The sequence below is a fragment of the Stigmatopora argus genome, chromosome 13 (assembly GCF_051989625.1).
Source record: "Stigmatopora argus isolate UIUO_Sarg chromosome 13, RoL_Sarg_1.0, whole genome shotgun sequence".
NCBI lineage: Eukaryota > Metazoa > Chordata > Actinopteri > Syngnathiformes > Syngnathidae > Stigmatopora > Stigmatopora argus.
The window spans coordinates 10,672,950-11,211,677 of record NC_135399.1 but is presented as its reverse complement, the minus strand read 5'-3'; the positions used below and the strand labels follow the sequence as shown (position 1 = coordinate 11,211,677).

Sequence of the window (538,728 nt, the reverse complement as noted above, 5' to 3'; positions counted from 1 at the left end):
TAAATGGTATATAAATGGTAAATGAAGACTGTTTTAGGTGTGGCGAGATATGTTAGTTTTATCACTCCATAAAACTTTAATACTTTTACATGTCCTTTTTTAAACACCAAACAACGACATGACAATGCCTATCAAGTTTGCAACGAGTTTTTCATGATATCAAGTGGCAAAAAGTCGAGTTAGTCATTTGTTTGTTTTTGACGTCCAACGCATAACAGTGACGACAAAAAAACTCACACGCATTTAAACTAACTTTTAAGTAATGGCTGTCTCAAAAATAAGATATTAATGCTAAGCAGTTGGAACTATTTTATGCAGGTCACTACGAGCTATTTTTTAGCCTACTTGTAACAAAACCAACATTTTTTGTTGAAACTAGGATCTTATTTTAATTTTTGATTTTGGATTCTTTATTCAACCATCGTTATTTCAATTTGAATTCCAGCAATAAACGGGCATCAGAATTCCTGTACTAACCAAAACAAGTGTTTTTTTCTATTTAAATGTCAAAACACAAAAAAAGGTCACATAACGTTTCATATACAGTCCATGCCACAAAACCACGTGATTTCTCCTAGCCAATCAATAGTTTTTTAATAGTACTTAAGACATTGTACCTACATATATGTACACTGTCTCAAGTATTATACATCTTTCCCTTTCTCTTAATTAATAGGTAAAATAGACGATAACCGTTATGAATATCAGGAGGACAACTAACAATAATGAGATGATTAAAATACATAAATCTTGCAATCTACTTGACCATGTGACATCCACGATTATTGTCAAAATACATTTATGATGGTCCGAGCAAATCGAGGGGGATGATTGAAAACCACGTGTTTTTCTATTTAGCAAGTAGGCTACACACACATTATTTTTTTTAAACAAATACCCCCATAAGTATTATTATGTAAACAGATTATAAACAAAATTAATACCACGCCCTTCTTTTACTCTAATCCTTGATTAATGTCTGTTCATACTGTTCATTTCGTTATTTGCCAATTTTAGAGCACAAAAAAACAAAAACACACACACACACACACACACCTAAACGTGCCCGCACATACACACACAAACACACACCCACACAGAACAGGCCCGCAGTGCGAATAAAAAAAGGAGGCAGCTGCAGATAACCTATAAATCCAGTAGAATAACCCATTAAAGTCCCTCGAATTCTAAAATGAAAATAGGTTCAACTAATAGGATTAAATTTGATTAAGTGATTTTGGAAAAAGATGGGAAACGACAGCAACCAAATATAATGCACATTTTCACATGGCATAAAATGTTGAAAGCAATATTTTATTTTTTAATGTTTTTGTCGTTCAATATACAAAAGGGAAAATAAAATAATCATGTATTATATTATATATGGTTTGGATACTAAATCTCTCTCTACATTCATTTAATACATTTTATGATAGGGATATGGGAGCAAAAGTACAGCTAATCCGTTTCCAAAAGAGACTCACATTAAGAATAAGAAACAATGATAGTGATTTTCTTTGTGTCTGGAAAAATTGTCAGTTTTCAGATTATGGTTGAATCGAAGCAGAAGGGCGTTTCATATTTGCAAAAAAATAAAATAAAATAAATTTAATCCCCCAAAACGTTGACAAATGTACATATTGTATAGAAACCCCAACCGTTGTTGAATAAACGTGTCAGATTCCTTGATTTCTTTTGCAAAGTACTAACATTTTGCTGATATGCAGCAAATGGAGAAAAGGGAGGTTTCAGCTCGGGGCCCCCCTCGCCTTTATGCGCCAAAAAAGAGAGAAAAAAAGGAAGAGTTACTGCAGTGGAAATTCCTTTTTTTGTGAGGGGACAATTTACAACTTGGCACTCGACGCTTTTATGCGTTTCCACGGCCTGTCATTGGACGCCGGCGGTCATGTGCGCGAGGCTGCAAACGTCTTCATGGCTCTTTTGCTCATTTCCCATGCAGGCGGGCGGACAAGCCCCCCCAAGACCCCCCTCCTCTCGCCATCACCTCATTCTGCGTCGACGTGCTCGCCAAAGCAATACGCCACGATGAAGCTTTCTGTCAAAATTGCCGGTGCTTCGCTCACTTGGTCTCGTCGCCATCGCAAGTTGATCTCGACGGAGACTCCACTGCAACACCGGCGATTAAACATGGATTATCGGACGTCGATTCGTAAGTTTTTGGGCTTCCTGACGCGAGTGTGTGGGTCAGATTCCTGTTGCATGATAACGTGCGATTTGTTTGGACGCAGTGCTGAAATATGAACATCATATGAATGAATGTTAGACGTTTTTTGATGACATTGTTTGTAGAGTTTATAAGTGGGGCGATCGATTGCTTCTGTCTGTGTGCCTTTTTTTGAATGCAAATGTCATGTCATTGCATGGATTATTCTTTTCTGTTCGTGCAAGTTATTTCCATTTTTGTCATTAAAAGTTGGGGCATTTTTGCATTGTGATGTGCAGGCCTTTTCTTTCGGGGGAGGAAATAGACGTTTTGGGGGGGTGGGGGCGAGTGGACAAAGACAGTATTTCAGTGTGGCCTGACAGGCAGCTGCGAAAGTATTTACAGCTTTACTGCAATGCGGCAAAATGGAGGCTGCACAGAAGATAGCAGGCCTGCATTGAAACACATTGACTTGATAGCACTTGCATTTAAGCTGTTTTATTTTACTTATCTTCTCTCTCTTTTTGAATCCTTCATTTAATTCACATTTTATACAAGAGAATTTAGCCTCCACGTTGCACATTAAATGCAATAATTTGGAGTCAAAGCCTCAAAAATAATATTCACATGGCCATCTACCATTCAAATAAATGTTTTGTCAATAACATTGATCATATGTCTAGTTATCCTCCAATTTGATGTTTGGGCCATAAAGGCCTGGCTAAAATAGCTTAAAATGTCTTATTTTAGGACGTAAGAGAGTCACTGCTAATAACACAGTCTAGACAATGTTAACGAAATGAAGTATAGATTCATGTAAAACTCGAACAGGTACATGTTTTGACGTGTTTTCACGTCATCTTTCGTTTCTCTGAAATTGATCTGGTTGTGAGGGGGAGAGACTGGGGAGAAAAGGGAAGTGCAATCCACCAGGATCCAGCAGGAGACGCTGTTGCCCAACACTCAGCCAATGCGTGCCAATAGCGTGGCGCTCTGATTGGCTGAGAAGTGTTGCACGTGATTGTTCCGACTCTTCTTCCGCATAGGATGTTAGAGTTGACATTTTGTTGGGGTTCTTTTGGTTCATGAACGCAGATTCAAAAGTGGGACAAGAAGAAAAATGTTTATAGTGATTGTCAGAGAGTGAATAGTTGTGGTTAGAATTAAATGGGGCGTGTCGGCATTGTGTATTATAGAGGAACTGACGTCATCATTATGCTCGTAGACAGGAAGAGAAATGACGGCGAACATGACGTCAGTTTGGGGGAGGTGAGAGCTTTTGAAATAGGGTTTACCAATTGTCACTTTTGGATTCACATTTTTGGATTGCAAATCTTTGATCATTAATCTATGCCGTCAGGCATTCAGGACAATCAAATGGATTTCCACTAGATGGCACAAGTGGCTTCAATCTGTGCCACCTGTTGCTATTCATAAAACAGGATATCCATCTGTGTAGAATTATGCAGGTACCGATTTCATAGGACATTTTGTAAAACAAAACAAAACAATGAGACAAAAATATTACTTGTTGAGATATTTTTGTTGGGTGTAACCTGCTATGAGTTTTCCAATAAAAAAACTTTGGAAATGATTGGGAAACACGAGTTAGGCAATTTCTAGTAAAACCAATACAGTTGATGACAGCCTTTCTATTTTTCTTTGGATTCTATTACAAGTAGAACTATTGTAGACCCTACGACAACAATTACTACATAATATAGTAGCATCCTCTTTAATATAATTACAACTCCTACTAATAATAATTGAATTCTGCTACGACTAGTGGTAGCTGTAACATTAGTGCTAACACTGCTTCTGCTACTACTATTAAGATATACATTCTGAAAAAAAAAACAAGTGGGTACAAAACGTGGCCAACTACAACGTGTGCTATTTTGACCAAAGTACTGTATTAGATTAACCCAATTTTTGCGATCAAATTAATCCAAGTGGAATTTGGGTTAACCCAATATTTAACAAAACAAACCCAACGTTTTATACTGCTTTGTTACTGTTGTTACATTTAAATGCACCCACATTTTGAAATCGGTTACTTTCAGTTTAAAATGACACAATAAACCCCATTCAAATAGGTAATGATAAAATTAACCCAAGTGTTGGTCTCGTTTTTTTTCAAGCCAATTTGGTCATTTGTTATTTTTTATTTATTGTAATCCATCTTGTTTTTTACTGCTACAATAGTAATCATAATAAAATTAGCAGTACGTAGTAGTACGAATGAATATAGAACATTTGATAATAATAATCTAATATTTTTTTACATGTTTAAAAGAAACATTTCCATTTCATGATTTATATTTGGAGCACTATCACTGACTGCAATTATTACTACTGCTACTAACAATAATAATAATAATCACCATTATACTGATCATCATTATGATGCTTATTATGAAGTGATGAGGATAGACATATAATGACACTGAGGTTAAATGCAGATGATGGATGAAGAAATTAGGAACAGATGAAGATTACATTATTGTAGGCCAAGTTATTTTGTGTGTGCTATATATATGAAAGGTGTCGGGGTGTGTTCCTAGAGGTGTCTGAGCAATTGTGACCTCCTTCCCTCCCTCTCTCACTCCTTTCCATTCCATTCCATTCTGGTTCTCCTTCGTTGCTCTGCAGCCAGCCACCCAGCCTCAATTGAGGAAGTGCAACTTTTGCCTAGGTTATTTATGGGCCCTTGTGAGTGGCTGCGAGGAAACACGTGATGCCATTCAACTTTGCTTTATGGCCCGCGGCTTGACGAGACAAAATATAATTCTCATTGTGGATCGCTGAGCGGCTCCAGATGGGCCGAAGAGGAGCCCGCTCGGTTGCGCAAGTCGAGGAAATGTCGCCCTGTCTGACGCTGCTTGTTCGACTTCTGGAACGCCACACGCGCGGTAAGACGGCTTTTTATCATTTGCTGTACGGGGTATGATGTCACACCGAACGCTGTTTCCTGCGTAGAAAATGGGGCGTCTGCAGGGGGGGCTGGGATAGGGGGATGAGAGGGGGGGTGGTCGATGAAGCTCTGTATGAATGCTGCTCTTTTAAATTTGAAGTCGATTTAACGTGTGACGTGTTCATACTTTTCAATGTATTGTCACGTGGTCTCCGGCTACATAGGCCTGATTGTAACACAAGCCCAATACATAATATTCTGTAGTGACTAATTATGGAGCATATTATTGAAATGGAGGATTTAAAGTGTTTTTTTCTAAGTGTGTAACCGTGGCCTGAAGTCATCGTGTCATTTCCATAGTATATTTTATTTTTATAAGAGAAAATCCCTGCGTGAAAAGAGGCCCAAACACTCGGGGTTGATTCTTTTTTTCTTTTTTTGGTTGGAAAAACGCTGACGGTGTGGTTCTTTTGTGCTACATTTAGGCTTTGAGCCGTCTCAAGTGCTGGTCTGCAGGCTAAGGTGAAAGACAGGTCAGGGTGTCTCGTGTGTTGAGTTAATATAGCCATTTTTTGCCTCTGTTTGAAAGACAAAATAAGAGTTTAGAACGAATTTCACTCAGATAAAATCATCCTCGTTTTTTTTATTTGGCCCATCAGGATCGATTGCTTAACGAATTTTAAAGAATCATTCATCATCATCATTGTGCAATAAAAGTCCATTTTTGTGGTGCTTTTTCCCTGAAAAAAAAACCCACATAATTATAATTTAATAGTTTTACATGCTTTTTCCTCCAGAATTTTGGATTTAGGTCTCAATCTGTTGAAACGAGCCCCCTCCCCACGAGAAAAAAAAAATGAAAAATGTTAATATGCTCTATAATTAATCAGTCAGCCTGAAAGCTTCGACGCCGAGCTCTAAGTATAGCTGCCAATGAGCTTTTACTTAATGGTTAAAAAAAGGAATTGGTCCACTTGTGCTCCTTTTGAGCTGTCAGGGGGCTGAAAAATATTTGGGGGGCCGAGATAACTTTGTCAAATGATTTTGTGTGACCTCAGTGGCCTGGGTGGAGGTAAGCAGGAGTTTGGTTGAATGGGATTACATTGAGATTTCATTTAATTGCTGAGGAAAAATGATATCGAAAGAGGTTCTGTTGTTCCTGAGATGATTAGTTGAAGATTTGTTAGTGGTAGCATTTAATTCCAAAACTGGTTGCCTACATAAGAGACCAAAAATGGGTTGTAGAACTTTTTATGGAAGTATAATGGGCACCATTTTGAAAACTTTTGTGTTTGGAAAAAATTTAACGAAATTGACTGGAATGTAATGAGTTGAACATAGTTTTATTAGTAGGGTTGGTTACTGATAGGAATTCCAAATCATTTTGGGGGGCTTTTGATTTAATTTCACAGTTTTTGTGTTCAGAGAGATGAATAAATTGTTGAATTTTATGCATTTGATCATGAACTGAATCCAACTCAAATGAGCCTGAATGTTCCTTTTAAAGTGAAGAATTGTGTGAAGAATTGTGTTTTTAAACTTTACGACACATTACATTTAAAACACGTTTTACATGGCTTTAAAATTTATTTATCCTTGACACAAATGTGACTCCACTGTTTCCATATGATAAAACATTTTTTTAACTGCACTAAAGTTGATCAATTTAAATTCATTCATCCTAAAGGTAATTTGTCACTGACTGAAAGGGTTTCAAAATGAATTAAAATCCAATAAAATTAAACTTGGAACAATAGACCTGCACTAACTAATGGTACTCAACTTGACTGCTAACTTTGAAGTAAAGTCAACCATTTTGGAGGTAGGAGGATTTCAATAAATAATTACATTAAACTGGAAATGACATTACACCTAAAACCTAAATGAACACAATCAACTGGACTCAAATGTTGACTCAAAAACGTCCATAAATGAATGCAGTGTCACTTCAAAACGAATATAGTCAAACATCTTTACAAGTGAAGGGCGATTATATAAGCCCATTTTATCCCTTGACGCCTCTAATTGAGAGGAATGCCAAGAAGAGAAGAACTGGGTTGTTTTGGCAGAAATTGCAGGAAAACACACTTTGCACGCAGGAAGGAAGTCTTGGGTTGAACAAAAAGAAAAGTTTCCAAAATGAAGAGCTCTACATGACTCGTCTCTTGCCTCCCGTCGTCTATATATACCCTGTAGAACCGAATTTGTGTGATGAAAAGCCAGTCACAGATTCGATTCTAGGGGAGTATATGGTCGATGAAAAGACTTCGATGTTGGCATGACATCGCACACTTTGCGTGCCCCTCTCGTTAATGAATGATTCCCAGAGGCGACCAATTGTTTGCGAGGCACGGCAGCAGATGAAGGGATGAGATTGGTGTAACTTTTGGATGACCCCCCCACACGCCCTCCTCGACAAAGACGATCGCCATCAATTGTCCTCGCTCCGCTTTTATAGCAGGGGGCTTCTTCTTTGTGGCTTTTCATCCGCGGGCCAGCTCGGTGGAGGCTTCATCTTCTTTCTATTCGTCTTCTTCTTCTTCTTTTTCTTTTTTCCTCTCTCTTTTTTTGGCCTGAAACTCCAGCTATAAAGTGGTTTTGTTCTCTCCCGGGCGGACCCCTTTGCTTTCCAGATGGTTGCAGGTTTATTTTTCCTGCAGGAGTCTAATTAGCAGCGGCATATTTGGAGAGGATGAAATTGCTCTTTACGCGTATGTTTACCCGTGCGAGGAGCAGCGTCACCTCCATTGGCCCGCACGGTCACATGGTCCGCTAACTTTATTCAGTTGACACCGAAGTAGGAGGGCTTTATGGAGGGAGGAAAAAAGACAACTGGAGAAAAATTAGTATTTTCTACCTTCCCAAATTAATGGCCATGAGTTCCTATATGGTCAACTCCAAGTATGTGGAGCCCAAATTTCCTCCCTGCGAGGAATATTCGCAGAATAACTACATCCCCGAGCAGCCCTCGGAGTACTTCAACTCGTCGCAGGACAGCGACTTTCAGCACCCGGTCATCTACCCACGCGCCGAATACGCGGAGCAGTCGTTCGGTTGCGACCCGCTGCAGCAAGAGGGGCACGTCCGAGCCCGTGCCGGTCAGCCGAGCCCCCCGGAAGAGTCGCTTCGCGTGGCCGAAGCCAGGACCACGTGCGGCGGGGGCGGCGGCGGTGGTGTACCGGCCGAAGCCAAAAGCCCGAACGGCAAGCAACCGGCGGTGGTTTATCCCTGGATGAAGAAAGTGCACGTCACCACGGGTAAGGACGCCCGTGATCGCGTCCTATGTATGCATGTGTGTGTGTGTGTGTGTTTTTTACGGCACCCTTTCAAAGGCCTCGTCAATTACACGAGTCGTAAATTTCATAGCCGGGGAAAAAAACAGGCCGCTGTACAGAACAGGAGGGGGTTGGCGGTGGTGGTGGTGGTGGGGGGTCCAAGTCCAAAATTCTAGCGCTCGTCCCCGTCCCCGTTCCCGTTCCCACAGCCCCGTAATAACCCCGCTTTTCTCCGTTCTTGCAGTGAATCCAGATTACACGGGTTCTGAACCCAAACGCTCGCGAACGGCTTACACACGGCAGCAAGTTCTGGAGCTGGAGAAGGAATTCCACTTTAATCGCTACCTGACCCGAAGGCGTCGCATCGAGATCGCGCACACGCTTTGTCTATCCGAGAGGCAGATAAAAATTTGGTTCCAAAACAGAAGGATGAAGTGGAAGAAGGATCATAAACTGCCCAACACCAAGGGCAGGTCGGTGCCGAACCCCGGACACCTGCACAAGGACAACCACACCGACATCACGTCTTTATAAACAACAAAAAAGCATCTCATTTCTTCCTTTTTTTTGCATGGACTGACCTCATTTTTTAAAAACATTTTTATAATTTAAAATTAAAAGGAAAAAAAATATCAGTATTGACTGAGCCTTTGCTATTAAAAAATACAGTTCAATCAGTATTCTAATGGAGAGGTTTGACGTCCAAACAGGATAAAAAAACACTTTTCGTGGATTTAAGTGTCCCCTCGCGTGGATTCACGGTGGCTTAAAGTCTGAAGGAGCTTTATTGAGCACAGAGAGGCCATTCGTCCAAATTCGACTCGCTTCTCTCTCAATAGACCGTTTACTTGAAGAAAAAAAATGCAAGCAAAAAAACGACAAAGCAATTCTTAAATATTTCGCTCTTCTTCGTCCCTTGTTTGTTTTAACTTATTTTGTACTATAAAAGCATATTTCTTCTCCTACATTCCTTATACGAGCAGCTATTCTTTCTTGCTATTTGCCTTCTTTGTCATGCCAATTCCTTAGGAAAAAAAATCCTCCTGCATGGCTACGAATTTCTTTAAAAATGCGATTATTTAGATGAATCATATTATTTATTACTTTAAACAAAGTGTACATTATTTTTTTTGTAGCGTGCGTGCACACGCACACGATGAAATGAGTGCTATTTCCTTTGTGCATGGCTTTAAGTTCACGTGAGAATGTATTTCAGTTACACAAAGCTCCAGGGCTTGAAAAGGGGTTACAAAAAAACTAAACAAAAAACACCAAACAAAACAAGCATTCTTTTATTTTTTAGGGGGGTTAGAGCATGTGGGTTTTGTTTTAAATACCTCATTGTGGAAAAAGACAAGAGAAGGCCCAGAAACGTGGAGCTCTTCTTGTTCAGGAGGTTTTTTGAGGCGAAGGTCGGTGGAAGGTTCATCCAGGGGACACGCCGGAGCTGCGAGGGATGACCCCGACACCCCTGACCCGGTCGGACAAGCTGCATTTTTCTCCCTTTTCGCCCTGACCAATGACTCTGGGAAACATTCATAGCAAGTCGGTGCGTGACTTCTACAACCGACTTCTTTCTATTCCCTATTCCCTAAAAAAAGGCTCAGTATCTGATGCGATCCAATATTGGCGTCGATGTCGTTTACTGGTCTTATTTTTGTACATGCTTTCTACCTTGTATTTGTGCATTGGGATGTGAGAAGTATATTGGAAACAAATAAAGATTTCTACTGATTATACATTTAAACAATGGCAGCAGTGTCAGATTTTTTTTAAAATTTTCATTCTCAAATATGGATGTTAGTGAAATAATACATGATTTTAAATAATGTTTTCATTTGAGTTCTCTCTCTTTAAAACAAAAAAGAATATTATTGTTTTTTGTTGGCGTTTGAGGTGACACATGCACACAGGCTGGCGTTTTCAAAAACATCCCCCAAATGTCCGCCTTTTGGTTGCTCTTTCAAGCATTCAATCCAAACAAAAACGTAGCCACTCGGATTCAAAAGAATGAATGGTAATGTATCTTTTTAGTACATTCAAGTGAAGTGGTGTAAGATACTTTTTTTTTTAAGACAATATGAGTTTTTTTCTCTCTAACATTGAGCTTAATTTCCCTCGTTTTATTCATTACTCGCATTCTAGCTCATTCTTTTGTCCTTTTTAAAATGTCAAAATACACACGCAGTTTGAGCAACAACAAAAAAAGCGAATAAATCAACCTTTAAAAAACGATTTATTTTTCTTACCGGGGATGGTAAAATCCCTTGAAGTGAATGCTTTATTCCGATTGAGGGCTTGAATTTTGATTTGAGTCAAAATGACTTACTAAAAACAATCTTTTTCAATTTAATTCTTGTTCTAAAATACACTCTTTAGATAAATTACGTTGCGATTTTTTTATGTGGTGCACACATTGAATCTGCAGGCTCGCTGCTCCCGAACAATAAATGAAAATATCAGACCACCTTTGTTAGTTTTTCAATGCATTTATTTATTTTCAATGCATGCTGCACAACTATGAGCACATTTTTTTCGCCAATAAAATCGCTCACAATCGCTTTATTTAAGAGATTAAACACATTTTCTTTATACATATTCTAATAACCAAAACAATGATGATCATTACGTATATTCATTCCATGGTACTCCTCAGCCACATACACTTTTATTATCACCAAAATAATGAATGAAACAAAGGTTATTTTTCAGGACTTTGTAAATGCCTTTTTAAAATTGTGCGCATAGACTATCTAATCCATTCCCCCCAAAAAAATCTGACTGCATGAAATACATTTTACTTCACCCTGGGCGTGATTATTTGCTAGAAGCGTTCTATTACTTGTAATACTGTTCAAAGTGAAGTGAAAAATCCTTGAACATAACATTTATAATATGCCGTATTCAATTGGATTTGACACTGGCCCTTTATTATTTATAGGGGAAGACCTCACACTTTGCAACTCGTATCAGTTTCACACAAAAGGCCTCCAACAAGACATGTGGAATACCCCCCCCCCCTCTCCACACACACACACAATCACACACACACACTCATACACTCACACACTCTCACACACACTCACACACACACTCACACACACACACGTACACACACTATGCAATCCACGCTCGCGTGCCTCCAAATCAAATCTGAGCAATGCCCTTGAACGCCTCACGTCATCCACGAATGCTACCATGGACGGACGGATGGACGCGAGGTGATGCCCATTAATATTCGCATATGATTTTATAAGAACGGCTTGTGATTGGACTGCACGTGTTGGACGAGCGGCCACGCTGACCTACATGTGCGAGCACCAATAAATGGCAGCCATAGGCGCCGTGCCACTTCCACTGACAGCCCCGGGAGAAAGAAAGCATGCGCCCAGCCCGCTCACCGACCGGCCATATTTGACTCCCCCATCAACTCCCCCTCCTCCTCCCTTCCGTAACAATACTGCGAGTCGTCGTTTTTTGGGGCGACATTCGTCGAAAAATCCACACCGGCATCATTTCGCTGGCTGCCCCCCCTCCTCTACCCCCACCGCAGATCACGTGACCAAGCCCATAATTAATGCAGCTCCCCAGCACCCCCCTCGAAGCTCGGCGTCGTCATTAATCGCGAGGACTCTATCTAGACTTGAAAAACTGAAAAGAGGAGAGGGGGGGAAAACAATAATAGCTTCTAAGCAGCGCGGCAGCATCCGGAGCGACACATCCGAATCTACGGATGCTCGGGTAGGTCTCATGATTCACTGCATCTTCCTATTTTTTTATTTTTTTTATACATAAAACATTCTGCATGCTCACCGTGGACGTGTTTCCTTCCCCCCAAAAAACGTGCCAAAATCATCTCGATTTCAACCTCCGAGCCATTGGTGATTCATCTACAATATAGATTTGATTTGAGATGGAAGTTTGACACTTGTGCATCCTTGTAAATCATTGCCAGTAATTCCTGAAAGGCTGCGAGGGAGGGCGAAAGAGGGGAGGAGGGGGCGCGAAAACTGTAAATCTTTCACTTTTATTACCCTGCGAACATATGCTGCAGCGACAGTAGTAGTAGTCGACCTGAATCTGTTTCTTCCCAAGCCCGATGCTCAAATGCTCTCCTAAGGATGTGAAAATGTGCTTATTTGACTGGAAACTAGTGTAACATGTCATGCTTTTGAATTGATGGAAAAGGTAGCTTCCGTGTATGAATGCAATGCAGTGAAAAGGGTAGCCTTGTTTTTTTTTGGTCCAAAATGCATCGCTGAGATGGACGAAGAACAATCACGTGAACAAAATATGCTCGCATCTCGCAGGACAGTGCCTTTATTTGTCATCATAAAGCTCCCCCCTCCTCCCCGAACCAAATATTCCACTGTTTAGCTCCCAAATCTACACGGGGGCCTTACACTTGAATTCCTGCTATTTCATTTGCTGATTGATTGCCAGCCAGTTTTTTTTCCTCCTTCTTCTTCTCTCTCCTCTCCTCGCTGTGCAGAAATAAGGATACCCGATGTTGGCTTTTTATTGGTAGCTGAGTCCTTGCACTCTTTCGGGAATACCGTCTCCGCCGGTGTGTGGAAATGTCTGCAAAAGAGCAAGATAAGGTTTAGGACAACATTGTCTGCAACACAAAAGGAGGGTTGAAGGATTTATTCGAGAAGGAGTCGAAGAGAGAGCGAGAGAGCAAGCGAGAGAGTTCTTTTTTTTTTGGAATGATGAATTGACACCAAGCAGGTAAGCAGCAAAGCAACCTTTAAGCAGGTTGATTTCATGCGAGCAAATATATGATTTATTCCACTCGGGGGCTGCTTAATTGGTGGTCGTGCGAGGAAGCTGCAGACCCCCGAAAAGGCAGCTCGGAAGGGAAAAGCCAAACATGATGGAGACGGAACTCGATGCACTTTTTAGCTCATTTCCACTACAGCCAGGGCGAAAGGAAAAGTAGAAGGCACTTTTCTTCTTTTTGACTCCCGGATCGTAAATCACATTAATTTGTTGTCTTATCGTCACAATGGCGTTTGCTGTGATTTATGTGGTTGGAGCTCCGTGGCTTTGTTAAAAAAAAGTGGTGTGTTCCGCGGACAAAGAGAAAGGATTGGATTTGGATTTTTGCCCATTTTACCCCAATTTTCAGGGATTAGAAAAAAATAAAGAATATTATTGCAATTCCATGCATCCCATTTATGCATGCATTTATTTGATTTGATCATTTTGACGACAATTTACAGCCAAATATCACATTAGTCCTAATTTTGACCTTTTTTTTACTCGTGTTTTTTTACGCCTACGTCGTCTAATGATGGACTTAATAAGTGTCTACATGGACTCGAGCCTATTGTGTGGAGGAAACTTACCGTAGCAGCGCGTAGGCGAGGAACACTGCGCCATGAATAGACGGCCATGTCTGCGACTAGTCGCCCAGTGGGCCCGAGCACTTGATCATCGACCGCTTTTTGACAAATAAATCCCAATCCGAGGCGTCTATATACCGAAAAATCTCATTTCACGGGGCTGATGTGCAACCGAGAAGCCGCATTCGCGTTTAATGTTCACTTTGCCGTCCTCTTCGGGCTTTTAAAAGCGCCGCTCGTTGTTCATTAAACGTCGAGTAAAAAGCTTCGTGACCCAGAAGGTCAGGAAAAAACAGCTTATGGTTGCTAAATATCTTCTTTGTATTAAAAGTGCGAGCGTGAGCTTTTTTTTCTCCCGAAACATTGAAGGCATCACGTGACACGTTTCACCTTAAAACGGCGACAAGATTCGATTTGGTTCGATTTCTTTGCATTAGAAGCTTCGAAAATATTTATTTTAAATTATGCATCAAGCGTTTTATCTGGGTAAAAATAATATTCCTGCACAAAAAAAATGAATTATGTTTTCTATTTTTCAGGTCGAGTTTGGACCGGGGATGAAGGCTTAAAGAACATCACACACACTCGCACAAATTTCGGTGAGTAACACACACGCACGCACACAGTAAACAAGGCCTTATGTTGTTGTTTTTCCTCGTATAAAGTGAACCTTCAATGACCTAAACAGACGCTAGGCATGGAAATGTCATTAATCGCCTACATTTAAAGACATGTAACCTAAAAAATAATTCTTTTCATGTGATGCGTGCCTCGAACAGAGAGGAAAAAATTAAAATGGAGCGTCACATTTCCCGATAAAATCCGAATTTGTCTGCAATTCTTCTCTCGTTGGTGCGCAAGACGTTTATGTTTCACTATCCTCATCAAGCTCGCTTTATAAAAGCGGCTCGACTGCATTGGGAAATTCTTTCCCTTGCCTTCCACCTACGCGTCGTTGTTTTCCTCTGGTGTGTGTGTGTGTGTGAGTGTGTATGGGTGTGTGCGTGTGTGTGTGCTTTCTTTTGCGTCTAACACGCGCACATTTGCGCTCATAAATTTTGCTGCGGCGGTCCACAGTGACAGGTGCAATTGTTATGCAGCACGACGAGGACTACCACCAACGTACACTACAGGCAAGCTTGGGATATTTACGAGGCAACTTTAGTGCAGTGATTACGGCCCCTTTGGATGTGTAAAATGCACCTTGATTCAACATCATATTTGGGTATTAATGGCGTAGTTAAATTTAATATTTGCGTTTATGCCAGTAAAATATTAAAGGCTGCGAATCTAATTGTAACGTTTGGTGACACGGGTTGGCATATTTTATAGAGGGTAAATTATTGTATTTAAATGTTGTAAATTGCAATGATACGAAAGCACGTTGACAGTAATACTTGAGCTGTTCTCGTATTGAAATGTAAGGTGATAAATGAGCATTAGATGGTGCCAGCCACGCCCACAGCCACGACACACAACTATACGCCTACGCACATATAAACATGACATTTCTGGATATTAACAGATATTAACATTGGGTTGAACGTGCGAGCCGAACGAGGCTGTAAATGTGTGGACGGCTCTATCCTGAACAATGCATGACGCACTTTGTCAGACCTTGTGATTAGTGAAAAGGCCATTGTGTCAAATGCCGATTCAGCTTCTTTCTCAAACCCCACAGAGAGCCTTTTGGGGCCAAGTTAAACTTTAACTTTTTTTGTGCGGGGAAAAAGGGGGCCCAACTGGCGCTGCAATTCAACATTGTGCATGAAGGCCGATAGCGAGCTCAAATTTTACCTGATACTAAATTTGTTCATTCTTATTTTGGGGTGTCTAGGTGACAGACTGAAGTCAAAGTGGGGGAGGCCTATAACGTGAAAAAACAAATATAAAAAAAACGCAGAAGCCAGCCAGCCCATGCTACTGGAAACACGTCCTCTGGTTGATTGTCTTTGAGGGAGCAAAAGAAAATGCAGAAAGCAACATACTACGACAACTCCGGACTCTTTGGAGGCTACGGCTACCCCAAGGCTGACTCGTACAACTACCCGCACCAGTCGTACCCCGCGGCCAATATCGATGCAGACTACCAGGGCTCCGTTTGCCCCATCCAGAGCCCCGCCGTCCGGCCTCTGACCCTCAAAGAGGGGGATCTAAACGGGGACTGCATGCAGCGGCAAAGTAGCAGCGGTCAAAGTAACAACAACACAAACAGCAACAGCAGCAGCAGCAGTAGCCAAGCATCGACCGTGGGGGAGCAGCAGCAGCAGGCCGGAGCCCCCCTTCCACCCTCGCCCAGCCCCAACGGCTCCGCGGCCCAGAAGAAGAAGCCACCGACGGGGAGCAGCGGCGCGTCGCCGGCCCTGACCAAGCAGATCTTCCCGTGGATGAAGGAGAGCCGACAGAACGCCAAACAGAAGCAGAATAACAACTGCCCCGCTACAGGTATACGCTCCAGGGTGAACGCGAACTGACACGACTGATTGAAGAGAAACAGTTCATGTGTTAAATCCATGGCCCGAGGGCCAAATAAGGCCTCGCTGCGTTGTTTAAGGAGGGCCTGCATAGCAAATGTATGTTCCAAACTGGAGAATTTTCTCAACACCAGTTCTATATGTAGAACCAAATCCACCATATAAAACAGTCAAACTAATGGATATTCACAGAGTATATTTATTTAATCCGTAAAATCCAAAGCATTAGAAGGGTCCAACTGGATCATTCTACACAAATATGATTATTACAAAAATCATAACAAACACTCAAGCAAACCCACACACACACACACAAACGGAGTTTGTTGTCATTTGCAGGTGAGGTGAGCGACGAAAAGAGCCCCACCGGGCCGGCATCGAAGCGGGTCCGAACCGCATACACCAGCGCACAGCTGGTGGAGCTGGAGAAAGAGTTCCACTTCAACCGCTACCTGTGCCGCCCACGGCGAGTGGAGATGGCCAACTTGCTCAACCTGACCGAGCGCCAGATCAAGATCTGGTTCCAGAACAGGAGGATGAAGTACAAAAAGGACCAAAAGTCCAAAGGGATCGCGCACTCCCCCCTGGGTCACTCCCCGGACCGAAGCCCCCCGCTGTCGGCCGCCGGTCACATGGGCTACTCGGTCCAGCTGGGGAACTCGTTGGCCTACGACGCACCGTCGCCTCCGCCTCCGCTGCCGCCTCCTCCGCCGCCGTCCTTCGCCAAGGCCCAGCAGAACATGTACGGCCTGGCCGCCTACACGGCCCCGTTGGGCGGCTGCATGCCCCAGCAGAAGCGCTACCAGAGCGCCGAGTACGAGCACCACGCCATTCAGAGCGGCGGCTCCACTTTCGCCGGGGCCAACTTGCAGGGCAGCCCCGTGTACGTGGGGGGGAACTTTGTGGATTCCATGCCGGCGTCGGGGCCTGTCTTCAACCTGGGCCACCTTCCCCACCCCTCGTCCACCAGCGTGGACTACAGCTGCGCCGCCCAGATCCCTGGCAACCACCACCACGGACCCTGTGACCCCCACCCCACCTACACGGACCTCACCTCGCACCAAGCCACTCAGGGAAGGATTCAGGAAGCGCCTAAACTCACGCACTTGTAATGCCACTTTGCGCGTGCGTGAGTGCGTGTGGGTGGGTGGGTTTTGGGTGGGTGCGCCATTGCAGTATTACGTCGCACTCCTTTTTTATTACCTCACTCTCTTTTCTTCTAATAACTCCCGAGCGAGTCATGTGCATTATTATCATCACAGTATTATGACTATTCTTATTATTATTGTGTGTGCGTGTGTGTGTGTGTCAACAAAATGTACTCCCCCGGTTATTTAACTTGGGGGTGACTGAGAGCTTTTTTTGTTCCTTAATATATCGACATATAAAGTGCAATGCGCATTTTTGACTGAATATTTGACTTGAAGTAAGGCTCGTAGATGATGAACGTAGAAATTCATCAGTAGTGAGTGGGACCTTTAGTCCCTTTTTGTCTTTTTTGTCAGCCTATCATCCTCTTCATCTTATTTATTTATTCTCATGATTCTTAAATAATCGTTTTTGGACTCGTGACTATTTATTATTTACCGATTGCACATTATTTATCGTTTATACGCGAGTATTTATACGTGTATTTGTTTGGTCTTTTTTGTTTTGTTTCGTAAAATCGAACAGATCAGTGCACTTGATGGCAAAACAGGGTTGTTGACAAAAAATGGAATTGTATATCGGTGACAAATGGGGCATTTTATAGTGTATAAGCACCACTATGTGTCCATGGTTAATATTGTGTGGAACCTTAAGCAAATCGTAGACTATCGAAGTATCAAATATTGTACACACCAGCATGTCATTTTGTTTTTTTTTCTATTCAGTTGTCTCCCGTCGTTAACCATCCAATGACCAGACCCCACTTATATTGAAATGTTATATTTTATTGTGTTGGACATTTTGTAAATAAAGTGCTCAAACTTGACTGTTTTATGTACACCACGCAGTGTCCATCTTTATTGTGCATATAAATACATTTAATAGGCATGCTTTGTTAACTTTGCTGACTACCAGGAGGCCCATTGAGAGCCACTGGACTCGGCAAACAAGGGGGAAAAAAGCCGATCAATAAATTAGACACCACTGTATCCAACGTAAAGTGCGTTTCAGCCAAATATAAAAGGCCCCGGAGATTATTGACGTTTTATAGGTATGAGGACTTACTGCACCATCTTCATTTGCCTACTTTTTTTTACGACAGCTACCAGAAGAGAATGAGCTCCGTCCTTCTATTGATCGGCGCCCTGCAAAGGCTGAATTTTAAAACATATCTCCAATGTATCGACGGACAAGAGAGAAAGGGAACATACGTGCGTGCGTGTGGTATATAATGCGTAAATCCGCGTGCACGAGGAGAGAGAGAGAGAGAGAGAGAGAGAGAGAGAGAGAGAGAGAGAGCAGTTCATCCTTTATTGCTCCTGGAGAGCCATTTCAAAGCTCATTAATCAAAAACTCGTCGCTTTCAGACTCCTCGCTGATTCCTCCTCCTCGCCAACAAAGCATCTGCATTCCAAATCCAAGGAACACACTTCAAACCGAGCTGGCTAATCTTTAATGGGGGGAGGCCATAAGCACGCTGTGTGCACATTGTGCCTCAAAATGGGAAGATAAATTCATCTCGTAATGTTGCTTTATAATTACACACTTGCATTAAAGCCCTAATATATATATATATATATATATATATATATATATATATATATATATATATATATATATATATATGAGTATGTATATATATATATATATACATACTCATATATACATATATATGTGTGTATATGAGCATTAAATTGTCAAAATCTTCGTTAAAAACAAACGATTTAAAATAGCATCCAAAAATAAGGAACATGCATATATAAACTTTACATGCCATAAAATACACCAGTGATCTATGATGATATAAAATTAGAAATGTATGTATACATCTTTGGGATGAGCATCCCTTGTTTTCTCGCTGTGACCCTGATTGGAGCTGAAATGGCGCATGCGCAATGGCTGGACGATCACGCGAGGTCTTCCTTGCTGTTCCGTCGCTTAGTGCAGGACTATCGACGTGTAACGTTTGCCTTGCTCTTCTGCGGACTCCAATTGTGGAATAAACTCAAGGAGAATAAAAAGGGAAAAGAAATACACATTGAATGCTGAAAACAGAGTGGCGTCTGCATGAAGATCTCGCGATACTTGGAGCTGCATCCATCTCCATCTGTTTTTTTTTTGTCACCCGCACTCTGAGTGGACGTGGACACGCCGTGGGACGCTCGGCATTAAAACCAATATTTTGTCCATTTTATTTTTTGCTTTGACTTTTCCTGCTTCACTAACTACGAGTGAAGTGGATCAAGAAACAATTTTTGACGGAAATTGGACTCGTGAAGGATGGTTTCCCAGTGCAGCCCAATGAACAAAAACCTCGATTCTAACCTGCTTTGTGGACGGGTGTAAAACCAACAATGCTCTTCTGAATGATTTACTATACGATTCATTTTTAATGTTAAGGTGATTTTAAAAATTAATTTGGGTTGAGCCCTGACCTCACATTTAAAGGAAAGACACTAATTATTTGATTCATGCTGATTTAAATGGATTGTATGCATAGTACCTAATAGAGTGCAATGAATATTTATTGTCATACTAAAGATAAAGGCTTGTACTATTATATATTTGTTTTCAATAAAGGATTTCAATACTTGTGCTTTTGTTATTAGAATTTGACGGTGTAAGTTTTATTGTCAAAATCCATAATGTGTAATATTTTGAAAAATTCAGTCTATAAAAGGAAAGTTTTGAGATTGTTGATTGTCACTTCAATATTCTGTACATTGACATTAAAATAATCAATATCCTCAAATACTACTAGTTTCACAAATCCCATAAAAAGTGTATGTATCTACTACAAAAAGCAGAATAATATTCTAAAATTGTATAAATTGTTATTGCAATTTACACAAAGCAAAAAATATTTTTTATGCCTAAAGTGTGTGTTATTGTCATTCACTACTTTCAAATGGATAATACATGGACATTTTTTTCAGCGATGCCACAATGACAGTTAAATATTTTTTAAATAATTGCTTTTGAAAGCACTATATTAAAGCTAAACTGACCTGTGTTAAAATAGAAAAGTACTAATTCATATTTTCTATATTCACGTGAGCTATAGATATTCAATCCATTTTGCAGTAAAAGATCAGTTCTAGCCTTTTCACTTAAAATGATTTGGACATCTATCACCATCAATAAATATGAACTTTCCATAAGGAATATTCTATTCTATTCAAGGGTGACGTTCTGAATACACCTCACAATAGCTTGGGGTTTAATTCATAATCATTCAAAATGCAAACAAAAGAGAAAACATGCTCGGAAGTATCTGATTTTTATTTTATTTTTAATAACTCATCATTTATTGGTATTCAATCTACTTTCAGATCCTGAAAAGGTAACAAGCCAGTGCACTGATTCATGAGACACTTAAACGGTGAGGAGCTAAAGAGTAACTAGCTTCAAGACGCGAAATGATGTCCGCGAACTTGATGTGTGAGGATTTACGGCAGCTCTTACGTGTGGCTGATAGATATAATTGTAAGTGAAATAAATGACTCGCTCCTGCGGGTATGATTTAGGAGGGCCCGAACAGGACGTTCCTCTCCTCCTCCCTGGTGGAAGATAACTCAGCGATGGGAGGAAACCTGAAGTAAGTCATACATTAGGGACGCCTGCCCTACAAAAGTCCCGTCTTGACGCCATTGGCAAGGAGTGGCGCCTCCACCCTTATTCTGATGTTCATGCAGATTTCCTTCATAGCATCTTGCGCATGAAATTATGAGTGAATAAATTGCATCTTCATTTATCTTTGGGAAACCCTTCCTGTGCTCAACGCGATACTCGGCTCTCAGCGCTTTCCATAATGACATTAGTCTTCTGCTACGCCGCAAAATTGATTGCCCAGGAAAATGAACCTGGCTTTGCTATAAATTACACCTATGGATCATAAGAAAGGTGTTATTTTGTTTAAAATAGTACCTAATATAATTAGAGTTCTAATTCATGGTGAGCTACAAGTGGGCCTATTACAGTAACAGCCTTTGGAATTTAATCTGTCTTCCGGATAAAGAATGATCCCGGCCCGTTTTCATTTGTAATCCCAGACACATTATTTCAATAAAGTGGCCTGCAACTTCACGATACGAGGATGATTGCTGAATGAATAACAATATTCCTACGTTTCAATTGAAAAGTTAACAATTCACCCAAGGCTGGAAGCTTGGGGAACTTTTAGGTGAATATCAACACTGGATAGGACTTTTTGGGGTAGAATATATTTTCCTCCAAATTGTGTAATGTTACATCTGCATATGTTCTTCATCTTCTACAAAAAATGTGTAATGATACAGAATCCTACTGAGCTAAAGTTAAAGTGGACTATTTCTCGAATGTTGTGGGTGCCTGTGTGCATAATACTGCCTCCTGGTGGTCAAGGCAGACAAGCGATAAGGACCAGCACACTGACTAGAATTGCAGCATTAATTCAAGAGAAAAAACAGTTGAATGCTTTGCATTTCATTCAATTGTGTTATACACACCATATCACATAGAGAACCCTTAACAACACGCTCAGGGATGGTATTAATTCATATTTAAGGTATGTACATGGTCCGGTAGAGGAGTGGTTAGTGTATCGGCCTTACAGTTCAGATATCGAGGGTTCAATACCAGGTTCGGACATGCGTGACAGGCTTGTTTTCCGTCTCTTTGTGCCCAGTAATTGGTTGGCCACCAATTCAGGGTGACCCTGCCCATTGTTGGCTGGGATTTGCTCCAACAACCCCCGCGACTCTTGTGAGGATAAGCAGTACGTAAAATGAATGAATCAAAAGTATTTACGTAACAGAGACATTTAATTGACATAGTAATGGGTCCATTTTGTTTTCACTTGAGATAATATCAAAAAGGGACATGCCCACTCTTTAAATCCTCACTATTTACCCTTTATGGTCATCATCACTTCTACCATAGAATAAAAACACTCATTTTCTCTCTTTATTTTTCCTCCGCTAAATCTTTACCGCGTGTAAGCGGTAACACGGCAGCAGCTTGCAGGGTTAAGTAATTTTACACCACTGAAGAAGACATTTGATTTCATTTGTCGAGTGTCTTGCGGCGGGCGGAGGTGAGTCCACCTTTGGCTGCGGGAGGAGTGAAGCGGTGCGCATATCTTGTGTTTGGAGACACAAAATTGACAATGCATTCATCTTTGAATAATGTAAATGCCCCGAGAATACGGCGGCAGCGGTCCGAGAGCGTCCGCCGAGGGCGCGGGGCTGTCAGCTGCCACGGCGGCAGCCCACGGCGCGGTATAATGTGGACTCCGGTTCCCTTGGAGCATCGCGGGCCGCCTCGGGCCCTGCATTCCCGCCGCGGCACGCTGCACTCGCTCCCTACTTAATTGACTTTCTGCTAGGAGAGGGTGTCATTGCAGAAAAGGCTGCCAAGTGGGATCTTATCGACGGAGTCGCTTTCAAAATGGGGCCTGTTAAAGAACACACTTTCGATATACAGAGGGGCCTCATGCTTGTATCTTGGCTATGCTGTTATCGAAATACATTAACAATGCTTACTCAAGTCCTAGCTCATTATTTGACAAGTCGCCCCGAATGACTCTTATTAGAATTGCTCGCCGTGTCAGAACTGAGAATGTTGTATCATTGACAAATTTTCCAGGGCAGGGTCAAAAGGTCACTCACTTTAAACTTGTCGCTGTTGAGGACACAAACTGAAATGGCTAGTAGAAATTTGTAGGTATATTTTCGTGTTGTTTACGCATTAATCATGTCAGTTCCATTTCTGATCTTGGTTGGATTCATTAATCAATCATGGAACATTTGCCCAAATACGATCTGATCGGTGGTCGTAGTTCATTTGAAGCTTTTCTTATTTTTCCTTCAGATGCACGTTTTCCCTTTTTGGAGGTGTTTTGTAGAACAAAATAACTTACAAGTATGGTGTCAACACTGCTTTTGATGATCATACCAGATCATAAAGGATATGTAGGAGGTTATGAATGTACGATTTCTAACCTGTGGATTGTCATTCGGTAGTAAAAAAAAAAGAAAATACATTATACCCGCCAAATGACATCATTACCTGGACCTGCGCAACATTTGAATGGAGAAGGTTAAGCAAAATTGTGCTTTGCTTACAAGCTTATTCGCTATAATCAGTACAGCAGCTGACATAACTAATGGCAATTCACTGAATATACATTTCAGTGTGTGAAAAGTAATAATATTAACAATAAGTACATCATTTCCGTGCACTTATTGAATGAGGTGAGTTATTGCGGCGCCCACAGACGCAAACATGCATGGTTTTTAAAATGGATGCTCCCTGGCAGGCTGACAGTGCTGCTCAGTGAGGCAAAGTGCTAGTAAATTATTTGTCTTCTGCAGTTCTGCTCTAATTCCTCTGGGAAGCCCTGCCATTGTGTTTGCCAAAGACAATATTGATAAATGTGCTAACAATACCGCTTGGATATTTTGGGGATGCACTCAAGCCACGAGGCGCAATTGGAAATTCATTTTTGGGCAATTGGAAAAAGGGTACCAATTGTTAGCCTTGTAATCCTCAGGTATCATTTACACACAACAGTTTGGAAATTAGCAGGACTAAAGCTGCTAAAGTTGCAATTGTCCCGTAATGTAGAATTCTGGTCGCTTGTGATATGCAAATTCACAACCTGCCCGTTCTCGACCGCTATTTGCTCGTCAAATCGGCAAACGTCCCCATCTGTTCTCTCTACGGAGCGTGACACGAATTCTTTTTTTCCGGCCAAAAGCGCCTCTTTTACTAGGACGGAGATTTTCCTCGGTGCTATTTAAAGGTTACGGACGGAGTAAATGCTGCCGTGATTTGCTCATAGTTAATCGGAGATGGCTTTGCAGATAAAGCGGAGAAAAAAAATGGCGAAAATGCTCCATACATGCAGCCCATAGCTGGCGGGCCTTATGTTGCGGCGGCTGCATTTCCGCGCGAGGCGAGGTAAAGAGCGCGCCTGTCGGCGAGGTGTGATTTGTGGCACGGCCACGCTCGCCAACTGTGAGGCACCGAGGTGTGACCGCAGAGATGGCGAACACCTCCAGCTGCCTCGGGGCCAGCCAGTCAATTATACAATAGCGTGCATGGCGAGCGATGACGTGTGCTCACTAGAGCAAGGGCAAAGAGGAAATGCATTTCTGCGTGCTTTACAGCCACTAGGAGACGTTCAGTACAATCATTTGGTTCCAACAGTGACGGCCAAACTCGGTCACTATGTTAGCATCAGTACAAGTACCCACGCTGCCAGATTTTCTGAACAAAGGCCAACATAATATCAGTTAATGGAAGAATGTAGAAGAGAATGTAGTTGTTGTCAATATCTATTTTTTGTTTAGGCAGTGGGTTAGAAGTTTCCAAAGCAAGTCTTTTTTTGGATGACAACATAATTTATCGAGTGTCCAGGTGCCCAACCCATGCCTAAAATCATCTGTTGAAAGTTCCTCACCTAATGACATCCCATCATCTTGCCATGTCATTTGTGTTTACCGTATTTTCACGACTATAAGGCGCACCCTCAATGAATGACACATTTTATTTTTTTTCCATATATAAAGCACACTGGATTATAAGGCGCCCTGTCTATTTTGGAGAAAATTTAAGACTTTTAAGTGCGCCTTATAGTCGTGAAAATACGGTATTTAAAAAGCATCATTTTCCAACTCCAAACTTTACATGTCATTTATGATATCACAATTATTCTCCCATTCTACTGCATTCAAAGTGTCTTGCTGGCACCATGAAAATTTCCGCCACTTGAGGATCTCGGGTGTTTATGAGGACCACGTGTGAAAATCTTCAAGAGGGTCTTCCTCAAAGCGAGCCGCCACTCCTTGGTGCAACACGTTATCATACGCATGCAGATGTGCTTTTTGTTAGAGTCTTGCACCTCATCCATTACCCCGGGCCTGCCAGGGAGATAGCGTAGAATGAATCTATTCAAAAAAGGACCATGACAGAGCAGGCTGCTGGGCTGAACTTTGCGTGAACTAGGCTCAACAGCGGGATTCATGCATCACACCCAGAAAAAAATAATAATTTCTCGTGGCTGCTCCAGCTCGCCTTCCCTACAGATTGCCACTATCAACAAGCTCTGGCGTCTCCATGTATCAATCTGTCATTGTGATATTTGTTTTGAGCACTGAACATCCTTCCTGTGAGAAGCACGAGCTGGCAACTTTGTGATGGTCTTATCTTGCTGAATCAATGTGTCACTGTGTGGCCTGCTCAGATATAAGTTATATATACAGACTGGTGCGGGGAAAAAAAAGAATACCTCAGTATGATGCACACTTTTACACCACTACAGTTTAACTACCCTACTTGTCATAGTTATGTGAATCATAACATTGCGCTGTCAGTTTTGTGAGGCAGATAGATAGATAGAGATATAGCTAGCTAAATATTTTCTATAATTTCTCTTCAATATCAGATCAATCAACTGAGAAAACAAGAAGAGGATTCTCTTGTTGATAATGAGAAGTTGACTATCACAAAGACAATAAAACCAGCTTGTTAAAAAAATGAATGCAGCAAAGTTAATGATATTGGGACACGTTATGAGCCTTTTGAGTTGCTATTTTTATGTTGAGTCAGATTTCATGGACCCTCATTGAAAGCCGAGTGGTCTCATTAAAAAATGTGGAAAATTGCCAATTGAAGCATTTATTTACCATTGTTAGATTTTTTTCTTACAGCACTACATAAGAAAATTGTGCGGCTCTCTGTTGAGTTGGATTTCATTGATTTCCATTCAGAGTGAAGTTTTTTTTGTTATTAGAAGAGAAAGCTTATTGACGCTTTGTGCATAATGGCAATCCAAACTGGATGTGCAGAGAAATTGAACCTTTCAACAAACCAACATGCTGACCCAGCAAAATGTGCACTTTGTTTTTCCTGCAAATGTCACCTTTCCACTTTCCTATTTTTTCTCCCTAAATGTAACCATGCAAAAAACGATTATAATTTCATTAGTAAAATGTGACATTTAATTTTTATTGACAAGGGCTTGCCAGGTTCACTTTTTACTTGCACCAGCTGTTTGTCATTAGTGAAACAAACATTTTCTCAAATAACATGTTCTAAAAATATTAAAAGTAGTAAAGCCAATCTTATATGGCTGCTGTGGGTCCAGGTTTTTGTTCCAACCAATCCAGCACAGAAAGTTTAACCAATGGGGTTTCTGCTGAGACAAGAAGCACCTGACTGCAATACACTGCTGATTGCATTTCTAACATAGCAGATTTGTGCAAATGTTTGTACTTTACAGTTTGGAATGAAATCTTGCACCCACTGCAGCCTTTTTGTGGAATATTTTGCCCACCCCTGGCCTAGTACTTTGGAGAAATTTGTGCATGCAACAATTTGGGATTTTCTCTCAACTCTGGACGTCATAAATGCATCTTCATCGGTGAGTTTGCTGTTTACTGTTTGTTACATGGCTGGTTGACATGATGTTTTGATTATCTAAAGAGATATATTTGCTGTAGATTGCCTTTGGTTGTCAATAAGTGGAGTTTGGATGGAAGTTGTGTCCAGTGATTGAGTTAGTAGTACTTTTTTTACAAGCGGTGGTGTCATTTTTAAATGGCTGCTGTATTCTTAGCCTTTTTTACACTGCTGGTGGGAGGTCTTTAACTTGCTTGCAATGTTTTGTTGTAGTTGTAGTTCTTATGAATATCATGATCAAGTTATCAATTGGATTACAATGACCTTTGCTATGCATACTTTAGGGGTGCCTAATATGCATCCATCTTTAGCACTCTTTTTGTTGTTGTTTTGTTTGTTTTTGTTTTATTCCCTCGCCATCATGACTGATTATATACATCTGTTGTGTAATGAAAATTGCCACATCTCGGTTATGTGGCAAGATTACAATGAAATTTGGTGGGTATATTATATGAGTATATGCATTAAAGTAATTCAATGTGGAACTACAATTATTAACACTCAGTTAAATGTGGATGGATTTGATTTAAATTTCGTCAGTATATTCTATAGCTGTATAGACATTAATTTCTCTTAAGTTTTTGTCTCAGAGCTGACTAATTACATTAAAATGCACTTATTGTTGGCTGCAGCTTCCGAGTTACTCAATAGTCGAGGGCTTGAACACTCTTTAGTCTTTTAATGTCTATGCGTTGATGAGGTCTTTTAGGGAGTGGGCTGGCTGGTTTTAGTTCATTTTTAACCTTATAATGTGGGTGAGCACAGGTGGTTCCTAAATCATATTGTTGTTAAATTAAATCAGATATCTTGAATCGAAGCTATGGGATGTTTGTTGAACAATATGTAATAATAGAGAAAGAATAACAATACAGCTGGACAAGAAAAATAATCTTTTTTTTCTTGTGGATTTACTTCTCTGGTAAAGTCTCTTTTTGGTGTAAATGTAATTTTGGTTCTATTACAGTTAAGTTACTCCCTTACCTCTTTGTAGAAGACATTTAGGAGAATGGTATTGGCCAGAGATGACAAAGAAATATGATCGTGTTGAAGTTACTTTTTCTTACTAGTTTTAAGACATAGGGGTCAACATATGTGTGCAATTGAAGGGCAAAGGTTTGCTGCAAGTGGTTGAAGTAAAGATTGAGATGACATGATAAATTAGAAGGTGCTGGTGTCCTTTTGAAGTGCATCACTTGTGTGTGAGTCTTCTGTTATTCTGCAGTAGCTGCAGGCACAACACTTGTTCCTTCATTTGATTTAGACCTGGGAAGAGGGATAAAGTAGTGGAATTTTTTAAAACACATGTCCAGCTCTCACTGTTTTGAAGGGACGCTCGCTTGTGTTCCCTTTTCTCTTTAACTCAAAGCACAGGGGGGAAATTATAATTAATCTGTTAATGACAGTCAGAGCTGTCAAAAGCTAGGGGAGTGAATAATAAATTGCCGTCATAAAAATTAAGATTGCATGCATCATTGAGGCCTTTGGAGGCTTTGTTTAATGTAGTTAGAAAAAAATGGCAGCAGCCAATGTGACGTCCAGTGGTTCAGCAGGGAATGCTAATTTCTGAATGACACTTAACCTGCTGCAGCTCAACCACAGCTGAGGGAGGTGTAGGGGGACCCTAATGAGTTTTTTGCGCATCCCATTTCAAAACTCACTCAAATGGAAGGCCTGTTTTATATCCACAGGGCTAAAATGATAAGATCTTTGTTTGCGGGAGATCAATTGGCCCTTAAAATTGCTTTCTGAAAACTAAAACTTTTTCTTTGGAAAGGCAGAATATTTATGTTGCGTTCACTTGGGCAGAGCTTGTGTCTGTGTCTGTGTGTGTGTGTGTGTGTGTGTGTGTGTGTACTGATGTTTCTATTTTGCGGATGTGAAGACCTTAACTGTCCAATGTGAGAAATAATCAAAGGGTCAGAGGCTGCACTCTTCGATTGGTCTCCTTCTTCCTGACTGAAAGATGAAAGCCGCTGTGTCATTGGGTCTGAAGAGGGCATGACATTGTGTCAAAAAATGGGCACTTCCTCTTCTTTGATGAGAAATAAAGCTTCCACTGTATTGAGTGCTGCAAGTCTAATGGAACAAAAACGCATAGTCTTCTGTGCTTGATATTCACTTTTTACAGGTACTTCTAATATGCTCTTAAGACAATATAACACAGTAGATGTGTGACTTTCTTACTAGCAATGTCTTTTTTTGTGTGTGGAAAAGTGACCTCACCATGGTTCTAACCACTATATACTCATATAAAAAGGGCAATATATTTAATATGTTTAGCTGCTGGAGCTCCTTGTTTTTTTACTTTTGCATTTTACCGTGATACCCCACAAGAACGATTTGTCCAATGACTGGTCGATTTTTGCACATGTGGCAATTTGTTGTCAAATCCTGGGACTCTTGTGAACTGTATCAAACCAAAAAAGGATGCATTGTATTTTGCTCCAGACCAAACACCAATAGCGAACTATGACTTTTCTGGTGGGTGGGGTCTCTGACATTCAACTACTGACAGACCCTCACATTCTTTTTGTCCAATGACTGATCTCAGCTTCCCCGGTAAGGTGAGGGGAGTAATATGGCTGTGGAACATTGGACCAGGTTACCTAAGAGTTGGTGTAGTAGAGTGGTTTGGGAGACTCTTATTGTATATCTGCTTTTTGCTGTTTATGATTCCGTTGACTTTTTCGGCAAGCTGTTATCTTCAACTCTGTGTGGCGCTTTGCAGTCAAATTAGAAGTGGTTTGAATGAAAATCAGCACCTTCAAATCTAAGACCATGGGTCAAGGATGAGCTCCTTCCTCCCAAGAGTTGAAGTATATTGGCGCCCCCGTGACCCGACCTTGCATTAAGCAGAAGATGGATGGAGTTTGTAGTGCAGGTCTAAGTAACAAAATGCATGGGAATGTTAGAATGTATTGCTTGTTACTACAGTACTGTGTGACTTCACAATAAGAGTGTATGAAAGTTCAACAATCATGACCGCAGATTGAAATAAAATTCCCTAAATGTAGGCTATCAATACCCTTCTATTATATTAAAAATGGAGCTACTGTTTAATGTGTAGGACTTTGTATTGCAATTTCGGTTTTGTTTTTCCATTAGGGATACATAATACGACAAATTGATGGAGGCAACCTGGCTCACAACAGGGATTGGCTGAGTGGTTTCCTGTCTGTTCTGAACAGTTGTCGCCTCTGCTGGCCCTCTCAGGAAACTAATCTTTGTTCATGTAGAGTTGGCAACACAAGGAGCTCTGCTTTGGGCTTGAGCCTGGAGGCACGCTGTTATATTGCACTTGTAGCCTGACACCAGTTGACACAGAATAGTTGGCCAGGTCACTCTAGAAAAACATCTCTCTCACTCTGGGTGAACAATGACAGATAGACAGACGGATATTTTGTTGACAGACAGCCCACAGAGCTGTAAATGAGTTTGAGCTCAGCGAGGAAGATTTAGTCGTGAACTTTTAAAGTGACAACATCCTTCCTGTTCTGCTGTTCAACTTGGCAGGAGTGACAAGACCACGAATCGGATTGCAGTTTTGAAATAAACCAAGAACCATATCTGAAGAAGCTTTTTAACAGGCTAAAGGCCTGTCAAGGTGCCAATCATGTAATAGTTGTAGGTCTTGTGTAACTTTGAAGTGCTGCTCCTCCCTCACTTGAGAACCGGTCTTCTTGAAACTTTGTGGCTGTGTAGCATTGGCTAGTATCGATTGATCCTTCAAGCCAGATTCTTGTTTTTTTCCCCGTTTCTATCAAGGCTGCCTAATTAATGGAGGACTCCTTGTTATTCTAGCGTTTCAGTTAGGACAGTCTTTAGCCTGTAGTAGCACATTTGTGCTTTTTACTTTGTAAACTGGGATTTTTTTTTGCAGTACACTTGAAGTTTCTTAAGAATAGGAGGAAAAACCATGCAATTGAAATGCTTCTTATGCCTATCAAAAACTATTGTTGTGCCATGCTTTGTGTTGTGCCTCCATCGATCGGCCATCAAGACAGCAAAGGGCCTCTGATATTTCAAATGAAGTGAAACGTAATATGAATGTTTAACAACTTATTGGCAGTGATTAATGGGTAGTGGAAAGAGAAGGTGCCAAGTGTTGCTTACAGGTCAACTGATTTGTTTGAATGCTTGAGACTTGTTCGCAGTAACACGTTTAAACCACAATCTTGGAACGATACATTTGATGAGAAAAATGTGCTGTTGTAATGTAGGACTTTTTCTTTTTGGGGCAAATCACAATGCAGCAATTCCTCCATCTAAAGTATTTTGGTTTTTTCATTGGGGATAAAAAAAGTCATCTACGTAACTTAGTGATAAGTTTATTTTGTTTTCAATGCTCTTAACTCTTAATCAGCGTTCCTTACGCAAAATAAATGGCCATTTATTTCATTTTTGTCAGCATACCATAAAAACAACTCAGATTTTTATTGTGATGTTTTTGTGCATAATAAAAAAGCCCCGTAATTTATGTCACTGACACGTTGCACACATTCCATTGCCTTGTCATTCAACACTACTGTATATTTAGTACATCTTTTAATCAACAATGCTAACTGGTCTAGAAAGAGAGCCATAATAATTATGAAAACAATTCTGAAACATTTGAGGTAACTGTAAAAAGTTTCCACAAAGGACACATGAGGCAAGTAGGTAATGTAGTAAATGAAACCAAAGCAGCTTTACACCGCCTCAGTGGACCGTTCACTTTTTCCTACATTTGGGCAAAATATAATCATTCTTTTTAATTACTGCTCCTAGGCACTCTATTAAAATTCTAATTCAGCTCATCCACCTCGATTGATCTGTTCACAGTGGGTGGCTGTGGTGAAATGCACTGTATAATATTCATGCCGCTCCGCCTTGGTTGTGCTGCGTGTCAGAAGGCATCTCGCGGCGAATCCCTCAGCCACCTCGGAGCGCAGCCTGTGGAACTGATGAGGTGAAGAGCATTGCTCTGCAGCTCCATGCTAGTAATCACGGGACTGAAGAAACACATACATCATCTGCCACGCAGGTTGGCATGGCGAGAGAAAAGCCTTCGCATCACGTGAGATGCTGGACAAATGACGGCCATTCGCGTGTTTGTCTGTTCGTAGATGTCCAAGCATCTTCAGTTGAGGGGAGGGAAAAAAATATACAGCTTAGGCTGGCACTTCTTCCCCTCCCCCAGTCAGCTCCATCCGCCATCCGTCTTATTGTTGCACATCCCTGGCTCTGCCGTCTCCCCTGCAGGAGCTTCGATATTGGCAACACAGTTAGTGCCCCTCCACGGAAATAACAGTGGAAAAGATGACATAAATTATTTGCCAATTGTTTGACACATGCAGGCCATTGTCCTTGCTACAATCGTCAACACTTTGTCACCTGAAGCTACAAGCACTGCCACAGTAGCTTTGCGTCTGACTATTTAGCTCAGGGGTGCCGCAGGCTACTGCTTATCACGAGCCGAAGCTTATGTGCCACCTCGCCTGGAACGTATCGTGGGCGTGTCTGATCATCGGCAAATATTTTTTTTGCATAACGTCGATCCCACCTGTGATTTTATTTGGGCTAAATTTAAACCAAGGAGGCAAATACTTAAGATTTACAAATTATATAATGGTGCATATTTCATGGCTGATTTAAAAATAGAAAACTCAGATTTTAAAAAAATCCATTGTTTTATTAGGCAACATAAAATTATGTGGTAGGCTGGCCTTAGACTCTGAACTTTGACACCTGTGAGGAAAAAAAACACTGCAGTATTATATAGAGGAAAAAAAGGAAATTTGATTGACCTTAGAAAAAGGAGTTGGTTTCATCCCGGTAATAAAAAATCCTTATTTGCTCATGATTTGTTGGCGCAAATGTTTTAATACTCAGTTTTATGTAATAATATGAAATCAAATTCTAGTTCAACTAGAGAGCTGTTTTGAGTCACGCGAATGGCCATAAAATAAAAAAATACTCCTTGACCAAAGCACCACTTGATTAATATCGTCTTTTATTTTTAGATACCGTCCAACCAAAGCTGTCACGCTGTGTATATCTTTTCCCCAAACAGAGCACAGCGCAAGCTGAAAACATATGAAAGTCTTGTGTTTTATTTCCCCAGGTGACTAAATTATAGCCCCCACTCCATGCCTCGCTGCTAAGAGGGTCTGACTCCATCTTACAGAGCGAGAGAGACAGAAAAACAATGTTAGCTTATGACTATTTGCCTTATTTCTTCAAGCGCTTCAAACTAATTTTAGTCCTCTAATTTGTTGCCTGTTATTAAATTGCGACTGGTGATGCATTGCCGAGCATATGTTGCATCTTCGGGAAACAAAATGATCTGACACATTGTATGCCTATGCACAATTACGCAGCATAGATATAAAACGTGGTGTTGGATCAATACTTGATTTGGCTGGATTAAGAATGATGTGCTGCACGGGAGGGAACAAAATACAGCGAGGAGCAAAAAAAGAAAAAAAAAGACACTTGTGAAAGCTGTTCATTATCAGTGGGGGAGGTGTTTTGTCTCCGTGTAATGAGCTGTTGTCGTGCTGGGGTACAGTGTAGAGCAAGCAGAGCCACCCCTATGCAGCCTGTACCATTCCATAATGTCCTTGCCCTTGATCACTTCCCGCTGCCTTCAATTGCACTCAAACACATTATGAATTAATCACCTCCCTCAGCAATTTGCATAAGGCATACACTCGCCATTCAATTCTGCTTCGGAATGCACCAGGGAAAGCTGCATCAAATGGTGCAGGAAGAATCGGTAAATGTAGGATATTTGGAATATTGTGGTAATCAGTGAAGTACTGTGTTTTCAGAACACGTTTCTACAATTCAGATATTAGGCGTGTAGCTTATTTTTTGACCCCAGGACAGATTGACCCTGCAGTGTTTTGGGTTGTTTCGCAGGTAAGGCTGTGGGTGTAAAACGCGTGGCACGTGGGCCAGAAGTGGCCGGCTAGAGGCTTCGATCCGGCCCGCGGGTTTTTCTGCCTGACGGGCACTTTGTAGCTCGTTCATACTGTACGTACAGAATTAAAGGCTTTCATTTTTGTCGACAAGTGCGTCGCAAAGACAGATGTTTGTGAGTTGGTTGATCAGGTGTGTGCATTGCACTCACTTTCGTTTATTCGAAGCATTATGAACATTTCACATTTTCCCACGTTGGTAAATTGAATGTGATGTTGAAATTCTGGGCCAAAATTCCAACAGGAATGTTGCGAGCAAACAATACTGCTCATCATTAAAAGATGGCTTCCAGCTGGATGAGAAAGTGTGTGAACACTTGTGCTATTTGTTCTATTTCTCTACCATGAAAGCCTGTAAAATTCAATTCAAAATTATAGGTTCTGGATCACATTAGCGTAAAATGGTCTCTTTTTTTCACCCAAAAAGAGACATGGTACTTTTTATATCTACTCCATGCCCACAAATACTGCGTGTAAAGATGTTCACATTAGATGCACATTTTATAAGCAAACAGATAGATGACATAGATTGCTTGATGTCTGAAATGTTACACTTTAGCTTCTATATTATTCTGTTATCAGTATAATACAGAGTGGTACAATAATCAAAGTTGGGGAAAAATAATGGCACATGGAGTAAAAAGACGACACTGATCCAATGCTCGGTAGTTAATAATACCCAATTTCAGCAAATGATATGGTTATTTGTGTGAAAAATGTCCCAATTTGATTTAGCTGGAGGAAAAAGTGATGTAGATGAGATGCACACTGATGTAGCAATCTGACTGGCATTCGGCTCGCGTAGCACTCAATTTATTTTGGCACTGGGCAGCCGCATTAACAAAACAACTGCAGTTTTTCTCCCACTGCTTTCCTAAATGGCCCCGTTTGCATTTGTCACATTGCAATGCATCACTTGGAGGGCTGTGATGGGAAACCCTCCAAGAGTTGAACGGCAGCCAGACTGGTCCGTTGCGTGCTTGCTCTACAGTATATTTAAACACATTCCGATACCCGAGAGGCGGACAGGTAGCACCTGACCCCTGGAAAAAGATACCCCCCAAGCAAGGGAGAGGGGAAATTGTTTAATGAAGATGGATCACAGTGATGGCTTTACATTTCATTTCTTAACAGCGGGCATACGACTTTATTACAGCCATTCTCACCTTTGTCCTCCCAGACGAGCCACTCAGGAGGCTCCAGTGCACTCACTTGATACAGTTTTTGTGGCTTTCCATAAGCCTGCACATGTTTGGGATGTTTAAAAAAAAAAATCTGCCCGCATTGCCTCTGCTGGCTGTTCTATAGGGAAATGTCGACAATTTAGCTGAGTTCCATCTGGCCACATTCTGCTCGCCGTGTATGGCTTGTGCGAGGTCTCCAGTGAAGCCATGTCCTCTATCATAACTGAATGTCACCAGCCACTCACCATTAGAGCGCATTGCTTTTCCTGCAGGCTGCACATGGAAGGAAGGAAGGAAAGGGACTTGAGGCTTTGTAGGACACATGCGTACCTCTCCAATGTGCTGAAAAGAAAATAAGATGTGAAATATGGAACAATTAGCGACCTGTCTTTTTGTCCAATGACCGATCTCTGCTTCCGTAGCATTTCAATGAATAGCAATAAAACGCAATACTGTTCCTCTTATCTTTCCTTTGCTAAATTGCAGATTTTGATTACAGCGTGGTGGCAACATGGCACGTTTCAATTCATAGTTGGACGTATTTCGTGCAGTACCAAGTTGTCCCTCTAAATGCAGGGCAGCACTGAGGTCTACTTGATCGTGTGATTAAGAGCAAGAATGGGCAAAGCATATCCCTGTTTTTTTATTTATTTATTTTTGTTGAAATGGATGTGGTGATGAAAGACATGATGGCAGTTGGTGATAGCGAGGAAGACAATAGCCTGGCATGGAAAGCATATGTAGTGTGTTGACAAGCCGAAAGTATTCTTATACAAGTATGGATGTCTGCCATTGGTAAATGCATTTTTATTGTATTTGGTGTGTTTATTGTGACATTTGTATGCTTGTAATTTTTGGTCTGCTGTTGCAAATATTGAACCCGAGAAGTGTTGTATGTGAGATGCTGGTTCATTTTATGGTTATTCAGATTTGAACAAAACTGAACATGGAAAAAAATGAATATTAGAGTTAATTTTCGAAGCCGTCCTGGCTGACACTATGGCTGGCGTAGTTCTCTTAATGAGGCTGTTGTGGAATATTGTTCGCACCTCTGAACTTTAGACCATAGGTGAATAGTTCAGAAGGACAATGACAAGCCCTCTGGCGGCAAATCTGAACCCTCTTCACCTCAGCCAAGGACACGAAAGAGCAGGAGCGGGTCACTAAAATTAGGTTCCCTTAATGTATTTTTACACCGCTGTCCACGTTTGAATCATTTATGCAACATTAAGCATTCTGCAAGAATCATGCCTCGGAATAGATTAATTTATTGTCATTGTATAAATGTACAGTTCAATTAAAAGCTCAAGGTGAAGCCGGTGCAAAACACGATTACCGATTCAATTTATAAAGGCTGACGGATTCATTTTGATTTCAGCATGCATGTTGATGAGCATGTGCAAACTGTGTTAGTTCTGCAGAGCCAAAATAAAAAATATAATGAAAGTTGGATTCATCTTATAGCACCAAACTTGGTCTGGGCATGAACCGAGGGGAGTCGAGGGGCATTTGTCTGATATAACGCAGATTTATGAGTCTTACAGTGCACAGCTCGCTAGTCCTAATTAGGTAGTTACCATAAAATGGGATTTGTATCATCACATGGGTGAGTGTAGCAAGAAAGGCTCGCCTCCCTAAACCTCATACATTTATGAATTTCGATATCAACTGGGGCATAGAATACTTAGAGGAATAATTAATGCTGGTCTAAATAGAGTTTGAGAAGCCCGTGGTTTACCCTGTCGTTGGGCCGTTGTCAGCCATTTGCAGTGACTGAGGGATGGGGAGGGTCAGCATGTAATATCTGTTGCACGAGCAGCTCTTCTTTACGACTTCCATTTGCCCGAGTGCACGCCGCCTCGCCACTTGGTCCTCCCTAATGACGCCTCCCTAATGCTTCATGGACCAGCAGAGGAGTGCAATATAAGTGGAGATGGGGGAGGCAATTGGGTCAAAATTAAAACGCCATAATTGGTCATATTTCAGTGTGACTTCAGTTGCTCCATATGATGTTGGAGCGCTTTATTCCTGAATAATTAATGCATTGGACATGTATTTCAGAAGTGAAAGATTGCCAAAGATTGAGGAAGTCAATGGTGAACGTTTTAAAGCTTTCATAACCAATATCTAGTCCGCCATCTTCAAACCGGTTTAGGCTTGTTAGGTTCACGGAGGTGGTGTAGTCATTCGCAGCTGAACTGTTTTAAGCAGTGTTGACATGTGTTGGCTATGTCCACAAAATGAAAACGGGAGTAATATTTTATTTGTTGTATGTTTTTTTTGTATTTATTATTGCATTTGTATTTATTGTGTTATTCAGAACACGTTTCCACAATTCAGATATTAGGTTTGTATCTTATTTTTGACCCCAGAACAGATTGACCCTGCAGCATTTTGGGTTGTTTCGTAGTTGAGGCTGTGGTGTCCAACGCGTGGCACGTGGGCTAGAAGTGGCCAGCTAGATGCTTCAATCCGGCCCGCGGGTTTTTCTGCCTGACGGGCACTTTGTAGCTCATTCATACTGTACGTACAGAATTGTATTTATTATTTTTTTGTATTTCTATTAACTATTGAAGAAGAGGAAATTATTTGAAAAGAATTGGAAAATGACATAATGATATAATATTTTTGTACGCATCACTGGTAAAATGCCACTAGGAAAAAAGCTCACAAAGTCTGAAACGTACTTCTCTTTACCCACTAAGAAATATGATTTTTGACGTTTGGCAGCTCAGTGATTTCTTTTTTTCCATGTTATTAAAACATGAAGTCAGTTTCTTGCTAGGGCAGGACACTGAATATCTGGTACTCTTTTCCCCCCCCTACCTGTCGTTATTTACGTCCCTCAATATATTTTTCATGCAGTCTGACCTTCTTTCACACCCTCATTAAATATCGGCCTGCACGTTTCTGCTCTGGTATGCATTTTTTGTGGGAGTAGATGCACTACAGGGAGAAGAAGGGGTTAATGGATGTCCACGCATGGGCGAACTGAAGGAGTCATTAGAGGCGAGCCCGCAGTGTGGCGTCGCTATAGGCTCTGGCCGTGTTGTGCTTCGGAAGTGAAATAATTGCAGGAAGCGAGGCACGCTGCTAAATCATGCCAGTCTGGGAAGAGAGGGCAGCAGACAGACGCTGGAATATTCAGGCGGGATGCCTCAAAGTGGACTTCCCGTGCTGCGCCCCCGTCAGTCCAGCTGGCCCTTATATCAAAGATGCTCTGTTTATGTTTTGCAATCAATTGATATTGCGCATGATGGATGAGCTGCTGCGAGAGCTGCCCTCTCTCTTGGAGCCCAGTCAGAGGTGGCCCAATGTAATGGATAGCTCGCCCGCGCCAAAACTAAATGTGAAACAATCCCGCAACATGAAATATAAAGCCGACGGAAGGTATCGTTAGTCGACTATGTCACGACGATGAACAAGAATATGATGAGTGGTGCGATGCGGTCTCCTCTTCAATTCAGCCGAGTCTCGCAGGGGATATATTTCATTTCACATCTTGGCAAGTGTCTCTCGCCGCCAAGCTACAGATGTTAGATCTATAGATGTAAAGGCAGGCGTAAATCTAGCTGAAAATACACAATGCCACTCCAGTTATTCTCCCATGTTATAAATGCAGAAGCTATTGAGTGGCATGCTACTGAAATCTTGTATTCACTTCATTATGACTAGCTTTTTTTGTTATTGAACTCCTGCAGTCAGATAGTGTGGGAAATAGAAGATGGATAGGGTGCCTAGATTAGATAAAGATGTGTGTGTGCATGTGTGTGTATGTGCATCGTCCCAAACCTAGGATGGCCGTCGTCTGAACGTGCACTTTCATCCTGGTGCTTTTTCTTGCCTCCAGCGATGGGAGTGGATGACCTTTTACTGTCAGCTCCTAACATGACAAATTACAGAGGCTGGATGACCGTGTTTTTTAGGAATGCAAGAGTTCACTGCCTGGTCAGGCCACTGGCAGGGCACAGGACCCCTACACTGGAGGCGAATCTATTCATTTATCAAAAAGAAGCAAATTGTGAATAGAAAAAAGTCTGCACACCAATGCCCAAATGGCAGGTGTTCGTGAGTGAGGATATTAAGAAATAAGGCCAAGTTGAGTCATTTTCAGAACTGTTTTCACTATTAAAAATTCTCAAGAGAGCCTATATACTTTTCTTGATGATGGCCAGAATTTCAACTGTGGTAACATTTATTTTTTCAGAGAAGTGGTATATAATATGGAATTAAGTAGTGATTTTTGCAGGGTTTTTGTTGTTGTTGCAAAAACAGGATTTGATGTAAAAATGTGTATGTCATCACCAATTGATTCATATATTGTGAGGTGGTTGAATACAATGGGATTCTCAAGCTATTCTAGCCATTTTCCAACTTTGTGGGAACACCAAATACAGCCACAGCAATGCTTTTTGACCTCGTGGGCGTAATGTGTGTCATCTACTCGGCCCTCTCGCGTCCACATCAGTCAGGCCTGTCAGTTTGCAAGAGTAGCCACTGAGCAATCATAGTGCTGATTATATGCCTTCAAGAGGCCTTCTTGCATAAATGGCACTCTTGAGAACCTTGTTACCTCGTTTCTGCCTTGAGATGAGTGCGTTTAGGGCAGCCGCCATGACAACTGATGGATCAGAGTCATCTCATTTGTTTCAGTAAGGACTTGCTTGCTCCTCATGACACAAGTGCAGCCATGTGCGAATCATTACATATTTACTTGCAGGGCTCATTCTTGCAGATTGCTTCGTTTCATATTCCTAATTTGCTCAATGACAGAATTATATTATGCAAATGCTTATTCTAATGGATTTAGTCCCACACAGCAAATATCACTAGTGTAGTTATCCCATACAGCTGCCTAGCCAACAGTTAGTGAGGTGGGAAAATTAAATGGCGAATGGCCCATCACCCTCTCCACTTTTGTACAGGGGAGCATTCGGCATTGTGAGAAAAATGACTACTTGGCCCCCTGGGGGGGTTGCAACAGTCGTAAACAGCTGTCCGTGGACGCAGAAAGTCATGTAGCTGACAGGATTGGTTGGAATTCAGAACACTAATTCCATAACAATCAATTATATTCAGAGGAATAAGTGTACTCTGTGCCAGAGCAAATATTTTAATTGGCCATATCCTTCATCATAAGCTGCTTTGGACGAAAAATAAAGCCAATGGTAGCGCATGGGTTGCGTTTATGTACCATAAAAGTGCAGTAACGCTGATGCGCAGAGGATCTTTGAAAACACAAACACTCATCTACTTTCCTGTGTTTTGAGCGAGGAGAAACAAATGCTTTTAGTGGGGGAAAGCTTTCTAGTTGACTGGAGTTACAACATTGTGGGCTCCACGCACTGATGGCCACTCCTCTGTAAAAATAAACAACCAGTAAAATATCAGGCTCCGGTTCCCTTGGCGGCACTTTAACATCGTTACGCTTTCGACGGAATTTCAATTAAAATAAAAAACAACAAAAAATAAGCAAATATGAATATAGTATACAGTAGTTCCCTAACTCACACTACATGTGAATGTGAATCATTTTTGCCATAGGCATTTCATATTGTTATGAAAGTGAAAACGTAATCATAAAGTGCTATGATTTTCCGATTAGAGGTCAAGTGGCTAAAATCACAAAAATAAAACATTTACTTCACTTTGCCGTTGAGTCAGTTCAGAAGCCAACACCAGTAATTCTCTTTTGTGTTTATTCTATACAAGAAAAAAATAGCGTTTCGGTTCATTTCATTGCCTATAATTCTATTATAATTAAATTGTGTTGCTGGTTTGTTCACGAAACAAACATAAACTTGTCAGTGAACGTAGCACTGTATTTTGTCACAACATTTAGTTATTACTTCTTCTTATAACCTTTTTGATGTTTGGATTTTTTTCTTGCCCTTTTGTGGGTTCGAATCCGTGAATATCAGAATTGTCTTTCAATTGTGGCCTATATAAATACAGTGAATTTGACTTGATTTATTCGACTAATCAGTAATTATTCCTATTTTGGTTTGTATCAAAGTCCCAAACATACTGTTGCAAGTCTACTTTGCAGAGCATCCTATTACTTTTGCTGAGGTTAATCCCTTTGACCTTTGTGTGACTACAGTATTTAACCTGGTGTGTATACAAGGGCTTTCAATAGGATTACAGAGGTTTTTACTAGGGGATTAGCTAAATCTTTTGTGTTGTTGATTCAAAATTATATGACACTCAGGGATTAGACGACCCTCTGTGGCTGTGGTTAAAATCCATTAGGTGTTTGCTTCCTTTTCTTGACTGACATGGTAGCTTCACAACCTAGTGTAAAACCAAGTGTGTGAATGTGTGTTTGCATGTCCTGTGAATGATGTCACATACGTAAAACCTGAAAACACCCCCCTCTCTTTTTTCCTCTCGGTTGAAACTGGCTGTTTTACATCAGGAATTGCAAGATGCAAGCAGCAAGGTTACATGAGTGTGTGTTCATGTGTCCTGAAGGGAGTAGTAGTGACCTCTGTAGGGTTTTATTGGTATGTCTTTTCGGTGAGCAAAATGCAGTATAATTATATGACAGAAAAAAATAACTCTGTTTTATATATATATATATATATATATGTGTGTGTTATATGGAATAGTATATAGGTAGGATGCAACATAGTGCTTGAATATAGCAATATTTAATTAAAATGTTGAGTGAACATGCTACCCAAATAAGCATTTATTTTTTTTACTCACTAAGTAGTTATGTATTACCTGAAGTTAAGTTCAACTGAATTTATTTTTCAAATTAAATTGAATGGCATTGTAAGATTATGCATTTCAAACACTTATTTTAATGAAACCCATATTAATCTGCCATGTAGTATTTTAGAATAAAGGGGTGATGAGTTGATTAAATGGTGCACAATTTGTTTGCAAGTTACCATGGTGGGTTTGTCAAGTGATACTTATGAAATTTGGTGAGTGACTGTGAGGAGAGGTCTGAAAGTGCTAAAGGCTATAAAGATAAGTGGAAGAATGTGACGAAAAAGCCCCAGGCAGGTGATGAAAGAGGGCTGGTGCGCTTAAGCTCCTCCTCCACTATAGATACTATTCATATTCATCATTGCCTTTACTTGCAACAATACATAAACAAAGTTGACCTATAATTCCACAGCTGTTAGGACTATTTCATCACGCTTTGGCACTTATGCCTGCAGTATGCTAAATTTGCATTTTCAGCAAGGTCAAAGTGATGGTTGGCTTTTTCGTTTCCCTCACTAAAGCGGACCGCATCCCTCAATCGACAGGATCTCTCAAAGGAAGTTGGGGAAGGGCCCAAACTGTGTTTGTGGTCAGAGGAAATAGGACTCAGAAATGATTTCAGCGTTATCTCAGAGTAGGTGTTCCCACAGTCCTGAATGACGTTAATATTTGCATGACGAGCCTATCAAGTGGAACGTCCTCATAGCCCATTATTGGAACGTTTTAGCCCATCATAAGTAAAGTGAGACATGCTAAGACTAAGACGAGAATAATGGACCACTCCTGGCCTCGGTGCAGTTACACTTTCACAGACGTGAGATTGTTCTATCATCGCGCCGTTAAGCAAAATGTCATCTGGGCTCTTGGATTGTCATTTTTAGCTGCTCTGTCATGACCCCGGAGGGGGAAGAAAAATCCAAAGACTGATCGTTCTGGTCGTCTGCCGGCGGCTGCGTGCATGCCTTTGTCGTTTCCCACGAATGTCAGCCTTCGTAAGAATTGTGCTTTGTATGCCCGCGTGAGGAAGAGCTTCTCTGTTATTTTGGTTGTGTGGATGTGTCTGCGAGCTGCAGCCTGCGACTTGGGTCCACTCATTCAAATGTTGTCCATCATCACCCACTGAAGGAAGAGGAAACCCTTCTTTTGGGCCGTTTGGCATGCACGCATGCATTTCCTACGTTCCAAAAAATAGCATGACTCGGGACCGTATCACGTGTGACTTTTTCCTTTTGGTTTTACTTGGAGGCAATTTTATGTAAGCAAACTGCTGCCATACCAGAAAAAAAAAAAGGATTAAAGTAATTGATTTGTTTTGTTGTGCGAAATACAGAAGTCAAAGTCGCCTGTATTAATGTGATAACTTGTTCCATTATTGGTGCAGGAAAAAAAAAGATTAGGAATACAAATTAAGCTTTGTTTAGTAGTTGTTATAATTTATAGGAGCCAGGCACATGTTTCTCTTGGACAAACAAATTATTCTTATCTTGTGTTCCAAAATAAGACCGCAATGTGAGAAGGGTTTTCCAAAATATTAAACATTTCCACATTTTGGTGTTTCTGATTCACTTGTTGACGAGTGACTGCTTTATTCTTGAACGCATTCTGATTTGGAACATTCTCACACACATTGTAATGATACTCCAAATCTTCCATCCCGCCGACCACTTCTTACTTGGCTTTGTAGGCTTGAAGATCAAGATGGAGATTATTTGCATGCATTCACGCTGCGAGTCAGTAGAGAATGATCACTGTCATCCCGAAACAATAGTGATGATTTATGAAATGTGACGAGGCCGAGACGTTCACCATTATTGATTGGTATTGTTAGCAGCCTTAAAAGAGCCATATGTCTTCATCTACTGTAATGACATACACGCTCCAAATAAGTTGAGCACCCTGTGCGAGCTCAAGACCCAAAGCGAACATTTTAGCGTTCTGAAACACAACACATGGTTGCTTTATTACATCTTTTGCCTTTTTAGAGGGAGATTCTTGCATCAATTAGCAAAATAAATGAATATAAAGCTCAGACTTGACAAGCACATCAATAAAAAAACCTCGTGGACAGGTGTGCACTTGTTCTACTGTATATAATATCATAACACACATTCACAGCGTCGCTCAGTGAAAGAAACAAAGTGTGTGGTTTTGAGCCACATGCATCTTAGTCAAGCATCATTCCTCTTGGAGATGTGTTTATGAAAATGATCTAGTCTCTATTTGTTTTGGGCTGTCACCGACAGGAGGCTGTTGCATCAACATCCTCTCAAGGTTAGCGCCGTGTCTCAGATGAATGGCTGCTTGGGAACGCGCTCGTATGTCAGTGTTTCGCTCGTTTGTGACAGCTCTGAAACATTCGGCCACTTAATACCGAGTGTGCCGGCCCCAAAAGCGCTGGTCAAAAGTTCAGCCACATCCTTGAGGGTCGCATCACATTTTCACCCCTGCGTTTTCCCCCCCATTCTAAATTCAAAGCATCGCAGAAAAGGCTGCTACCTGTCAGGAGAGACACTGCAGTGAAAAGGCATATGATGGAACGCGGGTTGAGAGCTTGGAGCAAGGGTGTCAAACTCAGTTTGGTTCGTGGGCCAGGTTCATGCCAACTAGATCTCATCTGGGCCGGATTAGTTTATTTTTGACTACGTTGACTAACTGGCCGACACTAGCCCTCCAATGCATTTTTCCTTGGTAGGGGGCGCGAATGAACGTCTAGCGCAAGGGTGTCAGACTCGGGTTGGTTCGCGGGCCGCGTTAACGTCATCTCGATTTAATGTGGGCCGGACCATTTTAGATATAATATTTCGATTTTTTAAAATAAATGGATTAAAAGAACTGGATAAAAATCCCTGAATATTCCGTTTTTAATAGATCTAAAACAATGTTTATTTATTTTGGCTTTTTTTCTATATTTTTAGATTTTACAAAATGATTTTTGAACTAAAAACACAGAAAAAATTGATTAAAAAATTACAATTATTGATTTAATAGGGGGAAAATCAGGAAATGTAATATACATCTATACTCTTCATTTTAATTTTATCCTAAAACAGAAAGTCGGCACTCATTATTTACTTTCCCGGGCCACACAAAATGATGCGGCGGGCCAGATTTGGCCCCCGGCCCGCCACTTTGACACATGTGGTCTAGCGCCATCCATGGCACGGAAAGAGGAGCATCCACAGCTATTTCAAGTGAATTGGTCCTCTATCGTTGTCAATTAAATAGTTTTGTGTTATTTTAGGTCACTTAAAGCCCACTTCTTGTAAATTTTGGATCATTTTGTATTGGTTTTGGGGTAATTTCTAGGCTGCCTCCTGTTCAATGGTCGCTAACTGCTGATTTTGGGGCAATTCCAGGTTACCTCCTGTTGGATTTGGGGCATTTTAAGGTTCCTTGTTAACTCATTTGCTGCCATTGATGGCATTGTTTTGACTGCAGGAGGCAAAAGAACGAATATGACTGTGAATCAGAAATTGAGTAAAGTGCAGTAGTGCAAGTGCTCACTCACACAACTCACAAAATTCTTTTTTTTACAGCACCAGTGTCAGGGAGAAAAAAAAATCTGTATTTATAGACTGCATAAGATAAAAAGTGGCTGTCAGGCAGAATATAACCCCGTGGGCCGGAATGGTACCATTGACACCCCTGGCCGAGAGGTCTGCCGCTGACTTCGCCTCCTGACTCCCCACACAATGAATTTCATATTAAAAAGAGAGTGTTGTGGTCCACCTCCCGCCGGCTCGCGTCCAGCTGGAAGAAGGAACAGATCGTTGTGGATGCTAATGAGAGCCAAGCACTATTACAGTGTGAGAGAAGCTGACTGATGGTAAAATAATAGACGCTGCGTATTAACCACAGAGTTAACCAAACATTTAAAGGTGACCCAAGAAGTGTTGCTGGTTATTTGATTCTCATATGACTTGTCAAGTGGAAAGATTGCTTTTCGTTGGCGTGAACTGTGTGGTTAAGCACTTCTCTTATAGTACAGTATATCCATCCTATAAGAAAGGAAGACATTTAGAATGTGCAGGTCACGCTGGAGCCCTTGCCTGTTTCCTCATTGCTCCTGTATAGCATCAATACTCATGGCGTCCAATAACCTGGGAGGGTTAATCATATTAGTAGACTTCAAGATGAATATCCACTTTCATTCATCTGTCAGGGAGCCAAACAAGCTGAATAGACTGCACTTTAATTATAGGCCTTCCTAAGGAGGTACTGTAAGTTTCCATAGGCATGTAAAAATGATCGTATATTTCGGACTATAGGTCGCACCAGGCAAAGAATACACAATAAAGGGAGAAAAAAAACTATAGCAATTTTGGGAGGATTTTTTTTAAATTGAATCATGAAACAAGAAAAAATATATTTTAAATTAACAATAGTAAAATGGGGAACAACAGGCTGAATAGGCATCTGTTAATATAACAGTTTTTCATATTACTATAGCCTAAAAAAGTCCAAATAAGAGGCCGGTGGTGGTCAGAAAGAAAAAAAAAACAATGCACTTGAGTATCAGTTTTATGCCCAGCCAAACTATGAAAAAAAAGCGACTTATAGTCCAAAAAAATATGGTTCTATAGACTATATTGAAATTTTGGAATCACTAGCTGCACTCCATCGTCAGTGACTGACATCAACAAGTAACTGATTAAAAATGTCTGTGCTGCTTTATGACACATTTTTCAACATTTACACATGCAACTCACTGGGCACAGTTTTGCCACGCGTCTTATTATTGCCCTTCTACGTGTGCGCGTAACTTTTCGGACTCTTATAGAAACACTAGCCCGAATGCTCCTGCAAAAAGATCAGATATGACGAAATATTCGGATTTTTCCATTAAGAGGGGTTTTAATCTAGTTTTAGATTAGACGAGTCAAGGGGTCATAAGAGCTCAACAGTCATTAGTTTTCCCCCTTGCACTGGCGCGTGGTGAAAATGTGCTTCCAAAACAATTCACTATCTTACTCAAAGTGTATAATCCGGCTGGTCATTTGTTAGCCGCTGCATCCCCCACGTGGAGGCGAGGCCGCTGCTGGAGCATCGGGGAGCACGGGAGGTGAAAGCTTATAGTGGCGTATCAGAGCCCGGGGATTTGCGCTCATTTATCTCCATTTCACCGCACGCGGTGTCTCGTAATAAATGCTCAAGTAAAAATGGTGTTTATCATTGGAATGACAACATCTCCCTGATGCTGCAGAAGAAATCTGGAAAATAGATAAGGCATTACTCTGCGAAGAATCCAATTAGGGGAGCCTTACATCATGATAATCAAGCAGAGGTGGACTGGTTCATTTAGCCTACTGGATAACGGCGCAGAGGGAGGTCCGGTCGGGGGGTATCAGGGTTACTTGCAGTTGGACATGCTGCATACATCAGCAGCTTTCTACAGTAGCGCCGGATCTTTACCCCCTAGCGCAGGGGTGTCAAACTCTATTTGGTTCGCGGGCCACATTTAATCCCAACTACATCTATTTATTTTTGGCCCAAAAAGTTTACTTATACTTGCCGACATTGACAACGCTAGACGTTTATTTGCCCCTCCAACAGTTTAAATGAATGTGCCCCAACCACCAGTGGAGATGGGTTCTCGTGTCCTCGCGTGTACAGACGTACGTGGGAGAAGAGCAGCTGTTCCAGTTGCTTGTGTTGTTGCATTGCAGTGGGGTGGGAGCACCCTAGGGCTTTTCTGTTCTGCCGTGCTGCTTTCCTGCTGTTCAGCATTTCTCGGGCACTCTGGAGGGCAGGACACAGAAGGAAAACTGCCTTTAGTCTGACATCGTATGCATAAAGAATATTATCTGCAACAGATAATCGCCCCATCTGAATTTGCCCGGGTCGTCTTGATGTTTTTTTTCCTCATCTTGATTCAGTCAGATTTGTCCGTCACCTTCAAAGCTGGTGACCGTAGAGCAGGTGCACATGTGGCCACAAGGGCAAAATGGAGATTTCTGCACTCAGCAAAGCACTTTGCTGACATTCCAACTGCACAATATGCTCTATAGGACAAGCTAAGTTTAGATCACTTTTTAACTGCTTGACTGCCATTGAGAGCGATTTGAGGTCCAATTTGTTTAAACTAAGAGGACTGGCTGGACATAATTCAGTGGGATGCATGGCGCTAGACGACCAATGCATTGGGAGCACAAAGGGCTGGCAGCAATCGAGGGAAGAGGCGTACAATATTTCTCATTTGAGTTTCTGTAGCCACCTGATAGTGCAGTTGTTCAATGGTTTTATCTCTTAGATGACATTATGGACTTTACACAGTAATTTGGAGGAGTTACTCACATTAAATATGCCAAACTAGTATTCAATGATGTCAATAACCAAAAAAGAGTTAAAATGATAGGTTAACGGGGACACCTTCAGTTGCCAAATTTTTGTTATTCATTACTAGTTTTGGCTTCGAACAACTGAAAATAGTGGAGTTAAGTGTATAGTACAAAATTTAGGCATGGCAGGCTTATCATGAGAGGTTTGTGGCAAGCATGGTTTCTGACCTTCCACCTCTCAAGTACCCTTTTAACCCCACAGAAAGTTCACTGGCGGGTCAGAGAGTCCCAGGGCCTGCGCAGACACTGTGTTGATGGAAGACCCCCCCACACACACATACACTTATGGGGGAAAAAAGCACATGACGAGAAAAACATGTCATGTCAGCATATTGTACATGTTAAGGAAATGACAGCATTCTTCAGGTATTTACATCGCAATGGTTGTCAGCCACAAAGGTTTCAGTACATGACAAATTGATGCAAAAATGACCTGCTTTGTTTTTTTTTGGGTAACAGCATCAGTAGTGTAATATAAGAATGTAAAAATTAAACAGATTTTATACATGCATTATGCATTTGTTGACTGTTGGGTGTCTTGTTTATACCATTGTTAGCGAGTAAAATTCGTATTGACAAACTACACATATATTATATAATGTGGTGTTCAAGCAGCATTAATAAGTATATATGATTTTGCAGTAAGGATAAAAGTATTTGTCATGGGTATTGTTTGCCGCTATGTTTTCTCAGCCAGTGTTGAAAAACCAGTTGCTTAAATGATTTTAACTATCGCGCTATTGATACCACTTTTATTAGATTATCCGTGATGTTTATATTCTGTGTTTGCTGTTAGCCAGGCTTTTGAAATGCACAATAGAGGGTTTGCGGTAATTTGACAAGGTGCAATTATCTTAGTTTTATGTGTAGTTTAATAGTAAACTTTAACTGGTTCTGGGAGGGGAAAAACTGCCTCCTTTTTGAAGACTTTTCCTTCTGTCAATTTAAAGTACGCAGCCACTTCACTATTTGGATCGTCAATTATTCCTCACAGGTCAAAGCCAAAACAATAAAATCAAATAGGCCACTATATATCAGAAAACACAAAACAAAGGTGACTTGTAAATCAGTAATATATTCATGGAACCAAGTAGTTATATATACGTACCAAGTAGTTATATATACGTACTAGCTAAATTAGGAGAAAAGGACATGGAAAAACTCACATTTGATGTCAAAATACATTTCTGGATGCTTTATTTCAAGACTAGCTGAACATTCATTAGTAGTTTCAAGCAGTTTACGCAACTCTGCAGCTTCAGGCACCACTGCTGGCACTGTGGTTTACATGCTTCGCATGAGGGCTCACATGCTCTTACAAGACAGAACTCGTTGCATTCAAATCTGGAACGCGGTCATCGTTTTGTAAGACATTCATAATGGCCATCTTCGCATCGGAACAGTTATGTACGCAAAGCTTTTTCCCCACCGTGATCGTCTGCGTGGAAATCAGATTAGTCTCCGTGTCATTGTACGGCGGCGATGATAATAATGGCCGCCAGTGCAAAGATGTGTGTTGACACCATTAGTCATGTGTTCTGCCACGCGCATCAATCTTTGCATGCTGTAAAGGTGCTTCTGAGGTGAATGAATTTTTCACTTTGGAGTTCAGAGCGAGGTCAGCCAGACACGCGTGTTAGGGGGAGCGCAGCAGGAAAAACGCAGGACGTGCGCCACTCATTTTTCTTTCTATTCAATCGTTCCTTGTTTCTCTCCACACTTCTTGCTCTGCTTAATCTCCTCACTCAGCAGACTGATAGTCAATACAGATGTATGACGCTGGCAGATTGCAGATGTTTGATCAGTGATGTGATGAGCATTTGCGCAAAATAATGGTGGGTATCTTTCATAGTACAATATTTTCAAGCACGGATGAGAGAGTGGTTATATCTGACACGCTGTAACCCTGGGGCATTAATACCATTTGTTATCCTACCAGTGTCACATGATAAGCCTATCAGGACTCTTTAGAGCACATGTGTCAAAGTGGCGGCCCGGGGGCCAAATCTGGCCTGCCGCATCATTTTGTGTGGCCTGGGAAAGTAAATCATGAGTGTCGACTTTATGTTTTAGGATCAAATTAAAATGAAGAGTGATGTATATTAAATTTCCTGATTTTCCCCCTTTTAAATCAATAATTGTAATTTTTTAATCCATTTTTTTGCGTTTTTAGTTCAAAAATCATTTTGTAAAATCTAAAAATATATAAAAAAAGCTAAAATAAACATTGTTTTAGATCTATATAAACGGAATATTCAGGGCTTTTAATCCAGTTCTTTTAATCCATTTACAAAAAAAAAAATCAAAATATTATATCTAAAATGGTCCGGCCCACATGAAATCGAGTTGACGTTAACGCGGCCCGCGAACCAACCCGAGTCTGACACCCCTGCTTTAGAGCATAGTGCTTTGGTGTCAAACTTATCGTTATAAATGAAGAGATGGAAGATGTATCAATTTTAAAATGACACTGCTTATTTGGTTTAGAATGTCATCAAAACAAGTCACTTAAAATGGTATCAACATACATACAGTAATGGCACTGTGTCCACCTGACAATTAGGTGAAGGTGTTGAAAAGGCAGGGTTTACCCTTTCAAAGATTGCTGCCGTTGTTGCAAAGTACGTGCGGTGGGTGTGAAGGGAATCATTAGTTGTGTAGCAGCAGAAACAGCCGCGTTGTCAGCTACCTGCTATTTACTTCCCCTCATTACTGTACCATGGCTGTTGCTGGTGGGAGTGTCAACATCATTAACACCACTGTCATTAGTACAAGTTGATCCTGGGGAGAAAAATGAAGAGTTATTTAGCATCACCCTCTCGACTGTAGAAACCGTTGCCCCGTAAACATCTTTGTTTGGCTTGATTGACAATTTGTTGACTGAGACTACACATGCTGAGACCTATTTAGTATTTTTTTTCTCTTTTTGCTTCAGAGAGACAATTACAGGAGAAACTTTTTTTGACATTTTGAATGCATGCATGGTTGGTTGTGTGGCTAGAAGTCACAAACATGTTGGCAGGCAACTAGGAAATGAAACTTTGAGAAAAACAGTTATTCTTTCCGCATGCTACTATGATGCAAAGTGAGAAATGTGAAATGGCATCAAAAAATATCCCCCTATAGTTTGACCTGTTCATATATGGTATGTCGTGATTTTCTAATCAACAATACAGTACTATGTGGACTTAGTGATATCATTTTTTTTAAGCCTTTTTTTTTCTTTGTTACCGAGTTGTCACCTAAAGCGAGGTTTAAACAAATAAGCCTCCTCACACCTTGTCATCTATCTGACTTGGCTGGATGTTATTGAAGCCAACTTCAAGGCCTTTGCAGCAGCTGCAATCACTTATGTCAGTCTACTTCAGTTATCGAACCCTCAGTGCCCTCAGCCGGCATCCCATCAGCCTCAGGGGGTCACAGCTTCTCACACTCTGGTTCAACACCTCCTCGCCGTGGCTCATTCTCTCTCGCTGAATCCCGCTCGAACTCTGCGGAAACGGCCGGCCAACGGCGCAGGAGCATCGCGAGAACGTGCGGTCCCTCTTTTTTTGCCAAGCGATTGGTGTGGATCAGCTTTCTTTGTTTCCAGAGACAGAGCGAGCTCAAGTTCAGAGCGGGCTGGGCTTTAGGAAACACTACACTGCCCAATGGCAGGCCTGGGATCCTTGTGTGGCTCCTCTGATTTACGGCGCATCATTAAGTGTGTGCATTCCTTCTCCCAGTTGGCCCAGGTGGTGGTGGGACCCACAGGAGCACAGCAGAGGCAAGAGCAGCAGCTGTAAAACCAGCAACTGGCAACTCTGTGATATTTCATTTGCAAGCTGAACTGTGTAGTTGCCAGTCAATTCTTAATTATGACAGCATACAGATTTGGTGCGACCGCACGTAAAAGTAGAAACCAAATCACTTAAAACGTGTATTTAAGGTGCGTTCTCGATTCGCATTAGCAACGGTTTATTACAAAGTCAAAATACTGTGCTCAAGTAGATCATGTTTTTGAATGACTTTTACAAAATTCAAAACTGATTAGTATTTTCTATTCCCTGCTTTCTCTTGTAATAGGCTTGAAATTTTGACTGATTGAGATTTTTAGACTTTTATGGTAGAATAAATGGGGTGGAAGCGAATACATTGTGAAATGTTAACGTAGCTGACCTTACATTTGCTATCTTTTTGATTTTCTTTTTTCTTTATTTAATAAAATAAGCACTTGTTTTTTTTCAAAGTTGGAAAAAGTGTTACACAACTGAAAGTGAAACTACATTGTATAATTTTAGGGTGCAAATTTATTAAGAGTTTTGCACAGGTGAAAGTAAAACTACCCGTTGTATTTTCTTTTTTAAGATGGGGTGCTGAAGGATTCTATTCTTTACATTTTAACTAAGTCAGTTCCACTTCAGTCTGCCTTTTTTTTTACTCCTGTAGTATGTGTGTTTCTATATTTAGTTTTTCCCACCTGTCCTTATTAATGTGTTGTGACACAGCTCTGTGACTGAGGTCATCTGCCACACCAAAGGCAAGATTTTTGGAGCTGCTTTGCCCTCTAGTGGAAAGGCAACACACTGGAGTGCACCACACCAACATTAAACTCCCCTCATCCCACACCACCACAAGAAAACACATTAGCCCATCAGACATCAAGTGCAGAGGCAACATGGCTACACTTTGAACATGTCATAAAAAAACCACACAGTGTGACTAAAAAAAGAGGACTTTATGAGGACTTCATTTAAAAAAAACATTGATTTAAAAAAAAAAAATACTGGCACATTTATCTTCCGTCATGTTTACTCTAACATGAACATGCACACATACATAAAGAAATGAAGACTGCAGGAAACCTCAACATCCCAATTTTAGCTGTTAAATAGCTTGTTTTAGATGTGTATGACATTTATAATACACATTTTGCTTCTGCTCTTTCTATTAGAAGCCTATTCAGGAGAAGAGAAGCTTGAGGTTGCTACAGTGTTGTGATGAGGTGCTTCCTGTGTGTGTGTGTGTGTGTGTGTGTGTGTTTGAGTCAAATTGCAATGTTGTTGGTGTTGACGAGAAGCTCCTCTGACAGTGCTAACGTGAGACCTGAGTAGGAGAGCAATTTGCTTGTATCTGATTCTCAAAAGTGCTGACCCGGTCAACTGGACAGGTCCAACTTGGAGCTCTGGCTTATCTCGCTCGCACAGCATTGGTCAGTTCACACCCAGTCGCCTGACCGGCACCCTCATTTGCAGACTCACCCAGATAGAATACTCCATTTGCAGTATATGGCCAAATAAAAATGCAGCTCACCTTTTGACTTGAGAAACCGACACATTTCCTTTTGAATAATTCATCATGCTGCAATATTGAACACTTTAACTTGAAGTCCCAGTTTTCATCTATTTTAACTATGATTAAGAGCCAGACCCTATTTTTAATATTTCATTTTCTTTGGAAAAAGGAACCAAATCATTTTTATGCCCATGCTTTATTTTGCAAGCACGAGTAAAGCCTGAAACAATGATTTACTTTACGCCATAATGGCCCCCTTATAATGATGAAGGCAGACCACCAGAAAGCGTGAGAATACAATATCATGCCCCCCCCAAAAACCCCGCAAAACAGTCGCGTACACACAACCACGAGCACAAACCCCAGATGATTCCTGCTTGCTGACACAGTAAACCAACAGCCGTCATCCAAAATAAATGTTCCGGCCAATAGGAAAGCAATATTGCAATGCATCATTTTAAGTGAGTGGACCTCTGTGCCACAACCCATGTCTCTTAACCTTTCCTTTATTTGTCTTGCTGTATGAGCTCTGGGCAACAGCACTATTTAAAGTTCAGCTTCCCCTTATGCTAGTGGAAAGCTGTGAATTTGCTGCATGGATTGACTGTATACGATTCAATCCAGCATTACTAATTAAAAATACGTCAAAACCAAAGCTGGGATACGCTACATTTGACAAAATTGGTTGAAGATAATTGCTCAAAACAAGCAAAACGACGCAAAAAGACACTATAGCATTAAATAGTCTTTTACCAATTTGTTTTTTTCGGATTTTTGTTGGACTATGTGCTAAAATAGTAGCCAATGACACACATCCAAGGATTTCCCCGGACATAGTCAGTCCATAAAGGCATTTTAGAAAAAGTTTGGTGGACAAGAAGTTTGGTCTGGGTAGAATTAAGCTGTTTTCCCTCCGATATGGTCTTTGATCATTGATAGAAACATCCTGTTGTCAGAGGGCAACTCTGTTCCAGCAAAAATGGAAAAAAGAATGAATGATAGGAACTTTCACTGCATGCTTCCAGGACACTAACATCAAATGGTTCATGTCAGCATAGAGCTGATAAGACAGGTTCATCGCAGGGTGACGGAGCTGCTAAAGCCCCTCTAAATACCTGCATCTAAGGTTGGTATTAAGGTCTTCTAGATGTCGAACGTTCATCATGAACATTCCCAGAAAACAGCATGCATTTACCATATGGTTTGTCAGTGGGGCAGTAGCCTAAAAAAAGCTACGCTTGTACTTTTGACCTGTATGTAGCCTAATGCGTAATGATTGTACCTCGAAATATGAGTCCCTTACTCAAGTTTTTGGGCTGGAAGTTGTTACTTGGGGAATTTTGATAGTTTGGAGATTTAATTTAGCCTACACAGGTTCAAGACAATCTTTGACAGGTGCAGAAAAGCAGTGGCAAATCATAAGAAAGTCCAAGTCCACGTTTAGTAGGGACTGTATTCTTCTCTTCACCCCATAATTATTTGAGCCCATATCGCCCAGCCCAAGTCATGAGCTTGCACTCTGCAATTTTACTTTTAATATCACGTCTATGTATCACTAAGACAAATGTTTTATGCCTTAGCCGACCTCCATTTGTGGTCAACACCCGGACACTTGTTATTTTGATAGGAATTGTGCCACAAGAAGGAAGTTGTAAACTAGAAAGACTCACTGTGCAGGAAGTTTGCCATCATTGTCACCTTGAGGTTCTCAATGTAGCTTTTTACAACCTTGATACTTGTTTTATACTCACTGACCATTAAACAACGCGATCGTTTACGATTCGACAAACGGATCGCAGTGCCGAAAACAGTCCAATTGTTTCGGATTGGCATGTTTAATTTTTAGGACTCGTTTATGTTGTGTTTATTCCTCTCTCGTGCCCCGAACACTTTGCTAAGTCCAACCCTTCATTAAGCCTTATTACACCCACCACTCACTCAACATCTGGCTTGGGGGCTCACAGAATGCCTCATTTGCCCTGTTTTTTATTGCCGCCATATAGCTGGAGCTGTAAATGCCTATGCGGGTCTATTGTTGTCTGGTGTGGAAAAAAAACAGTGTCTTCAAGGCTTTAGCAACTTGTTGTGTTGTACATCTTGTTACTTCTGGGGTGACGTAGCTGAGTGGCAAAGTAGTTAACCCAGGAGTTGTAGGTATGATTCCCCACACTGGTGACCTGATCCAGTGGTTTCCAACCTGTGGTATACTTTTTGTATTGGAAAAATCTCAAGGCAAACCATCAGATGAAAATCTTCTAATTTAAATTGTCACCTATATTAACAATATACTGTCGTTCATTTAAATTCATTTGTATTTTTTCCACTTGTCATTTCAGTCATGTTTTTGTCTTTTGCATTTGTGAGAGGAGTTGCATTTTTAGTACATGGTAACACTTTTTTATTTATTTATTTTTAAAATATTTATACAACCTTGATAGATGTCTGCCTTCATTTGATTGCATACTTGTTGAAGTAGAATGACGGTCTTGAATGACTGGATTGGGTGTGATGTGCAAGCGGGCTCCTCACTTCAGTCCCTGACCCGTGATTGGGTGAAGGTCAGCTGACAAGGTAGCATGCGAATGGGGAAACTGGCAACCCTATAACTCCTTCAGACAGCTTTGTCATCTGTGCCAATGACCCACCGGGGAGCCGGCCCTAATATCAAGCCCAATGCTGACGAATGACCTCGGCTCCAGCTGTTAAGACGTTGTCACGGACACATGCGCCACCCTGGCCTGTCTGCCAAGTGTGTGTGATTGGGAGTGTGTACTGTTGCATAATGGGATGTTGATTGACCTTGACGGTAATCAGTCTGCAAGAACGGGTGAAGGAGGCTGCATTTCTTATAGTAAATGTTTTTTTTTCCAAAGCAAAGCTTCTATTTTAAAGATTCTCTATCTGTCAAACACCTTTTGCCATCAAAATTGATTTGAATTAGTACACTGTCGCCTCAGGAATCGCATGCTCAAAATGTATCATACATAGGGAAAAGTAAAATTAAAATTCATTCAAAAACAATGTGCTGATGCTTTAGTGCCGAAACCAAGTATTAGTTCGTCATACTTCCCATCACTAGAAAAAAAAAAGCATTCATTTTTGTTTAGGCGAAGCACAATGAACTCCTAAAGGAGAAAAGTAGGAATTCAATCTTATGCCAGTGCGTGCGTTTAATTGTACAATTGCCCCACGCACACCTCGTAGCCAAGGACGTGAGGTGTGAATCAGCACTGAAGGGTACTTGAGATGAATTCCAATTTCACGTGTTCTACTCAGCCCTTCCACCGCCCATATTGTTTCATTGTTCTGCCTCGCTTCTCTCAACACGCACGCTTCGTGGCGGCCCAAGTGTACACTAGCCTACAGTACACGGCAGGAAGGAAGAGGGACTCCACGGTGGGGAGGGTTGGAGGCCGGATCCCGAACCATAAAACCTGGCAAGCGCTCCGCTGTATTGTTCACGCGAGTGTTCCCTCCCAGGTCTCAGTGTTCTGCATCCCCATGCTGGCTCGGTGTATCCTGTCCTTTCAAGAGGTGTAAATGTTGTTGTTGTTGTTTGTCAGACACGTGATGGTAGTTCAGGCTTTGTTCTGTCCAATGCTGGCAATAAGGAGGCTGAGCCAAAAGGACAAATAAATAAATGATCAGGTGGTAGAGTTGCATGTAGCATAGCTTTATTTGAATGGTGCAATCAAAGAAATGCATATGAAGCCCCCTTTTTTTTACTTTAAACACATTCATAGGGGTCTCTACAGCACCATCATGTGGCTCAACGTTTAGAATCATGAAATGCTGCACTGGCTTTCCATGTTTAAAACAATTCCTTATCAGGTTAAAAATGACCATATATTTTGAAATTTCAACATATGTTTTATTTGCATTCGATCAGACTTGCCTTTTGTTTAATAGTCAACATTAGCGTTTGGCATCATTTTGGAATAGCTTGCATGCAGAAGCATGCCAGTAATGTTGTATCAGTGTCCCCTGCTGGCTGGGGACAGACAAGGTGGGTTGAATTTATGATGCATTCAAATATGCTTACTGAATTGCTAAAAAATGATAAAAGTACTTGAAGGTTCAGACAGTTTATGACTTAAATGAGCAATATTTCTAATGCATACTTTCACAATTGTACATTTACCATTTTTTCCTATGATAACTAAGCCTATTATGAATTATTTTTTTTAGTAGGCAAGAGAGAATTTGTGAACATTTTTTATTTATTTAAAAAAATCATAATAATTAAACAACTTTAACATGGTGTACACATTTGTGAAGATCACATTTTGGGATATGTAGGACACAGTATTAACATTTTGTTTTAAAAGTGTGACCTACATATTTTGTATTATTATTGCTCTATTTTCAATATTATTTTTTTAAATAATGTTTAGAAAACTAAATATATGTCAATTTGGATATGGTCGCCTCCCTGAAGTCATATTTATTTATTTATTGTATTATTATTTTTTAATTTCACAGCATTTAACTAATTGCATGCCTTTTGACAATGACACCTGTCTCCCACTCAATTATAACTTCATAACCAGCCCAGTGGGTATTCAAATACAAGGCCCACCTGTCAATGTTGACCCCCCCAAAATGTTTCATTCCCTTTCTGGCTATCTCAAAGTTGGCTGCGATGCCACTTGGAAGTCATGTGGGTCACACGCTTCCCTCCGCACTCGCTTGCCGGCAAGCCTCCCAGCTGAAAAATGGACCGCGGGGCTACATGAGGCAAGATAGTCTGACACCGCCATTTGTTCGACTCAACTGAACTGAGGTAGACAGCAACAGGGCCAGAAGCTACACTAGACAGTCATTCTTCAAAGCACGCTCAGTACAGATATGCTCAACTATTTGTACTGTACTGTGGACATTGATGCACTTACTCCTACCTGAGATGCAGGTTGTAGTAGTAAGTAGTGTATACACACAGAGTTGACATCTTAATACAGGTGGTCGATTGCTTGATGCTTTTATTGAGCGAGTCATACACACATTGTCCACTTTATAATTATTACTCCTGGAAAAGATGATGAGTTTCAAGATTCTCGGTTGTATATGACACTGTCAGAAAGCAATTCATTTTACAGTTTAGTTCCGATACAAGTAGCATCTAATTATACGGCAAAATGTATTCTAAGCCTAGATTTTCCAACCCATTCACATTTTTTTTACCTGTTCTCTGTTCTTTACTGCTAAACTTTCCTCCGATGCCACATGGTGGTACCAAAGCCCATTCTTACAGAAAAGTAGTGCTTGGTCCCATCTTGTGCTAATTTAGGTAGAAAAATGGTATTTTGGATTAAAAGAGCAACTTTATGAAATAGAAAAGTAGTGCTTTGGTGCTATATTGTAGCATCCCATGGCCCCGTCAACGATTGAGGTCCTTTTTAAGTTTTGGCAATTAAGGCTTGGTCCTTATTCCCCAGGATTAATTCAATTTATTTTTATTTTTATGATCCCCTAAACTCTGTGCTATTAGAAAAGGAGCGCTCAACACTGGATTAAGAAATTTATCATATGTCTGCCACCGTAAAATGGAGGATTTTTAAGGATTTTTAATTTTACTCTATCAAATAAAAAGTCTAGTTTGTGCAGGTGTCCACAGAAGCGCAAATTGCAAGATGCAAATGAAGGGGCCATGAAACTTTAAAAAAGGATTTGAATAGCAGTCCACTCTAACAGAGTGACATAGTTTTAATATTCATCATCAGTACATGTAAAAACACACTGATCTGCGTCGTGTGCGGTGAATTTGAATGTGGTCCACAGGAAATGAAACGTCCTCTAGTTAACGGCACCAATTACAGGTGACCCATGGTGAGAAGCCCTTTGGGACAAATAGATATAAAGCGTCATTATTTCTACTTGAATTGCTGCTGTTGAAATGTGCAGAGATAAAACAGTGTTGGATATTCGTAAATTGTGTCTGGAGCCAGGCGTCTTGAAATAAATGGCAAGTTGGCAGAAGTTACTGCGATTCAGTTGAATTAAACTACATTCATGTCATTTTTTTGAGTTCACTGGTTTAAAAGCCATGCCCGTTATATACACATAAATCAGAACTTTGTTTTACTTTGGGGTTTGGCTTTGTGCATCATACATTCACATACTTAGCTGCCCCTGCCAAAGTGCATACCTTGCAGTGGTGTGACATTGGTAGAATTGATAGATGATGACAAGATGAAGTAGACGGTATGTTCGATGCAGAAATTTTAGATTCATCAATTCCTTCCTACTTTCAAACATCTGCAAACTTGGCAAAGAAATTGGAAACTCCTCACAACGATGTGCCATTGATTGCATGAGGGATTTTTAAACCTGCTTTGCCTATAGTCATCCGCATTTTGCAATCGTCTGTGTTATCAGACATACTCATTCTGAAGTGCTCCTAATGTTGTATATTTTGTTATAATGTTATATTTAGAAGATTATTATATACTTGTGCTATGTTAGAGGAGGCATTTGGTTGGGAAGTAAATCACTGTATGCCAAAATAACGTCCAAACCTAATTGTACTTTAATTTCTTGGATGTCAAACTGTATTTATGGAGTTGATTAGTATTTTTGTTTCTACCGGCTTTCAACCAGTGGTGAAGATTCCGTTCCAATTTTCCGCACTTTTTGAGATGTCAACATCATTCACAATTGTATCATTGTGGTCATACATAGTAGGAGCACTCGTAGTCTGAATGGCATAGACATTTGTAGTCAGTCAGAAATATGATCCGTAGGATCCAAGTAGGCAAATGTGAGCAAACTGGGCTTTCACACCAATTTAGGCTGCCTCTTGCGCCCGGTGAGTGATGAAGTGTTGGACATCAGTAATGAGACTGTTTACAGGGCGTGTTTGTTTCACATGAATCAAGCCCAGTGTGTGGTTAGATAAATAGTACCTGCTCAGCCCAACTCGCACCCGAGCCAGTCCAGTCGGTCCCCTCCGTGCAGGAAATGGCGGCCAAATTCCTTTACAATGAATGAAGAGGAAACCCGCTAGCGGCGACCCAGCCACAAGCGACCTCTCTGGAAGTCAAGCCCTTCCCCTGACGGGGAACCCGGGCCAGGGCTCGCTAGGTGAGACTGATGGAATAATAATACACATCCTGAGTGTTCTTTTCATTAGCAGCATGGCTTCGTGTTTTTCATCATTCTGCTGAGAGAAATGGAGAGACCCTTATTTCTGAGCTGGACAAATTACCCTTTCCCCTGTGGGAGATGCAGCTGCATCCAATATTGGTGTGTGTGTGCACGTGTGTGTCAGTGGGATGTAGCTGGAGGTGATGTGTCTGGATACAGGGATTTCCTGTGGAAACCATAATTATCTACACTACCCCACACACCTCCACTGATAAACTCCTCGAAATATCATGCTAAATGAGCAGATATATTCCTACATATGTAAGATTAATGCACGTAGTGTGAGGTAGAAAGCGTGCTTGCGTAAATCAGATAGGAATACAGACACTCAACGTTTCAGGGTGAGTTGAAAGGAATGGAGAGCAATCTGCTCGGTTGTAAACAAAGCAATTGACATGCAGTTTAAGATTCTTGGGTTGCAGCTTGACTTATAATTTTTTTCTTCCGTATATATAAATACAAACAGGCTACTTTAGCCAAGCGTGAAACATTCCAGCTCGTTTTGTGATTCATGCAATGTTATGATAATGCACACAATTAATTAATCAGCCCTAATGAGTAAAAAAAAGCAAAATTAGCATTAGAGAATCAATGGATATGCATGCCTACAATGTACATGAAATTACAATCTGATCGGTTAAGAAATAATGATAGCGAAACAATTTTAGTTTGTATCATCAACAACAAAGTGACCTCAAGTGGTTTAAGGGGGGAAAAAGAATTTAAAATGAAATATTTTTTGCCCATTTCCATTTCCTTACAATGGGAACATTTGTTTCAATATATTTGGATAACAGATTGTGTTTAAGCTATTCACCTCATAATTTGACCACTTAGACTACATTTTCTCATTCTCTTTCACTTTGAATTCTTTTCCACAGCGTTTTTATTGTAGTACATAGTTGTAGTAGTAGTCGTAGTAGTGGTAGTAGTGGTAGTACTCCTCACACAACACTTTGGTGTGTCAGCCTAAATTTAAGTTAACAAAAGTTTGTGTTAGGAAATTGGAAACAACAACCTCCTTTGATCACAAGATTAAAAAAAACAACAACAACAAAAAGAAAGCCTGACTGCTTGACCCGAAGTTAAGGACGCATTATCGGTGATTCACACCCAGCAAAGTGTTCCTTCCATTAACTCCAGAACGCAGCTCATATTCTAGCTGAGCCATTTTCCCAATTACCCCCGCCATTACTCAGGACTTCCCGTTTACGCCGTCGGTCCAGATCGGATCTCAAAGGAAGTTCTCCGAAGGCCGCGTTGTCGCACATCTTTCTGCACCCTTATTACACGGCCCCCGCAGTCAAAGAGTTACGGCGCCTCTCAAAGGTAAGCACTGAGAGCGATAAATCTCTCGTGCTAATGCAGACGCTTCGGACTTTCTGACTGTAAATAAAGTCACGGGAGACGTGGGGTATTTACTGCGCAGGGAGAGCCTTGAGCAAAAAGCGGCCTCTCTACTAAAACATATGGGTGTACGTATATGTTTGCAGCCAATCAGGAATCACTTTGAAAATATCTTTTAACCTGGGATTTTTAGGATGAATACATCAATGGGGTCTGAGGTGAACCTATGTTGGATCAAAGAAATGCAAAAAGTGGCAATTGACCCTGCCAAATTCCACCACAAGTGTAGACAAGTCCTCCCAAAACAATTGGAAATTATCCAAAATTTACTGCAAGTGTCCTGTAAGTATCCGAAAATTGAAGTTTAACAAAGAGTGAGACTTAATGAACTCATTGCCTGTTATTGACAATGATATGAATGTTCAATTCATTGAAACGGACTGTGGATGCTCATCTTTAAGTGCCATTGACTGCACGAGACAATCCATTTTGAATGGAAAGGTGGGAATGAACATTTGTTCAAGCATGTCAGTTCACTTTTTAGGCCAAAAATAAACTGGTGCGGCCCACTTGAGATTTGGTTGGCATGAATGTAGCCCAGGAACCTAAGACCCCTGATTTAAAAGGATGCTTTATTCTGGGTCACTATAGCTTTTCTTCCCCATCATCATCATCATCATCATCATCATCATCACATGAGTGCCATTTGTCTCCGAGCTGAAATACCGCTGACACATTAATAGCCTTTGATCATGCATCCACCCCATCACAAGCAGCTGATAATCAAGTTGTTTCCACGGCGGCCATCGACATTTGAGCTTAATCAATGTTCATCTGCTGCCACCGGAGACGTTGCTACGCTCTTGTTTGGCTGGTTCTTATGCAACATGCTTCTTACATACCTTGCATCACATCTTCTGAATCCCACTCACGCCACCTGATTGCCTCACGAAATTCTCATAATGACACACGATGAACCCAGAGTAGCAGTTTAACATATTTACACAATTGTGCTCCAAATCCAAAAATTAAATACTGCCATTTTTCATTCAAGTCAGAGTATCTGGTGCTCAATGGTGTTTAGATTAGTGGAAATCACCTTCACACAGACCATCAAGCGCTTGGATGGGAATGGACCACACACAGGTATCGAGCAACAGACTCCAGATGGCTCGCCAACGACGCAAACTTGTTTCCTGTTCGGTGAACATGGCAGAAGGGCTTAGCCTACGGCGTCATCTGCTGAGGACGTTTCATCTCCCAAAAAACGCTTTTCTTCTCGCGTCGATCTGCATGGTCTGCATGGAGGGAGATATCCCGATGGGGATAGTACAGATGGAGCAATTAAACATTTTTGAGCCAAATATGGTTGAAAAGAGGAATAGAACCCATTCAGAAAATACAGTATATGTAGATAAAGGATTGTTATCAGGAAACACGTTTATTTTCAACATGTTCCGCACTTGTAGTAAAACTTGCAATCTGGATTATTTTCCGTTCAACACCATTTGTTTTTTTTAATAGACTGCTCCACTGGCAGAAGGGGTTTGTTTTTCTTTCCTGACGTTTTATCACACTCTTTCCTTCCTTTCAGTGCAGATGGTGTCACGAGACAAAACAAGTTTGATATTTGGTACTTAAAAGTTATACATGGATCTCATCGGGGATGAATTTGAACATATTTGTGCAGGTTACGTCACGATTTTCTTAAAATTGCATGATCCCAATCTTTGAGACCCGATGCCTAAGTAAAGACTGGTCACATTGTTCCATTAAACCAATTAAAAGTCATTTTGACTGATAAAATTTGACAATTTTAGTGCACATTTTAACTAAAGAAATGCAGATTTTTGTTTCTTTTTTTTGCTGTGTACCAGTAATAATAGTTCTTCATCTTTCAACATTTGATGTCTTTTTTTTAGTTATGCCCTCAGCATCCTCGTTTTCTTCACTTATGCTGAGCTTAGGTCTTTTTTTTTTTTTTTTTAAGAAGAAGAAGAAACTGCTAAACCAGTGCTAACGATCCCAAAGTTTGAAAACAATGAATGCTACCCCGAGCGGATATACAATGGGAGCTGGAGGAAAGATATGGATCATGGTTTGACAAATGATTATGATGATTCTGATGTTTCCCGTAGACAATTCCACGTTTTCATTTCCTGGTAAATTGTCTGCGCTTACTCCCTCCCCGACTCCCGTCTTCGCTTTGTGGTTTTTATTAAAGCTAACATTTGTCAGCTGAGAGATTGTTGATATGCAAAATGCGGGTAGGCGTGCTCCTCACGTGCTTTGCTCGAGCTGGCTGTTTGAGAAATGACATAGGAGGAATGCCCTGCTATGACAAGACAGATAAGACACATGAGTAATGGGTAGAAGATTTTAGGGGTATTACTCTTTATTGCATTTATGTATCTATTATTTTTACCGAGTATTTTAGGACTTATGTCACCAAAGAGAAAGTGGACTTCTTTTGGGACGACTTCAAGATGGATTGGAGCAATTCCAGTTTTGCGGATGGGAGAATAAAATATATCGTTAGTACAATTGAAGGAAGAGATTTTTAGGGGGTCTTTGGCCTAGTGGTTAGGGCGTCTGCTGCGTAGTTCTTAATGGTTGTTTGGTTCTCTGTAATTGAATGATGATAAGCTCAGGGCGATATTGCATTTCTGCTGGGAAACTTTTTGTTTGTCGTGTGCTGACATTTCTATTGACAGCTAGGCTTTTAAACTTCATTTAGTCCAGTACAGAACGTCCTTTTTGGATTCCTCACTACATTTGTTGTACAGTATTACTGTACTGTGGTATTGGAAGTCAGCTTGCATAGTTTAAGGAGCAGAATTTTGAATTGAGAAGAAAGTGAAGTTCAGTGATCAACCATATCATATAAAATTGATTATATATGGTGGAAATGGAGTAATAGAGTTCAATGTTGATGGTTTGGAGCGTGTTCATTATGGGCTAAACATGCAAAAAAAAACTTACTGTAACCTTACATCATACTAAAAATGACATTTTCCCTTCCTTTGTTTCCAAAAAAATAGATTAATTGCTAATATGGAACAGAAGACATTAGTCAGTGCTACTCATTATCGCATCAAGGCCTTTTACATGTAAAGCAATACATTTTAAAACTTAAAAATACTACGTAACATTCAGTGTTATGTTAATATGTAATTCATATTTGGATTGTGGGTACGCTCGTTTCTTCTGTTTTTATTCCACATTCTTTAAACCTTCGGATCTAAATTTAAAATCTTTGACTATTTAAATGAATAAAATCAAGAAGAAAATCCAAGTTCAAAAAATATTGTGAAAACAATTGATTGGAAGATAAATTGAAATTAATGAAATTTTAAAAAAGAGCCAAATAAATCGTCTGAGTCTACAGTAAAGGTATTAAGTCTCCAACTTGGATTAAACTTGTCAGAAAAGCCCTGCATTACGCTCTCACTGACTAATTTAGCTTTAGCAGGTCTCGTGTGTGGCCACAATAACAAATGCAACTTGTTTCTGAAAGCAACACTGCATTGCACTATTTCTATTCTTGAAATGATATCAGTTAAATTACCGGGTCTAAAAAGGTGCAGTGAAAAGGCAAATTCACTCGGCTGAATGTAATTTCTGGTCTCGAGATGTAGCGAGAGGATCACGCTGTGTGAGAAAATTGTCCCGCTAAGTGACTCTGCCCCTCACATTGCGAGGCCGCGTCTCTCCACGCGAACGCCAGCGCAGCCTATTTGTCAGGAGGTACACAACGGAGCCAGGAGGCACGTCAGCAAAGGCTGCTGTTACCACTCTGAGTGGTGTCGAGCTCGTCTCCTCAGGCTCCGCTTGCTCTCCACTGCGGAACGTAGACTGCCTACTTTCATTACAGAAATCGTTAGAGGAATTACAGGAGCTCGTGTTATAGATTTCTACACGATGATTGCCCTTGGATTTACTTGAGTTCATCGGGCAACTCATGAAATGCTCCATCGGTTAGACCTCACCATGGCATTTGATACACAGGCATCATATACAGTGAAACTGTCAAATCGAACGCAGGTCGGACAATTCCGACGAGCGCCAAGTCAAACAAAACGTTAGAGTTCAACCCACCGACTGTAGCGAACCGCTTGCGAAGCATCTCGGGAAATTTAATAAGCAATCAATGAAACAATGTAAAAGTTTGTTAGGGATGAGTCTTCGGAATCAGTTCAATGGAGGTTTCACATTTTTAATTAAAACTACTATTTAAATAACAATATTGTAAAGGCCATCTGATAGTGTAGTGGTTCACTCGCCTAATTCGGTGTGGGCAAGCGCGGGGTTGATTCCTGCTCGAGGATCTGCCGTACAGATGAATGAATGAACAATATTCTATTTTTTTTTGTGAAATAGGCAGAATCGTCAAATCAATTTGACCCCGACTACGTCTGCCATTGTGGCCATTTTCCCCACAACAACTTCTTTTGTTCAGCTTTTACTAACCTTACCGGATTACCCAATGCAACCTTTGCAGCTGCCTCTGCGAATATTTTTATACAATTTGCTTCTGTTCACTGAACTGAATGATCGACCAAAATAGCTTTATTTTCATGGGTGTCCTCAGCTATTTTATGGCAGTCTACCTTTTTCCTGAAGTCAGCAGGGATAGGCTCCAGCACCCTGCAACCCCGACAAAGAGTATAAACGCTGTGGAAAATGAATGCAATGGATAAATAGTTGAATATGTTAAAAAAAGGACCGGCTGGACTGCATCGCTTTTGATGGAAACACTGTTGATGTCAAGAAACACAAACATCTCTTGTTTCTTTGCTTCTGTTATCTAGTGATAATCCTACAATCATATGTACCTGTATTCTGTGAGCTCCCTTCCCCCACTCGCCCCTGCGCCATCATTTTTCATGCTTACATTGTCATGACCTGCCGGAGCGCGGATTCACGGGATGTTTCTGATGCGCCGTCCCAGAATAATGTAAGAGCACTGGTGTGTTGCCTGCGCGGCCGGGGGAGCAGATTGCCGTAAAATATTAATGACTCGGAAGCCCGGCCACATGACAAGATGAATGTAATTGGCCCTCCCGGCTCTATCTGTGCATGTTAATGAGATGGGATGGTATTTAAATCAGCGGCGCCGTGGACGCTAAAGCCACAAACAAAAACGTGGGTAGAGAGGCGCGAGGCAGGCAGTCCATGTATGAAAATAGGAGGAGGGCCATATTTTTGCTCTTTGATTCAATTTATGTATTTGGAGATTACGGTGAACTACTGTATGGCTAGAACTATGGATGCAATTAAATAGGGTGCATTGGGAAATGGGTAGCCTACCAGAACGTGTGTGCAGATAATTGAGGAAAAATGGTAAGACCGACCAAATAAGGACCTGTCAAACAAAACCTGAAGGAGGCTATTGGCACTAAATGGCTCTCTTCTAGACTTACTGGGTAGAAAAGTGATTTACAAAAGAGACCAGTTGAGTTGTTAGTTTTAAACAACCCAGCCACTTGGCTGCCTTCTGGGAATTTGAACCTGGGCGTTCTGATGTTTAAAGAGGAGCAAAGAACATTGCTGAAAGCTTTTTGGATGGAAAAGTATGGTTTCCTTCACGCTTCCCCCTTGACTAATACGTCATTATGTGCCTTAATGTGGATTGGCCGGTGGGGAGTGTGACAAGAGGAGCCATCGTCCAATCAGTAGATGTATTTTTTTTTAAGGTTCATCCCATGAAGAAGGTCTTATTTGGATTGTTCCTAGGTTGATTCTAAAATTGACTTGGAAATTGAAGTGGTCATTGAAGGAATGGATATTTACTTCATTCCTGATGAAAGCTAGTGTGCCTTTAGCAGAAACTTATGTGATTGGGTGCGAGGAAAGCCTCTTGGATTTTGTGAGTGAATAGAAAAGAGAAAAAAGCAGATGGAAAGGAGTGTCATTTTACATTTATTATTTGGACATCTTTCATCTTTCATGCAAAAGCACTGTGGTCATCCTCACTAGCACCTCGTAAAAGCCTGAAGTGGTCTTGTGTCTTTGGCGGGACTGAAGGTGTGACGCATTCAAGCGCTGGTGTCTGGGATGAAAATGCTGGCATGTGCTGGTCTTTTTTTTCCATCTGTGTGTGGGTGTGTGTGTTTTCTTGCACAACCTGGCGTCCTAGAATGGGGGAATGCAGCGGCAGGAGGACAGATGGTCTCCCTCATCGTGACTGAAATAAAAGAGGGAATTAGACGACTCTAAGGTGTACACTGTGACGGCAATTACGGCAAATAGATTGGAAGTGGACCTCCAGGCACCTGGGGAGGCGGCTCCGGTGGGAAGAGCTCCACCTCACTACATCTGGATTGTGCACCACTGCAATAAAAGCACACGGCTCACCACACCACTTGAGCTCAGGCCAACGTTACTTGACCGGGACCATCTTATCACACTTTGGACCTTGCTGTTTTTTGCTTGCCCTGATCTTTCATGGTTAGAATAGAAAATAGATTATATTTTAAAAATCTACACCCCCAATTGCCAGATTTTTGTATCATTGCAAATGATACTGAGATGAATCATTTCAAAATTGACATATGGTCTTTCCAACAATAGGTAATTGAAAAACCTACGTAGTTCTGAAAAGGGAAGTAAAAGTGTGCACATGTTACCTGTCATGCGGCATTGTTCAGAATGAACCAATCACATTCACTCTCATGGTAAATGGGATTCAGCACTTAAGTGCATCCAGTTTAACTTCGATAAAGTTCAATTATTTATGTAGGATTTTCCTGGAAATTGCTTTTTTGGGGGGGCAGAAGCTTGAAGAAACATTTCTCTCTTTTTGGAGGGTATTTGATAGACAGATTTGCAAAGAAACAATTTTCATCATCCCTGCAAGCTGTTTTGCTTGATTATTCAAGCTGCCTGCAGGAGTTTGAAAGCAGTCAATTCTTTTGTCTCCCTCGCTTCCGCTTATGGATTTTCTAACGATTTCCCTTGCCGGCCCAAGTTAGGATACGCTGAAATTGAATTAAATAAAGCAACCTGATCAATACAAAATATGAAACACATCCGCAGTTTGCTTTAATTGCCTGCGGAATTCTGTGGAGTGGCAAACTCCTTGCATATGCAAATGCAAAAAAAGTTGAAAGACACGTGTTCAGAATGTAAAATACAATTGAGTGTTATTTTCCCAATGCCACACAGAACAGTAGGGAACAGGAGAACCCATTAAGCCGAGCCCCGTGGCTGAATGAAGGGAAACGCATTAGGGAATGAGTGTCTCTCACCCCAAAAACCTTGTGTTCCCATCAATGCATAAATGATAAAGATATGGCCTGATGAAACAAAAGGCTCCTTGCCAAAGGCTGTAAAAATAACATTTGGGTTGGAAAAACCTTACGTGATCTGTTAGCCCCGCCCCCAAAACACTTGCATTTTTAATTCCCATCTTGCCATCTTCCTCTAAAACATACACAACACAAAACCTTAGTGACTTTGCCCCATACTTTATACTTTCAGATGTGCAAAATCTTTATGACAATTGATCTTCACCATAACAAAGTTCATTCTTTTGTCGCTCCCATGTTACGCTCAATGTTTTCCGCCCGTGATACAAGCTTAAACTGTATAGTATTATGTCTTGTAGTCTCACGAGGATTTACACCGTATGTTTCTCGCCACAAAATGAAGAATACAGCTGTAGTTTGTACAATGTAAATAAGGCCAACTTTTGGCTGGTGAGTTATGGCCTGCAGAACCTGCTCCACACTCTTGTTGCATAAATTCATGAACACTAAATCATAGGTTTCTGTAAAACTCAAACAAACACGCAAAACAATTCACAAAGACTAATTAGGCGCTGTGTTTATTGTACAGGTGTTAACTAATTTATGTTACAGATGTAAAACAATGACTGCTCCTTTTGTGTGTGTTATAATAAAGACAAAAACACAAAAGTAAAGGATGATTGGACCGTAATTTTGGAGAGCAAATACTTTATATTCATCGATAGCACAGACAACAATACGACGGAAGGTTATGCTGGAATCATTTGCAATAACAAATTGAATGTAGTGCTTCTTCAAGCAGAGCATACAAATAATAATAAGAATAAAGAATTTGCTGCAATGTTGAACTGCCCTGTTTTCATCTTCAATTTTGTACATGATATGAATGACCTGACTTGCCTGTTTTTGCAATATATGTCCACATTTTGCTTTGATTTGTGTTGACTTGGAAATTGTTAAAGCTTGGAGAAAAATCTTGGCTCGCAAGTCATAAATCACATGCACATCACGTTTCTCCGCATAATTGTTCAACCTGACCTGTGGGTGAAAGATTTTATGCAGTTTTGAAATTGTACATCAGATGTTTTGGGGGGTTTGCGAAGATGGTGGAGCTTCTATTTGTCTTTTGCGTAAAAATTACCTTTAAAAATAATCTAAATTAAAGAGCAAAGATAAGGTTGCGAAAATCAACATTGTTATGCTCCATTTAGATGTGATGTTTTATGTTTTTTATAATGAAAACTGATAATTCCAGGGTGATATGTGTTTATTCACATTTTTCTCTTGAACTGTTTTTGACTATAAACAGAAAAATAGTACCAAGAATCACTATTTACCGTATGGTGATCTTAGGGAAGTCCAGTCGCAATGATCCTCCATTGATTTCATGCAAACTGTAATCTCAAAACATTTAGCCAAACACAAAAAGCACCTTATCGGGTGTTTGAAGTCTTTAAAGAACTATTTAATATCCTCCATGAATGATTTTAATAGAGCGAGCCATATTTCAGGTGGCCTGCATTTCAGATTGTATCGCTGCTCAACATTTGTCACCTGTCAAATTATTTTCCCCCTCGCCTGTCGTGTTCATTTGTCAAAAGAACCTCGCTCAAACTCGCCTGCTGCTTCACGTTCGAGTAAATCAGATTTTGGGAGAGGGGGGGGATTCTTTTTTTTGTTTCATTAATGATGATGCTATTATAATAAAACTACAGAGCTCTAAAAATGCCATTTATCTGAATCATAACACATAATGAATGACTGAACTGTCAAGTGTAGATGAGTCAACGCTTTCCAAAAGTACTATTAATATAGTCAACTGCACAGGAATGATAATTGTTGGAGAAAATAACATAGTTTTTTTCTAGAATTTGAACGGGAAATAAGCATAAAGGCTTCACAATTAACTGAACTCTCGGGCTCTTCAATGTGAGACTAAAACGGTATGGTGAAAGTGAGTAATTAAATAAAAAAGCTTTTAATTGATTGTGTTAGTTGATATGAGGTCAACATTTTTAAGTTGAAATACTTTAATCAGTAAAGGAATGGAGAATGAGAAGAAAACTATATAGAATAAGTCTTAATTCGAATTTTGGTGAAAATAAATATCTGTGGCTGATGGAATGGTTTGAATCTGTCAAGAAGTATAAGGGGAGTAAAAGTGAAATCACAGAATAATATTCATTTTGGTCCATTGCAACCCATGTTTTCAGTACTTACACAATGAGATCGTTAGTTAAAGTCCAGCAAACAAAAACCTGCATTATTGTTTTAGGAAACGCACCACGTGGGAAGTGAGCGCAGTGGACGCAGAAACTGCAAAAATGCATCCCAACACAAAGAGATGGTGCATTCCTGGAAGTGAAACTTTCTGAGGTAAAAGTTGATTTGTTTTTTTTATTCAACGTCAAAATATTTCCACAGTGCCTGCTCAACTATTTAATCTTTTTCATCCGGCTACTTGAAGGCGCATGTGAATTATTGCCGTGTATGCTATACACATTTATTCTTCCCTCCCGACAGTTTTATGGAAGTCATTATCCGCTTTGTGGCCGAGGCTGTGAATGGAGAACCTGTAGGGGGTTTTATGTGTAGCCAGTAGCGCCTCCATTCACCACATTTAATATCCCCACACACTTATGCACAAAAAAGACAGGTTGGCATTAGAGGAGGTGGTGGTGCTCGTGTACGGGGCAACCAAGCACGGGGCTTTGCTGACACCCACAGTGCTGGTTTTCGGCCGTGTGAGGGACTTTTATTTAGCTCAGGTGCAAAGGCTCATTATGGCGGCGGTAATTAGCGGCAGATGTAGCTGAGTGAGGCGACGGGGGGGAGGGCCGGAGGAATGAGGTTTGAGCCTTTGCACCGTGGCGAGCCTACACGGGGGTCCTGTCCAGGGATTCCCAAATCCCCCTCCTAAGCGCAACCATCGCACCCGCGCTTCATTTGTTAGTATCGACTCAGCAACGGCTATTAGGCAGCCCCGAAATCTGCCTACTGCTGTGATTTACTGGGCATCTCCCAACCTCAGCTATGTGCACAACATCTACTGGGACATTAGTGTGCTATGGAAGGACTCTGAGCCGCTTAAAGCCCTTTTGAATAGGACGCTTTAATTGGACTATAAGATGGCAATCTGCATTTTTATGACTGGCCACAAATGCCATCAAAAAGCCTCAGAATCAACCATAAATTTTCTTTAAAATGTAATTAGGAGCCCCTTTTTTTGAATCAAAAAACCATCAAGATGCGCATTAAGGAAATAAAATATTGACTTATCAGATATATTATGGCCTGATTGGACAAGGTTCGTTGCAGTTGGCTGCCTCTAGATCCATTAAGAGCATCCAATTATTAAATGTTTTTAAAAATATGTTTAAAAAAAAATATATATATATATATATATATATATATATATATATATATATATATATACAAACACATACATACACATACATGCACATACATGCACATAAATACACATACATACACATACATACACATATACAAACATATACACATCTACACATATATACACATACACATGCATACACACACACATACATACACATACATACACATACATACACATACATACACACACATACACATACATATACATACATACACATACATACACATATATACACATATATACACATACATATACATACATACATACATACACATACATACATTAGCTTTAGCCTCATCTAAATCTCCAGTACAAAACTAATGAGAACACAAGACTGACAAGATGTAAACTTATATCAAAGACAATTCATCAAATAAATTGTCATAAAATAGTAAATATGGACCACACTGACCTGAATTAAACATAAAAAAATTTAACTGACACGAGCTCGTCAACAATATCCTTCAGGTTGTTTTCTACCTTAAAGTTTAAAGCTTCCCAGCATGAATGAGAGATCAATGTGTCTTGAGTAATAGCTCTCCATGTTGACCAGAATCATCTTTGGAGCCAGTCATACGTCCACTGGGAGAGTCCCGTCCTCCACGGGACAACAATACTGGCAGCCAAGTCTACAGCTGGGCGGCCCTTTTTTTATGTTTTTATGGTCTTGGCCTTCCCCTTGCTAGTGAGGCAAATGTTGGCCATCAAACAAAACAATTTATGAGCCAGTCTAAATTTGACCTTGGGCCTCCTTAACTGCCATTGTCCCCTCCCCAAGAAAATGCAGAAAAACGTACACACACACACACACACACACACACACACACACACACGAAGAAGTTGCAAGTTGTTGCATGTGATGAATGTGCCTCAAGAGAAGTGAAGTCTGCTCTAGTCGTTGACTTGCTGATGCAACGAGGCGGTGACCCGTTGGGGCAGAGCATGTTATTTACTGCCACGCATTCTCCTCCTTGACCATCCCATTTGGATGTCCTTCTCTTGCCACACTCACTTGTTTATTGCAGCACAAAATCACAGGGTGCATACCACATTTGCGATTTGCTTCACCACAGGTTTGGTTGTAACCGCTATCACAACATTTGTGGGAATACTCACTTGGAGATTGATAAACAGAGTAGTTTGATGAAACCTGACATTGAAAAAGAAATAGGAATTTAGTGATTTTTTTTTTTCAAATAAGTAGAGCAATCTCACTAAGAACTTTAAAAAAACTTTTAAAAGTAGTAACCATGGACTCGGACTGACTCTCAATAAGTTGTTTTGTTTTACTAATACCGACCACTTAATATCATAACATACATCTGTATGATCCATGCAACTTTTAGTGCAGTTTTCAGAGGCAACCGTCCACATCTTTTTCTTTGCCCCTCAGAATGCTTCAATATAAAATAATTAAAATAAACAGTATTTTGGCGGATCTTTTATCGAACCAGCGTATAGTTGTATACATTACATTATGGCATCTAGCCAAGTCAACCTGTTCAATGTGGGAAACATGAAATATTCATGCTAGCAGGGCGCATTGTGTCATGCCTAACATCAACTTAGTTCAGTTTTTATTTTAAAGTTTCACCTTGTAATCAAATGTTTTGACAATGCTTTAGATAGCCATGTTCCTATTTGAGTGAGGACTCTGTATTGAAAAATGGGAAAAAACATAAATTCTCGGTAAGCGAACTCTAGCTTTGCGGTAGTTGGCCATCGAGCTCTGTCTGGCAAATGACAGAACCGATTGGGAATACTGCTATTAATAAGGTACATTTTAGGTTTATCCTATGGATCCTAAAGTCTAACATAGTCGTAGTAATCTCGATAGTCAAGTGAATGAACGAGTAGTGCGGCCGATCCACAAGTCTCGGCGCCGTTCGCATTCTTCTCACGCGTTTCCCATTGAAATGAAGGCTTTACTAATGTGTATCCTTTAGTGAGAGAACCCCATGGAGATGCATTAAAGAGATAAATTGGTATCATCCCCAGCGTGACAGACTCCTCATCTGTCCTGGTTCTCCTCCATTGATCACCATTTATTTTATTTGTGTTGTTTCATTATTAGAGGGAAGACAAGCATTGCATTAATAAAGCCCTGATGAGGAAGTTAAACAGATATGGTTATGCAGGAAGCATGTGAGGCTCCAGCAGCGTGTCTGCTCTTGTATCTTCTTACACGCTGGATATCGCCGGCGGGTGCTACTCATCGTTCAATGTCCTTCTAATTCAGTTGGTAACAATGAACAGTACCTCTTGAACTGCTCCTTCTTCTTTAAATAAACTTCTCAAACACTTTCTCAGAATGTGTTTGGCAAAGCACGGGGATGAACTCGGTATTGTTGTATAACATCAAAGTTTCCAATATTGTCAATACTTGGATAGAAATAATTCTAGGCACACGTTTTTAGGCTTACTTTTGAAAAAGTCCTGAGGAGAGATAAGAGTTTCTTGCTGTGACTCACAAATTCATCACTCAATTGTTCTCATCTTACGTACATTTGCATCCCTTGCCAATGTAGTTCATATTCTTAGGAATACATCATCAAAATAATGTGGGTGTCCCCTTTTAATAGTCCAGTGGACTTTTCTTTGTGGACGTACCGATTTCTTACTTGGGCTCTGGTGACGATTAATGAGACCAACATTTCAGTCCTAATTACCACTAAGATCGTTGTGCTGTAAAAATGTAGCGTTCAGACAGGAAGCAGCACATTTGGGATTTATTTAAACTAATAGTAGATGACAAGTTTGGAAACAGTTAAATAAAAATGTGACCAAATAGATTGAATTGATCTATTTTTTAAGTGATCATTTTAAGGTGTTAAATGACCTCTTCTCCACCTCTTAATTAATATTTTTATTATAGTCTTTGTTCTAGTTTTATGATTTTCCAATTTTTTTTTACTCCAATTTAGGCGTGATCTTAAAGCATTACTTCATCATAACAGACAATTTATTTCAGGTTGAAAGAATACTGCTACACTAGCAAATTATTAACTTGGCAGGTAATCATTTGAATTGAACTGAAGTACATCGTGTTTATTTATTGTCCCCATCTTGAGTGGCTCAAAAGTCAATCGAAGTCATCTATGGCAAATAGCTCAGTTTCTTTTGTTAGAAAAATGGCAACATGACGCGCGTTGGGGGGCATAGCTGTGCGCGTGGTCAACGACAGGATGCGGTTGTCGACGCGTCAAGGGTGGTCAGACTCCTATTAAGCTCATTTTTACTGCGGCACCTGGAGCTAGTGATCCTCAGTTGTTCTTTTCCTCAAGCACGGGTGTGCATGCATGCATGTGGGTTGACTGCAATTAAGATTGCGCCTTCATCTTCTCCCGGTGTGCAATTAGTGCTCTGCCGCTGTTTGCTCTAATTGCTCTTTTTGCTAAGATTGGTGTGAAGCCAATGATTGGGATGGCAAGAGGTTTATCTCCTTTCCTTTACTCTGCCCCCTTAAAAAAATCATTTGTAAACTCCCCGGTGTAATTACAGATACCCATGATTAATTGTCTATTGAAATTAGCAAGGATCTGGGTTTCATTTTCACTGCAACAAATATTAATTAATGTTAACGCTCCCCTTGCCTGAACCCCCACATTCCACTTATGAAATGTGGGCTTCAAGTCAATAAAATGGATGAGATTGACACCGTCTTTCATAAAATATATTAATTCAAATTGGGTTTCACGGCCATACATAATATTTTCAACAGAATGATGGAGAAGGAAAACCAAGCGTAGGATGTCAATGATGCCTCATCTGTTCGCTTCGAGGTGTCGGGAATGTGCAGTACAAAGCAGAAGCTCACCTTTTGTTGACTTTAGAGAGGCAAGAATAGGCAAGATTAATTCACTTATATTTATTTAATCTGTTTCATGCAAAAAATGACACGTTGAAGCAGTACCATATAATCATATTCAGGATATTGTCACGCTCTAATGCAAAGAACGCAATGTCACCTTGAATAAAGCAATGCGGCCCAGGAATACATTTGGGTAATAATATGGAAATGTACACTTGGCGCTCTGAATTAGAATATCTCCATACTCTATCAAGTAGAAAACATTGACTTGAACTTCAACCTCTGAATGTACAACTGTAAAATACATGAATCCAGTATTATGTTGAATAGAAATATTCATATCTTTCTTAAGGAAGAATTGGAGCAATATCTAAATATCGTGCTATTTAAAGTTGTCATGCACCCATAATCCAATTTGAATTGTCTTTTATTATTACAGTGATGCCTTGCATATTTGGGCTGTCCCAAAAGTCTGGATGCCATATTTAAACATTTCCCAGCCTTCCTTGGCCCAAAAATCTTTTGGTTGCCATTTGACCTTCATCCCGCCTTCCTCAAAGCACGTTCAGATAAAGGGATCACACCTGGTAGATCAAACAAATCTCAAGATCTGCGGACAGACATGGAATGAAAAAGCCGTAAAATAAGTGTGGCATAACTTGATCCGCGCAGTGATGGCGCACACCATCGCTTGCAACCGGCAATACATCAGTGCCAGAAAATGCCGGACGTGGAGACGCTCTGATTGAATCAGGGGCCGTGGCGGCTCATGGGAGAGTTCATCTAGAGCCAAGTGGTGGCCTCCCTCGCTCTCTCTGAATCTTTCTTAACAATGTTTAAGGACTTTCAGGTCATTCACTCAACGTCTGCCTGACTGGGAAAAAATGTCTTTGGAAAAAGCACTACAACTAAAACACTAAAGAAAAAGAATACAAGTTGTGACTCTAAAGTCCAATATATCAACTTCAGTTTCTACAATATGATAATAACAAAGGCATATTTCATTGTTTGTGAAATCTCTGCGAAATTTTAACTCGACAAGAGCCTCAATTAACGTAGTTTACAATCATACTCCTAGAAATCAAACCCTTTTCCCCCCCTCGGAACCACAATCATTATCCGCCTTCCACTGCTCCAAGGTAAACTGTGTTGCTATGGTTACTTCCTCCTGCCTCCCTCGTAAGGTCAGCAGCCGAGGCGAACTCGGAGCGTTCCTTCAGATTGGAGCGCTGTGTGTAAATCGTCTCCTCCTACTGTGAAAATACTCAATTAGGTTTGCTTAGAGAAAATGATTTGTTGCAACAGCCCGTGCCCAACTTGTGTGACATCAGCGTTGCCGGGGCAACATTGGCTGATTGCGGGGCCTGGAATTAGGTATTGATCACAGGAGGGGCCCCGGTACCGGTGAAGGGACTGGGAAGTGGTCGGCCGCTAGGATTTACACAGCAGAGGGGTGGGGGTGAACAACCTGCACACTTTGCCCCTGCTCAGAGAGCTGAAAGGCCCTCAGGAACCAATTTACACAGCGCTACAGTGCAATATCTGCTGCAGTCAATAATGGAAATCTGATGGCCCCTGTGCCATCAATGTGACCGCTCCTCTACCTCTCGTTAGAGCACCTTGAAAGTTCTAGGGCAATCCTTACACACAATGGATTTCCAATGCAGTAGGCATATTTTGACTTTGCTATTCTCTGTGTGCGTAATTACAGCTCTAAATAAGATGGCTACCTCCATTCCGACGCTCCTTGACTGTTTGTTTCCTTGCCTCAGATGATCTCGAATCGCCTTTTGGAAGCAAAATTATGCAGCGGTGTGGATAAAAATATAAAATTTGTCATGTACTACAACCGCTTTGAATCATTGAAGTTTTTTTTTCATGCCATGGTCGGCCTGTAAATCATGTCGTGCCAAATTAATTATTTTTGGGGGTGTATTTTGTGCCTTTAAGAAGGTGTGGCCTTGTGAGTTACATCAGGATATCGTCACAATATATAAATATCATATTCTAAATCTCATTGCCAAGTTAAATTGATGCAATTCAGTTAGGTATTAGTCTCCAATTGAAGGCAAAAGATATGTTCATCCAAAGACATTCGTTAATCAATCTCTACTTGTTTTGTACATTGGAACTCTAGGATTAGTTCAGAACTGGTCCCACTGTTGGAGTTGTCATCAAAATCTTGGGGAGATGAATAATTACAACTCATGGGAACCAAAGACTCTTGCCCAATTTGAGACAGATTTATTTCTTGCTCAAGTGGTGTGTCTCAAAACGTTTTCCTTACACAGACAAATCATCTAGTAGACGCCCATTGAAGCACTCCCTATCTTGGCATTGCTTTGCAGTGCAATCCCCAATGAGACGTAAACACATCTTGACATCTGAGGACATTTAACCCCACAGCCTCATTGTAGCCAAATTTCCATTTTTACATGGGGGATGGAGGTGTCTCTTTTCTATTAAAACCGAGGCGGATACGCATCGATTCTGTAATAGAATCCAGCTACCGCCACGTGTAAAATTCCAGGACTTTAATGTCATGGAAAATCTCCTGGGGTTTCCCCAATTCTCTTTTGTTGAGTATCAAAAGAGTTGAAGTTGTACTAATGTCAAGATGATGTCGTGATGCCTGCTTAGTCATTGCTGTCAGCTACAGAGTTATGAATCATCATCTGCATCATCATTGAGCTTCAAGCATTTGATTTGATGATTTAGGCTGATGTAATCAACCAGCAGTTGGTGGGGATGGGCGGTGCGGCAGTGGGAACAAAAATATGTCACATTCTCATTGGTTGAGGTTGGGTGCTAATGTTAATAGTGCCTAACATACCATATTCATAGAAAGTTATCAAGTTTATGTTGCTGCTCCCAAAGAGCCCCAAAAATGGATGTACAGATGAATATAGACATTATTCTAGGATCCTTCCAAAATTAGAGATTTTTCTAAAATAAGCCTTTGTTTTTCAGATTTTCTGCTTTAATCGCAGACTAACAAATGCTTGATGAGCTCAGTTTACTGATGTAAATAGTTAAAGGGATAAGGTGGGCTACATATTTGTATCATTTGCATGACAGGGTCATATAAAATAGGGTAAGACTGTCTATTTTAGAAAATAATCAACATTCTTTTGGAAAACTGATAGTTTCAAGCCCAGCCTATCACATGAATTGTGTGTTAGATTTCAGATTGAATTTATTAAGGTGAAGTGGAAGAAGGTTAAAGCCATTTTAGATGATATTCCAAACATAATTGCAATTTTGTCGTCTTAGATTCGGTCCCAGTACAAGTCAAGATGCCGAGAAACTGAATATTTTAGTATTTTGTGTAGATGGGAAGATTGGGCGGGACATAAAATGGCCCCCAATACTGGAATGACCCACAAATCAGGTGGATTAGTTCCACCTCTAATCGAGAGCCAATGGAAGACCAAATATTGTTCCTTTCAGAGCTGCACCACAACGTTGTATGTCTCCCAGGCTGCTCATCAATTTCCCTTAACATTTTTATAGTATGAAGAGCAATCAGGTTGTCAAACAGTGCAGCAGAAATTTACACTCTCATCAACAAATGTGAAAACAAGGTGCTGTCGGTCTATGCATACATCATTCGCCTAACACATTGATGTTCTACTACATGGCTATTAAAATGCTAACTATAAATATAAATACTTGCAATAAATACCAATCAAGCTTATTTATATAATCCAAAGCAATACATTTAGTGCTGTAAAACTGACGGTATGCGTCGAAAATGACACGCAGTGATTTGGGCATGCCCCTTTGTGTCCAATTCAGTATCTAATCATAGCTTTGAAGAATCTTGATCAAATGAAAACCTTCCCGTGTCTGCGTGAAAACGATTGCGTACGTTCGCATCCCGCCTGTGAGCGCATCCATTAATTTTCTTCACTTTTTCGCCCCCTTTCCAGTGTTATTACGTGGCGGCTGGCCCTGCAAGTTTAATGTGTTGTACATCTTTTTGCTCTCATTCCTGCAGTGAGCTCAATGTCATCTCTTTGTTGTCTCCAAATGCAATCAATGAAGGTCCTGCTGGCCCATCCACTCAAAGTCAGAGGCAACCTATCGAGGGCCGCGCAGAGCTCTTCTGTCAAATCTCACAATCAAGCTCATATTTCTTCGGAGTCGTGTTGTGCTCGTCTTCACTCCGCTTTGTGGCTGCCCGTGCACCTAATATACAAAAGATCTATTGAAATATGCATGAGGCTTGGTGATGGCGGCCACTAAAAATACACTCAAATAGGGAATACATTGACAGCTCTGTTATTGAGCTCTCCTTGAGCTCGCTCCGTCACAGCAGCCATCGCTCTAGAGACTCATGCATTATCAAAAGCATGCGACACCTAGCTGTGTCTTACACACTCGGCCCTTGCTCGCCATTTCTCCCCGTTTGCCTCGCGGCGCATGGAAATAAGCAAAAGTATGTTTAGTCACTAGCGTATGTGGAAGAAAAAAAAGGAAATTAAGAATTCATTTAACTTTCAGAACAGTTTTCCTTACTCAAGTCAGTAAATGGGTGATTTTTTGTTTTGTTTTGTTTAATGAAATAATAAATTGTACCTAAACTTATTGCACAATGTACAATTAATATGGGATGAGAGGTGCTAAATTTGATGGTTCGGATGTGGGTGGGAGGCTAAGTGAATCTAAATGGTGTTCATCTGTGTTTGTGTAGTATTGTTTGTTTGAGAAGCACTTTATAAATTAATGTTAGGATATTTGATTGGGGGGGGCAAATTCATTATCACCAATTAACATACATTTTTACACAGGCGTTTTTTTTAACTAACTGTTATTGTATCCCTTCCATTATTAAATTTTGGTCACTTTTAAGCCTTATGCACCTGAACCTTTAAATGTTTATGGTAATCGCTTTATCTTCCTCTAGGTGAGTCAACCAATTTATTCCCATTTGCAAACAATTTTCTCCTCAGAAATAATAGAAAGAGAATATACTGACCAGAGAAGTGCATTCGTCTTTTAATTTGAAGTAACTGGTGCAATATATTCTACCTCCGACTTTGGTACCGGCAACAAAAGTGTGTACGCGGTAAGATTCAAAACCGCAGGGAGACATTTGTAGCCGTCAGTCGCCTCACCTCTGTAATTGGGCAGATTTTGGAAAGGTGCTACGGAATACACCCCAACAACTTTAATAAGTTGCACAGTCCGGGGTTCCAGGTTTTTGTTCCCAAGGTGCTGGTTGGAGTTTGCCAAGATTTATCGCTTAAACATTGTGGAGCACTCGTGCTAAAGCAGACAAATGTCTTCCTGCTCCGCGATGCCTTCCACAAGCATCAGAATCAGGGCAACAACTCCACCTTTAATAGTTATCTATGGAGTCGCTCGCATGCAATGAACACCCACATTTATTTCTCAGCTTTCTCCCAATAAGGCAAAGTGGATCAATTAGTGCAGACTACAAGTTCAGCATCTTTACACATAGTATCAATTGTTAAGTTAAGAAACAGCAGGTCCCCAGATTATCTCACTTGTGAACCTCTTTTCCACAGCCAGCCACATTTACAAACGATCCTCTGATACACACAACCTTGGCGCACACCTTCTCGCTAATGGCCCACAGATTGATTTTTAATTAGCAGCGCTTCTGGATTACTGCCAATTTAAATGGAATTTTATAAATAACGGAACGCTTTTTGGTTTTTACCTATTGAAATCCGTCAAGAGAGTGAACAGCACAGAACGTAACAAGCATGTGAGTTTATCGCAGCAATATATCGGGATTTCTCTTGAAAGTTTTCTGAAAGAAAGAGAGGGGGCTTCACTGTGGACAAGGAAAGTGGGTCGGGTCAGATCTTCTGAAAATTCGAGGGCAATGAAACGTCAGCTTGCATTAAACAAAGCGCTTTGCAAAGAGCGACTCTCACCCGTACTCGGAGTCCACTGGACCCTAAAGTACACCTAACTTTGTTGAACTAGGTCACGACTGACACGGAATGGTGGAGACAGAAGCAACTTTTTCGAAAGCAGAGCTATTCCCTCAACAAAACACTTAATTAGGTATGCCCATATCATCTCGTATCAAACTCCTTGCGGAATAGACGTGCCAACATTAAAATTTTAGGAAAAGACCCACATAAACCACACCCATCTGTATAACTTGCCATTTAGTGTTAGCAACTAAACAGTATGACAAGCGCCACCACAACTCTCGCACTTGATATTATATTCCACTTATTCATTTCTTCTTTTCCCAAAAGCTGTTCAGCTCTCACACAAACAAAAACATGTGACCTACCAATCCACTCAACAGTAATTTATATGTGTGATCCATCATTATCATCTTTTATTATGGCCAATGCTGGAGATATGTATAATTCACAAATAGGCTAGCAGTGTAGAGATGACAGTGAGGGAGAGGGATGTCCTTTAGCTGCGTCCTCTGCCTTCACCACAGTCTCTGTACGGGAAGAATTTAAGAGGGACAAGCCTTGGAATGGGCAGGGATCTGGGGACCGAGGGGCCTGCCCCGTCAGCCCCGCTGCATTGTGGGCCGGCAGTATTCCCATTACTAGAGCTGAGAGGAGGAGAGAGCGCCAGTCCAGTCATGTGACCCCCTTTGTATTCAGCGCCTATAAGTCACCGTCTGCGTGCTCGGATTAATCGGGCGCCGGACACTCCCCGGGGTTTGATCCCCCAGATTAATGCAACAGGGATTACCGGCGTGGGCCTTTTGTCTCTTCACGCCCCCCAAATTTGTATCCTAGCAAAGGTTGAGTCCTGCGTTTATTTGGGTAATGAATTGCTGTAATTAATGCACCTATTGATTTCCCCTCAAAGGCCAGGCCGATTTTCTAATTTAAAGGGAGTGGGAGTGTTAGCAAGAAGATGAGGAGAGGGGATGGAGAACCCGGTATAGGCAAAACAATTGCACTAGCAGAATGAGAGTGTAATTGTTCAATGAATCACATTTGAATACATTCAATTAAATCTTTCAGGTTGAGAGTGCACGCGTGTGTGTTTGTGTGTGTGAGGTGGGAAGGGGGGGATTGCTGTGGCGTTATATCACCATGCTTCATGTTGTAATAAAAATGTAAATCCTTGGAGGACATCTGAGAGCCAATGGGGGCGTCACATCACAGAACTCCGGTGTCACGCTAATAACCACAATGCAATTTCCTCCCACAAACAGCGAAAGTGCATTAGCATATAATCTGCCGGAATTATGACCATACTAATCTCCATCAAGGCGTCCTCTCGAAGGAATTCCGTATCCTTGCCGTCCTGTAGCGAGATTTTACAGTTTCCCAATGCCTAGCCGTAATTGTTGTATAATACACACACACAGAAAAAAACAAAACAATTTGTAAGTCTCAGTCAGGATTGTGTGTATGTTTGATAAATGTGCGCCGTGCAACTCTAGCAGGGCATTTTGAAATGCTTCGTACGTCCTTCGCTCTGCAAGTGTGTGTGGCCTGTGTAAACACCTGCTCGCACCTGACCAAAGAACAATGAACAAAACAAGCATGCCATCTATTATTCCTCGTTGGCTTTCACCTCAGGAATGCCCCCTTGTGAGTAATTACTACAAAACGAGCCTTTGACCTTTGCTGTATATTGAGGTTGGGGAAAAACATAGAAGTTAACTGAAATATCGTCAATATTTTTTAGATGGCCGAATGCCTAACGACAGCTAAATGTTTTATTTTTGAAGGGTGTGTGGCATCTGACCGGCTTTTTAAATTTGTATTACCATGAGATATTTACAGGGCCTTCTTTTACTAACTTGGCACAGTCATGTATTCTTTATCCTCTGTAAAGATGACTAATTTTAGCGACACAATGGCCATTTAATTGATGTATTATGACCAAAATACCATACCTTTAGCAAAAATTTGGTTAAACTCATTGTCTGCCACTATGGTGATAAATGTCAAATCCCTTTTAACTGAGAGATATGGCAGTGAATGATCATGTTTCAATGCCATAAACGCTGACATCAGACAAGGAGTCAATTGTGTTCATTCATTTTCAACATTGCTTGTCCTCATCAGGGTCGGGGGTGCTGGAGCTTATTGCAGCTGACTTTGGGGGAAAGACGGACGACATCCTAGACTGGTCGCCAGTCAGTCATTGGGCGCAGATAGAGACGAAAACACAATCGCACCAAAGTCAAGCAATCGAACCACTACAACATCGGGTGAGTCAATTTATTTATAAAGTACAGTTATATTGAGTGTCATTTTACATGATTTGAGATATAGAACATGGTCATGGAACAAATTTAAAATCATTGTGTTGACATTTTGCTTTGTGTACTGCGGCTCTTTTCGTCAAGACCTCGCAAGCTTTAGTTTCTCTGGGTGATCTTTCATTCCACTGTTATGTGACATTTTCTCAAAAGAGTTTGACTCCATGACATGGAATTAATTTCCACAACATTTAACTTTGTGTAGTCATGCACTGCCTAAAGTTTTTTTTTATTGCTTTCACGAAATGTGTGCATTTGAGCTTACCTCTATTTGAAATGCTCTTAAAAGAAATTGGCTCATTCATGATGATGATTACCTGAGACTCACATTATCTGTCAAAAGCAGAATTCAGATTGAAACATTCATGGTTTGCTATCAGTTGCAATTATTAAAATACGCTGCAGTAGCAATTTTTTCAGAGCAGCTTACATGTCTCATCAATAAAAGAGCAGCATCCGAGTCTATTGCTACTGACTTTTTTTTTTACCTTTCCAAGAACAATTATGATGCCTAAAGATTTATTATTATTACCATGGCCCAGACTTTGTAAGAATGTGCAAACTAGGTGCAAGACTAATTAAGCAGACCAAATAGCAATGACGGCATGCCCCCACTGCCATAGCCAAGTAAGGGCTTGAAAAATGGCTCTGCTACAATTCAATTAATCAGTTGTATTTTGCTTAATTTTGTTTGACGTTGGCAGAGGGAAATGTCCTCTGGGATTGTGTGTCCTTTGACCGGTAATGCTTTAGTAATTCTTTCCTCGGTAAGGCCTGTGATTGAAACAATCAGTGTGCGTGTGCGCTCATTGATTGCAGTTTTCCTCCTTTTTGCTTAACCTCAGTTGACATATATCATGAATTGGCCTATCATTTTTCTGTGTATGGCAAAGTGTTTTTGTGTGTGTGTGTGTGTGTTTTTTTTAATCCATCCAGTGAGTAAACGTGGTGATTGCAAAGCCCACACAGCCACGAGTGGAAGCTGATTAACCTTTCCGTCCCCACAAACGTGACCACCGTGGCTCCCCTCCACACCAAAGAATTGTTCAAGACCGAGATGTTGATCTCTCAGTGATGAATTAAGAAAAGCGTAGTAATTACTAAATGCTTTGGACATTCCGGCGAGATTTTTCAGCTCTGCCACACAGGTTTTTGTTTTGGCTTTCACCTGGAATCCTGAGGCTCTTTGCTCTTCCTTAACTTTGTTTTCTCTGACACAGATTAGATCTGCCACCCCATTACAGATTCATTTTCCTAATTTTTCATGTCTGCGCCGTGCCCCATCTGCACAGGGCTGATAATTGTGGGGACCAGCCCTGGTGATTAACATCAGCAGAATTAATTACGCCTGCCATTAAGGCTCCAGGTTGCACACAATGATCAAGAGAAATTAACTTTCTCCCAGCCTCCTAAATCATCTCACCTTCAAGTGGAGTGATGGCAAAGAGACAGGACGGGAGTTGCGGACCTCCGCTTCTTTAACCGAAACATGAAGTGACCATCCCGGACCCCGAGTGCGTTATTCGTGGGCTGGTGACTATCAATCACATCGCCTTATGTGGTGGGATGACTGAAAGGTGTCCTGGGCCTGCTGACTAATGACGCTGGTCCGAAGCCACCCTGCAGCACAGAGAAGACTGTTTTTTCTAGCCAGGGAGGACCAGCCAGATGCTGAGGGTCTTGCTTCACCTGACTGAAACACACTCACACCTGTGGTTAGATTCTGACATACCACATTCGAATGAGATAACTGTTGTGAATAAGTCATATCTTCAGGTAAATTATATCTTAGAAAAATATAGAAGCACAAAAATTGAATCACAATCAATGTTCCCTCTAATTTTTTGTTTGTCTGGGCAGAAAGACAACCTCCCTGAGCACACTGAGTACCGGTGTGAGCAACATCATCATTGCTCGCTATGGGCACACACCAGTATCACACCTGCCATAAGCTGGTGCAAGTCTACTACACATAAATGATTTAGTAATAATAAAATGTAATGATTAATAGTATCTATGAATGGGCGGCCCAGCGGATGAGTGGTTCGCACGTCGGCCTCACAGCTAAAGAAAAAAAATAAAAAATTGGGATTTTATTTTGTACGCTCCATATGATTTGCTGTGTGCAGAGAAGACGATAAGTAGTGCGCAATTGCGCATGCGTGCAGCTTAGAGGGAACATTGATCACAATATAGTAGGAAAGCATACAGTATCATGTCATCCAAAGAATTTTTTGCGCATTAAAAAAATTTATTAGACTTGTGTCTTTGCTAACAGCAGAGAGTAAGTTAAGAATGTCGCACTTTAGTTGTTCAAAAGGTGACTATGGCCAACGCTAATGTAGCAACATGCTCTTGTGGCAGCAAGACCCGTCTTCATGTCTGGAGGAGATAAGCAAATTGCATTTGCATCATATTGACTTGTCAAGGTTAAGTGGCGTGTACAGGAGGGCAGAGCTCCCCATTTTTCTCAATGACTTTTTTCGCGACGATACAGAAACAAAAGGAAGGAGAAGAGAGATGTCTTGACTTTGGAACTCGGGGCCACATCCAGACAAAAGGAGAGTTGGCAGGGTGGCAAGCATGCGACGCGGGCAGACAGGAGACGCCTGTTTGCGTGGGGAGGTTTTGGTTCTCTGCTCTCGTTTAGACTGATTTGATTTAACTCTGCAGGATCTAATTAAGCTGAGACCTAAAACCTCTTTGGAGTTTCACCAGCCATATTATGGATGTCAGCCTTTGAAAAATGGCCCTCACCCATCGGATCTGAATGAGTATTTTTATTTACTCTACATGTGTGGTTTAGGTGACAGCATGATGACTGGATTTTAAGGATGTCGTTTTGATTGAGGGACACTGTTTTAGAAAAATGAAGTGGGGGGGTGGTAGGGGGGGCGGTTCTGTGATAGACCGCATGATTATTCCTTCATTAAGATGTTAAATATAATCTTCATTACTTTGCATTGGCAAACACCAACAATAACATGCTGTGAGGGGTTTTATTCTATTCATCATTCATTTGTGACTCTTCAGAGAAATTCAACAGGCTAAAATCTGGCTAATATAAATTGAAATTAATCATTTCTGTTTAAAATGATAAAACATTTATCAAAATGTTCAATTCTCATTTTTGTTATTTATGTAGTCAAATCTTATGAACAAGTGTTTATCAATAAAATTATCCAAATTCTGTGGTTAGGTATAGATGAGATAGCATTGATTAAAGTAGGCGTCTAAATCCATTTGAACTGGATTGGACGCCAATAATCAGTGAACGGGCAGAATGGGACCATATTTTTCCATCTTAAATTTGCAAACTAGCTTTCATCCCGTGGTTATCGTCACATGGCTTCGCCTACCTCTAATGGTCCTGTGCTTGAATGCTTTGGAAAATCCCCTGGACAAAGTGTAGTCAGCATGTTTTCCTAAAAAGCACAGGAGCAGCAGTATCATCAACCCTTTTCATCCAACATTGATGATATCACAAGATTAGAAGACTAGTCAGCAATTATTGAAAGAAAAACAGCATTATCACAAAGTATTCACAAAGACATTTAAATATGCTTACAACCTTTTTTACACCACATCTTTCATGTATAACAATTTTACATCCCCGTACAGGCCACCGAACACATGCATTAATATATAATAGAGGACATAATGAATGCAATGCATTATAATGCGGGATGAGTGGGAGAGTTGGGCTTTGTTTCCATGTGCAAAAAAGTTTGGAAGGCATCAAGCCTCGTTGGTTAGTGAGTCTATATCTAGGTATACGTACAAATATTTTTGGAACATTTTTGAAACAAAGTGTCAAAGTGGCTCATAATGGAGTAAAGTGGAAATTGCAAAATCAAACAAACTGAAGGAGTAGAAATGTATTTTTCCCCCATTGGTTCATATGGGAATCAATGAAACGCGAACAAATCTTAGGTTGATGATAATTTAATAACTCATTCAAGTATCATATCTTGGACACTAAAAAAAGAAAATTGCATCACGATCCCTTTTATACAAGCACGTAAAAGAACTCTATACACTAAACGACGATCAATATAATGTATAATAAATGCCATTTTACAAATGTTTTATGTGTCTATTTAGACTGTTGTAAAATCACTGCATTTCTTCCAGTTAATTTAGCCATATGTTTCTGCATCCACCCCAGGAACCTCATAATGGTCGGAGTGAGACACTCCAGAAAGGGTCACGGCGTGACATTTACTGCCCTTTCGGTGGAGAAACAGGTAAGCAGTACACAGCATCTACAAAGTAGTCCCCTTTGACACCAGCACTCTACAAATCAAGGCTGAGAGGACAAGCCAGAGAGAAAGAGAGAGCCCAGTACACACTCTACCTAGCTTTAGACATCTGGGATATATCTACTTGTGTTTTGTCTCCATCACCCAATGGCGGCGTCTGATCAGCTGCTTTTTAGTCAACACGTTGGCACTCCGTTTTCTTCTCCTACAGCGCAGTGGGAGGTATAAGCCCCTATTGAAATTAGTCACTCTAGTTTCACTTATTAGATAATGCTTCCTGTATTGGAGTGATAGCAGGCAGATTTACAGCTGGGTGGAACTATAGGCATGTGCTCATTAAATAGAGGATGCCATCACTCCACGCCACTGCCGCACGCTACATGTCACGCGTATCCTTTACCACCCACACGCTGAAATCCACAACATCCTTTAAATCTGTCAGTGCCGCCCTAAACTGGGGCTTCCACGTTCTGCATCCCCCCCCGACTTTAGGCAGTTTTCGCACTTGGATGCGTGCATGTGGTGGGCACATATGGAGGATGACGCTCAGGTGTGGGAGTGGAACATTACACATGTAAGCATCACCCACTGCTCATTGTGTGTGGACGGATGTGGAGGCCCATCCACATGTGGAGAGGTGCAGGCGTGACGCTCATTATAGAACCGCAGTGTACAACGGGCCAGATAAGCATGAGGGGACAAGATAAGGAAGGCATGCTGCATGGATGCAACAAAGTTCACTCAGATATTGAGATTCTTTCTGCAGATGAAAGTGCGCGCAGCTACAAGTCAAAATGTGGGCAGGACACATTTGTTAGATCATCACCTCCACCTGTTTGTCTCAAAGAGCATTACAGTTTCCGCTTCCTTTATTTATGTTATGGAAAGGGGAATTCGGAATGAATTTCCTTGATACTGTCAGAAATGGTAACATAGTGAGCATTCACGGATACGGTCTGAATTAAAGCGCCCTGTGATTTTAGTAAAAGAAAAAATATTTTGCAAACGAATAATGCATGTTACGTTTAAAAAAATGAAAGCTACTTAAATTATTCGTGCTGTTCATGAAGTCAGTTATTGCAGCTCTTACATATTTTTAACAATGCGATATTATGATGATTGCTCCATTGATTATTCAAGTAATCAGAACTAGTTTTTTTCTCGTTGTTTTAATTATAATTAGGATTCAGCGAGATGCATATTTTGGGGGTGAACCATTCCATCAAAAGTAGACTTTAGGGTCAAACATTGAAAAAATAGTTTGGGTTTTTGAAATTATCCTCCCAATTTGAGGAATATTATTATCATAAGGTATTGTTCTTTGCGATTGACTGGCAACCAATTCAAGGTGTCCCCTGCCTACTGCCCATGGTTGGCTGGGATAGGCTCCAGCACCCCCATGACCCTAGTGAGGACAAGCAGTTCAAAAAAATGAATAAATGAAGTCTTTTAGACATCGTTTTAAAAATCATGCATATTCTGTATGTGTGGCTATAAATGGTCCATGAAGATTCTGTGACATTTTCCAAATGGTAATTTGTTAATTGTACTATATTTCACCCCCAAAATAAAATTCCTCTAATATTTTCCAAATATGCATCTGTGGCATGTTATATGCACAGATTGCAAATATAATGATCCTCCATGTTTACTTATCTGAAAGTAAAGGAAAATGAACTGATGGTGATAATATTTCTCCAATAGTAGTGTGTGAAAACCCCACTGAGGTTTTCCACTTGTAAAATGACCCCTGCCGGTACCCGCTATTATACAACATTAGTCACTGACTCATGGGACCATGCAAGCGCTACGATTTTTATTATTTCATTGGGGTGTATATATTTGCAGTGTATATATTAAATAGAAATAATGCTGGGTTCGAGACTTGTGGCCACCGACTTGCAATTAATAGTGTATTCTTAGCCGAACTGTCTCCGAGCACCATCAAGCATCATTGCAGCTTCACCTGTTTGGTTCTTGTATCCTCTTCTGCACATTAGCGATGTGATCATTGCACTTGATAGGAAAGATAAATGTGTGTTATTGTTTGCGGAATGACAGCACGCCTCAATCAGGCCCTCTCTGCTGTAATCCCAGGTAGAGCTCTTTAGGTGCTGAGTCAGATAGCGCCTCTTCAATCCATCACGCTAGCTTTGTAGCGGGCAGGTGTACTCCCCGACCCCCCGAGAGACGAATGAAACACCTGCCCAGCGCAGCTCGGGACTTCATCATCCCGGCATCCCTTTGTCTCATTCGACCAGGGATCTCAACGTCGGGGCGGCGGAAAACTGTGAAAGCAGCACTTTTGGGCTCATTTGTTGTCTGTACACAGAAATTAGTGGCAGGAAGAGATCTCACATCTGTCCCCTTCCTCCTTTCCCCCCCCGTACACCCTGGAGGGAGGGCCATGACGCCTGGAACAGCCTTGGAGTTGCCCACATCTCTATAAACGCTTGTCACGGTGAAAGAGATGTGACGCTGGGTAGGACAGGAAATCCTTCCTCCCCATTCTTCCTTTTTATTTTCAAGAACATTGAGGTAATGCTGTCTTGGGCACGGTTGGTTTGTTTGTTTCTCCTTGGGTGAGGTCATATATACAGTACACATTTGGACATCCAGTTATCCTCTATTGGTGGTTCTCAATTTGTTTTATGAGTAGGCTGGGCTCTCTCTAGTGGTACACTAAAGATTGACTGAATCACATATCCAAGCAACGTTTTAAAGACCACAACAGTTTATTCATTAAGTAAAGTCCTGTTATATTTTCTATACATCCGTATTCTGTTAGGTCTGGTTTTCACAATCTTACAGATCATTGCACCCGTGACTGACTGGCAACCAGGCCAAAATGTAGCCCATTTCTCATTCAAAAGCAGGTAGAATAGCTTTAACTCACTCATGAGGAAAGATTAGATCCCCACACTACTTTTTGTGTTTGAACTCCAAATTGTGTTCAAAAGAGAGGCTGTGCTTGTGATGGTCACATGACTCGGGTGATACACAGACAACAACAAACTGCTTATTATTACTGAACGTGTGAGAGCGGTGAGTCTGAACATTTGTTTTCCTCCAGGCAGTCAATTAGTGGCCCTGTGTCAGAGCTGTAAATAAAGGTTTTTATTACAGCACCCTATCTGCGCCTCATCAATAGTCTGATGCATTGGACTGTTTCCGTGCACCGCTGCCTTCCCTTGCCATTTCGCACTAAAACAAAGCAAGACACGCAAGGTCATTGTGCCGGTTTAATCACATTGCAGGATTATGCTTCTTATTGGCAGTGACTTTAGCAAAAGTGCACACTACATAGTCACCAAATTCCTCCACTGGATTGTCCATTTGGAGATAACAATGTCTGGAATTTTCTGTCTACGTACATCGAGAGACATCAAATCATTCCTGACCTGAGGCACATTCAAAAGAGATTTGTCCAGGCTTACCTGACAGTGTCAAACACTCCGTCATGTACCTATCAGTATTAAGAGAATCGGTGAATATTATCACGCTGACAACATGTGTCAATGTCTGTAGCTTTGAGTTAAAATACGAGGTATTTGAGTCTTTAACTGTTATTGCAAAACAAACAAGTCGGAGTGAAGATTTAATGATCATTGTCCAAAAGGAAGCTATGGAATTAAAAGGGAAAGGTGTTCTTCCATATTATCCTAGTTTCATACTAAAAACAGAATGACTTGCTTTAGTAGAATTATTCCAAATTTCAAGCTAAATTGTTAACTTTCAAGTGCAACGTTAGGTTTGACTTTTTTCACGGTGTACGTCAATATCATTACAATGTAGATAGCCTGAACGCTTCCAATTTGAATGACATATTTAGCTGTCTGTGCTATGTTTGTGTACACAGAACATTACTTTTATTCCCCCAACAGAAAACAATGTTAAGATTTTGTTGCTGATGCTGTAGGTCTAAAGTGCCATCAACACCTGAGGCATCTCATTTATTTTATGTGTCCTCTGTTGAATGCAAATATGCACATATCAGTTGCACAGAAGCAAAAATGCACGGCTCCGCCAATCTTGTGTAAATTGAATGCTGATACTATTTATATTTGCGCTGATTTATACCCAGTTTCCTCTATGCGAGTGAGCAGGAAACAGATGCAAGGAATTGTTCTTTCCCTCAATTCCCAGAGGAGCGATTGCAGTCAACACCAATGTGTGAGAGCGGCTTTGTACTCGCATGTGAAAAGGTGTAGACACCATCTAAATGTACTGCTTGGTTTTCCTCTTCTGGATGTCCATTTCCTCCCTGTTTCCGTGTGCGTATGTCCGTCTGCCCAAAACATGGGTTATCTACTGTACGGTTAGTGCACGTGGGGCCAAGTCTATGCCATATCAGGGCAATCCGGGCAATGTAGACTACAATAACAAAATTTAAATAAATAAAATAAACAGTATAATGTTTAAAAATTGAGCTTTAATGAGAATTCCCATTGACCAAATGTTTTACACATAAAAATAATGTTTTATAGAAGTGTTCCCTAGATGGGAACAAAGAAATATATTTAAAATTTTAAGGTAACAGACAGCCATGTCATCACAGGGGGGAAATAACCGTTACTTGTCTGGAAGCCCTGTTGAGCTTGAAGTGTGCTGTGATAAGAGAAGGAAACCTTTGCTTTTTCGTGGACCATGCTGCCATCTAGTGAAACCTAACTTAAAAGAATACAATTCATGCATATATTTGGTAGTTTAGTGTATTTCAGAAGTGTGAGCTCTTTGTTGGACATGTTTAAATTGTAATGGATGTTTTGGGGCATTGTACTTTACTTTAGGTAGAGGTAAACCTTTTGGAAGGTGTGTGTGTGTGTCTCATTCTGTTTTCTGTAATTTTCACATAGCATCATAAGAAGAACCAGCAGTAAAAAAAATATGATAGTCTGGAGCTGGTTCAATCGACACAACCCTTTGTGACTATTGGAACCATTAATTTTGCTATCCTGATTAAAAAATGTTGGGATTTAGTTTTGACCGCTTGCCAAGGTGTACTTGGGTTTTGCAGTAGAACAACAACCAAAAATATACCGACCAATTCACTTCCGAATGGTTATAATTAAAAAAAATAAGTGAACCGGAATGGCGCAGTTGTAGTTCAAACTTGAATCTCTACAGTTTTTCATGTTTACCTGGCTTATACTAGTCTGATATACTATTACAAAATACATGTGTAGTTTTTGATGTGTTTATTTGGTCTTATAAGCATCTAATATAGTTTCCATCTAATTGTGTGTGACCCAGTTAGTATTTACTTGAATCATATCATCAATAGCACACACACACTGAAGCTATACTGTAAATGTTTTTGCTTCAGTGTCGATACTTACCAAATATACAACTGGCCACATTTTGCAGGTGTAGGATACCGATGAACCAATATTCATTATTTAAAATGGCCTTAAGTGCCGCCTTTTAGTCTACGCGAGCCGTTACCTGATTCAATGGATTGCTTTACAACACAAAGCATCATAAGCAAGGCCAGCTTGTTAAAGCCTTTTAATGACAGTCATTAAACATTCATTCTTATTCTTTCTTTTTTCTCAAGCAAATTAATTGTTCCTTGCTATTAGATCTTGGACCAATCTTGCTGTGATGAATAGTTCTAAAATAACACACAACACGGCAAGTCCCTGATTTATATCTATTCTTAAAAAGCCCACATTCTTCAAAAATGTACCTCCCAAAATTACAAATAGGTTCTTTTCATTCAGATGTTATTTATCAGGCTCACTGAGATCCGCGGTAATGATCGTAACTTTATAAGTTCTATTGTCAATATGAAAAACTAACACTCCCCCTGTTAGTTTATGATGGCTATGGACCGGTGCTAATACATCAGGTTTATTTATCTACTATGACACAAGCACTAAAGCAAGTTCATCCATCAAAGGCGCAGGTTTAGTTCTACTGTACTGAAATACTTGGCAAGAAATCAAAATCCAGCATTTAGTTGCCGTATCACTACAATGCATTTATATTGAACTTTTTCACACGCAAAGGTGGAAAAGTAGCAAAGCCAATTGAATCACAATAGAGTTATAGTTTGATTTAGAGGCTGTGATGGTAAAACACCAAGTCCTTATTTGGATCAAATTTATGTACAGTCAAAAAATCATTTAATCATTGCATTGGATGACAAATAATTGAATCGAAAATTGGTGCCTTCCAGTTAAAACTTGCAAGCTGGCGTTATGAGGCACTTTCTCTCCAATCTCTCATCCCTCCAACCACCAACTAGTCCAACATGATCACAAGGCATGTCTGCATGTGGACCCATTACAAATACTGAACGTTAACAGTCTCAGAACAGCATTAGCCTTTTTTATTGGGGTTGTATTTTCCTTATAGAGAACAATAAAGTTAATGACAAGTATTGTCTGTACCATAAAGCAGCCATATATTTGGACTTGCTGGTTAGGCTTCAAGTAGGCTTTGTGGCATCTGCCTATTAACATCCAAACGTTCTCATCTGAATATCTAAGTAAGGAAGAGCTGACCACTCTGTCATGTTTACTCCATTAGAAGTAGCAGATTTAAACCTTTCTCGGGGACAGTGGTCACTACAGTGGACAAGTTTAACTCATTTACTGTCGCTGATTATGAATTGTGGTAGTTAGTAAAATAATTGGTGGGAGTTCACGTCCAATTAGTTTTATTATAATAAATTCAAATGTATGGTATAGTCTATTGCAGTCTATGGCAGCTAGAGAGTTAAGCAATGTGAGGTCACAAGTGATTTTTATAAATAATGATGAATTTCCTAGTGTAAAATGCACTGATTATTTAGTCATGGCCTTTTAAATTTGCGTTCTATATATTTTTTTTAATTTAATTCATTTTTTATTTATTTTTTTCATAATGGCTCATTCAATTCTTTAATTTCACTTAAAATTTGTTTCATTTTCTTTATTATTTATTGTGAAATCCTTCCGGACAATACTAAGACAACAATTGAATATTATATGGGCTCGCAAAATATAAATATACTATAACGCAATTGGCAGGGGGTAATTATGCTCACACGAATGTGACAACAATATTTAGTGGAGAAATATGCATGAAAGGTTAAACAATAATCTTTATTACAACTAACCATAAAATATTTGCTTTGTGTACTTTAAATAAGCAAAATTTTCTCTGCAGCATTAAATATGTTTTTTAATTTGTCATTTTTTTACTTGGTAATGCAGAACACAAGGTATTTTTAATGTTTGAATCATGTGTCGATTTGTTGAAACTTATAATTCTGATTGAAAGCTTACTCTTAAATGTAAATGTATGATTCGTAAAGATATTTTGCCCCTTACATGAGAACCATTCTACCGCTAGGTAGCGCAATTTGGTTGTTATTGCCTGCGCATTCCCCTGACCTATAAACACAAAAGATGTCATCATAAAAACAAATGCTACAATCCAAAATTATTATTCAAATTACCGCTACTATTAAATCAGTCTGGTGCTGTTTTTTTATTTTATTTCACAGAACAATCTCGAATGTGCTGATGACGTCGCGGGTGGACCGGGTCACGTGATCAGCTCCGTCTCCGAACTGAAATCAACTGCAAAATGGAGGTCGGGAATCTTTCCATCTTTTCTTTTCCATAATCAAACGATGCAAACCATGTATGGCGGTTCCGTTGGCGTCATCAGAGCGCTTTGATATCAGCAATAAGTTGACGTTTTGCCTTTGATCTTTGTGCCTCGCTTTCTAAAAGCTCGCGCATGTGTGCCTCGAATTGCCACTTGAGCTAGCGGAAGCGCTACAAGGACTTAGCTTCCCATGCAGCTGGGGGCCGAAATTACTGAAATTGACATCTTAAACTACAGACGATCGATGTGTTTTCGCGAAATTACATTCGTTAAATTATTATATTCATTGTTCGATTTAACGATGTAGTGTACTGCGTGTTTTAAACCCACCAACCTCGTTACGGCACACGCGCCGTAATATCATCGCATGGTAGTACACGGCTTGGGGAAATTAGGTATCGTGTATTTTTCAAATAATTCTTTTATTTGTGCACATACCGTGAATAATGCCAGATGATTTGAGTCAATTCTTGATTCTATGGCAACATTTGACAGGTTCCCAAGAAGGAAGGCAGAAAGTACTTTTAAAGAAAGTCAGGAAAGGTGCAAATTAAAAAGGGGGAATGAAGGAAGGAAGGCAAGAAGATAAAAGCAGGTCTGAGATGGAAGGAAGGGAGGTAAGAAAGGCAGAAAAGCAGGTTTAAGTGCAGGAAGAAGGTATGTGGGAATGTTTCAATGAAAAACGTGCATGAAGAAAGGAAAAGATGGCAGGACAAAAGCAGGTTTGAGGGAAGGAAGGCAGTGTTCAGCATAGTAACTACATATAGAGTCTTAAAATGAGGTAATACTTTGAGAGGAGGAAGTCAGAAAGGTGCCCCCAAAATAATTTTAAATTGATTTCATAATATCCATATATACCTATTTTTCTCTACACTAACTCATGCCTTACTATCAGGTGTAGAAATGATCAAAAATGGACCTAGACCACAAACAAAAGTATTTAACTCCATCATATTGTCGAAAGATCATATGCAATTGTCATAAATTTAGTATCATGTTTAATAGGGTTGCACGAAAAAGAAACATTTACTTAACGTTGCATCAGTACCTCAATCATATTAAAACTAACCTTTTGTTAGGCACGCATTTAATGGATCTCATGTTGTGAAATGTCAATGTTTTTCTGTTGTAAGTGTTTTACATAGTTGTGTTAAATGTGCAGGACCGTGACTGTAAAGAACCAGAGCAGCTCAGGAAGCTCTTTATTGGTGGCCTGAGCTTTGAAACCACAGAGGAGAGTTTACGGGCCCATTTCGAGCAATGGGGATCACTGACAGACTGTGTGGTATGTGTTTTAGTGTTGCCATGTGAAACTAATTCAATTACCTTTATCAGGGCAAATACAGTTGTTGTTGTTTTTTGTGTGTAATATTTTTTCCCCACTTCAGATGGAAGTTAGTTTGTTGTGTTTTATGACATTAGGGTGTTGTTTCTTAGGTGATGAGAGATCCCAGTACCAAGCGGTCAAGGGGCTTTGGCTTTGTGACTTATTCCTCCACGCTGGAGGTGGACGACGCCATGAAAGAAAGGCCTCATAAAGTTGACGGCCGAGTCGTTGAACCCAAGAGGGCCGTGTCCAGAGAGGTACCAAAACTGCTCAGCGGGAAAATGCGTGACACATGCGGTAGTGACTCACCGTGATTGTGGTCATCACTTTTGCTACAGGATTCCAATAAACCGGGCGCTCACCTGACGGTTAAGAAGATTTTCGTGGGCGGTATCAAAGAGGACACGGAAGAGTACCACATCCGAGACTATTTCAAAAAATACGGCAAGATTGAAACCATCGAAATCATGGAGGAACGACAAACTGGCAAGAAAAGAGGCTTCTGCTTCGTCACCTTTGATGACCATGACACCGTTGATAAAATTGTTGGTATGTGAATATCGTTATATTTTTGGTGATGTTGTTTACGGGCCGAGTATTTAAAATCTCCAATTTGCCCTGAAGCTCAGAAGTACCATACCATCAATGCGCACAATTGTGAAGTCAGGAAAGCACTTTCCAAGCAAGAAATGAACGTGATGTCTAATTCCAGGGGTAAGCACCCATTCCTTAAGTTAATGCATTTCTTTCTACACACTCATTTGCATATATTTTAATCTGTCCGTTTTAGGGAGAAGTGGAGGATCCAGTAACTACATGAGCCGAAATAGTAATTATGGAGGCGGTGGTGGTGGCGGCGGCGGAGGCGGCGGCGGTGGTGGTGGTAGCTATGGTCGAGGTGCGTCGTCTTGTTTTTGGATTTTTAGACACTAATGATTTTTTTTGTGTGTTGCCTAAACAGAAGACTGAAAATATGCAAATTTATTACTTTACAACAAGCAAACTGAATATGCCGGGGTGCCCTGTAATGAAAAAAATAAACGATCATTATTCATTAACTACACAGAGAGCACTTCAAGTGCCATTGTAATATTCTAAATTCCCACAGAGATGTGGAAACTAGTTATCCACAGTCTTTCTTTAATAATAAATCATATTTACTTTCCTTTCAGATAGCTACGGTGGAGGACGAGGTGGATATGATGACTATGATGGTGAGTACCTGTGTTAAAGTTTGCTTGAGGGCTGAATAAGTATTAAGTATTTTTTTGTTTTCCTGATTTTAGGTCCTGGTGGAAATTATGGTGGTGGAGGAGGAGGAGGTTACGGGGGACGAGGAAACTATGGAGGGGGAGGATATGATAATCAGGGTGGTGGATATGGTGGCGGCTGCGATGGAGGTTACCGGGGTAATGGTGGAGGTAAAGCCTTTGCTTACACATGGAAGCCTCTCTGCATTCGCTGATTGCATTCACGTTTCGTTTTTAACGCCGTTTGTTTTGTCAGGTTACGGCGGAGGCGGAAGTTACAATAATTGTGACAGCTATGGTAGCCATCAGTCCAACTATGGGCCCATGAAGGGAAACAGTTTTGGTGGTAGGAACTCAGGTGGTCCATATGGAGGTCAGTTGTCTTTTCTGTTGTCAAACAATGGCAATTAAGCAGAACTTAGTCTAGCATTGCATTCTTAGGTGGCTACGGGTCCGGCTCCGGCGGAGGTGGCAGCGGTGGCGGCGGCTATGGCTCAAGGCGCTATTAAATCGTATTTTGGTAAGTTTGCAATCGGCGCTCGCGGCAACCCTCGTAGCAGAGTACAGAGTGAGCCCGTGCAAGTGTAGAATAACTGTTTGTTCTATCCTGTATCCATTCAACAGGCTTCAGTTCTTAGCAGGGGAGGCAAGGCGGTGAGCAAAGGAATTGTCAGGAAAGCTGCAGGTTACTTTGAGGCATTAGAGGAGCACATGAGTCAGACTTGTTATGAAAGAAGGACTTTACATTCAATCGCATTGATACCTTATTTTGATAGATGTTTGCCTGCAAAGTCACTGTCCCCCTGTGCGTTTCAAGTGTGGGTATTGTGCCTGTGGTTTCAGGGGTCGAGAGTTTTCGATTATTTTTTCCAACCAACCTTAAGCGCGTTGTTTATATCTTTTCTTTTTTTCTTTTTTTTTTTCTATATGGCTTAGTTTACCCTGGATTTTGTCCTTCAGAATAGCTGTAACAGTTCCTCTGTTGAGTCAAGTGTGTTTTGATTATTGTATGTGAACACAGTAAATCCCTTCCAAGTTTGTCCATTAGATTTTAGGGAATTCTAGTTTGTGCAAAGCCTGAATAAAACTGGTGCAGTCAAGCCACGTGAGGTTGTCTTGCCTTATGTATGCAATTATGGACAAGGCGATGATGGAGTAGCCCTAGGCCATTATAGGAGCCACGAGTGCCTGCAGCGTCGCTAGTGTGGAGGATTGCAGATGGCGGTCAGACAGCAAGCAAAATCTTCAGCCAGCGCCAGCACAGTGAGAGAGGGGAGGAGAAGGAGAAGGCGGCAGTGAGCGCAACGCCAACTTCCTGAAGCCAGCTAGCGAATGGACATGTTGGGGGGCTTCCTCTTGAGTCAGTTTATCCACTAAATACTGTAGGTGTCAGACTTGAGAAAGGAGTATTTCACAAGAGCTCATTTGATCAAGAGCGAGCAGGTAAGAGTAACCATTTTGCTTGATTTGCAGATGTGGAAAGAGGACGGAAATGGCAATAACACGGAAGGGTCTGGATGGGTAAGCCTTTTTACAAATATTATCTAAGGTTGTTTAAAAAAAATGACAAACGGGCATAACCGGTGACATCCCCTGACTAAACCCTGCGTTTAAATACGAGGTCCACTCCACCCACATTCACAAAATAAGTTGATGCTACTTAAACAAAAATGAGGCTTTAACAATGGAAATTCTAATAAATTAGTATTTCATAAGTCCTTGTTCAAAGTCACCCCAGAAAATTAAATTTAGCGATACATTAAGTTGCTATGCAACCGGTGTATTTTCTACTTGAACAGCCATTATTTGGGCTTAAGTGAGAGTCCTACAAAATATGAATTAAAATGTTAATGTTTGGTTCACGATCTTTAAACTCCAATAGCTATAATAATAGCCAAAAAAATATGCATGATCCATTTATCAGGCTCACAGGGTGTTAATGTAAATTTCCTCTGTGCTTCTTCAATGATGTATACACATAGTCAACAAAAAATAGACCTGCAATTGTGAATTGCAATGGGATTCCTTGCGGTTTATCACCATTGTTTCCATTTTATCTTCGATGCCAAAGCCCTAGCCAAGGTCATTAACAGTCCTTAATATGACAAATTGAAACTTCATTTCCCCTATCATGCCTGTTGTATACACTGCATGTTTTTGTTTTGTTAATCTAATTATGATTGGGTCTTTAACATAAATGAATGCTGTATAAAATGTATTTTTAGCAATTAAGAAGGGGTGTCCCGAACTGCTATTAAAATTAAATAGGGAGTATGCATGACTTGCTAAGTTTAAATAAAGGGATTTTTCTTTGATCTGTTTTGTTTTTTATATATATATTTTAAGTTCTTGCTGAGCTCGTTTGAACATTTTTGTAACAAGTAATTCCAGGATGGATTTTTACCTATTTAGATGTGTAACTTTTTTTTAATTTTTTTTAATTCTTCTTACACATGGGCTTGGTCGGTCAAAGGTGTTGTTTGTGTGTGAAAGTGCATGGAAGGCAAACAGTGATTGCGTGTTGATTGTAGGCCTGGTCGGATCATGGTAAAAGTGTCATGCATCAACAATTGTGGCCTTTGTTGTGCAACAATAATAAGGCGGGTGTGACTTAACCGGCTTCGTATTAAAAGATTTAGGTTACCGGTACTGCCCAAATAACTGCAGCAAATATAGAGGAAGTGATTGGAACTTGGACTAAATGCCCCTAGCTATTTCAATTTTGTAGCTGTATGAGTTTTCCATGTCCAGAAGTAACTTGAACGTGGTGAGTTACGTAACAAAGCCCCAGACTTTATATCCAATTGGTATCCAGTCAGGCCATAGTTCAACTTTACAATGCTAAGCTTTTATAGAAAAATGAAGCCATATAGCTTTGGGATGGTTTATTGAAAAGCTTAAGAACCTGTGCAGCAAATCATAGGGGGTGTCGTTAAAAATCTTTAAGTTAGCAAACATATACAATATACAGTATGAATATTTACAGGTACATTAAGTTTTATTCATCTCAGATGTCTATTTACAAATAATCACGTCAACTATGAAGGTAGAGTACAAAAGAGATAAAATATCAAAAATATAACAAAAACCAAAAGCTATCCATCCGACTTCGACAGAGCATAAAGCTGAGAAATTCATTGCATAGTGCGACTACATGACTGCAGTATATTGGTAAAAAGAAGGGTTGGTCTTAGCTCTTGAGAAAGGTCTTTTTAGTGCGGGGAACCAGGAAGACACTGCCTTCGGTTGACTGCTGCAGCGAAAAGTCTGAGGGGGAAATAGAGTTGCCATCCTCGTCCTTCAACATATTGAACACCTCCAGGTAGAGAGTGTTCAGCTTTCTCTTCATCTCTCTCAGTCTGCTCGCACTGCGGGACTTCTCGCCGAGGAGGCGCACTTTCTCCTCCTTGAGCGAGTCCAAGTCGCTCTCCAGCCCCACGATGTTCTCCATCTTGCGCTTGCGGCAGTTCTGGGCCGCCACCTTGTTCTTGCCACGGCGGCGGATGTCTCGAACCAGAGCCAGCTGGGTCTCATTTAGCTCATTCTTTGAGATCAGCTCGTTGTAATCGTCGACGGGCAGGTTTATGATCATGTCGATGCTGAAGGGAATCTTGAGGGCCTTGGCCCTCTGTTGGTCTCTAGAGAGACGCAAATCTGACCCTCTCTTGCGTTTGTCTTTAGTGAAAGGGGAAGAACGATGGCCGTTGTCTTCGTCCAGATCCGTCATTTGTCCGTTGGGCTCATCCTGCTGGTTTTGCATGTGCCCCGTTAACGTGGACAAGGGAAAGGCCGGCTGATCGTCATCAGGTTGGAAGTTCAATGTGAACATCTCAGAGTAGTCAGAATTTGCACTTCCAGGGTTCTGGTCCATCTCTTCTAAGTCAGAATCGCCCCCGTCCAGACCCTCGTCTCCATACAGAGATTTCCCAGGCGAGCAAGAATGGGGACTTGATGAAAGTCCAGAGTCTAAGTCAGGCACTTCTGCAGGCAGATTGGATTTTCCCCGCTCAAATGTGTCATCAGGCGAGAGGCTGTACAAGTCGTGAACATGGGGCTCGATGTTGCATTTTTTCTCGTCAAGGTCCTGTTGACTGCTGCTCCCCTCCATCATGGGGTCAGGGTAAAATGTGTTGCAAAAGCTATTAATGTTAAAATGAGTGTTTAACTGGGGAACTTCCGATTTAATTTGGTTTGCATTGTCTGCTGGGGTCATGCTGGGAACTGAGCTATCAAACGTATTCAGAAAAACTGGAGGACCCATGTTTAAATTGATCTTCTTTTCGACCGGACTTGACATGGGATAAAAGGAGTAGTTTGGTTCCTGTGCTTCAGTGTTGTTGGGGGGGACAGGGTAGGCCGTCGGCTCGAATGCCTCTTCGATTTGGAGGTTCAGACATTGCTGAAAACAAAAACAAATTAGAAAACTAAACCAACTTTTCGGCACACCCGTCAACTGCATTTAAATAAAAACAACTCTATTTTTATAAGACAACAGTTTCTAAAACCACTTACTCGATACAGTACATGTGTATACATAGATTTCTTCTGCCACACCTGTTAAACCTTATTGTAGGCTGTCCCCAGTGCGTTGCCCAATTCTGAATTGCATAATGGCTATTATAATGTGGAAAGCAAAGTGGATCCAGTGTTATCTGCCAAATGCAGCTAGGAAAATTGAGCCTCACCCATGACCACAAGCTGTTAACTAGAACGGGTTAGTGCCACATTGCTACTTTTGTACTGGCCAAGGCAAAGCTTTCCAAAATTGAATCATTCTCAAAGTGGAGCTATGTGTTTGTTTGGATACTTTAATTAGCTAATTGCTCAGCTCGTACCTGCAGCTCGGGAAGTGACAGCAGCTCCATCCAGGCCTGCTCAATATCCAGAGACTCCTTCTGTGACTGGGGTGCTGTCAAAGGATCAGGTGAAAGCATGATTGGCGCCAACGTTGGCTGCTCGGGGGGTGTCAGAACGCTGCAGCTGCCGGAACTCGTGTCCAGGCCAATGGACGCGACCTAGGAAGCAAAGCATGACGTTTTTAGCATTTTACAAACATTGCGTTGAAGGACCCCTTTGTAAGCATTGGAGTGGCTCCTTACCCCATTTTCTTCGGCGGGAAACGTCTCCGCAAGAAGCTGTAAGCATTCGTCTAATGACAACGACTCGCCACTATGCTGTGTGAAGCTGACATCCTATAATAGAGATTGATTGACCTGCTATTATGATCAAGTTGAAAGAACAAAACTTTAATACTTCGACAAGTGCAGCTCCTACGCAAAGTTACAAAACGAGACTCAAACTTTGAAGGAATGTTTGAAGCAGACATGACTTAGTGGGATTTTAGCTCAGCGGTTGGCTTGCTTGACTACCAGCCGGTGACATAGTTGGGAACTATCACCATTGTACCAAAAGTTTTTGAGTCTCAACCTTGGTTCCTCAAAGTACTAGCAGTAACAATCTCATGAAAAGGTGCCACATTTGTGTTTTTTTTTTTTAATTCATAGAATGAGAACTTTCTGCATAATCCTTTATAGGAAACAAAAGGGACGGTCTGATGGAATAAGTAAATAAATTATTTTACGCTCTAAAAAATTTGACCCATTTGTGTTGTTTAACCAGAATTCTCACCCTATTAGACGTTGACTTTGGGAAGCCATCTAAATTTAACAACATGCAACGTGACTGCTGGATAATTTTAATTAAATTAGTGAAAGTATTAAACATTGAATGATGTGCTTTAGTCACAGAAGAATTTAAACTTGTTTGTCAAGGTACATTGTATATTACATAAGTCTCTAGAATCAAAGACAACTAAACTACAGAACCACCTTTCCCTCACTAATGACACAGAGGTAACTTAGCAACCGTAAAAAAAGGAGTGGCTTGGGCCTTTCATGCATAATAGAGTTAAGGTGCAAGTACCTGTGCAGCCTCCAAGGGAACGGTAGCCGACTGCGGCGGTGCGCCGGGCAGGGGCCGCGGCACATATTCCCCCGTCTCCTCGTCAAGTAGCAGCTGTGCCAGGAGAGCCTTTTCCTGCTCACGGATGAGGTGCAGCCTCTTCTCCTCCGCCAGCTCCTGCTGCCTCTGCAGCTCGTGCTCCTTCTGACGGTGGCTATAATCAAACACTTCACGGCGTGCCCCCAAATCGATGTCCTGTCTCCACAGAATGTCGATCAGGTCCATGTCCTGCAAAAAAAGCAGCGATGCCGTTAGGATTGGTTGTGCAGTGGGACGTTGGGCGGAGCGAGGAGAAATGAAGCCAGGCAGTGGTAAGCGTTTTTGCATCCGCCACACCCTGTTCCCCGCTGAACCTTGTTGACAAAATCACCATTAATGACCACAATGGATGTTACTGCTCTATTTAGCCAGTTGAAACCACGTACAAAAAGTCCTCCCATTGTGTAAAAGGTGGAAATAAATGCCCCAGGCAAGTTAACTTTCACAGTAAAGACCTCATTCAACCACACAATGTGAAACAATATACACCTGAGGCCATTTTCTAGCCCACTTGTCGTCATTAACAAGCTGGTATTCCATCTGATATTTTGCTAGTCTCGGGATCCATCGTGGATGTCACAATATAATCACAGGAAATGTGTATAAACTAACAGGCATTTACACTCAATGTGTGATGTAAAATCTTGTTTACACTCCTGGGGGATTTGGAATGTCGGCTTTTTTCCTTTTATAAGAGGAAGAGGATGCTGTAGAGGACGTGATACCACTTTTTTTAGAGTCCTATCATTCATTACTTGTACAACGTAAAGTCTCATTGTGTGTGAGAACACCAAACAAACTTTGAGCACAAGCTCTGAATTGAGTCAACGGGACCTAACGTCATAAATGCTGGACTTTTAGCATTTTTATTTAATCCCCACAGATTTTTCCCCACATCAGTTATTGTTCACTGGTACAGGCAATTCATTGCATGCCATGATTGTTTGTGAAATACAAATTGACTAAAACTTTTGTGATTGGTTCTTTCAGATCCTGTTTGTGTCTTGCAGTCCAAACCACAAAAGACCCGACTGGCTTGTCCATGTATCTTGGACATGGCAAAAGTCAGACTGGGCTTCCGGGCTAATTTTGGGGTGTAAGAGGAAGCTGCAGCGACATAATTCCCAGGTGAACATTAAAAAAATATATACGCAAAGATTAAAACTAAAATTTGACTCTGGACCTTATAGCACTAAGATTAACTAGGCCTGTCATAACAACATTTTTTAGGACAATATATTTTCCCGAATCTGTCGATAACCAATAGATCCTTTAGATAGTATTTAATGAGTGATCATTATGTATCATCAAATCTATAATCACTTTTAATGCTTCTATGATGGTTCCAACCTTTTTATAACTGTTATGCCCTAATTTGACTTGCTATGCACAGTCGCCACTTAATCTTTGAAAAAAATGCAGGTTCATACTTTAACATTTCTGACTTTCGAAAAAAAAAATCTGTCTTGAAACCAATTATTTGACTTGGAAAGTTCGTTACTCGTTGATGTGTCTTCAGTTTAGTAGTGTAATATTTGGCGTCATTTGTGCTATGATTTAATGAGTGCAAATATTTTTTTTATTTTAAGTCAAGTGCAACTTATATGAGCTGCTCGTTTATTTTCACATGTTTAATGTTTAAGCTCTGCTGGATAGCGCTAAAAGCCAGAAAGATTCTACTTTATAAACAAAGTCATTCTAAAATAAACTTCTACTGCTGCATTCTTTGAGTTAATAACCACAGCTTATTTACAGAAGGAAACGATTTCACAAGCACCCAGAGTGTTTCGTCAACCCAACATGCGTGGAAGTCTTTGAAGCATGTGACTTGTATATTGCTCAGAAGTAGGGATAATTCATATGGCTTTCAAGGAAGGGAAAGCTGGCTAGGAACCAAAGCTAGAAAGTTCTGATTCATTCCAGTGACCCACTCCTTACCCCCGTGTTGCATCATGTTAAAAGATAACTCTAGACTGACCATTTGGCATTTACACGGGCTCCCAACGGTCGAGGCAGACAGGCATCGCACTTCCCCGTTTTGAAGATACGACACAAAATGTCGGTGTGTTGTCTCGACACAATTGCTGTTCCTTGCACGCAGCCTGTTGGCCATTATGTCTCACTCATGATAGGCTCAATTTTAGACAGTTTATCGTCACCGGGCCTACGTTGCCAACAGAACAAGGAAACTAAGACCATTAAAATAAGGACTCATTTCCCTGTTCTCACTCTCAAACAATGCACATTTGTATTCAGCATCATGCAAAACTAGCCTTCCATTTAGACAACTATTATCCTGTTGCCAACATTTTAAACCATTACAGACATACCATCAGATCAAGTCACACATGCAGTCAAAATGGGTGAGAGTTGAGGAACCTGTGTGTGTTGGGAGGTTTTTGTTTGGGGGGAAAAAGGTACACAAGGGGGGGACACTCCTTTCATCATAGACCAGACAACATGAACTCTTGACCCCTAATGATAGCACACACCCCAAAACAGCAGTGGCTTCAGTATTCTCATGTATAATGACCTTAAACCACCATAATTTAAAAACAATAATGATAGGTCTCTCTTGCCCACATCAGAGTATATGTTGTATCTATACTTTAGTTAGTGTATAGTATACACTACAAAAGGTAAAGATTGATGTACATTCAGATAAGTGTAATAGTGTATGTATAACACATGTGTAAGATGTATGACGAATTCTGACGCGTTAGTAGTTCAATGAGTGCAGTTCGTAAAGCAGAAATGTCATTTCCAAAATCGTGTTTATTAGGACACAGCTCTAGGTCATTTATTTAATGTCATAGCCGGATAAAGTCAAGTGCCATTGGGCATGTTTGAACATGTTCTGCTCGAGCAAAACCCACCATCGCGTCACAGAGCAAGGTAGAGAATGATCCAGAATATAGGGGATTTCTGTTAGAGACTTGTATGACACGATTTTCAACACTTGTCAAAGTCATAAAATGTGTTTGGGCTGGTTGTAACTGGTTCCGCCTCCACCGTATCAGATCGGAGGTGATCACATGCTCTGAAGGGGATCTCACGATACTGAGAACGAGAAAATAAACCCTGCTTTTCTTTCTCGATCTTTTTTTTTAAAATAAAATACAACTGCTGGAGATCGAGGCCATATGTTGATTAAGGAAGAAAATAAAACAAGGCTAATTGTTACTGAGTTTTAGAAACGTCATCTCTAGATGAGATACAGAATAGAAAAGGAAAAGCCAATGTATCCTAAATTAGAACATAATGACACATGTCAGATATTTCTTAAGGCAGAATTATATTTTAACATTATTTCAGCAAACTTGTCAATACTTGTCGTCCTATTTACCTGTTGTCCGGAATGCATCACCTCTATTTCTGTCATCATTAAATGAACAGGCGTTCCTCGGGCAACCTCGCGAGACGCGATCGAAACGTCTTTTTATTTCCTCCTCGGTGGTCCGGTTGGAACAAAAACGGTCAGCAGATAGTCCGTCTCGGTGTCTGAATAGTAGAGAAAATAATGCTTCCTTTTACCCAACCAACATCATGGGAAAGTCTGGTCCCGCCCACCAAGCTGCTGCTTCCCGGTTGTCACTCGGCCGGCCTCGCCCCATCCTCGCCGGTCCACGTCCGCGAGGCGTGCGCGACGACCACCATTGGCCTTTTTAACTCTCTCTATACCGAATCATACTCGTTCCCAAGCGCGTGTGACTTTTGAAAGCTTTAACGTTCCGTTTAAATGTTAATTGTACATGTTATAAAACATTTGGAGATGTTGAAGGGGGAAAAAGTATAGTGGTGCGTACATACGTCACAAGCTGTGAGGGCTTGGTTGTTTCGCAGCGCCCTCTTCTGGTTGTGGATGTTTCTGTTTCTCTCCAACCAAAATAGCTTTTTGAATTTCAACTTAGATTAATTTACCTGTAGTTTGGAAGTGAATCTATTATTCCCTCTATACTCCTGCTTGACAAACAAGTTTAGGACCATACTATACTATATACATTCAGTTAATGATTAAAAATCCTGGAAATGTAGAATTGCTGATGATTATGGCATATAAACAGTGTACACACCAGTTCAAATGCCATATTTTTGAAATTTGAAGAAAAAAAGGGGACAAGATAAATGATCAAAGCTTTTTCCACCAGTGTGAACTATAGCCCATGACTCAATTGGGCGAAAGAATGAAAGCAAAGAAAAGTACACATAGCCAATGGAGATAGTGGGGTTAAAGGGAAAGGCAACATCTTTATCATGTCCATCCTGGCAGAAAGAATCTGGTTTCATAATTTAAATGAATAATTGGTTTAAAACCCTGAAGAAAAGCCAGTGTTTCCAGGAAGTGGCCCACCAAGGTAGGCAATCAAACGTGAGTATCCCAAATTTTCCACCCTGTCATTAAGACCCATTGTCTAATGTGCATGTGCTATTAGTATGTATGTACCTGGGTATAAATGTCATAACACTATAAATTTTCCCGTTTATTTTCTCCATTATTAGAGATCTGCTAAAATTAGCTGTTTTCCCTACTTATACGCTTTGACCAACTGTCTTTTTTATAATGTTTTTGTATTGTACTTAACGATTTTGAAGTGAACTTGCTCTTTTTCCTCTCACTAAAACCTGGGGTGTGTAGACTTTTGTAATTCACTGAAGCTTTATTGTTTTATTTTTTTAATCTTGCTCTTGTATTAACAAAGTGTCACTCAAAATGACTTATAGATAACATCCACGTCGGACTGTTGTTGAAACATTGCATAGTTTTGGTGTCGTAAAAATAGTTGTCCATATAATAGGACAGTCTTCAAAAAGTACTACCGTTGTGTAAAGGCACCCACAGTAAAGTGCAGTCCTCTAGCGTGCAATGACACACATGCAAAAAAAAAAGGTTTTTTTTTTTCACCCCCCCAGCCCTCCATGCTCTCCCGTGAAGCGCGCTCATGTGCACGCGTTCACGTTTGGCAGCTCCACGTCGACATTCTTCCAGCTGCACAGAGTCAACTGCACGCAGCGCTCATTCGCGACGAGGTAGCAGGCAGAAGAAAAAGGGAAAACGACGGCGATCGAACCCAACGACCACCTCCACTTCAATCCCCTTTGCACGTCAGCACATGAAGCGGCGCAAAGAAAGAGTGGCATCGGTGATCTCTCAATCTGTCTCTCTCTCCCTTCCTCGCTGGGTGGCTCTGCAACGTCCTCACTTCACTCCTTTTCCTTGCATTTTTACCAGCAGACTGTTTGGCTCCTGCATCTGACCGCTTATGTCTACCTCTCAGGTACCGTATGGCTACCCAATATGGCTCTTGAAGTATCCACCTTACCTCTATTCGGCCCCGTGATCTTCATGTTATGATTTAAAGGTGACGTTTTGCCAAAAGTTGCTGTCAAGTGAATACTGTCGAAGTAGCAAGTGTATCTTAATGGCTGTTAGATAATGGTCAACCGCTGACCTTGTGCACATTTTTTTCCCTTTTTTTCTTCCTTTTTTTTCTACACTGTCAACAATTTGACTTGGTGGTATCAGCTTTGCCAAGGCCTGTTGAATCCTCAAGGCTCAACAGGTAGAAACTACAAGTGGAACCAACTCCGTTAAAGAGATGTTTTTTTGACAGTATATATACATAACAATTGCTTCTTTAATAGTTGTGAGTCTGCAAAACCTGTTAAAACTACTGCAAATCTGTATAAGACTCCCATCTGGCATGCAGTACCTGACTGATAGTATACTACTTTGCCACCCAGAAGGCCTGTTCCATATGGAGCGTTCACACCAAAGGCACACATTGGTCCCAAAAAAAGACATTTTATGCATGAACGTTGGAAGTGTTTTAAACTACAACAGATGTATGGTGGTTTTTGTGTTTTTTTTTTGCAGGTCAAGGGAACTCCATGTCACTCTAGTGGATGAAGATAAACCTATGAGGTGGCACTGTGGCTTTCCAAATAAAGTTCTGTGATACACTCAGACTCTCACTTCTCGTAGTCAGTGCATTACAGAACTTTGTTTTGGAAGTTAAATCTAACAAGGCCATAAAGGGAAAGGAGTTCGTAAAGATCTGGATATTTGATACATTTTTCCTGTTTTTTTTCCCCCCCTGCTCAAAATAAAGTTTTCCTATATGTTCAAGTTTTCTCTGATTGGTTTACAGCTTGATCAGGATTGAATTAAACTATCAATTTCAGTATGGTTTATAGTCATCTGTAGGTTTTAAATCATTTTTTAAGTGTTCAGTGGTGACATATGGAAACAGTAGCCATGCTGGTCTAATGACTCAGTGGAGGTGAGGTAGAAAAGTCAACAGTGAATCCATGTTGGTTCAGGGTAATTTCTAGTTTACTAAACATACCTCCAACATATCCAGTTAATAAAAACAGTTCACAAGTTACAGCTACCATTTTTATACTTAGTAGTTAACATAATTGTATGAATTATGTCAAGGTTCAAAAATTGCGCATTGCATGTTTATTTATTTTTATATAAAATGTAATCAAAATATGCAAACAGACTCATTTATACACCCTTTTCTTACCAAAGTAAAATGTTTTAAATTCAATTGTCAACATTTGTGTATAAAGGTTAGACATGTATTGAAATTGTGCTTTTTCCGTGAAAAAGAAGAACCATTTGTCGTTGCTCAATTGTAGTTCATGGAAAAATGAGTGCACTGTAATTGCAGTCTTTGCATAAATGTGAGCAGCAAGGCATGCTGGGAAAATCGTGGTGACTTCAAGTCCTCCTTCTCTGTGTGGTAAATGTTGCAACTGTGTGTGAAATCGCCGGTTTAAAGTGTAGCAGCAATAGATGATTGACATTACAACTTGAAGCAGGCTATCGCGATTTTGGGGTCAAATTGCCGTTTAATTGATTGTTAACCATGCATGCTGAACAATGTGTACTTTTTGAAGGAAAAAAGGAAGATACTTCTTTAATCAGTAAAGTGGCCTTTGTTCGTAGACATTATTAACCAGGAAACAGTTAATGGGGAAAAAAAGAGAACAACGTCGTGCAAAAGGGCGTTTTTAGGAAGTCAGAGAGCCACAAAATTCTTTTTTTCCGGATTTGCATGAACGCCACACACTTTCCTCCTAAAGCCTGTGACAGTTCCTCTCCCTCCCGTCACAAACACGGAAGCAGCATGGCGTCCGACAGCGGCTCCGTCTCCGACAGCCAGCGAGTCTCCCAGCAGAGTTTGAGGATAATTGCAGGGCATTTGCGAACATCGGCGGCTAGCGGTTCCGCTATAGTAGCCGCGGAGTGTAAAGCCCAGGGGATCGAGGCGGATGTCCCACGGCAGGAGAAGACGACCATGCCGAGGAGGAGGTACAAGGCTGTGATGGAGCGGGGGTTGAGGAGGGTCCACACATCCCCCTCATAAGCTTAAGCTATGTAACTCACGCCATAAAAACTCAAAGCGATTGCGGCGATGACCTTATACGTGATCTATTTACCTTTCAGACGAGTCTAAATTCCATAGTAAGACGCAGAAAACGGTTTTGGTCAGAATGCTTTCTGCCTAGCACTAGTTTTATTCTGTGTGGGTGCGGTTTTGTGTAACATCCATTGTCTTAATTAATTCACATTACATGATATTGTTAGTTTATTGTACTTTCTGTTGTTCACTTAAGTTACGAGGATGAGTGATCGACAAGGAAAAATGGACCAAGTATGTAGTGGATCTTCAATATAACTTGTCGAAAGGTCACTCAAGATGTGTACTCGGTATTTCACGTATATTTTATTATTATTTACAGGGACAAACTTTTCCAGCGTTTCTGCGACATTTGGTTTCACGTGCTTACGGCGTTAATTCGTTTTTGCAACAGAGAGATGAGACTGTGAATCCAACTTGGGCTTCTTTGCTTGATTTGATTGGTTAAGAGTTATGGTGGTCTGACTTTCAACCTATTGACAGCCGAGATGCATTCAAAGAACCTCTGGAAGGCACAGCTGTCTTTTGGCGTCAAATCGGTTTCAACAGCTGCAGTAACGTGTAGAAAAGAATCTGGCCCCGTTTCCCTTAACAAAGTTCTGACCTGTGTAACCTGACAAGTTTCAAATACTGCAAAAGTAATATAATCACCGAACATAGAGTATGGTTTTTTATTGCAATATGTTTCCGGATGATCTATATAATGTAAAGAATTTATAGAGGTTACTACATTTTACATTTTCCCAATGACATATTCATGATGGAATTCTCGTGTGACCAGTTGATAAGTATAATGTGACATCATCCCCAATTAATTGAATGCTTTCGTTTTCTCCTTTTTTTGGCAGAGAGCACACATGCAGAAAAGTAGCTTATACATTTTTACATATCATCACTTGCTTAATTGGTGGTCATGAGGTCAGTGAACACAGGTAGTATTTGTTTGAGAAATTCCACTTAGCACAGTCATTTTGCGGTAAATAACCCCCTCAGTCTGGATGAAGGGTTTCTTCCAAAACGTTTTAGTTAGGTTTTTACATCTGGGGATTGGGATTTTTACAAAATAGTATTTGTCATTTACACATTATATTATTTTATTATTATTTTCTCGTATCAGAGGGATTGTTTTAGTCAAGTCTGTTCTGTTGGATTTACGTTACATTTGATCCACTGGAGGAAGTTGTGGCCTGTTGAAAGATTGTTTTTATGGCTAACAGGAAATGTTAATGTTCAGTTAATGTAATATGACGACTTTGCTAGTTGCCTGGGCAACACTGTATGAATGTGTCACTTTTGCCAAGTAATGCCAATGCCATGGATTATATTTCCAATCGTACAATGGTACCTGTTAAATTTAGTACAATGCTAAAACTCCTTTAGTGTTGTCTTCATAGGAAATGCATACTGGCGAGAGTATATAGTAGAAGGGAAAGAAGTCTTAAAATCTAAAGTAAAAGCAAAACATACAGTCAACTCAATTATATTTATGGCGTCAACATCCGATTGAAGTAAAAGAGTGTCAGCGCCATAGTGACGCTCCTGTTGGCGCATTCGGGACTCGGCTCTGTCACCAGTGGTTTAAATACATATTTTACCTCACAGGTTAGTGAAGAGCCACATATGGCTCCCGAGCCATAGGTTCCCTACCCCTGATTTAGGGGCTTAATTTTCCCTCAAACAAAATATTTTCAAATTGTACTTTAAGACTTGAAGGTTGTAGTAAATATTTGGAGTATGTCCATTAATGTCTCCTAAAGACAGTTTGGCTTTTGTGAGAGCGGGTATCGGATCATTTGGCGGTCCTTTTTGCTTTAACTTAAGAAAGTTGTAACATCTGATGAACCCCATACCTTCACTATTGTCATTGTATTCTTCTATGTTCTTCCAGGCAGGAGATCATGAAATGGAATGGTTGGGGCTACAACGATTCCAGGTTCTTCTTTAATAAGAAAGGCCAAGCAGAGTTCACTGGAAAAAAGTAAGAGAAGTTGAACAAAACTCTTTTCAACTTGTTAAACTATTTCTCCCGAGGCCAAATGACAGACCTAATCACTCACGTGACCATCTTGTGTAAGGATTCTATCCTGTAACTGTAATCTTGGGGGGGTGTTGCATCAATCATTTCACCAGCAATCCACCGCCCAACTCCGTGATACCACACGGGTGCCACCTAGTGGCTCTTATATAATACAGATTGGATTGCTATTATGTCTATTTTGATTTAATTCATTATGCTTGTACTAAAAAAAGTGTTTTATGAGGTTTGAGAACAACAGTAAAACAGAAGGAAAGCTCTATATTTTAGGCAAAGATCTGCAAAACCTCCTGCACACAAATGGGAACATAAAAGAGAATTAATAATATGTATGATAACACTTCATTGATGGTGTCCTATAAATGGAACCAAGTGTTTTATTTATTGCAGTATTTTCGAACAATCTGTATAATATCATAAATGACTCATGGAGTTGAAGTTGAAGTTACCATTGAGTGCAGGAAGGATGTGAGTGACATGTATCTGAGATATGTAAATGCTATTTAAGTAATGACTTGGAAAAAAAGAATGTTTCTCAACTGCTCTTGTGTAAATGTGCAAGCTAAAGATGAAGGAAAAAATGCTATGTATCCTCCTGTTCTCTTTTCAGATATAGATTAAGTGGTTTGATCATGCCAGCGCTCAAAGACTGGTTTGAAAGCACTTTTGGAGCCAGTGTGCAGCACAAAACTCCGGCAACCGTAAAAGAGCTTTTTCACCATTGTTCTGTCCGCAGTAAGCGCAAGCAAGTAAATAACAATGTTTTGTTTTGTCTTGTCTCAGCCCCTCCTGAACAGCAGCGCCATACCACTTCCCACTCTTAATCAGCCATTTGTGGAGGATTTGAAATCCTCTGGTATTTCTTTTTCACACGATGCCGAGGACCGCGTTTTCCGCAGCCACGGTAACACTCACTGGGATAAACTTTAGTCTCACCTGTGAGAATGTTTAATTGTTTTTCCCTTGTGCACTTTGCTTTTGACAGGGCATTGCTTACATGAAATCTTTGCCATTCGAGAAGGGAGAGTCGGTCGCATTCCCGATGTGGTGGTGTGGCCCGGTGAGTTTCTTCTTTTATGTCTTTGCCATATGTTTTATTTCAGCCATATCATTAATTTTTTTAGATAAGTGTGATAGTAGACTTCATAAAAGGTGTCCGATGGAGGATGGTTCCTATCCAATTTTGGCCTGCATTGATGATTCTAACTTACAATGTGTGCTGTTTCCAAGTTAGACGCTGTGCAAAACCAGTTTGGATTTGTTGTATTTTTTTTTCCTTTACAGTCCGAACACTTATTTAATTGTTCAGTCAGTTCCATTCCTGACTACAATGTATAGTCTGTCTTATAGTTCAGCCAACCTGTTTATTTTTTGTGTCTTAAACTTAGTTCGGATGTTCATTTTAACGGACGCGCATGTCTCTTGTCTGTCAGTCAGTAGACTTTAACAGGATGCAGGCATTTCACTCTGCTGCTAAAAACACTTAAGCACGCTTACGTGCACCCACTAACTGTGACCTTACGTCAGGTCTGTTATTGGCTGCAACACATTTGTATTGATTCGGATCATCTCACCACAAAGAGCACCACTTTATCCAGTTTTACTTCACTTAGGAATAGCCTCTGGAAAATGAATACACACCCTGTTTTCCTTCTCTAATGGCTGTGCCAATATAAACACACAATTTATCACCTATGTCAGTTTTTATTTATTTTACCAGGTGCTACGAGACTTAATTTATGTTTGCCCTCGACGAGCTTGAATGCTAGTATATTTATATCTATTATGATATCCTCATATCTGAAGATGATGTCTTGTCTCTTTGCAGATTGCCACACTGATGTTGTCAAACTTGTCGAACTGGCATGCAAACATGACGTTTGTTTAATACCATACGGAGGTAAGTTGTCAAAGTTTACTTTTTTAAAAGATCAACAAAGACATTTTTACAGTGTTCTAAACAGTTTCAACTATAATATGGGAGTGTGTTCAGGTTGAGGTGTTATTTTGTTTTCTATCTGAATGCAATCGTGTTTACGATTCAAATCGATATCATTTGAAATAGATAACTGTTATGACACCGTACCTTATTATGCAAATACATCCGGTCTTTGTTCTTTTGCCTCGCCCACTAGTATCTGGAGCGCTGAATTCTGATAAAAGTTCCCTGGGGGTTTCCACTTCATAGTTCTAAAAGGTTCTGTATTAAGCAGAAAGTATATAAATAAAGCGTTATTTAAAATTAAACATGCGGTCTTGCTGTGGACTAGTACAACTTCTCTGTCGGGAATTTGTTACTCATTTATTTAATCGACTAAATTTCGCTTGAAGAATGACATTCTGGACACTTTAAATGCAATTTGGCACCCAAAGTCAGAAAAAAAATCATGTAAGAATGAAATAAAAGGTCAATGCCAATTTAAAATGTGGGTTTTTCAGTCAATGTCCATGCTTTTTAACTCATTGACTGCCATTAATAGCGATAGAGATCTGATCTATTTTAGCTGGGAAGATGGCAGTGAATTAATTAGTTAATGAACTAAACCCCATTAATGAGCAAATGACCCCATTACAGGCGGCACAAGTGTTTCTAGTGCCCTCGAGTGTCCCGCAGATGAAGCTCGCTGTATCGTGTCCCTGGATACCTCTCAAATGGTATGTACTGTAAATGGCTAAGTATCTTTCTCACAGTACTACTAAATTCCTTGTAAACCTACACATATTTTGTTAATGTAACACCCACTCACTGCACATTTGTGTTTTCCTTTTTCCTCTTTTTGTGTTGTCAAACTTGTCGAACTGGCGTGCAAATGTAATATTTGTTTAATACCATATGTGAGATGTTGCATTAAATACATGTGCAATTTAGTTCGTTTTATTTGAACACAATGGGGCCATAAAGATTGATTTTACATCCATTATTACAGTATTTACAAATAGTTTTAATTCTAAAACAATGCCAGTTGTTGATGTTGGAATTAGATTTACACAACATTCTATTATCCCCACACACACAAAAAAAAATCATTTAATAATTGCTACTTACAACAAAGCCATCACTGTAACAATAGTAGTAAAACATCTCCACTGCATGAATGTGAAAACATACTACTTGCATAACACAAATGTAAGGGTTTGGCAGCAGCCATTAATCATAATGTAAATCCAGCTCTTTCTCCGGCACACGATAATGTAAAATTTTTACAACATAATATAAAGCAGCAAATATCCAGTACAGTTTTGTCCTTTGAACCGTGTGAAAATAAAAATACGCTGCTGTTCAACTGATACTTTGTTGCTGAGGTCAGAGGTTGAAGGTGACGTGACTCGGGTGAGTGAAAGAAGCAGCAAAGCAGGAACGTAAACTTTATTACCTCTGCAATGTAATTGATGGGAGAGCGGGGCACGATGACCCCATGCAGGTAACCCTAAGCCCGATGCTTGGCGGCCCAAATAAGAGTCATATATTTGAAATTAGATATTAAATTGAGTTTAACCTTGGGCACATGAAAATGGTGGCCCCACTGCACACAATGTAATGGCAGCACCAAGTTCACACTACTAACAACTTCACACAGTAAAACGACTCACAAATGCCTTTTTTTTCCACCTACACTTAGAATCGCATTCTGTGGATTGATGAACAAAATCTAACAGCTCATTTGGAAGCCGGCATCATTGGTCAGGACTTGGAGCGACAGGTGAGTCTCCACAACTCGTAAAGAGTCGGTAGTTGATACTTATCATAGCTTGAGTTGGTGCTAACTTGTCATTATCCATGTCATAGAAATTACAGTAAAAGGTCACTGCTTGAATCATTTCTTATTTTAATGCCCTCTTGTGGAGATTTTTGGAAATTTACCAAAGACTCCTAGCCCTCATAGCAGTGACAAATTATATATTGACACTGAAAGGAATCACATTTGATTACTTAAACCTCAATAAAAATGGATGCCACAAGCCTCAGTCTAGTGCTGCAATATAATTTGGCTTGTAAAATTAATGGTTGAAGATATTGAAAGTGAATCCTGTGATTATATAAATGTATTTCTGTGATTGATTGTTTTTGTATCTTTCATGATTGAAAGGATGAATACATAATAGCTGTTAAATAGTTTTTTTTAAATACCCTTTGAAAGGTTTTCTTTAATATAACCAAACTACAAAATTCATTCTTAATTTATGAATGTGTTTATCTTTAAAGATACACTCTTAAAAAGATTACTTTCCATTTTTAATAATGCTTCCTCTTGTGTTGTCAGCTTAACGAGATGGGCTACTGCACAGGCCATGAGCCGGACTCCATGGAGTTCAGTTCTGTGGGCGGTTGGGTGGCAACCAGAGCATCCGGCATGAAGAAAAACATCTATGGCAACATTGAGGATCTGGTGCGTGCCTGTCTGTTCATAAGATGGAAATATTTTCACTTACACCCTCTGAATTACAGACCATAGCAAAAGTGGTCCCACATGATGTGGAGCGACGGTTCTAATTTGGAAACCAAAAAAAATGGAAAACATTTCTGACTGAGAACTGTATGTCACCTTTTTCTGCTCTCTATGGGAATAGGTTATACATGTTAAGATGGTGACGCCACGTGGGGTGATTGAGAAGAGCTGTCAGGGCCCTCGCATGTCTACAGGGCCGGATGTTCACCACTTCATCATGGGATCTGAAGGTCTGCTCACTTTTTTTTTTTTTTACTTCATCTTTATGCCTAGCGTTTGAGTACATTTGCAGCTGTGTCCACTCTTGTCTGTCTGATAACGTGGCAACATGAGGATTATTCTCATGCTTACCCACGTGTCTGCAGGGCCTTGTCCTTGGTCTGACTGGCCTGGACTCAGCTTGTACATTCCAACACAACTGTTTAACCTTAAACTCTGCTTTGCTAGTTAAGTGAAGTAAAAAAGCATTTTATTAGCTGTGCTGCAATTCCATTAATATGTAGTATTCTGCTGCTGCTTAGTCATGAGCCAACGGTGCTAGACGTCCAATCCCTAAGTCAAAATGGGTTGGGTGTCAAGCAGCATGAATAGCAGCCAATGACTGCACACGAGTACCTCCTATCTTGCCCCCTCCCTATCGGAAGCATGGGGGTCCTGAGTGGAGTAAATTGGCTGCAAGCTTGCCACTGGGCCACTGGGGAGCAGCCTGTGTCTTGTATTGTCACATTTGAGACTTCATTAAAAGCCATATCAGGCTGATGGAGATCATCTAATAAGAGACAAGACACTGTCTATATTAAGGAAAGGCATGTTATAAACTGCTGCATGTGATTAGGTAGTTAACTTGACTTTTATACAGATCCATTGTTAAAAATTTGCCATTAAAATACAGTACAAGTGAGCTTACAATTATAAAGATTTACAAGTAAAATGAGCAGAAATGGCAAAGAAACTCTTCTTTTACGGTCAAGACTGCTGTGATCTTTTTGTGTGTTTGACAAACCATAATTACTGTTGCTGGTAACGCTCATTCATAAAAGCAATGGCATTCACAAATATACATAAAACTCAAGCAAAATTCTTTGTGTATTTGGGGACAATCTTGGCTAAGGAGATGAGGGGTTGGACACTAAATCTTTTTCATAGGCAAGTTATCTCTTAGTACCCCTCAAAACCGATTGTCATTTTAGCGCAGTGATCATTAGAGTATATAGGCATCAGTGCAACACTAATAAATACCTTTAAAAAACATTTCTGACTCCCAATATACATTTTTAGTGCTTCACCTCCTTTTCTTTCTACTGTTATTTCTGCAATCACGTATTCCAGCACTGTGGCTTCTTCTCTCATGCAGCAACTAATGAACAGTTTTTCTGGGGTGAAAGGGTGGGTCAGAGGTTTAGTTCTGTATATGTGTTGTGGCTCTGGGCCTGCCTATCTTTGAGAGAGTCTTGCTTTATTTCCTCATTCTCCTAGCTGATAAATCTTTCTTGCTCCCTCCCACACCCTGGGAGAAAACCAGACCCCTTTGGTGAAATGTGAGACAAAGGTCACCAACAGGACCCTCAAGACACTTACCAGACCCCTGTAAAAAAATAAAATAAAAGCTCCAATGAGTGCTGAGTTCATATAAATGACTGACCTTAACATGTTCCCATTTTGTCCTTTTCATAATCTCTGATTTTTCTACAGGAACTCTGGGTGTGGTCACTGAAGTGACAATGAAGATTCGCCCAATGCCCGAATATCAGAAATACGGCTCGGTGGTGTTCCCCAACTTTGAGAAGGGGGTTACGTGTCTTCGAGAAGTTGCCAGACAGGTAATATTGCACTATTTTATTACATACATATCTAAGATTTAAAAATGTTTATGCACCCAATTACTTTTATGAGTGACATTTACAGCTTTAGTATTCATTTAAAATCTACAGTGCAAAAAGGTACAATAAAGGGGAAAAATCACTAAAATTGTATACTGAGATAAGATTGGAATTTTTATAGGTTATTATGAAGTTTACACTTTGGTCACATAATTGAAATTCATTTTTTAAAACTTATTTTCCATCAGTATGAATCAGTTTCTAAGAACTATATATAATTAAAAGGCCCATTTTGTTTTGTTTTAGTGTTACCAAATATTTTATCTTAACTAGCCAAAAATACAAGAATCCAGAAAATATATCAAAAATAATTTCCACAGTTTTGAAATAGATGTAAATTTGACAGGCAACATTTCTTGGCTGAAACTAAAAAAAAATTGGATGAACGATTGTCTTTAAAAAAAAAAAATGCACAATTGATTTATCCAGTCTAGCAAACAAGAATCCTAATCTTCTAGTTGTTTCTGGTTGATTTTTGATGTTTGACCTTTTTTTCTTTCTTTCTTATTAATAAAGTTAAATTGATTTTCATTTATTTTGTCATTACTTTTGTCTCTTGTTCTTTTAGAGGTGTGCTCCTGCATCTATCAGACTTATGGATAATGAACAATTTAGATTTGGTAAGTACTGTAAGATTTGTGCAAATCACTTCAACAGATTTTTTTTAACGTCTTTTTTTTTCTTTCCATCTGTCCTTTTTTATACTTGAACCTACTACCTATTCTTCTTTCTTCTTATTCCTTGAATGGAGGGAACTGGTTGTATTTTTTTTCTCTCCACATAAAGATAAGGTGCAACATAATGAAAAATGGCTCTTGGCCCAAGTGAAGTAGTCATTCCATTGAAGTTTTATGATGCTGTTCCTTAAGGTCTAGCCAATGCATCTGGCATCACCAGAGATCTGAGTAAAACTCCCCTAGCCTCTAGGGATCTCATTATCTCGCCTAGATTTCCGCTTTTCACCAAGTAGGCACTTCTGAGCATTAAGCACGCAAGAGGAAGCAACCAGGTTTCCCCCCTAATAACTAAAACTCACGGCTTCACAATACGTTCCTTGGGCTCATTAGTGGCTTGTTTCACACTTTTAATCATGTTGAGTACGATCAATTGTTGCCTTCGCAAGTCCTTCTCAGATTGGTACTACACGTGCGATTTAGTCGTGCCTGTCTACTCATTCAAGATGAAAAATGAAACCGTTGACATGATCACTAAGCTTTTCTACACTATGTGAAAGGGAGGCGCGCTGTATAAAGGTTGGGGCAATTTGAGATGTTTCTTCTTGGATGTTGAGTTATTAATTAAACTGTGTGAGGGTGTTGACATAGGTGAAGACATGGAGGCAGAAAAAAATCAGGCCAGCAGTGATGAAGAGATTGAAGCATGGGCAATGAGGAATAAATTAACTGTTAAATCTGGGCAACATCATGCGTGACTTGATTGATAACGGTCCTGTTGGCCTTGGGCCCCCATTTTTCTTGTCTGCAGGCCCTTTTCGTATGTCTGATCAGGAATAAATCAAAAAAAGTGTGTATGAGGAAGACTGATATCACAGAGTCAAGTCTGGTTCCCTTCAGAAAGCTGTGATTTATAGTTGCTGTCAGCAGCAGCAGCAGCCACGGGCCCGTCGTAAAGTTATTGAAATGTTGCTGAAATTTTCTCCTCCTTTTTTGTTTGAGAGCCCAAATAGCTCTTGAGCGGTCTGATCTGTCATTCTTGGACGATGCTAGCTGGAGACTATGACGAATGTTTGAAAGTAAATCCTTCTTGGCGTCCACGTCTTTATGGCTAACCCTTAACTGGTGTGTCCACAGGTCACGCCCTCAAGCCTCAAGTGTCGTCACTTTTCACCTCATTTCTGGAAGGCCTAAAGAAATTGTACATCACCAAGGTACAACACCAGCACGCACGTTCAGTGTCGTAGGCAATCTACAAGTGTTTCTCATGAAAAATGTACCTCGGTCTCTTAAATCCTCAGTTCAAAGGCTTTGACCAGAACCGCTTGTGTGTGGCCACCCTGCTGTTCGAGGGGGACCGAGAGAAGGTCTTGCAGCACGAGAAACAAGTTTATGACATTGCTGCAAAATTCGGGTCAGTACTTCCTTCCCTTTTAGCTCACTGTAAATAATATTACTATAGGGCTATAATTAACAGCTGTTTGCAATACTTAAAAATCTGAGTTATATATAAATAAATCAAAATCTTTTAGTTTGACACTTCCCACTCCCTTGAAATTCATTAAGTGTCTTAATCAATCCACTCCTTAAAAAATGCTTTGAACGTTTTAATTGATATTGTCATTGAAATTTAGGAAATCAGACCCATTATACAATTTCTACTTTTAACACCCCTGCAATACTTATAATGTTGAGTAAAAAACAGATACATTTTTGACACTAAACAGTTAAACAAGCGGTTCATTTTTTTCTGACTGAAATTGACCGTGGCAATTAATTAAATGTGTCGATATTGTCTCTGCACGAGAACTACTGTATTAATGAAGTTTAGTAACAGCACAGCTTAGTACTACACTGAAAGATGTGTGCTACACTAAATTTAGAATAGCCTGTGTCCTATAAATAAAATCCTTCTAAAATAATGAAAATATAAGCTAACATAAGATTTACCCCAATACTTTTTATGAAGGGGAATTATTCCAGGAATATATAATTGTCCATGAAAAAAAATAACACTATCAAATGATAATATTGTGAGGAAATAAAATCAGTGGATTACAAGGCATGAAACTGAGATGATGTTTGCCATAAGGACAAATTATTTTATGTTATGTCTGGCTTTAAGAAAAAAAATGCTAGTTATCTGGAATTGACTTTAATTTAAAAAAAATGCAACTCACAATTCAGACGTCATCCATTTTAAACTTTAGAACTGTTTCTTGCAACTTTGTGAAAATGTAATGTTTCCTTTCGAGTTGAATCCAATCATATGTCCCAACAACAATTGCACACAGACATCTGTGGCTGTGCAACGCTCTCAAAGATATCAGTCACCCCACTTAACTTCGGCAGCCATAAGTAGAAGTAACTGAAAAGGACTCTTTGAGCTTGGTGTGGCACTCAGTTGTTTGTCTTAGTTTGCAGTGATGGATCACCTGTGGATGTCCTCCTGCCTGGCTTGCCTTTGCTGGTGCTGATCAATGAGGTCTGGGGGGTGGGGGGCTTTCAGTTCTACATCACGCTCACTGGGTTGCCCCATTGATGATTTAGGCCAATTTGAAGCATTTCCTTATAATTATGTCACACCACAGCCTGGAACTACTTCAGCTTTTTACTCATTCTTGACCTTTGACAGCTATAGGACACAAAGGGAGAAAATACGTACTCACTTTATATGTACAATGTAGGTAAACTTACACTATTAATTTAGTATCCATCTGGCTGTCTTTAATAGTTCAGTCATTCAAGCGTCGTTTTTTGGTGTTATTGGAGAAGGATCTTTTTGTCCAAAAACCCATACAAAATAAACACCCCATTCAAAATGAGGTCCCATTGTTATGTGTTAAGTTGTCAATAAAACAACTATAGTCTTGGCAATTATTATTTTTTACTTAACACATGACTCTAATACAGAGTGGGCTTATGTAGAGACCTCTTATTTGGAGCAAATAGCCAAAATATTAGGAATATATGACACTTGTACTAAGGACTGTAACGTCTGATTTTGCACGTTGGTTCAAAACTATATACATTTCGGTTTAATGGTGTTACCTCTTCATCATCTGAAATACTTAAATAAGTTCAATTTGGCCAAAAAGCAGTGGGTGTAGGCGTTCTTGTAGGGATGGCTTACTACAATACTGTGTAGTATTGATTGTTCACGACTATTAGATTGTTATTGGCTGAGCTGGAGGACTGACCTTTTGATAAGCAGCAATTGCATCATAAGAAATTTGGCAGGTGCACAGCACATCCCCGGCTTCATTGCATTATTTCCAGTAAAAGACGATCAAGCGCCAGTGATGGATAAGAGCGACTCCGCAAGGGGTATTTTCCTCTGCTGTTGGGAAACGGCATGAATCGATATAGTGATTTTCTAATGAGCTTGGCCTGATTAGTTTGGGTGCTAGATGAAAATTTGATTACACTCCGCAGGTGATGGATGTGCGGCTGACCTGCGGCGACGCAGCCAGCACAGCCCCATTGATCGGCACATTGTTGGATTGACAGGCTCGCACACAGCTGCCGTGAGAGCGTCTCACAAAGAAGCCACTGTTGAATATTAACCCTGTTATCTTTTTTCCAGTGGCCTGGCAGCCGGAGAGGACAATGGGCAGAGGGGCTACATGTTGACCTTTGTCATCGCATACCTCCGGGTGGGTGACCGCTCTTGTTGTTTTTTTAGCTTTTTTTAGCTGATGGGCAGCTGGGCAGGGCCTGTGACAGACTCCAGTGTAGTGAGCAGCACAAGAAGCCTCTGCACGGTGACCTCCAGGCCCTTAGTAATCTGATGCGGTCATAGTTCTTGTCATGCCTTCTCCCACCCTAGAGTGTGTTGGTTTTTATTGGTACAATTACTTGTCTTTTGATTCCATTCCACTTGTAGCAGTTAAAGGCTAACTCATAACTCAAATCCATCCAGTCAGACTTTCAAAGGAAGTGGAAAAAGTGGAGGAATGACGCACGCATACATGGAAGCGGTACAGACTGGATGCACTGTACAAAATACAACCTCTATTAGTCATGCGAATTTAAAAGGCCGTAACTCAAATGTTTTCCTTTTCTTAAGTAACTTGTTATTTAGATTATTCTTAACTCATTTTACCAAGTGAATACGGGTAATTTGGTACACAGAGTTAAATAATCGCATGGGAAAGTATGCGGGACATACTTCTATCTCTGAGTAGAACTCGAAATGATAAGTTGTGTGAAATGGTCGCTTATGCTTTTTAAAAGAGCAAGTTGACCACTGAGCTGTCAGCCCAAGTGTTTAGCTCAGTTGTTTGTGTGCTTTGTGGTCACAGTGGCTGTGTGGTTTTGATCCCGAGTTGGAGCAAATAATTACATATTCACTTCAACTGAAGTCTGGCTTTCTGTATTTAGAACTTGAGTGTGTTATTGAATATTCCATCAAAAGATGAAAAGCCGGTGAAATTGGTTGGGTTAAAATTTTGAATTTGACTTTTTCTAAGTGTGGAATTGTAGGACGGCTAGAAAGATGGATGTATGGTTCTGATGGAAACCGAGATGAGCCATAGATACTCATTATGTACCTCTATATGTTAATATTCCTCTCTGAACAGGACTTGGGCATGGACTACTATGTGATTGGGGAGTCTTTTGAGACCTCTGTACCATGGGACAGGTAACTACACTATTTTGGTGATTTATTTTTTCTGCATACTACACTATAGTTGTCAAAAATATATAAAATTATACAAAAACAAAATCCAAATGTGGTATCCGAATACAATATTTGATTCCAAAAGTATAAGTACCCTTCACAACAGACTGGTAGCCCCCATCAACCACGCGCATAGTATTACCTTTCAATATTGTTCTAAATGATTACAATTGTTTGTCTATATATAAATATATATATATTTTTAGTGTCAAATGAAAAATGTTCTTGAGTATTTTTTGGTGTATTGATATCGAGTAGAATTTTTTTGCCGGCACAACACTACCAAACATTCAATAATCGTGGGTTCTTTGTGTAATTCCCTTTATCAGTCAGTGATGAAAAAAAATCACTTCCACTGATTAATATCAGTTGCTTTACACTGAACGAATTGGCACAGATTCTTTGTTCGTGTTTCTCGTTGAGACTCCTCCGTTTTGACCAAGTGTTACGAAACAAGGCTTTGTAATAGACAAATTGTACACATAATTAATTCCTTATTGGTTGTTAAACTGACATCTGAGACATCATGCTGAGCTCTTCGATGACATCATAGGATCGCACATAGACTGTTCTGTTGTACTACAACTCACTTGCTCAATCCAAAAAAGAGTTACAAAGTAGTGGGATCGAGTTTCAGTAAGCGCCATGTTTTGTGCTTTTCGTCTTTGACCCCCACACGTATACACGCATGACGAAAAAGCGAGCGGTCGAAGTGAGCGCGGGAGCTCGGCTCATTATACATCCCCCTCGTCGCCTTCTGCAAGGCTGCACATGCTGGCGGCCATTTCCGCACCAATGGAAACCTCTTTTGTGCTGGTCTCTGTTTTCACGTCCACTTCTTTAGTCCCCTTTTTATTATCGTCGATATTCCTACCACAAAATAAAAATATTTAACCCATATTCTTGAATTGCAGGGTTCTGGACATCTGCCGGAATGTTAAAGCTCGCATTGTAGGAGAGTGTAAAGACAGAGGAGTTCAGTTTCCTCCATTATCAACGTGCAGGTAACATTTGCCATTCAACTGTGTGGAATTGTCTCTTCTGAAAAGTGATAGCTTTTTTAGGGCGATGTGCTGATGAGGTGGACGTGATAACAACTCGTACACCGTGCCATAGTTGAAAATGAATACAATATTCTAAATTCTAGCTTCCTCATTTGATGTACAGCTGCTGTACAAAGTCACCTGGGGTAGTAGTGAGGCAGTGTTTTTGTAAATGGGCATAGAAAGGCTCTCTAATGGACCAACTAGAAGAAAACAAAAGATTTACTTGCGTGTTTCTTTTGAGATGTTTCCAGACGGCAAGCCAGGCAGCCTCTCTATGCTGGTGGACAGATTAGGCCTCCGCCTGATTATGCCACAGCTATTCATTTCCCGGCCGCGGTCTGTCACATGATTGATTTGTCTATTTAACCTCTGGGGTAGCCAGCGTGCCAGGCGATGGGCCATGTCAAATGAACAAGGGCTCTGCCCTCGGCCGCTTGGCGGGGAGCGAGGCCGCCCGAGAGGCTCCGAGTTGGGGGGCTCGTCTTTACTCTCAACTTAAGAGGCTTTTGATTTGGAAGGACAGACATTCACAGGAAGTTTGTGTTTGGCTTTCTTTTTGAGACCATATTGATTTTTTTAGGTTCTTCAAATTATAAAATTATCTTCTAGGAAATGAAAAATAAAAATATACAAATCTGTGAAGATTTTAGTGGAAAATATCTGCAATAGCGTGGGAGGGGGTTGTGCCAATTTGAGTTTTTGATGATAATAGCCAAGGTGATCAATCTTATTTATTCATTCATCCATTCTTTAAAGGATGTTCTCAGCGTCGTGGATTAGCTGAAGACTATCACAGTTGACATTTTGACTGAGAGGCAAAGTACACCCTTCACTGGTCACTCACTAACCAAATGCAGGGGAAATCAAGGCAAACAATGCTTGATACTAAAGATAGCTGTGGGAAGATTAAACCAAAGTTGCTTCCCATGAGGCAGCCTTTTCAAAATATAAAATCCCACCAGTCAATTTCTGATGCATACATCTGAGCTGTACCCTTCATAGGACCAAATATAAAATTAGACTTCATTGGCAGTACCACAATCCAAACCATTCACAGGCAAGTATTTAAATACCTCTCTCTTGATTTTCAGGGTGACGCAAACCTACGATGCCGGTGCCTGCGTCTACTTTTACTTCGCCTTCAACTACAGGGGTCTCGCAGAGCCAGTGCATGTCTATGAACAAGTGGAGGTACCTCAGTCCATTGGCCCATGCAAGAATATGCTCACACAATGAGAATGGATGACTCAAGTCTGATGTTTTCTTTCTTTCTCTTCAGCATGCTGCTCGAGAAGAGATCCTTGCTAATGGAGGCAGTTTATCACATCACCATGGAGGTAGGAAAAGACCCTTTTTTAGATTGTGATAATATTTTCTGTCTATTTGATTCGTATTTGGCACCATACTACACTTCGTATAGGCCACTTTTGATACTAGGAGCAGTGAGCGCACATGTAAATGTTTTCCATGTCATGTTTGGGGTCCTACATGAGTCAAATTGTTACAAATCGATATGCGTGTTTCCCACCTCAGTGAGAGTTGAGAGCATTGACAGGCGAGCGCCAAACGGAGGTTTTGGCCTCTTTTGCGGGTCTGCGACAAAGCCATTTGTTCGTCTCGGCGGCAGGAAAATGAAACGTGAGCAGGGAAGGGCAGCCGAGCGACTCCGCCGGCCCCATCAGGGCTCGGCGAAATGCCCGCCTTATCTATATTGCCATCCGCCTGGCTGTTTTCATACATCACTTCAGGCTATTCATCACACCTGTCAAAAACAGTATGCAGTGAATCAGCCGCGATATTAAATTGCAATATTTCCCCAAAGGCGGGGGACGGGTTCAAAATTAAAAGATGGCTAATAAAAAGGAGGTGGCGTGGGCCGACCTAAATGATGCCGCCAGTCTTCCCGCTTGAATGCTGACCTCCAAACGGTGGCCCGGGCCACCCCGAGCCTCCTGCGTGAGGGAGGGGGAGAGGAGATGGGGAACGTATTGATGTGACTTCGCTGTGCGAGACCCACTCTGTAATTGTGATTAATAACGGTGGGGCTCGCTATCTGGCCGGGGACAGACCAGTTTGTCTGGGTACAATCAGCCGCTGACAAATGGCGCCGCTTCCAATGGCTTTTGTGTATCAAAGCAAACAGATGTACTCAAGGATGGCCAGGTTGGAGGGCACAGCAACAAATACACTTTTTTTTATGTCCAGCGATTCACCACTGTCTCCGTTGCACGCGACACGATCCTAACGTGTGCTCGCGAGTGGCTTAACCCACAGGAGTCACATTGTCCCCTTTCTTACCTGTAAAATTTCAGGATCAAGGCTGAAACATTTTAGTGTCTGCTTTTATGTGGGATCGAGCAGTAACTGGATAGCACACATCCAATTATCAGATAACCAGTACGAGATGAGGTAGTATTTTAAATCTATGGAGGGGTCGTCACTCATGAGTGCCCCCGACATGTTGGTTTTCCCAGTAAGAGTTGATCTTTTGTGGTGCTTGAACCAGGTGAAAAATAGGGATTGGCATTGGCGTTTTAGCTCCTCGGCCATCGTTTCGGTCGCTGTGATGTGGATTTGGTAAATGCTAGCTTCGATGGACTCCAATGGCTTTGCGTTGGGTAGACAACTACTTTACCACTGTGCCATATCGCCGCAGTTTGTGTCATCCATTTGATTGACAGGCGATCCATCCAGGGTGTACCCCGCCGCTTGCTGTAAACTCGTGCGGGTTGCTCTCCAGACACCCGTGACCCCAAACAGGATAAGCCTGATAGAAAATGGATGAGTGCTTGTTAAAGCAGTGTTTCAAGTGGGTCACTGGCGCGGCAGCAGCGAGGAGCCTCTGAGCATCCATCACCTGCACGCTGCTCCATCTATCAATACTGAGGGGGCGGGGCCCGACGTGCTCTACCTCGACCGGGAGCCCTCCGTCCTCACCTTGGCCGGCGAGCAGCGCTGGCGCAAGATAGACGCGATTGGGTTGAGCTCCGCTTCTCGGTGGCTGGACGAGGCCTTCGTCCGCGTCGCTCTTTCCGGCTCGCCACAGCTGCGAAATCGCCCGCCGGAGATTGATGGTGACGGCCGACGAGAGAGAGAGCGCGAGGGCGACAAGATAGATGTGTAAATTATCACGCTGATGGAGGCAATGATGCAGTCCTGCCACCTTCTGTTTTCTCTCCTCCCCAGGAGGAGGTGTGGAGGTAGTGGAACCAAAGGGGGAGGGTGCTCCTGGAGAGCACCGTTTTTTCTTCTTTTTTTGGTAGTTATGAGGCAGCAGCTGATTGGTTCCTCTGTCACCATCTGGAGGTGCGTGTGCTATCACAGCCCCCCCGGTGACCCCCTTGTCTGCCCTCTTGTGTCAGGAGCCCCTCACAGCCTGATCCCCATCTGGCTCTCCTTGGCTGGACTCTAATAACAAATATGTCAGGACTCGTCCTGTCTCCGTGGGGGCGGGAGCTCCCCCCGTCCAATCTCCTGTCATTACGTTGGCCACTTTTTAGTGTTTACACAGTAAGGAGCACCTGTTCTCAGGCTCAGTCTTTCCCAAACGCTAGCATTATGCTGCTTTTAATCGATCAAGCGACCCCCAAATGTGCGTGCAACTTTTGCCTCCACTCTTAGAACATTCATATCTTTTGCAATGTGACAAAGAATGAAGCTGGATTCACGCTAACGCACTGAATTGCATTTCTTTCAAATGGCACAGTCGCAAGATTAGAACAAAAAGAGGACACAAGATCGCTTCCGTTTCATATTGTAATACGCCAGTTGGTGACGTTCATATGCTCTTTTATTTACATGGCTTGCAATTCAACACAAAAACAATATTTTCATTTCAATTGATCATGCGATACATCTTGACATTGAAACTTCTGAAAAACATCCATACAGAAGTATAAAAACATTTTTGGCAGTTATTAGTCTATTTAAAGGAATTCAGGCAATTTTATTCGCAATTTTCCATAGCAAAATTTCAGTTTTGCGTCTTAGTATAGAAACAACGGAAGCCATTGAGTTAACTTTGCCCTCGCTGGAGGGGAAGTAAGTAAGTAAGTGAGCGAGGGTGGTTGGGTGGGCTGCTTTGTAGGACCGCCTCCTTATCCCCCTATGGGAGCCCGCTTACACACACACACACACACACACACACAAGCGCGCCCATGAGGCCTAATGAGTTTGATAGTCTGCTGAGCTCTATAAATCATGCCATGCAAAACATTTCTCCTGGCTGAATAAAAGCATTTATCACTCTCTGTTTATTCACTCACTCTCATAAGATTGATTGGCTCACAGCAGCCTGCCGAGCAATCAGCCGTGCCCACGTCCCCCACCCGAAACATCCCCCTTTTCATTCCCCATCCCCGACCCCCTCCATCCTCATTCGTTTCTATTGTACCTTGGCAGTGGGGAAGCTTCGCAAGGAGTGGATGAGGCAGACCATCTCCAACGTGGGGTTGGGCATGCTGCAGTCCGTCAAGGACTACGTGGACCCCGGGAACATATTCGGGAACCGGAACCTCCTCTAACCCCGCCCACCCCGACCTCCCTCACACACACTTCCGTAACCGTGGAAGGAGATTCCCGAGGTTGGTGCCATATGTGGTATTCCGCTCTTTAACTGAGCGATAACGTTCGGCTCACTTCTACGAAAAAGAACATTTACTTTCATGTCTTTGATATCCAGTTTAAAGTCCTAAGCGCAGGCCGAATCTGGCATTATTAAAGGCTGGTTATCAAAGATTTGGGCTAAATGTTTTTGGTAGAGTTTTTTTTGTTCCACCGTGTTAATAGTACGTTACTGATGCTCTGTGCCTTCTCCAAAGCTTTTGTCTGCCTCCCACTCCTAATAGTGTATATTTGTACTTCGTAACAGAATCAACTTGCGTTGAGTACGTGCGGCGTACGATACGATGAATGTGTGTCACGCTGTTGACGTAATGCCATTTTGCGTGTGTATCCTTGCTTGGACCTCGACTTGACTTTAGACGATTGTCTCTCTTTGTTTATGTACCCTAAGCTCCCCCGTGGTGTTACTGACAAAACAAAACTATTTTTTAATGTAACTCACTAGCTGCAAAGGATAGAAATAGGCATTTAAGCCATTTGAACCTTAAGGTTTGGCAGTGAACCAGTGAGCCAGTGAGCCAACCCTTCCTTTTCAAATGGATCTGACACCCGTCGGCGTCAATGGCACTGAAACATGGCACTGAGATGTCTATGGTCAACAATGGAAGCGAATGAGTTAATAACCGCAGCACCGTTTTTTTTCCGCTACCAAAGACTACTAGAAACTATTTTGGAATCCGCTTTTGGAAACAAACATTTTTTTAGTAGTTTAAGTTTCCAGTCAATTGCTTTGTTCATTTACTATAAGTTGACTTTTTTGCAGCTTTGTGAAATAAACCTGTTTAAGCAGCTTAAATGTTTTCTAATCAAAATGTTTGCCAAATCTTTAGAAACACAGCCAACCCAGTGAGTGGATTGCACTTGATGCTTTTGCAAAGATCGTAATGCTCACTTGTTGTCGGTCCTACTGTTTGAAACCTACATCATGTGACATATTTTACATTTAAAGTTGTACTAATACAAATACAGGATGTTCCAAAATGTTTGAGCCCATTTCGTAGGCCAATTATTTTTGATAATTTTCGTTGAAATTAACTCAAGTTTTTGTGTGTAACATTGGGCATTTCTATCTTTTCAGGTTTCAGAAATGCCATGTTTGAGTGTTAGAGTATGCCGAAGACAGTGCAGCGTGCCTTCTTCACAAATTTTGCAAAGGCACCAACTACAAAACAAATTAGGACCTGGCACCAAAAAATTCAAGAAAAGGGCTGGAATGTGGTTTTCCACACTTTCTTTTCTAGCACTCTTCCGAGGACTATCCAGGAAGGCTTCACGAACCTGCTCCACTGTCTCCTACCTCAAAATTATTGGTCTATGAAATGGGGTCAAACATTTAAGAACACCCTGTCTTAGCGGCCCAAACTCAATGAAAAATGTGCACTAGACAGGCAAATGTTTGGTTTTGCTAACATTAGAGGTGCTACCCAAAATATCGGATGGTAATGCCAGGCGCTGTTATGTTAGAGCTCGGGTCTCAAACACTAAAGTGAGATTGAGACCCCTGGTGGAGAGTATTTGTAGGCTTTATTTAATATTGTATTAGCATTTCCTTGTTCTTAACTTGGCACATTTTCCATGAGGTTACACAGAGAGCAAGATAAACTGATGGAAAGTTGAATATCTAAACAGATGTTATGGAGTTGTGCTTTAGATGCTATAGTTTGTCTATATCCTATATATTTGCGGGCCTTCATTGAAAAATGTTCACTTAACAGGTAAAAGTTTGGTTTTGCTAACATGATCAAAATATCAGATCTTGTCCTAGTGGGCTTATGGCATACTACCCACAAATCATGTCTGATCTTGGAAGCTAAGTGGGTTTGGCCCTGGTTTGTATTAGGATGGGAGACTGCCTGGGAATACCAGGTGCTGTAAGCTCTTATGTTACCAAGGAGAATTGGCTCAAGTGCTCATTTAACCTGTGAGAAACAGTGGGATCTCTAATTTACATTCATTCTTATGGGGGCCCATGGAGGTAAAGCAAGGTTGTGCATGGTTACTACTTGGATGGGAGAGACTGCCTTGGAATACTGGGTGCTGGAAGCTCTTATATTTGCTCACTTAACCTTGGGAGAAGCAGTTTGATCCACAATATACACAAAGCCCTCACTCACACTTAGATTGGCTTATGTAGATTCGTCGGCCAAACTCAATGTCAAATGTGCAATACACTGGTCAATGCTTGCTTTTGCTCAAATTATAGGTGCTATGCAAAAGATCCAATATCATGTCCTGGTTGGCCTTCTGGCATTACCAGCCTGAAAAAACGCTGGAGGTTAAGCAAGGTTGTGCATGGTTACTACTTGGATGGGGGACTGCCTTGGAATCCCAGGTGCTGGAAGCTCTTGTGTTTGCTCACTTAACCTCGTGAGAAGCAGTTTAATCCACAATATACACAAAGCCCTCACTCACACTTACTTATAAGTATTTGTGTGGCAAACTTCATGTAAAATGCCAAAGTTTCCTCTTGCTAAAACTATAGATGCTACTCAAAACATCTAATATCATGTCCTGGTTGGTGAAGTCATGTCAAGTCTTTTTTTTTTGTAAGGAAAACTTTAGCGGATCTGGCGGCTGAGTGGTTAGAGCGTCGGCTTCTAAGATCTAAAGTCCCGTGTTCAAATCCCCGCTCGGTATACCTTTTGTTTATTTTTTTCATGCCCAAAACCCATGTCATTTTTTTTTTTTTAACTAAAACTATTGGGGGCTCCGCCAGCAGAGTGGTTAGAGCATCAGCCTCTGACATCCAGGGTCCTGGGTTCGCATCCCGGGCACTGCCTGGAAACAAAAGTCTTGGTTCCCTCCCGCCGAAGGCGGGAGGGGACCAAGTGTGTTGGTCCCCTCCCGCCGAAGGCGGGAGGGGACCAAGTGTGTTGGTGTCCACCCCCGCCGAAGGCGGGGGTGGACACCAAGTGTGTTGGTCCAAGAGTCCTGGTCCCCTCCCGCCGAAGGCGGGAGGGGACCAACTGTCTTAATGTCCCCTCCCGCCGAAGGCGGGAGGGGACCAATATGTTTTGCTGCCCCCTCCCACCAAAGGCGGGAGGGGGACCAATATTTTTGTTTCCAGGTAGTGACCGGGATGCGAACCCAGGACCCTGGATGTCAGAGGCTAATGCTCTAACTGCTCAGCCAGCAGAGCACACAATAATTTTAGTAAAAAAAAAAAATTTGACATGTGTTTTGAGCTCAAAACACAAGTCAAATTTTTTTTTTTTACTAAAATTATTGTGTGCTCTGCTGGCTGAGCAGTTAGAGCATTAGCCTCTGACATCCAGGGTCCTGGGTTCGCATCCCGGTCACTACCTGGAAACAAAAATATTGGTCCCCCTCCCGCCTTTGGTGGGAGGGGGCAGCAAAACATATTGGTCCCCTCCCGCCTTCGGCGGGAGGGGACATTAAGACAGTTGGTCCCCTCCCGCCTTCGGCGGGAGGGGACCAGGACTCTTGGTGTCCCCTCCCGCCTTCGGCGGGAGGGGACCAACACACTTGGTGTCCACCCCCGCCTTTGGCGGGGGTGGACACCAACACACTTGGAACCAAGATTTTTGTTTCCAGGCAGTGACCGGGATGCGAACCCAGGACCCTGGATGTCAGAGGCTGATGCTCTAACCACTCTGCTGGCGGAGCCCCCAATAGTTTTAGTTAAAAAAAAAAAATTGACATGGGTTTTGGGCATGAAAAAAATAAACAGCTAAAGTTTTACTTACAAAAAAAAAGACTTGACATAACTTCACCAACCAGGACATGATATTAGATGTTTTGAGTAGCATCTATAGTTTTAGCAAGAGGAAACTTTGGCATTTTTCATGAAGTTTGCCGCACAAATACGTACACGCCTGTCTGTATGTATGAATAGGTGTGTGCAAACGAATGTATACATAACATTATTTACGTAATGTTATGTATGTATATTAATTGGATCGATTTGCAGGTTTTTCAAGTTGTTACTGTTCAGGTAAAACAGATAAATAGTAAGCCAGTTCCATGCAAAAGGTAGCCGGATTGATTCCCAAGTCCTCCAACTTGTGACTGTTAAGGTAAAAAAGAAAATTTGTTAGTCAGTCCAGAGCACAGTAGGGTGCTGGGTTGGGCACTTAGCTCAACAAGTAGAGTGTCAGCTTACCATATGGAAGGTAGTAAGATCAGATCTGATGTCCTTCCTTTAGGGTGAAAAAGAGAAAAATAGTTAACCAGTCGAGAGCAGAGTAGAGATGCGTTGGGCACTTAGCTCAGTTTTAGTTAAAAAAAAAAAAAAATTGACATGCGTTTTGGCCACGAAAAAAAATAAACAAAACGTACACCGGGCCAGGATTTGAACACAGGACCTGATATCTCAGAAGCCAACGCTCTAACCACCCGGCCGCCGGAGCCGCTATAGTTTTACCTACAAAAAGAAAATACTTGACATGACTTTACCAACCAGGACATATTAGATGTTTTGAATAGCAGTTTTACCAAAAGCATACTTTGACATTTTTCATGAAGTTTGCCGCACAAATACTTATAAGTAAAGGTGAGTGAGGGCCTTGTGTATATTGTGGATTAAACTGCTTCTCACAAGGTTAAGTGAGCAAACATAAGAGCTTCCAGCAACCAGTATTCCAAGGCAGTCTCCCATCCAAGTAGTAACCATGCACAACCCTGCCTCAACTCCAGAGTTTTTTCAGGGTCGTATGCCAGAAGGCCAACTAGAATATGATATTGGATGTTTTGCGTAGCACCTATAAATTGAGCATAACCGAGCATTGACCTGTGCAGTGCACATTTGACATTGAGTTTGGCCAACCAATTTACATAAGCCAATCTATGTAAGTGGGAGTGAGGGCTTTGTGTATATTGTGGATCAATCTGCTTCTCAAAGTGAGCAAACATAAGAGCTTCCAGCACCCAGTATTCCAAGGCAGTCTCTCCCATCCAAGTAGTAACCATGCACAACCCAGCTTATCCTCCAGTTTTTTCAGGGTAGTATGCCAGAAGGCCAACCAGGACATGATATTGGATGTTTTGCGTAGCACCCATAATTTGAGCAAAACCAAGCATTGACCAGTGTAGTGCACATTTGACATTGAGTTTGGCCAACCAATTTACATAAGCCAATCTAAGTAAGTGGGAGTGAGGACTTTGTGTATATTGTGGATCAATCTGCTTCTCAAAGTGAGCAAACATAAGAGCTTCCAGCACCCAGTATTCCAAGGCAGTCTCTCCCATCCAAGTAGTAACCATGCACAACCCTGCTTAACCTCCAGTTTTTTCAGGGTAGTATGCCAGAAGGCCAACCAGGACATGATATTGGATCTTTTGCATAGCACCTATAAGTTGAGCAAAACCAAGCATTGACCTGTGTAGTGCACATTTGACATTGAGTTTGGCTGACCAATCTACATAAGCCAATCTAAGTAAGGGTGAGTGAGGGTTTTGTGGCTGCATCTATAGGCAAAGATTTGGGCTGTCACCCACCCAAGTGGCATGGACACATCACCCCAAAAAAGCAGCTGTAGGGTCAGAGGGCATTTTTGTGGGGAAGCAGTCTCCCGGTCCCTATGCGGCCAGAGGTGTGAGGTTTCGAGGGTTATGACTTACCAGTTAGGCCATGGGCCCCCACAAGAATGAATGTAAATTAGAGATCCCACTGCTTCTAACAGGTTAAATGAGCACTTGAGCCAATTCTCCTTGGTAACATAAGAGCTTACAGCACCTGGTATTCCCAGGCAGTGTCCTATCCAAGTACTAACCAGGTTTAATCTTGCTTAACTTAAGGCATTTTCAGGGTAGTATGCCATTACCCCAACTAGGACATGAGATCTGATATTTAAGTAGGACTTATAATTTCAGCAAAAGCAAACTTTTACCTGTTTAGTGTACCTTTTTCATTGAATGTCCCACAAATATATGTGTATATATAGGATATTTTAAGAAACTATAGCATTTAAAGCTCAACAGCATAACATCTGTTTAGATATTCAACTTTCCATCAGTTTATCTTGTTCTCTGTGTAACCTCATGGCAAATGTGCCAAGTTAAGAACAAAGAAATAGCACAATATTAAATAAAGCCTAAAAATGCTCTACACCAGGGGTCTCAGTATCGCTTTAGTGTTTGAGAGCCCTGCCAGGCTCAACCTTGCTTAACTTCAGGCATTTCCAGGGTAATATGCCATAATCCCAACTAGGATATGAGCTGATATTTTGAGTAGCACCTATAATTTTAGCAAAAGCAAACTTTTACCTGTTTAGTGCACATTTTTCCATTGAGTTTGGCTCACAAATACGGGGTGTTCCAAAATGTTTGACCCCATTTCATAGACCAATCATTTTGGAGACAGCAGAGACTGGAGCAGGTTTGTGAAGCCTTCCTGCGTAGTCCTGGGAAGAGTGTTAGAAGAGCAAATATGGAAAGCCCAATTCCAGCCTTTTTCTTGACATTTTTGGTCCTAATTTGTTTTGTAGTTGGTGCCTTCATTGCAAAATATGTGCAGAGGCACGTTGCAAATGCATTCAGTGTCTAGGTCCGGGCATAATTTAACACGCAAAATGCCTTTTCTTTTGAAGTGAATGGCATTTCTCAACCTGAAAAGATAGAAATGCCAAAGGTTACACACAAATAATTGAAACGTTTTTACACATGCTAAAATTTGAGCTCATTCCAACGAAAATAGTCAAAATTATTGGCCTACAAAATGGGGTCAGACTTTTTGGAATCATCATTTAATCACAATTCCAGGGAGGGAGAATAAGTACTACATTTTATAAGTATACTGCAAACCGTTTCTTGATCATTGTTAAGATGCCATTAACCCAGTTTACTACCCTAATGAATTGAATAATGGAAAAAAAAAGCTACTGTCTGACATCAACATTTTTTGATACGTGTCAACAAATGTGTTTTGGATTATTACAATTAAAACAGGATTCCTTTTCCTAGTCTCTTCAGATATTACAATAATAACATCCAGTGTGTTTTTGTCACCACCCTTTGTGCAATAAAGCTAACTAAAAGAGCCCCTTTGAAATATTTGCATCTATTTTTTTCTACCATTTTTTTGTTGAATGGATGGGTTCACAGTGGGGTCTGACAGCAGGCTAAGCTGAGGGTGATCTAGCCTCTTCCTGACAGCTTTTCTTCCCCTGGCCGCACATCCTCATTTGGGAATCATTTTCCACCCACGCCACCGCCTACACGTTGCCTTGCTGACGTCAGCCGCCGTCAAGAGCGGCGCTGGCGCAGCCTTGGCTTTGTCACGTGCTACGCTTGCTTATTCATTCATTTGGATGAATGTGAACACGGCAGAATAGCATTCATTAATCGCAGACAGAAAATACAAAATGCTCCTCACCCGTTCCCAACCGCTGACAGCGTTCGACGTCCAATTCCAATTTCACTGCTGCCGACCCTCCCAGTCAATATGGATTGGACACCTATTCAGCCAATGAATTGACATGACTTTTATCTAACAAATGCATATACTTAGATTGGTGGGGAAAAGTCTATGACATGATGCTACCCGTTTTTTTAGTTTTTTTTTTTTTTTGCATAATTTTTTGGGCGTTCACGTTTTAAGGTGCGTGTAAAATTCTGTCCACACGAGGGCAGCGCGTGACTGCAAAAATCAAGTCAGCAAAGGCCAATCTACGTAGCAGCATCATGTTTATTCAAAGTGGCGCACAGAAAGTCAGAAACATTGCAATTTTTCATCATGCCAGGGCTTTTTCTCTCATCCCATAAGTCAGAAAACCCCCAAAGAAAAGAAACACCTCACTTCATGTGACTTACATCTCAAAAGAAAAAAAAAGAGAGACAGGAATAGTGGTGGGGATAAGATAGAAAAATAGAACAATGATATTCATAGTTACCACAATCTCATGCAGTACAATTGACGACATGCATCTGTGTGGAAATCCGAGGTATTTGTTACGGTCCCGTGGTCGCTACATCATCTGTAAATGCAACACAGAAGTCTTTAAAAACATGCCACTTAAAAGTTGTCCCATGAAAAGATATTAAAAACCATGCCTGGCACAAGGTCACATATTTCAAAAAGGAATGCCGCGAAAATACAACACACGTCAAAGGCAAAATTAGTGGCTCGTGACCCAATGAGGACTTGAGTACCACTAAAGTGGGAGTCAGTCAGTCAGTCATCCGTGGACTTGAAACTCTGTCAAAAGAGTTAACGAGAAGGGCTGTAACTGTTTTCCGAGATATAACACCGTTTCCAAGAATTATTCCGTAAGATTAAATGGCTTACTTGAGCAGAAATACACAGCAACGTCATCAAGGCACATTGTGTTCGTGTGTGTGCGTGTGAATATTTCCTCAGTTTGCGAGATAAGGTCGGGTCCTGTATTAAACAGTTTGACTTTTATATACCATCATGATTGCAAATTCAACCATTTCACTGGTAGCATTTGGAAAATGATGTTTTAAAAAGAAATAACTTGGTTTAAAAGATTCCAATGTTCACGCGGTAAAACATGAAAACTAAAATTGGGGGATACAAGTGTTTTTTTTAACAAGCTAAAAACACATTTTACAACTTATTTTGGCACATTTTGATTTCAATACTTGGCTATTAAAGAGGCACCGTTTAAGTGACTGGCTCCATCTCGTGTTAAAACTGAGAAGTGCAACAGAATATAGGATGAATTTCAGATACTTGTGTAGGGCATTTCATTTAATGATCTTTTCCTCATTTGCTGCCAGCCCATCAAAGAGGGAGTAGTTTGGACACGCCTGATTGAGACCAAAGTAGTGCTTTGCCACCACCATGAGGCTGGCATATTTATAGGCAATTATACTTGATGTTAGGGAGTATTAGGAATATAACGGCCAACAAAACAACAATAACAACAACAACTCCATCACAGGTGCCATTTTCCACAGTGTTCATGTAAAAGGAGCCCATGCAATCTTTAAAACAAGGCACAGGAGGGGAAGAGGCGGAGCAAGCGCGCCCACTCCGACAAACTTCGGCTTGGTCACATCACTTGAACGCAACACGGTCCCCAGCAGCTTACAGTATGTACACATTTACAGACATCATCCTTGACATTCTCCATTTTGGCATCCCGCGCCTCCACGTGCGAAAGGGCGTACTCGGCTCGGCCGCCGACGTACTAGCGTAGCTCGCGGAGCATTTCTAGCTCGCTCGTCGGAGCAAAAAAGGGCCGAGGACCCCAAAAGAGGAGCAGAGATCTTAAGGTAAGAGTCACTAACCAACCGGTTCAGAGGCCGAGCGGTCTGTGCGCTTGCTCCGGCAGGGGGAGTTGGCGGGCTGCACCGGGTCAGGACCGCCGTGTTCGTGTTGCCGCTTTTCGTTGAGCTCCTCCCATTTGGACCGGTTTACTTGGATCATCTCCAGCATGGGCTTGAGTTTAGGATTAACCTTGACCAGAGTCTGGACACAAAGGAAAATAAGATTTTTTTTATTGCAACAGCAGTTATTATTGTTAAAGAAAACATGAAATCATGAGAACTACAATCAGTAAAAAAAAAGAAAGATTAACTGCAATAAATAAAAACTACCATTAAAAGGAATAACAAATAATTCACTGCAGCCATATGGATGACTAAAATCAATAGAAATGAAAAATATATACATATTACTAAATGTATTATTCAAAATGCATGTTTATATAGTATATGGTGTATAAATATAGTTTTGTGGGGCTTTCTTAATTCTGCATTCATTTTTTAAAAATAATAATAATAAAACAAGTGTAGTTCACACGTGTGTGTATGTTTATTATGAGACGGTTCTTGCAGCATAAGATCAAGAAAGAAATGTTCCAGCGCCTCACATCTCCCTCCCCAATTTAATTGGCGGGCGGTGCGCATCAGCATCTGCGACCCAACGTCAGCCACCAAACACCCCCGCGCAGGTAACGCGTCCGCTTTGATGCTTCTGAACACAAAAATCCCAATGTGTTCTTAGCGCCTAATTGAATAAACGCGACAGGGGGTGGGATTGGCGTTGGGCGCTTGTGACGGCCGCGCGTGCTCCGCATCCCGTCTCGCCTGCTTCGCCTCCACACGCCTTCGGTTGCCCACACAACGGGGGGCGAGGCCGCCTGGTTCATTGACGTCATTGGCAAACGCGCATTCTCTCACATTCTGCCTCGCAGAGATGGACTGTAGCAGTACTTGCAGTACTTGCGAGCAATACCGCAGTGCGGTCATGAAAAGAAAATCTACAGTCCGTCCGTCCTAACAGGCTTCTTTGATATCCAGCCCAAGGCGATTTTAAACCAGGCCCGTCCAGACTAATTCCTCTGAGGGCCGTTTTCAGAAATAAAATCCGTCTATACTCATCTGCGAATCGGAATCAGATTGGGCTAGATATTTTTGTCGGGTGTCCCCGTTTCCTCCCACATTTCAAAAACATGCATGGTAGGCTAGTTGAACACTCTAAATTGCCCCTAGGCATGAGTGTGAGCGTGAATGGCGTGTGCGGTCGTTTGGTCGCCCGTCTTTTGGTCGCCGGTCTTTTGGTCGCCCGGACCCAAACAACGGGCGACCAAAAGACCGACGACCAAAAGACCGACGACCAAAAAAGGGTAAAACAACACAGTCTACGCATCAATAAAAGCCAACAATGGCCCGGAGCAGTTTCACTGAGCGGACGTGTGAGTGTATAAGAGTATAATTCGCAGTTTGTATTTAGGGAATTTGAGCAACGGTTTAAATGGTAATTATCAATAACCTTCTAGGCGACCAAAAGACCAGCGACCAAACGACCGAGTACCCGTGAATGGTTGTTTGTCTCCTTGTGCCCTGCGATCGGCCCCCGCTTACGGCAACCCCGCGGCCCCGGATGAGTATGAGCGCTACGGAAACAGCTCCATTTTTACATGGATTGATTGATTACATGATTTGCGATTTTGACCCCTGAGCTACAAGCTCCCTCTAGTGCTGCTAACTGAGTAGTGCAACATAATGTAGGCTGAACTCAAGCTTCTTGGGCAGCCCAGATATTTTTACGGGGCCAGCGGATGAAGAACGATGGGAAGGATTTACACTCTTTGGACATAGGTATAAGAAGTCCCGTTTTTGTATTTTTTTTCCCCCCAGTTTGACAAACTTACCTCATAAAGTGGGGCGCAAATTCCGTCAATCCACTCCAATTGAAGACCAGGCAGTTCGTCTTTTCTATTCCGGTCAAAAATTGCCTAAAAGACAAACACGAGACTAAGCAGGCTTTTTTCCAATTTTGTCTCATAGGGATGCAAACGTCCAAGCGGCATTACTGCAACAAAAATAATTATTCTCTTTTTTTCTTTCTCTGCCACCTTTTCTTTCTTCTGCTGCATTTACCAAGAGGCTGCACTTCAGAGATAGCGACTACAACTCACTGCAGAAGTTAATATTTCATTTCTGACTCCCACGCCTTAAACAGTACAAGGTTGACATGGGGGTTGGGTTGAGGGGGGCTGCACACTGGGGCAATATGGCCTGGCTTGATTAGTCATTGTACTTAATTGCACATTTAAAAAAGAAAAAGGTTGCCATTGGCCTAGAGAAATGTCTATGTAGATTTGCACTCCTAGAAAATGGTTTAGAAAAAAAAAAAGAGCTGGCCTTCAAAGCCTCATAATCAAACAGTCAGATGTATTCATAAAACATCAGCAGCTCAGAGTGAAGCAAATACAAAAAAATGACGCATTAGATGAGTCCGCAAGAAACTAGAGTAGAATGCTAATGGGGGTTTGGAAGGAATAAGCAATTTTTGGTCTCTTTGTGGTGTGCCAAGAGTTCAGAATGTACATTTCCTCACTTTGACATTTATAGAATTTGAATCAGAACTTAGAATTAAATAGTTTAATTACAGTGTTGGTAATTTGGAATTTTGGAAGCTATGATCCAATATACATGTACATAATATAAGCGAAGGAAATGACTTACCGAAGGTGTGAGCTTGAGCTCCGATCGCTCCCTGTCACCTTGCTCAAAAAACTCGCTGGTCACCAATTCGGCCACCTGCAACAAAAAGTGGGATGAAAACACTATGGGGTCTCTGGCGACCCCAAAACGGCTCACCTTGCGGGATATCTCCCAGGGCTTGGTGACAGCTCCAAGATCGCATGCTGTCATCATCATCGACCTATCATGGACGAGGACAGCCTGTGTTTATCTGTTCCATATTTCAATTTTTGGCACATTTTTTTTCACGCAGAAGTCACCTGCACATGTCTCTGTGGGCCTTCACATTCCAGTTGTACTCCCCTTTGTTGACCAGCTCAAAAAACGTGCTTCTGTTTCTGAAGGCGAGTGTAAGACAAGTAATATCCGTTAGGGGGCAATGTGAACCAAAATAAGAACAAGTGCAAAACTCGGTCAATGTGAAATAAATAGCCTTTTCATTTGAAATAAGATGGAAAACTTACTCAAAGTAAAGAGTGAGGTCTGTGGCCAGAATAGACTGTTTGAGTAGTTGCATGAGGTTGCTGTACTCGGTGGATGAGAGGTTGGAGAAAATGTTGTGACCCTGGGAAGTCAAGTCACACAATATATTTAGATTCAATCAAAACTCACAAAGACAGGCACAGCAGATTGTATCTAAATTTGCCAACTTAGAGTTCAAACACAAAAGCATTGAACTTAGTAAAATATGACTTTCCCCGCTTGGTTTTAAATTTAAAGGTACTGTATTGTACGGACTATAAGATGCATTAAAATAGTTTGGCTAGGAATAGGATTTATGGACTACAAATTATGAACACATGTTTGAAGAGATGAAGAGTATGTAAAGTCTAAATATGCACGGGCTTGTAATTGGCGTCAATAGAGATGACACTACTTTGGATTTGTCGGTTTCATTTTGACTGTCTTTTTCATTTTGGATGAAATGGGCTTGTCTGCTTTTGGTATACATATTTTTTTTAATGAAGTCCAACTTTTTGATTTGATTTACCATTGACAGGAGCAAATTGCTGCCACAAGAGTGAATTGTCATCAGTACAACAGCATCATTAAATAATCATCAAGTATTCCAATTGTATGTTTTAATGTGATCAATTTCAAAGTTTTGCCACAATAGGTTTACTCCCACCTTCATTCAAAACGCAGTTGTATATTTTTATAGTGTTATAGAAAAACAGAGGAGCCGCAGAGTTAGTTACGCATTGGGAGGGACTCATATGCAAAAATGTATATTATAATAAATAGTTCATGCAAGCTAGCCGTTTCTAAACTTGAGCCTTTTCTTTGAATTAGCTACCCTATTAATTTATATGCTAATAGGATAGAGCTAGTTCAAAAGTAGTACCAGGAGAAAACATTTGTCAGCGTAGTGTATTGTCAGCATAATGAAAGCAGCAACTAAGCCTCTGCTTCTGTCTTTAATTAGAACAACAACAAAAAAACTACTCACCTGATAAAATGTCTTTCTATTGCCCAACCAATTACCACTAAATCTATCACCCCAGTAATTGCATTGATTTGAAGGCAACATAAGCTATTTGTTTACTGGCGTCACATATTATTACAGTGGCCACATGTTTGCCTTCAGGCGCATCAACTATATTTGTTAATGAAAATAGACTGGAAAAAGAAATAAATGACGGCTGCAGTTATGAACTATTACTAAACTAGAATGCTGCACATTATGCTGCTTTCTATTTGCTCCAGCTGCCAACGTGATGATGAGAAGTCATTTTCTCCTTTCAACCATTATCATCATTATTATTGTTTGTTGGGAAACATCATGTCAAAGATGAGTTTCTTCCTGTGGGAACCGCAAATGTCAAGGCTACGCCACACTAAGTGTAAATGGAAGCAAATGTGGAGTTGCTTGTGAAGCCACTGGCTCGAGAGGAACATCTGGGGCACTGCATAACAGCAGAGGAAAAACAACAAGAACAAAGTAAGCCAAAAGCAAGCTTACCTCGCTTTGCAGGATCATGACAGCGTGGTTGAAGTGGTGATGCTCAAGCGTAGCTGAGGTTCCGTAAAGCAGAGACAGAGCCGAGCCGGTCCTGGAAACAACATTTACTTTCACCATTTCATCTTTAACATTTATTTTTGTCCGTTTGTTTAAATGTTTTGCTTTCAAAAGGAATCGTCACTCGTTGGAGTAAACAAATGCAAAAAAAAAGTAAAATGAACTCCACTGCATTATAATGAGCCCATTCTAATTTTGCAGCTTGTGTATTGAATTACAGTCAAGGGAATTATATAATGTCTAACACAATAACAAACAATAATGTAAATGAATACTCTAACTCGCCGACAATGAGTATTATTAGTATGATTGTAGAGGCTGAATTTATGATATAGATGTTGCATTGGCTGTCATTAGATTACGCAAGCTTATGAAATATGAGCGTGTGCGTATATCATTTACATAACACATCCTCAGCAACACTTAGTACAATGAACACCCATTCATCATAAGATTTATGGTCCAGGCTCACCTACAACAGGTGAAAATACAAATACTAGAGAAAGAATATTTTTGAATAAAAAGCAAATAAACAGTTTTACCGCTCTGTTTGCCACAGATGGCAATACGACACCCAACACAGCAGAGATGAGACACTTACTTGGCCTGGAAGGCATTGTTGGTACCCCGGTGGTCCAAATCGTGACACACGCAACCCACGATAAGCGCTAAGATCTCCACTTCAGTCAGCGTCTCCTGGAAGCCAGCCGTCTGGTTGGAAGATTATAAAATCACATCCAAAAATGTTTGCTGAGCAATTAATAGTAATGTGACATGAGCGTGTTAGAAATACAAAGCAAATAAATAACTGGTCATATAAAAAGAAAAAAAACCTCGGCGTCAAATAAAATATTCTATGACATGAACCAAAGCTTTCCGCTCATTGCACACGTTTTATATTGGCTAGATTTAATTAGCATGGTTAATTACCGACTAAAAGGGCAAGGTCCTGCTAATTAGTTTTGACTAAGAAAAATAATTAAAAACATAACAAAATTGTCAAAAAGGTGAAAATGTTGGTGGGGGGCACAAAGCTGCTTTCAGTGACATCCATTAAGCTGTAGAATTTGTAATTTAAAAAAAATGGCATTTTAGCTATCGATGCATGTTAAATAAACACATTTTACTCTGCCATGTTATGAAATCCTGTCATAGATTTTCTCAGTGCGTGCATGAATTCCCAAGCATCCCTTCACTGTTGATCAATGATAAAGTGATTGCATTTCCCCCATTAACATTTGCACACCAAAAAGTTTCTATATGCAGTCCTCACGAGAATTGAATAATTGTTTGTAGAAAATTCACAAGACAATATACTTACTATACCTTCCACTTTAATGCATGTCAATAATATTCTATCCCCTTACTTGATTTGCTTGAAAATGGATAAACCTATAATTAAAATTTCGACTAAACTAAACAGTGTCATCATCAACATTGTCTGTTGGTTCCTTTGACAAAAAAAATGTGTGTCAAACATAGGGCCCCCGGGCCAGAACTGGCCAATGGGGTTGTTCTGCCTGACTTTGTAGCTCATTCATATTGTACATATGGAATTAAACTAGAATCTGATTAGGAAAAGGAACCTTAAAGCAACAGCATTTACCGTCAGCATTGCGAACATGCATTGGCACACGTTGAAGGCATGTCTCCAATTGTGGTACAGAACCATGCGGTAGTTTTTCCTGACAGTCAGCAGCCATCTGCACAGAGTCTGGAAAGTAAACAAAGGCCATTGCAGGAGAAGATAAGTGAGAGTTTTAGCATTTGTCGACCTCGCGTTTATTATTCAAGCCTTCAGCGAGGACTCCATGCCCCTCGTATTACCACTGGTGTCAGGCTATGGTGGCAGAAACCATGAAAAACCATGTAAAATGCAATACAAGAACAGGAAACTGAGCCTCCTAAAAATCCATATTACCTATGATAATACTTAACTCGACCCACTGAGTAAAACACATGTTCAAAATATTAATAATTAGTGGTTCTCTGACACCTCCTTTGTACTATTCGTATTATATTTTGGTGGTCTGTTGCTTTCATTTTTGCTTCCGGCGGTTAATCGAAGTAATCATTTTGGAACGGTTTTGTTGGAGGAGCTTTTAAATGCACCTTGTGGTGCAGTTGACTCAACATGAGAAAAGACATGTTTGCTCACACGGGACGGAGCGTAAAAGAAAAGTTGCCAAAGCAGGATAGACACCCTGGTAGTGCCATTTTTAGTTGCTCAAAGGGGGCAAGAAGATAAAAAAGATTTAAAAGAGGGAAGCGAATGTCATGGGTGCTGTTCCACAGTAAGTGCTAATAGCGGCGCCGAGTCAATACGCCCTCATTCGCGGGCTGCCTTTTGCAGCAAGAGAAGTACACCCTACCGAGCTATTTGCTGGCGGCAAGGCAACTTCCAGTGGCGGTAATTTTGTTATTTCAGTAAAATAATTGGATTCGGGATGAAATCAAAACGATATTTTTCATTTTGGACATCATTTTTCAGCCGCCGATATGAGCATATGCCAATATTGTACCAATACCCGTGGTGTAAAAAATAAAAAGTGTTTTGTCTGCGTATTCGCAGACACCAGTATTTTAGTGCCGTATTGATAAAACCTTAAGTAAAATTGTGGTTAAAACTATAAGTCAGTTTTTGTAGATAATATTTACGCCAGCACAGAAGCTTTAGTTTGTTCTAGCCCTGGATTTTAGGGAACATGACAACAGTCTGTCACGTGCAAGAAAAGAGGCAATAGGTGACATTTTGTATGGTTTTTTTTTTCAAAATAATGAAGTTTTACAAGGCTGCAATGATACTGCTAGGGTCTGTCTGTGCATATACATAAGTGCAAATTTCGTTTGTTTATATTTTTTCCCCAAATCCTCACCTCATAGTCGATCTTAAATTTAGGAACCATTCCCAGCTCCATGAACATCCTCAGCGCAGCTGTTATCATGGCGTCAACGTCCAGGGAAAAATCGTCAAAGGAGAGCTTGTCAATTCCCAGTTCGCACACCAGGGGAATGTTGACGGCCTGGAACAGAAGTGCAGAACACCCAGAGGGAAAGAGGAAATGAGTTCAGAGGCTGCGGAGGTCAAAGGATGCGTTGAGGGCTCACAATAATGAGGGGGCCTTAAAACCATATTACACTGTGTGCTTTTGCGGATGATTAGAAACAAAATGCGACATTGTTAGTCAAGCATTTTACATAAATGATCCCAATTAATCCTATTCATAGTGAAGTGTGGTCTAACAAATGTTTCTTTCGCTCTCTTCACAATTTAGATGATCATGTAATGCATCTATACCATTTTAGTAAATCAAAGTGGTCCTGCAAATGTTTGGAGTACCACTTACGAACGTTTCTACATACAAAATATGCAGGTATTTATTTACAAAAACTAAAATCAAGGCACAAAACCACTTCAGGAATCAATTAATTTTGTAAGCAGAGGTAGCACTGTATATGTATTTGAGTTTTTTTCCTCAACCACCAATTCCTGCACTACTGTTAATGTATTTTGATCTCTCTTACTCTCTACGGTTCTTCAGAAAAGTCAATCTTTTTTTTTTTACTGACACCAGCGGCTCTTGCAGATAAGCGCACTCAGTAAGAATCCATATGTAGAGCAGTTATGAAAGAAGGGGGTTGTGGTGGCGGCGGCTCGGGGTGGTGTGACGATGGAGAGCACATTGCTGAAGAGATCACACAGGCAGGCAGTGAGGGGTGGGGGTGGGGGTGGGGGTGGGGGTGACGGGTGAGGTGGGCGCCTATTTTGCTGTAATGGTCACACGGGAACATGCTTCACTTGGAACTGCGGGGAAAATAGGTCATATCTATATTTCACAAATGTCAGGCCAATTAAAAATGTAAAATATTTTTTCCATTTTATAATGAATGAATATAGCAAATGTATATTAATTGGTGTTTACGTTACATATTCTGTGACTGCTTTATTTTTTAATTCGGAAATCTCTATACTCATGTAGTCAATGGGCTAAAAATTGTAAAGGTAAAGTGCGCATCTATTTATAATCCTTTGTCTGGTTCCATGAAAGTAATTAATGTGAGATTATCATCTCGTGAAAAATAACTTATTAAAAAAGTTAATTGCATGCCATATAAACAATTGTACATTCTCATACATAATAGAGGCATAAGAAAATTGGCTATAGATGCATTTGGATTTTCCATTCAATTAAAATGTAATATTGCTATGCTTAGCCTTCATATCTATTGCAATGCTAAAATATATGAAATAACAGACTGGCTAAGGAATAGCATCTATGGGGTGATGGTATAATGCTTTAAGGACAGCAATATTCTTTATCTTTTGTGGGAAAAGATCTAATATCACTGCATATTCTCAAGTCACAGTAGTTAAATTCAAGTTTTTTTTACTGCATGACTGTTTTAAACTACCACCCTATGGTCAAGACAAGCTTTTAGAATCAAACTTACACTTTTTCCATGTTTCTAGGCTAATAAATGTAACTAACTGCCTGTGTCTGTTGGCAGTCTAGTGCAAAAAATATTTTGATATTTGAATTCATAGCAGTAAGATGTGGGGGTGTCGTCGGGTGGGCATCGACCGGCACATTTTCAACCAGAAAACTGATCAAATGAACTTCAATGAAAAATAGGCTATGAAAAAATAGGCTATGACGATATACCTGCAAAGTCTGCACCAACGAAATAAAGCATAGTACCTGTTTTAAAGATACATGTAAAATTTAATGAGGGGGGGTTAAAATATCCAACAATGCGCAGGAAAGTCTAACGAGTTCCCGTATGTACCTTCCTGAAAAAATAATGGGTTTTTCCCTTGGCCTACTCTCAATGCCACTACCAAGGTTCATGGTTCTGGTACCTTTTTCATCATCTGACTGAGCAGCAGAAAAACAAACCAAGGCACGTAGCTGTATAATGTTTTTTTGTGTGTCTTTTTTTAAACCAAACAGTTGTAGTACAAGGTTCATTACTGCTATACTACTGTAGTAAATGACATTTACCTTGAATTTGTCGACTTCAGTCTTGGAGCAAGTGGCGTGGTAGGAAAGCACCTGAAAAATAATGACACCAGAGACACACATTCAATTTTTCAATTCATTAAAGTTGGCAGTGAGTCGCTGAGTGGGGGGATGGCTGCACATTAGCATGACACTGCTTTGGTTGAGAGAGTCTCGCCTCCAAGTGAGCGCCTATGTCAACCTTGATTTCATTTGTCATGTTTCCTTTATTAGCAGAGATAAATATCTTCCGCAGACCTGCAGTGGCTCACGTGTGATCATTATTTGGCAATGCTACACATTAATTCATTGTGGTATCACCATTCCTCTACAAAAATAAAATGTAGATATCTTTACAGTGTGATACCAATGATTAATCTATTTCGACCCAACTTTCATCACGTTACAGTCGACTACAAAAAAATACTTTGTTGTTCAACCCCTAATGGTTACGAAAAAAGGGGAGATGAGGGATTTCTTTGCTCAACCTCTCATTAACGTTCCCCTAAAAGATCCACACCGAGATTAGCACATTTTGTCAGGAAAAATATCTGACTAAACAATAATTCTGAGTAGAAAAAAACACCCAGAATTAGTTTAGTGTTAGGTGTGCGTCAGAGTATGTTTCATCTTTTTGTTTTTGGTTTCCCGGCTGTTGTTTGCACTTCGTTTTCAGTCTCTTTGACTAAAACCTTTTGAGTACCCCTGCCGTTCCTGTTTTTTCTGTTTCCCTGGGATTGAGTTCATTCCACTTTACACCCACAGACACCCACACTACGGCACAGGAAAATCTACGATTGACTGGCATTCTTACATCTAGAGCCACGGATTGCTTGGCCCAGGACTTCTTCACCTGGTCATACATGATAGTGTTGTTGATTCCCAGGCCACAAAAGATGACAAACGCCTGAAAAAATAAAAATAATGACATATCAAAACAAGTCCGACCACTGATGAAATGAAATATTAATGAGGCAGAGAGCCATACCTCAAAAAGACGCTGGTCCTCGTCATCAAACGGTTTCCCATCAAGGCGATTCAACACTTGAGCCACACCTGTTCGAAAAAAATCCAAGGAGAAATAAGATAAAATGGCCTCTTTGATCAAACCTGGATTATGCCACAAATGATGTTCCCAAGAATAATTAAGATAGATTTTTGCATAAATTCAGGTTGTGAATTTGTACGCGCTAGTGCAAAGGACAAGTGCAAAATGAATATTCCATTAATAATGTCAACAATAACACAGAGGGAGCGATGCCTTTGGTGTATTTAACTGGCTTCTCTCGTAGCCTAATTAAAGTAGAAAACACACTAAAAGGAATATTCCATTGATGGATATTGTTGTGGTGTTTCACGGGTCATAATAAACAGTAAATAGTATACGCTTTAAAGTGTGTCAGTCAAATGTGCTAAAGCTGTGATGTCATTTCAAGTGCAAAACAAGACCTTGGCCAAGTGACTCCAAGCGGAAAGACTCTTGTTTGATAAAATATAAATACACAGAATTTAATTTTACATGGTGTGAGATAGTTGAGAAAAATGTAAATAATGATAAATGTAAATAATGGGAAGGGCAATATAGCCATTAGTACACATTTTTAAATGCCAGTACTGCTTTATATTTTAGCCAATCAAATGGAAGTATCTAAAATGGTCCAGCCAAATACGTTATTTGCATATATAGATTATTTTTTCTTTCTTCCTTCAAGGTAAGGGTAGATGATTTAAAAAAAAAAACATCTCAAACTTCATTCAGTTGTAATGGTAATAATATTTTAAACATGATTTTCACCAAGTTCAATGCATCATTTAATGTGCTTTAAAAATTCAGGTGAACTCCATGGAATGTGATAAATAAAACAGTGAAATCTCCTATGTACCCAGACTTTGTGGAAACCTGTAAAATCTTTGCATAGTTACGTAGTTGGCCAAAAGCTCAAGTTCACAAATAACTTGAGCACCCTCTACTGGCTAACTCGTTGCGTACAGGCAACAAGAAGTTCGAAATCAATTACTTTGATGACCATGTCACCAAAAAAGATCTGCAAAGGGCCCTGGAGATGGCATGCATAAAATAATATTGAATTAATTTCATTCTCATCTGTCCACTTTAAGTCTCCAATCAATCGGGACCACAAAAACAACTCAACAAACAGCACAACGCACAGTTTAATGTTAAAAAGCAAGCGTTATGCTAATGATAAGTGGATATACCGTAGAGGGCACGTTCTTGTTCAATGAGGTGAGAAGTTTATCAGCCTCTGTACAATTTGATAAATGGGCCAAGCAATTTGTAACTGGCAGTGTAAGCAGTTACTGGTGATTTATTGATTAAATTCAAGGGGACTGTTGGAGCTTGGCTTTGGTCTAAAGGGAAGCGCCTATGCACTCCCTGAAGTGCCATTTGATTGGTCCGGGAGAGAGCCCCAAGTATCAAAAATGTTATGCACTTTGCACATTATGACAGTGGACTGCAGTTGGATTTTTGCCATGTTCCCACTAACTAAAACGGAAGGGTAATTTGCACAGTGACCTGGGAAAACTTTAGCAAAGCTTCAAACAACAACAACAAAAAATGTCTCAACATTTTATCTGAAAATAAGAGCTTGCAATTCATGGCATGTTGGATTAAAATAGGAAATCTTCTTCAGTAAACTCTGGATTGCCTTGTTTAGGTCATGTTTTGTTAACATTAGTACATGTTTAACAGTATTGCTCATTGATGTGTAATATTTGTACATTCTAATGAGCAGGAAATGTTTGTTGCGATATGATATTAAAATTTGTAGTAATTTACCCATCCAATACATTATCTTCTTAATTTTATGATCAGTGCCCACTGTGACTAGCAAACTAAATGGCTGCTTGGGGCCCCTTGTAAAATGTATTGTAGTGATTTCATTATGTTTAATCATGGCACGTCCTACTGTGTGACAGTTTACGGGCTCGGCGTGTTTAACAAAACGGAAGGCACAATCGGTGAGGAGCTAAAAAGGCCAGATTGAAGTTTGTTGTGGCTACAGAACTGCCTGGAAAATGTTGCAGAAATCGATGAAAAAACAAGAAATGTGAAGGATGATGTGAGGAGCAAGGACTACTGGGAACCTCACAGAGTAAAAATGTCAACAATTTTATAAATAAAACAAAATCCACTCATTTGAAAAGAATATTAAATATATTCACATGCTTATACATTCAACATTTGTTCGAAAATACTCATTAGAACTGAAGTTATTCAATTAAAAAGCTTTATTTCCAGATATATTCATATTGAAAGCTAATGGCCGATAATGAACACTTTGTTTTTCCCACAGTTAGTGCTTTTAACGAACGGCCCAAATTTGGTCTATAGGGAACCTCACTATTTCTGCTGTAATCACAGAAGAATTTAGTTGGACTTCAATTTGAATGAGCGCTCAGTTACCTTGGGAGACAACACCAGCACCCTCCTTTTGTCAAAGTATCCTTGAATTGAATTGAGAACATCATCTTTGGCTGATTTGTTTGTGTCATTTTTTTTCACTTCAGATCCTCTGGTACCACCCACACACTGCACTTCGTTTCATTTGTTTATCATGTCCTATTTTTTTTTACTCTGCTTCCCGTCCTTGACAAATACGTGAACACCTACACAAAAGAAATGTTGTGCATACAATGACACACACACATTCTACAAATACGACGGTCCCTTTTCACTCAATGAAAACAATCCTTTCCTAAGTGAAATGTTGGAAATGTTGAAGCCCGCTATTATCGCTGCTCACAGAAGTATTTAGCACCACCAACGGGTCGGGAAAGGATCGATGATTTATCGCAGTGTCAGTGTGCTGTCGGCCGCGGGGCTAATTCACAAATACAAAGCGGACAATGAGGCAACCCAAGCCGAGTTTAGACTGGATCTAATCGCAAACATTCAGCCTCCGATATAAACCCCGTCACTGAAATTTGTCTTGAAGCAATATAAATAGAGCACAGGGCCAATTATAATTCAATGTAATCATGTGTGTCCAATTATGCCCACATTGTGAGGATAAAGCGGGTCAGAAAATGAATGCATATCACAACAAAAAGATGGACATAAGAACTCATATGGAGGCATCTTGTATCTTATACAAGATTCCATTGACACAAAATGCACTTAGAGTAAATGCTACATTAGTTGGAAATGAACTTTCATTGTTGACTTACCAATAATTTGGTGATCGCTGTTCCATATAGGAACACAAAGCACAGAGCGAATGTGGAAGTCCGAAAACTGATCCGCCTAGAAAAATAATGGCAAATACATTAATAACAATGACAGTCCTCCATCTGCATCAGGAACATTCAGTATTTACATATAATTTACTCAGAATTCTATTTAAGACTGTAGCTGCAGAAAGAAAAAAAAACACTATTGACACTCAAAAACAGTAACCATTGTCTATTGTTATCGTAATGTGTTTAAATGTAAATCATAAAAAATAGCTAAGTGAACCTTGTATTTCAATTACACAAATGGGATTTATATTAAATGTGAAGTCAAAAACAATGAATGTCAATGGAGAGTTTTTGGGGCGACAGTCAATGGGAGCCAAATATTACTTTTGTGGGTTCGGTCAATAAGACCCAATACAGATTTGTTCATAGTTGAGTTTATTATAAATGTGAGTAATAATGAGTTGTATTTTTTTGCAGGTCCAATAATGTTGACAATGGACTCTAATTACTCTTGTTACATATCAGTGGGCTTTAATCAGGAGTTTTCCGTAAAAAATAATGACCATGTTTACGGGTCCGCCAATGGAAATCATCTTTTGCAGAATGGAGGTGGAAATGAACAGGAATGAATGGAAAGGTTTTTGTGAAACTTGAATGCGACATTTGGAAAATTAATGTGGATCTTACTGTCAAATTTTGGAAAAACTGTGCTGTAAAATTGTATTTTTGCCCTCAAGCGAGTGGATCAACTTGTCTGACAAAGCACAACCACGGCATTTCTCTTTTGAAAAATGCAAACAAATGTAACGATTACCTCAGCATCAAAGCGAGGATCCTGGTAAGCGTCGCTGATGTTCACAGGAAGTCCCGTGGATGCGACCAGCTCTGCAATGCTGTTGTTAATGAGCCAATCAGAGTAAGAAGACTTTTCCATGCTGTCCTTGAAACTAGGAAATAAACAAGAATAATACCAGTTGAAGTCCTGTCTGACGCTACTTTATCAAAGTAGGAATGATTAATGTTACGTGACAATGTATTGCTCAGTGTGTTTTATCAACTGATAGTGGAGCAGTAAATGTAGTGTTCAGAGAATACTTGATCCACAGTGTTTTATCAAAAAAAAAGAGAATCTTATTGGATCTTAGTGTTCCTAATGCTGTGGGCAGTTTACAAGGTGTTCATCAAAACATTCTAAACAATAATTCAATCATTCCACACCCAGCTATGCCCAGCGGTGGCGAGAACTCTCAAAATTAAATTAAAGACAGCTCCCACACTCGGCCTGTTATTCTTCACTCCTGGAGTAGAAGATGTTTTTTTTTTCCCTTTCTTTTTATTCAGTCATTGATGAAAGCTTTACAGATTCGAGATGCAAAATGTAGAAAAATATGACACGCAGAGAAAAGGTTAGCCAGATGAAAAGAGAAGTAATGAAAAGCAAAAGTAGATTTTTTCCCATTTGGCCACATCTAATGAAGGTCTTTCTGGAGAGTCAAACCTCAAACGTACCTTGTTTCAACATCAGCGCTGCACTTTGGTGACAATAATTCAAAAGACTTGGTGAACTTCACCACCTGTAACATTCAAAAAGGACAAATCACTACATTTACTTTCCACATTTCTTTCCTAATTTGGAGCAAACACGTGCCAGGCGCACAAAATGTGACGTTCCGAAGGCACAATACCGGTGACTCGATGTCCTCCAACAATTGAACGGAACAGCGCTCGCACTTTAACAACGTCTGAGCCCGATGCATGATCTTCCTGACAATTTTCTCCAGGTCGGTCTGTTCTTCAAACAGGTCGTTGACGACCTCGAGGAGAGCCTGAATATCGGAAGCCAACAAAGAAAGCGCTGCAACAACTGTCGGAGAGTTTGTCTTCTAAAGCATAATAACTATTCAGTGAGCTCCACTTCTTCGACTATAGAAACATTGTGTTTCAAAACATAGGAACAATGCGACATGATTAGCTTCCCCAGTCAAAGCGAATTAAGTCCTTGATGTATGGCAGTGTACAGAGAATCTAATACAAAGCACATGAAAAAAATAAAACAAATAAAAAATCATTCCCCTCCCACAGAACTGCGTTCTCATAATGTTCTCTCATAGCAGATGAACGAGTTGCATGAACAAGTACATCTCATAATGTTCCCTCAAAGATATGTGGTGTATTGTGTGCATTTCCAAGCACTATTTGGAAATGGGCCCATCTGATCGGCCGTGACCGGACGTTTGGTCGCCGGACGTTTGGTCCGGCGACCAAAAGTCCGGCGACCAAACAAGGTAAAACAACACGGTCTACGCATCAATCAAAGCCAACAATGGCCCTAAGCAGTTTCAATGAGCGGACGTGTGAGTGTATAAGAGTTTGTATGTATATGCGTTGTCCCTTTAAGAAGCTACGTCAGTCAGGGTCTTAACAAGTTCTCCAACAAAACACAATAAAAGTACAGGAAATTTGGAGCTTTTCTTTAGCCTAATAATTTATAGGGCATTAAGTATGACAAAATAATAATTCGCAGTTTGTATTTAGGGAATTTGAGCAACAATTTTAAATGGTAATTATCAATAACCTTCCGAGCGACCAAACGTCCGAATACCCTGATCGGCAAGCATCGGCGGCGCTTTTGCCGATTCCAAAGAAGGGAAGAGCGGCGGGGTCACTTACCCGACTCCTGTCGTATTCTTTCCTGGAGGCGGCGAAGAGTTGAGCGTTGGAGATGGCAATGCCACAGAAGGGCAGGTACATCTGCAGTACCTGCACACACCAAAATAAAATTGCTTTATCGTCCATTATTATCACCAGCGGTCGCAGTGAAGCTCATGTCCAGTGGCTAATGGCACCAAATTACTGACATCTGTTTTTTCAGCAAAATTCTGCAACAGGCCAGAATATAAGAGCTGCTTTGTGCCCGTGGAGCACTTTCCTTATTGAACGTGACGTATCACCTGAAACTTCTGACACCCTTATATTTTGCGTTTAACTGACTATTCCTCAACAATCACGTTGTGTAATTATTGTAAAATCAATATCATGTTCGTGTGCTGCAAACCAAAAGTCCAGAAACCTGAGTGTCTTTGTCATCCTTTCAACACCAAACTAAAGTCTACGTTACTGTATCGCACCAGGAAAGATTACCGTATTTTCACGACTATGAGGCGCACAAAATAGACAGGGCGCCTTATAATCCAGTGTGCTTTATATAAAAAATTAAAATGTGTTGTTCATTGCGTGCACCTTATAATGTGGTGCGCCTTATAGTCGTAAAAATACGATACATTATTTTTCTTCAACAATATAACATTTAGTCTTGTTTTTTTTTTTTTATTAATGTTTTTGAGAACTTCTTAATAGGAACTTAGGGTCAACGTATGCTTGTTTTATAGCAGATTGAAAATACATTGCTCACTTTTTATTTGAGTAGAAAAAAGAAAAAGCCCTTTGAATCAGTGCCAAAAAAAGGCTTTGGACGACGTCATAAAATAGTGGATTCATCAATCGACAATGACATTTTAGCATTTGACTGATCTGTCTGACTAACTGTGCCTTGGGCTTATACAATAGTAAATGTGTGTTCGTATATTCTATACATAAATAATGGAATCAAACAGCATTTCTTGCTCCCCGTAGTGCCTGACTTATAATGCACATTCATTTGATTTGGCACAAAGGGGCTTAATAACACATGTTGAAGTCTACATATGGTACTGTAGTAATTAAAATGTGTCCCTCTTTGTAATATAAAAATAAAAACAGACTTTGCGTGTTTAGCAGCGCTTTGGGTATGACCAAAAAAAATCAGTTCACGAGCATTATTATCAAAGGGTAAAATATTAAATATTTTTGACCAGTTTAATGCTTTTTTTCTGTCTTTCATCCACGATGACCCTTTTCGCCGACCGTATGATCGTTGCCAATTATATTGCCGCTAGCAATTTAACTTGACGCAATGATTAGAAATCATTAGATCATTTACACTGCTTGGTTTGTTGGTATTTTTGGACAAAGGGAATGATACTTACTGGGCAATAAACAGATGCATTACACTTTTTCAGCAGTCTCCTGGAATTTTCTAATAATGATCTTTGGAACGGAAGCAGTCATCAATAGGCAAAGCGGAGGAAGATTCATTAGCAAAGGGGGGGCTTTGGGAATCTGGATATGGATTGGTCTGTGCTACTAACAGGCAAACGCAAGAAGAGCAGTGTTCGTGCTAATTATGTTTTGTCAGACAGGCCACATTACAAGATTGCATTACAAACGCAGGTTTTTGCCTGGAGACTTGTGAACTAACCAGCAGTAAGAGTGGATTAAAAAAATAATAATCTAAGTTCAGGGACGAGATTCTGCCTTACTAACCTACAATGACTCGGTGCTCTGAAACGGCTCTTTTATATAACGCATGCTGTGAGAAATGATAAGGTCGTCATTTCTCCGAACAATCTCCATAAATGCAAACTAGCAAATAATTCACCAGGAACCGAGCTTTGAGAATTGTTGGAAGGTGAATGCTGTTAACCAAAGAATCACTTTTATGGTTGTTTTGCCAACATGATTTCAATCAACAAACCTGTCTTTTCAAGGCTTGATGTTGAGACAAAATCGTGACCTTTCATTCAAAAGCACTGGCGGTTGACGTGTGTGGATAATTAGCAACATTTGAGAAGCTCAGTACAGCCGGTACAGATATTGACTTTGCGATATTGCTACATTATGAAAAGGCGGCACAGTCCAAAAGAGGCATAGTGATCCTTCTGTTCTTTTTTACAAAACATCGAGTGCCGTTTTCACTTAATTGAGCCCAAGTCTGTCTTAAAATAAGGTACTTGATCCCAACAGATGTGGTTTCAAGAGCAGCCACTCCACCCGATCTAAACTGCTGTTAGTGACAGAAACCCTTTAGGCGCACTTACTAACTGGTTCTTGTCTGCTTGGCCATCTCTGCCATGGTGCACTACTAATTTTCTAGAGACAATTTAGCATTTTCAGGTAGCCTCAAAACCATTTAACAAAGGGATAATATCATTGTTTCACTAAGAGGTTTTAGATTGTTGGTCAAGGAAATTCAACTTTGCAAATGAAGATGACCTATGCATAAAATGGGGATATTTTTCTTAGATATTTGAGTGTTGAACTGAAAGTTTTCCCTCCAATGAGCAGCGTCTTATCAAGACACTTGAAGTTGACTTCTTTTGTTGGAAAAGTTTATAAGCGAGAACTTAGTGAGAAAAAATAACCTCTCAAAATGAACATGCGTTATATGTAGTTGCATAATGAGGTTTATGCACACAAGACCACCGCTATAATGGTTTATAAAGACAATGCAATTATACATAGACTGAGTCATTATACTAAAGCCCCCCCAAAGGCCTTCCATCCTGCAGAGGATCATCACAGCAAAATTAAAGCAGCATGGGATTAAACCCAACCAGCATGTGTTTAGATAGCGTATACAGTTTCAGGATGCAAATAAATGTTCATTGCAGACAATCTAAAATGTTTGTAATGACATTTCATATTGCTCTATTGCCTAACCTAGTTAAGAGTAAGACAATTTCTCTTATTACTGAGACCTGAATCACTGCAGTTTATGGTGTTGTGTATTAATACCACCATTAGTTTTCATTACTAATTCATCCATAGAGGGCTTTAGTGCATTATTACTGCAACGCTAAAGCCACTTAAAGCATAGCACGGAGAGGAAAACAACAATTCAGGTATGCCACTGATGTCGCTAAGAAAAAAATGACAAATTGTTCCATTAAATGATGATGAATAAAGTGAAAGTAAAGTGTGAATAATTATGCCAAGGCTAATATTCCTATGCTGATTTATTAGTGGTAAACTGACAACATATTCTATTTGGCAAAGACTTACCAAATAAAATCTATGAAACTGCCAAGAAAATACATTCAAATTATCTTTTTTTTTGGTATCTGTTAGTGTTCATTGATTCTGCTGTTCAGAAAGAAAAACCATGCAGCGCACATATGGTACTAAAACAATAAAAAAAAAAATCCACTCAACATTGTAATTCATCTCAACCAGCAATAAAGCAACACTGTTCCATTTACACCCTCTTTTCTTCCCAATTGTGCAGTTTTCACCTCCAAAGTGCCCCAGAGCCAGTCTAACTGGCAACCATTAAGCTTTGTGGTTGATACCTCCAAACAAAAGTAGAACACTGCGCACACAAGAAGTGAAAAATAAATCCATAAAGCTAGCAACTGAGGGAATATACTAGCTCTAACTTTTGGCAAGAACCTTTGAGTACACTGAAATAGGCAACCAGGCAAATATTGTCTGACGACTAACCGCATGTGAATTAGTACTTAAATATTATACCGCAGGTTATAAAGTGACTGAATCTTCAAAGCTGTGTGCGGTCGATTGGTCGCCGGTCTTTTGGTCGCCCGGAACGTGACAACGGGCGACCAAAAGACCGACGATCAAACGACCGGCGACAAAACAAGGTAAAACAACACGGTCTACGCATCAATAAAAGCCAACAATGGCCATGAGCAGTTTCACTGAGCCGACGTGTGAGTGTAGAAGAGTTTGTATGTACATGAGTTGTCCCCTTAGGAAGGTACGTCAGTCAGGGTCTTAACAAGTTCTCCAACAAAAAACAATAAAGGTCCGGGAAATTTGGAGCTTTTCTTTAGCCTAATAATTAATAGGGCATTAAGTATGACTAAATAGTAATTCACAGTTTGTATTTAGGGAATTTGAGCAACGATTTAAATGGTAATTATCAATAACCTCCCGGGCGACCAAAAGACTGGCGACCAATCGACCGGGTACCCATCAAAGCGAAACGGTCGATCCGTGATATATTTGGCACACGTTTTACGCCCTGACACAACCAACACGAGCACGAATCAAACCAGAGAAACCACAACGACGCTCATACCACTAAGCATTTTATAAAGCACGGCATCCAAACAAGGTAGAGAAAATACTGCCTGCAGTCTATCAGATGTACGTCATAATTGCGAAAAAATAGACATATGATGGAAAGTATCCCAGTTAACAGAATTGATCTAGCACTAAACAGCATTTTGGAAGTTTGAGCCCCCTTGGAAATGTAGATTGATTCCATTGAAATAAGTCCTGAAAACAATGACAGTCAAATTAACTTGTCCTTTTTGAGTGACTCACAATTACAAACTAGAAGTTAAAATAGCAACACCCTCGTGATTGAAACGCAAACACCTTTCAACCCAATTACCTATTAAAAGACTCAAAGACTGTCATTCTAGAACACTTCAAACTGGGACCAAACGGAAAACCAGACGACTTGGTGTTACTCAACAGAACCACAGATACTTTATACATATCCGCACTGCATCGCAAATGAGAAATTCCGAGTAAAGATTACAGGCAGTCTTTCAGGGGAAGAACTAATTAGTGTTTCATTGCCTTGAAAGCAAAAAAAAAGAGGGAGATTGCTTTTACTTTTACTACACCTACCATATCAACATACATGGCATGAAAATATAATGCCGCAGAAGCATTGTTCCGCTCATGTACCACTAACACCCGAATCCAGCAGAGACTAATGAATGTTTGAAATGCCACACATGATTTGTGAGGCTTGTGAACCTTCCATCTGGCTCCCGCACTCGCTTTTCTCTCAAACTGTTGTGCAATCATAAAATGAAAAGAAAAAAATGTCTGAAGCTGTATACAAGAAGCTCAGATACAAAGCGCCTAGAACATTCTGAACGATACCACTGGAAAACGGTTGGACAACAAACACACTGTTAAGCACTATAAGGTGCAACTTCAATAGCATTTTTTTTGGTAAAAGGCGTACCAGATTATAAAACGCAGTAGTAGTAGTAGGGGATGGTGTTATACATCAACTAGATGGAGCTGTGCTAAAGGGAATTTCATACAATGATTAACCCATATTCATCATAGATAAGGCGAATGGGATTCTTTTAGATGCGCATTATAGTGCAGAAAATACGACACCATTAAAATCAGATCTTGACGTCAAATTCAGCTATTTTCAGGAATTTCATATTATTGATTTTACACTTTATTCAAAGCTCTGCTGAAAAAATGTCTTGGTGTAATGATACTGGGCTCATGGAACCAGTTAACTTTTATCTCAGGTGCAACGGCACTTGTACACATTGCAAACTAATTTGCTATATTAATGTGTTGACTGATGGAATTCTTTTCAAGTTAAGAGGGTTCACTTGGACAATATTTTTCTCAAGATATATTCAAAACTTGAGATGGGGCGAGTTTCTGATCCTGGTATCTAATTGGGGGTAGCACACATCCGAGCACCATCAATACAGATTGGTTCCCTTGCAATTAAAAAAGGACAATATCAGTGGGTAGCAGTAAGGCACTAATAAGCTTCTTGGCCAAAAACCAACCAATCCTGCCGAAAAACAAAATGTATTTATCCCTTTACTGAATTGCTTATCCTCACTAGGATGTTCAAACTGAAACTGCACTAACAATTTCCAGTAAATTGTTCATATAAACTATTATAAAAATCAGTGTTCAGTATTCTAATTTAGTCAAATGAATGTAAACCTTTCAAAAATGAATTGCCTGTGTGCTTAGCCTAATTGTTTTAGACGAAATAGCCCCCCGACAGGCAAGATGATTAGCTGCGAGGAAAGCGCATATGAAAATCAAACAAAGTATAATAAACGAGTTAATAATGGTATGGTCTGCAAATGTTAAATTGACAAGAGCGGTCGCCCCGACATAATAGAAAGCTCACCTTTTCATCATCTTCAGTGAAGAGTTCCAAACTTGAGGTCTTGTTGATGGCTTGAGCCACACCGATAATCTCGCCATCGCTGTTGCGAATGGGCATGCACAAGAGCGACTTGGTCTTGTAGCCCGTCAGCTTGTCAACTTCATCACTGAAACGACGATCCTGCGAGCACCAAAGACAAGGACAGAATGTGATCAACTCCTAAAGATGACAAAAATGTCTCATTTGTCTACAAAATGACTGACTATGCCTACTGTCACATTCTAGGCAATATTTTTGCACATTTTTGACCAATAGAAACAAAGAAACTCAAGCGGGTCATAAGCGTTATTGGGCTGTAATGTTTGCCTGCCTTCATGTACCAGGTTTTTGTGGTCTAAAAAGTCATTTGGCAATGTTTACATGGACTAAATTAAAGATTTTACAGATTAATGTATTATTGTTCATCTATCCATGGTGATGTATAGGCTGGAAAAAAGCCAAGAAAACCAGTGCTACACCAGAAAGGTTTTTTGTCTATTGAATTTTAAGGAGTTGAAATTTTTAAAACACAATTTGTCAAATTCCTGCGACCCATGTGAGGATGAGCGATTTGGAAAATGAATGAATTTGTTTTCTGTGGACCACATTACAGAAGCACTGAGTTAATTTCTTGCCATACATACATTTTAGTCAACTTGCTGTATAGAAATTGGAAAAGTTTATGAAAAATGTGGCACTTAGGCATTAGCTTCTACAAATTTAAAGGGTTTTGGGTGAAATTTAAGAAGTTTGGAAAGGCATAGCACACAACCAAAGAATATATTTCAATAATGCATTAAGCTTGCAAATAGGTTCACACCTTTCCGATGAACCTTTTAAGTAGAGCCCATCACCAACTTACATCGCGTGAGTCTGGATGATTTGCCAGGAACATTTTAGGCACAGTTAGTTATGTACAGATTGTTCAAAAACAGGCTGAAATTATTTCATAGTCTTCCATAGATGACAGAGGATGATATTGAGAACGAGTTAATGCGAATGCATGCCAAATTAATATCCTTGAGTGTCATTGGTATGGAAAAAGTTTGAGAAGCCTAATCAATTCCAGATTGTCCTTTATGAATCATTGGCAATTTTGGGTAAATATAGAGCAAAAAAGGCTGTAATAAATATATGAGAAGCAGTTGGGAAAAATTTTCTAGGTGTTGCATGTTTTTTGTTGTTGCTATTCCACATATAGATCATATCTAACCTGCACAACTATGCATTATATTATTATGATATATTAAATGGGAAGGCAATGAATGGTTATTTGGAGGCCAGACCTGGTAAGCATCCGGAATATTGACCGTCTCCCCATGCTCAGACACGTATCCGATGATACCCTTGCCCCAGGGCACCTGCACTTCGCCCGAGTTCATGGAGGGCAACACGGCGGTGCCCGCGTGCACGTCGAAGAACTTGGACACCAGCGTCTTCTTGTTCCCGGTGCCCTCCACCAGGAAGAGGGAGCAGCGGTCTGCATCCACCATGATGCACACGAACACCAGGATTTTGTAGCTGAGGCTGGTCAGGTCCAAGTCGTTGGAGATGTCTTTGACCAGCTCCAGGAAGAACTCCCTCTCATTGTTCTCCTTCAGGTAGTATTTAAAATCCACGGCCGTGGACGGGTACTGCGGGATGTTGACTCTGGACTCCAGCAAGGCGCTCAGAATGTGCGCCGTGGTCGGGGGCAGCGAGCTGGCCTTCCTCAGGAGGGCTCTCCGCCGCATGCTGCTCAGCGGCTCCGCGGTCCTGGAGGTCACTTGCTCGTCGTACGTTCGGTTGACGTTGACGGCTTTGGAGCGAGCAAAAGTTTTGCGCAGCTCCTTCTGCGAGGCTCTCCGCTGGAGACCGTCGCATTTGCTGGCCCAGCTGGCCCTCAGCGCGGCGCCCCGGTCCCGCTCACGCTCGCGCTCCCGGTCCTCCCTCGACGCAGCCGGGATCGCGGCCACCTTGTGCCCCTTCTCCTCCTTCTTCGCCTGGTGCTTCTTCAGCCACTTCTCCACCATGCCATAAGTGCCCTTTCGGTTCAGGTAGTCCTCGAATAACTCGGGGTGCGAGTCCAGGAAAGTTTCCACGTCAGAGAAACACACCATATTGGCCACTGCCATACCTGCTGCTTTCCGCCTGGCTCCAGACGCTCCTCGGCGAAGCAAAGCCACCAAGTCGCACGGGTGAAGATCATCTATGAGCTCGTGCTGGAGGTCCACCAGGTTAGAGAATCACTGGCCATCCATCCGTTCCAGGTGGCGCTCCGAGGGGAGTCCTTCTTTGAAAATCATCTCGGTTCCTCCAAGTTGGTCGCTAGCTACTATTGGGGACGAAGGGGGTGGCCCACGGGAAAAGGATCCGTGGAAATAAAAAAAAACATCAGAAGAGGGAGATCCACGAGCGAGCATCAGCGCGGCGCGTGTGCGTCTTGTTGTGTGCAAACGACTGCGATTGCCTGTGCTTGGTTCGGCCCAGCTGACGTGACGTGGGCTTCGTCATGCAGCTCAGCTTGAAAGCTCCTCGGGCTCGGTTCGACACCCAAAGCCCGTCGAAAGGCATCGACGGCTCGCCCTCGTTCCAAAATCGCTCCAAAATGCATATTTCGGCAACGCAACACACATCTACGCGACGGATTCTTATTTAGCAGACTATAAAACACGCGATCGTCCCTTTACAGACTCCAACGACGCTTGATGCAACTCCAGCCCACGCCGTAAAACAGGAAGTGTGTATCTTCACACACCTGTTGAGACTTAATCATCAAGTGCTGGCATTTAAGTGGAAGAATGCTGGGTCCTTTGGCTTTGTGCAACTGCCTTTGTGAACACTAGAGGGAGCTATTTGACAAACTGTGGTCAACTACAAGAGCATGTACACAGTATTCATAAATTTCAAATTAACATCTATGATAAACATATATGATACATTTTCTGTGTGGAATCCACTGCATGGACAAGTTTTACTTATTAAAATTATTTTATGCTATCAGAAATAGACTCGACAAAGTAGAATATGAAAAATGTATACTTCACCTGCAAAGCTGAGTTTGTTTGGAATCAAAATCTGAAGGAAAAAAACATTCAAGTGTTAGTATGGTCATAACAAAACATACTTTGAAACTACTTTAAGAAAAAAAAAGAAGAATCGGACATGACACTTGGACAATGTATTTTGTGAAGTGTTTTATTCAATGTAAAAAAAAAAAACAGTCTGTTACAAACAAAACAATACAATACAGCATTTGAATTAATAAGTTATATGCGTATATATAAAAAGGAACCGGTCATAACCTATTCTACCTTTTACAAGAAAGACATCATGCAAAAAACAACTACCTATTGCATTTGCTTGTTTTTTTTATGAAGTTGCAGATTTAAGATATTCTATAAGGTCAGCACGCTCATTCTTCTTTTTAATGCCAGCAAAGATCATCTTTGTTCCGGGAATGTACTTTTTGGGATTCTCCAAGTAGACATTAAGTGTGTTCTCATCCCAGACAATGCCTGAAATCCAAGAGAAGGGTTCTCTCTACCAAAGAACTATCTAGAATTTGCCATCATCATCATTAGACACATTAACAGTTTCCTACCTTTACTTTTGTTTGCATCCGTATAACTGTAGCCTTCTGCCTGGCCTGTTTTGCGACCAAATAAACCCCAAAGGTTCGGGCCGACCTTGTGCTTCCCTCCATTGTCCACAGTGTGACACTGCGCACACTTTTGTACAAAGGCCTTCTTCCCTTTATTCACATCTCCAGGCATTCTGTCTATGTAAATGAAAGGCAGACAAGCACACATATTATTTAAAAAATCTAAATTATGAGTGCCTGTGGGGCATAACAGTACTACATATTCCACCGGCAGGGGGAGCTCGGTTACTAGTTATGCAATTAAGCGGTGCTTACAAAATCTCTTCCCGTCCACAACTATTATAATTTGAAAACTGGTCAATTTCCAGCAAGAGAAGCAGACATGAAAACGTAGCTGAGAAAATCAGTTGACGATAAATGCGATTTATCTTCATTGAGAGGTTATATTTTTGTGAACAGTAAAAATATAAAGAAAATTTGAATTACTTTTATTCGACCCTAATAATAAAGTACGATCAACCGGGAAGACAACATTGTCGCTATAAAGCAGAACTCGGTTGACTTAAAACAAAGTTTACTAAGGAGAAGCAATATAAAAAAAGAACATCAATAACTTTACTTACCTCTAAAAGATCTCAAGCCAGTCAACTGTTAAATGTTTTAGGCGTTACGTTTGCGGTCCTCCAATGTTCGCCGGTGACTAACTTACATGTGCGTTTTAGCAGATGAATTTACGTCATTGGTCACGTGGACACGTCATCGGTCAGGTGACTACCTACGTCATATCATTTTACTTCGGACGTTGCCAAAAAAGAATTCTTTACCCTTTTAGATTAAAAAATAAAGAACACACAAACCAAGGAATATGTTCAATTTTCAAATAATTATAATAATTGTCTATCTACCGCTCATCAGTCAGATGACCAATACGTCATTCCATTTTACGTCAGCCGCTATCAAACGTAGAGGTCAGTCTATCTAGTGAGGTAATTGGTTTGTGTTTTTTTTTTAAACGGCAAGGCTATTTTGAGCACCTTGGTTGAAATTAAAATATTCTAGCTGGCAGTCTTTTTTTAAACTCATCTGAAGAAACCATATTCAGTTCATGGCAAACCAATAAGGTTCAATCATGCCAAGTGCCGGAAGTCACCTATACTCCCGCGATCCTTGTGAGGATGAACGGTTCAGAAAAATGAATAAAATGTTTTTTCCCCCAGACGTTTCCCTACTCCATATCCGTGTTTTGGTGTCCGTCCGCCACGATCCATTCCGTTGCTTTCTTGCCACTCAAAGTGAATCCTGCTGCAGGGCGGAGCTTAGCCGAGTGCGGCCGAGTCGAGCCGAGCCGAGCCGAGCATCGCAACTCCCACACAAGGAAAGAGGCAACCACAGCACTTTTTTTTCTGACTTCCCACTGTGTCGTGGCCTACGCGCAAAACATGTCCGCTGCGATCTATTGACGTTTTGGAAGTAGACTTGGGCTACAACGGCTTCCGTTTGATAAGTCGTCCATCGCTCCCAGGCAGGGGAGAGAGAGAGAGAAAGAGAGAGCAGCTCAATTGTTCCCTGCGCCAAGAACTGTCAAGACATGGTCGTTACACCACCGTTTCTGTGGTAAGGCAATAAGCTTTTTTTGACTGGCTGACTGCGCGATCACTTGAGAAATGGCAGATTGCAACAGAAGGCAGTTTTTTATTTGAGGCATACTGCTGTGTTGTGTCCATCCTCCCAGCCGGAGAGAGCCGAGCATCCTATTCATGCATTTGCATCCGGAGTGGACCACTGAGGACCGAGCAGATATGAACACCACATAACTAGCATCTGGAAACTGTGTCGTCAGTTTATTAGCTTTGCCTTTTCTATTCGCTGACTTGCTCGGAACCGCATTTGCTTATTTTTGGAAGCCCACAAATTAGGGATGCCAGGGGAAGGAGCAGTAAAGCATCCAGGCATGGCATCAGTTGATGTAAACTATTCATGTCAGTTAAACAGCAAGTTTTAACCATTTTCTTCAACTTCGATTTATTTCCCCTCCAAAGTGTTATCGATTTTAAATGTTTTATCTATTCTTAATACTCCATCCATATTGGGAAGGTTGGCAGTTCGCCCAAAGAGAAAGTTGTCCAAGTTGATGAGATTGCTCCACAATACCTGCCAGGTTTAATGGGCAAGGTCAGCCAGTGACCTTGCAGGTGTTTAAAATGGCATCGAATCACGTGAATTAATTCATTGCAAGCAGAAGTAAGTGGAGAGTATTTGGCAGTTTATTGCAGTTGCAACACTGGCTTCCTTTGGCCTTGCTGAAAACCCCTAAAGTTGAAGACGTCCTCATCGCTTCTCATGCGTATTGACCCTGGTTCTATCAAAATTGTATTGTGACGAATATCCCTGCAATTTGCATATCAATAACTAAACCACAGTTTTGCGTTCTCGAAAAGTGCCCTGTATGAATCCCATTTGAATAATCTTTTTGCACATGCTCTTTTATCCATCTCTCTAAAATGAAAACAATAACCCGTCTGTTTTTGAACAGCACTATGACTCATCTTTAACGATCTCTCTTTTGCCTCAGTTTGTCATATTCACTGCCTAAGAGACTCGATGCTGTTTCCCGACTCTAATTTTCCCCCGCAAAGATTAAGTTTCTTATTCAGTCGTTTTTTTCCCAAGTGCCCCAAAATCATTTCAGAGTTAAACAGCTCTACCCAGATGATGTAATAAATGCAGCCCAGGATCAGCTGGCTCTGTCCAGTCACTGTTGTTAGGAAAAAGATGAGCGTCACTTGAATGAGACGTAACACCTCATCGCTGCCCTCCCTGTCTGTCTACTCTTTTGATCCGTGTGCATTATTAGCCAGTTAAGTTGAAAATTCATTCGTCATCACAGATCAAGACCATGATGGTCCAACAGGGAAGGAGATGGGCTCAGATACTTTTTTTTGCCCTTCCAGTTGTCATGGATATAATGGAATATGATGGCAACAGAGGCGGGTCTAGAAAAGTATTTATGGGTGGGGGATAGGGATTTTTTGAGGGATGGCAAAGATTTCATGATGTATACTACATTATGGATTCTTTGGAAAAGGATACAATATTCTGCAATGATTCCATTCAAGGGCCTTTAATTGATTTACTACATAATTACATTAAGTAATTTAAATTCAATTGCTCATTCCATGCTTTAATAAAGGACAGTATTGGCAACCATTATGTTGCGAGATTGTAGTTCAATTGATGTTGTCAGCATTATGCTTATACTTGAAAGTTTATGTTCAGCTTCTATGACTGTTCTGACAGAAATAACATTTCCATGCACAACGGAAGGTGCAACACTCACAATGTTGAATGTTTTTTTTTGTTTTTTTCAAGAATATGGCCACGGAGAAAACTAAAAAAGAGGAAACAAGGCAGAGGGGGTCGGCTCCCTTCCAACTCACATGACCCATTTCCGCTCTGTATTATCACTAGCTCCAAATGTTAATATTAAATGTATTGTAGTTCCATTCCTTACAGTGACAGTTAATATTATCCGTATGTCACACAAATGTGGCTAATTTTATAGGAAATGAACACTAAAATAATGATGCAGTTGCATTATGAGTTTTGTAAATTTGCTAGTTAACCCTTCGTAGTTGTGAGTGTGTATTAGTGGCTGAAGATTATGTCCTTGCTATAGTGTTATTTTTTGGCTTAAATGTAAAATTTTATATCCGGTCCAGAGTCTATTTTTGGCATTAATTTAAAGGATATGTTGAAAATTAAATGAAAATTGACCCCTGCACTATATGACGGAATGTAGGTACATTAGTATAAGTTCCTGGTCACCCGTGTTTAGTTACTGTAGTGCAACTACTCTATTTGGTGACGCTAGCTTTGTCCCTGTGCTCACAGAGCGCCATAATCACGGAGACTGGATTTAGAAGATTAACCTCATGACTAATCAAGTCTTGAGCCGAGTCCCTCACATGGCACCTATCTTCATACGGGAAAGCCATCTCGCCTAGTTAAAGCTAACAATATGAAAATGTGTCCACTTTCTGCTTTATATTTTACACCTCATAAATTGAGATTACCAGAGGTTTTCTGCACCTGCTTGCCTTAAAACCACAAAGCTTTACATTAGTGGCATCCTAACCTTTTTCCTCACAGATTATTGATTATTCTCTGCCAACACTCCCAGTTAAAATAGATTGGACATGTATGACCACCTTGGGCAGTCAATAACTATAATGGAAGTAATCTTGCCTGTAAAAAGAGCTTTCTGGCATCTAACCTAGGAACATGTGCATGTTTTAATTAACTATTAAGTCATGTTTTGTCCTCCATTTAATCTAAAATTGAGCAGTTGATTCTCATGTTAAAGCACTCAATTCCACTTCCTTGTGTGGTTCTTTTAAATAGGCTTAGCAGTGCACTATACAACACAATGTGACAATACTTGGAATCTTGTCGTGCCCTAGCTGAGATCTTAGTTGGCTTTAGACAGTTAAGGGGATGGGGACATTGTTAAAGGACTTGAATAATACATTATTGTGTGTAAGTGTAGTGCATAGTTGAGTGCGTAATGCTGAGGTGTACAGAGCTGTTTAGTGGACTGAAGTTTCCCCATAGTGTTAAAACCACTGGGTCTTTCTATACAGTACTAGTGTGATAACTTACTGTCAGCAAATGAAGGATGTGCCATTTTAATTTCATAAAGCTCGATGTGATTAGAGTTTATTATGCTGATGTTATCCAACCATACAGCCCAAAGCCTTAATCGAAGTCATTAATTTTACTCTCACAAAAGGGAAAATCCAATTGAAGTATGTATATTCAGGCGGACAAATTAAGATCATCCGAAAGTGCATGCTTTACCGTCTTAAAACAGATTAGTAGCAACTGGGGACTATTGAAACATCTTGATTCATTTTGATTCAAAGGTTTATGATTAAATTTGCTTTATGATCGTGTATTGTGTGTCCATGCATCTTGAATAAGTATATTTGTAAAATGATTTTCCTTTTGATAACTTGCAACTATAATATAACTATTATAGAATTTGGCATCAAATCGTAATATACTAGTGACAGTACTGATCCATCCTTTTTTGTATCCGCCTTAAAACAAATACAGATTTAGAATAGTTTTATCTGATCTGATTAACCACGAGAGTGACATGAATTGATCATGTGATTGCATATTTGCTGGTCATACTGATCTCTGATACTGTCTCACAATAATCCTAGATTTATTGCCAAGCGCATTCGCCAAAAACATCCATCCAATCGGTTTGTTCGCAACAGTGTTGAGGAGGTTCAGCATAAATTGTGTTGGCAGGATTTTTAATGTGTTTACTTGGTTTGAGCCATTTTTCTTTTTATACCTCTAAGCAGTAAAGAACAACATAAAGCTCGCAGGAAAAATACAAAACTAGACTAGAACTGGGCAATCTGGCAGGGATAATCTAATTTCTTAAAATGTGCATCATTTTCAATAACTATATGAATACACAAACATATGAAACAAGTTTGGTATTCTTTTGTCCTTGAGTTATCTTGAAAACAAACACAAAAAAGCAGACAAGCGAGCTAACAAATGGACCACAGAAATGTGTGAATTTTCAATAACACCTGTATCTTGGGGCCAAAACAAGAAGTGACCAGGACAGAATACCAACGTGGTACCAATAGCCAAAAAGTACAAGCGCTGCATATTTTTTAATGCTATAAATTGTCTCCCTCTTATGTTTCAGATGACGATCAATCATCAGGTAACCAGCTAATCTGCAAAGCCAACAGCCTTTTACCATGTCTCACTCCCAGCACTCACAGCGAGGCGCCCATGGCCGGGCCATGAGTTCAGAAGATAGGAGCTCTGTGATGCTCAACAAGACCTCCACACCAGTGCACAAGAGTGCTTCATCTTCATCCTCGTCGCAGCGCGACAGCCGGCAGGTACAAAACTATCCAGGCTCAAAAAGTACTGAAACGGTTACAAATGACCCCAAAAATACCAAGTTCCAATTCAATGGGTAATACAAACAATTACAATGGCCACTATAGAGTTTCTTTTTTCTTTTAAGCTTCTGGGATCATTCGGACAGACATAAGGTCATCATCATTTGAAAGCTTAAGCTTTGCGATTTCTTTAAGCCTATCATTCCCTTGCCCAAAACTTGGCAATTGACATGGGATCAGTGGTAAAAAAAATGCTAAGGAACAAAAGCTCAACGGCCGTCACACTGCGAGGATGCACGATATAATTTTCACTCTCCATTTCAGGTTTCTTGAAAATGAATCTGTTCTTAGAGGAAGCCTTGCTTTGACTATACACCAATGAAAAATCAAACTTCCGTAGCAGGCATTTATGCAAAGCCAATTTGGCGTTAATGACAATGGGAATCAATACCATACAAAATTGCCCAAAAAATTAAATAAATTCATATCTATCCAAATAGCTCATTAAATTAAAAAAGGGAGTGTATTATGGCTTTCAGACACCAACACATAATGAAGTCATTTAGTTGTAAAATTGTAAGCACCTCTATAGCCTTCAACCAACCTTCAGACTTTCAGGACTGTCCTAGATAGAACCACATTATTCTTTTGAGATAAAAATCAAAGGTCAAATCTGATCAAATTTTGGAAGCCCCACGACGAAAACCATTTTGACTCTCCCGACTGCCCCTAATGTATTTTACCACTGCCTAAAGATGAAAGTGGAAGCCATGACTCTACCCCTTTCCCATTGCTGAATGTTTTATGAGGGAACTGGTGGAGGTTGGTACTCTTGTGGCACACTGTGGTATGCTGTCAGGAAGCTTTTGTTCTTGTTGGAGTGCTCTAATGGGAAAAGGAGTTGGTTTCATAAGAGTTAGTGCCTGTTCACGAACATGTACGTGCTACAAGCCTTAATGCCGAATGGTGCAGAGAGTTAAACATCCTCCTCTCCTCTTCAGTGTTTCTTAATGGCTCTTGATAACAATATATTCCAGGTTAAAATGGTGAAGTAGTCCCTTAAGCAACACCCACCTTTCCTATTTATCGCTTAAAATATCATTAAAAAGCAGCAGAAATCGTCAACCTTTACAAAATAGTGTAGAAGAGTTCCTGCAGTCGATCCATGTACAATAATGAAGTTCATGTACATTTCCTCCACATATTTGTCACTAAATCAATCGAAATGTTAAATTAAAAAAATACATTAAATTCCCAATGCTAAGGATATCATGGCTCTTGAACATAACCATTCTGAACGCTGCTAGGACGACTTTTAAAGTTTTAGTATTTTCTTGGAAGGGGTTATGCTAGTTTGGCTCTGAAAATTGATAGCTTAACATTTTCTTGATAGCTTCCATTTTCAAATCAATACTTGACACGGTCCTTGTTTGCTGACAGCTACTGTTCACTTTGCAGGCACTGCAAAGAGCAATCAAGTATTACCCAAGTGAGCACTAGCTGGCTCATATGTTAACACTTTTTGGGGGTGTTGCATGTTATCTTCTCAACTATTCAAAAGACATGTCATGCATGATACAGACAGAAATGTCAGCATATCTTTACCAGAAACTTTGTGTTTCTACTGTATTGTGTGCCTCTTTGACATGCATAAAGGATGCATTGTTCGCTGAAAAGGAGAGGATTGGGGGGGGGGGGGGGGGGGGGGGGGGGGGCTCTGTAACGCTTATGTGTGTTGAATAGTTTGGAACGATTGAAATGTCTTTAGCAAGTCTCATTGGCATGTCCTCAGACTCAGGGACGTGTACTCCTCAGCTGGCATTGTAGAAGCAGATGTGCGCAAGTAAAAGCCATCAGAAGTGGGGCGCTGCACTGATATTTATAGTGCTGATTTAGCTTAACATGTCCAGAAGGAGTGCTTGTCCTTGCGCAGTGAAAGTCTTTTTGTAATAGGTTGATTCATTGCAGGGATGAACACGTTTACGATATCTCTGAAGGGTTGTGAATGAAAAGAATGGATTAGACCATTCTGTTTCCACAACACCAACCAAATAATGTTTCTCACATAGATATCATATCGTCAAGCGGAATAAAAACAAGGGACCAAGCTATTTAGGTGTAAGAAATCCAAACTTGTTCACTGATTCGGGTTTAAATTATTCTGCAGTGAGATCAATAAAAGTGAACAGAGTGCAGGAAATCAAAGTGGCTTTGTTCATTTATGCTTTCAGGGTCAAAGAATAGGAGGAAAGAACAGAAAAGCTCAGTAAATAAGCTACTTCACTAGCCCAAAATCTGTAATGTGACCGCAAAGCCATCGAGCCAAGCTCTTTAGTATGCCCACTCATGCTTCCTATGAATGACCTTTTATCGCCAACCCCCATCGCTGGGCTTTCCCTAAAGGGCTCACCTTTGCACAACAGCATCCAACCAATCATCAGACTTTAGGAATGATGTGACACAAAATGTAAACAAAGAAACAAAAAAAACTACCAAGTAGCATTTTCCATTTCATCCTTGCCCAGACAAAAAACAAGCCAATTGCTTTGTTCAGAGCATAAGCGGCTAGGTTTCAATTTGGAATTTTCTATCTTTTGTGACCCCAATAATCTGGTCAGTGACTGTAATTCACAAGGGTCATCCTCAGAGTCCCAAATTGGGACTCCCTACTTGTGGTAAATTCTTAAAGGCTCTCCCAGCTGGGCAGTGGGGTTATACCCTTCCTTGCCTGACCTTGCCTTATCTTTGCCCTAGAGATGTCACTTTGATTTATAGACCCACTAAAGGCAAGAAGAGCATAGTCGGGAGGAAGATAATGGAGGGGAAATACTCGGAGCACATGAGGGATGAGATAAAAGGCAGTACAAACATTATGTAAGAGAGACGACTGAAGGGTTTCCTCCATTTCACGTTGCGCAGGACACGCACCTCCCCCCAATTTGTTCATGTGGTCTGTCTCTTTTCCGTCTGGAGGAACAAGCAGATGATTTCTGACATTACATTGTTTTGTTCCACTTCAGGAGGCAGACAGCTGGGAAATCATCGAGGGGCTGAGAATTGGTCAAAGCAACGTCCAGAGGCCAGATAAGCATGAAGGGTTTATGCTGAAGAAGCGAAAATGGCCACTGAAAGGCTGGCACAAGGTAGGCCCAATTGGCAGTTTTTGTCCCAACAACAAAAGCAAAAACACTTCCAAGCAACAATTTATCGAGGACTCAAATTGGAATCATTGCTGCTCCAGAAAAGAGAGATTTTCAGTCCACATTTAGCTGTTACATTTTGTTTCAAATGAGTCCAAATAAGTCCCTAGCCATCCCAAAATCCACCACAACAACACATTTGGATTCAAGTTATTGCAGGTACAAACACAATTCCTCATTTGGGATTAACAGTCAGATTTTTCCCTATTGTTTTTATCAACTAACAGTTATTTCCTTTGCAGCGATTTTTCGTTTTGGACAATGGCATCCTGAAATATTCCAAGTCCCCCATTGATGTAAGTAACCCTGACTCAAACCCCCAGGCACAAGCAGGCCAGCGTGGCAACAATGATTCGGTTGTAATGTTTTCAAGACTCTGTATGTTATGCCAAAATGGAAGCGTCTTGATAAACTATAGTGCTAAATCATTAATGAAGAGTATGAATCTCAACTTGAATCAACGTGTCCCAGATCCAGAAAGGCAAACTGCATGGCAGCATTGACGTGGGCCTCTCTGTCATGTCCATCAAAAAGAAAGCTCGTCGTATTGACCTGGACACCGAGGAGCATATCTATCACCTCAAGGTAGCGCAATGTCAATATTGTCATTTCAGTATCGACTTAGAAGATAACCAAGGTCAAATAAACAATAATTGTTCATGTTACTTGGTAGGTCAAACCACAGGAAATCTTTGACCTATGGGTGTCCAGGTTGCGATATCACCGTCTTTACCGACAGAACGAGATCGTACGATCTCCTCGGGACCCCTCCATGCGGACATTCCCTCCATCAGTGGTTGCAGAGTCGCCACAAGCCTCTTCAAATATTGGACATGACGCCAAGGTATGTCTCTTGAGACAGAAACCGAAGCAAATTGTTCACAGTGAGTCTTAATCGTGGCGTGAATAGTAACCGTCTTTGTTGGAAGGTCATTCTCGTCTTTGGACTGTAATTAAATCAATGTCAAATGGCTGTGAATATGTGGTCAATTAGTGGACTATTATTGTAATGGTAACTTGACAAGTAAAAATGAATCTGAGCATTCAGATAAAGGCGTCATTTTCCTGTCCGGCGTCAGAATACTTTGTGTTCTGCCTCCTTTATCATAAACGGTGTGGACTATTTCCATTGAAAGTGCCAGTATGTTAGACAGTGTGTTGAAAATAGACCACTACATCCCATACCCAGAATCAAAGAGATGCCTGAAGTGGTTGGAAAACACCCCATTACCTCCTACCATCTTCTATAATCCCATCTTTCTTATCCCTTAAGCCACAATTTCAGATAATGAACATTCGTGCATCTGCTCAGTTAGTTTGTCAAAAGAAAACCTGTCAGCAGAATTAACTTCATTATAAAAAAAAGGTCTAATGCTAGTGGATATGCGACTGAATATTTTGAATTCTGGAGTGTTGCTTTTCTCAAAACTGTCCCCTGTATCCTTTTAAAGCAAGCTAAACCGTGTGGGTTGCCATGGCAAACGCCAGTCCCTACCAGCAGCAGCCTGCCTGTCTCCTACAGCAACGGTCAAAGCAAGGTGGCTGCCTGGCTGCAGGAATCCGAAGAGATGGACAAATGTGCAGAAGGTGCGTTCTGTTCTGTTGACTCCATTCATGCAGCGAGTTTCCAAATTTCTTATAACTATCCTCAATAGTGCGTCAAAAATGATCCCCGATGATACAATTTCAAAGTAATCAGAATCTTAACACGAATAATTTCAGATCTTGCCAGATGCCAGTCCAACCTGACCGAGTTGAGTGGTCTATTGCAAAGCTTGGAGATTCTACAAAGGACTCAGTCGGCACCCAACTTTGCAGATATACAGGTGGAAAGCATAAACGTGTGGATAGAATACCTGCATGCACTGGATAATGGCGCTCAGACTTAATTGCTAGATCAGAAAATGACGGTGTGACAGTTTTAGAAAGTGCAAGTAGTGCTTTGTATTCTCAGTCGGACAGGAGTGTGCTTATGCTTCACCTGCCACCCATCGCATTTTCCATAGTATTTCATTTGCTTCTCATTTGTTGGAATGTTGTCTGATTTTTAACTTCACAACAGTCAATTTATACACCCACTTTTGCTTTGGTGTGACCGTGCTGTCTTATTAACCCCTCTATTGCATACTGTGATTCACATTTGCCACATAGACTGCTTGCGTAGAATTGTCAAAGAAAGAAAAACGCTTGAACAGAAGATGGAGGACAAAAAGTGTCGGCAAAGATGCCAAATTCCAGCTTCAGGTACCACTTTGGTTTATTTGCTCTACGTCACATACACAAAGAGGTCAATAGTATCGACCATATGCAATGATTATACTGTATTTTGCCTTCCTTGCATTATTGGTCGTCTCTGCTTGTTTTTCATTTGTGTATTTTTTTGGCCCATATTTTATCTCATTTGTTTCATTCATTGTGTGCTTCATAAAAAAAAAAACATTCTTTTCATACACATGGGTTTCAAGGGTCTCAAGGATGAATGACTTCCATAGAATGACTACGTACGCTAGCTCTCGACATGATTACACTTCTCGGTTGATTAACACGCATCATCTCTCTTTAGGTCCCGCTGTCATCCAGCATGTCGCCTATTCGCCTCCACTCATCCAACCCTAACCTCTGTGCCGAGATGGGGGACTTTCAAGCTCCCGTCTCTCGGCTGGTGGACAGCATAGAGTGTACCAGTGACTACATTAAACTGCAAGAGGAATTCTGCACCATTGCCCAAAAAGGTCAGCATCCAAACATGCTGCAATTATTTTGCTACAACTTTGATTGAGCCATTGAAGTCAGTCACGGGGCTTATCTAAATAACAAAATAGCATGGTTGAAATCAATGGAACGTAAGGTGATGAGTGCATGGGTCAAATGTTTATCATCTAATTGGGTGAGGAAAGATCAATTTGCCAATACATTATTTTTATAAGCCAATAGATATATTGGTAACATCTGTGCTAAAAAGACAAAAATGTGTGTATTTAATCAATGCAACGCACTAATGCATTTTACTATATTTATGAGTATTTTGTGCATACAATGCACGATGCTAGATTTCAACATAGAATGTGCTAAGAATAGCTTGAAATGTCTGCCCTGTTATTGTCTACTATGTCAGGAAGGTCACATATCAGCCAACAGTTGATTTTTTAGACACTGATCTTGACCAATATACATTTTAATCTCTACTTAATACCATAAAAAGTTGAATGAAACAAATTGAAAGCTTAACAATGACAATATTGACTACTGTGGATTTGTGAAAAATTTATGAGTTCCATTACTCTGGTGGAGTGGATCAATTGTGACTCAAACAATGAAAAGCCCCTGCCCTCTCATCAAAATATAAACGTTCTTTTCACAATTTGCCGTTTCATTCAGTCAAAATGGTACTCCGCCTCGTTTACTGCGGGAAAATCTGGAAAGTATCTTTACCATGTTCAAGAACGTATGCAGGTACTTATATGAAGAGGCGCAGTGAACAGTCAGGCGTTTCACATGTGTGATGCCGTACAGCTGCAGTGGACCGCAAGCAATAGCTCGGAGGCATTGCTCCATTATATAATGGTACAGCCATCAACGGCGTCCCTCTGTTATCCCTCCGCACCCTCGTAAAGTTATTTTACATCCTGACACATCAACGCCTACGAGACTTGCATTTTGTAGAACTCCAAACAACAGTGTTGGCTAACATTATACTACCCCTCACGCTTACACTTATGTAATCTGTTTTAAGAACGGTACACTAGATTCAAAGCAGCTGACGTCAAGGAATTGTGCCGCGTGAACGATCACCATTTTTTGTGTCCTTCTGTTTATGCGCAGTACACACTCTGCTCAAGTCGGCTTTCAACACAGTAGCCATAGAGAAGGAAAAGATCAAGCAGATCCTGTCTGACCAGGATCAGACCCACCAATCATCCCAGATCAATTCCCTCAGGAAGTCTCTGTCACAGGTAATAAGCTTGACCTCATCTCTATGCGCAAAGAAGGTGTCTGCTTAATATGATACTGATTAGCCAAGAAAGTGCTGACGAAATAACTCCAATTTAAACACGTCTACTATCACTAGTTTTAACCACTATACATTGTTTATTCACAAAGTGATGTGTGAGAAGGTTGACGTTCAATCATCTTTTCTCACAATAATTGGTAACGAAAAGACTTCATTAAAATGCTGCTCCTTAGACCTGCCTTCTCTGCCCCAGTGACTTACTGTAATTGGACTATTCCTCACTCGTTTCATCACAATGGCAAAATTGGGTTTTGCATTCTTCCTAGTTAAAAGCTTAGCTTATATGACCACACTGTTCAAAAGCTGGAGGTCACATTTCTTGGCAAACAGCCCTGCGGGAAAATGATAGACAACCGTCACTATACAGTTACATTTTAACACTTCAGTGGACCCGAATCAATATCGCTTTAGCTTTCATTGTGTTTTCATGTTGGCCGTTTCACTCTGGCAGCTTGGAAATTGGCAGACTAAAGCCGCTTTTTGACATAATACACGACATTACCGGATGATGTGACCTGCAGTATACCCTGGTCGTGGCTCTCAGACAGAAGGAAACGCACTGGTACTTTACTGGGTTGGCCGCCTACAGACAAGAGGGAAATGTCGCAGTACCCAGGAACCTTCACATGCAGCATATTATGATTCAGTACTGAATAAAATAAAGTATGTAATAAAGTTAAGTTACTTGCACCGATCTAACTTATTTGCTGACATCGACAGAAGTTCTACTTCAATGGCACTAAAACAATGTGATACTGACTTTATTACCCTGGGTAAATTGCAAACCTGAAATTTTGCTATGAAGAACTAGTGTTGGAAATGACTGCATTTAAAGAAAAAATCAGATATCGTTTTTACGCGTTCATGATGATTTTCAGATCAAAATCTATTACGGAAGGTTAAGAGGCTTTATCAAAAACTGACTTCTAGGGAACTATGCTTTGGTCGCCATTATACTTTGCCAAAACCTTCAGAAACATTGCTTTTAGTTTGCGAAAAACTGCAGTAGAAACGCAGCTATTGGCTGGCAGCCTTTCCAGTTAAAATGGATTAGAAACCAATTGCCTAGCAATGGACCATGATCCAATGAAATATGAACACCACAACCACCTAATTCATTTTTCCCCTCAAGGCTGTGTCCCAAAACGCAGAACTTCGGACCCGACTGAACCGCATCCACTCGGAGTCTGTCCTGTCAGAACAGGTCGTGAGTGTGAATATCATCTCCACTCCTGACGAGGTAGGCAACTGTTTTCATTATGGCAACGCTAATTTAGAGCTCCTCTATTGATGGAACAACAGGGTGACCAGGTAGTAGTTGCATTATTGCTTTTCTGCCTTATTGATCAACGGCCATACTGACAGATGTATTTTTCATCAGTCTCCATTCTGTTTTAAGTGTTCATTATTCAGTGCGGACGCTGACATAAATATTACAGGAAAATTAGTCATTAGAAAGGGATGGAATCTTGCCATCAAATTAACTCACGTTTGCATGTGTTTTCTGGCAGGTTGCTGAGCAGATGGGGATCCCGCTGACTCAGCAAGCGTCTAATGAGAGCCGACTCTCCATGTCGGAGTCCGTCTCGGAGTTCTTTGATGCCCAGGAAGTGCTCCTGTCAGCCAGCTCGTCAGAGAATGAGGTATTTTGAGACTCAAAGGCGAATAAAATAGTAGTAATAGGTAAAATAGTGGATTTAACACACACTCCATCGTAGAGGAGTTGCTTGCTAATTGGAGGGGAGACCTCATAACCCCTTGGCTGAAATTTGGTGTTTTAGTTCTATTACATTTTAGTAGAATTAAGCTTTTAGCTGTTTAAAAAAATATTTGAAAATAGGGCCGCCAATTAATCCATTAGTCTACAACTATGTTGATAATGGTTTAGTGATACTGTGATCCTCAGAATCGTCAACTCATAGCAGACTCTCAAGTCAATGGCTACAGACATTATAATTAATCAGTCAACTAATCCTAAAAAAGAAAACCATGTCGGCCAAGCCCAGAGCACTGCAACATGAGTTTATACAGATAGGGTTGCATGAAAAATAAGCTGAAACGTCTCTCTATGGGATGCACAGTTTCTTCCACTCATAGCCAAACCTGCCTGCATTTTGCATCGGACTCTATACTGAGTCTTTGCTAAAAAACGTTTCCTTTCAGGGTTCAGATGATGAGTCATACGTCAGTGACGTGAGCGATAACATCTCGGAGGACAACGCCAGCGTGACCGATAACGTCTCCAGACAAAGTAGGTCTACCTCGCTGGGCGCCGTCGCCAACTTGGATTCCAGTTTTGAGTCAGAAATTGAGCGAAATAGCGTGACAGAGGACTCTGAGAAAGCGAAACACTGACTCACGCTAGGAGATCTCATTTATCGTTGTGGCGGGACTTTGCTCGGCTGCTCTGTGCCAAGATCTTTTCTTGGGCTTAATGTGTGGGAGTTGTGGGATCTCCCTCTTTCATCTCTGTCAAATCCCACACTTCCTTAGACGCAGCATCAGAGGTAGCTCCTTAGTAGTCATGTCTCGGAAACAACTATATCTGACTGGTACAATAATTATATTATTTACTACACTTCACTTACAGTTTAGTCAGTGAAATGAAAAAAACACTGCTTAGGTACAAGTCAGCTTGGTATGGTGAGATGTGGTATTTTACATGCGGGGGAATTTTAATATGTATAAATGTTGTTGAAATGTCCAATTGTTAACATTAGTTTGGTGACAGAAATGTTGCCATTGACATTCTTGAGAATTTAAAATTAATGACTAGAATCAAAATAACAATACTAAGATGAAACAGCATCACAAAGGCATCCCTAAAGCAAATAAGCGACATGAGATGTTTTCACTTCTCAGTGGCCAACGGAGACTTTGCCGGGTGCGCCTTCCGCAACGGGCGGCGCAACTGCCTGCCGGCACCGTGTCCCGACACGGGCAACATCAACCTGTGGAACATCTTGCGCAACAACATCGGCAAGGATCTGTCCAAAGTCTCCATGCCCGTGGAGCTCAATGAGCCTCTCAACACGCTGCAGCGCATGTGCGAAGAGCTGGAGTACAGCGAGCTGCTGGACAAGGCTTCCGAAACAGAGGACCCATTTGAACGCATGGTAAAGCTCTTTTGCCTGCCGGTGACGACGAGAGACCGCTGTCTCACCATGTCTATGAAACCCACCCGCTGGTTGGTGCCTTCTGCTTGCTGTCAGTATTGGCATTGTTTTGCTTCTACCAGGTTCTAGTGGCTGCCTTTGCTGTCTCAGGATACTCGTCCACCTACTACAGAGCCGGAAGTAAGCCATTCAACCCGCTCCTTGGAGAGACATACGAATGTATACGAGAAGACAAGGGTTTCTGTTTTTTCTCTGAACAGGTACAGTCACTCGCAAAGCTTAACATTCACAAATGGACATTTCCCATTTTGTATAGTTGAGGATGACAATGTCAACTTTGATTTCTTCTCTCAAGGTCAGCCACCACCCTCCCATCTCCGCCTGCCACTGTGAATCCAAGAACTTCACCTTCTGGCAAGGTAGTTCTGCACTACAGTAAATGGGACAATGTATATGGAGTCTTCCGTCGAATTTCGCTGATAATATAGACTAGCCCTGGCTAGTCTCAGGACATCACTAGTCGTAGATCCAACATTAGTACGATGCATTTGGATTTCCATACACTAATACTTTAATATTTCTGTTTTTCATCCCACAGATGTCAGATGGAAAAACAAATTCTGGGGAAAATCAATGGAGATATTGCCAGTGGGGACAGTGAGCCTTGTGCTTCCAAGGTAACACTCATACTGGGTCAAAGAAAACCATAACAGCAGTTCGACATGGTGTGTTTTTCTATGCGGTTTGGATTTAAGTCTTCACAGCTCCATAGACTGCACTGCAAATATCCGATATGCACGGTTGTGGGAGTAATAAGCCCCTAGTGGTGCAACTATTTTTACCTCTGAGTATAATTAATGCATGAATTCTAAAATGTAGAGCTATTGAATTGAATACACAACTTGATCTGAGACATCTTTCTACAGATTCATTAAACACTTCTATATTATATTATACTATTTAGAATATATTTAAATGACTTTAAAAACTCACTTAGGTGTTTTGCAGTATATATGCAATTGTGAGCCTTGATTAGGTTGTAGTGTGTACATACACACATTGTTTTTTGTGTTTTGTAAACAAGGTGTCATTGAAAACAAAAGAGCTCAATTGACCTAACTAAAGGCTGAATGGATGACAATATCCATTGATCATTGTTTTTAATGAACATTCATTGCCTTTTCAGGTTTGCAGATCACTACGAATGGAACAAAGTCACCACGTGCGTGCACAACATCCTCAGCGGCCGGCGTTGGATCGAACACTATGGCGAGATCACCATCAGAAACACGAAAAGCAGCGCTTGTCTCTGCAAACTCACTTTTGTCAAGGTAATTACAGGTTTCAATCCAGCTCACCTGGACTACATACACTAATAGTGATTCTACTTCCTTTAGGGCAACTACTGGAGTTCGAATGTGAACGAGATTCAAGGATTTGTAATGGACCAAGAAGGGAAAGTTATCCACAGGCTTTTCGGAAAATGGCACGAGGGACTGTACTGCGGCGTCCCACCTTCTGCCAAATGTATCTGGAGGCCGGGTAAGCATCGTAAAACTTTTAGGACAGGCTGTCAATTTCTCATCGATTTTGCAGCAGGGCTCCTTTCCAACTCCAACTGAACATTTGACGGTGTTGCATTTCCGCCAGGCTCCATGCCGACGAACTACGAGCTATACTACGGCTTCACTAGGTTTGCCACCGAACTCAACGAGCTCTGTCCCGAGTTGAAGGACGTCCTGCCGCGAACGGACGCACGCTTCAGACCCGATCAAAGGTCACGGGCGCACCGACAAGCAAACTCTGCAAAGCGGTCGGAAATGTTAGTCAATAAATGTGTCCTCTGTCACACAATAGACACCTCGAAGAGGGAAACGTGGAGCTGGCTGCCTCCGAGAAGCAGCGAATCGAAGACCTGCAGAGGTCCAGGAGGAAGTGGAACGAAGAGAATAATGTCAAACAGGAGCCATTTTTCTTCAAGTAAGACATGAACTACTGCATGTTCATTTCCATTTTTTATGTTAATTTGCGAATGGCAACTTAGCCCTTTTAAGACTAGTTTTATTAGGGCTCTAACAACCGCGTCACCAGGACACAAAAGTTGATGGCAAAGTAGAATTGGCTTTCCTTAGCAACCTACACAAAACGTCCAACAAAGTTGAGACTAAACGACAACAATAACTGAGCTTTTTGGTGTTTGCAAAATGGGAGGGTCACAAGGAACGTCTATTTCCTTAAATGGCCGCCAATGCAAGTTCCATAATTTTTGACACTCCACTTGACATTTCTTGTTGCAGGAAGGTGGTTGACGCTAATCACAGGGAACGATGGGTCTCTAACAACACGTACTGGGAGCTGCGGAAAACCCCCGGATTTATCAACATGGAACCGACAGTGAACCTGTGGCACATCGGTGAAAAGAAACACTAAAATACGCATTTGGACGTGAGCGAGCCCCGCCGGGGTCCTGCGATGCTCTGCGCCGCGATTGGAGGGAGCACCTCACTCCGTCGTGCTTACGAGTCCCACCTAGACCTTTCTTCAGCTATTTAAACGACTCCCCAGTCGGCCTTAAACACGGACGCCCATACATAGCTACGACCACGTGCATGCTTAGAGAGCTTTCAATGGCACCCGGCCATATTTAATACATCGTTAAGGTTGTAGACAAATAGGTATTTTTATAAAATATCTCATCAGATTTTATTTATTTTTTGCCTTTTAATACAGTTTGTGACGGGTAATAACTCGTGAAACTGCATGGCTCTTTGTCACAGAGCACACACACATTTGACAACATGTTAGTTACAACAATGTTTCTTCACTCTCAGCTTGTAACTTCCAACCACTGCTCCAATCGGATTTTAACTACATCTGTGTAAAAAAACACTGGGTTTTCAGTTAGTCACTCGATCAGGGCCATATCAGCGACATCTTTCAACATCTGCTTGAACTCGAGGCCCTTTGACCGATTTCAATATGATTTTCTGTGGACATTTAACCCTGTCACTAAAGTTCAATTCAAGCCATAAAAAGTCATTTTAACAATTGTTGGTGGTTAAACATTGGATCTATGATTGATCAACGTTTTCCATTGCAATCAAGTGAGTTGATTTGTTCGATTCGATTGTGCTGAACCTATCACGATATCGATTCGTATTGAACAAATAGCTCCATTTCCTATGCCTAAAACCATTCATTGGATTTTTGTCTTTAGAAAAGTTTATCAACATGCTTCAAGGACCCTTGGCAATGGTTTAGGCACCTACAGAAAGTAAAAACGTGGATACATCTGGACCACTCCAAACCAAAAGCTTTGGTGTGAGACTCCAACTCCCCAATAATTACAAAAGACCTTCCGTCCATTTAGTGTACAGTCAGTCAGTCATGTCCAGGCAGCTACTTAGTCTACCATAAGAAGGCAGAGACCCCTGCTGCTCATTCAAGGAAAATACAACAACCTGATATGAGAGCAGATGTTATCATTTTAAAGCTGAATCCATAACTAGCAACTTAAAGATTTACACATACAACTGCTCTTTTAACGCCGATGCTAGTAGAGAAAACAGTCCGTTATTCTGTCTCTATTTCCCCCAACTATTCCAGTATAGTTTCACTTGCTGTGCCTTAATACATTCAAGAATGACACACACACACACTCGCTGGTAATAGGAAGTTCTGCCATTCGCAACTGTTTAATGATATTGAAGCTAAAGGACAAGCTGAGTTCTTGCCAAACATGTCTGACAGTAGATTGACATCCACACACGGTAAATGTAACTCTTTGCTCATCTGCCATACAACTCTAGAGGAAGTGTAAATACTACAGTGCATCTAGAAAATGAGCCCCATCTTTCCATTTTCTGTAGCGACATGACGCTCTTTAGGGGGAAAAAAAATGGAAAGGAAAGGAAAACCAGCCCTCCGTCTATAGTTCCGCCTGCATGTGTCGCCTGCCAATGATTGTTGCAGAAGCCTTATCAAAAGGTTCTGTTCGTGTCATGGGCCGGACCGCGTCTGCTCGGTTTCCTGATGGTACCGTCTATAAAAAGTGCAATTGAAACAAAGTACATATCTTTCCATCGACACTGTACACTGCTGCTACCTAGTGCTTGTACGAATAAAACCGGACCTTTGGCGTGTGGTTCATTTCACCCAACTTTTTCCACTATCTTTTGGCATGTAACACCCTTTCGTTACTTGCTACCTGGCCAAGTATATGCTGAAAAAAGCGCTTATTTTTTTCCAATGAGTTTTATTTTCCGACGTGGTATACAGATGCGTAGAATACACACGAGCACTTCAGCCAGAAATAAATGGATGAAAGAATTCCTTGACACACGAATGTCCTAGCATCCTAGGGGGTTCCGGTTTATTTGTGTTAAAATGTACCTTCTGGTCCAGTTGGTGGGTTTTACTTGGAGGCCACGATTTTGACGTACTGGAGGGCGCTGTGTGCAGCAGCGTGGTGTGCGTTAGTGGGGGAGATGCCCGTGCCGTGGCACACGGTGACGGGGTAGGTGGACAGCTCCACAAGACACTGGTATTGCCCGTTAGCGGTCAACTCATCTGTGGAACACAGTCATTGTTCCTCAGAGATCCTTTCGCTCATCGGTGGGGTTTGCTCAGTTGCCATGGAAACAAACGGCTTTCTACATTTCTACATGAATGACTTGCCAAGACAACAGACAGTATTGTTTTGCCAGCCATTTTCATTTTTGCCTTAATCTCAGTCTTTTGGACAGAAACAGGCGTTAGTCTTGGTCATTTCAAAATATGTTAGTCTTCGTCTAGTTTTAGTTGATGAATGAATACACAATAAGGTTTCGTCTAATTTTAGTTGTCTGATACTCAAAATGTTATTGCTTGTGGAAATTCAAAGATTTATATATTTCCAAATATATTGACAGGCGAATAAGACACGTCCCACGTGAGCAAAATATGCCCAAATGTTCTTCCCATACAATGCTTGCTCTATTTACACCCAAAATGTGGAAAATACACAATAAAATTAGAACTTGTTACAACTTACCTTTAAATCTAAATCAGCATGGCGAACTGAAGTTAGCAGCGCTATAAGGCTAAAATATTAGCCTGAACCCTGTGCTTCATTAAAAGCAAAAATGAGGACAATACATTATAAAAATAAAATGGCAATTTTTCTGAAAGTAATGCTATGTCAATGACATCTTAGTGATTAGCTATTTAGCTTGCGGCGGCCCTCGTGCAGTTGAACGCATTGAATGAAAAACCATATCTCAAATAAATATGACGAACCCATCATGAAAAGTGAGATCATACCGATATCCGAGTAAGCGATGTCAAATTTTTGCTCCGCCGACAGCTCGGCCAGCATCTGAATGTAATCCATGTTGGGAATGCTGAGGGGGTTCCTCCTCAGGAGAGAGATCTTCTCGGCCGACGAGTTCTTGAGGTTTTCAAATCGGACCCACGGTTTCGGCGTCTGTCAAGACAAAACCGAGTCAAGATAGCTCATTTACGCCTCAAGTCGGACGAGTACCAATTGACCCACCCATGTGATTTCAGTGGAGCCTGACAGACTTTGAAGTTTTGCCACCATCTTGTCGGCGGCTGCTTTCTTCGCAGATTTTTTGGAAATTCCCGAGGCTGTTGATAAGAAAAAAGGGCTGATAAAGACGGGCGGTCCCCTGACATGTTGACGCGCGTCTTACCTGTCTCTGACAGGGATTCCACTGTGCAGGTGACGGTAAATTCTCGCCTGTGTGGTGGACCAGTCTCCGTCAGAACCGTGTAGTCAGGGAGACGCCAGCCTCTCTGCAAGGACAACTCCTAGAAGAGGCGAAGACACATCGTCCCGTGACGAAAACATGAGTGTCTTCCTTCAGGATGTGCTCTTTTATCAAAAACCTTTCTGAAAGCCCCAAAACAGAATATAAGACGCATCTATTTGGTCGAAAACATGAACTGGGTAAATGTTTTTAGGTTTCTGCCAGTCACATATTTACAGGCAGTCTTCCCAGTTGAAATAAATTCAACATCGATCATTGTCAATGGCAGGCTATGACAGTATGAAACTTATTATTATTATTATTATTTTAATGAAGCAGTGTGTGTGTGTTACGGGAGGCCATGACCATGGTATATTTCTTTTTTTATTTCTTTTAATTGCATCCATGTTGTTTTAATTGACATTTGATCAATTTATATGATGTATTCTTTTAAAAATAAAGATATTTTTTCAAATACAACCATGATGATCATAATAAAAAATATATAGATACACCATTAATTATAAATGAGATATTGCGTCTAAATATGTGCAAGGTCTTTTTTTGTTTTTTTGTTTCTTTTTTATTACCAAAAAGTCACAGTCACACACTATAAAGGGTTCATTAAGATTGTCCACACTCCAATAACCTTACCTGCAGCGTACCCACAGAGTTTGAGGCGCCATTTGATTCTGGTACAACACCGTTGCTCTCAGACTTGATGGGAGAGCTCCTGTAGGGAACAACACCGATAGTTAACCAACTGCGAACAAATTTTCACCATAAGGGCAAGGGGCAAAATCTACAAAAGTGTCTCTCTCTGCAAAAAGTCATTGAATGACTAACAAATGTGCTTACATGGTGGTGATGTCCACCTGAAGAATGCGCAGGGCAACTTCAGCGGCTAAGTGTTTGGCTGCCTTTTTACTGGAACCTTCACCTGGTACGTGGCAACGGAGGATGTGTCATCATATAGAACAGTATGTGTTTTACATAAGCAGCGCACACAAGGTTTACCTTTGCCGCAGACTTCTCCGACGGTCACGCTGAACACAAAGCTGGGCTGGTGAACCTCCCCTTCGGATTTCACTAGCACGTAGGTGGGGATTTTGCCATGTTTCACGCCATACTCGTGCAGAATCTGGATTGGGGTTTTAGGGGCGGCGTTGCCGCTGGGGACTAAGTCTTTATTCTGGCTGTGTGGAATCACAAGACTTGAAATGTCAATGCAAAAGTCAATTTCGTAAATTGAAAAAAAAATGCAGTTAGGACTGGGCGATCAATCGATTAGATGTGTTGGAAATACAGTCCGTATATAGTTCGGGTGATGGCTGTTTATCACATGGTTAAGAAATCTACAAGACTAAACAAACATAACATAACAAAACTACAAGTCTACGAATCGATATATCGTTACACCCCTACTTTATACGTGAATAAAAAAAAATACTCACTAGTTTCTGACTAAAGTGAAGTATCTTATTTTTGGGGGGGATAATTATGACACTTTACCATTTTACAGAAACAACAACCTTTCAAAGTTGAAAGATACCCAGAACAAAAATAGCATGGCGTAGCAACATTTTGCAAGTGCAATTGTAAATTTGAACGATCTCTTTCATCGTCATTCTGATGTCAAGCGTTTGTCTAACACATGGACGTCGTATACTTTGTTATACCAAAATTATAAAGTTAGTAGTATATATTAAAAGGGGCTAACCTGGAGTCGGAGGATGTGATCACATTCTGGTACATTTCCTGAGACATTTTGTGTGCTTTTGTTACTCTCTACGATCGTGGATTTGTTGTTTCTTCAATAACTATTAATAAAAACAGTCTTTATGATGACACGTTCATCTCGCCATTTCAGGAGAAATACAGCTAGAAAGAAACCCGGCGTGATTTGCTAAAAAGAATTCATAATGGTTAACGCCATAAATGTCACATGTATATAGAACTAGATGGGAAAAGTACGCTGAGCCTACCGGGGCAGCTGTTATCGCTTGTCGGCCATTTTGTGTCAGTGCGATAGTCGCTAAACATGTCAATTGAGCGTTTACTTAGAAGTAGCTGTGAGTGGCTCGATTTTCAAACGGTTTTCTTCATAAATACAATAGGCTAACTGCATACAAGTATTCAAATCTAGCTGGAATCGTAGCCACGTTCATTCAGAACGCGCCTGTAATTACTGCTTTAAGATGACCGCCGGTTACTAACCCTCCTGAGTCTGACATTTCACATCTCGAACTTACATACGCTTGGCGATGTGTATTTACTTTCTGATAGTTGATTAGCGCCCTCTGGTGTCAGGTGTCTGTATGTACTTCTTAAAAAGAGCGACAAATAGCAGGGGTATAGTGTATAGTCAACAGAAGTGCTTATTTTATATATTTATTTTCTTAAAAGTTCATACCTTGACATATGATGAAGTATGAAAAAAAACAGGCTGTGGCCACCAAAATAATAATTGTGGCACGCACTTGGGCGTCTGTTTTATATATTTGCTTTTACATAAATGTTTTAGCAATACATTGCAGATTTCAGACTAAAGGTTAATTAGTGAGCAGGGACTTTACCTAAGTTATCATTCAAAACAGACAAATAAATGGCTGTATTTACAAAAGAGAAAATACAAAGATGGTGGATAAATTACAAGCGTCCAGGTAGCAAGCGGTGTCATGGAGTTTTATCAGTACGTACCAACTTTGCTCTTCGTGGTTTTAATCAGAATTGAACAAGTCCAGGCAAACATTAAGAGTGAAGTTTGTGATTGAATATTACAAATGTATAAATGATACGTATTGCCTCTCTGTAAATATGAGGTGACTCCTGACAAAAAAATGAGTTTGACACCCCTTGTCCAAGTCTACATCTAAATAATAAATAATAAAGCTTAAAAATATATACAGATTTATTTGATATCTAAATCTTTGATCTAACTCAAAATCTCAAATTGGGTGACCGCAAGTCACAAAATAAAAGCTCGGAGAGCTCAACGGTGGCAATTTACGAAAAAGTATTAGAGCAAAATGAGGAAAACTTATTAATAGGAACACAACTAAAACTGTACTAGAGAATAAAGTATTATTATTAAGTTTGACTAATGCAGTTTACTGCAGCCTACTGTATGCATATTTAAAGGACATTAACTCCAAATGTGAATCAAAAATGGACCTCGTTACCTTTGAGGAGGGGAAAAAAAAGTAAGAATACAAAAAAGACCTTACCATTGTGGAGCAACACATGGCTGAGTTATTATAATTATTTTTTTCTCCCTCTTGATGAGATATGGGTGACAATTTTGAAGAGATATCTAAAAAAAAAAACTTCTGTGTAACCTGAGGAAAATAAAAAGATGGTGAATACATTACAAGCATCCAGTTAGCAAGTGGTGTCATGGAGTTTTATCAGTACGCATTAATTTTCCTCTTCGTGCTTTTGATGTGATCATTGTGTCTCACTTGAAAGCTCAGCCTTAATCTCCAGTTTTCTCCTGAGCTGTTGAATTTGAACGATTCTAGATAAATAAACACACAAAAGCATACATCAAGCTATTGTACTACATTTTAGCTGATTGTAAAAATGTATGCACAGTTGTATAAGGTAATTCTAAAGTACATCTATTGCTAAATAAATAAATCCACTATGATCATAACCAATTTTAGCCCCAAATGAAACACGAAACTATCCCAACAATGACGATATCTCAATTAAATATGTGAATATTTCCCTATAATTTGTACTTTCATTTAACTATTTTACATAATTCCATCTTTTAAGGTTGTGCACATGCATACATTGGAGTAGATATTTATAATTATAATAATTTGTAATAATTTATAATATAATATTTATAATTTGAGCAGATATTTCTGAGATACAGAAGAATTTGCTCAAAAACATCCTTGCCAAATTTAAAGTACATTTCAATCTTTTAACAACTAAAAGGCTAATGAAAACTAATTAGATGATGATACTTTCAAAGAAGCAACTGTTTCACAACAAGTATTGTGGTTGCATGCTATTTTTATATACTATTCACATGAAATATCAAAAAAGGATCAAATAATAAATATACTTAATGGGCTATACTCACTGTCCGTTGCGAGGGGGTGCTCGCCGGTGATGTACCGGCGGCGTCCCAGGCCGTGGCTCCTCGACATGACGCAGTCCAAATAGATTTCCCAGAAGACTCGCGCCAAGTCCCAGAAGAGGGCGGCGTGCTTGTCCTCGTCCGACGCCCGGAGGACCACCATCAGGTCCCAGAAAGCGGGCACCGTGTCGGCCAGCCTGGGCGAGCGCATCTCCAGGAGCACAGCAGACGCCGAGTCCCAGCACTGCGGGTTGGTGCGGGGCACGGTCAGGGGGTCCACCTGGAGGTGCAGGGGCATCGCGCACACGCAGCTCAGCGCCAAGACCGTGGCGGCCAGGGGGGACATCTGCGGGGCCCGTTGAGCAACGGGAGCAACAGTTTGGCCTTAAAAGACATCTTTGGGCAAGATATCTATCCACTGGGATTCCATTGAAATTCACTTACCATTTCAAGTGTGATGATCGATGACAAGTGTTGAATGACAGTCGCTTTGGTCTTCGGTGAGGCGTCTGCCTTTTGTCAGCACTTATCACACAACTTGACTGTCACAAATGCATGGGGCTCCGTCTCCGTAAATTAAAGTGAGCGACTGTGTTGAATAGTCACAAATGTGCAGAGGAAAAGGTTTACCTATGGAGAAAAGGACTGATGAAAATATTTCTTCAACCACTAAGAAGAATGGGAGGAGGGGGGAATACAGTAAACCCAGTTATGTCTCATGTTTTTTTTTTTTGGTCAGCCTCCTGTTTTTTTTTTAACTCAATTGCAAGCTCAAAATTAAGTCTAAGTAGAGTTTTTAAAAACATTAAAAAGTGGAATTACTATAATTAAATACATATTCATACACAATCTGAAATATGTCTGAATAAATGACCAAGTCATGGACATTTATTTTAATATTTTTTCATGAAATGCACTTACTATTATTTTTCATCATGACAAAAAATATGTCAAAAATGACTCCTCGCCTTTTTTATATTTATTTTTTAATATTCTTTATGTCTCGATATTAATATTATAATAATTATAATTATAATATAATATAATTATAACATGTAAGGGTGAAAAAATGTTAAGTCGTACAACCAACACTGTTTTGACAACTTTTTGAGTTCTTCTAAATTCCAAAATACTGATTTTAAATAAACAAAACCACTAGTAATATGTCATACAGGTGTAGGTGTGAATTTACCTTATTGTAGTGGAGGGTGGGGGGGTCTTTGGGGGGGTGTAATATGTCCCAAAAATCCTTGGAGCTGCAGCTTTTGTCCCCTTGGCCTAAATCCACTGCCCCCATGACCCCAACCTCAGCTAAAGCGGAATAAATATATTAAAAAGCATTTCGGCAGGTACAGAAATAACTTTTTAGTACTCTTTAGCCATTTGACATACTCATGGATAAATTAACTAACTAGGCAATCCTGTAATCATGTTTAAAAAACTTTCTGGGTGCTAAACGTTTTCCAAATTAAATGAGTAAATGAGACATTTTAATGCATTTTTTAAAATAACAACCACTGACGTATAAATTTACTGAATGGAAAAATTGAGTCAAGATTTATAAAAAAAAAAAAAAAAAAATAACACGTGAGCGCAGTTCCATTTCCATGCTTTTACTGAAATGTCAGGTGCATGTGTGACGTCAGGTGTTATTATCTTCACAGTGAGTGGCCGACTTGAAATGTTGCTTTAGGGAATTGTCATTGTAATCATCGGAAGAAGAGGATAAGAAAAAAAAACAATAATACTATAATAATACTATGGAGAAACATAATGTACCTTTAAAACTGACAAAAAAAATAAGACTTTAACAAATGGATTAGGGGGAGAGCGAGGCCGAAGTGAACGAACAACGAGACTAAAACCTAATCCTGTTAAACTTGGTTATGGTTTTGAGGGTGTTGCGAAATGTTATTCAGCGGAGAAATGGTTCTCCAAAGCCATATTTTCTCAGTATTTGAAGAGAAAGATCCAATTAACTTGATTGAATGCTTTTATTCTTTCTAACGATGGAACAATTGCTTTGTCTATTTCGTTAGCAAACTGATGAGGTTTAGCAATTGGTGGATATTGTTGAAGCTTCTTCCTTTAATAAAACCGGTTTGGTCGTGATGAATTATAGTAGGAATAATTTGTTTTAGTCTTGCAGCTAAAGCCTTTGTCCATATTCATTAATGGTAACAATTTATTGGTTGAGTTGTGTCTTTCCATGATTACAGCAGTTTTATTTCTAACTCTATTCTATAGAATAATGGTGCCAATATATTCCAGATGTATTAAAGATACTTGCCGGAAAATCAGTCTGTCCCCGGCAAATTTTTTTCAAGCGTTGCATAGTTTGGCAAAGGTTATTTTCTAATTTGTTGGACAAGCAATCTGGATCTGAGTGTCGTGTAAAAGTCATACCTGTCAACCTCTCCGATAACTGCCCTTATAAATGATTATGATTCCTCTTACAAACCCCCCAAAAACCTTACAAACACCGTACGACTCGTACGGTGTTTGTAAGGTTTTTGGGGGGTTTGTAAGGGGAATCATAATCATTTATAAGGGCAGTTATCGGCAGAGGTTGACAGGTATGAAAAGTCCAAAAGCCAAGTAACATCTATAGTGTTTGCTAAAATGTCAATACAAACTGGGCCAGTTTTTAAGCCGCTACAATTCCACAGTATAAATGTTTATCAGCCTTCACGGATGTTTTGAGCAATAGTTTCCAAACAGCGGACAAATTAACAGTGTGATTTGAGTTTCTCGTTTGCTGCCGATAGCTGATCGGCGTCAGAGGAAAAAAATCAAGTGAAAAAGAAAGAAAGAAGAAGAAGAAACGTTAAAAGGAGTCAGTAGTTTATTGACTAGTTCAAGTGTACATGATGCAGTGAGAGAGGAGTGTGGACAAGCAGATGTAGGACATGGAGGAAAACACACCCGCCACCACCTGGAGAGGACAACGAGAAGAACCCTGCACGAGACCCCGGTATGTACAGGCACCATTTAGTGTGAACATGATTTAAAAACATCAGATGGGACACACGCACACATAAAGAATTGCTCTACCTCATTTGCTTTCTCCCCATTGAAAATACACAAATAAGCTCTTTTAGTGGTTTGTCTTTGAAGCAAAATGGAACAAGATGAAGGAGAGGCCAAATATAGAATTTGACGATTAGCGTCGAAAAAAACAACATTTTTTCCCCTCCAAATTCCACGACTCGTCCCTTTTGTGCAATATCTCTCTGTTGCATAGTAAATAAAAGTTAAATGTTTCATTGTTGACATGCACCTTATCTTTTTTTTCAGCGTATTTTCTTACAGATCCTGGGGAATTCCCATATAGAATTATTATAAGCCCACTATACAGTAGTGATTGCATGCAGCGATTCCTGTCGACTCGAATCCTACCAAGAGAGTAAAAGGCTAAGCCGGATGTGGTGGCGCGTCGACGGGTGAGCCCCGGCCGGAGGGCAAAGTGCTCCGTGTGCAACATCCATATGTTCATGGTGATTGCTTCTTTGGCTTTTTCTTCAACTTCAATACTGCGACTGGACCACGTGTCACGCTTGAGCTGGCCAGAGCTGACATGCTTCTCTTTGACGAGGTGCCCGTTTTTTGGCCCCGGCGTCTGGATTATTAATGTTTTAATAGCCTGCTATAAAACATGCTAATGTAAATGGCAAAAAAAAAGTCATTGTAAAATCATTTCAAAGATGGAATGCTGGAATTATGTACAGTTCTGGACAGCATTTGCTCTATGGCCTGCTTCTCGCATGCAGTCCGTACGGTGGTTTTGAATGAGGCTATTTCCTCCCGCATTGATTTCCTCTCCCTTTGGAAGGACGTGTTTTTGCGGACTATTCACAGCTTACGCGGCCATGCGGAGCCGACGGAGGGCCAGCGATAGCGACGGAGCGGGTGTCGGGTCCGAGAGCTTGCGCGGAACCCAACCCGGCACTTGTGCGCTGGCTGGCACTGAAAGAGGAGGCGGTAGAGGAGCTCCGTCATTCTACAAATCAGGCGTGCGCGTGATGGGTGATGTGAAAAGGCTAAAAGGTTGCGCGCGTCTAATGTCACTACACAGGAATTTGTTCAAATGTCCACTATATTTTTTCCGTTTTTTTTAAATACATAGTCTTATTATTCAAGTAAATCTAATGCCAACGGTCAGCAGCAATAAGTGCAATCCAGCTGTCGGGTAGCAAACTAAAGACGCCTTAGAGGAGTCCGTCTGTGATCGGCGTCTGCCCCTTCGGGGTTAAATGGCTGAGGCGTTGGGGTCGTAGCGCCGCTTCTTCACATTTCTTAGCAGGAGACAAGAAACACGCATTAGTCTCGTGTTAGCAATGTCAACATGAGGTGCAACATGAGTGTGCAGGCTCACTCGTTCCATGATAGCGTTGGTGAATAACTTTGAAATAGAGCGTCACCTGGCAGAGTGGCGATTCGCTATGGAACATTTTTAGGGGTAAAGTATTGCTTTGTTGCCATTTTGGTGCCAAGGACGCAAGCCAAAGTGAGAGAAGGAACTTCTGCACGATCTCGTGGCTCACTTACGAATAATTTGACGATTCAATTTTGGCCTGTCAAATAAGCCCCACCACCCCCGAAAAAAATGATGAAATCGGCGATCGGAAATTGCGTAGAATTGGTGAAAAAAATTGTGTAATTTTGGCCAACATCCCTACTGTGAATTTGTGAGTCATTGGATGATGACAGCCAAATAATACGCCATTAAGAGGGGAAATAAAAAAATATGTATAAGTCACACTGGAGTGAGTCGCATTTTTGAGACGGTAATTTTAACATACGTTAAAGTAGCAATATTAAAATGGAGAGCAACAGAAAAATACCAAAAAAAACAAAAACATCGGTGGTCAGGGAGTAAAACAAAAAACATAGTAACCACAGGCCCAATGAAACTATGAAATAAATGTGACTTATCGTCCGGAAAATATGGCACTTTTTTTCCCTAGTAGACTAGACAAAATAGTTGCTTGGCACCTAGCAACACTATGTGATGTCAAATTGTGACCTAGGTTTTCCATTTTGGAATAAAAGCTTTGTTCCCTCACCTAAAAATCTCAGAATATGTAAATTTGTTTTGGCCAAATGGTGTGGGTTCACCGTACAGAAGTGAAATAAGGTCAAATCTGAAATGGACGCTAAAGTGAGAGCAGGTCTGCTCCATGTTGCACAACTACAAAAAGTTTTTGAGAGGTGCTGACATTCACAGACAATTTTACATCCATTACTTTGTTCTTTTTAACATTGAAGGTTCAAATCTTACATTTCCTTTTAATGAATCCAACTCCAGAAAACAGTCTGTGAATGCAGAAAACCTCACCTACTCCTTGCAGACAAACTGTGCATGCATGCCGACGGTAGCTGACAATGTCTTTTTACCAGTAGGAAAAGGGAAGCGGATATACTATACATTCCAAATACAGTGGTACCTTTGCTTACGAATTCTTCTATATACGGAATTTTCTGGTTACGAAGGCCTTTGATATAAAAATTGCTCATCCAATATATGAAAAGAAGATCCAACTAACAAAATCAATCAAAAGTCAATACATTTCCTGTGTCCGTTATTTTATTTTGGAATTGTCACGGAGACGTTGTGTCCTGCTTGACGATTCCCGTACAATTTAAATTATATTTTTTAAAGTTTTTTGAGGATGGTTAAAGCTTTATTTAAAATTGTTGGTGCGAATAACATGAAGCGGGCCCTGTTATCCACCCATGACTAATATTCTATAGCAATATCCTTACACTTATGCACCTACACGAAAAGAAAATGTTTTTGAATATGATATTTATTTAAATACATTAATAAACAATGTTCTTATCATTTCTCTCATTTTTGTGTTTCAAAATTTGAACACTGATAATTTTTAAAGGGTTTATTTGGTAGTTTTTGTGTGGACCGTCGAACAAATTAGAGAATTTACATATACGATACTCCTCTATTTACAAAAAAATGCAAGTTACTAAACAAGTTCTGGAACGAATTAAATTCGTAAGTTGAGGTACCACTGTAGTCTACAGTGGAAGGAAAGACATCATCAACAACAACAACAGCGGCGGGAACAACCCCAAAAATGGCACAACAACAAATAGGACAACAGGGGTAATGCACAACCTCCCCGTACTGTGGCTTGTTGTGGGGCTCCTAGCACTCATCGTGTCATGCACCTGATCCAATAGCAGGCTCGTTAAGGCACAACTACCATTGTGTGTTGTGTCATGCAGTGCAATGTGCCTCGTCTGTAAACCAAGTGTGTGAAGCAGGCAGCCAAAGAACGGGGGAACGAATGATGGGCAAGTGGATCATATAGTATAATATAGATTATATAATAAAGATCAATACAACACTTACAATTGAAAAATTAACCTTAGAAACCATATCTTTTTCTTGGCTTTCAATATCGCGAGAATATTTTACAGATAAAATGTCTTATTAAGTTTCTAAATTACAGTAAATTCCGTTGTCCTTCCGTCCAAGTTGTATTTATGTTCAGCACTTTGTTTCTATTGCAGCTGATCTTAAAGTGCTCTCTAACCAACTTGAATAAATAACAACAACTTCTGACTCTTGGATTTTATATACTGCACTTTTTTTTTTTACTCCATTTACGAGCATCTATTCTAAAAATCCAAAACACACGGCCTAAAACGGCTGGCTGACTCCTCCCCATTTAGCTGAAAATAGCAACAATACACATCTGAAGCTTTTTGAACTCTCGTCCGAGCATGCATATCAAGCACCGATCTCGGCCCGTTCCGCCCGATCGGTTTGAGGTTCTGCTACAGACGTCGCCCCTCCCTCACACACAACGCGTGAACGCATCACGTGTGGTCGGCGTGCAGATTCTGCAGCAGGAGCTCAAACCCTGGCGTCTAAAAGCAGCGTGGATGCTGGAGGTCGAGCAGGAGAGGCATGCGGCGTGTTTGCTTACTTAAAACCCCATCCAGTCCCCCCCAGCACTATGGCAGCCACAAGGATGGCTCCGGCGATGGAGCCTATTATTAGATTGGTGGCACTAGGACCTGCAAAGGGTGATGGGGGGAAAGACACATGAGCTTCTACGCTGGCTGGCCGGAGCGATAACATGGAACTACACACGATTACAGACTCCGACAATGTCCCGCATGCTCTCCAGTCCCCGTTCTAGAGTTTTCGTGGTGTGATCGTCAGCGGGCTGCCCGCCCAAGGTTGAGCACCCATCAAATGTTTGAGGAAACAGATTGATGGGTGCCGTCTCTTTGTGTGCCCCGCACGACGCAGAGAATGCTTTTTCGGGGTGAGCACACAGAAAGGCCGGGTCGCTAAGTGGACACCTCTTCGGCTTGTGGCCAGTTTTCCTTCTAAATACCCCACATGCCCCAGAAAGGAGAGGATCACAGGAGCAACCACATGACGACTAAGAAGGAGAGAAGAAAGAAGGAAGGCAGATGAGGAAGATGGGGGAACACCGGGAAGCGGGAGGAGAGGGAGGGTGAGCAGAAGGAAGAGGGGAGGGTCCATCAATCAATCACACGACACTGAAAACAACCAATCAGAAGACACAATTGTACATATGGTCATCACCAACACAAGAAGACACAAAGCCACCGGGACGCACACACGGGCTCAGGCCGGCTCACGAAACCGCCCGCACACTGAGGCACCACTATGAGAGGAAGAGCTGTGAAAGGGTTAAAAATGCTTACTCTATTCCCCACCCTGTGCCTCCAAAAATCACCCCCAGGGCCAGAATGGTCCCTGCTACTGCCCCTATCAGCCTGTTAGTGGCCACGCTCACTGTGTGGAGGGAAAAGGTGCATGGTTACCACCCAGGCAGAAGACAAACAACAGGCCTCCGATGCCCACCAGTCCCCACCTAAACTGCCACGTCCAACTTCCCCCTCTGCATCTACATACAATCAAATCCCGTGTCTAAAATCACTTGCTGTTTTACATCAAACATCAACATGGTTCTTTCAAGATATAATTAGTCTTAATATTCATTCATCCCCATAGTGAACAATAGTAAAACACGGCACCGTATTATTAACGGAGGGTAAATTAATTATTTAAAAAATGTTTGTCACTCATTTTGAACATTTGTATTATACGATGGTGAAAAGAAAAGGCTTTGCATGTAGAGGTCAAGAGAAAAAAAATGTACTCTCATTTTAAAGGTTTAAATGCAAACGTGTTGAAATTACCTTTTACAAGAGAGAAAAAAAGGTGACAACTTTTAAAACTAACCTTTGGGCCCTGGAGTTGGAGTCGTCTCAACGATTTTAGGAGGGTCAGGCATACTACAGTCCGTCCCCGCCCACGTGGAGTCACACGTGCAAGTGGCTTCATTGTTGCACACCTGGACACAGCACATGAATGCATCGCAATACGTGGACATCGAATACACTCTACAGCAGTGGTTCCCAAACTATCTTACCTGACGCCCCCCTTCTTGCTTCCAGTAGACCCGCACGCCCCCCCCTCCCACTTCCTCTTTTGCTCATGTGAACTTATTTTATTTTATTGCATCTATTTCTTAGCATTGTTCAGGAAAATAGATCTCTGTTAATAGAAAACGGGTTGGACCGTTGGAGTGACTGCTATAATCATATTTTGCATGTATTTAATGGCAGATATTTGTTCTTTGATTTTATTATTCTTATAATCTATTTAAACATTTTTTTAGCAGATGACTTCACGCCCCCCTTGAATTCTCTCTTTACGCCTCCCTAGGGGGGCACGCCCCCCAGTTTGGGAACCACTGCTCTACGGTCATACAAATTCCACATTTAGAATGCTTTCCCTTATTTTGTCATCCAACAGAGAAAGTGTCTCAACTGCTGAATCCAAACTAAATGATGAATTTGAAGTTGTATTGCATCATAATGTTAATAAGCAGCAATGCTTTCAGGGAATGGATTTCTAGGCAATTATGGTGCTGAAAAACGCCAGCGGATGGCAGGCATGTACCGTTTTAGAAGCAAGAAAAGAACAGTTTGTGAAGGGGTGGCAAACTATAGCTATACAATTATATAATAAATAGACTGCCCTCAGTAAACTGTACAAATATGTAGTTATTTTGGTGAGAAAAGCTAAATCTATGCCTTTGAGGATGGTGATACAATATTTGTTCCTTAAACAATTATGACAATGGAACACTGGCGCAGCATGTTAGCCCTTCCTTATCTTAATTTCTCATTTTTGGAAGATTTTATGATTATTCTTTTTAAAAAAGTGTGGCTACTCCTCGAGTTGCCTCACAGTGGGACTCACCCCGTGGGCGGAGCACACTTGTCCATTAGGTCCAATGGGGCAGGTGCTAATGTTGAGTGACTGGATGGACAGACACTTGTGGTCAAGGCACATCATGGACGGCCCACAAGGACTCCCGTCATCCACGTAGCCTAAATCGGTCTCATCGTCCAAAAGAACGTGTCCGCCACTGCCAGGGAAGGAATGCGGCAAACGTGCTCGTACCGTACGCTCGTAGACTCTGACGACACAGCCATCTTTACCTGCAGTCAATCAGCCTGCCTTGATGGTTAAACGACGTGGGGGTGATATCTCCTTTCATTATTCCAATGCGGGGGTTGCGCCCGATGTTAGAACACAAGAGGTAACCACAGAAGACATCGCTGTGAAAAGAACGCACAGAACAACATGCTCATTAATCTTCCTAAACAATTGCATTTCACATCAAGACCTGTGTTTGGGCTGCTTTCATTGTTGTCCATCACTGGTAAAATACTATTATGCACCTGACATTTTTTTGGTTGCAAGAGTTGAATCAGAAATACTGCATCAACAAAATTGCTTGAGGTTTTTTTTTTTTTTCAAACTGGACTAGGTCTCTCTCTCTCTCTTTCTCTCCCTCTCCCTCCAGGGTGGGGGGAATATAACACAAACCCTTCGAACAGATCAGCAGGAAAAACTGTCACAGAATCTGCGACCATTCCAAAATTGCAAGCCCGATGCTGTAACCGGGGGCAACTGTCAAATAAACCCCAGTTGAATAGAAGTCCAATACATGTTGACAAGACGTAGCCCCCACAAAAGAGCTAACAATTTACACCATCTCTGTCAATTTGGACAGTCTTTACTTGCAGGAAGTTTCTCTCGTGACTCACTGTTTGCTGCACTGAATCCATTTTTCGCCATCCCTTCCACAGTTGCCCTTTTCGGTGCCTTCTGTGTTTAACTTCTCGTAGCAGAACTTCTCGGAGCCTCCAGCCTCTGACGAGATTAAAAAAAACAGAGAAGGGTGAACTGTAGTGCAGCTGAACTTTGTTTAGAGCAGTCTATTCATCTTACTTGGCCCCCAGTTGTATCTGCACTGGTTCTCTCTGGTCTTACACTCTCCACTGTAACAGCGCCCCTTTAGATGGGAGATTGAATTAAAGACGTCTGTATGTACTTTTGGCATTGTCTTTACTTGCTATTAAAACTTTATGATAATGCGTACCTGGTCCACCTGGCAATGGTATCCATCTTGTTTATGAAGGTTAGGAGGACACTGTCAAGAGGTAAAACAAATGTGTCATTAAAACAATGGAGCATAATTGATTAGTTAATAAAATAAAACAAATTAAAAAGCAACTTAAAAATCAGACGAAACCAAGGAGGAACTTAGGATAACAACAACAATACTCAAATCAACAATAATAATAACACAACTAATATGCCCTCCCCCCAAAAATATGATAAAGCATAATCTCTACACAGCCCCAGAGTGCCCCCCCCGTATCCCCTCCCCTTCCACATCTCTTCCTAACCTCGCACCACGATGATTGCATTTCATCACACATAAAATGTCAGCGTATGCAGCGGCTCTTAACTTCCCCTCCATTACAACACAGTCCATTAATCAATGGGTCAATGAGGTGACTTTGCTAGATCCGTTTAGTGGTGAAGATAGTAAAGTGTTAAAAAAATGCAAAACCCATTTATCAAAGGAATGGATACTAACATGCTACCACCGTGACATAATGACTACATCACTGCTTTCCACCTTTCCTAAAGCTGCAGGCAACAAGCCACTGGGATGTTTCGGTACCACGCTACCCTGACCAACTGAACAAAATTTATTTCACCAATCATCTAGGTAACATAATAAAGTAGTAACAAGTACAACCAAGAAAAAAAAAACAAGTTTTTGGAAAAGGAAAATGCCAAATAAGGAGGCAGAAGAAGCTCCTTTTAACAGACAATATCATCAGCAATATCTACCGTACTTAAAATGTTTGTCAAACGAGACAATGAAACTATTCAAAACTGCTTGGCCAAAAGAGACAAAGCTCCTGACAAAATTGGAATAAAATAAATAAATAACTGAGTCTCGATGTCTTTGTCTTATATTAGCCAAAATGTGTTTAAAAAGCTAATTCTGAGATAACACACCAATATTTTAACATAGTTAATCACTGAAATTTTTGGACTATGAAACCTGTCCAGAGTCTCCGGTGCACGTCTCTGATATATCGCAGTCATTCACGGCGTAGCGGCAACTGTAACCTCTTTGGAAGAACTGCAGAAAAATTAAAAAAACAGATATGTATGAAAATACATTTTTCAAGTCTGACTAAATATGTTTTTTAAAAAGACTGCGCATCCAGTCAAACTGTTACCAGGCACGTGGTATTGCAGCAGGGGCCGTCGCTGCAGTGCGCCCCGTTAGCCAGTGAGCACTTTTTGCAGCATCCCTTGTAGCACTCCTGAAAATAGAAACAGAGCTGTAGCAATTGGAAGGCAGGCGCGTGGCATCTCCAACCAAGAAAACTCACAGCTCTCGCGCCGCAGTCGCACTCCTCCCCCACTTCCACGAATCCATTCCCGCACTCGGTGGGCTCGTACAGCTGCCAAAATAAGTGGAAATGTTGACTTGGCAAAAGTGGAGTGATTCTGACCCTTTCTCATCTGTCCGTGCGGAGTCGTGAGTAGCGAACCTTGGTTGGCCTGTTAAAAAGACACGAGCCTCCACCTTTCAAGAGGAAGTCCTTGTAGTCCGAGATGCTGCATTTGGAGAATTTCCGTGGGTGTTGGATTCTGAGGATGGAGGGATGAAACATCTGTCAGATGAAATTTAAATCTCATGCATTAACTTCAAATTTGTTCCAACTATACATTTAGAAATAAAACTAATTTTCGGAGAATATAGTTTTTTTCCTTCATTTTTCAAATTAAATAACTGTTATATAACATTTAAAAATAACACAAAGATGACTTCAACATCCCAGATTTTGTGTACTAATTCACTCACTTGCATCGGCAGGCGTCCAATCCATTTGAATGAAGGACTGGCAGCAAACATTCCCAGTTCAAATAAATTGGACGTCATCTCCATAAATGGTAAACACTGAGTTAATTATGCTAATCCATGCAAATGATCATAGATTCTCAGTCCCAAAAACATTTCCAACTTTACAACTCTATAGATGGGACACAGCCAATAAAGTAATCCTTCTGGTCATTACCCAGTGTCCTCCATTATGCAGCCAGTCCACGACTCAGTGCAACCGCATTCCTCTGTAAATCACAGGGACAAGAAAGGGCAGAGAGTAGAGAAATATTTTAAGACTTACTATTTTCACTTAATACTTGAAGTAAAAGTGTGAATATTTACATTAAGATACATTGTACACTTCATTAGGACAGCAACATTAAACATTATATTTAGAAATCAAGTTATCACATTATTACCTGCACAATTCAAAGAGCCGCAATGAAAATACTGCGTTAATATAAGCAAAAATTTCCCCATTAAAAGAAGCCAGCATGTTATTGAATGGCTAGCATTAAACGTAATCCATTTCCTTTCCCACTATGGCAGTGACTTTTACATTAGGGAAGAGTACACGCCTACTGAAAATGGGCAGGTCGCACGCATAAACAAACAAAAACGTGCCAGGCAAGTGGATTGGGTTTATTTACAGAGCTTTGAAAACATCTGCTGAATAACCACAAGCGGTTAAATCGCTAAAGATGGCTTTTCAATGATGATATCCCCAGATTACTCTAGTTTTGCCACAAATCCCTCTACTGGAAACAGCAGCACAAGACGTGCAGTTTCAGAGGTCATCTTCAAAACCTCAAACCTCCTTTTACCACTCAGACCAAGCCAACCACCGGCTTCCTAATCTTGTTTTCAACAATCTGGGTAATCGTTCCAGCCACCCGCCCTGGCTCATATACAGTAAGAAACGCCAAATCAAATGCATACTTCTCTTCAATGCGGGGTCCCACTGGATGGCCAGATTCTGAGCCAGGCTCTGGGATAACGAGCTCGCCATTGACCAGGTGCTGCCATACTGTGACGGCAACGGAGGGTCAATCACCCCTACTGACGGCGTGTTATAAAGGCCACGCGTGCGGACTGAATCTGACCTCATTGACGCCGACCCCCCGGGTCACAGTACACATGCCCCCAAAGTAGGCTGCGCTGCTTCTGCCGTAGTGAAAGGTCACATTTCTAGAAAATAAACAAACAAACCAAAAAAAAAAGAAAAAGACATCAAGGGCAGCCATCACGCAGCGTCAAAAGGTGATTTCCGGAGCTTACGAGAAGAGGTGCACGGCGTCCGCGTGGTGCTTGATGCTCTGCAGGCGGTACTTGGAAAAGTCCCGCAGCATTTCCAAAGGTCTCACGCTGACCGGAATACGATCTTTGTCTGTCCAGATCTCCGAAGCAACCAGCACCACGCGAGTCCGCAGCTGCTCTTTGAAGACCTGCCATTGATGTGTGCAGGGGAATGGAGGGCAAACAGAAGCGAGAGCACAGATTCAGATCAATAATGCACATTGCCGTCTGGACTACTGAGAGAAGATCAAATAACACTGCACAAAAAAGGCCCGCCATTTGCAAACACCGCAAATACTGAAGAATTGAAGAAAAATGATAAGGTCGGCAAGAGCATAGTGTCTCTTTACATGTACACGAGAAAATAAAACCTTTAAATTCAAAGAAAGTGGCTCAGATTTAACACCGAGCAAGAAAAAATGAAGACAAGATCATCATTGTTCCTGTTTATATGTATTTTTGTAGCCTTTGTGTTGGTTGGTGTGCCGTGAGAGTTTCTCAATCGTGAAATATGTGCATTTCAGGTTGAGGAAACCCTGACTCAGACCGCCACGTTGCAGTAAAAACAAAAACAGAGCTGCTGCGGTTTGTTTACGACGTTACCTTGCTTTGACGCTTCATGTGGCCTTCAAAAGACATGGCGAAAACAAACAAGATCAATATGCCAACACGAGGGGAAAAAAACAGCTTACGTGTTAAGGTACTTTCTGAAAAGTCCCTTTGTGGGATTATCCTATCCTAAATAGCGGAATTTTATGCAAGAATCGTGGCAGGGAACGCCAGGGAGAAAATCTCACCAAAGCCAATAGTGCCGCCTTAGTGTTACCGAGTGACTCAGTTTGTACCGAAAGTGTTCGGCCAACTGAGGGGGGAAGGGGGGAAAAAAAAGGAAGACCTTACTCACAGCATCCACAAGATTCACCACCGACTTGGCAATATTGCCTGTGTGCTGCTTGTTTTTTTGGCGTTTGTACTGCAAGGAAATAGAAAGAGTTATTTGTGTATTGGTTTTGCAAGTAGCTAAAACTTTTAAAGAACTCTATCTAAAAAAAACATGGTAGAGAACACTTACCATACTGTGGTCAGAGACAATCATGATCTCCAAATATTTCATCTCTTCAAATACAGATACCTGGAAAATAAGAGCATCAGATATTCTGCAGTGGCGAAATCGATTTAAAATGTGTACTATATTCTTCTTCCAAAAGCAGAGCCCTGGTGTGATATGCTTTGGAGTCCAGGTAAAACTATGCAAACACTTGACATCATTGCATAACAATTCACAGGCGGGTGAGGGGAAGTTTTTGTTGTCTCTCTAGAGATGAGTTCAGACACTCACAGCTCGCTTTTTCCGGCGCTTCAGCCAGGACAAGTCATCCAGCTCCGAGAAGAGTCTCTCTTCCTCCGCTGTCAGTGTAAACAACACACAGAAGCCCCCATTAAAATACGCAGGGAGCATTTATAGCCAAAACGTTATATACATCTGCACAAGTGATAATCCAAAAGATTCTACTGTCAAACTCGCAGTCTGGGGGCCAGAACCGGGCCGCCACATCGTTTTGCGTGGCCCTCAAATTGAGGTTCAATTCCAAAAATGGCTGTATTCATCATTCCCACACACGGAAATATCAGTCAATTCCAATGGCAATTGGGAAAAGTTACTGCCTGGCAGAGCAACACGTTCGAAAGCAATTTCTAGAGAAATATTTGTTGTAATTTCCTGTTTGGATACTGGAATTTCCTTGTAGCCCGCAAGTGGCTGTATATGTGTGTATGGCATAATGTATTATCCAAATGAGGTGGTTAATAAGAAATATGTGACAAGCTGGGGTGGAGGCCCTGAAAGCAAGGATGTTTTCAAAGATGATGTTTGACAGTGTTGTAAATCCTTGCCCAGTTGCTGTGACTCATTCTTCCAATGGAGCGAGGCACCTCTTCTGAGCTGATGAGGCCTTGCTTCTGTAGCCTAAAGGGTGAAAGCACAATAAGCTACAAGGTCCAAGGAATGTGTTGAGAACTAAAAACCTACATGTTTTCACATTGAATCTTGAATATAAGAAAAAGGGAATCCACACAGTCCAAGACTCATGATGTACCAGTCGCACAATATGGAAATCTACCTAACCCTTAACTTCTTATAAGGCCTTTTTTGTTGAATTCATAACCGACAGCTGACAAAAAATACACTATTGAGATTCTATGGGGCAAAATCAATGTCTGACACTATGGATTCCAACTTCCAAGGCTTATCTACTCTGTCACCTTGACTCCCTGCGGATCTCCCAGATCTTCGTCTCTTTCCCTTTCTGCTTCCTCTTTTTTATGAGAGGAAACCGGGGTTCGGGGAAAAGGCCTCACAATCCTTGCCTTCTGTTCCTACAATTCAAGGTTCCAACATTTCTCCTGTCCACCCTTTCCTACCGCCAAATTCTAATCTATAAGCATCCCAAATATGTTTGTTAGTCATTTGACGTCAAAGAGGGCGTAGGCCACTGACCTGGGACAGGAAACTGTCAAAAGTGTTCGTTATTGCCACTCACATTAATTTTTCAATCCTCGGATAAATATAGGGTTTTCGTTTTCCCCCCCCACGTACTACTATAGTTTAAGTTAAAACAATAGACAACTTTGAGGATAAATGACCTTCAAAGACTTAATTAATGATTAATATACTACACAGTATACCTGCAATTACTCGCATTTGAGTGCCTAAAATAGCATTGGCATTTAAAAATGTCTGACAACGGCTTCTTTCTGGAAATATCGGCTTTTAACTACTATGATGCAGACACAATAGTGCTCCTTACTTCTAATGAGCACTATTGTCCCCTTTTCCATTCACTTTTGTGTCCCATTAAGACCAAAGGTGTCTGAACTGGTTTTCAATGAGGGCCATTAAAAAAATAAAAAATAAATACAAGGACGCAAGGACCAACTTAAAGTCCTTCCACATTGATACGTTAAATAGATCATCGCAATCAGGTTGAAAATAAATAAATACATAAATAAAAACATCCACATTTGAGAGTTTAGGCTTTGCAGACTTTTTAAGGATTAACTTCCTTTGCCAAAGAAATGCCACTTAACTTTAGAGGGTTGTTGTAGAATTGCTGCCCAACTAGCGATTACTTTTGGAGGTATTTGCTGTGGATAGTGTAAATTATACTAGCGTTAAAGATACGTGACAAAGGTAATGTTTCTCTAACTAATTCCAAACTGCAGTTGGTTGCAGAAAAATGTCATGGCACGCAGCAATTTTGCAACGCTGTTCCAAAGTCAAATGCCGATGGACGGTCAAGGGAAAGATACGATGACAAAAATTGCAAAGCCGTCAAATAATAATGGCGTCTAGGTCTAACACGATGCCAAAATCGAAAAAAGCGATGAGTGGCTACCTTGTGGCTTGACCTTGAGTAGGATTTCTACTCTACTTTGAGTAGCATAGCATTGCTTATACAACAAATCAAATAGTCAACATTTGCACAATTTCTTAAGTTAATGCTGCAGCAGCAATATTCCCAAAAATAACTTATATTATCAGATCAAGGCTAAGCCAATAACTTACAATCAAATGAGTCGGTTGCAGTGGCTCAATCAGGTATACATGGGCTCCATCGTCAAACATTCCACTGAAAAGACAAAAGAGCGTTCAATATTGGGTCAATATTAGTGTGCATGAGACCGAAATGTTAGTGCACAATTCAGTTCACTTACTGCAGCCCATTGCAGGTAGATAAGGCCACACGGGAGTCACTCTTGCCTCTCACCTGCCCGTGGTAGTAACAGTGCTCACCGCCCTGAGGGAAAAAGACATGCTACTAAAAACAGGTCAAATTATACGCATTCATTCTGAGAAGCCGCAATTGCTGACATCATTGAGGGCCAACATTATGACCCTAAGTGGAAATACCAGTAATATAATTGCTTAAAGAAACATTGCGAATATAGTAGTGTATAACATATCGGCTAGTAGTACTGAGACAAAAATCAACTTCCTTGTACACGGTGAATAACTGCTAGTAATGAATAAGGACAGTTTTATGGAACAATTATGTTAGGGTCTGACCACCCACCACTGATGTCATACTACACACATCCTTGTACACCTGGGTATTTTTCCCATTTATCTTGTTCTCCTTTGGCTGGAATATTTCAAATAAGAAACCCCAGAAGAGGTGCCATTTCATCTTGCAGAAAACGATGCTCTCCTGTTAATGGGGATCGTGAAGACATTACAAAGTAGGTCTCGGTGCTATCCGTGACTCAGATGTCAAGACGCCGGGTGAGTGAAGGACTCTGGCTCACTTTCCCACCCGCTTTCTTTTTCTCGCATTTCACCCATCTAACACTGCACTGACACTGCAGAGTGCTTTCCCTCCCTCGTCACGTGAGCAGAACTCCAGCAGGAGGCTGCGGGGCGAGCGGAAGCCTGCTGATTCAGCTACAGTACACCCAACCCATTCAGCCTGATTCAGCAGCCGCAAAAAGAATCTTATTCTATAACCTGCTTACTACCTCACTTGCCTAATGTGTACCAGGCCTTAACATTTGGACAATCTAATTGTATTGAGTGCTTTACTCTTACAGAGGCTATTATAATAAGCTTTGATGGATAAAGCAAAAATAATATTACAAGTAATGGGAGTTTATTTTATATATATATATATATATATATATATATATATATATATATATATATATATATATATATATATAAATATATATACACACACACATATACACATACATATATATACATACACATATACATACACAACATACACATCAATTTCTTTATTTTTACAGAAAACTCCAAGTGCAAACTGGCACCATGATAACACAAAACATGCTGTTAAAGTAATACCCCTCACGGGTCAGTTCAAACGGAGTATGATTATCCTCGTTAGGGCGGAATATTATAATGGATCTCATTAGTTACTCTGCCCTGCTCCAATCATTTCTTAAAACTCACTTCCTCCCCCACCATGTAAAAAGAGCTGGTACTGTTATGTTTTTTCCTGAGCTGTTCTGTATTTCATTGGTTTCATACTCATTTTTGTTTTGAAGTATTTTCTTTTACATGCTGCCTGATAGTTCCAAATGAATTGTAAAACACTGATCAAAACTCTTGTTCCTAAATTTGCCATTTACACAAATACAGCTTGGATCAAAATTGGTCATAACATACACTTGAGCACTCATCCATATCAACATTTATTTATCCACAAATCCATCTCTTCAACTTTCTAGCACAACACATGCAGTCCACTACATTTCTGTTACCTTCGATAGGACAGGTTTATCGCCTTCGTAGTGGATCTCAACATAATTTGAAGACAGCAGATCGCTGAAAAGACAAAAAAAATGCCTTCTGTGAAAGGAGGATGTCACAATACAGCCATTTTTGTATATATGTGGCTAACCTCAAGCCCACTGTTTAACATTAACAGCATTTTTAATATTTTGATTACCATAACAAGCCACATGGGAGACTCAAGTGCAATAAAAAATGTATGGTTAGCTTATTAATTTAATCAGCTGCAAAACAAATTTGTCACTGAACTTCCTTTCATATTAAATCATTTTTTAAATTCAAATCAAACACCATGTTTTTTTGCCGTTGGTTTTAATAAAGAAAAATAGCCTTGTTCTGCTAAATATAAAACTATGGTTAAAAAATGTTGAAAAGGACCTAAACTAGTTCTATAAAATGCACTTAAACTGAAGGTACACACACAAAAATGTTGTACAGACTACATTGTATTTTAGGGATCATGACCTCAGGAGTTCCGGTCACACAGTTTATTTTGAACATTTGATCCTTGAGAGTGGTTTCACTTCTTGTGTAGGAATAAAAATCTGGAAGTGTTTCACCAACCAACACATGTAGACACACTACATTCAATTGAGTGGCTCTTGTTTTTATGTGCATCTACTATGTGCACAAAGTAAAACTATCAACTTTTATACATCGAAAAGGAAGCGAGTGCTCTCTTGAGTTCAGGTACCACTTCAAATTTCTCTGATGATAAAATTACAAAGCTCAGCCTGACCATAAGCTCAAAATTGAATGCAGCAAAGGCAAATGGTGGATATCACCTTCAACCCTGAACAAAAACGTCCTGTAGAGAGCCCACTGTCAGTGTCCATTACCATCACATACTGTACATTCAATCTGTGTGCTGACTTCCGAGAGTTCAATTTTTGCAACAAAGGTGTTTTTTCCCCTTGAGTCGCCCCACTGATGGAAAAAAAACATCCTTTTTTCAGAGAAGAGCTTCCAATCACGATTGCGAAAACGGGGGAGAGAAAAAAACGATTACTTGGCAAATTGTGTCCGGTGACACACACCCCGGCGGCGTGACATTTGTGAGTGATGCTCAGAAGCGTGCTAGCGAGAAGTGCATTATTACGAAAGGATGCTCAAGGCGTGAGAGTGACTCCTAAGTGAGGTGCTATTTTTAGCGTGACACACAAGGCGTGGAGCGGAGAGTAGGCCAAGCCATCAAGTAATAATTGTGTGCGTGCGCATGGGTCGGAAGGACCAGCCACGGAATGTGAGCTTCTTTAATTGAGCCTTTGCTGAACTGGGGAGTGTGTGTAGACGTCTTGAGGCTTGCACACAAGTGCCACAATGCAGCAGCCACAGCGCAAAGGCAGCAAAGCGAGGCAACCGAAACGCTGCAGGAGGTTCTGATGTCTGACACCGCATTAAAAGAAGCTTGAACTCCTGCAGTGACGCCCAGCACTGTCACGCCCAATTATCGTAGCCCCAACGCATGGATAAAAATCTGCTTTGAAAGCGGATGAAAAGAGATGCTTCATATTCAGAACATCGCGTTCCCTTCTTCTGCAGCTCACCAGCCAAAGCATTAGCATGTACCTTTATCAATATTCTTTTCATTGCAATTAGCTGAATAGAGAGCAATGCTCCAAATATGGTACTATGTTTATTCATTCATTTTCTGTCCTGCCTAGTCTCACAAGGGGGGGTGCTGGAGCCTGTCCCAGCCAGCTATGGGAAATAATTGACAGCCAATCGTAGAGCACGAGGAGACGGACAACCATTCACACTCCCACTCATACCGAGGGGCAATTTAGAGTGTTCAACCAGCCATGCATGTTTTGGGAATGTGGAAGGAAACAAGAGGACCCGGAGAAAACCCACGTAGGCCAAATGAGAACATGCAAAGTCCATGGATTGAACCTTCAATCTCAGAACTGTGAGGCCGATGCGCTAACCACTAAACCACAGGGCAGCAAATATGGTGTTTTACTAAAATTAACATTCTTTCTTGAAAGACAGGGATTTAATGTGACAAACATCCCCAAAAATATGAAGTACTTTCATCATACGATACATTTCTATAGTCTTGTCCTGGTAATTGCAGTAAGAATAAGAATGTGCAATTCCCATACCAAGCCAGAGCTTTCATATCCTCAAAATTGTGAGGAAGGCGTGGCTTACAACAAAAACACCCTTATAGGAGCTGCCAAATCTGATCCATCAACACAGGCGGGGCGTAGGTGGCCGTGCATTCTCCTCCACTCAAAGTACAGAGCTGTAAAACCACCTTGTTTTTTTTTTAAAGGGCGGGTCTATTAAGTCCCAGCAGCAGCCACGCAAGTCAATACACATTTCAATCAGACATTTTAAATTATTTAACATCTAATACACTTTGTAGATGCCTCAGCATGTGGCACTTGTTATCATGTTAAGCGCTTGCCACACGGCAAAAATACATTATTTTTTGGTCTTGTGTTTGAAGACCACTGTTGATGGTTTACTATCATATTTTTAAAAGTGTTCACAATATTTGGCAGATGATTGGGAATAGCAAACCTACTTTGGACATGCTAATTATGTGCTGCATGAATGGAGTATAAAGTACTCTTATTCAAAATACAGAAATGGAGTAATACTTATTACTCCATTATATGTATTTATTTTTATCAAATCAGAATGTTCCACCAGACAAAAGAACTGTGATAAGCGAAATTATGACCAAACCGTCAATTTATAAAGTACACCACAGCAGTCACCAACTTTTGGGGTGTTACATAAGTACAAGTTTCTTGTAGAAAAGCATCCTCCCCGAACCAGGAAGTGAACTGCAATGGGGGCCGCATAATGTATTTATCATGCTGCAGTTTGCTGTCTTGCATCTTAATACTGCACTGCATCCTACTGAGATGTGTTCATAATATTTTGCTCCTCTTGTCCTCTAAAAAAAGAGGCTAAAATGCGATAATTACATGATCATCGGAAAACCTTTTGACAAGTTTTGTGTAGACACTGTCAGATGAATTAAGAAGTACCTGTCCTGTAAGCAGGATTGTCAAATTAACAGCAAATGCAATTCCAACTGAGCACAAGAGCTGAATATAGCATCGCAAAGATGACCTAAACGTAGCGAGGTCACCCAGTTATTTGACTAATCGAAGAAATTGAATGTTGTGGACATTCTTGAAAATGATTCCTCTGTGAACTACAATGTCAGACCCGGTCTATATCTGTGAATTCCCCCATCAGAAAAGAGGGAATTCAGATACTGCATTGAAAATGAACCTTCCCGTCGAAGAAAAACCCGATAATCCTGCGTAGTGGTCTCCCCGTGATCAACAACAATGCAACGATTCTGCAATCTCTTCCGCTATTGGCGCAGCTGCGGGAAAGCACACGTCGGCTGCCTCGTGGGATGACAATTATTTTCTGGTGTTAAAATAAACCGCCACTTCCTCCGTGATTGGGAAGGGGTTACAAATCACGCCCGTGCAGTAGCCTTGATATCTGACTCCACTCAGCCATGAAGTCTGTATGAAATTACCATACTTTATGACAGAACCCAGCTTTAAATCGCATTAAGAGCCCAGGGATTCAATTAGTATTTCAAAATCCTTTGTACACATACACATTAAGCTCTCACATATGTAGACCGGCTACCGAGCGGAGGAACTAAATCAATATCATTGAGTGTCCGGAGCCTCATGTCTCCAAGCGGGATCTGCAGAGCGTCTGTCTCTAAGCTCGTTTCGAATCAAGCCAATTAAAACCTCATTAAAAAGCTGATCTTTCCGAAATAACATTAAATGACACGCGTCTTTGTCTGAAGTCTGGAAGCTTTAGAAATAAAAAAAGAAGAAGAAGAAAGCGAGAGAATAGTCCACATTTGGCAGCTTCCTCTGAGAATATCTTTCAATTCTTTTAACAAATGTTCCACTCATCAAAAAAAAAAAATTCACACAGACGTCATTCATAGTTTAGCTTTTTACATTTGTGCTACTGCTAAGGATTAGTTCCTTTCTATGTAAGATTATGCAACAAAAAAATGACTAAACCAATTTTAACAAGGCACTGTTTACATTAATTTCTCAATGGCAAAGACGACTCTTCAATTATACAAAGAGTTTATAATTTGATCCCTATCCCGATCTTGTCTTTGTTACATTTTTTAGACTTACTATAATAAGGAGTGTAGCTATTTCACCACAGTGTGGGCAGAAATGCAGTGGTGGGGCAGCTACTGCCCATCCAACCTCAGCAGCCGATGCTACTTCGGGAGACGAGCTCATACACCAAAGGATAAACCACAGTCTGAACATTTTTCATGAATCACAACCACACCGGCTCGGATCAAAGCGTGCTCGGGATATTTGTTTGTCTATATGTCGGCAGGGATGTGAACGCGCAGCTTGGATTGATTCATATTGTTGTCGTAGGTGCAACCAATGGCACAGGGGTAAACTCAAATGTAATTATAGAGGCGAACTTACTTGTTCAGGGTTAGATCGAGAACAAATCGGGTGCCGAACGCTTCTATCTGGAAGCTGACCTGAGCGAGGTGGATTGCCTGTAGGGTGGAGAAAGAAAATATTAATTTGCAAGTACATTTGCACTTTTCAAAAAGTTCAGAGACACCTCGAAATTCATATACTGCTGTGCTCCGTAACTTGGGAATTCAACTAACATCTTTGGGGAAGAGATGTGCCCCAAAGTCTGCACACGATATCACAAGAACTCAGTTCCATCAGCGATAAATTATTCACTCGAGTCAGAAGAAGACTCCAAAATACCCAATAGCTCAAAATAAAAACTTGAAGAAAAAGGCTCCAGCATGCCTAAATGAAATCTGGAAGAAGTCCTATTTCAGAGGGTTAGGCGATTGAAATTATTTAGTTTTAAACTAAGACTTTAGCACCCCGGTTCAGTAACAAGGAGAAATTTGCAGTGTCGAGCCAGAATTCACGAAAGGTGACATCTATGCAGTCTTGTAAAATACCAAAGGTAGCCGCAAACTGATATGCTTATATTTGATTGTAATGTTATGCGTTAGTGGTTAACAAAACATGGGTGGAAGGAATCAATATATGATTTACCTATTTACACACTTTAACGTCTAAGACTGTCAAAATATTTCTTAAAATACTGCCTGCATCATGAATAAATGTTTTATTCTTGACCGGCAGTTTTACTGTACTTTGGTTGAGGCTCAATTACGGTAAAATGAATGTCTTCTAAATTTTACTCACTGTAGAGAACAGCAACATTAACAACACTACTAAATTTGAAGAGTAAAAAAATAAATCTTTACACATTAACACTTTGAACAAATAGGCTTCCATTTACCCGCTCAGCTTGCTCGTATGTAGCATCACCTTTTTATGAATTAAAAAAAAGTCACACTGTATCTGTAGAAAGGGGCTTTGTTATGATATTTGAGTAATATACCACGTAATTAATTAATAGCGAGGGAGGTGTGACTCATCACAGAAGTGTATCACTTGGCGCCGTTTTATCTAAACACAAAGAATTGGGAAAACTGATGGAAAAACAGTTTAGTCTTTGCACATTACCCCAATTAATTAAAACATAGTGGTATTATAAAATAGTCGTCATTACAAACTATCTTGTTCAAAACAGTTTTGCCATTTTCAAAACCAGTCCAAGAATTACTGCAGTCAGATGGTATTGATACAAATCCCAATTTCAGAGTTGCGCAGTATTATACCGCAAAAGCAGCAAAAAAAGGGGTTTTACTGTGAAAAATATTTCTGCAGTATTCCCCCGTTTTTCGCTGTGTTCCATTAAAGATGGCAAAAAAATGAAAAACAGCGGGAAAAAAACGGTTGTGGAAACTATACAGGCTGGCATGCGGTAAGTATAGTTGATAGTAGGACAGAGAAAATTGGACTGCAGTTATTTCCTGACCAGGTAAAAATGAGCTATCGCATCCCCAGTGGACAACCTAAACAGATGTGGTGAACGAATGGCAGATGGCGGTTTGGCTTGGGTGCAGCTTTCTTCGCACAGCATGATTTTAGGCAGAAATTTATGTGCTCGGAAAAGAGGATGGGTGCTGAGTCTCTCTGCTGATGAGAACAAAATCCAATCTGACTCAGCTTGAAATTTGCCTACCTGACCCTGTGCGGCTTGGCTTTTGGCCCGCGTGTCCAGGTCATGGGCGGCACTCTCCGAGTCCTCGTTCAGGTAGTAAACGAGGCGGGATGGGTAGGCGATCACCTTCTCCGCCAGACGTCGGGTGGGCTTTTCTGAAACGAGTGCTGCAGTCGCCTGTTGCTTCACCGGCACTGCGTCCCTCTCAACCTTGTCCTCTGCACTGTGAGAAGCTGCAAGAGAGTTTCACACACGCGCACCTGAGCCGGCCGGCCGTCATCCTCGGGTCCTCGACACACGTTGCCAAAGAGTTCGGGATGTCACTGCCACATTTTTTTTAGTACCGAGCTGTAGTAGTAATACGCGGGGGGAATCCAGGGTGTGATGACTTTTGCAGCAATTATTCTAATTCATCTGACTTGGATTGTGTATTTCCAAAAGTGCTTTATCATGATCAGCCCACTTCCATAAGACAGTCAGTATAGTGCGGTTAGGATAAGATCCCTCTTCATTTCGAGTGCATATATAAGTATGTATGTATGTTTTTTTTTAATTCGAATACAGTAGCGTTTTTAGCACAGTGAATAAAGCTGGCATGTTTAAGGACTGTCCTACACCGGCACGTTTAAGTCGTAGCACATACAAACATCTCTCCTTCTTATCTAACCAAGAGACGCCAAAATACGCAAAAATTGCCCAGGATGCAACTGATAGCACGGAAGGTAAAATACCAAGAAAAAAATGTAATAATCATGCAGCGCTACTTACCGGATGACGCTGGTGATACGTGAAGCCAAAGCGTGAGAATGCTGACGAGCAAAGTGTCCAGAAATATCAAACGCATGATTCATATTTGATGACTGAAATATCTCGGTATTAACACAACAAGGTAGTGTGGAGCTTGCAGCCCATCGTGGCAGGCGGGGAGGTGCCGAAGAAGAGACTGACGGGGAAGGATGAGATGGAAGCTGGTGGAGGGGTGGGGGTGCTGCTTTCTTCTTTAAAGGTCCGGGAGGCACTGGACTGCTGCTGCAGATGATGATGATGATGATGATGGTGGTGGTGGTGGTCGGGGGGGAAGGAGGGGAGCGTGGAGAAGGCGGCGGCCGTGCAGCTACTGGAAGTTCATCGGCAAACTCCTCCTCGTGCAAGGGCACGCATGAAGACAACCCGGAGACAGGAAGTGGTTGCACAGGATGATTCAATGAAGGACGAGTAGGTGATGCGAGGGGGGGAAAAATAATAAAAGAGAGCGAGAGATGCTCAGTCTCCCCCTTGATGTAAAAAGATGCAAGATATACAGCCTATTTTTAATGATATGTGTCATTTTAAGTTTACTTTGTGCAGTCAGTTTACTAGGATAACAAGTCAGTTTCCGCCTTGGATACCCACGCATATAAATAGAGATTTGAACACAGGTGCATTGGAAAATGGGTATTAGAGATGTCATGAGGAAGGGCGGGCTATAGGGTGTACTCACATTGGATTGGCTAAGAAGGTAGCCACTTCCTGGTAGTAGTGGTTTTGTTGATGTTTTTTCTCTACAATGACACATGAAAAAATGAGTTAATCCTTTAAAAAAAGAATGGATTTAAAAATAAATACGGGGTGGCCCGGACGACGAGTGTTAGCGCGTCGGCCTCACAGTTCTGGGGTAGTGAGTTCAATCCCACTGTGTGGAGTTTGCATGTTCTCCCAGGGCTTGCGTGTCTTTTACCCGGGTACTCCAGTTCCATCCTACATCACCAAAAAACATGTATGATAAGCTAAATGATCACTCTCTAAATAGACCCAAGGTATGAGTGTGGTTGTCCCTCGATTGGTTGGCTACCCATTGAGGGTGCCCCCACCTGGTGCCTGAAGTTAACTGGGATAGACTCCAGCACCCCCTGCAACCCCAATACGCTGTTCAGAAAATGAATGAATAAATAAACTGACTTTTTTTTTTACCCAAATCCCAATCTCACATTTAACCAATTAAATTCGAATGATTTATAAGTTTATTTCTGAAAGCAGCCAGTTTGAACACCCCTGGTTTAGGGAGTATGCAGGCAAACGTGTCATTTTATTGAAAATGCTGCCAAAAAACGCAACGCTCTAAATCAGTGAAGGACTGTGCACGCTTGGCACACGCCTGACATTTTGGCATGTCGTTAAAAAAATCTGCAAGATTCAATTCCTCTGTGTTTATTGAGCGGCTGTGAGGAGAAGCCAAAGCGCCAATGAATGAACGCATTCTTGTCCGCGCGGGCGACCAATAACAACTTTGCTCCCCTCCGTGGTGCGTGCGTACGTGCGTGCGTGCGTGCGTGCGTACGTGCGTGCGCTCGAAGGCTAGGCGCGCCCACTCCACACATCTCCGCGCAAAAAGGAACCCACCATCCAACAAAGTTTAGTTTGGATGGCTTCGCGGAAAGAGAACACACGGTCGTCTGGACGGAGACGTTTAGCGGCGGGATCCGGAAAAGAGCAAGTCCAGGGCGGCCAGCGATTTTTCATCGGCGACTCCAGCTCGTTGGATGGGGATTTAAATTCCTCCACTTGCATCTACTGAGCTCGGTATGATAGCCTTGTAATCTATTTAATAGTGTGGAAAAGGCATGCAGATGAGGAATCTGGGCAGTTATGTAAAGGAGAAAATGATGCTGAGTGGAACTGATGTATGCGCACTGTATTAAGATGTTGTCATTCTTCACTTTACAGTGGTTTTAGTGATAGTTTCCCCCTCAATATTAAAATGTTCCGTTTTTTTTTAAGTAATCCCAAAAATGACTAATTGCTCAGAGTGAATTGTTTTGAAGGCCATAAAAGCTGTATTATCCATAAAATGGAACTATAGTGCATTTTTCCGGTCCTCCGTCAAGCTTGTGTATTTTTCCCCACTCACATTTGTATTACTGTAATTCATAAAATTGCACGACAGCGAAGGTTGACAATATTTTACACTAAAACAATTCATAATAACAATTCCTTGCCTAATTGTCAATAATATGCGACTGAAAATAGTAGTTGAGGGACAAGTAAATATTATTTTTTTATCTTTTCAAGGTCTACAAAACTAAGTTTTTATCAGTGTGCCGTAAAATGATTACAAAGCAGTAGCGTTACGTCATCGCGCTGTTGATAAACCATTGCACTTTTAACCTTGGTGGATTTAATCATAATTTTAGCTTCTATCTCGAATCTCGAATTGAATGTACTAACTAAAGTACAGTGTATCGCTCTTCCACTTTTGAAAAGTTACAAAATGTCATATGAAGAAGACTTCGACTTTTCACTCGAATAGCTGACTGCAGTGGAAAGTAACTTACACAACTATTATGTCTATCCTTTCAACAACAACAAAAAAAGTTCCTTAACCGTGCAAGCAGAGAATGATTCATGCACTTGTGGTTCCTCCTGCCTTTTCTGTCAACCATGTCACTTGCTGCAATATTGAGCCAAGGGGATGTTCACAATATGTTCCAGGCTTATCCAGGGCACACCCAGCACTACTTCAACACAGAAAGCGAATGACATTTTGGAAACCTTCCAGGTGTGAGGCTCAAACTCCGCAGTTACTTTCATCCCAATTTCTTGATTGCCATCATCTTCCTCAATTTGACCATCAGATTTCCCCTCGCAGGCAATCTCCAAACAGCAATGGACGACTCCGGCGAGGATTACGGAAACTACAGCTACGACTACTACCTGGAGTACGGCGACGCCGATGAACTCAAAGTCGACCACAGGCAGAAAGAAGCCATGCACATCATCTCGGTGGTCATTTACATCATTTCCTTCATCCTGGGTCTGATCGGAAACGGAACTGTCATCTGGGTGACGGGATGCAAGAGCAAAAGGACCGTCAACAACATCTGGTTGCTCAACCTGGCTTTGGCCGACTTTGTCTTCGTCCTCTTCCTCCCCTTCTACATCGACTACATCCTACGCGACTTTCACTGGGATTTCGGCGTGGCCATATGCAAGATTAACTCCTTCGTGTTGGTCATGAACATGTACGCCAGCGTTCTGTTCCTCACCGTGCTCAGCGTGGACAGATACGTCTCACTGGTATATCACAACTGGTCCCAGAGGTACCGAACGGTGGGCCGAGCCTGGTTCACCAGCGCTTGCATATGGGTCGCGTCCGCCACCATGAGCTGCCCTGCGCTCATCTTCCGGGACACGGTGCGCTTACACGACAAAGTAGTGTGTTTCAATAACTTCCACGCGCAGGATGGACACTCAGCGGCCACCACACACATTCTAATAGTCTCCATCCGTACCACGGTGGGCTTCCTCCTGCCTTTCTCCGCTATCTGTGTGACTGGCATCCTTCTGACAGTGAGGGTGAACCAATCCCACGGCTCCGTCCGCCTGTCCAGCTTCACCAAAACAGTCTCAGCCATGATCCTGGCCTTCTTTTTATGCTGGGCCCCTTTCCACATTTTTAGCCTAATGGAGCTATCCATACATTCCTCACTCTATCTACATAATGTACTCAAGAAGGGATTTCCTCTGGCCAACAGCTTAGGATTTTTCCATAGCTGCGTTAACCCAGTGCTCTATGTGCTTCTGGGTAAAAAAGTGCGTCACATCCTGAAACGCGCATGCCTGGACATAACCAAAAGCTCCCTGAGAGAACTCAGCCAGTCTGTGTCAGCTACTGACATGGAATCTCTCCCAGGAGCCCCTCTTGACGGCATACCAGAAGAGCCCGTGGCCTCATCAACTCTGTGATTGTAGCTGTTGGGGGAAGAAAAAAAAACAACAGTGAGTTTGGCTTTTATCAACTTGTAATGATTTTTAAAAATCCAAACTTTTTTCTTATTTCCTGAGATGTATAAATGAATCACCTCCATAGAATGTTGAAGTAACTTTTCACAAGGGGACTGTGTGTTGTTGCCTTTTTTTACATCTTCAACAATTATAATGAATGGAAAAATGACATAAAGTCCACTACAAAGTGTCATTCTGTTTTCTTTTCAATTGGGGATTAGTCATGAAAAGTTGGCATACTAGAGCAAGGCTGAGGAAGAATAACACCACAAACAAATGGTGACATTGGAATAAAGTCTCTATTTAAATGGGCTATTTTAAAGGTGATAGTATTGTCAAAATTCACAAGAACACCAAATATACACACTGTATTTTTGTAATATTACAACTTTTTTCCATACAAATACTGCCTTTCTATCCATAATACATATTATATTTAAGTTTCTCTTTTGACTCTAAGCATTGTTATCTTGTTTTTTTGTATCAATGTGGCACAAGTAACACTATGTTACAATCATAATACTACATTATTTAATTAAACAGTCAGTTTGCTAACATAATAAACATGTTTCAAATACTATATTCTCTAAACTGTGAAAATATTAATATCCATGAAGTCTGGGGTGACAAAAATAGAGAGCAATCTGAACACAACTTTAATGAATAGAAGGCTTGAATGTTTTCTATAAAATTAATTTTACAGGAGATGGGAAATGATGTTGATGGTGATATTTTAATGATGTTACTTGGCAAATGGATGTGAAATGAACGTGTCTAAAGTAGTTAGTGAAACAAACTGCTTTTGTATGAATGTATTTTCTTCTATAGAGCAGATTTATTTGTAGAAATTTCAAATGTAAACAGTATTTCCATCTTAATATATCTCCACTAAATGGCACCAAATAAACTTGCTCTACTGTATTTTGTTTGGACTGTTTCCGTTGTTTTTCTTAGCAGAGTGTCTGAGTTATGCCATTTAAGCTTTGAACCTTTGTTTACAAAATGACATAAACTTCTCCAGGCCTGCTATTTAGAAATGAGTCCAGATGTGCCTCGTATTTTGTTTTTTTTCTTTCCCCAATGACTCTGGTGCTTACAAATTCAATTATTTCCTGTTTATTCCACCCTGTAAAACTTTGACATGACAAATGTCTAGACAATATCTTCTTACTAAAATAATTGCTAAATGTCATATTTTGATGATTAATCTGTTGACCTTTTTCATTCCCAAAGGCTAATATTTTCAAACTGGATTCCAAAATGTTACAAATAAACCTCAAATTTACATTATCGACACCATTTCAGACTACTATATCTTCAAAACTGCTGTGGTACAGTAGTAGAACAACAATAAATTCAGATGTAAAATGATACATGTTTATGGGGAACTATATTATATATATATTGATTGTGGCTATCGCTCACATAACAGTCGTCGACTGTCTTTTCCAGCAAAGCTGACTGTATTTTTTTATTCAAAGGAGGCTTAACTGCAGCAAACAATGATAACAGTATGTCACGTCATAAACTCACTAATTGAGTTTGTTTGTGACAGTGCACATCTTTGTTTCTGCTGAGTGACCCGTTTTCAATGGGATATGCAAAGTAGAGAAAATTATGAAGACTTTTTCACTAATGTATAGCAAATTTGTCAGCCACCTCATTTGATTTAATGTAACTCGGAATGAATACCTTTGCATTATAATACAAGCATACTGTGAGGCTTGTGACATATCAATAGCAATATGCAAGATTTTCATCAAATGGTCCTAATGTTTGGAAAGACATTAAGGAAACACATTTTGTGGAAATACTTTGAACACGATTGTCAACAGTTAAGGCAAGACCTTTGAACTGAGTTGGTCGCATTGATGCGTCACTGCCTTGGTTTTAACACTAGCAGTGAGATTACAGGACCTGATGGATGATGTTCATGTCGGAATGGTCTGGGAATGTTAATGATATGCCTAATACAAGCCTTGTAAGTTGTAATTGTATTCCATACTCTATTTGATGTACCTGTCTTGGTCAATGTCAACGTTTTTTTCTCCAGGAAGGGTGACTCTTTTGTTAATTCGGTTGCTTTTGGTAGGATAACATGCACACACCAGGTCCTAAAATGCGATAATGATGAATAACGGATCCCATACAAACCCAGCTACGGTTTTGGATACATGGATGAGAAAATGGGCAAATGCAATGCATATTGTAGAACGCTGCTGAAAAATTTAGGGCATGTAAACATGGGAAATGTTCAAAACAGACATCATGAATCTTAGTGAGTCAGCGGAGAAAGATTGCATTAGGAAGTCCCATTTAACATTTTTGACAAGCTTCAGTGAATGTTATCACCCAAGTACGGGCCTGCTCTTAGAATGTTATCTTCCTGTGCCGAGGATAGACTAGGCCTAGGCATCTTATTGTGTTTGGTAGCAGTGTGATCTGGAAAATATGTAATGCTGGTGTTAATAGCAGCTCCACTATTAACCATTGCTCAAGTGCACACATCAGCATTGTATGGGGGGTGGGGGGTGTATGGATGACTCAAGGTGTTTGACATGGGATAGTACTGGAAGGAAAAGCATTAAGTTGACGTGTGAATATATATAAGTGGTACTTTATCTTCAATTAATCTATCTCTGCAAGGCTGCCCTTCAAGAAGTCGCACGTAATTGTGGGTTTACGCCAGAATTTGACGATATCAGAAAGAATTCACCAATGGTGATGTCTGTTATAGGAGCTGACACTGGCTACTTTACTGGCAATGACCTCCAAAAGGACAGCTTTATAATTCATCAAGGTCAGCTTCACCGTTCCCAAGCAAAAGTGCTCTCTTTATATCCCATCTATCCTGGAATAACTGAGTTCACAACGAGATTGCTAAATCCAAACGGCACCATAGCAAAGTCAGGTGCACTGCTTGTTGGAATGGTTTGTGTTTTCATTACAAGGCCACTTTCCTGCTTATTAAGAATAATGTTCATTAATTCATTGGTGATTTTTGATACTTCATACAGTTCTGGCAAATAAAAAAATAATTTATAATAAAGAATTATCTAAATTTAGCAGATATCAGATCATGCAGAGAACAGAAAATTAAATGAAAGTGAGACAAACTGTTAGTTTTTGGCAATTGCATATTGATTGCAAATTATTTTTTTCTTGTGCCTTCTAAATGCTCCTCTATTTGTAAATTGATGAAATTCAGCCTAATTACTGGAATGTGTGTAGCCCCTTTTAGCTCACAAGTGATAAAAGAGTGGCATAGGTGTGCTCATTGCATGATATCACACGTTTCTGTGCGACACATGCTCATACAAAATGTAGCACCCACGTGAACTCGCAGGATTGCGTACAAAAGACCATGGGGGCTTTGGCTGTGAAGGATTACGGGAGTCATATCTGAGGTGAATTACCGCTCCAGCTGACCTCATTTCATTAAAGGTATAATAGAAAAGTGAACATTTTATGTCATTTTAGATCACCGTCCCTGGAAAAAGACACCCTTGATGGAATGTGAAAAAGACAAGCAGTCTTTTCATTCGATATGTTGACTTTGGAGAACAGGGGGGCAAGTAGTAAGATAGGTAATAAGATGTCCAAGGTCAACTGTTCTCAACCTTCAAGTGTTTATAGTGAAGGAAGCACTATCAAAGGTATATGTATTATTATATCATCAAGGTTGCCAAGTCAGGTTGGGAACAAAGCATTTGTGATGCAGCTCTCACATTGTTTGTTTTCATTGTTGCTAGAGTACATTTTAATGCGTGGAAATAATATCATTTAATGGCAGACCATTAAGTTGTCATGCATAAGGCATATTTGTGCATCATTGTACTGCATTTTACATTTATTCTTTATGTTTCAACATTATGATAATTATTTTATTTATTAATTGGTTTATCATGTTTTATCATTTTATTAGAGGGTTTGATGAACGTGCATCTTGCGTATTTTACCGGAGAAGTATACAGTTATGCTCCCTAAAAATTGTTTCAAATAATTTATTAATTGCATTCACTGATTGGCACAATGTGAATTTTTTTTTGGGGGGGGGGGATCATTTTTAGGCCTCAGTCATTATTTTCATGATGCTGAGCATTAAACTCACATGCCTTTTTTCAGCCCTGCAGATGCACTGCATATGGACATATAATCGGCTTTTTAGCAGTTTTAATAAACTCCTAACAGTGTTTACACTATATTATTATTACCTATAAGTTTAATATTACATTTTCCTTCATAATGCAACATTACCAGTGTATGTGTTAATTTACTTTTCGGGCGTGATTCCTGTGAATGTTTGCAGACGTTATTGTTATTTTATTTTTTAAATGGAAAATTGGAAAATGTCTAGTTTGATGCTGACATGCACTGATGGAGCTGGAGTTTGTGTTTTGGTACATGACACGTGGTCCATCATCAGTGAACAGCGGGTGAGAGTGTGGCTGGCAGGCTGCAGCAGGGCACGTTATACGCAGACACTTCCACCGAGATGAAGTGGACGCTTCTATGTGGATTTGTCACTCAAACAGCCCCGCTCGGACCTAGCGCCATTAAAGTGCACTAAATGCAAAACCCGGCAAAGACACTGTCACACTTTTTGTTGCACTTCGACACTGTGGGCGCTTTTAACAAAGTTGAATTTCCAATATGGTTGGAGAGGTTGTTGTTGTCGAGCGGGTTGTTGTCATGTCCCCGCAGTGCCTGTAGTGGTGCTGTGAGGGAGTCTGCCGTGGAACTGACAAAATCCTTAGCACCCTACCTACTGCTTAAAATTTGATCGCTCGCATATTTTACATGGATTCGTAAATCAAGGCGCGCCTGGCTCGATGAAGATCACTAATGGAAATCTATCTCGGGACATCGATGCACGGATAGCCTAGCGGATCGTATTAGACATTTCAGCCGTCTATCTGGGGGCGAATACCGTACAGCGGCCCGTACCAATTCAAGGTAAGCGAGACCTCGACATCGAGTTGGAGCTAATTCGTTGCGCGCAGCTTTTCGCCCGGGAGGTGTCGACCACTCGATGCCGATGCTGCCAAAGCTAACAGGCCTCTAACGTTCGAATTTTTCTCAAAATATTTGAACATCATTATTTGTCTGTGAAAACACAACCTGAAGATTAAGTTTAATTTTTGGGGGGTAAAGTTGTCATAAGCCTCATTACCTAACGTTATCAACCTCTATAAATATATTTTACTGGAGCACCCCCCACCGGCCTAAACTTTGTGTGAAGCCCTTTTGTTTCTGACTGTTTATCGGGAATGTTTATATAAAATGGAATAAATAGTATAGTTCCAATGATTGCATCTGTGTATGCTCATTTCAGGATTTAAATGACAAATGATCAATATACACATAGAACCCCGTGGTGTTTCGCCATTTGTTGAGGTTTCCGTTTCCTGGTTGGCTACCGCCTACTAATTCGTGTTTTTAGCTTCCTTAGCTAGCTAGCTAAGCCAGCAAAATAGGGTGCTTCAAAGCAGCCGAGAGGTAAATAAAACATCCATCGATCAAATTACTACAATATGTTTGTGATAAAAGCCTTACGCAACCGCGATCTCCAGTTAACTTTATTTTTTTAGGAAAATACTATTTAGAAACTGCTCTTCGGACTATGTGCTAACATTTACAAGCTAGCTCAGTACGTCAGGCATTGATTGGCTAAAATCGTTTGTAAACAACCCTTAGTGACTATTTTGGCAATTGATATGTAATAGATTTAACAATAACACGATTGCTGCTATTTTTATTTAAATCCTAAAGTTGTGTTCTATACGGACGCTTCGGCAAGACTTGCGCGCGCGATATCAAATCGAACCCTTTTAAGTCAACGATAGCGACTGCTTAGGTAGATGGGTTGTGCTTAATAGTGACCTGTAGCTTAGTGTTTTCATTACATGAACCCTAGTGTACCATTTCTTTCAACTACAACACATACGCCTACTGATCTATTTATGTGTGTTTCTAATCGGACGACCTGAGTTCACGTGACACTTGGACTACAATATTTTGTGTAAAACAATCATTTCAATTATGCGCTTGGAAACAGGAGACTTATTAATAGATTATTACTTTTGTAGGATTGTCACTTACGAAGTTGTAACATATTGATCACACAATCGGGCGGTATAAACATTAATTTTGTCATCATAACAAAAAACCTTGTGTATTAGTGTATCTTAGTCTTCACGAGTAAAAAAATTTAGGGGCCAATACAATATATAGTAGATCGAACACTGGTAGAACTGGTCTTTGTAGTATCACTGATTAAATTGTCTAACTGGTGAGGATAAAAAGCATATTTTCAGTGTACAACGGAAATCTGTGCTGAAGAAATGACGTCCATGGAAGTATATTTCCAGTATTAATCATGTATTTCTTGCTTCCATCAGCTGATGTTGTCAAGGACAAGAGTCACGTGATGTATGAAGGCAAACACATACATTTCTCAGAGGTGGACAATAAGCCATTGTGCTCGTACAGCCCGAAGCTCTGCAAGCAACGCAGACTCAATGGCTACGCTTTCTGCATCCGGCACGTTTTGGAAGACAAGACAGCGCCCTTCAAGCAGTGCGAATATGTGGCCAAATATAACAGCCAGCGGTGTACCAACCCCATCCCCAAGTCAGAGGATCGCAGGTGCGTAATAACAGTGCTCTGAAGCCATCAGTGGCTGGTTGTGACTTCTGGCATCTGTTAGACAGGTACGCACATAAGACGCATGTACAGCTGATTAACTACAGGAATTGACCTTGTTGTTTCAGGTACTGCAACAGTCACCTACAGGTCCTCGGCTTCATCCCAAAGAAGGAACGGAAGAAGAAACATGACGCTCTGGAGGAAATGCGTTCGCGGGCCCACCTCGAGTCGGTGGCCCTGAACATAACATTGCCCTCATTACCGTTACCATTAGCTTCCAACGGTCTGAACGAACTTCCGCCATCGCCACCCTGTACGCGTCTGCTAGCCCTTCCCGATGGGGAACTCCTGGACCCGTTTACCTTTTACGAGGATGACGTGGACGGGGAGGAGATTGGTCTTCTTCGTAAGAGCAACGCTATCAAGAAGAAGTTGCAGAGCCGGCTGGTGCTGAACCAGAAAATCTGCCAGAATGCAGACCCTTTCCAGAGCCCTTCTGAGCACTTTAGTCCCACGCCCGGCCCCCGTGTCCACAACTCCTCTCCGCTCAACACGCACGCCCCACGGCAGCAGTCAGGTCTTCTCCAGCCGCCCCCTCAGCAGGGTCTTTTATGCAATCCAGCACCACCTCAGACAGTCAAGTACTTGCCTCCCGGGGTACCCGTTAATGCAACACCCAGTCCCGTGCAGCCATCGGGGCCGGGGCCATCGCTCAGCAGGAAAACACCCCTTTCTTCCAATCACGTGGTCATCATGCGGCCCACCTCTTACTCACCGTCAGCCCGCTGCCTCTCCAGACTACAACATTTGGTACGCCTCTGTGCCAAGAGACACCAGGAATACGGAGACCTCTTTTCTCATTTAGGTGCTCAACTGGACACAACACTCGGCAATTGGGCTAACGGGTTCGTCCAAGAAATTTTTCCTAACGGGTTCTCTTACAGGACTGGACTGGTCGGAGGACAGTGCTGACAACGACGACGATGACGAAGAAGACGAAGCGGAAAGATTTGTTCCGGGCCTGAATAGTTGGAGGCCGCACAACGGGTCAGTAATCAAACGTTAACAGGCAAATCAGCCCAACTTTCCAGATGACAACGACAAATAAATGTCTGTTCCCAAAATAGGTCGGAGGACGACGCCGGCTCCTCGCGGAGAACGCGATTGCTGAGACTTTGCTCATATCTGCAGCAAAAGTACAAGCACATGTGCAGGCAGGAGCGGGCGAGTATCCGTCAGAAGAGGTACCGCTATGCATACCGCAAAGCTTTGGTGCATGCTGCCAGCAAAAACCCGGACTGCGCCGGTCAGCTCATCCAGGAGATGCATGGTTCCTCTCAAAGCCCCTCAAGGTAGTGTCAAAAATGACAAAAACTACAAAATATTTGATGAGAAATTTTGGCTTAATGGGCTATTAAACCAAAATGTCTCTTGTTTAGTGCTGTTTCAGGGCATCGCCACGGCGAGGCAACTGCGAGACTCCAGAGCACGGATGCAGGCAGGTGTACGGGCAGCACAAAAGGCCAGGCCTGCGGCAACCGAGCGCTGCCCTTCACCAAACATTGTTTTCAGCGTATCCTTCCTAGTTTACGTCCTCCGCAGTTTAATCCCGTTCATTTGCGGTCTTTTTTGTCTTCCTCCTTCCTTAACATTTGGCTGTAGACATTCTGTTGAATCGCTCACAGCAGCTGTTTGCAAGCTGCACCGCCAAGTTCGCAGACGGTCAGCAGTGCTCCATTCCCGTGTTTGATATCACGCATCAGACGCCACTCTGCGAAGAGCATGCCAAAAAAATGGTACGTCTTGCGTCGAACGTCGCCGCAGTTGGGGACGCGCTGGAAAGTCAATTGTCTACGTTGCACACAGGATAACTTCCTACGTGGGGACGGCAATCGGCGAGTGCAACAACACCATCACCAACACCACCACAACCATCACCACCACCAGCAGCAACAACAACAGCAGCTCCAACGCAAGCCACGCAAAAAGACCAAACCACCGGCACTCACCAAAAAACACAAGAAGAAGAGGAAATTGCCACGGCGGCCTCAGAAACCCATTCCTCCAGCGCTGCCTCAGGGCTACCTGGGGCTGCCGTCGATGAGCCTCGCACTGTCTACGCAGGCCAGCATCAGGTCTGGACCAACCGATAACATTTCCCCGTACATTCAAAACGGGTTCCTAACGTTTCCCCGTTCGTTGGCAGGAGCCCATCGACACCAGAATTGAGTACAGACGAACTACCCGACGACATCACGAATGAAATGGAAGACATTCCGAACGACCTCGAGCTAAACCAGGAGGATTTTTCTGACGTTCTACCCAGACTACCTGATGATCTTCAGGATTTCGACTTGTTTGAAGGTGCCCTTACAAGCATACACTTCCATGTAAAGTTAGACATTGTATACAGTTCTCAGTGTTTTAACTCTTCACTGCTCTCTAGTATATGGCCCACTTGAGATGAGCAAAGTGTCGTAGTACCAAACCTGACCAGTTAGTGGCAGATTAATGCCACTGCACACTCAAAATTGTTTTTTTGTATATCAGCCAGCTCTCTTTTCTGGTGACAAGCAAGTCTATATCTAAAAGTTAATGTGTGTGTGTTTAGGCAAAAACGGGGAGTTGCTACCTACCACAGAAGAAGCCGAGGAGCTGGTCCGTGCCCTGCAAGCCATGGGGTCGTACCCAGATTCCTTGGTGTGTCTGACATCCATAGGAGACCTCACGACCTCAGAAGGAGTGGACCACCGAGCCATGACCGTCTTTTCGGGCGCGGGCCAACCGGGAGGCATGGCCGACATCCTTCACAGTCGCCTCCCGACGGAGAACTTCCCCAGCCTGGAACTGGAAGACAACATTCTACAGTCCACGGCGGGCCACTTCCCCTCGTCGCCGCCCACCCAACCCGCGGACCTTGCCCAGACGTCACCTGCCGCCTCCGTGGCGCCCCTCGCTCAGGCCCCCGAGCGGACGTTCGCCTGCGCGCGCCCCCCTCACATCTTGGCTAAGTCGGACGCGGCCTCGTCGTCCCCGTATGGCGACCAAATCCCCTCCTCGCCCCACGCCGGCCCCTTCCAGTCAGATGCCCCCATGCTACTGGAACCACCACGCTCATCGTGGAACAACCTCCCCCTGCCCCTCGCCGACCCAGCCCAGTTCGGTAATCTCATGACGGCGGAGAATCATCTCATATCCACGTCGCTGTCCACCCCTCCGGCCGGCGCCCACGCCGTCAACTCGGTGACGCTGCAGCCTCTGGCCGCGCCGCCGGGCCCCCTTTCCTCGTCCCCGCACGACCCCATGACCTCCCACCAGCCCAAGCAGCAGCTCCCGCAGTTCAGCGCTGCCTTTGGCCACCAGCTGGCGTCGCACAGCGGCATTCCCAACGACCTGCAGCCCAGCCACAGCTCCACGGCGCCGCCCGCCGGCTTCTCCATTGTTAGTGCCACCACTGCAAGTGCCAATAGCGCCTCCACCCCTTTCACGCAGAGTAACTAAGCGCGTGTATGGAGTCTTTTTTCCCCCTCCATGTCCTTGAAAATTGTCGGCTACCATCGCTAGCAATTGAAGCGGAATTTGAACCGGATGGCCTGGGAGCGAATGATCGAAGGATTTGTCGCTGACAACACTCCCAGTCCAAATCAATTGACGTATGTAGCCGTCAGAAGCAGCCAATGAGTTAAACGCTTGATATGGAAAAAGAAAAATGTTCAAACTGCGTTTGTTAGGCGACGGCATATTGCAAACATTTAAACACAAATGTTTGCACAACGCAATGGGATCTCTTCAAATGGTTTGCGAAATTAACTCTTGACTTATGAGCACCATAGTTTATAACTGTGTTACAACTTGTACTATTTGTCCTTACTAGTAGGGCTGGATAATTTGAAGAACAAGATGAAATTTTTAATCAACTTTGGTTATTAGCACGTCATATTTAAGCGATCATATCATCACCCTAAAATGAGTAATTTTTCTAATAAAATACTTTTTTTTTTTTTAATTCAGTCTTTTGCATTCTGAAAAAAACCCATGATTTTTTACAAGGCTTCAATATACAGACCAAAAGGACTAGTATGGCAGATTTGGAAAAATACGTCAGATAGTTTTAATTGGATTTTTTAACTTCAGACACGATCAACTGTAAAGGTATACAAAAATATTAAAAATGACATTCTGCTTTAAAATGCATTTCCTTATTTGAGCACCTGGCTATCTTAATCCTATTTTACAATGAAATTAACTCATAAATCAAGGTTGCTGTATCTGGGATTTAATCTGCATATTTGTTGCCTTGCCATTCTGTCAATCGCACATCCGTAGTAAACGTGGCTAACGGACCGATGACGTTGCCGTCGCCGAATCCCGGAAAAAAAGTTTGCTCGTTAAGCCTTCGAACGACTCTCTCCCAACTTTTGCTTCGATTTCACCTGTTTCATAATACATTGCTCGTTTAAAAAAAAGGAAAAAAAAACTCAGAAAAATCATACCCTCCTGAAATATGTAGACTCATTTATCAATTCACCTAAATACTTTAAAAACTTTTTATACGGTGTGTATGCTGTACATGTGCTCATATATCCGTTTGATTCCTCGTCTAAATCTAACCTCACTATCGGTCACGCGACCCAGTACACAAAAGGTTACTAAAAGCAATAAACACACAGACGTTCTCATGTACGGCGCCACCTGCCAGTCGGCGTGCGATAGTTAGATAGTTATGCAGGGATTTCGGTGTCTAATTTCCAAGGTGCTCTCTGTTAACTTTTAGTCCTCATTTAACTTTTAAAGGGGTGTCCATAGTGGGGCTGTCATGCAGTCAAAAAGAATAGGCCTATCAGTCCGAAAATGCAGCGCCTCCTTAAAATGTGATGAATTTCTGTTCAAAATCATTTCCCGGCAACATGACATTTAAGAACGCACATTTGTATTGTAATTTCCCATGTGTCTTTCACCAGGCAGGTGTATGGTGATGCTACTGGTGCGTGAACGCTTATCTTTGATATTGTCGGCGCCAAACGTCCAATATTGCTATGATATACCTATTTTTGACCTATTCCCTTGATTTGGTGATCAATGGCAGCCTGCATGTGAAAACGGCTCAGTCAAGTTTTGTAGCAGGATTTCTTGAACATGAATGATCTGGATTTTTACATTTTACAAGGCATTGAGTGTACAGCATAACGGTCTCTCTACCCTGGGGGTTGTCGGTGAATTATTGAGTAGCAAACAGGCAGAAATAGTATCGCGATGTGTCGAGTGAAAACGTGTAGCGTGTAGAACAAGTCTCATGGTTTTTAAAATGGTGATCAAAACGGGTTGTAAAGCTCTGTGGGCCGTCAGATGGAACTTGTCTGTTTGCCTTGTGCGTTGTTATGTCAGTTAGAACTGTTCTAGCGGAAGGATTTAAAATTTAAAACAAAATAGTTATTAAAACCCCCAGGAGAGATTGCATAGGTTCAAAAAGGTATCAAAACATAGGTATATATGCGTCTACCATGTATTTAGCGGACAGACTCGTTCAAGTTGGATTTGCACAAAAGTAAAAGGATTTAAGCCTGCCGTTTGTCACTGCATGTGTTCTGACACCCCTAATATTAATCCCCCCCAATATTGGCTTGCTTGTTACCAACTCTAGTCCCCATCTTCCATTTCCAGCTATGAGAAGGCCCAGTTCCTCCTTTCCAAAGAGAACGCTCATCTTTGTAGCTCAACCACCGACACCTGCAGTGTTCTTACATTAAGTGGAAAAAAACTATTATATTTGGGTTGTTTCTTTGCGAGCAAAACAAGGTAATACTGCTGTATCCCTATTTAGCATGAGTAGTTGCCACGCCCCACTCTCTGGTTTTAGAAGGAAATGAACAGGGCTCGCAGCCACATGTAACTAACTTGCTTGTATTGAGAGATGGCTGAAAAATTCCGTATTCATTGAATGTACTGTTGTATGGTTTGGAATGCTAGGATGAGCTCTAATCTAGTCACATTTTGGTATGGGTCCTTGTTTATTTGTCTAAGGTATTTTTTTGTATACAAAAGGTTTACATTTTTATGTCTATTTTTCTTGTGTACAAGTTAATGTAATATGTGTACAAACACTGTATGTAATATCTGTATATAGTGTGACAAATTTGATCTTTTGTTTTTGGATGTATAAATAAACTTGCTGTGAGGTATTTGCTGACACAAATAAGACGTGTTTTTTTGAGGGGGTCGGGTACTCACCATTTGTAAGCTTTTTTAAGAACATTTGTTCTAGGTGTTGTCTGTCCCTTTAACATATTTGCTAGTTTTGTAAAAAAAAAAATCTAATGTTTACATACTGAACAATGAAATATGAAATGGGCATACTTTTTTTTGGTCTCAGAGCTGATAAATTTGCTGACTTATTGTTGGCACATGGTTTGGAGTTAGCCAGTAGAGGCCGCGCTCGCTCTTTGAGTGTGCTTAACATAGAAGTCGACTGTTGTAGCTCAATTTGAACTTATTTTTACACATTATTGCCCAGTGTTATTCACTGACATTCAAAATGGATTAAATATCGGATAACGTCAACTGCGGCCAATGAATTTACCTTGTCTACAAACTTTGAATTCACAGTGACGAGCAGCCTGAGACATTCCTATAGCACGTTCCTACAAAAAACAAAAAGCATAACATCAATACACATCTTTAGCACCGTTTCAAGGAATGACAGGAAAAACGTGTCGATCGGTGCCATTTTTGTTTTTTTATTTCTGTCATAATCATCTGACAACGTCCAATAAACCAAACAGCACTGTCTCAATTGAACAAACACGTCTATTGGAGTCGTCATATAAAATGTACATCTGCTTTCCAGTGTTCACCTAATCTTTAGGGCACATCACCAAACTTTACTAGCACTATTAAATAATACTGTTCCTCTGGGTTATAAAAATAGTTTGAGAGAAGAATATAGTTGTGCTAACACATTCTTAATCCTGGCCGTCACACCGTGCTTTATTGCCATAACACATGAAATAAGAAAAGTGGGATGACAATAAAAGCGCGTCAGAATACAGCGTCCTTTTTAAGTACCGCATTTTAGCCACAAAATACAAATCAGACAAAGTGCGACACACACAAAAAATACAATTGAAAAATGAGTCTGTCTATATTGAGCATGTAAAGGGTGCAAATCATAAATGGATTTGTTGAAATAAGTTCTCACATGGCACATTCCACTGTGGAGCAGGAACAGAAATGTCAACGGCGGTGTGTTACGACAACAAAACAAAACCACTCCCAGTCAGTCGACTGTAGTATTTGATTTTCAGGACTTCAGTTTGCTCATTTACACTCTGGCAACGTAAAACTTCCTATTTCAGTCAGAGCATTCACAGATTTCAGCATTTTCACTCATTCGCGGCCATTGACGGCAATAGACATCGCCGTAGGTGGCACCAGAACATGATCATCGACTGCCGGACCTCCCGGTTCGTCACGTCAGCAATCAGCAGGGACGACGTCCCGCTCGACGTGTGCTACAATGCACGCCTCGAGAGGGATGACCGCCAGGCTTCATACCGCTGTACCGTCGCTCGCACCCACGCGACCGAAGATCGCACATGACTCCAAAAAGAATCCACGTGGGGTCCAAATGATGGCCCACTTTGAAACGCTTTATTCAACATGCTAAATTTAATTCATCAAGCAATTACACTGGGGAACAATTTAAAAATTATCAGATTTTTATGTTCAGAACTACATGTTTAGGATGGTGATACATACCAAAATTGCAGCACGGCAATTTTTCTTTTCTCCACTGAGGTTAGTTTTAGATTGCACACCCAAAGATGGGTTAAAAAAAACAGCTGTCGGACTAAGTCAAATGAAAATTGTTCACCAGTGTTATGGCATGACTATTAAAACTAATAAAACACTACCACGCTGCTCAAGCTTTAAAGTCAAAAAGTTCCAATCGTGATTCAGAACAATTCATTTTGAAATGTAGCTTGGACACGTGGCAGAAAGTATTGAATCAAAGAGAAATGTTATTTTTGTGTTTTTAATAAAGCTCCCTGCATAAAAAGGCTAGTGATTGGAGGAGGGGGGAATTGGCCCCTAAGCCATTGTTTGGACCACCGTAGTGCTACACTCTGATTTACTCTTCATGCTTTTTCTTTATGGCTAGAAAAAAGTTAAAAGGCATTTGTTGAAAGTCCAAGTGCAATCAGAGGAAGACGGTGTGACAATTTGCAAAGTAGATGAGCACGCTGTGGCCAATCGACGGAAGAAAACAAAGTTTCCCGTGGCAAAGGCAGGTTAGCTTAAAGAGACTCCAGTGTGCCAAAGACGTGAAAACGTCACCTCTTTGATACAGCAAGGTGAGAACTGCCACTCTTTAGAAGCTCAGCACCGAGGAGAAATTTGCTCCCATCTTTATTTTATTCTAACTTGGTGCATCTCAACGGGTTTGAACGTCATAGAAAACGGAACAGTTCAATGCCCAAAAAAGTGGAGATCGTATGGACTCATACTCTTATCTTTTCAGCCCTTTGCTACCATGACAGATACCTTACAGCATTATATTTTATAAAGAAAGAAAGAAAATAAAACAGAGCTCGACCCATTTTTGGGAAAGCTTGCCGTGTGTGAATGATCCATTTGATATTAGCATAATGTGAAATGTTAGGGCATCGAACAAACAAAGACGTGGCTTTGTTGACAAATCAAAGAGAAGGCAATCTCATGTATGGTCCTTCTACTCTTAAAATATTTCCTCCACAATCAATATTATCTACACTCTGTGTTTGGCCATTTGTACAACCACATTATTATTATCATTATTATTACCAATATTATTTTTGTTCTGGTATCTGTAGAAATGTGCTTAATTATTTACACGTTTGTACAACCATCCCGTCAAGCTCGTTTGACCTCCCGGAGGACCTTAAAAGCAGGATACCTGAGTTTTCAAAAGAACGCTTCATGCGCGCACCCCTCTGGAGAGTTGGATGGCTTCAGTCCGCTCTCGCAGAATGGCAAACGCGCCCCCGGCCGACGACGGGCCGTCTAGTGGTGCGCGTGTGCACTGGGAGGCGAAAGAGATGCCGAGCCGCTCGATTGTACTTCTTCTCATTGAGTGCTGGCGGTCTGAAGCACGGAAAACCTGACAATGACAAAAAAATTCTGCCCTGAAACTCACTGGGGATGAAAAAGAACATTTAAATTCTTTCAGGTGGCACACTTCTGTTACCTCTGAAGTCTTTGCAGCAGTTCAGCCACTAGTGAGTCACAAACGCCCGGGTGAATGTCTTCAGCAATCAAAATGGCCTCTTGCAGTGCCTCGGCTGCCTCCGGTTTGCCATTGCTGGTCTCTCCCTTGGCTTTCAACTGGAAGAAAGGCGGATAAGAGATCAGAGGCGAGGCCTGGACTTTGCTTTTTTGTTCAGAATTGCTCCGGTGTCCGTTACCTCCGAGAAAAGCGGAGAGAAGATGGACGATAAACTCTGCGACAAAGGCCTCTTTGGGCTCTCCTGCTCCTGTAGAGTTGGAAAATGTACCCTCTCAAAAGTCTCCATCTTTTAATGTACGTGTAAGTATGAAAGACGTTTTAAATCCCGATTTTATATGTCATCCACATACTACATACGAACACATCCAGTTTCTGAGTCGTTATATATAAACAGAAAAAGAACTCTTGAAAATATTTTTTAAACCCACAACACAAAGCCTCCCGTGCAGGCAGCAAAATGACAGGCTAGTTTCATATAAAATAATCATTCTTACCGGTTTGACCTCCAAATCGGCATGTTGCACAGTTCCGTTCTGGACCTTTTTGTCCTTGTCGGGGAAGTTCCAGGAGTCTTTGGCGGTGGCTTTGCCTCCTGACGCTTGTCCTTGTGTCTCCCTGCGACGACAAGGCCGGCCAGTCAGTTTAGTTGGTCACTCTGACGTCAGGGCACCGTTTTACGTACTCGTCCGAATCTTCTGAGCTGGACTCGTCTCTGGACTGCTCCGCTTTCCATCTCTTGTACCTGTCGATCAACTCGGCCAGATAAGATGTCTTTTTGGCATGCCGGACGATCAGCTTGTGCTTGAGCAGCTCTTTGGCAGTCGGTCTCTGCGAAAATATTTAACAAAATGAGGGGAGGATACCTCCAAACTAATTTGAGGTAGGAAAACTGTCAACTCACAAAACTGGGCTCCTTATTCAAACAAGCTTCCACAAATTCTTTCAGAGGTTTACTGTAATTGCCCTCAAGCGTGGGTGGATTGTTCTTCGGGATGAGGAACAATACTTTCATGGGATGGAGCTCGGAGTGGGGGGGCTCGCCTTTAGCCAGCTCGATCGCCGTAATTCCCAGCGACCAGATGTCCGCCTGCGCAGCCAATCGGTGAGCAGAAAAGGAGGCACATTAAGTGATGAAGTATTGACATGAAATGAAACAGGCAGGCTGGGGTTTATTTGAAGCGCGTGACGCACTGTCTGTGATGTCAAAGAGTGCTGACTCATCGGCAGTTGTTATTCAGAGGCTGGTAAAAGATTTTTTTAAGCACGATTATGATTTTGTTCTCTTTTCCCCTAATGGTCAAATTGTTTTCTTTTTTTGTAAATAGGAAAAAAAAAATACATTGAGTCATCACATTCATCATGAACTGTGTATGATGCAACAATTAGATAAAAAGCCATTTTTATTTTTAATATAGGAGTTACTATGATCAATGAGATTTTGGATGATTCACATTTAGCCCTTGAACATTTTTACCTTTGCTGCATTAATATGTAATAATTCTGACCTTGGAATCATACGCTGATTGTTTTATGACTTCGGGCGCCATCCAGAAAGGAGTCCCAACAAAGGTGTTCCTTTTTATCTGCGTGTCAGTCAGCTGACCTGCCACACCAAAGTCTGCCAGCTTGACGTCACCTTGTTCCGACAGCAACACGTTGGCAGCTAAAAAGTGCAGGCAATTAAACAAGATGTTGAACTGCTTTTTTTAATACATTACAAAGTGTGTTTTATCAAAAACGTTAAGGCTAACAAATAATTGCTTAAATATCCCCCCCCAGATTTTTCCCAAACCACATTAAAAACCATCTGATGAATTTAGACATTTACGGACAATTTTTGAAAGGGGTGACAACATTTCCTGCTGCTGTACTAAAACAGTATTTTTCAATAGATTAACCAAAAGTGTGAGTGTTTATTTCTGTTACCTTTGATATCTCTGTGAATTTTCTTTTCAGAATGTAGATATTCAAGCCCCTTGAGAATTTCTCTCAAAATGGTGGCAATCTGCGTCTCATCGAGGGCGCCTGGCTCCAACTAGAAAAAAAAAATTCGTTTAGTAACAGTCAATCACATTAATTTGTCCGAATCGTCCTCAGAACTTCATATTTGCGAGGAAAAAAAAGACCATGAAGGACTCTATTGGTGATTTTGTTAACTTACCAAATCGAGAGCAGAGCCTCCACCAAGATATTCCATAATAATCCATAGTTTTGTTCCCTGAAAAATTAAAGGAATTTTGAGGATTCAACCAAAAAATTAAAAAAAAATGCAATACAATGAGTCAATATCTAAATTGGTTTTCCAGAAAACCGTATCGTTGTCAACTTTTCATTTGTATTTGTATTTATGTTCCAATCTTTTTTTACTGCGCTTTGTATATTAACTATCATCATGCTTCTGTATCTATTGCAATGACTGCGATGGACGTCCAACCCATTTGTACCAAGAGAGGCTGGCAGTGTTCTCAGCTCAAATAGAGTGGACACCCGTCCGTCTCTGTCAAAGACAAGAGTATCTGTTCCTGTCCGAAAATATCTCTCCATTTCCTGTGTTTTGCGCTAGTTGTATAAGACATCTCTAACCACACACACAAAAATATCCTCCTGACACTACGTGCGTTCCAAAAGCCGCAAGTCTCTCCTTTAGCCAGAGGCATAATTCACCTAATGGACTACCGTTACTCTCTTTGCTGCCCTTAAGTACCACACTAAGCGCCATTAGAGTCACTGTAAGCAAAATCGCACAATGTGAGAATGTATTGTAACAAATAGTATCTACAACTCACCGCAGACCTGTTGTGGTCACCGACTCAATTAGAGACGGCTAAAACATTATTTGGTTCCCCCTTATATCTTACTCTAAGACCAATCGTTACCTTTAACTAATTCCCCGCCATTGACCGTGATAGACATTTGATCAGGAGGGTCGGTAGTGATTATCCACTGCCGATGGCTACCAGACAAAATGGATTGGACGCTTGCCATCAATAGTAAGTGAAACCTGATCATTCACCTGCAGCCCTCTTTGACAAAGTCATTTATTTTACCAACAAGGGGGCGTACGTGGCGATTTCTTGAAATACTGAAGGGTGTGCCTAAGAAACCACGGGGACTGCATTATTTATGTGGCATTACAATGGGGCACGGCGTGCTACACGTTTGAAACAGTATGTTCCTTCTTGAGCTCACCTTGAGATAGGATCCAAAGTACTTGGTGATAAAAGGACTGTCACACTGGCTGAGAACTGTGATTTCCTGTTGGACGTCCTCAATTTCGTCCTCCGCTTCTTCCAGGTCAATTATTTTAATGGCCACCACCTTTTGACTGCGATTGTCAATGCCTTTAAACACTTCGCCGAAGGAACCTTTGCCTATCCTCTCCAGCTTGGTGAAAAGCTCCTCCGGATTGGCTTTGAGGTTCTGCGAGAGACCAGAGCAGGGTTCAATTAACTCATTGATTTGAATTTGGCAGTATGGATGGCGGTTATAGTTTTTTTTGTTTAGTATTTCTCAATAAAAAATATTAAATCTGTTATGGAAAGTGACATTTTTGGTAATTTTTGCATTTTATTCTAAAATTAATATTTTTTTTACTAAATTATTGTTTTTTTATGTGGATAAATGCATGTAGAAATGTATAAAATCTTTCATAAAGACAGTGGCACTTTTCAAAAATGTTGAAAACAAAAATACACACTCTAAAGTATTTTTTCCCTCCAATTTAATAGTATTTCAATGAGTGCCCTGTCAACAGCTAACCGTCCATGTTAGTTTAATTCATTTAAAAATCACAAACAAAATTTAGGAGATTGGTGTGTAAGGTACCTATTGACTCAACTAAATGTCTGATTTCCCTGTAGAGTGCTAAAGTGGAATAAAGGGCCTGAAGTGGGGCGCTCCCATTTCCTTTTGAACTACTCAATTGTTAGACCAAACGCTTCAGGTAACATAGGCGAACATTTTAGTAGAGCGACACAAATTCACTTTGTGTTTTGGTTTCAACACAGGATTTGAAAAACAAAAAACAAAAAAACCCACCAACATATATTGTTGATTGCAAGTCAACGCTTAATCTAGCAAGTAAACCGGCCCTATGATGGTAATGTGTTTGCTAATTCCTCATGAGTGTCCATCCCAGGAGAAGCATTTCCTGTAAAAGTGCTAATGCATGTTAGGGAATGATGTATGCCCAGTTGTTGCTCTCTCATAAAAAGTGTATTGTTGGGATGGAGGTGGGCGGCGGCTACTCAATTTGGTAGCAATGGAACTTTATAAAAAGCCATTGGTCGGCACACAGTAATGCAGTGCAGAAAGAACACAAGCAAAAAACTATCCAAACATTAGTGTGCTCGCTCATCCAGGTGAAAACGATGATGGCTTTTCCTCCACAAAAACAACAAGCACCACGTTAAAGTACTCACCATCGCCACCGTCAGCACGTTTAATGCCACTGGCCAAAGCCCACCTCCCACTTGGTTTTGTGTTCCTCTGTTGTCGACAACATAATTATGCAGGTGTGCACAACGTTATATTTGATAATTAAAAAAAAAAAAGAGAAACAATGAAATATTTCATGTAGGATAGTAAAACACTTTAAAGTCAAGATGGCAAAAATGTAGTGACACTTCTCAAAAATATGCATTTATCATTTCATGTTGATACTGGCTTTCTCCTGGTACTCCGGTTTCCTCCCACATTCCAAAAACATGACGATCCTAACATGTCCATCATTGCGAATGTGAATTGCGATACGCCTACATGCTTTACGATTGACTAGCGACCAGTGCAAGGTGTAGACCAGCCTTCGACCAAAGGTATGGATAAGCCCCAGTTTATCTATGAACCTCACGTGGACAAGCACAAAAGAAAATGGATGTTGACGTCTAACTAAACACAATATTATTAGTTGAATAATATCACCACTTTTTTTGCCAAACCAATGGCAGACATTGACGGTGCAAGATGTCCAATCCATTTTGACTGGCAGCCTGTCCCTGTCAAAATGGATTGGACACCCTGTCCTGCCAAAACCACTGAAACATAAGCATGAACATAGATAGTACTCCCTCTTTCAATTAAGTGGACATCTAATGATGTCAATGACAGGCAATAATAAACCCAATTTCCAACTTATAAACATGAGTAGATTTTGCCATAATTGTCAACCCACATTTCTGCTATTATTATTAGAATAAACACTTCTTAATCTGGCCATTTACCTATAAAATAATGCTGTTGCAATGTTTAAGAATGAGAAGTGAACGGAGTAAATCATATGACACTCATTTTAAAACCAATATGATCTTATTACACACAGCTGTAAGTTTAAGTCTTGCTGTAGTTTGAGGCAAGTGGTCACATTTAATACACAAGAAACACACAGACAGCAGAAATACGATCAAAATAAGCCACTCGTCGCTCGATGTGGTGAATGTACCTGAATCCCCGGAAGCCCACTTTGTATCGGGGAGTGAGCCATGGCGTCAGGGTCAGCTAAGAAGACGCCTTTCGGCACCTCGTTTTACAGCTTTCCTCTTCCGCGATGTGTTTAGAGGACACGGTGGTCCACGCTGCAGTCTCGGCCGGCGAGGCTGATCACGCTGTCGGGAGCCAAAGTTGTTGCGTTGACAAGATAAAGATCAACTGGAGTGCCCGTGTACTTCGAACCACGTCCCCTTGCCTTCCGCAGTTAGCTAACGCTCGCAACGCTAAAGCTACAACAACCGCTAGTTGGCAAACACTTCCACTTCGCTATTTGTTTTATCTCGGATGCCTTAAGCGAGGCCTCGAAATATCATCGAAATCCTCTGTCTGTCGAATCGGAGGTCCGGCCGCGATGTATTCCCCAAATAGTTACCAAGCATACACTGTTGTATAGTTGTATCGTTTGTTGCTCTTAACACTTTTCTATCCCACTCAGCGCCATCTTTGTTAATGTCATTTTCATTTTGTGGCCACAGCCAATCAGAGGGAAGAACCTTGCGGTGTTAGGTTGACGTCACTGTAGGTCATACGCGTCACAGACGAACACAAGTCGTGACACAAGTCTGTTTTAGTATATATTTATGCCACAACTAAATAAATACCCAGGAAAATTGAACTCACATTTCACAACGGAAGTGAAATTTGCAATTGACAACACAATTTCTTTCAAATTATTCACTATAAATTTGTTTTGCTTCCAAATGTCCTATTTATTTATGTCTAAAATGTATTTTCCTGTGTATTCTCACCCTCTTGCTACTGTGACAATGACATTTTCCAAATATGGGATGAATAAACTTATCTAATCTAATCTCATCTAAATAAGCATGAACTGTTACGTAATCAATCCCTTTGCCCATCACACAATAGTCATCAAAATGATTTATTATGTTACAAAATCAAGGTGGACTATAAAAGTTCAGCAAGTATCTTCAAAGGAAAACAAGTGCATTTGTTGTTTCTATCCTAAAGTTTTTAATTCCCCTGATATAGTCAAGAAATGATACCTGCCTGAAAAACTTTTTACACACACATTCACTTATAAATGCCATACTGTGTTTTTCACATTTCAGTTTGTTTGTTTTCATCTTTCCCATCATCACTCTCAAAAGAGTCTTTCTTAATAGCCATTTCCCGTTTTAAGCTTCCATCATCCTTGTCATCATCATCATCTGCATTCTTTTTGAATTGGGCCTCAATTTCTGTAGGGTCCATGTAAGTGTAGAAGTATGCCATGATGGAGAAGATGAAACACACGGCAATCAGGAGCGAAGCGAAGAGGACGTACTCAGCCCACTTGAAACAAAAAAAAAAAAACAATCCTTAACGGCGCAGGAACAGAACTTTGTTATTTATGTTATTTGTTTTATTTTTTCTTACCCGTTCGGGAATCTTGGCAAGTTCGGCCACGATCAAAACAATGAAGTTGCCTATAGCGACAGTAAGCAACCACCCTGCTTGCAACACTGCCTTCATGTTACTTGGCGCCTTAGAAATAAAAACAAAACAGGGTCAACTGTACTCTGTTCTTTCAGTTACTGTACAAAAGTGTGGGGACATGAACACACTGTACCATACAGTATGTGTTTACCTGAGAGTAAGAGAACTCTAGACCTGTAACGGAAAACATGACTTCGCCTGCCGTGATGAAGAAGTACTGTGGGATCTGAAGGGCCATGTGAACAGAGTTGGGCTGGATGTCTTCTACAGCAGTAATAGACTCGTGGCACTAAAAGAAAAAAAGCCATCAAGATGTGAAACGGTGAAAAAAGTAGAGAATATATCACAAAAATGTGTGTAACTCACAGAAGGTCCAAACTTGAACGTGCTGTGGATGAAGAAGGTATATGAACTTCCAAATCCAAACTCCCTACTGTATTCGCATGACCCTGATTCACTCCTCAAGGTGAACGTGGTACTGGAGAATGGAAAATCATGTTACTATTTTAGCAGCGTAACTATTCTTCTTGTTTTGATAACAATAGTGTATTGTTTTTAAACACTTACATTCCATTTTTGATTCGGGAATAGTTGGAATAGAATAATGGCTCAAGTAAAGTTGGGTCTGCTCCAGCAATGGACACGTTCACTGGTGTTGACATTCCGTTTATGAACCTGAAAAAGAACAAATCTGTCTATTAAAAATAAAATACCCAAATGCTACAGTTTCTATAGTATTGATTTCAACATGTTTTGACCCCTAAACTAATGGAGAGGTACTATTTATGTTAATGCAGAGAAGTGCTAAAGAGCTGCATTTAAGCTTCTTGTGCGGACCATATTCAAATATATATTTTCATCTTCTACTGCAGGCCAATAAAAACTTTTTTTACCACCCTATTGCAGATAGACATCATAAAAATGTAATCTACCTGATTTCGTTATTTCCTTGCTGCGGTTTGGTTTTGAGATCCCGAGTCTGAGGGGAAAGTAAACATTAAATACTAACTTGCTTCACCGAAGCTTTTTTATTTATTTAAATTTTATTGAGCTCACCAGCTGCCACTCTTGGGAGATGTTTGAGGGAAGTAGAAGTGTCTGTCGTTCATTGTTCATTAATAAAATCGTTCTTGTTACTCCAACGGGGCTTTCCACGGTCACATTGATTTCTTCCTTTCCAAATGTCAAGTACTCGTCACTGGCCTGGCATCACAGGCACACACAAATACAATGTTAGGTTACATTTAAGACCCGGGAAGTAATTAGTATAACTTATTTCATGAAATACACTTGAAATGATCATCAATTGTCCCTATTGAGCTGATTGACAAACATAATGTCTGGCTGATTATTATTATTTCATTTTCAATGATGCACTAATGACTGGATTATAGGAATCCTATAAAAGTGTACATTATTACCAGGATACAAATATTTAAAAGCAGGGTAATAAATAATCAGATTAAGAAATACCTGATTAGAAAGGATATCCATCTGAACATGATCGGGTAATTGGACTTTGAGTGGCTGAGCACCCATGTTTAATAATTTTAACTGGCTCTGAGAGTCTGTTGGGAAGGTGGGTAGTGTTTTCTAAAAATACAAAGAAAGAGAAAAGAGACAGGAGCAAAGTTAAGTCATTTTTTTCCTTGTAGTGCTGTTTTTGTCCCCAATTATTAGGAGGAACAAAATATGAGCAAAGACCCACCGGAATGTAAAACGACATCCACATGCAATATTTCATCATCCACTTACATCGATTTCAACCTGAACCAGAGCAGCGCAGATGAAGGCCAATGCTGCGAGAAACATCCCCACAGTCATTCTTTTCAGTGGCCTATTAAAACAAACATGTGATGTTATTTTCTTATGTAATATATTACCCACAATATATCACTTCATTTATCTACATAAATCCCATTTCATTATAAAGCACATTATTGTTTTGATCATTGAAATTACAGTTTTATTAGTTTAATATACAGGACATTTCATACCCAAGGTGCTTTACCTGAATAAAATTTAAAAGCATTTTTTTTAAACATTTGCAGACAGACTGCAGCTATAAAAGCAAGTTTACTAATATGAGTAATGAATAATGACTTTGGCAAAGACTTAGTCACCCTCTAGTGTTACTTACGTGAAGTTCAGGCCACATTTTTTGATGAGAGGGTAGATGGCACTGTCCATGATGGGCACCAGGGTCAAGATCAGGACGGGATTGACAGTCTGATAAAATCAGACACTGCGAGTGAGGCCAGTGATATACACACACAAGACTTGACTTAAGCCTACCTGCATCTGATCAGGCTGGATGACCAGAGAGCCCTGCAAAAATATTGATGTTAGTCGTGCATCCGTTTAATGAATCCCTCTCCATTTCAAGTTGTTTTTATGTAGGCAACTTACAAAGTGTCCATCCATAGTGGTGGCCTGCAAAGTCCACCTGGAACCCTGGATGAAAATGTTTGGCAGGCAATCATTGCAGATGAAGCAGAAATTGGCATTTTGAACAGAGGCTACACTTTAATAACTGTTCCCCTTCATATTTTAGTGTTGTATTGAGTTTTGTTCCATGAAGAAACGGTTACAGTGAAATAAATACCTTCTGGTCAAAGAGAGTCCAGAACATTGGAAGTGGAATGTACAGGAAGAGAACCTTCAGCACCATTTTAATTTGCGCAATTAGTAGTTTCTAAAGAGCAAGAGCCAAAAATTACAGAATAATATTAGGCACTCCTGTTAAAAATAAATAAAACTGCTGATAGGAAGAAAAAAAATGCAGTCAGTGTCACAGCAAACTTACATCATATTTTTCCTCTGCCCAGTCCATCCAGTGCTGCCTTTTGGGGTACTTGCTGCTTCTGTGCCTGTAGCGGTTTTTAACAGCAAACTGACAGCAAATAAAACAAAAGGTAATGACGTGACAGAGACCTGAAGAAGAAAAAGGAAGAAAATAGTGGAGAAACAAAAAAACAGACTTACGCCGATGCATTTTGAAACGTCCATCATGATGTTTCCTTGTGGTTCTGCTTTGTAGTACATCCCGCTGCCGACGATGAAAACCACTGGTCAACGAAACATTACGTTATTGTTCAAAGTTGTTGTTTTTCAAGTAGGGAGCAATACAACTTTACCAGTGATGAAAGACATTGTTGCTGTCATTATTAAGTAAGATTCCGATTTTAAAAGAAAATAAAAAGACAAAAAAATATTAACAGCAAAAGTGTCAAACTCACTACAATTATATTTCTAAATATATACTGCATTATTTCATTTTCATTTAAAATGAAGAGACTTGAATATGTTACTACAGAATTTTTATTTCACAAAAAAACTAAAAAGATGATGCACATGATTTACTTTCACAAGCCCGAGAAAATGATGTCAGTTTGACACCTGTATATTTACTCTATAATACATACCCAGCGCTATCACCATCAAAGCGGCAGGGACTCCAAATGCGAGAGGATAGCAGCTCTGCTTGCTGTGGATGCCACATTCTTGAGCTGCAGCATGCAAACAAATACATAGCAACACAATTAAACAACTCTTTTACCTTTAATTATTTTGTATTCACAGTTTCAAGTGTTTTTAAATGCAACTATTGACAGCACTAATTGTGTTTGTAAAATTACAACCGACTGTATTGTCTAATGTAACATTGCAATGACATTTGCCGTAAGAGAGCTACTTTGCATGTGGTCAACTTTCCCTTACCTCTCAGAATGGGAGTGATTATGGTGGACAGGAGGCTGCCTCCATTGATGCACAGGTAAAACACCGAGAAAAATGTTCGCCTCTGATTCTCCTGTACAAAAGTATAGGATCACATTTGACAAATATTCACCTTTTAAAGCAGACTTGTTGAAATTTGCGTGATGCTTTTCTGCTATTATGAGCCTCTTATCTTTTAATTCTTTAATGCTGCATGCACGGCAGTGTGGCCTGCTACATTAATGGTCTGTGAATGATGGCGGACCAGCTAGGATATGTTTTTATGTTGTTTACGCTAGGGTCAGCACGGTCTCAGTCTACAGTACTCTTATCAACTATGACATACTTAATACAAGATTTGATGCCAATACTCAAACAGGTTTTGGACACAAATTAGTTCTAGAAGACTTCAAAACTGCCGGAAAAAAATGTGCCGAAGCTTGACATCCTGTCCCACGAGTTGTAACGAGCTAAATTTTGATGAATCTTAGTTACAACTCACTTGGTGGTCGTTGAACTGGTCCCCACCAAAGGCGGCTACGCATGGTTTGATGCCACCAGTGCCCAGGGCAATGAGGAAGAGACCCACCATTGACATTACGCTGGATATGGACAAATGCATGAGTTACTGTAAAAAACAGGCTGTCAATATATACATTTCGGGCGTATTATATCCATTCGCAAAAAAACCCACATGTGGAAGGTAAGGTTGTCAGGCGTCCCATCTTTGTTTGTGTCCGTGATGTCGTGGATGGCACCGACAGCCATGGTCACCTGACCCAATGCGTACACAATGGACAGGTAGATGATAGTCCTGAGAGGAGTAAATACATGAAAATGTCAGGATTGAATGTATCAGTACAAATTATGAAACGGAAGAAATGGCTAATCAGATTGACTCACTTGAATTTTCCCAGCCAGGAGTCGGCCACAATGGCCCCCAGAATTGGGGTGAGGTAGCACAGGGCGACAAAAGTGTGGTAGATGGAGGTGGCCGTGTCATCGTCCCACAGCAGAAAGTACTTAAAGTACAGCACCAGGACAGCTGAGGAGAATGCATGAACAATTTCATAAATCAAATGCGGCTTATATGCCAAATCGATCTGCTCACCTCGCATGCCATAGTAGGAGAATCTTTCGCAGAACTCATTGACCACAATGAAAAATATGCTGAGCGGGTAGCTACAGACTGTGATATCCTGAAAAAAAGAAGGAAACATCACAGGGATCTAAACACTCAGATTGAAAATGTTTAAAAATTACACAATATGTAGCTAATTTAAAATACATGCTTCTTTGACTACAATTTTATGTTTAGCTTTGGCCCAAAAAGTTAAATCACAGGGCATATGAGAAAATACAGTCACAGATAACTTTGTTTAACATTTGACGAATACATTTTTAACAGTGTAATTGAATAAAATACTCACCAGCCCAAAACTCAACTGTTTCCGATGACTATTCACCGATTCAAGTGCAACTTTCTGATTTCAGTTTGTTTTTGTGCTTTACAGGACACTGTAGTATCGCATAAGGTATCGCGAGATTTGATTATTGACTCTGAGAAGCAGCAATGTCAGGATCTCGATAAAGGACGTGTTAGGTAAATATGAAAATATTTTCATTTTCTGCATTGACGGCGATAGACGATCCAACCACTGTATGGTTGAAAATGAGTCTTTTTAATTTTTTTTACATTGACCAACATTGACTTTGGAATATCACTTAAATAAGGACACGAATCGAAAACCGTACTACTCTTCGAACGAGTTCTATCTGATTTCATCAATTAATCGGCTGCCATTGACGATCATAGACGTCCAATTCAATTTCCAATGTCAAGATCCTCCAATCGCGGTCAAAATGTATTGTGTGTCTTTGGCAGTCAACAGTACTGGAACATAGTAGTCATTTTATGTAACTGTCACTCATTCCAGGTCTAATTTGATATTTCTTTCCCTCAGTGCCATTAAATAAGTAAATACGCTTTTTGAACCATATACTGATCACATCTCTGTTTCCCAGGCCTACCAGCCATGTCTACTACCCACGTCTCCAAGGTTTGTTCGTTGTACAAGAGGATTCTGGTGCTCCACCGGTTCATGCCGATACATTTGAGAGCCCTTGGCGACAACTACGTGAAAGATGAGTTTAGAAGACACAAGACCGCTTCGCCCGAAGAAGCCAAGAGCTTCATGGTGGAATGGGAGGACTACAAAGACACTCTTCAGTCGCAGGTTCTGGAATCCGTGAGGGAAAAAAACGGCTCCGTGAAATTCGGGATCAACATGATGGAAGACAAACTGAAGGACTTCCAAGATGAACAGATTGGTCAACTGTACGAGCTCCTGCTTGAATCCACCAAGCCCAATAGGCAGTTTAATATTCAGGAGGACACCAAATGAATGGAGGAATCAAACCAATGTGCAGAAGAACGTTAAGCCCTACCTCATCGGTTTTAAATTGTCCCATGAAAGTGTATGGTTCACTTTGTTCTTTCCTAATAAAATTAAACCTCTCAAGAAAAAGATACAACCACTCGTCTACAATTTTATCACACCAGCAAATCATGGAAACATTTTTTGATTGCCTACATTGTTGTGAAGAGTAGCCAAAAAAATCATTACCGTCCCTCGGGTCTTCTCTTTCCTTAGCTCCTTCACATCTGTGGCTAAAAACATGCAAGAATACTCAGTTATCCTTAATAAAATAAGCGAATGAAACAAAATTTACCTGCCATAATGCAAACCAGCTGCTTTCAAATGGAAGACCATTCAATGTTTCCTCCTTGATAATGCTTACTAGACATTCAGACATCCTCCTATCTTGCTGACTCTGGCTTTTATGGTGGGCGGTTGAGCGATATAATATGACTGATACGGAGTCCCTGTTAACTCTATAAAAACATTCAGAACACAAAAGAAGTTGCAGAGGAATTAGTGTATTTTATTCAAAGAAATGCGTCAGGGAAACATCAGCTTACAGCAGAACTTATGTTGGGGACAAACAACAAAACACTCCTTCCCAAATATATTTATATATATAAAAAAAATTCAATCGAATGATCGCAAATCTGATAAAAGCTTCAATCGATCCCCCGCAGTGTCAGGTTCCACCTCCTCGCTTTGGCATGAAGGTGAAGAAAATCTGTACAGTGTATGAGTTCCACGCAGCAAAATCCTTTGCAAATATTGCACACGCTCCTTTTTCTTTTAATATATACACAAATACACAACTCCGTTTACACTTCCTTTTTTTGATACAATGGCTTTAAATAGTAAAACCTTCCTAGGAGTTCAGCATATTGGCTAAAATACAGGAGGCTAAAATTGTAGAAATAAAAATGTAAAAGGGTGATGTGTACTGCGTCTAGTGATTTATAAAAGTTTACTGTACATAAAAACGCAACAACTATGAGAAAAAACAATGTCACGTGAGGGCATAAAAAAAGAAGTAATGAGGAACAGGAACATGTCCAGTTTCTTTTGGGATAAATGACACCACATAATGATGCGGAACCCCCCTTTAACCACGTAACAAATGTGTGCACAATACAAATGGTTTTAGTCTTTAGTTGAGGACAACAAAAATTGTTCAGTCTGCGACTGGAGGAGCTCCTCGGTGCCTTGACTGAGCGCTTTCGGCTCTTCATACCACAGAAGAAGAGCTGGGGATGCCCTGAATGGTGGCCCCCGTTGGCGTGCCACTGATGGCGTTGAAGATGTGAAGCGAGTCGGGAAGAGCGCTTTTGATGCCGTCTTCCACAGTGCTTATCTGCAAGGCAATGTCAAAATCAATAGAGTTAAAATTGAAATAATTACTGGTAGATGCTATACTAGGACGGACCACTACATATTGTAGAAGGGAAAAAAGGGAAAGATTGTAAAGACCCATCATCCACAAGGGCACAGAAAGGTCTCTGGATTGGATTGGATGACAGTAACAAAGCCCGGTAAGGCAAACTCTTTTTGAGTGTCGTAACCTATCCAAATGAATGTAAAAACGCGCATGCATAAATCTGTCCAAATCGATCAACAACAACACTGAAGATCATTATCATTACCATCCAATCTGCTCATGTCAGCGCCAGGAGAAAACAGAAAATGGCGTTATCAACATGCATGTCAAGGATGACACCTTGTACTTTGAACGCACTGTACTGACTTGCTCGTGCATGATGATTGACAGCTCTCTGGCCAGGTCTCTGTAGTTGGCCTTCATCTCGTCGTGATATTCCTGCTGGTCCTCTTTGATGAGCCTCTCATTGATGCCCAAGCCGTGGCCGCACGCCTCCACGAAATGCCTGCGTGCAAAGGCGACGGCGTCGGGATCAATTCAAAGGCCGTAAAGACAAACAGAGGTAACATCTGTCAGGAGCAGTCTCACCTAAAGACCTCTTTCAGTAGTTTGACCTTGTTATCGGGATACTTCTTGGCACTGGCATCATCCAGAAAAGCACGAGCGTACGCCAGTGGCCCGGCGTTCACCTGAGCATGGATGTGTTTTTTTTTACTCAAAGTTAGAAGTCACAGTAGTCAGTTTTAGCACTTCAGCTCTTGTCAAAATGAAGGTCCGCGGGCCAGATCTGGTTCACTAACATCATTTTGTGTGGCATGTGATACTAAATCATGAACATCGACTTCTTGTTTTTGGGGATTTTTTTTTGTAAAAACATTCATTCATTCCTTTTCTGAACCGCTTATTCTCCCAAGAGTCGCGGGGGGTGCTGGAGCCTATCCCAGCTAACTACAGGGACTCCCTGAATGGGGGGCAGCCAATCACAGGGCACAAAAGGACAATCATTCACCCTCACACTCATACCTAGTGGCAATTTAGAATGTTCACCCACCCGGAGTGTCCTACAATTTGAGGCTGTCAATTTGAGTTAAATGTTTTGAACACTTTTTGAACTGCTTGATGTCCTGACCTGGACGCTGATGCTTCCCTGCAGTTTGAGCTGCAGCCGAATCATGTCCACCTCGCTGGAGGAGCACAGCTGATTAATCTCAGCCACCTTCTTGCTCATCTCGTCGATGGCCACCTCGATGGGGCTGAGGTCGTTGTGCTGCTGGTACATGACGGCGATGCGCTTCTTCACGTAAGGGAAACGATGCGTGGCTAGAGGGGACAGAACGCAAGGCGGGTGAACCGCTGTCTCTCCGGAGGACACAAAGTAACACTGACTGAAGATAAGGATCTGTGCTTGAACTTTTGGATTTGTTACATCGTAAAGCAATAAACACGCATAATTGCAGCCTGGGGAAAGTCCTTGAGGAAACAAGCTCACGTGTTCAGGATCTAATCTAGATCTTTGTAAGAAAAACGTGACAACTGCTTATTGTCTCAAAAGGAGGTGAGCAACACCAATAATGACTGGAAGATATTAAAAAAATGATTGGAACACGCCTCTGAATAATAAATGGAGGCGTGAGAGTTGGCACCTACTGGTAAGAATGGTCCTGCGTTTGCACTGCTCCTCCACCCCGCCTTGTTTTTTCCCCGACACGGTGAAAGGCATCTCGAAAACAAAGCGGCGAATGTTGTGGCTTTTTTCAAAATCAGTCTTCCTGTCCGCCAGTTCCTTGTCCTCCAAGTAAGGCGTCACATGCGTCACTTGGATGTACGCAAACTTAGAGTCCAAGTCCTTAGGGTTGATCTGTAGATGAAACAAGGCCAGAAGATCCATTGTAACCATTTGAACAAAACGTTGAATTTCACAAAACATTAAAGGCTATTAAAATGCTAAAAAAATGGATGGATGTCAGGTTGCAGGGTTTTAGTGTTTGCATTTGAGCAGATATCCCAAACAAACCAAAACAACTATACTTTTAAATAGAAGGAAATACCTTTCCAGAGTCTTGAATCATTTTTACGTTCTCCTGGCCAAACTTGTCTGAGTACAACTTCAGGAGCCTTTGCGATATCTCGGACAGCGGTGTGAATTTGGGTTCTTTGTAGATATATTCCTTTCCATCTTCATCCTCAAAGAAACCCTAGGATAACAAAATGAAGAGGAAAAAAAGTATAAATATATACATACCCAATTCATTTAAAATCACAGTAGGCCACCAATTGGAACTCAATCAACCCACAAGCTAAGGTCCAAAAGCACACCAAAGCAACAGGAACAATCAATGGTCACAACATTAGGTACAGCTGCACAATTCAATGAGACCCCGATGAGCTGATACTAATGTAGTGGCCTGTGAGTGTTACTCTACTGACGACTAAAACCATTTTAAAGAGAAGACCCAGGAAACAAAGACGGAAGACAGCATGATTCCATTGGCACGGTCATATTTACCATAAACCACAAAGCTAAATCTTAGGCGATGCACGTGGAAATGTGTATAAAATATACATGTAATGGGTTGACAGACAAATCCTGCTAATTTATTTGGCCCAGTCTCTTAAAACGCCTTTCCCACAGCTGTCATTGTGTAACAGGTATAAAAATAAAATAAAACAACAACATAAATAGCATCTGATTATTAAAAAAGGCACAGGAACTTAGACTCGTGGTCCAGAAGCTGCATTATTTCATTTATGTAGTAATCAAAACAGCACGATGTCGGCACTGCATTGACGGTTTAATAAGACAAGGACAAGAATACACCCTCTAATCACAATTTAGTCCTACAATGCCAACTACGACACTCATTTACCTCAGCCTCAGAATCAGTAAACTGGTAATGCTTGCAGTATAGAGAGGAGTAAAAATATTATTACAATGTGTGTGTGTGTGTGTGTGTGTCAGGCTAAACAACCCCCCCCAGAAACTATGGATTGCTATTACAAATGGCATGAGATGAAACATTGAAGTCGCCATGCAACAAAAGCAGAAGCTGTCATGATTTTTCAACAGCTGACTGAAGTTGGAAATGGTTCGATACAAGTGCAATGGAGAATAGGACCCGCAGCACCGCGAAAATGCACCTTGGAGACACTTGCAAAGTGCAACTGCACAACTTACCGCTGCCTTGAAAGAGGGCAAAAAATAAGAAATCTTTGTTAGAACGGATTCCATAAGATCAACAACCCTGATTAAACACGAGGGCTAAACAATTTCACGAATGTAAACCTGAGATTTTGACTCACCTGGCCAAAGAAAGCTACTCTGAAGTAGGTCCCCAATAGCCGCTTTCCTGTGTGCATCACCTCCGACACTTTACTGTACGCCCGATGCAGCGTGTCGTACAAATGGGCGAGTTTCTGCGCAGAGAATCAACAGCATGATGAAAAAAGCTTCACTCAATTGAATTGTCTTGTGATTAGAACGGGTACCTCGAAATCTCGACGCTTCTCGTAAATGGGGATGATTAACTTGTAGATGTCCGAGATGAGCTCGTAGCGTTCGGCTTTCCAAAGGCCATCGGCGCACTCCTCTAAAAGCTCCATGAGGACGTCCTGTTAGAAACGTTGATATTATACACATGACACCCCCTTACACTCATTAACCGCCATCAACGACAAATCGCTACTGGGCTTCACGTTTCCTAATTACAAGATTAGTAAAAAAGTTACTTCATTGAAGTGGACATCCTGCATGCCAACATCCTCCATCATGGCAGCCTCTTCGTCAATGTTTGGCGTCACGACTTGAAACGCTGAACATCCTTGTTTGAACATGCCTGCAGGAACGAAGATGTTAATATCCAGGAAAGTAGAAAATATTTAAATGGAGATTACCTTTTCTCCGCAGGTATTCTGCCACCAGTGCTGCTACGTGAACATAGCACATGGCCGCCTAAAACAAATAACAGTAAAAACACAGACTTAACTTTAACACTTTAAGCCAGTGTCTGTGTGCACTGCTGCACTTTGCTCAATTTCTTCTTTCATTTGCCCCATGCCGTGAAATCAACGCCTTCCATGACAGTCAATTTGTTTTGACATTCTGTCAAAAATTAGAGCTCTAACTGTTGTATAGTGGCAATTCCTCTCATCTCACTTTGACAAAACAGAAATATGTCTGTTAGAGTCTCTTTTTTTTGGTAACAGACCTCTGACAAATCTCCATTCTTCACATGGATTCGAGCCATGCTGTCCAGCCAGGTTTTGCGGAGCTCAGGTGTGCTGGTGTAAGACTTGGCCAGGCTGTACTGAAGGTCCACCAGCATTTCGGGGTCACGTTCGTGCTCCTTCATCTGCGCGGTCGCCATCAACACCGTTCGGATACGTTTGGTCAGGTCCTTAACGTCGGACGGGAAAGCTGTGTTCTGTTGAGGGATATTTTTTTATTTTAATCGCAAAATGATTACACAATGACTCAGTTTAACCAAATGAATTCTGACCTTGATTGTTTTATCACTGTTGGCACAGTTGTTAATTATGGACAAGGAATGTTGGAAACGTGTACTTCCAATACCAATGACATCCGCTATCAACTGACTGACAGCAATTACCACCTAAAAGCATAAAGAACACTTGAAGTCAAGTCGATAAAGTAAAGCAATCTAAATCCTATTCTTAAAAGGATGCTCACTCCACCTGCAAGTGGGTCCTGACAAAAGACTTGCGTCCTGTGTAGTCAAAATTGCTTTTCATGAGAAAATACAGCAGATGAGCGGCATCGCTGCGAATGGAGCTCAGTTTGGAGTTACAACACTTCAGGATCTCGTAGCAGAACGCGGCGCACATGTCAGCCCGGCCTTCAAAAAACGTGCTGGGAAACTGCCAAGACAAAAACACCATGACCTCGATTGACAGTCTAAGGAAATGACGACAATGAAAGGGGCGTCTTCTCTACCTTGTAGATGAACGTGCGTAATGAAGTGAAGACCTGCTTGAGGGCAGTTTCCGACTGATTGATCCTCAGAAAACAGAGGTGAACATCGAAAACTTTCTTCATTAGCGGACTGTGACCGTGGTCTGAGCAGAGTTGGGTCTAGAATTACAAGACAAAAGCAAAGTTTTTGGACTAATAATTGGAAAAAAAACAACAACACAGTATTAGGTTAATGGTGATTTCTACCTTGAAACCCATGATAAAGATGCTGAGAGTGTCCAGGACGGTGAGGCAGACCTCGGTGGCGATGTTGGCCTCCAGCAGAGAGTGATTTAAAACATCTGCATCAGTCTGGCTGTAAGCTAAAAGGGAGCAGATAGCTGTAATTTGTTCACATTTAATACAATTTTCAGTGTACCACGACTTACAAAAGGCTAAAAGTGAGATTATTAAAAATGAATTAAAGATGTGCTTACCCGCATAAATGTATTTTCATATTTTTGCAATGATAAACAAGCTGATTTATGGATTTTTACAGATTAATGAACTGTAGGTCTTTCAATGTAAACATCTGATTATACAATGTGGACAGCTCCTTTTATTGTTATTCCAGTGTGGCTTATATGCGAATAAAACAGTTTTATTGTGTGTTTGATGGTTGCGGTTTAAGTAAAACATAGTCTAAGTAAAACAATTGAAAAAAATCTACGAATAAATGAAAAAATATTAACTATTTTAAAACGTGAGGAACAGATTTTACTTGTATCATGAGGTTTCTCTGTATTAAAACGCTGTAAAATATCAGTTACATGATGATCCCGTAATTAGTGGACAAAAAAATCTGAAAAAAACCCATAATTGAACCAATTAATTTCTAGTGCAAACGGGGTGAATCTCAGGGAACTGCCTGTCATCCTGATACATTCTTACCATGTTCTACAGATATTCCAAGAATACTTGAAATCTTTTTTACACTGAAAGCACAAAGAAATTCAGTAAGAGACTTGTCAAAAAGGGCAGAATAAGCTAACTGGGCCCCTAGAGTGGTTATTTTCATTTTGATGGCAGATTGGGTTTTGAAGCAGATGACTTTGTCAGTCGGTGATGACGGTATAGAAATCATGAAAATGTCAGCTTTTTCGTGATTTCTGGTTTTAATATGCATGTTGATAGTCCAGTATGGAGCACTTACTGTGGTTAAATGTGTATGCGTTATCCAGGCTGCTGAGTTGCTGTAAGCGGGCATGCATCATTCCCGCCCTGTTACGGGACACAGGCAGAGTCTGAGATTTCCGCTCATGCGCTACGTGTCCTGCCCCGTCCTGGTTCCTGATGAGGAAACAGGACAGAGATTGTTGATGAGTCTACCAGACTCTACAGCGGAGCAGGGTTAAAACAGCATGTTAGGTGGACTTATGAATAGCGCGCGGAAGCCAGTGGAGGATATGGAATTTTTTTAAACATTATTTCAAACAAAACCCTCAGACCTGTGAGGTGCCGGGACTTTGAATAGATCGTTGCGGTCAGAAATTAATGCAAATGAACGTGATGGCAAGGCTGGCTTTTACGGTTGCAGATGTAAGCATACACATGTCCAATAACTTCTGATCATGACTTTTGATTCATATTTTGTTTGTTTTATATTCTGCACCACCAACGTATTGCCATGACATTCATATTCATTGTGATTAAAAGTTTTGAATACAACAAGTGTAAAGCCGCCCCGTTATAAAGATGTTACATTGTGACATAGTTGTCAAGCAATCGCTAATACGTTCAATGAATTGGTAGTGTTGAGGTAAACTGTATAAGGCAGCCATGCACGTTGTCATGAGAGTAATCACAGCACTAAAATCTCACAGAAAAAAAATAAGAATCATGCATTTGTAGTCTATTCCACACAGACGGCTTACCAAGCAGGAGAGGGCAGGAGCCATCTTTTAATTCAGTGTTAAACTTGCCAGCATTAATGTGAGTGGAGAAACAGCAATGGGGAGTTAGAAAGAAAGAAGTAGAGCAAACAACTAAAGACCCCTGGAAGTTGAAATCTGGGCCCTCATAGCCATTGTTAAAAAAAAAAGTTTAAAATGTGTAAATCTTTTCTCATGACCGAAACAACATTACCTTGCGATGTATCGCTTTCCCATATATCTGAATTGATGCAGACAAACTCTAAGAAAGGGAAAGAGGAAGAGAAAATGACTGCATAAAATTGAAGGGAACAATTATGCCCATCTAAAAACAAGGATGTTGAGGCTTCTTACTCGACAAGCGTAAAGAAGTCCATCAGCTCAGCGGAGGTAGCTTTATTCCAGTAGGTGAACAAAGCATCTGCATAGTGGCAACATCAAATTCAATTGGCTGTATTTAGTCTACCTTCTGAAATAATGACATCTTACCCTCAGACATGCTTTTAAGAACATGTAGAAAACACATGAGGAAGCTCTTGATCTCCGCCTGCTCCAGTTTATCGCATCGGAGCAGGGAACTGCTCAGTGACGAGGCAGGCTGACTCTGTAACACACACAAACATCGCAAGCGCTTATTATAGACATTTCAGGTTTTGAACCATAGTCAAAATGAACTTTGGAGGAAAAAAAAGTTTGCGGTCGTCTCGTAAAATGCACCTTGTCTAAAGAGTTGCCCTTTTCCACGTTGTTCCTCTCTGACAGACTGTTGCCGGAATCTGTGCTGATGAGGGACCCTCGCGAATCTGCGTGGCGCACAGAGTTAATGTTGGGTGTTGAGGATGTGTGAGGAGACGCTGTATGAAAGAGGACCGTTTTTTTTGTTATTCTGTCGTTTCTATCATGAAGATAATGTATTTTTCTCGCCCATGTTTCTTCAACAGCACTTTTTTTTTAACTCACCAGTGCCAGAGATGACTCCAAACACATCTTTGTGCAAGCTTGTGTCCAAAAAAGTGCTGGATCTAGGAGGTGTCATCAGAACATTGCTGAGGAGGGAATCATCTCGTCCGTTCTGATAGAAACAAGATGATTTTAATGTCCACAAAATGATACATTTTCTCATTTTCAACTTTAAATATACATATTAAAACAGTCGTCAACATAAAATGCCATCAAAATAGATTGGTAAATTGCTGTCAATGGCAATCAGAGAGTAAAAGTCGCATGAACAAGCAAGCACCAGAAACATAATGTAGATTTGCGTAATGATTTTAGTGATAAAGTTGCATGTAGGTTCAAGATATGCCATAGGATGTCGCCCTTACATTGTTATAGTGGTTTATGGTAAAGGGGGTCACTTCCTTCACATTCAGCCTGTTGACATTTTCTTGCAGCAAACCAAACAAAGGCAAGTAGAGGGTCGCCAGCCTGGCCTGCTGACTCTGGCAAATACATGAATCACTCAGCAGCAAGTCTCCACCAAAAATCCCAAACTGAGGTGAATGAGAGAAAGAGCAAAAGCCCCCCTCAGTAAAGACTGAGACGCTTACTTTTGAGGTGTAGCGGTCGTCGAAGGTGTGCTTTATCATCAGGTTCTTCAGCACTTGGATGGCTATTTGTCGAATTTCCCTGAACTCCTGCAAGGCTGCGTTGACCTCACGGAGAAGCAGCCCAACCAGGAAATGGTTCTTACAAAAGTCGTCAGTCAGCGAGTAATCGAGTTGGAGGTCTGAGGGTAGGAAGTGCAGGCACAAGAGCTTAATTGGTGCACAGGAAACTACACAAACTCATCAATGTTAATTGAAAGTCACAAATCTCATTTCAATCAGACACAATTAAATCAGAATACATATTTTCGGAAGGAATGGAGACTGCAACCAGGAAATGAACCGGTTCAAGGTCCACGTACTGGTGCATTAGACAATTTAGCGCTTAGCAGAACTACTTCTATGAGTGAATAGAATAGAATTTCTTCAATAGAATATTTGTCCTTTCAATATGCAATAAACCTTACAAATATACTGCTCTGATTCGCTAGTAGCCAAGCAAAACAAAGCATAACTTTTAATACGTTTTGGAGACTATTTGCAAGAGAATTTAATGTCAATTCAGAGGTCAAATTCATTGCGGCACCTTCATGAGCAAACGATGAAATCGAGCCTTTTAATTTCCTCCTGACTAGAGTAAATGGTTTCCAAAATGAAATAGCTGGGTTAGGTTGGAAAGAACTTTTATTTGCAGCTTGGGTATTTCTCAGAGACAATTTCACATAAGGTGGCATTGAAAATGAAAAGGATTTTAAGTGGATTCACAAAGGAAATTCATAAAGTCCCATTTATGACTCACTGACCTTGAAATCGAAGTATCCTCCCTTTTCCAAAAGGCATAGGCAGGTTTAAAGGAACATAATGCTCGTGGTTGCACACAACACGCAGGAATTCGAACTTGAACTCAAATAACGTCTGTATTAGAAATAACATAAAACATAAAATACAAACCCTTAAATGAGAAATATTCACATCAATGAACTCTTTCAGTTCCATCAATGGCAGCCAATATGTGAATAAGAACACAGCATACCTTTGGATCTCCAGGCATAAAGCAGTTCATGTAGTTATTGATTTGTTTGAACATAAAACCTCGGTCCATGAGGTTGAAACAGCGCTGCGGAAAGAGTTTTTGTCAGCGACATCTACACATTCTGAATTAAAGAGACTGGAACTCAAAAGAAGGACACCTTAATGAAGACAGCCAGGCTGTGGTTGGCGTTTCTGGCTGCATCGAGATTGTCTTTGTACTTCTGCGTGATGTGAGGCATCATCATGTTGACCACAGTTTCCACAGTGTGATGGAATGAAGCGGAGAATCTCTGATTCCGGGATAGCTGACATGAAAAAAAAAATCTACTAATCTCGAAAAATGATATTGTAGAGCCTTTCATCTTATATCAATGATATCGCTTTTCTGATTTTGAGAAACTTTGTGCTCTATACAATAAGCATGCTGTTTACAAACATACAATATTCTGATGTAAATACCTCACTTGGGGTATGAACAAATGCAAAAAATTAAGCTGCGCCCTGAGCAACATTTTGAATAGACTTAATACTATTTGGACTGCACCACTCTGGCTTTTCACAAGCCTGGACATGTTGCCAAGGAGATGAGCTGTCTTACAACAATCACAAACACCCCTGAGTCAACTAAGAGTAAACCTACCTTCACTTTACAACTCTCAATCAAATACTGAGCCATGGACTTGACTAAAGCTTCAAAGAAATACCAGGAGTACTGCAAAAAAAGACAATAAAAAACGAATGTATATACACAACTGAGTCACACTAAAAAAAATCACCACTGTATTACCTTGAGCAGCTTGTTACATGTGAGGAAGTCAGTGGAAGGTTTCAATATGGCAGTCATGGCTTTAGCCAACTCTTCGTGCACGGTTCGTGCGGACGAAGTAGTGTGGGGCTCAGTTTTGAAAACAAACTGCAAAAACACCAAAATAACAATAAAGAGACAGAATCCAGAGGAATGCAAAGTAGGTGGAGCAACGTTGTTTTATTCTAACCTTCACATATGATCTCAGGTAGTGTTCCAATCCCTCTTCATGACACTGGGCTACTATGTGGATCATGACTCTACAAGACCAACAAGTAAAATGTGTCACAATTTGACCAAGAATGCCTTCTGTCGTATGGAGATCTTGTCGAAGACACTTGCCTGGTTACGTTGACCGCCACGTCTTCCTGGCTAGCACTGGTCAGCACCCTGAACAGCTGATTGAGTACGGTGGGCAAGAATTTGATCATCACGTGACTCTCCATGGCGTGCAGGCTCTGAGGGAGGAGGAGACAAAAAAGGTGTCATTGAGAAGGTTAATTACAGCAAGCAGCGGTCTATTATCTATACTGTTAGGCATTTAAAGTTTACTGCTCAGTTAAATAATGTTTTTTTTAGTATTCATGTGCACTGTAAGCAAAAAAAAGGGGTGTTACTAAAAGGCTGGTAATTATGGGAAGAGGTCATAATACTTGGTAAACCTGCTCATTGCAATACAAACCACAAAATTTTGCACTTGTTAAAATTATCTACACCTGGCGAACCATATCTTTTAGTTGGGGTAAAAATATAATAGTTTTAGGATTATTTATCAATCAATCTCTATTCATTTGAACAGTTTGAAAAAAACTACAGAAACAATATAAGATGATAAATCTCTATTTATTTGAACCCTTATTTTTTTAATTAAAAAAAAACAACCGAGAATGTTTGTATGATTGCACGGTGATACAAGGAGGAAAATATGCCATGAAAAATTCAGGGCGTTGGACTTCATCAAGTTCAGACAACTCTAAACCTGCATACATGTAACGCAATAGCAACATGCTGTAGTTCTAATGTTGACATCATAATTAACATTCAAATGGAGACTTTATCAATGCATTGTGAAATCTTCATTTTAACTATTTATTTATACATGTACTGTATACCCACCTTCAGGTATTTGACCAGCTCGCCTCCTGATGATGTTGTGCTCTGATAGTGATGAAAGAAATTGTGCAAATGTTGATCCTGAAAAAACAAAAATGGTCACGGTGAGCTACAGAAGTACAAGTAGTGGAATTGTGACGTAATTCAGTACTTAGGGCAGTCTAAACAAACCTGAGTGTAAATGGTGGACACCAAATGAGTAGACACTTTAAACAAAGGCTTGCCTCCATCCACCCATTTGACTTCTGGACCTGAATGCTGTGAATAAATATATAGATGTTTTATTTTTTATTTTTTTTAAAGCAACCCACCAAAAAACCCAACTCGTGTATTTTATACACGCAAATAGGATTATATAAAGTAGCTGATCTAATAGCCAATCAAAAATACTTTGTAGAAATACAAAAAAAAAATCTGTGAATTAAGTGAATTTCATCACTGCTACTAAAATTGTAAAATGGAAAATTGTAAATCTGATACAACAAGAACAAGAATAACAACAACAATAATACAATGCTATTTCCCTATAGAACACCAGGAGTCACTGTCTTTCTGGTATACAGCATTTTCATGTGCATGTGAACATGCAAGGGTCAATTTTTGGGCGTGAACAGCCCAGGTTTGTACAAAGTGACCATTTTAGCTGAGGTGCAGTGGGCCTAGGTACTTAGGATCACTCCAATCATACATTTATGCCTAACGGCAAAATACTTGACCAATTATCTCTTACCTTGCTGGCACCTTCCTGGGAGCTGAGATACCCAGCAGGCAGGTTGGCCGCCACAGGGATGTTACACTCATTCATGACCACCCGGCCGTCTTTTAGGAGGGGAAGCCACGCGTAACCAACTGAGAATGGGGGATGAATGTAAATACATTTGTAAAAAAGCAGCAACTTAAGTGAGAACTTTGAACAGGCAAGGATAATAAGGTACTTGGCTACCTTGCGTCTCAACCTGCTCTCTCTTTTTTGTGCTGGCCTTGCTGTTGCTCTCACAACTGACGTGGTAGAGAGTGAATAGAAGATGATGTTTCTCATGGAGCTGGGTTGGAAGCTCAATCTTAAACTGCAATAGAGAAATCATGATACACATTCTGGCACTGATTGGAATTACACACTGTAGTCAGTCATTACCTCATCATAAAACTCAGGGTTCTGCTGGTGATGCAATACCGCAGCAAAGGCATTTTTACTAAACAAAGGCCCACCAGGTCGCCCATAGATGCACTGTGGAATGACAGCAATGTTAGGTAAAAGTTTGCCAGGTATGGGGTTGTAGTGCGCATTTTCCGGACTATAAATCGCATTTATAGCCAACAGCCAACATAATAATAATATAACGAAAATCAAACATAAGTAACAATGATAAAATGGAGAACAACAAGCTAGGGAGACAACTGTTAACATAAAACATTGACATATTTCAGATAACTTTAGCCTGGAAAAAAAATCATAACAGGCTGTCAGTGGTCAGAGAGAAAAAAAAACACAAGTTGAACTTAAATCCAGCCAAACTATTAAAAAAAAAGTATGAATTCTAGTAAAAAAATACAGTAATTCTTAAATACATGATACATTTTACCTTAAGCGGTAAAGCATCTTCATCATCCGAGTCCATGAACTCGATGCAGACCGCCAAGTTCCTTGCCTTTGGTCAGAAACAAGAAGTTAACAAGTATTTCGCTAGTAATTCAATTTGGTAATAGCCCTAGGGTCATACCTTTGCAAAAGACTTTTGTCCGTCGTACTTCAAGAATTTGGGGTAGACGTAGAGGTGATTGTTGTAGATCGTGAATGGTTGGGAACATTTGGCTATATATGGCACAAACTCCTCCACTTCAAAGAAAACGGGGCACTTCTCGCTCACGTCGAACTGCTTCACAGGAATGTAGGATGAGGAAACACAATCTGCAGAAGCAGCATGAAGGCAAAGTACATAAACAGTCGGACGGTAACTCGAGCCGTGGTTGATTTGACCGAGAAGTTACTTTGAAGCTCTTACTGGTCAAGTCAGGGGCAACATTGTCAACGGTAACGTCAAGATTTCCGAGGATCACGGGCAGCTTGGCCATCTTCTCTGGCCTGGAACACAACATTGTTATATACATCTGCTAATGATGAATTTAAGGATGTGAAAATCAAGATTATTTTTGATAGGATTTGACAGCATTTCGACACATGTTGAAAACTACAAATGTTATAGTGGATAAATACAAACTTTCTGAAGTCGGCCAGCAGTTTAAGCATGTCGTCATTGGACAACTTGTTGTTATCCTGCCTGTACAAAGGTGAAAAGCGAGCACTTTTGTCCAGTGTCCCTGAAGCGTCTTTGAACAATGGCCTGCAACAGAGACAATTTAAAGTTCAGATATGATAATTAAGCAATGTGTATTTTCCTGTGGACAACAAAATAGAAATTCTATTTTGGGGGTTATCCAATACCATTTTTTTTACATTATTTTCACATGTGCCAATATAAAGTACCTTGCTGACCAGCCAAAAGGCATCCTATACTGGCCCAAGCGATTGCAAGCCAGCTTGGCATTTTTTAATACTTTCTGAGCCACCTAAAAAGGAACACATTGTTAAACATATGAAATTATGCATATAAAAATGTCAACATCTTATATAAAGAATACAAATAATATAATATAATATCTCATTGAATACGATATTAAATTTACATTACTAAGATAACCTTTTAAAACCAGTCAATATTTGTCATTATAATTATTTAAATGACTAGATTTAGCCGTATTAGAGTGATTGTGTTAACTTTTATGCTTTCGTATATAAAGAGGAATTCAGTTTATTCTTCTTTCTACTTAAAAATCGTCATGTGCGGGAAGCTCCATGCAATCCAAAACATCTGCGCTCAAGACTTCATTACGTTGGATTGTTGCCCAATGACAAGTGCTGATATGATTTTGTGAAATACTGCCAAGTTACGTCTCATGTAAACACAAGTAGAAGATATACAGCCAAGGTCAAGGCTATCCAACCCAAATGTAAGTGTAACAGGACTTTTTTTTCTTAACAAGTGTACCACCCGTACCTTAGTGGAGTCAGAACTCTTCATGTAAGGCTCAGCACAGTGATTGATTCCTCCCTGCAGCACTTTCTCAATGCGAGCCACCAGGAAGATATCAGGGTGGGGGCATGTTACAGAGAACACTCCCTACAAGTGAATTAAAAGTGGGTAAGAGTGTGTGACATTTGGAAAGTTAACTTGAGTAGCAATAAAGGGAGTTATATGATTTCATTTTTTTTACCTGACGTGGAAAGCGCATGACAGCTTCAGGCACTCCATGAACCAATCGCGGGCCTTCAGGGATGACATCGCCTCCCCCATTTAAATACTGACTCTCATAATTGGGCATCATGCCTCTGACAGAAGGATGGTTGAGATCCACATGGAAGTCGGACGAGATCTTGCGTCCATTTTGGATGTCGAAGAGTGACAAAGTCACATAAAATGGCTCCACCTAAAGAAAAAGTACAAATATAGCCGCATTTTGTGAACATGTGTTGTTTTTTTAAATCCCTAAAAAAACACAAGTTGAGCTCTTAAAAGGGAGTTTCTGATGAAGGAGACAGTCAAAATTGCTAGCGCAAAGCCCACGGTCTGGTTGCTATGTCAATAGTCTCTGAGCAGCAAAACAGTCCGCAATGACCATCCATGCGCTTTATGTATTTAGTCAAACAGATAATTACATTTGCCTGCTGCGAACGGAAACTCACATTTGTTGTTGGTCCCTCCTCATTCTCAGCCACACAGCTTTGCAGATTAAAGGAGAGGTCATTGCAGTTAATGAGCACACGTTTGCCAAATTTCTCTTCAAACTGCTTCACATCTGGTTCTATTCCGGAGAAATCCAGTTTCTAAAAGAGTGTAGAACAGAAGGATCCCCATGTGCATCGGTTGCATTTTGGATCGAATGTGTCAGAGTTCTTGTGCTTACTGACCTGTGTGTCCGGGTCAAGTGTGAACAGCTTCAATCTCGTCTCATTTCTCATTCTTAACTCTATATCTTTTGCACTCTTGAGTTGGGGGGGAAAAAGAGACTTATTTAAAAAGACAAAGGGTCTGCATTTCTAGACAAACAGGCACACCCTGACTGTAGAGATTTTTAGTCAGGTGGTTTAATCATTAGCAGATTTTTGGTCACATCTGGAAATTGCATATTTACGTTTTACAGTTTCAGGTGGTGCAGATAATTAAAGTGTGCCATAACCTTTAACTGTAAATCTGTTTTCCAGCTGAGTGACTATTATAATTGTTTTTTTTTACAATACTTTGGCATCATACCAGCATGCAAACTGGAAACTACTGGAATACAGAAATCAATTTAATTAGGAATGCAGATAAAGTTGTGTATTTAAAGAAAGGATCTGACCAAGTAACACCTGAAACCAAGATAAAGAAGGTAGGTATTGTGTATTTTTATTCGTTTTCTTACAGAATTCAGGTGATGTGCCTGAGAAAAGCGGCTCCAGTACCTGAAAACTGTCCATACTCCCAGAAGAACTGTCTGATTTCCCAAGATCATCATCTGGAGAATAAACAAAATAAGAAATCAGTGAGAGACTGGTACTTTTTAGAAACAAAACCAGAATGGGACCAAAGAAAGGATAAATATAAATGACAGAAAAGCAAACGGACCATCATGGCTGTCTCCGTTCCTTTTGTCCTGCATGGCAATCTCGAAGCTGCTGTGCAAGATCTTGTTAAGCGAGTTGATCCAATCCTCCATCTCTCCTTCACTGTCGGCAGCCAACAGGTAGGTGCTCTTGTCTTGCATCTTCAGCTCGAAAGCAAACCTACGAACCTTATAATTCTGCAGCATGGTGGAAGATAAAAATCACAAATTTATGTCTGAAGAGCAAACGATAAGATCTTTGCAGTGCAAAAAATATCAGGGGGGAGGTGGAAAAATACGATCATCTTTGGCCCCTTTTCTAAAGAACACATTTAGCTAATAGTATAATTCAATATTAGACATCCATATGTGACTTTTGTCTTTCTACTCCACAATTTGTTATTGCCAAATCACTAGAAACATGTTATTTTAATAGATCGTGGCTTTATCAAACAGCATCTTGCTTCACTTTAATGCTGACGTCATCATCACTGCCGAGCAACAAAAATCAATAGAAACACCAAGCATTTTCAAATCCAATGGATTCTGGATTAAACTAGTCGGCCCGGTTTGCGTGAAGCAGCTATATAGCATGAGTCACTTTTTGGAAAGAGGGGCCACCCAGATGTAAGCTGTCTCTGAAATTATACGGGTTGGGCCATTTAAGAATAGAAGAGTTTTTCCATCCATGCATTGCAATGAAAAACTGGAGTAGTGACGTAACCGGGGATTCAGAATCAATTAAAACGGTTGAGCGGGCTGCAATTTGTCAACCGCAAAGAGTAAAATAGTTATCAAGCTTTAGTGAATTGCCGTGATTTGGACTGTAATGCAGTGTTATGATAATATTGGGGCAGTCACAGCAGAGGGAAAGGTGATTGGATATTATTAGGCTGGCTGAATAAACACAGGGAGGAGTGTTGAGTGGAAAAATAAAAGTAGCCATGTATGAATAAAAATATATGTCTATATGTGGCATGTTATTTTAATGGTCGAGATATGGGTTGGTGTATTATAGAATTAAGATTCAAGAAGAACTAAAGGGCCCAGCACACATGATTAAGTATGGGAAATGATTAAAGCCTCTCCCACTTGTTCCCAGGGCCAACACCTGACCTTCCACCATCTTGTATTCCCCAGTAGACATCCAATTACAGCAAAACTGGGTCAGAGTGGGCCCCGTCTATCCACTGAGATGACAAACCATAATACACGCAGTGCTTCTCGGCCTTCATTCAAATGGGAGCATGTGGCACTGATTGTAAGGCCATGAGACTTTTGTATTCACTTGTTTCAACAGCTGAAAGTCAGCGCTAAAATGGAGTAAACAGTTGTCTTGATTCTACTCAGGTTTCCACATACAAATTAACAGCAAAGAGACTTGGAATGAGACCCCATTAAACATTGGCAAAATTAGGTTTAAACTTTGGTCTACCATATTGAGGAGGATAGAGCCATAGTGACAATCATTTACTTTTGGTAAACTATGGTTGAATATTTACATCCTGCCCAAGTAGTATGTAAGTACTGCATACCTGAACAACACCCATACAGGAATCCAAGAAAATAGTTCCTTTAGGCTCTTTGGAGATCTTCTCATCCTTGTAAAAGTTTAAATTGTAAGAACCGTCTCCCAACTGCGTCAGATGGAAGTATCTCCTCTTGAACGACTGATGTTGTAAAACAAAACAAACCAAAAAAACTCATGTTTAGCTTGGAGACGGCAACTGTGTTCACTGTTAATAAAACAGTCTGCATTTAAGCTATAATATGAAGATTACAGTCATAAAAAAGATAGCTGCATCTGGTCAGTCAGTATGTGACTATATTGTGTGGTACTTTCTAGAATCACTTTACACACTCCTTTTATTGGCTCATTGCAATTCAGCACTGATCCATTCAACACAGAGACTTAGAAAATCATCATAATTTTATGTCCTTCTTACCCTCATCGTAACACTGATGGCGCTGTTCATGTTGCCTTTATAGAGCCAACCATGTTTGGTGATCCCATCTTTTTGAGATCCAAGCGACGCCGTATCCTGTAGGGTACAAACATCTATAATGACTATTCAACCCTTCTGTATAAGATAAAGTTAATGAAAAGTGGAGACAGGATCCGCCAATAAGAATTTCAGGCAAAAAAGCCAAATAAGGAAGGCTAAACAATAGTATAGTTCGAGAACATTAAATACTGTATCACGGATGCTTAGAAGCCAGCATGCCAAGGAACAACCTCACTGTGCAAAAACCCTGTGATCTCTTGGCTTTGAGACGGCCCAGAGTCCAATGTGGTGTAGGTCTGACTCAGTCTAAATAAGCAGGCAGGAGAACATTAAACAAGCGCTGCGTGTTAGCCCAAATAAATAGGAAGATCTTGCCTGTGGCCTAGCTCATCTCAGGTTATTTGCACATTCAGAGGTGGGGCATTAAGAAACAATGACCTTTGCCAGAAAGCATTCCAAACATTACATCAGATTTTAAGAGCTTTAAGAATACAGTTGACCAATAGAGGAAGGAATGGTGTGGGGAAAGGAGGAAAATCTCAAAAGCTTGTCCTGGTTTAGATCAACTTTGCATGCATTTTATACTTGAGGATCAAAAGTGAAAACCTTTTTTCCTGACACTGGTACTTGAAAAGGTCAAATGGCATTTCAAGATGTTGCTGTAGTGATCCAACACAACTCACTCCTCCCTTTTTTCCTTTAGATTATTCTCACAACAAATTTTCTAATGGTCCGAATGGAGAAATCACCAAACCATCTGGAAGACTTCACGGCCTGATTGTCCTCGTCAGTGTCTCGACAACACTCCAGAGGGAAACAAATCAGTACTTTTGAATTTTTGCGAAAAGATCTTGTTTGGCGGAAAATTACAGATTTTTTCATGCCAAAAACGACCTAATGTACGTGCATCAAATTTTGAATTTGTTTTGCAGTACGTTACTTGAACTGTTATTGACTTTAATTCAGGTACGGTTATGGCGGATTCAGTTTTAATGACTATTTGAATATTATGACCAAAATGGTGGTCATATTAAACGACGCCTATTGTCATTAATAATTTAATTAAAACACAAAATGTCAAGACTAGTAAAGTATTTTAAAAAATCTTAGCGGCATTTGTTCATAACTAGCATATGGACACATTTCTGAGGCTCAAGGTCAGCTATTATTTGGTCTATTTTTCTACTCCCAGCAAAGCTCAGTCTACAAAAGAGGCTTGATCACCAGCCAGCATCAGTATGACCAATTCATTAAACATTGCACGTTTAGGATCAACCACAATGTTGAGGAAAAATTGGTGGAGTACTGTATGCGGTCATCTTAATAGCCCCATGCAACAATGCATTACAAAGTCCAAAGTCATGCTGCAACACTCCACCACAAACATACCAGACTATATTTTGCAACAAAACACTATGTTTTGCTATAATTACAAAGCAGTTAGTGTTGGGGAGATGGCACATATAATCATCACAAAATTCCTTCATGGAAAAAAAACAGTAATACATTATGTCTATTTTCATTAATTATTATGGAAAAATATTGGGGAGTCAATTGGGGATTCTAGAATTTTAAGAATTGTCAACACCCCTGACAATTTACATAAACATTGTGATGCTTTTCAAACACACTTCAAAAGGTTCTACTGAGTTAAAAAAAAAAATCACCTGACAGCAACTCACCTCATCTTTGTCAACGTCCTCGTCCACTTCAAAGACGTGGACTGCTAGTTTTTCCGGCCTTGAAACTTTGCTGTAAATTGTGATAATAAATGTTATAAAACCCACTCACTAACATCTAGGTGAAATGCTGACCAATGGAACTAAAATAAAATTTAAATTGATATTAAATACGTAGTAGTGGCCATTTGTTGTTTTACTGGGTGAGCTAATAACGCCATAAAGAATTTGAATACTCTGCAGCTGCCTAAAAGCAGACGTAAGTAAGCAGGCCACTCTGGAAAATGTATTTTCCAGCTAAGACTATTCATGGAAACATGCCCACTAGAGTGAAAAAAAGAGAAAGCTATCATCGAGAATCACTTGAGGATTTAATATGAAGTTTTTAACAGGCGACCCACGTCACGATGCATTGTTTTAACTTCCCGACTGTCTGCGCAGCGTCAAAGTGTCTGACAACAGCGGACGCGAGAACGTCGTCAACACTGCATCCAAACAAAATGAATGTAAAAGTGGTATTCTTTAGGGAAGAGGAAGAGGCAGGGCAAGGCGATCTAGTGACACACTATCCCGAAAATTAGGGTGGTTTCCACTCAGTCGAAAGGAACTTTAGGACCATAAAAATAAGAATTGCATTTTCGCTTGAGGGAAATGGGAACTCGTGTTGCCTTGTAACTATGATTATGTAACTACAATGCTGTAAAAAAAGCAGTTAAACAATTGAACCCTTGAAAATGCTACTTTTTTGCACTAAATGAAGCATCTGTTCTTGGATATTCATCTTACAAATGCGATTCCTTCCACTTTGCTGCCATCAATAAAAGATGCTGAGGTTTGTAAAAGGGCTTACTTGGGAAGCTGGCGGAAGTCTCCAGAATAAGCTTCATACTTGTAGTTGACAACATGCCAGTCAGTCTTGTAGGTCTTAATACACTGAGGGGACATAGCAAAAGCTGATTACAAACCACTAATTATACGTGTAACGTGTTTAAACCACACCGCGTACATATTGTAATTATAGGTTTGAAATAGAAATGTGGCCAGCTGCAAGCTAAAGTTGGACTCACCGTAATGAATAAGTTGCTGATATCATATTCAAATATTGCTTATATTTATAATTACCTACACATATGTAGGAATTTGACATTTTTACACCCCCCAAAAAACAACAAAAAAGGAATTTCAAGAGCATGAGTAATATTCTTTTTGAGAAAACAATGACAAATGTTGTGATAACAAAACTTCAGTAATTATATTATCAATAAAAATTACTGTCAATTGTGCCATAGTAAACTTTGAGAACTTCATAGAGAAAGTAAAAATTTATAATTTTTCAGTACAGTCAACTTATTCATTTTCCGTACCCCTTATCACTTATTTTATAAAAAATCAGACTGACTCCTACTAAATCTACTAACTGTTTAATTGGTTATCAGTATAATAAATACATTACCGACAAGGAAAAAAGAAAACAGTTTCGAATGATTATTGTACATGCAAATCTTCCCACTGGAATTTATTCTTGGTCATGATTAGGGCTAAAATGATGGAGGTAAAACCATATAATGGGGTATTTGACATTGCCGGTAATTGAGAATACATTATGGATAAAAATATGACTACTAAACAAAAGACTTCGGAAGCTAAAAGGAAACAATTCATCAATATCAATCAGGAAAAAAAGGAACAACAATGAGCATTCTTTGTTCTCTCCACCTTTGTTTGACATCTCCGAGCACAAGCCAAGTGGGAGTGCTTTCGTTTCACTTTCTTGGAAAAAGGCATCCGTTCACGGACAAAAGTCAAAGATAGGAGCGGCTCACTGATGTTTGTTTAACAGATATTTTACAATATCAGATGAAGTGCAATCTAATCCAGGGAGCAGTTGAGAAACCAAATGGGGTTGCACTGATCTGATCTTTTTAAGTGTCTTGACTGTATCAAGCAACACCTGAGTGGAATCATTTGTGTCTTTGAGGCATTACACAGAACTTTTCCAAAAGTGACCATTGACCTAAATGGCAAATTGACCAAAGTATTTATTTTTTCCGATGATGCCGAAGAACGATTTCATGCTATTTTAAAATTGCAACATAAGTCTTAGATAAGTGGGGAACACTGTCCAACCTCTATTGCAAAAGTCTACCATTTAATGAAACTAACCCATTAAACTGACACGTTCAAGACTAGCTGGCAGAACTATAAACAGCAAAAATAAGAGATGTACCAGACATTTGATAAACGTCCGAGTATTCATTTCCCGTTATCATCCCTAGGCCTGCACACAGAATAACTACAAAGAGCCAACATAAATAGTTTGATTAACAGCGTAATGATCAGTAATGAGCGCAGTTCTTCATGCAACAGGCGACAGTCAGACACAGGCTATATTTCATGTGAAATAAACAGTCTGCCTGATATCCTACATGCATTACTGCAAATTCAAGCAACAAATTCTGTAATGACTCACATTACTGTCACTCTTTAACAAGTGATTACATTCCAGCTTTGGGGAACAGCTTTTCCATGTATATATCAATTCTGTTTCATTGCCTAGTTCAACACTTGGTTAGGCTTTGTTATTTTTTACTAGCCATACAGTACTGTAGTGTGATATTTTACTGTACTGTACACACCTTGGTGGGTTCAAAGTGGGGAGGTATTGTATTTTACACAGCACAAGGCTAACGGTGATTCATGAATGAGGTAAAAGAGTGAATAGAAACACATGTGCACCTCTTGGACAAACAGGCTCTGAGCTTCCCTCTCGGCATTGTCAGGCAGCGTTTGGTAGGGACTTCTGCCTTGCCGTCGCAAAGTCGAAATCTGCAACACAGAGGTTGAGAATGAATGAATTTGATACACAAAGATAAAACATAACGATTAAAGACAAATGAAATGAAGAGGGCAGTTGCACTGAATCTAAAATCCCTTAATGTGCTATTGCAAGGCAATGCTGTGATAACATATGACGTTCTTTGGGTAGGTCCACAGACTAGCAATGATTATTTTTCTTGGGTCTTTGCAGGAGAATTAATTCTGTACACAATCTTTACATCACTGTCAAACTAAGTGATTCAATCCTGCTAAATCCCTGCGATGGTCGGCGGAAATATACTAAATACAAGATTTAAGTGAGAAACATTAATCTGGGAGCGAGCAAATGTTCTGCTTTATCCAAGTGGACTGAAGAGTGTTGTGCTTTCTGTGTCGGTAGGGGATTCAGACGAGCTTGTGCTCTGATCTTTTCCTCTCAGAAAGTAATACCCCGCGTGGCTATCTAGTTTACAGTCTATGAGAGCAACAGTAAAATCTGATTAAATTTTTTCATAACAAATGACCATATTATTAAGGCATATATATGCAAGTCCCGATGCCGAGTTTTCAACTTAAATCCGATTTAACTCCAGACATGTTTTGCCGACACCGACCCGATACTTATATTTTTAGAAGAGTGAAAATAAGGCTCAAAGTAAGGTAACCAGCAAATGACAAATCATATTTTTGGGATTGCTAGTACGTCTTCAAGAAATGCTGGGTTCACAATTATGACACAATAACCTGTTAATATCATTAGATTTTAAAGAGAACTAGTCTATCGGTTTGATTTTGCACTTTGCTCAAGCTGTTTTTAAGGGGTCCAGCCTCAAAAGTCTTTGGATTAGGAGAAAACATAGTGAAAATCTCTTGAGTTCAGGACAAAAGGTAGTAACGCCCAAATGACGCTTTGTTTTGGAAAGCATAAAACCCAATACTGCTGGATTCTGACGGCTGGACTTGGAACACACTTCAAACTGAATAAGGCAAAAAGGTGGATAATCTTGGACAAACACTTTCAGATTCATCGAGAGAGTGTGGAGAAACCAGCACAAAAGAGCACTATGCCAACATCTTCTAAATACAAACCAGATGGAGCGAGTATAAACATTGTCTCAGAGAAGGCCAGCGCCAACATTTGACTTTTGATGCGGCAGCGGGGATGATATAAAAGAGATATCTGATAGAAATTCAGTTAAGGAAGAATAGACAAATACTGGAATTTTGACAATAACAACTCACTGACACAGGAGCTCATTCTGCTTGTTTTGGCTTTCACTTTACCCCCAACCATAACCTTTTCCTTCCAACCAACCCCTGTTGAGATATGAATACAAAAAAGGCTTTTTAAACCTGACTTTCGCAGCATCTGAAGGGGCAGGAGCAGATGCCATTTTCTATCATTGGGCTGTCAGGCAGACGATCTAACACTTGTATACAGCAATACTATGATCTTTTTGCAACAAGCGAGAACACGATGCAGAATACTGTGCTGATTTTTAAATCTTTAAAGCTTCCCAAAAGAACTATTTGTGATTAAACTGAAAAAACTGGGTTTGCACACACATTAAGTCCAAATGTCAAGGTCAGTGATTAAAGATGTCCTATTCAGCTGTGAAAACAAAATTCAAACTCTAACATTTGTCCTTTTGATAACACGGCAAGGTCCAATTTCCGAAGGTAAAAGCACAGAACTAGGTTTCCATTAAATATTCCTGCCTTGATGTGGAACCCGGGAGGAAACGAATGTCCCGCACAATGTGGCTGCAGATAACGCTCGCTCTGTCACAACATTAAGGACGGAATGAGCCAATTAAACTGATGACCCATGACCTTCCTTTTTTCTACAGCGTGGAAGGATGTAAACAAAGGAAAAGCCGGTCCGGGCGACCCCACCCAGTGCTTACAACATAAGCCCAAAGGAAAGGCCTTGCAAAAGCCAAACAAACAAAGAAAACATGCTAGTATTATGGAAATAACAGTGAAAACTTGGGCACATTTCAATGATATAAATTTAAATAGGGCTTTGCGTGATGACAGCAACATAAAAATTAAGCATTGGAGTTATTCATCTAAAGCCTGAGTAAGATGATTATTTAGTAACATGTGGAAATAGTAAATCAAAGTGCAAGTAAGACTCCCATAGTCATAACTTCAAATGAACCCTACTAAAGCCAATCCATCTGCCTTGGCTGGAACTTTTGTTGTTGTTGTTGTTGTTGCAAATTTGAGTATAAATGCATAATGTCTGCCCATTAGGAACTCACCTCAAAGTCCTCAAAGGGGAACTGCAGCATATCCCTGAGGACATCGCTAAGAATCTGAGTCTTCCTCTGCACCAGAACATTTTCATAGTCCAGCGGTTCGATCACCTTAGGTTTTACCTGTAAAAACAAAAGGCAAATCGCAATTAATTAAACAAACACAACACGAAAAAAGGAGGCACGTAGGAAGAGAAAGGATGATTCATCAATAAAGGAAAGCCATTTTTATGGATTCTGGTATTTTCTTGGAAAGACACACCCTGAGTGCTAAGAAGGGTCAGAATTTGTTTCAGGAGATGAGAGATGTGAGAACAAGATGTGAATAATAAGCATTATTTGCCTTTGCGGTCACCACATCCCAAGTCTCCTGAAATGAAACCCTGATGTTTCCTCACCCTCATCACAAAACAATGAATAAAAAAAAGGGATTTTGCAAAATCTACATCAGTTTGCAACATCTCACTTGACAATTAAAACAGAGAATAAAACGGCACATTTTTTAGGTAGAATAAACGAAGCGTCGAGCATTGAACTTGATCACAAAATCAGTTAAGTGAAATACTCCACTACCAAATACAAAGCTTTACAGATGTATCTATGACCAAAAGACATGGTGTGCATGGTGTTACACTGACCAATTTAAGAAAGTTGAATAAATACAGTACAAAGGAAAATGAAAACCTTTATATTGTGCAGTAAAATAATGTTTTCCATGAATTCCATTGAAGCAAAAGTAGAATCGCATTCAAAACAATACGCTATTGTCAGAAATAGTGCGCCTTTCAATTAAAGGACAATAAAGTTTGAACTGTTGCCTCCGGATAGATTCAGAAAAGTTTCTTTATATCAATTCCCTTCATGGATTTAACTGTGATGAGGTCCTACCCTAAACTGTGTTGACGTTGGCTATTGTCTCTATTAATTCCCCTCTGGGCTTTTCCACATGCTTCATCAATAGCCCAAAGAGGTCAGTCACACAGAACTATGTTATTAAAAAAAATTGCTAGCCACCAAGTATGATCTCACTTCCTCAGCTCACTTGAAATGCATCCAGTAGAGCTTTGAAAACCATGATGCTTTTAGCTTTAAAACAATATACAAATGTCTATCATGCGCAATGACATAAAGAAATACCCCATACTGTATACAAAACAGCAATGACATCACAAAACCCTTTGAATCTTTGTAGGCCAGCCGCGTTACGCTGGAGTGACCAATGAAGTCTGACTTTTGAGCCAAATAAAAATGTTTTACGAGCCACAGTAATAAAGTGAACTGGAATCCGGCATCCCTTTTCTCATGGTTCTAAAGCAGCATAGTAAGCATGTAGATGTCACGCATATAATGACCGTGATGACTAGTAAGGCCGCCCACATGACACCTGCTTTTCGACTTACATCCCCGTGTTTACCCTCTGTAAGACATCATGGTGCACATCATTTTAAAGCTTTTCATTTGCAATGCCTTACCACCACCTGTGGCACCGAGTCCACCTCAGCCTCCGCTACAGTCGAGCTCTTATACTGTTGTGGACTTTCAATCACGAGCTCCTTCTTTGGAGCTTTACTTGCCCTTCCTTGCATTGTCAACAGCTGTGCTAAGAAAATTCCAAAAGAGATCTCCAAAAGAAGTAGTTAGCCAGCATATCCAACAGAGGAGAATCCTAACTTTGGAATAAACTTCTGGAGGCTTCACTCCCTCTCACAGTCTTGAGCTCACACCCTCCTTTTTAACTGACTGATCTGTCTGAGCGTGCTGGGCTCACGCCCAACTTGAGGAGAAGGCCCCTCCTACACTCGGCTGTGCTGCCTATGGGAGTTAAACACCCCCAACACATGGACACACTCATACACAGTTGCTATCTGACCCTGTACGATCCACCTGCAGAGCAACACGGGGGCTGACGAAGACAAAGCAAAAGAAATGTGTTCATAATTCAAAACATAGTCGTGGGGCTTGACTAAAGGCATCTGAAGGGACAGCTGAAGTAAGAGCCGCAAGAGACCGAGATGACGTCACATAATGTTTGTCTAGCATGAGTTTACCCCATGAGAGAACCTATAAGTGAGTCAGAATCCGTAATTTAGCAATGACGAAGCACAAGGACGAAAAGATAAAATGCCAGACTCCTGGTCGTCAGATTTCAGTGGCCCAAGCAAAATGTGCTTTCCTGAAGGGCAGAAGGAAGTCAAGTGGACCAATGCCAAGTCAAACAAAGCGACCCTATGTAAATTTTCGTTGCATACTAGATACAATACTGTCACATTTTTAATTGAATCGCAAAAACCATGGCACAATCGTCAATAATCAGTTAAGGCCTTTCTCTTAGTGTTGCAATGACATTTTTTTAATTTCAACTTATTCTTTACACTTGTATGACTATTAAAAAACAAAACTTAAACCGTTATAAAGAGGCATAGTTTGATCCTGGAATCAACTCTACTTTCCTTTGGGAATGGATTGCGTTCAAACTTAGAGCGAAGGTAAAAAAGTTTTCAGACGTGAATTAAATACATGCCAGAATCCATAGCGTGACTGTGGATTGGATGGTGATGGCACAGAAGTCCAGAGGTGAGATTAGACCCAGCTTCTGTCTCGCTACTTGTTGATACAACTGCTCCAGGGGCATTCCACTATGATGCAATCCTAGTCAACCCACCTTGGAATGGGACCGGCCATTACAGAGGATGTTATCTTTTCAAGATGGTGTCAGTTTAAGACGAGGCGTGAGACCAGGTCAGATCTCAAACAGCTGCTCCCTTTCCACTGTCACATATGCTCTGCAACCCACCCTCAAAGAGGCAATAGGATCTGCAGGAACAATGATTTTAAATCCAAATATATAGCAACGGTGGCTACTGAAAATGTATTTGATGATGTCAACTGTAAAGGCAATTTCTGTAGAGAATTTGAAGAAAAAAGGAATGGGATAAAGAAGGTTTTTATAGCTCTGAAAGACTAGAGTGACCCAAGCATGTCAGGCTAAACTTGAAAAAAACAAACACCTTTATGGTTAGCAGACCAGAAACTATGTTTGGAATGGCCAATGGTCCTGATTGGGATCAGCATTTTTTGCTTTATGCGGGAAATAACAGTGACGAATGAGAAGTAGTTAATGATCTACATCATATTGTCTGGAGGAGCCGGAAACTGATTTGTGACCAAAATTAAAGAATATCTACATGTCTGAAAAATGAAAGAGGCAATTTTATTTTATGCGTATTTTTCAGATTACAAATTGGGACTCAATTATCTTTGTTCCAGTGGTTCTTAGCTATTAAAATCCACCCCACCCACATCTTTTTAAGATTACACAATCTAATGAGTTTGATTAAAATCTTATAAAGATAAAATTACACTTGGTAAATAATGCCATTTGCAAGGAATGACAACATTCGTAAGATTTGTAAGCAGCTGAGGACTCATACTCTCACTAGATTTAAAGGTTTACAAGAACACTCACTTGAAAGCAGCAGCAACGTGGTTAAACACTGTTTTATGTCCACTTCTGGCGGCACTTCACAAATGTACCACATAGTGTTTTTTTTGGGATCTGGGCTGCAACAGATGTTTATATTATGTGATAAAAAAAACATCATCTCGGGCTCTCCCCACACGCGTGTAAGCAAAACAGAATTGAATCAGCTGCCTGGAAACACAACTTTAAGAGGCTAATTTTAGCCTCAACAAGATAATGCCTCCATGTGTCATATACTGTAGTCGGTTCATGGAGCATCCCCGGGCCATGAGGGAGTCACGGATGAACCAGAAGGCAGTGTCTGCCCTCATTTTTACTTTCTGTCTGGTGAACACCTCAACAGATAGCAGTTGTGAAAATAGGATGGCACACAGGGTTGCTTCAAATCTTTAGATGCAGCTTTCTGATTCCCAAAAATCAAATATTTTGAGACACTTCTCCTTTACTAGATGAGAAAGTGTCTCAAAACTTTTGGCCATCGGTGTAAATGATAAAATGAGACCGTTTTTTAACTTCTTCTGTATTGATTCACTTTCTGATCATCTCAGAAAATAAGTCAAGACAATAGATATAGTCCAAAGTCAGCCTTGACAGGACCATATTTGCATTTCTTGCGTAACAAATGCGTGATAGGATCTCAGTGTGAGCCAAAGTAAAACAGGGTGTAACCTGGAACAATACAAAAAAAAACACAACCCACCTCTTCCCGCCGCTTTGCAACTGGAGACCACCAGCTGTGAGCCCCTGGCTAGATCTGACCCCAAAGTTAATCAAAACAGCTCTTAAGTGGCCGGATGTAAAAGATACAACTTTGATTAGCACAAGGTACCGGCTTGATTTACAAATACATGTGTGGTCTTAGGTTTTGAGACACTTTCACATCCTACTGAAAGGTGAAATATCTCAAAAGCCAAGACCATGGGTGTGTATGCACTTACAATCAACTTTCCAAGAGTCTGTATAAGAAGCATAAGACAGTGAAATTGATATACAGCAAATCCTCAATAAAAGTTCTTATTGATTACTGCAAAGCCACATTTAAATGATTCGCCAATGCCATCGGGGAGCCATTCAAATTTCTAGGATGGATTTCAAGTGAATGCTGGAGATAAACGCTATGGTTTCAGCAATTAGGCTTAAATGACTCAAAATTTGAAGGCAATCACTAGGGAAAAAAACAGGCCTGCTACTGTTGGTGTACATCTACAAGCCACATTACAGCATCATAAACGCTCATATCCATTACTATAAAAATGGATACAATTTTGTTGATTATAATTTAAAAAGAGCCTCATTTAAAGTTGATGACATGCAGACATGCTTTGGTATTTCTTCAACTCCCCCACAAAAGGGAACATCTCATTAGATGTGGTTCATTGCGAGCAAAAGTTTCATGTGGTATGTGGGAATCACTACTCCCAAGACATGGGATGAAAGACACCTTTATCTTAAAGCAAGCTGGCGTCAACACAACTTTTCTTTTGCAACAACATTCCGCCGACAAAAAAAATAATCAGATACGTCAGCACTGTTTTGGCCCATTGAAATTCAGGATGGAAGCAATGAATGGAAATACATAAGAGCAGTAAAGGTTAAACAGGAGGAATAATGTATTTTATACTAGCCAATAGCAATTGACTTGAAAAATGAAAGTCTGTGTGCATGTGATCTATTTTTAATTCAATTATTCGAATAACACAGATTCGCTTCTAAATGCATCTGATTACAGAAAAAATATATATTTGATCATTTTATGCAATACTGACATAAACATGAATGAACATGAAATCACAAATTTACCTTGATGCTTTATTGAGTAAGAAGCATGTTCAAAATGCTAATAATTATTATTCAGAGACCCTCTTTGTAGGTTTTTTTTATTACTCTTTTCATTTTATTTTGGTGTTCTGTCACTTTTATTTGGGTATGGTAATTGAAAGGAACATATTAAACCTCATTTCTCATGTTGGAATACACTCTTTAATTTTGCTTTAAGTTGAGTCACTGTGAGGAAATAGAGCTTGCCAACATGTGAAAATAAAGCAAAATAAATGTTTACAAATCTGGAAAGACAACCTGGCCACCCCGTTATTATCTACGTAACGGAAACATGAAGAGAGAAGATCTATAGGTGCAGGTGCTTTTTCACTGCAAGTGTGAATGGCTGCACTGAGCCAACACATCCTGATTCCCTATCCAAGTGCACTCTAAGTAAAGTGCACGCTACCGCAATTTTTGCTTGAGCCAGGGAAACATTTAGTCCGGTGAAAAAAAGTGTTTGTGAGCGAATCCAAAAACACATTTGAAGTTAAAATTAGAACAATATGGGTTCCTTCCTTCTCTCACCTACTATTATAAAAACCCCTTTGCCCAGTAATGACTTATAGCAATCAGAAGGAATTAAAAAGGGGACAATTAATATCATCTCATCGTCTGGCTTAATGGATTGCAGCGGTGGGAAAGGTGTTGCGGGTACTGGAGAATGTGATGAGGACTGCACATTAGTGCGTCCCCGCATTAAACTATCGATTGAAAAGAGTGACGCCTGCTGATGGGGCATTAATTGAACTCCATCTACGTGATAAGACCTTCCCGAGCCAAGGGAGAAAACACTGCCCTTGACCTAATTCCCTGCTTCCAGATAAGGCCACTGTCGCTGGGATTTCTGCTGATGAGCCATCACGGGAAAGGAGACACACACCGTCGAGCACACGACAACAAGCGGAAGTCCAAGACAAGCTGGTACGGAGTAGCGGCAGTCCAGGCGAGCCTGTCGCCTGTCAGATAAAGAATGGTGATTGATTTCCGGCAGACAGAGAGACCTCTGTGCCCCGACGCCTGCCGGCCCCTCCTCATCCTCATGCCAGCCTGCAGAGGCTTTAACCCGTGTAGCGCTTAGCAGAAGGCAAGATCTAGCACTCCGACTGCCCTACATTTCCAACGCTCCTATTAACACAGTCTTGTTGCTGAATCGGCTATATCTTAGCTACAAATGAAATGAATAACAAATGATCCTTAGCAAGGAATTCCTAGTGTACTGCCCTATTTTTAGGTTTGTCTGAAAGGAAGTGAAGGGAAAGGACTGCATTCACCTTTGTCTTAATGTCATCCTTGCACTTACGAGATCCGTTTTGCAAGGACTTTGTATACATGGAAGGGCTCCAATATTGAGAACTTGCATTGCATATAAAACAATGTAATCACCATAAGCAGTCCTAGTTAACACATATATTTGACTTCCCAAGCAACCCAATGGCTGTGAATGAGTCCCTATATTGTAAAGTGTATATGTATTTTAAATATGACACAAAATCGAAAAGAACGTTAAGCAAAATATCTCCTCAGTGTCTTGGTTGGCTGCAATATATTACTTCAAGTCAGCGTTGGGCTTTTGCAGGCTGCCAACATCGATTTGTGCCATTTAGATTTCTCTTCATGCACACACTCACGGCTCATAATGAGGTTCAGGATTTCTAAAGTAGCTGCATCATTCCTGTTTGTCAAAATGGACTTAAACAAATGACTATGGCCACTTAAACAAACATCTAAAATATAGTTTTGTTTTTTTTATAAATGTGCAATTGTTGTGCTTGTAGTTGGCGGTGTGGCATAATTGCATCACATCGTACAGAGACGTTTTTGGTTAACTCAATTAGCTAAGAAAGTGATAATATTACATAGTACGATGCAATGCAACTCTACACCGTGCACTGCAAACTACTATGAATAAAATAAGACATTAAAAATGCATTAATAGCCCTTTTCACTGTGTCAATGACAACATACTGTACCGTGATGCTATCATTTTAAAAACACCAAAAAATAAGCCTAAATTCAGTATTAAAATATTCAAAAAAATGGATATGCACTGAAAGAAAAAGAAAAAACACATACATTAATATTTGTCTTCAGTTTAACTACAGTTACAAACATCCAAAATGGGAAAACATTTCAACTCAACCTGTGCCTTGGGTTCTCCAAACAAATAATACATTGAAAATACTCAACCAACCAGTTTCCAATTAGAATCCCTCCCACAGAGACGCACACACGCTCACCTTAAACACTCTTGGCGTCGGAAAGATACGAGACTCCCTCCTACTCAGCGCTCGCTCAACCTCAGATGGCCCGATGGGCTCAGCGGCTCCTTTACAGATGTAGCCGCTACAGTTTCTCTCCAACACAGTTCGCAGCCCGTCAAAGACGACGGTGCTGGTGGTGCACCCCATCCCTCCAGGTCCAAAGGAGCATCACTTACAAGAGCCCGTGGCTGATCCACCTTCCTCCCCTCTGCCCCGTCCCTCCCCGATCCATGATGTGACCCTGCGAGCCGACGGTTCTGACCCAGGGAGTCACAAAGAGCCAGAATGGTGACCCCAAAGAGCGGGATGGAAAGGGAAGTAGAAATACATGCGCAAGCAGAGGAGAGCCCTGGTGTATTTGTTAGCCACTCCACTCTGTCCGTGCAGGCTGGAATAAGCCAGTCGGCAGGCGAGATGCATCGAGCAAGTGAGTGAGGGAGGAAGAGCGCAGGACAAGGGATGGGAGGGATGAAGGATACTTAGCGAGCTCTGCAGCAGCCTCACTGATGACCTTACAGTAAACAGGCATAATTGTTTCATTGCGTTACCCATTTTTCGTTCTACTTCCCTGTGCAATTCCCTACTTATTCATGTTGACTACTTATTACTTATTTAATTATTTGACTGTTTGTTGTTGTTGTTTGTGCACTTTATGGTGAAGCTTTAAATCGCATTATACTCGTATAGTGACAATAAAAGCATTCAATTCAATTCATTTTATTTAGTAAATAGTGCATTGCATTTGCTCCATAGATTTTTAATAAAGTGGTTGAATATTCATTCTTGAAGCCACGACTCCTTTTCAAAAACACATGAGCGAGTATGAAATAAATGGGTTACAGTAAATGCGAGGTTATATCCAGAGGGAGTTTGCTCTTGCAAACAGGCAAACGCCAATATGGCTGAATGCTTTTCTAGTTCAGATGCGATGCCGAGGCCAAAGGGGTGATTCTCATCGAAGTGATACTAAACACATCAGTCAGCTGCTTTAAGAAGAACAGGCCCATCAAGCAACAAATAGGATTAGATATAAATACAAAATAAAGCTAGCATCAGTCTGTTACCAAACAGTGAAATGAGAGGATTTGACGACATCATGCTGATATTGGCAGCTTTTTTTTTATCTCAAACCGTAGAGTCTGCCAAGAGTGCAGATATAACATAAGCAGAATAACTAAAATTTGATCATTTGGAATGATGGATAAATCATGCAAGTCTTATGAAGAAAAGCAAAGAGATGGAAGATCAGACCACAATATTTGCTTTTGTTTAAACTACTTTGCATATTTATTGTAAATAACCCTCTTGCAAAATTAAGAATTCAGGTATCAGTTTTTTTTTATTGACAAACTTCCACCTCACTTTTCACAGAAAAATTCAACCATATCCCTACCATTGCTGATAAACCAATACGCAGAAGAGAAAAGGGATTCTCCGTTAATAAAACAAAACAGAGCAGTGCGCTGCATACGCACCAATGAACTCCCGAGTCAAGCAGTTTTAACTGCTTTTATTCAAGTCCCAAATTGCGGTACAGCAAACAGACCCAATTACTTCTGTGTGTATTTCACAATTCACCTTCGGAGGAAACGAACACAATCGCAGTAGCGAATCCAGACTAATGATGCCGGCATCCTATCAGCGTTCCACTATGAACACTCGCATTCCTTCTTGCCTACCGCTGCTGCTGTTGTTAATATTTCAGCAGCCTGGCACACTGAACTACATTTGACTGTACAATGAAAGAAGCCACAGGGCAGAGGAGGCAAACCACCACGAGTAGATTCAAGAAATAAAAACACAGTTATCATGTTGTATAGTGAGGGCTATGAAATGAGAGTTCAAGTTTCACATCCTCTAAACGTATTCCTAAAATCTCAAGTCAATCACACCTTTCTTCACAACAATGATAACGATACAAGAGCAATTATCACAGTTGAGACGGTTGTAATCCCCGCAATAAACAAGGTGCACTATGTCATTACCAAGCGCAATAAAACTGTCATGCAGTCCAGAATTCTGTCAAAATGTAGCGGCAATAAATATGCACGTTGCACATAACAATTGAAACGCATTTGGAGATGACATCAGACATGTTTGAGCAAGAGTGTTCGGCAAGCAGTGAAGAATTCATTTCATGTGTGTGTCTTCAAGCTTTTTGTTGTTGTTTTGCAACATACTGCAAAATAGTTACAACAAAAGGCGATGAGACAAACGTGAGAAAAAGATAAAGCTGCAGCAAAATGAGTCAAATCAGACAAAGAATGAAGCAACACAGGTGTTGGTTGTCATTATCAAGATTGAGGATGAGTGTATTTTGTGTGTGTGAGACAGGTATGTTACTTTTTAGGAGCCAACTCAACTTAAGAATGACTCATTACTGTGTGCAAACATAAGTTCAAGTGTACAAGCTGCCACACACATTTTCCACCTTGAAGACACAGATTCCACTGGTGCAAGAGCGAGCATGTTTGTATTCAAATCATTATTTCCAGTCAGAATGTGATTTGTCACGTGTTCATTTGACCTTGGTGCGCATGATATTGCAAAATTGCCCAGTGGTAAATGTGATCTTGATACAACACTAATTATGGGGTCTTATTTGTCTCAAAACAATCATAAGCTTGTTTGGATGTGAGTGTTGTATAGTTTCTTTCCCCTATACAGCAATGAGAACTCAAACTAGTACATGTGACTCCACCTAAAATAGCCAGGTCACTCATTTTGATTCAATTGTATAATCTATGGTAGAAAGAAGAGATGCTATCAGAATCGATGGATGAGTACATTTTGCAACATTATCCTCTGCTCATGGATAATTCTCCACGTCCCCCAAGCGAGTGCTGAATCACTGACCATCGTCTTTCCCTTGAACAACTGACGATATCTGTGGCACTAAAAAAAGCACCATTTTGACCTACACAGCAGGATTGTGTCAGGTCCACTAAACCTTGACTTTAAAATCTATGGTAGATAATGACTGGGTCTGGATAAATAAACACACCACTGCCCTGTCAGTCGGTGGATGTTTAGATGGAAAGACTGTATCACAGTATCCTCTGTGGGGTGTGGAAGCTGTGACATTCCACGCAGTGCTGCTCTGCTTAAATCTGCAGCAGCTGCAGAGGAGATAAGGGCAGTGATGGCATAGATTACTCTTACAATGACAGTATGGTTGTGGACTGTCGGGAGGAAGTAACACGCTCTCATATCATATACCTACCTATATAACATGTCTTAACATTCAAAAACTCCATTTTCAAGAGTGAATCTTCAAGCTGGCCTGTTAGTAGTAGTTTATGATGCCATTAGAGGTGACGTACAGGTTATTAAATATTAATTCCTTCCTTCATCTTCCATACAGTGCATCCTCGTAAACGAAACAGCTCATTGGATACAAAGGCAACATATTTGCTGCAGATTTGAAGGTCAGTCACAACATTTGTCGGACAAGGTCCGTGTTCAAAGCCGCAAGCAACAGCACTTTCAACTCATTGACAGCAACTGCTGGGCGGAGTCGTAGTAAAGCGTCACAGAATGCACGTGTGTAAATTTTAGGGTCATCTTGAGTTTCCCTTTTTCACTTGAAGGCATGGACAATCTAAATAAAACGACTTGACGCACCATGTGTCGTTCAAAGAGGCCAGCTTCAAGAGGAGCTGGCCTTTCTTCTGAGAAAGTCTCTTGGAAAAGAAGGAAAAGGCTGCAGCTGGCTGCGTTTCAGTGTTCAGAAGTCAGCAGGGAATAAGCGTGTCCACAATCTCGTGGACATCTACCATTTATACAGCCTCACAATGCAGGTTGGCTGTCAGACAGGACCATAGAAGGACTTAGAAAAGGGAAGCGACTGTTTCCTGCTTATGTGCGTGTGAGAATAAGACCGATGTCCCACTATTTTTATTATTATAAAAAATATTATTATTATTTATTTGATTATACATTGCCACCCAAATGTTTAACCATGTTCAGGTCATGCTGGAGTAAAAAATATAATTAGGGATGACCATAGCAATATATCAACTACTAACAGGTTTTGTGAACATTCATATAAAAATAATAATTATTATTTATTTGATGATACATTGCCACCCAAATGTTTAACCCTGTTCAGGTCATGCTGGAGTAAAAAATAGAATTAGGGATGACCATATCAATATATGAATGACTAACAGGTTTTGTGAACATTCATATGATTCTGACATAGAAATGAACCATTTCTGACCACCAGTCTCAAAACTAGGAAACAGTTGCGACAACCATAGTTGGGAAATTCCTCAGAATTTCAAAAGGGAACATTAATGAAATGGCTGACTATGACAGTATTGAAACATATCCCTACTATTGTTGATGCAGCAATATGACTTGATGATATAACTTCCCTGATTTGTTTCAGACAATCCCAAAAGTTGCACACGTGGGTGGACTGCACACATCGTCCAAGAATGTCAAAGAGTCACATACTTCACATTTGAAAACCCCAGAATAGTTGACATGAAACAGGAGAACCACATCAGATAATTGTGAAGAAATAAGAATGTCATCTTATCTTGGCTGTGAAATTAATAAAACAAACACATGAGGCCCGCATCCTCTTCCTTTAAACTTGGTATTTCAGGATGGAGCATATATTGTGGACGACCAAACAGAGGGGTACTACTTCCGCTGCTTGAGAGCAAGGCCACCAAGCTAAGAATAAACTTGACACAATAGACGCACACACTTTAGTGCCATGTCGAATGAAATGTGAGGTCTCAGGTTGGCTTTACCACTTCTATATGGCTCAAATATGCAGAAAAGATTAGAAGTCAGTCTCTTAGTGTCATTTTGGCATGAGCAGACAATTTTGAATGATGTCACACTAACATACATCCTTACACAGGCTGGCAGGGAACACTAAAATCAAAATAGCTCAAATTTGCAACAGCATTCAGAGATGGGAAAATATAATATTTACTTGTGGTAAATTGTGAATAATGTAAATAAAACAATGAAGAGCTTAAAAGAAGCAGGGTAAATATGCTTTTTCTTTCACCAGCGGGGTGGAATGTTTTTACTGCCACCTACAGGTTTTTTACAATTACAGTTATTTTCATAAAGGATGATTTCTTATGGTTACCGTAAAACTGCACTAAGAGTAACTTTAAAAAACTGATTATTGAGTTATAGTTTGTTTTTGAATTTTTCAATATTGGGGGCCATAATTTTACCTTTTTGGGACTTCACAGTTAATGTTTAAGTTCTCCAAACACATTCCAACAAAAATATCAGGTTAATTTGGGTTTACAAAATTAACTACACGTGTGAAATTGTATCCTTTTTTATCTATTGACTGAACAAACACTTTTATTAGACTCGGTATAATTATGGGTTGAACTGCACAGTATAAAACAATAAAATTATTAAGTTGCCAAACCAGTCTCATTTAGACTATATAAATACAGTCCTTTAAACTCTACAAAATAGCAACTAAGTGTTACTAAATGGTGATTGTTGCAGTTTTTTTCAGGCCCTCAAATTAAAACATGCTGACGCAGAATTGTGGCGACTGAACAGCAGTCAAATTTTATGGCGCGCCCGTCATCGAGGTCAAGCTTTGACATGAAGCGTGGAAGTCGAAATTCGAGGCAAGTTCACACTGGTCTGGCATGAGGCCTTAGAAGGGTGAAACCGCTGAACTGGTGCTAATAACAACTTTGTCTGCTATATTCTGAAGGCTTGCCTTACATTTGGATTTCTCCAATTGAGCTCTGATTCCACGGCATTGACAGAATTGTATCAAATCAGATGATGTTCACCAAAATAAACGACTTTAGAAGCATGATGCTATCTGAAGGCTAGACAACAGAGTTTCCATTTTTAAAGCATTTTTTTAGCAGCTTTCACAGGTGTGTATACCTATCAAAGCATTCAGGGAGATATCTAGATGCGTTTTTGTAATGTGTTTGAGACTTAAAGTCCGTGTCATTGGAGTGAAGGGGGTGGTTGGTGTTTGGGAAACCTCAGGGATTAGCTAATCTGGGTTTTTTGTAATCAGCGGAAATCCTCTTGAGCCCGCTTCAGCGAGCGCTGGTGACAATCTGGGGAAAAAGGAAATGTGAGAGGTGGAGGACAGGGTACACCTTCAGGACACATTGGTTCTTTGGCAAATTTTGCTGTGCCCCAAAACTCTCTAGGGACTCACAAACAGATGTGAGGGGGAAAAGGTTTAATGAGATATTTTAGTGTTATAAAAATATGTACTGATATAGTCAATTTTAGATTTTCGGGCAAAAAGGAGAACCCCCTATAATCCTTGAGAGATAATTTTCTCTGGAACCAGAGTGTAATACTTTATCCCATTTTGCTTGTATGCTTGAAAGTTAACACACTATCTGGATTGTATGACAAATATCTCATAAATTTATAATCTTATAAAATTAACGGAGAGCAGAGACTCCCTGATTTGAATTAAACCTTAACAATTGGCCATGTTCAGACGACATTGTTATCTTAAAATGGCGTGACAAGACAGTAATCACGAACACTTTTGCTGATCCTGTTTGTGTCTTAACAACAGAACACACATTCTTTTGCCACTAACATCTATCCTTGTCACTCACGCAGACAGACGACATACACAGACGGCATACATCCAGTAACCACAACGGTGCCCACTCAGGACAAAACAATCTCATTATTTGCAGCTGATCCGGCCTCAGCTGTTGGCCCGTTATGAGCTGAGCTTGCCTCGAGAATCATGCTAATTTATTCAATGAGCAGTATGGTTGCTATGGTAACCCAAATGGATTTGACATTTTTGTAGGTCTCAGGCGACCTTAAGTGGAAACACAAATGCCTTTATCAGCATCAATGATTCTGAATCCCATTATCAAAACAGGGATAGTCTTACTGGACCTTGTTATTACAGGGGGGAAAAAGAAATGAAATCGTATTTTCACTCCTTTTTCAAAACCTATACATACGGACAAAGAACATGGTACTTTGGCACACTTTGCTAAAAGAACAGCACTCGTGTACACTGTCCTCAAGTGAAGCCAGAGTAGTCAAGCAAAATGGTGAAGAACGTTGTGTTGACGACCATGCTTGGTAGTCTATTTAAAGACCCACTTCAAAACCTAATGCGTGATCAAACGTACAAGGGAGAACTGTGTAGGATCACTTTGTCCACTTGACATCATAAACATGCATGATGAAGGGGAGTAGCACTACTTCCCCAGCATAGGCAAAATCATGTCATCTGCCTGCCCTAGCTCAGTACACACTGATCCTGCTTCTCAATGCTGAATCCTTAACAAATAGCTTCTAAGCAAACATAAGCAAAACCTCATAAGGAACGGTCTTACATATATACACTGGCTTTGAAAAGAAAAATAAATAAATAAAGACTTCTGAGAGAATTTGTGATTACTGCGAGTCCACAAAGCTTTCAACTGCTCAAGTACTGAAAATCCATGTAATTCTAATACAAATGCGTCAGACATTTCACTTTTGATTTCGTACTAGACATTATTTATTTATCTATTACAAAACGTGTCAGAAAAGTATTCAGAAGTGGGGTGACATCACCACTATAACCTTTCGGACACACCTCGCCATAAAATGCCAGTCATTCCATTTTTTTTCCACACATAGGGAGTTTTAGAAAGAAATGTGTCCAGTCTTTCCTACACCTCCCTCTCCTTGCTTCACAACCACAGTGTCAGATTAAAGAATCCGAGCTATGCATCTGCCTGGTGAGAAGTCATTAGAGACAAACCCCTCTGGCAGGTCATATCCACACACAGCTCAGTGCACAAACCACCTACAAAGGGGTCTGCAAGGATTATCTTTTATGAAATGAACAGTGTGAACTGTGGGAAAAAGACCAAAAAGTAGCAGTAGCTCACCGATCAGTTGACGTGAATAATTGTGTGTTTACGTGCCACGTGGTCAGTGAATTCAAAGCACACATTCATTTATGGGAAATCCCTGATGAATGATAAGAACTTAAACTTTTACTTTCATCTTTCAACAGTCTGTTAAAAGTCAGCAGCCTGGAATGGAAATGTTAGATAGTTCCCCTGGCAATTTACCACAATGCAGAACAAATTTCCACTTTTAATAATTCCTTCCACGGCACTTGTCTCTACTGGTATGTCTGGACTTCTTACAAGGCTCAGTACACCTCTGCAACAGCAGCTTGTGTTATTTGTCTAACGAGAGAGTGAAGGGTCACTGACCACAGGGGGCCACAGGAGGACAAGGCCTTCAAAGAAGATTACCCACTGAGAAGGGGTTGTTAGCCTAATACGACACTCTTGTATTCATTCAGATTCACGGGAAATTTTGTAGTAGAATGTAGTCTAAAAAATAAAAAAATTGGCCGTTAGCACTAGGTTGGTGTCAGTGCCCCATTGATCCAGAATAGCAACCTTAATGGGAGAATGACTGGAATCCCAGTAACCTGAATTGGATTATGTCTGCTGATGATAATGTGCCACAACTCTGTAGCAAAACACGACACTGTAACATATAGTATTTACTTGACGGTCTACCGCTGTACTTCAGAATATACTAGTTTTGAGTTTCAGCAACTTGTCCAAGTAAGCATTTGACTTACAAATTTGGAGTAATTTTTATTTGAAGTACACCGACAGAGCATAGGGATGCTGAAGGCTTTCATATGATTAACCACCATGTTGCACTGCCCTTCCGCTCATTTTCCATTTGAACGGACGAGAGCATGGTAAAACTAAACAAACTGCTTGCGCCACAGTGAGCACATTCCATCCGCCACCAAACAAACCTCCTCCCCAGCAAAGTGTCTGCACTAAAACAGAAGTACAATCATCATCTGCACTAGTAGAACTTTTACATTTTGTAAACTTTAAACGAGAATCATGCATGTATGGGAACTTCACCTGTGATTTCCAATGGTGAAAGGCTGTTTATGAGGGAAAAAAAATCTGAAGATCTAATCAGTTTTAATTATTATTATTAAGAATTTCTCGATTTACACATTTTGTTGGACGCTAAAGTTTTCATTATGATGTGTATTGTGTCACTTCACATTACAATTTAACAGTATATTGTTAATATGGGTCAGTTATGGGGCAGTACACTCACGAAGAGGGGGAAAAACGAATATTGTAATTACTTCATGAGAGAACTATGCTATGTGGCAGATCACTCCCAAAATAAAGAAACCTGCTCTATCTAACTGAAAACTACTCAGACACTGCTTTCCCACCATGACATGGAACACAGGAAGTCAGGGGCACTTCCTGAGGAGACGAGGGGGAAAAATGTACCCTGACTATGGTGTGGGACTATGACGTTAATGCACGATTTCCCCCATGTGTCTGTTTAATCCAAAAGTAAACCATTATATAACTGACAAGGATGACATTCACCCATTGATCTCAGCCAGAGTGCAACTCAAAAAAGAGAGAGAGAAAAGGGAATCAATGTTTCAAATGACAAGTTACACCACAGCAATAAAAAAAATGGATGAATGCCTTTATGCAAAAGATCCACATTCACACACGTGTTCAGAAACAACAAGTGGTGCCTAGAGATGCTTGTTAAATGACACAGCCAAAAAGCAGACAAAGAAACAGGATGACTGATTACCAACCAGTTCGACACTGCTCTTTTTAAATACAATTTCAGTACCTTAAACACAGAGAACAACTGTCCATTTATTACAAAGGCAGAGAGTTGGAAATGTATTGCCGAGGCCCAAAATAACACTGGCAGGGAGTTATTCTTCAGACATGCTTGGTCCTGCAACGTACCTGTGAGTGCAAACAGTGGAGATAGTGTAGCTGAAAAGTTGCACCCTTAGGTCAATTGTGCAATCTCAGTTGCAATCACGAAATATGTCTGTTGAACACCACAAAGAAAAAAACCCAGGTAACAAGAAAAAAAACGCATTCAGATATGGAAGAAAAAAAGAATCTAAGCTTACCCTAATTAGACCTTAATATGAAAAATGTTATGCCGTAAATTAGATTAAAAGGTCATTTCAAAGTGAAACTGTTATCTCAGTTTTGATTATGATTAGTGAGATCGCACAAAAAGTAACAGCTATTGGCTGAGATAGATTGGAGGGTATAGCAGCACTACTAGTTGGCAGGCAAAATATTGATGATAATTGCATAACTATCTCTCGGCTGCTCAATAAACCGCATGCACTCGTTTAAAATTTCCAACCACAATCAATCGGTTTTGTTCCCATCATTAAGGACACAAACAAACATTCATCACTTGAGCTCAAGTTAATATGTGATGTACTGTTTAATACACTAATGAATCACTTCATGGCTCGTGATTCAACACGGATAAAGATACAGTACATTTTAGGCCACAATGCAAGGTTGCCTCAACAATTAATACTTGAATAACAATCAGGATAAAACTGTACTTGAGTCCAGAGAAGGATCAAGAAACTTACCCTTAGAAAACAAAAGGCAAATATTTATAAAGACACATCATTGTAGTAAAAAGAAGCCACAGTCCCCCGCTTTTCCTCAAACAAACCCTCTATTCGTGTGCCATTTACATGTTTCATGGAGGACTTAATGACGTGCTGCGTGGACAACAGTCATGCGAGCGCTTGCATTCTTGTCAAAAATGCCAAGGCCTGGCAAACACAGCATTCACTTCTACATACAGTTTATCTCCACATGATAAACAATGGGATCAACAATGGAACAGCTGGATTAAAGTTGATAGCAACACACGGCCAAGTACTTCAACAACCACTGGGAGCAAAAAAAAATTCCCCAACTTCATATTAGCACTCCAATCTCCCATTGCTGTGCAGTGAGCACAGCAGTGACAATGAATAAATAATGTAAGGTATGTTTGGACGTCTAGGATATTGACTGAGATGCAAGATGGTGTCTGTTTCAGTTACCTAGCAACTTCTTCCAGGAACGTCGGCGCACTGAACAGCCTTCCACGCAACAAAAGGATCGACTTCTTTTTCCCCTCCTGGAAAAGTGATACTGCAGGCAGCTGTGGCGGATACTCGTGCCACAAACGTTCCAAATGTGGATGCTATATGTCAGTGTCAATGAATACTTGGAAGCAAGAAACAGACAGCCCTTCCTCCCTTTTTGGGAAGTCATTATACCATGTCATCCCATTGGAAATGGTTTGAATTACTTTAGGAGGTACACATGGAAGTTCAGGTCTTTTTCTAGTCGTACATGTGGCAGAACATGCACACTTTAGATTTGATTACTTTAATTCTAAACTGTACCAAGAGACACAGTGGACTATTACAAGTCATTTTTCACATTTACTATTCATTAAAAAATAAATATGATGAATATATAAAAAAATGTAGTGTTATTGGGTGCCATAACCAGAATTAGAGCCCTGGAATTCACATTTTGAGTCATGTAGGCCACAATTGTATAACAGATGCTAATATTATGGCCTGTATGACCCAAATTTTAATGTCTACGCCAGGTCTTGATGGTGTTATGTCTTTTTTTAAATCACCAAAATTGTCAGTGGGCCACAAATCCCTATAACTGTCCCTTCATTCTAAACTCCACCCCATAATATGTACTACAAAATGTTGCAGATATCATGCAAGTGTCTATGAATAACCAACATTTGATATAAACATTATTGCAGAAATTAAATATTGTGCAAGGGGGCAACTTAGGTAGCAGATTCTTTTTTAAAAAATGTGCATAGACACTTCATGACATGCCTTATACTGAGCGCTCCAACCTGGGTGAAGCGCTCAATACAAAGCATTGTCAAAACAGCTTGTGTTTCCATTCATTCATTGAAAGAGTCGCACACTATCGCTCATTGAACAGAACAACAATCCCTCATTCATGTTCAGCAATTGATTCTCTCACCCACTCCACAAATGTGACTCCAAAATCCCAAAGCAGCTGCTTTGCGGTCAGCCACGTGCATGCCACTCTGCAGTTTCACTCTTCCTTCCTTGACATTTGCTCAAATAAATACACACGATGTAGACAGGAGGGGGGGACAAATAAGTGCGAAAGTTAAGATGTTGTTGACTCACCACCAACACGGAGGTCCTGACCACCTCGGAGACACTTTGCCGGAGTTCGGCTGCCGTTCCGGGCTTGCCCAGACCTCTGGTAAACTTCCTCGTCTCCGATTGAGCGAGAGTGGACATCGCTGGATTGACAGAAAAGCCACTTTGAAAGTCTCAAATGATAGCGAGGGATGTCCCCGGCGTCTAATCCGCATCGGCCATCCTCTTCAGCGGGGACCGTGAGCTCCAAATCGGGCCATGCTGTCACGCAACGGTGAGCGATTTTGGTTCCATTGGTCACTTTAGCAGGTTTTGGTCGCGTTCGAGTCGAGATCCGCGTCGTCGTTTGGAATCATTGTTGTCAACGAAGAGCGCCCGTAAAAAAAAGAGCGTCGATGGTGGCCGCCTCTTGCTGTCAACTCACTGCGCTCCGCCCCCGTTGATGTGACACCTCCGCCGGTTTCAGGTCAGCTCAATGCTGACCCCTCCCGGACCCCCTGCATTGGCCAGCTTCCACTTTCATCGGTTAAACAAGACATCAAAATCAGGTAAATTTAAACAAAACAAAAACAGATTGTTCTTTCGCTAAATGTAAATCTACATATTTTATGTCTTGATGGTGATATCCATTTGACATCTCCCTAGGCCGTATGTGGCCCACGATGCCAAATGAGTTTGACACCCCTGGTATATAGTAAGGCTTTTTTTCTTTAAAAAACGACATAGTATAGTAAGGCTTTTTTTTCTTAAAAAACGACATAGTATAGTAAGGCTTTTTTTCCTAAAAAACGACATAGTATAGTAAGGCTTTTTTCCTAAAAAACGACATAGTATAGTAAGGTTTTTTTCCTAAAAAACGACATAGTGTATATAGTAAGGCTTTTTTTCTTTAAAAAAAAACGACATAGTATAGTAAGGCTTTTTTTCTTAAAATACGACATAGTATATAGTAAGGCTTTTTAATTTGTAAAAAATGACCATGTATAGTAAGGCTTTTTTCTTTAAAAAAATGACCATGTATAGTAAGGCTTTTTATTTTTTTAAAATGACCATGCAAAGTAAGGCTTTTTATATTAAAAAAAAACGAACACACTCTTTTACAGCATCAAGACTACAAAAATGGCGACTATAGTACGTCATCTTCCAAACATGGTCATTGAGTCGGGAGGACAAATCACCTCCTATGGGCGTGGTTACGCCCATTGGTGACGCAGGTGCTTAAATTATGCAGCTGCGCAGCATCTCGCCCCTTGGAGCAGCCATTTCCATGCCGTCGGTCGAACGACTAGCACCCAAACGAGGTAAGCCCTAGACTAGAGCAATTTACTGGCCTATGTGCATTTTTAACACCCTACCGGGAGATTTTTTTAGGAATCAATTGAGCCAAAACGCCAACAAATCTGTTAGTTTATTGCCAGGTCGAACACACCGTCGACATTTGAAGTATGGGCTCCTTGGCATGTCACTAGCTAGCTAGCTTAGCATTAGCCTCACGACATTTGACTTCAAAATTATTTTGTCCGTATTCTCTCCATTATTGAGTCGTGGGGGAAGACTTCATTTTATCAAACAAAGCCGATATATCAACGGTCAGTCTGCCAGGTGAAGGTGTGTTGAATGTAATGATAGTTTTCACTGCGATTGCTAAACGCCCTTTTCCAATTTGTAATTCTGTTTTAAAACAAAAATCATTTATACAAAAATTGTCAAGCCGACTTTCTCCGAGCTTTTAACATCAGTCTGTATATTGAATCGCTTTGTCTGGAAAGGGGAAATTAGCACCGAGTATTCACTAACTTATTTTCATTCTTTATCTTGATCATTTACTTGAAGATTTCTCTTTCCTGTAATAATTGTTTGCACTTCCCAAATAGCTTGGTTCAATCAAGATGCAGCTATTCCCGTGTGTCCAGAACCATGCACACCCTTGAGGGGAGAGGAGACTGGGCCAAGGTATCAAGGTAATACTAATGACCAAAAAAAAACCCACCTAAACACATCTGTTGAATCTCCAGTCTCTGTACAGTGGGACCTTGTCATACGACCGCTCGTCATACAAAATGCTCGTCTTACGGGGGAAATTTCGATCGAATAATTCGCCCGTTATGCGACCAAGCCAGGTCTTTTTTGCATATCTTTCGTGTATAACAATATTTACGAGCACGGAACGAATAATTCAGACGAGTTCCTCCTAGGACCAGGAAATGCACAACGCACATGCAAAAAGAGGGCTTTCTGGGTAATGAAGTATACTCCTGCACACAACACTCGTAGGCAATGGCAACCTTTCTCAGAATAAAACTTCATTACCCACAATCACTACGTGGGAAGCTCAGCTATGTCATTTCCTGTTATTCTTTCTTAGGAAAGGTCCCGCCATCGTTCCTTAAAGACTATTTCTCGTTGGCAAGTGGTCGTGCGTTATCCTATTGTGAGGACATTTGTGTGCATCATTTGGGGAATATTTTGAAGGCAATACAACAGCAAACAGTCCATGGATAGCGAACGTGAGGGTGGAGGCGTGGCAAACCGCCAACATTTTATTACTATTAAACCACTAGTTGTGTTACTTTGTTAATAGATGGCGAATTAGAAGAAATAAAGCATGTTTTCTAATCCAATATCCTGTTTTTGGTGTTTTTTCAGAGGGCTGGAACAAATTAATTTGTTTTCCATTCATTTCAATGGAAAACGTCCGCTCGAGTTACGAGAATCTCGTCATACGAGCTCATTTCCGGAACGGATAAAGCTCGTATCTCGAGGTACCACTGTATATGATAACTTTTGCACTTTGTTTTTGCACGCACCAGGTCCATGGTGATGTCCAGACCCTGGAGGACCAGGTGATCTTCCCAGGTTGCCCACTTGAAGATGATGCATCGTCTCTGAACTCTGCTCTGAGGTTAGTACCATATTTTCACGCCTATTTGGCGCATCGTTTCTTACGCCGCAGTGTCAGTAACGAGTGAGGGTGGAGGCGTGGCAAACCGCCAACGTTTTATTACTATTAAACCACTAGTTATATGTTACTTTGTTAATAGATGGCGAATTAGAAGAAATAAAGCATGTTTTCTAATCCAATATCCTGTTTTTGGTGTTTTTTCAGAGGGCTGGAACAAATTAATTTGTTTTCCATTCATTTCAATGGAAAACGTCCGCTCGAGTTACGAGAATCTCGTCATACGAGCTCATTTCCGGAACGGATAAAGCTCGTATCTCGAGGTACCACTGTATATGATAACTTTTGCACTTTGTTTTTGCACGCACCAGGTCCATGGTGATGTCCAGACCCTGGAGGACCAGGTGATCTTCCCAGGTTGCCCACTTGAAGATGATGCATCGTCTCTGAACTCTGCTCTGAGGTTAGTACCATATTTTCACGCCTATTTGGCGCATCGTTTCTTACGCCGCAGTGTCAGTAACGAGTGAGGGTGGAGGCGTGGCAAACCGCCAACATTTTATTACTATTAAACCACTAGTTATGTGTTACTTTGTTAATAGATGGCGAATTAGAAGAAATAAAGCATGTTTTCCAATCCAATATCCTGTTTTTGGTGGTTTTTCAGAGGGCTGGAACAAATTAATTTGTTTTCCATTCATTTCAATGGAAAACGTCCGCTCGAGTTACGAGAATCTCGTCATACGAGCTCATTTCCGGAATGGATAAAGCTCGTATCTCGAGGTACCACTGTATATGATAACTTTTGCACTTTGTTTTTGCACGCACCAGGTCCATGGTGATATCCAGACCCTGGAGGACCAGCTGATCTTCCCAGGTTGCCCACTTGAAGATGATGCATCGTCTCTGAACTCTGCTCTGAGGTTAATACCGTATTTTCACGCCTATTTGGCACATCGTTTCTTACGCCGCAGTGTCAGTAACGAGTGCTATTTCTGTATTTTAGGCACGCACTATTTCGTCTGATGCTTATATATTTCATATGGATTAAGATCGAAATGTGATAGCGCTGGCTACCAGAAGCAGCTTATTTCTGGGTTATATTGTAATATATCCAAGTCAAAACATTCCAATCTCACATTATTTTATTGACTAAAGTTGCAATTTACTAACTCCCCTCTTATTTTATAGGTGATGTCCCAATCCCTAAGGTGAGGAGGATTCCTTTTTTTTTTTCAATCAGAAATTTCAATAAAGAGATTTGAGTGTCATTTTTCTTTGTTAAAACACTTGGCGAAAAAAGACCCAAGACCCTCAATGGTCTTTTTTTTCCTTTAATTTTTGGTGTTTATATTCTAAGTGTTTTATCATTTTAAAAAAATTCTTTTTTTGCCTAAGTGTTATGTTGATTTTTTTATTATAAGTGCTGTTGAAATTTTTCTAAGTCTTTTAATTTGTGTAAGTAAAAATTCAAAATTGCTTACATTTTTTTTTCAGACTAAATGTATGTTGAAATATTTCTAAGTGTTTTAATCTTGTCGAGAAGACGGTCCATACCAATGTGTACCTTTGAATAAAAACTTTCAAATGTCAAGCCACTTGTTTTTTCTTATAACTAGCAAAAAAGAATGCAAATGTACATTTCAAGAACTTTTATTTTTCCACAAAAAAAGGGGTTATCAGAGTGGGTCCACATAAGCCAGCTAGCATTTAAAGATGTGTTGCTGTTCATGGACAAAGAATCTCTTCTTGGCATTCTGGAAAATAAAAAAGAGGGTCAACACACAATAGACTAAGTCCAGGATTAGTTAAATAAAAAAAGAAGTTATGTTTTACCAACATCAGAAAGGCTCTCTTGTCAGCAGGCCTCCATCCCACTGCAAAAGAAGGCACACAATATTAAAGGCCTAGGAGGAAAAAATATTAGCCGTCCACTGCAGAAACAGGGCGACTTAAAAATGTCTTTATAAGAGGGATCTCCAACTGCCATCCTCGAGGGCCCCAGTCCAGTTTATTTTCCATGTCCTCCATCACACCTTGATCATTTGATTCAAATGTGGTGGGAGATATGGAAAGCATACTGGATAGGGACCCTGAGGACCAGAGTTGGAGACACCTGCTCTATAATGACAAGTACCTGAGGGGATGTTGCTGTCAAAAAGTGTGCCATCCACCAATGTCACCCTTTTTGGGGAAGTTTGTCTGGTCATCTTTCTTCAGCGTTGATTTGGTAAACTTGGGTGGACACTGAAGAGAAGCAACATACACAATGAGTAGGTTTAGTACACATTACAAGAAAATAAACAACCTCCAACTGCAGTCCTTGAGGGCCCCAGTCCAGTTTATTTTCCATGTCCTCCATCACACCTTGATCATTTGATTCGAATGTGGTGGGAGATATGGAAAGCATACTGGATAGGGGCCCTCAAGATGTTGGTGTCAAAGGCTGTGCCACACTCCAAAGTCACCTTTCTTTAGCATTGATTTGGTAAACTTGGGTGGACCTTGAAGAGAAGCAAAATAGAGTATTTTTAGTACACATGACATGAAAATAATAAATCAAATAACCTGAAAAACAGGTCTTACGTCATACACGACTTCTTTGGTCTTGTAGATTTGGACAGCTTCCACCATCTCCGTGGCTTTAAACCTCTGCAAAACACCACAGCATGATTATGTCATTGCTTATTTAACCATTTTGATGCACAAATGACTCCCATTCAATCAAAAACATAAAATATGTCTCACAAAGCTCTTAGACGGAGGAAAAATGGTTGTTTATACGAGTCAAAAATGACCCCTGCGCTACGGTTGAATGAATGTCTCGCTTAGGTTTTGTCAAAACCACAATTAAAAATCAAAAGGTCCAAGCCCTGAAGTCTTTAGGAAAGGGAAGGGCAATGGTATATACGTATTCTATAAGTGTACTGTTTATTCCTTACACCTCCACTTGATGGCACTAGTGTGAGTGTGAGTTACCCACACAGGATCTTGCTATTAAAAATCAACGCCAACCCAGTTAAAGTGTCTTCATTCAAAATTGGAGTGTATCATGATGCTAAACAAGCTAATTTAGGAAAGCCGTGAACACTGGTCGCTGATATCTAAACATTACTGTGACAACAAAATTTCCCGAATACGGGAATAATAAATTTATCCAATCCAATTACACGGGTAGAGGAATTAGAAACTATTAAAAAAAGACTCACTTTGCCGACAAACTGCTCCTTTTTGGCCGTTATGGCCACATTCTTGATGTTTCCCAGCAGTCTGTCCTCGTTGATCGACTGAAACACACAATGGAAGGGTTTCTTTTTAAACATTAAGAGCAATAGGTGACGCAATGTAGCCAACTTGCTAGCAAACATTTGTGTTTGCATCCACGTCGAGGCTACATCACGCCAATGAAGCACGCTCCCGTCAAAAAGCACTCTTAAAATGAGAACAGGGGCTAAGAAATCCCCAAAAGACAAAGTACCGAACGCGCTGCATTGTCCTGGAAGAAGTTTGTCGGGTCTTTCTTCGGGAAATCGTCAATTCTGAGCAGCTCAGCAGTCCAACGCGCCCAGCCTCCGGCTCATCCGCCATTTTGAAAAATGGCGGCGTGGGGGCGGGTCTTTTGAACTCTGACCACAGCCACGCCTCGGCCACGCCTATTACACATAGACACAAAAAAAGACATCGTTTTCATCATAGAGTGCATTAGTCAGGGGGCTGGGGCTGCAAATACTTTTAGGTTGGGCATTAATACTTCAAAACAAATACATTGTTTTCATAATAACGTACTGTAAATACTTTTTGGTTGGGCTTTAATACTTTAAGATACAATATTGCACATTATGAACATTGCGGTGACATGCACTTCAGTGTTTGTTTTTGACTTCTAAGGTTACATACTTGGATATGCTTTTTCAATTGGGATTCATTTGCTAAGTGTCAATCCAATGGGGAGAGAACTTTTGAACTTTATATTAAAGCCCAAAACGCCAAGCCCATTACCAGATGTTTGGACTTATAAAAAGATCAGATGTCCAAAAGTCAAAGACAGTGACAGAACAAATTTGATCAGATCCCATGCTGCCCATGAGCTGACGTGGATGGGGTTCTAATGGAGATACCCCCGATCCACCACCCACCCAAGCTTCGTTCCTGGTCAGAGTTCATCTTGTTAATTAAATGAAAAGCAAAGACAATCTTAATTGAACGTTTCTATTAATTTTTCATCATCATATGGGAAGCTTTCTGTTACATTTTTTTTTTTCACTCTGCAATGGTTGAGAACATTTGACTGAAAATAAAAGAAAAAAGAAATGTGACAATATTGTTGTTGAATTGAATTGTTACTGACAGTTGCTAACAACCATTTTACAGTGTAATCATACTTTTTAACAGGAAAACAAACCAGGCCAGGTGCACAGCTTTAAGTTTTTAAGGGTGGCCTGTTTTACATTGACTTGAACTGCATGGTGTACCGCAAAGGAAACATTCTTCTTGTATTAAAAACAAATTTTTAAAAAAAACATTAGAGAGTCCAGTACGTATTTGTTTGCCACCACAAGTGAAATATCCTACAAAACAACAAAAGGCCACCAAAAAGAACATACAGATGTTTCTACTTAGTTTGTGAAAACCAGGAATAGGAAGTCGTAGCGATTATTAGAAAAACAGTATAAAATGACATCTTGTAAAAAGGTTTCAGAGTTGAGCTGTAAAAATGACGAGAAGAAATGCAGCCTCTGATGCAGTCGAAACCAGCGGACATGTCACCATTAGAACAGTTTAAAAAAAGCACCAACATGTGCATGGACACATGGACTAATATCCAACATGTCCGACTCAATGTGTGTGGGTCTCCTTATTGTTCAGCACCCGTGCGCGACCGAAGGGGGCTGTTGCACTGCGGATAACCTCCATCCACCTGAGGGCAAGAAAAAAAACAACCTACATGAGCCATCTTGAGAATTGCTGATGTAGTATTATATAAGTAGTAATGTAACTAATGACTTTCTTCACTGATTGAGAAATTAAGGCATTACTATTTCTGTAAGAATTGTGGAATATATTCTTTTTTTGAAGTTAAGTAATAGAACCCAACACTAAGTGTGAGTTACCTTTCAAAGGTGTATTCGCTCTCCGATCGGAAGTAGTAGACGTGAGACTTGAAATGCAATTTGAAAACGTAGTCCTTGTGGATGTTTTCTGACTCCGAGGGAATGGTGACCGAGTAGCCCAGCAAGGGAAGGCTGGCCAGGGGGTAGTCGTCCTGAAAGGAGCAACACGGCATTAAAACAAAAAATATTTTATGCAACCTTTGGTATAAAACAAAAGCAGAAGTATATTTTAGGTGAAAAATTATAGGACCTGGTGGGACTTGTAGAAAAACAGGCTGAAGTTTGTGAAGACCACCCAGAGCTTCTGCCAGCCATTACTATTCTTGAACTTCCGTAATAGGTTTCCCGATAGCTGGTTCTAGGAATAACAGCAAATGTGAAATATAAATATCACTTTTTTATGCTATTGCTAAGCTCCAATAATAAACAACTCAGTCCCTAAGAATCAAGTGTTTAACTATATTTGACTTTTCAAACCTGACATTGCTTTATTGTGGGTCTAATTCAAGAGCAGTATTTTACTAACATCTTTTTAATAAGTGAAAAAAAGATTTACACCATCATTATCTTAATAGACGCCAGTTAATGACTTTTGGCTAAACACGAGATTATATGTTTGGTTGTTTTAGAAAGTAAAACATTGACAGGAAACTAAAGAGGTTTTAAACAGAGAAATGAGTTGACTTGAATCCACTGCATGATACAGTGCTCATATCTCATGTAAAAGCAAATAAAAGATCAACAACTCTCATATCTAAATCAGACACACCAATCTTCCTAAAGGCATATTTGAGTAAAATTTCAGAATGACCCTAACATGCACAATGGCATATACAGACGAGGATATAATTTGGCGTAAACATTGACTAATTGTATATGTGCATAATAAAGCATGCACAAGGTTCAAATAAGCTCACTTGACATTGTAATAAATTTTAGATCTATGTATTATAAAAAAATATATATCACTCCAAAGCCAAATATATGTCTCAATGAGCCTGTGCAAGTGTGCCTAAGGTTGTGCCTGTGCTGTCTGCCTGGCTCTTTCTTTTACCTCTAGACTCCTTCGGGCTTCACTAATGGAGAGGCTCTGTACTCGGTACCAGCAGATAACGCACAGAGGCACTGGTCCCTGGCCATTGCGCGGGTACACCTTATTCTCAACGACTGGACTAGGGCCCTCTAGCCGGGGGAAGGCACGGCCGCGTGGTTTGGCGGGAGGAAGAGAAATGGAAAAACAGGGACAGAAACACAGAGACGGAGTAGGTGAAGCATAGGCATGCAGGTGCAAGGGTCAAGGTCAACAGCACTACGGTCAGCAACATCCAGGCAAGGCTGTGGAGAATATGCTGTTATGCAGCGGCCATTCAGCCGCCGGCCTACGCACACGTAGCTCCCGAAACATGATCGGGTAGCGTGTTAAGTAACTTTGTGTTTGACCATCGGATAGTGCAAGTAGGGAGGAGTGACGCAGTGAGGCTGGAGAGAAAGGGACAAATAAGAAAAGCCACGTTTGTGTGGGATTTCACATTGGGCAGCGTGAACAACATCCTCATTTTTTCCAGTGGAAGAGACATACTAAGGTCAATCATAAATTGTTGTTGATCTGATTTGTGTTCGATAGGGTTGAAGTCAACATAATGCAGAATTGAAAACATAGAAATATCAGATGGAACTTTAGAGCGGGGTGATGGGGGAGTAGCCCACTTCCACTGTACATTTACATTTACCAGAATCCTTTAGTAACTAAAAAAAAGACTAGTATGTGAGGATATTGTTCTCACTGGAAAGTGCCTACGCGACTCCACAGAGGGGAAACACTGGGCAACATAGATAAAGCAAACCAAAAGGGAGGCAAGAGAGGAGAAGGGAGTTATCGCAGAGCTCGACGTTGGTCCGGTACCTCCACAGCTATGCTAAAATCCACCATGGCCACGCTGGTGTTCCTGTGCCAACACACGTGCACCATGGTGTTACTGCGGTGAGGGGCGGCCCTCTCCAGGGAGATGTGCGACGCCGCCGTGTCATCTTCAGACTCCCCCTCTGCCGAGAACTCATCGGGGCATTCTGGGAAAGTCGGGAGGATGTTACTGCGAGACAATCCAGCGGGACGAGGGGACAGGTTGGAAAGAGGGAAGCTAGAGTAGAGGTTGGTTGGTTATTTACACAAATTTTCTTCTTTTTGGTCATCGCTGTAATTGAAGAAAAACTGGAAGAAGGCTGAAGATGCTATAAGCCAAGGGTGTCAACTTGATTTCACGTGGGCCGGACCATTTTATTTAGATTAGAGATTTAGATTTTTTTTTATAAATGGATTAAAAGAACTGGATCAAAATCCCTGAATATTCAGTTTTTTTATAGATCTAAAACAATGTTTATTTGAGCTTTTTTTTTTAGTAAGGGAAAATCATTTATTTAATCATTTGTTTTTCATTGTAAAAGGAAACATTTTTTTCTTTAATTATGCTCCATGTCAAAGTGGAAAACAGAAAATATTTTTATATATTTTTAGATTTTACAAAATTATTTTTGAACTAAAAACAAAGAAAATATAGATTTAAAAAATTGCAATTATTGATTTAAGGGGAGAAAATAAGGAAATATAATATACATCTATAATCTTCATTTTAATTTGATCCTAAGTTGAAAGTCGGCACTCATGATTTACTTTCCCGGGCCACACAAAATGATGCAGCGGGCCAGATTTGGCCACCGGGCCGCCACTTTGACACCAGTGCTATAGGCTGTCAAAATGTTATGAAATAATTGATTTTAAAAAATGGACCGTTTCACCACAGGATTTTAACTTGGGGCATATACTACAAATGAAAGCTACTTTATTAACGTAAAGGTGCAATGAGAAATTTATGGTTTTAGTAATCCTTCATATGAAATATTACTTCTCAATTTAAAACACTTTGGTGACCCCTCCGATGAAAATTGTCATGAACATCAAGGCTTAATATGTTTGTGTGACTGTGGAGTCCCGGGAATATCAACAAAATGAAACTTTTTGGACTTTTAGGCCTCTGAATTCCTCACTATGTTGTTTTACACAGACATGAATTGGCAATGCCAAAGTAAGAAACAAAGGTTAGAGTTGTAGGGGCAAAAATACACTAAATTCTGTTAAAACCAAGTTAGTCATAGAAGTGGACTGGATGGACTATTAGTCTGAGAAAAAAAGTCATTTTTGCAGCTAAAAACAGGCTGCGGTCACAGTTTTGGTGCATGTTAACTTACTGCTTTCAGTCAAGGTGCAGCTCATGAGATCAGATGATGGGCCGTTATTATTTTTTGACAGTTCTACTGCCATCTCAATGTCGTCCATCCACTTTTCCATCTCCGATAAAGAACTGCAATAAGGAATGTACAAAACACTCAAATATCATGAATAAGACAATTCAGGCATGTGTGATTTGCGCCCTTTTGACCTTACCTGGCTGCTACTACCACCGTCTGCCGCTGGCTGACCAAAGTGAAGGCATGAGGAACACCCCACTCATCTTCACTCTCTCTGATCTGGAAGGAGACACGCAGATGCAAGGGGATGGCGATAAGTAGGACAGAGAGGACCAAAATAGACGGGAAGGATTAAACCCGATGTGATTATTCTAGAAATTCAGGGTGTTTGTTTTGCACTGAGCTGCCTTTCTGACATTCATGGCTGCTTGTGCTTGCAAAGGACCAGCCAATTGCGGTCATTTTAGCGACTTTGACTCTAAACAAGAGCGACTCACTGTCATGCCGTGAAGGGGGAGCTGTCCGTGAATTTTGAACTGATTGGTGCCCGTCATCCCTCGGCTGCTGTACAAAATGACATCGTTGAACTATAACCACACAGAGAAATGGAAAAATTGAAATGATTGATTGTAGCAAATTTCAATGGTCAAAACATTTGCAGAATGCTAATCAATAATGTCATGTTAATACTGCACACTTATAGTGAATTTAAAGTAAAGAGATTATTTTGCTTTAAACACCACCAAGGCTATGAATAGTATATAAAACAATGGAGTTAGGAACGGTAAGATTTTGATCTAATCTGATCAAATGGGCCTTACCAAGAAAAACATTCGTTGCTGGAGGCCTTTCCCAGACAGTTTGCTAAGGCAGCCAAACCTGATAAACTCCTGAAAAAAAATCCAATCAGAATCACTTTTATTCATGAGTCTAAAAAAAACAATAATATATGTCGTCCAATGAATGTTTTCTTACCCGACCAGGAACAACCAGATTGTCCACTCCAATCAGATCTTTCTTCAGCTCTAAAAGCTTCTGAAAGTTTTCCATTTTCACAATACTGCCCTGGAGTAGCTCCACCACCTCAGAAGCATCTGCCAAAGCAGCTGCACACCAACCAGGAGGAGTGACAGTCATTCAAATTAATACTGTGATATGACTCATATACACAATGTAATGTTTTGTGAACCAAAAAGACAAAAAAGGTGTCCAAACTACGTCCCGTGAAACAAATGCAAGTTATGAAAATATAATCATATATGGCTCCCATTAGCAGCTTGAGTTCAACCTACACTCTGTTGCACTTTTCAGCTTTAACTCTGGGAGGAGGGAGTCACTTAAACAGTTTCTCTCCATTATCTTAGGGCTCAAAACCTGACAGCATGCTAAAATCAATCTAGGAAGCTATATAATTTCAGTATTTTATTTTACATTAATACATGTATGGATAAAAAAAATAAGTCAATGTGACAAATTTAGTTATCTGCATGTCCTGAATCGCGCTAAACAACTGTGTATGTTACCTCTGCAGTCCCTGAAGTCCACATGTGTTGCTGGGTAGTGTTTGCACAGACGTTCCAAGATATGCTTGTAGTGCACGAGGCGATGCAGAGGTCGCAGGATGAAGACGTTGAGGGGCACGTAGCACACCTTCTGCAATTCAAATTCCCGGCAGAGGCCTTCTAATCTGCGTGACGTCCTACACGCCTTCTCTAGCTCCATGAGGATGTCGCTCTGGTTATGCAGGTTGGCTGTTAAAGGCTGTGGATGAAGTTATAATTGTTAACTAATTGGCTACCTGGACGGCGTGTACAGTAATACCCCGTTTATCGCGGTTAATGGATTCCAAGACCTGCCGAAATAGGTGAATAACTGCACAATAAACTTTTCCTATCTATTTTACGGATCCGAGCCGCGATGTGGTGAATCTGCAATCGTCGACCCGCGAATTGGCGAGGTATTACTGTAATCAATTTCGATTTTGGGCGCCGGAAACATGATAACAATGTTACAACACTCACCTTCAAACCTTGCAAGTTCTTCAGCATGACATCCCCAATGCGCTGGTAGTCTCCTTTAATGTGAGCATTGGAACGCCCTTCCCTGAGCAAACACGACACTTTCAATTAGTTAATTACAGTTTTGCCTCGAATTCCTTTGAGAATGAATTACCAGGGAAAAAAACCTTGATATTTAAAGAGTTAGCCACAAGGTGTCACCTTTGAGTTCCAACACAAATTACAGCAGCACTGTACATAAATCATCTAAGCATCCCACTGTATTGCATCTTTCTGGCCATTTCAAGAATATTTTCTGGTCCAACCTAGGTGACTTACATCACATTACAAATGTTTTACACGTGTCTACTAACCTTTAAAGATCTTTGTCAGCGCAAGTTATTTGTGCGTGCAATTATATCAAGTCAGCAGACTAATTTATGTTGGCATTTGGAGTTTACATCTACAAAAGCCTACAGTCACCCAGACTTAACACATGAGTCAACACTACGTGTTTTGGGGAAAGCAAAACATCATTAAAAGAAATCAGGCAGCCGAAACCCGACGGCGAGCAAATATCTGCCTCATGCGGCATGCCAGTTACCATAGCGACAACATCTCCTGCTGTCATCAAGCAAAAGGAAGACCAAAACAGGTTACGTTTTTTTTTTTAAACTGCCATTCTCACCACAAAGCCAGCCTCTGTTCCACCTCCCTGAGAAAACCCGTGTGAAACTTGTGCAGCGGCTCAAGCGTGGAAAAAATGGCCTTCTTGAAAGACTCTGGGGCTTCCTCTTCCTGTTCAATGATGTTCTGGAAAGACTGAAAATCCCCCCCACGAACAGAAGAAAAAAGTCAGAAAGTTCCAGTACCATCTTTTCTATTGTCATTTTAAGATGGAATCAGAAAAATATCAGAATGAAGAACAAGAAAAAGGATAGTGACTAAAGAATGTTCACTGAGCAAATATTGAATTATTAAAATCCTAGTCAAAATGTAATAGTAATACATTTAAATCTGATGTCAAAGTGGAAGATGACTAAGATATAGTGTCCAATTTCATAGAATTATTCATATCTTGCACAGTTTTAAGGAAGCATCATCTTATGCACCCTCTTGATAATTTAAGAGACAAAATCTATAACATTTCAATGAATTATGCATTTAGAGTATTGCATAAGTATGCTCCTTTTGACAGTATATATAAATATATTTGGGTTTGACTTTATGGCTTTCTTTTATTGACTGATTTTTTTTGTTAAAGAATTTACTGTTTTCCTTCTGTATGTTGTTAAAGATGTAAATACATTTGAAAAAGAAAAGAAAATATTAAAGCGAATATTGACTATTAAGAGCAGATTCAGGCAAATTTTAGCTGAACTATGTTCATTCAATGAACTGCTTGTTTAACTGTGTATGAGCCTTGTGATTGGATGCCAATCATTCCAAGTCAAATAGACTTAGGTATATTAGGTATTCAACTTTTGACATTTTTTAAGTCAAAACCAACAACTGAACTTTAGTTGGACTGGTGTGCTATATATATTTGAATTCCCGGATGAGGGATTATAATCCATTTGATAATAAAATATTAAATTGCATACAGGCAGTGGAAGATCTTCATTTAAAAGCTGACATGTCGAGAAAAGGTCTACGGGTGCGCGGCGAACCAGCAGTTTAGATGACTTCACCAGCAATGATTTGAGGGATTTAGAAAGATGGAGTGCATGGCTGAAAAATAGATGGGACACGAGCCAAGCCAAATATTTATGAGAAGGAAGAGAGCTCTGGCTCAAGATACCAAGGTGATAAAAGTGTCAGGGATGAGTGAATGACGTGGTTTGCGGCACAATTTCAAATATACATGACAACGATATTAAGAACACCCATGATTGAGTGAATAAATGATGACACTTGGTACTTTTAGGCTGCCTTTTGTCCTTCAGATGGTTAACAGATAGATAGATGGATATATATAATATAATTCAATAAAATATAACTTTTAACACAGCGTTTTTTAAGCATAATGTTGCAACTATTGTAAATAATTCTACATTTGCTCAAAGTGCCGACAAAGTCAATATTTTTCATGCTTGAGCCAGTGTTAATTCTACATAAAGTCAGAGATAGTTTTGTAAATCTCTTTTAAAAAATACATCGGTGGCCTCGATTGGATACTTCCGAGTGTGCAGAATGGGTATGAAAATGTAATCTTTCCAAATATGCCCGTGTCATCGTTTGCCTCAATCTCTTGGCGGGCGCTCAGCAATGGAGCAGCTAAGCCAGATAATCAATGACATCTCCCCCAGAGGACGGCGAGAGGAGAAAAAACAAAGAGTAAAAGCGACACGTCAGGTGCCCCGGTTTCGTCTTACCACGGTCACCACCTCCAAGTCCTTGACGTACGTCCTCTCTGTGGTCAGCAACTCCTTGGCGATGAAGTAGGCCCTGTCTGTCGGGAACCTCTGCGGAGGCATCAAACATACACAGTGGTCACCAAAGACTAATTAAACCAACAAATGTGTCCTAGTCGTGTAACATTGGCTATAAAACAAACTAACATGGACAAAAGACTTCACAGGCATTTATCGATCTGATGCGTACGACTGGACAGAGCACAAACCTTCCGGCGCACCTCGTCTTCATCATCTGTGCGAATGCTGCAAGCGTCATTGAGGAGGGGGCTGGTGAGAGGCGAAGGTTGCCGGACGTCCGGACTCTGACTGCCCACCTCCAGAGACGTCTGGCCATTGAGCAGACCGTGCGATTGCGCGGACGACGTGGACAGGTACGGACTGCTTGTCAGTCCTCCTATTGGAAAGATAGGAGTGTAAACTCAGCAATGTCAATGATTTGTTTGGGCTGCCTTACATTCACTTAATTTAATTGCGTGAGTTGTAGACCAATACAACTCCTAGAAAAGAGCAAACTACAGTTATGGACAGAATCTGAGGGACCATTGGAGTTTCCCTTGTTAAAAGGATAACCCAGGCACTGTCTGTACAAGTGAAACATCAGTCTTGTTGACTCACTCAGTAATCCAGACAGCATGGGCAGGCTTTGTGCAATAAAAACATACCGCAAAAACACTACACTCACCGGTCCCATTAGAATCAACTGCACATGCTCATGAGATCCAATACATGAACTGTAGAACATTTTGTCACTGAGTCATTCAATATGTGCAGGTTTTTTTTTTAATTCCTGCATTGGCCAATTCAGTAATTAAATCTAAAAATACATCATGTTAATTATGTTCTTGTACTGGATCAGTATGTTGTCATCTACAACACCACAACAGTAATTACATTGACTTCGCTTTGGTTGGGGATTTACTGTAAACAGTGAAGTAGGAAGAATCATAAACCGCAAACCATGACAAAGCAACAGGAAATTACCACCACAAGTATTAAACCACACTACAGTTTACACTTATACTACAACTATTAAAGAGAGGAACAGGTACTGCAAAACGGCATTGAGTGTGAACAAAGATCTCTTGATACCAAAAGAAGATTCTGGACTATGACCTCATAAAAGCAATTTCTTTTATTTACATATATATTGTGTGTGAATGTTAGATTCATGCAAATCTTAAGACAAGCAGCACATGAACACAAGAGTGAAGATGCAAAGGGAGTGCAGATAAAAGGAGGGAATTCATGCTAACAAACACATTAACCTTAATTAAGAGTGCACAAAAATGGGCAGATGTTCAAATTATAAATGCATGCACTAAAGAGAGTGAAACATGAAGCAAGTCCCCACTAAAATGGCATAACATCCAAATGCAGATTGAACAGTAAATATGATGTCATGCCACAGAGTTGAACATTTACAAGAATTAAAAAAAAATAGAACATCCAAAGTTGAGTTTACTGGACATGGAGTAACAGATTGAAAGTGAAAAAGAAAAGAAAAGATAGACAACAGCTTCATGCAAAGAGACATAAAAAGATCAAATACATTGAAAACAAAAAGGAAACATGCAGACAAAGCAGAAAAATAACCAAAAAATGGAAACAAAGTGCATGTTGTACTTTGAAGTGACTTGGTCTACCTTGAGATGGTTGGTGCAAACAATTTGAGTAACTTTGAACTGTGGGACAGATCAACCTTCACTTCAGTCTGAACAAGCCACCACTGGTATTTCATGTTGCCCAAGATTGTAGGCGTAAAAAGGACATGTTTTGAATGTTGTTCCTTGTCCGACCACGATTAATCATGGCAGTTAAAAAGAAAAAGTACATGGGTTTTTGGACCGCACAATAAATATTAACTATCAAAAATATTTTTTCTGAGGGATGGAACTCTGTCTCTGCACCACAACAAGGTACTGATTCACATTGCACAGTCACATGCTATTCAAACAATAACTCAAAAATTGCATTAGAGTTAGTGCCTAATGGGCATAATGTTCACTTGTAGCAGAAGGATATCTAAATATACTACTTATTTTAGGGTTTTTCCATCTCTATTGGAAGTCATAAGGCATTTCAATAAACCACAAAGAGCAAAAAAATAAGCAAAAATTCTCTGGAGTTTTGCTACAATATTGAATGTCAACATGGCACTTGTGGTTTCATGGGAAGCTTTGAAGTCATTGTCTGCAATTGACATTGACAGACACCCAATCTATTTCAACAGGGAGGTCTGGCTTTGAGCATTTACTGCCAGATCATTTGTGAAAAATATCCCTATTTCTAAAGACTTGAAGCCCAGTAGATATGGGCCTTTGCGAACGACAAAGACAGTAGAACCTCCGAAGACAAACCTAATTCATTCTAGTGTGACAATAGACACTGGAAATATGGAAAAGTGGAAAAACTAGAGGTTATTCACACAGTGAAGTTGAACTGGACTATTACAGTTATGACACAGGAAATCGGAAAATTCCTTTTAATTTACTGTTGATTTTTTTTTAAACTAGCCACTGATTATTTGGACGCACTCCTCATCACTGAAGGTGTGGCACGCGTCTTCGTCCGCCTCCTCGTCTAGTTGGAGGCTACCAAAGGAATACTTGCTTTTCGGTAGGTGTGAAGTGGCCTGAGCCAAATCCCCAAACATGAGTTGTCTGTTACTCCCCTCTACCTCAGACTCCGACTCCGAAGCGCTAGTGTTACAGCCTTCGCTAAACTGAACCGCCCCCACGTGCGCGACTCCAACCTGCCGTTTACCTCCCGAGCTGGTTTTAGTTCTGCCCGGGGCTGAGAGCCCGTTAGCTATCATGCGGCGCTCGAGGGCAGCCATTCTCTCAGTTGGAGACAGCACGGGTGGCGGTTCTCTCTTGGGAGAGTATGCTGTTGAATTTAAGTCGGCGGGAGGCCGTTGTTTGCCTTTGTGGTGCTTTCGAGAGCGGTGAGAACGGCTTGGGGCGGCTCCGGCTCCGTAGCCATTCTGTTCAACGTGACTGACTGACCCATGAGGATGAAAAGTGCCCGTTACAGAGAGAATCTGATTCCCGGTTACTTGTTGAACTGTGACCGGGCTGCTGCTGTGTTTATTTCTACTGTGTGTCCTTTCTATGCTAGGACTCCTAAACTCAGGGATCAGACCGCATTTAGATGACTTAGTGTGCTCCATGTACTGCCTCAAACCCTGAAACTCCTCCTGGTGGAGCTGCACAGGCCTGTGTATTTCTCCCGAGTCAGACCCACACTGATACGGAACCTGCTCCCTGCAGCTCTCAGTCCAAACAAACACATCCCTGCTTAGATCATAGTGCCTATCTTTCTCTATGTAAATAGAAGGTATGTCGCCTTTCGCGGACAGAGAAGTTGAACCTGTTGCCAGATGGTCGAGATGAGCCGGCCGACTCCAGGCTCTTGTCTCAGCTTTCCCGGGCGGAGATCTGTCTTCGTGGCTGTTGTTCTGGTGAGCTGGGCTCACCGGCGCTTCGGGTGTTTCTTTTGAACTCAATAATGCTGACTCCTTCCATTGGTGCTGTGATGGAGTGTCAACTCGGTCCCCGAAAGCACCGCTCTAGAGAAGAGATTTAAACATGCTGATTTGTTTAACTGAGTTTTACAGAGCACAAAACATTCCATTAAAACTCCACTCACTTCTTTTGGCACATTTTGGTGGTGTGGTGAAAGCAAAGGCGACAGGCGGCTGTTTTGTTGTACTCGACTGTGTTTCCTAGCAGTCAAAACCAGTGTTAAAAGCAAGACTCTAGGATCAAATGTGTCAAATCGCCTTTATTTTACCTTTCGAAAGGAAGCTTTTTAAATTCGGCCTCCTTCACAAAGTCAATCACCTGCTTCTGCGTGCGGCCGCTGTTGAGACAGGCAAAGGTACTGAAGGAGACTATTCAGACATGTAGAATTATCTGTGTTATCCCGAAAGGAAAAAAAAGCAGCCTGTTGCCCATTTATGTTACCTGAATCTGAAAGAGGAGCCTCGTGTGAACAGCACAGGTTTGGGCTTGGGTTTGGGTTCCTCAAACAGCCGGAAGAAGGCGTGGTATTCCACACAGATCTTCCAAAAGACTTTACAACAGTCTCTGCTGGCCATCAAGAACTCCAGAGTGTCTTGATAGGAACTCTGGAGAACACAGGCACAACAAATGCATTGCAAAATTTGCTTTATTTTTGAGCATTCATTTCAGCGAGTGAACTTACATTCCCATCAGCCCTGAGCTTAATAAGGAATCGTTTCCTCTTGAAGCTCAATTTCCGCACTTTCGACCAGTTGAAAGAGTTAATCTTTGTATGCCCCTGTGGAGATGTATACGATAAAGTCAACCTATGATCTACAATAGTTCTTCTAGCAAAGCTCACCTGTAAGACCAGGACACCCGTGTGTGCCACAGCAAGGCTTAGCCGCGAACCTTCACGGTCTTTGGCTGGGTGGAGACGAATCCCGTACATTTCCAGGCGGCGTGCCACTTCCAGCAACTGGAAGTCAGATTCGGCCGGTGTCTGACCACTATCAAAACGAGTGTACATTGATTAAAACACTTTACGCTATTGATTGATTCCTAATTAAAATATTGTGAATGGATGCAGGTCAATTGTGTTCACGTGCAATTTGGCAAAGTTAAGAAAGGAATGAGCAGCTATTCTTATCAGCAAAGAAACCTTCCTTCAGCTAGCGTACAGTGATTAATGAGCTGCTAATCTCCACGCACTAACACTGCTTTAGTTATCAGCTGAGACCTTTAGGGGGGAAAAAATAAGTGAAAGGAGGAAGTGCATTAAAAAGGAGCTCCTTTTGAAGAGTAGATGTTCACCCGTGGTGAAATCATTTTGAGCTGTTGCTTTTGGCTTGAATTCAAACCTTGTGAAAAAGGACCCCTGGGTTTCACACAACAACCCCGAATCGAACCTTAAACTTTGAAAATGTGCTGGCAACAGCTGTGAATTATTTGGTGCATGAAAACTCATTTTCACTGGGCAGTGGACAAATAAATCCACGTATGGTGCCTTTAGAAATAAAGACTATGGAGCAGGGGTGCTCATATATTTGTGTGTATGGGGGTGGTCACTCAGCACTAAACAGCAAAAACTTGGGGGACTTTATAGGAATTAATTAAATAACTATTTGGAAATCCCTTGCTTACATATTCATCGAGTGGAACTCCATGATCTTGTCGATCAAGGGCATCTGGTCAGGAATGTACTTATTGTTGAGGAGATGTGACCGGCACTGGCTCTCCTCAAAGTCACCAATCTCAGCTGAAAAGGGAAAAAAATGACAAGGTTAAGTAAGACAAGCAGGGGTGGGATTATATTAAGACACGCCTCACAAAGCACTCGGGGCCAATACGTGTATTAAAAAAGGATGAGCCTATTGTGAGGCACTAATTGAAAACACACACTTGAGTCAGAAAGCATACTAGTGTCTGTAATTTATTGGTCTGCAGGCTAAAAAAGGGAACACTTAAGAACTCACACTGCATAATGTGAGAGACCATCAGGGCAGCACTGGTGTCATTGGAAGTCAGACGCCCGCTGGAAATATCGTTTTTAATCTGGAGGGAAAACAAATACCTGGAAAAAAACAATTTAAATTCCATATTATACAACTTTAAGCGAACTCCACGTGAAGGTACCAAAATGTCTTTAAACCACCATATAACAAAGTAGAGTCAATGCCAACCTAATGAGGCGAACATAGTTTTATTAATGCGGAAAGAAACCCACCGAGTCAGCTCCTCAAGCAGCTGGGTATGGTCTGGAGGGAAATATTTCACAGCAAACCTCAATGTCGTGTATTTTGGTCCTGTTAGGAACATGAGGTATCAAAATAGAATTTGCCACAACCTTGTCAGACTTGCACCTTAATGAAAACATCCATTTCTGAACACGCAAAAAAAAAATACTCACGTCTGAGCTGCTTCATAATAGGCTTGATAGGATCCAGCCAAACCTGTTGAGAAGATAAAATCAACATGTATTGGTCATGAGAAGATGAGAAGAGAGAATTCCTGGTTTGATAAAACAGCCTAGTTCACAATTATCCATTTGACTTTACATGTCCTGTTTGCTCACCGTTATCTTTTGATGGTTTTGAAACTCCAGCCCGAAGTAATCGCCCTCGATGAGATTCATGTGGGTGCACACTAGGTCGAATAGGACCTTGCCAGAAGCTTTTACCTGTGGGTCAGGGGAGAAATCAAACAAAAGGATATGATGGACATGAAGCGTTAAAATTGGCCCAATGGCATGATGACATTTTACTTTCTCATTCAAATAACCAGTTTTGGTCTTCAGTTCATGGGCAGTAGCAGCGCTACTATCTTAACTGTATTTTTCAGTTTTCATAATGAAAATCAATGAAATGTGTCACAATAGTAGTTAAAATACATTTAAACTGACTATATTTTCTGAGTAGCTTTCGTAACTCTGCTGATAACAATCGACTAGACTCCAAGTGGCCTGTTGTAAACGGACAATAAAAGAAAAACAAAGGAGGATTCCACGTTGGGGACAAGTAAAAACCCTGGAGCTTAATGACACCAAGTGGAAAACAAGTCTGAACTTCTCCATGAACTCCACCCCACTCACAAAGAAAGGCACGACTACAAAGCCTACTTCCCTGCTTGTTGCAACACACGCGACGAGCCGTTTTATGACAAACTATCTGTGTGGTTGTTTCCGGGGCAATGACGCACAAATAAAGCAAACATGGACGGTAACACTTCTATGGCAGCGACCTAAACTCACCTCTCGTAGGAGAAAACTGCACAGGATTGCCGCAGGCCGAATGCTTCCTTGTGATTGGTCAGCACAAACAAGGGAGTGCATTACATTATGAGTGAAAATCCCCCTAACTTGGCTAATGATCTACTTTTGGGTGAGGGAAATTTTCCAGCGAGCAGAGTCAACTCTAATTTTACACCTCAAGATAGACAGTTAAACCCCCTTGTTACAAGTCAACCAAGTCTGAAGTCTTAGTGTGCTCTGTTAGTATTTAATGCTCCATCAATGAAAACCAAAGCAGCAGCTTAGTGTAAAAAGCTAGACTTCCACGCCCAAATCTATAATCTTCCTCTAACAACCTTCGCTTTACATCATGTCAATATCACAGTGTACATACAGAGCCTGCATGGCGACACATTTTTGTACAACTTAGTAAATTTCAATATCAGAGCAGCAAGAGCAAGAGGTGAAAACAATAAAAGTTAAGCAGCGCTTTTGTCAGGCTGAAGCACTCTCATATCCTGTCTTGTAAATCTACTGTCACTAGAAAATAAGGCAGCATCCGAGCCGAGATGCGTGAGGCTGCAGGCCGATTAGATTTGGGGGGCTGATTAAATGCAGCTGTTGCACTTTGGAGACACGGTGCAAGTGGTCCACGCTGCAATATTTGAAGCAAAAAGGAGGTTTCTTTGGAAAAAGCTTCACTCATTATGTGACGGTACTCGTGCAAACACTGACACAGCATCATCGAAATGTAAGAGTATCATATCGGTACTGACAGGTCTTGGGCACCTTGTCATTAGACATGGAATTAACATTTTTTTCATTCATGAATTCATTTTCAACACCATTTATCCTTGTAATGCTTGCGGATGCAATAAAAAACATCGATTCAAATCTGACTGTGGTGTTGAAATCCATTTCCTTTGGCACAAGCACATTCTGTCTAAATGAAGATGCAGATTTTCTCATTAATCTGATGGCCCCTCCAGATCTTCATTTGATTCAGGTGTGGTAGAGGAAAGAAATATGGAAAGCAGACTGGATAGATGCACTCGAAGACCAGAGTTGGGCACCCCTGCTCATGAAGATAAACTCTGTGCACCATCTGTTGGAATGAAACCCCGCACTCACTGCAGTCCTTTGTGAAATTGGTCAAAGACCCCTGCTCTGTTCTTATTTGGTACCAGGGAGGGAGAATGTTAGGAGTGTCAGGGCTCATTAGGTTTTGACATAAGGGTGTTGATTCTGTTTACATGTGTTGCACCACTTGAAATCATCCACGCACCACTACACTGACCTCCAAATGCCTCCTCCCCAGCTGACGGAGGATGTCTAAACAAAGATGACAAATGTCTGCATCCATTGGGCTTCCACTGCAGGGCAAATAACAACAAAAACCCTCACCAAAGAGACCAAAAATAAATCAGCTCCTCTAGCAAATACCAGCCATGAAGGGTCAGATAATTCTATTATAATCCCTGCTAATTTTGGTAGATGTTGGAATGATCCAGTTCACCCATGATGTGCCAGCCTTATCAGAATTTACCCACACCACCCCCAACACTCCACTGATGTGTGCGTAAACAAACTGTGATTGCCTGTAGGCTCAGGCGGAACAAAGCAAAGCTTGTCACGGGCCACTACAGTAGTAATTGATGGTATTTAAGACAGATTCTTAGCCTTGGTTAGACAAAATATTTACTCTGATTTAAAAACTGGTCACAACTATGTGTTTCCAAGCATCCAGTGGTCTTCCTGGCTTGGTTTTAACTGATGGAATAGCAGAACATCAGTCACACAGTGAGAGGCATAGACCTGTGAGGCCTATCATGATAGACTGAAGGTCAAGGATGACAATGATTTAAAGGCTGGGATGCAGCAAGAGCAATAATATTGCCAAGAACATTGATTGTCTTCCAGGCAATGCGACTTCAACACCAGTGCGGCAGACAAATCTGGATGTTATTGAACTTAAAAGGCGAACCGCAGCGTTTATGCTCGCAGGGTTGGGTTCCCATTACTAAAAGTGCGTCCAGTAGCAGGAAGATTCATTCCCGCACTGTAGTGCTTTTATAAAAAACATATGTGGATACTACATCCAACTTCCTGGCCTGGTTTCCCATGGGTTCGGTGGTAGCCCAACTATTTACCATATCATACAAGAAGCAACTCCTGGCAGTGGGTTTTTGGCATGTGCTGTCTGAATGGTTGTGCCGGTTGTATTACACACACTGTAAGGAAGGGGTAGGACAGAGAGGTCAATGGCAGGGAAAGCTCATTGATATTCAGGTCATGCACTGCTGAGGTTCCTGGGGTTGCTCGACTACAAACTGCAAGCTGACAAGGAGAGAATGGAGGGTGAAAACCCACTGGTAATCACACACACTCACACCCAGCATGTGTGGATGCAAACACATGTGTGTGGCGTGTGCACTCTATATCAACAGTTTTACAGCCCCTATCCTAATAAGAACCCAAAAGTGGGCTGAAGGGGGAGCATCCATAGGAGGAGACGGCTGGGAAAACCTTTGAGGTTTCCTCTACACACAATGACCAGGAAAAATATTGAAGGAATAGTGTTACTACAGCTGTCAAGGATCATCCCATCGCAGGAGTCTTGCCATAAGGTGCCAATAGGACAACCGTGGAAATAACGCCAGAAGAATTCAATGGGGAGTTTTGGCAGACGGCGGAACCGCTGCTATATTTACCATTGATTTTGCTTGGAGAAGAATTAAGTAAGGATCGTTTCGTATGAGTTTAGTTTGAATAATGGCTCAGTGCTTTGTGCACGGATCTCCTGCCGTTTGCTGCAGCGTCATAGATCAAGCAAATCAAACACTTGTGGGTGTGCATTTTTACTGACTGCTTTAGCAAAACGTTAAAGGGCAGACCCGACTTTCTTTGGCAGGCTAACAAAAAAGCTCTGGTATTATCTCAAAAGTGCACTGAAGTGAGACGCCGCTAAATGTTTTCGTGGCCGAGGTTAACAGAACCTAACTCATTAGAGTGAGCGGGAGGGCGAAAGGAGGTTTTAAGGCGACTGGAAAGACCAAAACGATTGCCCTCTCTCTTTCATCTGTCTGAATCCTTTTCAGAATCCGGCAAATTCTGGACCTCCTGCTGCTCGGCCACCACAGCAAACTCTGTCCCCTGTGAGGGATTAAAGTCACTCACACGGTGTGAATGCTTCACTTCACATTAAGGGGCAGTAAAGAAAGGCAGACTGAGAATCTGAATAAAAGGTGCTAAGCATACGCATTGAAATCTGTAGCATTTTTGCCATTTGTAAGGCCGCAATGCAAAAGTTTATTGATCAATTTTAAAAAACAAAGTATTCAAAAGTTAATTCAATTTATATTTTAATGACGTAACATGAATCCAAATATTTACTTATTTTTTTAACATAACACTAACAGATTATCCTGAAGAAAAAATGGGAATATAGTGTAGTCTAAACTATATATTTCTGGGTAAATGGGAACAACATGGAAAGCTCTATGATAACTACTTTAAAGCCCCACCAATAAACAAATCATGAAGGAAATGTATTTGTACACCCAATATTACATGAATCATTTTTCAATTAAATATCTTTCTGTGAATAAAAGAGAGCTGATGTGAACCGTGACCGAATGTTTGGAATACAGATGAAAGGGCAAATTGTAAAAATAATAGCAATCAACATTCTAATCAGGAGATTAATTGAGTGGAAAGGAGAGCCAAGATCCTCAAGGTCAGCACAGAGGTGCAACAAAGATTTTTAACCACACAATGCACTTTCCACCTTGAAACCTACCTGACCTTCAAATAACCCAGCAATGTTTTGAGACAACTTAAATGTAACATCAATGAATGTGCTACAGTGTAATAGATTAAAAACACAACAGATAGTACGCATTCTAGCAACAGCTTGTTATGAAAAACCATGTTATGCTTCTACAGTAAACACGGTTCATAGTCAGCACTTGCTTTAATGCTCAATAGCTACACAACACAGTGGAATAAATGAAACTATATGAAGTTGAAGATTGGCTTGTTGCTGTTTGCCCTGCTGCATGTTCTTGCTTTTAACCTTAATCTCTGCCAGTAATAAATAATGACAGCGGCACATGCTGCTCTTCAGGAGAGACCAATCAATTGGCCTCTTTTAGATTAGCCTTAAACGACTTATCCAAGAAGAGTGGCAAATCCAGAAGCTGTGATGCAAACTCAGCTAACGCTGCAGAGAGCTCGTGAGCTCGTGAGCTCGTGACACAATGAACTTGATCACTAATGTGTCACACAGAGGCGCAGACAAACCTCTGGCTGCTTCCGACATGTTATATGTAGGTCACAGTCTCATATGACGATGGAAATGTACATTGTCACCAATCCAGTGTAAATATCATTTTTTAGGTTTGTTGGACACGAGGGATTAACTCACTCGGAAGGCAAACATCAATAAGATCTTAAGTAACATTTTAATCTTTTCAGGATAAGCCTCCATTGGGGAGGAGCATTCTAGTTAGTAGTGGTAAATGGGCTGAATATGCAAACGATGTTGATTTCTTTTGACAGAAAGTCTCTTTACAGATGTAACGTGATGTTAAGAACTTACTATGGGTATTACTATATGTCGTACGTACCCAGCACTGAAAACATAATGCACACTTTATAATCTGAGTGCCACCATATTGCAAATTTTTAACCACTTCGCAACCCTAAACATATTTTTGAACTCTGAATAGAATCTTGATTATTAGGAGAGAACTCGAGCCATCAAAATGAGAACATGAAAATGCCATTGATAAAGATCAGAATTGAAATTGGCAGTATGCAAACCAATATAGCACCGTTCTGTGTGAAGTTAATAGATTGGGATTACAGTCCCATTTACATTGAAATTGCCAAAGTAAATAAAATCTTTGAATAAGAACAATGAGTAGGATTGTGACAGCCTGGTTGCTTGGCAACAGTGTTGGCTAGGTAAAGATGGCAAGTGAAAATGTGCTGGGAGCTCATGTCTGCCTCAGTTTATCATCTGTAAATCATAAACTTCTGGCAAAAGAGTATTGCCGAATCTGCTGAGTGAAATAAAAAATAAGGAAACTGACAATGTGGGTCATTTTTTTCTTTGGGTAAATCACAACTGGCATCAAGTAAAATTTCGGCCTGAGGCCACTCTGTGCTACGAGAAGTTCTCCTTCTCCATTCAAGTGACAGGCATACACTGGAATAAGGCCGACAGCTGTTGCCCAGTGTGTGTAGGCCATCACTTCCTGGAAGGATTTAAGACATTTCGTAGACGTGGCTTGCAGTAACCATGGCAACGTTGAAAGAATTTTGCTTCCTAATAAATGAGGGGGAACAAATGGGAACAAATTTGGAGGAGCAGGAAGTCTCTTTAAATTGAACTAATATTCTTCTTCCTCTAAAATGCCTTTTTTTGGGATAAAATTCTTGGGCGTTGGTTACAATTTGTGTGCCTGCGTGACATAATGATGCAATTACTGCCACCACATGCATGGATTTGGGAGGATAAAGTGCAAAAGTCGCTAAGACCACATCCTATTTTGACTATTCTCAGAAACATCCGAAATCACTGGCTGTCTGGCTAAGCCGACTAGCTGGGTTGTGATAGCACTACAATCACGCTCACCAAGCGTACTGAGCGAATGCTTGGCTATGCTTGGATTTAGGGTCAGCAAGAAGAAATCCTCCTGACTAATTGAACAACACATCAACAATGGATGAAGCAAGGCTTGAAGTACTCTGCTTGTAAAGGTTATGAAGTGTAACTTGAAGTATGTTTTGATTTGGTTGCAAATGGATTTTAGTGCAGTGAAGTTAAAGCATTTTTCAACCAGATCTCCAAGGTAACAGAAACATGTGCAATGCACATGCCATGTGGGTCATTAGATACAAAAAAAACCTTGGCATGTTTGATGAATTGAACTTTTTTTCTTTCCATGCATTTGGTTACATCTTGGTTGGCCATAGTTTGTATGTGAAAAGATATGAACGAATCAGATCTGAATGCAGTATGAACATTTAAAACTCAATATCTAGATTCTCACACAGCGAGGACCCGTCTGGGATCGAACCCTGAACCTGAGCTTCAAAAGTTGGACACTTGAAGAATGTCAAAGAGGTTTGATTCTTTAGCTTCACTTTAGCTCGGGGATCGACGAATCTATGGCTTAGCTTTTCTCTGCGTGACATGATTGAACAGTTGTCACTTTAATACCACAGATGCAGGCTCATTCTTTATTCATCGCACGCAAAAGAAAAAAAAAGAACAATCTCTACAATGCATGTGTTCATGTACGACATTCCTCACCTAGAATTTTTTTCATCTATACCTACCCACTCACACGTAGCCTCCATATTCCTGAGAGAGCCCTCATATTCAATGACATAATAGCGATTTGTCAGGCTTGTAATCACGACGCAGACCTGTTCTCAAAATTGCACATCCGGTGATGAAAACTAAACAATTGGTACCTTAACTGTCAAACAAGTTGACATATACATCAAGTCAGGTTCCACTAAATGAAACCCCTAAGCATGCAGGTCACAAAGAACAAAGTTACTGGAGACAAGGACAAGCAAGGTAAAGACAGTGCTCCCAGGTACACAAGCAGCAGAGCATCATGGGAATAAATCTCACACATCTTATTTTAGATGTGTTAATTGTCCTCCTGAATTTCAATGAGGTATTCATAATTTATTAAAGGGGGCCGTGGCGTTGCACACACCCAATCCCAGAAGGCGTCTACCCTTAATTGAGGGCAGAATAAAATCACAGACGGCTGGGGCGAGGAGGAGTCAACTACACCCGAGAAATACAACCCTACTACAACCAAGTCAGAGGGGGACCCTGCTGCCGTAATGAACCGATCACAGAGATTCCTCCAAGGGAAAGAAGAGCTTGAAAGGAATAATGCATGAATGAGCTGGAAATGTCATGGCATCCACTTTGCTCCTTCTGTCACAATTGGGATCGCAGGCTACATTTCTCGGGAGACATGAACCCCTTGAGTCGATCGGATCATGAGGATGTTCCACCTAAGGTACATCCATAGATGGTTACCATAGGAACCACAAGAGAGATTTATAATGCTGGGTGGGTTGCCCATTAAAGCGTGCACAGTATACAAAACAACTGCTGTATAGAAATGTTTCAGCAGTGTATTTTAAGTACTGTATCCTGCTTCAAATGCCAACACTAAGGACGCTCCTTGGTCCTCTAAGGTGGAATTTACCACAACTTTGCACATTTTTGTGAACCATGTTTGACCATATTAAAATAATTTTACTGATTATAATCACACATTGTATTTCAAAGCACTTTATAAGACTCTTAAGAAAAATTTACATTCGAATTTACCAGAGATACACTTTAAAGTAGATTATATTTGCTGTGTTATGAACTACCTCAGTATTACCTCTAGACTCATTTTGGCTGAAGAATTTAGCGCAACCACTATTCATAATGAATACCTTAACAATCAGTAACAAACCAATTTGTTTGTAGACCCAGTGATGCATTCCCTTATTAAGTAAATGAGCCACTCCACAATCAACCCCGCTGTTACTCCCTCTTCTTGGAGAGTAAGAATTAGGGTTCACCATTAATCTTCACGCCTTCCATAAAGATAGAAGAATGTTCCCAACATTCCAAGCATTTTAGTATTCTCATCAGCCATCAGCCACCACTCTATTCCCTCGCTTTCTCATCTATGGTGACTCCCGCCCTCTGCGACGGAATTACATTGCCAGGATACGAGGGAGGGGGCAGATAAGCGACACTCCCACATTTCTGCCTCCCCAGTGTGGAATTTCAATTTCCAGCTATGAGAAAAAGGCAAACAGGAGTTCATAGATCATGTGAATAAAGTGCAGACAAACAGCTGATGCAAGTATGACGCAAAACCTTCCTTGGACACGTGTGAATTCCATGGAGAAGCCCGCCATGCCAGCCCAATCACAACTAGGTCAACCAAAAAGCAAATACTGTCTCAGGGTACACATGCTTATTAACTGGCAAACTTTCTTTCATTCTCAATCTCTTCTAGCTCAAAAAGATTAGACATCTTTCACAGTTAATGACAACAAACGTGTTCAAGAGTCATGGATTATTTTAATTTCACTTGTTTTTTTTGTAAACACTTAGTCCCACTTTAAAATCTACAAAAAAAAACATGGATCTGTTCATGTTTCTGATGCAAGAGAATACATCTTTGATTTTCTATGCAACAAAAAAGAGGTCAAATATTGTAATTGGCACATCTGGAAGAAATTGCTTTTTAGGTTCCCTACATTAGATTACTTTTCATTCATTACTTATAAACAGCTGCTATTGTGACACATTATACTACACAAGGTGGTGATTGGGGGGAATATGATAACACTTCAGTGGCATGTTTAAGGAGATGGGATAGGAGTACCTTCAATCAAACTGAAACCATATTGGAGAGCTGGTTATGGTAAATATAATCTGTAATTGCTGTGTGGCGAGTATAACCACGCTTACGCATCAAGACTCAATCCCCGCCACCACTATTTCTTTCACATCATTGGAAGACTCTCTCCACCGACGCTCCTCACCCAACCTCTGTTGTAGCCATGGCAACCCACACACAGGCCGCCTGATTCTGTGCAACCTTTCAATGATTCAGCCTGCATTTAATTGTCATATACTGTATGTTCCTAGAGGGACTATAAACCCTTTTGTGCAATCTTACTGTCTGCTTTCCTATTATATATGTATCTAAAAAAATGACAATAGCTTAAAAGCTGTTCTACTGGGAAAAAAGACAAAGCAAGATAAGTGTATTTTAGGACTCCCCAAAGTGTGGAGTCATAATAAAATATCTTGAGTGAAGAGCGCAGGAAACGACGCTTGGAAAAAAGCAATTTCCAAAATTATTGCCATATCAAGATTCTCTTGATGTCTCCCTTGAGGGGCGGCAATTATTTTGGTGTTTGGCGTGGAAGGAGGAAGACCTTTCACTGTTCCTTCATTTGCTTTGCTTATTACAGGCAAGCCAACTCTGCTGGTTGACTTGGAGTTCAATTAAATTGATGATTGATCTGATAGGGATCAAAATCTGCAGCAATTGAAGTCAAAAAAATGATAAAACATAACACACACAAAAAATAGGGCCAGTCTGAATGCAGCTTAGTACTCAAAAATCTGTATTGTGGATGACTCATATCGGAAAATGGGGGAGACGCTAATGGTTTTGAAAAACTGTAACATGCTTACAAAAGGGTCTGTAATTAATGGTTGCTTCACCAAAACTGCACCAGATATATCAAAATCTTTTAGCCTCTGAAACCCTGTGAAAAAAAAAGTCTGCTCGCAAATCCTGTGTGACTAAAACACTGGCAGTTTTGCGCCGTGAGCGATGAGCAAAGAGAAACACAGCATCCCCACCACGGCGACCGGTTTTAAAAGGATTTAGCGTGTCGCATCCGCTCTAAGAGAAGAAAAGGAAACATTCATCTCCAACCTCAAATCTGAGCTCTACCGCTCCTCCCAATCAACATGTCGTACTTTAAAATAAACTCCGTAAAATATGAGCTACTGAGAACCCCTTGATAGTCTAAAATAATATTTTTTATTGCTCTTTTCCTCATTAGGCTTGCACTAAAGTGAGCTCTAGTCTATCACATCCAATTTTGTTGATTTATAGGTGTTCAAAAAATAAAAAAGATGAGTTTAAGTCTGCACAACTCAATTTGAATTGACTACTTCTTGATTAGAATCCAAACAATCGCTGCCATTGACGAGTATACTTGTCAAATATCTTTAAGGTGGACGACTTGATATTCTGTTGTTGTGCACTCTGGAATTTCAAAGATGGAAACATTGCAGCAATGCACCATTTTTGATACGTTATCAGACAGCTTGGAATAAATTGTTACATTTTAGCCATTGCTTCACAGCTGTCAGAAGTCACTCAAGTCAGCATACCGAGGAACTGGTTAAAACAAGTCCTTCATGATGTACTTAGGTCCTCACCACCATTCAGATGGTGACAAGGCCCATTGCTACTGCTCTAATTGGGTCCCATCAATGTGAATGGGTGACAGTATGGTGGCTCTATAAGCATTCTTGACTATAGTGAGAGTCCAGTGGAAACCATAAAGGCCCATTCTTTATAGTACTTTGCTGGCTTGGGTGGTCTCTGCTCATGGGGATGGGAATTTGGCGAATTATCCAAAATGATGACAAAATTGTGTTTTAAGAGGACCAAGAACTGCCTGGTGGCTAGCTAGAAGTTCTAAAACCTGATGGCAGGCCAACCATATCATTGAATGGTCGCCCATCAAGAGCCGTTGTGAATTGAGTATGTGCGCGTGATGGCAAACCAGATAGGATGATAGACAGAATATGTATATCCTTTGGTATACTTTTCAAGTACACATTGTTTTTATGCAGCCTATTCATTGTGTTCCCTCCAGGGCAAGCTTCAAGTTTTTTTTCCCAACCCCAGTCTCAACAGACAGATTAGAGTATTATCTGTTATAATGATGGATTATCCTCTGATAACATCGACTGAAAACAAACAAAGGCGGCAAAAGACTGTTCAAAATCTTAAATGCCCTGACTCATAATGCGAAGAAGACAATGCAAGTGTGGTGAAACCATATATAAAGTCACTTGTAATGATTGAAGCCCAATATAAATGTGTGCTGGTTTCAGGCCAGCCAATTACTGTTCCTTTCATTGGCAATTGAAGACACCCAAAAATGACAGAATGCACACAAATAAGACTGAGATTGCAGAAAATCAATTGTTGAAGTGCCAACACATTGAAGAATTACTGTATTTTCCGCACTATAAGGCGCACCGGATTATAAAGCACACCTTGAATGAATAACCTATTTTGCAATTTGTTTCACATACAAGGCACAGTGGATTATAAAACACAGTATGGTAGTGTTAGTAGTAGTAGTAAAAGGGGATTGTGTGAAAGTGCAGTACTTAAAACGCCAATTTAAGATAAAATGTGCAAAAAAGAGATTACCCACAAGTATTGTCGAATTATAGTTAAATCAAGTCCATAGGTATCGAGCCTATTCCACATTACAAAAACTGTAGAAAACATATGCTTCGAGTTTCTTTTAATGGCATTGTGGGTGACAACATTTTTCCATGTTGTGCCGCCTAAAAAAGTATTTCCACATCCCAACCCCCATTTTATCACACTCTGCACAGGCAACTTTGAAAATGCCTTGAGCAAACACGTGCGTCAAAGCATCACTGATCAGTCTAAGTTGTTTTTGTCTGAAGTCTGTACAAGCAAAATAACCTGTTCCAGCTAAAGTACAAACAGCAATTGCAATCCGTTTGACTGCAGACAATATAAAATCTAAAAAAGAAATATAAATGGAAATAAATTGTGTGTATTCACCTCTAGAAAAGATTCTGATCTCTTGAACATTTTCCCCCTGTGGCTGATGTCCTTTACTGTTATTCAAGTCTGTGTGGCCAAACATTATTACCATCTACCTATGGGTGCTCCCAGTCAGGAGGCAAAGTAGGCCACAGTATGGAATGTGACCCCCAACATGACAAGATGGCCCCTTTTGTTTCTCAACCATATGACACCCTGCCCACTCAGCTGGAAACCTGGCCCCTTTGAACTGCTGGGGGTTAAAAACTGCAGACTTTTGATGTCCTTTACAGCAGAAAATGTTTCATGTCGATCTTATACTTCCTGGAAGTATAAATGTGAACAGACTGAGAAAGCTTGGCAGCTCTCCATTAGCTGATTAAAAATTCTATTAATAATTGACAATGTATGTTGTCAAGCAGCACTTTTGCAGAGCTTTGCCTCCCAAAGGGGGTCTTGAGAGGCCCAGGAGCTTGAGAACAATTAAAAAAAACACTTATGAGGTGACTTCAGGTATTGATTTTTGCAGTAAAAGACAAAAATGTTCTTACCGAGGCTAAGGAAAAAATGAATGTAATCAATGGGAGTCAGCAGGTAGTCACAGTAAAGTTAGGAGAGTGCGTTTGTCTTTGTTAGGAAGATGCCTTGAGGCAAAACAAGATGGGGCAGAGTGAATTTGTTAGCACATAATGCGTGTTAAATTGACTGAATAATGCTTCCTTTTGCTTGGGCAGATCTGCAACAAAAGCTTGATTCAGGTCAGCAGCAAGCTACATCATATCGGTTAATGCGATACTTTGCATTTGGGGACAAATTTGTCCGTGCTAGAGGGGAATTTAAATCGTACATGATTGGAGAATTCAAATACTGGGCGACAGGAGGAGGAGTCATCTTAATTTATAATTTGGTAAAGGCTATTTTTAGCCAAAGTGGGCTCTTGTTTACATTTCGATCCAACAATTATTTAAAACACGATTGCACATTCCTTGTGGGTATGTTGCCAAATAGAAAGATAAGGTTTTCTAGTTGCAAATCTTGTGACAATAGTCAAAATGTAAATAAAAACATTTCCTTCAGCCTGCTGTTATTCTTAAATTCGCCTTCTATTAATCTTCTCTGAAAAAAATCTTTTCCAAAGTGTTCCCAGAATTGAGGTCTTATTTTTATTGATACCCACGGCAGTTTACTCCAAACAAACAGTTGCAAATAACTAGCTTTAAATTTTAAATACCAAAGCAGACTTGAATGTCTGTGCAACATTGTCCATTCATGAATGCTTACATTTACATTTACCTCAGTTTTGTTGTAACTATATTGCATCATACAGGACAAGTAACGCTTTGTATTCTTTTCTCATATACTCTGCATAATGCGATCTGGCTAGTTATCAGTGTTTGGAATGAAGTTCAATTTTCATGCAAATTCTGGCCCCTCCACATTTTGCCATTGTCATCCGTGAATGGCTGAACTCTCCCCTCCTCCCCAAGAGATAAATGGTTTTTCATGGTCCAACCAGGAGTTCTTATTGAATCCTCACCCTGGTATTTGTTTATTTGAGTTTAGTTAAAAGGAGCAAGTTTAAAAAACAAGCTTAAAAGTAAAATACAAATAATTTCAATAAGATATCTTGCTGAAATCAACTATAGTTATAAACACATCTTCAGTCAGGAACATAAAAGCAAAAAAAAATCAATCAGTATTCTAATTTAACAGCTTGCATCACACAGACTATAAAACAGGGGTGTCAAGCTCAGTTTGGTTCGCGTGGGGGGGGGGGGACACCCAGAATCGATGGCCAGCCAATCGCAGGGCACAAGGGAACAAAAGAGAACCATTGATGCTAACACTCTTACCTAGGGGCAATGTGACATACAATTAGCCTATCTTGCATGTTTTTGGGATGTGGGAGTAAACCGGAGTACCCGTAGAAAACCCACGCAAGCCCAGGGAGAACATGCAAACTCCACACAGTGAGGACAGACGTGGGATTGAACCTTCAACCGCAAAAAAATAATAGTAGGGTCATTCAATTATTTGGGAGAAAGTGAGAAAAAGGCATTGGAGACCATTTCATGGATGAAACATGACAAATTGGTACACAGTAAAGTGTAAATAAAACAGTGACAACATGCACTTCCCATCTCAACTAATCATCTGACTCTTAATTCATAAAAACAATATTTTTGGAAACTCACAGAGACGTCAAAGAGCTCCTCAGTGTCGTCCAACATATGGACTCTGATGGGGACGTGCCTCCCGGCGGGCATGGCAGGGGGCTTGTGTGCCGGGTCCAGCGTACTGATGCCAAGAGTCTCCGGGGCCCCGAGGCGGTGCCCCGCTCTCGACGTAACGGGCTCCGGGTCGGGATCGGCCATGTCGCCCTGCGCAGACGGACAGTAAGAACGGCGTCAGGCTGGGTACAACCCGCCGAGTTCGCGTTAACACAGTAATGACGAGAGCAGGATTGGCGCCGACTGCTAATGGTTGCCTGTGGGAGAAGTGATTAGTGGAAAGAAATGTTAAGCATGTTCCTGATTTCAAGGCACAAATCAGACTGTGATAATTTCATTTGACATTGGAATTACAAGGCCTGCCTTGTCGAAATCTGGCAGTCAATAAAAAGACAATTGATTTTCGGGGTGTGAACTTTAAAGATACAAACCAAAATGTTTCATCTCTAGAGTGGCGCAGTAAATGCAACACACAAATAAATTGGAAAGACACATCTTCCAATTAAAATCAGAGTGAGGAGTCTCGTTTTAAATCTGCTTATTTTTAAACAGTATTTTTCTGCAATTGTCTGGTGACTACATATTCTACATGCTGGTCGCGTCCTATCATATGCAAGTCAAATGTGAACAAGTACTGAAAATGGCCGGATGGCAGGACTTCAGCTAACAGACTAATTCAATATGCATTGATTTTTTTCTGTGAAACAAATCAGAAGTTGGCACTCCTCCAAAGACGATTAAAAAATTAATGACTCATACCACTCAAGGTTTGGTCAAAAAAAAAATTTAAATTGCCTGAAACAATCAACATCCTAACAGTTTGTTGAAAGGCAGACTAATTCTTGTGTATTTTACTCAAACACAACTCAATCATTGCTACCAATCTGGGGAAAAAAAACCTAGAATGACGTCAAATGCAAAGGACAGATCAAGACTGTAGAATTAAATCTATATTTATTGCTAAAAGACCATAATTCAGCATACTGGGATCAAACCCTCGAGCCCAGAAGTGCGAAGCAGACGCACTAACCACTTGTCCACTGGACCACAACAATAAAAACATGTGAAAAAAGTCTGAAAGTATAAAAATGAATAGAATTATGACAGACCATCATGGCCTTTTAAACCCCATCGTTCACTGAGAAAAAACACCTCAAATAAACAGTGGTGAAAGGGAGCGTTGAGTAGGCGTGCCACACCTTCTCTCATATTACTAAATGAATCACCTGGTCTTGAGTCAAGTCCAACGACTATTTCTGAATAGGTAACTATGTATACACCTGGACACTTTATCATCTTACACTGGCACCTTGTTTTTCCCGTATCATAAACTCAAATGGCCATGCATGGAAAAAATAGCCAGAACCCGTAAAGGTGTTTTCCGCCAAAAATGATCTTGCCTTTGAATGTTCTGGCTTGAAATTCCCCACTAGTGTGTAACATGGAGATGTAAAAAAGAAAAAAAAAGAAGGGAAGGGGGGAAGCAGCTGGTTTCTGGACTTTCCTGAGGTGGAAACAGTGGTTCTTCTGTGTGAGGGGGGCAACACAAGCGCTCCTCAGTGAGGGTCAACAACGCACAGCTGGAATGCTTTAGTGACAGCTGGATGGCCTTTTCGTACCCCAATAAGCAGCTGTGCCAAAAGTGGGTCCACAGCAGAACCCCCCACTCACACCGGGGTGTGGTTGGATCGTGACCGATTCCCACTGAGGTCTTGTGGCAACTGGAATTCTGTCATGTGAAGCTGCAAAAGTGGGGGTGCAATTTAAAGGCTCTGCAGCGTGGAATTGGAAAATCCATGGAATTAATGTGGGTTAATGGAGAAGACTGTTGGGAAATTTCCAGGTTCTTGCATGCAGCATGGGAGACACTGGATGCACTCACCTGGTCAGACTGTGCAAACTATTAGATTATATTTCCGTGCAAGATCCGTCATTGAGGGGGAAAAAAAGACGACACGGCCGCAGCCTTCGGTGCAAATTCTTCAAAGGTGCATTCGTGGAATGCAAAAAGGAGATGTTCGTTGATCTGGTGAAGAGCTCGCTCATAAGGAAACGCGTCGCTTTTAACCTTAATCTCCTCAAACAAGTTGGCTCACTTCGATTAAGAACACACGAGACTTGGCAAACTGGAATGCTTACCCGTTTTCCACCTCGGGAATGCGTCCTTGTCAAGGAATTCCACACCTTTGGAGCCCACCCAAAACCCCCGGGTGAGTGGGATACGCGCGTGTCCGGCGGTTGGGGGAAAAGAAGGACGATGGGTGACTTTTTAGGTGCTGCTCGGATCGGAGAAGAGACTTTCTGCGGTCGCCATGGCGGACGGCGGAGGGAATGAGCGAGCCGGCGGTCGCACAAGAGATTAGAGACGATTTAGACCGGCTGGTCTCGGTGGGAAGGACAGAATGAAGGAGGTGCAGCCATGCAGTGGTGGAGATACACCCCCACTTAGCGGACAATTTGGGAACAGCCACTTCTAATCCACATCCTTGTTCAATTGTCAGGATTTGTGATGTGAAAATAGAATAAATTCACAAAATCATGAATAAAAATTCCATTACAAAGGGAAACTAACATGGAATGTGGATTAGGGGATTTTTTGACCCATGTTGTACATTAAAACTTTATATTTTTCGAACCGTTTATCTTCACAAGGGTCACAGGGGGTGCTGGAGTCTATCCCAGCTAACTATATGCACTCCCTGAATCGGTGGCCAGCCAATAGCAGGGCACAAGGAGACAAAGGGTAACCATTCATGGTAAAACTGCATGTTTTTCGGGATGTAGGAGAAAAGCGGCGTACCCAAAGAAAACCCACACAAGCCTATGTTGAACACGCAAACTCCACACGATCGAACTCAACTCTGAAGTCGACGTGCTAAACACTCAGCCTGACTCTGAAAAGATGTACTCAATTTCAGTTGAAATGTGTTAAATTATGAATATGCAATAAAGTTTATTTGATTAATATATATAAAAATGACAGTTATCAGTGAAGGTAATGTCAGCAAAGAAGCTTATGGTGACATAAAATCAAACTGATATGCTGGGGAAAATGATTTTGTTTTTGTTTTAAGCAACAATAGATTCTTGTGGAACTGAAATGTTTTCAAAATTCCTTAAATCATTCATGGCTAAATGACTGACATCGGCATTGTCTTAAAAACATGATAAAATAAATTAAAAACAGTCTTAAAAATCACTGAGTGGAAAGCATGAGCAAGTCACTGGAGCTGTACATCAGAGCCGGTGCTGGAGTCTGAGTCCCGATCATGGAATCCTGCCCTCTGATTATCATTTTGACAAACTTGATCTTCCAACAGTTATTGTCCATGGGTGAGCGAATGAGTCCAAATATTTGCTCAAATATTCCAAGGCAGGCCGAGTCTCTGTGGATGGTTCCAGCCACGGCCACCAGAACCAAACCGTGGGGAGAGGTCAGCGCCTTAAGGCCATTTGCTTCCAGGTTGGGGCTGAAATGAAGACGTTCCTCCTTAGTCAACGCCAGAAGACGACAGCTGACCAGTTCGGCCCCTGCAAACTCCTCCATTTGCTCACTGCCGGCACTGTGGATGACATTTACAACATTAGCGACCAAACGTGAAAAATCATATTTTCAGATTTTGTGAACCTTTTTCCTCAATCATATTATATCTCATTTCTTATCATTTAATATGCCCAGACATTGATACCTGGAAAAAAGGCGGAGCTTTGCATCTGTCCAGAAGTGCTGTGGTCCCCAGTCTTGAGGTTGCTGGCCCAGTAAGGGGTTCTGGCTATTCAACAGTTGAAAGAACCAACTGCAGAACTGCTGCCCCAGAATCAAAGTCTCGCAATCATAATCCGCCTCCACGTTTGACGTATCGTCCTCCGTCCTCTTTCGCCGTCTCTCTGCCGTGTCGTCCGTCCCCTGCTGAATATGTTCTTTAACAGCCGCCTACAAAAAGGAATCAAAAAGAAGAAAAATATTTTGGTCTCTGCTCAAGGGAAGCCATTCATACATCATATTATTTCAGATCCATCAAAAAAAGGAAAATACAGAATATGGGTACAAAAATATCATCCTTTTTTCAGTGCGTGCATATATTTCAATGTCCTGACCATTTCAGTAGACCAGAACTCCAGTGTCCTCTTCACCAACTGGTGTTTTTCAATATTGGGGGACATTAAGACCCCTTCCTTTGCCAGATACTTGAATATGATGTCTCTGTGAACTTTCTTCCTTTTCAGCAGCTCCTCTGCATTTTTAGAGAAGGAAATGATTGTCTCTCTGGCTTCTGTATATATAAAAAAGGGAAAGCAACTTTCTTCAGTACTAAACATCCCACAGAAAATGATAGATTTGACTGAGTTAATTCATTTTTTTAACAAGACTAACACTTAGTCGTTTCTTTACGACAACCGCGTGTCGCTGCAATTCAGCGTTAAATTTGTTTAAAGCAGTATTTTAAAGAATAATTTAAACTGTGCAATTACACCAAAAATGAAGTAATGTGTCACTACTACGTAGAAATGTGACACATTTGATAAGCAACTGATATGAGATCAAATACCTGTAACATTCTCCACAGCAATCATTTTATTAGTAACGGTGTCACACAGCGAGAAAAGGTCCACATCTGACAATAATTTAAGTAATTTTAAACAACCAGAACGCTCTACTTCACTTAACGTTGACATGTTTCGCCTAGCAAAGTAAGCTAGCTAACTTGCACAGGCGAAAACATCAACTTATTTCCTACAACAGAGGTTGAAAAAGGCACGTCTTTGCGCTTTACTGCCCTCTGCTGGTTAAAGTTTATATCTACGGAGGGTCATGAACGCATCATCAAAATGCTCGAGCTAGCCGCCCGCAGTAGCTTAGTCGCTGTCAACAGCTAATGCTTGTTTGAGTAGTCTGAATATTCTCAATCTAAGATTGTACACATATTTAAATTAACTCTAACCTGAAAAAAACACTCTTCTAGGAATTTACACAATCGGGGCATTACATCAGTGGCTGTTATGTAACTGTTTATTCCGCGATCTACCAGGATATTCCAACCCGATTTACAGGTAATGTAATTTCCAGGTATGTGACGTGTATTAATATGTATTAGCTCGAAACTAAAAAATAAAATATAATTTTGTGATCGTGGGTCTTCAGTTGAGTAATTTACCCGGATATGTAGTCCAAGATCAACCATTTATAGAATCTTAATTTGCACTTTGGACAGTGTCGCTATTCTAAATGTTCAAAATCTTATGTTTTTTTTAAATGCCAGTAAAGACAGTGTGTCGAGATTAATCATTTACATTGTATAGTTACACTCAATATAAACGTATTTTAGTTTAATATAAGAATACGAGAAGTTATTTCTTTACCTTGATCATAATTTTGATTTTAAAATTAAGAATGTTTTCAGTTTTTTTGTACAGATTCTTAGTCGACCAAGTCAAGCTTAAATTGTGGCTTTTTCTACTTCCTATTTTTTCGATAGGTTTGGACTTTAACTAGGCATAACATTTAATATTTGACTAATGTTTACAAACAGTTTGAGAATCTGATCAAGTGTTGGCAAGCTTCAATGGCAGGTTAGATTGTAAAGACCAAACTGATTTCAAAATCACAGAATCACTAGTCAATTCTTTAAAGCATTTACCGGTTGGAAGAGTTTTTAAAAAATGGTTAGTAGGTTATTAAGTATTAACTCATGGGCTGCCAATGATGGTAATACAGGTCCAATCCATTTTGACTGGGAGGCCTGACAGCGATCAATGTCAGTGAAACATGATCACATTTACCGGCAACATGTTATCATATTAATTCATGTGTAATGAATGTGTTTTGTAGAAACTTAACAGTCTATTCAATGTTCTTTCCATTGCTGCCATAGATGGAGGAGTTTAAAAACAGTGACAAGGGTCGGGTAACCATTTACTCCATCCAAGGCTGCCCACACTGCATGCAGGCAAAGGCCATTGTGAAACGTTTGGGAGTTCCGATCTGTGTCGTCGATCTCAATGAGCATCCGGAGCTACAGTTGCCGGTGCAGAAGCTGACGGGACGAATCACGGTGCCTCAAATATTCTTCAACAACCAGTATATTGGAGGGCATGAAAAATTACAGAAACTGGTGAGAAGACAATGTGTTTGATAACACCAAAATAAACCTCAAAAGTGGCTGATTGAAGTTATAATCATCTGTGTCGCTTTTGAAGTCTCCACAGGAGCTGGAAAAGTTGGTAAAGATGGTCAAGGAAGAACCTCTTACAGGTCCTGCTCTGCCGCTACCAGATGGGAAACAGTCACAGGATGCTACTTTGGGCGCTAATCGTGATGAAAAACGTATGTTGCACAAATAAGTTTTGTAATGAAAGACAGTGTTTTGGAATAAGAAGCATAGATAACTCAAGATTTGTACATCCAAGTGCGTCACACCCTGAAAAGTACAAAACTCATCAGACTTTTCCCTCTCAAAATGATTCAAATAGGTTTTCTACATTGTTTCTAGAGCGAGTATTATATAGCACCATTTTTAAAAGTTGATCCATTTGATGAGGAAATGTTGGCAAGTACGTGCGTCTATGCAACGTTTGGTCTTTCGACATTAAGTGTGCAACAGTGTGATCATGTCCTGTAAACTGAAATGTTAAACGGTCGGAGTTGAAAGTGTTAAAACTGTACGTATAATACCGCAAACTATGAGATCAAAACACTTTTTAAAGACATTACCTTTTTACAGTTGTAGTTTTTGTGTGGCAATGGGTTGATGTACAGCATACGTGAGGGTCAATTGCCAGGTGGGCGGTTGTGTTTGCCACACGTGTCCTATTACTCAGTGAGTGGGAGACCTTTGTATAAGATGTCAAAATCGAGCTAAACGACTTGAGTCTGGAAACGTAAATTTCTATTGTTGTACTCCTTGTCAGAGATTGCGTGTGAGAAAGATGACATGGCTGACACAGTTGCCCAACTTAAAGATGGCAATTTGATTGGCACTCAGAGGAAAGGTTTGACTTTGTACAAGAAGAGCTTTTCAAAGGATCAACTGCTTGCCTGGCTGGAGATTGACAAGGGCAAGGGTAAGCAAGGCCGTAGGTCAGCGTTAAAACTGGCTCTCTGGTTTTTAATACAAAACTCCTATAATACCAGTGCAGTCATGTCGAGCCTTGACTGTAGCGTTGTTTGTACCAGACCGGTCTCAGGCCCTCAATATCGGCCAAGGATTGTTGCTGAAGAAGTACATGGTGGTTGCCCGAGGGGAGTTGGATGACACATTTGAAGCAGCCAGTGGGGACACCCTGTACAGGTTGCTGGAGGACGACCCGCATTCGGCCCTCAACGCAGGACAAACTGCGTCCTGCGCCCCCATTAAGGGTAGGTCAGGCCTGGACTGACTGTGGCTTGCGTATGCTTCGGAGCCTCCTTCAATCTTTTCCAAATTGTGCTTTGTCAGTGCTGCTTGCTCAGTCTTTGGTGGTTTCCGCTTGGCTTTTCGTCGATTGGTGGTTTTGGTGGTTAAAATAAACAAACAAAAATGAAATATCCAACTTTTCCACATTTGCAGTCAGCAATCACCTCTAGTACAAATGACATATCCTGCCTACTTATACCTTATCGTTGTAGAACAATATTTACAAATATTGTGAAAATCGAATCCCTGTCGCCACTTATTTTTATTTATTGACGAAATGTCTCAGTTGATTTATAACAGGGATGGGCAAACTATTTCAGGTTTTCATTCCAACCCATCTAGAAGACACTTTTTCTGGTGCCCTACAAGGGCAATAAGGTGCTTCTTGTTTCTGAAGAAACCTCATTGGTCAAACTGTCTGTGCTGGATTGGTTGGAACAAAAACCTCAGCGTCCCTTGAGAACTAGTTTGCCCACTCCTGATCTAATAATCGATATTATTATTCCAAAACCTTTTCAACAAGATGTTTTAAGAATTGGCATGTCCTACAGAGTTAGTGAAGCCCACCAAATTGTGTTTGTTTGCTGTCTTGCATTGAGATGTCTTTCAATATTGACTGGTGGGAACTGCTTTCTTTTCACATTTCCTACTTTGCTCATTTGTCGTGTGCGCTTTTGTGGCAACTGGAATTTTTTGGTCATCTTAATATCAGTGTTGTCCATCTGTCTTTACTGCTTGTCATGTTAAGCAACACGGGGCAGCTGATTTTGGGTGACAATCTTGGACCGCATCTCATGAGATTATTTGTTATCATGACTAATTAATAATTTTGTTCCCTCTCTCTTGTACTCTTAGCGGCTGAACTGTCATCGCATTTACGGGAGCTGATTCTCAAGTTGTTCTCAGAGCATCTCTCTGGTGATGGCAAGGTGAATTAAAACACGGAACTTAACAAGCTTTAATTATTATTTCAAAAGCAGGTTAAAATGTGAAAATTGTCTTAACATGATTTTTTTATAATATAAAAATCATTATAATATGATACCCAACATTTTTTGACTGCAATATGATTCCGTATTAACTACACTGTGACCCCAAAGAAATGCAGTAAATTCAAATTCCTCGTAAACTGACCTGAAACCAATTGAGTATGTTTATAAAATGTGAAGCTGACAAGACAAACAATGAGTTTGAGCGATTTACATCGCACTCTCATTTTTTTTTACTGGTATACGTCCTTTTTTCTAATCCAACTATATCAATTTTCCGCAGTCAGTGGACTACAACGGCATGTCAGCAAACCCTGAATTTCAGCGCTACACTGACCTCGCCATTCAGCTGCAGAGGGTTGAACTCCTCTCACTTTCCCGTGAGGAGACCTTGGCCTTCTTCATCAACATCTACAATGCATTGGTCATCCACGGCTACATTCGCGTTGGAGCGCCCACCAACTTTTGGCAGAGATACAGAGTAAGACCCCAACATTCCCAACCACCTTACTGTTGCCTCCAATCCTCCACACTTGATTAATTTTCTATTTTTTGGTAGTTCTTTAACTACGTCAGCTATCTGATTGGAGGAGAAGTCTTCACCTTACAGGATATTGAAAACGGAGTGCTCAGAGCGAACAGGAAAGGTGTGGCGCAACTACGAAGACCCTTCTCCAAAACGGACCCCCGACTGCAAGTACGTTAAAGGAAATCACGCAATGCACAACACGCCAAAAGCAGAAGGAAATCGAACGTAATCGGTTTCTTGACGCTTTTTGAGTTCAAGTTGCGTCAGATCCAGTGACCTTTTTTCCGTTATTTCCGATTACGCTCACCAGTTGGCGCTCAAAGACGTTGAACCTCTTATTCACTTTGCCTTGAACTGTGGTGCGAAAGGTTGCCCTCCCATCAAGACCTACACACCACAGGTAGATTGATTCTGGACTTTCAGTCGTTCAAATCGTCTCAACTGATTTATCATGACAATATTCATGATTATTATGACTGTTGTTGAATCCAAACACTACAGTTCGTTGTACTTGCCCCGGCAGAACATTGATAAGCAGCTTCGCACGGCGGCCGAGGGTTTTTTGGAGAACGACGACGCCTGCGTGGTGGATTCGGGGAAAAAAGAAGTCCGACTGAGTCAGATTTTCAAGTGGTACAAGGTTGACTTTGGAGGCACCGACGAGAACGTACTGGAAACAATAAGTTTACGTGAAAACAAATCTTCTCCATTTGCTAAAATCCAAGTAATTACTGCTCCTCTTTCACTTCCTTTCAGTTGCTGCAGTGGGTGCTCAAGCACATGAGCGACTCACCTAAAAAGATCAGTTTAAAGGGAGTCCTGGCTGACGGAAAGGCCAAAGTAAGCTACCTCCCATACGACTGGAGCTCCAATGGCAGACACTGAAAACCTGACGATGGACCTGGCTTCTCTTCTTTCTCTCTTCTCTACCGTTTATGCAAAACTATTCTTGGTGGGAGGGAATTGTCTGCACTTTACAATGTCATTGTAGGCTACTGCTTTTTCAGGTGTTACAAAGGCGACACACTGTTGTGCAGCTCTACAATACAGATAATTTAGTCTTTTAATTCTAGTTCTAATTCACTTCCATAATCGTTTTGATGCAATATCAGCACCTCAGGAGTCTTGCATAACCTAAAATGAATATATAGGCTCATTTTTTATAAAGTACAGCCCATGGGGAGAAACTGTCCGCATATTATTGAATATGGCCCACACAAGAAGCTTGAATTAAGCTTTGATTCTTTTGCACTTTTCTACTTTAATACTAGATGGAGCTAGTCACTTAAAGAGGGTCAGCATGCCATATTTGACCTGCATGTGGGAAGGAATTCATCCTAATATCGTGAATGCACTTGCTTGCACATTACAGTAGTTGCAAGTAGCAATATTAAGATTTCACCCAACAAAGCAGGGTCAGCGCATCTTTTTCTAACCATATTCCTGCAAAAAAAGGGGTTTACGGATTTATGATGATGCATTCATTAACCTGTAGTTGACGGAGGTGTTTATAGAAGTAAGAAGCCTGTACATTTTCTACGCCTGGTATCAGGATGAGATGCAAAAAAAAAGTTTTAGTACATTTCTGAATCGATGAAAGCTATGTTTGATTGTAATATGCATCATTTAAATAAACACTGAATCAAATGCAGTTTTTCATTTGTTTAATTAAACGGGTTTTATGTAACAAAAATAGTTGGGTGTTATACCAAACAAATATTTATTTATTTTTACATTTGTACACATAAATAACCTAGCCTCGTACATACGAAAAATACTTAACATATTAAAGAATTGTGCACAACTGAAAATACCCATTTCATTTTACGTGTCATTTCCTACGTAAATTAATACTGCGAACTCGGCAGACTTACTTTCCATATTTTGGCGGTTGAATAAGTAGTTCCATGATTTTTCCGTAAATCCAATCAAAATGAGGAAGATCTTGAAAATGATTGCAAATTCCAATCAGATATTCCTCTCACGCTCGTCGACTTTTGATTGGCCCTCGCCGCCTGAAAACAATGCATTTGGAAGACTGCCTGAGAAAAAAAGGAATATGTTAAGTATGCTAAACTCTAGCAACTTTATCTAAATTCACTTTTCAGGACTAGTTTGGCAACGGTATGCAAGACACGCGGACATTTTCATGATTCTGATGCCAGACGAGCGCTGACCGTTTGTTCATAAATGTCTAAAAGAAGATTAAAACAAACGTGTCAGTGTACGCAGTCCCTCGCATATCGTAAATAAAGTGAAAATGATATTGTACAGGTTTTCTTTTTGGTCAAAGATTTCGATAAGGCATGTTAACTTTCGTCGTCAGAGTCAAACCCGAATAAAGAGGTGCAGGTGTTAAGAGTTTTGTGTTCTTGAAGTTCTTGAACGCTGCAGAAAGAGGAAAGACAGCGATCGCATCGATACCGGATCTTCTGTTCGTGTTTAAATTTGCCATAGTACGCCTCTTTCTTCGGCGTGGGGTTCATCTGGACCACAAGGCTTTGAGACTGTCTCGGCGTGAGTTCTTCCTCGTCGGTGCTCCTCCTCTTGCGCATGGACAGCAGAGATTCATCCATGTAGGTGGAAGGCGGCACCCGGGCGAAGGCCATTTTGTTGAAAGGCGCGTAGGACAACTCGACGGGGTTGAAGTTCTTGTGCTCGGAGATCAGCGGCTCCTCCAACGTGTTGACGCCCTCGGAGAGCATGGACACGTGCTTCAAGGTTTTGACGTTCAAGGGGTCCTTGGGCGGCTTAGGGGGGGGTTTCTTGAATTTCTTTTTCTGAGGGCTTTCCGTAACGACGGCCCTCGGGATGCCGCTCTGCTCCGCCTCCTCCTCCATCCCGTTGCTGTGCCGTGGATTGGGATCTGCGGCTTTTCCCACGCTCAGTTGCTCCTGTTTGACTTTCTTGCTCTGCGGCCCAAGCTCGTCCAACTTGACCCTCTGCTTCCACGGAGCTTCGCCACTCGGCGCCTTGTGCTGATCGTCCCGCTGGGGAACCGGGATGTAGTGCCTCCACTCGTGGTCGAAGAGGCTGAGTAGGTTGGAGAACTGCTTTCCGCAGTTGGCGAAAGCGCACTTGGGACTGAAGGGCTTGTGGCTGCTGACATGCGCTTTGAGTTCGTGCACCGTCAAGAAGCGCCGGTCGCAGCTCACGTGGTAGCAGAAGTACGGCGGGAAGGGGTCGTGGCGCCGGATGTGCTCCTTGTAATACTGGAGGAATTGGAGGTCGCTGTTGGGAAGGAAAGAAAAACAATGGGAACTAGAAAATGCCATTACGTGAGAAGTCGCGCAAGGATGCGTTGCCCGTTAATAAAGTCGCTTCGTTGGAAACTCATTGGCTGCCGTTGACGGCGCTAAACATCCAATCCAGTAGGATTACGTGAAAATGTAGGGCGAGATACGTTTTGGAATTTAGGGGCGGATAATGGGAAGGTTTTGAAAATGGAATGGTGAAAATCGGTCAATCGGTGTTCAGCGTGCTGAAAAAGTGGACAGGAATAAATAGATATGAAGAGAGCATGCCACAACTAGGGTATAGTTTTTTTTCTTGGATTGCTAACTTATAGCGTTCACAATTCTGAAGCGATGCTTTGAATTTGGGAAAATGTGGGATCATACGAATACTTAACGGGCTGTTAACGCATTAAGAGATGCACAAAACTCTTCCGTTACGAATTCAAGAATGCCGTTCAATTCTTACCGAAGGCAATAGGTACATTTCTGCTGGGCCCAGACAAAAGTCTTATTGAGAACCTCGTCTTCGTTGACGTGGCACCTGACTGCGTGCTTGGTCAAACTGGTGCCAGGTTTCAGATATACTCGGTCGCATGACGACGAAGGGCACAATGTGAACTTGACCATGACGTCGTAGCCATTTTCTGTCACTCCCTTGGCTTCGTCCTCCTTGGCGGGAGCTTTGATGAAGAGCAGGTCGCCCTGAATAACGACCTGCTCGTCCTTAAAGTCCAACTCGATTTCAGCAGTGCCATTTTTTAACTTCTTGGACTGGGTCTGCATCTTTCTGACGACCGTGCGGAGGTTTCTGAGGATTCGATCTTCCCTGCTCAGGCTGGACACTTTGCTTTTAGGGCGTTTCTGAGAGTCCTCGTTGGAAGTCGTCTGTTTTTTAGTGCAAGCCTCGACCGGAACGCTGTCCGTCCCGTTGGTGGCGTCGGAGTTTTTATGATTCTTGCACATTTCCTCCACATGATCCCACATGTGCTTCTTCCCGACGACAATGTGTTGGAAGCATTTTCCGCAGATGATGCATTTATTCTGCTTTTTGAAGTGAGCGATTGAATGCCTCAAGACATTCAAGCCCTTATAGTTTTTCTTACAGGTGCTACAGTAGAAATTCAGGTGAGCATATTTTTGCCCTCGTTCCAACTTTTCCCTCCACGTCAACTCCACTTTCACCTAGACAAATGACAACGAAAGACGGATAAAATTATGTTCAGAAGTTAATAAGGAAATCATGAGCATGAGCTTATCTTTTGACCAATTGACTGACCTTTTGTGGCGATTGGTTACTTTCTTCAACGGATGGCGGCGTGTCATTGTGCGTGGCGGATTCTGTGGGTTGCACGGAGTCACTGTCACCGTTTGTATACTTTAGACAGTAATTGTGCATGAGTTCTGATGGCGAGCTCGTTAATGCCAGGATTGAACCATCAGCTTCGACAGCCGGGCTAACGGAAGGAATGCAAAGACAGGAAGTATCTTCGCACTCGCTGTCTTTTGTGTCCTCGGATGGTTGCTCAATCTTGCCTTCATTTTCAAGATGGGGAATTTCTTCCACGGAGTCGAGTTCCGGATCAGAATTTTCCCCAAGACCAGAATCATCCTCGGGGAGCGATATTTCATTATCTGGGTAAGAGAGCTCCCATCTTTGGGCAGGTTTCCTGCCCCGCTTTTTCCCTTTTACAACCGATTTCTGTTGGATAATCTGTGGCGTTTCGATTTTAGGGAGACTTTGCAACCACCTCTTCTTGCCTTTCTTTCTTAGCATTTGGCTCTTCACACACCGGGACAAATACTCTCTCTTCTGATTAAGGGGAAGCTTGACAGAAGTATAGTTTTCCCTCCTGGTCCGTTTACATCTTAGCGAATACACAGATTTGTAACACGACGCCGCGGATTTGAGGTCAAAGATGAACTCTGGATCGTCGCCTTGGTCCACTTCCTCGTCAGACAAGAGATGGACTTTTCTTCCGAGTCTTCCTCGCCATTTCCTTTTTTTCACAGGTACATTATCTGTCAGGCTTACAGGCTGGCTCTCAGTGCTAAGTTGGAGTGAAGAGGGCTTTTCCTTAGGTTCAGTCTCTGTGTACTGACTGGGATTTAAGTCTGGGGGGCATGAATCCTTTACAGTACTTATTTGCTGCTCATCATAGTATTCCTGTATCTCTATCTCCTCCTCTTCTTCCCTCATCTCATTCATGACAGCATCCTTTATTATTTGGTCATTTATCAATTCCAAGCAATGGGTCCTAAGGGCTAAAATACTCAAGAACTCTGGGTCAAATGAGAGATGTTGCTTCAGCATCTGAAATATGAAGAGATGCAATATATTTACAAATGTGCATCTATTCTAGCAAACAAACTGAATATAAAAGCTACCCCAAAATTATGCTAGTGAATATTCCCATTTATTTAGCGCATTTTTTTTCTGGAATAAAAAATGATAGAAAAATCCAAGTAAAAAAAAGAGACAAATAAAGCCAATAAATTATGATCTTTTTTGGCAAATTGCCCATTATGAGAAGTTTGTTTTGGCTCTTTTCAGTAGAAAATGAGATCAAGTTGTTTTTAATGGTGGTAGGACACCTATAGACTCCTAATTTCCTCTCAATAATACCTGTAAAATTTTGAAGCGAATGTTGGTTGGGACAGGGTTGCGGTGAGGATGCGGCTCCTGGTCAGGATGTTTGTGAAGCAGGTGCACGGTTCGGTACGCTTCCAGGTTTCGCTCCAGGCAGAACACGAGGAGGGCACACGCTCGACAGACCTCCAGGTCTCCGGGTAACAGGAAGGCAATGGTCTTGCACACCAAAGACTGAGCCACTTGGTCGGCGTCACACATCTGTAAGCCCTGGGCGCAGATCTCCACGCAGACTGTCACTCCATCGCCACTCAGCTGTCTCAACAAAACCCATCGTGTCAAATTGGTCTTTTAAGTCACGGATGATACACTTATTGACAGAGTTACGGCCTGTTATATTATATTATAAGCGATAGATCTCAGTCGCACCTCGGTACGGATGAGTTTGATGAAGGGAAAGATGGCGCGGACGTTCTTTGCAGAGGAGGCCAGCTGCGAGCACTCCGTCAGGAAGTCCTGCCGAGACGGGTGCGCCCGAAGATGCAACTTGCTCCAGACGAATACTAGATCCCTAGGAGAAATTGGCGGAGGATCATTTAAATACAACGTCCGCAGAACCAAGTAGATTGGGGTCCCAAAATAATCCCTCAAAATAACACAGCTTTATGCCTTAAATGGCCATTTATAAAAATAAAAATAAAATTCTACTATCCTTTTTTTTCTTTATGTGGAGATTATTACTCTTAATTTGTGTGTGTGTGTTTTTTTTTACTTTCAGAGAAGGGAGTAGTGATATGTCAAAACACTCAGGACCACGTTAATAAAATCAACTTCCAACCTACAACATAAAAATGCATCTGTCCTGGCATAAAGCATACAGAAAACAGGCAGACAAAAAAAAGGTCTTCTCACCACATGTAGTACATGTCCCCATTTTGTAGCTGCTTGACCAGGAATGCTTTACACAGTGATAAAATGAGCTCATCTTTTTCAACTTGCTCGGTGTTACAAATGATTTCCACTGCATCATGCCCATCTATCCCTGCCATCTAAAAAATAAAATGTATATTTATTACAATTTCATCATGCTACTCAGAAAACAGTATCTAATTTCCTTTGGATATACATATATAAATGTGTGTCTATAATAACTGGTTGCCTTCATTTATAAAATCACAAAACCTGCTTTACAAATTCAGTACTCAGTACCTGCTTGTGAAGGTTCTCGTGTAGTGAGGCCTTGTAGAGGCACGTTAAATAAGCCTGGTGCAAAAACAAATGTTTTCCAGGCTTGTGGTTCTCCAGACAGACTTTGACCAGGGCCGTAGCTTCTTGTATTCTCTCACATGCTTGCAGATAGCGAATCCGCAGTTCCAAGAAAACAGGCAGCTCCGAGCTAAGGTAGTCCTCCACTGTGCAACCAAAACAGACAACACTAATCATTTCAGTTCTTAGCAATAACTTAAGCATTTGGTAACAATTGCACTCAAGGGTTACCTTCTTTGGAAGGCAACTCTGTATTCTTCATGATTGCTTGCAACACCGGACTCTCCCATGGACCACCATTTCTCATGATCAACTTTGCATGCTGAAGATACACATTCCTGTATCTTAGTAGCTTAGTATGGCATGCCTACAAAGACAAAATTGTATCGTGGCATTTTTTTAATTCTCTCAAAAGTCACCAGTGCATTTTATAATGCCCTATTGTCCTACAGACAGCATAACCGTAAAAATCACTATAAATAAAATAATGTCTTAACATTGCAACAAGCTAAGAGTTATTTTGTCTTAGAATTGGTGAAACAAAAAATAGGTACGGTTACTTGTAATTGCTATCATGATTATTCATTTGTTTCTTCCTCATCTGGGTCAGCAGTTAAAAAAGAAAACATAATAGAAACGGAGATACACTTAAAAGTAGGAGATGCATGGCTTCTCACCTGGTACGAGTCTAGTATGTCTTTTAAAGGCTTTTCCTCAAATTCCTCTTTACTAAAAAACAGTAGAAGTTCAAAGATACTCCTGGAAAACAATAAAAGCTCATTAGGCAAACCAGCCAAAACAGTAGAAGAGAAATACTGTATATATTTTCAATCTATGTTGGCTTTTTCAAAGCAGGGAACAGTACAGAATGACATATATAAGTAGATTTTTTTATCTTTAAGTGAGAATCTATGCATGGATCAGATAGATCTTGGTCCCATTGGGGGTTCGCTGAATAGGTAAAGAGAACACTCACAAGGCCAGACGACTGAGAATATTGTGGACGTGTTGACAGTCATTGGGGAATTTGGCCGTGGCTTTGGTGAAACTGCACAGCGCCATCTGCAACACCTTCAGTTGCGGGAGAGGAACCTGCCATTGGCTCGTGTAGGCTTCAACCAACTGGACAACAGGACAACAAACAAAATAGATCAAGCAAGAAAAAGCATTGCAATATATCCACTTTAGGTGATACATTTTGGTACATCAACAATTAAGACAATAACAAGTCACGCTTTAGGTGATACATTTTGGTACATCAACAATTAAGACAATAACAATTCACACCTCGCATTGTTAGAGTTTCATCTTTCATACCTGTCAACCTCTGCCGATAACTGCCCTTATAAATGATTATTGATTCCCCTTACAAACCCCCAAAAAACCTTACAAACACTGTACGGTGTTTGTAAGGTTTTTTGGGGGTTTGTAAGGGGAATCAATCATCATTTATAAGGGCAGTTATCGGCAGAGGTTGACAGGTATGATCTTTATACCAATTGTTGCCACACCTCCCAAATCTGATCAAATTTGACACCTACAATGGCAGCAAATGAGTCCATCTTTTATTGTAAACACAACAGTGTTCATTTTTGCAGTCAATCATTTCACAAATAAAAACCTGTGGTGATGATTGCATCATCAGATTGCAATTTGTTAACTAAAAGGGCGTCATTAAAAGCCCACAGTTCAAGTGACACTTGCTCAATACGAGGCACATTGGCTTATGCCGTTAGTTAGCCACTCCTTAGCATTGAGCTATCACTGTAAACAAGGACCCGGCGCAGCATACTACGACCTCGTTTTAGTATAAATCTAACTTTATCGGGCGTGCGTCTTAAATTGGTGCTCATCTATTCTCTTGGATTCATTTATACAGCCATCATAAGAGATTTAACACACAATCGCGTCAATGGTTGCTAAACAGAAGGCTAACGTCAAGCAGTAGAGCACAACAATACATGACGAATATTGATGGCCGATCGCTCCCACGTACCTCACAAAAGCCCGAGCAGTAGTCTGTGCTTTTTAGGGAAGACGGGTCAATGCAGTATCGAGCACACAATGATTCTAGAGCTAATTCTAGCCCGTCAGTTTCGACATCACTTTCGCTGTCCGCCATACTGACGACCGCATCCGGCGCATAGTCCAAGTTGCCAGGTTAGATATGATCATCCGCCAACAGTCCTACCTGGCATCCCGACAACTAACGTGTCGAACCAGCACATCAGCGTCACCCACTGTTTACACTAGGGGTGTCCAAACTTTTTTTGCTTCAAGATCTACTTCTCAGTCAGCTGGGATTGGCTCCAGCACCCCCTGCGAACCTTGTGAGAATTAGTTTGAGTTTGAGTTGACTACAAAATAGTACATATTAAAGTACAAAATAGTACATATTCATGAACATATCCATATTCATGTTAATGAACACGTAAATATGTAAGATTAATTTCCATCTTTCAGATGGAATCCATCGTTCAGGAAATTAATGAATAAATGATTGCATCGGGCCAATAAAAACTGGGCTGCAGGCCGCAGTTGGCCCGTGAGCCGTAGTTTGCCATGAGGTTTTCTGAGAAGGCGTGTTACGAATTGCACAAAGTGCTCACTTCCTTTGAATTGAAGAATCTTTGGTTGTCATATCTTTTTTAATCCCTCGTTAGCCTCCAACCATTGAGCTTGAATGGATTTCGTCCTGGTCCCGTTCGAATGCTCTACTTACCCAATAAGTGACGACAGAGGTCACTCTGAATAAAAATATTTGACCTTTTTCCACCGACAATGTTCTGCCAGTCAGCCTGATGGAACGTGGATAGCGCGTTGGTCTCACAGTGGGGGTCGTGGGTTTGATCTCAGGTCGGTCATCACTCTGTTAGTTTGCATGTTCTCCCCGGGCTTGCGTGGGTTTTCTCCGGGTACTCCGATTTCCTCCGACATTCCAAAAACATGCATGGTAGGCTGGTTGAACACTCTAAATTGCCCCTAAGCGTGAGCGTGAATGGTTGCCTGATGCCCACAGTTAGCTGGGATAGGCTCCAGCACCTCCCACGACCCTCGTGAGGATAAGCGGTTTTAGAAAATGAATGAATGAATCTGTTGCCACGCATAGGGTTCAAATCTTGAGGTATGATCAAGAACACGACGACAAATATGCAATAGTATATTATTTCAGAAGTATTGAAACATTTTTTAAAGAATAGCAATGAACTAAATAAATGTGAACTAACATAGCTCTATCATTTGGACAGTGTATTGATTTAGAAAAATCATATATCTGTCAATTGCACTGCAGTTTTTAAGCCACAAGGGCGAGGAATAATATCACAAATGGGCACTAAAGGCGCGCACTAATAAGAGCCGGTTTAAGAGCTGTAATTTAGAAGAATATTCTCATCTCTCATCTCATTTTGTGAACCGCGTTGTCCTCATTAGGGTCAGGTGGGTGCTGGAGCCCATCCCAGCTGATTCCAGGTCAGAGGCAGGGGACACCTTGGATCGGTGGGCAGCCGATCGCAGGGCACAAGGAGACGGACAGCCATGCACACTCACACTCATACCTAGGGTCAATTTATGGTGTCCAATCAGTCTACCCTACATGCTTTTTTTGGAATGTGGGGGGAAACCGGAGTACCCGGAGGAAACCCACGCAGGCCCGGGAAGAACATGCAAACTCCACACAGGTGGACGTGACCTGGATTTGAAACCAGGACCCCAGAGCTGTGAGGCTGACACACTTAGCAGAATATTATTTGATAAAATAAAATGATATTTTTGTTTTTTTGGTTTCAACCATATGCATTATAATGGGAACTAGCTAAGTAAAATCGTGTCATGGTTGTGTTATCTGAACTTAACTGCTTTGTGGTACAACATTTATAGCTGTGCATCTCATATAATTGGCGTAAAATTAGTGTTTACTCAATCCATTAGGTAGAGTGAATGATATGCACTCATCTGCAAATCAAAATTAATTAAACCTTCTCGGTCATCCAAATGTATCGAGGTAAGGTTTGTCGTCAAATCCGTGCTCAGAAAAAAGAGAATACTAACTTCATACAAACATTATTCTGAGGAATGTTTATTGGTGAATAATGATAAGATAACTTATCAACTTTGTACAATGACCAACCCCAACCACTCCTAGAGGCAATGTGTGAGTATATCTATATAAAGATATATAAATATATATATATATATATAGATATACATACATACACACACACACTCACACTTGACTCATCTCCAATATTTCCATTAATATATTATCTGGCAGTAAGGAAATAGTACCTCTATTCCAAGTACTTGAGTGGGTGTAATGAGGATTTCTCCACCATTGAGTTTCACATTCATTAAGTTAATGCTGGATAAGTGCTGGGAGTGAATGTAGTAGGTAAGTAAGGATGCATAATTCAAAAGTACATATATAAAAAGATATATTAAATAAATGAATAAATATTTCAAAAACTATTTGGAAGAAACATACAGTACAGTTTATGTAAAAATATTCAGAAACACTACATTTTTAGGGCCTCCGTGAACAGTGTATTTTATGTGTGAACAATAACACAATGTATTTCATACATCATTTTCTGTATCCGATAAATTCTTAAATAGAATATATTTAAATAATTTTAGCAGCTTGACAACTAAGAAGGGCAGACATTAAATGGAAGTGATTGCATTGGCATGGAAAAGGCAAGAAAGGATGCTTTTTATTTCAAACAAAAGAAAACAAGATGTCCATGTCCTACCACTCACTGCAATTAACACCAATGAGAGTCAATTCTATTTATAACGGGGAATGAGTGCTGGCTGGACACTTATTTGATGCAAATCTCTTCTCTGATGCTTTGAGTCTGCTAAAGTGCCTCGTCGAGTGCGGATGAGAATTGGAGTCACTCATTTTCCACTACAGCTCTCTCTCTCTCTCAGGCAATTCAAATTCCAGCCCTTTCCTAACTTTATTCCCTCCCGTGCCCCACTCTGCTTATAGGTTACACCGAATTAACCATCAGAGGTAACTACTGCACCTAACCAGTCTCTGGAAAGCCTTTTTAAAATCCTCATTAAAGATGGTGTAGATGAGGGGGTTGATGAGTGAGTTGATGTAACCCAGCCACGTCAGGAAGTCGGCCATCTCCATGGACGTGCTGCAGGAACTGCACGTGTTGACGATCACCTCCTTGACGAAAAAGGGCAACCAGCAGATGACGAACGCTCCGATGATCAAACCCAACGTGGACGCCGCCTTGCGTTCCCGTGAGCCCGAGATGCGTGGTCCCTGGGAGAGCTGGCTCCTCCTCGACGTGCTGCGCGTGTCGTGCCGACGGGCTTTGCAGTGGAACTTTTTGACGGAAATGCGCGCCCGTTCGCGAGGAGGCTCCTCCGTCGAGGGGTCGGAGAAGGACTTTTCCTGCGGGCTGACGGGCTCCGGGCTCCGAGGGCCCCCGTCTCCGGCGGCGTAGGCGGAAGGAATCGTGCTCCCGTTGGTCATACACGAGTGACGGCTCGCCCTGCTGGCCTCCCGCCGCATGTAAAGGGTCTGAGCGGCCCGGTAGATTTTAAAGTAGAGGATGAGAATGAGCAAAAGGGGGATGTAAAAGGCCCCCAGGGTGGAGTACAGGGTGAAGGCGATGTGATGGTGGAGGATGATGCACTGGTCTTCCTGATCTGCGTCCCCCGTGTAATAGCGCCAGAGGAGAGGGGGAAGCGAGATGAGGATGGACAAGAGCCACACCACGGCCACCATGGCACCCGCTCGGGCCCCCGTGCGTTTGCGCGAGTACTCCACGGCGTCGGTGATGGCTCTGTAGCGGTCGATGGCGATGGCGGCCAGATGAAGGATGGAACACGTGCAGCACGTGATGTCCACGCTCAGCCAGATGGTGCACACCACCTTGCCCATCAACCAGCTCTCTTTCTGGATGTATATGATGCTGAAGGGCATGACCAGCACGGCCACCAACAGGTCGGTCACCGCCAGGGAGCAGATGAGGTAGTTGGCCGGGTGATGCAACTTGCGGGTGACGGCGATGGCCGTGATCACCAGGCAGTTGAGGAAGGTGGTCACAATGGCCACCACGGAGAGGGTCACCGAAAGGGCGATCTTCTTGGGGGGCAGTGTGGCGGTCTCCAGCGTGGCATAATTGCCGCTGCTGGTGGAATACATCCCTTCGGTACAGTTGGGAAAATCCATTCTGAAAGCAGAAGTGTTCATTCATTGATGGCAATTTAATATAAGACAGGTCATTCTATGTAGTACCTTTAAATTTGAAATAATCAGCAGACAAAACAAAAACCTGAGTAAATGTACCTGTCCTGAGAATAAATTCAAAATAACGATGAGATAAAATAATGCTTTAACAAACTGTATTTTCACGACTATAAGGCGCACCACATTATAAGGCGCACCCTCATAGAATTACACATTTTTTTCCATATATAAAGCACACTGAATTATAAGGCGCCCTGTCTATTTTGGAGGAAATTCAAGACTTTTAAGTGCGCCTTATAGTCGTGAAAATACGGTATTTTGAAAAATTCTGCTGTTTACTGCCCACAACCAAAAAATCATGAAAAGGGGGAAAACATTGCCAGTCAATCAAACTTTTGGTTGTTTATAATATATTATATAGATGACTATGGACAGAAAAGCAAGAAGTAAAGGGTTATTTTCTGGAAACATTTTTTTTTCAAGCTACTATGTCCTTCTCTTGTGGAATGAGCTTTTATACTTTTTAAATGTTCCAACCTCATTAACACCAATTCATTTTTATGCCAAGATTTAGTTAAGTAGAGTGTTTTTAACAACCCTGCTCAAGGTCTGTCAAAGAATTTGAGATATATTTTTTCTTCTTTTTTCTTCAAACTCAAGACTATGCACTCCCACCTGCTAAGTGTCTATCGATGCGTGGCCGGCCCCCAGTAAATTTTCAGACAGTGGTAGTTGTCCTGCGATGATCCGTCCTCCTTTCCAGCTCTGCCATTACATCGCCTGTCGCTCACCAGCACCTGGGAGTGACAGCAAGAAAAAAAGATTTTTTTCCTGCGAGTCAGGTAAAAAGAAAGAGCTGACAGCATTTTCAGAACAAGAAACGAAAGATAGGCCGTCAAGGACGACGCATCATTAAAGTGACTGAAAATCCATTCATTCGATTTCTATAACTTGCATACTTTTCAAAGTTATGGGCAACTGGAACAATCATTGCTGACTTTTCTTAGATGTTAGGCATAAACCGGCAATGTTGGGCAGCCAATCAGCTGGCAGATATACAACTAGCCATTCACAGTCATGCTCACTGAGAGACAAATGGAGCAAACATTGAGTCAAGTGAATGAACTACGACACAATCAATAACCACTTCGGATGCTTAATATTTATTCAGTGTTTTTTTTTGCAAAATGTTGCTAACCCATATTGTGATACCGGTAACGCTGCCAATAAAATTGCCCGCCTGACCACATTCGCTTGACCACTCTATTCCCCTGCGCCCATTCATCTTTGTTTTCCACCGTCTTACACATGAAGGTCAATTATACGAGGTGTTGTCTCTCCCTTTGGGTCAATAAAACTTTTGGGGGGATTACATCGTCTAAGAATTTGTCAAATTGTCACCTGGATCTTCAATCTGGAGTTGTAGTTGTTAGTTTCGGCTCGTGTGTTTTCTCATATTGAAAGTTTGAATCCAAATTCTCAGGTATGCGTGTCCTTGCTGCTCTCCCTCACCCATAACTGGGCATAACTCATCCTGAAGACATGAGTGGGAACTGTTGCTATAGAAACACAAGAAGTAGACCTACAGTACTTTTACTGAGATAGAAGCAGAGGCAACTCTTCGAAGAGACCTTATGATTCCTTTCTGCTTGGTTTTGATTTAGATTGGGTAGGAGTAGCAAGAGGTACGAATCAGTCGGATAGTACATGTCAACAAATTGGTCATTTCACAGTCCAATCTCATCTCATCTCATTTTCTGAACCGCTTTATCCTCATTAGGGTCGCGGGGGGTGCTGGAGCCTATCCCAGCTGACTCCAGGCCAGATGTGGGCGACACCCTGGTGGCCAGCCGATCGCAGGGCACAAGGAGACAAAGGACAACCATGCACACTTACACCCATACAATTTAGAGTGTCCAATCAGCCTACCATGATTTTTTTGGAAGAGGTGCACATGCAAACTCCTCACAGGTGGACCGACCTGGATTTGAACCCAGGACCCCAGAGCTGTGAGGCCGACCCGCTAACCACTCGCTCCACATTTTGGCGAAATCTGACTGAAACAATCTAGTATTTCGCATAACTTCATAAAAAACATCATTTATTCATTCAGTTATTCACCATGCCGCTTAACCTCACGAAGGGCATGGGGGTGCTGGAGTTTATAGCAGCCTGAATTGGTTGCCTGACAACTGCAAATATCAGAATGGTATATTTCGCATCTTTCATTTAGAAAACCACAAAATAAATGTACCAGAGAGGACTTAGTCACAGTTGATTATGCTTCAGTGGCCTTTTTTTGGTAAAACCATTTAGGTTTTTATATGGAAATAGTCTTACAGCTTTTCTGGAATTAATTGCTTCTCTAATGTGGAAAAAATAGCTGTTTATTTTGCAAGGCTTTAGATATGTATTGTCATTCAGCTTCTGGCTAGCCATATTCCTTCATGTGGATTACTTTTGTGCAGATAGACATGATTGGTGTCCTAATGCGTGCGTAAGTATAATGGTAGTGAGCCTTTACAGATTTGACTAAATCCACATGCAGCGTCAGCATGACGCTGAAGAAATGATTTGCTTTTGTCTTGAAATGTTCTAAATCAGAGGCATTTTGTTCAAGGGCATCTGAAGATAAGCACTGGGCCAATTGAGATTTCATTTCTCTTAATGGACAGAGAAAAAAGGCTGGTACAAAAATTCATAAATATGCAAGACATTTACTTGACTGCACCGGATGAAGAAATAGTCCGGCAAGCCGTAAAGGGATATTAGCATTAAAATCATGTGGGAAATTTGAAGATTTTATTCTAGACCCACAAGATTTTGTCATTAAAATTTTGTGTAATATCTTTGATTAATTGTAATAAGTTTGATTAATGATATCATTTTTTTAAAAACTGGTTATCATACAATAGATTATACTTTAGTGTAGCAAGATCATGTAGATTGCAAGGCTTTTATGATTCTTATTGTTAAAACCTCATAATTGAATTTGACATGGATTTTAATTTGGTTTATATTTCATTGTTGTCACTTCAATAAAAAAGAGATCATGTACAAATAGAAAACATGTCATGCATGTGAAGTTTGGACTTTGAATGTGTAGTAATTCATCTTCCAAAAGTTGCCATGCTGCAATTCTTTAGACAGCAAATATGGTTCGTGAGAACATAATTCCACCAAATGAGCCATCAATCAATCTTAGAGTTATAGCCATGTCAAAATAAAATGTAATATAAAATAAAATAATTGTTGGAAGAAAAGTTGGTGTCAACATGTAAAGCACTATGTTTAATTCCCAAGGAAGCCGAAAAGTAAGAAACTTAATAAAGAATCCCAGCCACGTGTTGAACCATCCAATTTATACAACCACAACCTCACTCAGACTACTAGAGACCCCACCCAACCCCCCGAAATCCAATCTGCTCAACCCGCATAAAGATCGCCAAGCCTACAAGGTTGTACAATAATCAAGGAGGAAGAAAAAAAGAGAACATTTAATCTCTTTCTCACTGTTCTCCTAAAATCAGCAGCAAAAGAAGTGGCGGCGAAATCTGCATGTGCAGGAGAGCGGGCGTGTGGTTTTGAAGAACTGTGCTGTGACAGACATTTATTTGCATCTCCAGACAGCTGCAAATGAATAATGTCCGGACGATAAAAGGACACAGAAACACTCCTTTGGCTTTGTCTGCTGCATCTGTTTAGCATTGAAGTGAGGGCTACTCCACAAAAGGCACCTTGTAGAGTGATAAAAGACAGTGAAAACATTTTTATAACTTTCACATTTTTATTTGATATTGTGAAAACTTAAAAAATGTATTCATTTATTCCTGGATATAGTTACCCTATATATTATACATTTTTTGATATCAGTTCAAAAAGCAGACTCAACCAAGACAAGGAGGCAAAGACTAAAATGAAAGTCTCCGAGGTCAGCGTTTATTCATTGAACATCTGGACTCAGCAGAGGGTTTTGTATGTTATTTTAACGTTGAGCTACTAGCAATAATCTCCTAAAATACGTGACCTTTTATGCACCTTTTATGTATTCATCATACAATTGAATACACCTATTAGCTTTAAAAAAAAAACTAAAACAGTGCATTTGTCACAGGCCATTTGTTATTAATTTCTCTTATCTATTCATTGTTAAATTTTATTAATGAATATTTATAACCTAATTTGAATGAGTAGAACATGTCAATTTATGCAACTCACAGATAAGCCATATGTGAACCTGAACCCACCAATGAACATTTTCAGTGTGAGAGTTTAGGAGTTTGCTGGTTATACATAATTCATAGCTTTATGATTATGCAAACAGAAAATGATTACCTTTTCATTTTAGCTTTTTTTTTTGCTTTGCTAACCATCAGCAAACATGACCTTGCATTAATTCTAGACAAATCTTGGAAGCTGGCCTCTAACGTTTAGAATTGTTTAATTAAAAGGTAAGGCATAATGATTTTGTTGAATCATAATTTTGCAAAAAAACCCACTTTTTTTTCTACTCAACTCAAGTCAATCATAAACAGACTTTTCACCAGCTTACTGCAAACATGTGCACGCTGCAGATAGCGAGAACCGATGGTGAAAAAAAAGTGCGTATGTGAGGAATCGCCCAGCGTGACACACATGAAACGCTGCAGTCGAGCCTGAAATGAGGACACGAGTCGGTGAGTAAGACGGACGGACTGACAACAAGGTTCACGAGAGCAGTGTCCTTCCTCATGGTGGTAATGGGGATGATAATTGCCCTGGTGTGAAATGGAGACAAGTGAGTGTGTCACAACAAATTGGATGCGTTCATTATTAATACAAAGCTCATACACACCAAATGGAAAAAATATTTGTTTACACTAGTTATAACATGGGAATTGAGTTGACCCTCATGGACGACCAAGATCTTAATGTGAATGTGCTCATATCATGGATAGATTTTTCTCAAAAAGCGATAACTGAATTCCAGTTTACACTTCCCTTGACCCATGATATTACCATTAAATAATATTTCAACCCATCATTTTTAAGACTGAATAATCATAAAAAGAAAAAAGTATAAAAAATAATGTTTTTACACAGTATTTTTGGATATAAGTCGGACCTGAATCGCCTTTTAGGGAGGGCCATTTTGTATTTGATCAAAAACCATGCTTGCCATATTTGTCAGGTATACACTCGGTTTGCAATGAGGTAAATTGTGTGGTAAATAAAGGGAGAGCACCGCTCATTTGTGCACGTGGTTAAATGTAATGGTGGCATGATTGATTGCTAATAGAATTACCCAATGCAGACGTTCTGCTTAATTACGCTCTTGGCAATAATTAATTGAGTTTTGTAATTCCAAGACCTGAGATAAACAGACTGACAGATTATAATCATTGATTGGCTAAGTCATGGACGTTGGTATCTTTACATCAAACGCACAAAACACATTATAGAAAAGCCTACGGGCAAATGAAAAGGTTAATTTTTAAAAAATCTTATTGTCTAACTAGTTAGGAATGCAATGACACACTTAGCATGACAAAATTCAGACAACAGACAATATAGACTATTATTGGAGTTCCTAGGCTCAGACGTGCCCAGTATTTAAGAAGCACTGCTTCGGATGAACCCCCCAGCTACTGGTGTGTCACTTCAGTTTCTGCTTCTTATTCTTCTGCACCTTCTTCTTCTCCACAGCAATTGCGAGCAACTCTTGGTGCATTTCCAACACCTTCTTATATAGTGTGTGTCTGGAGAATTCAATTGTTACTTCTTTCTATCCGCTTTTTAAAAAAAATTAAATTGTCTCGATTTAATTTTGTGGCACACAATCTCGTTACACCCAGAGTAAATTAAACTTGAGAACTTCCAAGCACAAAAGTTTGTGGGGGCATTGGATTGAAACTGCAAGATTCCAAGACTTTGGCCAATACCTTTTAAATATGTCATACCATATATACCAATAATAAAAAAATAAAGCAACAACACCAATCCGGACTTTTTAACCTGCCCTGTTTACATGATGAGCCTGACACAGTTTTAATGTGCCAAATGGGAGTTTGGTTAACTCCCATTGTGGTTGTTTACATGATCAGAAACTGCACCTGGACTTATTTGTGACAGACTGAAAGAAAGAACAGAGGATTTACCAATACTTTCTTAAAAACATAGCGCTGTTGTCTTGATATGACGATTCTTAACGTTGTGGGGGAGAAGGGGGAGCTATACAGCAAACGAATTACAGGAAGAGGGAAGACAGATCAGATCAGTAGTGAACAATATCAATAACGTGTAGCGTTGAACCCTGTATGAGGATAAATCACATCTGGGTTTTTAAGAGTCGACATCCTACTTGTTTTTTTGCACCGTGATCACTAATCAGGGCACCGACAGTTTTATTATCCAGTATGTGTCAAGTGGCACCGAGTCATGTGTTTACCCACTTTAATATGTGTTTGTCATGCGCACAATGATTTTGCTGCCCAGGAGCCATCAGACAAGCCTGACGTCATCAAAGTCCAGGCAGCTTTTTAGAATTGAATGGCGGAGTGAACTTGCATTGTGTGTTTGTTGAATTCAATGTGTTATGAATTTGGGGAGAGAATTTCATAATAACACTGTAAAAATACGATATCTACACGAAACATCTTTGAATGAATATTGAAAAGTTCCCAGGCTTTCCATTCCATTGGGAATGGTTTTTAAGGGGATACACTTTATGCTACATCAGAGTAGGATTCATTATGTCTGCGAAAGAGCCCATTTAAAAATTAGTGGACACATTTTAGGAATATTACACATGCAAGGGAGTGATAGTAAAATAAACAAAATGACTATGTATTAGAAGCTATTACGTTGCAGCAACATTAGGAGTTAAGAGTAACTAATGTCTTAGTTGATGAGTAATGTCTTGGATTTTGAACATAAAGCTCAATGGAACACTTGACAAATGACAAGCAATCCCAAATGGTAATTTTACCCTTTTGATCTTCAGTTTTAATCAGGCTTCACATTGTACTTACAGGTAAATAATGATAATGGAACTACAGAGGAAGGGATAAATTGTTCAACCTAATAAAAAAAAGATTCATAGAGGACTCGCCATGTGTTTTTTAAGTGAAAAGCAACACTAGTTGTAAAATAGCCTATAAAAGTTCAAAAAGCATTTTTTTTCCTTTTTAGCACCGATGTGGAAAATCTTCCTTGCACAAAATAATAGCTTGTTTGTTAGAAAAAACATTTCAAAAAATATCTTTTCAACGTTGGATGACATGGCAGTGTCAAATGTAAAATTCAGGAATGATATTTCAGATATGTAATTTCAGTCTGATTAAATCTAACAATGCTCCTTGAAGACCCCGATCACTACCATTCTTACAAAACAAAAACAAAACGGATGTCTGGCTGACTACTGAGTAGGAGAAGGAGATACACACAAACTTATTACTACTTTCCAAATAGCTCCAGGGGAAAGGGGATTGTGGTGGTACATTTGTGGCCATGTTGGACAGCATTTTGTGACCTCTATCTTCCTCTTCTCTATAATATGAAGCAAAGGATTGTTTGGTAGACTCTGTGTAATGACTACTCACAGAGTTCATGCCAGATAAAATAAATAAATAAAAAAGTAATGTTGAATGTGAACTAGTTGTGTGGTGTCAGAGTATATTGCACATCCTTACACTGTACAATGAGAACCCGGACTATCATCTGGACTCCGTATTTGTAGATGCTGTGTGTACAGCATGCGGTTTGAGCCATTCACACTCACAGTAGGTGACAGGGTTGCACATATTTAACAACATTACACGTGTTATCATTTGCTTACAGCAGGTAAAATGTACACAAACAACCTCTTTCCTTTTGTTTAGCACACCACTTACTGGCTTTGCCTAAACACAGCCTGCCTATTGCAGATAAAATGCATTGAAAACAATCCAATACATGAAATTCGTGGCAGCTTGAGGGCTTACCCTTCACACAGTAGATTTTTTGGGGTTCGATAAGATTACGTGGCACGGTAGGAGAGTGTCAATGGTTCAATTCCGAGCTCTGGCGTGAAGTTTGGATGTTTTCCCTGTACCTGTGGTGCATTTCTTCAGGTATTCCAGTTTCCTCCTACATCCCAAAAACATGAATGGTAGGCTTATTCATTTATCAGACTTCAACAGCAATTTGGGATTTTGAAGAGGATTTTATTGTCAATGAAGTCTGATTCTCGATGCCATTACAGAAGAACAGCTTAAGGTTGACTATGTTAGCCATAATTTAGTGAAAACATGTAATTTTGATCATTCAAATGTTTTGTCTCTATGGAAATATCTGATATTAAGACATTGACGTATACAGCTTAGAGTGAATTTAAGATTTAGATACAAAAATAAAATTCATTTTCCAGAAACGGCCTTATAAAAGTGATATAATTACTTTTGCTTTTTACCATTTTCACTTTCACACCCACACCCACACATGCACTTACAAAAACAGGCCTTGGGTTTTCTAATTGCTGGCTACAGCTGCCATTTAAGATACCAACCATCATTGTTTGAGGATTGTCACCTTGTTCAATGACAACTGTACTTTGTCTCCCATACGTCTTTGATTTCTGCAGGTTTTTTTTTCAAGGTAAATCATCAGTTTCTTGATTCTTTTGCAATAGGATGCTTTATGGTGGTGACTTACTTACCCATAGTGAGACTACCACACATTTAAACCACATTTGAATATTTTTTTTGTTATTATCCTGGAGAGCTGATTTTTTTTCAAACAAGCAATTGACTCTTTGCAGTAAGGACCTTGTAATGTTTGCCCAGGATTATGTAAAAAATACTGAATGCATTTGCCCTAAAAATGGTTGAAGGGCACGGAATGAAAGCAGGCAGTGAAAAGCTAATTAAGATTTTTCTTACAGTTTCAGTTGAATTGAGCCAATGCTTATTTTGACTTTCAAAAGGTCTTTCAAATTCCAGCTCTTATCCCTGGTCATTTGTGACCAAAGGCAGACGACACCCAGGAATGGTTTCCAGTCAACTTTAGGACCGTAAAGGAAATTTCATCCAAATGCATGGCCTTGCTTTGTAGGTTCTTCTTCATACTTTCAGTAGAGTTGAGATTTTGCACACTACTGTTTTGAGTAGACGTACTGTGTTTGTCAGCGATTAAATGAATGAGGCTTTCGGTGCTTGGGATTAAGAGACCAGTCATCTAATTAAAAGTTTAAAAAAAGAGATGGTGCATACTGGGAGAAGTTAAGTTAACACACGCACAAAGTATATTTCACGGCCTGCTTCTACAAGCCACCCACATAAAGTTAACGGCTTTGAAAGTAGCTAAAGTGAGTCGCTAAGGTCACTGAAAATTCTCTAGTGATGAGTAATGCACAAGTGTTGTAAAGTGAAATGCATTTTTAAAATGCTTATCAACGTTTAATTCAAAGTGCAGGTGCTAAAATCAGGTGCATTCATACAAACAAAAAGAGTGAAAGTTAATTATTCAGTGCAAAAATTGCTATTTGGAGCAGATTTGCGAAGAGGCTCTGACACACACACAAACATATTTACGGAGTGTGAAATTGGATGACATTTGAGTGGCTAATACCAGGAATAGACAAAAAAATTGAGCTAATTGCACTATATTTTGTAATTAATTTCTATTCTTTAGGAATCACCAATATTAATGTAATAATAAATTAAAGGATGAATGAAAAAATCTGTTATTTGTGGACTGTGAAGCCCCTTGAGACATTTGTTGTATATTCAGGGATTTATGAATAAATGTGCATTGAATAAATTGTTTAGAGATAATACTAAAGCTTTAAATCTGACAGCGCAATACAGATCTAATAACATACAATATATATTTGACAGCACTCATACACATGATTCATCAATTCCTATTTGGAACTAATTAGTAACACAAAAAAATCCCTCTCTCTTTAATCAAGATTAAATAATAGATATTTTTTTAATTATGTGACAGTCTTCGTCTCAAACACAACCAAGTACTTTGATAAGTGGTACAATATATGTCATAAGCTCTCTTTTCTAAAACCAATGACCCCGTAAATGTTCCTCTCAATGTTTAAGGAAATCAAATTTCTGAGACACACTCCAAAAATGTCATAGCTGTCTTTCCAGAAGATTTATTACAGCTGTTTGGCCACAAAGGGTTGGTACAAGAACTGGTTACTAATTAGAACCACTCCCGTTCCACACTAACCATGCACTTTGTTGAATTGCATTCCCTCACAGTATGTCAGTAAACACTTTACAGGTTAGACTCTTCTGCTGCAGTGTGCAACACAGATAATCCTCACATCGCTCGGCAAGACTCACAATGCCTCTAATAGGACTTTTATAGCTTCAGTTCCAAGCGATGTACTCTGAATGATGTGTTAGAATTTTCCAGTCTTGGCTGACACTAGCATTTTCAGAATCTCACAGCCATGAACAAAACACAGCAAGTTACTGTTAAATTTCTTCTACTGGTGGGATGTGCATGGAATAATTTTTTAAACATTTCACCACACGCAGATTTCATTTTTTTTATTTTACACGCGTGTCAATAGTAATATTTTCAGGAAGGTTTTATTCTCCATGCTTTGTTGGTTTAGGTACCTAAAGTCTGTTATTGACTTTCAATGTCATTAATTGTTGGGATCCATGCTTGTAAATTCCTGAAAGTGAGCAACAAAATGGAAGCTGTTATTGCCTTTTTACTGTATAAAAAGTGACAGTAACACTGCTGTCTTCCAGTTACCGGACTGAAATGAAACCCGAGAGAAATTAGCTGCTCAAACAAAGGAACAAGACCAAAAAATTAATAAAGACATTAATAAAAAAAATCTTTAAAGTGGTAAATACAACAGAACAAGTACGGGTGCATCATTTATACTGTAATTTTCAGACTATAAACCACTACATTTTCCAAAATTTGAACCCTGCGGCTTATACTCCAGTGCAGTTTATGAGGCTATTTTTGGGTGTAAATATCCAAATATACAGTAAGTGCAGCTGGGTCTAATAATCTGTCACATCATATAGAGAAAAAAATGTGCTTTTCTTGTCAAATTTGGTGGGTGCGGCTTATAAACAGAGGTTTCAATCATTTCAGACAGTGAAACAGATACTCCTTACACATACACTAAAACACCAAGTATTTTTTTCTACTTATTCAGATGGTTGTAGCTTACTTTCCAATAGCAAAATGGTGAGTAATTCTGTGCTTCCCAACCCTTAGGTGCACTGTATAAAACTCCACGATTGTCTCCCTTCAAGTCACTCAAGTTTGATTCATGAGTGTCATCATCACATTATCGAGATGAGGAATCCTTCGTAAGGAAATTGAACCCCCCACTCTCCCATCACGTTCAAACCTCCACCCCTACCTCTCGTAACATCCCACTCACCCACATCTAGTCAGTCATCACATTGTGGAATGAAGCTGTCTAACATTTTCATTGAAGGGCATAACAGGAAAGCACGCACCCACCACAGCCTTTATTGTCACCTAAATTTTTTTTAAAAACGCATCTTCCTTTCTTTTTTGTACTTGGGTGGGCTGTTTGGATAACGTGGGTGAAAGTGGGAAAATTACTTTTCTTTATGTAATCCCAACCGACTTCCTGCTGCAGTAGCGTACATTGGAAGAAATTTGAAAAGTGAGCGGATACGCAAAGGACAATAAATAATTTCACATAGTTTCATACCTCAGGAGGGCTAGAAATGGATGCATGGAGATTTGCAAAGGATAGTGTTTATTATCAAAACTGCTCAGCCAGTTCAAAATATAGCACATCACTTGCACCACAGCGGATGCTGAAATGATCCAAGTACTTTCAAAATGTCCCCGGGCAGGTTGATAAATGACAAGTGTGCCTATGTACTGTGAAAAAAAAAGAAAAAGTAAAACTTACTCAGCTTTAAGAGAGCATCTATAGGAGATTATAGCATTCCTTGTATGTAAATGCTGTCCATTCAATCTCATAGCATCCTCCACGCCGACACCCATCCACTGTGGAGACGAAGCGGCTGGCGGACGCGCCCACGTGAGCGCGCGCCGAGACGCGTGGCCGTGCACGGAGGAGGAGGAGGTGTGAAGACGAAGATCGTTGCCTTATCAGCCCTCCAGTCAGCAGCGCTAATAACCACATAAGCTCTTCTGTTGCAGGACTGGATGAAAGGTTACTTCTTGTTGGTCTTGGGGCATTTTAAGGTTGTTTGTTCACTCATTGTCTCCCATAGAGGGCACCGTGGGAGCGAGAGAATGAATATCACTGCGGATAAGATATTGAAAGTGCAAAAGTGACCGCTCTCAATCACAGAAGTTACAGAAATCTAGTTTTACAGCGCCCGTGTTGAAGAAACTAAAATATTTGATTCTGTCTGTACAGTATGAATGAGCAACAAAGTCTGGTAAAACAACCCCCCGGGCTGAATCGGACCCCCAAGCAGGCCGCTTCCAGCCCACGAGCTTCATATTTGACACCACTGATTTGAATGGTTTACCTGCAAGGTTTTTCTTATTTGCAGTAATACTAGGAAACAATCCCAGGCATTTATGTTTGGCCTTGAGTTGGTTCAGTAAGTTTTTCTTTTCAAAATCTCAAACTAGAGAAACTTTGTTTCTTTTAAAATGTATGTTCAAGTGAAAAGGAAACATCAAAGGCTGTTTTGGCAACGGCAGCCACCGCAGTCATCAAACCTAATTATTTGTGACCTCAAAGATTTAATGATGATAATTTAGGACGGCGTCAACAGTGTAAGAAATGCATTAGTAGTCAAGTCAAGTCACATTTACTAATTATCCCTTGATCACTACACATGTATCAAAAGGCTTCACTGTTCCACTGTCGACAATTACGACATCCACAGATCTGAGAAAGGCCAAAATGGAACCAGTCCCCCTTACAGAATGACCAGGCAATAATGGATATGGAGTGGGAAGTATTTAACAAGTTGAATTACGCTCCACGGTAATTTCACAACCAACATGAGAGTCCATCCGGTGTGATGAAACATGTTAGGTGAGATCTCAGGAGAATTTTCCTTTGTCATTAGGGAACCATTTAGAAACTTAGTAGCTATATTGCATTCACCTCTATTTTAATATCAGGGCTGATTAATTAATTGCAGATTTATTGGTGCCTATGTTGTCTCCTGGTTATGAATTTGCCAATAGCAATCGCCTAAGCTTTTCCTGACTGTTGTCTTTGTTTATCATTTAAATAGGCAACAAATGTCAGATTCATCATAGATTAAAGTTTCCCTCCATATTACACAACAAAAACATATAATAAAGACATCAATGAATGGAGTGTTGTTTTTATTGTCATACTATATAACAGGATAAGGTCCAGCTGTTGTTTTTTGGTGGTAATTTTAAATGTTGTCGTCAATGTCCTTCAACAAGTTAGATCACCGTACAGACAATATGGTGGTTTAAGCCATGCTGTTATTGGACTTGGGAGCAGATGCTGATTTCCTATGTGTCTCCATGGAAGCATAAATGTATGACAACCAGTCACTGAATTGATATACCGTCCCAACTGTTTGGTGCTCGTGCGCATTTTAGCTCATTAAATACGACGCTTTTCGGATCGCGCAGAGACGGGAATTGGGATTCAATTAACACTTCGGAGCTGATGTGTCCGTTTCAATTCTGATTGATCGGGGCTGCTTAACAACAAATTCCCAGCTTGCTGTTTGCTGGCAACTTGCTTGTCTCTGAGCAGGAGACCTGTTGTTTAGTTTAGTTCTGTATGTATATATTTTTTATTTCCTGTTGTCAATAAAAGTTTCATATACACCAGGCATTGGTATAAATGTAAATGATTCCATTACCATGGTCATAACACAAACCCAATTGAAATATTTGTTTACAAAACTCGGAAAACTCGGAAAATGTATGGTTGACTGGTCTCTAATTTCCTCTGGAAATGAAACTTTCCCTTTCCCGTGAAGCGAAAATCAGAAAATTAGGTTTATGGATTAAAATTGTAACATAGTTTTTCATGTAATTCACACATGGAATATATTCAATGTAGGGACATAGTTGTACGGAGAGCAGCTTAGAACAAATGAAAGTATTATGAATATATTAGTGGAGAAGCAGATGGAGCAATGAATAGAAGATCATTCTTCCATCAATGGGGGGTAACAGCTCACTCTTTTGTTCTTCTCTGTGCAATCACAAATGCATTTCAGGAGTGAATCGCCTCCAGTTAGCTTGAGCATCATTAAACATATTTATCACTCTGAAATAGGGTGATGTGTTCGGGTTAGCAATGTGGAGCTGTCCAAGGTAGACAGCATTCTATAGTTATGTATTCAATTCAAAAAAAGAAAATATTGTGGCACTACATCACTATTTCATTAACATGTTCTGATTGCTAGATTAATTAGTACAGTTTTTGTCTTCATATTAATCATTTTGAAGTATACTGGTTAAAGTTTCAGCCTTAAAATGGTAAGACACATATTTCGAACAAACTCGCAAAAAAACTGCCGTCGTCCACCGAACACGTCCGAATGCTCACAGAGACTTAGCAGATATTTTCAATATATCACTATTTTTACATTTGGCCATATCTAATCTTTCACACTGATCACCACAAGGTCAAGGGTCACGGTGGAAGATGGTATCCTCGAAGGGCTTCCGCACAAAGTTGGATGCAAATTCCGAATGGGGGGACTGCAGAGAGTATCAGATCACAGAAAAAAAATCTTGTTATAAACGAAGTTGTTATGACACCCCTGCAGAGATGCCAGCCTTTAAAGTGTCACAAGAGAGCTGTGGTGATGACGAAGACGTAGCCGACGTGTGCGCCAGTGAGCGTGTGCTCGCTTCCAATATGATCAAACGCTGTGTCATTTGACATTGAGGGAGAGAATCTTTTGAGCTTGTTACGTCAAAGGAAAGAATCATTAATATTGCTTCCAATAGATCTAAAGATGTAACAGAATAAACCAGAGTTAGTTTTGAATAAAATGCGCTTTTAGTTTAAATGAATTGCCCTAAACCAGGGGTCGGCGTTGAAATAGCCAAAATTAAACCATCAAAATGGCTCATTATATATTTCTTTAATTCAACAGAATTATATATTTCCTCGAACATTTCGTTACAATTTAGATTCTTCAAATCTGGAATGTACTCAGTCTAGGGTGTAGTCCGCCTTTTGCCCCAAAGTCAGCTGGGATAGGCTCCAGCACCCCGCGACCCTGACCAGGATTAGTGGTGTTGAAAATAAATGAATGAAATTTCAAATGTTAAGCAGGAAACCTGTTTTTTGCAAAATCAGGGTCAGCTGAAATGATAAGATTAATATGAGGGGCAGTGCTTTGCATTTCAATATATTTTGTAATGACCACATCTTTAAAACTGTTAGATTGCACTTCATAGTTCAAAATTTAAACGTGTTGATGGCAGTAGTTGTACGCCATCCTAATCACCATCAAGTGATGAATTGCCTTCAGCTTCCAACTACTAGAGTAGGAGTTGTAAGTCTTTCACAGTATGTTAAATGCGTAGTCCTAATTTTCCCTTTGGGATCAATGAAATATCTGAAACGTGATCATTACATGCATTAGCTGATTGGGCATTGGTGCTTTCTGGCACCGTTTCAACTTCATACAATTTGTGCATGTATCAGTGCAGCTTATAAGATCCAAGTCCTGGCTCGCAGTCCTTGGGCTAAATGGATGAAAGCCTTTGAAGCTATCCTGCAAACTTTGCAAAAGAGATGACAAATTATAAAGTGAAAGAAATGGAAAAATATCGCAATGGTGTCGGTAACTTTCCGGAATTAGGCTTTCAAATAAAACCTGAATGCACGCAAGTAGAAATACACTTGATTCCAAAGTGGAGTGGTGACTTTGACAACCACACTCAGGGTCTTGCAAGATTCTCCTTAAAGCTCAGATCACTAGTCGGGGGATTGTTTATTATTCTTCAGGATGTTGTTTTAAAGTTTAAGTTCGGTTGCAGTCATTGTTGAGTGTCTGGCATTGCACAGCTCAGGGTGTTTCTGAAGGTACTTTTTCATTTGTGAATTCAGCAGCAGTCTCAAACTTTCAAGAGTTTTATCGCATTGTCAGACTTCGATGGTGTGAGCTAATTTACTTTTTGCCAAATAGTTTCACGCCTTCTTGGCAGATTTTTGACATGCTTGTTGTAAACTTGACAGTCGAGAGTTGAGATTTTTAGGTAGTTATGGAAAAGGTTTGGCATATTCAGCTATTCAGCTCTTCTTTCTGAGTTGAACACATAGCCAACATTTATCAGATGGATTATCTCAGCGGCTTGAGCTTGGTCTCAGACTCTGTATGTTAGAGGAGCTGCTTGCAGAATCACGTATTAGAATCTCTCTGTATTGTGATTGCCTCGATTTTTAGGCACCTAATTGTCAGCACCCATGGGGGTACCAAGCAGCTCAAAGGAATAAAACAATAGAAAGAGCTGAATAAAGCGGATAGGTGCTAAAGATTTGGGACAATGCACTGCAATACAGAATTGTTCTGCTTAAAGAACATGCACCACAAATTGATAGCGGGATTGAGCACTTGGACCCAAAGTTGTTTTGTAAAAGACTGGCTTTCCAAACCTTTGAGTGGAAGACAACACAAGCATAACTTTTGTCATCCTGGCTTTAAACTCTCATGACGCATGTAAAAAGTAATGAAAAGTGGATATAAAAGCAATATTTCAGTCTCAGGACATCAGCGGAGTCTAACTGGCAGTTGCCGTCAGCATTTCTCAATTCAATTGACCACCAAGGGAAAATGACTGTATTTTTCGGACTATAATTCTCACCTGAGCAGAAGTTGCACCGGCCAAAGAATACACAAAGAGGAAAAATAAATATAGAAGTCACACTGGAATATACCTTGCATTTTTGGGAGGGTCATTTTTTATTTGATCAGAAACCAAGAAAAAACATATGTTAAAGTAACAATAATAAAATCAGGAATAACTGGCTAAATAAGCATCAACATAACAGTTCTTCAGATATAGCCTAAAAAAATCACAAGAGGCTGTCAGTGGGGAGAGCGTAATAAGTGCAACTGATAACCCAAAGATACAGTGAATAAGATCTGTTGTTGGTTTTTAAGCTATGAACAACCAATTGCAAAGAGATGTGGATTTTTTGCTGAAAAAAGAAGACAAGCTTGCACTCATCTCAAAGTACAGTTGAAAGAGGGTTACAGACAGGTAAAAAGCCCACACATCAGGGAATTATCATCACGCGCTGTGCTCCATTTGGTTAATTAAACATCTGGGTGGGGCATAAATTGAAGTGCTGTAAACCAAGCTAAAGTATATTTTCCATGACAGGTTGCCTCCTTATAAACACGACAGGCACAGAGGGGGAACACGAGAAATGTCCTTGTTAAAAAAAAAAAAAAGAGGCTGTCACTGGACAGATCTTGTGGGGGATTAATGAGTCAAATATGAAACACTGAAATTAATCAAGAGAGCACAAGACTCTCAACTGCATATCCGATTTTGTCGATTAAGATCACAATATGCGAGTATATGCTCCATATAGATTCTTGGTTGAAAAGAATGTAAATTATTGAGAAAAATCAAAGACAATAATGTTCTCATTCCATTCAATTACCCAAAATAAGTCATTGCCGTCATAGCATCGTGGTTGATAAAAAGCCAGGAGACTGTTTATTGATTATATGCTGACTCCTTATGAAAAAAAAACCAGCTAGTAACGACATAGGACAGAGGGAAACCTAAATGGAGGACTCAAGACGGCATAGCCAATGAGCCTGGGTGACAATATTAACAACAAGACAACAGCACACACAGAATAAGTCCAGAAAGCAGGGGGTGCTGGAGTTTATCCCAGCCAACCATGGGTAGCAGGCAGTGGGCACCGTGAATTGGTGGCCAGCCAATCGCCAGGCACAATGAAACAGACAACCACTGAGCATGGAGAGTGGTCAATAATTAGTTTGAGCTCTTTTGGCGTGAATTACAGCACAAATGCAGCGTGGCATGAAGCCGATCAGTCTTTGGCAGGCTCGAGTGTTATGAGAGGCCAGCTTTTTTCTAATAATGGCGCTTCATTCTTCTGCATTGTTGGCCTTGGCATCTGGCATTTTCCTCTTCACAATACCCCATAGATTTTCAACGTGGTTAAGGTCAATTGAGTTTCCGGGCCATTCAAGATCAAGGATACCATGGTCCTTAAACCAGATAATGGTCGCTTTCACACTGTGGGATGGTGCCAAGTCATGGTAGAAAAAGAAAATGTGCATTTTTCTAAAGTTATAGTGCATGAAGTACTCTAATACTTCTTGGTAGACAGCTGCACTGGCCTTGGAAATAAAAATACACAGTAGACCAACACCAGTAGATTATTACAAGGTATTCCAAACCATAGCTGCATATGGAGATTTTTCATATGACCTCAAGCAATGTGGGTTGTTTGCCTCCGTTGTTTTCCTTCAGATTCTGGTAGTACCTTGATTTCGAAACAGAGCATAAATTTGGAATGCTAGGCAGCCGCCCAGTCAATTTCTTTCTGACCAAGTTTGTTGTTTCAGAGTGGCTTGAGGCAAGGAATGCGAAATCTTAAAAACAGGTCTCGTGTGTGCCGTCATTCTTGAAACATTGACCCCAGATGCTCTCCACGCGTGTTGAATCTCTACCACATTTTGAATTAGGTTTTGTCTCACTCTCCTTTCCAGAGTGCAGTTATTCGGATTGCATGTGTACCTTTTCCTACTAGATCTTTTCCTTCCTTTCATTTTTTATTATTGATGTGCTTAGAAACCGAGTTTTGTGAACATGAGCAATGATCTTTTGTGCCTTGCTGTCTTTGTGCAAGCTTCAATTGCTGTATTCGAACAACTGTCAGGCTCGCAGTCGTCCCCATGGTTGCGGACCGAACACAACTAGACTGAAAAACCATATCAAGGCCGATGCAGGTGCTTTTAGTGAACGAGAGTACGGCACAATAACGCTTTGCTATGGATTCTTTCCACTGAACTTAATATCAGTCTGTCTGTAAAGCACGAATACAATAGCAATAGTAAATACATACATGTTTTTTTCATCAGATTTTCTTTACCAGCACCTATATAGTTGTGAAAACCTGTTAGAGGTCTAGGAACCCTTGAAATAAGATAGGGTAGACTGTTGTGGTTATAAGCCAAAGACTTGTAATGTGTAAGCACCGGGGTAGTGCATTTCTTCATTCTGAGGATTATCTCTGCCTCAGTTGCTTCCAGTAAAACCGCAGAAACAGACCGGTTTTCATTTCTCCTCTCTTTAAAAGTTGTACAGCAAAAGAATAAAACGCAAAGCAATTACCATAAACCAAAAAAGTTCCCCAAACTTCTCAGAACACTTTTGTTTATTCTTTTTATTTGAGGCTTTTCCCCTCAAACACACACGCAACAGGAGCACCTAAATTATTGTAAACCTCTCTCAACATATTTTCACTTAAGATGAATTATTGATGACTCTTGTTTGCGTGACTTGCAAAGCCAGTCAAACAAATAAAACAGACTTATGGCCCAGTGTTTGTTAATACTTCATCAAAAGATGTTTCTCCTTGAGAAAATTGCAAAGTGCTGGTTTTATAGTGAAGTATACCCCTAAGAATTTCCAAATTGGTCTCTGAAAATGCATTGTCTCCAGGCCAAGACTCCCTATTATTCTCTGTCCATAAATCATTGATTAGTTTTACCTGTCAGGTCATATTGATTACCGTATTGATTAGAATTAAAAAAATATTGAGAGTGAATGTAAAAATCTGTTCTTTTTCCGACAATGTAGTACTATTAGGAATTTAGAGTTGTAAAAAAAAGATGGTCTGGAATGTCTAAAATTAGGAAAATAAATATAATAATTAGCATAGTTTATAGTTTGTGATACTCAAGTGCGACTTATGTTTTCTATCTGATCACCAACAGTGGGTTATGTTGTTTTTCTATGCCACATAAGTCTTGATTGTGTATTCATTGGTTATAAATCTGATCAAATAAAAAATTCCTTTCCCAAAAATGCAACTTATAGTCAGAAAAATACAATAAAGTTGTACACTTTAATCACATTCCTTCCCTTTTTATACACCTTGCACTGGAACAAGAGCTCAACAGTTCTTTAGTTTTAGAGTCAATGCATTTTTGCAAGGACTCTATAAGTTTTTGCTATCAACTCCCTGCCCTTGTGTTTCTCACTCTGTATCTCTATAATTTATCAGTCTAGTTCATCCACTTCCCATTCTTTGTTCTGCCAATCAACAGATCCACTATTCCTGCTCTCAATCCACCTGTATCACATTATCATGAATGAATGAATTCACGAGACGGTTTGCGGCTAAATATTTTATGTATACATGCTGGACCAAAGCGACCACCTCATAAATAATTATAAAACTATAGCTGGTCTCTCCAGTAGTGTTAAAATTAATGGAGCGATTTCATGTTTGATGAGTTTCGGAACCATTTTCAGCCAACTCTGAAATGATTTGTTCTCTTTTAACCGAAGAAAACACTAAAAGAAAAGAAAAAAAGCGAAATGAAGGTTCATGCTCAGTGGATTAATCAAGAAGGTTAAATATAAACAATTTTCGCTTGGGTTATTGTCATACACACTGTAGCAATGTCAATTTTAGCTCATCAATTAAAAGGGGGCAATTATTTTTGGCCAAGATTCACAGGTTAAATGTGTTGTGTTTGGATTTTCCTACCCAGGCAGATGGAGTCGAGCAGATGGGAGAAGCTTTCAGTGCATATTGAAACGATGCAGCGTGGCACAGCAGAAGGATGAAGTACTGCCATATTTAAACGGAGTCATTCCTTCAGGGACGAAGGTGGGGTCTCAGAATGCAAGCTGCTCGCTGGGGCATGACACAAAACAATTTTGTCCTCCCGATATTTATGGCTTCATTCCAAACTGAACATTTTCGTCTCATAGAAAATGTTTTTCTAATGAAGGATATTAAACCTACCAATGGGCATGTAAAGTGTTTTCAGCGGAAAACACACCCGACCAATAATTGAGGCACGCCAAAATGCAGACCACTAATTGAGGAAATCAGAGATGATAATTCAAGTCTGGCTTAACATAATTAGTTTTGTGGCAATATTTTATCAAGGAAAATGACAAGAGCTGTTGAAGACTGATGAGTGGTTACATGCGATGTGCTTGAGAAGGTTCATTCATTAATTGAAAACTCCAGCAAATAATGCACGTCTTACTCCAGTATATCTACTAGCTCAATGCCTGCACTATCCTTCCTCATCCAATCGAGTCACTGCAAGTCCTCAGGTTCTCCAAGCTGTATCTTTTTAATTGATCTGTCCCGATGACTCTGTCACAGCCTTTTCAAACCCGCTCTTCCACCTGGATTGCATTATCTTATCAGCCCTATCTGTCGCTTCCTTTGCTTTCCTTTAGATACCACTAGTTCTGCTGATCAGTCCTGTCCGTCATATTGTCATGCTGCTTAATTTCCCCAGTTGTCAAGTGCTTGTATGTTTGGCTTATCAGAGCAGCCCCACACGAAGAGAGCATAATAATAATTCATCTTCATATCTGTCCGTGGTCTCTGCTGCCTTCGGAAAAGATACGGCAGTGTGATAGTCTCACAACAGCAGGCGAAGTGCACCTCCGAAATGGACAGTGTTGCCGGGAATGACAATTTGTATTTAATTTCCGCTCCTCACGGATTCATATAACCGTTTCAAAACAACACCTTTGTAACACCAGCAGCTCTCATTTGCATAGTGCCCTCGATGCTACACTGTGTTAGAAATGCAATTAAATCTACTAATCTGACTCTTTCTTCCATCAAAGCGCTGGTGTTTTTCCCCCAAATTTTCAACATTGATTTTATAAAATCATGTTAGTTTTTTGTTTTATCTATAGAATTGTACAGCTGCAAAACGTCATCGTACGCTGCAGGATAACAATAAAAATCCTTATTCCTGTAGAATACATTGATGAATAATAAATAACCTCCTCCAAGAAGCTCTTTTTCAAGATATCACATTGCAACAAAAACTGAGTTGAGTCAAACTGTTCAGAAGATTTTAGTTGCACTGACAGTAAAAATGATGCCAGAGAAAGTTGGAAACCAACTAAAGGCCTGTTTTGACTTGTAACGAGTGTGCACGACTGTGACATCTTCTGGAGCAGCTCTGAACCAACACCCATTTAAAGCAATGATGACAGTGGGTTTGGGCTCATGAAAGAAACAGCTAGCGGTTTAAACTCACCTGAAAATTAAAACGGCTATTTAGAACTCACTCGTTCTTATCTTGTGTCCATATTTTCAGAACTTATTATCAAACAGATCTCTTGTTTTTAAAAGAAAATCACCTAAATGGCCTTACGGTATGTTTAAAGAAGTAGTTTAAATGACTACAATGCACGGAGACATACGTATTCCTCCAAGGTTGAGGTTCATACAACAATTTTTCTCTAGATCAATACTCAAAATGGATTCTATGAAAACATGTTGGGTTATTTTGTTCATTTTCGCTTACTCTGAAGAGCAGGGCATAATAACAAATTTAGGCCTTGACCAAAAGTCAACAAAAAGCTGCATGGATTCGAACAGTTCAAAATATTTTGGTTACACTGGCAGCAAAAATGCTGAAAATAACCAATAATCGGTTCCCTGCTTTGCAGGTATGCTGCAAAAAGTCATTGTTTTAGTGTTACTTTTTCATGTTTTAACCTCGTGAAAAGGACTAGCTAAAAAGTTTCTACTTTCCAAAATATATCAGTCTTCACCAGAAATCTAACCCCAACTTCTCCATGAATACTTAAGGAAATGGGATGTGTGGGCACGAGTATTGCATACAATACATACCATAACTATTCCAATGCTTGAAAATGGCTTTCTTTGAGTGTGATGTTGAGTGAAGATCCAATGGTGACATGGCCAGTTGGTACATCATTCAAGGTTTGTCACATTTATGTGTAATGTAGAGATACCACACACATTTGCATGTGGATTCCTGGTTGAATATGATTGAAATTTGAATAAAATCATTGATACTGCATGAGAAAAAATAAATAAATCTGACGTGTTGCATATTAGCAAAGAAATCAGAATAGATAGACTGTGGCTTGAATACACAATCAAAATTAGAAACACTAAGGTGTACACGAGAGGCTGAAGAGAATTATAATAATTGAAATGAGTGGAGACACAAGGACCAGGAGCAAGTCACGAATAAATCAACAAATCCTGACATCTTAAACTCATTGCGAGAACTACTACACGCAAATGAATGGACTACTACATACCATGAAAAAATAAGGATGACATGTCACACAAAGTTAATAATCCCACAATAAATAAAAAATACAAAATAAACCCCCAAAAAACCAAACCTAACAGAAAACAAGAGAAAATAAAGAATGCAGATATGCTATACACAAGAAAGTATGCATTCTGGAGTCTATTAGGCGCCTTGCCTCTTAAGCACAAGAAAGAAAAAAACATTTTAGTGGGCGAGCACACATTTTAGACGCTTGTTACTCGTGCCAGTTCAGAATATTAAAAAGGGAAATGCGCCATGCAAATTGACCTTCTTTAAAAAAGCCTTTAAAACAATTCCTTGTGCGTGCTGGACACAATTTCTTGGAAAGGAAGAATGTTTTCAATCTTAAAGAGATGATCGCTTTCTTTTGCCTATTTTTTATAATTGGCACCCAGTGGTTGCCGTTTGTTTTTAAAAATCCTTCCATTGTGTGTGGAAAAAAACCTTTGTGAGAGAAAACCTTGTACATTTGAAAGCAATTCAGGCTGGAATAATGAATCCGATTACATGTTTTTAATCCAAAATAAATGAAGTACATCTGTAATGAGAAAGGTATTAGCACAAAAAACTAAATGCAAATACTTTCCAAATACAGACATCCACTTCTTATCTAGTTGAGTTTTTTTAACAGATGTTTTTAATTAAAAAGGACTGAGATGGGCGCCATGACTCAGTAGACGTTTTTAGTAAACAACGCTTACGCAGCCTTCAACGCAATATATACTGATGTGGGTATTCGGACGATTGGTCGCCGGACGTTTGGTCGCCCGGACGTTTGGTCGCTGGACGTTCGGTCGCCGGACGTTTGGTCGCCGGATGTTTGGTCGCCGGACGTTTGACAACATGACAGAGTTTACTGTTGAAACCAGCTCTCAAAATTATATTCATGAGAGAGAGGGAGTTTAATATCTAAATATCTACTGTTGAAACCAGCTCTCAAAATTATATTCACCCGGCGACCAAACGTCCGGGCGACCAAACGTCCGGCGACCAAACGTCCGGCAACGACTGAGGTGGCAGCGTAGAATATTAATCTTTTGGTGAAAGCGCACAGAGGGAAAAGGGTATTTGTGTCTATTACACTCACTTTATGAACAAAATAACACACCGAAACAAAGCAAACCAACCACTTTCGTCATCCTGATTTATGCTGAATAATTTGTTAAGTTCGTATTGCGTAAGCAATTCAACAGCACCGCCCAGAGGTTACATCCAATCACATCTGCTGTTGAATGTAATAATACTCCACAACTGCGGCCAGGTCCGCGAGTCGATTACGACAAATAAGTCATGCAACACAATAAAGTCAAAACATAGAAGTAGGATCCAGTTACAGCTTCATCTAGCACAGATTCACCCACCCTTGATTACGAGTCCGCGTCCCAACTGAGATGAATAGCAAAAAGTTCTGACGTTCCTCTGGCACTTTAAGTCCAACTACCCCATCTGGGCAAATCAGCCCACATTTTGGGTCCTTCTCTCTGATATGTTTCTGTTCCATCCTTTTACTGTCAGCTCTGTGAACTCTGCTCTTTTCATCACTGCCACTTTGATGTGAACGTTTGAGCTCTGGTCTTTTAGCACACCGAAAAGAGCCACAAACACATTGGAAACAGCTTGTTTTTATCAACAGTGTATGTGTACTGGCCGGAGCGCATGCACATTTTGGTTAATATGTGCTGCCACGTTAATTGTTTTGTTCTTGGAGAGTTGACTCACTCTTCCTTTCACACTTTTAAACCCACAGAGCTTGTGGGCGCCGATCATCGTATTTCGTTTAATGTACCCTTGTGGTGCCTTCAAAGTCGGTACTCAACTCTGGCAACCCGCAAGTCAATTAGGTTGCTTCCACCAAGTAAAAGTTATAGTCAAAACAAAAATTCCAGATAATTTCCTTTTCTCAGTAGAACTTATGCACAAAGCAAGGTCTATGGTTGGTTAAGCACAAATCTTTTGGACGTTTTAGGGACTTTAAAGAGAAACAGCAGTGCAAAATTCCACTGAACATTTCAATAAAACACCCCACGAGAGCAACGGAAGTAAAAATGTGGCATGTGTGGGGCTGGAATCAGTAAAATTCATGTACATTTTTGCTTAACATTTCAAGCAAGAAGCAATCGGAAACAACGCCTAACCTCCTTGGGGGAAGTGATAATGATTATTATCATCTCTGCAGCTGGGTTGCTAAGAAAACGCTACACTCCAACATCTCCATTGTCTGACGGTGGCAACGGAGGATACGTAAATGTGTGTGTGATTTGTGCTGCATAAAAAACAGAGCCCAAGAATGAGTGAAGAGAAAGAAGGATGTGAGCGTGAATGCACAATTATGGCCTCGAGCACAAAGAGGCTTTGTCGCAGTCAATACGACAACTGACTTGTCGCATTTGCCAATGGCGATTAACAGCCAATCTGCTGGTCGCCTTTCGACAGCGTGCCCTTAAAAAAACACATTTCTCAACAAATCAATTTCAATTGGGAAGCCTGGCATTCAGTGATCATGTTTCAGTGTCATTGGATGTCTATTGCCTTCAATGGCAGCCTAGGAATTAATACTTTAAAATGATTACGTTTAAAAAAAAAAACAATCTTTTTGGTAACCGATTCTCTGGAATTCAAGTTGACCCCCTGCATGCTTTGATTTTTTTGAAAGCGGCCCTTGGAGAAAAACGATTGGACACCCCTGCTATAGATCGTGACGTTTACCGGAGGTTTGGTCGCCCGGACGTTTGGTCGCCCGGACGTTTGGTCGCCCGGACGTTTGGTCGCCCGGACGTTTGGTCGCCCGGACGTTTGGTCGCCCGGACGTTTGGTCGCCCGGACGTTTGGTCGCCCGGACGTTTGGTCGCCCGGACGTTTGGTCGCCCGGACGTTTGGTCGCCCGGACGTTTGGTCGCCCGGACGTTTGGTCGCCCGGACGTTTGGTCGCCCGGACGTTTGGTCGCCCGGACGTTTGGTCGCCCGGACGTTTGGTCGCCCGGACGTTTGGTCGCCCGGACGTTTGGTCGCCCGGACGTTTGGTCGCCCGGACGTTTGGTCGCCCGGACGTTTGGTCGCCCGGACGTTTGGTCGCCCGGACGTTTGGTCGCCCGGACGTTTGGTCGCCGGACGTTTGGTCGCCCGGACGTTTGGTCGCCCGGACGTTTGGTCGCCCGGGTGAATATAGTTTTGAGAGCTGGTTTCAACAGTAGATATTTAGATATTAAACTCATGAATGTAATTTTGAGAGCTAGTTTCAACAGTAAACTCTGTCATGTTGTCAAACGTCCGGCGACCAAACATCCGGGCGACCAAACATCCGGGCGACCAAACGTCCGGGCGACCAAACGTCCGGCGACCAAACGTCCGGCGACCAATCGTCTGAGTACCGCTATAGATATGGCTATTGGTCACTTTTCTGTACTTGTCCCTCTTCTGCAATCTGTATTGTATCTTTGTCAATCAAACTAGCATTCAGATAATTACACCGTAAAACCTGCAATCAGCCTGCTGCTGCTGAATAGGCATGAACAAATAAACACCCAGGTGAAGTCAAAGAACTCAGCGGTAGATTACGGCCTGTGTTTCACTCCTCATTTTAGCTCAGACTCATTTTCCCACCCCCCTGTGCTGCTCTAGTATAGCCTCCTGGTGGTTGATGTACCTACTGATTGAAATAGCATAAATGTTTGAAGTTAAGACATAAATCCAAGGGTGTCAAAACAAAACAAAAACTCTCTTGCCTTGAAAATGTCCATTTTTTTCCCTTCTTCAAAAAATCGTTTACTGTTTCCCAAAGCCTGAAATAGTCCCCCCAGGCATCAGAAAGTTTTGACTATGTGGAAAGAAAGGCCTGTATTCTGTAAGAACAATTCTTAATTCCACAGGCATTTAAAAAAAAACAAGTCAAAGAAAAGAAACCCGAACACGCAAAACATGCTGGCTTTAAATTGAAACTCTTCAAATACTGTAGTTGCTGTACATTCATTCCTAGAACCAATTCTTGGTAATACTGCATTGCAGCTCTTTTGAACATTATAAATAAGCATAGTGCGCCAATAGATATGCTTTACATCAGCGTCACCTCTTGTAGTCGCCCACAGGGCTCAACCTCTTGTTTAGGTGGGTCCTCTTGAATCCTGTATACTTATGGGGCATATAAGTAAACTGGGTGGTCATTGTGCTTGTTGCCTAGTTACCGCCTACACAATACAGCCTGACTTTTATTTTGCAGCCGGCCAGAGATTTGCTTGAATCATCCTTTCTGCATTCGTGCTCGTGCCAGTTATGTCATCCAAGATTTTCATTGATGCAAGTTTTCATCAAATTGGAACAAAACATGGAGAAATGGTCACAGGGAAGGTGTATGGTTTTTTTTTTTTAAAACAAGATTTGACAGTTGCTTTGACATCAATTCCAAGAATTGACTAGCGTGTCTTAGTGGTTGTTGGTCTACTCAATTTTGGCTTCTTTCATGTGTTTTTACATCAGCCTTCCTTGAAGAAATGTCTACTCTGCGTCTATTTGCTATTTATAAGATGTGCTTAAATAGAATAAGAACTGTTTGGAGAAATATTCATGAAACATTGACAATTAGGCCAAAGTGTGCAATCTGCGGAAAAGTCTATGCATGCTTTTTTTTTAGTTGGGCGTACATAAAATTGCCTTGTCCAAGTACTGACTGGTCCATTAAATAAAGAAAAAACAAAAATGCCATGTAATCATGCAGTACAATTTACTAGTACAAAGATGGTGTATGTCAAATTGTAACCCTGTAATAGCCTTGAAAACAACACATTTTAGAGAAGCTCTATAAAATACTTTTACACAGCTACAGTATACACAAACTTGTAATTTTGTCATGAAGATCAGAGAAGTTCAGAGATTGACTATTGAAGAAGAAAAGTGAAGGAATTATAATATATTATATATATCTTACATATTTTTATTAAAGAGAACCCACTATATATTGAAATCCAATTGAATGCTTTCGTGTTATTTTATAATTAAAAGACATAATGTGTGCAGTACAGGTGTTTTTGCGTCTGCTCACTAACAAAGAGGCCTACATAATGATCTCTTGATTAGCTTTGATGAATCACCTCACATGACGCATTGGAAGAGCTGGCCACTTCATTAATCATTGCTCTTAGTGCTGGTCGGTTCAAAATTGGGGACATACGTCATGCAATTACTCTATACTCAATTTAGGACAATGGGATTAATGACACATTAAAAAACTTCAATGTCATCTTTCATTAGGGAAAGACTTATCGTCAAAACTGATTTTTTCTTAAATCACCATTTCTAGGGTCCATTATACTTACAGTATAATGATTATTTCCATCCTCATATTCAGTGCAATGGCCTTCGTACTAAGTGGAAGCCTCCCATCTCCTCTTGTCATTTATTGTGCAATTTGCAAGAAAAATACAAGCAAAGCCACGAGAAAACGATGCTTGACAACAACCTGCTGGGGTGATTTGACGGTGATTCGTAAATAAGCGTCTCTCAATAAACTAATATTTGACAGTGACATTTAAGCACAGAAGAGAGATTGCAATCTGCCAACGATGAAGAAGAGCGGCGTTTGGGGAGCTGCTCTTCTTTCCTCGAATGGAAAGGTTAACCTTTGCCTTTCCAGTTAGGTTTGTTGAATATATTGATGAAATTAGCCTTTGTATGATGTGTTTGTGCTGCGAGGGACGTAGCTCCGAGCAGATGGTTGTCGAAGTGGTCCGCAAGGTGTGCTTGATATTCATCAGGAGATTTGAGCTCCACTGTGATGTGACCCACTCCCTGTTAACCCTGGCATAATGAATAAAAATGCCAAAACAAGACAAAAATCCCTTTGCCACCCGTTACTCCTACTTGCCCTCTGTTTTTCTGGAGCAAAACAAGCAAGTCGAGATTCTGTCATCAAGGCTTGGCTTACGTTGTGTATTTGATTGTTATTTCCATTGATTTCTATTTAATTTGGTTTGCATGAATCCATGTAGAAGGAAAAATATATTTTGATTTCCCTGTAAACCTATGAGAAGTTCAGCACATGAATTCATTTCTATTATTTTAGGGGCGTAATCAGATGCTTGTATTAAAGTTACATCATTACTAATTCTGATGCCATCATAACAATGTCAACAACAACAAAAAAAGAAATGAATGCTTGAAAAGTAGTGTAAAAATCTATAGTGATGGTAATCTGAAACGATATGCACTCAACTCCAAATTGTAAAACTTTTGTGGTATTCAACACTAATTTGTTATTGTAAGTGTTTTTTGTTAGGCGACTATTGGCTTAATACGAAACAAAATATGCACACTATGGATTGTGCACTTATTGACTGCGAAAAAGTAAATCAGAAGGCAATTAAATGCCTTGCACTGCTTTGTTTATACTGCAAATGTAAGCGGCATAGAGACCAAAGCAGCCTTTTTATACACAAAAACACAAAGGAGCCCAGACCCATAACTCCATAAATTGCTTATTCATCAAAAAGAACCCCTAATTCTCATTAGACTCCCAACATCCATTATACACACACACAACCACACACACAGTGTCCACCTCACAGACCGTATGGATGCGATACCTGTGAGAATCTGGTACTAGGCTGCGTTCCCACCTCAATAATGGTCTATGAATGGGTATCTGTTGTATATATGTGTGCAGGGTGGACGGAAAGTAGACTGTTTATATCTAGAAATGGCTTTATCTATGATAGTTTGCATATAGAAGTTTTACAAATCTACTTTCAAAAGGCAGTGTTTATTTTGTACATTTGCATGTGCGTACAAATAAGGATAGAGGGAGGGATGCTAGATGTAAGAAAGGCCAGGTGCTAGAAGACTCATGATCTCTTTGCTAATTAACTTTACGTTCAGTGTGTGTGTGTGGGGGGTGCACGTGTGTGCTTGCAAGCTTGAGTGATGGAAAGCGAAAAGAAAAGCAAGAGAAACCTGGAGTTGTTGAGTCTATTTCATAGAATATACAACTGGAGTTTAATTTTTCTTTGATATTTTTTTTGCTCTCTGGATGTACTTTGGCAAAGAGTGCAATTAGTTGTAGGAGTGCATTGCCAACATGAATAAATAGGTTCTCCAATTAAACTTTTTCCTGTTTTGCCTCAGGGGAAAAATATGAAAGAATAGGACGAGGGAGCTGTAATTACGTTTCACTGTCCTGTAGGTATCTTTCCACCACACAGTGCAGGTCAGGTCAGACCTTCACACTGATTAAAATAAACAAAGAACTAAACACAGAGAGAAGGAAAGAAACAGAAATGTTTTTAAACAAGTACGCTTAATAGTTTGCCGGACACTATTTTGGTGTTAGCCTGGCAATTTGGGACACCATATGGGCTCTCGGAACAAAAATGATACCTGTGAGAAGGTCTCTACCTGGTCTGTTCCCACTCCAGGTTGGATTAGTGCCCGGCTGGGTGCATGCGTGTGCGTGTGTCTGTGTTTGTCCAGTGAAACACTGTGTATGTTGTGCAAATGGATGTAAATGTTGGCAATATTACATGAGAGAACTGTTATGGTCACTCTATTCACATTGTAAAAGCAGTGTTCTAGCAAAGTGCTTTTATAATTAAAATTTGTAATGTACAGCTTCATAATAAAGGGGACCTATACTGGTACTGGTATTCTCATCTCTGGTAAACTCTACCAGCCCAACCATTAAATCTCACAAATTGAGTTTTGGTCAAAAATGATCATACATGCCAGTACGCACTTATTAGAGATTGTGCAAAATACCTCAAGGGTTGCAGAGCTGCTCGAGAAAGGTGATGGACAATTTTATTTCAAATATGCTCTGCTGACTACAGCTTTATTCAAATCTTTTCCCCCCTAAAATGTGGGAGCTGACAAGTTCTGTGTTCCACAAACTCAGTTCATTATCCATTGCTAAAGAATTTGTGCATAATAATGAGACACTAATATCACGTTTTGGCAACCCATGTATTTGCAGCAATACTGGAGGGTACAAAAGTAGGCACAGATCCAAAAAAACAACTTTGGAATGTTTGGTTTTGCAAATTTGGCCTTAAACCAAAGCAAAAATAATGGAGCACATTTCAAGCTACCATTTAGTTTCAGCTCACGGAGAAGAGAGCAATAGCCCCGACGCCAAAATTAGAACTGCACGCTTGAGCAAGTTGAATCACGCCTGCCACCCACAAGCTATTTTTCACCTGCTGCCCACCTTCATCAACAATAGTGACGCAGAGCCAAAGATAAACACACACGCAGACACAACAAGTGAACACGTGCCCCTCAGCTTAACCTTTGTCCTTCCTGATTGTGCCCACTGTTTTAGCCCGGGTGATCCGCATTCAGCACGGGACGGACACCATCAGGAGACAATGGCAACTTTCTTTTGCACTCACTCTGAGATAATTGGCTGGCTTGGGATAAGCCCGTAACGCAAACAAGTCAAGATTGCCGCACAATGAATGCCAGTTAAGTTTTCCATCCGATCTAATGTGATGTCATCCACGTGGAGGCAACAAGTACTAATTCCCCCTGAGATGGAGACTGTTGCACTTCTCGCCACCTCTACAGCTGCCCGAGACCACCTGCCAAACCACACCAATGAACTGACTTGCAATTAAATTGATTGGATTGTTAATTAGCATAAAAATCTGAGTCCAATTATTTCAACACTATTATTCTGCTCGTATTTGACTCTTTGTTAATAAGATATAATTCAGTAACATGACAAAAAAGTTGCGTATTTGATTCTATTCTGTACAAAAGTACAGAATATTGTGATGGAAATCTATAATTTAGTCATTGTTGGCTTTTGAGCAGTTTTTTTGTCCTCTCTCACAAAGATTAAAATGAATTTTCATTTTGTCACAATACAAGTCACAATGTAGGAAACATTTAAAAAAGATTAAAACAAACGAAAAAGAAGGGCGCCTGACAGATGGATGACAAAGGAAGAATGTTTGATATTTATGTTATAATATCTACTTGAGTTTGCAGGATGGCCATGAAACCAAGAAATCAAAATGATCTGTGTTATGTACATTACTAGAATATATACCTACCGAATTGACAAACAACAATGGCGTAGTCATATTAGTTAGAATGCTTAACAGGATGAGAAATAAGATTGCGTTTCTTTTCCCACCCAACCCTGAAATGTATGCATAGAAAGCTCTTCTTTGGACAGGAGAATAAGTCACCTTTTTTATATAATGAAGCAAAACTTTAGCGTAATCTCACGGTTCTTGAGTTGCAGAAGCTACGTGACACAGAGCGCAAGAAGGAGCCCTCAGAGTGCGGCACGCTTCAAACTCCATTTCAGCAGGGAATTTTAAATGGCTGCATTTCCCAGCACAGCCATGACTTGAGCCTTTCCGCGGAGCGATGTGCTCTGCAACTCGGATGCGGATCCCAAGGTCACGGCCCAAAGGGAATGGGCATTATCAGTGGTTCACTTTTTCCTCTGTTACTGCAGCTAATTAAACTCTACAGGGAGAATGGCTTCCTCGCTGCCCGCAAAAGGTGCTTTAACAAGGATTTTAATGCTATTCGGCAAGTGTCACTGTGCGTCTTTTTTAATATCTGGCTCTCCCCGCACTAATAAAACATGTTCACTTGATAGGATCATGTCAGATCATTTCAGCAGGAATTTTTAATAATACGGGACCGTGTGGATGACAAGCAATATTAAAAAAAAGTACAGAGTGCGCTGGAATGATGGGTGATGGTGGATAATTGATAGCTGTTGTTGACATTTTAGTAGTGATACCCATGCTGTACTAGAGCATTAAATTAGGTAGTTGGGGTCGCTATAGTAATCAGAGACACATTGTCCAAGTGTACCATTAAGAGGTTAGAGCTTTGAAATGTTTTGAATAGCCAAATGCTATAAATAACTCATGTAGTGGCTATTAAACACAGTCCGTTTTGGAAATCAGGTCAACTTCCCATTTAAGTCCACGACCAAGCTCATACTTCAAATGTATCTCATATCATCTTTCTCAAGTAGAATGAATGAAAAATAACTAATTGATTTGTACATGCTCATAAAAGGGCGCAGGGGTGCTGGAGACTATTCCAGCCAAATGTGCCAATAGGCGAGGGGCACCCTGAATTGGTGGCCAGCCAATCACAGAGCACAAGGAGAAGAGTGATCATTCAAGCTCACCCTCATACCTAGGGACAGTTCAGAGTGGTCAACCAGCCTACTATGCATGTGTTTTAGGGATGTGGGAGGAAACTGGAGTGCCCAAAGAAAACCCACGGAGGCACTAGCAGAAGATGCACACCCCACACAGAATGGCTGGGACCCAGCGGGGAATGAATCATTCTGAAGCAACATGAAATCAACTAAAACATCTCAAACCTGTAACCCTAGGGAGAAAAAAAATCAATGGGAAAGGATATAGTTGATATTAAATCTAACAAGGTGTGCAAAATAGCTTCAAAAAACTTTTGCAAGTCACAATGAGAGCCCCCCCTCGACTAAATTAGTGTTTTGAGAAGATTGAAAATGCTTTTAACGGCCGTACGGAGTGAGTGTCTTTCAAATTGTGTCTGCTTTCAGTCTTGTTCACCTGAATCAATATTTCCTCCAGTACTCATCTTGCCCCTTTTTAGCTCTCTCTAAATAATCGCAATGTCAATTGCAGCCTCAGCAGGGAGCCCATATGGAGGGCGGGCTCAGTCCTGAACTCAGCTCTGACAAAGACGTCTGCAATTGTTGATGTCATGTTCCTGTGTGTCTTATATATTGTGACGACCTTGTCGGGGGAATATATCATGCTGGGAAAACAGCAGTGCCCAATTCCAAACAGGCACCAAAGTGGCAGCAATTTGTTTCCCTTTCTGGTTGGTGAGCACAGAGATGAAGAACTTTTACATTTTTGAAATTCATAAAAATTGACAAAAATGCCTTTTACATGAGGTAGGGAATAAACCACAGCAAAAATTATACGCTTTCGTCAATCATATACTACCATATAAACAAAATGTGTTGCCCAAATCACTTTAATAAAACAAACTTTTTTTCAATTTGAATACAGAATTGAAACTTTTGACAAAATTAATATGACAATTATTAAACATCAACTATACAACACTTATTCTGTCAGTAGTGCTTTGCTATTAAATAAGTTCCTATATTCAGTTTGTACTTAAGAACCGTACTTAATTTCTTTTACATACATTTTATAACAAGCATTCTTGCAATTATTTTTAAATAGTGTTTAATTTTCCAGCCAGATTGGTCGCTAATGATTGTTTTGTTTATAATCATAGCACAAGGCATAGAATTTAGTGTGAAAAAATGCAAGTGTCATTAAAATTGAACTATTTTTGTGTCTATACATGTGCACTTGATCCCATAAACATAGTAATACATTCAAATGAAATCAAATATCTGCTATTCTGGATTCCGCTCACAATACGTCAGAATATGACCGAATCCTTTAATCAGGCAGAGGAGAAGCAGCATTTGGGGAGAGAGCGAGGTTTGAGCAAGATCGGATTTCTCCGCCGCTCTGTACCTTAATCCTGGATTGGCAACTGGATAACAGAAAGGCAGGTACGGAAAAGCACAATAACAGCTGTGGCATGGGATTGGCAGCTGGAGGTTGATGTGAAAGAAGGGGCCTTCTAGGGTGGAGTGAGGAGTACTTGCAGGGGGTATAAATACCTGCAGGAGGATGCAAAGTCTCTGGGAGTGACAGATGCTGACCTACCTGTTGTCGGGATGCAGGAAAGGGAGCCGAGGCATGCATGCTAGATGTGTTGTACAAGGTCAACGCCAAAACTCACTTGCATTTCGAGCATTTTCAGTGGAGAGGATATTAAAAAAAACATCACGCCAGATTTGAGGAACCCCCAAAGGTGCAAAAGAAAGTGCTTCTAATGAAGTATAGAGTGAAAATGATCTATTAGTAAAAGGGAGGGAAGCAGGCAGTACCAGGGGATGGCGAGTTGAGAAGGGGAAGTTTAAAGTTCAGGTAAAGTGGACCGCATCAGACCAGATGACGTCCCAGTCATTTGGTGGCGAATCTTTCACGCCTCTAGCAGGAGAATCCCCACTGCCAATTTTCATGCACCACAGCTCTGGCGGCGACTGCCTGCCAAGCGCCTCCCACGGCCACAGCATGGTCTCTGCAGGTAAGTGGGCCTCAGTCTGGAACACTGACTTCATTCTTTTGGCCGCCACTCACTTTGGCACAAATTTTGAATGCATAACCAACGCGGGAGGAAGGATAAACATTGCCACTATTGCAATGTGAAGTAGCATCTTATGTTTCTGTGGAGCTTTTACTTTTGACCAGGTAGCTTTGGTATCATGTTCTGCCATATATGCCATTTTGTCAGTGTGTTTACTATCCACCGTATTCAAATTAATTGGCACAATCAAAGAATTTGATATTATATGATTGTGAGTTAAGTTTTCGAAGAGTAATTACTCTTGCTTCCTTCCGTATTTAAAAATTACAACAACTTCTTCAGTTAATGTAAGACTTTACATTTTCAATAAAGGTGAATAGTAGAAGAATTCAATAAAATGGATTGGTGGATGTTTTTAGAATGTTCTTAACCAATCTATCAGTGCTCTGTATTTTAATAACATATTTCATTAATTGATTTAATGACTCGTGATAACATAAGTTGTTCCTAAATGCAACAGGTTATTTCTTTTCTTCACGCTGTGTTTTCATTAAGTAAATAAGAACACTACTCTTCCTACTACTTGAACTAATACATATAAATACTTAATGCTGGCAAGATGACAGATAGTAAGGGATGATGGATAAATTAAATCCAGGTCAATGTCAGGGGAAGAAATTGCTATATAAGTAATATAAAGGGCATTATACAATCTAATTGATTGTTTTTGACAGGCTTAAACACATGCAATCTAGACAATGTATTGGAATATTTATCATCAATCTGTAATTGCAAAATAAATGTCCATATAAAGTGCAGAAGTTAAAATAAAACAGTAAAAAACACTTGAGTGGTGCAAGTAAAGTAAAGTGGTAAGTGGTGCGAATTAATCTCACCTATCAAAGTGTCTGTATTCTGTTTTAGTAAAACAGAGTAAAATGTGGCCAAGTATCCCATTGTACCTCACGAATTGGAATCCCTGAATACTACTAACATCATTACTTATTAGTACTAGCTATGCAGAATTGGGTCACATTTTGTTCTATTCATACTAAAATAAGTTTTCATAATTTAAATACGCACAGGAAAAAAAACAAGAATGATCATTTATCTCCATACTAGGCAGTATTGTTCAACATTGTTACCAACGATTGACTTCCTCAATTACTTGCATCACATCTCTTGACTATGATGTGAAAAGGCATTATGCCATTATGCCTTTAGACCAAGTGTAGGCTTTGTGTAATAATGTCAGGCACATTACTTCCAATATACAGTCAGTCACACTCGACAGACAGAAAAGACAAGAATCCCAATTATGTGACAAAATGCATCCAATCAAATATCTCCAGCAAGTCATCTCAGTGCACTGTAACACGTTATTCCTTTTACACGAGCGAAGCATTGTGGAAGACATTGTTCCAAGCATCTTTGTTCGAGCCATTGGGTTTGGAAGTAATTTGGTGTCCTTGTGCTGCTAAACATGCCATGCATACAGCAAAATAGGGTCCTTACACTAAAGTTGCAAAATCATCTCTCTTCTATTACCACCAGGATATATGAATTTGACTTTTTGTACATTCGTTAATTTTTAATAATAATACACGGGTCTCGGTTTTGACGAATACGTGGGTCGATTGAGCTACTAAGTTTTAGATTGGGAAAAAATGGCAGAATTTCAGGAGATAAGTCATTTTTAGTTGGACACTATCCTACACTAATGGTTCTATTGTTGGAATTCTATTTCGTCCAGTCTCATCTGGGCTGTCCTTGGGTCACCAATCAAAGCGTTCCCAGATGCAACTGTCCACAAGCTCCCTTGGAAACCATCTTGGCAATAGCACCCCCAGCCTCCATTATCCTGTCACACCATGTCACTACAGCAACCAGCAAGCCACTTATGGAATTATGGCAGGTAGATTGGGATTATGCTCACTTACTGTATCACCCAAAATTTGGGTTTGCTACATAAAAAAATGTTTAAAAAAAAATTGTATTCATTTATTTAGTTTGTCGACTGGATGGCCGGATCTTCCAGTGTTATACTAAACAAAAACATCTCATTTAATGGCAGTTCTGACCACGGGGGCCTCTGTGCTTTTTATCCATTTACAGCTCAGGAGATGCTCTCTGCAAGTATTTCTCAGACATGCATCTTGCAAACATGTGGTGTTCCTCCGCCGAACATGGTGAGCGCTGCAAACCCGCTGCAAGGTAATCACGCACATTCAACAGTACATTTAAAAACGAGAAGTTGCATATCAACGGGAGCTCTAAAGGAGCCATTTTTCAACATCTCTTCTACGACTTCATTTTGATTGTTAAGGAAAACGCATCATTTATTTTAGTTTGTAAAAGAGACACATTGATTTTCTTCCCGTGGAGTTTTGCAATGGAATTTAAGAAAAGTCTGCTAACCATGAAAAATATTTTGGTCTGTATGCAGTCAAGGTTGAGAATGAACATGATAAAATAGTGATATCGACAAACGCCTAAGGGTTAAATATCGACATTAATTTCAGTGCTGCTGAACACTTCACTGGGCGCTCATATTTAAGATGTTATTATGACGCATGAAGAAGCAGAGTTTTTATTGTGAATTATGGATATCTACCAAAAACAAACAGTTTGGAATGGAATTGTTCCCTTGTGCAAACTGTTTAATATTTAAACTAGAAGCAGAAAAACATTTTCTGTGTCAGAGTTACAAGTAATATTATGAAATAATAATATAAGAAATAAAAACATTGTACATTTGGATTGACTGTCTTTATGCCGTTGCCAAACAAAGTGTTATTTATGGTTCCTCCGTGCACAGTCTAAAGACCCAAAAGAGAGCGATCCAATGTCAGTTTAAGTAGGGATTTAAAAATTCAACATTGCAGTTCTGTCATATTTATAATAAAGCTTAAACAGAGCAAAAACAATAAGTATCTTGACAGTCATTAATTATGAAATAGTGCTGTTTCATAGCATGTGGTTAAATTAACACCTGAACATTCTTATTTTTGCCTTAAAGCCTTAAATTTATCATAAAAGTGAGTGAGTGAATTTACTTTGAAGAGTGGATCAAATTTAAGTTGCACATGGTAATCAAAAATATCATCACACATTTGAAACATAATAAAGAATGACTTTGTACAACAACCTTGATAGAATACGATGTGCCAACATCAACACTGCACTCTTAATGAGGAAATCACTTCTCTGGCTTATGCATAAGAGCTACCATTTCACCTTTACCCATTGATACGCTCCCTAATGGTAAATTTTATAGTGAAAAGCTTCCTAAATGGATGTTTTTACATGCCTGCCAGCAAGTAACAAGGGCAAGGGTATGCTCCAGCACCCCCTGTGACCTTTGTGAGGATAAGTAGTTCAGAAAATGAATGAATGGCTAATGACATTGTTTTGTCTGTTTTTACATAAGATGAATAGTCCACCCCACAGTCATATTTCTAATTATTCATTTTCAACACAGCTTATCCAGGTGAGGGTTGTGGGGTGCTGGAGCCTATCCCATCTGTCTTCGCAAAGAAGTCTGGTGGACAAAACACTTCACCATCACCATTTTGTATTCTCTCTTTTTTGTAGGAAATTCGGGGGTCAGTTGTAGCTCTAAAAATCAATGTTCAAGGACACAACGGCGAGGAGCTTTAGAATTAGACATCGCAACAGCAAATCGAAAGTGCTATTGAAACCGCAATCAAGGCAATTCCCTTCTCCCACTGACATCCCACCCCACCCAAAAAAAAAACAGCTGCGTGGGCAACAGCATGATCAAGAGAGCCCAAATTCACTTTCTTCTCTATGATAACCAACCTTATGTCTTTACAGCTTCTCAGCTTTGTGCAACATGAATTTGGAAAAAAAGAGTGAAAGAAAAAGAAACATTGACAACACACTGTTTGTTTCATTTCAGGGCTGGATGGCTTTGGAGAATGTGCAGTAGCTTGATAGAATAAAGAAACACTATTTTTGTGTCTAAACAGAGAGGAACAATGTGGAATGAGCAGAAACAAACCAATTCACCAGGGAGGTTAAGATGGCAATACAAAATATAACTATGTGGACAGAATGTATGAAAAAAAATACCTTAGTCTTTTTGACAGAATTGAATTTTTTTTTTCAATAATCTACAGTTTTTATTTTTTAAGGTTGTCCTTGAATGATGTAAATTGAGTGATAACTTATTGTGACTTTTGTAGTAGCTATCATTGAACCAAACCTAATTTATAAAGAAAAGAAAAGTCCCCCACTTAAAATATATCAATTTCTCAAGGGACAACTGTATGTAGCCAATCCATTCAAATGTCTTAGCCATTGCTTATGCCAGATTTCATCTTTCAATTCATGTATTATTCACATTAAAAGGGGTGGAGGAAGCAGTCCTGATTTCAAATTGTTGGACACTTTAAAAATAATTCAATCGTTAATGCGAACCCACGCAGTATTGCTCAAACACAGCGGTCAGCTGGTAGCATTGATTACCTTTGAAAAGGTGCTGTCATCTTCAATTCTTCAAAATGTCGATGTGACTGAATAGTCCAATCCATCCGTCTATTTTCCCTACCTGCCACTTATCCTCACATGGGTCGCGGGGGTAGTGGACAGTAGACTGGGGACACGCTGAGCTGAACTGGTTTGGCAACCAATACCAGGGCACACTGATTTGAACAAGCATTCATGGCCACACTCATACCTAGGGACAATTTAGATCCTCGGGGGCACCTATCCAGTTTGTTTTCCAAATCTCCCTTCTTCAACACACCAGAAATAATCAAGCTCTCTAGCAGGCTCCTGGACGACTTCCTGTTGAGTTGATCATTTGATTCAGGTGTGTTGGTTAAGGGAGATATGCAAACAGCATTGGTGAGCCTGAATTTAAAGTCTCAATCAGCTTAACATGCAGGAAATCAGAGAAATCAACACACGGGGAACATAGACAGGAAGTTGGGAAGCCACTGCGGATTGAACCATGTTCAACAATGTGTTAAAAATCAAGAACAACATTCTGCACTATAATGTGACTAAAAAAAGAGTGAACTCCTGCATTGTACCTACCTACTCTCACCCTCATTCTTTTTGTTCGTTCAATCTGATAAAAATAGCAGAAACCTAAAAATAACACAAGTATCACCAGATTCAAATCAAATCATTAGCAAGTGTATGTTCTAAAAGGCCATATGTCACATTTACATAACTCATCAATACTACCTTACAGTAATACCTTATGCAGGTGAATGAACATTTAACTGGGTTAGGGTTAGTTCTTTAATGTTCTACTGTCTAATACCAGTTTTGCCTTTCTGCCCAGGTTCTTTGACTCCGTGCTTGTACAAGTTTCCCGACCCAGGTCTGAGCAGCAGTTCCTGCGCATTGGGCCACGGTTTTTCCTCGCTGCCCTCGGCCCTTCTGCTAACGGACGATTGCTTGGGGGGCTCCACTGTGGGTGAGATGAAAGTGAACATCCAGAAGAAGAGCATCCGGGAGTTGGAGGACACCCCAGCTATGGACTCCCCACAGATACAAGAACTGGAGATGTTTGCCAATGACTTTAAGATAAGGAGGATTAAACTTGGTGAGCATTATCACGAGATGAACAGTTTGACTTTTGCACGCCCGCTTGTAGTTTCAGATTTAATGGCTGATATCAAAACAAGGTCGGATGTATTTAAATACAAGATGTCCCTATAATGTTGACACGGAGACAACTGATGGCAATCTAGAGTTATTTCCTGTTAAATTGCCAAAATCTTCCCCTAGTGTGTTCGAAACTTGCCAAAATGACCCATTTTTTGTGTTTTGTGCGGCAATAGGCTACACTCAAACCAACGTGGGCGAGGCCCTGGCTGCCGTTCACGGTTCAGAATTCAGTCAGACCACCATCTGCCGCTTTGAGAACCTGCAACTGAGCTTCAAGAATGCCTGCAAACTGAAAGCCATTCTGGCCAAGTGGTTGGACGAGGCCGAGCTTGCTCGAGGTGAGCCCGTCGCCATTTCTTGTTCCCACCTCCTGTTCTACAATTCCCCTTCCTCTCACTTCCCCTTCAGCTCTGAACAACGATAAAACTGGAATGAATGAGCGAAAGAGGAAAAGGAGAACAACCATCAGGTACAATGATAATTGTTTGACACTGCCCCGTGATTGGAGCTTTTAATGAGTTCATTATTCTCCACTTGAACCTTAATGCAGCCTGGGAGCCAAGGAGGCGCTTGAGCACACCTTTGTGGAAAAAAATAAGCCATCTTCCCAGGAAATCGCCAGGATAGCTAAAGGCCTCCACCTGGAGAAGGAGGTGGTTCGAGTGTGGTTCTGTAACAGGCGCCAGAGAGAAAAACGGGTCAAAACCAGCCTCAGTTCCTGCTTGGCCAAATTAAGTCCAAACTGTATCACCCAGATGAGTAAAACACTCCGGCCAATGATATAAACAATGGCGGAATTCCTTATTCCATCAGGCAGTGTCAAATATCAATTTTTTTGTCTTGCCAAAGCTGATAGACAGGTCATAATGCCTAACCAAATGTTTATTATTTTCAAAACTAACTCATTCACTGCCATTGATGATAGACGTCAAATCAATTTTGACTGAGAGGGCTGGTTGTAGTGAATTATCACTCAATCACTGCCAATGGCAGCGAATAAGTTTCCGTGTGTGCCTTTGTACTACTTAAATGGTGTGATGTTATATTTGTAAGTAGAGATGCAGCTTTTATTTCGCTAATTAAAACTGAGAGTAGTAGGAGTAGTACATAAAATGTCGGAACTGAGGCAACAAACTATTTATTCAGATTTAATATATAGTAGATGCCATTGTTAATAGCTGGAGGACAAACATTGTTAATATATTTTGGGTGGCTGTAATGTGTCAAGTTCACAATACATTTTGCCAACTATAACTACCACATCTCATATAGTAATTTATATAGATACCAAACTAACTCATTTTTAGCTGCTGTGTTCTGTCAAATGTCTTAACGCAGGTCTGCTAAGTGAAAGAGTTCACAAAAAATGCTGTTTCATACGCACACTATTGTTACTGTTCTCTCTCATTTTTATATTCAAGGGGAATTCATAAAAACAGCAATTTCCCAACTGTCTATTTATGTGTCAGCATTATGATGGGTTGGTTTATGGGCTTTATGTACTTTTGCAGACCAAAAAGTAAATGGGACAACTACTCCGCCTGGTGTTGTGAATGTTTTACTGCAGTCGTAACGCTTGACTAATGAATAATTGAGCATTTGTTTAGTACTACTAGTATAGTCACATATTACCCAACACATACCCCAAATTCAATTGTTGATCATTTACATGGCAAATATACACATCACGTTCTACCAGAAGAAATTTTATTACTTATAAAATCCCATTTACAGTATTCGGTAATTAAAGAAACAAGTGTGTACATACAAATTAAAACAGAACTTTCAAATCCAATTGTCAAGGATGTATACACTTTCTCGAAAGATGTTTGCAAATGATTTTATTAGTTAATTCTGCATGTGACACATGCAAAAAAAAAAAAATAGGGCAAAACAGGAAGAAAGCAACAGTGTAAAATCCAGAGACGATTAATGATGTCCGAGTCAGCTTTGTCTTGTGAAGAAGAAAATTTCTTGCATCACAGTGACTGTCTTTTTCAGTGTTTGAATTTTAAAAAAGCATAACTGCACAGCAGCTAAGAGAGAAGAGGGACGGCAGGACAGACGCTATCCTGCAATCGCTAAAAAACTCCCAAGATTTATACAATAATATAAAGAATAACCAAGAAAATCCCAGAAACGCTCATACGATAATTCAGTATGGAACAGTATGTGGCTAGATCATTCCTATTCCTTAGTAACATAAGTCAGCAGTATAAATTACATGCCTCAGAAAATGTATAATTTTATCATCTCCAATTACTTTCTTCATTTTGTATAGTTTTTGGGGGAAAAAAATCACAGAGAAGCAAACAAGTGTCAAGTTTCAGTACATTTAAATGACTTGCATATGCGTTGTAGCCCTTAAGATAAGAAGGAGCTGCGCCGTAAACAGGAGTGCACGTTGCTTCCATCTTTTTTAGAGTCGTAAATGGTTTATCCAGCTCTCGGCTGTAGCCTCACTAATGTCATAATAAATATTTGAGCTAAACTGGGGCAGGAGACAGTAATGTATCCGTCAAAGACTCTCTGTGTGTTTTTGCGAGTATGTGCGTGCAACCGTTGAACCTTTGATAAAACCACTGTCCGTCGCCGTATGAAAAGACATAAGATTCATCCCAGTATGTTAGTCCACGCCGAGGGCACGGAGCTGTCTCTCGATCTCCTCGTCAGACATTGTGGTTTTTTTAGATGCGGCGGCACCGCCGGGGACGCTCTTTCCTGCAGCTGGAGCTCGGACCATCTGCGTACGCAGGGGGAAAAAAATGACAATGTGTTTACTGGCAGCTCCTCTTGTCCAGCGGGTACAATAAATGACAAAATCCAGATGACAATTTGGAATTTAACTGCAATTCAGAAGCATGGGAGATTTCTGTTCTTTTTGTGCTCCCGCTTAATAGACAATGCAATAACTTACACAGGCCACATAGGGGAGCCTTATGCATGGCAGGCAGGTGGCCTGATACAAGGACTCTCTGCAGAAACACGGAACTTGACTAAATGCTATTTTTATGTAGAATTCTTTACCTTTCCTGAGATCTCGATACCAATTTCATCCAGGACCTGGTTGACAATGTCTTGAGATTCTTCTTCGTCTCCAGATTCATCCAAAAAGTCATCCAAGGTGTCGTTTACTGCACAAGAAAGGGAGAACAATTAATAGAAGAACTACAGACAGCAGTTTGTCCATCATCTAAATACACGCGCGTAAAAATACGTGTACGTACTCATGTCTTCCGTCATGTCCATTTTCATGTTTTCTTTCTGGAAATCTTGCATGGTCTTTATTGTCTTCTGTGGATCCATCTTTTTGTTCACCGCTTGCATTGTCTGCCGAATGGATTGGGGATACAATTTTAGCATTGCTGAGATGCAAATGATGAAACTATATCACATAATAATAGTGGTTAGGAGTTGTGTTATACATCAACAAGATGGATCTGTGCTAAAGGGAATTTCATACAATAATGAACTAATATCAAACCATTTATAGGCTGCATTGCCAGTCTTTTAGTTGCGCCTTATAGTGCAGAAAATACAGTTACTCTCCACATATACAATTTCATTAAATCCCACACAAAAGGTCTTCAAATTGTCACCAATACCTTAGCTGTGGAAGACATGGCACCGGCCATCTTCATTTGGGAGTTCATGACCTTGGTCTGAGTAGACATGCTGGTGACTTTGGAGCTCACGGCGTATGTGCGGTTCTTCTGCTTCCTCAACTGGACCAACTGCTTGGCAAGAATCTTACACGCCTCTCGGTTCCCACTCTTCGCCATTTTCTTGATCTCTGCTTCCTGGAGAGCAGAATTAATATTGCAGGACTTTCTGGATATTAAGTGCATAAAGCAGGCCCCCTATCGACATTTGTAATTATGATCACTCCTTTTTAGTTCAAGACCAGAAGTCCACCACCACATTGTTTTACTCGCATGTGTGTGAAGTCTGTTGCATTACAAATGTATAGCCTTCAAAGAAACCAAGTGTTGATAAACCAACAAACATCCTCTCAAATCTCAAGAGAATTACTGCGTGTGCAAATATAGACATTAAAGCCACAGTCAACATAGTTTAGGTCACATACAGTGCCACGCAAACCCACGCTTTTAGCTTTGGTAAACACCAGAATATACAGGAATGCCCAGAGGCATCATAGTCATGCGTGTGTGGATACACTTCCCAAGAGACAATGGTGGAGCTCCAGGTTAAGGGAAGCTGGTCAGGCCTGTGAGCTGTTGGTTTTTTTTTAAGTGTGCCTGTTATTCTGGATAGGAGAAAATCAATTATTCATGTTTGAATCAAGGCTGGCGGAGACACCAGACTGAGTATGTGATAAATTAGTGTCAGACCTGCTGTGAAAGTCTTCAACAACTTAATAGAAATTTGGGGAGAGAGGAAAAAAAGGAAGGTGTGCATCACAAACAAAGGAGCTCGTGGGTATTAAAAAGGTCCGTTGTACGGACAAAATCTGTTGCAAACAAAAGACCCAACTTTGCCTGAGGTATATGTGAAATGAAGGGTGTCGAAATGTGTATCCGACAACTGTGAGCCTTAAGGCGGACAGATAGATCCGTGAAGAACAGATGGACAATGTGTTGCTGCAGTGGTCATTCCTTCAGCTAATTCCTACCTAATATTTATATTAACTCAGAGGCAACTAATGTGAAAATTATGATTTGCTAATTTCTTCTATGTTATTTCAAGTGGTGAATCTTGACTTATCAAATTCAGAAAACCATAAGATACGTCATCAAAAATCAATTTTTTACATAAACTATTTAAAAGAATGTGTGTTGCTGCAAGAAAAAGAAAAATACTTTTTTTTTTGTTAATGTGCACCAATTTAGGCGAATATCAGTTTTGCAATTGTGCATTTTTATGCAGGTGAATGTGAAAACACTTACAAATAAACTGCAAAGTAGGTCATATCTATGACCACCACTAGGTTTCATCTATTCAAAACATACAAGTAAGGTTAAAAAAACCTGAGTATTTAGGGCGAATGTGAAATTAAAACCTTGTCCCCTAGGGAAGTAATTATGTCCTGTGTGATATTTACTTAATACAAAAGAGGCAAAAGGACACGCCTGTTTCTTTTTTTGTGGCGGCGAGAGGAAATATTGAGCTCTGTGCGCAAATAGCTTTATCGCGATGTGTGTGGAGTGTGTATGTGGATATGAGATAAAGAGGAATAGTAGTTGCATGATTTGCCTGAAGCAAAGCCACAGCATCTGATCCATCATGTCTCTTAATTGAGAGCCATTAATTCAACGGACATAATCCCTGCAGTAGCAAATTGCACTGTGTTGGTCTCTGTTTCGATCTGAAATGCAAGGAAACTCTAGTTGGATATTGATGCAATGTGTGGGAAAAAATATGGGCTAAATGGTTCAAGTATAGTTGTTTGCGTATTCTTTTAAATGAGTCTCACCATTTGCTTTTCTTGCTTCTCCAAGGCATTTCTGTCTCTTGTGATCTGTCTCTGGGTGCCGCGTAACTCCCTCGACTGTTCCTTGATGATTTCTTAAAGACAGAACATTGGATGTAAAGCGCTTGGACCAAAAGTTGCCCTTTGAAAACACAGCAGGAATTCACACATTGAGTGCCGATGCAAATAAATCACTAGACATAAAGAAATGGGGTGAGGAAATTCAGTGATGAAAAGAAATGTCAGCATCGAGAAGACATTTGGGTAGTTGATGGAAATTTCAGTATTTCTTTCCTTCTTCTGCTTTGCTAAATCTAACAATAGTTTACAGGTCAGTGTATTTTTAGCCAGCATCACAATAGAATGTATTAAAATAATACATTTCTATGTTTAGTTGCTATTGTGACATGAACTGGTTGGTTGGGGGATGCCCCTGTCCTGGAAAAAACTCTTGAGAAGTTAAAGCAAAAAAGACATTTAGAATCAATAATAATAAACAATTAATGCATCTTTACAGCTGAAAAATTGCTAACCACTGTTTACTCCTCTTTCAACTGTTACTGCATCAAAAAGGATGCAGGAATGGCTAGAAAGTGATTTTTTTTTTATTGATTGGGTCGCTTTTGTGTTTTCTAAAGCACTTTAGCATAGCGGAGTATGTCAAATATGCCAGTTGTTTTATTAGTAAGCAAGACGCCCATCAGCAACTCAGCAATTCTGGACTAACAGTTTGCATCATGACTGAGTCATCTTAAATGAAATCATGTGAGACAATGCATGACTACAAAATCTACAACAAACAATGCAACTTGCAAAACAAGTCAAGCAATTGTGTGAACAAACACAAACTAACAATCTCCGTTAAAAAAAAATGAATAAAAAAATTCAAAAATTGACCATCACAAAAACTACCCATAATTAGTAGTAATTCTTCTTAAAAAATACCCATAATTAGTAGTAATTCTTCTTAAAAAATACAACCAAACATACAAATCAATTATAAAAATACACAAATAGCAGGAAATAGATTCATATTGATTAGAATTCTTTACTTTAATATTAGTAAATTTTCTAAAATACAACAAATTATCATTCGACCGTCTCCACCAGGAAGAAAAAGAGAAAATGCAGGATGATCAACAGAGCAAAAGCTTCAACAAGCTGCTTTGTCAATGACCATCTTTTCCATAGTACGTTTACAAAGAAAAAAAAAATCAATATATCAAATATTTGCAGGGTAATTATGAGTGGAATCCAATTCACTCAATGTTGGAATCCATAAAAAAATGGGAGATGCATAATACTTCAGAATAGGAGGGGGATCTCAAGGAGCAACCCCCCAAAAAATCCCTTTTATGGAGCGAAGGTTTCCTTAAACTTCGTCGAACCACGTCACGTCACGTTGGACCACTTGCAGGAGCGAAACTTGAAGACGTAGTCGGTGACGCAGCAACAACGTTTTCAAGTGGGAGGGATACCGTCCTACAAATACAAGTGATCAAGCCCCCCCACCACTGATTTTTCAATCACCTATTAAGCAGAAACTATTTCCAACCATCTATCAATGCGCCTTCCTTTCCTTCTTTCTTTACCCACTTTGTGCATGCTGCTGCTTTAGCATACCTAAGATTGCTGATATACTATTAACTTTCCCATACAAACGATGCGATGAAACAAGATGAACTAAAGAAGGATTTGGTGGATTTTACCGAGAGGAAAAAGCTCAAAAGATCTGACATTGGCTTGATAACACCCAGTTGATGGTATGAACCAAATGTGGACCACCACTGTGGTGAACTCCAGGAGGAGAACTTTGGGAGGAGTAGGTAGGTGCTTGGAAAATTTTCATTTTAATGCCATAACTACTTTATTTGGCCTTATTTTGGGGTGTAGGGGACTGAGATTTTTTGGGGGTCATTTTTTGCTACATTCTACTCCTGCACTCTATAATCCCATTTAAGTATGGTTTAAATTATTAATTAGTTTTGACAGGCTTTTGACCTTGTCATGCTTGATTATATAGCCTGAGGAAAATACTTTAGAAATTAAGAGATCACTCAGATTTTTGACAATTCTCTATAGTTTATAATAAATAGCTTTCTGTCATGAGCGTGTAAAACAGGGCAAGTCGAGCTGATTTATCCAAATAACACGATAGATCGATCGATCGATAGAAAGATAGATAGATACAGATGACAAATTACGATTTGCTTAATTTAAATGTAAAATTCAAACGGAAATATCAATACTGCAATTGGTGTTTTATTAAAGAAGGGCTTAATAATCATTGATATCTAAACTAAAATCATTTTTAACGGAATACTGGATAATCGAACAATTTTATGACAATCCTAGCCATTTTAGAAGCTGAGATGCAAGTATAAATTCATCATTTACATTTAGTAAATGTCTATTTCCTAAAAACTATAGACGTCATGTTGAGAGTAACAATGTTTGTGTCCTATGACTCATGGAACATCCGAAACTGGTCAAACGAGTTCAAAACAAGGCTAACTTGGAGCTAAAAACATAACCGATCAATCGGCTTTTCACACAAAACTTACCATCGACAGTCTTCTTCTTGAAAAGGGAAGCCATCGTGGCGTAAATAAGCGGTCTTGTTGGTAGGATAAAACGGCCGAGTACTAGTTTTGTTTAGCAGCCTGGCTGTGTGTCTTGGTCTTTCTTCCTGGTTGACTTTCTGTTGTCGGCGACAATGTCCTCCGTCAGCTGACTGGCTGGACCGCTTTGGATGACGTAGAAATGCTGCCTTCACTTGTACTCCGTGAAGCATCTCATTTCAATTGGAAATGAGTTAAACAAGGACAGTAAGCGGTTGTTGTGACTTTTAAAACAAAAACAAAAAATGTCTATTCGGACACTTAGTGCGTAATTGCTGCATATTGAAGTAGGTGTTGCTAGCCGGTCAGGTTGAATGTTAGGAATATTGTCGTTTCCACAATTAAATTGGGCATTGAAGGCAGCACCAAAACCAGTATATACTAATGTGATTTCAAAATAGATTAATATTACTGTTATAAATTAAACACACTATGGAAATTTAACTATCTTTAATTAAATAACTTACATGGGCCTTGCTTTCTGGGCCACACGTGGACGCCAGGTCTTGATTATGATTGTAGTATTTTTTAAATTGTATAAATTGTATTTTTTTTTTATATATAATTCATAACTAAACAAAATTACAATACATAAAGAAAATATACTAATATTAAAATGAATTACTACTGAAATTCTCTCCGGTTATAATCCCTAATAACATTCTATTGTTTTTTTTTACTTTTAAATCATGGGTTTCCGTTCTCAACAAATGCCATCCAAAATATTTATATTTTTGTATTGTTTCAGTAAATTGATTATGTTAGATGTCCATTCCATTTTGAACAAACAAGCGATCGATGTCAACCTTTCCAGTCAAAATAAATTGGACGTGGAGTGCCGTCACTGGCAGCCAATGATAATTAATTATGATCACCCTCATGTTTTGATATGAGCTCTTTTCATAAAACATATATATATATATATATATATATATATATATATATATATATATATATATATATATATATATATATATATATATATATATATATATATATATATATATATATATTTTTTTTTTTTTCAATTTGGGGACGAGTGAAATGAAAAATAGATTTTGTTACAAAGAACCAACAACAACTAAACTCATGTTATCACATCCTCTTCTTCAATTTCCTTCCATATCTCATAATCCCAAGGGATGAGAGCTTCCCTTCCCCTCTATTGTGTATTCATATTCTCCTATTTCATAGCGATGCTAAGGGCAACTTTATGTGGCGAGGTGGGACTCATGAACCATAACCAACTCAATTTAGTGCATGTGATTATCTGTGTTAGTTCTGCTGGTTGCAGAAATGGTACGAGATGCCCAGTTATGGGTCTAGGGGGGAAAGAGGGGTTGACTTTGTGGAGGAGGAGGACAGGAGGATGGGTAGCCCACAGCTCTTCTATCTCCGAGTAAGTGTGTGCGCAGCAGCATGCCGTCCTGAGGCGTTGTTCTTGTTAAGGTTATTAGAGAAGATGTTTGCCACTAATCATTGGAGCACTACGGGGACCCCCCACTAAATGGGCTTATCATCACTTGGACTCAGTAGTGATGAATTGGCCCTGAGCATTGAGGGCTCCTCCAGGTATAAACCCTTGCATTTGTTGGCATCTTGGCTGGTGAAAAGTAGCACAGTGTCAAGCATGCATTTATTAAAATTTACTGAATTAATATTTTAAATTATAAGTAAAAATGATCTGTAATGGACATTTTCACACTGGACATCAACAAGCGTCACATGGCAAACGTAATCAACTTTGGGGGTTCCCGTATATTTTGATATGCTTGAAATTCCAAATTCATCACCAATCTTTGCTTTCACTGTGCAAAAAGGGTTTAATCTGTATTTTATTATCTCTTATCGGTGAAGTACTTTTATTTCCAATTTGCCTCTACGTATTAAATTGTATCCAACAACAATTCCTACAGTCTATATATTATTTTGCCTAGGGGCAAAGTGTATGGGATGCACACACACACAGTGGAGAGACTTTCATGTGTGAAATGAGAACACTGAACAATCCGCGGGAGTCACGGCCGTAAAGCTATTCAACTTTGAGGTATTATTGAACAAGTCACCTGAATCCCTGCGCTTGATGTCTATCAAGTTGCTGTAGGGTGATAACAACTCTTTCCCTCCTCTGTACAGATGAACCTACAACCAATGACCAGACTGATGGGTGCCTTATGGAACTGAAACTTAGGGGTCCACAAAAAAACCTTCCACAATCATTATAATGTTTTCTGTACCAAAAAGCAATAAAAAGGAAAAATATCCTTCCAGATTGAACTGTCCATGTAAAAGGATATTAATTTATGTGACGATAAGGATACTTCACGAAAATGTTTCGTATCGATTACAGAATGTATCTAACTCAAATAATATAACAGTAAAACAATATAATATTAAAAGTGCATTATGTGCCTACACACTACAGCAATAATAAAGTCAAATGAACAACTTATATTTGGTCTCCTTGTAAAGTGCACCCAATGCTCTGCTTCTCTGGTTGAAATAACACATATTCCTTCTTTTGTTTCCATATTGTCAGGTAATAGAATTTCAAGTACATAAGACTCGATGGGCCGAAGATACATTTACTATCTCCGGCATAAATTCCAAATAATAATACGACAACATATGTGTCGGTATCTTTGAGTATTCCTTTGTTGCTGGCGCGAAACAAGTCTGAAATATGTCCGTATGCAAACGCAGAGCAACACGGGGGTTTGATGGGAGGCTGGGGACGTTGTCTGATGGATGGATTCAACAACGGTACTCAATTAGAGGTACAATACTGTAGAACGAGGCTGGAATCAAATAAATACGGCCTGCCACGATGAAACGTCACATAAAAAAGGAGGGCTAATTGATGGCGAAACGCAGGGGGAGCTGATTGAAACACGAACTGCGACTTAGAAAGCAACTTAGACTGACATCTGGATGTCAGCGGGCGGCCAAGAGGAGTGATGCAGGACGCGTGAAGAAGATGGTGAAGGCAACAGGGAGGACGAAGATGAACCAATAAATCGACGGAGAGCCTCCACTCGTGGGAAGACTCCAGTCACGCTTGCTGGCACCAAGCAGCATCCGGGAATTGTGGGTAATGAGAGATTATTCCCCCCTGCTGTCCTTGCTCATCATCACTTCCAACCCCCGCCTGGTGAGCTCCAGCGCAGAACATGTGTAGGTAGACTTGCGCCACTCATCTCGTCGACATGCTGATGGTTTTGCGCGTAAGGTCAAATTGTTACACGCAATTGCGTGAACATGCTGCTGGCGCCAATTTTGGATCTCACACATGGAAGCTCCAATGATGTTGACTTTCATCCACAGGTCCATTTTGCCCAAGGAGGTCAATCTGATAGAGCCAACATGCATTAAACCATCTCTCCTAAGGCTATGAGCATGTGCAGTCATCTTCATCCAGAAGCCAGGAAAGATGGAGACTGGTGGTCCCAGCAGGAGTCCAGCTCAGACACACCGTCAGCATGAGGGAATTAAAGTCATTATGGCTGGAAGGGCAATAGAGGACAAGTTATTCACTCTGTAAATGAAGGTGAAGGTTTAAAAAGTAGTTGGAGGGGACTAATACATTAAATAGTCGGTGTCATTAGTCAAATGTGAAATTTAGGTCCTCCATTAAATGGTGGACATGCCTAATAACCACAAGAAACAAATATATTCATGTTTAGGTCAGATTATGTTTGTAAAACATGGAATTATATAAATTTCTTGAGTCAATATTACTATAAATTGCTTTTGAAACGTTTCCATTTCAGCAAAATATACTTGACCTTTTGTAATGGAGATAGTATTGATTGCATTATGTAGCTGTTACGCTTTTAGACATGCTTAGACAAGCGTACACTTTTTTTTTTACTTTTTCCTGCAACATTTTCAGAAAAGAGAATTCTGTTGATGAGGACACCAAAAACACAAAAAGGAAATTTGCTAGTATGAATGACAATCAATCTGAAATGCATGGATTTGATTGGCTAAAATAGTGCTGGAATTTAGAAATGTCTGACAACGGCTATTTTGCCTATTTCCCAGAAATATTGGCTTTTATTTATGATGTTTTTCTCCACTGCTACCACCATTAAAAAAATGAAATTCAATTTTCTTCTTCAAATTGTTGACCAATATTCTTTCCCCTGGGATGCAAATGATTAAAACATTCTCATGCACTTTAATAATGATTTTTGATATTTTTTTAATTGGTATATTTAATACCATCAAGCTACAAGCTTCAGATCCCTGTTTTTAATTAGATAGTTTATATTGAAATAAATTAAAATATACACACTATGCAATGGCAAGTGAAACAAATATTATATTATCTGACCATTAGTTCAGAAGTAATTATGAGCTCACACACATTTTTTAAAGCTATTTGTTTATGCAACAATTATCATGTGGAAATTGGAAGCATGAGATTTGTATACTTTAATTTCATGCATATTCAGGACAGAAAGCAGCATCATTCCCTCTAAATTTGTATATTGTATTTTGTTTCCATGAGTTTGCTGTGGAATTTTAGATTCAATGTTTAATGCATGTCAAAGTAGTATTTAACCCTCAAACATGGAACCCTCTGTATCACTGGATGGATCCCCCACCGTCAAAATGACCCCCCATTTGAGACTACATCATCTCATTAACTTTAAGCCAGCAGCCAGGGCAGCTTCATTATCTTCACACGCGCAGAATGAGTGGTAAAACTGGAGGATAGACTAAGTAATTATGTGCTTTTCAAGGAAGGTCGGCATTGAGACTCTGCGGGAATAGCCAATATATATCTAATCTGGTCACTTTGTTACAAGAGCGTGTGCCTTTGCACATACAAGTGCCTCTATTTGCCTTTGCAATCAAAACCCTAATTATCATTTAGATCTTCATTAATGACAAGAATAATTAAACTGGAATGTTCAAGTCTGAGTGAATGTGAATTTGAAAGAGGGTTTCTTTGTTGTACAAAAAAAAAGATCTGGGATGTACTTTATTTGCAACTTCATTAACGTCCAAATGACTCTCTCTTTCTCATTAAAATGCTTCCAAATTACAAGTAACGCTAATGTGTTAGAGATTGTGTTAGACTGATTTTGACATATATACTACATTACACTGTACTGTACAACTATACTATATTGCAAAATAGCTGGAAAAGTTGTACATCATGTTGAAATGTCTCTCAGAACTCTTGGAATTAATATCAATAATATACTGGACCCTAGTAGGTATTGGCAAAGAAAAACAAGAGCAAAACAATGCAGCATATATTGTGATTTTGCATAATTTGTGCTGTCAAAAGTATACATCCTAGTTAAATTTGCACCAAAAAAATGTTAAATATTTGTAACAGAAGGAGGATTTGATGGATAAAGCTCTTGAACATATTGGAATAGTATTTTTTTTTCATCTTGTATTCCTGTAATCATCATCATCATCATCAGTCTGTCACAAAGCACTCAGGCAGGTGTGTTTCCATAGTCTCTCCAGAGAAAGAATGATAGCAACTATACAGCTGGATAATCCTGATTCTGCATTCTTCTTAATGTGAATTTCCATCAACTGCAATCAGCATCATCTCAGCACCTGCAGGATAGATTTTAATTAAAACATTTTAATGATCCAGAATCCTCTTCTATTTTTTTTCAATTCAGCGCCTAAACACTGCCTTTTAAATATCTTTACTTTTGCCAGACATTTTAGCAGCCCACTTATGGAACACTGCTTCAAGGACATCTACAAACTCCAAACATCTTATAAGACTGCGCCTCTGAAATGTGTCTCGATCATGAAATGTCAAACGATCCAAAGCACTTGAGGTTTTTCCTCTCTTCCTTTAGGGCTTATAGGATTGGAAAAGCAAACAATTGCAAAACTTCACAGTCATTTCTGCCTCTCTACTCCTCTTCCCCCAGTTTCCCTTCCTTCAAAGCATCCTCTAAAAAATCTTCACGGAGCCTCATTAAGACGCAGATGAGAGGAGGCACGAACGGCTCCAGATGTTTGGCAGAAAAACCCCGAGGTTGGATGTCTGACACGAGGAACTCATGTGTATCTGTGCTACAATACACACTCTCAAGTGTGTTACAGTGTGTGCGATGTATGTACAAGTGTGTGTCCCCAAAGGCTATTGAAGTGTTCTACTGCCCCAATTCCCCACCAAGTAAATGATAGGATTTTTTTAACATTAAAAAATAGATAAACGTTTTTAATTAAAACAAATCGGAAATTAAAATAGATTCCGTAGCTTTTGGTAATTCGGCTCTTGGCTATGTTAGATATGATGTCTATATAAGGTAGAATATATCACGGACGCAAATTGAAGTCATGTGAGATCAACTACGTATTCATCTAGTCTTCAAAGTGATGGCCTAATTTCGTGACGTCGAATCACAACAGGAAACAATGGCTGAATTATTTGCTTTCCCTTTTGGAGATCAAAGTGAAAGAGAGAGATGGCTGAAAGTAATGGAATGGTTAACCATTTGTCTCAGTCCCTCAGGTGTCATCAGTCCCGGCACCTTAGTATGAAACTTGACAATGACAGCAAGCTGGGCCAAACCGGGGAATAATAATAAATCACCCTGTTGTCTTATTTATGTCTCACTGGGTACGAACAGGCAATAATGAATAGTAAATAGGAGGCAGTGTTGCTGATAAAGATGAGGTGTTTAAAAGCTTGTCTCACGATATGAGATAATTTTTGGGATGATTTTTTTTAGTTTATTTTCCAAACACTTTGGGGCAAACATACTCAACGGTGTTTGAAAGACGGATTATTGTGAGACAAAATACAAATCAGATTGAAACATTAATGACATCTGCAAGCATTTGTGGCCATGACAGGAGCCATGTCATGAAAGTCTTATCATCTTGACACTGTCATAGGAAGCGTTAGTAAAGTGCTACTTTTGTTGTTGTTGCTTTTGGCGGAGGCCTGAAAGGGTTGTGATTCCATTTCCATTTCAAACTGTTCATAATTGAGTAGACAGCTCAGTTCCCTTATCTTTAGCAAGAGTTTTATAAGTTAGAGTTTGTCTGTGTAGCGGTTCATTTACTACAAGGAAAATCTCAATATGGAATGAGCAAATCCCCAGTGAAGTTTTAACGTATTATTAAGTACTAGAAGCTTGAAATAAAAATAGAGTGTAAAATTGGCAGTTAATTTCAATCTTTCCACACCCCTTTAATTTTTTGAATTTGGCCATTGTACATATTTGACTCATTGTTTTGTGTGCCCGTGTTTTCAAGTCTATTGTTTTGTTTTGTAATATTAAGCATTGCCAAAACATACAGGAACACTATCATAACAGCAAAAAAGATCTCCCTGACCTGCCATCAGCACTTTCTCCACAAGATGCCCTCATACACTTTCTTCTGTCCCTGCATACAAAGCCAGACGCATATTAATACTCTTGTTTTACTTTTTCCGGCTCTGTGGACTGATCAGAATAATAATCGGGCATCAATGACACCACTAAAACACTACCAGCAAATTGCTGTGAAACATTTACATTTTATAGGCCCTAAATTGTTGGGTCAACCTATTTTATTTCTAATTTTGTCATTGCTAAATGAAGTTTCATGCAATTAGACAAATATTACAAACATGTTACTATGTACTATATTTACTTCTCATATTCATTTAGTAATGCAACTCTAGTTTTATGCAAAGCTTGGGTTAAATCTGAAGGCGCACCTGCACTTCATGTGTTTTTATGTCTTTCTTGTGAATTCAGTTATGAAAAAAAGAGGGGGGGAAAGGCTGTGACGCAAAATATGATCGGAATGTCTACAAGATAAATAATATATAAATAGGAAGAATCGCAAGGTCTAGATTGGGTGTTACACTGTGCCGCAAACGTGTTGGTGTAACATTATCTGGAAGGGCCTATTAGTACACTGCAAAGCAAGGGTGAATGTATTTAGTGCATATACAGCAAGTGTGTCTTGGCCAGGCCCTGCTCAAATGGGCGTGCGTCAATGTGCTCCAACCCTCTCCCACGCCTGCCTCATACCCTAAAATGAGAGAGCGATTGAGTGGGAGAGAAAGAAATGCTCAGCAAACAGCCAATCAGAAGAGGCCTGAAGTCTTGACAGGAGTTTTTCACTTGGCTCGAGTGTCACAAGTTTGTGGTCTCCTTCGGGGCCCCAGGTGGTGCACGGCAGGAGGGACATTGTCAGTATTCAAGCAGGGCGGCATGGACATTGTATGTGTTTGCCAATATATGGAGGCCCGGAAAAGTAAGGGGACAAAAGCAGTCTGAAGCCTCCGAGCCCCTGTCAGCTGAGTCCAGTAATAATCTCGCTTTCTCGCTATGAGCTGCCTGGATGTGATGTACCACCAAAGCTATGGAGCACACCTCCTCCCTGCAGAAGCCTATAAGTCTACATGCTACAACCACCACTACCAGCAACAGCAGCAACAACAACAACAACAGGTGAGGCACTTTCCTTCCAATGGTTTTATGTTTTGGGATTCAAAGAACACTTCATCAATTGTGCTTCATCAATTGTGTACTTCTAAAGTGAACTTCTATAGGCACTATCTAGAAAAAATAGAGGCGTACAGTTCAATAAGTTGAATGGGGCGGTTTTGGTTTCACAACTTATACAGCAATATCAGATTCAGAAAATAGTAACTCAAGTTCAAATGATATATACATTTTTCATTTTGTTGAATAAAGGGCAATTTAAAATGTATGATTTTTGTATATTGTCACCAAAATACAAGCGATCCAGCAACATGAATTACTGTAGTCAGAAAATCGAACGCAAACAATGACTCACAAAAACCCAGACACGGTTGAGTTGCCGATGTGGAGTGTTTCTGCGTTAAAGTTTGTATTGGCAGTAATATGGGCCTATGATCACTCACTTTATTGCTATTGCACTCTTTTTGTCCCAACACCCAAAAATGATGTTCAATTGCCAATTCAAAACACTACAAATATCAACTCTTATTAATTAAAATGTTATGGCATTTTCAGTGTCTATGTCAGTGTCTGTGCAAAAGCAAACAACAACGATTACAATTTAAAAGGAAGAAAATGAATCTTTATGCCCAAATATGCATAACCGAGCCTTTGATTCATCACCAAAGCATTGTGGCAATGCATTTTTGTCTAAAATAATGACCTGACTTACAATCTTAGGGGATGGTTATAGACCAATGTTGCTGGTTTGTAAAAAAAATGTGAGCAATTTGGGCATGTAAATGTTATACCGTTTAGATCCCAAAGAATTGAATAAATCAAAAAAAAACTGACGAATGACGAAATGAATACAAAAAAAAATCCTGTTTTGGTTTCTTGTCCCAGAGGAGGCTGAATGTTCACTGTAAGATGCACAACTGTTCGGTCCAGCAACAAGGTGAAGAGCGAGGAACATTATCCAGAGATCAAAGTCTCCGTCCTGCTCCTGGAACCGAATCTGGATGTGTATCATTGCATAACTTGGAAGTCAAAGACGGAACTCAACCAGCAGGTGCGGAGTACCTCAACTCCCGATGCATATTGTTCACTTACTTCCAAGGGGACATCAGTGATGTGGTGGACGAACACTTTTCTCGGGCCCTGAGTCAGTCGGCTGAACTGAACAGGGAGACCAAGCCAATCCGGATGACTCAGACGGTTGCCCCAAGTGCTGCCGGATCATGGAAAGGTAAACAGAGACATTGGGATTACAACTCTTTCTCTAAAAATTATACCACAGTTGGCTCATTCATGTTTTTGCTCTAGATGGCGGCTCACTCCCAGAGGGTCAGAGCAGTCCATCTTGGAGCAGCTCCTACCAATCCAGTGCTGCGACCTCCCTCCCTCCTGTCTCAGTTTCGGTCCACCCCGAATTCTCCCCAAGTCCCATTTCGCTCAACCACGCCGATGGAGGTCTTTGGGCTGGTCACGTGCTCTCTCAAGCCAGCCTCCAACCCCTGGCTAGTCTTACAGACAGCTGGACCTACAGCCTAAACCCTCAAGGCACAAGTGGCTACCCCAACGTTCACGACATCTACCATCCTCACCCCCACGGCCACATCCACACGCGACATCCCCACCACCACCGGCCTATGTTTCATTCATATCCAAGCCACGGCTCACCACTGGAGTCAAGATTTAATCCTCTTCTGCTGCCCAGCGTGAGGAACCAGAGCCAGTCAGCAGCCAGCGCGGGGAGTTCCCCCCACAGCGAGACCACGAAGACGGACATGGAAGCCAGCAGCAGTAGCCCAATCATGGCTTCATCTATTCCATGGACCCCTTCACCACTTCATGGATCCTTGGAGTTATATGATTCAGGTTGGTTCAGACATAAGCATCCAGTCAAGCATGAAATTATCCAAGTAGATGAATTGGAAATAACAAAGCTTTTTCTATTCGCAGCTCACGATCAGACAAAAGCAAAGTCATCGGTTTGGTTCTAACTGCCTGACATGCAAGACGGACTCTTCTTACACTAAGACGCACCATCAACATGTAGCTGCAAAACCAGTACTGCACTATACTACAATATGGACAACTCCATTACTGTTCTCATATTTGCCTGTGCAGTTTGGGATGGAGATCGATGATTGATTTGGAGTTAACAGTCATGTTTTGGGTACAGCTCATGAATGTGGAACTTCATTTTTCCTTCATGTTTCATTAGCAAAATCTATTTTCATTGGTTTGTTTTTTAATTTGTGTTTAAGTGGTTCTGTTTCAAGAACTGTTTGTGTCAATACCACTATAAAAGGCCTTTATTGTCCACAAACCATGCAATTTTCATTCATTTTTATCACATGCAGTACTTATTTTTGGATCAAAATCACATGCCCCCCGAAATTATTGTTAACAAACTCTCTGGACATAGATAGACATCCAATTCATGTAATTTTGAAGGCTTATCTTTAGTGTCATTGATGGCACTAGAGGTCCAATCCATTTTGACTGAGAAGCCTGGCAGCGGCCATTCACAGTGTGCCTCTCCCAGTTAAGTTGGATTGAAATGTCTAGCACCTAAAATGTTATAAAGCTGCTGTCAGATGTACATATGCTTTTTTCCCAGTCATTTATGTGACATAATTTTGTTTTTCTTCAAGAGTGGCTGAAACCGTGTCAATAAATTATATTTCTCAATTCATTTAAAATGGAGAGGCCTCCAAGGCACTTTATTGTGATATTGACTCATACACAAAATGTGTACAGTTTTGCCTCTTCTTTTGTTTTGTCTTTTTTTTTTTTTGCTGGAGGACCTTTGTCCCTTGGTGCAAGCTTTAGATCTTTGTCTCAAGGGATGTATGATTATATTTTGATACTGTATGTTGTACTGTAAGTAATAAATTATGAAGCTCTATTTGCAAATTAAGTCTCAGTATCCTGACAATATTGGAATTGCAACACTGGATTGCTTCTGATCTGTTTTCCTTTTTGAAAACTGGTTTCAAATTCAGCTCCACGACCAAGACATATTGTAAGTTTTTGCAGCTTTTAACAATCATCTGAATTGTTGCTGGAAAAAGTCAGCGGTACCAAAGGAAATAGGCTGCATTCCATAAATAGTTATTATAAGATACCATAACAGGTTTGCTCCTCACGAAAACATGCACATCAAATCACACAAAGACAAAGAGCAAGAATGCTTTTGCCCCGTCTGGACAGGAAGTTGAGTTGACACGGCAGACTTGGACAGTCAATGGTATCAGTGAGCTGGTTTGTTCCATCTGTAGTTTCAGTTTTCCAGAGTTTGCAATTCAAATAGTTCATTTTACCATGTGGAAACATATGAGCTGAAGGAAACCACAGGCAAGATATTTCTCCAACTTCAACAGCAACATCTTGTCAGTTTAAGGTGGCCAGAGCAGTTGGTATGATCAACAGTAGCAGCCCGCTGACATTCAAGCCTCTTTTCTTCTAGTATGCAATAAAATTTACGAGCCAGTAGCAGTTCAGATTGAGAACAAATCCTTATGCAATTCAGCCAGAAAACTCTAGTTCAACACATTAGTTTGAATGAGCTCCTGAAATTTAACAACATATGGCAAAACGTAATGAAAATTTGCAGCAGAGATTTCTTTCTTCACGCAGACCTACTCATTAACATTAGCACGTCGAGAATTTGTCCCACAGGCAATCTTGGAGGATAACTCCAGGCACTTTCATTGCAGGAAGAAGAACAATGCTCAAAAAAATCAATTCTGGATTCTCAAAAGTGCCTTGTGGTGGTCATCAGGGTTTTACATATCCAAATCAGTTTGAAAAATGTAAGGGTTCTCGTCATGTTCCCCAAAAACAGGATTTGTCCTCACAAACTAAAGACATTTTAAAAAGATACCAGAGGAGTAACAGTATAAAATGTGTTTTATCCATGGACAACAATAGATTTATGAAAGAAAAGTACAAAAGAGCCCATCTGGGTCTTTACTTCATCTGCTATTTTCCAGTGTAGAATTGCCTTCAATTCTTACCACATAATTGCATTGGCTTTGGGGAATTGAAAAAAAAAGTAATTTGACTGTATTTTCTATTTTCTGAGCCCTGTTTCAACTCGTACTGACTTCGGACTGAGTTTACTGTGATTCCTGCCAATTTCTAACATAGTTTGAGCAAACAATAGGCCTCACACACAAATGTAATATCAGTTGAAAATTGGAACCAAATATATTGCCTCTTCAACTCGCAGGAAAAAAAGTTGAATTTTCTCATTAGAACACCTGAGCTCAGCTGGTGTATTTTTTCCAGAATAAAACAAAGAATTTTTGCAGAAATAAGTTGTCGAAAAAAAAATGAAGAAAACACAAAGTGAAGTACTGTTGATAAGAATTTGTACTTCAGCACTCAATTAAAATTTTAGTGTTAAATCAAAGAGAATAAATTAGGAATCCTATACAGCAGTTTAAACTTAGAGTTGGTTTTGTAAATAATAGTTTGCAAGTTCACATTCTGTTTGATAAAAATAACTAGATCTACATCCTTGCATGCATTGTGCATTTGCAAACCACCAATCCTCTTCCAATCGGGGGGAGAAGCACTCCATTCCATTCAGTAGGTTATTGCTGTCAGCTCCACTCTGGGTAATGTTCCAGTAACCGCAGAGGCCAGTACATAGCTGTCATTCCTCTGTTCACTCAAAGCACATTTAGCAACCAACACCTGTTTCCCCCCTGCTCAGTCTCCACTGGCCGGCTGCTCGAAGCAAGGCCTGTCCTCTGTTTAGACAAGCAAGAATCCAGCCCATGACGTTTAAGAAGCCAAAATGGCTATTTCAGGCGAAGTCTAACAGTTGTGGGAAGCTCACTTGCATATCACACAGGCCGAAAAATCCATAACAGGAAGTAGTGTGACATTTTCCAAGAGGCAGCGCAAGCCAGATATACTGTTATAAAACGTGATTGTCTCTATGGAACATTTCATGATAAAAGTTACATTTCTGACGGTATTCGTGCCATTGGCAAGCTTATGTAATCATTTGCCAGGTGTTCTGACAAATAGTACTAGTAGTAGTAAGGAATATATTTCAATCATTCGGGAGACTTTTTTTTGTGTTCAATATGTTATTGACATCGGACTATCTCATTTTTCAAAGTAACTACAATCAGTGTCTGTCATTGGTAGAAAATTCCATTGTGACTGTCAAAAGTGTGCTTAGTGTGTCATGATCATGTTGTAGTCACACTTTAACCTGTCATTCGTGTCACTCATTTCGATTTTCGACACTCATCTAGTTTTCTTCAACACACACTTGGACAATGAGGTTAACGCAATCCCGAAAGTGCATCGAACGCAGATCTGTCATGGTACTGTCATGTAGACAATTAGTAAAAGCAACAGTTCGGAATGGCTACAGAGAATGACCAGGTAGTTTCCTGACAGTAAAGGATATGTTCTGCGTGTGAATATAGGGATTTATTAAATGTGTATTTAAGTCATGTGTTTATTTTTGGTTGATTAAATGCATTCTTATTTTTGCTGTCGTTCTATTAAATGCTTGACTATTACACTAACAATAATACTCAAATCAAATAAATTATTTCACATTTTCAATATTAGAAATATTAGATTTTTTAACAATTTAGGAAGGTTTTGCTTTGTGGAAAACCAACAAAGTAGTTCTAATGATATAAAGTAATTGTAATGATATATTATTAAATACATTTATACTTTAAACAAGTAGATTGTTCAGTTAGTTTGTAGTGACTTCCTATAATTCTAATGTTAATTTGACAGTTTGAATTGATTTCCAAAAATAAAACTTAGTAGTATTACAGTGACTAACAAATGAAATAAAAAGACTATTTTTAAAAAATCATCACACACACACAGCACGAAGGAATGGTTTCCCCTGCCACCTGCGCGCCAATCATTCAGTCAGTCCCAATGTAACTGGACCTGCTGCACCCAATACTGCCTGTAGTGGCCATACCACACATACCAGAGCCACAGAGACATTCCGGGACCATTGACTCAGATGTTTGCTTTTGTTTTGTTTACACTTTGGAACTGTCAGTGAGATAATGTTTTCTCTAAGGATTAAAAGGCACTAATGGATGGTTTCCTGAGTTAAACACTCAAATCAAGTCAGCAGGATGCATGTGTGCCCACAAAACAAATTCTGTTCTATTCTCATGAGGGGGAAAAAAAGAAGGCGGAGACTAGCATTGACAAAAAAAATGTATCTTGTGTTTGGTGTGGATTGATAGTGCAGTTCGTTTACAAAAATTGAAATGAAGAATGCAATGTATTTTTTTTTAACCAAGGAAGGTGCCTTGTGTGACATGCAATGATTTTCATGACTCTGTACCGAGGTGTTAGTTTTTAGAACATCCCCGTATCTCAGTATTCGTGTGCACGAGTGCGCGTCAGCAGAGAGTGTAATCTGAGGGATAACATGGAGATTAGCCGGATGATCTCCCAACCTCCCTGGGTTTTGACAGGTTGACATCCATCATTCTTTCCATTAACTTTGCCTAATTGGCAGGTAATTCCTTGCACCCATGCCAGACTTCTACTGTCTTCTCATTGTTTATTGTAGTGGGCCCCTACTGTCAATAGCTTTCCCCACTAGTGAAACTAGGCACCACGTGGCCAGGGAGCTCCTTGCCCGGCAGGACATCTTGTCCAGGGAAAGCAGCTCAGCTGGTTCTGTCACTGTAACCTGGGGACGCCAAGTTGGAAACTTCCTATGTACTGGTGACCCCCATGTGGTGAAACCCTCCTCAGGTCTGACAGGAAATCCAGCCCCAAATGTGAATGCTGTCTTTGGAGGCCCACATACACACAATTAAACTAGTGGCATCGGGACTTACTCTTTTGCGTTTCGCGTTTAAGCTGCTCAGGGCACTTTCTCCTCATTTATCTACAGGAGCAATTTGGCTCAAGGGTACTTATCCATGGTCACCAACTCCAGGGAATCGAATCCACATCCACAAATATTCGACCATTGAGCCACACGGCTTCAGTATGAGTTAAACTAATTTATGTAGTTTAGCAACTAATACAATGAAATAAAACCTTCAAATTTGTCTCATTGTCAAAAAATATATGGAAGAGCTAACATCTTGAAAACAAATATTTAAAATGCATGACTTTTTTGTGGCATAAAGAGTTAAAATCTTAAAAATGAAATATAAATACAACCATTTTTTATGGCATCCAGTGGCGCAAATTCCAGTTCAACTCTGATCCCGCCTTGACAGTGATTGACAGGTGCTTGCGGGACCAATGGCCAAAATCAGACACAAGACATATGGGAGCCCCGCCCTCCTGTCACGTCTACCTTCCCATGAGTCTTTTGTGGAGAGAGAGAAGGTGGCAGGAGCAGGCAGGAGCACGTCAGAGCAACAGGAAGAAGCCAACATACTTGCTGTCGCTCCGTCACATACACACAACTTCCTTCTCTCCTATAGGAACAACCCTGAAACCCTCTCGCCATCACTCCCCCCTGTGAATGTGTCTATAAACTTGCATAAGTGAGGGCGCTGTCATTTTGTTCAGACTTCCTGTATGCAGGGAGCTTCTTTTTCTCATTTTCTCAGTGACTCCATACTGGTATTGCCAATATACTAAAAAGAAACTATCATGGCTTTTACGTTTCCATTCATACTACATGCTCGATATTTTTAATTTTGATGATTTATCCAGAACTAAAATTGTCAGGTCACTAATGTTGGACATGAGAGAGCATGCTTTGTGTAGTTCGTTGTCTGTATTTCATCCGGTGGCTCTTTGCGGTCAGGAATCTCAACCAAAAGTACATCACATCCGAGTCAATAAATGCACAGATTTTTTCCAATAAATCTGAAAGTACACTATATAACAAGCCTATATTCCATGGTAGAATGGAACAATGAGATTCAGGGTCAAATATGCAGCTCTTGAGTAAGGTGACATACTTTCCTAAATTCTTGAAATCTGTACACTGCTACTTATATAAATGGTGTGTGCTTTTTGTATTCACAACTGTCCAATTAAACACTGTAGTTCAAGAATATAATAGAATTATTGGCGTTTACTGCTATTGTAACTATAACCCTTACCCTCATGAGGCTCACTGGGGTGCTGGAGCCTATCCCGGTCAATAACAAGCAGTAGGCAGGGCACACCTTTAATTGGTTGCCAGCCAATCCCATAATGAGACTAACAACCATGCACACATACTTTCATACCTGGGCACTATTTTGAATGATTGATCAGCCTACCAATCTTCTTAACTTTTACATATTTTATTTTTATTTACTTCTTATACAAGAACACAGATTTTCATATTGGTTCATGTGGTTTAAGTTGCATTACAGACATCGAAGTGCTTATGTAATAAGCGTGATTAATACAATTTAAAATTATGGTACATAAGCACAAGCGTGCGCGTGTGTTTGAGCGCTGAGAGGAATGTGTGTGTGTGTGTGTGTGTGTGTGTGTGTGTGTGTGTGTGTGTGTGTGTGTGTGTGTGTGTGTGTGTGTGTGAGAGAGTGTGAGTGTGTGTGATGCAGAGGTTCAGCCGTCGTGCTACAATAGTGTCTTTGACAAGTGGTTGAAGAGAAGGCTTTGTTTGGTAATACCACACAGTGTTGTGAATGCCCGGCATAGCTGTCATTCCTCTCTCTATGCCCTCCGCCGGGCTGCTGGTTTATCAGGGATTCCTCTCTTTTCCATCTGCCTACGCACACCCTTCAATATGCGTGCGTGTGTATATGTTTGACTGCGTGTGGAAGTGAGAGAAATGATTTGTGGGGCAGTGCTGCTCGGACTAAGAACGATGCAAATGAGCTCTGTTGGAGAATTGAGCCTTTGTTGAATGACATACTGTGCCGAAACTCAAAAGGAGGGTGCCGCACTCGAAAAATGATCCTAATCAATGATTTGCCTTGGTCATTTTGTACATGTGTAAACCCTTCAATTTCATTGCTGTTCATTGTGTTGATTTTACCATTTTGAAATAAATTCATTACATCATGTTACAAGTTTGTAGCCAATCAACCAGTGTTTTATAACTGCTAATTTATTAATATTATCTTTCACCACAGCTAAAAAGATCCTCCAAAACTACTCTAAAATGTAAACCCCCCTCATTGTGTCTTTGAGTTACTTCATTGAGTTTTGCAGATGTTTGAGCATCATATGTAGAAAGTTATGCCAAAACTTTCAATTGGGTTCAAGTTGTGGCCAGCAACATGTTTAAACTTGCCAACCATTTGTTGTTGATTTGTTAGGGTGCTTCGGTTCATTGCACACCACCACTAAACCAAGTTTTTACTCTAGAATATATTACACGAAGGAGATAAAGGTTCAGTGCATCATGGCAAAGTGCTCGGGTCGTGTGACTGCAAAGAAAAAAAGGAAAGCAAAGCCAAGCACCGCCACCTCTTTGTCTTTGACAGTTGGTATGAAGTGTTTGTCCTGTCTTGATGTGCATGCTGAACAAATCTCTTACCTGTCAAAGAGCATTCTGAGTATTCACTGACATCTTGTAATTTGTTCAGAATGAACTTGGCAAACTGGCCTGAAATTCTTAGAGGCTTCAAACCATCATTATCATGCTAACTTAACCTTGAGAGGTCGAAGAACCAACTTTCTGGTTTATTGATATTATTTTGAGTGTGGCCTTGTAGTCAAAATGCTGAGATAAGGTGTTTGCTAGAACTGGCTAGATTTCCAGAACCAGAAAATGAATGCATGCGTGCAAGTGTGCAATCGAAAATCAATGCCAACAGGTTTCGGCTCTTTGGATTCTAGGATTTCAAAAATTCTTGTCGAAAACTGAGGGGAAAAACTGCTTTGTCCTTCAAAATTGCATACCTTATGATTATATAAGTCTACCCCATGTGGATTATTTGATTTGGCCAAAATGTAACTTGGATCATTACTTACAAACCTTGGAATATAAGATGGGAAGGGCTCTTCAAGCATTGATGGCTATACCAATTTCAAATTCAGGATGAATGCCAGTAATAGCCTTTTTTTATAAGGACGCACTGAACTCTCAAACCATGGAGCAGCTGTGACAGTAGATTCAGGAAAACAAGAAAATGAACCAAGGAAATGTAATTTCTAAATTGCAGTTGGAAAACTGTAATGACTCATTCTTTCTATTGGTCTTCCTTTAATCATTGTGGTTTTTTTAAAGCTCTTATTCTGTCCGTTTATACACCGCTTATCCTTTTTCAGGGTTATTGGTAACTAGTGGCTGACTTTTATGCTGCTAGCTTTGTGTCACAATTACACAAATGTAATGTGAAGTGCCATGCCTGTAATGGGAGAATTAAATCAAGTGTTGTTTGTTTGTGTGTAAAAATGTTTTTTTGCGATAACTTAGTAATGTATTTGGTGTAAAATGTTATTTTCTGTGCTCGCATCTCCACTCTTACTCGTTTCCTATTATTTTCCCAGCAGCGCATGCCTAGTCTGAGAGAAGGTGGGACCCTGCTTGCCAGAATGACCAAATTTGGAAGTGCTGTCGTAACAATATTTCAGGAAGTAAACAGTGAGGTTCTTCCGAACCAAGAACTAATTTTGCTCATTTGAATGAAGAAGGGGGGATTATGGTAGCTGTGAAAAGGGGTCTACTATTCGCAATTTACAGGGAAGGAGGACTGTTCAATCTTGTTCGTGAAAGATAGTTCCACCCAAAGTGCTTTCAAATATATTTTAAGCTAAGTAGGGAGAGATTTTGAAATTCCCAAAACTTAGGAAACTTAAAGAAAGCACATTTATCAAAATAAGACCAAATCCATCCAAATTCTCTCTTTTTGGTCGTAACAAAAGCATCGCTCTGAATATTTCTGAATATTTTCTACTCATCTGTAACCACTTTTTCAATATATATTTTTTCATTTGTACTTTAAATAGCTTATTCTTGTCTCGATGATATGGGGAGGTATTTTTATTAATTTTCTCTTTTTCAGGTAATAGTTGTTTCTCTTATGTTGGGCATTATTTCATTCCACTCTGTCACATCGTTCTTCCAACTTTGGCAAAAATACACCAATCTGAACATAAAACGCATCTTCCCTTTTTTGTAGTAACCATTCTCTCAGGTAATCATTTAATAAATACTCCATGGGTTTTAGACAAAAAAATACTCCCTTTTATCCAGCTAAAAAGCATGAGACTAGGTTACTGTATTAACATTTGTGTAGAAATGTGTTCCTTCATGCATGAGCATTACATATAGGGCGGGACAGAGGGGTTTATTCCCTAATACAACCATTTGGCCTGCTGCCTTACACACATACCATTACTTCCAGACAGTCCCTCAGAAGCGGGAATGAGAAAGGCACTGGAGTTGTTAAAACATGACATTCCCAAAAAAGGGCCGCCGGGCCCAGAGACGGACGACCCAGAAACATCCCACATGACACAATCCTGCAGGAATTACAGCATTGCCAGGGTCACGCAGGAAGGTCCCCTCTGATATGCTAGTCTCTACTGCCATCTCCTCCGTCCTTCGTCATGTCTCGCTCTTGTATCACATGATCCTTGTCCTTTATTGTCTTGCGAGAATTGGGAGCGTCTCACAAGGCCAACGGGGGTGACGATCTGTGCGTTCTTCAATGCCTTAAACTAGAAAGCAGGAGCCAAATCAGCAAATTTACTTAGTCGTTTAGAGCAGATTAATACATAATATCTATCTCTTTGTTTTGGGGATTTTATTTATTTCCGTTAATCTGTTTATTTATTCAATAAAAGTATTTCTTTATTCATACATTTATTATCTATGGGCGGGCTCTTTCCTGCCTTGTGTACCCCCCCAGGATGTGCAACATAATAGTCCTTAATATCGAAACGCTCATAAAAAGGTTTTTGTATCCTTTTCAGTCTTCAGAGCCAGCGTAATTGCTAGGGGGCCCCTCTGAAGCCCTTAAAGCTGTATTAGCATACATACTGCAGCTCTGTGCCAGACAGACAGTCATCCAATGGAAAAGCAATCATTTTCTCAGCATCCTTAACATCGTCGCTGTAATTGTGTGTGTTACTTGTGTGTAAAAGCAGTTGTGTACGTGTTTTTTTTCTGTCATCAGGAGAGAGAGGATAATTGTCTCAGCATTGGAACATAACAGTATGCTGTTAATTCAATGATAGGACTTGATTGCTTTTGTCTGTTAAGTACCCGGGGTCGATCATATGTGTTTGTCTTATTCGCGGTTAAACAGGAGGTATAAGAAGATAAATGGCCTCCTGCCACTAGACTTTGTTCAAACTTGACCAATTTACAGACAAGGATTTTCAAGAGACTATCTATGACCAGCTCTTGATCTTGCTCATCATCTTAATATTATGTATTAATAGTGGGGTAAGTCTTGAATTGTCACTTATACTGCCACAAAGAATAGTAAGATAGGAAATGAACAATATATATCCGCCTTTCAACAACAGCAGAGGCAATCAACCCAAATTTAACAACAACTAAAACATTCCGTTTTTGTGTTGGTAAGATTCACAACTGCTGTAAATTATTTCAAAGTAAAAAAAATATACATAAAATAAAGCAATATTTTTAATCGTTTTTTATGTCTTGATCTCTTTTCAATGAATTCTGGAGACCTCCAACACTAATGAATACTATAAACAAATATTACTGGTCCCAAGAGGGAATGTTATGGAAACAATGACATCTCATGGCTTACAGTTAGAATTACAAAAACAAAAAACACGACAAAAAGAACCTCGATAACGCAATGGTTATAATTATTTCTTTACTCACTGGTTTATTAAATCAGTTCAGTATCGTTCATTTGATAAAATTGTAAGTAATATAATTCAGAATGTTTTTTTCCCTTCCACAGGTGCATCTGATTACCTGCAACTTCCTCATTTTTTCTTTTTCTTTTGTGGAGCATGTGGTCAGGACTTTTTTATTTCAAATTAATTGTAGTGGTTAGGTTTAAAGCCTTTGTGGATTCATCTTGTTTTTTTTGCAGGTAGGCAACCTCTTGATCATTTGAAAATAGGTAGCACGTTAGATTCATTTTTTAACCACAGTTAAGTTAAATGTTTGATTTTGCAGGGAAACCCACCATTATTGGAAATCAAACATGAAAGTACTGGGATCATCTCCTTCACCGCAGCTCATGTAAGTCCAATATTTTTATTTGAAAATAACAGAAAAAACAAAGCCACAATTCTACATTGTTAATTATTATACTCAATTCAATCAAATTGAATGCCCTTATTGTCATCATACAAGTACAATGAGATTTAGATCGTCATCTTAAAGTGCCTACATAAGGAATAGGCATGAAAATGATATATATATCATGAAAATGAATGTCTGAGAACATTACTTATTGATATGCATTTGGTATTGTTATCAAAAGGATGAAGGCAACATGCTATATTAATATTTCATAACTGATGATGAATATATAACAATTCACTATGTTCCACGTTTACCCCACACTTGGGAGCTTTTTAACTCATGATTTTTCCACACGCATTTTTTTCTGTGCCCAAAAGATGTCGCTGTAACATAAAATTTCTGTGCATCTGCATTTCATCAAATGTTCCCTTTACTGTATTCAAAGTTAGAAATGTCCAAAGTATTTTCCCTCGCTCCCTGACTTTCAGATTTAATATCTGATGCTGGTAACCTTTAGATTTTCTTTCTGTACTAAAATAAGAATCAGGGTTTTTTTTCATTTCAATTTGGACTTCCAACTAACTGGCAGAGTTCAATATTTCAATAATGTTGAATATCATTAATTGAGAATAAATTGCTTTTCCTTTACTCACATTTTGGAGAGCCGGGTTTTTGATCGCATTTCTTAAAACTGCAGAATTCTAATGTACTACTGAGGCAGCGAGGCCAAGATCTCACAGATTCAGAATTTCATGGTCCCAATGGGTCTTGTAAAGCCTACTAATTATTAGCCTTTACTTACATAAAGGTTGACAAGAGATGGAAAGAAAGACTTATACTTGGAGTTCCGCAATAAAAAGAAATACTATAAAAATCAAGACGAATCCTGCCCAGAAACACCTTTCACAAGGTGTATTGAGTGTTCATTGTGCAAGTGTTGTATTTCTAACCTTTTGCATGTAGCTAAAATTGAATTTCCTTGTTCTGGGACCAATTAAGGCGAGACGGGACTTCTTTATTCGTGTGAACTTTTCTTCCCTGATCTTTTCACCGAGGGAAGCAAAGAGGCACGCAATATCCCTCGGCAAGGTAGTTTTGATTTAAGATTTAGAATAAATAATAGGACAGGGGCACAAAACCTGGGTTAGCTCTTTTTGTGGAATTTGCACTTTCCCTTCTGGGTTCCTAGTCATTAGTTAATGGACTTTTTTGATTTTGTACTAATGAGGTGTGCCAATGTAAGGTCAACAGGCAAAACTCTAGTAATCAAACTAACAGTATCAAACTCTTCAATGCATTTTGGCATTCTGTGAAGTACATATATTAGCGATCATACGATTTAATGAATCATTTGTGTCATTTCATGTTACTTGACGTCTAGATTCGCCCATACGTAAGATTTTTCCCCAAAAAGATGCTGGGGAATAAATTGTTTTTTTCTCCCTCTCACTCTAAAATATTTTGATTGAACCATAACAAGGGATTGTGGTGATAGTTCATAATTGTCAGTTCAATAACAACATCTTGGCAATGTTTCTTCATGTCTCATTTGACTGTCTAAGTGCAAGTTTCCTTCAGGCAAGAAATGTCTTCTATCCTTGTTATCCTGAAATTTCTCTTCACGAAACAGACAGTCTTTGACATTTTTCCTTTTTGAAAGTTGAATTTTTTTTAGTTTCTTCAAATGGCAATCTGAAGAGAAGGTGATCTTATGTAGTTGTTGTGGAAAAACAGTCTATTCTCTTGTTTATATACAGAAATGAGTGCATGTAAGGCTCTTATACTGACCTAAAAAAGCTTTGTTTACCCCAGATAGTGTATAGTTTTGCAGTTTAAGGTCAGTCACACTTGGTTGTTTCATTTCCATGAGGTGAAAGGTTTTAAATACACAGTTGCCTCACTAATGTGAAAGATGCAGTGGTCTGATGGTTACCGTTACTGCTGACATCAAATATGATTATCATCATATGAAGTCTGATGCAACCTACATGCGTGTTTCTCTGTGTTGGAGTTTGGTGTATTTATAAGGTTTGGCATCTGTCAAATTTCATGAACATTTGCTTGTCAGAGCAAGAACATTAATGGCTTAGAATGACTGATATTTTTTTTCAACCTCGCAATACAATCACAGACTATGAAAAACAACACAATTTTATTCCAATCTAAAAATTCTTTCTCAGAACTGTCACATTTTCTTATTGTCAGACGAAAACTGTCAATCGCCTCATTATGTTACAGTCATCCAAGACACATTTTTAACTCATCATCGTTGTGAAAAATGTTCAGCCACTAAATATCTTTATTATTGTTATCATTAATGAAAACAATAGTGGCCCTTAGTAAGGTTTACGCTCTTGGTAGTCTTTCACATTGCTCATTGCTTGATAACATCACATAGAATCTATGTGTTAAAGTGGCGGCCCGGGGGCCAAATCTGGCCCTCCGCATCACTTTGTGTGGCCCGGGAAAGTAAATCATGAGTGCCGACCTTCTGTTTTAGGATCAAATTAAAATGAAGAGTATAGATGTATATTAAATTTCCTGATTTTCCCCCTTTTTAAATCAATAATTGTAATTTTTTAATAATTTTTTTCTGTGTTTATAGTTCAAAAATCATTTTGTAACATCTACAAATATATAAAAAAAGCTAAAATAAATATTGTTTTAGATCTATAAAAAACTGAATATTCAGGGCTTTTAATCCAGTTCTTTTAATCAATTTATTAAAAAAAATCTAAATATTATACCTAAAATGGTTCGGCCCACATGAAATCGAGTTGACGTTAACGGGGCCCACGAACCAACCCGACTCTGACACCCCTGACATAGATGGTATATAAAGCAAGGGGACAAACGTTCACATTTTTTCACTCCATAGCGTTAAAGAGGCTAAAATATAAATTTTGTAGTCAGATTTTTTTTTTGATAACTCGGCTTCATTGTAAAAGGACATCTGCAGTGATGAGTACGTCAGAGTACGTAAAGAGGCTGATCATTGTGCCTTCTCTGGAAACTGTCAACGACAATATTCTTTACTTTCCAATGTCTGGTAGATGTTCCCCAACATATAGCTGCCAAACTACTCTGCTATGAGTCACGAACACAATTGCATGCACTGATAGTGATTTATGTTTGGTTTTTTTTCTGTCGTCCAAATATTCACTAAATTGCCCTCAAGAGCTCCCAGTCCACAAGTCTGGCTAGTGGTGCTCATTAAAATGTTATTTGCTTGTTGGGGGAGAAGCATTAGTGGTTCCACTTGGGTTGAACCATAAAGTCAAGACAATCAGCAGTTTGACGCGGCAGACCACAAAATATAACTATATTATTTCCACCAGCCACAGGGTGTGTGTGTGTGTGTGTGTGCTGCTGAAGTAATGCAATAACCACATGTGATTGGATGCTCTCCGAATGTACCATACTGTGAAAATACTAAGAATAATTTTCTTTTGTTTAAAAGCCTAGAAATAACTCGTTTTAAAAATAATCATTCGATTTACAGTACAGTACTCTGATACATCATGAATACATAACAAATATTGTATTACCAGAGGCAGTATTAGTGTCAACATATAAAAATGGTACACATGTAATTTAAAATAACCAAATTATCCCACCTTGAGATATGTAACAGTATTGTGGCTAGTCTTGTTTAAAAAAGAGAGAAAGATACTTCACATGTAAGAACTGTTTAAATAGCTTATATAACCTCCTTTTTTATTTTATTTTGTCTTTTTTAAACACATTTCGTGTCTGATTACTTTGATAATTGTTTTCTTATAACGATCAATCGAATTAATTGGTCCTGTCCTAGCGTTCACCTCAAAGAAAAGTTTCATCCAACAGACGACTTCATTTTTGGGTCACAAAACTATCAGATGGCTTGACCTACTCCGCTCAGCATCAAAACATCTTGCCCTCTTAAAATGTAGAATGTCTGTTCTCATCATCTTGCGCACAGGCACATCCCAGACCTCTCTTTCTTGTCATTTCCGTGTTAGCCACTTGAAAGGCTCTAGTATAAAATTTGGCCTCATTGTCCACTTTGGGACTCGTAAAGAGCATATGAGAAGTGTCAAGACGGCAAAATGGCCTTTTATTTCAAACAGACTCGCTTCCATGGAAACCCATCACGCTCGTCATACCCCGCCAGAGCTTTTGACACTTTGCCTCCACTACAAAGCTGCGCCAATGAAAGTTCATTTGGTCTCCACAGTCATACTTTTTGCTGTCTTACAACAAACTCAAGCTAGACATTTACTGTAAAAGTAGTCATAGAAAAAATATTTATTCTTACGAAAAGGACACATTTTATTCATAGACTTAGATTCTTTAAAACGATATCTAATCATCATTTCATAACATGCTCACAGATGCTTGTAGGCTCACGCTGCAGGTAAAATGTTTTGTTCCAGCCACTATTTCACGGGCCAATGATGCTACACTATGTTGGATCAACACAGAATTGTGCGTGTCAAGTCATATCTGCACCAAAATATGGTTGAATATTATCAACCTGCCTGCAGTCATAAAATTTATCTTTAAATGAATTACCTGGTTAATGTGTCAAACTTAATGACCTATAATTAAAAGTCAAGGGAATCAACTTGAAAGTGTTTTCTATTCAGTATCTCTGAGTGATTAATCAACCCTGGCAGTGTTCTGACTCCGCTGACAATTTAATGACCATTAATACCTTCACACGTTACATGGCAACTGGTTATAATGGTTTTACCTCAAAGTAAATATTAAGATCTGATAAAAGAAATAGTAAATGCAAACTCTTCCAATAACCTCACTAATGCTTAATAATTTTGGGGAGCTGGTGAAAATGCACCCACCTGATTAAGTCGAAATTGATTTCATTTTAATTGTTAAGAAAACATTTTGATGAAAACATGGAATAAAGTACTAGTCAGATATCAAGCATTTACTACAATCTTTTTATTTTATTTTGTTAAAGTATACATTATGTACAATAATAAGTTATATATACAGTCATTGTTTAATGAAATTAAGTTTCTTTCCACATGTTTTGCTACATCACTGTTACAGCGGAGGCACACTTTAATTCCGTCCAATAATTCGGTCAATTACAAACATTTCGGCAACTAGAACCATTAAAAAAAATGGTCAACCTGTTTTGAATCCAACTTGAGTCACTGCAGCAACTCAAAGCTATAAATTGAAAGAAATTGAGGTTTTAATTTACTGTATTGCTATCATACAAAACCTGAGTTCATTTAAATATATATATATTTTTAAAGAGGCCATTGAGCACCACTCCTGCGGTTTTGTGTGCTTGGTAGCATTATATACCAAAATATTTGTAGTGTAACCGATCGGCCAAAATAACACAGTTTATACGTTTTCATTTATAACTCTTGTAAACGGCTCCTTAAGGCGGTTGGTTAGTCACTGCTCTGCATTGACTCCATATTTTTACAACTGGACTTCCATTGGTGAAATGGCCATAAATGCTTAACTAGGTGTTGGAAATCACAGGCACTTTTCACCCACGGTATAACCCACTACACTTCAGGACTGTGGGGAGTTACATAGTCAATAATTAAATCTTTGGTTCATCTGTCACTATACTGGCACTTGTTTGTAAATCCGTGGCTATATGTGCAAAATAATCATATTGTATGTGTTGGTGGAGCTTTGCTGTTAGAAAATCTCCATTTGAGTGTGCAAGAAAGCTAAATAGCTTTCTAGCTTACTTATTAGATAGAAATATAAGAAAGGACATAAATAACATTATAGCATGTACTTTGATACTTTGCTTTTCAATTTCCATTCATTTGGCAAGTTGTCTCATTGTCCCAGGAGAACATTTTTGAAGTTATTATCAACGTTTTTATTAACAACATAGTTCATGTTGAACCCGAGAGAAGACCTGGCACTCAATGTTTATGTTTTAGTTCATCTCATGGTCAGTCAAGGCCTCTTTTATGCCGATAATAGTCTCTCCATCTGGACTGAAACTTCCACGCAATCATAATTACCATAAATTTTACACTATAAACTGCAACCATCTTATGAAATTTCATGGGCTGCTGGCGTGCATGTCTTTTGTTGTAAACTTCCCATAATACAAAATGCTTACCTGCAGTTTATAGTGCGGAGTGGCATATATAAGAGAAAAAAATGCTTCTTATAAAAATCTTCTTACAGAAAAATCACCTTCTAGCCACATTCTGTAGTCACTATCACTGATTCATTTGAATGTTTTTTTCTTAACTTGGGGATATGTCAACTGAGGTCCATCAACGTTCTTCATGCGATGAGGGAACTTGAGAGTTTGAGCTCGTGAATGCTTTTAAACACTGGCGCAGCGTTGTGAGGGTTGCTGGCATGGTGATGTGCAAACTAGCTGGCTATGGAAACTGCTGATGCCTTGTCGACTACCCTGCGTGGCTATGTCGTTGCCTCCTAGAACATCCGAGCACACCGACTCGACGGCGTCCAGCCTCTCGATCTGCACTAAGCGGGTGAGCAGGTCGGGGATGCTGTAACCCGCCGTGCTCACCCTTTCGAATAGCTGCAGGCCGTCGCTCATGCCGCCGATCTCATCACGCTTCAGGCCGAAGCTCTCGGCCAAGTGCCTCCAGGTCTTGACCACGGCAGCCTCGCTGCTGTAGGAGGAGCTTAGCATGCGGCTGGCTTTCTCCAGGCAGTCGAATGGTAGTTCTGTAGGGCTTAGGCCTGAGGAAAGAAAAGCATGCACGCTTGCTCAGTGAAGTTCGATCGAAATAATTCATTAAATTGCCTCCCTGAGGTGATACTGGGAATTTAAGGTCGTAAGGCAGAGTTGCATTACCATGGCACTTACCATCGGTCACGTTGCACACTGTAGTATACAGATCCAGGATCTTTTTCCTGCGACTCTGCAACATCTGTGTATTAGAAAAATGAAATGCCGTGTGATTGAGATGATTCAGGACTGTAGATCTGCTTATAATCATAAATGTACAGTAAGTATTTCAAAGATCCACATTCCTACCCCAGGGTTTTTATTACTATTGTTGATTGCGGTCACAATGTTGACGTGGTTAGTGCTGGAGATGTGGTTGACATTGCTCATTTGGCTGGGATTGAGGAGGTTGCTGTTGGTGTTAGCTGGGATGTTGGTGGTCCCATTGCAGGAGCTATCACTATCCTGCACGCCCAGAGTCAGCAGGCAAAGGTCGGGTTTGTTCCCCATGTTGTTGAGGCCTAAATCGGGAGGCAGGGTCTTTGTTCCTGCTGCGGAACCCTGCTTGTCCAATGTCGCCTCCTCGTCGCTGTCGATACTCCGGCCCAACAGCTGCTCATTCTCGGACGAGGCATCGTTCTCACTACGGCATACATATAAAACATTTACTTCCGAGTTTTTACAAATAAATATGAGTAAAAGTGCATGTGCAATTTTAGTTGTGGAAGAATAAGTATCCCATTTCTCGAGATGATGTTTTATCGAAAAGTACTGGATTTATGTGAAGACTGAAATAAATAATCCCAAACACCTTTAGCACTGTACCCCCCTACTGTTCACCTTTTGGTGTTTACGAAGTGTCATGCCACTCACGCTAGTTAAAGACTAAATGCATAGACATGTCTTGTGGAGGCCAATTATAAACACATGTTGAATAAACAAAGGCATTCCACACTTTTTGGGTGTTGGAACATTCCATGAACAAGCCTTTCAATAGGAAATGGAATATATACACACCCAGTGTATAATTTAAAGTGAAGTGTGATTTTATCTGGCATGTGGTGGCCTTAACAGATGAGGGGAATAATGTGACATTGACCCTAAAATTGGGTATTAATGTGATGATGAGAAAAGAAGAAAATTGAGTAGGGGGTTGCTGTACTCAAGTAACTTAAAAAAACCATACAATAAATGAAAAATATTGTATCTATGTCAGCATGAGGTGTGTCTCACCTCTTGGCTGTCTTCTGAGGTGATGCCTGAAGTTTGTCAAACTCATCTTTTTCCGAGTACATCACCACTTTTTCTGAAAAAGAAAGAATACCTTTATAGTAAACAAATCACAATCGATAGGGTAAGGTTAGTGCGCTGTAAAAATGCAGCTATACTGAAGAAATAGAATCAACTGCTAACAATCACGAATGTCAGCATTTGAGGATATCAACAGCCTCAGCTAATTCCATCAATTTATTCTCTTCCACGCATGGTTAAGATCTGAACCACAAACTTATTCACAGAACTTGTGGCACTGGAATCGACGTGGTATCCAAAACCAATGCAATTACAGTGACTATTATAAGAATACCAAATCTGGCTGCAAGTGTTTCAGTTGGAGGGTTTTCAGGTTCAAATTGGCTTCTACTGAGTTTGAGTAATCAAAGACAGCAATGATGTCAGGGTTGAGGTTAAACTATGATTCTATCTATAAGGTCCACAAATGAAAAAGCTCTGCATTTGTGTGCAATCACCCGTAATTTTCTTTTGACAACTCAGTCGCCCTCTGCATGTAAGTGATTATGGTCTCTCACCCATGTACTGTATACACACAATATTACCCTGTCTTTAAGCACCAAAATATTTTCTTTTGAATTACATCCCATTAAATTGCCATGCGTTTAATGCTGTTATGTTATTAAGTCTATAAATTGCCACAATTTTATGATGGTGATTATCACGTTTATTTTTAATCAGGCCTGTTGTATGTATGCATGTGCGTGTTGAAAACACGAGGAACAGTTAAGCAGCACATGAAGAAGAATGTGGCATCTTTGTCAGCAGAAATAGCGCCTTAATTTTGTTGGATAGGCTCCACATTCCACGAAGATGCGGTCATTGCGACACAGCTCCCAAAGGCCACACACACACTATCACACATTCACATATATACATACATTTGTATGTATACACACTCACATAGGGTGTGTACTATTTATATATGTATATACAACCATTATGGCTGAAGACATGAGGCAATTTCAAGGCAAGGGACTATCCCATATTAAAATTTCTTGCCTTGATATGAGTCAGAGTCAAATAGGAAAGTCATTTGAAATGAAATATTGAAAGATTTTAGCCCCTGACAAAAGGAATCTCCTTTAGCATCATTAAAGCAAAGATGGAATTTGTAATTATAGTCTGTCTTTTCACAGTCAGGATGTGGTGTGCACTGTCATTATACAAACATATGATTTTCAGTTTAGTTTAATTCAATTTGAACTGGGTCTGTTGTGTATTTTATAAACTGTTCATTTTATGATGTGTCGTAAAGTTTACAGAAACATATGCCAACTTGTTAGTGGTTTATATTGGCAATATACAATGTAATAAATAAATTAAAAACACATGGTTGTAAAAACAAATGTCCATGCAAACATTCTCACTCCTGTGACAAGTGTGCATGTGTGTGTTTGTGTTTCCAGTTGTACCAGGAATGTCTTTCTTGTCCTCTTGTTTGTTGATCTGAGCATCAACTGATTTCACTTGCCCATTGCAGCATGCTGAAAACACATGGTTACAGTTTTGAGTAAAGGCGTGAAGGCTAAAATGGTCGATAGTCGCCTTGTGTATAAGTATTGTGTGCGCTTACTTTGGCCACTTGGCTTGGCCTTCAGCATGTAAAACATAATGATGAGAACAATGGCGATTGCCATGACAAAGATGGTTGACATGGCGATAATGAGAGCTGTTGCTAGATGACTTTGTCCTGTTGGATCTGAGATGACAGATGATGTTTTGTTAGTTTAAATTCATTATTTTGCTGAGTTTGTTTGTGTGTGCGTGCGCATGTCTGTGCTCACCTTTTTGAAGATGGGGGAAAGCAGTGGTGCTGTCAAGCTCCAGCTGAGATTTTTGTACTGGCTCATTAGACTGCATGCCTGGCACAATCAGACACAAAACAGACACACATCTATACCTTTAATACTGTTAGTGCTATTACCACATCATTATCTTCATTTCTCGATTCTGAAATGCCTGCCTATTTTACACTAGTTTGAAGTTAAGATTCTCGTAAAGTATCACATCTTTAACATTCTATTTCCTTTTTTCCCCTATCAATGACAACCTCTTTTGCATGCTCCCAAACACTTTCACTTATCACACACATAACTTATACACACATAACACATGCACACACGGACGCAATAATGTGCTCCGTAGGTCCAAACATCTTCCATTATGTGTTTACTCTGTCTATATGACGTTATAAACTTTGAACTGGAACTCTGTTTAAGGTCTTGTGGTTTTGTTTCTTAATCTCGTTTTGGAGACTGAACACACGCAAGTTGTTCAGGTTCAAACGCAGGATTGTTTTGTGTTTGCAGTGATTGCTTCTTGCAAGGTCGCTTTTGAATAAAAAAGGCAACTGGGATCCATCATAGGCTGCGAATGCCGCAGATAAAGAGTGGGCCTATCTCAAATATAGAGAAAATTGCCACAAAAACAGCCTGATTGCCTTTACACTTGTGGTGCTTTGTTGTAGGGTAGTACTTAAAGTAAGGAACTCTCAAAATTGTCAATTTTCTTACTCAACTTACACGAAAGGGAGCCATAATAGACTATATTAGAACCGCCTAAAACTCAGGTGACACAAAGGTCTGCCAAAACATTAATTCAAGTACTAACATGCTAATCATCATGTCATTCTGACTGGAGTTTTAATTGTTCAAACACACATGCACACACACATGCACACACACATGCACACACAGACCAAGGCTGGAGACAGACTAATTTAGAGATTACAAGGCAAGTGTGTGCTTGTACTCTAGGGGTTGGTGAAGTAATCGTGTCTTTGATGGATTTCCAGTACTACATGGTGTAGAACTCTGCACTATTTTCTCCAATATTTTTTTAATATTGCTGTATTTATGCACATTTGATGGGATTGGGGTCATTTTGCCAAATTAGTTCCCATTTAAATGAGAAATATATCAACTGAAGTTATAGAAATTGAGTGTTTTTATTGGATAGCAATATGGTAAATTTGGTTCTTACATTCTTTGGTGTTGGGTGGTGCGTTCTGGCAGGAATGGCAAACCATCCCATAAAGATTTCTGGGCCTGTTGTCCAGCATGTAATACCTGCATGAAATACAAGACATAAAACAGGGTAATTTAAAAAAAGGAAAATCACAACCCTTGGAAAAACTATCTTTTAAAAAGAAGGCAACAGATAATGGTGACGTGTAAAGAGTATGTTTTGGAGACACAGTAGTTTAAGGTATGTTAAACTAGAGAAAAAGAAACAAAGACCTGACAGATGATGAAATGTAGCCTGGAGACACAAAACATAGCTTGCTAGAGTTTGGAAATTAAACTAAAGATAAGCAGACAACAATGAGTCTGTACTTGTATGTCTGTTAATTAAACTGTTAATCTTAGGTATATTGCTAGTTGTCTGTCAGAATAGGAATGTAATTGCATGCAATATGTAACCTGAATGAGTAAAAACTAAATCTAATTTTCTATTATACGCTCATTGTCACTAATTCTCACTCTTTATATATTGTTTTCATTTAGTGTGTCGCTTTACCCTAGTAAACAAGGTCCACACTCCGCATCGCTGTCCTGCGTTCCCACCGTGCGCACCGTGGCTTTGTAGAGAGCGTCGCAGTCTTTGTGTCGTCTACAGATCTCATATTTACCTTTGGAGTATTTCCCAGGTGGACATGGTACACAAGAAAAATCTTCATCCTTCACACCGTAGCCACAAGTCTATAAAACGCACACATTATTCGGCACTCGTTAGTCAAGGTACAACTGTACCTACGATCTGTCTTTTATCTGTCATGTTTCAAACAGGATGTGTTACTGAAGTGAGCATTAGCCTCAGGCTTGAGTGGATCATCTCTTGAAGGAAACTCATAAGTCTCCCCCCACGTTTGACCCTCGTGGCTCTAGCATAAAACTGTGTTGGGCCCTCGGCACAATTTTGTCATTTTGACTTATTACGTGCTTTGGATCCTTTTTAGGGGATTGACTGATGATAAAGCATCTAAAATATACATTCATGCATTTCAACACTGTTTTCTTTCCTGTCTTAGTCTCATGTGGAATAGACCCTTTCACATTTTTACCTGCAGTCTTCGTAATTTGCCATGATTCTTTTATTGAAGATAATATAATGGGGTTTCCAAGTTTACATATTAGTATTTGGCCTACTGAAGAAGCCAGCTACATTAATCACTGTATGGATTTATTTTTAAATCAGGTAAACCATCTTCCTGTGATGTATCGTGTGTTAGCACAGATGCTCTCTGAAGTCAGTGTGAGGATACACCCTGTGGTTAGACCAGGATTGAACACACATTCACAGCCTAACACATCAATTAGAAGCTCTGTGGGGATTAGACAAGCAGGCGAAAGTGCAGCGGTGGCGCACATCTGATGGATCCTCGGTTCTTTCTTATCTTGCACTCTTCAGCTCGCAACTCACTACATTAGTCAACAAGATAATTGGGATCAGTCAGAGGTGCTCACTGAATGAACGAGTACAGTGAGAACAGCGTGCTTATTGGATTAGGGTGCTAAATGAGGAAGGAAGTTGATAATGGTATAATTAATTCTGATTTAACAGGAAGGATGTTGTTATCTCCTAACGGGCTTGAACACTACTGAGACAGCCGACTCGCCAAATTCACACCAGGCTTTGAAAAATGTGAATGAGGAGCCTGTTTTACAGGACTGGAGATGTGTGTATATTAAGTTGAAGGACTGTTTTACTGCTATGTACTGGAATGCCACCAAGATAGGTTTATGTTTAAAATATTAACGATTACAGACAAAAAGTGTACTTCAGTAAAGCTCTCACCATGTGTGGCTCTTGTCCTGGCTGGCATTGAGGACATGCCTGACAGCTGTTATTGCTCAGGTTTAAGAATTCATACTCTCCACAGCTGGAATACTCTGCACTCGCAAACATCCAACACACCTAAAGAAACAGAAATGTGACATTGTGTGAGTACTTTGTTAGAAAAGCCCAAGTGTAAATCCTTTTATCATTACTATTTGACACTTCTTGCACAATTTGTTGAACTACTTTATATTGTTTGCAAAAGAAATCATCAGATATACTGCATAGGAACCAAATAAATGATTAAAACGTACCATAATTGAGGACAGGAAGATGGATTTTGCCGCTTCTCTCCTCTGTGGCATATTTGCTTTCAGTTCCTGGAAGACATTGTAATTGTCAAAATCATAAATTTCAGACTTCCCTTTCTCTTCATACAAATATGGATCGCGGCTGCGTATGAGCAGTACTGCTGACTGTGATACGTAGTGTGTGGCCCACATGATTTCAATGAAGCACAAGTATCAATCACATCATTGCCTATAAACATGTAATGATAGTAGCAAAACAGCCCGTGGCATTGCGGCTGCTCATATCTGTAAGCACGCGTCACGTTTGGCTAACCTTGACTTCAAACTTTCCTTCAAAATATCATGAAGAAAAATAATAACTAGCCTGCCTTTTTCTTCCTTGCCTTGTTTATGCCTTGCGATATACAGATTATTTCAGACAAATATTGTTGGTGAATCATGCATCATCGTCATGCACCTTTCATTACAGCATCACATCTATCCTCAATGTCTGACAGGCCTTTTCATATTAGCATTATAAAAACAAACAAACTGAATGCTTGGAGTCTGCCTGATAAGCCACATGTTGCACATGTGTGCAGTAGCCAGCAAAGTGGCGCCCTCGTGACACCAAGAGTAAATGGACTGCATCATGAGAGCACTGTTTCTCTTTTAATAGCGCTCCGGGGTTTATGAAAATGCTTCTAATTTGGCCGTTTTCACTCGCACAATATGAGGTGGAAGCAGCTGTGCAAGGGGAATTTTTTTGTGTCTTGCTATGACACACAAGTCATAGTATATAACTTGTCTGTTATATATACAATTTTTCATGATAGATGGATAGACAATGTTTTTTTGTCACGTTTGCCCTTAAGTTCAGATATTTTTGAGCCATGCATGATGATGCATGTCCAATTGAATTATAGTCTGTTTCTGACTATATTTAATTTAATTTGGTCATCACCTTAAATATGTTTGCTGTGTTCACACAAAAAAGCAAACATATACCAAGAAACTTGATTTTCCTCCTGCCTAATCACGTTGATTTCTACAGACCGTAATTTGGAGCAGGTCAATTTATAATGCACCTCGTATTGCCTGCCGCATCAAATAGATTTTTAAAAAGTTCTTTTGATTAAAAAGGGATGTAGTTTTCTTTCTTTCTTTGAAGTCCAGCATTTACATTTGCCGTTCCAGTTCTCAACTTTCACTCCTCAGTGAAAAACATTTTGATCCTCAATAATGGCTAATTCCCCACAAATCCCGCGTTTGAGCTGGCACAATCACTTACTACACACACATTATATAACCCATAAGTGTTGGTCTTTTAGAACAGTCCTTGTGGTCAGGCCACAACCGGCATTAGTCTGTGTGTTCAGGAGTGTGTGTGCATGTCTGTATTGATGCTGATGAGATAAAAGGCTGGATGGGATAGCAGGAAATGAAGAACTGCCAAATGTGAATGAAGCCCCTCAGGCCAAATTGTTTCAGAGTTAATCTGGCATACATAGAGTAAAAGCAGCATGTTTGAAGACTCTCTGTGTGTCTTCTGACAAGCCTTCCTACCGCTTTCAACCTTCATTTCACCCCCTCAAACCTTATCTTTGTCTGTTGAGGCAGGTCTGGGATGAAAGTCAAGCCCCGAGGATATTCATCTTCTAACAACCGCATAATCTTTGCTAAATAACTCCTCTGTTTTTAGGCGTGTCCTCACTAGGTAGTGTTTGAAACTTCTGACAAAAATAAGCATTGTGAAAGTTGACGCTGCATGTGTTAATCGTAATAGAGGAAATTTAACTCTGTCTTTGTAGTTATGTGTATGGGGGTCGCAAAATAGTGTGAGGAAATAACTATCGTTTTGGACAGTTTGTTAGTTCGTTTTGCTCATCTTTGTTGTATTTTGGGGGAGACTTTGACATTTATTCATCTGGTTTAAGGTTCTATAGGAGAACATGATTCAAAGAAACTAAATATATAGAAGAAATATTGAATTATCTTTTGTAAATTCGAAATACAGACATGATTTAATTATTTCTGGGGTATTTTTTATTATCATTTAGAGTACTGGATTCAATATAGCTCAGCCTTGCTGAGTTGAGAGTTGGATTAATTGAAAAGTCCTTCTTCAAAACAAAAAGATTTAGGTTTAGCTTTTTTAGGTATTTCCACGATCAGTGTGCGAGTTATTAAAGTAGGAAATCATCTACACATGGACCTCTCAAAAAGGAGAACAAAGGGCACAAAAAATAGTTTTATAGTTGTTTTTGATGTACAGATTTTCTATTACAACTCAATTAACAGCACATGGAAAACGGGTTTGGACCCCCTGTGTCCCATTGAACCTGTTTTCTGTTATTTTTGCATCTCTCGTGCCTTTCCATAATGCATTAGTGTAACATTCTATTTCTTATTTTTACTTGATATTAACATCTTAGAGCGCTCATGCCTAAATCTTCTACTTCCAACATTAATCAAGTCTTCATTTCCATCACTGAGTTCTAAAGCCCTCAGTGAAATCATTTTCTAAAACCATGACTCAACCCATCAAATGTTATTAAGTTTTAGATTTTTTTTTGCCCAGAGAAATAACTAGCAGATGCTGAAAAACAAGCCTTCTGTGTCTTTGGAGTCCTGACAGGAGAATAAAAGGTTATTGTGACTTAACATTATGATTCGATGTGTTTCTCCATCTGTGACATAGTCTGAAGATCATTTCCAGACTTTTTTTTAAATGCACATCATAGCTTAACTTTTCCTCTTCGTTGTGCCCTCACATCTGTGTAACATGTTGCATGAATTAACATCAGTCACAGGTTTACCAGCAGAGAATAAATCAGCTTTTCAAATCCACTGTATATTTAGTGCGCTGACTTGAGAGACAACAAACTATAGATAGCATCAAATCATATAGCACGTGGTTCCCATTATCTTTCCTAACATTGTGCCTAATTTTTTTCTGGTTTCACGGCCTATATTTGCAAATGATTAATGACTAATCCTTACAAATATAGTCATTCCATATATATGAACACAATCGTCCATTTATGCAACTTTTTGGGACAGTAAGGAAGATGTGTAATTGGGGTCCATTGGTGGTTAATAGTAATCACTGAAATCGAGCTCGTCAGGTAGGAATAATCATCTAATACGCTTGTTAAAATAAGCATATTTCATTTTCACAACTTGAATCGCCAGTCGTTCCCATGCACGCAAAAGACTACTAGTTTTTTACTCTAATATGGCCAAGGACATCCTAAGCATCTTATTTGAATAATGAATGAGATTTAAAGGTGTTAAAACTTATAGAGAACTTCAAAAGATCAGATTGACTGAATTTAAGTCACTTTTTATCTAAAAAATGAATTTGACACTGAAATTTTGAGGTATTTACCGATTTATAGTTTTTCCATCTAAAAGAACACATTAGGAATCGCTAACTTTTTAAAATCCAAAAGTTGGCCATTCTGGTTATGATGTCACTTGTTGTGTTTACATAAACGTTTCAATTTATACAAATCTTTTTTCCCGGACATTGAACACAGAAGCCATCAAAGCTGTCAGAAGCTAAATGAGCCAATAGATGAACACAACCCATTAGCAACATCCCCGGTGTATAAACTGAACGTAAAAATAAACACAGAGTGTTAAGCGATTTCCAGCTTTGCGAGTAGAAGCAAATGTCAAACAACAGCTGGACTTCATTTCCTCATGACGTTTTATTTTACACTGCAAAATCATGTTTATAATTTAACGTGCTGCAAAATTTGACAGCTCATAAATCGGAGGTTAATTTGAACACAATAGAAAATCGAAAGGTTACTTCCAAGATGCTAATTTACCTCCGATTTTTTTGTCCCCCTTTCTTCCTTCCACGCGCTATTACGTCCCTATTGTACGGGAACCAATCACACGGCGGGAATCCTGCCGGTCTGAATGCGGCATTAGAGAATAACTTTTTACTTCAGCCATATTCCCAAGTAACAATCCTGCCACTTTGCTACAATTTTGCCCACTTTACCAACCTCTGTGGAAAAAAAGACCTGATGGCATCTGTGTGATGTGTGTAATGTATACATCTGTGTATGCATTTCCTCATCGCTTTTCATCATTTGATTGCTTTAATTACAGACTGAGTGCCAGCTTTCCTCTTGGTGCAGAGTAAAAACAAACTCAACTCAAAGAAGACGGCACACATACACAAAAGCGCTCAGTCAGTCGTCTTTTTTTTTTCTTTGATGATTTGCCTACTAGTGATGTCTTTCATCGACTTCTCTTCTCCATACCTTGTTTGCCTCTCTCTAAATTGGCTGGGCCACAACGTCTCCCTCTTGTCTGTCTGACTTGTCTGTATTTATTTTGTCGTGGCTGCAAGTGGCAGCCTGGAATGCATTTGTATTCTCCATTGAACCGCTCTGCAGTTTAAGCATTTTATCCCTATCTTGGCTAAAAAAAAAATGGCATTTAAGAATGCATGAGATGCACTTTCACACAGAGCTTTTGTCAGAAGTGACTGGGTAGATTAATAATGAGGCGCTGACAAAGAATATCAGAAAGTGAGGTCACGGATGACCTTATAGTCAAGAGTAAACGTGTTTAAAATTGGAGTTGCGATTTCTTTGACAAATTCGGGCACTGTGGGAGTGATGGATGCAGTCGGAAAGTCCTAAAATTCTTGAGTCAAGTTTTTATAGCGACATCTTTTTCAGACTAATAGAAAGATTCATGCAAAGAGCTGGCAATGGTGTAGTACCCTTCTCACCTCATCGCTACATTACCTAACTTGCAAGGCAACATTGGAATCAGATGAGTAAAGCAAAATGGCTCGGTGGTGACTTCACACTCGCCAATTGCTCTCAATAAATCAAATGACGCTGAGGCTTCCCAGCTGCGGTCAAGCCATGACTCGCACTCGGCTCAAGCCTTTCTCAGGCTGTCACTGTTTGTTAGTTTGCTTTCTTAAGCGGCATCTACATATGTGCCTGCTTTTCATCTATTGGCATGAAAAAGTGAAATCGGGCAATTTGAGCAAACGTGATGTAGCGCAGCAGCCTATTCCTAGAGTTTCCTGCAGATCCTCTCTAGCGTTTGAAGCGTATCAGATTTTCTAATTGACAAGGAAATGAAGAGCACAGCACTCTCACGAGTCGCTCTAGAAAAAGTCCCTTACTGTTTTAAATACAATTTCCAATTGCCTGTAACTGTTGCTGTGAATGTGAATGCTTGTCTCCATTTCCAGAGATTGGAGAACAGTCCAAAGTGTACCTTCATTAGCAATATAAAATCATGTAAAGTTAAGTATCTTGTGTCAAATGCGTGTTAAAATTGTTAGTGTATTCTATATTTTGGTGATGACAGATCACAATGATGATGATACAGTGCACTTGACTAAAGCAAATACGGTATATTGTACGACTGATAAATGTTCTTTGATGTATTCTATCTGAGCTGTAATACATAATAAATGGACCTCTGGGGCTCTCTAAATTTCACGGAGGTTCTGTGCTTTGCATTAAAATTATCGATGACATTTAAACATAAATCATCTCACTACATTCACAAGGAAACCCACTGAGGCGCTAAACGGCCTCATTATGTGGATTTAACGTGAAGCAGCAGTTTGGCGATTGAGTAAACTTAGTTATGGATTCAATTCAGCCATATTTGAAAGCACAAATTTCACACGGATGTTTTTTTTTTTATTATACATTCCTAAACCTTTAATCCTCAAAAGACATTTACATCTTTTGAAGATTACATCCCCTTCCTCTTTTGGGTTGCTCTTTCGCCTTTCTACCTGTGAACATGAAAGACTTGATGGCAACAGAGGCAGCTCGGGGGGATTTAGGAGGGTTCAAGGAAGAGAAGTGGAGAAATCTGTGTGTGGATGAGACAGATAGATTTCCACCTCCAGCAGCTGCAGTTCAAAGACAGCCAGCAGACTTCAGAAGCTCGGCAGGACCCGGCTTGTCCCGAGCCGGGCCGGGCCGAGCTGCCTGTCTGCGGGCAGCACTTCCCTTTAGGGCCCCCGGGACAGCCAGGCGGCACCAAGAAAACAATTATACAGACAGGGAGAAGGTGTGCCCTGTGCAAAATACACTCCCATACACAAGCACTCTTGCGTGGAATGGGGTTACTAATTAGGAGCCATTGAAATCAGTTGATAGGGAAGCCACACTTAAAAGGGCCTTGTGATAAAATGCAGCAAAACAGATAACCAAGGCTGCGATTATGCAAACTAAATGTTTGTACCCTTAGGCTGAAAGCTTTGTACCAGCATGCAGCTTTCTCGCACACACCACTGACTATTTAGGGACGTGTTTGATTTCATGCAAATCCAGCAAACTTTCTCCAATGTAATGCACTTGGCAGCCAAATTTGACATCTGCACTACATGTGTTTGCATGGGGAACGTCCCCAAGTCAAACAGAATAGTGTTATCTTACTGATGGAGGGATTCATTCACTAGTCAAAACTAAACAGACAAATGTGATTTGGATTTATTTTTGATTCTCACATTCCTTGTTATTTTCCAAGCCAGGCATAAAAAAAATGAAAGCAAAGCAATCAAGAAGCACAAGTCAGGAAAATCTTGCAGAAATCTGTCCCGGCATTCCACAGCGACTCGGGAGTCTTACCTGCAACGCTCCCAGGAGGTGGGTGGGGGCACACCAGTCTGTTTTTTCTGAGGATGTGACACAACTGGTTCAGTTGTCAGTAGCCTACTGGTCCGTCCTGGGTAGAATCAACCTGAGATTGGCATCGCTGAGGGACAGACTTAATAAAACCCTCACTCTGAGCCGCTTAAAGGAAGTCTCAGCTGCCACTTTCTGAGTGGGCATGTTTAGCCTGTCTGAAGGCTCCTCCTTAATGGGGAAAAATGAAAAAGTTTCTCCGCCCTGAGACAAATGAGACCAGGTAAACTCCTGGCATAGGGTGAGCCTGGCTGTAGGTCGTGACTCGACTGTTCCCTCTAGTGTCTAAAAATGGTGTTCTTAGGGATAGACGCATAATTTAGCATGGTGAGCCTTTGTTTTCATTTACTAACTTACTATTCTGTTGTAGTGTTAAATAAAGATTGCAGGCCAGTCAATTCCTTCATTTTTGTACCGCTTATCCTCGGAAGGTTAGCAGGGGCAGATGGACAACAATACTCCCTCACACTCATACGTAGGGGCAATTTAGAGTGTTCAACCAGCCTGGCATGCAGGTTTTCGGGATGGGGAGGATACCGGAGTACCCGCAGAAAACCCACACAGGCACGGGGAGAACATGCAAAATTGAACCCTCGATCTCAGAACAGTGAGGTGTGTGTCTATTTGCATGTGTTGTAGACATCAGTGTTTTTAATGCGATGTTGGGAAGATGGTCTTCCTCTCACCTCCTTCCTCTCCACAGCCGCTCTTTTTCTTCACCGCAGGAAGAATGAGATAAAAGAGGTCCTTTGAAAACTCAGGGAGTCCTGTAATTACTTTACGCTCCCCATCTTTTCTTTCTGACCATATACTTGTCTTCTTACTTCTTAGCTTTATGCTTAGGTGGTCATTCGCTCCTTTTTCTACCAGCTGATCCGTTCCACTTTTAGTCGGCATCCCTTACTCCCTAATCTATTAGGTTTTCACTTTATCTTTCTTCACATCCCCTTTAAGCTTGTCATTTATGTTGAGGCAAGGGCTTCCTGACAGGAAAAAAGGGGGTGGCGAGAGGAAGAGATTAGATGAGATGAAAGGATAAATGCAGGATGAGGAAATGATAAACAAGAGGAGTAATGTGATAAAATGAAAACAACAGATTTACTCAGCAAGCAATCTGTATTCAGTCTGATGCAGTGTACAAGTGATAAATGAGCCCAAGTGCAACACGATGAGATTAACTGATGAGATAAGGGAAATTTGTGGGCATTTAAATGAAGAATTAACACCAATCAAGCATATGTTTGACAAATCAATAAAAATGCAAAAATATTCAGATTAAGCCTTGAGGGGAGAACTGGATATTTCAATGCATTTAAGTGCAGAAGCAATGTTCTTATTGTCGCAGACGTTGTAATATTGGTATACATGTATTGCATAATTGCCCAAAGAATTGGTTTTTACTGTCGGAAATTTGTGATTTACACCCATCACTGGTTGTGCAACTTAAAATGCATAAACACGTAGCAGAGGCTCAATGAGATTTGTTGGTAAATTTTTGTATCAATAGACATAAAACTCCAGATTGGCTAGAAGTCTTGAGCTTCTTAGCAAATGCAATACTGTGTTTGTGTAATGTAAATATTAATATAATTTAAACAGGCAAAGAAAACATCAAAGTATTCTGCGTTTAACACACTTTTAGGAATGTTTTTCTCCTGACTCCCCCCCAAAATACAAACAGTAAGCAGCATTTCATAAATTGTAAAAAAATAATAATAATAATAATACCCATTTCGTTTGAACTGCTTTAGTATTTTTTTTCATGTTAGCAAGGAACGTTAAGGGACATTTACTGGCTTTTATATACATTAAATTTGAAAGAGACTGAGTATGTTTGTTGTGATTGTTTCCCTCACTGCAGTGTATCAGACGGTGACTCAATTGGATCAGCAGGTCTCATTTACTGCTTGCTACGCTGCCTTTTAAGCTTTTTTGTCATGCAACAATCAAACACATAACTTCAATTCGTTCTTGTATTTTCATAGTATCCTGAAGTATTTCTGTCTAGGGTCAAAAATCTTCCGATGTTGCAACCACGATACGCTTTTCGCATCCACGCGTGTTTGTCAACTGTAGACTTTCTCTAACCTTTTAGTCCCCTTATTAGCTTGCTTTATTCTCACACTATTACTAACTACGCAATAAGGAAGAACGAGGCGGTTTCCATGGTGACTGCCGCATCAGCTAACCTACTTTTGTGTGAGTTGATGCCATTGGTTAATGAGGGGATGTATGGTTGCGATACAACACACACCACATGGCCTTCTATGTAACATAAAAGCACAGTTAATTGCAGTATTCTTACTGATTATGCAATCAGTGAAAGAAGAGATTGAACATTTTTTGTTTAAAAAAGTCCTGACATTCATACTTTTGGCAGTCTTTTACAATATTTGGCTAAATTTTCAACTAAATGTGGTATTGCAACTTTGTGTTATATTAAGTACTTTTAGACATGTTTGAATGGGTAGATTTTTTACAGCAGAATGAGTGACTACAGATTCTGTGCAGCATGATCTGTGCAAATATTTGTTATCATCTTTAGCAGACATTTAATTGCTTCTGTCTCACCCATGTAACGACAGAATATCTTCTTGTCACCTTCAGCTTTTTCTTACTGGATTGAAACAGATTTCCATCCAATAATTATTTCTGAGAACTTCTCGTGCCACTTTTAAAGCTCAATTGTTGGCTTTTGACATTTATATTAAGGTAATAAAACACACTGAGCAAAAGACCTGGGTGGCTATGATGAATACTGGGCGAGATGATGAATGGCTTGTTACCAGTGAGGCATTCAAAATCAGGGCTTGACAACCTCAGGCTTGCATTTCCCTTAAACGAATGGCAATGGCATTGTATTATTGCGCAGTCTTGCTATTGACTGCAAATAAAGCTTTAAGAAATGGCAGTCCCCCGTGGACATATTGCAACGGGACCCCAATTGCGACTACTTGACCTTCATTTGACTACCAGGCAGTCTCATTGCAGTTCAATCAGAATTTAATTTTGGCACACACACAATCACACCGCCATCGAGTGGGAATCGAACCCATGCTACCCACACCAAAGTCAGGCACACTATAGGGTACTCTTAAATAATAAGATACCTTGACATATTTTTGCACTCCCATACACTCAGCCATCCTCTCTAGTACATATAAGCATTCTCCCTTGAGCTTTTAACCATGGGTAGCAATTAGCCCTGCTGCCCCTCTCTCTTCAAAGTCAAAAGTCACAACATGCACCCCCGATCCCTCGGGTGCTGAGTGGTTGCAAGAGTGGAGCAGGTTTGAACTGGTGGACCGCATTGTAGGTCTCGGTTTAAAGCTGAAAGGTCACGAGCACAGGCGCACACTGTAAATTAAAAAGCGGTTTGCTCCGCGAGGTTTCCAACGGCGTATGAGCAAATTACATTTTTATTTTGACAGCAACAAAATCAGTGAATAGGTAAATAGGGAACCCTGTGAAAACAATGATCTAGTGCTGTCATTTTAGATTTCTCACCACCACCAATACAGTTATGTGTTTTGGATTTTTATTTGTTTTTTGGCTGGTGAATGACCAAATATGTATTAACATTGGTACTGCACTTAATCTTATCGATGTTTGGCCACTAGACGGCACTGAAAGCCAATTATTCTACCGAGAACACCAATGTAAAGTATTTGCCCCTGAGAACAAGTACATGTGGGGGAAAAGTTGTGTTTGGGTTAAATGAAAAGGTGCACAAATAATTTGTCATCTCTTACATGTAAGGCTTGGACTCAAAAGTCTAAAACCTAATATTGTGATAATCATAATACAAAGTCAAGGTGAAATAAAATGGTGGTAAAATATTCCAAACAAAATGCAGTGAGATTTTACAGCAGAGTGAAGTTAACATGTTTTTCACTATAATACAGCTTTTGTGCAGTAAATTAGGGATGTCACGTGCTCTTCTTATTATGTTGTGTATAGATAGATGCTTCTATTGTTTTAACTGGGGTGTCTTTTTGTCAGACTTTCCGGTTAAAATTGTCTGGAGGAAAGCAAACTGGTTTTAAAATGATGAATCACTGGGATTTCATTTGAAAAGAAAGACCCGGGGTTTTTCCTCCTTGTGGCCAGCGATAGCTTATTGTTGTGATGACTTGAGTGGTTGATTTTGCGTCGATGGATAAGTTGTCTGGCATGATCAGCCTTCTTGATCCGTTGGGCAATGCGCACGCAGCATAATTGCGAGAAGCGATGATGATGATGATGATGACGACGAGGATGAGGATGGCGACGAGAGCGTGACCTGAGCGCCTCCAGCACAGCCGCGGGTGACAGCTCGCAGAGGAGGAGGGAAGCAGAAGAAGAAGAAGAAAAAGAAGAAGAAGGCTCATAAACAGACACACTGGAGACGAGCCGGGGGAGGAAAGTGCACGACGACGCGCGCGGGGCGTCCCTCGACTATTTGCCGTCGGCTCGCTTCCCAGAATGTTCTGTGCTCGCGGTCCTTTCCTCCGCCACGGGAACCAGCAGCAGCAGCACCAATCGCAACCACCGCCGCCGTCGCCGCGTCTCCACGGAGCCTGAAGCCCAGATGATCACCCTCTCCGCCGACATGGACGAGTCTTCGTCGTTGCTGGATCTGTTGGAGTGCTCGGTGTGCCTGGAGCGCCTCGACACCACGGCCAAGGTGCTGCCGTGCCAGCACACCTTCTGCCGCCGCTGCCTGGAGAATATCGTCAGCTCCAGGAACGAGCTGCGGTGCCCCGAGTGTCGCATCCTGGTGGACTGCGGAGTGGACGATCTGCCGGCGAACATCTTGCTCGTTCGCCTCCTGGATGGCATTAAGCAGCGGCCTCAGCGAGGGAGCGCTGGAGCGGGCATTAGGCAGCCCGTGGCCGGGGCCGGGGCCGGGGGCTCGCTGCAGGGCTGCGCGGCCGGGATATCGGCTTCTCCCCCGGGCAGTGCCGGGAGAGAACTCCCGGTCGCCACCCGGAGCTCTCCTGTCAAGGTAGCGAATCTCCTCGCTTTGTGTGTGCGCACTTTTTTTTTTTTCAATTGATCTCATCTCACACTTCCTTGCCACTTGTCTTTCTATGTTGTTATGTCAACAATGATGACAACAGTGTTTCTGATGCTGCTGATGTTGCTGCTGCAGTGCATCACTGGGTAACATTGGATGAGACACCGTGCTTAGATATTCTTTCAAGATAAGGCGATTAATTCTGACAGTTTCCAATTATAACCTGCCAATGCTGGCTTCTTGTTTGCTTTTTTTCCTGGAGGTTGCCATGTTTGCAACTGCTATGTATGCATTGGATGTATCAGAAACTTACCTGGTCACCATCCATACACTACGCTTTGGAATTGGTAGACAGTAGGAGACGGAGCTGTAATACTCTCAAGTGAATAATGCAATCACAGATCATGACTCATCTTCTGAATAATGTGTTTTGTCCATTAAATGCTTTAGACTGGCTTGCCATCGACATGCTTTGAGTGTCAATTTAGTCTTAAAAGTGTTATATAAATACTATATATAGCTTTGAGTTGAGTTATAGTTGTCACTTTTCATTTTCACAAGCTGCAGTCGATTGTTTTACGTACATGCTTTACATAAAGTGAGTGCAGACATTGGTTTTGAATTCTCATTTCAAGACAGTGCAAGGATATGCTCAAGGCAGATTCTAGTTTATTGCATTGGAGGATGGATGGTATTGATGTTGGTGCAGGTGTTTCATGCAGGTTGAATGTTGGCTTGGTATTGGCACACAAGGTGTATGAATTGATGACTGGAATGTAGGTTTCCTCCGAGACTATTGTTTCTCCATTTGTCCAGAGTAGGAAAGTAACTCAAGGGATCTGAACATTAGTTTTTAGCTATGTATGCCAAGGTGGAGTCTCACGATGGTGATGCTCTACTGAGGGTGCTATAAGAACTTAGTTTCTAGCATATGCTTAAGAGCACAACCTTTCCACGCCGCTGTTTATAAACATTCCCACAGGTTCGCTTCCAATAAATATTTGTTGCCGCGAGTCAATATTAGTGTCATGTTTTTCCTGTGCTTGAACTGTTCACTTGTTTGCTGTTGACAATAAACCTAGTCTCTTTGTCCAACAATGTGTAGAGCTTATTTTTATGTATTTTGGGTAGCTGGGTTTGGGGAAAACAACTAAAACATGTAATTCAGTATTTAACCTAAAATAAAGCCGGCCCCATTTTTAAATTTTAAATCCCTGAGCTAGATTGCACAAAGTACATTTTAATTAGAGGAGTATCACCACGTGAAGAAATGGTTATATACTACTAAAAACAAAACAAAACAAAAATAACAGCAGGTCTCTGGCACTTATTGGCACCCGCATTACACAGGGTTGTGACCAGTGTCTGTTTGGGTTAAGAGACCCTGTGGAATTTTATGCATAGCCTTTATAAAATGCCACTAAACACACACATGCGCACACATACACTTTTTTTAATTCACATGTACATGCATTGGCGCAAGTCTCCTCCAGGCTCCCTTCAGAGTAACACTGTGATAAAAGTGAGAATTAATCTCCTTCACAGGTTATGGGGTCGGTATATTCTGCCCATGCACGTAAAGAAAATGGGGCCTTGCAAAGGGACTAAAATCTGACATGACACTCATCCAGGCTATTATAGCGGGTGTCTAATCGGTCAAAAATAACACTATTTCAAATGGTGGGGAGTATAAACAAGGTGCTGCCATGGAAGTAGAAGACAAGGCAGAAGTGCTGAGTCTGCAAGCAGCCCAGCATTCGTAATGCTGCCTGGCCTTTGACCAATTGGACGTTGACAAGATTGATGAATTCCTTGCGCACTCGAAACATGCTAGTGCGACATAGAAATAAAATGGTCATTGTTCCTGCCGCATAAAAAATAAAGAAACAGACGTTTGAATGCAGATCGAACCCTATAACATATTTACTAAAATACACATGGGAAATGTCTTTTTTTTTCAGTAGAGCTCTAAAGCTTAAGTACCCCAATGTGTCTGGAGGAATTTCTGGTGGATTTTTTTGTGGTATGTTTTTCGTTCAAGGTTTTAGCAGTTTGTATTGTAACTTCACCAACTTTTTCTCTGTCAAAGGTAGAGATTATGGCCCCTTAAAAACTTCTTAATCAGGTAGAATATTCTTGTTGCTGTGTATATATTGCATTAAAAAAACAATTTTTTTTGTGAAAGAAAGTGGAATTTTTTACTTTTAGGCAATATCGTTCAGCCCTTCCTAGAGGGTACTTCACTGACGTCCGAGATTTCCATTCTAATGAAAAATACCTTTTTATCTACAGAGAAAGACACGACTTTGCCCTTTCTTTTCCACGCGCGTGTGTGTGCGCGTTTGCAGGTCATAAAGTGTAAGGATTAGTTTGAGGCTTCACCAAAAGGAAATGTCCTGTTATCAGACCTAATAATGAGCATATAACCACTGTGTGGCCTTTGTACTCACGAAGCCTCTAACCTTGACTTCTAAGCATCCCATTAAAGGTATACAAGCAACCGAAACTTAAAAAAAAGGTGCACTGCATTTGCAGAATGTATCCATTATGTGGTCATTGGTATGGACAAAATGACTGCTGACTTATACAATTCTTTGAGAGAAGAAATAGACTTGGGGGGCCTGTGTACATTGTATGTGTTAAATAGGTGGTGTGTATGGTAGTTACGTGTTAAGTTCTTAGTCTGTGCATATGTTGGTATGTCACAAATTGGTAAGAGTGGATCTTTTGATGCTGTTTTCTGAAAGAATCTTTAGCAAAAAGTACCTGCGTTCTACTTTTGGATTTTCGTCACGAAAGTGTAATGAATCCGAAAGCCCGAAAATGTTGAAATCATCCATCCGATCAATCAGTGCACGCTTGCTTTGCACAGTAAAACATTTTATTGTACCTTCTGCGACATGGAATATCTGCAGTTTTATTTGTCAGTGTGTGCATGTAAGTTTGTGTGTATTTGCACGCACATACATAATGGGAGCCAGAGTCTAAACAAGCTTTGGAACTGGACTGTTATTCCCACGGGTCTATGAGTGGAATCTCATCAATTCCATCCCCCAGACAAACAAGTTCACACATACATGCATTAGACATTAGGTTAAAGGTCAACCCCCTCACTTGTGGGACAATTGTTGTTATGGAAATAGGGGTCAGATATCAGTGGTCACCGGTCGGACTCCCGCATTTTACTTGAGACATTTAAAACACGATTAAATGTACACTGAAAAAGTCAAACCTGTATTCGTCATGAAATATGCCAAATTATTAACTGTCTTTTTTTGTAATCAATGCATCCAAAGGCTTAACACCAGTCAGGGTATTAAATAAGATGTAGGGAACAGCAGCAAACCAGTGAATGTGGGGTGTGTTGGTTTTAACGGTTTAATGTCAGGCGTGAATTGACATAATGCTATTAATAAAATCAATGCGGTGACACGTTATGCTTGTTAAACTGCTTTTGTTAGGTAGGTGTTCAAGAAGATTGTTTGAGCTCAGCAATGTGACATCTTTTTAGTCATGACCATTCACAAATATGATGTAAAAAGAATTTACAACCACAATATACGTCTTGATCGTGTATTGTTTTTTTCCGGGATGTTAGTTTAATCCCGAAAACACTGCATTAGGAATATTGTTTAACCTCCTCTGTTTGGTGTCCTTAGACGGGAAAATGACTGAGTGAAAGAGTTTTGTGTAAAGCGTCCTTTGTCTGGCTGAATGTTGTAATTTTCTTTTCCCAGTAGTCAGCAGTAGTATTGAGAAAACAAGTGAATAGTTGCGATTTAGTCTGACTAGTTTCACTTACTGCAAAAGTCTGCAGTTTACCATCTATTGAATCAACTTGCACCACTCTTACGATAATTTTCTTCAATATCATTTCGGCATTAAACTGATTGTTTGATGAAATGTTTTGCACTTTATAAGTAATGCAAAGCAATCCACGGTTTTGGTATTGTAAGTAATTTTAAAAGAGAATTTGAGATATTGATGTTTATTTATTTATAATCACAATATTTTGCATGGTTTTGGTATTGCAAGCCATTACATCATTACTGCATGAAATTGTTTTCTAACTGGTCATTTTAAGTCGGTAATGCCCATGGGGGAAAAAAAAAAAAAATACTTTCAAGCTTTGGAATCAAGAAGTGCTCTCCGTCGAATCAGAATTGTTCTCTGTGGGATCAACCCTTTTTCGCTGCAGATTTCTGGCGGATAACAAGTGTCTTTGTATTTATACAAGAATGCTATACAAGTAAACATAAATAACAATTTAGTCAGACAATCGGTTAAACTCTTGTGAAGGCACCACTGAAATTTCTAAGTTTTTGGGGTAGGGCGATTTAAAGGGATTTTCACATTTTCAAAATATTACAACTCGTTTAGTTTAGTTTATGCATCATATATTGCTTGTTTTCAAGCAAAAATGAACTGTTTCTCTCGTAATAGTATGACGACTTACAGTTCTGTACTTTAGCTCTTCTGTTTGCTTTGTATATTGCTACGTCAACTGCGTGTGCACTGATGGATGACTTGCAGTCATGCCAGACTGCAAAAAAAGTGAACCTGTTTTCCCAGGAGAAGTGATTTCTTAGAAGACTTCGCAGTCTCGGGGTGTGAGCAGTGCAGGTGTGTACTGTGTTGAAGCGTTAATATGTCGCACTTTCTTCCTGAATGGCTTCTCTCCATGCTCTCCCTTGCTTTCTCTCTAATAAGGACATCTTGAAATGTGCCCACCACCCACTTTAAGCCAGGCAGGAAACAGAAACTTGGCGAGTAGTGATTAAAAAAAAAAAGAAGAAGAAAGAAATCAGTGCACACACATACACACGCACACACAATTGAAGCAAAGTGGCATACATGGCAATGAATACAGGTCTCTCTCTTCATCGACCTGCTGTTCACTCTCACGGCTCTCCAATTGAATCCGTCACCACCAATGTCTTTTTTTGTCTTTGGGAAAACAGTCTTCTCTGTAAGCCTCCCCATTTTGCCTGTGGGACCGATTGAACTTTCCATGGTTGTTCTGTTCCTTTTCACAAAATATTTTTTTTCTTCACAATTCATGATAAGCTCTTCACTATAATGAGTCGGCCGAGGCCACTTGAATAGCTCAGTCTTGCTGGAACAATCATTGCAAGTTATGGCGAAGAAAAGATGAAATGTGAAAACTGAGCTGTAAGATATGTTTTTGAACACACGTTAACGTTTCGGGGTCAACTTAAGAACATCACAGGTTATTTTGGGAAACTGTGATCCACAGCGCACATGGCTGCGATCATCTTTCCGCTTTGACGTCTGCGCCAAAAACCTCCTCTGCTGGCTCTGTGTGAGTCACAGGTATTTATTAATGCTTCTGGTAAATGAGCCAGAGTATGTTGGGTGGCATGTGATTGTGATTTGCGTTAAAAAAAATTGTGGTCGCATCACTTTCTTTATGGATGTATCAATTTTGTAAATAAATCGCTGTCTGAGTGTGATTGGTATGCGGCTGCTGGCTTTGGCTTGTAAGGTGGAAGTGAAGTGAATCTGTTGGAAAGTTGGAACAAAGTCCAGAACAGCCTTTTCGGGGGATACGTTTTCTCTCCAAGGACCGGAATGATATAAACGAAAAAAAAGTTCAATTACCTTTGCACATGTATCAGTTTGTTTCTGAAATTAACAGTTTTGTTAGGATTCCGAGACAGAATACTTATTAGCAAAGACATGTAACTATGGCAACATGGACGGATCAGTGTAGCACATCCCTGTTGTCTAAATGTTTTGAAAGTGAAGTAGAGGAAATATCCAATGCTTGAAATATTACAGCTTACAATTTAATGATAACTAACTAACTGACTGACTCAAAACATTCTTTTGGGCACAAGAAATCTACCCACATCTCCCCACATTTGTTATGACATATTTTTATGTTGAAACATCGGACGTGTAACAGCTTTACATTAGTAATACATCATCAATGGCCCATTTATTCTTTTGCATTTTAGGAGTACAGCAATGTAAAAAAACGTTGTTTTTTTTTAAATCATATTTTTTTGTTTACTACCAATATCTCCATACAGTTTTTGCAGTGAGAAAATGTTGCATCTGAATGAATCCATTTCTCCATTCCAAGCTATTTGAGAATAGTTCAGATGCTATACCTCAAAATATCGACCATGTGTGAAACTTTGTACACAATATCCTGCAAGAAATGTTGTGAAAATGGATAACGGTAAAGCAGCCTGTCAGAAAAGTTTTTTGTACTCTCACAAAACAGACTAATATTGATTGAACTCATACTTATCCCAAATATATCAAAGATATTCAACCTGTAGTCACACCATGGATTGTTCCCTGTTTGCTTTCAATTGGTGAGCGTATTTTGTTCTGACATTATGAAGAACTCATGTGGAGTTCGTACAAAACGAGCAGATAAGCGTTGTCGCTCTGTTGATTGTGTGTATTTGTGAGGCTTTTTCTTTTTTCATCAGTGACTCATATTCTGTGTGTGTGTGATGTGCGCTCTTATTTCCTTTTGTTTGGCTCCATCATGCAGCATGGACAACTTGGAGTAATGTGCCAATATCCAGGCTAAGTCTTACCATAAATAAACAGTATTTCAAACACAATTCATGATATTTTTTTACCACATGCGTAGTAAAAATATTGGCTGTCAAGAAAGACAATCAAACTGATATTGCAACATGAGATTTTAAATCCATTGTAGTTATGCGTCATTGCATATGTCTAACCGGGTGATAAAACCAAAACATCTTGACTACCTTGTGAAATGTACCCTTTAATTTTAAATGTCAGTTGCCTCAATGGCTAATGTGGCAGAAAATAGAATGGGAAGACTTACGGTGGTTACACAAAACACACCACACACACACACAACAAAACAGTGATGTCCCTGGTCTGGGCAGCTCTTAAAAACTGCACACACAGGCTTAAAAAGAAAATGAAGGTCTGAAATGACACGAGTCCAAGTAGTAAGATTAGATGCAAAGATTCCTTAGTATTAGAAACCCTTTGGGGTATGCTATCATATTTTTCACATTTAATATTGTAGTTCAAATGATAGTCAATGGTCCTCCAACCAGTTTGAGACCCAAAACATCAATAAAATGGTAAGAAACGAAACAAGAGTTTTCTGAAGTAATCTTTGATGACTCTGAACTACTATAATTCATATTTAACATCTAAAATCTCAAAAGCGGGTCCCTGAAAATGGCACTCTCCAAACCGGAGTATCACCCACAGCAGTTTAGTCACAAGTTTTAGGCTACTTTACCAATCAGCAAGTATGCAATGCACAGTGAGAGGGACAAAAATAATTGTATCCCCGTGATTGTAATATTTTTTTTATTTTAAAGAATTCTATTTGTCGAGATTCAGTAGGTTTTTCTTTCTCTCCCTGTTTGCAATTATCTGGGTGATGAACAACTTAGCCTTTGCGTGTAATCCTGTAAAATGCGCTCTATAAATTGAGCTTGATATACTGCCAACGTCAACGTTCTACATATTCATTCAACAGATTCCAGTGTTGACAGTCCTCAAACTTAAAAGGCATTTCATCTGAATACTAAAGAATCCTTCGCTACCACTGTGCATCACTGTCATGTGTCATTTCTCCTTTCTTTCCCTTTTCCATCGTCACTCCCATCTTTTTGTCTGAGTGACGCTCGTGGCTTGCGAGAGCGACTTCGATTAAATGCTCGCAGTCATTTTGCTACTCAATTCACTCTTCATTCTCTTCATGGGTCCTCAGACAGCTGGCTTAAGTCCCAACTCATCTCTGACTTCATCTCCCGAGTCCTGCCAGCTCGATTAAAGAACCACAGGTCATCAAGCCGTTGATCTGGCACCAGCTACCTGCATTGGGAAAGCTTTTCCCTACGCCCAAAGGCTAATCTCTGCCTGCTCTCTATCTTTATGTCAGAGAAACATTAGTGAATAACACATTCAATGCTAAGCTTATTAAAAAAAATGGTACATTTGGACAATCTTTTCCGCTGCCTCTTTTTAAAGGAGATTTGAGCACATTAATTCTTAAATAAGTCCTAATAATAGTGCTATTGATATTCTAGTTAGGAAAAAAAATACCATTTTATCATAATTGAGTGAAACAATTTACTCTGATCCATCACCCGTTCTATTTTTGCTTTAATTACATGGTTAGAAAAGAGCAAACTTGTAGAATTTTTTTCTATCATGCAGTACATTTGATTTCTTACACTTCATAATAAGCTACAGCACATCCATTGTGTCCCATTTCTCACCCTCGCACAATTCCCAGAACAATTTGTTTCATGTAATCAAGGCTAAAATATAACTGTGGGCTTAAACTAAGTGCAGGACTGTGTAGCTCGCAAGTTTTTTCTTCTTCCAAGCCTTCAAAGATGCTGCCTTTGCTTGTGATGGCAGCATTAATCAAGCGGGTGGCAATGTTCAGGAGAGCCACGGGAGATACAGACGGTGTCGTAAAACTGGGACAGTGTCAGACCCCGCGGCCGTGGCTTTCCCTTTTTCCTTTCCGAAAATACTTTTTCTTTCATACATTAACCCCATTTCTCTCCTTACCAACTCTGCCTATTTTACCGCGGCTTCAACGGCTCCCCTCAACCACTCCGCCACTCGTTATCTTCCTTTTATTTGAGCCCATTGTGTGTTTTTGTGAAAGACAAGAAAGAAACCTGTCCTATCAAAGTGATTTACAAATTACTGTGATCAGAAAGCCTTTCAGGGCTATGGAGGAAACACACAATGGTACGAAGTACTGTGAAGAAGTTTTTAAAGCTTCAATACTCACATTTGCAAAGACACCAAAATGCAACTGTATTATCAATCATCATGACCATTAGTCAAATGAATGTATATATGGATTAGGTGTCTATGACATTGCTTGATTAAATTATAGTTTGAACGCGGCTTTTCACATTTATGTATTTTTTTACACACTTAAATTTTGCATTCCCCAAACTTTGATCATTATGTCATCATATCATAATGTCGGAATCACTTTTCATGCCCGGCATAATGTATCATAACGTCTTACTGTAATAGTAATTTTGAGCTATTCAAAATTGAGAAACCAAAAGTATATGGCCAGCTACATAAAATTCCTTTTATTTTCTTCATTTTTTGTCTCTTTGTGGCCTGATCCCATGTTCATTATTGTAAGTAAGTAAAATTATTTAGGGCTGGCATGGGCAATTGGCAGGCCACATGGTGCCCTCACCCTCGTTCAGTGAGACGCGTGAGTTGGTGGGTGCCATGTGAATCAGCTGCAGTTTTTAATGATTACTTACAGAAGGACATCAAAACAATTGAAATGTAGTGTCTGTTGATGCCACTAGCAAGGTCATTAATATTGTCAATATATGCAATTCACTGGCCTAGTCGTTCAAATAAACGGAAAATACTGGAACACTCCAATTTTAAAGTTCAATTGGGATCCCAAACTTGATCCCGAATAAATGAACTGACGAGTTACATTTTAAAAGCATTTCACGTTACGGAATGAAACACATTCATAAGTAGATGCGTACCATTTAATCAAATCGTCAACTTATTGATGGCCATTTTGATCTTCAATTATTATTTCTGAATATTTGTTTAATTGAAATTTATTAAAACGCTCTGATTTTGGTAGTCTGACAGGAAAGCAGGCTTTTTGTTCATATTATGGATAAAAGAAGTAAAGGAATCAAGCCCAATCTGTATTTTCATATTTTCTTGAAGTCAAATTGAGGTATAACTAATTGATTAATCCAAGCACATAAAATGCTCCGTTCTTAGAATATCAATTGGTTAATTTCTAAAATTAATGCCACCCACTAAAGTGATTCAGCATTCACAGCAAAATCTATCTTGTCCTCTATTGTGCCTTAATTTTGAAGAAACATTTACTTTTTATGGTAATTTAGCCTTCATATGGTAACAGAGGAGAGGATAGTGTTGTTTTTTATTTTTTATTTTTTATTAAAAACAGCAATTACCACCACCAGCCCTCTTACAGGTCTAATTAGAATGTATGATTATGTCTTCCTTTGTCACCTTGCTATTCCTAAGCGACGACAACACTTTTTTTCATGTGATTACACAATAATAATAAAATTCACCTCATTGGCTTTCTGCCTGATTACCTAATGTTGGCTGAATTACTGGCTAGTTCAACCTTCACAATACAGTTCATTCGCTCACATTCCTTTCAATGTTTCAAATTACTGTATAAATGAAACAGTGACAGTAACGCAGTCAAGTCATTGGCGGTGACAATTTTACAACAACAAAAATTAGCCTGAGTTGAAGTTTATTTTTCATAAAATACCAATGGAAGCTTTGCAGCAGGACTACATACTGCACTGAGCGCTGATGCTTTGATTATGGTATATATTCCTTTGAGGGATTTATCTAGAAAGCAATCATTTGCTGAATTTCCTATTATGACGATTGATTATGTTGAATTTGTTTTGATGATCAGAAACATAACGCAAGTCCGGGTGAGGGCAAGGAAGACTAGGGAAGTTGTATGGCGGTATTGTGTTATTTTTCTTTTAAATCTAAAAGACTCTGTAGAATGAAGATTAATATAGATGAGATAATTATGGTGGTCAAGTGGTTAGCCCGTCCCCCTCACAGTTCTGAGATTCAGGGTTCAATCCCTGGTGGTTTCATGTTCTGCCTGTACCTGCGTGGGTTTTCTCCGAGTACTCCAGCTTCCTACCACATCCCAAAAACATGCTTGTCTCCCTGATAAGTGAAAAAACTAAGATAAGCACTACTTTAGCTTACCTAAACCTCATCATTTACATCATATGGCAAATAAGAGACAACACAAAAATATGACAATATATTTTCTCACATTTAAATTCCTTATATTTTTAGATTTTGCACTATATTGTCTGAAATAGCCTGTAAAGTTTCGGAGATTTTAGAAGATAGATATTTTTTGTGAGGTTGGCCATGAATTTTAGCATTACATTCTGTTATAAGTGGGTTTAAACGCGGTATTAAGAGCTTTGAATTTAATTAGTTGAAACCTGCAAAGAACCCTGTCTTTGATATCTGCAGAATTCAGCTGTTGCAGCTATACACACGTTCAGAATCTCGTGCACTTTGTGAGACATTAAAACAATGTCAGGAGGAAGGGATTTCCCGCCTGGCTGTTTCTTTTGTGTATTCTTTATTGTCAGGGGCGTCTAAAGCAAAGTCCACAGGCGTAGCCGCTCAGTCATGCTGATTCTCTTCTTCATTTGCTACCAGAAAATTACATTTCTACCGCTGTTGTTCTCTGTGATGTCCCTGTCCTAGATAAGTCACCTCTATCCCATGCTGCATGCAGATAAACACACTTCAATGAAGCAATATAAACACAGCTCTGTAGTGCCCACAGTGTGACATTGTGGGGGCTTTGTGTGTGTGTATGTGTGCGTGCGTTTGTGTGTGTATGTGTGCGTGCGTTTGTGTGTGTCTGTGTGTTTTTTTGTCACCATCTGATATTTATGCTGATATTTATTCTTCCAGGTTCCCCACATTAAAAATATATTGCCTATTCTTTAATCTTGGTCCTCACAGGGAATTTTATTTTATTTGAGTAGTCGATTAGAATCAGGGATTCCCTTTATAATAACAACAAATACTATATAGTAAATTATACTAATACCATCTAAATGATACATTTCCACAAGAATCTTCACTTTGCAGACCTTTTGCGACAAATGTTATTTTTGGGTGAGGATTAAACAAATACGATTATGTGATTTTTAGTAGGGTATTGAAATATTGAATGCAGGTTAAGAGTGGGCTGGTGTAAGATTCTGACAGGATGATGACCTTAACCAAAACTTATGTACTATACCTTTAACCGATAATTGGCTCATGCCTTTGTCGTTATCGTAACCTTGTGAATCTAGATGTGGCTCAGAATAAAATCAATGGACTGAATGTCTTAGCATTTCGCAAGAGACTACATAGAAACTTTTTATTGGACTTCATTACTTGGCAAAGTCAATTATCGGGGGTGTTAAGGCCCTAGTAAAACCATCCTAAATGCAGTCTTTCTGTACAGCAACTGCTGTGTTAAAAAAAGTCTGTTTTTTTGGCTTGTACTCTTCCTTAATGGTCCTTGTCAAAAGTAGAACATTTCTTCTGACTGGCATTCTTGTTCTCTCACTCGGCTACATTCCTAGCCTCAAGCTGTACATAGTCTCAGCAAACCACAGAGTTATACACATGCAATCAGATAATTGCTAATGTCCAAATGAAAGATACAAAGCACAAACACAAGCTGATTGAGCCGTCTGTAACAGCAGATGGTACTGAACCCTGCAGATGTTTATGTTGTTGTTGTTGTCAATCGTGAATAAAAAAGCACTTGTTTGCCATAATTGAATCTCATGACTAATGTGTACTTGATAAAGCAAAATAGCACACACATAAACACATATTCCCACAATCTGGTTTAATGCTTTGTCCTAGACCAACAGGTACTGATTCATTAGTCCCTTGTGGTCCATAAATGGGCAGCTGGGGTAGACTGGTGTCCCACTGGTAGTATAAATGCGTACTGGGCTGTGTCAGCATCTTCATGTATGCATGTTTGTGTGTTTCTAATATTTGGACCAAGTTTGATCTTTACGGGTAAATATTTGTCTGAGTATTAGAGTATATATTGAAAAGCCTTTATGTTCGGTTACCAACATGCCAGGGCATCACTGTTCTTCTGCAATGTACATTGTGGAGTGTAATTTTAAATGGACTTTTTTGTACACCGCAAGTACCAGGAAATGCTACACCAATATACATGTGCTGTTGACAAATATGATGTTAGATGTAGTAATTTGAGCCACTACTTACTCTGCTACAGAAACAACGCAGGAATTCAGAACATTCTGAAAGAGATTGTTCTTAATTATTACAACACCAATCAATTACTATTTCAATATACTCACTGAAGTGGTTGAGTAAAATGGCCTTTCATGACATCCTGCTGCTTTACACTGTGGCTTTACTCAAAATCCATATGTTCTCCTTTATTAAAATAGATTATCTAAGTGGGGACATTTTAACATAATTTGAATCTGTCTGATATGTCACAGAATGTTCATTTGCAAACCAGATATAGTGAGTGAGTGGTGTGTCGGTCCATATAGTAATCCAAATTTTCCTAATCCAGTTTTAGACCTATCTAGATGATCCATGAGGATGATTTAGTTCACTATGCTTTAATATCAGTACTGTGTAATCTGGTTTAAACTGGTTTTGATCTCATAGAGGAGAAGAGGATGTGTCTCAGCAGGAGACTGAATGTGTCTCTCTCCACCCGAATGAGGTTATGATTGACCTGCACTGTGGGCAGATGGAGGAAGACGGTGCATGTGTGTGCGTGGGTGTGCGTGTGTGTGTGTGTGTGAGCATGTGTCACTCAGTACCAGTTTCCCCTCTTTTGGAGCTTTGTCTAGGCAACCCACCCCCCAGATACATACACACACACACACCACTACCACCACCACCACCGCCTCCAGGACATATATACCACTGTGGTCACACGTCTGGAAACAGTCTGGCTCATATAATTGGTACGAGGAATATGAATGTAAATCATCTTAAATACTCTACTGTGTGTACGTGTGTGTATGGACGTGTCTGAGTCCAAAACAAGAAATATAGCCTTGTTGATTGAGTGAACCTCTGACTGACACTACCTCAATTATGGCTGCAATATTTTTGGCAGTGGATTTGTGTCTGTGTGCATGTGTATAGAAGTTGAGTTTGTCATAGCTTGTGTTTGAGTGTATTTGTTCAAGAAGGCTGCAATTATTACTGACACATAGAAGTGGGGAAAATGGGTTGATTATCATTATTTTTTTCTTCACTGAATTGTTTTATCTGCTGGACCCATTGATTGCCCGCTAAAACACTACCCAAATACTGTTGTTGTCAATTGTTATGTGGAGGTAAAATGAGCTCCCAGTTACGAGGTATCCCCTTCATGTACATTTAATGGTTCCGAGCCTGCTTGGCATGATGGTAATAAACACATTGGGTCATTTGCTAGGTGCAAATCCCATTCATGAATAAAAGAAAGTCTAATGTTACCTCAGTCTCCTTGCAAATGAATTGTTATCCAGTCTACCGTATGTAGACCCTTGGTCATAAATTTGAAAGTAACAATTTTTGATTACACTTATTGATGAGCTTGCAAAGAATATGCCATTTCAGTTGCAGAAGGAAACAATTTATTTCAATTGAAATTCAAGATCTTAAAATACAATAAAATATACATAGTCAAAAATCTTTCACAACAATTCTTTAGTGACATAAAGTGACTTCAGACTTCTATTTTTGAACACCCTATGCACCTGATATCTGTAATATAGTGAATGTTTCTGTAAAACGTGTAAACTTGCGTTGTATTTTTCTTCCCTACCCTTTTTTCACCACATACATTCTTTACCCTTACTTATGTCGTTTTTGACCAGTAATGACTGTTGTAGTTTTCTCCAGAGTCTCTTTCAAGCTTTAGCTGGTACATTCTCTTAATATCGTTTTCACTTTTTCAATTGCCTTCACAACCGCAGCTAAACTCTATATGACAGACGGCTTTGCCGACAACTCGGTGAAGGGAAGGTCACAAAATGTAAATCGAGCTGCAGTGTACTCTAATATTGTCCGTTAAAAAATGATTTTTACCGGAACATTTCAAATATTTGCTTCAAGCAAAGGAAAAAAAATGAAATATCTCGGTGCTTTTAGGGCTCTGGAATGGATTAGAGAAACTTGATTTTGTATACACTAAAGGTAAATTGGGTTAAAAGCTTGGGCACGGAACAAATTGAACTCATACGTCAAGGTACGACTTCTTATCCTTCCTTTTTTTCTCTCCTGAAAAAGACTGCTGGATGCTACTTCTTGGAGGGCATATTATGATTGACACCTTGCTACCAAGGCGACCTGGCTGCGTCTCAATCAAATCTAACCTCTTCCGCTCCAGCCTATTGTTCACGACTTTTCTTCCGGCCTTCGAAAGTAGCCATTGATTGTATAAACTTCCACTTTGTCGGCTCGGCCCGTGAAAAGCGCAATGACTCTTCCGTTGTTAAGACCGGGAACAAAAGCAGTTTGTGAACACTTTCACAATGGGGGACAGAGCCAAAGAACTCTGCGGGCTTCTCACACTGTGGCTTCACAGCTGCCGTGAACTGTCCTACGGTGATGATGTCAACAAGCAGCTGTGGTCTAGTGATGACATTGATAACCTCTGACATCCCACCCTACTCAGCACAAGCACTCATCCAATGTCACCAGGACATGTTATGCTTCTCTCTTTCAAAGTAACAGACAAGACTGAGTTTACATGATCTCGACATATGAACTTAAAGCAGTGACCAAACAATTACTGTGACTTCAAATAACTTTGGCTGAAATGTTTGTGTGATTTTATGAAGTCTTAATTGGTCAACACATAATTTGAGGATGGCTATAAAATGTTTACCGTGAGATGAAGCTATTTAAAATATGACCCATGACAGTTGGCCATTATCTTGAGAATGTTTTGATAAGTGGTATTGGCTCAAAGATGGCCTGACAAGCATGGAGACAGGCATTTACAGTTATTTTGCAATTTTAACTGTAAAGTGTGTGTTGTTTTTTCTGTGGCTGGTATTTTGTTCCAGCAAGCAGGACTTCCGGCAATTGTTATATTGGGTTATTTTATGTAAAATTTTGGTTGTCAGTTATGATAACAGTATATCTGTCCGCAAGTTATAAAATGAAAGACAACAACTCAGAACAGTCATACATTTAGAACACAAAAATATGATGTTGGAAGAATAAGAAGAAAAGCATTGCTACTTATGTGTTTCAACAATAATCGAATGGAGAACTAAATATACATTTACATATACATGTTTAAAATGCATCATTATTGTATGTCCAGAGAATTTCTATCGGAGTTTCTCCGCCAAACTTGCCACATACAAGAGCACCAATTCCTCATTGACATCATTGCAGCCCTGAAGCAAAATGCAAGAAAAATAATGCTGAATCCCTGAAAACTATTGGATTTGAAAGCCCAATAAAATTCTCAATAGTTTTGAGTTAAGCCAACAATAGTGAAAGGATTCTCGGAAAACTCATAGTTCATATCTCAACAGCCTTTCCTTATGAAAGGCCGAGACCATATTAGCAAATGAATATGAATATGAAAGAGGACATCATTCAATTGGACTGAGAGAGAGGGGTTGAGGAAATACGATCTCGAGCCCCCTTCAAGTCTCCATCAGCAATATGTTAGCTGACCCTCGGTTGACTCTCACATTTGTGCTGATTCTTGTTCTATCTTGTGAAGAAGATCAAGCCATCCCCAGATCACATCCTTTCAGATTCAATCCCTACTTTTTTGTCCAACACAGTCAAGTGATTCCTTTGATAAAGAAGAAAGAAAGTCAATTAATTGTTGAGTCTTTTTCTATGTGCACGCCGCTAGACAACTTCCCACAATCAATCACATCAAGCCCACACGCCCCACCCACGTTGCAGCGTATGAGTGTGTGTAACAGGAGGGCTCAGTTCAAGATGTTTTCCAAAATAAGTTTAATCTCCTTTAAACGAGAATTATAGCCTATCCACACACCCATACGCGCACACAAATACACACCCAGAGTTAATCTGCTTCGCCTCACCACCAAATCCATCTATTTTGAGACAAACAAATCTACTATTCATTGATACAACCTTAATTGACACGATACCCAAACAATCCTGTCCTACAAATCACACACAAAGAAAGAGTAAAGTAGATTTGACGGTTGTCGTAAATATAGTTGACGTCCCTTTATTTGGCCCACCTGCAATCTCTCTAAATCCAGTGTTTGTTAGACGTGAGGTGGTCCTGATGTTCCTGCATTTATCTCAGGGATTACAGTTTGAGCACATTGCTTTCTCGTCCCTTTTTTTCACGCTGTTACAAACTGTTCACAAACATCCCATCATACTAGAAAACAAAAAACAACAACAAAAAACATCCCATAGCAGGTATGCGGTGTGACATGAAACAAAGCAATATATAGGTATATCCTACATGAATATTGAATTAGAAAAAAATCTTGTCTTATTTCACTGCTGTACGGCAATATTACAACGCTGTTCTTGAAAACTCAAATAAAATAAATATTTGATGACGCACATATATATAATTCAAATCCCTGTGTGATGAATAATGCATTGTCTTTTGGGATTTGATGAATATTTGCTTTGTTACTGATAGTTCCCTCTTCAATCTCCAGACATTGGGACCTTCCTTGCTTGATAAGATAACCAACGAAAACCCCAAGTTTAAACACGCAATGATGTCATTACTCGAGACTCGCTGGAGCTGTAATTTGTACCCTAATTTATGAGCTATTCATATTAATCTGTGTTTACTGAATATTTCAATTCAAGCCCTGTATTTGTTCTTCAACTCTGATCAGTTGTTTCATTCTGAGTGACTCGAATTGACCAGGCAATTTTTCTTTTACTCCTTGCATGCTGCCATCATGTTAAAAACACTCCTGCCAACACCAACTAAAATATTAAGACCACTTAGCCGCAGCATGGTATTTCCTGCAGGTGACGAGCAGATTAAGGGCCTTGAGCCTTTATTATTTGCTTTCTACACTGCTTCTATCTTACCTGCTCCTCCACTCCAACCTTTTCCAATGAACGAAAACAATTAACAAAAACCACACATATGGGACCGTAGACAAAACATCATGGGAAAAGCCTGTCAAAGAGTAAAACGCGGTCATGCACTTGAGCATTTGAGACGATGGAGTGAGCTGAACAGCTGGGGAGGCGCGGAACCTTACACGTGCTCTGTACGATGTGCTAATGGTCGGGGGTTACAGAACGGTCAAAATGAGTCAGGAGAATACCGTAAAGAAGCGCCAGGACGAACTTTGTGGAAAAGTATTTTAAAAAGACATGCATTACTGTCAATATTGCATCTGTGAATACTGCACATGAGGGTTTGTGTATGTATGCGTGTCCACACAGTAGGGTCTTGGCCCACCGACCTAATGTGCCACCTGATCCTGCCCACCCCACGGCCCCATAAGTCATTACAAGCTGCTATCCAATCCCTGCCTGTCTCCTGGCTTTTTCTCTGGGGAATCACACATAGACATCGGCCATAAAATGAGTTTGTGTTACTGTGGAGATGATTTTGATTGCCATTGTTGGAATATTGCGAAGGAAAAGCTATTATAAGCTTTGTTTTGTATTGATGGATTAGTTTAAACCACAACTATAATTTGATCAATGTATATGTTTGGAAATGGATAATTCGGTGGCTGCCAGTTTAAAGGTTGGAGGTCTTGTTGTCGTTATTTACTCATTAATCTTACTCTTACGTTTGTGTTAATATGGTAGGGCAAAGTAGAGCAATTTAGTCCCTGAGTTCAGGGTTATTTGTCAATTTATTAGTATTTTTTGGAAAGAGAATCGGTAAGGCTTTAAAAATGATTTGCTGCCTAATCCAGCTCTTGGATTATCTGTCATACTCCCTTTTATTATTAAACAGGCAAATACCATACTTAACATTCTTTTCATCATCCTATAGCTTGTGGATGGCAAATTTATATTTATAAGATTTATAAAAGGAGCGTAAGGAAGAAAAAGAAGAGAACTAATAATGTAATAATATGATGAATTTAATATGCTTTGTACAATACATCATCATAAACGCACAACTAATTTATATTTAGTATTTTTCTATCCATTTTTATTAATCTAATCGATGATTTGTGCACAAATCTCAGTGGCTGATGTGAGGCAAACGCCCCTAGCAAATGCACCATTTGTCAGATGTGCTCAGCTAAAATTACAGTGTGTGTATGTGTGTTATTCTTGCAAAATTTCTCTCTTCGCATTTTGCACATGCATTGCAGGTTGATGGTAAAGATTTGTTGAAGACAACTTTGAGCCTTACAAATGTGCCACATTTGTGCCTTATCAGTCTCGAGGAAAATGTTCAGCTTCTGAAGACCAAAGCGTAAAAAGGGATTTCCATGTGCCACAAGGAAGATTAGAGGAAGGAAATAACAGCTATTTTTATCGAAGAAAGACGTAATATATGTATTTTGTATTTTATCTTAGAAATTAGTCAGCTATTTGGAGTTTTGCAAAAAGTAGTTGCTAAAGGTTAGGTTTTTCTACACTAAACTTCACATGAAAAAACACATGGGATGTCCATGCACGTTTTTCTAGAAAGTTTTTTTCTGCTGGCATAGTCACATTCCTTTGGTAAATCATTGTTTAAAAAAAAGGTTTCCGAATTAAAGACCGTGGCCCTGTTTGTTTTTGTTCATAGTGTTGTACAAAATGTTGTATTTCCCATGCAAGTAACATCTTTACCAAGTGTATCTGGGTGATGAATAATGAATGAATTTTCAGCTGTTCTCCTTCATTTTCCGTCATCGCTACGATGTTGTGGTTGATGTAAAACTCTCAAGAGGACAGTTCAATTTCATCAAATGTTTACTGGCAAGCTGCTGGAGTGAATTTATTTTCCCCCGTGTGACCTTTCAGTTCTTAGAACCCATGCAACCCAAGTGGATTTCACTACTTTCAGTTTAGTCCGTTAGCGTCAGCTTCATTACTCTTAGATTGATTATTAGTATTCATGCAGCGGTTCTTTTTCTTCGTTGTATCTGTATTCAGCTAGATGCAATTCTGACAAAGTAAGTAAGAGAAATAGCTCGAAGCAGTCACATCTGCATGAAGAATTAGTAAAGTATTCCCCAGTTTATTGTGACAACAAAGTCCTTGGGTTGTTTCTAAACTATTTTTATTCAGGGCTGTGACCATACTTACTAAGATGAATGGAAGTAATAATCCTGATGAAAAACAGAGTCAAACTGTTGAAAATGCCTGGAAGAAAAGGATGTGCAGCCGATGTGTGAAGGAAAGATGCTTGGAGGCGTGCATGAGAAGGTGTCGAAATGAAGATTTGAGTTAAAAATGGTCGCTTTTGGTGTCATCACAACTACCAGTCATCAGTATACATAGACATATTGTATATGTATATGTGTGCACACTATATTAAGGACTGACATCATGGTGGAAGAATCACCATTGCAGCAAATACTCAATACCAAGGCCTCGAAGGAACGTTCACTAGTTCCTCTTGACATTAGTGCTCCCACATCTGTGTTCATGTTTTAGATCCAAGTGTAATAGAAGCGTGTGATAGATAAAGTGCCTAGCTTCTTTCCTTGAGTCATACTCTATCGTAAAATCTTTCATTAGCCTCCACAATGTTTCGGAGCTATATCTCAGCAAGCTTCTAGGCCAAGGAATTATTGATGCCTCCTAGATGACATACCATCTAAAATACTCTAGATGATTGTGATAGTTGATTATTTAGGGAAAATGAGATGGCTTGTAAATGTGAATGTGTATCCTGTGGGTTTGGTGACCAGTTCAGAGTGTAGTTTACCTTTATCTATTCTGTCAGCAGTCTGTGTCCGACACGTTAGTCTATGTATTACAATTTGGATAATGAGCTGTTTCTATCCTTCTCCATGCTATTCTCTTCCCATTCTTGATATAGAAGTTGGCTTTTGTTTCATCTGTTCAAAGAATCTGGTTCCTAAACTTTGTACCCCAATTATTTTCATGAAAAGTCTAACCTGACTTGCTTGTCATTGAATTTTAGGATGGGGTTGTACATTTTTGCAACCCCTCTATATGCAAAGTCTTCAGCTGTGTCTTGATCTTAAATTTTGACCAAAGAATACCTTCTCCAGAGCATACAATCCATCTTTTCTATTCCATCCAGTTCCTTTAAATCTTGTGTGAACTGAGTAAATGTAATGGTCCAATGTGTTGAAAGCTGTCTCACCTAACGTTTCATGGCTGAGATATGGTCCGAGAGACATCCTATGCATGACTACAATACCTTTACACAAATCTTGCATACTTTATTCACTCGAAACCTTGAGTGAAGAGTATCAACAGGTTCTTCTGGCCATGAATGTATCCTTTAAGCTCTTTAGTCGTCTGTTACTGTGACTGACACAATAAGTACCGCTAACAATCGCCGACACGCCTCAGCAACCATCTGTCACTCAATGCACCCTGTCGCCACAGTAACGGGCTTCTTGGGATGGACGGGACCGTATAGAAAGGACGCATCCATGGCGATCCGTCACCTGTATATCTCCCTTGTATCAATGACAATATTTGTGATGCAAAGATTAGCTTTTTGAAAAGCAAAGCAAACTGCTTCATTTTAAACAACTGAGTCACTTCACAAATATGATCTCAATGGAATCAGTCACATGAGTCAGAGTAGAAGGCTGCAGAAACAGGAAAGCTTTTTAACGAAAACCCGATGGAAAGAACCAAAGGAGATGAGACTCAACCTTCAGCTTCATTTAGACTCTCCTTTTAATTTTTACTGACTGAGACTTTAACCCACGGCCATGGTCTTTCTCTTTAGTTTTTTGTTTTTTTTCCCAACTGTGTCGCGGCATACTTGTATGCCATGAGCAATGGTCAGGTGTGCCGCGGGAAATTATAAGAAGTCATACAATGTAATATTCAGAGCGAAAAAATAGTATAAAGAGATTAAAATTGAACTATTACAAGTTTAAAATCAAACTATGATGAATGTTAAATTACAGATTATACTATTAGAAGATTGAATATGTGGAACAGTCATTTGTTTGCGTAATATTAGGAGATTGAAGTAACATTTGGAGAAAAGTCATAAAATTATGCGATTAAAAACACTATTACCTATTTTTGCATCCATCGAACCAGAAGTGGTTCAGGGTCCGCAGACATCAACTTTTGGTGACATTAGGACATTGACATTGTGAAAAATTTGATTTTTGAATAATTTTGGAAGTCTAGTGATTCCTCCTGATAAAATGAATATTGCTAATATAGGTGACATAGTTTTAAATTAAAAAAAAATCAGATGGTGGTATCCCTAGAGATTTTTTCAATGCAAAAAGTGTGCCGCAGCTCAAAAAAAGTTGGGAAACACTAATCCAAGGAGACGACAGTTTGATGGAACCTGTTGTGGTGCTTCTTTAGGTTTTTACATCTCCAGAATTTTTTTTTCCTTCTTTTTTCTCCCTCAGTCCTCTCATGTGTTTGTGCATCGCCGCTTAACTGAAAGTGTATGTTGCATCATGAATTATAGATGGAAAGCAAATCAATAGTGTACTGAATGGTTAAAGAAGCCCATGTGTCAGCTTCAAATACCCGACACACATTTTGCATACCTGCTGATGTGTGAGGACAACATAGTTTTACTTTTCAATACGGTGTTCTCGCAGATAGCTCCAGCTTTATGCCATTAATACCTAGTACTATTTGTTATTTTCTTTCGCGGTTTCTCAGTATTTCAAGCTTTTGTCTCGCTATGCACATCATTTATATGATCTTAACACACGAGTAACATTCTTGGAAGTCTGTTACACTGCTGCGTCCGCTCCAATAAAACAGCACAGCATGATAACATGCTGCTTGCACAGCAGAGTGGAAAAAGACCTTTGCAGATTTACTGGTCTATTACTACGCAAACACACACACACTCTCACTTAGACACACTGAGTAAGGAAAAGTTGTACAGGCTCCAATGCCCCTCCAAGGACAGTTGAGGAAGACACCAGTGCAGAGTAATCACAGTAAAAGTGCATGTGTGTGTAAGAGGGGTAGATGGGGGGCAGAGGATCAGTATAGAGGGGATAGAAAATTGTTTGGTTTTATAAAAATGGACGAGGATGTGATTGGAGTAGAACATCCTGTCCCGACAACTATGCTTCAGACACACGTGCACTTCGGAGCAGCTCGGCATGGGAATGTTAGTTTTGGCGAGGAATGCGGCTGTCGTTTGAGTGAATCCAGAGAAGGAGATGAGTTCCAAACTTTACGCTTTAGTCCCTTTTATTTCCTTAGTTCTCTGAACGCTCACCTCAAATGAAGCTTGGCCACATTTATTATACTCGGTATGCAAATGCTTCCTTTGAAGTGGCGCTTTATAAACGGCATCTCAACATTAAGTAAGACAGATGAATTTTGAGATCAAACGTTCAAATAAAATTGAACCTTTGCAGGTTGGGGCCATGCAAACTCCACTATCTTCCTTAATGACTTCTTTTCTCATTTCAATATTTGAAGATAAAGTTTGCCGTGCAGTGCAATGCACAGTTACATGTTCCAACAGGATAATGACCCTAAGCACACATCACAAGTAGTAATGGAATGCATTGGCAGGTGGTGATGAAATATTTTAAAGGGGCGCACTTGCAGGCCGTACTTTTAACCACAACTGTATGTCAAAATAAATCCCCCTATTGTTGGAACCCAACAACAGGGAAATGGCAAAACTGCAACATTGCTAGATCTGAGTGGTACAAAATGCATAAAAGATGCTGTTTCCAGCAACTGTTGGGATTTAGCACTAACAAAAAGCGTGCACTTTCCCAGTACACAACAATACTTCTGACATCCAACACTTCATGTCAATACCCTAGTCACTCGTGCATCCTTATGATGTTTGAATCATATTTATATCAGCCACTGTACACTTGAAGATAAACAGAGGAGCAAATAGAAGATGGGCTCACTGGGTTAAGAGGCTGTGAAGTTCCGCCTCTCAGCAAATGTTCTCTTATTGGTCTCGGTGGCACTTTGCCCACCAAACAATAAAGCCACAAGCTTTCCTTTCTCACTGCATGTATTTCCTTCCATCGATTTCCACTCGTTTGTACTCCCTATTTATAAATAAATTATGGCTTCATTTATCATGCGCTCATAAATAAACTAAGACTTACCATTTGAATCTTTTTAATCATTGTAGTGTAATTGTTTGCCTGTGTTATATACACTAATTGGATGTTTTCACATGAGGGTTGGGAAAAAAAGTGACTAAAATGTAGTGCTTAGAAGCTTAATGGCTTTTTTCGGCTGTTGAAAATATTCGTTTCAAAGCAAATGTAGTAAATGCTTGGTTAAAGTTCAATTATTTTTGGGGAGCAACAAAACAACAGAATCAGACTTTTCCTTTGCCAGTTTCTAAGACATGTATGTTGGGTCATTAAAACCAACTTTATATTGCCCATTAATTTGCTTGTGAGTGTGAAACCCTGTGAGTGATTGGCAACCAGTCTTGGGTGTACTTCTGCACCTCCCACTCAGTACTTTGGGAAAAGCTCCAGCTCGGTTACTATAATGCTTGTGAAATGAAGCTCCACTAAAAATGGATTCAAATGAAATCAAATCCAAGGCGAACCTAAATTATCCCATCGATCCCCAGAATTGGTTACTATAGAAAATGCTAGAAAAGGTGTTTGTACAGCTGTCGAACAATGGCATGTGCTTTTCTAGAACATATGAAACCGCTTTGTTACACAGGCTGAGTATAGCTGGAATTTATTGATTTTAATCAGAACAGTGTGAGCCCTACATACTGTAATCCTAATAATAAATGAATGCTTTTGCTGCCTTGTGGTTATCATTTTTAATTTACTTTGCCTTTTGAACAAACTCATTTCATGGAGTGTGGCCTTCACAGAGACCAAAATGTTTGACTCTCCCAGTAGATTTCTTAACCGTTGAAGAAGACTTAATCGTGTGAGAAACATTGCGGTGGTTTGACCACTCTCTATCTGCCTGAAATGAAATGAAATTATGCCATAACAGTTGAACTGAAAGGCTCCAGGCCACAGTGGATAACCACTGTAAGTCACTTCCACGGGCTGATGCACTCCACAGCACATGCTTGACACTACCATCATGACCGGAGGATCCTTGCGATCTCCCCTGTTCAAGCCCAAAGGAACCACTTCTCACATCACATTAACAGCCAACCCAAAGTCACGCTTTGTAAATCAACTGCCGTCCATCTGCTTCCTTAGGTCCAATCAAAAGCATTTGCTCTAAGAAGGTTGATTTCTGCATGATTGAAATCAGATGAGCTGTGACTGCAAGCTCTCTCCGATTTTTTTAAGGGTTGAAAACCTTCAATTCAAAGACGGATGTGTTGTTTGATATAAGTCAAGCCACATTTCAATCTAAAGGGGGGCAATATAAACCAAGACTGATTCTGAAAGATCCGAACAGATGGTAACCTCAGCAGTGGTCAATTGTTTGCATATAAGTACACACACACATACATACCGTCTGTCTCTTATGGAAGAAGACAAACACTAATTACTGCGCCACAGGGATTAGTGGGTTTACTTTCTCTGGGGTGGAGTAGAGTCATCTGACCAGTAAAAAGAATGATACTTTTATAGGCACGCTTGCAATTCCAGTCAGATCATAGATCTGTTTTTGATGATTTGCTCTAATGGTTTGAACACTATCAAATTTGTATTATGTGCTGTGTATACATGTATACATATATTTTGTTTTAAACTACAGCCCCCCCATATTCACTTTTGGTTGCTGTTTATATTATTTCTGACTCTATATAAAAAGAAAAACAGGAATTGAAAACAAAAATGATGTTTCCGCTCTTGTAAAAGCTTTAGTAGCTCTCCCGGCAATGTTTTAAGGTACATTTGTACCAAGCACTCAACTAAAATGAATTGGTAGTAGCTAAGACCTACTGAGCTTCACTGTATGTAAAAAAACACCACATTTTAGTTGAAAAATCTGCCTGTCAGATGGTTGTATACACATTCTAGAACATACAACAATATTAAGTTTGCACCTTTTCATGTAGACCCATAGAAAATGTTCTGGGAATCATTTTAAATCTGATTATTATGCCATTTTTCAAAATTCTCCTTTATACCTGCTCTCTGTCTCTAGCTGCTTAACACTTAGAGTCCGTTTATTTGCATGTATTAATGAAGAGCTGCAAAGAATGATGGCAGCAGTAGTGACTCTATTATCATTGCTCTTGGGTGATTTTCCAAAGATTGCATCACCTCAGATTTCAGTCTGATGGGAGAGCCTCTGACTATTCGCTTCTACGTGACATCCGGAAAGAAGCGTCCTCATGGCATAGTATCACATATCTCAGTGTGACATTTACTGTTTAGTCATAGTTTTTTTTAAAGCATATAATATCAATTGGCCTTTGGCTGCCCACTTGATTCATCTCTACCATGAAGCAAATTTCTATTCATGTCAACTCCAAATTCATATTCTTTCTCATTTGTTTTCTTGCTTTCTCTCCACATATTTTTTTAGGATGTCTTGCAGAATAGTAACATGTTTGTTCCTATTTAAAATGCGGCTCCACTATTGTTGAAAATTAAATGAGAACAATGGAAACAAACTAACACTTTCAAATTCAATGGAAGCAATTTGTTCCAGTCTTCACACAAAGGAACACATTCACCTCTTTAAATGGAGAAACATAATGGAACAGCAGTTCACTGGAAATTGGAACCTCGGGGTTGCTTAGGTGTTACTTGAAATATTTCCCACTCCGTGACACTAATAATACAGTATTCGTTTTTAATCTTCCTCGGGGGGCTTTGAAAACACTTAATGCTGTTCTGCCCTGTGTCTTTCATGAGATAAATGACATGAAAATGCAATCTGGTCGCCGAAAGCAGCAAGATAGGTGCACAAATACCTATTAATTATTATTAATCTTATTATTTGCTGACAGAGAAATTAACGATGGGCATTTGAATAAATGAACTTTTCATCTTTTTCAGAATATCCCAGCGCTGCCTTGTGGGAAAGCGCTGTACTCTTACGAGGGCAAGGAGCCAGGTGATCTGCAGTTTTCCAAGGGTGACATCATCATTTTGAGACGCAAGGTGGATGACAACTGGTACCATGGGGAGCTGAACGGTTGCCACGGGTTCTTACCTGCGAGTTACATCCAGTTGCTCCGTCCCCTGAGCCAGACTCCGCCCCAAGGCAAAGCCTTGTACGACTTTGAGGTGAAAAATAAAGACCAAGATAAAGACTGCCTGGCATTCAGCAAGGTAACACACATTCGGATGGTCAGGCAACTTTCTGCTAAAATGAGATAGAAATGGTCATGATAAAGGTGATCTTTCGTTGTAAATGATAAATCTCTAATTTTATGACCATAGGATTCAATATTGATGCATTGGACAATATGATATTTGATTATAGAGTTGAAAAATAGATTCCAAGTATGAGGTTGATGAAAATTTTGTGGCTGAAACATTTCAGACATTTTAAAGAATTTCACTTACATTGGTGGAAATCTCTCAAAATGATCTCAATAATCAAGGCCATGTTTCAACTTCACTGTCATGTTTTCTTTCTGACAATGATCTCAGCGGTGGGTCATGTTCTGAGGTGCACATTTAAAAAAAAAGGAGACACTTCTTCATCAGGATACTTTTATCCCGATTAGAAGACAGCTTTGTTCATGTTGCCTTGATATACAACAATATCATGTCCGTCATTTCCTTAGATATAAGGTCATTGTCATTTGCCTGATCTAAATGAAGTGTGTCATTATCATTGAGGGTTGGAACTATGATAACATCTTGCCTTTTGAGGGCGCTTGATGTCATTTTCACCTTTGAAAAATAATCAAAGACGCAAGGCTTTCCTAAGAACTACAATGTTTGTAATAGACATTCTGAAATTCATCACGTTTTAGGCCTGCTTTATTCAGACTGTATTACACTGCAAGACTGCAGTGTTAATTAGCATTTAAAAACTCAGAGACTAGTTTGCTTGGAACCGTTTTGAGGCCAGCGTGTATGACACATATTTAGAAGGTCTTTGTTATATTTGGCAGCTCTTAAACACACCACAACCATTGCATACCAGGCAAATTTCATCCATTGTCAAATATGCCAGTGTCAGTGTTCAGTGAACCAGGACCATATGTGCGCCAATAGCCATTATGTATTGTTTTCTCCTCTGATGCAGTCCAGACAAGCAAATTATAATTAAAACCAGATGGAATACAACATGTATTGAAAAAGCTTTGCACAGAATCTGGCAAAACATTATATAAATACATACCGCTTTGACACAGTCTCTTCTTAAAAAATTAATGACATGTTCAATTCAACCTGATTTTTACTAAATTATACTACTCTGTGTTGCTCCAAAAAGCTCGAGAGGAAATGTAGAGAACAAAATGAGAGAGCAGAGACCCTCCAGGGTCATTTTTGTGTAAACAGTCATTTCTACACCCTCTTCTGTAATGTTGCTCCAAACTTATCATTTAGTTTCTACTACAAAACACACTTGTTTTTGAAGCATACTGAGCTCACCATTCTAAAATGTGCTCCTAAGTTGTTATTAATGGATACCTAATTTACTGTGTTTCGTCCAAGTACTCTTAAAACAACGTCTTATGTGTCCGCATATTTTTTCAAGGGCTTAGTTAATTAACAATTACGTATATGATAGGAAATGCTCTATATGCAATTCCCTGCCGTGTGAAGAATGATCGTTGTCATGCAAAAGCAATGTGTGTTATTGTTTTCTTAGTGGGGAAGCTAATGACTCTCAATGATGAATACAAAGTCATAAAGTCGTATTACATTATTACTGCTGGCCCTAATGGTCTATTCAAGACCTTCACATTCATGTAATGAGAGAAACACACAATGGAGGACTATAGGATTACATTCACTCATTCCGTTTCCAAACTGCTTATTTTCAAGGGTCACAGAGGTGCTGGAGACTATCCCAGCCAACTACAGGCACCAGGCGGGGGACACCCTGAACTGGTGGCCAGCCAATTGCAGGGCTCAGTAAGACAGACAACCATTCATGCTCATATTTGAGGTCAATTTAGAGTGTCCAACCAGCTTACCCTTTATCCTTTGGGGTTTTGGAAGTAAACCGGAGTACCCGGAAAGAAACCCACGGCCCCCCGAGGTGAACATCCAAACTCCACACTGCATCCAGGCCGCCCAGCATTACAATATTACAAAATGGTTTTCCTATCTGCATCTTGCAGTGGACATGTATTCTAAGAGGGAATGAATAAAGGGCTTCCTATTACTATGCCTAGCATCCTGGGTTGATATTGTCCCCGTGTGTCAGATTATAGCACAGAGTCACTTGGATTTTCAGCAAGTCGATTAAAAGTTCTCGCTCTGGTATGGCCATAGCAGAGTCATTCCTTAGTGCACTCTCCAAAATACAGCTTTGTCTTCGGGTGGTTACCCTCAAGTTTCCCAAAATATCCTCTTTTGCCCAACTCAAAGTGTAGCATGAACTATACAAGGCTCTACTCGATAGCATGGGCTCTAAAAACGACTACGATGTAAAACAAGCATGTACTTATTCCACGAAGTAAGTATGAGGCGGTCACTGTCGGAAGAAATCGAAACTACCCGGTTGTAGACAGCGTCATTGTTCCTATGCTATAAATATGATTTCAGATGGTGATTTCTTTAAGACGAAATATAATTTTGAAAAAAGATGGCTACTGCTTTTGTGAAGCGATATAACTTTTGTCCTTGTGTGTTTGTTTGCCATCCATACAGGATGAAGTCCTGACAGTAATCAGGAGGGTTGATGAAAACTGGGCAGAAGGCATGCTGGGAGACAAGATTGGTATCTTCCCCATTCTCTATGTGGAGGTAAATCTAGACATATCGAACCACCAACACACACAAGCACACACAACGGTGAATAGAATCGAGAAAAAGAAAACTTTTACCAGAAATAATAACTGCATTTTGAGGCATTTTGCTCAGTTTACAATCTGAAAAGGCACTAAACTTCTAATCCAAAAATCAGTCATCTGAATAGTGAAACTGTTATTACACAACTGCAAAAAACAATCACAAATAGTTAAGTTGGATATTGCATTATACTGTGAGCGTGTAAACAAATTTAAAAAACAAGAAATTGTTTAATTTTACACTTAAACCTTACACGTTTGTTTTTCTCGTGGTGGTCCCTCCTCCCAGTGTAAATAATTCTGGCACGTACACAAGAGTCAGATATCCATCAATCCAAGGGGTTCCTTTTAAATAGAGATACATCAATAATTTAGAACTCTCCATCACTCTGAAACAGCAGGGGCAGAAAGACATGTTGAGTGTGCGCATGTGTGTACTTGCGTATGTGTGCGGCTGCAGTGAATGCCAATAAGACTAATGAATGAGGCCCAGCTGGACTTCAGCTGGTGTTTGTGTACGAAATAGAATCATTTGATGCATTTATGAATTATATGACCGCATGGCCAATATTATCCAAATGTAAAGATGATTACATTTTATACCAATTATCTCCAAAAAGGGCTGATAGGATCAGCTAGAAGAAGAATGTCTAGACAAGAGAACCAACTTTCATCCTCTGGGGAAATTAACTGATTGGCTGCCACTGACTGCGATAGATGTCCAATTCATTGTGACTTGGATGTTTGAGAGTGAATGATCATGTTTCACTGCCATTTATGGCAATCCAAATTAAACAGCTATTCTTAGGAACCAACTATTGCTAACTTTACATGAAGATTATTTTATTTTATTTACAGTCAGCCGTCAACAACATGAACACATTGATCCAGCCTGCCTCGTATAAGACCGGTGGTGGTTGTGTACTTGTCTAATATATCAATTGAACATCATTGCCTACTACATAATTCATAAGTATTGTTGCTGACCACGTCCATCCTTTTATGACCACAGTGTACCCATTTAAAATGGCTACTTCCAGCAGGAAAACGTGCCATAAAATACACCACAAATCACCTCAGATGTGTTTTTTAACATGGCAATGAGTTCACTCGACTCACACATCTCCATCCAACATACGCTTTCTGAGGATATGTTGGATAAAGCGGTTCAGAAAATGAGATGAGATGAGAAATCAGGAGCAAAATGATGCTATCATGTGAATATGAACCAAGCTCTCTGAGGAATGTTTCCAGTACCCTCTTGAATCTATGCCAGTTTTGAAGGCAAAACCAATGTTAGCTAGGGGTACCTAATGAATTGCCCAGTGAGTGTATAAATATCCCAGGGAGAGCAAAGTTACCAGTATCCTAGAAGTGTCCAAATCTTTAATACTATGAAGGTTTTACTTGGGAGATTGGATTGGTGTTCTCTAGTCGGGATTTTATACGGGATTTGTAAATGGTGGGGTAGTTTCTGAAACTGTAGATGTTGGACCCATTTCAGAAGATAAAGGTTAGTATTTTACGCAGGAGGCAATAAGCACTTCTGTGTTTTGTAGCCTTTCTGATTTGGTAGCACCGGATTGATAGAAGACGATGTAAAAAGTTGCTTCGGGGTCTGGGGACTTTGAAATGATTTAAGCATCCTATTTTCTGGCTGTGAGAAAATACAAGCTTTAGTTGGTCATGAGAGGGCTGCAATGGTTCATTTTCCTGTTTACTGCAATGCTTTGAGTTGGCTTATAAACAAGGGCCATACATGCCTATTGGTCACTCATTTTTCAGTTTTATTCTCAGTTTTGGGCAACCACAAAACTACCCAGTGGTTTACTTCTAAGTATGAATCACTCTGAGTAAAATTGAAATTGAGTTATCACAAATCGCGGTTACTAACATAATAACACTCTCCTCCACATGAATGAATATATTCCTGCATATAGTCTGTAAAAATGACTTGATTATTCTTGATAAGTTCTAAGAGCTTGTGTGCGCTACTGACCTTCCGTGTCTGGGGAGTTTGTGCATGTGTCCTCTAGTCTATCCCACGAGAATTCTAGCTTCAACCCATCATGCTCATTAGCATATGTTTTGTCTCAATTCGCATATTTATTAATATGTTTATGCAGCCTATACGTATACGTCGTTCTTGTACACCAATCCTCCTTTTCTTTCGGTATGTCTCCCTTAAAATAACTATCCACACACAAAGACGGAGTTTAGATACACAGACAGGGATTGATGACAATAACACACACCTGGGTCACATAAGGGAAGGGGACCTAGAAAGGGCACAGCCGGTAAAACTCATATACACAAGGAAAAAAACACAGAGCCACCAAAGCCCAAGAAAACATGAAACTCTGGGTGTTCTTGTGTTTAGTTAGTCTGCTAATGCAAGTCAATTGAATGTCTTCTAAAATGATGCAGGTGCTTAACAAGAACCTATTTGACTTGTGAAGTCCTCATTATTAAAATGGGGACCACTATAGCGCACGCACCTGCCTCTAATTTGATTCTCTACTTAAAGAGCTTCCAATACATTAATGCCTGGGGAAAAGGGTGTTATAATGCAGCACTTCTGTGCACCCGGTTATTACACTTTCCAATTTGTGAGTGAAAGCAAGTGGGTTCCTCCTTGAGGATAACACATTCTGCAGTATACATCATAGATTTTTTTTATATCAGCTGAGTTCAGCAATACTTATATTTACAGTACTTCTGTAGCTCGCTGCTGAAACTGCTGTTTGTTTGTTTGCTTGCATGCTTATTTTGCCATCAAAGCTTTGTAACAACACATTAAACAGCCATATTGGAGAAACTTAAAACAAAAATAAAACAGAATACAGGCATTTTGTCATGAGGGGCCCGTGTTATTGAATTGAATTGAATTAAATGCTTTTATTGTCATTATACATGTACATAATGAGATTTAAAGCTTTCACCATATAGTGCACAAATATGCACTATAATAATTAGATTTAAGGCTTTCACCATATAGTGCACAAATATGCACTATAATAATAATATTTAAAGCTTTCACTATATAGCGCACAAATATGTACTATAATAACACCAGTCAGACAAATAAATAATCAATACGTAAGAAATGAATATATAAGTAGTAAGTTATTGTGGAAAAATTGTCATGCAAATGTCAAAAGAACTTATTCAAAGTTAATCGTTTTGGTCTTTTACCTACTCTCCCTTATAGAATACTGTATATTCCTGTTTTGAAATAAGTTGTGTGTTATGACATCTGTCCTTCTTGGAAAAAAAAAATACTGTTAAAAAAAAGGGAGGGATTAAAAAGCCACAGCAAAATACACGCCCGTTATTCATTCGGGAGTTGGTGAGATCGTACACAAAATACATTTCACATGACTTCACGCATGACAGCTGTTCAAACTAGTGCGCAACTTCAATATTGCATTTTTCCACAAAAATGTTTCATCCGATTCCAACTTGTATGTCCCCAAAGTCACCACTATAATTAAGATTTGTTAGGAGGTTGAGCTCTCAGACCGCTATGTTGTCCTCTTTGTATAGGAGGGAAATGCTACACATTTGTAATCTTTTTAGAATATGCAAGTTTGAAAGCAGACGCCCTGTCGTAGAATGCGTCCGTTCCCGTTATATCGGGCCTTGCAGTGCTGAAATACAAAACACGAATGGAACGTAGGAAAAGACCGCTCAGATTGACAGCTCGCAGACAATGTGGGCCTTGAGAAAAGAAGAGAACAGTAGCCTTGTTTTGTCATGCCTGACCCTGTGATAGTAACATCATCTACCGAAACTAGCATGAAACCTTGTAAGTGATGAACACATTGTTCGCTAAACCACGCCTGACAAGTTGCTCATTTGTATTCGACTCGTTCTCGTGGCTGCTGTCGAATTTTTGGCTTCTTCAGCTGGCCAGCATTGTTGATGAACAACTGTCCAATGTGGCAGCCAGTCACAGCAATGGAACGTACTTGGATTGCACGCATTTAGCACTTGTGCTAGTCAGAATGATCTGCTTGTCTAACAGAGCTCAAATGAGCCACACAGATTAAGAACTCGAGTGATCGCCTCAGTCCCAATTCTGGCAGAGAGTTTGATATCCCTGGCCAAGACACTATGTTTTGTTATTGTAACTGTATTCGAAATATGCTAAAAATCGTTTCATGTCTCGTCACAAGAGCTCTTGTCGGTTTATTATTTGTCCCCTAACTGGTATTACAGAGAGTATGAATATTTTTGGAAATAACTCCTGTTTATATGTCAAGTGGACCCATGCGAGGCACCAATCGGCCATGTACACACTTAAAGACGAAAACAGAACACCCGCCATCTTGTCTTCACCTTCTCTTTTCACCTCTCCTTTCCTCAGTTAAACGAAACGGCCAAGCAGTTGATGGAAATTGACAAGCCGACGACAACAACCAGTGTGCCCGGTCCGAGCTCGGAGCCGTCACCCTTGGGACCCTGCTCTCTCAGTCCCACCCCCAGTACGTCGCCTTCTAACGGCAATGGATCGGCGCATCGGAGGGGAGAAGGGAAGAAAAACGCAAAGAAGAGGCATTCGTTCTCCGCTCTGTCTGTCACCCAACGAGCGGCACAACTCAACAACAGACACAGTATGGAGATCTCCCACCCTGTCCTCATCAGTTCCTCTGATCCAAGAGCTGCAGCACGCATCCAGGTTTTGACACAGACTCACACAGTTCACCTTCACTGATGTCTTAACAAATCTTTATTGAAAACCAGGCATTCTTGGTCAATCAGGTTGGATGAAGCTTACTTTTCATGCTCTCTTATCATGTGATTAGTCAATACACAGGAATGAACCCGTCAGGTTTTTAAGGGATGCCAAGCTGTCCTTTCCTCTTGGTTTATTTGCCAGTAACTTGTGTCTGCCTCCAAAGTTTTAAGTGTTTGTTTCTTTCTGCATGACATTAGGATGCATCGCTTGGCCCTTCCCCCTCTTTGACGGGGCCACTCGTGCCCCCAAAAGTGGCGTCTATAACCTCTGAGCTGTTGGCCCATGCTAAGGTGCAGCTGCCTCTCAACATGTGAGTAAGCATCAATCACTCCTCTCTCCTGTAACCTGGATTTTATAGTGCTGCTCCCCCCCCCCACACACACACAGAGTATGGGTTCTAAGATTCACTCAAGATGCCATTTTCACGCAAGCATTAAAAAAACATTTCCTCCATTGTGCCCTGAGATATTGGCCTTGTTCCACTTATTTCTACTACTAACAGCTACTCCTCCACCATCACACCATCACACTCAAAAAGCCCTTTCAGAGCAATTTTAAAAGACGTCCTGTGAAAGGCACAACACAATAACGTACTTTGACCTTGGCTGTGTGAAAAACTGTTTCAAAAAAGGCATACAGTGAATAGTCATTGAGCTACATATCACATTTTCTTTTCTTCCTTGAGTTGTTACACAATATATGCAGACGTTGTTATGTTATGATATGTCAAGACGGACAGTATATCTGATATAAAGAATCACCCAAGTCACTAACCATAATATTCTTTGGGTCCTTTAAAAAATAATAATATTAAAAATGCTCAAAAATAGCTGACAGCTCAGAAATACTATTAACAAGTCATTAGTCCTCTTTTTTATAAGCTTTTTGTCTACTGTGTAAATATATGGGCAAATATATGTACTGTGTTCACAAGTGTTGCCGTTAATTTCAACACACTAAAAGTGATGCACATTCCATGCATTAAAAATGGCAGTTTCTTTCCCTCACTTGAGCATCTTTGACAATACCTACTTTAACTGTAACATCAATGTAAAACAAGCCATCACCCTGCTTTTTAGTCCAACTTTGTAGTTGATCTGTACTAGTAATGAGTGAGGACGTTTCCGTCTTGACCTGGCAACTATTCCTGTTGCTATGGGAAGAAAGAATGTGATCCCCATCTGTTACCATGGCAACCTAGAGGCAGCCTATAGAGCTGGTTTACTCTAGTCTCATCGTTTATCATTACCACCCCGTCAACAACACACTATAAGTTCATTTGTAAGTTACACAAACAATGTTTCATACCTGAAAGTAAAAATGCCACTACAACTGATAGTGAGAGTTTGGCACGATTCATAACTTTCCAAATTATTTGGGCTGTTCTTTGCTCTTTCTAAACCATTTACATTTATCACCATGCATTAGTTTTGAATTAAGACACAGAAAAATGGTGTTGTTGGGAAATTTCTCTCCATCGCTGAGGTTATATCTTTTTTTTAACTGGCTATTAATAACTAGTGTCAGCGGTTGGTTTAATTACTTAACTACTCAAGTATTCTATTAAAGGTTTTTATAGGTATGACTCGTGTGGTATACAGGCTTACTCACACACAAATCACACAATAGAATTAATTAAATGTACTACATAAAAAAAGAAATAGAAATACAAAACTTAATGCCCAAACATTTCAATGCTGCGCATTTTGTAGTCAGTTTTGACACAAATTAAAACTCCGTATTTTGTATTGCATTTAGAAATACCTTTATTGTATGTTATTGCCCATGCCTGGTAATTTGCAAGTTTTGCTTGTGGCATTAAACAATTTTACTGCAGTCATCCTTCTCTCACTACAGTGTTATTACTGTACAGTGCATAAGAAAAATTCAAATGATGTGCATAGGAATTCACTATGGTCATCTACAGCCATGTTTCAACCGTTCATTTGGTTTTATCTTGATATCCCAAATGTCTCCGAATAGGCCGCCTAGACGTGGAGCTGCCGTGCTTACTTTTGATGTATTATTTTCCAACACCTTTGTTCTCAGCTACCTTGCGCTCTACGCCTACAAGCCCCAGAAGGCTGACGAGCTTGAACTAAGGAAGGGGGAGATGTACCGGGTGACAGAGAAGTGTCAAGACGGATGGTTCAAAGGCACCTCACTGAGAACGGCCGCATCAGGCGTCTTCCCGGGAAACTACGTCACCCCCGTGTCCAGGTAGGTGTTGAAACCCCGGAAGGTTGGAGCGCTGTCTGCTTAAATCACATGTGTCAAAGTGGCGGCCCAGGGGCCAAATCTGGCCCGCCCCATCATTTTGTGTGGCCCAGGAAAGTAAATAATGAGTGCCGACTTTTTGTTTTAAAATCAAATTAAAATGAAGAGTATAGATATATATATAAAATTTCCTGATTTTTCCCCCTTTGAAATCAATAATTATAATTTTTTAATCATTTTTTCCTGTGTTTTTAGTTCAAAAATCATTTTGTAAATTCTAAAAATCTATTTTAAAAAAAAGCTAAAATAAACATTGTTTTAGATCTATAAAAACTGAATATTCAGGGCTTTTAATCCAGTTCATTTAATCAATTTATTTAAAAAAAATCTAAATATTATATCTAAAATGGTCCGGCCCACGTGAAATCATGTTAACGTTAAAGCGGCTTGCGAACCAACACAAGTCTGACACCCCTGTCTTAAATGATCCTCACATCTAATCGCCATTTTGAAGGCAGTTGTTCCACATTCCATTTTAATTTGCTTATATGTAAAACATTTGAAAATAGATTCCACAATTGAACAAGTTATCTAGAAGAGATTATATTCAATCCAAGAGGATGCACTTTGTGTCTTTTTGCTTTTCTGGCGTTACCACACACTGAGAGTAGATCATTACCAACGGCGTCATCACCATTATCATAAAATTGTTATTACCGCTGCTGTTAGCGTTGAAACTCAACTACCCGGTGCTTTTAAAACCGCATGAGAATCAAATTATGCTGAGGTCATACTGGTGTATTTGTTGTGTTTTTACAACCGCCGTCATTCCTTCGAGGAGGGCCGTATTTCAAACGGCTGCTTGGCGGCTCATCTGCATTCTGGCCCGTGCTTGGGCCAAATACTACGAACGAGGGAGAAACAAAAGCTGAGTAGCATCCGGAATAATAGAAACGCGAACAAGCGGGAGAAAGATAATGAAGACTCGGGGACCGGCAGAGAGAAAATGAGGCATGAAAGGAGTGAGGAAGATGATGAAAACAAACATGGGCGGCACAAAAGAAGTGAAGAGAGGCAAAGCAATGACGGTGTGATGAGACGGAAGAAGGATCGAAGAAGAACAAGCCAGACAAGACCACACACTCTCCATTTTAGACCATGTAAGAATAATCAAGGGGGCAGAGAATACGATCAATTGAGACAATTTGTTATAGCCGAACCAGAGCCCTTGCAATTTCTTGAGCTTCCCTCCTCTATCATTACGTAGCTGCAAGGATGCTCATTATGATGTCTATGAGCCTGACTCGGGCACACGAACGCGCACTTGGGGACATTTAATTGACTGCCTGCGTTTTTGTCAAGCACACCTTTTAACCGAATCCAAAGGCGAGCCTACACAGAATATTGATGTCACAATTTTTCGGCCAAACTTTGATTTTAGGTTTAGATTTACTTTTTTAATGTTTGGATTGGATTGGATTGGATAACTTTATTCATCCCGTATTCGGGAAATTTCGTTGTCACAGTAGCAGGAGGGTGAGGATGCAGAAATAGGAAAGGGATTTTATACATAAATAGATAGGTAATAAGTAAGTTAATAAATAAATACATGAATAAATATATAAATAAATAAGCGTGTTGCTGAAATATATATATATACACATACATGTGCATACACATACATACATGCACATACATGTATATAAGCACATATATACATACACATACATGTATATAAGCACATATATACATACATATATTGGATTGGATTGGATAACTTTATTCATCCCGTATTCGGGAAATTCCTATGTGCCAGTAGCATGAAAAGGCGTAGTTATAAGTTAGACAATACAACAAAGCCAAAAATATAAGCACATATATACATACATATATACATACATATATATATATAAGGACATATATACATACATACACATAGATGTACATTTGCTACTAAGTACAAATGTACAGTATATCTGGCTCAAGATTGTATAGTACTACCAGAGTCATTTAGTTGGGGTGTGGCTCACGATTGTGGGTGCAAGGATCATTATGTGTGTGGTGTTCCGTATTGGTCAACACACACACACACACACACACACACACACACACACACACACACACACACACAACAAATCTATACAGTTGCTTTTTTTTCAATCTATAAACTGACCACGATCACACTACTATTTGCAACCATCAACCGAAGGCCATCTTAAAGTTACCCTTTAAAGTGTCACGTAAACCTTCTTTGCTGAAAAGATTATGTTTTAGCACATGTTAAAAATCCTTCCACCTCTACGCCTCGCAGGTTCATACATAACATAACAATATCAGCTTAATGTCACCCTAGTGTGAGATAAGGTTGAGGCCTCTCTTCCAGAAGTCGCACTTACACACGCATCAATCCAGCAACGCACGCTGCCGCTCCTGACGGCGTATTGACATAGCATTCCTGTTCCGCTGCTCCTCCCCTTTGCGGTTTACTCAAAAGGGCAATATTCCTGATGGGAAATAGCTGTGTACACAAGGCTTAAGTTAAGCCTGGTCTGGCCAAAATGTCCTATCTGCAAGTTACCCTTTTTATTGATGCTTTAAACCTCAAGTTGTTTTGCACAGATGAAGCGCACACGAGCCCGTGACTTGTTTATATGACTGGAAGTCAATGGGCAGCGAGCGATAAGAGAATGGATGGTGCAGTCAATGCAGTTCAATTCGCTGCTCTCCCATTCATTATTCTACATAGGGAGAAAATAGTCACTCGTCAGACTATTTTTGTGTTCAGCAGTAAGAGGCCATGCTGTTTTTGGAAAGCAGAAGTTAAAGATGTTTTGGCTTTTACAAAGGCAATTTGAAACGTCAGACCAAGTGAACGTTTTTGACAATCAGTCAAAAACTCATTACACTTTTTTTTTTACGAATGCACACATCTTGCAGTACTGGTTCTATTCTTTTTTTATCCAGTCAGCCATATATTTGCTGTCTTAATGTTAGAGATAATTCATAGTATTTTTTTTTGGCTAGATAGTTCGTGTTGCATTTAATGTTTAATTCAAATTCTGTTGCCGGGCGTGCAACGCAAAAGATCCATATCTAAAATCATCTTCTCCTGTGGAAATTTATGAAAATTGGTTATTATGTGATCATTATGGGAATTCTGCTGTGGTCACACACACACACACACACACACACACACACACACACACACACACACATTTCAAACGTTCATATAATAGTTTAATGTTTGGAAAGGTGAGTTCCTCACAGAACTCAAAGATTTTTCAAGGGTACATGAATTCCTTGTGTTGTCTATCCTACTCAAATAACTGGGTAGTTGTTTATTTTCTTCCCAAATTAGTGGGAACTAACTCTCCTGTTTCTTTTTTTTAAGGGCTACATTTGGAGTTGGTTCTACAAGAGCCTCATGTCTGTCCAGTCCTGGAAATGGTGGAGGCGGTAAAATCTCAGACCCCTCATCTCCTGGGTCCCCAGGGCCCTCTTCGTCCCGTCCATCCACGCCACTGATCAACTGTGTCAGTCCCGCTTCGTCGCCTCAAACAGCTGCCGCCCAGCTGAAGAACTGCTTGCGTTCCGGTCAGCACTCATTGAACCAGACGCGCACCTCAATGCAGCTGGGTAAGCAACCGAACTGATTGGCAATCAGTCCTCATTAATAATCTTTTAATCGAACCAAACACCAGAATTGTGAATTCCGGAGGCGTTACCGCTACACGCTTCAAAGTAAAACAATACATTTCAATCGAGGGAAAGTTCCTGGTCGTGATAGGTTCAAAATGGAACAATTTTGAAGCCCCGTTAAAAGTTTTATCTTAGCTTATTCTTTGTGTGTCAAAAAGGTAAGTTTGCTAAATGATGGTTGTTCAAATGTGTATCTTTCTTTTTGGTGCCGGTGTACTTTGTCCAACAGAATTATCATTCAATACTAGAAACAAATAGCACTTTTATTTGATACGGAGAGAAGAAAAAGGCCTTCACTTCCTGCTTCCAAATCTCCTCTCACCGCAGGCAATCAGCGACATTTTCAATCGATGGGTTAATCTAATCTAATCACGGGTCAATCTTGAACTGCGCCACCCTTGCTGCAAAAGTTCAGACAGTGTTAACAGCATTGCTGCAACAGAGCTTGTGTCCATACACAAAGCTTGGAAAAAACAGTGGGAAGACTTTGTTTGTGATGAATTGAAGGACAAAATGTAAAAAATGTTAGATAAATACAAACTTCACAATTGTACACGGCAGGCAGTTAAATTCAAAATCACATTAATACGGGGTTAATAGTTCAAACTATACTGCAACGATGACAGAAGATCCACTTGGAACACATGCCACATAATGTTAACGTTCGGAAAAGATAACTAAGCCGAACAAAGATAACCCCCCCCCCCAAAAAACGGCTTTAAAATAGAAACATTGCCGCTTTGTTGGCGCTGTAGGGCAGAGTTGGCAGCAAGTAAATGAACCTTGGCAGGTCTGCATGGCATGTGAGGATGATGTGGGGCAGGTGTAGGAGTGTAGTGTTACACACACACACACACACACACACACACACACACACACACACACACACACACGCACAACAGTGCTTGATGCTGAGAGACTAGGCCCCACAAAGAAACACTCCTGAATGACATCACTTTGTTTTCACTTTCTCACCATCATGTAGGCGTAATGACAAAGCCGCTTGCTTCTTCCGCTTTTTGGTCTCCATTTGTGTTATTCCCATACATGTATACCCACACATCTGGAATACATTACATAGTGGCAAACCATTATAATGTAGTGTTGTAAAGCAAGTGACATTAAACTGCATGCGTGTTGTGAGGCTTGCGGGTTTTCTTGTTTTTATGAGTGTTTTTTATTTATTTATTTAAATTCTGGTGCCAAGTGTTCACATACTAATGGAAGCTGAGCACTGAGATAGTTTCTCCGACACTAATTAAATGATAGTATCTTGTCAATGACAACTCAAAAAAGAATTTTTGAGACCCAGTAATTACTAAAGTTGTACTTTTTTTAATGGTTTGACTCTGCATAGTTGAAACCATTGGCGTAATCGAAGGTAAGGATTTCACCAGAGCTCGTGTGACTCGATACATTCCGTCAAGTGATGGAAAATAATCAACCATCATAATGAAGAGGTATTTCTGCTGTGAGGATGTGGTGTAAAAAACTTTGCTGTCCTGGTCTCATGATGCGTGTTATCTCTGATTATTAGTAGAGTGTCTCTTAAAAAAAATACAATTATCCAGAATTCATGAGGACTAATGTCTACTTGAGTTCAGTAAAAGGTCCTCTCGTTTTATTAATGCATACAACACATTTGTGTCTATTTTAGTCCATAGTTCTCCTGCTGGAAGCCCAGAGCGCCCCGCAGTGGCGATAGCATCCCTGCGCTCCCAGAGCTCCTCGCCTTCACGCTGCTCCGGCCAATCCGGTCGCCCTTTATCCATGACATCTCCGGGGCCCAGTTTGGGGCCCTCTCCCCTGTCATCCCCCGCTTCACGGCCCCACCTCCCCTTGTCATCTCCTCTCTCCTGCCTCACGCCACCTAACGTGTCAGCAGTGCTACTCAACGGGGAGGCGAGCATCCCCTTGCAGCCGCCCTCGCCGGGCCCCTCTCATGCACCTACGCAGTGCATCCTCGCCCCCAAAACAGAAAAAGTAAGTGTAACAAACCTAATTGAAGACGATTATCCAATATTGCCTTGAAAATCCGAACCCAATCAACCTGCCAAATTTGATATCTGAAGGCCTTTTCTTGTTAAAGAAGACGTTCTGAAATTATTATTTTTTCTAATTTAGCCTGTTTTCTAGCCCTTCAGCAAAGGCAGTTAAACATGCCAGAGCTCATTATTCAATGATTTGTGCTTTGTCAGCAGAAAAAACCAATGGCATTATCTAAAATGAAGCCACTCTGTGTATTCGTTGATATGCATGCAATGACCTGTTCTACCTACCTGAGTAATTCTCCCACACCTCACGGCTTTAATATTGAACTCAGACTTGAAAGCCGTCCCGTCTGCCGCGTGGAAACGCGAGGTGTCAAATCGGGACATGCTCGCATTGAATGATGGCAGTGAAATGGCGCTGCATCTGTCTAAGCTCCATTTGTTTTCACTGCCGGCTCCGCTGTGTTGGACAGCTAATCTAACTACATGGCTAGCTGACAAACAGCTCTAGGATGGTGGAACAGCAGGCGTGTTTACATCATCCCACTCAAAGACGGCTCTTGTTTTTTATTTGGCCAAACTATAAATGAATCCTCGTCTCCGACCTGCAGCTACAGATTTGATTAGTATTCTATTTACGTGTCTGTTCAATTTGGTGGGATGAATTTAACTTCTTGGAATTGGAATTTGTCCTTTTGCCCTGCAATTATATGACCATCGATTCAGTTGGACTATTTACATGTAGTCATACCAATGTGATTTGTTACGTTTACATAATATTACGATGAGGTGATTATACGTTCAATCCAGGTTTCTGTCCTGAGGGAAAAGGGAATTAAAAAGTGGCCGTCAGTGATAACCTGACCAAACGGTTGACGTGTTTTAGGTGTTTTGCTCATTGGTTATCATTGAAGAAACATTCAAAACAACAAGCATTTCCCACAAGTCATTTGATATGTCAGTCTCTGGATCCACCTTTGGGATAATTTACTGTAAAAGCACTTAGAGTGTTGAGCGTGGGTGAGAAAATGGTAGAGTAATTAGGTTGATGGGTGGGCAGGAGCTGGCATTGACTGCAGGACTTCTCCTAGGCATGCTGTCTCCATTCTACTAGTATTCAGATTCTGACCTTATCAATGAGTGCATCAAAGACTCCCACTATGACACTAACATGCATGTGTGAAATTGTGCTTTGGAGAAAGCTATTGTTGCAAAAAAGAGCTGTTCTGAGTCGTCGTTGCAGTAAAACGGGTGGATGTTGCCACCGTGTGGTTTGTGACACAAAAGCGGCTAAAGAATTGATGATAAATAAGTGGCTGAAGTATTAACATGGGGAGGGAGTCCCAAAAAATAACACAGTTGTGAAAGGAAATTCCTCGGAAACTACAGTCGTTGAGCATCAGAAGTTTTTTTCATGCACATTTGAAAGAGAAATTCAAAAATATGTCAATTCTGAGATGGATTTCACTACTATATTTGAAAGTCATTCGTTACATTTTTGCCTTTTTTAAATTTCTCCTAATGATTTCCCTTTTAGTGTCATTTTTCCCATTCATTGTTGTCGTATAAGAATATTCCAAGACACAAAATTATTCTTAGCAAGTGACTTGCATTTTTTTTTTGCATTTTTTTGGTGTAATTAATAGTTTATTAGTTTGATTTTTTTGCTTTTTTTTTGTATGATTATTAGTTTGATTTTTTTTCAACAAAAATTGCCAAAATTATTGGCCTGTAAAATGATGTCAAATGTTTGTGACACCCTGTCACTTTTTTATTCTACAATTTCTCCCCTCCATCTTTAGAAGGAGAGGAAAGCAGGAGGTTTGTTGAAACTCCTCTCGGGGGCGGCGGCCAAGAAAAAATCCCGCTCTCCTCCGACCTCCCCGCCCACCCACGACCCCTCCTCGCCCGGCCAAGGTGCCGATCTGGCCCACCACCCTCACCACCAGCACGCCCGCTCCGGGTCGTGCCCCATGGTCTCCCAAGGGCGGGCGGGCTCGTGCCCCGTAGAAATCGACATGGCGGGGGCTGTGGGCCTGGAGCCTCTGCACAGGAAGTCAGGCTCCTTGGATACCAACTTTCCCATGTCTCCCCCGCCAACGCGAGCCAGCAGTGTTCTTATGGTGCTCCGGCCCGAACCCAAGCCCCTGTCCAGGGAGAGGTGGGTCACTCTCGCTCGCAAATTGACGGCGCGTGCACATTAGTTAGTGTATCTTACCAACTCGTGTCTAATCGTTCTATGTCGGCCAGGTACCGAGTAGTGGTGTCGTACCCGCCTCAGAGCGAGGCCGAGATCGAGCTTCGCGAGGGAGACGTGGTGTTCGTTCACAAGAAGCGAGACGACGGCTGGTACAAAGGCACCCTGCAGAGGACGGGGCAGACCGGCCTGTTTCCCGGCAGCTTTGTGGAGAGCTTTTAAGAATCATTTAGCTTGTGATTGGCTTTTCCAACCTGCCTTAAGGAGCTGTTAAGTCATTGGCTAACATTGTCTGCGATGGCCTTGGAATCCCTTTTGAACTGGGAGGGCTGGAAGTAATCACCAATTTAATGACAAAAGAACACTATGGATTTGTCCCATGCAGGTATTAAAATATCTGACATGATTCGATTGCAATGAAAGGCCGTTTATGGCTTTATTTCAATGTTAGGTACTCATTCAATACAATCACTTTTCAACTAAAGTGACAATTTTGTTGCTGAAATATTTCTGACATTTGAATGAAAACCTTTTTTTCTAACAAAACTAGCGTACCTAAAATAGCACTTTGGCCATTGATTTGATGCCTTTCAATCCATACAATCTGATGGATACATTATTACACTTCTAGTATTTATTGTCAACCCTCCCTGTTCAAATGGATTGGACGTCTATCATCATCAATTTGCAGCTGGTGACTTAACCTTCCCATTTTTTTTCTTAAAGACAGTAATTGGAGTTTCAGCAACAAGATTCTATGGATCTAAGGAAAGGCAGCAGCACAAGACATCTTTAGAGGTTTGTCTCAATCCGGCACACGTTCACCAGTAAGAAAGGATTAGACATTTTATCTGGGGAATTCCACATGACAGGGGTCCTTGTGGACCGCTACTGAGGGCACACGTACACACTTACACTCAAAAAGCACACCAACAAAGCTTCCCAGGTGTCATCCACCAGCACAACAATCATCAGCTCGGCTTCAAACTGCGACCTCAGAACTTTTTTTCTGGTGGGTTCTTTCTTTGCAAAGATCTCAGCCAGGATCATCGTGTTTCTGGCAATAAGCTCTCATTTCTTCTTCTTCTTTTTTTAACTCTCTGTGTTAATAACAATTGCGTGTAGCCTTGTTTTCCTCCTTTTTGGTTTATATATAAATGTTAAGTTTGATATTTGTGTTGTCCCAAGCTGTGATCTGTCACTGGATTTGTTTGTATTTAAAAAAAAAACACACACACAACAAAGGTGCAAGTAATTTGATTTTTTTTTCAATATTTATTGAATCGGAAGTCTCTTTATTGTTCTATTTAATGTTTCCTTCATACACACGGTGGTGAGAAAAAAAAGGCTTGCTGAATGTACCGAAAAAAACTTAGACAAAGTCTTTGGGTGATTCATTTCTATTGATAAAGTTGTGTTTTGTGTGTGAGCGAAGCAGGGATGAAATTGCACTTTGTGAGTTTTCAGATTCATTGCTACTCTCTATCCTCAACATCTGCGTGGAAAGAGGAAACATCCCCCAAATTCACTTTAAGAGTGTAGCAGCGCGATAACGTGATACAAAGAAAGGGAAAGTGTTAACGGAAACTTTTCATTCTCTGACTGCAAACCTTTGACAACAGCTCTGATCTTGTTGATATTTTTATATGAGGCTTCGGTAGGTGTTAAGTCTGCTTTATGAATTTCTACATTCTGAGGGGCGGTTCGAGCTCGTTTACATCTGTCACACTATCTACCTTTTCCGAGATAAGAAGCACAGCCAAACTGACTCACTCGGTGTGTGTGCGTATGTGTGTGTGTGTGTTCTGTTTGGGTTCAGATTCTGTTAACAGTGAGAAGGGAAGGGCTAAAAAGGACGATAGAATGTGCATCCTCAAAGGGATGCGAGTGTAAAGTGTGAATGAGGCAATTTTTTAATTGTGGCCGTAGGTAAAGCTCATTGATTGGGTGAGTATGCTCTTTTTTTTTTTTTTAACATGACCTACATGCAAATGCTGCCATGGTTTTGAACCCTTTCAGGAATAGTGGTCATTACGGCTATTCAAATGTTGACACATAAGACTGACTATTTTGGGTCAATTAAAGCAACTTAAAGATTGGCAATTATTAATATTTACATGTTCAATCATTATTATTTTTTTAATATTTTTCTAGTGATAAGCATATTAGGAAATTATTCTAAGTTAATAAATAAAACTCAATTCATGAAATTGAAATCATTTAAAACAGAAATATATACTAGTCAAAGGCCCTAAGCAATACTTTAAGTTTATTTTTTCCCCTAGTGTTTAACTAATTGCATGCCATTGACAGCAATATATGTCTAATTCGTTTCAACTCGCAGGACTTCCCGTCTATTAGTGCCATTGACAGTATTATACGCATAATTCATTTTGACTGCAAAAAAATATTTTCTTTATTTTTTCTAAATTATATTCATACAGGATAAAGCAACGTTTGAATAGCTGTTGCCGAAAGGGTTAATATCATTACTAAACAGCAAAATTCCAGCCAAAAAATGAATTGAGAAATTCAGCAAAATTTTAAGACTTTACCGCATTGGAATAATGTTAGATAAGTGTTAAATGTGCTGGGTCTATACTTTCTGCTATTTGTTTTGAACTAGGTTTGGATAATATGAATAATTCATTCCTCGGAATGAAAACTGGAAAATCTGGTTAATAGTTTTGCGCACAAAAGATGGCATGTTTGTGACCTCGTAACATGAAACTGTGAAACCAAATGGTGCCCAAATAGGTCAATAGTGGGATGAAATTGTAACCTCTATTAAATTGGTGACAGGGAGTGAGGAACACATTGAATTGTGGGTAATCCCGTGCATCTGGAGTTACTCTGCCAAATAGATTAAGGTCAAAATTGAGGTTGAGCCAAACTGGAAAAAAAGGGGAATAAATGTTACCATCAATTGCTTAAAACATAGATTCAAAGCACAGCGCGGGGAGGAAAGTCTAGTTGAGAAATAAGCATACAAAACAATTTTGCATGTCGAATCACTTTATTTTAACTCATCTCTCAATCTGATGGCTCCTAGTGCGGATCTGTATTAATGGTATGAATGCGTGGGAGTGTTTTTCGGGGGAGACCTATGTCTGTAGTTCTACTCGTGAAATAAAAAATACAATAGAAAGCGGCGTGGACTGAGTCAGGTCTCTCTCGTGTACAGCGAACGGTGAAATAAAAAGAAAAATGTCTATCGAATTCTATATTGTGCAGAATATTTATAGGCCTTTGGTGCCATTGAAGTCATGCGCTGGCCTTGCCCAGCGCGCGCGCTCTACCATGTGATCATGATACATCGTCTTGTACTGATGACCCGTGGTTGACTTGATTGTTTTTGCCATGTCAAGTGCATTTTTCGCAATAAATGCCTTTGATTAAAAAACAACAACATCAAGTGTGTTTTACTGTTATTGTGCCTATTAATAAAATTGTGTTCTTTCACTTACCAGTTTGCTGAAATGAGGTTTGAACAGCATGTTGTCACATTTCAGACATTTTAATTAAAACTATTTTTTTTAAAGCGTGATAGTGTATGTATTTTATATAATGACAACATTGATCGATTTGATCAGAAGATTCCTTAATTGCTGTCACCACTTGCTTTAACAAGGATTTTTTTAGCCATTATTATTATCAATACAATGGTATTTGATTAGTTGTACACTAGAAAATGCTATCTTTGTTGTGATTTGTAAACACCAAAAAAATTCTCCATTGATTTTTACCAGGTTTTAGAGTATCCAGAAACCCACGTACGACGGTGCCATTGACAGCCATGTTCGCCGATGCCATTGACAGCCATGTACGCCGGAACCATTGAAGGTTATGCACTACCTTGATGCCATTAATAACAGTATACACAAATTCAAAAATGTCAGGATATTTTCAAAATAAGTTTGTAGTGTATGCCATTCAATGTGGATTGAAAATAATTGGACATTTATTCTATTCTGTATTTATTTAGCTTTTACACAATGGCCCTCCTTTATTGAACGTGGGATTGTCTAGTAAAAACAATGTCCCTGAAAGAGCTCTGTATGTTCAATACAATGCGTCCATCACTTGAACGTCATTGGATTGTGCAGTTGAGCCAATGTGTCCGGTGAGCAAATAATAAATAGACTGCTGTCAAAGACAAGTAAGTGTCAGAAGCTCAATAAAGATAAAGCTGCTTCTCGCTCTCCATCTCCTTCTCCTTTCACCTCCCCATTAACTTCTAGGCCCATTTCCAAGCCTCATTAGCATTTAGAGTGATGTGCAAAAAGGCTGCGTGTACAAATTCGAAGATCTTTCAAACATTTCTACCTCTGCATGGGAAAGCGTGCAACACCCACTCCCACCCAAAAGCTTAACCCCATGCCAGGAGGTGAAGGTGCCTCCCTGCGTGTGGCGCTTCTCCTCACCGGCGTGGTTCTGCCACCTCCTGTGGAGAATCCGTCCTCGTTCTCACACTCGAAGCCATACCTGTCTGCCAAAGGGTATTGCATCATGTGTCTGCAAGGTGAGACGCTGCGGGAGAGGACTCGTCTCCTCAAAGCATCTTGCCTTTCAAAAGCGAGGCGGTCTTACATGGTTTTAGAAGGCAGAGCTGAGACAACCTCTCTCGTCCTTCATTGTTTCTTTTCAAAGTAGAATCACATCTGAACATGATAAACTCTACTATTTTCATCAAACTGGGCCCATAAAAGCAATTAGAAAGGTCAAAATAAGGGACAAATCTCCTGAGTAACACTGTTTATTTCATAAATACGTGTCGTACAAATATAAAAGGTTCCCTCCCTCAGGCATGTGTTTTACGGTGTTTACAAGCACTTCTTTTTTTAACTACAATAAGGCACGTGGTAACAGATAGAGTGGAAGACAGGTGTATGTATAAAGTGTCATGAGAAGAAAGCAGCACCACTGAGTTGGGTTTAAATGCTACGAGGTGCGAATCTCAGGGCTTCGTCCCACACGCGAGTGCATCAAAGTACAGAACTATTCCCTCTAGCTTTCCTCCCACTTTTTCCCCCATGTCAGCACTGATGTGCGCACTTATGCGAGCGTGTCAGCAAAAACAACACATACTGTTTAGTCTAGTGTATTTAGAAAGGCTAAAATGTAATCCATAGTGTAGCAAACAACTTAAAGTTCAACTTGAGGCATTGTGTGCTTTGAGATAACACTTAAAGTTATTCCAATCAGATGAATTTAAAGAATGGTGCAGATGTGTCCGTTTTCAGGATGAATGACACTTAATGATGAAAAATGTTATTGTAATATCAAAAGACAAATGTACCATTAAACTATATAGCAGGTCCATTAATAACCCCAAACATGAAGACGCGGAAGCTTCTAAAACCATAGGGAGATTATAAACAAGAGGTATCGTGGAGAATATGATAAAAAGAATACATATGAAAAAATAAAACCCAGGCAGATTTAAAAGCTAAGTGTAAACATAAAAGCTAATGTCTTAACTTTGGCACAAAAAACACACCAATGTGCTGCTTCCGCTGGTGGTGATGATGATGATGATGATGGCAGGGAGGGGCACTTCAGGTTAGTGTTTGAGACTGGCCGCAAGGATTTTTTGGGAATGATGTTGCTGGTCAGACGGAAGATCGATTCTGGAATTCTTCACATGAAGCCGGAACTAGTGAAAAGGTAGGAAAAAATATCATTTCAGATTTGAAAAATCAGACTAATTCAGGTAAGGTACATAGAAAACTGCCTAGTATTACAGTATTTTGTTTTACATATCTGTAATTGGCTGACTACCGATTCAGCGTGTCGGCCTTTGCGAGAGCGAAGATTCAAAGTGAGAATTTAGCGCCTTCCTTACTTCTTGCGGTCTTTGTCCTTCTTGCCGTTGGCGGTGAGGCTTTGGGCCTGCAGCAGTTGAGCGGCGGCGCGTCTCTTGCCGAACGAGCCCTGGTCGTCCTCCAGGAGTCGCCTCTTATCCTCCAGGGCCGACTTCTCCTCGGCGTGGAGCCGCTTCAGCTGCTCGAAGCGGCTCTGCAACTGGAGGGGGAGAACGGCGACATTATTGTCAGTTGAAGGGGACCCCCAAAAAATCCATCACATTTGAAATGAGTTTCGAAATCATCCTGAGAAATGGACCGCTAGCGATCTGTCACCTCTCTCTCTGCGTCCTTGAGTTCGGACTCTTTCTCCTTGACCCTCTGCACGAACATCTGCCTCATCTCATCTTCTCTCCTCTGCAGCTCCACCAGGAACTCCTGACGCTTGGCTTCGTAGGTTTTCTGTAGACTGCGCACAGCGACCATCACGGACGTCAGCGCGCCCGCCAGTTTATGGGAAACACCCAGAACGAGCTGTCACCTGACAGGCTTGCACTCGGGGTCCGTATCCTTGAAGCCCATCTCCTCCAGCTTGCAGCGTCTGTAGAGTTCGTAGTGGCGAGTGTGCGTCTGCTCCCTCAGGTCTTCCATGTTGACGCAGATCAGCATCTCCCTCAGTTTCACAAAGTCGCAGTGGCTTTCGTTCTCCACTAAGGAAAGATCGGTATTAATAAGGGATGGCGTGGAGATGGTAAGTCATGTGGTCTACATATAGGTGAGTATGGGAGTTTTTTAATAGAGGAGTGAGTCCATACTGAAAATCAAATGTATTGTGCACAAAATATATTTCATTTTTTCAAGCTTAATGCTGAATCGCAATTGTAGATGCCAATGTTTAAAAGGTACCACTTAAAAACAAACAACATAAAAAATAAGATATACAATTTTGGACTCGGCATCAAGAGAGCACAGTTCTAAAAACAAACAAGAAGAAAGTTATGCAGCCTCGCTTATGGATGTCAACAAACCCACCTTGTACAACCCCCCATGGGTACTGGCGAGCCTTTACCATCTTGTTGCCCACAGCCACTTCTTCTGTGCTGCCCACCACGGCAAAAGGCAAATGCCCCTAAAAAAACGCATTAAATTATAGCCAATGTACCGCAGAGCTCACCAGAAAGAAGGGGAGACTTAGAATGACACACGCTTACATTCATGGCCGTGTTGACTTTGGACACGGTCTCGTCGTCCAACGGGAACTGATAGATCTGGACGCCGTTGCTCACCAGCTCGCTCATGATCTTGATCTTGAACTTGTGCAGCTCGCTCTTACTGATCGTGTCTGCTTTGGCGATGACGGGGATGATGTTCACCTACACGGCAACATTGCTTTAACCCTCTATGCCAGGGGCGCTCACACTTTTTTGCTCCAAGATCTACTTTTCAATGAGCCAAATGCCCACGATCTATCTTCTTTACAGCAATTACATAATGCACAAACTAATTTATGATTTTCTTTTAGTCTTTATGGGCACAAAATGTTGATATATCTGGTCAGAGTGAAGAAAAACACAGTTTTGACATATGGGTTATGTTGTCCTAAAAAAAGGCAACAAACCAGTGTTTCTTTGAAAAGAAAAAGAAGCATCAAAAGCATGCAAATTGGACAAAATAGGCCCACACCTTAAAGGGTTAAATAATTGACTTTAACTTCTGCGGCGTGCCGGTTTGGACTTGGCTATAGTTAAACAGCAAAGAGGTCAATATTAAGTGTTTGAGGCTACTCAATATTCCGCTAAATAAGCAGACTGGATAACAGAGCCAAGTATCAAACACATAAACATCATGTCCTGCTGTTATTTGTGGCTTAGCGGCCTGCTTTGCTGTCCGAGCCTATCCACATTCCAGTCAGTCTGTCTCCCTGTGTGTGTGTGTGCTGTTTTTTGTTGTTGTTTTTCTTGGTTTTTTTTGGCTCTGGCTCCAGGGTCAGACACACAAATAACACAAGTGACGGTAGTGCACAAACTACTACAATGTGAGTGGCTGACTGTCCCTTCTTCACCAACAAGTGTCTCTTTCTCTGCCTGTATGGCGCAAGTGGGTGAGTGTGTGTGTGCGCGGAGAGGGCATTCCAGCTTTTTTGTTTGTTTTGTTTGTGTGAGTCTTTTCACACACAAATCCTAGTTTACTGGCACTTCTCGGCAGGGAAACACAAGAGAGCATGGGAAAGGTTTTCACCACCTCCGACATTGGGAAAGGAATCACTCGCCACCTCAGTGGTTCATTTTTATTCTATTCAATTTCAAGTGTGTACTTGGAATCCCTGGATAATTTCATTCGACAAATTTATTTTTCGTTTCTTACCGAAAGTGTGACACAGTATGTTGCCGCTTTGATGATAAAATGAGTAATGAGTGAATTGGCTGGTGTGCAAATTACAGGTGTGGGGAAAAAAATAATATCTGGAAGATGCGTTCCTACCTTGCTGTCCAGTTTCTTCATTGTGACCAGGTCCAGAGACTTGAGGGAGTGGCCCGAGGGGGAGATGAAATACAGACAGGCATGGACCCGCGAGTCGTGGTAGTTGAAAAGGGAGCGCTTAATTTTGAGCTCCTCCTGCAGGTAACTCTCAAACTGTTTGTCAATGTAGTCCACCACTGGCTGATAACTATTAAACGGAGAAGAAAGCATGGATGGTTAACAGCGGTGCTCGCACGCTCACTCACCGACGAATGGCTGACCTTTCCTGTTTGTTCATTTGATCCCCAAATCCCACCGTGTTGACCACGGTGAGGCGTAGTCGCACGTTACTTTCTCGCAAGTCGTAGGTTTGAGCCCGCAGCTTCACCTGAGGCTCAAAGTGGGACGACTCAAAGTTTTCAAAGTTGGTGTTAAAAAGGGTGTCCATCAGGGTGGACTTGCCGATACCAGTTTCACCTGTGGACAAAAAAAAAAGACAAAAGACTGATGACCAAAGCCTTTGAATGTTTTCTGCAAAATAATACTATGAAAATTAGCTCCAAAAATCTGCAGTTTGACCACCAATAATTACAATCAGTACAGACTACAAAAAAAACATTGGTCAATATCCAATGAACTTTGCTGTGCATGATGAGATAGATTACTTTAACAGAATGTACATCAGATAATATATGATACCAATGCAAAGGATGTTGAAGCAAAAGCCCTGATCCGTGGACTTGTTGACCAACTGGTCTGGGAGGCTGTCAAAGCCCACATGGCCCGCTAGGGACAGAGGCCGGACGCCATTGTCCTAAAGAAAACACACATACACACACACAGTGTTTTCAACATTTTTTTAGTCATCAACTGTAAGCTTCTTTGAAATCAATAATGCAGTGGCCCCCAGAAAATGGAAAAATAATAACACTGTTCAGAAGCCTCAAAAACTGTGCTTTTCTTTGTAGAATATGAATCAGATAAAGTTTGATTTTGAGTTTCAGCACTTTATTAATTGTCATTCCAGTTTAGTTGGTCCTGGTGGAAATCAGAATACTAAACCCTTCAGAATTTCACACCAACATTTGGATGACGTGATGGCTTCTTTCGGGGAGCTAACGCCCCTCTCTGGCAGACCATGTTTATGAGCCAAGGAGCAATTCACTTGATTCATTGAATTTGGCGTGAATCCATGTAATTACATAAATTAAATACATGGATTTTGTTTTCTTCGATTACAATTTCAACAGTAACGCTCATTATTTGACTTTCGAGAGAAGTTAGGCTGGTCGTACGGCTAGCTAACTTCATTGTAGCCCTAGACACTCCCTGCCGGACTATGTTTATCATTAAAACAGGTAGAAACACATGAATACAAACCGGTTGCCGAGCAACGTCAGATGAAGCCATAGTAATCGATGATACGTTCATGTCCCCGCAAAAAAGGAGACCGAATACAGTAAACTTAGCTCAGAGTGAGTTGTCTTTTTTTCCCCCAAAGAATCCTCCTGAATGCCTCACCGAGGAGGGATTATACCACATTTAGGTCCCATCTGTTATCTTGGAATTTTCCTAAAATGTAACATAGTTGGGTTTAAGCATACCATTTTGACTTTGTATAATATATTATTTCATTCAAAAATTATTTATTACGTAAATGTATTCTTTATTTTCAATAATGATCATGTTATTACACATGTCCCCTTTCTTTTCGGGTTGGTTCAGTCCGATCCATTGTCGCATTCATGGACTCCGACCGTGGGAAATTTGTAAAGTCTTCTCATTTGTGGTTGCTTTGTTTAACGCACGTAGAATAGTTGCTTCTAATGCAACTAAAAATGAATGAAATAGATACTACACACAATATATCCTCCTTTGGTTTCGACAGTGGCCGCTGGAAATTATATCCTTAGATAGAAACCCCGATTTACGTGGAGTATTGTAATGCAACACGATGACGAGCATCTTAATAGGACGGTGCGCCCTCTAGCGACTGTCGCTCGAAACTCATCAACCCATGATGGAGGAAAGGAGGAGGCCCACCAGCGAAGATGCTGTCATCGGCTGTCAACGACTATAAAATGACCACGGACTCATTTCGATATCATCTGGGGTCATGTAAATAATTAATAGATTCGATTCAAAGATGACGTCACCACGGACGCTTCGAGCCGTGGAGGAGTTCCTAAGGGAGCGAGGAGGGAGGGTCCAACAGACGGAGCTGATCGATCACTTCGCGGCGAAGTGGGCCCGCTCGAGTGACCCGATTTCGGGGGAGGTTTTGACACGGGTCGTGGACACGCTCGGGATCATGGAAGTGGAAAGCGGCGTGAAATACGTGCGTTTGAATGAGGATTACAGTCTCGCGCGCTCGGTGACGCGCGTGCACGGCGATTGCCACGAGCACGCCAGCCAGTGCAACGGGGACGTGCAGGGAACACCGGACAACAACAGGCTCGTCAGCAGCAACGCTGACAAGCAACAGCAAACAGGTGAGTGCTGATCTCGAAGCATCCTTGGCTTTAATTACGACAGCATGTCATTTAATTGCATGAAGTCACCGTTAATTGAATTACACGCTCATCTGTTGGTGTTGGATGTTATGCATAAAAGCTGCACTAAATGTAAGTTCACTCTGACTTTTCACAGGCTTTCGGGAAGCATTGCATTGCTGTTTTCTTGTCTCGCTTTGTAACTAAACAACGTGTTCAGCATGGTTGGGAATAATGTCAGTTTGATAGTACACTGCAATTGAAAATGTAATTTTTGGAGATATTTCATCCGATTGATTTTCTCTATTGGTCACTTCCTATTCATTTTGGAGTCTTTTCTTTATTAACTCATGTTTCATTGCCATTGACGGCCGCACACGTCCAACCTGGCCTTGACTAGGAGACGGTGAACGAACGCTTGTTCGAGCCTGCATGTCAGCTTTGCTTTGTGGCAAAATAAATTCTTTTCAGTTTGACATTACATTGACTGCACGTTTTAATGATATTTTAGAATTTGAGCTGGATCACACAGTGAGTGTTTTCCCCCAAAACATTCTGTGCCCTCACAGGCCCTACTAGTCCACCTTCTTGTAGTATGGATGTGATCAAGCAGATCTCCCAGAGCAACATTAGTCCCGCCGGAGAGGTGAAGCTTCGGGAGAGGAGACGGCGCGAGTCGGCCCCAGTGTTAGGGGTGCCGGATTTGGACCAACCAACCGGATCCCAAAGCCAACAGCTCCGAGGTGCCCGTAGGGTGTCCAAAGGGTCCCAACGGGCGTTGCTGGCCAGCTGCCTGTCTGAAGACAGCACCATAGAAGGGTTGGACCACCTGGATGTCAACACACCCAAAGGCAGCCGCAGAAATTTTATTGAGCTGATGATGAATTGTTCTCCTCAGGTGAGACTGGAACATGGGTGTGAGTTGGGGGGTGCTGGAGATGAGTTGAGAATGACTGGATTATTATTTGTTTTAAAAGATAGTTAAAAAATGTTGTAATTTTTATCCCACTATCACCACTGGAGGTAGTTTTTTTTTTTAAATTTAATAGATTGGAGCGCAACCCGTAGTGGTTTTCTCTGGATCTGAGTGATTATTTACCGTGAACCAAAAATGACTCCAGACTTCTTCCTAGGTTCGGCGGTCTCTCATCAGTCGAGGTCCGCGCCATCGCGACTCGCTGAGGAGCGACGGCGATTCGGCATCTCTCCTCTCGTCGGCCACCGACGAGGACTGCGCTTCGGTGACGTTGGATCCGATGGAGCACGAGTGGATGCTGTGCGCCTCGGATGGCCTGTGGGAAAGCCTTCAGCCCCTCTTGGCCGTGGAGGCCGGCCTCGTGGCCAAGAGAGACTTCGTGACCGGCTTCACTTGCCTCCACTGGGCAGCCAAGCAGGGCAAAGCGGAGCTGCTTTCCCACCTCATGCAGTTCGCCAAGGATAACGCAGTGCCCATTAATGTCAACGTGAGGTCCAGTGCCGGATACACACCTCTACACTTGGCGGCCATGCATGGACACATTCAGGTAAAATGTAGTTCCATAAGCTAAGAACAATAGGAATATGTACAATAAGGATTGGAATACTATATTTTGTGTCAACATGCTCCCACTTCAAATGGATCCATTGTTGAAAAAAACTAAAATTGAAGATTCTGTTAGGTTGCCCGAAGGTAGTTGTTTTTGGGAGTACACTAATTAAAATTTCTACTCCTTCATTATTTACAAACAGATCTGAATGAACTATATTCTAGGCACCTATACACCGAATCTTGGAGCCCAATTTATTTATTTTTTATTTGTTTGTGTCGGGGCTGATAAATAAGTTAGCGAATAGCCACATTTCATTTTTTTATTCCTGACATATTGTTGCCTGTAAGTTCTAAATTACACAGTAGAGGGATCAAGGTGGTCATAGTTCATTTTGAACATGTTTTTATAACACTGGGCTGAAGATTGTTTATTTTCTTTTGTGATTTGTTCTCTTTAAAAGTTTGGGTAAATGTTTTGCAGTTGATTTGTACTTGACAACAACGGAAAACAGAAAACGCAAACAAAATGTGCTCTTTTATTCGGATACATTTTTAAAATGCATTTTTTGTTGTCCGTCCAATTGGCCAGGTCCTTCGTGTGCTGCTGTCCGACTGGGAGGCGGACCCCGAAGTGAGGGATTACAGCGGTAGACGAGCCTTCCAGTACCTTCCCGCGCCACTGCCAACAGACCTCCTGGATCCGGGGGACGTAACCTCACTGGGAAGCGAGTCTGACAACAAACACGCAAACATGGCCAGCGGCGGGGCACGTGGCTGGTGGTTTCCTAAGGTACTCCAGGGGAATTTAAACCCATTGCGCTTCCTAAACTCGTCAGCGGGGGCCTCCGAGGAAGCCCTCGGGAACGGGAGGACTAAGGGGTGCATACTTCGGAAATCGTCGTTGAGTCGGCTCAACGCTCGGCTACATCGGGGGCGACAACGGGCGCAGATCATACATAGCGCCTCCTTTAGGGACACGGGGGAAGTAGGGAGAGATGATGATGTTTCCAGCCCCCCTCAGCGAACGCGGCCACTTTCCAACCTGTTTGGATGAAGCAGATCTAAAGCCGCTATTTATTTACATACACTAAAATACGTTTTTAGTCTTTATTTGATAATATACTGTACGTCAAGCCTTTAAAAAAAGTTTTAAGGAAGAAAACTCAGTTTTTTCCAAGAAACTTATTCTATTTTTTGTTCCTATTTTTTCTTTCTTCACTAAGGGACTAATATATTCATGTAATGTTTAGTATTTATTTTTTGGTTTACACATTAATTTATTTTAGACAGATCATGAATGAATTTATTATTATTTTTAATTAGGAGGTTGGGGTTCGTATTTTTTTTTATCACTAATGCTGCATCTGGTGCATAATCTTTACATTTATAAGAGAGTTTTCCATCCATTTAATAAATTGTTCTATGACCATACGCTGGTGCAGTTCTATTTGCACTTATCACTTTTAAGATTGTAAGCACACAAAGGAACAACATGCGCAAAAAACAAACATTTATTTTTCGCAACAACATTTTACATTGATAATCTGTGTCATGTTTCTCGATACTTTTCATTAAAATGGTTTTATGGGAGGGGTGGGTTTTGGACAGCTCAAATGCCTCAAGGACAACAATTGCACAAAACGGCTGCTTCAGTCAAATTTTATTTCATACGCCTTAAACCTTAATATTTGTTATGCTGTACCCGTATCCATTCCGACTTTAACTGGGAGTTATGACGGATTTTTTCAACCTGAGTAAAAATCTGCAAATATAACATGATGAAATCAGGGAACATGACATTCCAATCGAGGTAGCACACATTCATAAATATGCAAATCAATAAGCACTCAACACTGGAATGCATTTGTTTTCAAGGTGGTGGAACTTCTTTGCATGTACAAATGTAATGATTAGGTGTTTGTTTTATGTGAGTTTAGATTAGAAAATACTGTATTTGTACCTTGTCCTTTTGTGAGTTTTTTTTTAATAATGTGATCATTTCACTTGTACCTCACTGATCACATTTGTCATAATGTACACATCATCCTGCCTCTCAGCTTGCTGTATAGTTAAGATGTGTACTTCAGGTGTACTTTGACGCCACTTTTCACTCTCTGGGAATATTCATTCATACATTTTCTCCAGCTAACTCCGGACTAAAACAATGTTTACATAATTACTGTGAAGTCACCATTGCATCTGACTGTCCCAATCTTAAATGTGAAATAAAGCAATACTTCAGGTAGAGTTGTCTTGTCTCATGTTTAATGTTCTCATGATGAACTCAATTCTCAGATTAGCTAACAACCTCCCTGCCGACGACAATCTGCCGTTGTCTGCTGATGCTGAATAATTGATGATCTCATCCATGTCCAACAACTGCCACTGCTGACTGTGTAATACTGCGCTAAATATTGGATGAGCATCATTGCACACCTGTTAACTACATTTAATAGTGTATGTTTGTGTCATGTTCTCAAGGGCTTTGAATTTGATCACTCAAATTGGAGTGGCTTTCACATGGCAATGTTTGGTAAATGTAGTAAATGTATATGTATTCTTTCCCATCATCTATTCTGTGTTAATCTGGGAGATGGTACATTTTGACATCCTATGTATTCTTTCCCATCATCTATTCTGTGATAATCTGGGAGCTCACTGCATGATTGGGTCCCTGGGTTCATCGTTGTTTTAGTCCGCTTTTATCTGTTACATGACTGCTTATTGAGCGAGAGAGGGAGTGTGTCTGAATTCAGCTACTGACCTACATACACAGCCAAGTGAGTAATGCATGTTATGTAAATCTCTATCATCTTTTTACCATTATTTGGCTCTTCTATATTCGCTTTTCTCTTCGTGGTATTTGTTTCAATCAAATTGACAGAGCCAAACATGCAATACATCTCCCCCAAAAAGAAATGTTATCTCCAGCATGAGGGATTTTTCCCGTAGAATTTGAAACCATTCAAAACAACTAAGAAACTGTGTCAGAATCCTAATTATCATGGATCGGACTATTTCCTACACCTAGTGATTGTTTTTTGGGTCACGTCCTGGCTAATTAATTAGCTACAACTAATTAGTTTGCATGTTCTCCCTAGGCTCGCGTAAGTTTTCTCCGGGTACTTCAGTTTCTTCCACATTCCAAAACCATGCAGGGTAGGCTGGTTTAACACTAAATTGCAACTAGGTATAAATTTGAGTGTGAATGGTTGTCCGTCTCCTTCTGCCCTGTGATTGGCTGGCCACCAATTCAGGGTGTGCCACGCCTCGTGCAGCTGGGATATGCTCCAGCACCCCCCGCGACCCTTGTGAGAGTAAGTGGTTCAGAAAATGAACGAATCACTAGTAATTTTTTAAAGTATTATTGTTTGATGCAATATTGCTTTATTCCACAGGAGGTCACTGTTCTAGACAAGCACGAGTTCTGATGCAGGCACTCGTTTGTGTGCTTTGGGGTCAAAGTTAACACCATGCGGAAGTGGCTTTGCTTGTAGTATTCCTTTGCTACGGCGGGTCGTCTGCTTTTCGTTTTTTGCCCTTAATCCCGAAATCACCAAATGTGCGACGGATCGGATTTTTCTTCGTAACAGATATCTAAGATCTTTGTTCCAATTACGACATTTTAAGGTGAGTGAAAGCCAAGCAACTATTGTTGCAATCTCGACTGGCCTGTACCAACATGACATATAGTACTTGCTGATCCGCAATCTGCAGCCGTAGCCATTCCTGTGTCTGGTTAAAACGTGTCTCTTGATAAAATCTATCATTTCTCAGCATCTATGAACATTTGAGACATTTATACGTTCTCTAATTACTGTCGATCTTGCGTCGTGGTTTTTAATATGGAGTAACTCTTTAAAGTTAGAAGGATTACTGGAGAGATCATGACAAAGTCAGCGTGGTGGATCTTATTATTTGCACTGTAACCTTAACAGTTAACAGTATTTTCCCCCAAAAAGACGATATTGGAAGTTGTTTTATTTACTAAACAGATCAACGCTATATATACACTCATCACAACTTGAATCAACGCTTGCTCCAGCAGGTTCCTGTGCCCCCCATCCCAATCCCCACCATGACCACCATCGTTCATGACACCACAGAGGCGGTGTGCCTCTCTGCTGACCACAACATCTACCTGAAGCCCATTGCCAAAATGACCGTCAGCGTGACGCTTCCACAACTCAAACTGCCAGGAAAGAGCATCTCCAACTGGGAGGTCATGGAGAGAGTCAAGGCCATGGTGGTGCCGGATCAGTTTTCAGCCCTGCGAGTCTCCAAGAGCACCATGGACTTTATTCGTTTTGAGGGTGAAGTGGAGAACAAAATGGTTGTGAAGAGTTTGCTGAGCCGCCTGGACGGGAAGAGCATCAAACTCAGCGGATTTACTGATGTATTGAAGGTAATTCTGACTTTTATTTTGAAAACTGCGAGTATGAGTATCTCTTGATTGACCCTTTTTACACATGTTGGGGCGATCTGCACGTGGTAATGATGAAAATATAATTGAATGTGGCCTGCACAAAAGCCTTTGAGTTCAGCCTACATTTTGTTGCACTTTTTATCTTGAACACTAGATGGAGTCAATCACTTAAATAGTGCCTCCTCTTGATCCAAGTGTTTTAATCCTGGCAATATTTTAAAATCAATGTACAATACAGTTTAGAATATACATATTTTGTCTAACCAAAATGCTACATTTGTCCTCCACATCTCCGAATCCGGACGCCATCGTCCCCAGTTGTCACCGCCTACAAATCTAGGTTTAAATTTGTAGGACAGGACAATCTAAATAGTGTTTAAGGAAGCACACTTAACTGATTTGACCTGCGGTATGCTTGAATTGAGACATTTTCGTCCCCCTCAGGTTCGCGCAGTGGAGAACAAAGTGGACTTCCCGACAAGGCACGACTGGGACTCCTTTTTTCGAGATGCCAAAGACATGAATGAAACCCTACCGGGCGAGAGGCCTGACACCATTCACCTGGAAGGGCTGCCCTGTCGCTGGTTCAGCCAAAAACAAAGTGGTTTTCCTGACCGTCCGTCTCAGGAGGTCCTCACCGCGGTCTTCGAAGGCTTTGGCAAGGTACATCTATTTCCATCCTGTGTGAATTTTCATCCGTGCCAGTCTTTATTGTATTCCCCTCGGAAAAAAAATGTTGTCTATTCAGGTGCGAAATGTGGACATCCCCATGCTGGACCCATACAGGGAGGAGATGCTGGATAAAAACTTTAACACTTTTAGTTTTGGGGGACACCTCAACTTTGAAGCTTATGTGCAGTATCACGAATATGACGGCTTCACCAAAGCCATGGACACGTTGCGGGGGATGAAGCTGATGCTGAAAGGAGATGATGGGAAGGCAGTAGCCTGCAATATAAAGGTACACCTAAAATTGTGGGAGTGGCTTTTCCAGAATAATAGAGAAGATAGCACACTTGTTTCATTTCGGATCGTGAATTCATTGACCATCATGCAGTGTATTAGCCGTTTTAATATTGCAAGCCTTTTAGACCTCTTGAGTGAAACACAGCTCTGAAGCACCCACGCTCTTTTAAGACCTTTTAGTTTAATGAGAATCAAAGCTGCTTGTGTTGTGTTGGGAGGGAGGCTAATTAAAAGGGGTATTAAAGGTCTGTTGCACAAATGTGCACTTGGGGAGAAGCAAAAGGATTTGCCAACGTTGCATTTGTTTTCCTTTCTTATGTTTACTAATGAAATGGGCAAAGACAATGTGGAACTTGGATTTAATAGGAGACATGTTCGTTATGCAAGCGGAAATTATTTTCTGTCAATTATAGAACGAAATTTCAAGTATCTCAACTTGGTGAACTGTGTTCCCTCCAGGTGGCGTTTGACACCACCAAGCATCTGGGCGAGTCAGCTGTGAAAAAGCGAAACTTGGAGAGGCTCAAACTGCAGGAGCTGGAGAAGCAGCGTGAGGAGCAGAAGCGGAAGGAGAAGGAAGAGGAAGAACGGCGCAAAGAGCAGGAGCGGTATGACGCCGACTCAAATCGAAATGAGCGATGACGAGACCAGCACATATTGAAACAATCCCGACCGTGCTATTTTCCAGGAGACAGAAGGAGCTGGAGGAGGAGGAGCGCGAGAGGAAGAAAGAGGAGAAGCAGCGGAAGCGGGAGCAGAAGCTGCAGGAGAGGGAGGACAGAAGGAACATGAAGAAAGCGAAGAAGCAGCAGGAGGAGGAGCAGAAGAAGCTTCAGATGAAGATCGCCATGGAGGAAAGGAGGCTTCTCCTGGCTCAGCGCAACCTCGAATCAATCCGCCTCATTGCTGACCTGTTAGCCAGAGCTAAGGTGCCTGAAGCGTTTACGCCGTAACATTGTGCGCTTTGATTCTTTCACTTGAAGTGCTCACTTTTAAAATGATTTGGCATCCTCCCCTAAAGACCATCAAGGAGGAGCAGCAGTTGAAGGAGCAGGCCGAGCGCGAAGAGCGCGAAAAACAAGAAAAGGCTCGACAGGAGGAGGAACGCGCCCGGCAAATGCAGCTAGAAGCCTGTCGGCGCAAGCAGCAGGAGGAGCTCCTTAAAGTGGAACTGGAGAAGGAACGCACCTTGGACCTCCAACGCCGGGAGAAGGAGCTCAGGGATAAGCTGCTGTCCAACATGATGAAGAAGAACGTCGAGGACCCCGAAAGAGGCGCTGACACGCAGTTAGAGGTCAATCCCGCCATGAGCGAGGAAGCCCCCAACCCTGGGCGAGAGAAGGCCGTCTCGGCTCAGGTGAATGGAGTGGTAGCATCAGAGGACAAAGACAAGCAGGCACCTGCCCCGAAACCTTCAAGTAGAAGTCGAGTCACTAAGGAGGGGAAGGGAGGAGAGGCTGCCAAAAATAAGGAAGGGAAGAAGCAGGACGTGACGTGCAGGCACAGCGAGGAACCAGACCGCGGCTCCAAGAGCCGAGAGAGGAGGAGGCCGCATTCTAGAAGCAGACGTAGAAGGAGCGCCAGTGACCTCAGGACCTCCGGCCAGCACAGGAGGAGCAGAAGTTTGCATCGCTACCGGAGGTCCAGCCAAAGCCATTGGAGCAGGAGCAGGAGCACCAGCTCCAGCCGTGACAGGAGTCGAAGCACCAGCGGGAGGAGCTACAGCAGGGGAAGGAACAACCGGCATCGTAGATACAGTAAAGGCGAATCCGCAAGTGACAGTAGGAACAGCGGTCGTTACAGTCGGAGGTGCGCTAGGCGCAGCTACAGTAGAGACAGGACCCGCTCCGGGAGATGAGTTCAACTCTCGTCCCTTTTACACATTTCAACGGACTCACTTCTTTTTCTCCTTAAGAAGGTTTAAGTTCATCTTTTATTCAACTCAAATGAACGCAGTATTTCAAAGGCATCACTCAAAAGAGCTTCTGCAAGTGTACGTTCTTAGTCGGGATGATACATTCCAAACTCACGTGCTATTAGACATGAGTACATCTTGGAACAACGTGAATGTACAATCAGTTCAACTCAAGTGAAGCGTTGGAAAAATGCTTGCATAGGTTTGTAATTGACGGCACATATTTTAGCTCTTGGCCCTAAACCCAGGATTAAAGTTTTGATAAAAGATTTGTCGTCATCACTTGTGGATCGGATGCAAACATGCACGAGCTCATCTCATTTAGTACCCTGTGGATATTAAAACTGCTTATATTTGAGACCCCCACTGTCTTGAGAATATTCTCCCCAAAAAATAGTCTCCTTTCCTCCAACTTGAATGCTGTCCCTGGATAAATGTGAAGCGAAAACCTTTCTCAGAGCTGCCAGACATTGTCAATTGTTTAAGGACCCCCCCAAAAAAGCTCAGACTTTGCAACCCTTGCAACATACATTTCCCCCCCTCCCCAACACATCTTACTTTGCTTAAAGCTATTGCTTTCTTTCACCCTTTTTGAAGGTGCTTCCGAATGTTTAATTGCTTTCTTGTGCATCAATGAAGAACTTGTAAGATTAAAGCTCAGCAAAAGTAAGTGATTACATTCTGGAGCTGATTAAGCATTCAGCACATTTTCCACAACAATAGGAGTTCTCATCCTTGCCTTCATAGGTACGTTTTATCTCTGGATAGGAGTGCTATTCTTGATCAGGAATTAAAATATAGCGTCTCAGAAGTTGTATGAGGTGACTTGTTTATTTGACAACTTTTTTCCCTATTTCATCGTGAATGGAATCACCTCCAAAAATGGCCTTTGCCCAACTATTCCCACCTGGAAGCAATGGCAAATTTGCCCCAAACATATTTTAGTGAGATAAAGACCTGAAATTTACAGCTCCATTTTCAACATCTAAAATGGCTCCAGTGACAATCTCCATTGGCGTGAGAATGATTTTGAACAAGGCTGTAGTGTTTTGTTCCACGGTCTAGTGAGCCCCCGCTCTAATCTGGGTTATCGGCCCCTAATCAGCTTAGCCCACTGCTGGACGGGTGCTTTCGGTGGCTTTAGTCCTGTTTTGTCTCCACTTCACGGGGAACGTTTTATCAGAGGAAGAGGAATACTGACAGTTTGTGGACAATGGCAGATCAGATGGACTCCACTCAGACTTTGCCTGCTGTCGGAACCTACCCACGGAAAATACTCAAATATATGGAAGGTTTCTTGGTCTCCAAGGTAGCACACACTCCCAGACAGAATGATTGGCATTGATGTGATAGACGTCCATTCCATTTTAGGTGAGCCCTGGCAGTGATTTGCTGCCAGTATTCCCAGTTAAAAATGGCTTGGACATCTATTGCCATCAATGGCAGAGAGGTTGTTATTGTTCTTGTGGACACTATGTCCTACTCCTCTGCCATTCGTCAGCTGACCATCTTGTAAAATTGTAGCAGGGCTGATTAATTAAAAAAAAAAAATAATAATTAGGAGTTAGCCAGTAGAGCAGCCTTCTGTAAATTGGGAATTTGCCAGTGGAGGGCATAGCGTTCTGCACGTGGACAAATTGATGCCTCTGGGTTATGAGTTTAATCTTAATAGGCGGTAGCGTAATAACTAACCATGTTTCTTTCCCTCATTGATGTTCTCCTCCGGGCAGACTCTGTTCACGGCCTGCGAGCTTGGCGTGTTCGATGTGCTGTTGGGTTCGGGCCGCCCTTTGTCTGCAGAGGAAATCAGCCAGGCCCTGGGCGCCAATTTGGACGGGACCGAAAGACTGCTGGCGGCTTGCAGTGGCCTCGAGCTGCTTGAGACGCACAAACAAAACGGACAAGGTAAGGTCACCTAAAAGTTCCCAACTTAAGAAATATATTGCTTCTTGCATTTGGAAAATACATATCCCCAGTGTTGATTGGCAGTCATCCCCATTCTCCCATCTTATTTGTTAGTGTCTTACAGTAATACAGAGCAGGCCAGCTTGTACCTGACCCGTTCTGGTCCTGCAACCCTCTACCACTCCATTCAGTACAGCTCCAGAACCATCTACCTCTGCTGGCACTACCTGACCGATGCTGTCAGGTCAGAATGCCTTTTATTCCCCAGTGCGTACTAATGCCTCTTCTGATTTTACAAAAGTAAAATACAAAAAAATCCCAAAACATATGGTCCAAATATGAACATTGTGTTTTGTATGTTGCAGGGAGGGAAGAAGTCAATATGAGAAAGCATTTGGAGTAAGCTCCAAAGATTTGTTTCAGGCTCTTTACAGGTAAGAATTTTCAAAAAATAGCATTTAAAACAGTACCAAGTGCGCTGTATTGAAGTTAAAATAAGTGTTTAATGCGGGGTGGATAATACACAGTTTGAAAAAATCAAATTATTGACTTGAAGAATTTTGTACGCAAATGACTAAAGCCACATTTTTATTTTGTTGCCACACTTTCATTTTTCTATGCACTCTTTCACTCTGTCTCTGGTGCATTTATATGCCACTCATCACTGCATCTTATCAGGTGATTACACTATTGTTATGTTGTCATCATTTCATAATGTCACCACACAGAGCATCTGATTATGTTACAGAAGCGATGCCATTTAAGAAGACAAACTCCCTCTGAGAATTTTCCAAACACCTTACGCGCATCAACAGTGTCATCTGTCGTCGTAAAGTTGAATTTGTTATTCACCCCCTAATTGATCAAAAAAGGAAATATCAACACCTGTTCACAATAGCGCAATGAGGAGCAGCCGCAGTTGTTTTTTTTTCCCTGCTGATTTCCCTCGAGAAAACCAAAGGGAAATTAGTGCAGGAAACATGCGCGGAAGTCATTGAGGGCTTTCTTGGAGCAGCAAGAAAATGATTCAATGCTGGCTGCATGACTCAGACACTTGTTTACTACTTGCCATTTAAGCAGCCGCATAATGCACCTGAATAATTTACAGCCAAGTCTGGAATATGGTGCAAATTCTAATACTAGGGGGGAAAAAGACCTTGAGACCAGGCTAGAGAGGAAGTATAAATTTAGATGCATTTAGAGATTCAGAGCACGTACAAGATTGCATGATTAGAAAATTAAAGCAGACTAAATTCCTTCCTCCTCTTTGCATCACTGAGCCACTTTGCTTGAAGTGACTAATGCGTTTTCATAAATGGTCACAGGATTTTTTTTTTTAAACCTCTCAGCGCTCAGCAAGTCATTTCAAGGGCAACTATGTCAATCTCCATTTGGGTTCCAAGCAGAAACGCTGAGGCTCTTTTGCATACTTTGCTAATAATAACATTAGTATTTTTTGGAGTGTCATTTTTATGTACTGTTTGCCTTTTTTTCTTTCATTCATTCCTTTTTATGAACCACTTTATCCTCACAAGGGTCGCAGGGGTGCTGAAGCCTATGCCAGCGGACAATTGCATTTTTATTTTTGTAATATTCATTCATTTTTGAACCGCTTCTCCTCACAAGGGTTGCAAGGGATTTTTGTAATAGTATGATTAGTCTTCTCTTAGCCTGGTCTCATGGGGACAATATTGTGTAACGCGTAATCCCATTAGCTGCATGTATCATCACTACAGTGCCTTTTTGCATCATCCTGAAGTTATTTATTATTTTATTTTGCGTAGTGTTCCTTTTGAAGATTGTTTTTTTTTTACTTGAACTGCTTGGCCTTTAGGGGAAAAAGGAAATATTGTGAATATAAATGTAAGGGAAGTATCTTCATATACATAGTTGATGGCCATTGCATTGTTCCATGTCATTAGTTATAATAAGTTTCCATAATTACACCAGGTCATTGTTTGGGCCTAGAGTCATATGACTAGTCAACAACATATAAAGTCATCTGAATTCAGAACTCCAACATTAAAACGATGAGTCACTTTCAAAGTTCATTAGGAGGTCATTGTTTTATTCAAAGGTTATACTACAGTTCAATCTTGACACAAGTCTGTGTTGGTTCAGAACATAAAAGACGTTGATTTGCGTGTATATGTGTGTGTATGCATGTGCGCCCTGTGGCATGGTAAAGTGCTGGGTGATGAGTTGGAGATTTCTCAGAGCAGCAGCAGTCACCACAGGCTCTTCTATGTCGCAGTAGCAGCCTTTCTATCACCAACTCAAACAATGTGTCGCCGTAGGGTGGTGTTTGTTTCCATAAAAGCATAGAAACCGTGCGTGTGGCAGTGTGTGTTTATTGCGTAGCTGTCAGTTACGGCATGTAAAAATAAGTTATTAGCTTAATGCAGCGACACGTCATAACTGTGAGAGTCAAATTTGGTAGATGACATTGACACGTGTGTGTTTAGGTCTGAGGAGGAGATGGTGACGTTCATGCAGCTGATGAACTCCACATGGAATGTCTGTGGTCGAGATGTGCTCACCGCCTTTGACCTTTCGCCTTTCAAGGTCATCTGTGACATTGGAGGTAAGTGAGTGTGTTTAGTTAATCACACTGTAAAGTCATTTGCAGCAAGGTTGCAGGTTCACAGCCATTAACATTTCAAACCGTCAGTCCTGTGCGTTGAGCCAGAAACAGCTGGCCGAGGCACGTATACATATTCATGCTCTCCCCTTTTGTCCCGTCACATTTCATAGAGACTCTGATTAGCTGCATGAATGGCCTTCATGACAGTTTGTTGACCTGAGTGATTGGTAATTAGTATTTTAATACATATCAAACAAATGCCATCTATAATAGCCTTAAAAGAAACTTAAACCAAAGAAAAAGCCTACTAAAAGATGCATATTCCTCACTGGAATTCACTGAAAAAAACAGATTACATCAAAATAAACTGTAGTAAAATATACATACTTAAGTGAAAGTACACTGGAATTCTCAAAATTGTATTGAATATTTTATAATCTATGTATGAACTAGAAGGGAAACCCTAAGTGTCCACAGAGGGGCGCTGTGAGGTCACCAAAGAAAGAAAGAAACACAGACTGTGGACATCCTTCCTCTACACTTTACTTCATACACTTCAGTGTGTTTATATTTATACTAGATGTGATTCTTCATAAAAATGACTGTATGGATGGACAGCGGGGGTGCCAAGGGTGTGACCACAGCTTCTCATTAAGTCTCCGTCTTTCAGCCGACATCTGTTGGGTCTGCACACACCTGCTGCTCAGCTCCTCCGGCTGTCTTTCTGTAAAACTTTGTGCCAAGCAGCTGAGATGAATATTGAATCTTCTGGTGCAATAGAAAACATTGATATAATGAATACAAATTGCTATAATGACAAGTTCATGGAACACTAAATAAAAGCCTATCACTACTTCTTGTCATAACTAGGCTGGGATAGGCTCTAGCACCCCCGCGACCCTTATTAACTTCTCTCCATCATACCTATTTGTAATTAAGGTGCCTCACACTGAGATTTATTTATTGAAAGCATTCCAGTGATTGGTTGTATGTCGATATGATTACTCTTAGAATGTGGACATTGTATGTGTGTCTTAAAAAGAGGGAAGATAGGTCAGACAGTAATGTGACAGAGCCATGTTATTATGCAAGCAATTTTAATCATGCGTACAAAGTGTGAAATCCAAAATCAGGACATATGACCTATGAGTGTTTTTGAGTCAAAATTATAGTTAATCTTGGCACCAACAGTTTTATATTCTGACAGTGCTGTTGTTCCTTTCTGTTTTTTCAGCTGCATCATTTTTCCAGATGAAAATGCGCAAAATTGACGCCACAATGTCGTTTGTCTTTGGGTGTCCATTATGCCTTCAGCTTTACAGAGTACATTGAGCAACATTTTCCTGATTGAAAGTGAGCTTCATGTCTTAAGGCATTGTGGATAGACTCGTCTAAGCATTTTCGAGCCTGATGCCAACATATACCGCGTAGAGCGGCAGCCACAAAGCTCCCATAATAGGCGATCATTAACAAACTGACTCATCCAGGTCACTTTGGGTCTCATATGTTGTGTCGCTTTTACTCCCCCTGCGTTGCCCTCTGATTTTCATCCTGACTGCCCTTATTTGATGTGAGGGCCAATGTGTGTACATGGGTCAAATGATAGAATCCCAGGAATATTGTGAAGCTTTTTACTGTTTTTGGAAGAAAGAAATTTGGCACATCCTCAGACAAAATGGAAGAAGTCAAGGGTTGTGACGTAAAACGAAATAATGAAGGACCAGGCCACGCGGGCGCGCACACATGCATCCACACAGTAGTGGTTTTGTCAAAATGAGATCGTTTGATCCTGTTTTCCACCCCAATGATTTTCTGTCCCTCCATCAAATTTATACTCTCCTTTTGCTATCCCTCAGATTCAGATTGAAGTTGATTTATGAAAGTATGGCGATAACAGCGGCACTTTTTGCCCTTGTATACTTGTTTCCGTGCTATTTTATCACCTTTCAGATCATGAATGAGGCCACAAGGCCTATCTTTCTTTCTCAAATGTATATATATTTAAAAAAATGGCACTTTAAGTACTGTTATCATGACCAAACAGCCAAATACAGTATATGTTAAGTTTTCAGTGAAGTCAGACAAGTTTAAATATGACAGCATTTATTTATTTAAAAATTGTATGCTTTTGTGTACATACTGTATATTGGATTGGATTGGATAACTTTATTCATCCCGTATTCAGGAAATTTCGTTGTCGCAGTAGCAAGAGGGTGAGGATGCTTAAGAGACAATAAAACTTAAAAATAAAGGATAAAAAAGCTGTTAAAAAAGCTGTATCTGTTGTTATGCAAATAACAAGTACAGTTCAACAAACATTGGCTGCTACTGCATCATATAAGCAAATCTGCTGTTCATTCTACTGGCTTCCCATATCAGGGTCCTTTAGCTTGAACGATTCTTCCCAAACAGATCAGTCCCTGCTTTGCTGTGTACGAAGCATCTGTCTCTCTGTCACTCCAAATTCACTTCATTTGGTTCTGCTTTATTGGCATGAACGTTCGCTGAACCGCGTCCCAAAAGCTGCAGTACACAACAGAATACAAATGGTGCCGTAATAAATAATAATGGCCACATACCTGCGAGCATCTGTGGCTCTCAACTGACTTTATTTGTCCATTTGTAAGTGATTTCCCAGCATTTTAATTACGGCTGTCTCTCTTCACGGTGCAGTGACTCAAAGTAATTCTATGCGTTCTTCGTTCTCCCTCCCTAGGCTGCAGCGGAGCATTAGCAAAGCAGTGCACGTCGGCCTACCCGGAGTGCACAGTGAGGATCTTTGACCTCCCCAAGGTGGTGCAGACATCCAGAGAACATTTTGTCAAGGAGGCTGACCACAGGATAAGCTTCATTGGAGGTAACTTCATTAGCACTCTGGTAAAATACTTCTCTCTGAATGCACTTAGTCACTTTGTAAAGTACATTTATGTATTTTGCATCTCTTCATTTAACGCTCACTGCCTAAAATTCAAGGTTGTCAGCTCCTGCCGCAAATCCCCTGCGATAGGCTCTACTACTCATGATGGAAGGGTTGGTGGTTTAAATCTTGGCTCCCCTGTAGGACGTTGTTCATCTGTCAAATGGACAGGATACTTAACATATAAAGTAAATGCGTGAAAGTTGGTTGGTGGTTCAGTAGGGCCAGTGGTGCAAATTGGCTGCCTAATTTGCCCCATGGCAGCTAGGATTAAAATAGTATCTGTATTTTTCGGCTTAGTACAGAATGAATGTACTATATTACAATGAAAAGCATCTTTTAGTGTCGCGGAGAAGGGCGATATAAGTCCAATGCATTTATTTTAACATTAGGTGTGTCAATTTAGGTGACTTCTTCAAAGATCCCCTGGTCGAGGCGGACCTCTACATCCTCGCCAGGATCCTTCACGATTGGACGGACCAACGTTGTGTAGAACTGCTCAGTCGAATTCACAGTGCCTGCAAACCAGGTTGGGAAATATCAAAATGCATTTGATGATTTAGAGAGATTTATAGTAGATCATTTTCTGTGTTGGTTTGTCCCACAGGAGGTGCTGTTTTGGTGGTGGAGGCGTTGCTCTATGAGGACGGCTCCGGCCCCCTAACTGCCCAACTGTACTCGCTGAACATGCTGGTGCAGACGGAGGGCCGAGAGAGAACTGGGGCTGAGTACAGCGCCCTGCTGGCTGCCGCCGGGTTCACCAATATCAAGTGCCGTCTTACTGGCAAAATTTACGATGCTGTTTTGGGCTTTAAAAAAGCATAAATTTGGAAAAGGATGAATCAGTGTTGAAGCAATTCCTAACATTAAATTTAAGTTGCTGAACCTGCCATTGTTACAGAAGAACATTTCAAAGAAATGGAATAGAATCGACAATTAGATTTAGACAATTAAGAAAATGAAACTCAAAATGAAACTATGGATAATCATTCCAAGATTTTCAATCCCCAGAAAATGCAAACATATCAAAAATCAATCACATTGCTGACTGATGCTTGGCCAAAAACTGCTTGTTTGCATTTTAAAATGAATGCTAATCCTTTCCCACGCGTCTGAATGATTATAATCGCACCCGAATCAACAGGGATCCCTGCAGTCTCATTTTTTCCACCCAATCATCTCATTTTTAATTGGTCTCATGAAGAGTAAACATGCAATATTTGATGAGAGACAAATATAATCAATTTCTCTTTTAGCATGCCTGAGAAGTGATTCCTACCAGCAATTAATGTTTACACACTTGGTGTCCCAACATGAACCATATTTGAATGTACTTTTAAGAATGCATGCAATCACTTCCATTTGGTAGCCATGACCATTCTGTGTAATTAGAGTGTGAGTGTTTAGCTCACCTTTTAGGTTTACCTTCAGAACGTTCAATGTAGTGGAGTGGCCCTCTGCTCTAATTAATTTGAGATTACCGCTGGGATTTTCAGAGCTGTGAAATGATTACAGTAAATCTACATGACGTGCATAGTTTCTATTCACTTTCATTTTGTTACCCATTTACTGAACATACACCAAAAACAAAACTTTTTCTGACTAAAAATATTTACTTATTATATTCATGTAATATTATTTTTTAACAAAATTAGCCTTAATATGTATGGTCATTTTCTCAATACACGTGGTCAATTTTTTGAACAGATAAAAGCCAGACAAGGGTGGCCCGGTGGAGCGAGTGGTTAGTGTGTTGGCCTCACAGCTCTGGGGTCTGGGGTTCAAGTCCAGGTTGGTCCATCTTATTATATTTTAATCTGATAAAAGCCTTATTATACATGGTCTTTTTTCCACAAAAATGTCTTACTATACATTTTTCCACAAAAAAAAGCCTTACTATACATGGTCTATTTTTTAAGAAAAAAAAAGCCTTAGTATACATGGTCTATTTTTTAAGAAAAAAGCCTTACTATACATGGTCTATTTTTTAAGAAAAAAAAGCCTTACTATACATGGTCTCTTTTTTAAAGAAAATAAAAGGCTTACTATACATGGTCTATTTTAAAAAAAAAAAGCCTTACTCTTCATGGTCCAATTTTGTTAAGGAAAAAAAAGCCTTACTATACATGGTCTATTTTTGTTAGGAAAAAGCCTTACTATACATGGTCTATATTTAAGAAAAAAAAGCCATGGTCTATTTTTGTTAGGCAAAAAAGCTTTACTATACTACATGGTCCATTTTTTCCAGAAAAAAAAGCCTAACTATACATGGTCTATTTTTGTTAGGAAAAAAAGCTTTACTATACATTGTCTATTTTTTCCAGGAAAAAAAGGCTTACTATACATGATCTATTTTATTTTAAAAAAAAACCTTAATTTACATGATCATTTTTTTAAGAAAAAAATTCCTTACTAAACATGGTCATATTTAAGGAAGAAAAAATCCCTACTATACATGGTCTATTTTTTAAGAAAAAAAGCCGTACTATACATGGTCTATTTTTAAGAAAAAAATCATCACTATACATGGTCTATTTTTTCTGAAAATTGAGGTCATTATTGATGCTTTTTATGTGTCGCAGCTGTAGCTGCAGTATAGGTTTTAACAAGTTGTAAAAAACAAACACTAAAATGGATGTCATCACAATGTTCATACTGTGCAATACTGTATTTTAAAGGATTAAAGCCCAACCAAAAAATATTTACAGCTCCCCCACTAACTAATGCACGTTATGATGAAAACATTGTGTTTTTTTAAGTATGAATGCCCAATCAACACGTATTTACAGCCCCGCCCCCGCCCCACCCACTGACTAATGCATGTTATTATGAAAACAATGTATTTTGTTTTTTAAGTATTAAAGTCCAACCAAAAAGCATTTACAGCCCCCCCGCCCACACACACACACTGACTAACGCACGTTATTATGAAAGCAATTTATATTTTGTGTGTGTCTATTTTTAATAGGCGTGGCCAAGGTCAGAGTTCAAATAGCCGACGTCAAACCGCAAGATGGCTGATGATGATCCAGGATGCAGCACGGGCGTGCACTGCAGAGCTGCTCAAAAGTAACGATTTGCCGAAGAAAGCCTGACAAACTTCTCACAGGACGATGCAGCACATTCGGTACGTTGTCGTTTGGGGATTTCGAAGCCCCAGTTCTCGTCTTAAGAGTGATAAGAGCATGATTCGTTGACGTGATGTAGCCCCATGTGTGTGCAGACAGCAAAATGTTTGCAAACAAATTGGCTACATTGCGTTACCGATCGCTCTTTGTTTAAAAAGAAATCATTCCATTGTGTGTTTCAGTCCCTCAACGAGCACAGACTGCTGGGAAACATCAAGAATGTGGCCAAAACGACCAGAAACTGGCATCTTGTCGACGGCATAACAAAGTGAGTCATTTTTAAATAGTTCCGATTTTCTCTATCGGTGTAATATTTAAACGTCAGCGTTCAGTATTCAAGGCTTTGCGCAATTGGCTCGTTTTTCATCATGATACATTCAAATTTTGAATGAAAACACTAACTAGCTTGGTGTTTTTTAAGAGCAAATACCTGTGGATAAGTCACCCACACAAATGCCATTAGTGGACGTGTAAGGAATAAACTGTAATCCCTCGATTATCGCGGTTAATGTAGACCAGACATGGCTGTGATAAATGAAAAACTGTAAAGTAGGGTCATCCCTATTTAATTTAATTTTTTTTTAAATACCATAGTGGCAAGTGTAGGAGTAGCTTCTGCTTGTGAGTTTCACATCTTTCTGAACTTACAAATAATAATTGAACATAGGCTTTGTCATCATACCCAGATAACTGCGCTTGACAATTGGTAATTGGTACAAAAAATTCTGCCATGTAGTGGAACTGTGCACTCGAATAGATTACATACTTTTACCCTGTTAACTTTCTTAAAGACCTCAGGACTGTTTCATTTTTAGTTTTAAATGTGCTTTTGACAAAACCTAAGTGAGACATTTAACAATAGTGCAGGTGTCATTTAAACATTTTTTTTCCTTGGCATAAGAGAAAAACGGTAGCTTTTTGGATATTTATTTTTTAAGAATAAATGGATTTGTAATAATTGACTGGAAAAACTCAAGGCAGAAATGGGATTTATTTTATTTATTATTTTCATGTAATTTGTACCTTGTGGGCCCCTGTCCAGTGTTTTCTATATTTCCCACCACATCAAGATCCTGATTATTTGTTTGTGGAGGAAAACATGAAAAATAGACTGGATAAGGGGCCTTTAAAGACTCGGATCATTTTTAGTCTCTCTGCAGCAGACAAAAAGAAAACCAGACCATCAGGAGTATGTCTAATATTGCCTTCTTTTGCAGTGTCTGAATAATGGGTACCCTTTTGATGTTTTATAGAAAAAGCTAAATGTAGGAGTTTTTTAGTTAAATTTGACTTAATTAGGCCCTTGTCTGTATTTCTTTTTTATGTTACTTAATCTATTGTGCCTTGACCCCTTTTTGTTTTCCAGAATTCCACAAGGGGGACAAGGTTTCCTGCCTATGTACAGATAGGCTGACGCACCCCCTCATTTCTCGGTGCTGGGCGTTACGCGAGAACCTATCTCCAAAGTTTTTCAAAATAAAAGGTAAGACCTTGCGAATGGTTTTTTACTTAACTTTGTGCCTTGACCCCCTTTTTTTGTTTTCCAGAATTCCACAAGGGGGACAAGGTTTCCTGCCTATGTACAGATAGGCTGACGCACCCCCTCATTTCTCGGTGCTGGGCGTTACGCGAGAACCTATCTCCAAAGTTTTTCAAAATAAAAGGTAAGACCTTGCGAATGGTTTTTTACTTAACTTTGTGCCTTGACCCCCTTTTTTTGTTTTCCAGAATTCCACAAGGGGGACAAGGTTTCCTGCCTATGTACAGATAGGCTGACGCACCCCCTCATTTCTCGGTGCTGGGCGTTACGCGAGAACCTATCTCCAAAGTTTTTCAAAATAAAAGGTAAGACCTTGCGAATGGTTTTTTACTTAACTTTGTGCCTTGACCCCTTTTTTTTTCCTCCAGAATTCCACCTGGTGCCAAGGGGAGTGTCTTTGTCCATTTGAAAATGGATGAAGGCAACCCTGATTTTTCAAAATGCTGGAGGGCCTGCGCGAACCTATCAGTGGAGTTTTTCAAAATAAAAGCTCTTGTAAAGTATATATGGGTGTTATGCTAGAACCTATCTCCAAACTCTTTCAAAATAAAAGTTTTTCAATGTATACATGTGTTTGTCTTTATCTAACAAAAATGCAAGTAACAATGCAAGTTAAAAAAATTTATTTACAGGTAAACATTTCAACTTTAAAATGCTTAGTTGGCATTACATTGAAGTGTTGATTGGAGTAGTCAGTCTTTGGTTTGTCCACCTGTAGACATAAGACAAGACTTTAGTTAAAGGTTCACAAAATAATTTTACACTTACAATTAATTTTTGTAAAATACACTTAGAAAAAATAATAAAAGCTGGGGGAATAAACACAGAAAATAAAATTAGGAAAAAAACTGGGTGTATATACACTGACAATAACATTAGAAGAAAGAAAATTTAAAAAATGGGAAAACACTTGTAAAATAAAATTAGGAAAAAACGGGGTTAATACACTTAGAAAATAAAATTAGAAAAAAAATAAAGCTGGGGGAATAAACACTTAGAAAAAATGGAACACAGAAAATAAAATTTGGAAAAAACTGGGGGTTTATACACTTAGAATTTTTTTTAAAAAAACTGGGGGTATATACACTTAGAAAAAGTGGAACACAGAAAATAAAATTAGGAAAAAACTGGGGGTATATACACTTATTTTTTTTTTAAAAAGCTGGGGGAATAAACACTTAGAAAAAATGGAACACAGAAAATAAAATTAGGAAAAAACTGGGGGTATATACACTTAGAATTTTTTTTTAAAAGCTGGGGGAATAAACACTTAGAAAAAATGGAACACAAAATAAAATTAGGAAAAAACTGGGGGTATATACACTTAGAATTTTTTTTTTTTAAAGCTGGGGAATAAACAGACAATAAAATTAGAAGAAAGAAAATTAAAAAACTGGGGGTGAAAATAATATTAGGAAAAATAAACACTTAGAATTTTTTTGGGGGAATAAATACTTCGAATTCCTGCTCTAACTGAGATCCTTCTTACCTTAAAGATTTAGTCAAAGGGCTGTGGAAATGAATGTCCAGTGAAACATCACCATGATGATTTAGGCTTTTATTTAAGTTGGATTTTCAGAAGTACAGAGACACCATATGATTCAAGTGGGCAACTTGCAAGGAAGCTCTCTCAGGCCTGTTGCATGCAAAAAAATAGCAAAAGTTAGAATATATAGAATGGAGATTCAACTTTTGGGGGGGGGGGATTGTAGTTTTACCTTCATATGGCCCAGTCTCCTCTTCTATAACCTCAATAGTGCTCTAGGCATGCTAGAAGAACTGCATCTTGGTCCTAAACAGGGAAAATTTGCACACAAAAAAGCAAAAGTTAGCATGTATAGAGCCTGGAGATTCAACAGATAGGCTTAGTTGTTTTTTGGGGGAAGTAGTTTTATCTTGATGCTAAACAGGTAAAACTTGATTTAATCAAGGTATTTGGGGGTTGCCAAACAATTACCGGATAGAGAAATCTTACAAGAAATTTAATAAACGATCAAGATAAAGAATGAAAATTAGTTAGCGAGTGCCAAGTACTATTTTTCCTTTTTCAAACAAGGCGATTAAATACAGACTGACGTTAACAGTTAGGACAAGGGTGTCAAACTCGGGTTGGTTCGCGGGTCGCAATAACGTCAACTCGATTTCACGTGGGCCGGACCATTTTTGAAATAATATTTTGATATTTTTTTCTATTTAAACTGGATTAAAAAACTACCAAAAGCCATAAATATTCCGTTTTTATAGATCTAAAAAATGTTTGTTTGAGCTTTTTTTTCTTCGTTAGGGAAAATATCTTATAATAATTTGTTTTTCATTTCAAAAGGAAACAAAATATTTTTGGGAACATGTTCAATATTAGAGTGGAAAACAGATTTTTTTTAAATATATTTATTTTTAGATTTTACTAAATGCTTTTTGAACTAAAACCACAAAAAGGAAAAAAATGGATTAAAAAATTACAATTATTGATTTAAAAAGGGGGAAATGAGGAAATGTAATATACATTTATAATCTTCATTTGAATTTGATCCTAACAGAAAGTCGGCACTCATGATTTACTTTCTCGGGCCGCACAAAATGACGCGGTGGGCCAGATTTGGCTCCCGGGCCGCCGCTTTGACACCGGTGAGCTAGGAAAGTTGGCTTAATAGTTTTGTATACGACGATTAAATATACAGACTGACGTTAACAGCTAGGAGAAAGTTGGCTTAACAGTTTTGTACAAGTGATTTTTTTTGTAAAAACAGAACAATTACAAATCGAACGGGTGTTTAGCACTCACAATGAAAACTATCATTACAAACTAAGCCGTGCCTCTGGATGTCATTCTAGAGTGAGCATTTACCCAGCAAACTGTCGGTTGATGACTCGGCGTTGTTTGATTAAATTTAAAGTATTGCCACACGACTCAATAATGGAGAGAAAACGGACAACATACTTTTTAAGTCAAATCGTGATGCTAACGCTAATGTTAAATAGTAACATACGGCACACAGCCGGTGAGGAAAAGAGTCGACGGTGTGCTAAACCTGGCATTAAACTAAGATATTTTTTGGCGTTTTGGGCTCAATTGATTGCTAAAAAGTCTCCCGATAGCGTGATAAAAACGCATTTAGGCCAGTGAATTGCGAATCGTCTATTCCTTACCTGTTGGCATGCTTGTCGACAGTCAGCGTGGGAAAGAAATGGTTACTGCGCATGCGCTTTATCAACTCGGCTTCGTCTACAATAGGCGTAACCACGCCCATATTCATACTCCATTAAAAGTTTAAAATTTGACACGCAAAGAATGCTTCATTGTATTGTATACAATAACTCAGTGGTGGACCATCAGGGCCTGCAAGGCCTTCTCTGTTGATCTAAAATAGTATCTGAAACACAGACTGATGTTTATTATATTTTCTATTTTTTAATAAAATAAAAGCCTTACTACAACTTGTCTATTTTTTTAAAGAAAAATAGCCTACTATACATGCTTTATTTGTTAAGAAAAAAACCTTACTATATATGGTCTATTTTTAGAAAAAAAGGCTTACTATATATGGTCATTTTTAAAGAAGAAAAAAGCCTTATTATCTATGTTCTATTTTTCTAAGAAAAAAGCCTTACTATACATGGTCTATTTTTTAATAAAATAAAAGCCTCACTATACATTGTCTATTTTTTAAGAAAAAAAGCATTACTATACATGGTCTCATCTCATCTGTCAGCTAATTTTTTGAACCGCTTTATCCTCATAGGGGTGTTGGGGGGTGCTGGAGCCAATCCCAGCTGTCTCAGAGCCAGAGGTAGGAGACCCCCTGGTGGCCAGCCACAGAGCGTAGGAGACGGACATCCATGCACATTTACACTCATACCTCAGGCAATCTAGAATGTCCAATCAGCCTACCATGCATGTTTTTGGGATGTGGGAGGAAACCAGAGTAACTGGAGGAAACCCATGCAGGCCCGGGAAGAACATGCAAACTCCACACAGATGGACATGACCTGGATTTGAACCCAGGACCCCATAGCTGCGAGGCCGACGCGCTAACCGCTCGCTTCACCGCGCCACCCATAAATGTTCTTATTTTTCACCAAAATCTCTTACCATACCCGGTCTTTTTTCACAAAAATGTCCTACTATACTTTTTTGACCAAATAAAAGCTTGATTATACATGGTCATCTTTTGAACAATTCAAAGCCTTACTAGGGGCTGAAGAACCTATTAAATAGGCCTCGTGACACCACTGCCTCGATCACTGATAGATATGTCACGTCACCACCGTATTATTTTTCATCATCCTGAGAAGAAAGATCTGAAATAGCTGCTATGATAACAAAGCTGAAAGGAAGAGACTTACCGAGGCTTCTTTCTACTGTAATTTGCTTCAAAATTCAATTGAGTACTCTGCAGTCTGACTTTTTTTTTCACTAAGATGATGAACTTGCTCGGATATCACGTCTTATCTCCCGGACTCAATCCCGTCTGAACCTCTTACCATTTCCAGAATATCGAAGCCATTTTTAGAATCAGCTTTTGTTTCAGCCACACAGCACAATATAAGGCTAATCACAATATCAGAGTTGAAAGTTAAGACATTGTGACATGAAGTTGGGTCACGCATAAGTGATGAACACTTTAAATGAGACACTGTGAAGTTAGTCTTCTTTGTAGTTTCCATTGTATTTTTCAACCACATTGAAGCAGTATGTGTTCATTCCAACTTCAGACATTCTATTTATTAGGTGTGAACATGAATTCATATTTAACCTACCTACAGAAAAAACACTTGTCTTTTTGGAGAGGTCACACCACTGGCAAGAAAATAAGATTTGAGCCTTGTAAGGGCCACGCGATAAACAATGATTAATTGCATAGAAAGTCAGATTGCATATAATGAGTCAAACAAGAGTCTTCAGTCAGCCAAAATAGCTGCTCAATTTTCAGCAACATTAATATATGACCTTGCATATATTTGATATAGTCATTTAAACACAATAACTCCAGCACTTTTCAATTGGCATTCTTTCTCTCCCTCCTTCTGACATCTAAGTTTTCCTGCTTGATTCATTCATTTAGCAGACGTGCAACTCTTGGCCGGCTGTAAGTTGGCGTCACGGATCGAGTCCTGCAATAAACTCCTATGCCAAGTTCGTGTCTGAGCAAATATGTTGGATTTCCCCCAATACGGTTTTAATTAGTACAATGAATACAAAATAATTATAATCTGAATATATTTACTACTAGCAGAGAGATAGAGTTTAATCGAGCTCATTGAGAAATTTCCGTGTTGCCATGGTAGTAATAGTTTTCTCATTACAAGCTAGTATAACCACTAAAGATTTTTATTTTTTTGAAACAAATGTTGATCCCAGATGCGCATGTGCTAATTGCTTCCCTCTAGAAGGCCCAGGGACAAACCATAATGATCAATTATAATTCTTGGAGCAATTTAAAAGAGATGATGTTAGTATTCCAATTGAGTACCAGCAAAAAAGTATTGATGGTAACTATTTGTGACTGAAGAATGAAAACCAAAAAATAATAATAATATGAAAGGAGACAGATGGAGTTGACAGTTTATATTTGCAGTGACTGAGTATATAGGAATATTTGTGGGCAACCTAGTAGATTAACCTTGGCTCATAAAGAGACAGTGAACAGACAAGATCATTGAGAAAAGTTGTCAGAACAATATCTCAATTAACGTGAATAGTTTTCTAGTTTACAGAGATTTGAAGTAAAACTCTAACTCTCGCTTTCCCCACCAAAAAACGACATATAGGCTGAAGTCAATCATATTCAGATTTGTTGAATTTATACCAGGATCACAACCATTTTAATTCCTGTTCAAGAGAGGCAGCTTAGTGACACTCAGTCTTTCTGCATAAGTGAACAAAAATGCTTTTGTGGCATATCCTGCTACAACAGAAGGTCCACAATCTGTCGCCTGGATGGCTAAAACCACCAACTCTGCTGTGATAAATGTACAAATAGTAGCAAATGTGAGCATCTTTAGCTTAAACTGATTAGGATCACCCTTTCGATTTGATCGTTGTGGGGGATCCCCACTCTATATTCAGTCGAGTGCAAATTTAGCCTGGCCTTTTCTTTCCCACCATAATTATGAATTAATCAGACCTCCAAGCGCCGCAAATGAGAATGATGTCAAATCCGCGAGGGCAGCTTTACAAAGGGTCGCCGTAATGAGCGAAGATGAAGTTCTGAGGCTGGTGACACTTTGACCTGTGTAGAGACTCACTAATAGAACAAATTGACACTAATAGCTGAATATACATAAGTCTCACGTTAAACTTGGATTTGCATTCTTACTTTTTCTGAGATGTCTTCTTGCCAGTTATTTTAATTAGGAATCCTAAATTAATCCCCATCTGAGTTCTTGAACCTAAATACCCAATCATGTTCTAACCTTCACTCAAAATGAAGGATAAGACGACACAAGAACTTCTCACTTTGTATTTGATTCTAACGGGAACCAATTTAAACATTGATTCCACGTCTGTAAAAAGACTAGATTCTTTCATGGAACATATAAAAACACATCCCTGCTGCCCCTACGTAGACATTTTTCAGCAAGAATGAACATTTGTGTGCAGTCTACATTAAAACCAGCTCCGCAAAATGTGAGTACATCTTTTCATGTAGCGACCTGCTGCTTTTGTCCAACATTCGTCAATGATTTAGACCCACGTCCGTATCTTCTCCTTCACGGGAGATGAGATGAAGGGGAGTACGTTTCCCCCCTCATCCCTCCCTTCGCTTCCATTTACGTCTGGGACTCACAAATCTATTATTGCGGCAGCCTCGGGTTCAAATTGAGCAGGTTTCTGTGAAGCGAGCTTTACATAAAAATATACCGTAGTCGAACTGAGGACGTCTAGACTCCGCGGTTCTCGCCGAAGAAAACCCGGAGACAAACATACGATCCCAAAATAACTCTGATGGCTCGGGGTCAGCTCAAGCGGGCGACCTCTGATGCATTTTTAAGCCACCTCGCTCGTTCCTTTCTCTCGGAGAGGAATTTCTAAATGTATTATTTAATTGCAAGCCGTCTCGTCTAATTGGTGTAACTCTACAAGGTTGTTTAGCCTCCAAGAAGGTATCCTCCAGAAAGATGATGAAAATTTGAGAACAAGAGGTCTCATGAGTATTATGACAACTAAAGCTTGGAGCCATTTGTGTAACAGCGTGCATTTTGTTTGAACAAAAGCACAAACACAACCTCCAGCTTCAGTATGCTACTTTAAAGGTGCTATGAAATACAATGCAAGTGGCTTTGAAATGATAGCAGAACATCATTCGGACACAAATCCATTTATATATGTGACAGAAAAGGCTTGATAATGAAAGTAGATCCTGATTAGGGTTAGATGCTGCCATTTAAAATGACCTGCAATGCAGAAAGAGCACACAAAGCATCTGGGATACAGCAGTGGGTCAAGAATAGGGCGGTATGTGCTCACAATTGGCTTAGAATGGCTGAAAAGGAGAATGCTTTGGAGCATCCTTCCAATTTTAATGAATTGAGACAGGCCTTAGAGCAGCGTTGTGACGCAACTGGCTTTCAAATTCAGGTTCTAAAGGCTGCAGACCCTCAATTGGGATATAGCCCACACTATTGTGAGTTTTCACTAACTCCTTATGAGCGTGCCCAATTGTATTTGTGTGTTTGACTATTACCTTGTGATTGGCTGGCTATTAATCCAGGGTCTCCTCTGCCTGGTACCCAGAGTGGGCTAGGATATGCTCCAACACCCCCTGTGACCCTTGTGGTGATAAGCGGTTCAGTAAATGAATGAATGTTTGACTGTTTGTACTATAACATGCACAGTTGAAAATGTTACTTCCCCTCCTAAAATTCCATTTGTTTATTTTGCAATATCTTTATCTTGATTGAAATACTCATGAATTTACGACTTTACAAGGCTCAATCTGCTGGTCTCTCCCTACAAACCATCAAAAGTCAACTTTAATCAAATCTCCTCCCTGCCCAGAATTCCATCACCTGCTGGTTTCTTTACTAACAGAACCAGTACCAGAACACAACAAATTGGGAAACTGTCACTCCATTCTTTTACTTTGATGGATGGCCGTCAGCACTTTCCATTATTGTTTAAAAAACACTTTCAATGGTCAAATATAAAACATCCCCATGCCAGTGCGGGACGAAGCGGTCTGGTCTGACGGCGATGTGCTCCGTTATCATTTTATTGAAAGTGTGGCTGACACGACCTTATACACGTACACACACACAGAACTCAATAAAAGTGTCTCTTGGCTGTTAACCGTGCTGTGTCACTTTCAGACACTTCCATAATTCATCGCCTTGTGACAGCAGTATTGAACTGAGGACAATAATGTCTGCCCGGAAGGCCCCGCTCACACACACACACACAAACACACACGCACAGGAACGTACGTTATGTTGGTTTTTAGGCTTTCAAGAGCTCTGTCTTCCGAGATATACCGAATGTAGACCATCCGCATGGTTTGGTCAGTGTGTGAGTGCACAAGATACCCTTCTAGACTTAATAATGACTTTTTTGCCCTTGGTCCTCTCTGTCACTTGCAATCGATTCTGTTTTTGTATCTTTGTCCTGCCCCATAGCATGGCTAAATGCAGTACGTCTCTCTCTCTACACACACACCACACACACACACACACACACACACGCACACACACACACACACACATTAACCAGGAGGGTGTTACTGTCCGGCAGACATATTTCAGCCAAAAATGTTGTCACATCTCCTTTCTCACGCGTCCTCGCCAGAAAAGAAAGGAGTGAGCACACACCGTCTTTGACGTCACATACGACTGTAGGGCACGCCACAGGGAATGAATCCAGCCAACTGTTTCTTTTTATTAAAGTGATTTTTCACAGAGTTGATGCCGCTAACAAGTCGCCGCAGAAGGTGCGCATATGAACACACACCAGCTGCACTGAAGGTGACATCTAAATTGTGTTTACCAACATGGCCTCTGAACCAGCAGCAGGGAAATAGGAAGGGGAGAAAAAGCTTTGGAATGCATTAACTTCTTGGTACAGATTCCCTTTGTTTATTCAAGTGTTCACTTTCAATTATTATGTTTACAATGTAATCATAGGAATTATGTAGAAGACTTTTCACACAGAAACTCATTGTAATAGTTCTTTTTTTTGTATTCACAAACTTGTCTCTACTGAATACTATTTTTTTCCCTAGATTTTAAATGCAAATAGAAATTACTCCGTACATACACACAGAAACAATTTCAATGCTAAAAACATGCATTCAGCATTATTGAAAACACAATCTGATGAACCTCTAAAAATTTAACAACAATAATTGAACTTTTTATGATACATTGAAAACAACTTTACTCCTTTAGCCTTTCAATAGAAATAAAATGCGCTCCATTTGACATCAGTACAGTCACTGTACACTTTGCAACGTTATGTTATTTATACAGTTGTCTAATCACCATTTATCCCCATATTAAAAAGAAACAAGACTTTTTAACTTGTGTATTTTAGCGTGTAGTGCAGGGGTGTCAGACTCGGGTTGGTTCGCGGGCCGCGTTAACGTCAACTTGATTTCATGTGGGCCGGACCATTTTAGATATAATATTTAGATTTTTTTAAATAAATGGATTAAAAGAACGGGATTAAAAGCCCTGAATATTCAGTTTTTTATAGATCTAAAACAATGTTTATTTTAGCTTTATTTATATATTTTTAGATTTTACAAAATGATTTTAGAACTAAAAACACAGAAAAAATGGATTAAAAAATTAAAATTATTGATTTAAAAGGGGAAAAATCTGGAAATGTAATATACATCTATAGTCTTCATTTTAATTTGATCCTAAAACAGAAAGTCGGCACTCATGATTTACTTTCCCGGGCCACACAAAATGATGCAGCGGGCCAGATTTGGCCCCCGGGCCGCCACTTTGACACACGTGGTGTAGTGATCTCATTTGCTATGTAATTCTGTATTCTGTCCACATTCTGGTTATTGTCTGAATTGCTTTTCATTTACGGGCATTATCAGCATGAATCCAGCAGCCATGCAGGATACACTTGAATTGTTCCACGCATTAATGCAATAAATTAGCTTTACTCCACAGTGAATTTCATCACTTTTTGTTTTTATTTTGGCAGAAATATGGTTAGTGAGGTTCACACCTCTTTGGGTTTGGTTGTGACCTGGATGCTAACCATGCGTAATCTGCACTCCGTGAAAGCGTAAAAGTAATAGTCGATCTGTGACACAGCAGCTGTGTATAAACAGTTTTGCGTGAACGGGTCAACCACAGCATCTTAATAGGGGAATGATTCATCTGCTGGAGGTTGTTACTCACAGGAGCATCTGGCCTTTTTTTTAAAGATCACAGTTCATTTCAGCCAACCACAGCGGACGTATTAACATACTTTCCATGATTGTTTTCATTAGAGCGTAAATGTCAAGGTCACTTCTCCTGACTGTCCCGCAAGGAGTCTTGCAAAGCCTGCAAGCTGTTTGGGAAGTCAGAAGATGGATAGTTAATACAAAATCGGAAAATGATATTTCCAAAATCTAGTTTTAACCTCTTTTAATGACCTTTGTCAAAGTTGTTTTTATCATTGTGAAACAGAAAATAAATGGGGCGTCATTTTTGCTTGCCATTACATTTAAGAAGGCACACTTCAATTTGGTCTTAGCAGGGATAAGTTACTACAAATACACATTGTTGATGTTCGTTTTGTTTTTGGTCAAATCTAAACTAATTGTGAACTTTTTTTTCTCCTCTATTTTGGGCTTTTTGATCCTCTTGGCAACAGAACGACCTTTCTCCTTCACGTGGCAGAACCGCAGGACTGGCCACTGCGGAATCGCTCAAAATTTTGGTCGCACCTTCATTCCCACCGAGACGAAGCGGCTCAACGAGCTCAAGCACAAAGTCTTTCACGGAAGAATTCTCTGAACCATCAGAAAGAAAGATTACGGACCCGAGAACTCCCGAGAGGACTACGATGCATGCCTCCCAGCACTGACAGCCGCCGACTCCACCTTGCATCCTTTATGCCAACCCGAAAAAACATGAAAAACACTCAGAATTCCTCCTACCAGAAAACCCTTGAAACATGTTGCTCAACAAGAAATTTGGGGAAGATTATCATGCTGTATCGATTAAAATAACTGGGCTTCTCCTTTCAAAACAACCGTGCTATTTCACAATAAATTCAGAAAGGCACGCAAAGCACAACCATGTAGGGAATTTGTTCTACTGAAGCTACTGACAGCGCCAGCTTTACTTT

At 40.3% G+C, this 538,728-nt stretch overlaps 31 protein-coding genes and 4 long non-coding RNA genes across 69 annotated transcripts; 17 read left to right on the top strand and 18 right to left on the bottom strand.

The window, feature by feature from the left end:
- Positions 1-7,337: 7,337 nt before the first annotated feature.
- On the top strand, positions 7,338-10,097 carry hoxd4a (homeobox D4a). Its single transcript, XM_077617222.1, has 2 exons — positions 7,338-8,335; positions 8,598-10,097. Exons 1-2 carry the CDS (start codon positions 7,948-7,950, stop codon positions 8,885-8,887), a joined length of 678 nt encoding a protein of 225 aa, XP_077473348.1. The 5' UTR covers positions 7,338-7,947; the 3' UTR covers positions 8,888-10,097.
- Positions 10,098-12,063: 1,966 nt separating this feature from the next.
- Positions 12,064-17,287, top strand: hoxd3a (homeobox D3a). Of its 4 annotated transcripts, none has more exons than XM_077617219.1 (4): positions 12,064-12,094; positions 14,241-14,300; positions 15,539-16,146; positions 16,515-17,287. In XM_077617219.1, the coding sequence occupies exons 3-4, from the start codon at positions 15,672-15,674 to the stop codon at positions 17,285-17,287; spliced, it is 1,248 nt and encodes a 415-aa protein (XP_077473345.1). In that variant the 5' UTR covers positions 12,064-12,094; positions 14,241-14,300; positions 15,539-15,671. The 4 variants fall into 4 exon arrangements, with proteins under 4 accessions (XP_077473345.1, XP_077473343.1, XP_077473346.1 ...); XM_077617217.1 differs by lacking the exon at positions 12,064-12,094 and adding an exon at positions 12,668-13,084; XM_077617220.1 differs by lacking the exon at positions 12,064-12,094 and adding an exon at positions 13,528-13,982.
- LOC144086997 (uncharacterized) lies at positions 12,651-14,073 on the bottom strand. The gene is made up of 2 exons (XR_013304623.1): positions 13,705-14,073; positions 12,651-12,934 (listed from the first exon to the last, which is right to left on the bottom strand). It is a non-coding gene; the product is annotated as an uncharacterized LOC144086997 (long non-coding RNA).
- Positions 17,288-71,260: 53,973 nt separating the features above from the next.
- On the top strand, positions 71,261-91,613 carry LOC144086633 (uncharacterized). Its single transcript, XR_013304547.1, has 4 exons — positions 71,261-71,362; positions 84,249-84,394; positions 88,614-88,692; positions 90,805-91,613. It is a non-coding gene; the product is annotated as an uncharacterized LOC144086633 (long non-coding RNA).
- A 4,589-nt stretch (positions 91,614-96,202) lies between these two features.
- On the top strand, positions 96,203-106,608 carry hnrnpa3 (heterogeneous nuclear ribonucleoprotein A3). Of its 4 annotated transcripts, XR_013304546.1 has the most exons (13): positions 96,203-96,291; positions 97,472-97,594; positions 97,747-97,893; positions 97,975-98,185; positions 98,261-98,350; positions 98,427-98,534; positions 98,809-98,850; positions 98,923-99,057; positions 99,143-99,259; positions 99,328-99,406; positions 100,360-100,407; positions 105,055-105,158; positions 105,877-106,608. XR_013304546.1 is itself a non-coding variant. In XM_077616592.1 (11 exons), the coding sequence occupies exons 1-10, from the start codon at positions 96,286-96,288 to the stop codon at positions 99,393-99,395; spliced, it is 1,047 nt and encodes a 348-aa protein (XP_077472718.1). In that variant the 5' UTR covers positions 96,203-96,285; the 3' UTR covers positions 99,396-99,406; positions 99,511-99,990. The 4 variants fall into 4 exon arrangements, 2 of the variants coding, with proteins under 2 accessions (XP_077472718.1, XP_077472719.1); XR_013304545.1 differs by having other exon boundaries at positions 100,360-105,158; XM_077616592.1 differs by lacking the exons at positions 100,360-100,407; positions 105,055-105,158; positions 105,877-106,608 and adding an exon at positions 99,511-99,990.
- On the bottom strand, positions 101,757-108,446 carry nfe2l2a (nfe2 like bZIP transcription factor 2a). The gene is made up of 5 exons (XM_077616591.1): positions 108,233-108,446; positions 104,809-105,075; positions 103,986-104,078; positions 103,722-103,901; positions 101,757-103,285 (listed from the first exon to the last, which is right to left on the bottom strand). The coding sequence occupies exons 1-5, from the start codon at positions 108,269-108,271 to the stop codon at positions 102,077-102,079; spliced, it is 1,788 nt and encodes a 595-aa protein (XP_077472717.1). The 5' UTR covers positions 108,272-108,446; the 3' UTR covers positions 101,757-102,076.
- Positions 108,447-111,635: 3,189 nt separating this feature from the next.
- Positions 111,636-133,480, top strand: agps (alkylglycerone phosphate synthase). Of its 2 annotated transcripts, XR_013304648.1 has the most exons (21): positions 111,636-112,207; positions 114,205-114,294; positions 114,962-115,052; positions 115,135-115,255; positions 115,337-115,411; positions 116,180-116,251; positions 116,927-117,006; positions 117,972-118,052; positions 118,614-118,739; positions 118,921-119,029; positions 120,492-120,619; positions 121,248-121,299; positions 122,491-122,567; positions 122,655-122,767; positions 124,940-125,009; positions 125,937-125,998; positions 126,952-127,041; positions 128,175-128,274; positions 128,363-128,420; positions 131,485-131,666; positions 132,785-133,480. XR_013304648.1 is itself a non-coding variant. In XM_077617457.1 (20 exons), the coding sequence occupies exons 1-20, from the start codon at positions 111,951-111,953 to the stop codon at positions 131,604-131,606; spliced, it is 1,974 nt and encodes a 657-aa protein (XP_077473583.1). In that variant the 5' UTR covers positions 111,637-111,950; the 3' UTR covers positions 131,607-132,502. The 2 variants fall into 2 exon arrangements, 1 of the variants encoding a protein (XP_077473583.1); XM_077617457.1 differs by lacking the exon at positions 132,785-133,480 and having other exon boundaries at positions 111,637-112,207; positions 131,485-132,502.
- Positions 133,481-139,333: 5,853 nt separating this feature from the next.
- On the bottom strand, positions 139,334-166,406 carry pde11a (phosphodiesterase 11a). 2 transcript variants are annotated; one of them, XM_077617285.1, is made up of 21 exons: positions 164,905-166,406; positions 163,601-163,759; positions 157,516-157,605; positions 156,531-156,671; positions 156,355-156,419; positions 155,660-155,792; positions 154,834-154,909; positions 151,631-151,698; positions 151,457-151,549; positions 150,646-150,696; positions 148,519-148,665; positions 147,249-147,356; positions 146,244-146,353; positions 145,586-145,676; positions 144,087-144,187; positions 143,883-143,960; positions 143,740-143,803; positions 143,605-143,679; positions 142,788-142,871; positions 140,924-141,100; positions 139,334-139,640 (listed from the first exon to the last, which is right to left on the bottom strand). In XM_077617285.1, exons 1-21 carry the CDS (start codon positions 165,730-165,732, stop codon positions 139,632-139,634), a joined length of 2,748 nt encoding a protein of 915 aa, XP_077473411.1. In that variant the 5' UTR covers positions 165,733-166,406; the 3' UTR covers positions 139,334-139,631. The 2 variants fall into 2 exon arrangements, with proteins under 2 accessions (XP_077473411.1, XP_077473410.1); XM_077617284.1 differs by having other exon boundaries at positions 140,920-141,100; positions 164,905-166,405.
- A 368-nt stretch (positions 166,407-166,774) lies between these two features.
- Positions 166,775-168,074, bottom strand: LOC144086732 (cytochrome c-like). Its single transcript, XM_077616795.1, has 3 exons — positions 167,825-168,074; positions 167,202-167,378; positions 166,775-167,115 (listed from the first exon to the last, which is right to left on the bottom strand). The coding sequence occupies exons 2-3, from the start codon at positions 167,371-167,373 to the stop codon at positions 166,970-166,972; spliced, it is 318 nt and encodes a 105-aa protein (XP_077472921.1). The 5' UTR covers positions 167,374-167,378; positions 167,825-168,074; the 3' UTR covers positions 166,775-166,969.
- A 424-nt stretch (positions 168,075-168,498) lies between these two features.
- osbpl6 (oxysterol binding protein-like 6) lies at positions 168,499-187,612 on the top strand. 2 transcript variants are annotated; one of them, XM_077616791.1, is made up of 23 exons: positions 168,499-168,815; positions 172,936-173,137; positions 176,161-176,283; positions 176,583-176,636; positions 176,812-176,925; positions 177,014-177,184; positions 177,792-177,927; positions 178,063-178,166; positions 178,492-178,584; positions 178,904-179,072; positions 180,163-180,293; positions 181,485-181,592; positions 181,864-181,995; positions 182,516-182,603; positions 183,215-183,468; positions 183,591-183,728; positions 183,824-183,887; positions 184,067-184,145; positions 184,655-184,799; positions 184,866-185,010; positions 185,119-185,245; positions 185,326-185,448; positions 185,766-187,612. In XM_077616791.1, the coding sequence occupies exons 2-23, from the start codon at positions 172,991-172,993 to the stop codon at positions 185,896-185,898; spliced, it is 2,778 nt and encodes a 925-aa protein (XP_077472917.1). In that variant the 5' UTR covers positions 168,499-168,815; positions 172,936-172,990; the 3' UTR covers positions 185,899-187,612. The 2 variants fall into 2 exon arrangements, with proteins under 2 accessions (XP_077472917.1, XP_077472919.1); XM_077616793.1 differs by lacking the exon at positions 178,492-178,584.
- A 91-nt stretch (positions 187,613-187,703) lies between these two features.
- On the bottom strand, positions 187,704-191,216 carry prkra (protein kinase, interferon-inducible double stranded RNA dependent activator). The gene is made up of 8 exons (XM_077616794.1): positions 190,939-191,216; positions 190,236-190,414; positions 190,077-190,158; positions 189,873-189,951; positions 189,162-189,279; positions 189,002-189,096; positions 188,770-188,932; positions 187,704-188,037 (listed from the first exon to the last, which is right to left on the bottom strand). The coding sequence occupies exons 1-8, from the start codon at positions 190,983-190,985 to the stop codon at positions 187,883-187,885; spliced, it is 918 nt and encodes a 305-aa protein (XP_077472920.1). The 5' UTR covers positions 190,986-191,216; the 3' UTR covers positions 187,704-187,882.
- An 868-nt stretch (positions 191,217-192,084) lies between these two features.
- LOC144086664 (protein FAM237A-like) lies at positions 192,085-193,668 on the bottom strand. Its single transcript, XM_077616666.1, has 2 exons — positions 193,315-193,668; positions 192,085-192,735 (listed from the first exon to the last, which is right to left on the bottom strand). The coding sequence occupies exons 1-2, from the start codon at positions 193,655-193,657 to the stop codon at positions 192,626-192,628; spliced, it is 453 nt and encodes a 150-aa protein (XP_077472792.1). The 5' UTR covers positions 193,658-193,668; the 3' UTR covers positions 192,085-192,625.
- A 2,470-nt stretch (positions 193,669-196,138) lies between these two features.
- On the bottom strand, positions 196,139-220,235 carry adam23b (ADAM metallopeptidase domain 23b). Of its 4 annotated transcripts, XR_013304551.1 has the most exons (28): positions 219,761-220,106; positions 219,049-219,554; positions 218,302-218,513; positions 216,660-216,736; positions 212,169-212,232; positions 210,600-210,682; positions 210,451-210,514; positions 208,779-208,851; positions 208,225-208,292; positions 207,958-208,017; positions 207,790-207,858; positions 206,868-207,034; positions 206,693-206,777; positions 206,529-206,616; positions 205,783-205,834; positions 205,255-205,354; positions 205,093-205,164; positions 204,937-205,023; positions 204,756-204,836; positions 203,775-203,825; positions 203,624-203,687; positions 203,440-203,545; positions 202,828-202,947; positions 202,586-202,754; positions 201,560-201,671; positions 201,019-201,109; positions 200,265-200,355; positions 197,549-197,606 (listed from the first exon to the last, which is right to left on the bottom strand). XR_013304551.1 is itself a non-coding variant. In XM_077616660.1 (27 exons), the coding sequence occupies exons 2-27, from the start codon at positions 219,122-219,124 to the stop codon at positions 197,561-197,563; spliced, it is 2,337 nt and encodes a 778-aa protein (XP_077472786.1). In that variant the 5' UTR covers positions 219,125-219,554; positions 219,761-220,235; the 3' UTR covers positions 196,139-197,560. The 4 variants fall into 4 exon arrangements, 3 of the variants coding, with proteins under 3 accessions (XP_077472786.1, XP_077472785.1, XP_077472787.1); XM_077616660.1 differs by lacking the exon at positions 200,265-200,355 and having other exon boundaries at positions 196,139-197,606; positions 219,761-220,235; XM_077616659.1 differs by lacking the exon at positions 201,019-201,109 and having other exon boundaries at positions 196,139-197,606; positions 219,761-220,099.
- An 18-nt stretch (positions 220,236-220,253) lies between these two features.
- On the top strand, positions 220,254-223,962 carry cmklr2 (chemerin chemokine-like receptor 2). 4 transcript variants are annotated; one of them, XM_077616663.1, is made up of 3 exons: positions 220,255-220,839; positions 221,749-221,815; positions 221,892-223,962. In XM_077616663.1, exons 2-3 carry the CDS (start codon positions 221,793-221,795, stop codon positions 223,000-223,002), a joined length of 1,134 nt encoding a protein of 377 aa, XP_077472789.1. In that variant the 5' UTR covers positions 220,255-220,839; positions 221,749-221,792; the 3' UTR covers positions 223,003-223,962. The 4 variants fall into 4 exon arrangements, with proteins under 4 accessions (XP_077472788.1, XP_077472789.1, XP_077472791.1 ...); XM_077616664.1 differs by having other exon boundaries at positions 220,440-220,839; positions 221,906-223,962; XM_077616662.1 differs by having other exon boundaries at positions 220,254-221,815.
- A 3,586-nt stretch (positions 223,963-227,548) lies between these two features.
- ino80da (INO80 complex subunit Da) lies at positions 227,549-235,868 on the top strand. 2 transcript variants are annotated; one of them, XM_077616584.1, is made up of 10 exons: positions 227,549-227,997; positions 229,443-229,689; positions 229,815-230,554; positions 230,634-230,736; positions 230,817-231,041; positions 231,129-231,262; positions 231,352-231,485; positions 231,556-231,824; positions 231,896-232,053; positions 232,301-235,868. In XM_077616584.1, the coding sequence occupies exons 2-10, from the start codon at positions 229,472-229,474 to the stop codon at positions 233,188-233,190; spliced, it is 2,871 nt and encodes a 956-aa protein (XP_077472710.1). In that variant the 5' UTR covers positions 227,549-227,997; positions 229,443-229,471; the 3' UTR covers positions 233,191-235,868. The 2 variants fall into 2 exon arrangements, with proteins under 2 accessions (XP_077472710.1, XP_077472711.1); XM_077616585.1 differs by lacking the exon at positions 227,549-227,997 and adding an exon at positions 228,445-228,540.
- Positions 235,869-236,397: 529 nt separating this feature from the next.
- On the bottom strand, positions 236,398-244,909 carry stk24a (serine/threonine kinase 24a (STE20 homolog, yeast)). The gene is made up of 11 exons (XM_077616589.1): positions 244,389-244,909; positions 242,141-242,371; positions 241,113-241,169; positions 240,878-240,986; positions 240,457-240,614; positions 239,853-240,038; positions 239,634-239,779; positions 239,446-239,566; positions 239,130-239,198; positions 238,913-239,049; positions 236,398-238,825 (listed from the first exon to the last, which is right to left on the bottom strand). The coding sequence occupies exons 1-11, from the start codon at positions 244,428-244,430 to the stop codon at positions 238,792-238,794; spliced, it is 1,290 nt and encodes a 429-aa protein (XP_077472715.1). The 5' UTR covers positions 244,431-244,909; the 3' UTR covers positions 236,398-238,791.
- A 390-nt stretch (positions 244,910-245,299) lies between these two features.
- On the bottom strand, positions 245,300-252,475 carry slc15a1a (solute carrier family 15 member 1a). Of its 2 annotated transcripts, XM_077616586.1 has the most exons (23): positions 252,326-252,475; positions 252,220-252,263; positions 250,704-250,791; positions 250,496-250,637; positions 250,287-250,406; positions 250,095-250,194; positions 249,596-249,686; positions 249,301-249,384; positions 248,861-248,943; positions 248,682-248,768; positions 248,481-248,570; positions 248,285-248,329; positions 248,171-248,203; positions 248,016-248,104; positions 247,631-247,712; positions 247,349-247,468; positions 246,932-247,078; positions 246,808-246,854; positions 246,443-246,550; positions 246,242-246,353; positions 246,027-246,164; positions 245,816-245,923; positions 245,300-245,731 (listed from the first exon to the last, which is right to left on the bottom strand). In XM_077616586.1, the coding sequence occupies exons 1-23, from the start codon at positions 252,330-252,332 to the stop codon at positions 245,498-245,500; spliced, it is 2,199 nt and encodes a 732-aa protein (XP_077472712.1). In that variant the 5' UTR covers positions 252,333-252,475; the 3' UTR covers positions 245,300-245,497. The 2 variants fall into 2 exon arrangements, with proteins under 2 accessions (XP_077472712.1, XP_077472714.1); XM_077616588.1 differs by lacking the exons at positions 252,220-252,263; positions 252,326-252,475 and adding an exon at positions 251,023-251,317.
- sdhaf3 (succinate dehydrogenase complex assembly factor 3) lies at positions 251,057-252,131 on the top strand. Its single transcript, XM_077616590.1, has 2 exons — positions 251,057-251,195; positions 251,618-252,131. The coding sequence occupies exon 2, from the start codon at positions 251,629-251,631 to the stop codon at positions 251,995-251,997; it is 369 nt and encodes a 122-aa protein (XP_077472716.1). The 5' UTR covers positions 251,057-251,195; positions 251,618-251,628; the 3' UTR covers positions 251,998-252,131.
- A 42-nt stretch (positions 252,476-252,517) lies between the features above and the next one.
- Positions 252,518-298,131, bottom strand: LOC144086622 (dedicator of cytokinesis protein 9). Of its 5 annotated transcripts, XM_077616581.1 has the most exons (55): positions 297,732-298,131; positions 278,138-278,254; positions 275,790-275,879; positions 273,904-273,986; positions 273,057-273,126; positions 271,315-271,410; positions 270,904-271,038; positions 269,392-269,566; positions 269,229-269,281; positions 268,695-268,769; positions 268,470-268,610; positions 268,001-268,213; positions 267,784-267,906; positions 267,213-267,295; positions 266,947-267,069; positions 266,731-266,810; positions 266,449-266,636; positions 266,311-266,376; positions 265,863-265,955; positions 265,671-265,794; positions 265,458-265,576; positions 264,899-264,985; positions 264,731-264,808; positions 263,957-264,072; positions 263,805-263,874; positions 263,597-263,722; positions 263,450-263,521; positions 262,968-263,114; positions 262,811-262,894; positions 262,581-262,692; positions 261,781-261,959; positions 261,556-261,672; positions 261,191-261,302; positions 260,948-261,084; positions 260,720-260,834; positions 260,585-260,651; positions 260,445-260,492; positions 259,513-259,580; positions 258,567-258,682; positions 258,342-258,479; positions 258,083-258,265; positions 257,887-258,000; positions 257,596-257,811; positions 257,282-257,339; positions 257,117-257,223; positions 256,877-256,999; positions 256,691-256,804; positions 256,566-256,571; positions 256,258-256,287; positions 255,439-255,585; positions 255,038-255,248; positions 254,520-254,710; positions 253,979-254,079; positions 253,757-253,895; positions 252,518-253,366 (listed from the first exon to the last, which is right to left on the bottom strand). In XM_077616581.1, exons 1-55 carry the CDS (start codon positions 297,846-297,848, stop codon positions 253,241-253,243), a joined length of 6,219 nt encoding a protein of 2,072 aa, XP_077472707.1. In that variant the 5' UTR covers positions 297,849-298,131; the 3' UTR covers positions 252,518-253,240. The 5 variants fall into 5 exon arrangements, with proteins under 5 accessions (XP_077472707.1, XP_077472706.1, XP_077472703.1 ...); XM_077616580.1 differs by lacking the exons at positions 256,258-256,287; positions 256,566-256,571 and having other exon boundaries at positions 259,513-259,649; positions 297,732-298,130; XM_077616577.1 differs by lacking the exons at positions 256,258-256,287; positions 256,566-256,571; positions 297,732-298,131 and adding an exon at positions 285,671-285,896 and having other exon boundaries at positions 259,513-259,649.
- Positions 298,132-298,240: 109 nt separating this feature from the next.
- Positions 298,241-302,200, top strand: LOC144086629 (uncharacterized). 7 transcript variants are annotated; one of them, XR_013304543.1, is made up of 7 exons: positions 298,741-299,008; positions 299,582-299,668; positions 300,518-300,609; positions 300,978-301,069; positions 301,438-301,529; positions 301,613-301,711; positions 301,798-302,200. It is a non-coding gene; the product is annotated as an uncharacterized LOC144086629 (long non-coding RNA). The 7 variants fall into 7 exon arrangements; XR_013304539.1 differs by adding an exon at positions 298,241-298,255 and having other exon boundaries at positions 298,811-299,008; positions 301,438-302,200; XR_013304540.1 differs by having other exon boundaries at positions 298,729-299,008; positions 301,438-301,711.
- A 43-nt stretch (positions 302,201-302,243) lies between these two features.
- Positions 302,244-336,158, bottom strand: LOC144086623 (FERM, ARHGEF and pleckstrin domain-containing protein 1). 2 transcript variants are annotated; one of them, XM_077616583.1, is made up of 33 exons: positions 335,867-336,158; positions 333,692-333,877; positions 319,453-319,557; positions 319,288-319,330; positions 319,105-319,183; positions 318,854-318,951; positions 318,522-318,636; positions 317,740-317,887; positions 317,581-317,676; positions 317,340-317,503; positions 317,167-317,235; positions 317,023-317,098; positions 316,744-316,942; positions 313,581-313,768; positions 313,333-313,422; positions 311,646-311,779; positions 310,982-311,063; positions 310,484-310,721; positions 309,936-310,066; positions 309,782-309,850; positions 309,458-309,547; positions 309,157-309,239; positions 308,961-309,073; positions 306,772-306,899; positions 305,968-306,075; positions 305,718-305,869; positions 304,085-305,524; positions 303,816-303,893; positions 303,193-303,258; positions 303,075-303,110; positions 302,744-302,853; positions 302,443-302,483; positions 302,244-302,363 (listed from the first exon to the last, which is right to left on the bottom strand). In XM_077616583.1, the coding sequence occupies exons 2-27, from the start codon at positions 333,869-333,871 to the stop codon at positions 305,443-305,445; spliced, it is 3,060 nt and encodes a 1,019-aa protein (XP_077472709.1). In that variant the 5' UTR covers positions 333,872-333,877; positions 335,867-336,158; the 3' UTR covers positions 302,244-302,363; positions 302,443-302,483; positions 302,744-302,853; positions 303,075-303,110; positions 303,193-303,258; positions 303,816-303,893; positions 304,085-305,442. The 2 variants fall into 2 exon arrangements, with proteins under 2 accessions (XP_077472709.1, XP_077472708.1); XM_077616582.1 differs by lacking the exon at positions 306,772-306,899 and adding an exon at positions 307,621-307,784 and having other exon boundaries at positions 335,867-336,155.
- Positions 336,159-336,650: 492 nt separating this feature from the next.
- Positions 336,651-338,482, bottom strand: c13h3orf38 (chromosome 13 C3orf38 homolog). Its single transcript, XM_077616511.1, has 4 exons — positions 338,278-338,482; positions 337,826-338,001; positions 337,417-337,661; positions 336,651-337,290 (listed from the first exon to the last, which is right to left on the bottom strand). Exons 1-4 carry the CDS (start codon positions 338,402-338,404, stop codon positions 336,924-336,926), a joined length of 915 nt encoding a protein of 304 aa, XP_077472637.1. The 5' UTR covers positions 338,405-338,482; the 3' UTR covers positions 336,651-336,923.
- A 47-nt stretch (positions 338,483-338,529) lies between these two features.
- Positions 338,530-344,290, top strand: LOC144086585 (uncharacterized). Its single transcript, XM_077616505.1, has 11 exons — positions 338,530-338,779; positions 339,601-339,840; positions 339,926-340,052; positions 340,637-340,789; positions 340,902-341,084; positions 341,977-342,050; positions 342,394-342,591; positions 342,670-342,807; positions 342,950-343,039; positions 343,163-343,306; positions 343,396-344,290. The coding sequence occupies exons 2-11, from the start codon at positions 339,601-339,603 to the stop codon at positions 343,522-343,524; spliced, it is 1,476 nt and encodes a 491-aa protein (XP_077472631.1). The 5' UTR covers positions 338,530-338,779; the 3' UTR covers positions 343,525-344,290.
- On the bottom strand, positions 344,289-351,921 carry znf654 (zinc finger protein 654). The gene is made up of 11 exons (XM_077616504.1): positions 351,725-351,921; positions 350,705-350,850; positions 350,406-350,487; positions 349,960-350,095; positions 349,672-349,874; positions 349,375-349,511; positions 348,892-349,033; positions 348,499-348,777; positions 347,152-348,186; positions 346,342-347,057; positions 344,289-345,870 (listed from the first exon to the last, which is right to left on the bottom strand). Exons 1-11 carry the CDS (start codon positions 351,848-351,850, stop codon positions 344,949-344,951), a joined length of 3,924 nt encoding a protein of 1,307 aa, XP_077472630.1. The 5' UTR covers positions 351,851-351,921; the 3' UTR covers positions 344,289-344,948.
- A 2,035-nt stretch (positions 351,922-353,956) lies between these two features.
- Positions 353,957-396,290, bottom strand: htr1fa (5-hydroxytryptamine (serotonin) receptor 1Fa). Of its 4 annotated transcripts, none has more exons than XM_077616508.1 (4): positions 395,842-396,290; positions 363,904-364,048; positions 356,618-356,739; positions 353,957-355,925 (listed from the first exon to the last, which is right to left on the bottom strand). In XM_077616508.1, exon 4 carries the CDS (start codon positions 355,922-355,924, stop codon positions 354,740-354,742), a length of 1,185 nt encoding a protein of 394 aa, XP_077472634.1. In that variant the 5' UTR covers position 355,925; positions 356,618-356,739; positions 363,904-364,048; positions 395,842-396,290; the 3' UTR covers positions 353,957-354,739. The 4 variants fall into 4 exon arrangements, with proteins under 4 accessions (XP_077472634.1, XP_077472635.1, XP_077472633.1 ...); XM_077616509.1 differs by lacking the exon at positions 395,842-396,290 and adding an exon at positions 367,845-368,001; XM_077616507.1 differs by lacking the exon at positions 363,904-364,048.
- pou1f1 (POU class 1 homeobox 1) lies at positions 390,918-398,804 on the top strand. The gene is made up of 7 exons (XM_077616510.1): positions 390,918-391,350; positions 393,104-393,265; positions 393,466-393,564; positions 396,668-396,931; positions 397,170-397,334; positions 397,405-397,465; positions 397,547-398,804. The coding sequence occupies exons 1-7, from the start codon at positions 391,215-391,217 to the stop codon at positions 397,779-397,781; spliced, it is 1,122 nt and encodes a 373-aa protein (XP_077472636.1). The 5' UTR covers positions 390,918-391,214; the 3' UTR covers positions 397,782-398,804.
- On the bottom strand, positions 398,687-405,180 carry chmp2ba (charged multivesicular body protein 2Ba). The gene is made up of 6 exons (XM_077616512.1): positions 404,992-405,180; positions 402,431-402,522; positions 400,602-400,796; positions 400,224-400,326; positions 400,024-400,130; positions 398,687-399,739 (listed from the first exon to the last, which is right to left on the bottom strand). The coding sequence occupies exons 1-6, from the start codon at positions 405,023-405,025 to the stop codon at positions 399,623-399,625; spliced, it is 648 nt and encodes a 215-aa protein (XP_077472638.1). The 5' UTR covers positions 405,026-405,180; the 3' UTR covers positions 398,687-399,622.
- Positions 405,181-413,159: 7,979 nt separating this feature from the next.
- Positions 413,160-416,352, top strand: vgll3 (vestigial-like family member 3). The gene is made up of 4 exons (XM_077617331.1): positions 413,160-413,489; positions 414,369-414,711; positions 414,789-415,343; positions 415,428-416,352. The coding sequence occupies exons 1-4, from the start codon at positions 413,367-413,369 to the stop codon at positions 415,466-415,468; spliced, it is 1,062 nt and encodes a 353-aa protein (XP_077473457.1). The 5' UTR covers positions 413,160-413,366; the 3' UTR covers positions 415,469-416,352.
- A 15,167-nt stretch (positions 416,353-431,519) lies between these two features.
- On the bottom strand, positions 431,520-446,447 carry edar (ectodysplasin A receptor). The gene is made up of 12 exons (XM_077617194.1): positions 446,292-446,447; positions 439,681-439,746; positions 439,385-439,504; positions 438,107-438,288; positions 437,570-437,655; positions 436,372-436,449; positions 436,161-436,286; positions 436,000-436,071; positions 434,528-434,600; positions 433,604-433,937; positions 433,433-433,496; positions 431,520-433,305 (listed from the first exon to the last, which is right to left on the bottom strand). The coding sequence occupies exons 2-12, from the start codon at positions 439,729-439,731 to the stop codon at positions 432,920-432,922; spliced, it is 1,572 nt and encodes a 523-aa protein (XP_077473320.1). The 5' UTR covers positions 439,732-439,746; positions 446,292-446,447; the 3' UTR covers positions 431,520-432,919.
- A 4,025-nt stretch (positions 446,448-450,472) lies between these two features.
- Positions 450,473-499,170, top strand: LOC144086706 (E3 ubiquitin-protein ligase SH3RF3-like). 2 transcript variants are annotated; one of them, XR_013304561.1, is made up of 11 exons: positions 450,473-451,335; positions 478,005-478,280; positions 480,786-480,881; positions 485,295-485,606; positions 485,864-485,976; positions 487,716-487,886; positions 491,275-491,519; positions 493,240-493,565; positions 495,376-495,734; positions 495,824-496,568; positions 496,643-499,170. XR_013304561.1 is itself a non-coding variant. In XM_077616748.1 (10 exons), exons 1-10 carry the CDS (start codon positions 450,919-450,921, stop codon positions 495,990-495,992), a joined length of 2,484 nt encoding a protein of 827 aa, XP_077472874.1. In that variant the 5' UTR covers positions 450,473-450,918; the 3' UTR covers positions 495,993-499,170. The 2 variants fall into 2 exon arrangements, 1 of the variants encoding a protein (XP_077472874.1); XM_077616748.1 differs by having other exon boundaries at positions 495,824-499,170.
- A 1,340-nt stretch (positions 499,171-500,510) lies between these two features.
- On the bottom strand, positions 500,511-505,572 carry septin10 (septin 10). The gene is made up of 10 exons (XM_077616752.1): positions 505,415-505,572; positions 504,734-504,848; positions 504,316-504,511; positions 504,056-504,242; positions 502,786-502,947; positions 502,607-502,703; positions 502,116-502,284; positions 501,911-502,043; positions 501,616-501,794; positions 500,511-501,426 (listed from the first exon to the last, which is right to left on the bottom strand). Exons 1-10 carry the CDS (start codon positions 505,463-505,465, stop codon positions 501,411-501,413), a joined length of 1,305 nt encoding a protein of 434 aa, XP_077472878.1. The 5' UTR covers positions 505,466-505,572; the 3' UTR covers positions 500,511-501,410.
- Positions 505,573-506,046: 474 nt separating this feature from the next.
- On the top strand, positions 506,047-509,356 carry sowahca (sosondowah ankyrin repeat domain family Ca). Of its 2 annotated transcripts, none has more exons than XM_077616749.1 (4): positions 506,047-506,526; positions 507,096-507,424; positions 507,660-508,049; positions 508,644-509,356. In XM_077616749.1, the coding sequence occupies exons 1-4, from the start codon at positions 506,181-506,183 to the stop codon at positions 509,106-509,108; spliced, it is 1,530 nt and encodes a 509-aa protein (XP_077472875.1). In that variant the 5' UTR covers positions 506,047-506,180; the 3' UTR covers positions 509,109-509,356. The 2 variants fall into 2 exon arrangements, with proteins under 2 accessions (XP_077472875.1, XP_077472876.1); XM_077616750.1 differs by lacking the exon at positions 506,047-506,526 and adding an exon at positions 506,528-506,658.
- Positions 509,357-511,494: 2,138 nt separating this feature from the next.
- akap17a (A kinase (PRKA) anchor protein 17A) lies at positions 511,495-515,628 on the top strand. 2 transcript variants are annotated; one of them, XM_077617244.1, is made up of 7 exons: positions 511,495-511,684; positions 512,103-512,459; positions 512,925-513,143; positions 513,229-513,441; positions 513,906-514,054; positions 514,135-514,375; positions 514,468-515,628. In XM_077617244.1, exons 2-7 carry the CDS (start codon positions 512,133-512,135, stop codon positions 515,302-515,304), a joined length of 1,986 nt encoding a protein of 661 aa, XP_077473370.1. In that variant the 5' UTR covers positions 511,495-511,684; positions 512,103-512,132; the 3' UTR covers positions 515,305-515,628. The 2 variants fall into 2 exon arrangements, with proteins under 2 accessions (XP_077473370.1, XP_077473369.1); XM_077617243.1 differs by having other exon boundaries at positions 512,100-512,459.
- A 241-nt stretch (positions 515,629-515,869) lies between these two features.
- Positions 515,870-528,000, top strand: asmt (acetylserotonin O-methyltransferase). Its single transcript, XM_077617245.1, has 14 exons — positions 515,870-516,670; positions 517,092-517,266; positions 517,381-517,510; positions 517,632-517,700; positions 519,732-519,850; positions 522,567-522,707; positions 523,174-523,296; positions 523,375-524,558; positions 525,736-525,894; positions 526,078-526,163; positions 527,262-527,378; positions 527,443-527,559; positions 527,624-527,740; positions 527,804-528,000. Exons 1-8 carry the CDS (start codon positions 516,575-516,577, stop codon positions 523,590-523,592), a joined length of 1,071 nt encoding a protein of 356 aa, XP_077473371.1. The 5' UTR covers positions 515,870-516,574; the 3' UTR covers positions 523,593-524,558; positions 525,736-525,894; positions 526,078-526,163; positions 527,262-527,378; positions 527,443-527,559; positions 527,624-527,740; positions 527,804-528,000.
- Positions 528,001-528,092: 92 nt separating this feature from the next.
- Positions 528,093-529,229, bottom strand: LOC144087328 (uncharacterized). The gene is made up of 3 exons (XR_013304688.1): positions 529,154-529,229; positions 528,925-529,071; positions 528,093-528,147 (listed from the first exon to the last, which is right to left on the bottom strand). It is a non-coding gene; the product is annotated as an uncharacterized LOC144087328 (long non-coding RNA).
- Positions 529,230-538,728: the final 9,499 nt, after the last annotated feature.

Excerpts from the sequence above, each read along its gene's own strand:
- vgll3 (XM_077617331.1), top strand. The coding sequence starts at position 413,367 with ATGAGCTGCCTGGATGTGATGTACCACCAAAGCTATGGAGCACACCTC. Across the intron at positions 413,490-414,368 it reads AGCAACAACAACAACAACAG|AGGAGGCTGAATGTTCACTG; the intron begins GTGAGGCACTTT and ends TTCTTGTCCCAG. Across the intron at positions 415,344-415,427 it reads CTTGGAGTTATATGATTCAG|CTCACGATCAGACAAAAGCA; the intron begins GTTGGTTCAGAC and ends TTCTATTCGCAG.
- LOC144086664 (XM_077616666.1), bottom strand. The coding sequence starts at position 193,657 with ATGTCCCCCCTGGCCGCCACGGTCTTGGCGCTGAGCTGCGTGTGCGCG. Across the intron at positions 192,736-193,314 it reads GCACCCCCTCGCAACGGACA|AATCGTTCAAATTCAACAGC; the intron begins GTGAGTATAGCC and ends TTATTTATCTAG.
- pou1f1 (XM_077616510.1), top strand. The coding sequence starts at position 391,215 with ATGACGTCCCAGTCATTTGGTGGCGAATCTTTCACGCCTCTAGCAGGA. Across the intron at positions 393,565-396,667 it reads CGCTGCAAACCCGCTGCAAG|GTTCTTTGACTCCGTGCTTG; the intron begins GTAATCACGCAC and ends CTTTCTGCCCAG. Across the intron at positions 397,466-397,546 it reads AAAAGGAGAACAACCATCAG|CCTGGGAGCCAAGGAGGCGC; the intron begins GTACAATGATAA and ends ACCTTAATGCAG.
- asmt (XM_077617245.1), top strand. The coding sequence starts at position 516,575 with ATGGCAGATCAGATGGACTCCACTCAGACTTTGCCTGCTGTCGGAACC. Across the intron at positions 516,671-517,091 it reads AAGGTTTCTTGGTCTCCAAG|ACTCTGTTCACGGCCTGCGA; the intron begins GTAGCACACACT and ends TCCTCCGGGCAG. Across the intron at positions 517,701-519,731 it reads TTGTTTCAGGCTCTTTACAG|GTCTGAGGAGGAGATGGTGA; the intron begins GTAAGAATTTTC and ends GTGTGTGTTTAG.
- septin10 (XM_077616752.1), bottom strand. The coding sequence starts at position 505,465 with ATGAACGTATCATCGATTACTATGGCTTCATCTGACGTTGCTCGGCAA. Across the intron at positions 502,285-502,606 it reads CCCATGGGGGGTTGTACAAG|TGGAGAACGAAAGCCACTGC; the intron begins GTGGGTTTGTTG and ends ATCTTTCCTTAG. Across the intron at positions 501,795-501,910 it reads TCAAGGACGCAGAGAGAGAG|TTGCAGAGCCGCTTCGAGCA; the intron begins GTGACAGATCGC and ends CTCCCCCTCCAG.
- LOC144086622 (XM_077616577.1), bottom strand. The coding sequence starts at position 285,841 with ATGGGGTGCACCACCAGCACCGTCGTCTTTGACGGGCTGCGAACTGTG. Across the intron at positions 261,085-261,190 it reads TGGAGTCATCTCTGGCACTG|CGTCTCCTCACACATCCTCA; the intron begins GTGAGTTAAAAA and ends TCTTTCATACAG. Across the intron at positions 253,896-253,978 it reads CTACTGAAAGAGGTCTTTAG|GCATTTCGTGGAGGCGTGCG; the intron begins GTGAGACTGCTC and ends CTTTGCACGCAG.
- znf654 (XM_077616504.1), bottom strand. The coding sequence starts at position 351,850 with ATGGCGGACAGCGAAAGTGATGTCGAAACTGACGGGCTAGAATTAGCT. Across the intron at positions 349,875-349,959 it reads AGAGTTGCCTTCCAAAGAAG|TGGAGGACTACCTTAGCTCG; the intron begins GTAACCCTTGAG and ends TTGGTTGCACAG. Across the intron at positions 348,778-348,891 it reads TCAAACTCATCCGTACCGAG|CTGAGTGGCGATGGAGTGAC; the intron begins GTGCGACTGAGA and ends TTGTTGAGACAG.
- sdhaf3 (XM_077616590.1), top strand. The coding sequence starts at position 251,629 with ATGTCTACTACCCACGTCTCCAAGGTTTGTTCGTTGTACAAGAGGATT.
- LOC144086623 (XM_077616582.1), bottom strand. The coding sequence starts at position 333,871 with ATGGCCGATCCCGACCCGGAGCCCGTTACGTCGAGAGCGGGGCACCGC. Across the intron at positions 307,785-308,960 it reads CTGCACCTTGACTGAAAGCA|AATGCCCCGATGAGTTCTCG; the intron begins GTAAGTTAACAT and ends CGACTTTCCCAG. Across the intron at positions 306,076-307,620 it reads ATTTTAGCATAGCTGTGGAG|AACCAGCTATCGGGAAACCT; the intron begins GTACCGGACCAA and ends TGTTATTCCTAG.
- edar (XM_077617194.1), bottom strand. The coding sequence starts at position 439,731 with ATGCCACAGAGGAGAGAAGCGGCAAAATCCATCTTCCTGTCCTCAATT. Across the intron at positions 437,656-438,106 it reads TGTGGACCTTGTTTACTAGG|GTATTACATGCTGGACAACA; the intron begins GTAAAGCGACAC and ends TATTTCATGCAG. Across the intron at positions 436,072-436,160 it reads GGCCAAGCCAAGTGGCCAAA|CATGCTGCAATGGGCAAGTG; the intron begins GTAAGCGCACAC and ends ATGTGTTTTCAG.
- slc15a1a (XM_077616586.1), bottom strand. Across the intron at positions 250,195-250,286 it reads GACAACCTTACCTTCCACAT|CGTAATGTCAATGGTGGGTC; the intron begins GTGGGTTTTTTT and ends GTCCATATCCAG. Across the intron at positions 249,385-249,595 it reads AATCACTCCCATTCTGAGAG|CTCAAGAATGTGGCATCCAC; the intron begins GTAAGGGAAAGT and ends TGCATGCTGCAG.
- ino80da (XM_077616584.1), top strand. The coding sequence starts at position 229,472 with ATGTATGAAGGCAAACACATACATTTCTCAGAGGTGGACAATAAGCCA. Across the intron at positions 230,737-230,816 it reads AGTTGGAGGCCGCACAACGG|GTCGGAGGACGACGCCGGCT; the intron begins GTCAGTAATCAA and ends TTCCCAAAATAG. Across the intron at positions 231,263-231,351 it reads CACCAAACATTGTTTTCAGC|ACATTCTGTTGAATCGCTCA; the intron begins GTATCCTTCCTA and ends ATTTGGCTGTAG.
- akap17a (XM_077617244.1), top strand. The coding sequence starts at position 512,133 with ATGACCACCATCGTTCATGACACCACAGAGGCGGTGTGCCTCTCTGCT. Across the intron at positions 513,144-513,228 it reads TCTTCGAAGGCTTTGGCAAG|GTGCGAAATGTGGACATCCC; the intron begins GTACATCTATTT and ends TTGTCTATTCAG. Across the intron at positions 513,442-513,905 it reads CAGTAGCCTGCAATATAAAG|GTGGCGTTTGACACCACCAA; the intron begins GTACACCTAAAA and ends TGTTCCCTCCAG.
- htr1fa (XM_077616508.1), bottom strand. The coding sequence starts at position 355,924 with ATGGATTTTCCCAACTGTACCGAAGGGATGTATTCCACCAGCAGCGGC.
- LOC144086585 (XM_077616505.1), top strand. The coding sequence starts at position 339,601 with ATGGAGGAGTTTAAAAACAGTGACAAGGGTCGGGTAACCATTTACTCC. Across the intron at positions 340,790-340,901 it reads GGAGATTGACAAGGGCAAGG|ACCGGTCTCAGGCCCTCAAT; the intron begins GTAAGCAAGGCC and ends TGTTTGTACCAG. Across the intron at positions 343,040-343,162 it reads TCAAGACCTACACACCACAG|AACATTGATAAGCAGCTTCG; the intron begins GTAGATTGATTC and ends TTGCCCCGGCAG.
- LOC144086706 (XM_077616748.1), top strand. The coding sequence starts at position 450,919 with ATGATCACCCTCTCCGCCGACATGGACGAGTCTTCGTCGTTGCTGGAT. Across the intron at positions 485,607-485,863 it reads GAGCTGCAGCACGCATCCAG|GATGCATCGCTTGGCCCTTC; the intron begins GTTTTGACACAG and ends GCATGACATTAG. Across the intron at positions 485,977-487,715 it reads GTGCAGCTGCCTCTCAACAT|CTACCTTGCGCTCTACGCCT; the intron begins GTGAGTAAGCAT and ends CTTTGTTCTCAG.
- hnrnpa3 (XM_077616592.1), top strand. Across the intron at positions 97,595-97,746 it reads GATCACTGACAGACTGTGTG|GTGATGAGAGATCCCAGTAC; the intron begins GTATGTGTTTTA and ends GTTGTTTCTTAG. Across the intron at positions 99,260-99,327 it reads CTCAGGTGGTCCATATGGAG|GTGGCTACGGGTCCGGCTCC; the intron begins GTCAGTTGTCTT and ends TTGCATTCTTAG.
- c13h3orf38 (XM_077616511.1), bottom strand. The coding sequence starts at position 338,404 with ATGTCAACGTTAAGTGAAGTAGAGCGTTCTGGTTGTTTAAAATTACTT. Across the intron at positions 337,662-337,825 it reads AGTTCTGGTCTACTGAAATG|GCGGCTGTTAAAGAACATAT; the intron begins GTCAGGACATTG and ends TCCTTTTTGTAG. Across the intron at positions 337,291-337,416 it reads AAGCTCCGCCTTTTTTCCAG|TGCCGGCAGTGAGCAAATGG; the intron begins GTATCAATGTCT and ends TGTCATCCACAG.
- prkra (XM_077616794.1), bottom strand. The coding sequence starts at position 190,985 with ATGTCTCAGGAAATGTACCAGAATGTGATCACATCCTCCGACTCCAG. Across the intron at positions 189,952-190,076 it reads CAGGTGGACATCACCACCAT|GAGCTCTCCCATCAAGTCTG; the intron begins GTAAGCACATTT and ends TGTTCCCTACAG. Across the intron at positions 188,038-188,769 it reads CATCGCTTACTCGGATATCG|ATGAGTTGACCGCTAACGGG; the intron begins GTATGATCTCAC and ends TGTGTTCCACAG.
- LOC144086732 (XM_077616795.1), bottom strand. The coding sequence starts at position 167,373 with ATGCCTGGAGATGTGAATAAAGGGAAGAAGGCCTTTGTACAAAAGTGT. Across the intron at positions 167,116-167,201 it reads GGATGCAAACAAAAGTAAAG|GCATTGTCTGGGATGAGAAC; the intron begins GTAGGAAACTGT and ends CTTGGATTTCAG.
- nfe2l2a (XM_077616591.1), bottom strand. The coding sequence starts at position 108,271 with ATGATGACAGAAATAGAGGTGATGCATTCCGGACAACAG. Across the intron at positions 105,076-108,232 it reads TGATGCATTCCGGACAACAG|GACATGGACCTGATCGACAT; the intron begins GTAAATAGGACG and ends CTTTTTTTGCAG. Across the intron at positions 103,286-103,721 it reads TGTCACTTCCCGAGCTGCAG|CAATGTCTGAACCTCCAAAT; the intron begins GTACGAGCTGAG and ends TTTTGTTTTCAG.
- cmklr2 (XM_077616662.1), top strand. The coding sequence starts at position 221,655 with ATGATTCATGCACTTGTGGTTCCTCCTGCCTTTTCTGTCAACCATGTC. Across the intron at positions 221,816-221,891 it reads ACATTTTGGAAACCTTCCAG|ATTTCCCCTCGCAGGCAATC; the intron begins GTGTGAGGCTCA and ends TTTGACCATCAG.
- sowahca (XM_077616749.1), top strand. The coding sequence starts at position 506,181 with ATGACGTCACCACGGACGCTTCGAGCCGTGGAGGAGTTCCTAAGGGAG. Across the intron at positions 507,425-507,659 it reads TGATGAATTGTTCTCCTCAG|GTTCGGCGGTCTCTCATCAG; the intron begins GTGAGACTGGAA and ends ACTTCTTCCTAG. Across the intron at positions 508,050-508,643 it reads CCATGCATGGACACATTCAG|GTCCTTCGTGTGCTGCTGTC; the intron begins GTAAAATGTAGT and ends CCAATTGGCCAG.
- pde11a (XM_077617284.1), bottom strand. The coding sequence starts at position 165,732 with ATGGCAGTGGCCAATATGGTGTGTTTCTCTGACGTGGAAACTTTCCTG. Across the intron at positions 163,760-164,904 it reads ATATTCCGGATGCTTACCAG|GATCGTCGTTTCAGTGATGA; the intron begins GTCTGGCCTCCA and ends TGGTGCTCGCAG. Across the intron at positions 147,357-148,518 it reads AATTTAAGATCGACTATGAG|ACTCTGTGCAGATGGCTGCT; the intron begins GTGAGGATTTGG and ends TTTACTTTCCAG.
- adam23b (XM_077616660.1), bottom strand. The coding sequence starts at position 219,124 with ATGCGTTTGATATTTCTGGACACTTTGCTCGTCAGCATTCTCACGCTT. Across the intron at positions 218,514-219,048 it reads CGTATCACCAGCGTCATCCG|CTTCTCACAGTGCAGAGGAC; the intron begins GTAAGTAGCGCT and ends ACTCTCTTGCAG. Across the intron at positions 205,165-205,254 it reads TTTTTAACAGGCCAACCAAG|CTGTACGAGCCCACCGAGTG; the intron begins GTTCGCTACTCA and ends TTATTTTGGCAG.
- hoxd4a (XM_077617222.1), top strand. The coding sequence starts at position 7,948 with ATGGCCATGAGTTCCTATATGGTCAACTCCAAGTATGTGGAGCCCAAA. Across the intron at positions 8,336-8,597 it reads GAAAGTGCACGTCACCACGG|TGAATCCAGATTACACGGGT; the intron begins GTAAGGACGCCC and ends CCGTTCTTGCAG.
- agps (XM_077617457.1), top strand. The coding sequence starts at position 111,951 with ATGAACGCCACACACTTTCCTCCTAAAGCCTGTGACAGTTCCTCTCCC. Across the intron at positions 125,010-125,936 it reads TTGTCATCGCATACCTCCGG|GACTTGGGCATGGACTACTA; the intron begins GTGGGTGACCGC and ends CTCTCTGAACAG. Across the intron at positions 125,999-126,951 it reads ACCTCTGTACCATGGGACAG|GGTTCTGGACATCTGCCGGA; the intron begins GTAACTACACTA and ends CTTGAATTGCAG.
- stk24a (XM_077616589.1), bottom strand. The coding sequence starts at position 244,430 with ATGGCTCACTCCCCGATACAAAGTGGGCTTCCGGGGATTCAG. Across the intron at positions 239,567-239,633 it reads AGCTCAGAAGATTCGGACGA|GGAGACACAAGGACAAGCGT; the intron begins GTACGTAAAACG and ends TTGTCGTCGCAG. Across the intron at positions 238,826-238,912 it reads CTGCTGCAAAGACTTCAGAG|GTTTTCCGTGCTTCAGACCG; the intron begins GTAACAGAAGTG and ends TGTCATTGTCAG.
- chmp2ba (XM_077616512.1), bottom strand. The coding sequence starts at position 405,025 with ATGGCTTCCCTTTTCAAGAAGAAGACTGTCGATG. Across the intron at positions 400,797-402,430 it reads AGAAGCAAGAAAAGCAAATG|GAAGCAGAGATCAAGAAAAT; the intron begins GTGAGACTCATT and ends TCTGCTCTCCAG. Across the intron at positions 400,131-400,223 it reads GGACATGACGGAAGACATGA|TAAACGACACCTTGGATGAC; the intron begins GTACGTACACGT and ends TTTCTTGTGCAG.
- hoxd3a (XM_077617219.1), top strand. The coding sequence starts at position 15,672 with ATGCAGAAAGCAACATACTACGACAACTCCGGACTCTTTGGAGGCTAC. Across the intron at positions 16,147-16,514 it reads TAACAACTGCCCCGCTACAG|GTGAGGTGAGCGACGAAAAG; the intron begins GTATACGCTCCA and ends TGTCATTTGCAG.
- osbpl6 (XM_077616791.1), top strand. The coding sequence starts at position 172,991 with ATGTCTCACTCCCAGCACTCACAGCGAGGCGCCCATGGCCGGGCCATG. Across the intron at positions 183,469-183,590 it reads AGGACCCATTTGAACGCATG|GTTCTAGTGGCTGCCTTTGC; the intron begins GTAAAGCTCTTT and ends TGCTTCTACCAG. Across the intron at positions 183,888-184,066 it reads GAACTTCACCTTCTGGCAAG|ATGTCAGATGGAAAAACAAA; the intron begins GTAGTTCTGCAC and ends TTCATCCCACAG.